Here is a 575,791-nt window from a genome sequence, read left to right on the forward strand (position 1 = left end):
AGCAGAAAAGAGAGTACCCAAGCTCCCCAAATGCACAAGCCCCTGTAATAAGTGGTTCTTAGACCCACCCAACTGGCAAACTATAAGGATGCAGTTAAGATCCGCACCACTAGGTGTCTCAGGACCATGCCATGTCCTCCATCTCCTTGGAAAACAGCTAGCTGCACACACTCCATTACTCCATTGTTATTGAGCCTCCAAACAAATAAGCTTTCCGGAGGATAGATTTCAAATTTTCCAGCAGATCTAATCAGCATCTACATCGCCCCTCTCAATAACAGAAACATTGGCTTAAACATAGTCTCTCATTCAGCTTTCCTTTGTTTAGAGATCACATGCTGTGTTTGTAGTACATTTATTTAATTATTTCTCTATCTACTTATTTATAGAAGAGGGGAGGCCTGAAGCGATTATGATGTTCTATCCAATCTTGACCACTTCTCACCCTGACAGGAAACTAAATGTCCTTCCAAGCTTTCTTCTCACAGGTACAATAGTCTTAAAGACATTTATAACTCTTTGCTGCTAAACTAACCACTTAGGCTGATTTTTAAAGGTCAAAAAGAGTTGGAACTTAAAGAATCACCAATGGAGGAAGAAAATAGCACAGAGACAGATTCCATACATATGCATTTATCTATTTATTTATTTTAAAATCTTTATTGTTGGAAGTATTACCAACAATATATGCCCTCTTTCTTCCCCCATTGACTTTTTCCAGCTCTCCCTGCCCCCATTCATATGCATTTATATCATAAGGGAACTTCAGAAATAAATGAGATAGGAAAGAAATAGCCAACAAATGATAGTAGAATAACTAGCTTACCAAAAAACTTACCAAAGTAATTCCAGAAGGATTAAAAATGTAAATATATTTTAAAACCAAATCCAGAAAGAACGAGAAAAAAAAGTGAGTATCAGATCTTTGTCAGAAAGAGAAATTTCTAAGATTTAATATGCTGATAAATTACAAAATATCAATAAATTTCCCTGCATGAAGATTAGAAATCACCACATAAAAAAATGAGACAATAACAAGAATTGAAAGTCAAACTAAAAAAATAATTGCAAAGAAAAATTATAAGTGGTTAACACCTTTAATATATAAAGGATTTACACAATTTTATAAGAAAAATCACTAAGATCACAATAAACAGCCAAAATAAATGAACAAACATATGGAAACTATTTGTCTTGATTGGTAAATTGAGGAATACAAAGCAAAATGGGATAACCATTTTTCATCTAAGTTAACACAAATTGAAAGAACCACTACTGATATAACCCTTTTGAAAAATAATTTAACATAGCCTTTAGCATTCTCATTCTCTCTCTCCCTCTCTCTCTCTCCTCAGACTCCTTCTCCCGCCAGCTCCCTCCCTCCTCCTTTCATTCATTCATTTTTATTCAACAAGTACTCTCTGTGTGCCTGCTAGGTGCTGGAATCTAGCCTAAATGCTAAATACAGAAAAAAAATTATCCCAATTTGTTCATCTAAATATGATCAGTAATAGCCTCAAATTGAACACCTCCTACATTGTCACCCATTGACAATGTGACAAATGTCCTATTTTGCTTAAGACAATCTTGGCTTATGCTTGATGTCCTGGTGTAATTATTATATGACTAGAGGCCCAGTGTACGAACCCACCTACATCCCTCCTTTGATTGCAATATATAAATACAAATGTAACCCGCCATTCTCCGGGGCATTATCTCAATTCATAGAGGTTCTGCTTCCTGGCATATGTCGACAGTTTGGCTCAAATAAACTCACAAAATTTTTTTACAGGTTTTAATGTTTTTTTTTTTTTTTTTTTTACGTTAACAGATCTTTGTCTTCACTGAAAACAAGGATGATAACTCCCTCCTAACATTTGTGATGATTAAATAGGACTATATCCTGTTAGAAAGGATATAGTCCCCGGACCTGGCCAATTTGGTGCTCAGTGAGTTCCCTTCACCCTTCAGAAATTCATACCAATATTACAAGTCTTGTGGTCTCTTGAGTTTTTTTCATTTGTAAAATTCTCATAGAGTGGGAGTACATGAGATAAATGTAAAGCACTATGATGTCTTTGGCTAAGCAGTGACTGTGTTAACTGAAGGAAAAGTCTAATGTGTTATTAGTGAGCTTAATTAAGTCTTCTTTGATATTCTAGCATACTGGAAGAAAATCCATTCTCCTTGGGGTTAATTCAAGGAACACTACTCACAAGAGGTAAAGTCTGGGGCAGACATCATCAGGGAGGCCGACCTCCACTCCCCCACCTCAGGAAGTCTCCCCAGCCCTCTTCACAGACACTAACAGATCCTGCAGAGTGCATCCTCCTCCTCCCCTGGGGCTTCCTTGTAAATCACCCCAACCAGCCCAAGGCTAGAAACAGGACTCGGAATTCATCAGGCCTGGTGGTTGGCTGACAGCAGGAACAGAGTCTGACAGAGGGTGTTATATAACACAAATCCGATTGGACAGAGGGTAAAAGATGATGAGAAGGGGAGGTAAACCAAAGGGGTAAATGGAGAGATTTTCCAACCAACGCCCACATAAGTCCGATTCCGAGGTTGTGTGCTAGCTCCTCCCTCAAGTCCTGTACCCACCTCCATCCCTCCCCCACCGCCTTTTCACTGCCTGCTGAATTTAGACCGCGAACCACGTGCCTGCTGCCTTTTCGGAGGCCTCCTGGGAATGAGAATCTGATGCTTCTGAAGCAGCCCGTGATCCACCGCACAGTCAGGCCGCCTGCTCCTGCTGTGTTCCACAGTGGGCCCCAATTATTCTGGAGGAAAAGATGCAATCACACAAGAGATGACTCTAGGAGTCAATGGCCTAAAATTCTGAACAGCATATTCACAGAACTGGATTAAATCCATCGCCCACGCCTAGCCCCTTTGAGTTATTTCAGCACTCATCCACCACTTTCCATTGCCCCCTTCCCCCTTCCCAGTGCCTTTGTCCAAGTCTCTTATTCTCTCTGGACCAAACTGGGGCCCACTCAGTGAAGAGTGACCTCTTCTGCCCTTACTGTTTTCCCTTAGTTAAAAAAGTTTTTCAACCTGATAAGGCTGAAAACATGATTTTGAAAAAGCTTAAACCCTTTTAATTCATAAACATTAGCAACTCCAACCTCTTTTCTTGGGATGTCTTATCCAACTCCATATGAAAATTGCCCTATGCTATGCTTCTCATCTTCTCAAAATTCTAAGTAATTACCTAATCTACCCCTAGATGCTTTAAATCAGCCCCTCTCCCCCTACATTTTTTTTTTTTTTTTAATAAAAGAAAAGTAGCAACAACAAAACCAAAAATGTTTCAAGAAATAGAGTGAAAGTTACTCCTGGGAGGCAAGTAAGTGTAGCTTTTAGGAAGGGCATAGACTCTAGGGCCAGAATGTCTGAATTTGAATCCTGGGTCTACCACTTATTAGCTATGTGGCTTTGTCCAAGTCTCTTATTCTCTCTGGACCTTGAGAGAGGTTTCTTCATTCCTAATATGGGGATAATAATAATAATAGTACTTACTTTAGCATTAGGAGGATTAAATGTGTATTAAAGTAGTACAGCAACTAACACATGAGACATGCTATAAAATATATGCTATTTTATTTATTTATTTTATTTAGCCTATCTAATAAAGAGGGAGTATGCTAATTGACTGTCACACCCTCACAAAGATGGCAGCGCCCAAAGCCAATAAGGAGAGAATATGCTAATTGACTGCCACGCCCTCAAAGATGGCAGCGCCCACAGCCACAAGATGGCGGCGCCCAGTGCCCTCAGCCCCAAGCCGCTCAGGGCCGGCCCGAGGCACAAGCAAGCCTCGGATGGCGGCTTCCCAGTTGCCCAGGGCTGGCCTGAGGTGCAGGCAAGCCTCGGATGTTGGCTGCCCAGCCACCCAGGGCCAGCCTGAGGGACGACCAAACGACTGAACAAGCAGGCTGCGTGGGGCGACCAGGCTGACAGGGGGGTTAGTAAGGGACGATCAAACGACTGGACAGCAGGCTGTGTGGGGTGACCAGGCCAGCAGGGGGGGCTGTTGGGGGCGACCAGGCTGGCAAGGGGGGCAGTTGGGGGTGATTAGACTGGCAGGGGGGGCAGTGAGGGGTGACTAGGCCAGCGGGGGAGGCAGTTAGGGGGTGACCAGGCTGGCAGAGGGGGGCAGTTAGGGGCGACCAGGCCCCTCGATTTTGCTTATCCGTATCCCCAGCAACCAACACAATACCAAGCATATTGTGTGTTTTTTTAATACAAAAATATTTTAAAAAGTATTTTTATTGATTTCAGAGAGGAAGAGAAAGAGATAGAAACATCAATGATGATAGAGAATCAATGATCGGCTGCCTCCTGCATGCCCCCACTGGGGATCAAGTGTGCAAAACAGGCATATACCCTTGTCTGGAATCGAACCCGGGACCCTTCAGTCCACAGGCTGACACTCTATCCACTGAGCCAAACCAGCTAGGGCATATTATTATAGCTTTAGGAATCACTACTTACTGGTTATTTATATATGTGTGTGTGTGTGTGTGTGTGTGTATAGAGAGAGGGGGGAGGAGAATAGAAACATCAATGATGACAGAGAATCATTGGTTAGCTGCCTATTGCACGCCTCCTACTGGGGATCGAGCCCACAACCCAGGCAGTGCCCTTGACCGGAATCGAACTCGGGACCCTTCAGTCCACAGGCCGACGCTCTATCCACTGAGCCAAACTGGTTAGGGCAGTAAAAATATATTTAAAAAAAAATAGTGAGCTATTACTCTTTACCCTTTAGATTAGCAAAAAGTAAAATATTGCTAATATCTAGTAATGGCAAGGGTGTGGGTAAATAAAGTAAACCAGTAAAACCACTTTTTTATTTTATTCAATGGGTTATTTTTCATGATTTTCACTAATGATCGACTAACCAATAATGATTGACCAATCAATGAGTGTTGATTCTCAATTTGTCCCAGATCTGACCAGTGGGAGTCTCTTCAAGCTGGCTCATGCATCCTTTTGACATGTTCCATTATTCTGTAAGCACTACTCACTTTCTGGCACAAAAATGTATTTGGGTACAGGCTCATTCTGTCCCAGGTCTGTAACCAGTCAATTCTCTAAGGGACCCTGGTTCCTTGTAGAAATCAAATATATCTGGTGTTTTTTGTGTGTTTGTTTCATAGTGTTGTTGCTTTTAGGTCCTCTTGAAGTGCTAGAAAATGAATTCAAGTAAAAAATGCTTAATGAGCCTTAGGTGGTATGGGTCAGTAGATAGAGCATCAGCCCTCAGATTCGATTCTGGTCAAGGGCACATCCCTCTGTTGCAGGCTTGGTCCCTGGCCCCAGTCAGGGCGTATACAGGAGGCAACCAATTGATGTGTCTCTCTCACATCAATGTTTTCCTCTCTCTCTGTGTCTCTCCCCCTCCCTTCCCCTTTCTCTAGAAATCAATGAAAAAATATCCTTAGGTGAGGATTAACAACAGCAACAAAAATACTTAATGATAGTTCTTACTGAGTAGCTTAGTACCCCAAGGTTTCACGTCTGATCCCTGGTCAGGGCACATAAGAGAAGCAACCAATGAATGCATAGATATGTGGAAGAACTAATTTATGTTTCTCTCTCTCTCTCAAATCAATAAATTAAAATTTTTAAATGCTTAATGACAAATGTTAACTAAATAACCCAGACAGAAAATTGTATACTGTATGGTAGTTTTCATTAAACACACACACATATACACACTCACAGATGTAGCAAAGGGCTGAATTATGGCATTTGTGGTGATTTAAAAAAGATTCAGTCTGTATTCTAAATTCTCTGAAATGAGGCATGTTATTTTTTATTACTTTTTTCAATAACCTTTCTATTTTAGAGTAGATTTAGTTACAAAAATTTGTAAACATAGAACAGAAAGTTCTCTTATATACCACACTGTTTACCACATTATTAACATTTTTTTGTCACAATTAGTGGACCAATATTAATATGTCATTATGAATGAAACTCCACACTTTGTTCAGATTTCCTTAGTTTTTGCCTAATGTCTTATTTCTGTTTCAGGATCCCATCCAGGATACCACATACATTTAGTCATTATTTCTCCTTAGGCTCCTCTTGGTGGTGAGAGTTTCTCAGACTTTCCTTGTTTTTGATGACCTGAGTAGTTTTGGGGAGCATGGTCAGGGATTGTAGGATGCCCCTCAACTGGAATTTGTCAGATGTTTTTCTCACAATTGGATGGGAGTTATAGGTTTTGGGATGGAAGACCACAGAAGTAAAGTACCATTTTCATCACATCATATCAAGGGTACAGATCTCACTTGTTGAAATGTTTTCATTATTTTATAATGAAAAAATAAATGTGCTTTTTTAAAGTTCTGCCTCAGAACATATGTGATGCATTTTCTTATATGTTACTAGAGGCCTGGTGCATGAAATTCGTTTTTGTCTCTAGGCTTGGCCTACGATCAGGGCCGATTGGGGCCTTCCGGCTGCCGGCTGGGGCCTTCCTTCATTCCACACCATCCCCTGGTGGTCAGCGCACATCATAGCAAGCGATCGAACTCCTGGCCTCCTGGTCAAACTCCGGAGGGGACACTTTGCATATTAGCCTTTTATATATAGAGATTTTAAGATGTAAGTTTGGTTGGTATACCAAAAAGGAAAAAAAATATTAAAACATGATAGAAGTCAATTTCTTTCTCTCAAAAAGGTCTGGAGGAAGCAGTCCAAAGCTGATAGGGCAATGTGCTTCACAAAGTTGGTAAAAGACCCAGGTTCCTTCTGTCTTATAAGTCTATCATTCTTAACAAGTAGCTTCATGGCTACAACGAAAGCTTCCGCCGTGGTTGCTTCGTTCTGAAGGGTGCTCTACAGTCTGCCATCACATCTACATCCAGTGGAAAAGGACGATATACTTTTTCCTTTTAAAGATACATCTGGAAGTTGCACATTTCATTCATTCTGCTCATATTCCATTGGCTAGAAACTAGTCATATGGCCACACCTAGCTGCAAGGAAGGCCACCTAGCTGCAAGGAAGGCCGGGAAGTGTAGGCAGCTCTATGCTCAGCTAAAACTTCTATAACAATTAAAGAAGGGGAGGCTGAATTTTGGGGAGACAGTTAGGAATCTTAGCCAAAGCTGGAATGTAAGCATCCTAAGAGTGAAAGATACATGTGGAAAATCCAGGGGTGGGGGGGGGGGGGAGGGGAAGGAAAATCCAATTTAGTGGCTATTAATCATTACCTTCATTACATTACCATGAAGAATTTTTTTCTTCTTCTAATGTTTTTTGGCTACCCCACAATTCCTCCACATAGTCCTCAACCTCATGCCATTTCCATCTCTCTCTATCCCATCCCATCCTCCTTTCCTGTCCCAAACTTCTCAATTCACTTGAAGTGTTTTATCAAGCCACAGTCATGCCCCTAGGGTTTTACCTTCTATTTTAGGAGGATTATCAAGTTAGTAGTGGCCCGGTGCATGAATTCATGCACATTGAAAGGAAATTAATTAGAAGAAATATTTTAATATGGCTAATCGCCCTTTCTCTACAACAGAAGTGTCAGAAATGAAAGAAAATTAGTAAAATGTACATGAAAATATTATATAAATTAATTAGTAAATAAACAATAACAACATGATATAACAACAACAAAGACCAGATATGAAAACAACAAAAACATGATATAAAAACGGCATTGATGCAATGACTGATAAATTGATTAAACTTATTTTAATATCTTCCTGTATAACACATTAAGAGTAAAAACACTTTCAGAGTGCTTGACTAATTTCCCTTGTGATGAAGTATTTACAACATTAACGTCATACGTTCTTCAAAGCAACATATAACTGACCATGTCCAAAAACAGGTTCAGGTAGGAATATTCCTACTCTGTCTAGAGTTTCTCCTTGTGATTTATTAATAGTCACCACAAATGCTGGCATCATGGGAAACTCTCTTCGAATTAATTTAAATGGAAGGCCAGTGTCAGACGGGGACAAATCAATTCTTGGAATCAGAACCACCTCTCCTTCTGCAGATCCTGTTAATACTTCAGCCTTGATCATCTTAGGTCACAATCTTGTGATACTAAATCATTGAAGCAAAAGCAAAGGAACTATATATCAAATGAATATTTTCTATGAAATTTTTACTGTCAGAACCTTCATTTATCATTAATTTTTAAAAATATGATGGGGTGTTCTGGAAAATTTATGTCATTTGGAGAAACTTTGCCTTTGCTATAACATCAAATACATTTTCCATCAGATGGTTTTTCATCAGAGAAATTTAGGGATAGGCAAAATTGACATGTAACAGTCATTCCACCACAACTGTGTTTGATAATTGCATCCTCATTTACCTCATTTTCCCTATGAAAGCAGTTCCTACCAGTATTGGTAGTACTTGTCGATGACTGCTCTTCAGACATATTCTGTCGATGACGCCGGCTTCTTTCGGCTTCAGAGGTACAGTGTGGCAATAATTGGTCTTCAGAGATATTCTGTGAACAATTTCGGCTTCAGAATGTCAATAAAAACATGACTTCGTTACCTGGCGCCCACAGCCACCGTTTGCGGGCTGGGCTGGGCTGTGAACTGCGTTTTGTGCCATGGGGTCTTGGCTGCATTGGCTGCAATTTGGTGGCCGTCACTCGGGGTGGCTGCGGGGCCTGTGTCCCACTTGGGGGAAGCTGAGTGTTGCTTTGTCGGCCTGGTCTGCCCTGCCGTTTCTCTGTAAATGGCAAGTGTGCATATATGGCAGCTCCTGCGTTGAGCATCTGCCCCCTGGTGGTCAGTGCGCATCATAATGACCGGTCGGACAGTGAGAAGGACACTTAGCATATTAGCCTTTTATATATATATATATATATATAGATTCTCCCAAAGACAAACCTTCCCTTACAAAAATTGTTAAAATTTTTAGCACCTTTTACATCAAGAACAACCTTCCCATGAATACAGGAGGTAAAATTTTTTGTCTGGCACTCCTTGAACATTTCTTCACCTGGGAACCGGGAGTATAAGCTGAAAGCCATTGTGTACATCAGTCTCGCTGGCCCCATGTAAGACTATAACTTTGGAAAAGTTTGTTCTCAGGTGCCTTTGGTTTTCCCCTGTACTCTGCCCTTCTTCCTCAGTCTCTCCTTTCTTTCCTTTCATGGCACTCCCAAGCCATCTTCCTGCCTTTGCATTCTCTAAACAATCCATGAACCACATTTGACTAAGACATAAATAACAATGGGGCATTTAGTTACTGCATTACATTTAAAAAATATATTTTAATTGATTTTTAGAAAGAAAGCAAAGGGAGAGGGAGAAAAACATCAATATGAGAGCAGAACATTGATCAGCTACTTCTTGCACACCCCATACTGGGGATTGAGCCTGAAACCTAGGCATGTGCTCTAACCGGGAATTGAACCAGCAACTTTTTGGTGCATGGACAATGCCCAACCAACTGCGCCACATCAGCTAGAGCTCCATTACATTTTAACAGGGACTAAAGGCCTAAGAGGTGAATGTCTAAATGGGAGAATTTTAAGTATCTCATCCTTTTCAGGGAAAACTCTTCATCCCGGGTACATTGCATACAACTCTTTCACATAAGACAGTGTATATAATCCTCACATTAATTATAAGTGGCATTATAATCCCTATTTTATGGATAGACCGAGGCTCAGAGAGATGTAACAATTTGAACCCAGATCTGTCTGATTTTCCAAATCTGTACCGTTTCCACAATAGCAACTGTGAATATCTTTTACTGAAGAAAAGAAATGTAAGGATTGCCTCAGTCTCAAGGGACCACGTCTTCTCAGAAACTACCCCTAGACAGTCTTGGATGAGTATTAGCAAGATAGGGAATAGTTGCAAGAGATGGGCCAGACCCAGTCCCTTTTATGGTGTTTCACAAGAAGTGGTGTACATCAGAATCATCAGGAGCCTTACTCAAAATGTGGCCTCCTGAATTCCTTCCCAATCTAGTAATTGCAACCTCCAGGGACACCGCCCTGGAATCTGCATTTTAAATAAGACTTTCTAAAGCATACAAGGGTGTAAACCACTGGTTTAATGAGTAAACAGAAAAGAAAGAGCTGTCATCCTTCCCACTGTTATCAGAGAGGAGTGTGGCTTGTCTCCTCTGGACGCTGCTGGGGTGGAGTTCTGGCAATAACCCAAGAAAAGGAATTTCCTAAGACTCGCACAGGAGGATGCAATATTTTTGTGGAATTACATCCCTGAGTTCCCAAAGGCCCATTTCCCTTAGTCCAGTCATAGAAGAAGTGTAGCTGGGGTTTCAGCAGATATAAAGTCAGAGCCAGGGTCCAGAGTTTCCTTTCCATGTTGGAGCCCCGTCCAGTTCAGCATTAAGCTAGCTGCAAGTCCATTAGTCTATTGCAATGGTCGGCAAACTCATTAGTCAACAGAGCCAAATATCAACAATACAACGATTGAAATTCCTTTTGAGAGCCAAAATTTTTAAACTTAAGCTTCTTCTAACGCCACTTCTTCAAAATAGACTCGCCCAGGCCGTATACTATGGTATTTTGTGGAAGAGCCACACTCAAGGGGCCAAAGAGCCGCATGCGGCTCGCGAGCTGCAGTTTGCCGACCACGGGTCTATTGTGTATGTGGGCCATGTGGGCGAATGCAAGGAAACAGGAGCAAAAGAACACTGCAAGCCCTAGTCGGTTTGGCTCAGTGGATAGAGCTGGTTAAACATGGACAAGTGTGAGAACCATTTCTCCTGCGCTTCCAGTGGAGAAGCCAGATCGCTAGCTTTTATATTGCTAGGAGCGCTTGTATCTATATACTCAGCAAATCCAGATTTTGTAGGACCCGAGCTTTCACAATTCTAGAGGCCCTCTCCAAGAATATGAGTACAATATAACTATGAACGTGAATATTTGTTTAGAATGAGAAAAAGAAATCAGGACAAATTCTTGAAGACTCAGCGATTCAGATCCCTCTTTTCTGGGATCTTGAGGCCGTTCTCCAGAAATGCTTCGTGGTCGCAAACTGCTTCCTCTCTTTAACTCCCAGCAGCTCCCACCTCTCACAGGGGCCCCTGCAAATGAGGGCCCTGAAACATGAGCTTCATTAACTTCATAATAAACCCTCCTTCCTTCCTTCTTTCCTCACCGGACAAAGAACCCATCTTCGCTCCAGTAGCCTTTGCTGTAACCTAGCTCCAGTAAATATGCTTCAGGTCAGCTGCTAAACGGATTTAGCTGGGGAGCAATCCTGGCAGAACAAACTTCTGGTGTTGGTGGTGTATAGGGAGGGAAAACGGATTTTTGGACCTGAGAGAGTTACCCCAACCCCGTTTACCCTGGGGAATCTGGAAACAGCAAGGGGCTTGGGAGTATTCCAACATGGTTATGTATTTGCTTCAGCCTGGCAGTGCAAGCTGGGAAATAAAATTCTTTTGGCTTGAATTTATTAATTCACTTATCTTATCAGAGGTACTTCTCTCCTACTATTCAGAAATTCTCACCGACTGTCACCTTGTATAAGAGAATACACATTAGGTAAGAGAATAAATAATTTCTTAGTAAATGCAATTTGTTTAGTAGATAAAAACTGGTATCCAAGACAGGGGCCTTAGCAGTAAAAATGTTGAGAAGTGCTGTTCTGGTCCAAAGTTCTTTACTTCACAGATGCTAAAATTGAGGCCAGAGAAAAAGATGTGTTCAAAACTACATAGGTAGGCAATAGCTGAGCCAAAATAGAACTTTCAGTTCAGGCTTTTCTTTGACCAGACAACTTTTCCAGCTTAAAATCTTGGTTTCCAGCCGAAACCGGTTTGGCTCAGTGGATAGAGAGTCGGCCTGCGGACTCAAGGGTCCCGGGTTCGATTCCAGTCAAGGGCATGTACCTTGGTTGCGGGCACATCCCCAGTAGGGGGTGTGCAAGAGGCAGCTGATCGATGTTTCTCTCTCATCGATGTTTCTAACTCTCTATCCCTCTCCCTTCCTCTCTGTAAAAAAAATCAATAATATATATATAAAAAAATCTTGGTTTCCAATAGATGGCATAGGAATGACTCAGGAAGCACACAACCTCCTGTTAAATTGGATTCGGAGTTGCTGGCAACCTATTAAGGAGGTGATGGACCAGGCCAGTTATCTGCTGAGAAGAGTGACAATCAGCCTAGAGTTAGTTGGTAGTCTGTACCAAAAGCCTTGACTCTGCCCTGGTGGGTAGATCAGTTGGTTAGAGCATCATCCCAATACACCAAGGCGGGTTCACTCCCCCGTTAGGGCACATATAAGAAGAAACCAATGAATGCATAAATAAGTGGAACAATAAATTGATGTGTGTGTTTTATTCTCTCTCTGTCTCTCTTCCTCTCTCTCTCAGAATCAATAAATAAAAACTTTAAAAAAGCCTTGAATATATGTATACTTCTGACCTTGAAATTCCACTTTTTGGACTTGATTGTAAGGGTATACTCAGAAGTGAGTGCAAAGGTATATACATAGATGTATGTATTTACAAACACACATATATTTATTGCAGAACCATTAACACACATATATTTATTGCAGAACATAAACATACAAGTAATTAAAATATCAGCAGGCTTATCATGAAACCTAGTGATCCTTTTCCTACCAGTCTCCACCCATCAGTTCCACTGTCCAGACTGTCCACTATGTTACCTGTATTATTTTATTGTGCTTTGCTTTATTGTGCTTCACAGATGCTGAATTTTTTCCAAATTGAAGGCAAGACCCTCTACCGACAAAAAGAATACAACTCGTTTTATTGTGATACTTGCTTTATTGTGATGGTCTGGAACTGAACCCACAATATCTCTGAGGTATGCCTGTACTTTTATGCCCTTAATCATATGCTCATATTGCTATTTCTTGATTTTTTAAGTTCAGACATTATTCATTGATTTCCTATTATGGTAAGTGAGGATTTAGCTCCTTATACTCACTGCTCCCACTTCCTCTCTTCATTCTCCCAGTATCACAATTGTTTGTTAAATCAGTAATCAGTATTTGCATTATTATGATTTCATAAGAGTTATGCACTTGTTATGTGAAGTATACTATGATTGCACTTAGTTTTTATCCTCTTGTCTTTTCTAATCATTGCTTCACTTTTACTTTTGCTTGCTTATTTAGTTTTCAATATTCATAAAATTAACTTTATGTGCTCCCTGAGATCTACTATATATCTTTCAATGTTATTTTTCAACTGGTCAAATATATCAAATATTCTATCAATTTCATCCTCCCCCCACCCTCTCCCCCCCCCGCCCCAACTTCCCAGACATCTCTGTTCCGGAGCCTTCTGTTGCTCTGTTCTTGAGTATGAGCTGGATTTATAGATCTGCCACAAGCTATTACCATACGACTTCTTTTTACCATTTTCCTGTGTTGTGTCTTCTGTTTCCCCCATAATATTTCATTCTCTTCTAGATTTATCCCCTCATTTCACTAGAGCACAGCCTCAGAATTTGGAAAGGGTCCATTGTCTTTTAGTGTTACATTCCAATTTCAGGATGTCATCTATTTTCTCCCTCTCTGGAAACTTTCAGGAATTTCTTCTTAGAGTTTACTGTTTGAAATTTAAAGATAATGTGCCTTTAGGAGTGCCTCTTTTCATTCATTGTGTTGGGCAATTTAGTAGGCTTTTCCAATCTGTAGGCAATTTCTCTCAACATAAAAGTATATAAAATACCAATTGTGCTAATAATAATTTGATTCTCTTAAACTTTTCTCTATTAAATTGTAAAACTTTCCAGCCCTAAGCGGTTTATCTCATTGGATAGAGCATCAGCCCACAGACTGAAGGGTCCCGGGTTCAATTGTGGTCAAGGGCATGTACCTTGGTTCCGGTGTTCGGTCCCCAGTAGGGGGCATGTGGGAGGCAGCTGGTCGAAGTTTCTAACTCACCCTCTCCCTTCCTCTCTGTAAAATCAATAATATATATATATTTTTAAAATAATAAAAAAATAAATTATAAAACTTTCCAGAGTTACAAGATGCAGACCAGGAAGAGAAACATTTACTGAGTTTATGAATGACCACAGAATATTGAACCCCGTGTTTAAAATTACATAAATGACATTAACTTCAAGTGGAGTATAACACAGCCCATGTTAAATATACACATTTCCTAAATTTTCCTCTTTCTCACATTCTACTCATGTTAATTAATTAATAGAATTTTGCATTTCTTGGTTCTTGAGATATATGTCTATGCCATTTCTTTCTAGTTCTTAAAACTTTAGCATTTGATAGGATCCCAGGATATGTTAATGTCTTCCATTTAAAATTTTGAGTTTTAAAGATGTTGAAACTTGAAGGAATCTAACAAACTTGCATTCTTTACATATTCCTAGAATGAGACTATTAATTCTTTTGAATATTTTAAATGATACCTTATTTAATTTTGAATATCTTGCAGATTTTGTCTGATTTGCAGCTATAGTCTAAAAGAAGCATGTCAAACTCGCAGGCCATGGGCCACATGCGGCCCACAATGAATATTTTTGCGGCCCAGCCAATATAATGGTATGTAAGAAACATTTTAATAAAAATTTCATAACTTAATTTTTACAATATCCTGTTATACATAATCTATATATACAACAGTCTAAGCAACCCAACAACTGAATGACCGGTCGACCGGTCGCTATGATGCGAACTGACCACCAGGGAGCAGATGCTCAATGCAGGAGTGGCCCCCTGGTGGTCAGTGCACTCCCACAACAGGATCACCGCTCAGCTGACCTTTAAGAACCAGACGCTGGATTCATGGCTGGTAAGCACAGCTGCAACTGTGCTACAAAGCTGCGGGGGCAGGGACAGTGGGGCCAGGATAAGTGGGAGTAGCATGGCGCCTGCCGGGGCTCTGCCCTGGCTGCATGCCACTTCGCGCACTACTATATCTCTCAGTCCCGGATTGTGAGAGGGCACAGGCCAGGTTGAGGGACCCCACCAGTGCACGAATCCGTGTACCAGGCCTGTAGTTATCAATAATGAACTACAACATTCGTTTATGACTGATTACTATAATTGTGCTGCATTTGTTTCCCTTACGCACCTATGCACAGGCGCACCATTTCTCTCCACTAATACTAGCAGCAAATATTTTAGCAGCCGATTGCCACGTCATTAGTCTTATACTGACTTGTTTGGTGTGCACAACAGGAAATATTTCGCTTTCGGAGAACAAGTAAAATAGGTTTATTTGCATTATGCTTGTTAATTTGTGAAATTATTGAGTGTCTGGTAGGTTAATGTTCAAGAAAAAATATTAATTTTTATTAAAAGGTTCTATTATTTTACGTTAACGATGACTCATTTATTTCAGCCCCTAGTATTCAGCATGTCTCTATGGAAATAAACCTACGTTTCTATGAAAATTAAAGCTTTTATTTTTTTTTGTGGCCCACATAAACTTAAACCTTGTTTATTTGGCCCGTGCTAGCCTTTGAGTTTGACATGCTTGGTCTAAAAGATCATCCTACCAAATTGTGAGTGCCCAGGGTTCTGTGGGGAAGCCTTAAAAAATTCATGAGCCCAGCCGAAACCGGTTTGGCTCAGTGGATAGAGCGTCGGCCTACGGACTGAAAGGTCCCAGGTTCGATTCCGGTCAAAGGGCATGTACCTTGGTTGCGGGCACATCTCCAGTAGGGGGTGTGCAGGAGGCAGCTGATCGATGTTTCTCTCTATCCCTCTCTCTTCCTCTCTGTAAAAAATCAATAAAATATATTTAAAAAAAATTCATGAGCCCAAACCCGCATGAGGAAAGTCAGAGCATGATGGAAGAAGACTAGATAGAGTTCCCTTAAAACAAAGGATTTGCTCCAAGTGTTCTAACAACTGTTAGGACTTCAATAGTCCTAATTTTATTTGTTAATAACTGCCAGGAGCCAATTCCAGCATGTCATAATTACAAGAGTTTTATCAAAAGGTTGATGAAACTTGGGGGCTCAACAAGGGCTGAGTCACATATGTAATTACCTGTTGGAGTGGCTAGAGGGCACTTCCCCCAAACATGAGTAGGATGATTGTCTACTGCCAGACAGCTCAGGGCATCTTTTTTTTTTTTTTTTTTTTTTTTTTAAATATATTTTATTGATTTTTTACAGAGTTTTACAGAGAGGAAGGGAGAGGGATAGAGAGCTAGAAACATCGATGAGAGAGAATCATCGACCAGCTGCCTCCTGCACACCCCCTACCAGGGATGTGCCCGCAGCCAATGTACATGCCCTTGACCGGAATCGAACCTGGGACCTTTCAGTCTGCAGACCGACGCTCTATCCATTGAGCCAAACCGGTTTCGGCAGCTCAGGGCATCTTAATCTACATGTTATTGCCTCCTGTTGGCCAAACACCTGAACAGCTGTAGGCTATTTCCCAATCTGACAATGCTTCTGTAAACCCTACCCTTTGAAGTGTATTATCTCCTCCTTGCCTTAGGACGAATTGTGTTAATAAAAATCAAGGGATCCTGAGACAAGGAGAGTCTTTAGCTCCTTTAGCTGAAGCTCCTCTGACCCCCAATGCCTTTCAAAACTATCTTTCATCTTTGGACTCCTACTTAATCTATGCACAGCTTTTCTTCAGATTGCTGAACCCTTCTTAATGCTGGGACAAGAACCCTGGCAAATAACCATAACCAAGATCACAAATGTTTCTCTAAATTCCTTTGTTGTGAATTTTACAATACTTCCTTATTCAAATCTGTTGACTTGCCCTAGCTGGTTTGGCTTAGTGATAGAACATCAGCCTGCGGACCAAAGGGTCCCGGGTTTGATTCTGGTCAAGGGAACATACTTTGGTTGCAGGCTTCTCTCCGGCCTGGGCCCTGGTCAGGGATTGTGCTGGATGCAACCAACTGATGTGTTTCTCTCTGTTTTTCCCTCTCCCTAAAAATTAATAGAAAAATATCCTCAGGTGAGGATTAACAAAAAAACAAAGCAAAAAAAAAAAAAAAAAATGTTGACTCATCTGTTAATTCAACACCCACTAAGAGAAAAAAGGGTCTTCCCATTTATCAAGGGCCTAGTATGTGCCTGGCACTAGGCTAGCCATCCACAGACATGACCTTCTTGAATCTTCCCAGGAACTTGCAAGATGGGTGTCATTATCCCTGTTTTACAGAAATGGAAACTGAAGTTAGGAGGGCAGGGAACTTGCCCAGATTTACCTAAGAAGGCTCTCTGCTAGTATGCTGTGAGGGAAACAACTTCTTATTCTGGAAGTTTTACAATCGAATGGCAAGAAAGACACAGAAACAACCATAATATAAACCAGAGGAAATAAATAAGAAAAAAAATATATAAGCAAAATGTACACAGAGCACATAGGAAGGGGGACTTTGTCCTGACTTGGCAGGGCAGGTGTTTGAGCTGGGCCCTAAAACATAAATAGGATTTAAAACAGAATAAGCATATATCCCTAGAACGTTGCTTGAGCTAAGCCACAGAAATATGAGAATGCATTTTGTGTTTGGGGAATAGCAACTGTCTGTATGATTGGAGCACAGAGACAGTAGAGGCAGAGAGGGGGAATGAAGCCAGATCACAAGTGATCATGAAGTCTATACTGTGGAGTGTGGACTTGATTCTGAAGGCAATTAGAAGCCAACACATGGTTCAGTGCTGGCTACATCACAGTTCTTAAGGTGTGGTCCATGAGAGAGAGTCCTTGAGGCCTTTCAGAGGGTCTATGAGGTCAAAAATATTTTTGAAAAAAAATTTAATAGAATTTTATAGAGAAAGGGAGGGAGAGGGAGAGAGAGAGAGAAACATCCATGTGACAGCAACACATTGACCTACTGCCTCCTGCACACCCCCTACTACTAGGGATTGAGCCTGCAACCCTTTCATGAGCCCTGACTGGGAATTGAACTGGCAACCTTTTGGTGCACAGGACATGCAACCAACTGAGCCACACAGGCCAGGGCCAAAACTATTTTTATGAGGCTGATAATGATGATGATAATAATAATAACAATAATAATTTATTTGCCTTTAAAAAATTGTGGTAAAAAGCATATAGCATCTCTCTCTCTTCCAACTTTTTTTTGGGGGAGGGGGGGAGAAAACCAAAAATTTTGGTGGCCTTAAAAAAAAAGAGCACATAACATAAAAACTACTATCTTGACCATTTTAAAACAACATGTTTTATTGAGTTTTTGGAGAGAGGGAGGGAGAGGAATTGAGAGAAAGAAACATTGATGAGAGAAAGATCAATGGGCTGCCTCCTGCATGCCCCCTACTGGGGATCAAGCCCTGCAACCCGAACATGTGCCCTGACCTGGAATCAAACCAGTGACCTCCTGGTTCATGGGTCAATGCTCAACCATTGAGGAACACTGTCATAACCATTTTTAAATGTACAGTTCAGTAGTGTTAAGTATGTTCACATTGTTGTGCCACCATCGCCATCATCCATCTCCAGAACTTTTTAATTTTGCGAACTGAAACTCTATACTCATTAAACAATAATTCCCCATTTTCCCTTTCTTCTGGCCCCTGAAAACCACCATTCTACTTCTATTTTCTATGAATTGGATCTCTTTAGATACCTCTTTAAGTGGAATCATACAGTACTATATTTGCCTATTGTACTTAGCGTAATTCTTTAAAAAAAAAACAAAAACACTATATTTTTACTATAGGCCCAGTGCACAAAATTTGTGGACTGAGGTGGGGGGAGTGGGCCCCTCAGCCCGGCCTGTGCCCTCTTGCAGTGTGGGACTCCTTGGGGAATGTCCACCTGCCGGTTTTCTTCTGACTACTTTTAAGAGGTTCTCTGCCTTAGTTTTTTTTTGTAGTTTCCCTCTAATGCACCCAGGTATTAATTTTCTTTCTTCTCGCAGTATGGGACCCCTCGCTCCTTACCGCCTGCCTGCTCGCTTCTTACAGCTTGGCTCTCTGCTCCTTAGCAGTAGGATCCTTACTGCTCAGCTCGCTGCTCCTTAGCCCTGCCTTGGAGGTGGGAGAGGCTCCCGCCACTACAGCTGTGTTGGCCAGCTGTGAGCCTGGCTTCTGGTTAAGTGGCCCTCCCCCTGTGGGAGTACACTCACCACCAGGCAGCAGCTCCTGCAATGAGCGTCTGCCCCCTGGTGGTCAGTGCGCATCATAGCGACCGGTCATTCCAGTTGTTCTGCCTTAACGGTTGCTTAGGCTATTATATATGTAGATTGATTTTAGAGAGGAAGGAAGAGGAAGAGAGAGATAGAAACATCAATGATAAGAGAGAATCATTGGCTGCCTCCTGCACGCCCCACACTGAGAATTGAGGTCGAAACCCGGGCATGTACCCTTGACTAAATCAAACCCGGGACTCTACAGGCTGATGCTGTATCCACTGAGACACACCAGCCAGAGCATTAGCATAATACTTTAAGGTTCATTCATGTATAGCATGTGTCAGAATTTTCTTCATTTTTAAATTAATTTTAAATAGGAAGGAAGAAGAGATAGAAATACCAATAACGAGAGAGAATTATTGATTGGATGCCTCCTGCACACCCCCTACTGGGGATCAAGCCCAAAACCTGGGCCTGTGCCCTGACTGGAAATTGAACTGTAACCTTCTGGTTTATGGATTGACACTCAACCACTTAACCACACAGGCTGGCGAATTTCTTCCATTTTTAAGACTGCATACTAATCCATTGTATCAATATACCACATTTTGTTTATCCATTCACCTGTTGATGGATATTTGGGTTGCTTCCACCTCTTAGCTATTGTGAATAATGCTGCTATAAACATGGATGTGAAAATATCTCTTTAAGATCCTACTTTTATTTCTTTTGGATATATACCCAGAATTGGGGTTGATATATCATATGGCAATTCTATTTTTAATTTTTTGAGGAGCCATTATGCTGTTTTGGGTACTGGCTACACCATTTTACTTTCTGCTATTTGCCTTTTTACCTGTATTGAAATTTCAATTGATGTTGCAGATCAATGGTGGGTTAATTTCTTGTTGCCATAACCTATTGCTCCAAACTGAGTCAGTATTCTTTACTACCATGCAATCACAGTGAAACAAATGTTCTTTTTAAAAAATATATATATTTTATTGACTTTTTACAAAGAGGAAGGGAGAGAGATAGAGAGCTATAAACATCCATGAGAGAGAAACACCAATCACCTGCCCTCCGCACACCTCCCACGGGGGATGTGCCTGCAACCAAGGTACATGCGCTTGACCGGAATCGAACCTGGGACCCTTCAGTCCGCAGTCTGACGCTCTATCCACTGAGCCAAACCGGTCAGGGTGAAACAAATGTTCTTGATGAAAAAGTAAAAATTATGAATTTTAACTTTATTCAATCTTGACTCTTGAGTACATATCTTTTTAATATTCTGTATGATGAAATGTGATTAAGGCATAAAGCACTTAAGCTACATATATCAAACTAAGAAATTTGTGGAAAATCACTTCTGGAATTGTTTGAGTTGAAAGGAGATCTAGCTGCCTTTTTCATGGAAGACCATTTTTTTTTAATTTAATAAATCGTTATTGTTCAGATTATTACAATTGTTCCTCTTTTTCCCCCCATAGCTTCCCTCCACCAGGTTCCTACACCACCCTCTGTCCTTACCCCCTCCCCCTGTCCTCATTCATAGGTGTACAATTTTTGTCCAGTCTCTTCCCGCATCCCCCACACTCCTTTCCACCCGAGATTTTTCAGTCCACTCCCTTTCTATGCCCCTGATTCTATTATATTCACCAGTTTATTCTGTTCATCAGATTTCTTATTCACTTGATTTTTAGATTCACTTGTTGATAGACATGTATTTGTTGTTCATAATTTTTATCTTTACCTTTTTCTTCTTCTTCCTCTTCTTAAAGAATACCTTTCAGCATTTCATATAATACTGGTTTGGTGGTGATGAACTCCTTTAGCTTTTTCTTATCTGTGAAGCTCTTTATCTGACCTTCAATTCTGAATGATAGCTTTGCTGGGTAGAGTAATCTTGGTTGTAGGTTCTTGCTATTCATCACTTTGAATATTTCTTGCCACTCCCGTCTGGCCTGCATAGTTTCTGTTGAGAAATCAGCTGACAATCGTATGGGTGCTCCCTTGTAGGTAACTAACTGTTTTTCTCTTGCTGCTTTTAGTATTCTCTCTTTGTCTTTTGCCCTTGGCATTTTAATTATGATGTGTCTTGGTGTGGTCCTCTTTGGATTCCTTTTGTTTGGGGTTCTCTGTGCTTCCTGGACTTGTAAGTCTATTTCTTTCACCAGGTGGGGGAAGTTATTATTTCTTCAAATAGGTTTTCAGTATCTTGCTCTCTCTCTTCTTCTGGCACCCCCATAATTCAGATGTTGGTATGCTTGAGGTTGTCGCAGAGGCTCCCCCACAATCTTCATATTTTTGGATTCTTTTTTCTTTTTGCTTTTCCGGCTGAGTGTTTTTTGCTTCTTTGTATTTCAAATCTTTGACTTGATTCTTGCGGTCCTCTAGTCTGCTGTTAGGTCTCTGTATAATATTTTTTATTTCAGTCAGTGTATGTTTAATTTCTAGTTGGTCCTTTTTCATATCCTCAAGGGTCTCACTAAATTTATCAGCCTTTTCTAGGAAATTATTGAAAAACCTTATAACCGTGGTTTTGAACTCTATTTCCAGTCATTTATTTTCCTCCATTTCTTTCATTTGTGATCTGTTTCTTTGTCTCCGCATTTTTGCTGCTTCCCTGAGTTGGTAGAGTAGGTGTGGTAGGTGTCCTCTAGTGCACAGTGGCTCAGCCTCCCCAGTTACCTGAGGTGGACACTCTTGGTGCACCCCTTTGTGGACTGTGTGCTCAGCCTTGTTGTAGTTAAGTCTTGATTGTTGTTGGTATCACTGGGAGGAATTGACCTCCAGGCCAATTGGCTGTGAGGATCAGCTGTGTCTATGATGGGAGAACTTCTGTGCTGGAGACACTCTTATGAGACAAGACTTGCAAAATTGCAAAAGCCTCTGTGCTCAGCTTGGATGGGGTGGAGTTTCAGGGCGGAGCAGACAGCCTTGTTTTCCTGTCATCCCTGCCCTATGTATATATATTATATTTAAATTTTTTTACTTAAATAATTAAGAAAAAGAAAATAGTTCCCACAACAGTTGGTGAGGTTCTTATCTATGGTTGATGCAGTGAAGTGGACAGCTGGAGACTGATGTGACAGACATTGCAAAAGTGGAATTGATTGGTGTTATTCATAAGAGCCAACAACTGAAAACAACCCAAATGTCCACCAATAAAAGAAAGAATAAACAAATTGTGGCATACTCACAAAATGGAATATTACTCAGCAATAAAAGAGTGAACTACTGATACAAGCAACAATGTGAATGAGCACCAGAAACATTCTGTTGAGACAAAGAGTTCAGACACAAAAGAGTACAATTGAATGACTCCACTTTTATGAAATTGAAGAACAGGTAAAACTAAACTATAGTAATAGAATCAGGATAATGGTTGCTTAAAGGGTAATGGGGATTGATCGGAAGGGGGCATGAAGGTAATTTCTATCTTGATTGGGGTGGTGGTTACATGGGCATATAAATTTACCAAAACATTAAATTATGCACTTTAGATTCATGTATTTCACTGTATCTAAATTTTACCTGAATAAAACGCTGACCAGTTTGACTCAGTGATTAGAGCATCAGCCTGTGGATGGAAGGGTCTTGGGTTCAATTCTGGTCAAGAGCACGTATCTCAGTTGCAGGCTCGATTCCTGGCCTCCATCAGGGTGTGTGTGGGAGGCAACCAGTCCATGTGTCTCTCTCACATCAAAGTCTCTCTCACTCTGTCTCTCCCCTTCCCTTCCATTCTCTCTAAAGGATCAATGGAAAAAATATCCTCTGGTGAAGATTAACAAAAAATTATTTTTTTTAACCTAAAAAACACACACAAATAAACAGCCTGGTCAGGTAGCTCAGTTGGTTAGAATGTCTTTCTGATACACCAATATTGCAGGTACAATCCCCAGTTAGAGGCACATGCAAGAATCAAACAATGAATGCATAAATAAGTGGAACAACAAATTGATGCCTCTCTCTCTTTTCCTCTCTCTCAAATCAATAAAGTTTTTTCTTTAAATAAATAAAAACTGATGTAGTGGAAATAACATAAGTGTTGGTGTTAAAAATCTTTGAATTTGAAAACCATTTCTACTTCTTAGGTGTGTAAAGTCCCATAATCTTGATAGACTCTAATATTTTTATCTATAAAATGGGAAAGTTGTTTACCTCATTTCATTTCATTGTGGTAAAATATATATAACATAAATTTACTGTCTAACCATTTTTTTTCATAGTTTTTTTTTTTTTATATTTTATTGACTTTTTACAGAGAGGAAGAGAGAGGGATAGAGAGTTAGAAACATCGATGCGAGAGAAACATCGATCAGCTGCCTCTTGCACACCCCCTACTGGGGATGTGCCCGCAACCAAGGTACATGCCCTTGACCGAAATCGAACCTGGGACCCTTGAGTCCGCAGGCCGACGCTCTATCCACTGAGCCAAACCGGTTTCGGCTAACCATTTTAAGTGTACAGTTCTATAGCATTAAGTACATTTAAAAAATATATTGTATTGATTTCAGAGGGGAAGGAGAGGGAGACAGAGAACATCAATGATGAGAGAGAATCATTGATCGGCTGCCTCCTGCGTGCCCCACACTGGAGATCAAGCCTGCAATCCGGGTATATGTCCTGATTGGGAATTGAATCATGACCTCCTGGTTCATAGGTCAATGCTCAACCACTGAGCCACACCGGCTGGACTAAGTACATTTATTTTTATGTAACCATTATCATTATCCATATCTGTAACTTTTTCACTTTACCAACTGAAACTGTACCTATTAAACACTAAATCTCTATTCCCCTCTCCCCTCAGCCCCTGACAATCATGCTTCTGCTGCCTGTTTCTGTGAACTGGACTACTCTAGATACTTTATATAAGTGGAATCATACAATATTTGTCTTTTTTTGTGACTGGCTTTCACATAGTCTAATTTTTCAAGGTTCATCCATGCTGTAACATGTGTCAAACTTCCCTTGTTTATTTGTTTTTTAAATAACAACTTTTCATTTTTTATACATATTTTTATTGATTTCAGGAAGGAGGGGATAGGGAGAGAGAGAGATGAAACATCGGTGATGAGAGAGAATCATTAATTGGCTGCCTCCTGCATGCCCCACTGGGAATGGAGCCCACAACCTGGGCATGTGCCCTGACTGGGAATTGAACTGTGATCTCCTGGGCAATAGGTTGACATTCAACCACTGAGCCATGCTGTCTGGGTGATCCTTTTTATTTTTATAGAATTGGTAGTAATGGCCCCATTTTATTTATGATTTTACTTATTTGAACTTCTCTTTTTTTTTCCTTAGTCAATCTAGCTAAAGTTTTGTCAATTCTATTGAATTTCTTCTCACTGGGTTTTTGAGAGGAAATAACATTTAACATTCCTAAAGAAGAAATACAAATGGTCAAAAGTTATATTTTAATTGTTTCCTTAAATACTTCACATAAATTAAGTGAACAGTAAGATACCATTATTTTATCAAATTGGCATTGCTATTAACAAAGCCCAGCTGGAATTCATCCTCTTATGTGTGGGCTTAGTTACTAGAAGGAGATACTTAGGGGAGCTTAGGGAGCTTAGTAATATTTCATTTATTGATCTGGGAGCTGGTTATATGCTTTAAAAATTCATCAAGCAATGGGGAGTTATCATTTACTTGGTGTAGACTTATAGTTTTACATGACGAAAAGAATTCCTGAATTGGATGCTGGTGATGGTTGTAGAACAATGTGAATGTTTTATTTAATGCCAATGAATTGTACACTTAAAAATGGTAAAATAGTAAACTTTACATGTATTTCACAAAAGATTTTTAAAACATTGTTATGTACTTATAATTTGTACACTTTTCTGTATGTAAGTTATATTTTAATTATTAAAAAAAATGTAGTACCTAGTTTGGGAGCTTGTAGTAAGCTGACACTGCTGGTGCAAGTGTAACTGATATCTTTCTGGAAGGCAATCTGGCAGCATGTATCAAAAGCCATAAATTTTGACTCAGCAATTCTACATTTAGGAATTTATCCTAAGGAAATATTTAAGATGTTTGCAAAGCTGTGTATAAAAGGACATTTACTTATTACAATGTTGTTAACAGCAAAAAAAACAAATAAAATAGAAAACACCCAATTCTACATAATAAAAGGCTAATATGCAAATCGACCGAACGGCAGAATGACCGGTTGCTATGACGCACACTGACCACCAGGGGGCAGACGCTCAATGCAGGAGCTGCTCCCTGGTGGTCAGTGCACTCCTACAGGGGGAGCGCTGCTCAGCAAGAATCCCTGAGCTGGGCTTACAGCTGGGATTACAGGTGGCAGGAGCCTCTCCTGCCTCCCTGGCAGCGCTAAGCCGGCAGTCGGACATCCCCCAAGGGCTCCTAGACTGCGAGAGGGCACAGGCTGGCCCGAGGGACCCCCCACCCCGTGTATACAAATTTCATACACCGGGCCTCTAGTGTCCTACAAAAGGGGACCAGGGCTTTCTAGATTTCAGTTTAGAGGAGGCCTAGGTGCAACTTCCTTCAGTTGTCATCAATGTGGATTCATCTGACATCAGCCACATCCACCATGCTGCCAAAGTTCTATCCCAACAAGATCAAAGTCATATACCTGAGCTGCACCAGTGAAAAATTTGATGCTACGTCTGCCTTGGCTCTCACGATTAGCCCCCTGGGTCTGTCTCCAAAAAAGGTTGGTGATGGCATTGCCAAAGCAACCAGTGATCAAAAGGGTCTAAAGCAGTGATGGGCAACCTTTTGAGCTTGGTGTGTCAAACTTCGCCAAAAAACTGAGCATAACTCAGGTAGTGTGTCACTTTGAGGAAAAAACTAACTCCAAGACTCTAGTCACAAATGTTTTATCCTCAGTAGCAGCAAATGTTTCATCCTTGGCATGTGGTCGCGTGTCATCAGAAATGGTTACGCGTGTCAGTGCTGACACGCGTGTCATAGGTTCGCCATCACTGGTCTAAAGCAAGCATGTCAAACTTGCAGCCCACAGGCCACATGCAGCCCACAACGAATACTTTGTAGCCCAGCCAATATAACAGTATGGAAGAAACGTTTTAATAAAAATTTCAAAACTTTTACAATATCCTGTTATACATAATCTCTCTATATAAAAGTCTAATATGCTAAGTGTCTGACTGTCCGACTGGTTGCTATGATGCGCACTGACCACCTAGGGGCAGACGCTCAATGCAGGAGCTGCCAAGCTGCAGTGACTTGGCAGCGGCAATTCTTGGGTGACGCACCCCAAAACCAGAGAGGTGGGAGTCTGATTTCTTGTGGGTCTGCGTGATTCCACCTTCAGCTGTGGGTTATGTTGTTGCTGGGGCACTGTCGGCCCTGAATCTGGTTTACTGCATACTTGCATTTGTGTTCCACACCCTGTATGACAGCAACTTTGCAGAGTGTCCTCTCCCACTATGGGACCCCTTGGGGGATGTCGGAGAGCCAGTTTTGGCCCGATCCCTGCAGGCCAGGCCGAGGGACCCCACCTGCTGGAGGGACCCGGCTCATTCCGCAGATGCCCTTCAAGCCACCAGGCCACCCCAGGTGCAGCCAGCTGGGGAGGGACCGTGGGAGGTTGGTTCCAGGGCGTGTCCGGCCCATTTTGCCCAGTCTTGCTGGCCACCTTCTAATTCAGCGGTCGTCAACCTTTTGGACCTCATGGACCACCAGTGGTCCGTGGATCACCAGTTGGCGACTGCTCTTCTAATTAATTTCCTTTCAATGTGCACAAATCCGTGCACTAGGTCACTAGTCATTAATAACGAACTACCATGTTCGCTAATGACTGATTACTATAATCATGTTGCATTCATTTTCCTTACAAGCTTTACATGCAGGAACACCATTTTTCCCCACTAATACTAGCAGTGAATATTTTAGCAGCTGATTGCCATGTCATTAGTCTTGTACTGACTTGTTTGGTGTGTGCAACAGGAAATATTTCACTTTCGGAGAACAAGAAAAATAGGTTTATTTGCATTACACTTATTAATTTGTGAAGTTATTCAGTGTCTGGTAAGGTAATGTTCAAGAAAAAATATTAATTTTTATTAAAAGGTTCTATTATTTTATGTTAACAATGACTCATTTATTTCAGTCCTTTGTATTCAGCATGTCTCTATGGAAATAAACCTACGTTTCTATGAAAATTGAAGCTTTTGTTTTTTTGTGGCCCACATAAATGTAAACCTTGTTTATTTGGCCCATGTTAGCCTTTGAGTTTGATATGCTTTGTCTACAAATTACAGTGAGCCCTGGCCAGGTAGCTCAGTTGGTTAGAGTATTGTTAGAAATTCTAAGGTTGCAGGTTTGATCCCTGGTTAGGGCACATAAAAGAATCAACCAATGAATGCATAAATAAGTGGGACAACAAATCAATGTTTCTCTTTCTCTCTTTAAAAAATTAATAAATTGGCCCTGGCTGGTTTGGCTCAATGGATGGAGTATCAGCCTGTGGACTGAAGGGTCCCGGGTTTGATTCCTGTTAAGGGCACATGCCTGGGTTGTGGGCTCGGTCCTCAGTGTGGGGCATGCAGGAGGCAGCCGATCAATGATTCTCTCTCATCATTGATGTTTCTATCTCTTCACCTCTCCCTTTCTCTCTGAAATCAATGGAAATATTTTTTAAAAAATTAATAAATTGCCCTGGCTGGTTTGGTTCAGTGGATAGAGCATCGGCTTGCAGACTGAGGGGTCCCGAGTTCGATTCCAGTCAAGGGCACATGCCTGGGTTGCGGGCTCGGTTCCCAGTGGGGGTCGTGCAGGAGGCGGCCAATCGATGATTCTCTCTCATCATTGATGTTTCTATCTCCCTTTCTCTCTGGAATCAATAAAGATATATTAAAAAATTAAAAATTAGAAAAAGGTTTCAGTGAAACTGACCATTCAGTACAAATAAGCCCAGATTGAGATAGTACCTTCTGCCTCTGCCCTGATCAGCAAAGTCCTCAAAGAACTGCCAAGAGACAGAAAGAAGCAAGAAAACGTTAAGCACAGTGAAAATATCACCTTTTAAATTGATTTTCTTTCTTTCTTTCTTTTTTTAGATAGAGAGAGGAAGGGAGAGGGAGAGAAACATTTTTGGGCACATTAGATTGAACCCGAAACCTGGGTATGTGCCCTGACTGGGAATGGATCCGGCAAACTTTCAGTGCATGGGATAATGCTCAACCAACTGAGCCACAATGGCCAGGGCTGGAAATACCACTTTTGGTGAGATTGTTCACATTGCTCAACAGATACAGCACTGATCTTTAGCTAGATACTCTCTGGAACCATTAAAGAGGTCCTGGGGACTGCCCAGTCTGTGGTCCTTAATGTTGATGGCTGCAAACCTATGACATCATAGATGACATCAACAGTGGTTCAGTGAAATGTCCATTTAATTAAGAGCCAAAAAGAAGCCCTAACCAGTTTGGCTCAGTGGATAGAGCATCGGCCTGCGGACTGAAAGGTCCCAGGTTCGATTCCGGTCAAGGGCATGTACCTTGGTTGCGGGCCACATCCCCAATAGGAGGTGTGCAGGAGGCAGCTGATCGATGTTTCTAACTCTCTATCCCTCTCTCTTCCTCTTTGTAAAAAATCAATAAAATATATTTAAAAAAAAAAAGAGCCACAAAGGAGCCCTGCCTGGTTTGACTCAGTGGATAGAGTGTCGGCCTGCAGACTGAAATGTCCCAGGTTTGATTCTGGTCAAGGGCACAGGCCTGGGTTTCGGGCTCAATCCCCAATAGGGGGCGTGCAGGAGGCAGCTGATCAATGGTTCTCTCTCATCATTGATGTTTCTATCTCTTTCTCCCTCCCCCTTCCTCTCTGAGGTCAATAAAAATATATTAAAAAAAAAATCCACAAAGGAAAATATGTCAATTAAAGATCATTTGACAACCAAAAAAAAAAAAAAAAAAAAAAAAAGAGGCGGGGACCCAGAAAAATATATGCTCTAGTTATACAATGAAATATATGAAGCCATAAAAATGTTGTAGGTTAATGTTTATCAGCATGATAATATGTTTATGCTACATCAAGTGAAAAATGTTAGATATAAATATTAAAGATATAAAAAGCAACAAAAAATTTGACAGCATCATCTAGAAACAGTTTGATATAGGAGACAGCCTTAGGCTGGGGGTCAAGATAACTGTTTTAGCCCTGATGTTACTAATCCTTTGGGTGGTTTCAAGCAAGTCACATCTTTCTGGGCCTCTGTAACGTAACTCCATCTTTAAAATGTGGAGTTTGGATGAAATCTGGCTTTAAACTGTGTTCTGAAAAATGCAACATTTCTGTAATAGTGGGAGGGCACATGAAGAGAGGGGGTAAAGGGAGGTTTGGTGAGCAGGTTTATGGATTCCTTATTTCCACTTCAAATTTAGTAACGTCATTTTAAGTCATCAGATTTTATTAGAAGGGAATATTCCACTACTAATAAAAACAGGTGGAAACTACTAGACCTTTCATGTACCCACATTCCCTGGAACTACTTTTTCTTGGCTTTTCTTCTTATTTCCTCCTTGTTCCAAACATGGAATGAAAGATTCTGACTGAAATATACATTGTAAAATTCTGGCTGAAATATACACTTTTTTCTTTTGGCTCTTCTCCCTTTTTCCCTATGCAGAAGTGAAATTAAAGATGAACAGGCCTAAGCAAGATTCAGCATGGAAACTTCCAGCAATTTCGCAGATAGTTTTCAGGAAAATTAGGAAAGTTCTCAGTTTCAAAAGAGCCACCAAGTGACACACAAAAGTTAAAGTGACAAACAGAAGTTTACATCTCATTATCCTGTGATTTTAGGAGTTGCTTTTGAAAAAAATGTTTGTTTGTTTTTTGTCATGGGGAATGATCTTCAGAGGTAACTTCTTTGCATTTCTTACATATGATCTCCCTAAGCTATCATCATGAAAACCATTAGGGCAATTTTCTCCACCTTACGGTAGGGGACTGGAATGGATAAAGAGGAATGAATCAAGGCCCCATTCTCTTCAGGCATCCTCAGCTTCGGTTTCAGGGCAAGATAGACCCAAATCTATTTCCCAGTTTTCTGATTAGAGATTAAGTTGCTTATCCTTTAAGTCAAATTCTCAAAGCTGCTACAATGGAGGTGAGTGAGGACACATAATATCTGCAAATCATGGCACATCTTCAGAGAAGAATTACAAATTTCTTAAAGTATTGTAGAACTTTAATCTTCTAGGTTAAGAAAAATTACCTCTGGGTTTGAAGACAGCTTGGTGTGTTGAAAAGCCTGGATGAAGGTGACTGAAATCTTCAGTCTATTCACAACAGCCTCTAGGTGCCCTGGGACAAATTACTTCCCTTGATCAGGCTGCAATTTTACCATTGGGAGCATTGGAGTAGATGGTTCCTAATATCCTCTTGATTTAGATATTCTAAGAACAAATTATTGAGGAAACTATCTCCAGTTGTTTGTTCAGTCTTCAGAATCACCAGAGGATCTAATTTGAGGTTAGGCAGTCAGTTGGCCCTTAAAGTTCTACGCTCTGTGCTTCAGACCATGCTGTCTAAAGGTAGGAAAGCTGTGTCTCCTTGAAATGACTGGCTGTTCTCTCATTCATTGGGATTCTTCACCTTCAGAGGTCCACTGAGAACTTCAGTTCACCATCATTTTCTCTATACAATGGTATTTCTGCAATCAGGTGTAAGATGGTGATCTGGACCACCCCCAACAACATTTCACCCAATTCTCCAGATAGCCCTTTCACTAATTTCTTTCATTCCTCCTTCATCACTGTGTCACGGTCCCTTTAAGGCAGCGGCCATAGTTGAGTGGTGGGAGTAGCTGTTGGCAAGCAGAGACTCGCAGGATTTGGCCTACCCTGGGCCACTTACCGCGCAGGCTCAGGACTCGGGGCTTGATGGGAAAGGAAGGAGGGGCTTAAGGTGCGCCTGCGCATCAGGGGCGCGCGCAAGGGGCTGGTTTAGTGATCCCTTTAAGAAACCGCAGGCGGAGGAATTTCTCTGAGAGAAAATAATCCTACTCACGGGGCCCCTTGGAGGCCATTAACCCCCCGAGTCCCAGCCCCCACCCCCTTTCCTGGGCAGGCCCTACCGCCCACGCGCGCGCCCGTGGGATCGCAAGATATCCCACCCAGCGCGCAGCACCCGCCACCTCCCCACTTTCAGGCACCAGGTTCGGCCGGATCCCAGGAAGCTGCCTTGAGGCGGCCGTGGCTGCAGTGTGGGCGGGGGCCGGGGGCCCGAGAGGTTCCACCGCCACCGCGCCGGGAGCCGCAGCGGTTCCAAGCGGGGCCCAACATGGCGGAGAGAGAGGTGGAGTCCGGCCCCCGAAGGAGGGTAGGTGAGGTGAGGCTGAACTCGGGTGGCGGGCGGCGGGCGGCGGGGGGCGGGGCGGGCGCTGCGTCCCGGGCCGGGGCCGGGAATGGCCAAGCGCAGGCTCGTCGAGGGTCGCCGAGTCCGGGTTCGGGGAAGGTTGCGGGCAGGACTGAGGCAACCTTGGGTCTGGAGCGCGCTGGAGAGTCCTCCTTCGGCAGGTGGGACAAAGATTTGCTGCTGGTTGGGAGTGGGAGGGGGAGGGGAGGGGAGGGGCGGGGGATGTTTGCTTTTGAAATTTTTTTCCAGCCTTGTGGGGTCGGTTACTTGGGCCTGGGGAGGGGACGTGTCATATTCTTAAGTGCATCTCTCATAAATCAGTCTGGAAGTTTAACTGGGGAGAGGACCGGTGGGGGCGGTGGTGGCGGGAATAAAGTCGTGAGGGGGTCTCCTGGGGGATAACCGGAGGAGGGTTCTTGGGTAACACCATCGCGAATTCATTTTCCTCCCTCGTTTACCTCCTCTCCCCTTTACCGTTATAGACCCAGGTAGAGGTCGCGCTCTTACCTGTGACCAAGTGGGGTCGTCGGCGTGTCCTGATTTAGGAGAAAGATTTTGGGCAGCTATAAATGCCAGGTTCTAGTCTAGTTTCTTGACCAACCATTTAAGAACGTGGAAGAGCAGGGCAAGTTTTGTCAACACAAGGATGTATCTGCAGAGGTGAAGCCAGTTCTGTGGTTGTTAAGTGCCTTATAAAGTTTGTCTTGGAACTTTTAAAATTTAATTCCAGCCGAAGCCGGTTTGGCTCAGTGGATAGAGCGTCGGCCTGCGGACTGAAGGGTCCCAGGTTCGATTCCGGTCAAGGACATGTACCTTGGTTGCAGGCACATCCCTGGTGGGGGGTGTGCAGGAGGCAGCTGGTCGATGTTTCTCTCTCATCGATGTTTCTAGCTCTCTGTCCCTCTCCCTTCCTCTCTGTAAAAAATCAATAAAAATATATTTTAAAAAAATTTTAAAAATTTAATTCCAAATGACTTTTTTTTCAGATGGAGAACAATATTGTGCTATCGATTGAGCAATATTTTTCAGATTTTTACAGCTCCCCCTCCCCTCTCCTCCCCCAGAATGTTAAGCAGTGAGGTCGCTATCAGGAATCTTCCTTTTGGGAATGGTCTCACAAAGATCAAATTAGTGCTAAGCCAACCGCGGAAAAAAAATTATTAATCCTTTTAAAAATGTGTTTTTATTGATTTTAGAGAGAGGGGAAGGAAGAGGGCATCGATGAGAATCTGAGAATTGGCTGCCCCCTCTATACCCGCTATTGGGGATCGCGCTGGCAGTCAGGGCTAGTGGCCTGACCAGGAATCCAGCCGGTGACCTCTTGGTTCATGGGTGCACGCCCAACCACACCAGCTGGGCACTACTTAATCTTTATTGAGAATGATCGTTCTTAGCACAAAATTAGCAATCTCATGATATTAACATCTAACATTTTTTTAAAAATATATTTTATTGATTTTTTACAGAGAGGAAGAGAGAGGGATAGAGAGTTAGAAACATCGATGAGAGAGAAACATCGATCAGCTGCCTCTTGCACACCCCCTACTGGGGATGTGCCCGAAACCAAGGTACATGCCCTTGACCGGAATCGAACCTGGGACCCTTGAGTCCGCAGGCCGACGCTCTATCCACTGAGCCAAACCAGTTTCGGCAACATCTAACATTTTGAGTAAGTGCTTATTATATGCTTGGCACTGTGGTTTCTAGGAAAAATTTAACTTCACATTAACTCTATGTGAAACCCATTTTTCAGATGAGGAGAAATGTAGGCATAGCGGGGTTAAGTAATTAAGATCAGAGAGCTAGTTAAGACATTGAGCTGGGATTTCAATCCAGGTTTGTCTCAACTCCAGTCCTTGTGTTGGACGCCACGTAGGCGTTTCTTTAATCTATGTTTCTCTCCTTAAAAGCTTGAGTTATAAATAACCAAAGAAGTATCTAGTATTTTTTTCAACAATTTATTAGGATAATATTTTCAACTACACAGCAAAATTGAAAAGTTTACAGGGAACATCTGTATACCCACAACCTAGATTTACCATTAACATTTTACTGTACTTGTTTTAATCACATGTTTAGCTATACTTTATCCATTCACCAGTTATTTAGGCATTTCATTGTATTTTGAGCAATTAAAATTTAATGTTTATAGTCTTAGTTTTATAAAGTTTTAGATCCTCATGCAATAATTAGTCATAGATAGAACAGGTTAAGCTGTATGAAATAGGTCCAAGTGGTTCATTTAATATAAATATTGGGTGTGGAATATTTGTGTTTTTAAATTTTAAATTTTTCTTCAAGCTTTGAGTTTTATTTATTGTTATTTTTTGCCTTTAGAAAATTCTTTTATTTTTATTTTTTTACATTTTATTGATTTTTTACAGAGAGGGAGAGAGAGGGATAGAGAGTTAGAAACATCCATGAGAGAGAAACATTGATCAGCTGCCTCCTGCACACCTCCTACTGGGGATGAGCCAGCAACCAAGGTACGTGCCCTTGACCGGAATCAAACCTGGGACCCTTCAGTCCGCAGGCTGACGCTCTATCCACTGAGCCAAACCGGTTTCGGCAGAAAATTCTTTTATTTTTAAAATCTCCCAATGTCTCTCTATATTTTTCTCATATAAAACTGTGGAGAGTGAACCTTCAAAAAAAAAAAAAGTTTAGAGGTCTAAATCTACTGAATTTGTTTTTTCTTAAAAAAATAAAACCCCCAAAAGGAAAGTCAATAATTTTTATGCAAATATATACAAAGAATTTCCCTGCCTTCCCCACGGTAGTGAGAGTAGACGCCGTCAGGGTACATTTTTGGGAAAGTAGGTTTTTGGTTTTACCTGTATGGAAAGCTATTCGGCGTGAGAGCGCTGAGAGTTTGATCCACCAGCCTAGGTGTGCTCCAAGCTTTGAGTTTTAAACTGGATTCTTTCTCATTAGGCTTGACCATATGGCCTATGGCCACCAATTAAAATAATGGGGGTAAATTACTTTAGATATTTAATGTCATTCAAGGAGATCTCTGAATTCTACTAAAGCTGTTGTTATTCATCTTATAAAATAGAATGTTCTAGAAAACATCTATGCACTTTGGTAACAAATTCAACTAGATTTTAAACATATTCTTTCTCTTATAATATACTTAAAACTTTTAACTGTCTAAAGTTTTTAGTTGTCTAAACTTTTAACAACATGTAAAATACATAGCACTTGTACATGTTTCCCTTTAGTTTTACCAGTTTCATTGTGGTGGAGGGTTGCATTCAATATCTTTTGGGCTCCCTAATCCATTTTGGTTTTGATATTTGGTTCGAATGTTCAGTAGGGTTGTTCTGAATGCTACATGTGGTACATGTGTGCTTTTTTTTCTATGAGGGCACCACTTGCAATGAACTCCACGTGGATTCCATCATGTGCCTGTGTGCATGATAAACTCCACCTGGATTCCATCGCCTGCGTGCACAATAAACGTGGATTCCATCGCGTGTGTGGGAGATAAACTCCATGTCAATTCCATATGTATACTCCAAGGAGATTAGTAGGGACTATACAGTACAGTATCTTTTAAAATAACTTGACTGTTTGCCTTGAAGTAAGTTTAAAACAAAATAGGCCTAGATGATAACTTTCAGTTATTTAATCTGAAATTGCATTGTATTTATGATGCTTACTACCTTTGACTTTTATAATCATAACTCACAAAAAGTTGCTAAGCACATATGTTAATTGATGAGCTCTATGCTAGGCATTGTGTTACAGTATTTGTGATTATTAGGGTAATATATTTTGGCTCTTGCTAAATTGTGAACTCCTTTCCGGTAGAGCCCATTTCATTGCTTATTTGCATCTCTGACACCTGTGATATTCACGTAATGGAAACTCAGAAAACATATTGATTTTTGGTAAGAGAAGTTTACCTGTTACATTAGAGGCTCTATGGCTTTAGTACCAAGTTATCTGCTTTGTATTTTTGGGAGCTTCTGTAAATCTTTCTTATCCTCCTCTTTATCCCAAAGTTGTCTCCTGTGGATCCAGATTTAGGGATCTTCTGATTTTTCTGGGTTATGGTAAGGTGGGAGAGTGTATTTTAAGATCATTGTGTTTAACAACCTTAAAGTTCTTTGTAGGCCTGCCTGAAGTCTTATTTTCATGCTTGTGGGCTGTTAGAATAATAGGTATGTGTTGGCCAAGATTTTTTTACAAAATAAAAGCTTTTATTGAAAAAAAATTTTTTTTGAGAGAGTAAGAGGGGAAAAGGAAGGGAGGGAGGGAGAGGGAGAGAGAGAGAAAGAGAAAGAGAGAGAAAGAAACATGGATCAGATTGATTGCCTCCTGTATTCTGACCGGGCTCTGAACCTACAACCTGGGCATGTGCCCTGACTGGGAATTGAACAGGCACCTAAGCCATGTCAGCCAGGGTTAGATAAGATTAATATGATTGTATTCAGACCATATCTGAATGCTAGTCTCTCTGTGAACTTTTGAGGAAGCAAGTGCATCATGGTATATCCATTTATCATCTCTGCTATAGAAAGCACCAAGTTCACATGAAAGCTAGTATTAAACACACACATCCTCTCTCTTACTTTAAAGTCAGGATATTTTTGAGTGAATTTTTAAGATTGTAAAATTTTATTTTCTAAAATAAGCTTTAAAATTTATTAGGTAGGCTTGTTCTAAGTAGCGAAATTATTTTATGTTTGGGTATAATAACAAACTGTCATAAAGCATGGGATCTAATGAAATCTGATGTCCATATTTTTGTGTGAAATCCCTATGTCTTTTAAAAGTTTACATAGAAAATAGTAACTTTTGTAAATGTATGTATTTTACCTGGTCTAGTAAGTTGCATCAGTTTCATATTAGTGTGGCTCAGTGGATAGAGCGTCGGCCTGCGGACTGAAGGGTCCCAGGTTCGATTCCGGTCAAGGGCACGTACACTGGTTGCGGGCTCATCCCCAGTAGGGGGTGTGCAGGAGGCAGCTGATCAATGTTTCTCTCTCATTGATGTTTCTAACTCTCTATCCCTCTCCCTTCCTCTCTGTAAGAAATCAACAAAATATATTAAAAAAAAAAGAAATATATTTTTATTATATTTTTGTTGATTTCAGAGAGGAAGGGAGAGGGAGAGATAGAAACATCAATGATGAGAGGGAATCATTGATTGGCTGCCTCCTGCATGCCCCCCACTGGGGATTGAGTTGTAACCCAGGCATGTGCCCTGACCAGGAATCGATCCTCCTGTTTCATAGGTCGACACTCAGCCACTGAGCCATCCATACCAGTGGAGCAGTATTAAATGATGCTGTGAATTTTTTTTACATCACTCTAGGAGCCACATAATTTTAGTGATGCTAATTTTGATCAGTTTAGGTTCTGTCAGTGGGAATCAAATATTGTAGTTTCTTAATTAACTTTTAACTTTTTGAATTTATCAGACATTGATGATTCTTGCCTACATTCGTCAGCCCTTGTTGGGTTGCTCATATTACTCTTCATATTTCCCACAAATTAATAGTTAAATATAGGGCTAGAGCATTAGTAGTTAGATATGGTTGGAGCATTGTCCTGATGTGCCAAGATTGAGGATTTAATAATATTCCCCCTTTCTTCTAACAACCTACCATTCTAACCTATAACTTTTTGTTGTTGTTGTTGTGTTTTTTTTTTTTTGGCTAACATTGGGAATATCAGTTCACTTCAGGAAATTGTCTCCTTCCTTCAGAGTTGTATTGTTCCTCTTTGGCCTCAGTAGAACAGATGGACCAACATCAGTATAAGAGAGATTTGTTTATTCAACAAATATTTAGGACGTGTATCAAGCATGGTTTTACGGTAGGTGCTGGAGAAATAATAATGAACAAGACAAGGTCTGTGCTAGTAGTGGGGGCAAGATAGATAATAAGAAATAGATAAAGTAAATTCAGGTAGTGAAAAAACAATACAGCATAGGATACTATGATCATGAGTGATAGGAGTGGGAAGAAATAATATTAGATATTTCTCTGAGAGAACAGTGTATGGTTTTAAAATAAGATTTATTTAAAAGATGCCTTTATATCCTGTGTGCAGGACGAACTTCAGAGAATAAGATGGGAGACAGGGTCAATTAGGAGGCTACTGGTATAATCCTTATGTGAAAGTAATCATAGTTTAGGGTAGGTGGGGATGGTGAGAATTGGTTGTGATATATTTTGGAGGTGGAGTTGATAGTGATACCATTGTAATTTAACCCATTTATTAATAACAGTAAAGGAGCAAAGGGAAGACCAAATATTATAGGTATGTAATTTGTGCAGCTTTGCCAGGAAGCTGGAGTTTAACACTCCCCAACGGGCCACCAGTCAGTTCCCAGCAGATCTCTGGAGGAAGGGACTGGATAGGAGGAGAATGGACATAGGCCCAGTAAAGTCTAGGTGACATAGAGAAGATACTTTTTTGTCAATCACACCTGGCCATAGTAGGCATGGCAAAATTTGAGATATTTAATCCCCAAAACAAAGAAGTTCACTCTTGCTCTATCGCTCTTGTGTTTCCTGGACTCGTGGGACTCTTGTTGCAGGGGGTGCGCTCTCTTGGTTCCCCTGCATTCGCCCATGTGGCCCACAGCCATGAGAAACTCATGCAGTGGACTAATGGACTGCAATTAGCCTAATGCTAAACAGGACCCAGTTCCAACATGGGACAGAAACTTTGGACACTGGCTTTGCTACCAGCTCTACTGAATCCCCAGCTGTACATCTTCCAGGACTGGATTAAGAGAAATGGGACTTTAGAAATGCAGGGATGTAACTCCATGCAAATAAAGCTTTCTACCAAATTTACCTTCCCATGGGGGCCTCCAGAAATCCTTATTCCAGCGGTACCTCAAGAACCCTACTCCCAATAGCAATGGAGAAAGACCATCCACACTTTTCTCCGATAACAGGATTTGTTGATGACTGTAGGGAATGCACTACTGACCCCTAGGTTTTCACCTTGAAAAACTAGATGGTTGGTGGCACTATTAACCAAGATGGGAAAACTGGGAAAGAATATACATAGTAATGAAGATGAATGAGGAAAATATTATTTCCTGATTTTAGATTACTCTCCTGATCTAATTTACTCGTGATTATGTAACAACTTCAATGTAATGTCTAGATTAGAGTTTCCCAACCTCAGTACTGTTGACATTTTGGATCAGATAATTCTTTGTTGGGGATGGGGGGAGTTGTCCTGGGCATTGTGGATGTTTAGCAGCATACTTGACTTCTATCAACTACATGCCAGTAGCACTGACTCCCTATTTGTGAAAACTAAAACTATCTCTAGACATTGCCAAATGACTCGGGGGCGTGGGGTGAATGGGGTTCAATGGGTCAAAATTGCCCCACTTGAGTACCTAGTGTAGGTATTTTTGCCATATATCCTAGACCTGTCCAGAGTTTTGACAAATGCATATAGTATGGTAACTACCACTACAGTGAAGATATAGAACAGTTTCATCACCTCCTCAATTCCTTTATGACTCTTTATAGCTAGCCTTCCCCCTTTCTCTAGCCCCTGATCTGTTTTCTGTTACATAATTTTGCCTTTTCAGAAAACCATATATTAAGTGGTATCGTAAAGTACGCAGCCTTTTGAGTTTTGCTTCTTTTACTTAGCATAATATGTTTGAGAATCATCGATGTTGCTGCATTTATTTGTGACTAATATTCCATTTTATGGATATACCACTGTTTATCCATTTCCCAATTTCAAGACAATTGTATTGTTTCTAGTTTTTGATAATTGTGAATAAAGTCATGATAAATATTTGCCTATAGGGTGTTTTTTTTAAAAATACTATATTAAGTTTAGCAAGAACATACTACCTTTAACAATTTTCTATTTCAAAAAAAGCTTAGCCGAAACCGGTTTGGCTCAGTGGATAGAGCGTCGGCCTGCGGACTGAAAGGTCCCAGGTTCGATTCCGGTCAAAGGCATGTACCTTGGTTGCGGGCACGTCCCCAGTAGGGGTTGTGCAAGAGGCAGCTGATCAATGTTTCTCTATCATCGATGTTTCTAGCTCTCTATCCCTCTCTCTTCCTCTCTGTAAAAAATCAATAAAATATATTTGAAAAAAAAAAAAAAAGCTTAAAGCAAAGTATACAAAAGGAAAAAAACTCCCATTTCATTCCCAAGAAGTAATTAAAAGGAGAAAGCTTATGCTAGGTATAATTTCTCTGTATATATTTACTCAACTTTATTTCTTTCCACAATGAATTTTAGACAGTTTAAAAAAAGACTTATTTAAAAAGATGAAAAGAAATAAGGACCATGGTAAAGGAAATTACAGATATGATCATTTTAATGTTGCGATTGATTAGATAATATGATTAGTTAAGTATACCCCATTATCAAAATGGAGCAAACATTATTACATCTGTAAAGAAACAGCATTTTATAGCTAATGATTCTAAAAGTAATTTCAGATGTGAATCTTCAGTAGGAGACACTGAGGAATGTGATGAAGTATCTTCAGTAACATTTTCTTTTTAAAAAATATTTTTATTGATTTTAGAGAGGAAGAGAGAGGGAGGGAGAGAAACATCAATGATGATAGAGAATCATTGATTGGCTGCCTCCTGCACTCCCCACACTGGGGATCGAGCCCACAACCTGGGCATGTGCCCTGCCTGGGAATCAAACCATGATCGCCTGTTTCATAGGTTGACACTCAACCATTGAGCCAAGCTAGTCGGGCCTAACAGATAGTCTTTAAAGAAAAACTATAGACATATACCATTATCACACAGAACAAATTAGCAGTAATTTAGTAATCCTCCTATATAATAAAAGGGTAATATGCAAATTGTCCTTTTGACTGGGAGTTTGACCAGAGTTTGACCAGGGGGTGAGGCAGGCTGGTCAACCTCCCGCGTCCCCTCCCCCCAGCTGGCCCTGCCAGATCGCCCTGATTGGGGCAATCTGGCTGGGCTGGCTGGACCCCTTCATATTCTTCTGTGTTCTAGTAGAAGCACATCACTTTTAGTGATGTTCATTCCAGTGCAGGTGATGTCAGCCTAATTCATATATTAAAAGTTCCTTTCAGTATTTGATGTATTGGTTTTAGCATTCATTGATAATTAGTTCTTAATTCACTATTTCATTAGGGGTTATAACATGATCACTTTTTAATTCTTTCATTTCTCCATTATCTATTAGCTATGATTATTTTATAGAGAAGAATTTTCCCTTATCAACTTTGTTTTTCTTATTACCTTGAAATATGTTAGTACAGAGAAGACAAGATAAATGCTTGATTCTTTGTAATTTTAAAGAATGAGTTGATGCCCTGGCAGCCTCCACAAATGACCAGTGAAGGTTTTTTTGCAGGACTGAAGGGAATGAGAGGGATAATAAATCATTATAAGTAGATTTACATATGGATTTATATATTTATTTTGTGTCAGTTTATTGTGCCATCTTTTAAAAAAATGTTTTTTACTGATTTTTAGAGAGGAAGGGAGAGGGAGAGAAAGAAGTAACATCGATATGAGAAATACCCATTGGCAACCTCCTGTATGCCCCTTACTGGGGATTAAGCTCGCAACCCTGGCATGTGCCCTGACAGGGAATCATACCTGTGACCTTTTGTCGAATGGGAGGAAATTCAACCAACTGAGCCACACTAGCCAGGGCTGTTGTACCATTTTTGATCAGTGCTAGCCTCTTCAAGTTAGCTCTTGAGTAATTTTGTTTTGACTCCTGTAATCTTTGATAACTTTCTTGTTTTGTGGTACAGAATGAATTAGGCTCATCTGTGAAATCAGGAACCCTGTGCTTCTTTTAGTGGGAAATGGTATTTAGAGACCATCACATTTGATGATTTAAAAAATATATATTTTATTGATTTTTTTACAGAGAGGAAGGGAGAAAGATAGAGAGATAGAAACATCGATGAGAGAGAAACATCGATCAGCTGCCTCCTGCACACTCCCGAATGGGTATGTGCCTACAACCAAGGTACATTCCCTTGACCGGAATTGAACCTGGGACCCTTTGGTCCGCAGGCCGATGCTCTATACACTGAGCCAAACTGGTCAAGGCTTGATGATTTTTTAAAAAAATGGTCTTAAATTTTATATTTTGAAGGGTTCTTTGAAGTTTCTACCCAGTGTAGAAATCTTTGTCCTAAGTATTTTGCATGTTATATAATTGAACTCTTTTGAAGACTATTTAAAAATGTAAGTGATGAACATTCTCAGATGGAATATAATCTATACTTTGTTTGTAAGAGAAATTTAAATGAAACTAATAATTAAAAATAAAAGTAAGCTAATTTATATTAAAAAAATATAAAGCTAATATAGCAAAAATTAGAATTGCAATTTTAGAACAAAACTTCATGGCAAAAATAATTAACTGCTACAAATTTCTGACTTTGTAAAGATATGATTTACATTAGGCATTCATTGATAATGGTCAAAGCCATGGATCATTATTATAAAAAGCCTTGCATTGAAATATATAAAACAAAAAATTTAATGGTTTAGAGGAACCAAAGTTTAATTGAATTTGATACAGTATGGGGAAAACATTACCTTCTTACACTCGCCCATGGAGCATTTACAGAAATTAATCATAATTTATACTTAATTTTATTTATTTATTTTTAAAAATATATTTTATTGATTTTTTACAGAGAGGAAGGGAGAGGGAGAGTTTGAAACATTGATGAGAGAGAAACATCAATCAGCTGCCTCCTGCACACACCCCCACTGGGGATCTGCCTGCAACCAAGGTACAACATGCCCTTGACCGGAATCGAACCTGGGGCCCTTGAGTCCACAGGCCGATGCTCTATCCACTGAGCAAAACCGGTGAGGGCTATACTTCATTTTAAAAACTTAAAATTTAGAGACTACATTCTTTGATCACAGTGCAGTGAAGCTGAAATGAGTAAAGTATCAAAACAACCCAAACATTTGGAAATTTTAGAACTTTTAAGCACCTCTTGGGCTAAACAAGTTGAAACTAACTTTAATTACAAAACTTAGGAATATTACAATGAGTTATATGCCATTTACATCTCAATTAAAAAAAGATTATAACAATGAGAGTCTGCCATATCATAACTTGGGATATGAGCAAAGCTATTCTCTAAAGAAAAGATTTAGCATTGAATGCTTTTAGTGTAAAAAATAAATTGCATATTCAATTTTATGTGTTAGAACAATGAAATAAACCTCAGTAAAACACAAGGTAAGAATTAATAAAGTTGAAAATAATGTGTTAGAAAAATGAATTAAGAAATGGAAAAATCTATAGATTGATAAAAATAAGAACTGATTTTTGTTTGAAGAGATCAATAAACAAGTTTCTGACAAGTCTAATTGAGGGAAAAAAGAAAAAATAGAAACACATAGTATTAAGAAGAAGAAAAGGCTATATAACCATAAATATATTGGAATAATATGTTGAACAAGTATATGTATAACTAACAGTGCTGATTCAGATATAAATTAGATGAAGTGGGAGATTTTCTAACATAAGTCACCGACATGATTCAAGAAGTAGAAAACCTGAATAGGCCAATAACTGCTTAAAAAATGATAAATAATGTCAGTGAACAACTCCCCAAGTTTCTAATCTTTTTTTGTAACTTTGGGGAACAGTTTATTGTTTTGTTTTAAAAATATTTGCCAAAAAAAAAAAAAAAATCTCATATAAGTTACCAAAAAAGACCTTGGTATGTTTAGTATTCATTTCTGATAAAGTCCTATTCAATGAAGCTAAGAATAGAGGGTTATTTTCTTCATTTGTATTAGAATCCAGCAACCATCCTTGGAAATTTAGGAGCGATGCCTGCTATTACCATAATTACTTAGTTCTAGGCAATATAGTTAGATGAGGAAAGGACATAAGAGGTGTAAAGTTGGGGAACAAAATTATTTTCAATGATATAGTTATTTACTTATAAACCTCAAGAATAGCAATAGAAAATATAACTAAGAAGTAAAAATGCATAAAAGAAAATCTGGAGGAAAAGAAGAAAATATAACAGGGAACGGTAAAATGCTTAGTTACAAAATAAAAATGTTTTTCAAAATCCTGTAAAACCCAATAATTTGACTATAACTAGTTGGAAAATATGTTTTTAAAAGAGGTTGATTCACAAAGTAATCAAAAATTAAAATTCCTTGAGATAAACCTAATAAGAAATATGTGAGATTTAAAGAAAATGATAAGACTTTACCCTAAGGACATGATAATAAAATAACAGTAGTCACAACAACAACTAATTTTTATTGAGCCTTGCTTTAAGCTTATGTCTTAACTCATTTGACCCTGTAATGTAGTGTTAAGTCTGAGGATAACAGGAAGTGTCTTGTCAAGGTTATTTAGCTGACTAGAATGAGGAACAATGGGATTGGAACCCATTCAGGCTGTGTAAATGAGGATCTGTAGCTAATAAGCTTTGATGATTCCTGGAAAAAATAGGCTGATATGCTATGTTCCTGGATGGGAAACCCCAATATTATAAAAATACAAGAAGCCCAGTGCATGAAATCGTGCGTGGATAGGGTCCCTAGGCCTAGCCTGATCAGGGCCATCTTCTGCCCGCTTGCCAGTCCCCAGTCCCGCCCCGCTGCCAACACCCACTCCAGTTCCCCTCGCCAGTCCCCAGTCCTGCCCTGCCGCCGCCACCCACCCTGATTCCCCATCAGGTGATCCATTGGAGTCTTCAGGCTGGGGGGAGGGACCAAGAGGTCTGCCTTCTGCCTGCTTGCCAGTCCCCAGTGCCATCTGTCGCCACCCACCCTGGTTCCCCATGGTCCCCTGTTCGCCATCTGGCTATTGGAGCCTGCGGGCTGGGGGGAGGGACCAAGCAGTCAGCCATTTAGCCCACTCCCCAGTCCCCAGTCCCACCCTGCTGCCACCCACCCCGGTTCTCCATAGTTCCCCATTTGCCATCTGATGATCGGAGCCTGCTGGCTGGGAGGGAGGGAATGAAAGGTGGTCAGTGCACATCATAGCGACTGTCTAGCGGTCATTCTGGTCGTTATGCCATTATGGTTGCTGGGCTTTTATATAGGATGTCCAAGTAAATATTATTTCAGCCAGTATTACAAGGGAGTTTTGTTTTTTTCTTTTGACGGTGAAGAGGGTAGAATTTGAGGAAACTGATCAAATTCATTTGAAATTATAAATATGTGAAAGATAGCCAAAGTAGTTTTGAATTGAAGAATAATGGAAGAATGCAGGAGTAGGGGAATGTGTGGGTACGTTGTTTTACAGAATCTTGAATATGATACCGGTATAGGAAATGTTCAGACAAATTATCTACACTAATAAAAGAGAAAGATGCAAATTGACCGTACCTTCGTGATGCCCACCAGCCAATCAGGAGTGAGCATGCAAAGTAATCCAACAAAGATGGCGGGTTAATTTGCATACAAGGCACCAAGCGGCCGGGGTAGGGTGGGGCACAGGCGTTCTGCATGGCACCAGCAGCACCGGGCCTCTGGGCTGAGTGGGAAGGCGGAAAGGTGGCTCCAGCTAGAGTGAAGGCGGTGCCGGCTAACAGGTGAAGGAAGGCCATTCTTGCACGAATCATTGTGCATTGAGCCTCTAGTTACAAATAAACAGACTCATATCCTTACATAAGAACATAATTATTAATTATTCATTAAATGGTGTTTGAACAGTCTGCCAGTTTGGGCAAACATAAAGTTAGATCTTATTACTCCAGATGCCAAGACAAATTTGAGAGGGATTGAATATATAAATCTAAGAAAACAAAAGTATAAAAGTACCTAAAGAAAATTAAATATTAGATCTTGATATAGGGAATGCATTTCCAAGCATCTATACTAATAAAGAGCTAATATGCTAATGAACTGGACGCCATAACGGGTAACGACCAGGTCACTATATTAGCTGGGGCATTGCTCCGGAGACAAGGCAGAAGCGGGGAGGCGCCCGGAGAGCCTGGGACCATCCTGTGCCGGGGAGGGCAGGGGTGAGAGCCCATAGCGCCCTCCTCACCAGTCCTTCACCACCCACTGCTGGCACTCGGAGTGCCCCACGGCCCATCTGCCAGGGGAAGGAGCACAGTGCAGGAGGCAGGAGGCTTCCACGCTCTCCTCTGGCACCATGACAGGGCGGAGCTGCCACATTGCTCTGGAGATGGGGTGGAAGCGGAAGGCGCCCAGAAAGGTGGGACCAGCCTGAGGCGACGGGAGGGACTGAGGTCGGGGATTGAAGTGGCCAGAGAAGGCCAGGGGGTTGGGGGCTGGGCCAGGCGCGCTGGAGCTTTGTCTGGACAGTTTCATGTGTTAAGGCAGGGCTACAGGTGGGTGGGTGGTGTCGCATGGTATCATGTGCTGGGCTCCTAGTAGGTAATAATAATAATAATAATAATGCAATTTAAAAGAATGATATGTTTGACTACATTGAAAAAATTATCACATTAAGAAAATTTTTTTTCCATTCTGACCCAAGGATAGATTTTTTATTTTATTTTATTTTTTTAGAGAAGAAGTGTGTGGGAGCGGGGGAGGGAGAGAGAGACAGACATCAATGTGAGGGAGAAACATGGATCGGTTGTCTCCCGTACTTGCTCTGAATGGGGCTTGAACCTGTAATCTAGTTGTGTGCCCTGACCAGGAATCAAACCTGCAACCTTTTGGTGCATGGGATGATGCTCCAACCAACTGAGCCACCTGGTCAGGACAAAAATCTCACATTTTTAAAAAGGAAAAGTATTTGAAATATGTGACAAGTGGAAACGACTATGGAGTACTGGACAGATAAAAGCAGATAACCACTTTAAGAGTCATCTTATAATTTCTCAGTGTTCCACATCCAGTCATTATTCATGCTTTCATTAAAATGCTTGAGTGTCTATACAAGAAACCATTGTAGGTACTGAGGATATAGTAATGAACAACAAAATGGAGAAAATCTCTGCTCTTACAGAGTTTACATTCTGTGATGGGAGAGATAAATGCTAATTAAATAATGTAGAGGATTTAAAATGGAGGTTTCTGTAGAGAAACAAAGCAGAAAAAGGAAATGCAATGTGCTATGGTGAAAAGGGCATTGCAATTTTAAATAGTGACATTTAAGCAAAAACCTGAAGGAGATGAGAAAGTGATTCATGTCAGCACCTGAGAGGAAAAATATTCCAGGTAGAGGGAAAAAAGGCAAAAGCTATGAGGGAGGAGAGTGCTGTGCATGTTTTATGAACAGCAAAGATGTGGTAGTTTGAAGGTGAGTGAGCAAGATGGTGGTGAGTAGTAGGAGATTAGGTAAGGGAAATAACTGTCTAAATCCTTTAGGGGCATTTAAGTCAAGATTGTCCTTTGCTGTGGTGACTGTTGTGTACATTTTTGGATGTTTCACAGCATCCCTGGCCTCTACCCACTAGATGTCAGTAGAACTCCCCAGTTGTGGTAACCAAAAATGCTTCCAGATATTATCAAATTCTAGATTTGGGAGCATTGCCCTGGTTGAAAAGCACTGCTTTTCTAAATCACTGTCAGTCTTTCTGGAGAAGGCTTGAAGGATGATTTATGGTGTGTACTTATGGTAACAGTGCAGAGTTCATAAGGGCAACCCAGTCTCTCCTCAGTCAAGTGGCTATGGGTCTTTGAATTGACTAGGTCTGGAAACGGCAAATGTATGTGACTTCCACTGTGATGACTCAAGTCAGATTGGCCACCAAATTTAGGCATTTTTGTGTTATACAGATTAAACTGCCCATCTATTTCATTCCTAGGAACATCGTGATAAATTAGCCACTGCCAAAGATCCCTGCAGGCCAAAGCATTCTGATTACTGGTATGTCCCTGCTGCCCTTATCTGTGGGGTTAAGTGCTGTCCCTTGGCCTTACTTTGGGATCCCACAATCCTCAGTGAAATCCAGAGAGCCCATCTCAATGATAACATTCCCAATAGTAATACCAAAAGAGAGCAGCCACACAGCTTTTCAAATATGCAGTATACTAACCAATATACTAGGTGTACCGCTTAACAATAGCGAATTTTGTAATCAAAGAAAACACGATAATTTCAAGAGAAACATCAAAAGTGCTTTATTCAAAGTAATGTCCCTCGCTAGCTACACATTTCCCCCATCTTTCAGGTAATTTGTGAATACCGTCCCAATAGAACTTTTCTTGTTTTGAGGCAAATCATTCAGAGATCCAATTTTCCACTTCTTCGTATGTTTTGAAATGCTGCTCAGAAAGTGCGTGTTCAATTGATTGGAACAAGTGGTAACCTGAAGGAGCAAGGTCTGGTGAATACAGCGAGTGGGTTAATACTTCCCAGGCTATATCTTTTAACGTGTCTTCAACTGATTTTGGAGCGTGTGATGGTGCATTATCATGAAGCAAAATTACTTGGCCGTGTCTTCTTGAACATTCTGGTCGTTTCACGATCAAAGCATGGATCAAATTGATTATTTGTTGTTGGTAGCGATCAGTATTAACAGTTTCACCTGGTTTTAGAAGCTCATAATACACCACACCATCCTGATCACATCAAACGCAGAGCATTGTCTTCTTTCCAAAGCCATTTGGCCTTGCAGTCGATGTTGATGGTTGACCTGGATCAACCCATGATTTTGTGCCTTTGGGATTCTCAAAATAAATTCACTTTTCATCGCCAGTCACAATTCAGTGCAAAAAAGACTTTCTTTTGTGCCGTTAAAGCTACATTTTACTGATGACTTTTTGGTTTTCCATTTGTCTTTCATTCAGTTGATGTGGCACCCATTTTCCTTGCTTTAAAATCTTTCCCATTGCTTGTAAACGATCGGAAATTGTTTGCTGAGCAACGTTTAATCTTTCTGCAAGTTGTTTTTGAGTTTGACACGCATCTTCATCCAATAATGCTTGTAATTGTTGGTCTTCAAACTTTTTCAGTTGACCTGGATGTTCTTTGTCTTTCACATTGAAATCATCACTTTTAAAGTATTTAAACCAGCGTTCACAAGTATCTTGACATGGAGCATGTTCTGAAAGGTCCCGGGTTTGATTCTGGTCAAGGGCATATGTGGGCTCGATCCCTAGTAGGGGGCATGCATGAGGTAGCCAGTCAATGATTCTCATTGTTGATATTTCTCTCTCTCTCTCCCTCTCCCTTTCTCTCTAAATCAATAAAAATATATATATTAAAAAAAAAAGTACAAGTTCAGGAAGTTTGGAGAATCCCAAATAGGTTGAACCCAAGAAGGCCCATACCAAGACCCATCTTAATTTAAATAGCAAAGGTTAAGATCAAAGATAAAATCTTAAAGTTAGCTTAAAGAAAAACAGCTAGTTACTTATTATGGAGCTCCCATAAGACTGTCAGCTGATTTTTCTGTTTAAAAAATTAAAAAAAATATTTTTATTGATTTCAGAGAGCAAGGCAGAGAGAGAAAAAGAGAGAAACATCACTGATGAGATAGAATCATTGATTGGCTGCCTCCTGCATGCCCCTGACTTAGGAATCAAGCCTGAAACCCAGACATGTGCCCTGACCAGTAATTGAACTGTGATCTCCTGGTTCAGAGGTTGATGTTCAACCACTGGGCCACTGGGTCGGTTTATTTCTCAATGGAAACATTTTATACCAGAAGGAATTGCCATGAAATATTCAAAGTGATGAAAAGGAAGGATCTAAAACCACAACTATTTACCCAAGAAAACTGTAATATAAAATTAAAGGTGAAATAAAGAGCTTCAAGACAAGAAAAAAGCTAAAGGAGTTCATTACTACCAAACCAGTATTACAAGAAATGTTAAAAGGGTTTCTTTAAGAAGAAGAAGAAAAAGAAAAGAAAGAAAAAGCACAGAACAACAATTATAAAGAATAAAATGACAATAAATACATAACTGCAAATAATCACTTTAAATGTAAATGCCTGAAATACTCCAATGAAAAAGCATAGGGCCCTTGCTGGTTTGTCTCAGTGGATAGAGCGTCAGCCTGTAGACTGAAAAGTCCCGGGTTTAATTCCCTCCAAGAGCACATGTCCAGATTGCAGGCTCAATCCCTAGTAGGGGGTGTGCAGGAGGCAGCCAATCAGTGATTCTCTCTCATCATTGATATTTCTAATTATCCCTCCCTCTCCCTTTCTCTCTGAAATAAATAAAAATATATTAAAAAAACAGGGTAGCAGAATGGATAAGAAAACAAGACCCATGTATATGCTGTCTACAAGAGACCTACCTCAGAACAAAAAAACACATTAAAAGTCAAGGGGAAAAGATATTTCATGCAAATAGAAATGGAAAAAATAAAACCTGGGGTAGCAATACTTGTATCAGACAAAATAGACTTCAAAACAAAGGAGATAACGCGACAAGAAAGGACATTACATAATGCTAAAGGAATTAATCCAACAAGAGGCTATAAACCTTTTAAACATTTATACACCCAACATAGCACCTAAATATATAATGCATATCTCAGTGGGAGAGATTGACAGTAATGCAGTCAATAGTAGGGGATTTATTTATTTATTTGTTAATTCTCACCCAGGGAATGAGTCTGCAACTGAGGTATGTGTTCTTGACTGGAATCGAACCCAGGACCCTGGACCGACGCTTTTTCCACTGAGCCAAACCAGCTAGGGCCATAGTATGGGGATTTTAAGACCCCATTGACATCAACGGATCTTCTAGACAGAAAGTTAAGAAGGAAGCAAGGGCCTTAAATGACACACTAGATCAGATGGGTTTAATTGATGTCTTCAGAACATTTCATCCCAAAGTTACAGAATATGAATTATTTTCAAGTGCACATGGAACCTTTTTCTAAGATAGGCAACATTAGGACACAAAACATCAATCAGTTGTTTCCTGTACATGCCCTGAATGGGGATCAAACCCACAACTTGGGTATGTGCCCTGACTGGGAATGGAACCTGTAACCTTTTGGTGTGCAATGCTCCAAACCAACTGAGCCACACTAGGCAGTGCTTTAAAATTTTTTAAATTGAATTTATTGGAGTGACATTGGTTAATAAAATTATGTAGGTTTCAGGTACATAATTCTATAACACATCATCTGTATATTGTATCATATTGTGTGTTCACCACCCAAAATCAAGTCTTCTGTCACCATTTATGCCCTCTTTACGCTCTTCGACTTTCCCCCTTCCCCTTTTACCTCTGGTAATCACCATACTATTGTCTGTGTCTATGCGAGTTTTTTTTTCTTAATCTCTTCACCTTTTTCACCCAGCCTTCACCAAATAATCTCCCCTCTAACAGCTATTAGTCTTTTTTTCTGTTTCTATGAGTATCTTTTTATTTTGCTTACTTTTTTTTGTTTTGTCCACTAGATTGTACATAGAAGTAAAATCATATGGTATTTGTCTTTGACTAGCTTATTTCACTTCACATAATACAGTAAAACCTCACTAAAATGGACTAATTTGGGCGAGGAGGGTGTCTGTTAAAGCTGAGAGTCTGTTATATAATAAAATAGGTTTTCCAAATGCATATGTTAAAAAAATTGACAAATTAGTTTACCTGTTTTACTTATGTAAACATGTCTGTGTAATTAAAATCAAGTATGTATGAAAAGTTTAACTTCACAGAAAAGTTTCCTATATGTATTACTGTAATTTTAAATTTATACTGAATAGCTCTAGTAAATGCATGCATTCACCAGTCACTATGATTAAATAAATGCACACAGCTGGGGCATGTAATTGTTGGAAGTTGAATCAAATTTGAAAAGGATTATGACAGTTTGCAAAGGCATAGAAAAGATGCTTATTTTATGTCATAAGTTATCTGAGAGAAAGAAGATGGCCAGCACTGTGTAATCATGATAAAGCTATTTTTTTTAAAACCTTCTTCAAAAAAAATATATTTCATTGATTTTTTACAGAGAGGAAGGGAGAGGGATAGAGAGTTAGAAACATCGATGAGAGAGAAACATCTCTGTCAGGGCACATGACCAGGTTGCTGGCTTGATCCCCCAGTGCGGGGTGAGCAAGAGGCAGTGGTGGCGGCAGGGGGCGGCGCAACTCAACGTTTCTCTCCTCTCCTCTCTAAAACCAATAAAAGCACATTTGAAAAAAAAGTAAGTGCCTATGCTCTTCAATTTCATGACTCTACTTCTTGGAATTGATCATATATATATATACTAGAGGCCCGGTGCACGAAATTCGTGCACGGAGGGGGGTTGTTCCTCAGCCCAGCCTGTACCCTCTCCAATATGGGACCCCTAGAGGGATGTCTGACTGCCCGTTTAGGTGGGATTGGGCCTAAATGGGCAGTCGGACATTCCTCTCACAATCCAGGACTGCTGGCTCCCAACTGCTTGCCTGCCTGCCTTCCTGATTACCCCTAACCCCTACTGCCTGCCTGCCTAATCACTCCCTAACCACTCTGCTGCCAGCCTGTTTGCCCCCAACTTCCCTCCTCTGCCGGCCTGGTCACCCCTAACTGCCCTCTCCTGCAGGGTTGATCACCTCCAACTGCCCTCCCTTGCAGGCCTGGTCCTTCTCAACTGCCCTCCCTTGTAGGCCCGGTGCCTCCCAACTGACCTCTCCTGCTGGCCATCTTGAGGTGGCCATCTTGTGTCCACATGGGGGCAGGATCTTTGACCACATGGGGGCAGCTATATTGTGTGTTGCAGTGATAATCAATCTGCATATTACTCTTTTATTAGATAAGATAGAGGCCTGGTACAGGGGTGGGGGCCAGCTGGCTTGCCCTGAAGGGTGTCCCTGATCAGGGTGGGGTTCCCTTGAGGTGTGGGGCAGCCTGAGCAAGGGGCCTGTGGTGGTTTGCAGGCCGGCCACGCCCCCTGGCAACCCAAGCAGAGGCCCTGGTATCTGGAATTTATTTTTCTTCTACAATTGAAACTTTGTAGCCTGGAGCGGAGCCAAGCCTGGGGCTCCCTCCGTGGCTGGCAGCCATTTATGTTGGGGTTATAATTGAAACTTTGTAGCTTAAGTGGGTGGGCCTGGCCAGGGTGTGCAGAAAGCTTTGTTTCCCCTGTTGCCAGCGGCAACCCTGGCCTGCTCTCTCAAGCTCCGTTCTGCCCCCATTTCTGTTTGAATTTGTTTACCTTCTATAATTGAAACTTTGTAACTTGAGTGGAGGCTTAGGCCTGGCAAGGGCAGGCGGGAAGCTTGGCTTCCTCTGTTACCTAGGAAACCTTGCTCTCTGTGGCTGTAGCCATCTTGGTTTGGGTTAATTTGCATACTTGCTCTGATAGGATGGTGGGCGTGGCTTGTGGGTGTGTCAGAGGTATGGTCAATTTGCATATTTGTCTATTATTAGGTAGGATATGATCAAATATATATATATATATATATATATATATATATATATGATCAAACATACAGTCACATACACACACACTGACATATATATATGCCAACTTATATATACAATGATAACAACGAAAATATTTGAAAAAAAGCTTGAAAGCAACCTAAGTGCCCATCTATAATCTATCTTATATATATAAAAGGTTAATATGCTAAGTTCCTTCCCACTGTTGGACCGGTTGCCATGACAAGCACTGACCACCAGGGGGGCAGGCGCTCAACACAGGAGCTGCTGCATATGCACACTTGCCATTTACAGAGAAATGGCAGCGCGGACCTGGCCGACAAAGCAACACTTGTTTTCCCCCAAGTGGGACAGGCCCCGTGACTACCCTGGAGCGACAGCCCACCAAATCACAGCCGACGCTGCTGAGACCCCATGGTGCAAAATGCGGCTCAGCCCAGTTCAGCCTGCAAATGGTGGCTGTAGGTGCACTGGGTAATGTCACGTTTTTGTTGACCAGCTGTTGTCACAATGTACCTCTGAAGCTGAAAGAAAGTGATGTAGTTGACAGAATATGTCCGAAGAATAACTATTGGCACAATGTACCTCTGAAGCCGAAAGATGCCGGCATTGTCGATAGAATATGTCAGAACAACAGTCATAGACAAGTACTAACAATACAGCCTTCATAGCGAAAATGAGGTAAATTTGGTTGCAATTATTGAACACAGTTGTTGTGGAATGACTGTTACATGTCAATCTTGCCTATCCCTCAATTTCTCCAATGAAAAAAACCATCTGATGGAAAATTTACTCGGATGTTGTAGCAAAGGCAAAGTTTCTCCAAATGATGTAAGTTTTGTAGAATACACAGCATATTAAAAAAAAATTAATGATAAACAAGATTCTGACAGTAAAAATTTTATAGAAAATACTAGAGGCCTGGTGCACGAAATTTGTGCACGGAGGAGGGTTGTCCCTCAGCCCAGCCTGTACCTCTCCAATATGGGACCCCTTGAGGGATGTCCGACTGCCCGTTTAGGCCCGATCCCACCGGGCCTAAACGGGCAGTCGAACATCCCTCTCACAATCCAGGACTGCTGGCTCCCAACTGCTTGCCTGCCTGCCTTCCTGATTGCCCCTAACCGCTTCTGCCTGCCAGCCTGATCACCCCCTAACCACTCCGCTGCCAGCCTGTTTGCCCCCAACTTCCCTCCTCTGCCGGCCTGGTCACCCTTAACTGCCCTCTCCTGCAGGGTTGATCACCTCCAACTGCCCTCCCTTGCAGGCTTGGTCCCTCTCAACTGCCCTCCCTTGCAGGCCGGGTGCCTCCCAACTGCCCACTCCTGCTGGCCATCTTGTGGTGGCCATCTTGTGTCCACATGGGGGCAGGATCTTTGACCACAGGGGGGGCAGCTATATTGTGTGTTGCAGTGATGATCAATCTGCATATTACTCTTTTATTAGATAGGATAGAGGCCTGGAACAGGGGTGGGGGCCAGCTGGTTTGCCCTGAAGGGCGTCCCGGATCAGGTGGGGGTTCCCTTGGGGTGTGGGGCGGCCTGAGCAAGGGGCCTGTGGTGGTTTGCAGGCCGGCCACGCCCCCTGGCAACCCAAGTGGAGGCCCTGGTATCTGGAATTTATTTTCCTTCTACAATTGAAACTTTGTAGCCTGGAGCACAGTCAAGCCTGGGGCTCCCTCCAAGGCCCGCAGCCATTTGTGTTGGGGTTATAATTGAAACTTTGTTGCCTTAAGCAGGTGGGCCCGGCCAGGGTGTGCGGAAAGCTTTGCTTTCCCTGTTGCCGGTGGCAACCCTGGCCTGCTCTCTCAAGCTCCATTCTGCCGCCATTTGTTTGAATTTGTTTACCTTCTATAATTGAAACTTTGAGGCTTGAGTGGAGGCTTAGGCCTGGCAAGGGCAGGCAGAAAGCTTGGCTTCCTCTGTTACCTAGGAAACCTTGCTCTCTGTGGCTGTAGCCATCTTGGTTTGGGTTAATTTGCATACTCGCTCTGATTGGGTGGTGGGTGTGGCTTGTGGGCGTGTCGGAGGTATGGTCAATTTGCATATTTGTCTATTATTAGATAGGATTAGTTTGGTAAATAGTTCTTTTGCTTTTGCTTCAATGATTTATCATCACAAGATTGTGACCGAGCATAATCGAGGCTGAAGTATTAACAAGATCTGCAGGAGAGGTGGTTCTGATTCCAAGAATTGATTTGTCCCCGTCTGACACTGGCCTCCCATTTAAATTAATTCTAAGATAGTTTCCCGTGATGCCAGCATTTGCAGTGACTATTAGGAAATCATAAGGACAAACACTAGACAGAATAGGAATATTCCTACCTGAACCCATTTTTGGACATGGTCAGTTATAAGTTGCTTTTTCTCAAGTTTGAAGAGCGTGTGACGTTAAAGTTGTAACTAATTTCATCCAAGGGAAATTAGTGAAGCACTCTAAAAGTGTTTTTACATTTGGATATTCTTTTTACTTTTATTCTTCCAGATGTTCTTGATAATGGTTTTGTCTCCTTTTCTCTTACCCTACCTTCCGTATTTTGTGAGGAAATTGAATTCTTCATAGTAGTAATTTTTTTCCCTTGGTAATGGTATATTACCTATTTATTCTCTGAAAGTTTTATAATTTTTTCATAATGATTTTATATATTTCTTAACTTTATTTTCAGAACTTTTTATATGTAGTTTTATTGTGAATTGTTTTTTCCCCCCATTATATTTTAACTAATTATTGCTGGTTCATAGGAGTGCTCTTGATTTCTTGAATGTTGAGTTTTAAAAAGAGTCACTCTATTAAAATATATTCTTACTCCTAATACATTTTATTCTTTTATCTTGGACTTTTCAAGTAGACAAGCATATTACCTGTAAAAAAATGAAAAAAATATTTTTCTTTTCACTGTTTTTACTTTTTATATATATATATATTTTATTGCATAGACTAGAACATTCACAACAAGGTAAAATAGTGCTAATATTACCACTTTAATGTTAATTAAGTAGTAAATATTTGATCTTGCCTGTCAACTTCAATTGATAGTAAATGAACACCTGAACTTTGAGTTGAGAACAATTCTGATAACATAATCTATACTTTGTAGGAAAGATTGCTGTGGTTGATTAGTAGCAGATGATTTGTGGTGTAAGGTGAGTCTTAGTAGGAAGAGAATGTTAGGAACCAAGTATTAACTATCCTTCTTTAATACTAGAGGCCTGGTGCATGAATTTGTGCACGGATGGGGTCCCTCGGCCTGGCTGGCGATCGGGGCCAATTGGGGCCATCTTGCCCAGTCTGATCAGGGCTGCCCAGCTTGGGAGGTACCGCGGGAGGTTGGTCGGCCAAGGAGGGACTGTGGGGAGCTCCAGGGAGTGTCCGGCCCTCTTGCCCAGTCCCCGATCAGCCAGACCGCAGCAGCAAGCTAACCTACTGGTTGGAGCGTCTGCCCCCTGGTGGTCAGTGTGCATCATAGCGACTGGTTGAGCAGTCAACAAAATAGTCGACCAGTTGGACACTTAGCATATTATTCTTTTATTATATAGGATTTCCTTGTTAATTTGACTAGTAATTTGAGAGAAATATTTTTTAGCATGTTGAATAATTACACTTATTTCTATGTATTTGTGAAACTATCAAGTGGAAAAGCCCTTATACAATACTTGTGAAAACCACACATGGTCAAATGACATGATTATTAAGAAAAGCTGGAAAAAAACATGACTTTGGAGTATATTACTAAATTAAAAATGACCTCGTATTAAAATGTGCAGATACAACTGCTATTGTCATTTAGTGTCATTTCTCATAGATTTCTGTAGTATGTTAATAAATGTTATCCTTCAAAAGGGTTCTGTGGTCAAATATGTTTGGGAAATTTTGTGGGAAACAAAGCAGTACTGTGGTCAGGTATATTTGGGAAATGCTGGGTGAAACAAAGTAGTACAGGTTTCTTTAGTTTGACTTCTTAGTGTTTAATTAATTAACAACCATTATAAATTACTAAAAGAGATATTTGTATTTCCTACATTAATTTGATGACAGAACTTTTCTCAGAACATCTTGCAGGTTTGCATAACAAATGCTGAGAAATGCAAAGTATAGCATATGGTTAATAAAAAAGATTGAGAGATTATGCAGTATAACACATCCTCAAATGACTTTATTTCATTCAAGATCATTTCCTTATAACATTCAGATAGCCATAAGAACTTAACTTGTTTATGCATCAACCTGCCTATGGTAAAATTGGTCTTGTTATACATAATTTTACTTAACCTTTTGCACTCGGATATCGAGTGTGACTCTACATGGTTAGCATTAGAATAAAGGAATCGAGAAAAAAGCAAGCGAGTGCAAAGGGTTAAAGTCGCAGAACCTATCAACGATGTTAAGTGAAGACTTAGTATAAAATATGCTAGGGCGTATGGGTATCCCAGGATGTTGATTGTTCAGGTTAGTGTTGATTGGGAGTTTTGCATAGTTCTCAAGAGATGTTAGTAAGTTCTCAGCCGTTGTTTATTGAGAGCACGTATTGGCTACATTTATTACTATAAATATATATGGTCCTCTATTTTGTAACATAAAAGTGATTTAAAAAAAATAAGGTGTTTTGTGTGTGTGTTTTAATAGTTAATGCATGTATTTATCTCTTCAATTTTAGTTTGTGGGTTTTGGCCTGAGAACTTCTTTTGTTTATTCTAAACTAGAGTCCCAGTTCATGAAAATTCATGCACTGGAGGGGGGGTTGGTCCCTCAGCCCGGCCTGCCCTCTCTTACAGTCCAGGAGCCCTTGGGGGCAGGATGCAACCCGGTGATCAGGGGAAGGCGACGCCCCATCACACCTCTGCTGCTGCCACTGCTGGCAGCGCAAGCCTCGACCGGTCCTAGTTACCTGCGCCTTGGGCCGGCCCTGGATAGCTAGGGGGCTGAGGGGACGGGGCGCCGCCATCTTGTTTCTGTGGGCGCCGCCATCTTTGAGGGCATGGCAGTTAATTAGCATGTTCCCTCCTTATTGGCTATGGGCGCCTCCATCTTTGCGATAGCGTGAGGGTCAATTAGCATATTCCCTTTTTATTAGATAGGATTTTACTTTATTCGATAGTATTTATGCTTTTGTAATGAGTACTCTGGGTTGAAAATTATAGCTTTTGGGGGAGTTGGGAGGGATACTAAAAAAATGCTAGAAGAATATGATGGTAATGTGATTTTTCTCTTTTTGCTTTTTCAGTTTGAGCAGAAAACTGGTGCAGTTTTTGATGAAATTGTAGAGAACTGTAAGTACCATTTTAGAAAAAAACCAATTGTACTTATATAGATAATAACAGATAATATATAAGCCTAGATAGAACATGTATCTATAACTGATTTATCTAAATCAGTTTGATTTATTTGAGATCTCCTCACACTTTCTTAGTATTTTCAGCAAGTTAATTTGAATTGTAAACCTTAATTTTTAAAGTTGACATATAGCCACACTTTGTGTATGTGTGAAGTATATAAAAGTTTATGTACCTCTTAGTAAAGGTTTCTACTTTGTTTATTGGGTATCTTAATTTTCTCTTTATATATTTTTTCCATGGTACATGATTTTCTTAAAAAAAGTCTGTTTCTTATGATTATAAAAGTAATACATTCAATTTTACAATACAAAAATGAATGTAGCTGAAAACATAAGCCTTTGTTTTTACCATTCTCCAAAGATAACCAGTTTTAAAAGTTTAATATATATCTTTCCCAATATTTTTTCTGTGAATGTATGTGTTTCTATATATGGTAGGTGTGGTTTATGTATATATGCAGGGAATTATATGAATTTTTCTTATTTTTTAACTCAACTGCCTAGATATCTTTCTATGTCAGTGGGTTGGATCTACCTACTGCATCCTTTCTAACAGCTACTCAGTATATTTTTTGTATGGCTATACTATAATTTAATTACTGTCCTCTTTTATACATATGTACATTATTTTTAATATTTCTCTATTACAAGTAATAATGCAGTATGTATCCCTATACACATCTTTGTGTACTTGTTGAAGTACTTGATGAATCATTATAGGACATAATCATTATACTGTCCTCTTTTATACATGTGTACATTATTTTTAATATTTCTCTATTACAAGTAATATGCAGTATATATCCCTATACACATCTTTGTGTACTTGTTGAAGTACTTGATGAATCATTATAGGATAATCATTATAGGATATTCATGAATCATTATAGGATATTCACTTGTTTATGTAGGGTAAATTTTGTCACCTATAATTCCTAAGTCAGGAAATGTGTATTTCTTTTATTTTTTTTATAAGTTTATTTAATCCAGTAAGATTTGTGAGTACTATCTTTCTCTTTGCAATTAGGTAATATTGGGTGATAACAGTTTTTATACTACATATTGAGAGGTAACTAGCTCTCCTGATCTTTAGTAGATTTAGTTGTCTTTTTCTTGCATGCAAGAAAGTAAATTAGGCTTCAGCTAGCTTATCCTGAAGAAACTTCAGAAGTGTATTGGAGTACTTCACAGAATTTAGGGAGGGTAGAGAACAGATTTCCTCCAGGGAACTCAATGAGACCATGTGCCTGCTCCATCTGTGCTGCCAAAAAGCAGTTATGTTCCAGTGACTTATTTCTCCCCTATGCCCATTTTAAATTTCAAGTTCCTAGGAAACAAATTATGATTGTGCCAGCTTAGATTTGATGTTTATCTTTGACCAATCATTTATGGTCAGGAAAAGTAAGGTTACAAAGTAAAACATGGCTGTTAGGAGGTATCTCTCAGTCCCTACTACTCGCTTTCATCAAATAATTTTTGATTACCTTCCTCTGGACATACCTTTGCTCAAGTCTAAATACTGGTAGTGATAGAAACTAATCAAATAGGTTTTTAATGAAGGTTTGAATCGGGTGCTTTGTTTGTTAAAGATGTTGAATAACAACTATCTTAAAGTGGTAGCAGGAATCTTATTGTATTAACCAAGCTCCTGTACTTGGGTCCTTATAACAAGTATTTGGAGTTTATGTTTCTGATCCCTGGTGCTTTTCTATTCTAACTCCACTTTAAGGGTGGAGGTTTATAAGCAGGGAACTTGATACCAAATGTTGAGTGCAAATGGTGGAGTGAAGATTGCCCTATATCTCCTCCTTTCTGGTAGATTATCATTAAGGGGCTGTTAAAGGCTCTGGAGGCAGAGAAGTGAGTAGCTTGGAAGGGGAAAGTGGTCTCTCTCCATGAAGGGGATTCAAGAACATAGCTACCTATCCATTAGATATAAAGGCAGACTGCTACATAGATGGTATTTAGGAAGTATCTAATTCCAAAGATTGTTATTCAAGGTATACCATTTTGTCTTGGGGCACATATCCAGAAAAAAGGATATTCACTGTTTCTCAGGCTTCCCCCAAGTGGGTCACAGGCCCCACCACCACCCCAGAGCGACAGCCACCAAATCGCAGCTGAAGTTGCCCAGACCCTGGAACGGTAACTGTGGGTGCCGGGAAATAACGTCATGTAGTAATGCCTGGCTTCCGTTCCTTAGTGACGACTAGCCTCCTTGCAGTTTCTTCAGCCCAGGAACACAACTTGCTTTATAGCCAGGTGCAAACATTTCACACTTTAACCAAATGTTTGTGAAGCATTTTCCCGTGCCTCATCCCATTTGATCCTCACAGAAGTCCTGGAGTAAGTAGATAGGAGACTCGGTGGAATCCTATTTTCTTTTCATTAGCTGGAAAAACGGAGATTTAGAAAGCTTAGAAACTTGTCCCGACTGAAAAGAAGAAAGAAATGGTGGACCTTGAAAATGACTACATGTTTTCTCACTGCGCAGAATATAGTCAAACACTGCTGCAGTTAAATATTTTACCCTTGGTTCTCCCTGCTTGATCTACAATAATAATCTGCTTCGTGTTGATATTTACTGCTGTGTTGCTGACAATACATGAAAGACAAGTTGGGGTGCTTTTCTGGGCTGGAAAAAGTTTAGCTAAATCAGAAAGCAGGTTTAATTAAGCAAGTTTATTCTATATCTATAAAAGGCTAAGTTGGCTTGCACATGCGCGATACATATAAAGCTCTCATTGGTGCCAATCACATGTGTGTGTTTCGATCTGTCATTGTCGATTGTGAATTTGGTTGACACTTCTATTATAGAGAAAGGGTGAATAGCGATATTAAAATATTTCTTCTAATTAATTTCCTTTCAATGTGCATGAATTTGTGCACTGGGTCACTAGTTAAGAATAATACCATACCTACCATGTATTCATTGGCCAAGATCACCAGGACATGGGGCTTCAGATATTTGTTTTATAGATCAAATTCAGCCATTCGAGGGCATAGCCCTTTTGAAAAGTTCAGCAAAATATAGTATCTGCTAATTGTTGGTATACATAAACTGATAGAGCTTAACAACATCAGTGAGGAATTTGGGAAATTTGGTTTAAACATGAAGAAGCTGCATTGATCTACATTCAGAGATGTAGTGTTTTCAGTGAAAGAGATTTAAAAGAAAAAAGGCTTCAACATTTCATGCAAGTCAAAGAGAAAGTAGGGTTTTTCAACTTCTAGTTCATCATCTCTCAGGAGAATTTGTGCTGTGAAATAGGCCCACACAGAATGCACCATACACATTCCAGTTAAAAGGTCAGAAATTGGGGTAGTGAGATGTAAGTGATATTTCTAGGAGTGTTATTTAAACCTGTCATTTGTAATAGAAGAATTATTTGTTATAAATCATTACTTCTTATGGAGATGTCTTGTTTCATTGGCCCTGTTTTTTTTTTTTTTTTCTTTTTCTATTTTTAAAATAAAAGTCATTACTCCGACTCCCCAAGGAAAAAAAAAAAAAAAAAAAAAAAAAAAAAAAAAAAAGAATTTGTGCTGTGGATTTTATAAGGTACATGGTGATACATGGTGAGACAGGTCAGAAGCGAGGAGGTGCCCGGAGGAGGTGGGACCATCCCGGGCCGGGGAGGGCAGGGGTGAGAGCCCATAGCGTCCCCATCACCAGTCCTTCGCCACCCACACTCACACTCTGAGTGCCCCGCGGCTCACCTGCCAGGGGAAGGAGCACAGTGCAGCAGGCGGGAGGCTTCCACGCTCTCCTCTGGCACCATGACGGGGCGGAGCGCCGCGTTGCTCTGGAGACAGGGCGGAAGAGGGGAGGCGCCCAGAGAAGGTGGGACCAGCCCGAGGCAACTGGAGGGACTGAGTTCTAGGCTTGAAGTGGCCAGAGAAGGCCAGAGGGCTTGAGGGTTCGGCCAGGCGCGCTGGAGCTCTGCGTGTACAGGTTCCGGTGTTAAGGCAGGGCTGCAGGTGGGTGGGCGCCGCCGCGCGATAATGTGTGCTGGGCTCCTAGTTTGAATATAAGGTGATTCCACATATAGGGTGCTCACCCATTTTCCAATGAAAAGATCTAAAAGCTAAAATTGTTGCCTCTAGAATACTTGTTCTCTTAGGTATAGGGATAGAGGCAGATTTCTACTGATCATTTGTTAATTTAATTATATACATGATTAAACCTAATTATATTAAGTCATTAACTTAGGAAATACTGCTTTTCTTCCAACTATTTTATGAAAGAATTTTAAGTACCTAAGGGCATATTTTAGAAATTTGATCTTGTCATCACTATTGTCACTTTTTAGGTCAATTAACATAGTTTTCTAGAGCCTACTGTCTGAATTATTTAAGATGAAACAAAGTTTGAATTTGCATTATGATTACTGGTATGTTCTGCTTAACTAATAACCACCTGAAACCTAGTGGTGTAAAAAACAATAATTTTGTTTGTTTGTTTGTTAATCCTTACTCGAGGATTTTTTTCCACATTGGTTTTTAGAGAGAGTGGAAAGGAGGGAAGGAAGTGAGAGAGACATATCGATTGGTTATCTCCTACAGGCACCCTGACTAGGGCTTGGGATCAAACCTGCAACTCAGGTACATGTCTTGACCAGGAATCGAACCCAGGACCCTTCGATGTGTGGGTTGATGCTGTAATCACTAAGCAATACTGGGCAGGGCACAACAACAATTTGACTATGCTCTTGGATTCTGTGACTCATATATTTAGAAAGGGTATGTTGGAAATACCTTTTTTTTTGCCTCACAGTGTTTGTCTTTGCAGAAAAGATTTGAAAAGTTCAATGGCTTGGTGTTGGAATAATCTGGAAGTTCATTCACTCATGTCTAGCCTGGCTTAGGAGACAAGGTCTTCCTATTGCCTTCCCTTCCTTATAGCATAGTGAACTCAAGAGTAGCCAGACTTTTTTTTTAATATTGGCTCAGGACTCCAAAAGCAAAAGAGTAATTTGGTGAATAAGGTAGAAGCTGCATCTTTTCTGACCTAGCTAGCTTTAGAAGCCACACAGCATCACTTCCACTACATTCTTTTGGCTACAAACAAGTCCAAGCCTGCCCAGTTTCAGGAGAAGATACAGACTTCACTTCTTTATAGGAGAAGAAGGATCAAGGTCACATAGTAGAAAAGCATGTAGATGAGAGGTACTGGTGCAACCATATTTGGAAAATGCAATCAGCTATGACAGCATAAATCCTGTCATAGGATATTTTATTCTAAACCAGAAGATGGTTTAAAAGAAAATATAGTTGTATCTTCACAACATTGATGGCTGCCTGTACTCATAAACACAGCTGCATGAATCTGACATGTATAATTTTTTAAAGAGTAACTTTTATATTTTTCTTGTGGCTTAGCCTCTCCTCCCCATATCATTGTCTCTGTCTATCCCTCCTCAAAATCCATATCAATAGCTTTGTAGTTAGTCTTCCATGTTTTTCTCTAATGCTCATAAAACGATTATATACATTAGGATTTTGAGGGTCTTTACTTTATATTTGTTTAACAAATGGGATTATCATATACATGAATTTCTCTGCCTCTCTTCTGTCATTTAAGAGTTCGTGATATTCCTCTACCTCAGCAAGGACAGCTCCAACTCTTTTTTAAAAAAATATATATTTTATTGATTTTTTACAGGGAAGGAGGGAGAGAGAGAGTTAGAAACATCGATGAGATAGAAACATCAATCAGCTGCCTCCTGCACACCCGCTACTGGGGATGTGCCCGCAACCAAGGTATATTCTCTTGACTGGAATCGAACCTGGGACCCTTCAGTCCGCAGGCCGGTGCTCTATCCTGTGCTGTGCCAGCACAGCCAAGAGTTTGGCGAGCCTGAGGGAGGGCGGTCAAGGATGTAGAAAAGACAGACAAAGAGAATAAGCTGTATCTAGGTGGATCTTCCTGTGCTTGGCTGAGGCCACAGAGAAAGATCCAGAAGTCAAGCTGATGCTTTATAGTCAGAGGTAAACAAGGTAGTGGCGAACATAGTTACAATGTTCTTTTGAGTTTCACTTGTTGTGACAGCACTTGCTGCACCTCCCACAGCTCATTAGCTACCCAGGAAAGATCTAGGGAGTGTCATAAGGTCAAGCTTAATTATGCTAAGAGGGCTGTGCTGTCTAAGCTGGGACTTGTTTGTGGCTTTGCCAACAGGTTAGTCTGAGACTTAACCCTATAGCCGTTCCCTACATCTCACCCTTTTTTAATTTTTATTTTATTTTATTATTCTTTAAAAATTTATTTTTTTTATTTCTTTATTGATTAAGGTGTCACATATTTGTCCTCATCCCCCCATTCCCATCCCCCACCCCACCCCCCTGTTGTCGTAAACCATTGGTTAGGCTTGTATGCATGCACACAGTCCTTTGGTTGATCTCTTCCCCCCTACCCCCACCCTCCCCTACCCTCCTTTTGAGGCCCGACAGTTGGATCGATGCCTCCTTGTTTCTGGGTCTGTTCTTGTTCATCAGTCTATGTTGTTCATCATTTCCCCTAGATGAGTGAGATCATGTGTTACTAGAAATCCTATCTAATAATAGAGTAATATGCAAATCATCTCTCCGCTACACTCACAAGCCACGCCCACCATCCAATCAGAGTGAGTATGCAGTTAAACTGAAAACATGGTGGCAGCCCCGCCCCCCAGCCTCTCCTGGTCTCTGGGAGTCGGAGAAGTCAGGCGCCAGTGCCTGAGGCTGGGTGTAGCCGGGAGTCCAAAAAGCCTCCCGCCCCATGATCCCAGGCTGCAGCCAGCCTCAGAAGCCTCAGGTCCACCTGCCCCACGTCCTGGGGAGACGGAGAAACTGGGCCCAGCGCCTGAGGCTGGCTGCAGCCACGGAGACCAAGAAGCTGCCTGCCCCGTGATCTCTGGCCTCAGCCAGCTGGAGAAGCACTTCACACCACGTCCTGGGGGAGACAAGAAACCAGGTGCCAGTGCCTGAGGCTGGCTGCAGCCCAGGAGATGAAGAAGCCACCTGCCCTGTGATCCCAGGCTGCAGTCAGCAGCAGAAACCTCAGGACCTCAGGTCCGCCTGCCCCACCTCCGGGGGAGACTGAGAAACCTGGCCTCAGCGCCTGAGGCTGGCTGCGACCTGGGAGATTAAGAAGCCACCTGCCCCGTGATCCCAAGCCGCAGCCAGCTGGAGAAGCCGCCCTCCCCACGTCCTGGGGGAGACAAGAAACCAGGTGCCAGCACCTGAGGGTGGATGCGATCTGGGAGACGAAGAAGCCGCCTGCCCTATGATCCCAGGCTACAGCCAGCTGGAGAAGCCACCCATCCCATGTCCACCCACCCCACGTCCTGGGGGAGATGGAGAAACCGGGCCCCAGTACCTGAGGCTGGCTGTGGCCTGGGAGACAGAGAAGCCGCCCACCCTGCAGTCCTAGGCACCAGTACTTGTGGCTGGCTGTGACCTGGGAGACAGAGAAGCCACCCACCCTGCGGTCCAGGTGCCAGCACCTGCAGCTGGCTACAGCCTGGTAGATGGAGAAGCTGCCCACCCTGCAGTTCCGGGCACCAGCACCTGTGGCTGGCTGTGGCCTGGGAGACAAAGAAGCTGCCCACCCTGAGGTCCTGGGCACCAGCACTTGTGGCTGCAGCCCAGGCGAAGCCACCTGCCCACCATCCCCTGAGGCTGCAGCCAGCCTGGACGCTTATGGCTGACCAGAGGGAGGGAAGCCCGAATCCTGGGTGCCTGTGGTCAGCTGGAGGAGGGAATCCTGGGTACCAGGTGCGGGCAGAGGCAGAGGTGGTTAGGGGCAATCAAGCCAGCAGGGGAGCAGTTAGGGGCAATCAGGCTGGTAGGCAGAAGCAGTTAGGGGCAATCAGGCAGGCAGGTGAGCGGTTAGGAGCCAGCAGTTCTGAATTGTGAGAGAGATGTCCAATTGCTGGTTATCCCATGAGGGGTCCCATATTGGAGAGGATGCAGGCCAGGCTGAGGGACACCCTCCCCGCTGCCCCCCGTGCACGAATTTCGTGCACCGGGCCTCTAGTATACTTATAAGAACCGAATGTGAGAAGAGCAATAATAGTTATGCTGACAGGCAAATGAATCAGTCTGTAGTAAGTTTCTTTCTGGACCAACAGTTCTTTTGAGACCCAATTTCAATGTCCACCAGTTCCTTATGTGTACATGTTGGCACTGACTTTTCAGCTCTGGATGGTAGACAAATGGTGGTAATGCAGGTCCGACTCCCTCTGGTTTGGTCTCGCCCGGATGCAGGGGTGCGGCTTCACCCGGACCCAGGTGCGCACGGCCTTACCCGGTCCCGGGATCCAGCCTCTCCCGGACCCAGGGGCGCGGCCTCAACCGGACCCGGGACCCAGCCTCACCCGGATCCAGGGGCGCATGGCCTCACCCGGACCTGGGATTCAGCTACACCCGGACCCAGGAGCGCGGCCTCACCCACCCTGCGGTCCAGGTGCCAGCACCTGCACCCGGACCCGGGACCCAGCCTCACCCAGATCCAGGGGCGCACGGCCTCACCCGGACCCGGGATCCAGCTTCACCCAGCCCCAGGGGCGCGTGGCCTCACCCGGATCCAGGGGCGCACGGCCTCGCCCAGACCCGGGATCCAGCTTCACCCGGACCCAGGGGCGCGCGGCCTTGCCTGGACCTGGGGGCACGCGGCCTCACCCGGACACGGGGGCGCACGGCCTCTCCTGGACCCAGGGGCGCGGCCTCACCCGGACCCAGGACCCAGCCTCACCCGGACCCAGGGGCGCGTGGCCTCACCCGGACCTGGGACCCAGCCTCACCCGGACCCAGGGGCATGCGGCCTCGCCCAGACCCAGGGGCGCGTGGCCTCACCCGGACCCGGGACCCAGTGGGGCTTTGTCTTCTTGATCCCAGTTCCTGTTGGTCAATTCCCTCTCAGCAATTCCTTCGGCCATTTTCTCAAAGCTCTGGGGCGGCTGCCTCGGAACTCGCTGGGCGGCGGGCTCAGCGAAGCTCCGGTGCGCCCGGTGCATGGCGGCAGAATGGTCCAAGGTCACTGCGGCAGCACTCAGGCCTGCAGCGGCTACCAGTCACCGGGCGAGCGCACCCGGATCCGGGACCCAGCGGGGCCTCGTCTTCCCGATCCCAACTCCCATTGGTCAATTCCTTCTCAGCAATTCCCCTGGCCATTGCTCTGGATGGTGTGCGCTCTGCCCTCCAGCTGTAGTTGCAAAATTGTTGTGGTAGGCAACAATCAGGCATCTGCCCCATGCCGCCATCTTGGTCCTCCAGAAGACTCCCAAGCAACCCTATAAATGTGGCTCTGAACACTAGTCGTCCATTAGTTTACTTTCCTTCATCCCTTCTATTCGTGACCTGCTTCGGTGTCTCCACCTTTTGGCTGCCTCCCTATGTTGATGGAGTGGCTTTGTGTGGTCAGTGACCTATAGGGGCTGGTAGCTCAGCTTCCCCAATCCCGCCTTATTCAACTAGACTTGCAAAATTGTAAAAGCCTCTGTGCTCGGCTTGGATGGGGCGGAGTTTCAGGGTGGAGTCTACAGCCTTGGCTTCCCGTCAGCCCCGCCCTATGAGGTTCCTGGGTCTCAGTGTCCCTCTGTACTCCCTGCAAACACCTCTGGGAGAAAAGCGCCCTGGAGTTTCGCCCGCTGCCAAACAGTCTAGTCTCTCCCCCAATGAATCTGGACTCCCAGATTCTCGCCCGGAACTGGGTTTCAGTGTAGTCGGAACTGGGGCTCAGCGCAGTCTGGCGCCTTTGTCTCCTTCCCACCAGGGCAATTCAGTGGCACAGTCAACAGACCATCCTCTGCGCACATTCCTGTGCGCGCCTCCGGTGCTCTGCCTTTCGCCGCTCCCCTGCGTCTCCGCCTCAAAGCCCAGGTTCCCCCAGCATGAGCCTGGCTTCTCAGGGTCTCACCCGGAACCGGGGCCCAGCGCAGCCGGAACTGGGGTTCAGCACGGTCCGGAGCCCCTGTCTCCTCCCCGCCAGGGCAATTCAGCGGCACAGGCAACAGTCCGTCCTCTGCACGCATTCCCGTGCGCGCCTCCAGAGCTCTGCCTTTTGCCGCTCCTCTGTGCCTCTGCCCCAAAGCCCAGATTCCCCCAGCATGCGCCTGCCTTCCCAGGGTCTCGCCCGGAACGGGTTTAGTGCAGTCGGAGCTGGGGTTCAGTGCAATCTGGAGCTTTTATCTCCTTCCCGCTAGAGAACGCCAGCCAGGCCGTCAGCCACCCCGTCCTCTGCGGCTCCGTCCTCCCTGCACGCGTGTGTGCTCGTGTCTCCACCCGTGTCTCCATACCTCAGGCTCCTACGGCTCCTCTGATTTTCCCTGTGGTTTTCTCTTCTAGTTGTGGGCATTTCAGTCAGCCAGCTTTCCTGTGGTTCTGGATGATGTCGGTTCTGACTTTTAGTTGTATTTTTGAAATTGTTGTGCCAGGCTGCAGGTTAGGTGTTCAACCTATGCCGCCATCTTGGTTTCCCCTGTTTTATTCTTTCAGAATCCCTTTTTTTATTTTTAAGCTAGTATAATGGAAGTAAAACTTAAACATTAAGGACAAAGCTCTGGCTATTAAAATAATAACAAAACAATGCCAATGCAAAACTCAAACTACCGACATGTTAACATTTTAAAACTTGAACATCAAGAACACAACTCTGGCTATTAAAACAATAATGAAACAATGCCAATGCAAAACCCAGACATGGCTGTTAACAAAACAGTGCCAATGCAACACAGCAATAAGAAATCAAACTACAGTAACATTTTTCTACCAAAGTTTCTTTTGCTGATTTACTCAGAGTCCTTGGACTTGGCTGTGCACGACTTTATAGAAGACTGGCAACTAACCAATGCTAGCATAGCCAGAAACATGATTGAGGGAGTAGCTTCTACTCCTTACTTTTCTACCATCTGCTGGGCCTCAGTTGTTAACTTCTTCAGCTGACCCCATGTTGGCACCTCACTCCCTTGCGTAGCCTTTGTTTCTAATTTTTCCGCTTTGCTGTCATCGGGGCAACTCTCAGTCTTTTGAATGAAGGGACAAGGAGCTTCTCTGGGTCCATTGTGGTGACGCATGTAACACTCTGGCACCCAAATTGGCTACCCCTCTCCTTCTGGAAAGATACAAAACACAACCTCTTTCCCACATCATTACTGAATCTGGTAAAATTCTTGTCTGGTTTTTGCATCCTTCCACCAGGCTAACCCGGCAGAGGCTATTGTATAGGAGACACCTACATTGTAATTCAAAAAATGTAACACATAACATCCTTCTCCCCCTATTTTTGTTTTTCATTACTGGATCTGGCCTGCCTGGCCTCATGCAGAGTCCGCTGGAGTAGAGACAAAGGCATCATTCTTATTTCTGCTTGTTTAGGGGGTAAGAGAAGCTTCTGAGCAACAGTAAGCTCTCCAAATGTTTGCATCAGACCCCCTCATCCCAAACCCGCTGGCGCTGTTCCCTTGCTTCCTCTAATCCTCACTCATATTTGGGAGAAAGCGCATCGTCCAGGGGGCTCTCTCCCACAGGAGCTGTAGCCCCAGGGACTGGAGGAGGCAGCGGAAGCGCTGATGGTACAGGCAGAGTCGGAAGCCTCTGGTAGCCTTCCCCCATCTGTCTTGATTCCCCTGCCACATTCATCCACTCCCTTTCTGGAATGGGCTCTAAGCAGTCCTGAATTAGGGACCACAGACCGAAAGCAGAGGCAGGCATTTCCTCTGGACCTTCAGCTATATAATGATCTCTAAGCTGTTTTTCTACCTTCTCCCATGCCTCTATATTTACCTCTCCTTCCTCAGAAAACCATGGGCAGGTTTTACTCACAAAATCCAACAAATCAAAAAACTGTTCATACCTCACAGAACAGCCCCATGCTTGGAGCATAGCCTTAAGCATGGATACATATAAATTCTTTCCCTTCGATCCTGAATTTCCCATGTTTTACACCTAGTTATTACTAAACTTCGCTCCTTTCCTTTTTGCTTTCTGCACGTGCTTCACTGGAGCGTCCTTTCACCTGACAACTGCAGTTCCCCCGAACTCAGGCCCTGTGTTGGGTGCCACATGTGCCGGGCCAGCACAGCCAAGCGTTTGGTGAGCCTGAGGGGGCGCGGTGAAGGATGTAGAAAAGACAGACAAAGAGAATAAGCTGGGAATTGTTTGTGGCTTTGCCAACAGGTCAGTCCGAGGCTTAACCCTATAGTTGCTCCCTACATTATCCACTAAGCCAAACCGGCTAGGGCAGCTCCAACTCTTACAGTGTACCATTCCATGATTGAGATGTATAGTAAGTCACTTTTGCCTTGTTTTTAGGCATCCATGTTTTAGGGTTTGTTTTTTTTTTTTATTTGCCATGATAAACGATACATTAACATTTCTTATTCTATGTCTATATATTAGTGGTTTTATGTCTGTGGATAGATTTTAAAAAGTGGAAATTGTGGAGTAAAGGGTATGTGTAATTTTAATGTCTTGCTAGCCTACTTTTCAAAAAATCTTTAATGCTTCCCATTCCCACCAGAAATGCATAAGGACAGCTATACTCAGTGTATATTGTAGCTCTTCATGTTTGGCAATCTGATGGGTGTGAATATCAGTGTTAACTTTTAGTTTGCACTTTGTTGAGTTTCTGTTGAATTTGAACTTAAATAGCTTCTTAAAATGTATTTGTTTTTATTTTATTTATTTATTTTATTTTTTAAAAAATGAAATATATTGGGTTGACACTGCTTAACAAAGTTATACAGGTTTCAGGTTCACAATTCTATAAAACATCATTTGTACACTATATTGTATGTTCACCACCTCAAGTCAAGTCTTTATCCATCACCACTTATCTCCCTTATACCCTTACCCATCTCACCCCAAGCCCCCTCCCCCAAGCAGTCACCACACTGTTGTCTTGATCTATGAGTTCTTCCCCCACTCGCCTACCCCTTTTGCTCTGAATTTAGGCAACTTTTAATAAGTTTAACATTTGTACTGGCTTCTGTACTGTGTAGTTATAAATATTTGTTAAATAAATAATCGGCCTGGCTGGTGCTGCTCAGTGGTTGAGCATTGACCCAGGCACCAAGTGGTCACTGGTTTGATTCCCAGTCAGGGCACATGTCTGGGTTGTGGACTCGATCCTCAGTAGAGGCTCTGCAGGGGGCAGCCAGTTGATGATTCTCTGTTATCATTGATGTTTCTATCTCTTTCTCCCTCTCTCTACTTCTCTCTGAAATAAATAAAAACACATAAAAATACTTTAAAAATATCCTTTTCCCAATTATTAAAATATTTTTTAATGCCAAGTTGTAGCCTTCTTTTATATTGCAATAAGAGTTGTTAAGGTGAGTCACAGTAAGCATGGTAAAGGATAATTCTGAAACGAGATTCAGGTATACATTTTAAAAGATAGACAATCACTTGGTCATTCAGAAAATTTAACTTTTAGAATGCATCATCTAAAGTTCTTTTGATAATATAGTGTAGGGGGTTTGATTTCTCTTGCTTTATTTTCTTTTCTTTGTGTCAACTTTTCTGAAACATGTTTTTTTGACATAAACGTGATATTTTAACATCAGGGTTTTCAGTCTTGGTTAAAAAAATTTTCCTTATACCTTGATTATGTGCTATTCTGGAGTTTCTTGGAATATTAGAAAGCTGTTTTCATAAGTGGTAAATAAACACAAAATATCAAAACACGTGAGATATTTAAAAAATGTTAACAAAAAAACCTTAGATTCACCACCCAGCTTTAAAAAAATGTACATTATTATCATGCCTTTGATGGCAGTTCCTCAGTCCAATTTTGTTTTCCTCTCTAGCCATTATCCTGAACTTCGCTTATTTTTTGCTTTTCTTTATAGGTTTTACCACATTAACATTATTAATCAATATATAGCTTAGTTTTGCTTGTTTATGAAATTTATATATATATTTCTTTATTTTTAAATATATTTTTATTTCAGAAAGGAAGGGAGAAGGAGAGAGAGAGAGAGAGAGAGAGAGAGAGAGAGAGAGAGAGACACATCAGTGATGAGAGAATCATTGATCAGCTCTCTCTTGGACGCCCCTCTTGTACGTTTTGAAGTGCTGTTCAGAAAGTGTGTGGGCCCTGACCAGGAATGCACACATGATCTCCTGGTTCATAGGTCAATGCTCAACCACTGAGCCATGCTGTCTGGACTGCATATAAGAATTCTATTTTAACTATTTTGAGGAATGTGAGGAACTGCCATAATGTTTCAATAGTGGCTGCATCATTTTACATCACACCAGCAGTGCACAAGGATTCCAATTTCTCCACATCCTTGCTAACTTGTTACTTTGTGTTTTTGATAACAGTCATTTTAATGGGTGTGAGGTGATATCTCATTGTAATTTTTATTTCCTTTTTTCTAATGATTACTGATGTTGAGCATCTTTTCACATTTGCATATCTTTAGAGGAATGTATATTCAAGTCCTTTGTCCATTTTTGAATTGTGTTATTTGTTTTTTTGTTCTTGATTTGTAGTTCTTTATATATTCTGCATAGTAACCCCTTATGTGATAATGTGATTTGCAAATATTTTCTCCATTTTTGTAGGTTGCCTTTTCATTATGTTGGTGATTTCTTTTGATGTGCAGAAGTTTAAAAAATGTGATACAGTCCCATTTGTTTATTTTTGCTTTTGTTGCCTGTGTGTGTGTGTGTGTTGTTTTTTAATCCTCATCCAAGGATATGTTTATTGATTTTAAAGACAAAGGAAGGGAGGGAGAGTGAGAGAGAAAAACAAACATTGATTGGTTGCCTTCCATATGCGCCCCGACTGGGTTTTGAATCTGCAACCTTTTGGTGTATGGAACGACTCTTGAACCAACTGAGCCACCAGGCCAGGACTTGTTGCATGTGCTTTTGATGTTATATCCAAGAAATCATTGCCAAATCCAGTGTCATCAAACTTTTCCACTATATTTTCTTTTATGAGTTTTATAGTTTAGGTCTTATTTAAAAAACTAGAGGCCCAGTGCACGAAATTTGTGCACGGGGGCGCGGGGTTGTCCCTCAGCCCAGCCTGCACCCTCTCCAATCTGGTCATCCCTCTCACAATCCAGGACTGCTGGCTCCCAACTGCTCACCTGCCTGCCTTCCTGATTGCCCCTAACCACTTCTGCCTGCCAGCCTGATCACCCCCTAACCACTCCCCTGCCAGCCTGATTGATGCCTAACTGCTCACCTGCCAGCCTGTTTTCCCCTAACTGCCCTCCCCTATAGGCCTGGTCCCCCCCAACTGCTTTCCCTTGCAGGCCTGGGTCGTCCCCCCTCCCCCAATTGCCCTTCCCTGCAGGCCTGGTCGCCCCCAACTTCTCTCCTCTGCCGACCAGGTCACCCCTAACTGCCCTCCCCTGCAGGCTTGATCACCCCCAACTGCCCTCCCTTGCAGGCCTGGTTCCTCCCAACTGCCCTCCCCTGCTGGACTGATCGCTCACAACTGCCCTCCCTTGCAGGCCTGGTTTCTCCCAACTGCCCTCCCCTGCTGGTCATCTTTTTTTTTTTTCTTTTTTTTTTTCTTTTTTTCCCCAGCTTTATTTTGAGGTATGATTGACAAATGGGGTGAAATTCTTTTTTTTTTTTATTTTTATTTTTTATTTTTTATTTTTTATTTTTATTTTTTTTTAAATTTCTTTATTAAGGTGTCACATATTTGTCCTCATCCCCCCATTCCCATCCCACCCCTCTCCCCACGCATGCCCCAATCCCCTGTTGAACTTAACCGTTGGATAGGCTTATATGCATGCATACAGGTCCCCTGGTTGAACTCTCCTCCTCCCCCCACCCTCCCCCTACCCTCCCCTATCCTCCCTCTGAGGCCCGATAGTTCGATCGATGCCTCCTTGCTTCTGGTTCTGTTCTTGTTCCTCAGTCTATGTTGTTCATCATTTCCCCTAGATGAGCGAGATCATATGTCACTAGATATATACTAATAAGAACTGAATGTGAGACGAGCAATAATAGTTATGCTGACAGGCAAATGAATCAATCTGTAGCGAGCTTCCCCCTGGACCAACAGTTCTTTTGAGACCCAATTTCAATGTCCAGTAGTTCCTTATGTGTACATGTCAGCACTGACCCCTCAGCTCTGGATGGTGGACAAATGGTGGTAATGGAGGTCCGACTCCCTCTGGTTTGGTCTCGGCCGAACCCAGGGGCACGGCGTCACCCAGACTAAGGGGCACGTGGCCTCACCCCTACCCAAGGGGCGCGTGGTCTCACCCGGGCCTGGGACCCAGCCTCACCCGGATGGATCCAGGGGCGCACGGCCTCACCCGGACCCAGGATCTGGCTTCACCCGTACCCAGGGACGCTTGGCCTCTCCCAGACCCAGGGGCACGTGGCCTCACCCGGGCTTAGTTGCACAAGGCCTCACCTGGATCCAGGGACACATGGTCGCACCCGGACCCAGGGACGCTTGGCCTCTCCCAGACCCAGGGCCACTTGGGCTCACCCGGGCCTAGGTGTACGAGGCCTCACCCGGATCCAGGGACACATGGTCTCACCCGGACCCAGGGACGCTTGGCCTCTCCCAGACCCAGGGCCACTTGGGCTCACCCGGGCCTAGGTGCACGAGGCCTCATCCGGATCCAGGGACACATGGTCGCACCTGGACCCAGGGACGCTTGGCCTCTCCCAGACCCAGGGCCACTTGGGCTCACCCGGGCCTAGGTGCACGCGGCCTCACCCGGTTCCAGGGACACATGGTCTCACCCGGACCCAGGGATGCTTGGCCTCTCCCAGACCCAGGGCCAATTGGGCTCACCCGGGCCTAGGTGCACGAGGCCTCACCCGGATCCAGGGACACATGGTCTCACCCGGACCGAGGGACGCTTGGCCTCTCCCAGACCCAGGGCCACTTGGGCTCACCCAGGCCTAGGTGCACGCGGCCTCACCCGGATCCAGGGACACATGGTCGCACCCGGACCCAGGGATGCTTGGCCTCTCCCAGACCCAGGGCCACTTGGGCTCACCCAGGCCTAGGTGCACGAGGCTTCACCCGGATCCAGGGACCCATGGTCGCACCCGGACCCAGGGACGCTTGGCCTCTCCCAGACCCAGGGCCACTTGGGCTCACCCGGGCCTAGGTGCACGAGGCCTCATTCGGATCCAGGGACACATGGTCGCACCCGGACCCAGGGACGCTTGGCCTCTCCCGGACCCAGGGCCACTTGGGCTCACCCGGGCCTAGGTGCACGCGGCCTCACCCGGATCCAGGGACACATGGTCTCACCCGGACCCAGGGATGCTTGGCCTCTCCCAGACCCAGGGCCACTTGGGCTCACCCGGGCCTAGGTGCACGCGGCCTCACCCGGATCCAGGGACACATGGTCTCACCCGGACCGAGGGACGCTTGGCCTCTCCCAGACCCAGGGCCACTTGGGCTCACCCGGGCCTAGGTGCACGAGGCCTCACCCGGATCCTGGGACACATGGTCTCACCCGGACCCAGGGACGCTTGGCCTCTCCCAGACCCAGGGCCACTTGGGCTCACCCGGGCCTAAGTGCACGAGGCCTCATCCGGATCCAGGGACGCATGGTCTCACCCGGACCCAGGGACGCTTGGCCTCTCCCAGACCCAGGGGCACGTGGCCTCACCCGGGCCTAGGTGCACGAGGCCTCACCCGGGTCCAGGGACACATGGTCTCACCCGGACCCAGGGACGCTTGGCCTCTCCCAGACCCAGGGCCACTTGGGCTCACCCGGGCCTAAGTGCACGAGGCCTCATCCGGATCCAGGGACGCATGGTCTCACCCGGACCCAGGGACGCTTGGCCTCTTCCAGACCCAGGGCCACTTGGGCTCACCCGGGCCTAGGTGCACGAGGCCTCACCCGGATCCAGGGACACATGGTCTCACCCGGACCTAGGGACGCTTGGCCTCTCCCAGACCCAGGGCCACTTGGGCTCACCCGGGCCTAGGTGCACGAGGCCTCACCCGGCTCCAGGGACACATGGTCGCACCCGGACCCAGGGACGCTTGGCCTCTCCCAGACCCAGGGCCACTTGGGCTCACCTGGGTCTAGGTGCACGCGGCCTCACCCGGATCCAGGGACACATGGTCTCACCCGGACCCAGGGACGCTTGGCCTCTCAGACCCCGGGGCACGTGACCTCACCCATGCCTAGGTGCACGAGGTCTCACCCGGATCCAGGGACACACGGTCTCACCCGGACCCAGGGACGCCTGGCCTCCCCCAGACCCAGGGGCACGTGGCCTCACCCGGGCCTGGGCGCACGAGGCCTCACCCGGATCCAGGGACACACGGTCTCACCCGGACCCAGGGACGCCTGGCCTCCCCCAGACCCAGGGGCACGTGGCCTCACCCGGGCCCAGGCGCACGAGGCCTCACCCGGATCCAGGGACACACGGTCTCACCCGGACCCAGGGACGCCTGGCCTCCCTCAGACCCAGGGGCACGCGGCCCCACCCGGGCCTAGGTGCACGAGGCCCCACCCGGATCCAGGGACACATGGTCTCGCCCGGACCTAGGGGTGCGTGGCCTCTCTCAGACCCAGGGGCACGTGGCCTCACCTGGACCTAGGTGCACGAAGCCACCCGGACCCAGGGGCGCATTACCTCTCTCAGACCCCTGGTCGCGTGGTCTCACCCGGGTCCAGGGGCTCACGGCCTCACCCATACTCGGGACCCAGCCTTACCCGGATCCAGGGGCCCACGGCCTCACCCGGACCCAGGGTTCAGATTCGCCCGGACCCAGGGGCACATGGCCTCACCCGAACCCGGAATCCAGCTTCACCTGGACCCAGGGGCGCGTGGCCTCACCCAAACCCAGGGGCGTGAGGCCTCACCTAGACCCCGAGGCGTGTGACCACATCTGAGCCCAGAGGCTCGCAGGCTCGCCTGGACTCGGGTCTCAGCGGGGTTTCGTCTTCTTGATCCCAATTCCTGTTGGTCAATTCCCTCTCAGCAATTCCTTCGGTCATTTTCTCAGAGCTCCAGGGCGGCTGCCGCAGAACTCGTTGGGCGGCGGGCTCGGCAAGGCTCCGGTGTGCCCGGTGCCCGGCGGTGGGCTGGTCCGGTGTCGCTGCGTCGGCCCTTGGGTCTGCAACGGTGGCCAGTCGCTGAGCGTGCGCACCTGGCCACTTCGGGGCATTGAGATTCTTGAAGGACTCGGAGGTCAGCAAGCACGGAGTCTCCCACCCCATGTCTCCCAGGGGCTCGTCTGTCCGTGCTCGGCAGCGAGTGGAGCCGTCCCCTCAGCCGGAGACCGCCGGGGGAACTGCGCCGAGCACGTTCCTGGCCACCATTGTGTCGCCTGAGCCATAGTTCTTAAAGTGTGGACTTTGGGTCACCGGCATCAGCATCATCCTGCGTACCCCTCTCTTTTATTCTAGTTGTAGAGCATCTGCTCAGCCAGCCCCCCGGTCTTTCTGGTTGGTGTCTGCTCTGCTCTCCCGTCGTAGTCTCAATATTGTTGTGGTAGGCAACGATCAGGCTGCCGCCCTATGTCTCCATCTTGGTCCTCCTTTGTACAGTTAAGTCTTGATTGTTGTTGGTGTCACTGGGAGGAATTGTCCTCCAGGCCAATTGGCCGTGAGGACCCTCTTTGTCCATATAGGAAGAGTTGCTGTGCAGGAGACATGTTTGTGGGCCGGGTCTTGATGCAGCAATGCCTTGGTGCTCACTGAGTCTGCCTCTAGAATGCCTCCCTTATGCAAGTGATTGAAATCTGGTGTCATCTCCCACCAACCACTAGATGCCCTCGTTTCTGGGTCTCCAATGCAGTGTGGGTCAGCCACTACCTGAGGCACTCAGCAGGAAAAAGCTTCTGCTCAGCTTGGCTGGGGTGGAGCTACAGGGTGGAGCCTACAACCTTGGCTTCCTGTCAGCCCCGCCCTATGAGGCTCCTGTGTCTGTGTCCCTCTGTATTCCTTGCAAACACCTCTGAGAGAAACGCGCCCTGGAGTTTCGCCCACTGCCAAACAGTCCAGTCCCTCCCCTAATGAATCTGGACTCCCAGATTCTCGCCTGGAACTGGGTTTCAGTGCAGTTGGAACTGGGTCTCAGCGCAGTCTGGCGTCCCTGTCTCCTTCCCAGCAGGGCCACCCAGTGGCGCAGGCAAAAGTCCGTCCTCTGCACACCTTCCAGTGCGCGCGTCTGGAGCCGCCGCTTCTCTGTGCCTCTGCCACCACAGCCCAAATTCATTCCCCCAGCGTGCGCCTGGCTTCCCAGGGTTTCGCCCGGAACTGGGGTTCAGTGCAGTCGGAACTGGGGTTCAGCACAGTCCTGAGCTTATGTCTCCTTCCCGCTAGGGCAGTTCAGTGGCGCAGGCAACAGTCCGTCCTTTGCGCCCCTTCCCGTGCGCGCCTCTGGAGCTCTGCCTTCCCCCGCTCCTCTGTGCCTGCGCCCCACAGCCCAGATTCATTCCCCCAGCCTGCGCCTGGCTTCCCAGGGTTTCGCCCGGAACTGGCGCTCAGTGCAGTCGGAGCCGGCACTTAGCGCACTCGGGAGCCTTTATCTCCTTCCTGCCAGTGAACGCCGGCCAGGCCGTAGCCGCCCCTTCCTCTCCGACTCCATCCTCCCCGCAGGCGCGCGTGCTCGTGTCTCCGCCAGTTTCTCCATACCTCAGGCTTTTACGGCTCCCCCGATTGTCCCCATGGCCTTCTCCTTCCCCCCAGCAGTGGGCATTTCAGTCCGCCAGCTCTCCTGTGGTTCTGGACGATGTCCGTTCTGACCTCTAGTTGTGCCTTTGAAATTGTTGTGCCCGGCTGCAGGTTAGGTGTTTCACCTATGCCGCCATCTTGGTTTCTCCCTGCTGGTCATCTTGTGGCAGCCATCTTGTGTCCACATGGGGGCAGGATCTTTGACCACATAGGGGCAGCCATCTTGTGTGTTGGAGTGATGGTCAATTTGCATATTACTCTTTTATTAGATAGGATATATCACCATTTAAATTTTATTGTTTAAACTAGTAGCCCATTTGCACGAAGATTCGTGCAATAGACCTTCATTCACCTGGCTGCCTGCACCAGTTTTCTGCCGGCACCGGGGACCCAGGCCTTGGCTGTGGCCACTGCCTTCTGCCTTCTTTCAGGGTCTGGGCTTGGCCCTGGGCGGTGGCCTTGGGCTCGGCTGCACCCAGCATCCCTGCGACCCGATCGCAGGAGCTGATCGGTGCAGGCACCCTGCTGGCGCCCAAGGCCGGGAAAGCCTCGGGCGGCTTTCCCGGCCTTGGGCTCCGCCGCACCCCAACGTCCCTGTGGACCGATCGCAGGAGCCGACCCCCAGGTCGGCTCCTGCGATCGGCGCAGGCACCCCGCTGGTGCCCAAGGCCGAGAAAGCCTTGGGCGGCTTTCCCGGCCGTGGGCTTGGCTGCACCCAGCGTCCCTGCGATTGGCGCAGGCACCCCGCTGGCGCCCAAGGCCGGGAAAGCCTCGGGCGGCTTTCCCGGCCTTGGGCTCCGCCACACCCCAACGTCCCTGCAACGGTTTCCTGGTGGGCTGTTGATGGGCGTGGCTTGGGCATAGCGAAGGTGCGGTCAATTTGCATATTTGTCTATTATAAGATAAGATACTTTCTGATTACAAATCTTTCCTCTATGAACATTCTTGATTATGATTTTTGATACATACAAGAAACTATAATGTATGTAATTTCATGTAAAATCTATAAGGTGGGTCTCTGTCAAAAATAAGTTTAAAGTCTGTTGCTTTAGGACAGTGATTGAAAACCTTTTCTGGCCAGGTAGTAATATTATTTTAGGCTTTATAAATCATACTGTCTCTGTTGGAACAACTCGACTCTGCTTTTGTAGTGTGAAAGCAGCAATAGACAATATAAAAAGGAGGCTAAATTTTTAATTTAACAATTTTCATGTGTCAGGAAACATTTTCTTTTCATTTTTTTAATTTTTAAACTGAAAATTATTTGTTGCTTTTGGGTTATGAAAAAAACAGGTGGCTTCTAGATTTGGCATGCAGGGATGGTTTTATCTCTTCTTGCTGTGGTATACCAGGTGTACCAGTTAATAATGCGGATTTTGTAATCAAAGAAAACATGATAATTTCAAGAGAAACATCGAAAGTGCTTTATTCAAAGTAATGTCCATCGCTAGCTACACATTTCCCCCATCTTCCAGGTAATTTGTGGATACCGTCCCAATAGAACTTTTCTTGTTTTGAGGCAAACCACTCAGAGACCCAATTTTCCACTTCTTCGTACGTTTTGAAGTGCTGTTCAGAAAGTGCATGTACCATCGATCGGAACAAGAGGTAATCTGAAGGAACAAGGTCTGGTGAATACAGTGGGTGGGTTAATACCTCCCAGGCAAGATCTTTTAATGTGTCTTTAACTGGTTTTGAAGTGTGTGATGGTGCGTTATCATGAAGTAAAATTACTTGGCCGTGTCTTCTGGCCCATTCTGGTCATTTTACAATCACAGCGTGGTTCAAATTGATTGTTGTCGGTAGTGATCAGTATTAACAGTTTCACCTGGTTTTAGAAGCTCATAATACACCACACCTTCCTGATCCCATCAAATGAAGAGTTTTGTCTTCTTTCTGGAAAGATTTGGCCTTGCAGTCAATGTTGATGGTTGACCTGGATCAACCCATGATTTTGTGCCTTTGGGATTCTCAAAATAAATCCACTTTTCATCGTCGGTCACAATTCGATGCAAAAAAGACTTTCTTTCTAGCCAATGAAGCAACATTTTACTGATGACTTTTTGGTTTTACATTTGTCTTTCATTCAGTTGATGTGACACCCATTTTCCTTGCTTTAAAATCTTTCCCATTGCTTGTAAACGATCGGAAATTGTTTGCTGAGCAACGTTTAATCTTTCTGCAAGTTGTTTTTGAGTTTGACACGCATCTTCATCCAATAATGCTTGTAATTGTTGGTTTTCAAACTTTTTCAGTTGACCTGGACGTTCTTTGTCTTTCACATTGAAATCATCACTTTTAAAGCGTTTAAACCAGCGTTCACAGGTATCTTGAGATGGAGCATGTTCACCATAAGCTTTCCAAAGTATACGATAACTTTCAGCAGCACTTTTCTTCAAAATAAAGTAATGAATTAAAACTTCCCGCAAATGCTTTTTTGGGGCACAAAATTCGACATTTTTAAGCGTAAAAATATCTATGATGTTAACACCTTCATAAAATTTGATATATGAAGTTTTGAAGCTTGTTGTCAATAAAACAAAATAGCATACATATCAAATCGCATATATATCAACATATGTGTAACTCCATCTATTGAAAAAAATCTGCATTATTAACCGGTACACCTGGTAAACGGGGAGGTGATTTCTCAGGCCTTGGGTGTGTTCACTCTCAACTTAATAGAAATATAAAACTTTTTTCCTATTTTATACATTTATACTTATGCTATTGGTTAGAGTTTTGGTCATTGTGCATCTGTCCAACAATTGGTATTATCAGACTTTTAAACTTTGTGAATATGGAATTCATATTTTTATGAAATTGGATTTCCCTGATTAATAATTTAGTTGAATACATTTTCATATTTACTGAACATTTCAATTCCTCTTTTATAAGATGACTGTTCAGTTAAATCTATTGTCTACTTACTATTGGGTTGTTGGTATGTTCTTAATTTGTAGGAGTTCTGTAAATATTATGAAGAATAAACTTGTCAGTTGTAGATATTAGAGATAACTTTTCTTAATTCATGACTGGTTTTTAGAAAGTCTTTGCATAAGCAGATATTAATTTTAATGTAATTTAAAGATAACAATTGTATCAGTCTCTTTCTTTATGGATGGCTTTTTCCCTCCATTATATTTAGGAACATTTTTCCTAGGCTAAGGCCAATTAGAAAGATCTCTGATATTATTTCCCAACATGTTCATTGTTTGTATCTTTTACCTATAGCTCTGGAATTATCCTATACTTAATTTATTTTATGGCTTTGGTTAGGGAACTAATTTTATTTCTTTTCACAATTTTCTTCATTGTTTCACCGCCATTTATCAAAAACTGCTTCTTTTTCCCAGTGATCTAACAAGTTATTCTATAATGTATATCTGGGCTTTTTCCTATGTTCTCAGTTAATGTTCCAGTGGACTATTTGTTTATTACTTTGCCAGTACCATGTTGTCTTAGTTTATTTAGTTATATAATAAATCTTGATAATCTTATGGTTCACAACCCTGAAAATTGTTCTTCAGGAATGTTTTGCCTATTCTTGCATTGGTCATTTTAGAAATACCTCACCAAGTCTCTGACAAAACAGAATTAAACAACAATTTGGGAATTTGATTGGAATTGTCTTGAATCTATAAATCAAGAGAGAGAATTGGCATGTTTATGATACTGAGTCTTCCTATCTATGAACTTGGTATATGTTTGTATTCATTGCAATCTTTAATGCCTTTCAATAACATTTTATAATCTATTCTATAAAGCTTTTTATTTTATATTTTAACATTTAAGTCTTATTTAATTTGAAATCTATTTTTAGAGTTAGGATAAGATTGGGTTCTACATTATTTTTAGATGAGTAGCTATGCTATCATGTTAAATAATTTATCTTTTCATCTAAATTATTAATGTTTTCATCACTGAATTGGCACTGCTGAAATATGTTTAAGTTCTGTTGATGTGGGAATCTTGTTTTGGAATTTCTATTTAGTTATATGTATTTATATTGTAAATAATACTAAATATTAATATTTCTATACTAGTATCACTTATTTTACTTGTATATATTATAATTAGAAATGTCTTAATTTATTTAGGTCTTCTTTTATTTCTCTTTTTCAAAACATTGGTCTTGTACGTATTTTGTTATTTCTATGTATTTTAAATTTCTTATGCTTTTAAAAATTAAATTTGTTGAGGTAAATGGATAGATAATAAGACTTACCATATTTAAAAATCACTTTTATTTTTAATAAATGTTGCTGATACAACTCGATATCCAAAAATTATTTATTTTAACTCTTATATTACACTACATCCAAAAACTAACTTGAGATGGATGACAAACCTAATCATAAAGCTAAGACTAAAACTATAAAGTTTTTAATAAAAAACAAGTGAAAATGCTCATGATTTTGGGATAAGTTTTTTAGAACATTAAGAATGTAGACCACAAAGATATAATAATAATAAAATGGGATTTTGTCAAAATTAAAAACTTGAGCTTTTCAAAGGACATCACTGAGGTAATGAAAAGGCAACCCATAGAATAGATCAGTGATGGGCAACCTTTTGAGCTTGGTGTGTCAAACTTCGCCAAAAAACTGAGCATAACTCGGGTAGTGTGTCACTTTGAGGAAAAAACATTATTTCGCAAATGTTTCATCCTCAGGAGCAGCAAATGTTTCATCCTCGGCATGTGGCCGCCTCAGCGGCCGCGTGTCATCAGAAATGGCTACGCGTGTCAGTGCTGACACGTGTGTCATAGGTTCGCCATCACTGGAATAGATAAAGGAATGGATGGGTATATGAACAGATGGATGGGTGGGTATGCAGAGAGATATATAGGTAGTGAATATATAGACTCCCATCTGTTTCTATCTATTGATATAAACAATAGAAGACATGTATCCAAAATATATAAAGAATCCTTACAACTTAATAAGGAAAAGACAAACAATAACATTTTTCAAATGGGGAAATATTTGAAGACACTTCATAAAAGGAATGACCGATACACACATTTGTTTGACATCATTAGTCAGTATAAAAATATAAGTTAAAACTACAATGAGATGCCATTATCCTTCCCAATAAAATAACTAATTCAAAAGACAAAAGACCACTTTAGTAAAATGGGAAATTCCTTGAAAAACAGACTTATAAAATGAATTTAGTGTAAGTCATCCAACTCTGTTATTTTTAAAAATGGTTTTGTCTATTCAAGTCTTTTGCATTCATATATACAACTTAGAATCAACATGTAAATTATACAGTCAAGCCACTGGGACTTTGATTGGAATTGATTAAATCTTAGATCAATTTTTGGGGGAGAATTAGGATCTTAAATGTATTGAGTCTTCATAACCACGAAAAAGGTATTCTTTTTATTTCTGTCTTCTTTAAATCTCCAAATAATTTCTAAGTTATTGTTAAATGATTCTCAAGCATTATTGCACATCATGCACAAAATTATCTAGGGGCACTTTGTTTTTATTTTGTTTAAATTTGTTTTAACTGAGATAAAATTGACATAAAACATTGTATTAGTTTTAGGTGTACAACATAATGTTTTGCTATATGTATACTGTGAAATGATTACAGTAAGTTTACTTAACATCCATTGCTGGTTTTTTAAACTTTGAAACACTATTAGAAATATATTTTATGTTGAGACCTATGTGTATATACAAACGTTTTTTGTAGTATTACTTAGTATCACTCTGAATGATGCGCTTTGTTTTCTGTTCTAGCCTATTTAAACAAATCCTGGCCCTGGCTCACTAATGGGTTGATACCTGCAGTTTGAAAGAAGAGTGAATTGTTGTATTCTAGTTATTATCCCATTTCCATGAAAAGTTTTCTGCTGGTCTCTGGCCTATTAATAGCTAAGGTACTTTTTCAGTTTAGGATCATAAGTAAGAATTAAAATTCTTCCTATTACTGTAAGTGTGTCCTGATAAGAATCAGGGTCTGTCATTAAGGAAGGAAGCTAGAATGGCTCTTGAAGAGCTATCTGGTCATTTCAGACAAAGCCACATGATTCAGCTATTGATTAATTGCAAGCTTACCAAGAGTCAGTGATTCCCAAACCTCTTTATTCTAGTTGTCATTGTAATTATATTATTTTAATTGTACCATTTTTATACTAGTGAAATTTACTTGTTTCTGTGAATAATTTGAATGCTTTGAAAGAAAGACTTACTAGGTATGTCAGTAAAAATATGGACGTGTAAGTGTATTTATTTTCTCATTTCATTGTAAAGAAACCCAAATTGCAGTAATGAATACTGTATTATGGTTGTGATTGTTCAAGAAAGAAGTCAAATAGGGTATGTACTCTTTCTTAAAATCTTGCCTGATTATCACATGATTGCCTAATGTGCTTTTATATATCCCAAGTAAAAATAAATGTTTAAGGCACGTACATTTTGTTTTTTTAATGACTCTTGGCTTTATGGGACTCTTAACAGTTGAACTACATTTCTGATTTTATAGTTTAAAAAGGCTTTATTATTTAGGAAATTATATTTATTTGAATAACAATAAACCATCTAGAAATAAAAAAAATATTTCTTTATTGATTTCAGAGAGGAAGGGAGAGGGAGAGAGAGACAGAAACATCAATGATGAGAGAGAATCATTGATCGGCTTCCTCCTGCATGCCCCCACTGGGGATCGAGCCCCCAACCCTGGCATGTACCCTTGGCCAGAATTGAACCTGGGACCCTTTAGTCCGCAGGCCAATGCTCTATCCACTGAGCCAAACTGGCTAGGGCTCCTAGAAATATCTAAGTGACAAACAAACTGCTAAGTTAAGTTTTTTATTCAAAATGAACCAAGATTATCTCATTTTTATGCTTTTCGTTTGGTTTTGCATTCTTTGAAGTTTGTGTTTTCTTTTGATTCTTTGTTCCTTTATATAAGAGAAAAGCAACGGCAGAGAATTGTTAGAGAAATACGACTTCTAAAGTTATAACTGATATTACCTTATTTCTGAAAATTATGTTTTGATTAAAAACTAAAATATATGGAAGGAATTAAATGCTGTATTAGCAGTGAAAGTAACTGACAGCCCTTTCACAGTGTTCATTTATGTAGTAATTGGGTTCCATAGTTGGTTGTACTTTAAAATGAAATGACTCTTGGGTACCATATAGAAATAACAGTATTCCACTCAAGCAAGGACTAAGCAGAAGAAGAACACAAAGTACAAATAAATTTGGCATCATGAAATTTACTTTCATTATCAGACACGAATTGCTTACAGCAAACTTGCATTTTCCTTTCACAGAATCTAACAACCTACCTGCTTTTAATTCGTGTACTCTTCATTTTTTATATACTGATCATACCCCTGTTATACATAGATTCTCCTTCTGAACTCCTTGTTAGTGTTCCCTCTTTATTGGATCATTCCTATGAGCATACTACAAGTTGTCATATTCATCTTTTAAAAAAAAGTTTTTATTGTCTTTTGAGAGAGAGAGAGAGAGGGAGAGAAAGAGAGAGAGAGAGAGAGAGGAATGTGAGAAACATCGATTGGACCACCTTCTTCTCTCCCCCTACTGGGGATTGTGTTCAAAACCCAGACTTGTGCTGTGACTGACTGGGAATCGAACCAGCAATCTTTTGGTGCACAGGAAGATGCCCACCAACTGAGCCATGCCAACGAGGGTTATTGTTCATCTTTTTAAAAAAAACCACTGTCTGGCTGGCGTGGCTCAGTGGTTGAGTGTTGATCTATGAACCAGGAGGTCACAGTTAAATTTCCGGTCAGGGCACATGACTGTGTTGTGGGCGATCCCCATTAGGGGGTGTGTAGGAGGCAGCTGATCAATGATTCTCTCATCATTGATGTTTTTCCCTCTTTCTTTCTCTCTGATATAAAAAATATATTGACAAAATTAAAAAACAAACACCCCCCCAACTCACCAAATCAAACAATCAAACAAAGAAAACAGAGCAATAAATACCAAGTAAGTAAAATTCTTGACTCCAGATTTTAGTCTAGTTTGTGCTCATTTTCTTTAATTTAGAGCAAAACTTCTCTTAAAGAGTTGTCTGTAGTTGCTGTTCCCAAGTTCTCTCCTCTCAGTCTCTATTGGGATCACCCCACTCCAGTTTGTGCAGTCAATTTTCCACTGATGGAGCTCTTGTCAAGGTAGAAGTTCATTTTAGCTTTGCCAATATTAATAATTCTCAATCTTCATTTTAATGTTATCTCAGTAGCATTCATTATGGTTGGTCACTCCTTTATGGAAGTATTTCTTTCACTTAGCTTCTCTGACATTCATCACCTTGATTTTCTCCTACCTCTTTGGCTTTTCCATCTTAGTCTCTTTTTTTGAGTCCTTCTTTTCTACCAGATTTCTAAATGTTGAGGTATTTCAGCACTCTAAGCTCTCTTCCATCTATGGTGATCTTACTATTCCCATGAATTTTAAGTACCATATATGAGTCACACATTTATATGCCATTTCTTGGCAAGAGTCTCCTCTTTAATATATCTAATTGCTTTGTTGATATCTCCATTTGAAAATTTAATAAGGTTCTCAAAATGAACAGGTCCAAACCAAATCATTCATTCCATTCCTTTCAGTCTGTTCCTCTTTTAGTGTTCCCATCTCAAGAATTTGCACCCTGTTGTATTATCCTTGACTTCTTTCATATCCAGCTTCTCATATATCAGGATCAGGAAATGCCTCTATCTTTGAAACATACCCAAATTTGACTACTACTACTCATCTACCATTATCCTCCTGGTCTTAGGCACCAGTTTTTCCCTTGGATTATTATAATAGCTTCTTAACTGGTCTTCTTGCTTCTATTCTTTATTCCCTGTAACATTTAACAGTTTTAAGTAGTCCTGCAGAAGCTAGGACAATCCTTGTAAAACACAAATCATGTTAATGCCTCTTCAGGATCTTTTAATGACTTTCTTTCACACTTAAATATATTGCATTTTTTTCCTATGGTCCATCAAATTCCTAATAGAGCTATCCTTTGGCTTTTCTCCTTTCTCATTTACCAGGTGTACCAGTTAATAATGCGGATTTTTTTCAATAGATGGAGTTACACATATGTTGATATATATGCGATTGGATATGTATGCTATTTTGTTGTATTGACAACAAGCTTCAAAACTTCATATATCAAATTTTATGAAGGTGTTAATATCATAGATATTTTTACGCTTAAAAATGTCGAATTTTGTGCCCCAAAAAAAGCATTTGCGGGAAGTTTTAATTCATTACTTTATTTTGAAGAAAAGTGCTGCTGAAAGTTATCGTATACTTTGGAAAGCTTATGGTGAACATGCTCCATCTCAAGATACCTGTGAACGCTGGTTTAAACGCTTTAAAAGTGATGATTTCAATGTGAAAGACAAAGAACGTCCAGGTCAACTGAAAAAGTTTGAAGACCAACAATTACAAGCATTATTGGATGAAGATGCGTGTCAAACTCAAAAACAACTTGCAGAAAGATTAAACATTGCTCAGCAAACAATTTCCGATCGTTTACAAACAATGGAAAAGATTTTAAAGCAAGGAAAATGGGTGCCACATCAACTGAATGAAAGACAAATGTAAAACCAAAAAGTCATCAGTAAAATGTTGCTTCATTGGCAAGAAAGAAAGTCTTTTTTGCATCGAATTGTGACCGACGATGAAAAGTGGATTTATTTTGAGAATCCCAAAGGCACAAAATCATGGGTTGATCCAGGTCAACCATCAACATTGACTGCAAGGCCAAATCTTTCCAGAAAGAAGACAAAGCTCTTCATTTGGTAGGATCTGGAAGGTGTGGTGTACTAGTACATACTAATACTTACATTTTAACCACATAAGATTTTATGCAGCCTGCGTACTTACTGGGTGGTAAACTAGCAAAATTACAAATTTAAATTAGGTGCTTTGTTAGAAATTGCCATCTCTGAAAAGCTTTAAGTCTCAAGTACATTCTAAAATAAGTATAAAATTTTTTTTAATGGATAGATACAAATGATTCAAAACTCAGGCACAAAAAAGTATGCTTTGAAAAGATTGTATTTTCTGTCTTCTAGTCATCCAATTCTTTTCCTTATAGAAAATCAATAGAATATATTTTTAATGCATAAACTAGAGGCCTGATGCACAAAGATTCTTGCAAGAATGGGCCTTCCTTCCCCTGGCTGCCGGCACCGCCTTTGCTATGGACCGGAGCCGCCTTTCTGCCTTTGCTCTGGCCCGGAGCCCCCGTTCCACCTTCCCATGCTGCCCAGAGGCCCGGAATGCCTAGGGCGGTGCCTGCATATGCAAATTAACCCACCATCTTTGTTGGGTTAATTTGCATACCCACTCCTGATTGGCTGGTGGGCATCAATTTGCATCTCTCTCTTTTATTAGTGTAGATAATTACAGATATACATAAATTTTAAAAAAATATAGTAGTGATACCATAATACAGAGTGGGGCATAAGCAGGTTTACAACATGATTGCACGAAACACAGTTATTCTTGTATTATCATTTATTAATTATTGTATTTTTCATATGAACAACTATTAAAAGGTACGTGCACTAACTCTATATATGTGTATTTTCCCTCACTTTAAAATTTTTACTTAACCTTGGGAATTTATATAAAGCTGCCTCATTCTTTTTCTTTTTAATTTTTTTGCCTCATTGTTTTTAACAACTATATAATATTCCATTGTAGATATGTCATGCGATTAATTTAGCCTCATTGATAGATTGTTTTCAAAAATATATTTTATAGATCTCTTATGAGAGTATATATGTAGGGTAAATTTTTAGAGGTAGAATTGCTGACTCAGTGGTATGTGTATTTAATGTATTATAAATATTGCTAGCTGCTCTTTATTTGGATTGTACCAGTTCATACGTTCTTTCTGTTAAGGGCCAGATTGTAAATATTTTCGGCTTTGCAGTTCACATATGGTCTTGTCACCAACTTTGGCCTATAACATCGCTGCCAGGCTGTTATCAAAACCTTTGTCATTATCAACCTGCTATGTAAACATGGTATATCTCATTGCATTATTAATTTGCATTTCACTTATGAGCAAAGTTCAACCTTAGTGTTTCCTTTCCTGTGAAATGTTTGTTCAAATCCTTTGCTTTTTTTTAAAAAAATATCTTTTTATTGATTTTAGAGAGAAAGGGAGAGGGAGAGAGAGATAGAAATATTAATGATGACAATCCTTGATCAGCTGCTTCCTGCACGCCCCCTACTGAGGATTGAACCTGCAACCTGGGTATGTGCCTTAAACGGGAAATTGAACCCTGACCTCCTGGTTCATAGGTCAGTGCTCAACCATGGAACCACACTGGCCATGCTAAATCCTTTGCTTTTATGTATTTGGTTGCTTGTATCTTTATTGAACTGTAAGAGTCTTTATATAGTAGGGAAATGACCTTTTTCTATATAAAGTACAGTGAAATAATTTTTTAACCAGTTTATCCTTAATCTTTTGGTTTGGTTTGTGTTGTTTTCTTCTCTTTGGTTACATTTGATCTTTTATTATTTTATTAAATTTATTCTGGATTTTGTGTCATCATAAAGGCTTTTCTCCACTTTAAGCCTTAAAAATAATTGTTCCATGTTTTTCCAACTGTTTTAAGTTTTATGTCTAAACTTTAAATACAATCTGGGAATTATTTTGGTATGAGTTAGGGATTCAGTTTTTTCCAGGTGGCTACCCTTTTCACCCAGTACCATAATTTGAATTTAAATGTAGAAAATTTGAAAGTTGATTGCAATATTACTTTTTAGTATTTTCTCATTTGCTATGGAACTTAAATTGCTGACCATATGAAATACATATCCTTTCCATTCATTAAAACAGTTACTGAGCACATTCAGTATAATCAGATATTAAGAATAACTTGTTGTATAGAGAAAGCTCTAACCCTGACCTTTATTTGCTTACTAGAGGCCCGGTGCATAAAATTCATGCAAGAGTAGGCCTTCCTTCTCCAGACTGCCGGCACTGGCTTCCCTCTGGCACCCGAGACCCAGGGTTCCTTCCGGCCGTCCCACAGGCACCCAGGACCCTGGCTTACCTTGTAGCCCCAACTTCGTCCGGAAGGACATGTGGTCTAATTAGCATATTATGCTTTTATTATTATAGATAGTCTGGTAGATTTATCGCACTATCTATACTAATAAAAGGGTTATATGCTAATTAGACTGGACATCTTCTGGACGACCTTCAGGACTTCCTTCTGGACAAAGCCATGGTGGCAGGGCCAAGGTAGAGGTAGTTAGGAGCGATCAGGCTGGCAGGGAGAGCAGTTAGGGGGATCAGGCCAGCAGGGGAGAACAGTTAGGTATCAGGCTGGCAGGGGAGAGCAGTAAGGGGGATCAGGCCAGCAGGGGAGAGCAGTTAGGGAGATCAGATTGGCAGGCAGGTGAGTGGTTAGGAGCCAGTGGTCCCGGATTGTGAGAGGATGTCCAACTGCTGGTTTAAGCCTGATCCCTCAGGGATCCAAACCGGCAGTTGGATAATCCCCCGAGGAGTCCTGGATTGGAGAAGGTGCAGGCCGGGCTGAGGGGACCCCCCCCTCCCATGTACAAATTTCGGGCACTGGGCCTCTAGTAAGTATATATATGTGTAAATATCTTGCCTTTTTATTTATATTTTCTCCCTAACTTTCTATTATGAGAATTTTAAAATAAATAGAACATGAAAAGAATAGTACCATGAATATCTGTAACACTGTGTATGCTGTTATCCTCCGTGCTTCTCTCTCTGTGGCATACTGTGTGAAAGTAAATTGTACACATTCGTAAGATTTTAGCATCTGTTGTTTGAATTTATTATTACTTAGTTAAGTAAAAATGGTAATTATTTCCTCTGTCTGTTTTTCTAGTTCTGTGAAGAGGGGGAATTATCACAGTAATTATTACATAGTGGTTTTCTAATAAATACAGGGTGGGGCAAAAGTAGGTTTATAGTTGTGTGTAACCAAAACATGGTTGGTTTTTCTTGTATTATTTATTAATTATTGTATTATTTTCTGTATGAACAACTGTAAACCTACTTTTGCTCCTCCCTGTATGTGCTGAATGAATGAGTACTTTAGGCTGTGGGTTGCTATTAAAGAATTTCAGAGGAAAGTATAATATGGAATGATTTATGGTTTAAAAAGAGAATTCTGTTCTCTTTATGGAGGAGGGCAACTTGAAGAAAACTTTCATTTGGACTCTGTATCAGTAAGGACTTGATTATAAGGAGGAATTTATTCTGGATCATACCCAGGGAATTATTTGAAAAACCAACTACATTGAAGGTTTCATCTGGGCTTCAAATAAAAGCAAGGCTGTTGTTGGTACCTCTATTTTTAATGTTTGCTTCACTATATGTTTTTGTCAGTTCCAATTTGGCTGCTCATGGATCAATTAAATGTGGTTCAGGGTTAGGATTTGTAAGAATATGGTTGCTTCTTAGATACCTATGTGGTTTGAATTAGTACACTGTCAACAGGAATTGGAGTATCTCTCTTTTCTATCTTGAGTAAACTGCTGGTTTGATGATACTGTTAATCAAGTGAAAGAAATACAAGAAGAATATGCTTGGAATGGGAGCAGGATGAGTTTGGTTTTAGAGGTACTAAATTGGAGTCCTTAAGGGTTCTAGAAGAATATAAATATCTGACTCTTGGGTCTAAGCTGAAGTGCTTAGGAAGTCAACTGCAAAAGCTATGGTGGTGAAAAAAGTAGTCCAAGAGTATAAAATGAGAAGAGAACTGGAATCTTAGAGGAAAACTGATATTGAGTGCATAGAGGAAGAGAAGTATAGACCAGTTTAAAAGGGAGGAAGAAATAATAGTGTCAGAGAAACCAAAGGAATTTTATCCAAGAGGGATATGCCACATAAGGGGTAAGCCACATAAATCCTAATGGATTTGACCATTAGGAGATCATTGATGATCTCAATGAGAGCATTTCCAATGCAAAATTGGGAACCAGATTGCTTTCATCTAAAGGATTAAGATGAAGTAGGAATAAACCACTGTAGACTTTTCCCTACAAGTTTGACTGTGAAAGAAAGGTGAATGAGAGCAAAGAAATACAAAGCTGGAAATTTTTTGTTGTTTTATTTTGGAATAAGAGAGACTTGAACATATAGTTTTAAACGGTAAACACTTTTAAAATTTATTCTAGCTTGGATACATTTTATTTTTATGTTTAAATATTTATTATTATAAATATTAACTGCTGTGTTTATTAGAATTAGTGCCGAGAAATTGGGACTCTGAGACCAGAGACCTGGGTTCTAATATCAGGTCCCCAGAATAATCACTATACTAATTATAATTATCACTTTTATACTCTGTTAGTAGGTCCTTTATACACACTGCCATTAATCCCCACCATAAATTAATTTCCAAGGTCAGTATTACATCTCTCTATAGATAAAGAAGCCTGAAAGTTTAATTTTCAAGATAATATAGATTTTCAGTGATCATGCTATGATTCCAACACAGGTATGTCTGATTTTGAAGTTGGTACATTTATCTAACTCACATTGCCTTTCTTCATAACTAATAATAGTTTTTCAAGTTTTAGGGCCCTGTTTCCTTATCTGTCAAATAGGGATAGTCATATCTGTCACGCCTGTCTTAAAGTGTTAATGGAATTCTGTGATATTACCTATATTTTGTTTGGAAAGAAAAAATATTTGATTAAATATCAGACAGACCTTATAAATGTGGTCAACTTTAGCATTATCGTTTGTCTAAACAGTATTTTACTTTTTAAGGTGGTGGTATCATGGATACAGAAATGTCTGAAGATATAGACCACAACTTAACTCCTACCCTTGACAGCATGCCTTATGGAATGCCGAATCAAACAGGATCTGAAAATTCATTGCTGGATGAAGATGATTATTTTTTGAACTCTGGGGATCTTGCAGGAATTCCAGTCGTTGGTAGTGACAATGAGGATGAACAGGATTTTAGTTCAAAAGACAATCTTGTTTCTTCAGTTCATACTGATGATAGCTTGGAAATAGAGAGAAGAGTCACACAGCATGAATCAGACCATGAAAATGAAATACAGATTCAAAATAAATTTAAAAAAGACTTTCCTAAACAGTTTGATCAGGTTTCTGTCTTTAAGTCAATACGGAAAGATTTTAGTCTAGTAAGAGAAAACAGCAAAGAGACATTTTCTGGAAAGGAGAAAAATAGAGACCTAACTTATGAACATGAAAAACAGTTGGACAAATCCCATAAAGAGGTGGATGCAAGGTTGAAAAGCAGTTTTTTTGATAAAGCAGGTAATAATTGTTGGAATAGAGCTATAAACCACAATAAATAACATACTTATAATAATATAGCTTTTATTACTTCTGATGCTAAGCGAAGTATGAACAGTTAAATTCATTGTAAGCTTGTCATTTTTTTTATCCTTGTTCTTTGCAGAGTGACTGAATTTCTCCCCGTAACTTTTGGTAATGGTATAAATGGTTGAAAAATAGCTCTAAACCTCATTTCTCCCTCCCCTGGTTGCAATATTTTGATGAGAAGGCAAGATACTCGAATCACCTGTTCATTTTCTTTGGTTGAACATTGGAACCTGAAGTTGGATTTAACTTCTTTGTGCTGTAAGCACTAATTCAAACTGCTGTCCACCAAATTAGGGAGGGTTTTTCTTATTGATAACATTTCTGTTTTATGTTTCAGAAGTTTCTTGCGGCTCTTCTTGAGCCTCTTTGCTCAGTGTATCCTATACTTTAACTCTAGTTCCATTCTTGAATACATCATATATTTCCCTCATGCATCCTTTTTCTGTTACTGTTCTATTTGCCTGCATGCCATTTTCTCTCTTTGTATATATGTCTGTAAAAGTACTTTTTATTCAACAATGCCTAACTCATAAACCTCTACTATTCTCTAGTCACCCCTAACCTTTCTGTATCAAGAATGAAATATTTCTTTACCTATATTTTCATAGCATTTTGTTCATGCTTCATTATTTATAGTCCTTATCACACAGTATTATAGTTTTGTATTTATTTTTGCTTTACATACTAGTGTAGGTGTTTATGGAGGGTCAGATTGTATCTTATTCATCTTTGTATTCTTGGTTATAGTGAAAATAGTAGTGTTTCAGTAAATATTCAGTAGATGTGAGGGAAAGAAAGGTATAATTTATCAACCTTAAATTTCTTCTGACAATGCTAGGAGAAATACGGTAGAAAGAACAAATCAGTATACATTTTCAGTATCCCCTGTAGGGATATTGAACATTATGAGGGTACTTATCCTCAAGTAACATAATGTCTGAAGAGACAAGACAAGTATCAGTGACCAGTTGCATATCATAGATTTAATTTATAATTAAAGACAGTGGTGGAAGAGTTTGTCATAAGGCAAGGCAGTACATGAAGATTTTCAAATTATTGAAATAGGGTTTCGGATATTCCTAGAGATGATTTTTAACTTATTGGCCAGGAAAGGTTTTATAGAGGAGAGGTGAATTTTGACCTGAGCTGAGTCTGGAAGACTGTATAAAGATTAGGATAGATAAAGGGGACTTAGTATGATATAAGCAGAAATGGGGAATAACAAACACAAGTAATTTTCAGAGCATAGTGAATACAATAACCACTCTATTTAGATTTGAGCAAGGAAAAGTGTAAGATGAGGCTAAAAGTTACATGGTGTCAGATTGTTTACTGTGAATGAAACTACCTTTTGGGTGTTTTGGGGGGATCCATCTCATGCTAATGAGTATCTTTGTTGGAAAAGAGAGGTGATTATCAAATGATAGCTTTTTAGGTTACTCTTTATAAGATTTGTTATTCATATACATGTGTTTGTTTTGTTTTGTTTTTCTTTCAATAGCTAATCAAGTTGAAGAAACATTACATACTCATTTACCACAAACCCCAGAAACAAACTTTAGGGTAAGTTTTCAGTGTGTATGTAGAATGCTGTAATTGTGGCAAGTCAAGTGTCAACGTTTTCTTTATGTTACTTTCTAAACTGTAACTATATGTAGTAGGTAGAGCGCTGATTTTTATTTTATTTGCTTTATTATTTTGGAAAGGACATCTTTGGAGATAAAGTCTCAGCTCTTAGATTATTTGTACTTGATATTTAGACATTTACTTTTAGGTGTAGGGATTCTAGTGAATGTCCATAGAATTCTTCATTTCCAATGAGTTTTTCTTTGGGTGTTGAACCTGAAGAGGAATAAATCTAAAACCTGAATATTTATTAATCCTTTATATTGTGTTTTAGGATTCCAGCTATCCATTTGCCAATAAAGAACCCATTGGTTCGGAACTGGGGAATTCCTTTGCATCAAATATTAGAATTAAAGAAGAACCTTTGGATGATGAGTATGACAAAGCAATGGCACCACAGCAGGGACTACTAGACAAAATTAAAGACGAACCTGACAATGCTCAAGTAAACATTTCACCTTTTTTTTCCCCTTCTTTTTGTTTTACACATGAATTATTCATTTTGAGAACAGATGTTCCTGATTAAAAAGTGAAGTAGTTTGTTGACAGGGTGAGAGGAGACTCTTAATGAAAGTTGAGACAATTTGAATTATCTTGTGAGAATAATGCTAAGGAACCAACAAGGAGTTATATGAAATGTTTCCTGAGTAGTAATTAGGCTTTTAATCCTGTTTGTTCCTAAATACCATTGTACTCTGACTTTTACAGTTTCAGTGCAGAATTAGGGAAATTGTGAGTCTTCAAGGATTAGAGATTGATATAGAAGATAGAGCTGAAGGTTTATGGTAGTTTATTAGTTTATGGTTTGATTGAGCTTATATGAGGTAATAAGTCTGCATTTATTGTTAGTGGAGTACAGGCTATGTATAGATTTAAATGTTTTTCAGGAGGGAGTAATGGACAGGCTATCTTGGGAAGGATTTAATTGATTGAAGAACCAGTTCATTGGATCAGTGGATAGAAGGTAAAGAAGGATAATAGGGGATACTAAATTTGAGAACTGTGAGTAATAAAGATAGGGATAGAGCTCTGCTATCATGTATCTCTGGAGGTAAAAGTCATAGAGCTATCCTATAAGCCAGCGAAGTTATTCATGCAGTTAATGACATTACAGTGGTTAGGATGGAAGAAAGAAGTTATACCAGGCACCGTAATCATACTGGAATATGGGAAAGAGAACAAAGGATGAATACACAATAGTAGCAATTATTTGAGGGTTGTCTATGGTTTATACAGATCACATTAATTCAGAGGCTGAGAAGCAAAGATAGTGTGAATTAGTTCTTTCTCTGAAATGACAGTTAATCTGGAGGGAAGCTTGCTTTTCCATATCTTCCTGTTATACTAGGGGGTTTGAGAATGTGAAACTTCTGTGTAAGAGATTTTTTCATTCAGATGTCTTTGAGCAAGGTTTCTCAACCTCAGCACTGTGACATTTTGGGCCAGATAATTCTTTGTTTGAGGGGCTGTCCTGTGCAGGATATTTAGCAGTATTTTTGGCCTAATAGATGGCTATAACAATGCTGCCCCCAGCCCAAGTGTTTCCAGATGTTACCAAATGTCCCCTGGGGGACAAAATTGTCTGTTATTCAGAACCACTGTTTTAGAGTAAGGAGCTAGAATAATAGATAATTTATAGATAATAGGTGATTTGTACGGTCAGATTGTTGCTCAGTTAAGCAAGAATTTCATGGTGCATAGTGGAAGGTAACTATATAGTGATGATAAAGCTGTAGGAGTTGGATGGGTATGAGTGTAGTGGCTACAAAGAAGATGGTAGAGAAGGAACATGAAAATACTTGAATAGAAGGTAGATTGTAAAAGCATATTTAATAGAAGCAGGCAAAATGGAGATCTTGGATATCTGAATTAGGGATAAAAAAATGTCTTGACATCTAGGGAAAATTTATGTGGCAGTGTATGCCTCAGAAAATTACAACTGTGTATGTATATGGGGCACGTCTCTTGTCTCTTTACACACCCCAGTGTGGATATGGGAAATCCATAAGAAATCATGATGGTAGGTTACCAAAGGCATCCCATTCTTACTGTACATGATCCAATGACACTTTTCTTGGACAAAAAGTCAATTATAGCAAAAACCAAATACATTGGGGAGGAGGGCATCAGGAAGAGTTATTTGTACTATTGTTCAGGAAATAATCAGAGGTTCTAGTAGCTGGAGAATTCTGTAAGACAAAAGAAACATTTACATTTTTATATTTTATTTAGATTGTAAAGATGTATTTTAAAATGCTGAATATGAAGTTTCATAATGATAATAGGGAAGAACTTCCTCAAAGGATCACCACCTGATTGATTGGACTCTTGAGAAAGAAGTAGGAATGTGTGTAGTGTGTGTAGGTCCTAGGCATAAGGTTCTGAAGCATTCTTTACTCTGACCCTTCAATAAGGTATCCCAGTATGTGAGTGGGTAAAGCTACTTTTCTCTAAGAAGTTGTACCAATCCTATAGGAGCAGACTTTTGATATTCTTCCAGAAATCCCCCAGGGGACCTCATGTTAAATTGGTTCTTCCTTTTCTTTTTCCTCCTCTTTTCTTTCCTTCTACTTTCCCTCTGTTCCCTCTCCTCTGTTTTCCTCCCTCCTCTCCCTTCTTCATTGTTCTGTTCTTTCAGGTCTTTCTTCCCCGTGACCATTAGAAACCTGTATTTCTTGCTGTTCACTACTACTAATGCTTTATCACTTTAAAAAATCTTTATTGTTGAAAGTATTATAGATGTCTCCTTTTTTCTTCTATTGACCCGCTCTACCCAGCTTCTGCTCCCTCCCCAGGCCTTTCCTACACTATTGTTTGCCCTTGGGCTATGCATATCCTATATCCTATATAATAAAGAGCTAATATGCAAATGGTCATCGAGCTCTCTCGCCGGGGCCTGGGGACTTGAGGCTGGGCCGGGGAACCTGAGGCCGCGCCCCTGGTGTTGGGGTTGGGGGACCTGAGGCTGTGCCCCCTGCCCTGCAGGGCTTGACGGGGGTGGGGCCAGCCAGGTCTGGGTCTTGCGCGATTTCAAGGTGCGCAGGTGGGTGGAGACTTGACTCTGGGTCCCTTGGTACGCTCGACTCTGACAGGAGGGAGATTTTCACATATATTTTACTAATTTTCTTTCTTTTTTTCTTTTTTCTTTTTCTTTTTATTTTTTTTATTGAGGTATTATATGTGTACATATCTTACCATTGCTCCCCCCCCACCCCACACCCATACATGCCCTCACCCCCAGAGTTTTGCGTCCATTGGTTATGCTTATATGCATGCATACAAGTCCTTCGTTTGATTTCTTATCTCCCCCCACCTCTCCCTAACCTTCCCCCTGCAATTTGACAGTCTGTTTGATGCTTTACTGTCTCTGTATCTATCTTTTTGTTCATCACTTTATAATGTTCTTTACTATCCATAAATGAGTGAGATCATGTGGTATTTTTCTTTCATTGACTGGCTTATTTCACTTAGCGTAATGTTCTCCAATTCCATCCAGGTTGCTGCAAATGATGAGAATTCCTTCTTTTTGATGGCAGCATAGTATTCCATTGTGTAGATGTACCACAGTTTTCTGATCCAGTCATCTGCTGACGGGCACCTAGGCTGTTTCCAAATCTTAGCTATTGTAAATTGTGCTGCTATGAACATAGGGGTGCATATATCCTTTCTGATTGGTGTTTCTAGTTTCTTTGGATATATTCCCAGGAGTGGGATTACTGGGTCAAATGGGAGTTCCATTTTCAGTTTTTTGAGGAAACTCAATACTGTTCTCCACAGTGGCTGCACCAGTCTGCATTCCCACCAGCAGTGCACGAGGGTTCCTTTTTCTCCGCCTCCTCGCCAACACTTGTCGTTTGTTGATTTGTTGATGATAGCCATTCTGACAGGTGTGAGATGGTACAGCATTGTTGTTTTGATTTGCATCTCTCGGATAATAAGTGACTTTGAGTATGTTTTCATGTGTCTCTTGGCCTTCCTTCTGTCTTCTTTTGAAAATATTCTGTTTAGGTCTGTTGCCCATTTTTTTATTGGATCATTTATCTTCCTTTTATTAAGTTGCATAAGCTGCCTGTAGATGTTGGAGATTAAACCTTTATCAGTGATAGCATTTGCAAATATGTTCTCCCATAGAGTGGGCTTTCTTGTTGTTTTGTTGATGGTTTCTTTTGCTGTAAAAAAAGCTTTTTATTTTGATTTAGTCCCATTTGTTAATTTTCTCTTTAGCTTCCATTACCCTAGGGGTAGTGTCAGTGAAGAAGTTCTTTTGGCATATGTCTGAGATTTTGTTGCGTGTGGATTCCTCTAGTATTTTTATGGTTTCCGTCTTATGTTTAAGTCTGTATCCATTTTGAGTTTATTTTTGTGTATGGCGTAAGTTGGTGATCTAGTTTCATTTTTTTGCATGTATCTGTCCAATTTTCCCAACACCATTTATTGAAGAGACTGTCTTGACTCCATTGTATGTTCATGCCTCCTTTGTCAAATATTAATTGAGCATAGTGGTTTGGGTCGATATCTGGATTCTCTATTCTGTTCCATTGATCTATATGTCTGTTCTTGTGCCAGTACCAGGCTGTTTTGAGAACAGTGGCTTTGTAATACAGCTTGAAATCTGGTATTGAGATCCCTCCTACTTTATTCTTCTTTCTCAGGATTGCTGTGGCTATTCGGGGTCTTTTTTTATTCCAGATAAATTTTTGGAGAGTTCTTTCTAGGTCTGTGAAATATGCTGTTGGTATTTTGATGGGGAGTGCATTGAATCTGTAGATTGCTTTGGGTAGTATGGACATTTTAATGATGTTGATTCTACCAATCCATGAACATGGTATGTTCTTCCATCTGTTTACGTCTTCCTCTGTGTCTTCTTTTCAGTGTCCTGTAGTTTTCCACGTATAGGTCTTTTACCTCCTTAGTTAAGTTTATTCCTAGGTATCTTAATTTTTTTGGTGCGATGGTAAATGGGATTGCTTTTTTAGTCTCTCTTTCTGTAAGTTCACTATTGGTGTATAGAAATGCCATAGATTTCTTGGCGTTAATTTTGTATTCCGCTACATTGCCGAATTCATTTATTAAGTCTATTAGTTTTTTGATGGATTCTTTTGGGTTTTTTATGTACAATATCATGTCATCTGCAAATAAGGACAGCTTCACTTCTTCTTTTCCAATTTGGATGCCTCTTATTTCTTCTTCTTGCCTAATTGCGATAGCTAATACTTCCAGTACTATGTCAAACAGGAGTGGTGAGAGTGGACATCCCTGTCTTGTTCCTGTTCTTAGGGGAAATGGTTTTAGTTTTTGCCCATTGAGTATGATGTTTGCTGTGGGTTTACCATATATAGCTTTTATTATGTTGAGGTATGATCCTTCTATTCCCACCTTGTTGAGAGTTTTTATCAAGAAAGGGTGTTGGATTTTGTCAAATGCTTTTTCTGCATCTATTGATATGATTGTGATTTTTTTTTTAAAATATATTTTATTGATTTTTTTACAGAGAGGGATAGAGAGTTAGAAACATCGATGAGAGAGAAACATCGACCAGCTGCCTCCTGCACACCCCCTACTGGGGATGTGCCCGCAAGCAATGTACATGCCCTTGACCGGAATCGAACCTGGGACCCTTGAGTCCACAGGCTGTCGCTCTATCCACTGAGCCAAGCCGGTTTCGGCGACTATGTGATTTTTATCTCTCAACTTGTTTATGTGATGTATCACGTTTATTGATTTGCGGATATTGTACCATCCTTACATTCCTGGGATAAATCCTACTTGGTTATGGTGTATGATCTTTCTGATGTATTGCTGGAGCCGATTTGCTAGAATTTTGTTGAGGATTTTGGCATCTATGTTCATGAGGGATATTGGTCTGTAATTCTCTTTCATTGTGTTGTCTTTATCTGGTTTTGGTATTAGGGTGATGCTGGCTTCGTAGAAGGAGCCTGGAAGTGTTCCTTCCTCTTGAATTTTTTGGAATAGTCTGAGGAGGATAGGTTTTAGTTCTTCCTTGAAAGTTTGGTAAAACTCTCCTGTGAAGCTGTCTGGCCCCAGGCTTTTGTTTGCCGGAAGCTTTTTGATGACTGCTTCAATTTCTTCCATAGTTACTGGCCTGTTGAGCTGTTTAGATTCTTCCTGATTGAGTTTTGGAAGGTTGTATTTTTCTAGGAATATGTCCATTTCCTCTAGGTTGTCCAGTTTGTTGGAATAGAGTTGTTCGTAGTATTTTGTAACCATCCTTTGCATTTCGTCGGGGTCTGTTGTTATTTCACCTCTTTCATTTCTGATTTTGTTTATTTGGGTCCTCTGTCTTTGCTTCTTGGTGAGCCTGGCTAGAGGCTCATCAATCTTGTTTATCCTTTCAAAGAACCAGCTCTTGGTTTTGTTGATCTTTTGTATTGTTTCTTTGGTCTCTATGTCGTTTATCTCTGCTCTGATCTTTATTATTTCTTTCCTTCTGCTTACACTGGGCTTTTCTTGTTGCTCTCTCTCTAACTCTTTGAGTTGTTGGATTAGGTAATTTATTACCATTGTTTCTTGTTTTTGCAGTAGGCTTGTAGAGCTATGAACTTCCCTCTCAGGACTGCTTTCGCTGTGTCCCATAGATTTTGGATTGTTGTGTTTTCATTGTCATTTGTTGCCATGATGTTTTTTATTTCTTCCTTGATGTCTTTGGTAACCCAGTCATTGTTTAATAGCATGCTGTTTAGTCTCCTTGTGTTTGACTTCTTTGGGTTGTTTTTATTATAGTTGATTTCCAGTTTTATGCCACTGTGATCTGAGAAGACACTTGATATGATTTCTATCTTCTTGAATTTGGAGAGACTTTGCCTATGTCCTAACATATGGTCTATCTTTGAAAATGACCCATGTGCACTTGAGAAGAATGTATATTCTGTGGCTTTGGGGTGAAATGTTCTGAAGATGTCATTTAGGATTGATGTTTCTTTGCTGATTTTTTGTTTAGAGGATTTGTCCAATGGTGATAGTGGGGTATTGAAGTCTCCTACTATGATTGTATTGCTGTCAATCTCTCCTTTGATATCTTCCAGGAGTTTTTTAATGTATCTTGGTGCTCCTGTATTGGGTGCATATATGTTTACCAGAGTTATTTCTTCTTGTTGGATTTCTCCCTTTAGTATTATGAAGTGGCCTTCATTATCTCTTGTTATGTCCTTCACTTTGAGATCTAATTTGTCAGATATAAGTATTGCTACCCCAGCTTTTTTTTTCATTTCCATTCGCCTGGAAAACCTTTTTCCATCCCTTTACTCTCAGTCTGTATGCGTCCTTTTTTTTTGAGGTGGGTTTCCTGTAGACAGAAGATATATGGGTTTTGTTTTCTTATCCAATCTGTTACCCTGTGTCTTTTGATTGGGGCATTCAATCCATTTACATTTAAAGTTATTGATAGGTACTTATTTGTCACCATTTTTATTCTATACCCCTGTGTTCCTTCTTTGCTTCCTATTTCTTTCTTTCTTTCTTTTTTTTTTTTTTTTACAGCAGACCCTTTAGCATTTCTTTCATTGCTGGTTTGGTGGTGATAAACTCCCTTAGTCCTTTTTTGTCTGTGAAGCTCCTGATTTCACCTTCAATTTTGATTGATAGCCTTGCTGGGTACAGTATTCTTGGATTGAGACCCTTCCTTTGCATGACTTTGTATATTTCATTCCATTCCCTTCTGGCCTGATGAGTTTCTGTTAAGAAATCAGTTGCTAGTCTGATGGGGGTTCCTTTGTATGTAACTGTGTGTCTCTCTCTGGCCGCTTTTAAGATTCTTACTTTGTCGTTGGTGTTTGCCAACTTAATTATAATGTGCGTTGGCGTCGGTCTTTTGGGGTTCATTTTGCTTGGAACTCTGTGAGCTTCTTGGATTTGTGTGGGTTTTTTCTTCCCTATATCAGGGAAGTTTTCTGTTATTATTTCTTCAAACAGGTTTTCTATTCCTTGCTCAGTTTCCTTTCCTTCTGGTACCCCTATTATCCTGATGTTGTTTTGTTTCGTGTTGTCCCGAAGTTCCCTTAGGCTCTCCTCATGCTTTCTAATTTTTGTTTCTAGAAGCTGTTGTACTTGGGTATTTTTTTCCATCTTGTGTTCTAGCTCACTTATGCGGTCCTCTGCTTCTTCTAGTCTACTCTTGATGCTTTCTATTGAGTTCTTTACAGCAGTGATGTCATTTTTCATTTCTTCTTGGTTCTTCTTCATTTCCTCTTGGTTCTTACTCATATTGTCGAATTTGTCTTCCATCCTTTTCAGCCACCTTATGACCATTTCTCTGAATTCTTTCTCTGATAGGTTGTTTGCCTCTCGTTTACTTCCTTTTCTGGTGATGCCTGCTTTTCTCTCCTATGGGGGCTATTTCTTTGTCTCCCCATTGTCTCTCTTCTCTGGATGTCTGGTTATGTAGTTCTCTCTCTCTGGCGTTGATTTAAAGGTACAAAATACAACACAACCAGGCACAACAAGGCACTTAACAGAATTGTATTCACGATGTTAAAAACGTCCAATAAAGGTGACCACCAGAGAAAGACAAATTATGGAATAGGAGAGGAAGAGGAAGAGTAAAAAGGAAGAACAACAACAAAAAAAGAGTGTGAATCTGAACTTGGGAAAAGAGAAGAAAAAAAAGAAAAGAAAAAAAAGTAAGAGAGACAAGAATGATACTAAGAGAGACAAGGGGAACAAACTATATATATATGGGGAGTAAACTCCAATATAACAACCACTAATCCCAGCAAATTTCAGCAACACGAGCCTGGAGATTAATACAAACTGCAACACCAACTAATATCAAGTGAGGGAAGGGAAAACAAAAGTAAAAAACAAACAAAAACAGAGCAAACAAAAGAACTAACCAACCAACCAAAAAGAATAATCAAAACAATCTCATAAGAAAGCATAAAAATTCAAGCTAATCAGCATTCAAGCAAACAACAACAAAAGGCCAGAGAGAAAAACAATTTTTTAAGGTAGCATAGAGAAAGGTATATATGGACTTGGAGCAGGGGGTTGGGAATTAGATATATAAGTAGGGTGAAATTTTAGCAGAGGGTAGACTGAAAAAGCAGGGAAAATCTAAAGCCAGAAAGGGTTAACATAAACAGGAGACCAAAAGGGGAAAGGTTAGGAGGAGAGTGATGGCATAATGTAAGCATTGAGATAGGGTAAAACGATTGTAAGGGAAAGATGCAAATAGAATGTAGGACACTAATCCCAAGATAAAAGAAAGAGAAAATCAAATGACATTAAAAAAAATAATAGTAATAATAATGCTGATTGAAAATAAAAATGTAATAATTAAAAAGGTGAAAATCGAGTGAGGAAAAAGAAAAAAAATTAGTTTCTTAAGTAAAAGATGCAAAAAATGAAAATAAAAAATTAGAATAAAAAATTAAAAAAAATTTAAAAAAAGAATTTAAAATAAAAAATAGGAAGACTAAAATGTGCAGTAGTGGCTGTCATTCACTTCCTCTATTATTCTGTTTGGTATGCCTGTTTCCCAGTCTGGGCGGTATTTCAGCTCCCTTCGTTCCACTGCTCCTCAGTGTTGTAAGCCAGTCCTGATTTTTAAGCCGGCTGTGTCTTAATTTCTCGTATTTATTTTTGATTACACCAGAGGCAATTAGCGTTTCGGCCCTTGGGTGGCAGTGTTTCTGAATTGACTTCCGGGCCTCTCTAGATCCCCCCCCCCCCTCTATGGCACTCACTACCGGTTTGTGGAGGTGTGCGACTCAGAGCTGCCTCTCCGATGTTCACACCCAGCTCTGCTCCCCAGGTTCCGGAAAAACAACTTCCCCCTGCAGTATTTCAGGGTATTCCTCAACTGGGTTTTCCTATGTATTGGGCTTAGTAATCAGAGTCGGAAAGAGCCCAAGTGTGCGGACAGTGGGTCTGCGCGCAAGACTAAGGAGCCTGCACTCCTTTGAAAATTCTTAGTCTGACACTCCTCGTCAGATTAAAATGAGTTGCTTTTAAGAGATCACTTCTGTTAGCAGCTCAGAGGACCCCCTTCCACATTCACGGGACACGGCAGCTCCAACTGCCACAGATTTTTCTAGGCACAGACCTCCCGGGTCCTGCCGGTCCTGTGGCTCGCGCACTTCCCTCTCCCACCGCGGGGACGAGAAACCACACCTTATTTCAGGCAAAATCTGACCTTTCCGTGGTGCAGTGAAGAGTTCCTTTGAATCTGAATGTTTGCGCCGATAGGGGACCGGTGTTCTGGTGCTCACAGCTGTTCAGTGTTTGCAGTTGTCGCGGGAAGTCAGGTTTCCAATAAAATCCTCCTTTCCTTGCAAGATGGCGAGGCCCCCGGTGAGCTCGCAGCTCCAGGAGGGGACCCAGCCCCTGTGGGTGCTGCATGGTCAGGGGAACCCTGCCCAGTACTCCCCCGCCTTCTCCTGAAGTTTAGCTGTCCCTTAGCTTGCCAACATGCACTCCTCCTGCGAACCTCTGTCACTCCTACTCTCCGCCCCAGGACCAGACTCCAAACACGACTCTATTCAGCCGCCATTTTGAGCAGAATCCGCACTAATTTTCTTTCATCTCTGACACTCCTATTATAGAGAAAGGGCAAATAGCAATATTAAAATATTTCCTCTAATTAATTCCCTTTTAATGTGCACAAATTTTGTGCACTGGGCGACTAGTATGCATATAAGTTCTTTGATTAACACTCCCTCCCCCTTCTGAAATACATCAGGCTGTTGCATGTTTCAATGTCTCTAGATCTATTTTGTTCATCAGTTTTTTTGTTGTTGTTGTTTTCATTAGATTCCACATAAAAGTGACATCATGTTATACTTGTCTTTTTCTGACTGGCTTATTTCACTTAGCATAATACTCTCCAGGTCTCTCCATACTGTCTTAAAGGGTAAGAGATCCTTCTTTTTGTATAGCTGCATAGTATTCCCTTCTGAAATATACCACAGTTTTTAAACCCGTCAATCTACTGATGGGCACTTGGGCTGTTGCTAGATATTAGCTATTGCAAATAATGCTGCCATTGAACATAGGGGTGCAGGGTGCATATATTCTTTGATTGGTGTTTCAGACTTCTTAGAATATATTACTACAAGTAGGATCAGCTTTATCACTCTTACTCATTTCCCATAGACTGGAAAAGGGAGTTCAAATGTATTATAACTAAAAGAGTACTATTAACCTGAGGTTCATAAAATGCTGATAGATTTTATTTTTGATCATTAATTACTAGTTACTAGTAGTAGCTTTTCTCATGATTTAATAAGATCATAGCTTTAGCTCATGGCACCTTGTCAAAACCTCCCTTGGCTTTTCTCTTCGCTTAACTTGTAGTTTTGCTTTCAGCTCACTCTATAATTTTCCTTGTCTGATTCATTTGGTTTTAACTTCTTTACTTTCCATGTAAATCACTAAAGTACTAAAATGTGTGTTTATGAATTTCACTGCTTCTATTTATTTGCTCTTGATTATTTCTTGTGTTACAATTTTCTGGATTTGTCAGTTATCATTCTGTTTCTGTTACTGGTATAACATCAGTTGGCCTCCCAGTTTCATTTCCATTCAAATCCCATTACATGTCATATTTCTTCATTCAAATCCCATTGCATGTCACTATAGTATTTTCTGTAGTATTTTTTACAGTTACAAGAAATTTTTATGTGTGCTGTGTTGTTTCATCTTATTTCAGAAGGCCAGAGTAGATGATACTAACTTTATTTGTAAATGAGGAAACAGGTTCTAGAGGATAAGTTAATTATACAAGGAGCCAGTCTAGGGCCACAAGGTCTTACTTTCATTAGTCTACCAATCTTTTTGTAAATAAAACTTGTTTAATTAAAAAAAAATAGTCTACAGAAGGTTTTAAAATAGAAACTTTAAAGAGCCAGATAACTCCATTTTTCCATTTTGTTTTTGATAGGTTCTAAAAATTGGAAAATCAATAAATGTTACATTAAAATCAATTTTTTACCTTTTCTTTTTGCCCATAATGAAAGAGCTAATTTATATTGTTTCATTGAAATAAATGAATTAGAATGGGAAGGCAAATTATTTGTCACAATAATGAGTCACATAGTCTTGGAAGTCAGAATTCAGTAATTAAATTTTGGGGCCTTTTTTTAGTCATATCAGTTAACTGGGCTATAGGAGGAAGTGGGTTCTTCATTTCTAAAATACTTTCTTGGAATAGTGATCTGGATCTTCCTTTTTGGTAAACAAAGTGAAGTTAAAAGTATTGGTGAAGGATTTTGTTTTGTTTTGAACCTGTTTTTCTACTTCTGGAAGCTTTTGGGTAATCAGATTTTCACTTCTGAAATTATTAGTCATTAGTTTGTCATTAAATTTGTAAATTTAGTTCTTATCAGGGGAATCTTAAAATAACATGATTCTGCCTTGAAGGCATTGTGAGGTGAAGAAGTGGAGTACTTAAGATATATACTTATTTTATTGTGTTACATGAGTAATGTATATTTGAGGCTTACAGAATGTATCAGAAATTTGGAATAATTGTTACTGACAGCGAGAAAGAGCCGATGGGAGAACATTAAAATATGCCAATAAGTATTGATTTTTATCTGGAATTTTCTGAGATAAAAATAATGGTTTTACTTAAAATTTACATTGTGGTATATAACATTGGCATGTCAAGATTGGTCAATGTTAGAAAATCTTTTAATATATAACTTCACCAACAGGTCAAGTAAGGCTATATAGATAGATATATAGATGCCAGAAGACATCTCATGTAATTCACTATGCATTTCTTGTAATACTCTCTTGATCGTGGTAAGGAAATACCTACTTCAGATCAATAACAGTCATTGAATTAAAACTAAAGTGATGGAAACTTGTTAATTCATAAAGAACAGAAATTACTGATTCATCATTGTTATTTAACTCTTGGATGTTGCCCCAATACATGTTAAAGAAATTAGAAATAATGGAAAAGGGGAGACAATTATCATCATTTGCTGATAAGGATCTTTATTAGAGAACTAGAGGCCCGGTTCACAAAATTTGTGCACGTGTGTTTGTGTGTGTGTGTGTGTGTGTGTGTGTCCCTCAGCCCAGCCTGCACCCTCTCCAATCTGGGACTCCTCGAGGGATGTCTGACTGCCCGTTTAGGCCCAATCCCGGTAATGGGCAGTTGGACATCCCTCTCACAATCCAGGACTGCTGGCTCCCAACTGCTCACCTGCCTACCAGCATGATCACCCCCTAACCACTTCCCTGCCAGCCTGATAGACGCCTAACTGCTCCCCTGCTGGCCTGATTGCCCCTAACTACCCTCCCCTGAGGGCCTGGTCACCCCTAACTGCCCTCCCCTGCAGGCCTGGTCATCCGCAACTGCTTTACCCTGCAGGCCTGATCCCCCCAACTGCTCTCGCCTGCAGGCCTGGTCCCCCCCAACTTCCCTCTGCTGCAGGCCTGGTCTCCCCTAACTGCCCTCCCCTGCAGGCCTGGTCACCCCTAACTGCCCTCCCCTTCAGGCCTGGTCACCCCTAACTGCTCTCTCTTGCAGGCCTGGTCCCCCCCAACTGCCCTCCCCTGCAGGCCTGGTGCCCCCAACTGCCCTCCCCTGCCAGCCTGGTCACCCCTAACTGCCCTCCCCTGCAGGCCCTGATCACCCACAACTGCCCTTCCCTGCTGGTCATCTTGTGGCGACCATCTTGTGTCCACATGGGGGCAGCCATCTTTGACCACATGGGGGCGGCCATCTTGTGTGTTGGAGTGACAGTCAATTTGCATATTACTCTTTTATTAGATAGGATTAGTATGAGTCATGAAAGTTTAATAGACTTGGTAGTTGAATATTAGTTAAATAAAAGTTAGCAATATTCTATAAATCATTTTTTCTCAGATAATATAATAAAAAGATACACTATTTTCTGTAGCAAAGCAACTAAAATGTACTATGTTAGATGAAACCAGTAAATGGTGAGATTCTTTTTAAAAAGTCAGATATCAGTTATTTCCAATTAAGGTATAGGTTGGATATAATTCTGATGAAAATATCAATAGTTTCTGATGTTTTGAAGGAGTAAACAGGCATGCACATACCACGTTACACATTTGTTCTAAAAATAGGTAGATAGTGGCAAACTCTTAATAATTGGTCAAACATTCCACAATTATTTTCATTAGGACAGTGTGATTTTATAAGGTTAGTGAGGGTAATAATGATACAGAATGGATCGCCACAAAGAAGACATATTCAAAAGAATTAGATATATTAATGATGAATGGAAGGAATTCACCAGCTATTCAGAGAAAAAAGAAAGAAAAATGCCCATTATACATAAAAATAAATAAATACCAGGTGGATTTAAAGTAGGGGCTGGCAAAATATCAATAATGGGCTAAACCCAGCCTGTTCTCTGTGTTTCCGTCTTGTTTTGCTTTTTTTTCTTGCACACAGTTTTTTTATATGAAGTTTTATTGGAGCATTGCCATATTCATTCATTTTCATAAGATTTCTAGATGCTTTTGCTCTACTATGGCAAAGTGGAGTGGTTCTGATAGTATGGCTTGCAAAGTTAAAAATACTTAATATCTGACCCTTTGCAGATAAAGTTTGTTGACATCTGGATTAAAGAACTGTATTGTAAACATTCTTAGAGTTTTGTTGCAGAAGTAGAACTTTGTAAGAAATAGGAGGAATCACAAAGATAATTTATGTTAGCAGTTTGGCATAAAAATGGAAACTTAAGTACATAAAATTTTAACTCAAAGTACATAATAAGAATATGGTGATAACATGTTACAGAGGACTAATACTGTTACAGTATACTTTTTTATAAATAGATATTAGAAAACAATTGCAAATTGAAACACCAGTGGGGAAAAGACTTTTAAATGGCTTTTTTCATAAATTACTAGAACAAATATAATTAAGTGATACTCGTTTGTTTGTTTTTAAATAATGTCATTTCGTATCAGGAACCTTTACTATGTATTTGTTTACTTAGTAATTCCACTATAAGGATAATTTCTTTAGGAGTTAATCCTAAAAATGAGAATTTGAGTATTCACAAAGATGTTCTTCATGGAATGTATGAAAAAAATGGAATGACACTGGGTTGGGGTTATGTAACTCAATTCATGCCAGGCCATTAAAATGGAGCCTGAGTCCAAAGGAAAAATCAGTAATACTGATCCTGTCCTTATTTATTTAAAGTTTTGGTATTTTATTCATCATGGATTTTGCATTTTTTATTTTAAAGAATATTGCATTAACATAATTTTTTATCTTGATTACTGGTATTTTTGGTGCTTTAATTTTATGCCCAAGGCAAGTGCCTCTCTCACTTCAACCCAATCTCTTTCCTGTATAATCAGTTACACCTGTTAAAATACATCAGTATTTCTCAAACTTGAGGTAATGTACAGATACCCCTTACCACAAAGAAAGGGAGTATGTTGGAGTTACCTGAGAATTCCAAGAATAAGAAGTCTTGTAGAATTTTTGCAAGTTGAGTGTGATAAACAATGAATTAATCTACCACTTTTTGGTTTCACAATGCAATAATATAATTATGGAAGTAAACAACAGCAATGAAAACTTGTAGTATAACTCAGTTATATTTGGTTATTTATGACTTAAAATATGTTTACATTCACTAAAAATGTCATTGAAATAAAACACAGTTTTAAAAAATTCTTTTAGAATTTAGACTCCCCAGAGTATATCTATAGACCTCAAGGACTCTTGTACTCCAACTTAAAAAACACTGATGCTTAACCACTAGATGTGGAGTAATCCTATCTAATAAAAGAGTAATATGCAAATTGACCATCACTCCAACACACAAGATGGCCGCCCCCATGAGGTCAAAGATGGCTGCCCCCATGTGGAAACAAGATGGCCACCACAAGATGGCCGGCACGGGAGGGAAGTTGGGGGGTGACCAGGCCTTCAGGGGAGGGCAGTTGGGGGGGACCAGGCCTGCAGGGGAGGGCAATTGGGGGGGACCAGGTCTGTAGGGGAGGGCAGCTGGGGGGGACCTGGCCTGCAGGGGAGAGCAGTTAGGGGCAACCAGGCTGCAGGGGAGGGCAGTTAGGGGCAACCAGGACTGCAGGGGAGAGCAGTTAGGGTAAGGTGACCAGATTTTAACATTGGTAAAGCAGGACACCATTGACCGGGGGGGGGGGGGGAGGGATAGGGGTTTCTTGATTAAAAATTTGGTCTATATGGAGCAAGAAAAATTTTCATATAACGCAGACATAGTATTGTAATATGTTTTTTAAAATTTCAACATAAGTACAATTTACAAATATAATAAATAAAAAAATATGTGTAGTATTATTTTATTCTTTGGCATATTTCTCATTTGAGTGAATTTTTTTTAGTAGATTGCTGTCCTTGTTTAAAAGGTCATGAAATTTTTCACAAGAATTTGTTAAATTATATTTCACACATAAAATGGCTTTCAAAGTCTCAACACTTAATTGTGGTTTTTCTGATGTCCACACTTTATTTACCGTAGAAAAAACACGTTCAGTCGCAGCATTAGTTCCTGGTAAGGACAGCGCGTATTCCACAATTTTTAGTGCATTATTTATCCTGGCTAAATAGCCACATGGCCGCCGAAAACCGTATATTCCCTTCCCGTTCTCCCGCCGTTCCCTAGCTTGTCATGCATTCTTTAAAAAAATCGGGACTTTTTTAAAACGCTGCGGGATGCGGGACAAATTGTTAAAAATCGGGACTGTCCTGCCAAAAGCGGGACGTCTGGTCACCTTAAGTTAGGGGCAACCAGGCCAGCAGGGCAGGGCAGTTAGGGGCAACCAGGCCGGCAGGGGAGAGCAGTTAGGGGCGACCAGGCTGGCAAGGAAGGGCAGTTAGGCGCGACCAGGACTACAGGGGAGGACAGTTAGGGGCAACCAGGCTGTCATGGGAGGGCAGTTAGGGGTTACTGTGCCAGCAGGTGAGGGCAGTTGGGGCGACCAGGCTTGCAGAGGAGGACAGTTAGGGGCTACCAGGCTGGCAGGAGAGGGCAGTTAGGAGTGACCAGACTGGCAGGAGAGGGCAGTTAGGGGCAATTGGGATGGCAGGGGAGCAGTTAGGCATCGATCAGGCTGGCAGGGGTGTGATCAGGCTGCCAGACAGGCGAGCGGTTGGAGAGCCAGCAGTCCTGGATTGTGAGAGGGATGTCTGACTGCCCATTTAAGCCTGATCCCACCGGATTGGGCCTAAACGGGCACTCAGACATCCCTCAAGGGGTCCCAGATTGGAGAGGGTGCAGGCTGGGCTGAGGGACACGCTCCCTCGTGCACGAATTTTGTGCACCGGGCCCCTAGTATTTAATAATATGCAAATGTTCAGTTGTTTCAAGTGGTCAAAAAAATCATTTTATGAGAATGGTGTATTTAGTATAATCACAAAGAAAGAAAACCTCTGAATGCAAGAGGGGGAAAGACTAGAAAAAAATATACCCAAAGAATAACTGGTTGTTTTGGGGTGATAGAAATATGATTAGAATGTTTTTCTTATTCCTGTTTGTCTAAATTTTGTATAGTGGGTGTGTATTACTTTTATAATAGGTAAACAGCAACTTAAAATACTGTTATATTAAGAATTAAAAAATGATTTGTAATTATCTGGTAGTACATACTATAAGCTAATTAGGTAACTGCTTTCATATTTGTCCTTTTACTCTCTCAGCATATTCAAATTTACATCCTTATTGTAATTATATATTGCTGCTGTTATTTTTTATTAATGTTGTAAATAAACATTTTCTACCCCAAAATAGCAATAGTAAAATGTCTTCAATGTTTGGATTTCTTTAGATACATTGTATTTATTCTTTCCTCTGTGTTTTAATTTCTTTTCTTTTTTTTTTTTTTTAAGGAGTTTAATCATGGCCAACAGCAAAAAACTCAGGAGGGGGAACTGAAAATTAGTGCTGTGTTTTCAGTCAGTGGCAGTCCTCTTGGTAAGATACAGAACTGAATGATTATATGTATTTATTCTGACCAATATGAGTGAGAAGTATCTACTTGTATTAGTAAGCTAAGCAGTTTTTTTCTGCCCAATTAGAATGGCTTTAACTGCGTATTGCATAATTAGTATTGAGTTTCAAGTCCAGTTCTAGAATAGAAAGGAAGATTCATACTTAAAATTCATGGTCAAAATAAAACATTTTTTTTTCAAAAAAAATTTTTTTTAAAGCTCCACAGTTGACTACTGGCTTCCAACCTCCTCTGGCATCATCTGGCATGAATAAAATGCTACCTTCAGTTCCAGCCACAGCTATTCGAGTTTCCTGTTCTGGCTGTAAAAAAATTCTACAGAAGGGGCAAACTGCTTATCAGAGGAAAGGGTCTACACAGCTTTTCTGCTCTACACTGTGCCTCACTGGATATACAGTTCCACCTGCCCGCCCACCACCTCCTCCCACCAAGAAAACTTGTTCAAGTTGCTCTAAGTATAGCAAAATTCTAAATTATCTTATTTGTTTCCTTTCTTTTAAGATACTTGGTTCTTATCCATGTATTATTGTTTAATTTTCTACATTTCCATGGTTTTTGAGAAATACCACATTATTTAGTACCAACAGATAAGTTGTTGATTTTCTTTTTTCTGAATGGCAGGTGTTCAGCTTTCTTTTTAACTTTAAATAATGTGCTTTTTATATATTAGAGATGTTTTTGAAACCAATCTTTTCATCCTTGTTAGTTGAGATGCTTTATGAAACAAAAACTATACCATTCTGGGGTATTATATGGCCAAAATATTTTGGTTGTAACTGTAGGCAATAGATACTTAATTCCAACAAATATTTAAAGTTGTATTTCCTATTATATAATTAGAATTCATTTAATACTTTCTTCTTTACATGGATTCAAATATATGTATGTATGTCTATATATATTCAATATCTCTGAATTACTTCAGAGATCCCATTTCAGTGTTTAACAACAAAAAAGTATGTGTGCCCTTAGACCTTATAAGGACATCCTGATATATTTGAATAATATGAACTAATTTTGGCTAATTTTGTAAGGCGATTGATAGAAATTTTCAATAAGTCAGAAAAAGATGAATGATGCTTTGTTCTAATAATAGAATCACATTGGCTTCTATTATTAACCTATGCCAGTGGTCGGCAAACTGCGGCTCGCGAGCCACATGTGGCTCTTTGGCCCCTTGAGTTTTTAGCAAAGGCCAGCTTAGGAGTACCCTAATTAAGTTAATAACAATGTACCTACCTATATAGTTTAAGTTTAAAAAATTTGGCTCTCAAAAGAAATTTCAGTCATTGTACTCTTGGTATTTGGCTCTGTTGACTAATGAGTTTGCCGACCACTGACCTATGCAAATCATGCTTTATTAGTTAAGATATTTGTGTTTATAGTTCCTCACATTGATGCAGCTCTTTATCTGTGAAAAAAGATGCTTTCTCTTCTGGGTCAGTTGGAAAAAGGCATATAGAGAAAAAAAAATAATTTGAATATGGTTAGGTGTTTTTCTGGAAGCACATCTCTTTATGTTTAAAGTTTAATTAGCAGAGATAGACTTCTTTCTTTATTCTGTTTGAATTGTGAAACGTGCTTTTAGAAATGAGTACTTAATATACCACATGTCTAATGTAATATTCTGGTATATTAATCATCAAAGATTAAATCAACTTAATGTTATAATTTTTGTAGTTTCTTATTTTGCAATGAAATAATGTCACATAACTTTCTATTATTTCTTGATTTCTTGCTTTGGTGATCAGCACTTTTTAAAATTTCAACAATATTTCTCTTTTCATAACAATCATAGATACTTCTTTAAAATAATGAGTGGATTTCAAAATGACCATAGAAAACTCAGATAAATTAAAAAAATTTTTTTATTGATTTCAGAGAGGAAGAGAGAGGGATAGTGGGATAGAAACATCAATGATGAGAGAGAATTGTTGTTCGGCTGTCTCCTGCACGATTCCCAACTGGGGATGGAGCCTGTAACCCAAGCATGTGCCCTGACCGGGAAATCGAACCATGACCTGCTTCATAGGTTGACACTCAACCACAGAGCCAAACCAAATGGGCTCAGATAAATTTTAAAATGTATACCCTCTTTCTGTGTTTTTTAATTCTTGTCTACATACAAGGTGGGTGAAAAGTAGGTTTACAGTTGTTCATATGGAAAATAATACAATAATTAAGAAATAATTATACAAGAATAAACTGTGCTTCTCATAATCATGACTGTAAACCGACCTTTGCCCCACCTTGTATGTTATGATTTTCATCTAAATTTATTATATTCATTTAGTTTGTGGTGTTTGCCTAGTGTTCTGGTGATAGGTCATTTTTACCTACATGTCATATCTTACCTGTCTTGATCTTATGTGATGTAATTATTCTTTAAGATTGCATTTTTAAAGAATATATATTTTTATTGATTCAGAGAGGGAGAGAGAGAGAGAGAAATATCAATGATGAGAGAGAATCATTGATTGGTTGTCTCCTGCATGCCCCCTATTGGGGATCTAGCCCACAACCCGGGCATGTGCCCTTGACTGGAATAGAACCTGGGACCTTTCAGTCCACAGGCTGACGCTCTATCCACTGAGCCAAACCATCTAGGCCTAAGATTACATTTTTTATTGCTGTTTAGTCTTATCCATCCAATTCTTCTTTTTTTCAACCTGTCATTCATTGACTTTTTTTTTTCCTTTAAATCCTCACCCAAGGATATGTTTATTGACTTTTAAAAAGAGGTAGAGAGAGAGAGAGGGAGGGAGGGAGGGAGGAAGAAAGGGAGGGAGAGGTAGAAAGAGAGAGAAACTTTGATGTGAGAGAGAAAATATCTTTCTGTTGCCGCCTGGACACACCCTGACCCTGGATCGAACCTGCAACCTAGGTGTGTGCCCTGATTTGGAATTGAGCCCACCACCTTTTGGTGTACAGGATGATGCCCCAACCAATTGAGCCACCTGACCAGGGGTCATTCCTTGACTTGTTTTACGTACTTCTTCATTTACTTACTCTGTTATGCTTTTTATTTATTTATTTTTTTAATTCCTTGTTCTTTTTCATTTGCCCCTTTCAGTTCTTCTTTCAGGTATTCTTACCTTCCTATCACCTCAGCTCTTTCTTCTTCATTTTCTCTCTTTTCCCCCCCTCTTCATTTTACAGAATACTTCTTTCTAAGGCTCAGTCCCCAGCCACTGATCAGTCTTGGTTTTCTTTGTATATAATTTCCATTCCTGAACTACTACTCTTTCATCTCCTTTTCACCACTTTACCTTTTCCCCCTGTTATTTACACAGTCATTATAGCAGTCTGGGATAATTTAGTTATCTGATTATCAAATTATTGAATTGGGTTGTACCTAAAAAGGAAATTATATTCAAAGAAGTTAAAAGATTTGTTCAGTGGCACATAACTGGTTAATTTTGGCACATGCGCTATCCTCCCTTTCTCCAATAATCCATACATTTAAACAGGTTTTATTTGTAAGTCAATCCCTATAAGAAGGATTTCAATTTAGTTTGAATAGGTGAAACTAGAAAAGATTTTCTTTCTGATAGTTACTGCTGTTTTTATAGCAGCAGCATTTAGGTTGAAAGAAACTCATTCGTTTGGAATAACATTTTTATTTTTATTAATCTTTTATTTACCATATCTTTTAGTATCTTGGATTTAACTAAAATTGAATATATTTTGGCTAATCATCATTTAATTTTTAGTTTCTTCAGTCATTGGTACCTAATGATTTGTTTTTTAAAAAGTATATTTCTGCCCAGCCGGTGTGCTCAGTGGTTGAGTGTCCACCTGTGAACCAAAAGGTCATTGGCTCAGTTCCCCGTCAGGGCACATGCCCAGGGATTTGGGCTTGATTCCCAGTAGGGGGCATGCAGGAGGTAGCTGATCGATGTTTCTCTCTCATTGATGTTTCTATCTCCCTATCCTTCTCCCTTCCTCTCTTCTTTCTAAAATACAGTAAAAACTTCTTAAAAAAATATATATGTATTTCAAATCCTACATAAAAGAGGTAATTTTTAGGGTAATTTTGTTAGTATTATTAGAAAAATTGGATTTCTTTATTAATGGCACTCAAGGAAATAACTGTTTTAGGATTCTCTGTACCATTTCTGAATTTTTACTATCTGAATGAGCTTGCTTCTTATTCTGGAATAACATGTACTCTGCTACAATAAGATATAATGTAATTGGACACTGAGCATACTTGAGAGCAGTGAGAAATACCTACATTTTTGTTACGTTTTATACTTCCACTAGAGACTTGGTACACGAAATTCATGCACGGTGAGGGCGGGGGGGGGGGTCTCACAGACTGGCCTCACCCTCTTGCAATCTGGGACCCCTTAAGGGATGTCTAACTGCCTCTCGTAATTTGGGACCGCTGGTTCCTAACTGCTCACCTGCCTGCCTGCCTGATCACCCCTAACCCCTCTGCCTGCCATTCTGATCACCCCCCAATCACCTCTGCCTGCTTGATCGATCCTAACCACCTTTGCCTGCCTGCCTGATCATCCCTAACCCCTCTGCCTGCTTGCCTGATCACTCCTAACTGCTCTCCTGCTGGCCTGATTGCCCCTTACCCCCTCTGCCTCGCCCCACACCTAGGACCCAGAATTCCTTCCTCTGGCCAATTGCAGGCACCCAGTACCTTGGCCGGCTTTACCCGGGCCGACTGCAGCCGCAGGCATCCGTGGGTGGGCGGCTTTGCCTGGGACCGCGGGGCAGGCGGCTTGTCCCTCTCCCGGGCCACAGGCACAGCCGCTGGCACCCGGGACCGTGGGGCATGTGGATTGTCCCTCTCCCGGGCCACAGGTGCAGGCCCATTCGCTGGCACCCGGGACCCCAGGGTGGGCGGCTTGTCCTTCTCCTGGGCCGCAGCCTGGCTGGTCCCCATTCCTCTCTTGCGAGCTCATTTGTGCCTGGCTGGTCCCCATTCCTCTCTCCCCAGTGTTAAGTGTCTGAGTGAGACGACTATTTACATATTAGCTCTTTATTACATAGGATTACCTTGATTCATACTATTTCCCACCTCTTTATCTCCTTAACTTTTAGAAAATTCTTATTAAGGTCCAGTACAAATGTCATCTTCTTTTGGGTAGCCTTTCATGTCACATAATGTCTGAAATAATTGTTTCTTCATTTCTATTTCTACATAACACTTTATATGTATCTTTTTCAAAAGTATTACATTACTCTTGTATTTCAAGGATGCCTCTTTTGTGCTATTTTATATATCATTTGTCTATCTGTCCCAATATACTAGTAGCTCCTTGAGTGCATGCTTGCACCATATCTTCACATAGGAGTTAGATAATGTCTGGCTCAATACAACTGCTCAATAAATACCCTTGTAAATGAAATATAGTAAAACTTAATTTAAAAAAAACTGTAAAGGCAAAAAAATGCAGAGTAGTCTGGAGCTATTAACTATAGAAGATGAAGTATGAAGTTGTGTATTGCAGTGTAGTGTGGTATCAGGTGTTCTTTATGATGATTCTCATTATGTTTACTGTTATCTTTTATTGAAGCAGAGATATTTGTAATCTTTTCTAAAAAGTACTTGATTAGTATAATCTGTTAAAGATGCAGGAATTAATAGAACACATCTTATTCACTATTATGTGGGCATGTACTCATAGCAAAGAGATAATCTTTAGAAAATTTATCAAGGCATTTTTAAAAATTGTTTTTTTGCCCTGGCTGGTGTGGCTCAGTTGGTTGGGATCGTCTGGTGTACGAAGGGGTTGCTGGTTTGATTCCCTGTCATTCATTGACTTTTTTTTTTTTTTTTCTTTAAGTCCTCACCCAAGGATATGGGGGGCATGCAGGAGGCAGCCAATGGATGTGTTGCTCTCACATGCATGTTTCTCTCTCCCTCTCCTTTCCTCTCTCTTTAAAAAAACCAATAAACAACCATTCTTTTTTTAAAAATTGGTTTTTAAAATGCTTTATACTTAAACTATTATATAGAAGGACTGGTTTGGGTGGGATGAGTGGAGTGATAGGAACCTTAATCCCTAGGATTTTAATCTCTATTCCCTTTGTAAGTGATGCCTACAAATTAAATTATTTAGATATAGAAATGGTTCAATATTATATAATCATACTAGAATATACATTGTAGTTTGAAAGGTGTTCTTACCTTTAAAAGATAGTTTTTTACAAAATTTTTAAGTATTAATATTTAAGGAGAAAATTAAAAATCTATATTTTTACCGATTAGAGGTAATGAATGATAACTCATGTATATATTTTTTTAAATCTGGAAACAATGTCTAGTAGTAATTCAACATTTCTATGAAGTAAGTCTCTATTAGTTCCATTTTATTTTATTTATTTATTTATTTATTTTAAATATATTTTTTATTGATTTCAGAGAGGAAAGGGGGAGAGAGAGAGAAACATCAATGATGAGAGAGAATCATTGATCAGCTTCCTCCTGTACACCCCACACTGGGGATGGAGCCCGCAACTGGGCAAGTGCCCTGACCAGGAATCGAACTGTGACCTCCTGGTTCATAGGTTGATGCTCAACCACTGAGCCACGCAGGTCAGCTTAGGTCTGTTTTATAGAACAGAACTTAAGAATCAAAGCAATTTATCAGTTTATCCAAGAAAACCCAGGTTTTCTGATTTAAATATCAGATACCTTTTCCTATACTGTAATTGCCTCTCTTATTTTATTTAGCTCACAAAAAGGAAAAAAGTTAATTATACTGTGGCTTATTTTATCTTTAGAGACATTTTAAATCCGAAGGATGTGATCAGTGCCCAGTTTGAAAATACCACCAGTAGTAAAGATTTTTGCAGCCAGTCATGTTTATCAACATATGAACTGAAAAGAAAACCTGTTGTTACCATAAATACGAATAGCATTTCAACCAAATGCAGCATGTGTCAGAAGAATGCTGTGGTAAGTTATCTTTTTATTTTATTGGGGTAAGGGGTCTAATGCTTGTGCTGAAAGAAAAGTTTTGATGGTCTCTGCTTGTTGTTTGTATTTTGTTATTTCTTAATTCCTAGATTCGACATGAAGTTAATTACCAAAATGTGGTACATAAACTTTGCAGTGATGCCTGCTTCTCTAAATTTCGCTCTGCTAACAACCTCACCATGAACTGTTGTGAGAACTGTGGGGGTTACTGTTACAGTGGCTCTGGACAATGCCACATGCTTCAGATAGAGGGACAGTCTAAGAAGTTTTGTAGCTCAACGTGCGTTACAGCATATAAGCAGGTACATGACCCTATATAATCCTGATGACTTTGTTTATTTTAGGGGTATCTAAATTTTTTGGTGGAAATTATTTATGAAAATGTCACAAAAATATTAAAATATTATTACCTTAATTAGTATTTGTACATATAAATAGTAGTTGTCGAATGAATGCCTGTCAAAAACTTTATAACAAGAGTTTTATAAGTAGCATACATTTCTTTCTTTTTTTTAAAATATATATTTTATTTATTTTTTACAGAGAGGAAGGGAGAGGGATAGAGAGTTACAAACATCGATGAGAGAGAAACATCAATCAGCTGCCTCCTGCACACTCCCTCCTGGGAATGTGCCCAAAACCAAGGTACATGCCCTTGACTGGAATTGAACCTGGGACCCTTCAGTCTGCAGGCCGATGCTCTATCCACTGAGCCAAACCAGTTAGGGCAGCATACATTACTTTCTTTGGTTAATCTTCACCCAAGGGTATCTTTTCCATTTACTTTTTTTTTTTTTTTAGAGTGGAATTGGGGAGAGAGAAAGAAAGGAAAACTTCAATGTGAGAGAGAAGCATCAGTTGGCTGCCTCCCACATGTACCCTGACTTGGGAACTAAGGCAGGGATTGAACCTTCAATTCCTTGACTGGGAATTTATCCTAGTCCCTTTGGTGTGTGGGCCAGTGTTCTAACCACTGAATATGCCAGCCAGGGAAGTGACATATATTTCTTTTCATGCATTTGAAATACATGTTTTTAGGTATGACTTTTATTTCATATATGATTCATGTTTTTGAAGAATATTTTGAAAATGCAGAGGAGTGCAAAGAAGAAAAAAAATAATGCACCATCTGATTGGTGTTAGACTTCTGTTCTTTGAAATATAGTTTGCTTTGCATATATACATATACACATTTTACTTGCTAGGGTAATGTCCAAGTTGCATATGTATTCTTGAAATCAAATCCATATGATTGAAATTGCAATTCAGAAAATAAAAATCTTACCATTAATTATTAAAGAGTTTTTTTCTTCTCTTCATGTAATAAGAAAAATAAATGTGGGTTATATATTATATTGTGAATTAAGGGTTGTAGAGAATGAATTGGGTGAATTCTAGTATGACAAATGTCTAATGCAGTTTTGTACTTGATTTATATTTTGTTAGTAAATTTTGATCGTAAATTAGATTTTAAAATTGATAAGTACAAAAGAATAGTAAAAACTTTTTACATTTAAAATTTTACAATGGCTTTCTGTTTCAGTGCATTTGCTGATCATATGTTTTTTTAGGAGAGTGAATTTTTATACAGTCAACTAAAATTTGTGAATTTAATAATGTTATTGGGAACTTTATTTAAATTGTTCTTTTTACATATATATACTAGAGGCCCAATGCACGAAGATTCATGCAAGAATGGGCCTTCCTTCCCCTGGCTGCTGGCACCATTTTCGCTCCAGCTGGAGCCACCTTTTCACTCTGGCCCAGAGCCGCCTTTTCACCTTCCCATGCTGCCCAGAGGCCTGGAGCGGCTGGGGCGGAGTGGAACACCCCGCCCCCAGCCGCTCAATGCCTGTGTATGCAAATTAACCCACCATCTTCGTTGTGTCAGTTTGCATACTCACTCCTGATTGGCTGGTGGGTGTCACAAAGGTACGGTCAATTTGCATCTTACTCTTTTATTAGTGTGGATTTTATTGATTTCAAAGTGGAAAAGAGAGAGAAACATCAATGATGAGAGAGAACTACCGTTTGGCTGCATCCTGCACGCCCCACATAGTGGATTGAGCCCGCAACACGGGCCCACCGGGAATCAAATCGTGAGTTCCTGGTTCATAGGTCGATGCTCAACCACTGAGCCACTCTGGTGGGCCCTTTTTTTTTTTTTTTTTAATGTGTGTGTGTGTGTGTGTGTGTGTGTGTGTGTGTGTGTTTATTTTAAAGAGAGGAAGGGAGAGGGAGAGTGATAATAGAAACATAAATCTGCTGCTTCCTGCAAGACCTCTACTGGGGATTGAGCCCGTGACCTGGGCATGTGCCCTGAGTGGGAATCGAACTGGCGACCTCCTGGTGCATGGGGTAAGGCTCAACCAACTGAGCCACACTGGCCAGGCTTAAATTGTTCTTAAAACTTTATAATGATTCTGGAATTTTAAACATTATACAGTTTTTCCATTTATTTCTGACTAATATACAAACATATTAAAAGGGCTTAGCTTCTTGCTCTAGCTAGTTTGGCTCAGTGGATAGAGTGTTGGCCTGTGGACTGAAGGGTCCCAGGTTTGATTCGGTCAAGGGCATGTACCTCGGGTGCAGTCTCTCAGTCCTGGTCCGGGTCATGTGGGATGCAACCAATTGGTGTGTCTCTCTCACTTCGGTGTTTCTCTATCTCTTTTCTCTCCCTTCCACTCTCTATAAAAATCAATGGAAAAAGTATCCTTGGGTGAGGATTAAAAAAAAAGAGGGGGGGTTTAGCCTCCTTTAGGAAATCTTGATTTTGCTCTCATGTGGGGAAAAACCCAGACAGTATTTTCATGTGTTTTATCTTTGTCCAAATGTTTTCCTGATATTGTATCAAGTAATAAAAGTTGCTTGGATTCAGTCAATGGAAAGATGGTTCATATTCCACAATAGAAGGAACAATAGGTTGAAACATTTTAATTTTAAATTATTTTATTACTTATAATTTAGCCAATATTAGTTAAAATTTTTTTTTAATATATTTTATTGATATTTTACAGAGAGGAAGAGAGAGGGATAGACAGTTAGAAACATCGATGATAGAGAAACATCGATCAGCTGCCTCTTGCACACCCCCTACTGGGGATGTGCCCGCAACCAAGGTACATGCCCTTGACCGGAATCGAACCCGGGACCTTTCAGTCCGCAGGCCGACGCTCTATCCACTGAGCCAAACCGGTTTCGGCTAGTTAAATTTTTGACATATTAATATGTACCTTATAGAGAAAGAACTTGGATTTAGAAGTAAAGTATACAATGTTTGATTCCCAGACATTATATTCATATAGAATTTTACTTTGGGAAAGCAATTAAACTTCTTGAATCCATTTTTCTTGTCTGTAAATAGGTATTAAAATACCTATGTCACTGAGGTATTTTTAGGTTATATATGAAGTAAGAATGAGATAGCACCTAGTATATAACCTGACACATTTTATAAAATGCAAACACAAAACCTCAGAAATATGTGTGTACTGGGCCTCTATGTAAAATTTATTTCTTATTGAGGATTGTAATTATAAAAGTTTGAAAGCCACTAATTTAAAATATTTCAACAGTGTTAAGTATAAACATTTCAAAGAATTATGCTTTTACTTGTAATTTGGTAAAAATGAATGTTATTTTATTCTTTTAATAGAAATCAGCCAAAATTACACCATGTGCGCTTTGCAAATCATTGAGATCCTCAGCAGAAATGATTGAAAATACCAATAGCTTGGGAAAGACAGAGCTTTTCTGTTCTGTTAATTGCTTATCTGCTTACAGAGTTAAAATGGTTACTTCTGCAGGTAATATTGGTTTTGTAAACTATATTTATATAATCATTAGAAAAGTTACAGTTATTGCTTTGTTTATATAGTACAGGTTTTTGTCCAAATTTGCTTGTCTTTTAAGGCAAATTTAAAATATTTCAGATTTGTGTTATAAAATATCACCTATTACCTGATTGCTTTTTTTTATGTTTGTTTACTGGCTTGTTTATTAGTGCATCCGTCCTTAGCAAAAGAATTTCATGTGGCTTCTTTAATGTATTTTCTTTTTCACACCTGATTTATTTCAGGATTTATATATCTTATAGTTTCCAGATAGACTGACAACTTTAAAAGAAATATTTTTTATGTTGTTAGTTTTTGTCTGTATGTGCTGTGATTAAGTTTAGTTTCAGTTTTTGCAACTTGATCTGGCTCCTGAATTTTTATATCTTATACAATATTTACTTATATTTTCATACATTTTTGTAAATTTATATATATGTACATATATATATATTACTCATTAGTTTTACTTTGATTTGCTAAGGTGTACAAGTTCAGTGTAACAGTTGTAAGACTTCAGCAATCCCTCAGTATCACCTAGCCATGTCAGATGGAAGTATACGCAACTTCTGCAGCTACAGTTGTGTGGTAGCATTCCAGGTATGGCTTCAGGAACCTTTCTCTTCTCCAGTGAGTGAGTTGCCTACAACTGTATAGTAATGTAAACTTATTAGGTGTTTGCTAGTGCCTGGATTGCCTAAATTTCTACTATTTAAGTCCTTTTAAATTTGGATTCTTTGGTTCATCCTATTCTGTATTTGGAGGCATGTCATTTAACTGCCTTCTATAAAATTAATGGTACTATTATCTCCTAGAGTATCTTTTGGGAATATATTATTTTTGAATTATTTTATTTTTATTTATAGATGACACTCCCCCCTTTCAAGTATAAGCTGCTCACAGGCAGGAATTTTTGCCTATTGTCACATGTATCTTAGGTGCTTAGAACTGTGCTTGATATACTTAGACAGTCAGTACTGCCTTGTTCGAACAAATTATGAGATTGATCTTGTTTTTTCTCTTTTTTCCAGAATTTGTTTAACAAACCAACAGGAATGAATTCTTCGGTAGTGCCCTTGTCTCAGGGCCAAGTAATTGTAAGCATCCCCAGAGGTTCAACAGTGTCAGCAGGAGGAGGTAACACCTCTGCTGTTTCTCCTACCTCCATCAATAGCTCTGCTGCAGCTGGTCTCCAGCGTCTTGCTGCCCAGTCTCAACATGTTGGGTTTGCACGAAGTGTTGTAAAACTTAAGTGTCAGCACTGCACCCGTCTTTTTGGCACAAAACCGGAACTTCTTGACTATAAGGTAAAGTATAGGGTCATGATAAAGGATTTGAGTATAAACTGACGTATCTGTAAAATTGTTTCTGGCTTTTTATTTCTCAAAATTGCACTATTTGTTTTGAAAATAAGAGGGATAAAGATTTCCGTAAGATAAATGTTTAATTAGTACTTGATTTTTCTTTTCAGGGTAAAATGTTTCAGTTCTGTGGCAAGAATTGTTCTGATGAATATAAAAAAATAAATCATGTAATGGCAATGTGTGAATATTGTAAAATTGAGAAAATTTTAAAGGAGACTGTGAGATTCTCAGGTGCTGACAAGTCTTTCTGTAGTGAAGGTAAAGAGAGAAGATTATCTTACCTACTTAAGCATGTTGGTTCTTTTAACAGTAGTTGATGATTTAAGCTGTAACTATGTGGGTTTATTTTATCCTCTTTGTATAATACCAAACCCTTTTTGTTTGTTTATGCTTTGTTCAATTTTTTCTGATCATATTCTTCATATCATTAAAATGTTAAAATGAAGGAAACAATCCTCCAAGTATATTGCAGAGGATGATGGTAATGTGACAATTCTGGTGCTTCTAAAGGGAACTCCTTAAATTTGGTAGCATCCTAAGATTATACTTTACCATTATGTTTATGAACATAAATAATCTGAATTTGCAAATTAGTATGAGATAGACTTTCTTCTTCGTTTAAATGACTTATCTTAAATGTTTAGAATGTTTTGTAGTATTCTAAAACTGCACAGGATTAGCCTACTAGATTAGTGGATTTCAAACCTTTTGACCACAACACACACACAAAAATACATTTTGCATTGTGATATCACATACCCAAATTAAACAAGTTTCATTAAACAAATTGACGTTTAGCCTAGTTGGTGTGGCTCAGTGGCTGGATGTCGACCTGTGCACTGAGAAGTTGCCTTTGTGATTCCTGGTCAGGGCAAGTGCCTGGGTGACATGCTTGATCCCTGGTGTGGGGTGTGCTGGAGAAAGCCAATCAATGTTGATATGTTTCTCTCATTGATGTTTCTCTCTCTCTCTCCCTCTTCCTTCCTCTTTCTCTAGTACCAATAAAGTATTTTAACAAATTGACTTTTACTATATGAGATGCACTATAATATATTTTTAATGTTTTTATTTTATTTTATTGATTTTAGAGAGGAAGGGAGAGGGAGAGGAAGATAGAAAAAGCAATGAAGAATCATTGATGAGCTGCCTCCTGCACGCCCCACACTGAAGATCGAGCCCACAACACAGGCATATGCCCTGACCAGGAATTGAAGCGTGTGACCTCCTGATTCATAGGTCAATGCTCAACTATGAGCCACACCGGCTGGGCACTATAATATTTTTTAAATGATAGTATTGGCCCTATATATTGATCTCTTTATCTAATTGGTGAAGACCCAATTGTGGAAACTTTACTATAGGGCATTTAAATTAAAGATGGAGATACTTAATATTTTTGCCTAATTTTAATTTTATCTTTCCTGATTTTTTTAGGTTGCAAATTGCTTTATAAACATGACTTGGCCAAGCTATGGGGAAATCACTGTAAAATGTGCAGTTATTGTTTACAGACATCTCCCAAATTGGTACAGAGTAATTTGGGGGGGAAGGTGGAAGAGTTCTGTTGTGAAGAATGTATGTCCAAATATACAGTTCTGTTTTACCAGGTAAATATGATTCACATTTATGGTTTTATCAAATTAGGGCGTACATTATTCCCTTATTTAATTTTTTGACCAAGTATGAAGTACAATTTAATTATTTAAACTTTTAAGATTAAATGTATTATGTTTTCTAGCATTAAATTAAGATTTTGGAAGACTTTAATGTCACTGAAGTTATATTTTTTTTGTAATTCCCATGGAGAAGACATAACAGTCTTGACATTAAATATTTAAAATTATAATTTTATTCATTTATCATTTAATTAAAATGAATTTGTTTTCTGAAGTCTTTGAGGAAGGTAGATCTTATTTCACTGTTTTTTTAATTATAGTTTAATTCCATCTGTATAATATGACTTTTTAATGCTTAGTATAAAATCATTGATATATAAATAAATATTTACCACTTTAAGATAATTAAACTTCATTTTTTTGACTTAAATTCTGAGTTATTTTTCTCACTTGTTACATGTATCCTGATTTTATTCTGTCAGACCACAGATAATTTGTTTCTTACTCTTTTACCATCTTTTGTTTCTTTTTCAGATGGCCAAATGTGATGGTTGTAAGCGACAGGGTAAACTCAGCGAGTCCTTGAAATGGCGGGGAGAAATGAAACATTTCTGTAACCTGCTTTGTATCTTGATGTTCTGTAATCAGCAAAGTATGTGTGACCCACCTTCACAAAACAATGCAGGTAAAATTAAACTTTAGTCTTTCATTGGTGTAGGGGACTAACTATGTCTACAGATTGGGAACATTAAATAATTGTCAGCAATTTCATGAAACATAAATTTCATTCTTTTCGCATGATGTTAACATTTAGATAATTTTTTGTTTAACCCTTGAGATTAAAGCCCAGTAAAAATGATTTATTTAATTTTTCTCTAAGCATAATGAATCAAATAAACTTTTAAGAACTTTATGGAAAAGAATGGCAATTGATGTATTATAATTGGATATGTACACCTTGACTTTCATAAAACAGGATTTGAGAGTATAAAAAGAACAACCTAAAATCAAATGGCCTCTTAAATGTATCATCTGCGTAGTTATGCAAGATAAAGTACACAGAATATTAAGTTTCACTAATTAAAAAATAAAAAAAAAACACACTTGTTAGTCCTGAGGTGACTCTGCTTCAACAGAATTTACTCTAACTTAAAAGCATTGTTTAACCTTGAGATGTTGGTTTTTATGTATGTGCATATAAATTACATTAAGTTTTAAAATTGCTTTTATTTTAATCAGCAAGTGTTTCCATGGTGTCAGCTGCTTCAGCAGGGCCCCCATCATTAAGAAAAGACTCAACTCCAGTTATAGCTAATGTAGTGTCATTAGCAAGTGCTCCTGCTGCTCAGCCCACAGTGAATTCTAACAGCGTTCTACAAGGTATAACCTAATTTGAAAGCATTTATCTAGCCTTTTTGAGGTGAATATAGTGGTTCTCTATCTTTTTGCCATCAGTGGTCATTATCATACTAGAGGCCCGGTGCATGAATTCCTGCATGGGTGGGGTCCGGCTGGCCAGCCCCAATTGGGGTTGGGGGGCCAACTAGGGGGAGGGGCCATGGGCAGTTAGCAGGCTGGCCCTGCCCCCTGGTCGAACTCCCAGTCTAGGGGACAATTTGCATATTAGCCTTTTATAATATAGGATGTTGGATGTATTCATATTAGGAATGGTGGCTCACTGTGTGCTGGTAGGCATTAGTCTTTTCATAATTTCCAGATTTTTTTTCTCATATTATACTTTAGATGCTGGTCTTTCCATGAGTTAAATTAAGGTGGTGCATATTTTATTATAAAGAGTACTATGCAAATTGTATCCAGGGGTTTGACCAGGGGGCGGGGCCAGCCGGGGAAAGGAAGGGAGGCCCTGGCTGCCAGCCGGCAGCTGCTAGGGACCCTATCAGTGAACAAATTTCATGCACTGGGCCTCTAGTTGTCTAATAATCAGCTTTTAATGCTAATGTTTAATTTTGTAAGATCCTAAATATATATTTTAATTTATATCAGGTGCAGTTCCAACAGTAACAGCGAAAATCATTGGAGATGTAAGTTTTATTTTTATTGGTATTGCCACTGTATTTATGTTCCATTTTGATGTCGGATAAATATGTCTAAACTACTTTGCCCTTTATTATTATTTATTTATTATATAAAATACATTTTGTGAGCTCATTTAATATTTGTTCAGGAATAAGATTTTTGGTTACTTAATTATGTGTTTTATACACTTTAATTTCTTTGAATGTTTGCTATCTTTGTAGTTACTGAAGTTTTTTATTGTTGTACAAAATTAAAGTTAATTACACAGAAGTTAGGCATGAAAGGTTTTGGGAGCATTTGTAATGTAGTCAGATTGTAAATAAGATGTTTATAAAATGTAGTTTGTTTTCTACCCAGTGAAGAGTATGCGGTAAACAAGCATTACTTTTTTTTTTAACTCAATATTTTTTTCTTTTCTTTTAAAATAAATAATGAGAAAATCTTATGACTTAAACAGTGGCATTTCTTAACTGTTTCCTGGTTTCTGGGATACCATTGGTATCATCTTATTTTCAAGTCCCTGAAGTGATCATAAATGATTCTGTTATTTCTAGTTATCTTGAAAATAAGGCTTCTAAGACTTAGTCAAGAAAAACAGTTCTCATGTTAAACTCTCCCAGCTTTGTGCTTAATTAACAATGGCTTACAATAATAGGTATAGCATTTTTCTTGGTGAACAGAATTGGTAAATAGATATATTTAGAATCAATATGTAGTTATTAAAATACTGCTGTATTGCTATTTCAGGAGTGTGTACTGTGTTTTCCATGTAATTCTAATATAATATTCCTTTAGAAATTATAATCTTTTCTGTAATTAATGGTAAGCTTTTTAAAACGTCTTTAGTTTCTTTGATTAATTTTTTATTTCTTTTGATTTTGTTTTTAACTAGGCAAGTACACAAACAGATGCCCTGAAACTGCCACCTTCCCAGCCTCCAAGACTTTTGAAGAATAAAGCTTTATTGTGCAAACCCATCACACAGACTAAAGCCACCTCATGCAAACCACATACCCAAAACAAAGAATGCCAGACAGGTATATTTCTTGTACTTTCTTCATTTAATTTTTTTAAGGGAAAGGAATGTGGGGTCTGCCTATATTAATTGAGTGCCTACTATTTCCTAGGTAATGTGTTTGGTTGCTAATATACATTGTTGAATTTAGTTCTCACAACATCCCTGTGAGTTAGGTATTTTCACCATCTGAGATTTAACAAGTTATGACAGAGAGAAGGCAGTTAATTGATTATACCATACTGTGAACATTTCATTTAATTTCCTTAATATCATGGAGGAAGTATCAACTTTGGAATTATATAGATAGGATCTTAATTAAGAGTAACTATTTGTTTTTTCATTTCTCATTCATTTATTTATTTTTCTTTCTAATAAATCTTTATTGTTCAGATTATTACAGTTGTTCCTCTTTTTTCCCTCCATAGTTCCCCTCAACCCGGTTCCCTCCCCACCCTCTGCCCTGACCCTCCCCCGACCACTGTCCTCATCCATAGGTGTATGATTTTTGTCCAGTCTCTTCCCACACCCCCCACACCCCTTTTCCCCGAGAATTGTCAGTCCACTCCCTTTCTTTTTTTTAAAAAACATTTTTATTGATTTCAGAGAGGAAGGGAGAGAAAGAGAGAGATAGAAACATCAATGATGAGAGAGCATCACTGATCAGATGCCTCCTGCACGCCCCCTACTGGGGATGAAGCCTGCAACTGGGGCATGTGCCCTTGACCAGAATCGAACCTGGGACCCTTCAGCCCGCAGGCCAATGCTATATCCACTGAGCCAAACCAGCTAGGGCAGTCCACTCCCTTTCTATGCCACTGATCCTATTATATTCACCAGTTTATTCTGTTCATCAGATTTTTTATTCACTTGATTTTTAGATTCACTTGTTGATAGATATGTATTTCTTGTCACTTTGTTGTTCATAGTTTTTGTCTTTACCTTTTTTTCTTCTTCCTCCTCTTAAAGAATACCCTTCAGCATTTCATATAATACTCGTTTGGCGGTGATGAACTCCTTTAGCTTTTTCTTATCTGTGAAGCTCTTTATCTGACCTTCAATTCTGAATGATAGCTTTGCTGGGTAGCGTAATCTTGGTTGTAGGTTCTTGCTATTCATCACTTTGAATATTTCTTGCCACTCCTTTCTGGCCTACATAGTTTCTGTTGAGAAATCAGCTGACAATCGTATGGGTACTCCCTTGTAGGTAACTGTTTTTCTCTTGCTGCTTTTAATATTCTCTCTTTGTCTTTTGCTCTTGGCATTTTAATTATGATGTGTCTTGGTGTGGTCCTCTTTGGATTCCTTTTGTTTGGGGTTCTGTGCACTTCCTGGACTTGTAAGTCTATTTCTTTCACCAGGTGGGGGAAGTTTTCTGTCATTATTTCTTCAAATAGCTTTTCAATATCTTGCTCTTTCTCTTCTTCTGGCACCCCCATAATTCGGATGTTGGTATGCTTGAAGTTGTCCCAGAGGCTCCTTACACTATCTTCATATTTTTGGATTCTTTTCTCTTTTTGCTTTTCTGGTTGGGTGTTTTTTGCTTCTTCATATTTCAAATCTTTGACTTGATTCTTAGGATCCTCTCGTCTGCTGTTGGATCTCTGTATATTATTCTTTATTTGAGTCAGTGTATGCTTAATTTCTAGTTGGTCCTTTTTCATATCCTCTAGGGTCTCACTAAATTTATCGGTGGTTTCTAGAAGATTTTTGAGTAACCTTATAACCAAGGTTTTGAACTCTGTATCCTCCATTTCTTTCATTTGTGACCTGTTTCTTTGTCTCCGCATTTTGGCTGCTTCCCTGTGTTGATAGTGTGGCTTTATGTGCTAAGTGTCCTATAGGGCCCAGTGGCTCAGCCTCACTAATTACCTGAGGTGGGCACTCTTGGTGCACCCCTTTGTGGGCTGTGAGCACAGTCTTGTTGTAGTTAGTCCTTGATTGTTGTTGGTATCACTGGGAGGAATTGACCTCCAGGCCAATTGGCTGTGAGGATCAGTTATGTCTATGATGGGAGAACTTCTGTGCTGGAGGCACCCTTATGGGGCAAGACTTGCTTCAGTGGGGCTTTGGTGCTCACTGAATCTGCCCCCTGAGTGTGTCTCTTATGGATCTGAAGAGTTGTAATCTGGATGGTCTCTCTCTGACCACTGGGTATATGAGCACTTGGATCTCCAAGGAGAGAGGTTACCCAGCAGGAGCTACAGAGAGATTTTCAGATTCCTTCTCTTTGTTTGGGGTTTGGAGGTGCCCACATGAGGCCCAGTTGTGAAACAATGCAAGCTGTTGTCAAGCCTTGGGTCTTCTTTTGGCGGCTCTTGGGCTTTTTGACCCATCTGCAGTACGTTAGGTTTCAGATTGCAAAGGGCCAGGCCATTCATATGCAAAAGCCTCTGTGCACAAATTGGGTGGGACGGGATCTCAGGGAATCACCAGGGTGGAGCAAACAGCAATGGCTGACCATCAGCCCTGCCTGGAAGAGGTCCTGTGTCTCTGTGTCCTGTGGCACTGTGCAGGAACAATGATCGCTGCAAGCACCTCTGAGAGAAAGCTGCCCTTGAGTTCCTGCCGATGCCAGACAGTCCAGTTTCTCCCCATATGAGTCTGGGTCTCCAGAGTCCCGCTCGGAACTGGAGTTCAGAGCAGTCGGAACTTATATCTCCCTCCCGATTGCAAAAGACAACAGCGTACTCAGTTGCCAGCCCTTTCCGTGCGCATGGGTGCCTCTGTAACTCTGCAATTCATTTCTGCACCTCCGCTTCTCTTCTGAGTCTCACTGTGCTTTTCTGTTCCGTTCTAGTTGTAGAATTTCCACTCAGCCAGCCTTCTCGTGGTTCTGGATGATACCCGTTTTGTCTTTTAGTTGTAGTTTTGAAGTGGTTGTGCGGGGCAGCAATTTCCGGTGTTTACGTATGCTACCATCTTGGTTTTCCTCAAGAGTAACTATTGTCTTCCCCTTAGGCTTGAACTTTTTTTATACTCTTTTTCAAATAAAATAAATTTCTTTGAGGAGAGCTTCAAGGCTTCTTTCCTTATGAACTACCTTTCTTCCCCCCGCACCCCCTCCCCCAGCATAATCACTGAGCCACTTCTAGCCTCTGATCTTCTCAGCTTGGTTGTCCCAGCATGGAATCTTTGCCCTATAAGTCTTCTGGAGTGAGGATGATTGGACCCCACTATTCTTAGCCTGCCATTCTTGTAGTAGGGCTTCTATCTTGTGAGTCGGAGCTGGGTGGAGGAAGGGAGCACTCACCAGGAAATGAACCTCTTAAACTTGTAGTTGCAAGAGATGAGAAGTAATGGTGGCCTGCTCCTCCTGGTGAGATATAGTAATTCTTGATTGGGAGCTGACTGAAGAGAAGACATTCTTCCTGATTACATCCACCCCCAGAATGCAGCTTCAGTCTGTTGAATGGGGATATGAAGCAGGTGGTGAATCAACTGTTAAAGACTACCACTGTTCTTACTGAATTTTAGTAGATTTTCCTGAATAAATATTTCTCCATTTGCTGTATTCCCTACGGACAATTTACAAATAATGTAAATGGTTGTTTTTAGCAGTTTTCACCAGCTTTGCTTGTTTCACTAGGGAATGGGTCTGTGGAGCTCTTCCTGTTGTTAAATGTAAGCCCCAGAATTTTTCAATTGGAAAGGAATCTTATATTCCTAGATCCTGGAAGGTTATCCTATAGGCCAGTGTTTCTCAAACATTAATATGCATATGAATTACTTTGGGATCTGACTATGTAGATTCTGATTCAGTGGGTCCTAAGGCTTTACATTTTTCACAAGCTCCTGTATTATGTCACTGCTACTGGTCCATGGACCACATGGCATAGCAGGCTATAAGTGACTTAGTCCTATATTTTTATTATATCAATAGTTTCTTATTTTGTATTATGTACCTTGATTATCAGACATCTCTATTCTGGTAACTCTTTTTACATCCACTGCACCATGATAAAACTGATCCTGTATTATTTCCTACTTCTAACCCTAGTTGAATTGTCAGCTTTCCACTTTTTGTGACTACCATGATTTTTCTCCTACATTAATGATTTTATAGTTAGTTAGCATATTTTTCTGGCACAAAGAAAGGACTCTATAGATACTTATTAAATAATTACATGAATCCTCCATCCTTCCTACTTTTCTCTGCTCATATTAGGTTAGTTTCCAAGTTCTAATACCTTAGCATATCTATCTATCTGTCTGTCTGTCTGTCTATCTATCTATCTATCTATCTATCTATATCTATAAAAGGCTAATATGCAAAGTGTCCCCGCAAGAGTTCTGGAGACAAGTTCGATCGCTATGACGTGCACTTACCACAAGGGGATGGCGCAAAATTACGGAAGGTTCTGGTCAGCAGTCGGGAGCCAGAAGGAAGGCCCTGGCCAGCAGCTGGAAGGCCCCAATCAGCCCTGATCACTGGCCAGTCCTTGGGACTTTACCCGTGCACGAATTTCGTGCATGGGACTTCTAGTCATATCCTATCTAATAAAAGAGTAACATGCAAATTAACCATCACTCTGCTACACCCACAAGCCACGCCCACAAGCCAACCAGGAGCGAGTATGCAAATAAACCCAACCAAGATGGCTACCGCCACAGAGAGCAGGAGGGAGGCTTGGGTTTCCCTGGCAATGGAGGAAGGCAAGCTTTTCGCCTGCCCTTGCCGGCCTAGGCCTCCACTCAAGGCTACAAAGTTTCAATGATAGAAGATACATAAATCCAAACAAAAATGGCAGCATCCACGGAGCTGGAAAGAGCAGGAGGCTAGGGTTGCCCCCGGCAATGGAGGAAGCCAAGTTTTCCACACATCCTGGCTGGCCCAAGCCTCCGCTTAAGGCTACAAAGTTTCAATTATAGAAAATACATAAGTCCCAACAGAAATGGCTGCTGCCATGGAGTGAACAGGAGGCTTGGCTCTGTTCCAGGCTACAAAGTTTCTATTGTAGAAGATAAATAAACCCCAGATACCAGGGCCTCCACTTGGGTCACCAGGGGGTGTGGCCGGCCTGCAAACCACCACAGACCCCTTGCCGAGGCCGCCCCACGCCCCAAGGGAACCCCCACCCTGATCCGGGACATCCTTCAGGGCAAACCAGCTGGACCCCACCCGTGCACCAGGCTTCTACCCTATCTAATAAAAGAGTAATATGCAGATCGACCATCACTCCAACACACAATATGGCTGCCCCCATGTGGACACAAGAGGGCCACCACCAGATGGCCAGCAGGGGAGGGTAGATGGGGGCGATCAAGCCTACAGGAGAGGGCAGTTAGGGGTGACCAAGCCGGCAGAGGAGGGAAGTTGGGGGCGACCAGGCCTGCAGGGAAAGGCAGTTGGGAGGGACCCAGGCCTGCAGGGGAGAGCAGTTGGGGGGGGACCAGGCCTGCCGGGGAGGGCAGTTTGGGGTGACCAGGCTTGCAGCGGAGGGCAGTTAGGGGAAAACAGGCTGGCAAGGGAGCAGTTAGGCATCAATCAGGCTGGCAGGGGAGTGGTTAGGGGCTGATCAGGCTGGCAGGCAGAAGTAGTTAGGGGCAATCAGGAAGCCAGGCTGGCGAGCAGTTGGGAGCCAGCCGTCCTGGGATCAGGCCTAAACAGGCAGTCTGACATCCCTCGAGGGGTCCCAGATTGGAGAGGGTGCAGGCTGGGCTGAGGGACAGCCCCCCCCACCTCATGCACGAATTTCGTGCACCGGGCCTCTAGTGTGTGTGTTTGTGTGTGTATATACACACACACATACATACACACACACAACACACACCTATGTTTTTTCTAGGTATCATTGTCACCTTAGTTCAAGCCTTCATCATGTTAGCTCTACATATTTTAATTGTCTCCTACTTTTACACTTTATATACTTTTACTCTGTGCACTACTGGCAGCCAAGTTAATCTCTTTAATGCTATTTTTGTCACATTACTTTGTGCTAAAGGATCTGTAATTGCTCCCCACTACTACTAGAAATGATTTCACAAAAGTGGCCCTTCTACTTATTCAGTCTGCTCTTTATCATAATCTACTTATTCATGTTAACAGTTTTCCATACCCCTCATCTGTGATCACTGTTCCCATCCTTCCCTTTATTCATCCACATTATATCTTTCATTAATTTTATCTTTATATCATTTATAATCATTGTGTTGCCCACTTTTTTGTTAGTGCTATACTCAAAACCTTTCTTTGCTACTTTAGTTATTCTTTTTTTTTTTAGAATATATTTTTATTGATTTTGGAGAGGAAGGGAGAGGGAGAAAGATAAAATATCAATGATGAGAGAGATTTATTTATTGGCTGCCTCCTGCACACCCCACACTGGGGATCGAGCCTGCAATCTGGGCATGTGCCCTTGACTGGAATTTAACCTAGGACCCTTCAGTCTGCATGCTGACGTTCTATCCATTGAACCAAACCAGCTAGGGCATTTCTTCTTTTTATGAACACTTGGTATCACAGATTATATTTCTCTTGAACTATAAATCTCTGTATACTTTTAAAAAATATTTATTAAGTAATTATTAAAATGTTGTTTCTAACCCTCTTTGTTTTTGTGCTTTTTTTCATTAGAAGACACTCTAAGCCCGTCCCAGGTCATTGTGGTGCCAGTTCCTGTACCAGTGTTTGTGCCCATACCTCTTCATCTGTATACTCAATATGCACCAGTCCCATTTGGAATTCCAGTTCCAGTGAGTAATTATGCAGATGCTAAGATTAAGTCAGTACACATTTTCCTCTAATAAAATTTTAACAGTTTCATAAGAAACTTTTCACTTGTTGGTAAAATACACCTGACTCTGGTTAGCTATTATTGTATAACCATATTATTTAATGTGTAGTATATAAAGGACTGCTTCTATTTGTACCTTACCATGTCAGAGAAGGCTATAAGGTAGCTTTTTTATATTGTTTCATATAAATAAATACTGATATTCAATACACTGTTTTTAAAAATATATATTTTATTGATTTTTTACAGAGAGGAAGGGAAAGGGATAGAGAGCTAGAAACATCGATGAGAGAGAAACATCGACCAGCTTCCTCCTTCACACCCCCTACTGGGGATGTGCCCGCAACCAATGTACATGCCCTTGACCGGAATCGAACCTGGGACCTTTTAGTCCGCAGACCGCCGCTCTATCCACTGAACCAAACCGGTTTCGGCTCAATACACTTTTTAGTGTTAATGATTCCACAAAATCATAAATCTCAGAAAAAGATCAGAAATTGTGTGTGTGTCAGAACACTAGATTCTAGAAAGTTTGAAAAGATGAACATTATGATTTACATGATTCTTACTTTTTATTAAAGAAAAATGTATTGATTTTGTTATTAGAAATATAGTTTTCCTCAGTATTGAATTTTTAAGGGAAACAGTTGTGTGAAAATATTAAGCAAGAAATATAATCAAAAGCAAAACAAAGGTGTTAGATAATTATCCATGTGGAGAATTCAGACACACATTTTGAGTTTGCAGGAAAGCTCATACTGAATTTTTATTTAAATGGCTGTATTCTTATAAAAGCAAACTAGCAATAGTACTTTTATTATCAGCAATAGAAAAATATCTTAAATTTATTATTTTAGTACTTAAATCATCTCGCAAATAATACTTTTAATGATGAACCTATAGCTCAAGAAACTCTTCAGTCCATCCTTGATCTTTCAGATGCCTGTCCCAATGCTTATTCCATCCTCAACGGATAATGAAGATAAAACCACTGAGAGTATTGAAGACCTTAACGAAAAGCTCCCTTCACATCCATTTGAAGCTGATCTCCTTGAGATGGCAGAAATGATTGTAGAAGATGAAGAGAAGAAGACTCTATCTCAGGGAGGTTGGTATAATTTTAAAGTAAAGACAGAAAAAATACCCCTACACATTTTTATGTAGCAAGTAATTTTAGAGATCTGGTAGTAAAGGTGTTTCTAAACGCTTTCTTGTGTTTAAATACCAAGTCCATGGATTTATTAACCTTGTTGATATCTCTGAAAGTTCTAATTTTTTTAATGAAGGAAACTAAGTGCTGATATTCAATATAATTTTTAGAGTTAATGATTCCAGAAAACGATAAATCTAAGTTTCGTGATCATTTTCTGATTTTATCCCTGTATTGAAATCATGGTCCTCGGATAAGAATTCGTATCTCTGTGTATAAAAGCCAAGCGATCGGAACCGGTTGCTATAACATGCAATGTGGCCGGCCAACCGGCCTGATGGGGGCGGGGCTGGTGGCTAACTTCCCACGTCCTCCCCCCACCTGCTGGCCAGCCCCGATCAAGGCTGGGGCGGCCGCCTTACCCCACCTGTGCACGAATTCGTGCACCCGGCCTCTAGTTGTGTAATAACTAGCATGTTAGTAGCAGGATGGAAAACTATTGGCTCAAGTAATTGATAGATAAATCTTATTCTGGGTAGAATAATAATAATAACAATAGTTAACATTTATATGCTTACCATAGTCTAGGCCAGTGATGGCGAACCTATGACACGCGTGTCAGCACTGACACGCATAGCCATTTCTGATGACACACGCCACTGAGGCGGCCGCATGCCAAGGATGAAACATTTGCTGCTCCTGAGGATGAAACATTTGCGAAATAATGTTTTTTCCTCAAAGTGACACACTACCCGAGTTATGCTCAGTTTTTTGGCGAAGTTTGACACACCAAGCTCAAAAGGTTGCCCATCACTGGTCTAGGCCTTGTCCCACATTCACTATGTACTCACCCCGTTTAATGTCACAACAACCCTATTGGGGGGTTTACTGTTCCTCAGTTGAAAATAGGATATTTTACTTGCCCAGGCTACACAATCAGGAAGTAAATGAACCAGAAGTTGAATCCAGATCTGACTCCAAAGCAAATGATATATTAATCAGAACTCAGTAATATAGATTCCTGAAAGGTTTTTAGCCTTAATTAGCAGCTCCTGAATTTTGGATATAAGAAGTGATCTATTTATAAAAAAGGCTAAGTGTCCTCCTTCTTTCCAACCAGTAGCTATGATGCACACTGACCAACAGGGGCAGATGCTCAATGCAGGAGCTGCCATAATGTGCACTGGCCATTTAAAAATAAATGGCTCCCTAGCCGGTTTGGCCCAGTGGATAGAGCATCGGCCTGTGGGCCAAAATGTCCCAGGTTCGATTTCGTTCAAGGGCACATGCCTTGGTAGCGGGCTTGGTGCAATGTGCAGGAGGGGGCCAATCAATGATTCCCTCTCATCATTGATGTTTCTATCTCCCTCTTCCTCTTCTTTCCTCTCTGAAATCAATAAAAATATATTTAAAAAAATAAACAAAAATAAATGGCACCATGGACCTGGCGTCAACAAACCAACACTCTGCTTCCCCTAAGTGGGACACAGGCCCCGCCACCACTCCGGAGCAACACCTCACCAAATCGCGGCCAACGCTGCCAAGATCCCATGGTGTAAAATGCAGCCCACAGCCCAGCCCAGCCCATCCCAGAAGTGGTCGCTTTGGGCGTCGGGTAATGACGTCACGTAGCAACGCCTGGCTTCCTCTACCTAGCAACGACTAGCCTCCTTGCAGTTTCTTCAGCCCAGGAACCTGACTTGCTTTATAGTCAGGTGCAAACATTTCACACTTTAACCAATTGTCTAGGAAGCATTTTTCCGTGCCTCATCTCATTTGATCCTCACAGAAGTCTTGGAGTAGGTAGATAGGAGACTCAGTAGAATTCTAGTTTCTTTTCATTAGCTGAAAAACGGAGATTTAGAAAGTTTAGAAACTTGCCCTGACTGAGAAGTAAGAAATGGTAGAACTTGAAACTGACTTTAGGTTTTCTCACTGCTCAGAATATAGTCAAACACTGCTACAGTTAAATATTTTACCCTTTATTGTAGATCTGCATAATCTACAATAATAACAATTTTATTTATATACTAGTGGCCTGTGCACGGATTCATCCACATTGAAGTGAAATTAATTAGAAGAAATACTTTAATATCGCTGTTCGCCCTTTCTCTATAATAGAAGTGTCAACCAAATTCACGATCGACAATGAGAGATCGAAACACATGGCGTGTGATTTGCGCCAGCAAGAGCTTTATATGTATTGCGCAAGTGTAAGTCAACTTAGTCTTTTATAGATATAGAATAAATTTGCTTATGCCCTAGCTGATTTGGCTCGGTGGATAGAGCATCGGCCTGCGGACTGAAGGGTTCCGGTTCGATTCTGGCCAAGGGCACATGCCCAGGTTGCAGGCTCGATCCCCAGTAGGGTGCGTGCAGGAGGCAGCCAATCAATGATTCTCTCTCATCATTGATGTTTCTGTCTCTCTCCCTCTTCCTTCCTCTCTAAAATCAAGAAATATATTAAACGAAACAAAACAAAAAAAGAATAGACTTGCTTATTTAGACCTGCTTTCTGATTTACCTAAATTTTTTCCAGCCCAGTGAAGAACCCCAACTTCTCTTTCAGGTAATTGTCGGCAGCACAACAGTAAATATCAACACGAAGCAGATTATTATTGTAGTTCACGCAGAGGGAACAAAGGGTAAAATATTTAACTGCAGCAATGTTTGACTGTATTCTGTGCAGTGAGAAAACCTGAAGTCATTTTCAAGGTCCACCATTTCTTTCTTCTTTTCAGTCGGGACAAGTTTCTAAGCTTTCTAAATGTCTGTTTTCTGGCTAATGAAAAGAAACTAGGATTCCACTGAGTCTCCTATCTACCTACACCAGGAGTTCTGTGACGATCAAATGAGATGAGGCACGGGAAAATGCTTCACAGACATTTGGTTAAAGTGTGAAATGTTTGCACCTGGCTATAAAGCAAGTCGGGTTCCTGGGTTGAAGAAACTGCAAGGAGGCTAGTGGGCGCTAGGGAGAGGAAGCTGGGGCATTGCTAAATGACGTCATTAACGGGATGGACACTTTGCATATTAGCCTTTAATATATAAAATTCTAATATGCTTATTGTCTCTTGGACCATTCGACCCATTTCTATGATGCACATCGACCACAAGGGGGCAGGCATTCTGACTGGTATGTTAGCTTGCTACTGGGGTCCGGCCATTCGGGACTGGGTGGTACGGGCTGGACACGCCCTGGAGCCCTCCTGCGGTCCCTCCTGGCCAGCCAACTTCCCATGGTCTCTCCTTGGCCTCGATCTTGCACCATTGGGGTCACTCGGTCTGGCCTGCGCCCTCTCATATTCCAGGACTCCTTGGGGGGTGTCGGAGAGCTGGTTTCCTCCCGATCCCCTCAAGCCAGGCCGAAGGACCCCTAGTATAGTATATAAATATAGTATAGCTATAAAAGGCTAAGTTGACTCGCGCATGCACGATACATATAAAGCTCTCGCTGGTGCCATTCGCACACATGTGTTTCGATCTGTCATTGTCTATCGTAAATTTGGTTGTTTTTGTTGACATTCTGAAGCCGAAAGAAAGCGGCATCATCAACAGAATATGTGTGAAGACCAACTGTTGCCACAACGCACCTCTGAATCCGAAAGAAGCCGGCGTCGTCGACAGAATATGTCTGAAGAACAGCGATTGGCACAAGGTATCTCTGATGCTGAAAGAAAGCGACGTCATCGACAGAATATGTCTGAAGAACAGCTATTGGCACAACATACTTCTGAAGCTGAAAGAAGCCGGCGACGTCGACAGAAAATGTCTGAAGAACAGTCATCGACAAGTACTTATTTATTAAAATATTTATTAATATTAATATATTAAAATATTTCTTCTAATTAATACCCTTTCAATGTGCACGAATCCGTGCACTGGGCCACTAGTATAATGATAAGAAGGGAGGGATAAAATGGTGTTTAAGATAGGTGATATACATCAGTGAATTTTCACAAAGGCCTTTTAATATATCACTGATGAGCCAAAAAATCATTCTTTCCTGACAAGTTTTTTTTTTTTTCCAGTGACAGTTTTTACAAAGCTAACTGGGATTTGATTTTACATGACAAATGCTAGATAATTTTTTGAACACTGTAGCATTTGAAAAACTGTTAAGTTTTCTGTTGTGTTGCCAGTAAGTTTTTAAGGCATATATGTTCTGAGTGATGAGTAAAAAGCGTATTTGTTAATTCCAGTGTTTCTGGTCTCATTTTGTTCTGTAGTATATGGTCTCATAATTCTGACCCATTTATATATGAATTTTAATATCTTAGAATATTGTCCTTATGCTTATCTTCTAACTTTCTGATATTATATTTAGTTTGGAAGTTCAAGCAATTCCTGATGGTAAACCTCAATTTAAATTGGCTTCTACATTCATGTTAACAGTTAACATTTATCAAGTGCTTCCTCTGTACAAATATAGTGACTTTCCCTTAGCCTACAATTGGATTGAGACAGAAGAACTTTCAAAACTAAGCTTCAAGACAGATAGTTGTAATCACTATAGTGTAAGTAAAATAAAATAGTTTGAAAACATAAAGGAGGGAAAAATGAATTTCAACTGAAGGGATCTGGCTAACTTATCTTTGATTTCAGGGAAAGAAGTAATTTTCCTGGGTCTTTAAAAGAATAGTTTTTATTACTTTGAATCCTTAATCTTCTTTTATTTATTTAAAAATATGATTTTATTGATTTTAGAGAGAGAGGAAGTGAATGGAAGAGAAAGAAACAGCAATGTGAAAGATAAATATTGATTGGTTGCCTCCTGCACGCCCCTACCGGGGATCCAGCCTGAAACCTGGGCATGTGCTCTGACTTGGAATCAAACTACCAACCTTTTGGTACATGAGATGATATTCAAAAAACTGAACCACACTTGCCAGGGCTAGCTTCTTACCTTTAACGTAGTTTATAATTGATAGAACTGTGTTCTGTTTAATTCCATGTGTAGGCTGCTCATGTAACTTATATTCTAATTCTGTTGGTTTTCTAATGCAGTGTTATAGCATCTTATATTTTAGAGTTAGAAAGGAATTCAAACAGATTTGTCAATCTGTGAATACATTGTGTGTGTGTCATGGTGGTGGGGAAGAATTTCAGGTAGCACACGAGTGCAAAATGCAAAATAAAGGTGTCTCTTGTCATGACTTCTTTCATACTGCTACCTAGAAGTTTAACTGCTGTTATAAGTCATTATTTAACTTCATTTACTACTATGCCTACTTTTATTAATGAAACATTCTTTCTGCATATGAAGGTTATTTTTTTAGAACTCTCTGTGATTCATGTATGTAGTAACATCATTTTATTTTGATGCAGTTGGCTTTGTGTATACATATAAATTATTTATTATGTGTTTTTCTTTTTCTTTAGGATCCCAAACTTCTGAACAAGAACTCTTTCTAGACACTAAGATATTTGAAAAAGGTTTGTAATTATAAATATATTTTGGATCTTAGAATTATGTACTATCCTGTTAGTAATATAAACCCATGAAGTATTAGCATCCTTATATTAAATATTTGAAATTTTTGCTATTTTAGGGGTACTGGATGTCTATGATTGTATGCTAATTTGTAATGAGAATAATAAAAGCTACCTCAAATATTGTTTTGTTTTCCCTCCTCAAATATTGATTTTAAAGATTGAGATAATAATTTAAACTGTATACCAAGAATACGAATCCAGTTCTGTGAGACTGGTAAATAAGTTACTTCATTGTTTAGTGTACCTGGGTAATTGTTCCTCAACCATATCTGTTTTTGGTATTTAGGGATTTCAGGAAGGTTTCTGGCTGTGTTAACAGTTTGTCTTATTTTGAGGCTGTGTTTTCTATCTATCTCAGACCAAGGAAGCACATACAGTGGTGATCTTGAATCAGAGGCAGTATCTACTCCACATAGCTGGGAGGAAGAGTTGAATCATTATGCCTTAAAGTCAAATGCTGTGCAAGAGGCTGATTCAGAATTGAAGCAGTTCTCAAAAGGGGAAACTGAACAGGATCTGGAAGCAGACTTTCCATCAGGTTTGTGCAATGTAACTTGTCCACTGAAAGTCTTTTATTTTAGAAGATTGGTACAACTCCAAATTGACATTATGAAGCAGTTATAATGTATAATAATAACCTAGGGCATACATGGTTATTGCCTTTGAAGGTGTTAATTTGTACCATGTTGTTCTTATAAGATGTTAAGCTTTCTCACAGTAACCATAAAGGTGGTTTTCTTGATTGTTTATGAACTCCTACTTTAAATGCAATATCCTTTATTTCTCTTAAGTATATATGTAAAATTTTTATGTTATCACAAATAAAATAAAGAATATAGTGATTATTATCTGCTGTTTTCTTTCTCAGTCTTAGTCTTTAAGTTTGTGAGTCATTTGTCTCACATTATGCTTTCTGCTGATTCTTATAGAATCCTTTGACCCATTGAATAAAGGGCAGGGAATCCAGGCACGTTCCCGAACAAGACGACGACACAGAGATGGCTTCCCCCAGCCCAGACGAAGAGTAAGCAGTAGATTAACTTTTCTTTTTTGTTCCTTTATTCTGTAAGTCTTGATTAATTCCAGTAGTTTATAAAACTCTGTATTGCCAGGATCAGGAACTTCCATACTTTGTTTTACAACCTCATGGTGTGTGTGTTTGTGTGTGTGTGTGTGTGTGTGTGTGTGTGTGTGTGTGTGTGATTGTTTCTTAAAGTCAACCATTATCTTATATTTTACATTTCTTTCAGCAGGGATCTTTTAAATTTTGCTTTTATAATTGAGGTTTTCTGCTTTGTTTTGTTTACTTTAAAAAGCTTTTTATAATCTGTTATAAAATTTTTATTTTTTAAAGTCTAAATTTAGCTTTTTAAAAATACTATAATAAGGCTCACTAGTTTATATAATCTATATATATAAAAGGCTAAGTGTCCGTCTGTCTGACCAGTAGCTATGATACACACTGACCACCAGGGGGCAGACACTCAACGCAGGAGCTGCCATCACGTGCACTGGTCATATATATATATATATATATATATATATATATATATATATCTCCTATCTAATAAAGAGGGAATATGCAAATTGACTGTCACACCATCGCAAAGATGCCAGCGCCCAGTCCCCTCAGCCCCTCCGGAGTCTACCAGTCCTTTCAGCCCAACTGGGGCGGGCAGCAGGTGCACGGTGTGGCCGTAGCCGCCCTCAGCCCCCCAGCTGCCCAGGGTTGGCCTGAGGCACAGGCAAGCCTCAGATGTTGGCTGCCTAGCCGCTTAGGGCCGGCCCGAGATGCAGGCAAGCCTCAGATATTGGCATCGCCTTTCCCTAATCACCGGGTCACCTCCCGCCCCTGAGGGCTCCTGGACTGTGAGAGGGGGCAGGCCGGGCTGAGGGAACCCCCATCCAATGCATGAATTTTCATGCACCGGGCCTCTAGTACTAGTATCAAAGCCTAAGTGACTGTTTGACTGGTAGCTATGACGCGCCCTGACCACCAGGGGACAGACGATCAACACACAGACATGGAAACATGGAACAGAATGATGAATCTCAGAGGGGAGAGGGGAGGGTGAAAAGAGATTAACCAAAGTTCTTATATGCATAACAGAGGCCTGGTGCATGGATTCGTGCACTGGTGGGGTCCTCGGCCTGGCCTGTAGGGATCGGGTTGAAACAAGCAGACCGACATCCCCTAAGGGGTCCCGGATTGCCAGAGGGCGCAGTCCAGGCCAAGGGACCCACTGGTGCACGAATCTGTGCCCTGGGCCTCTAGTTTAAAAATAAGCAGCACCATGTACCTGGCCCTGGCAAACCAACACTTGCCTTTCCCCAAGTGGGATACAGGCCCCGCCACCACCCTGGAGTAACACCCTGCCAAATCGCAGCCAATACTGCCAAGACCCCATGGCACAAAATGCGGTCCACAGCCCAGTTGCTGTGGGCGCTGGGTAATGACGTCATGTAGCAACACCGGCTTCCTCTCCCTAGTGACTAGCCTCCTTGCAGTTTCTTCAACCCAGGAACCCAACTTGTAGCCAAATACTTTACAGTTTAACCAAATGTTTGTGAAACGTTTTCACGTGCCTCATCTCATTTGATCCTCACAGAAGTCCTGGAATAGATAGATAGGAGACTCAGCAGGATCCTATTTTCATTAGCCAGAAAACATATTTAGAAAGCTTAGAAACTTGTCCTGACTGATAAGAAATGGTGGATCTTGAAAATGACTTTAGGTTTTCTCACTGCACAGAATACAGTCAAATATTGCTGCAATTAAATATTTTTCCCTTTGTTCTCCCTGTGTGATCTATAATAATAATCTGCTTCATGTTGATATTTACTGCTGTGTTGCTGACAATTACCTGAAAGAGAAGTTGGGTTGCTTCGCTGGGCTGGAAAAAGTTTAGCTAAATCAGAAAGCAGGTCTAAATTTATTCTATATCTATAGAAGGCTAAGTTGACTCAGACATGTGCGATACATATAAAGCTCTTGCTGGCGCCAATCGCATGTGTGTGTGTTTTGATCTGTCATTGTCGATCATGAATTTGGTTGACACTTCTATTATAGAGAAAGGGCGAATAGCAATATTAAAATATTTCTTCTAATTAATTTTCTTTCCATGTGTACGAATCTGTGCACCAGGACACTAGTATAGTGTAATAGTGACGTCCACATGGACTTTTCCATACCAAAATTAAAAGAATAATAGCTGTATTTCTTTTTAGCTCTATTGAGTTATAATTACATTTAAAATTTTACGTCTACAATTTGATGGGCTTTGAATGTATGCAGTATAGATTACCATCATAATCATAACACTTACACAGTCCCAAAGGTTCCCTTGTGATCTTTTGCAATCTGTCTTTATCTCCAACTCCTGGAAACCACCAGTTTGCTTTGCAGGTCTGCCTGAAATGGCACTGCTTTGTCTTTCCTAAAATTTCATATACATGAATCATGTCGTTTGTAGTGTTCTGTGTCTGGCTTCCTTCATTTAGCATGATGTATTTGTTTTCGTTTGTTTTTTAGAGAGCGTGGAAGCAAGAAGGGAGGGAGAGATAGAGAGAGAGCAAGAGGCATATTGATTGATTGTCTCCTGCATGAGCCCTGACCAGGGCTGGGGATCCAGTCTGTAACCCAGTTAGACATAGAACCTGCGACCCTTTGGTGGGCAGTTGATGCTCTAACTACTGAGCCAAACTGGCCAGGGCTAGCATAATGTTTTTGAGATTCATCCATGTGTCTCCTGTATCAGCAGTTTATTCCTTTTTATTTCTGAGTAGTACTTTAACTGTTGGGCAGATTTCAGCAGTGAGGCCTGCTCTGGATTTTTTTGTAGGAAGGTTTTAAGCTATTAATTCAATTTCTATGGCTATTTAGGTTATGTATTTCTTCTAGAGCAAGCTTTGTCAGTTTGTGTCTTTTTTCTTTTATCTAAGATGTCAAATTTATTGGAATGTCAATGCTCACGATATTTGTTTACTATCCTTTTTATGTCTGTTGGATTACATATTAGTAATTTGTGTTTGCTCTTTTTAAAAATAATTCTAGTTAGATGTTTATCAATTTTTTTATCTTATAAAAAACCTGATTTTAGTTTTATTCATTTTTCTCTATCCTTTTTTAAAATGATTTTTGCTTGTGTTTTTATTATGTTCTTCTTTTCCTTTGTGTTTCAATGTGTTCTTCTTTTTCTAGTTTCTTAAGATAGACTATTGGTTTTAGATTTTTTACATTTCTCATAAATCATCTTAATACTATAACTATCCCTGTAACCACTGTTTTAGCATCATCACAAACATTTTGATATATTTTGTTTACATTTTCACTGATGTTCAACATATTTTTTAATTGCATTGGTGGTTTCTTCTTTGACCCATGAGGTATTAATAAATGTGCTGTTTAATTTCCAGTTTTTGAGTATTTTCTTAGCATCGTTCCATTATTGTTTCTAGTTTAATTACATTATAGTTAGAGAACTTATTGAGGCTTTTTTATACCCAGAATATGTTCTGTTCATATGTTCGTTAAACAGACCTGATAGTAAATGCTATTCTACCTCATTGGTAGGTCCAGGTACTGGACCATGGTAAATATTCAAATGCTAGTAATAATCACATACGATCTTCTATATTTCAACTTTCTTTTTTTCTCTCCAAAGGTCGTTTCAGCTCTAAGAACTCTGAATCTTTCAGATCTAATACTAACTTTCATATTCTGTAAATGTATGCCCTTTCTAGCTTTGAGAACGCCGATTCTTAAAGATTCAAGACTTAATTTTATATTCTGTATTTTTGGAATTCTGACAGGGACGAAAGAAGTCTATAGTACCTGTGGAGCCCAGGAGTCTTATTCAAGGAGCCTTTCAAGGGTGCTCAGTGTCTGGGATGACACTGAAATACATGTATGGGGTAAATGCCTGGAAGAACTGGGTTCAGTGGAAAAATGCCAAGGAAGAGCAGGGGGATCTGAAATGTGGCGGTAAATACACAGCATGAATTTGTGTTTTGACTTAGGGGATAAAGGGAATATAAATAAGTTAATTAATGAATCTACTCTAAAGGGATAAATACTAGGTAAAAAATCCCATAAAACTCTAGTTTTGGCTTTACTTAATTTTCCCCCATTTTTATTTAAACTTCTCATTTATTTATTTATTTTCCCTTTTAGGAATTGAACATGCCTCGTCTAGCCCATGTTCTGACCCCTTAGGAAGTGCTCAAGACCATGCACTCTCCCAAGACTCCTCAGAGCCAGGCTGTAGAGGTAAAACTCATTTTGTTGTGGTCATTTGTAATATCATTGTCAATTTCAGATTATAAATGGAATATTTAAAATTATTTAGAAATTGAAGTCTTATTGTTAAAAAAAAAATTGATGTACTACTCCCAATTTTAAAGGTTTGTTATAAAGGTAAAATTGTATCTTCCGATCATGAGTTTATTATGTTAATATAAGGGATTTTGTTTCTTTTTCTTAAACTTTACAAGTAGCTCAGATTCTTTATTTACCTGTGTAACTCTTCTTCACCTTTCAAGGTTTAGCATTAGTGTCACATTCTCCAGAATCTGACCTGACCCTTCTCGTTTATTAGATTTTCTTCATTTATTTTCATAGAATCCCATTTAAATAAACATCTTATCATAGCACCTGTTACACCATATATACTTGATTGTATTTATTTCTTTAACTAAAAAAACCTTGAGATCAGGATCTGTCTGTAACCCATGTATTCACCAATGTACACCATAGCACCTGGGGCACAATAGTCAGTGTTTATTCAATGAATCAAATAAATGGTACTATATTTCCTTTTGTTGTTTAGTAATTTTTTATTAATTTCAGAGAGAGAAAAGTTGAGAGAGAGAAAAACATCAGTGATGAAAGAGAATCATCAATCGGCTGCCTCCTGCACGCCCCACACTGGGGATCGAGTCTACAACCCGGGCATGTGCCTTACCTGGGAATCGGACTGTGACCTCCTGGTTCATAGGTCGACGCTCAACCACTGACCCATACCAGCCAGGCATTATATTTCTTGTAAGTTAATATTTCAGATGTCTTCTACTTTTCTACAGTCCGCTCTATCAAGCTGAAGGAAGATATTCTGTCATGCACTTTTGCTGAGTTGAGTGTGGGCTTATGCCAATTTATCCAAGAGGTGCGGAGACCAAATGGTGAAAAATATGATCCAGACAGTATCTTATACTTGTGCCTTGGAATTCAGCAGGTATCAAATTCAATAATTGTTATAAAATGTTACATTTCTAATAATTCTGATAGGACTTGTGAATTAAGTTGAAAAATTTTAGTGTATATTAATTGGTTGGTATTGTCCCTATAATCTCTTCTTATTCTTCTCTCTTTTTTTTTTACAAAAATTTTTTTTCAATGACATTTTACATTTAACTTTGTAATAGTTTCAGGTGTGCAGCATTATGGTTAGAACACTTTACAAAGTATTCCCCCTTGTTCATGAAGCCTTGATTTTAAAAAATCTTGATCATATAGTCTTTTGTATACTGAATTGAGAGTATTAGTAGAATAACAGAAATTGAGGATGGTGCATTTTATTGTTAAATGAACAAAAAAAAACAAAAATAGCAATCCACATAAGAAGTGACGCAGGAGACTGTGGTGAATGTATGTGTGTATTTATATAAATCATATAGTCTCATTTACATTTTTAAAAATACTAATTAAAACAATAGTTACACTATTATTTGTCTATCACATTAGCAAAAATAAAATAATTATAGCATTGATATAAGTTCTGTGAGTCGAGTTCACCTTTAGAGCAGATGGGAATTAGTACATATTTTCTAGAAAGCAGTTTTGAGCATATGTTTCAGGAATATAATTAAATATTAATATTATTTTTAAAAATATATTTTTATTGATTTCAAAGAGGAAGGGAGAGAGAGATGGAGCTATCAATGATGAGAGAGAATAATTGGTTAGCTGCCACCTGCACGCCGCACACTAGGGATGGAGCCTACAACCTAGGCATGTGCCTTGACCAGGAATAGAACTGTGACCTCCTGGTTCATAGGTTGATGCACAACCACTGAGCCATGCCGGCCAGGCTGTTCATACTCTTTTTGCAAGTAGTTCACTTTTGGGAATCTTTCAAAGCTAATACTCTGACATCATTGCACAAAATTAGAAGTAACTTAAGTGTCCATCAAAGTGTAATAGTTAAGCACATTATATTTATAAAGTTGTATATTATGTAGCCAATAAAAATTGTTTAAAGTGACTTCTAGTAATATGTAAAAATATTAATATTAAAGCATTGAAATGAACCAGAGTACACATTTTATGCATATCACTGTATATTGACATGTAGTGGTTTAAAAACTAGTCATAATAACACATAACAAAATGCAATGCATCAAAAATGTTTATAGTGGTTATCATCTGGGGGTGGTAGAACTCTGGATGTCATTGATTTTCTCTTTTCTTATTTTGCCAAATTTTCTTTCACTTATATAGGGGTTGGGGCATTTTATTTAAGCATTCATTCTTAAAGTTTTATTTTTATTTTATTTTTATTGATTTCAGAGAGAGGTATGGAGAGGGAGAGAGAGATAGAAACATCACTGATCGATCGATTGATTGGCTGCCTCATGGCTGCCTCCTGCACACCCCCACACTGGGGATTGAGCCCACAACCCCAGCATGTGCCCTTGACCGGAATTGAACCCGGGACCCTTCAGTCCACAGGCCAAACGCTCTATCCACTGAGCAAAACCGGCTAGGGCAATGTTTTGTTTTTTAATTAGGTAAGTAATGTGTGCTCAGTGTAACTGTAAGAAAAATTTCTCTTCCTCCATTCCTGTTCTCCAAGGTAACAGTGCTGCAGCAGAAGTGTCCTTCTCTACCCTCTCCTGTGCTGTACCTTTATTCACCTATACATATTTAATAATTTTTGTTTGCTTAGTTTTTTGCAAAATGGGACCCATACCATACACATTTTTTGCAGTTTGCTTTTCTCAATCTGTGTATCACTCCAGATGAGTATAAATAGAACTTTTTCCTTTAAAAAAGAAATTTGCATAATATTGCAAAGTATGAATATGCCAGTTATTCAGCCTTTTCTCTTTTTTTTATATTCAGACTAGAGGCCCAGTGCATGATTGAATCATGCACGTGTAGGGTCCCCTACACGCTTTCGCTTTCGATTACGGGGAGCTGGGTGCCTGTCCGCTGGTGCACCAGGCCTTTCAGAAGCCTCTGGCGTGGCGGAGGCTTCTGAAAGGCCTGGTGCCTGAGTAGACAGGCACCCAGCTCCCACGCTTTCCTTTTGATCGCTGGTGCACCAGGCCTTTCAGAAGCATCCGGCGTGGCGGAGGCTTCTGAAAGGCCTGCTGCCTGAGCGGACAGGCACCCAGCTCCCACACTTTTGCTTTCGATTGCGGGGGAGCTGAGTGCCTGTCCGCTCAGGCAGCAGGCACTCAGCTCCCCCGCTTTTGATGGTCCGTGCGGCGGGACGTCGGCTCGCTGCCCCAGAGGCCCCTTCTGTGCCGCAGCACAGCCATGGCGCAGACGCTGAGCTCATGCCGCTGCTGGCGACGCAGCTCAGCATCCCGCCGGCCCAATCAGCTACCCCGGCCCCTCCAAGTTCCGCCCCCCCCGCACCTCCTGGCCAATCATGGGCATAGCGAAGGTACGGTCAATTTGCATATTTGTCTATTATTAGGTAGGATTATTCCCCTCCCTCTTACTCTGAGAAACAGTGCTTCAGTCAATATTTTGTTTCTGAAAAAAATTTTTTTTGTTTGTGAAAAGAAAATATATTTTGTTTGTGTACCTAATGAATTGGTGCTTTTGTTTCTAGGTTATAGCATATTTTTTTTTCTCCAGTTTTAAGATATTTTCAGATTACTTTTCAGAATGGTGTTTTGTGAAAGGGTCATATATGTAAAGGGGCCCTCAAACACTGAAGAAACCAAAAGGCCAAAGAACAAGGCAGACAAGTCCACCTTGTCGGTTGAAAGAGTTTCATAGGGAACTTACCTACAGAAAGAAATTCAGTCTTAGGTGGCAGCCAGACAGAGTGGACTCCTGTTCCTTCTATCCCCCCGACCATGTGCTTATATCTCCTAAATCAGAGAATGCTTGGGTGATCAAAGGATCACGTGCCAGAGCTAGTTAGATAGATAACATTGAGGGCGACTCACCCCAGAGGCAGAACTAATGGAAATCCTGTGGTCGATTGTCCAGAGCTTTGTGTGCATATTCCAGAGCTCACACTGGGAAAGGGGAGGAAGTCAAGGGTTCAGATTCACCCAGAGGTCAAGATGGCAGATTAGCTTTAAGACAGTTAGCTCTGTCCGTACAAATGGTTGTCATTTACACTTTTATTAACAGTATGAGTGCCCATCTCTTAAGTCCTCTTTGCCATTCTTCTTTTTAATATTTATTCTGAGTTTTAAAAAAATGACTCCAATTTTTCCAACTTTTATAAATCAGAATGTCTTTTTATATTGTTGGTCATTTGAATTTTTCTGTTCTCTCTGTAGAATCTTTTATATTGGGGATAGTAACTTAAATATAAGCATTTTAAATAAAATTTTCTAGTGTGTTTTTGTCTTTTGGTTTTTATGTTATGTTTTGCCATTCAAGAAGTTTTCCTTTTTTACATAGTTCAATTTCTCTTGATAGATTCTGGGTTTTCCTTGTTGCTTAGGATGGTCTTCCTACTTGAATAAAAAATTCTCATAAATTTTTGTCTAAAATATTTTTTTTAGATTGACATCTTTAATACATCTGAAATTCAATATATTTCTGATGAATATATCAATATATATCAATATATTTCTGATGAATAATATTTTGATGGGTAGTTAATCATGAAGGCAGCATTTATTTTTCCACAGAATTAAAATGACACCGTTACTGTAATTTAACCCAGTTTCTACACTGTAAATGATAAAAATTACCTTATGAGAGGACTTTTATATATTCTTCAACCAAGTTTATTAAGCACCGAGGATGTGTCCTTTATGCATTTTGCTTAAGTAAAAATAGTGAAGATTCTTAGCACACTTTCTGTACTCTTGACATTTATATTTTGGATCTAAAGGACATTTTGTAATTTTACCACTGCATATGTCAAGAAATATGCAGTGGTAAAATTATGTTTTTGAGGCAGTTAATAATATTCTAATAATTTGAATATAATCAGAACATTATGATCATTGCCATGATTTCAGTCAAAAACGTTTGAGTTCTTTACTCTTCAGCTATACTTATGCTGTATATGAAATACTCTAATTTATGAGACAAATACTAAAGCTATGAAATTTTTTTTAGTATGTTTATCAACTCTTATTTGTTGATATTAATAAATGACTTCATATAATAATACTATTTAAAAAAGGCCATAAGTTAACAGATTGTCAGATAATTGTTACAGGAAGTAAATATTATGAAACTTTTATTTGTTTTGACAAGAAATAAACTTTCCTTAACAGTAAGAAATGCGAAAAGGGTACTTACTTATGTTGACATCTCAAATGTGCTTTCTTTTCTTCATTTTGATTATGAAAATAATCATGCTAATTGTGAAGAATTTTGAAACTACATAAAAAACTATAATGTTAACACCTGGACCACCACTGTTGATATTAGCTGGGAAGGTGATAATTGCAAAAGAAATAGGCAAGTAATAGAAAAACAACAGATTGCTAATAGACAGAATGTACTACGAACACCTAACAGTCATGTACTATGCATGCTATGTATTAATATAAGTCAATTTAATATATTAATTCACTTAAGTGTTAGTGTGGCCCTATGAAGTTTAAGAACTGTTACTCCAGGCACTTGCCTAAGGTCTCAAAAGTAGTAAATGGTGGGGCCAGATGTGAACCCAGGTAGTTCCGCTTCAGGGTCTGTTGTTATGAACACTATGTTGGACTGCTTCTCTAATATAAAAAGGTGTTTACCTGTAATCAGGGAAATTTTTTCTTCTCTCGGATAAAAAATGTGGAAGATTGAGAAATTTGATAATACAAGTGTTATTGAAGAAAAGTGCAGTGGTGGAGGCCCTTTTTAGAGCGCAAGTTAACAGTGGTTATTAAGTCTCCAAGTCATACAGATTCTTCCGTCTAGCAAACCCATTGATTATTATTTCTCCCCAAAGAGAGGCATGTACATGCATATACTAGTATTTCCATTATAACATTGTTTATAACAGCAAAAAATGGAAATCCCCTAGATGTTCATCAAAAGAATGATGTTTAAATCAATATGTCTATGCTATTGAATACTATACAACAACAAAAAAGGAATGAGTTGCTTCTAGAGATATTGTAAGAGTTTTACATTTTAAGGAGTAGAAGTAACTTGCCAAACTATGTGTGTAGTATGATATTTATATTACGGGAAAATACACAAAACATAAAAATGTATAATTCAGTGGCATTAAGTACATTCATGATGTGAAGCCATCACCACTATTTAGTTCTATAACTTGATCACCGTATATGGAAACCCTCTACCCATTAAGCAATTACTCCTCATTACCTCTTCCATCCTGTCTCTGACAACCATAAATCTGTTTTCTACATGGACTTGCCTATTCTGAGTATTTAATATAAGTAAAATTGTGCCTGACTTCTTTCACTCAATATAGTGTTTTCAAGGCTTATCAGTGTTGTAGCATGAATCAGTATTTCATTCCTTTTTTATGGCTGAATAGTATTCCATTGTTGGATATACCACATTTTTCTTATCCATTCATCTGTTGATGGACCTTTGAGTTTTTTCCACCTTTTGGCTATTATGAATAGTGAGTGTTGCTATGAATATTTATGTACAAGTTTTTGTTTGAACATCTGTTTTCAAATCTTTGGAGTGGTGTTGCAGGATCATATGATAACTCTGATTAGCTTGTTCAGAAACTACCAAACCATTTTCCACAATGGCTGCACCATTGTATGTTCCCAACGGCAGTGTATAAGAGCTCCATTATCTCTATTTCCTTGCCAACACCTAAGTTTTGTTTGTTTGTTTTCTAAATAGCCATCTGGTAGGTATGAGGTGGTATCTTATTATGGTTTTGATTTGCATTTCCCTAATGACTAATAATATCAAGCATCTTTCAAATAAATTTAAAATACCAAATCTTAAAACACAAAAAAAATTTTAGTATATAATTAAATGCTACCTTGTGTTACTCTGTGAATGCAAATTTATTCCCCTCAGTGATTTGATCTGATATGATCTGCACCCTCAAAATGTTTTTTTAACAATACTTTACCCAAGCTGTTGCTTGTTTCCCACCCTGTGATATGGTTCTTGATGGTTATAATTAGCAGTTTTACATCCTACATTTAGACTTGAACTTTTTGAAGGCTATTGTTGTGGGGCAAACAGTTGAGAACTGTGATTAGAAGGCTCCAAATAAATAGTTTTTGAATGTGGGCATCCTCAGGTCACCTGACACTAGCTAACTGTATTATTTCAGGAAGTGATCTTGTAGCTAGGCTGACAAACAAAAACTTCTGAGAGCACACCTGTGGATCCTACCATGAGTTAGAAAAATGATTTGGGAAATACAAATTAGGACCAATTTTTAATACATCAATTTCATTAACTGAGTAAAGGTACTTATTAGAATTTTTCTGTATGCTCCGTGTCTTACAAAGCAAATAGAAAACTTTACCTTGCGAGCTCAGTGTTCGAGAAGATGTCAGTCCGTGTGAAAGGGGCCTTTAGCTGGGATCCTGGTATTTTATTTTATTTTTTTTTAATTTATTTTATTGATTTTTTACAGAGAGGAAGGGAGAGGGATAGAGAGCTAGAAACATCGATGAGAGAGAAACATCGACCAGCTGCCTCCTGCACACCCCCCCACCGGGGATGTGCCCACAACCAAAGTACATGCCCTTGACCGGAATCGAACCTGGGACCCTTGAGTCTGCAGACCGACGCTCTATCCACTGAGCCAAACTGGTTTCGGCAAGGGATCCTGGTATTTTAACATGTATCTTTAAAATGGTTTATAATTTTGTAAAGGTAAAGATAAAGGGTAACCTATGTTCTTTAAAATAATTTTAAAAAATGTTTATATTAAAAAATTTTATTGGGGTGACATTGGTTAATAACATGTTTTACTTAAAATAATGTTTCAAAAAGTCTTTTCTTTGTATCAACATGTATTTCCACTTTTTTTCTCTTGTAGTACCTGTTTGAAAATGGTAGAATAGATAACATTTTTACAGAGCCCTATTCCAGATTTATGATTGAACTTACCAAACTCTTGAAAATATGGGAACCTACAATACTTCCTAATGGTAAGATGATTAATTTTTATTTTGATTTTTTTCATGATACACTTGCTTAAATTGCTTAAGTTGTAAGATTATCTTTTTATAAATTGTTCATTTTCTATTTCTGTCCTGATTTGTAATGTATTTGAACTCCTGAGGAGGAAGTCTTGGGTTTATTATTGATTACTAGAGGCCCAGTGCACAAAATTTGTGCACTTGGTGGGGGAGGGTTTGGGGGTCCCCAGCCAAGCCTGCACCCTCTCGCAGTTCAGGAGCCCTTGGGGGATGTCCAACTGCTGGCTTAGGCCCGCTCAGTCAGTAGGTCTAAGCCGTCAGTCGGACATCCTTAGTGCTGTCACGGAAGTGAGAGAGGCTCCCGCCACTGCTGCTGCACTTGCCAGCCATGAGCTCAGCTTCTGGCTGAGTGGTGCTCCCCCTGTGGAAGCACACTGACCACCAGGGGGCAGCTCCTGCATTGAGCATCTGCCCCCTGGTGGTCCGTGCACATCATAGTGACCGGTCGTTCTGTTGTTCAGTCGATTTTCATATTAGCTTTTTATTATATAGGATTTTAGTAAAACTATAGCTTCCAGTGTGTGTATACATACTAACTGTTGAAAATTTTTAAAAAATTACTGAAGGTTCCATTTATAGTTGTAGAAATTGTTTTTGTTCTGGTAATGCTGGTATTTTTGCATGCTGTAGTAGTAACTGCCACATATTCTACTTCCAGACTCTACCTGTTAGCAGTGGGCCTTCTTTAATTGTTTATAAAGTACCCTGAACTGGTTATTGAGACTTAAATCTTGATCTTCAAATTGTCTTTGACCATAGGTCATGGGACAAACCCCTAATTCATGCCTGGTCTTAGGCTCCTCGGCTGGGAATGGAGAGTTGAATGTGATGCTCTGGAATTTGTCTCCCTTTCTGTTGGGCTACAGAGCGCCTTTGAAGAGCAGCATCGTGGTTTGATGCATTTAGCATTCAAAGAGGAGGCTTAAGGACATAGATATATGGAAGTAATAATTCCTGTTTGTGGATAGTCTTCTAAAAATAGAATGTAGAATCAGCAACAGAGAGGTTGGATAGAGAACATGAGGAAAGGCCTGTACTTCAGGGGTATCCTGGGGAAGGTGCCTTTAAAGGTATACTTATTTTAGTCATTCTGCAAGACCTCTGCTTTTCAAGAAAAATCTCAAATTAGTCATCATAACTTTACCACTCAGTATAAATTTAAAATAAGAGGAGGATCACTTCTTGGCCTTTTGGCTAAAATCAAGAGTAAAATAAGAGGGCATGGGAAGAAGGAGGGGCACTATCTGCCTTCTTATAATCTTACCTACTAAATAAAATTGAACAGTTAACAGGAAGCCTATTGAACTGGAACAGGAGTCTGCAATCTGTGGCCCATGGGCCAGATCTGGCCTGCTGCCTGTTTCTGGATGTGGTCCATCAGCTAAAAATGGTTTTTACATTTTAAATGGTTTTGGGGTAGGGGACTCTAAGGAATAATAATATTGTGAGGCATGTGAAAATTATATGAAACTCAAATTTGTGTCTATAAATAAACTTTTTGGTATATTACAGCCATATCTATTTGTTTATGTTTTGTCTGCAGTTCCTTACCTTCTACAACAACAAAGTTGTTCAGAGCCTATATGGCCCAAAATGCTTAAAATATTTACCATCTGGCTCTTTACAGAAAAAGTTTGCTAGCTCCTGGTCTACAACAGCAGTGGATTAAAGCTGTTTCAGGAGAATGCTCAGTGTGCAATCTGACCGTTTCCTTGTAGTGCCTTCTGTTTTTCTGTATAAGGAAGAGGGGGAAGGAGAGGAACGATCAGTCCCCCTCCCCCCGCCCCCATATCTTGTCTGAGAATTTGAGAAACTAGTCTTATTTATCAGGAGCTCAATGCTGTTTCTCCCCCATCCCCCCAACCCTTCTTCGGTCCAGGTTACATGTTCTCTCGCATTGAAGAAGAACATTTGTGGGAGTGCAAACAGCTGGGCGCTTATTCACCAATTGTCCTCTTGAACACCCTTCTTTTCTTCAATACCAAATACTTTCAACTAAAGAATGTTGCTGAGCACTTGAAGCTTTCCTTTGCCCATGTGATGAGACGGACCAGAATTTTGAAGTACAGTACCAAGATGACATATCTGAGATTCTTTCCACCTTTACAGAAGCCAGAGTCAGAACCAGGTGTGTGGTGGAGTTTGGAAGATTTCTATTGAAGTCTCAGTATTCAAATAGAAACTCATTGCAGAGGGGTAATTGTGTAGCTTTGTTTAACATTTAAATGCTTTATGTCACGGCTAGGTTCAAGGCTTTTTCTCAAAATAAGAGGAATCGCTTACTTACATTGGCCTTTAAGTTAGAAATTCTGATAGCATTGGTAGAGCCCAAATAATCCTTATTTTAAAACCTCCCGGGGAATTTAAATATATAGCTAAGTTGAGAATCACTGATTTAGGGGCAACAAATGGGTCAATTACTAGTTAAAGGAATCTGTTTAACTTTTAAATTTCCTGTTTCTAAGTCTTTTTTTGACCAGAGCACCTCTTTTTAGTTGACAATAAGAGGTCAAGTTTTGAAGAAACTTAAAAGCTGGCCTAGAGTCTACTGCTTTTATACATAGTAGAATAATAGCAGCGATGACAATTTTATTAGAAGGGTTATGGTTTTTCATTCCAGTAGTAGTCTATTAAATAGTAGTTTGTCTTAAAGATTTAAAAAATCAATATTATTATTATGAAACTGGACATTAAATTTATTGATTTTTACCAAAGTTTTAAGTTCTAAAATTCCAAAAATCCAGTTGTTACTTTCTTGGGATAAGAGTGAAATATATAGCCCTCACCGGTTTGGCTCAGTGGATAGAGTGTCGGCCTGCGGACTCAAGGGTCCCAGGTTCGATTTCGGTCAAGGGCATGTACCTTGGTTGCCGGCACATCCCCAGTGGAGGGTGTGCAGGAGGCGGTTGATTGATTTTTGTCTCTCATCGATGTTTCTAACTCTCTATCCCTCTCCCTTCCTGTCTGTAAAAAAAATCAATAAAATATATATATTTTAAAAAGAGTGAAATATATATTTTGAATGTGAGAATTTAAAATTACTCAAAGCAAAATCTTAAAGAATAATTCTGATGTTCATCTTTGTGTTAACTTTTTTCTCCTTTACTTTAGAAAATACTAAGATTTATTTGCTTGTTCACCACATGTCTGTCCAATTTCCTTCTATTTGTTCATATATGGCCCACTTTGTGTTCTTAATTGATATTAATTGGGAAGGAGAGGCAGTCAGGTAACAGTTCCCTGTTTTCTGATCTTAGGTGCCTAATAATATTTGTAATAAGTTCAGCCTCTTTTCTGAATGAGTAACTAACAAAGTCTTCCTTATTTAGGTAGCTTCAAAGTAGAAAACTGGGGCGAATTGTTGTTTAAATAATAATTAATGCAGGAAGCTGGGGAAAGTTGTGTGCTGGTAAGAGCAACTATAAGAAAAGAAAAAGAAAGCCTTTTTCCTCAGGTCCTCAGATCCACCTATTATTCTCTTGACTATTGAATGGGAAAGTGGAAAAGAAAGAGCCCATTTGCCACGTCTTCACCCTTGGCCCCTGCAGTATTCTGTTAGGGAAAAGGATTTGCTCTTTTCTTAGCAAATGCTCACTTTATTGAGAATTTCTTTTCCCAACAAAGGTTCCATTTCTCATAATACTATGACAAATAAAAGAAACTTGAACAAATGCCCACAGGGCACTGATGCCCCATTGTGGAAATACTTTATTTATTTTAATCCTCACTTGAGGGCATGTTTTTATTTATTTGAGAAAGTGGGGGTGGGGAGGTAGAGAGAGAGAGAGAGAAAAACAGAGAAACATTAGTGTGAGAGAGAAACATCGATCAGTTGCCTCCTTCCAATATGCACCTCAACCAGGGATGGAACCCACAAACTAGGTATGTGCCCTGATTGGGAATCAAACCCACAACCTTTTGATGTGTGGGGTGACGCTTCAATCACCTGGGCCACCTGGCCAGGAGAGTATAAATATTTTTAGATAAAGAGGTGAAAACTTCTATCTTAATGTCTACCATAGGAGAAGAGCACCAGAAACCCTTAAGAACCCTGTGCCTATTCAAATCTCTTCAAGTCAGGCTCAGAAGTGAGACATACTCTCTTGCACAGTGCTTTTCACCATGTTCCCCCTACTTTGGTGAGCAGGGGAACATAACTTTTACAGGACAGGGTCTTGTTTTGTTCAATGCTATTAACCCTGAACTTAAAATTATATCTAGCACCTCCATAGGTGCTCAGTAAATATTTGTTGAATGAGTAAGGGAAAGGAAAGGGGAGGGAAGCAAAGCTTGTTGGGTGTCTTGATACTTGAAAAATATAATTTTTTTATTATTTCCTGCCTCAAGATAAACTAACTGTTGGCAAGAGGAAACGAAATGAAGATGACGAGGTTCCAGTGGGTGTAGAAATGGCAGAGAATACAGACAACCCACTAAGATGCCCTGTCAGACTTTATGAGTTTTACCTGTCAAAGTGGTAAGTGCTCTTGCCCTGAACTAGATACAGTACTCTTCCAAAAGGCGTTAACATACTCTGGATTTCAGATGCTTGAATATCAGAAATGTAGCTCGCCTGTGACTAAAGTCAAAGTCTAAAGATGGATTTACCTCCTATTTCATTATTTCCCCATTCTTGTATCTGTCTGGATTTTGAACTAAGAAACAAATTGCTTTATCTTGATAATCTTTTTCCCCAAAACCTCTTCAAAAGCAAGAATAAGAATCCTTGCCATCGTTTGATCTTTGCAACTGTTATCTAAATTGCTGTGATTTTATTATTTATATAGAAAAGATATTTAGAGGAGCTTTTAAATTGCTAAAACTATAAGTACAAAAACAATTTGTTTTTAAGGTCTTGGAAATTTTCGAGTGGTCTTTTTCTTACAGAAACTTTGTGACTTTAGAGTTGTAAGATCATGCCAATGCACTTTCCTCTCAAAGAAATACTGTGACTGTGTTTGCCCTTTGATAATGTGTATTGAGTGCTCATAGGGTTCATTCCAGGATAGTGGGTGCTGAGGAAATGTGGTTCTCAGCCATAGTGTCACATGTGAGTTAAATTTGTTGCTCCTAAAAATGTTATAAGTACTAAAGTCTGTGAAGGATTTATACTGTGACTTCTACTAACATTAGACTCACTTCCAAACCAATATGATTTATTGAGTGTGGGAGAAAAGATGTGGAGTTATAGGTTGTTCCTGGGGGGAAGTATTTATAAACTGTGTGGGTATGTTGCTGATCTGTGATACAAATCAGAGCAGAGCAAAGTTGAGAGCCATTACATTAAAGAGTAGTTATGTATTACCTCTGCTCTCTGATCCCCAATTTTCTTTCTTTTTTTCTCTTTTTCCTGTGGATAGTTCTGAAAGTGTGAAGCAGAGGAATGATGTGTTTTACCTTCAACCCGAGCGTTCCTGTGTCCCGAATAGCCCCATGTGGTACTCCACATTCCCGATAGACCCTGGGACCCTGGACACCATGTTAACACGTATTCTCATGGTGAGGGAGGTACACGAAGAACTTGCCAAAGCCAAATCTGAAGACTCTGATGTTGAATTGTCAGATTAAAGCAGAAGTGGGGTTCCTATTTTCATACACATTGGTATGCACCAAACTGTGAATGCATCCAAGCTTTGGAAAACGATGTATAAGTCCAAGTCCCCTTGACTTGATTATAACATAATGGAAAATAGATAACTCGTGAACCACAGTGTGGATGTACAAATGAAAATTGAAGGAAAGAATGTGAACTGAGAAATGTTCTTTGGCAGTGATATAGTTCTTAGACATCTTCAGAATGACTAACCAATTTCTCCGCGTGGTGCATAGTCTTATTTTGTTTGGGAATAACAAATTATGGAATATTTTTAAGGAAAACAGTTATATAAAACTCTGCCATAGTAACCTTAGACCTTAGAGAGGTAACTTTGGAGTGAAACCTTGGCTGCAATATGCTACTTGGAGGAGCCCTATGTCAAAGTCAGGGGAGCAATAGTACAGAGCTAAGAGTGACATCAGATGAGGACTTTGGGACCCAGACTTGAAGACCCAATAAAAATACTGAACTTTTATTATAAGGTAGAGAGTGAAGGGGTCTTGATTTTGATTTTCACTGCCAAGCCAATTCTGTGAAGGATCGAAGCCTCTGTGCTTTGCCGTTGGCCCTTGCATCAGGAAGCAAGGTCTTCCCTGCTGTTCCCAGAATGCTGTGTCCTTTTACTTCCTGGGTCTAGCCGTCTCAGCTGTGGGTCGATGTGGGTAAATTAAGGTAAAGGGGTTGAAATTCTGCAGTCCAGTTACACACAGAGATGTACTGTGGAGCCATTAGACCCCAGGTGTCTTGAAATGTTTCTAGAAAACCCACTAAAATGCCCACTTCTCTGGGTGTCAGCCTTTATTGCTGCTGTCTCATGGCATGAGCTATGGTGCACAGAAATGGGGGTTCTCCTTTTGTTTTCATTTTAACCCCAAATGGCAGCTTTCCTTTCATTGTTTTATCTTCCTATTTCCTAAATAATTCCTCTTATTTTGTCTTTAGCACCAGTTTCTGGAGGCCTGTGTCATTGCAAAAAGGATAGTCTCACTCTTAACTGTCAAACCTGTGGATGATTCCACAAAGACACAGTATTATTTAGCTATCAGAATTATGATAGAAAAGATCTTAGTATGTTCTTATACAAAGCATTTGGAAGATGACCTTGTTGTTCTAAGGAACTTGAAAATGGGGCTAGGATACAAAGACATTGACTGTCTTTCATGGTCATAAGCAGGTCTTCTTATAGCATTATTCCAAACTCTAGCTGTTTTAGTGGTTTTCTGAGGATTGCAAGTCATAGTGTGTTTGACATATCGATCCATTTCTCTCCATTCTCAGTTTCTTCCCCACAAAATTTTGAATCAAAGCTTTTATGATGTTGGCTAATCACAAAACTTCTTTAGTAGAGATTAATTTGACCCTAATAGAAATAAGAGAAGTCCAAAGCCTCTTAGAAATTTTAACCTTGAAATTCTTTTCAATATGTCCCATTTTTTAGGTGGGAGTGGCAGGTTTTTGTTTTTTTTAAATAAGTAAATGAAAGTCATTTTTACTACAATAAAAATTTAAAACTAGGCCTTTTGACATTGTGTACTTGATGGTTCTGTCCCTTGGCCTGTGACAAATTTCATTTTTGTTATGAGAACTGTGTAAAGAAGTAAATCCGCCCCAGTTCTGTATGATTTAATTCCATCTGTGTTTGTCATCTCTGATTGGAAGACTTCTTACTTCCAGACCTTGTTTAATATGGAGGAAAAACAATTGAATTGTCTCATAAGTCTGCCAATAAACTGTCCAGAAACTTCAGGTGTAATAGTCCCCAATATATTCATTTTATGTTTTGTATAAACACTAACATTTCCCTTTCTGTAGTAGTATGAAAAACAAATATTCTTGGCACAGTAGAGAAATGGTTATAAAACACCAGAGAGGAAAAAAATGTGTATTTTTTAACTGAGAACAGCCAATAGCCCACGTAAATGATTATATTGGGATTTAAATTGCATATTAAATCAAAGAGTTGTTCAGACCCTAGATTAATTCATACAAGAAAATATTGGTCATTCCTCATAAGCATAGCTGTTGATATGTGTCCAATTATTTGCTTTTAAAAATTTTATTAAAATTACGTAAAATTACATTTTTTTCCAGGAGAAAAAAAAATCAAACACAGAGAAACAACTAAGTTATCTTTCTGTTCTTTTTTTTAACCACTTTTGGGTTTTCCCCTTGCAGAAACCACAGAAATATTCCCTTAGAATAAAATAGTATATTTGTATTTGATGGGTGAGTTATTCTTTTTCTTTATAATTTTCTTGAAATAACTTTAAATATTTTTTCCTGTTTGACCATATTGGTATGACCAACAGATGGTATATAACAAAGAAAGCAGTTTTCATAAAATAAATTATTTGGTATTTACTCAGTCCAGTAAACATATTGTTTCATTAGTCTTTTCGGTTGTTTTCTTTCTTGCATCAAAAGATTTGTTCCCATTTTTAGTTAATTTATTAACTTATATTCAAAACCCTGAAAGCTAGAAATATCAGGTATATTGTGTATATTTCATTTCAGGCAAACTTTTTTGAGATTTACAAAGCTTGCATCCATTCAGCTTATTTAATTTTGAAATTGTGGGATTAGAATAAAGAATATATCCATTTTTAAGAATATTTACGTATTTAATTTGGGAATGTGGGGCTAAATGGTATTTTCCTTAGATTTTAGAGCTATCTTTACAAGTATACCTTCAATTCCATATAAACTTTCTATCAAACTGCCCTTGTGGCATTACTAATTTTATAAAATAGAACTTTTCTAAAAAGTCCAAAGTAAAGTGAATTTTTGCTAATGAATCCCAGGTTTCTGTTAAATTCAGAATTTAATTTTCCATGTTGGAAAGGTTCCCTATGGTACTGAGTTGAAACTTTAGGAAAGAATTAAGCAATAATACCCCCAATTCTTCTTGTCTGTCATCATCATATGTTACTATCATTGAAAAAATATAAGAGGTATTATTACAGAATGGAAGATCCAAGGTTTTGGATGCTAGTCTTTTCACTTACTGGTTGTATAGCTTGTAAATTTTTTAACCTCCCTGTGCCTCAGTTTTTCTCACAAAGTGGAATAATACTAACTTATCATTTATGCCTGGCTTTCAAATGTTAAGTAAAGATATATGTACCCCTGTATTCATTGCAGCATTATTCACAATAGCCAAGATATGGAAACAACCTAATTGTCTTTCAATGTACAATTAAAGCTGTGATACATATATACAATGGAATACCACTCAGCCATATAAAAAAGTAGAATGTATTACCTTTTAAACAGAAGGAAATTATCCATTGCTACTCAGTGGAAAGCAGCAGGGAGGTGGGGAGGGGAGTACAGTAAGTAGAAATTGTGAAATAACAGCAGAAATAAGTTCTAAGTTACAATGAATGTAAACATCTTAAATTTAACTGAGGACAGATTCTCACCCTTGTTTTCCCGTCTTTATTTACTTGCCCTTCTCTGCATAGAGACATTAGTGTTTGAGGAAGTAAAAGCATGGAGGAATTGGTGTGTGCCTGGAGCCCGTGGAAGCCCGCTGGTGAGAGGTGCCACAGTGAAGCAGCGCAGCATCAGAGCAAGTGAGGCAGTGAGTGGCTGGAATGGTTAGGAGACTGATTACATTGTGCAAATAAGTTAAACGATTGAGAAATAAGTATACATATATTGAGCATAATGGGAGCCAGGTTTCTCACTGAGAAAGGATTTATGAACGTGGAAAGCGAGAAGGCTAGGAAGAACCCCGAGATGTTGAATTGAAATTGGAAGAGTTGGTATGACCTCATAGGTTTAGACAGATAGATATAGTTGTATATAGTGATATGAATATCTATATATATAAAAGGCTAAGTGACCGTCTGACTGTCCAACCAGCTGGTAGGTATGACATGCACTGACCACCAGGGGGCAAATGCTCAATGCAGGAGCTACCGAGCTGCAGTGACTTGGCAGTGGCGGTTCTTGGGTGACACACCCGAGAACCAGAGAAGAGGGAGCCCGATTCCTCGCCGGGCCGCGCGATTCCACCTTTGGCCATGGGTTATGTTGTTGCTGGGTTACTGTCAGCCCCGAATCTGGTTTACTGCACACTTGTGTTTGCATTGCACACCCCGTATGACAGCAACTTTTCAGAGTGGTGCCCTCTCACACTCGGACCCCTCCGGGGATGTCAGAGAGCCAGTTTTGGCCTGGTCCCCGCAGGCCAGGCCGAGGGACCCCACCTGCCAGAGGGATCCCACTCACTCCGCTGCTGTGCCACCCCAGGTGCAGACAGCTGGGGAGGGACCATGGGAGGTTGGATCCATGGCATGTCTGGCCCATCTTGCCCAGGCCTGTCTTGCCCAGTCCCGCCCCACCGGCCACTGTCTAATTAATTTCCTTTAATTAGGTCACAAGTGTGTATATGTATTTTATGGATTGATTGATTCTATCCACTGACATGGTATAGAAACAGTTTTATCTTAGTAGCAATGAGCATACCAAGAGCTCTTGCATGAGGGCTCAATGACTGATTCTAAGACTGGGGAAAGAAAAAGATAATCCTGGAATACCTTTTGAGTATGTAAATGCTAAAAAAAAAAAAAAAAAAAAAGATAGGGACATGTCAGAAGGAAATAGGAGGCAGACAGAAGAGGCTTCCATTGGTTAAATCTAGGACAATTGGTGTATCAGATTACAACCTAATGAATAAAATAGGAATTCATGAGTTGATATTGATATAAATGAGTAAAAAATTTAAAAGACTGGATAAATTAAAAACTAACAAGGGTAAAAGTGATGCAAAAACATTATTAGGCAAATATTAAGAGATATCTGGGGAAGCAATATTCATAGTATTTAATAAAAAGGATTTAATGCAAAAAAAGGTGGATTACATACTGATAGAATTAATAAAAAATTATAAATATGGATATTACTGTACTTCATAAACAGCCTGAAAACTAACAAAATTTTGGGTAAAAGGGAGGATGGATAACCCTTGGAATAAAAAGGGAAATGAGAAAGCACCTACAATTGACTAATGAATAATAAAATTATTATGTCTGAATCTGGGAACACAGCTGAAGCAGAACCGAGAGGGAAAAATTAGATTTAAAATCATGTTTCCTTTTCATGAAATCATTTTCAGGGAACAAAGATTATGAATGAATAAAGCAATCATTCAATTCAATAATTTAAAGAATGAACAACAGGGGGAAAATGAAAATAGTAATAAAATCAGAAAAAATGGAAAAGAAGACTATCATATGTGGCCTTTATTATGTTGAGGTACTTTCCTTCTATCATTTTATTGAGTGTTTTTATCATAAATGGATGTTGTATCTTTTCAAATGTTTTTTTTTTTTTTTGCGTCTGTTGATATGATCATATAAGTTTTATTTTGTTAATGTGGTATATCACATTGACTTGTGGATGATGAATCATCTTTGCATCCTTGGGATGAACCCCACTGGATCATGATGTATGATCCTTTTTTTTTTTTTTTTTTTTTTTAAATATATTTTATTGATTTTTTAGAGAGGAAGGGAGAGGGACAGAGAGTTAGAAACAACAATGAGAGAGAAACATTGATCAGTTGCCTCCTGCACACTCCTCACTGGGGATGTGCCTGCAACCAAGGTACATGCCCTTGACCAGAATCGAACCTGGGACCCTTCAGTCCGAAGGCCGACGCTCTATCCACTGAGCCAAACCGGTCAGGGCTGTATGATCCTTTTAATATATTGATTTGACTTGTTAGTATTTTATTTAGGATTTTTGCATCTTGTTCATCAGAGAAATTGGCCTGTAACTTTTTTTTTGTATTGTATTTCTTGGTGTTAGTATCTGGGTAATGTTGGCCTTCTAAAATGAGTTGGGAAGTATTCCTCTTGAGTGTTTTTAGAAGAGGTTGAGGAAAGGTGGTAAAATTCACCAGCATTTTGGGGGAGGTTTTAATTACTCTTTCTATTTCCTTACTGTAGTGATTGGTCTATTTAGGTTTTACAGTTCCTTATGATTCAGCCTAGAAAGTTCGTATGCTTCTAAGAATTTGCCCATTTCTTCTAGGTTATCAAATTTGGTGCCATATAGACTTTTATAATATTCTTGTATACTCCTTTGGATTTCTGTGGTGTCTGTTTTAACTTCTCATTCTTTTATTTGATTTTATTTCATTAGTGAGTCTAGCCAGACGTGTGTCAAGTTTGTTTATTGTTTATCTTTCCATAGAACCAGCTCTTGGTTTCATTAATTTTTTCCTATTGCCTTTTTAATCTCTATTTCTTTTATTTCTACTCTAATATTTATTATTTCTTTCCTTCTGTCTGCTATTTTAGAAAACAGAGATTTAGAAAGTTCAGAAACTTGACCCAACTGAAAAGAAGTAAGAAATGGTGGACCTTGAAAATGACTTCAGGTTTTCTCACTGCGCAGAATATAGTCAAACACTGCTACAATTAAATATTTTACCCTTTGTTCTCCCTGGGTGAACTACAATAATAATCTGCTTCATGTTGATATTTACTGCTGTGTTGCTGACAATTACCTGAAAGAGAAGTTGGGGTGCTTCACTGGGCTGGAAAAAGTTTAGCTAAATCAGAAAGCAGTTCTAATTAAGCAAAATTATTCTATAGCTATAAAAGGCTAAGTTGACTCACACATGTGCGATACATATAAAGCTCTTGCTGGCGCCAATCGCACGTGTGTGTGTTTCAATCTGTCATTGTCGATCATGAATTTGGTTGACACTTCTATTATAGAAAAAGGGCGAATAGCGATATTAAAATATTTCTTCTAATTAATTTCCTTTCAATGTGCATGAATCCATGCACCGGGACACTAGTATACAGGCAGTCCTCGGGTTACGTCGGAGATCCGTTCCTATGGCGCGACGTAACTCGATTTTCACTGTAAGTCGGAACCCACCTACATAAGCACCTGCGTCACTCACATGGAGCACATACACAGCAGTAATGAAGTGAAACAGTAAAAAAATTTTAAAAGAAACAGTTCCTAACCTTTACTTGTGGTAAATAAATAATAAAAAACATAAAGCACATGTGTATATATATCGAAATGACGGAACTTTTTTTTTTAACCTTTTGCACTCGGTAGCAGCTCTTTTTATACTCTTTGAATGTATCAATAATTTGAAATATAAAAAAAAAAAATCCAAATAAATAAGTGTATGAAAAGAAACTCCAGTTTTTTATTCTACTGCCGCGCTTTGTAAAATCTGGGGTATTTAAAAAATTAAATCCCAAGTAGAATAAAGGAATCGAGAAAAAAAAAAGCGAGTGCAAAGGGTTAATACTGTAAATGGGAGATGGCGACGTAACCACGAAACGATGTAAGTCGAGTCCGACGTAACTCGAGGACTGCCTGTACATATAAACTTCCCTCTTAATACTACTTTTGCTGTGTCCCAATACTTTTGGTATGTTGTATATTCATTTGTCTCTGTTTATCTTTTCATCTCTTATTTCTTCTTTGAATCTATAGTTAGTTGTTCAGTAGCATGTTTAATCTCCACATAAGCAGGCGTACCAGTTAATAATGCAGATTTTTTTCACTAGATGGATTTACACATATGCTGACATATATGCGATTTGATATGTATGCTATTTTGTTGTATTGACAGCAAGCTTCAAAACTTCATATGTCAAATTTGCTGAAGGTGTTAACATCATAGATATTTTTACGCTTAAAAATGTTGAACTTCATGCCAAAAAACGAGCATTTGTGGGAAGTTTTAATTCATTTATTTTGAAGAAAAAGTTATCGTATACTTTGGGAAGCTTATGGTGAACATGCTCCATCTCAAGATACTTGTGAGCACTGGTTAAACGCTTTAAAAGTGATGATTTTGATGGGAAAGACAAAGAATGTCCAGGTCAACCGAAAAAGTGTGAAGACCAACAATTACAAGTATTATGTGTATTCTGTCGTTTTAGGAGGGAAAGTTGTAGCATATCAACTAAGTCTATTTGGTCTAATGTGTCATTTAATGCTATTTCCTTATTGACTTTTTGTCAGGGTGATCTCTCATTGCTGTCAGTGGGGTATTAAGGTCCTCTGCTAGAATTGTAGTTTTATCCGTTTTTTTTCTTTTAGGTCTGCTGGTAAATTATTCTATGTATTTTGGTGCTCTCATCAGGTTGGGTCCAAATATATATTTGGTATGTCTTCTTGATGAGTTGTACCCTTTATCATTATAAAATAGCCATCTTTGTCTCTTAACTTTTTTATCTTGAAATATTTTGTTCGATATAAGTACTGCTACACCTACTTTTCTGTGGATGCCATTTGCTTGAAGTATCATCTTCCATCCCTTCACTTTGAGCCTGTTTGTCTTTGTAGTGGTCTCTCACAGGCAACATTATAGTTGGGATTTGTTTTTTAATCTGTCCCACTATTCTATGCCTTTTGATTGATGTTTAGTTCATTTACATTTAGGGGGTTATTGATGTATTAAACTTACTATAGATAATTTATCTTTTCTTGCTACTTTTGTATCTCTCTTTCCCCCCCTTGTGATTCTGTCTGCTATTTTAGTTTGGTGGTTTTCTATGTTGTTTTTTTCTCCATTTGCACTTTATGTTTGGAATCTCAGCTCTGGATATTTGTTTTGTGGTTAGCATTAGGTTTATGTAAAATGTTTCATACATATGGTAGTCCTTGTTCTTCTGATTCAGTCTTATCTTCATTCACCTGTACCCACTCAAGTCACTTTCCACCCCACTTTTATGATTTTGTGGTCACAAATTCTCCCTTTTTATGATATTACCACATTGCAGTAGCATCTCTTCACTGTCCACCCATTAACCTTTGTTATAACTGTTTAATATCATATTCTGAAGTAGATTTCCAGTTTCCTGTTTCTGTTAGTCATCTTACTCAGTTTTGTATACCTTTATCTTTTTGTTTTCAATAAAAGAGCTACTTTCAACAATCCTTGCAATGCAGGGCTTATGGTGATAAATTCTCAGCTTTTGTCTGGGAAAGCCTTCATTTCTCCTTCATATCTATAGACTAACTTGCTAGATATATTACCCTTGGCTGATGGTTCTTTCAATATTTTGAATATTTCCTTCCATTACTCCTGTCTTGTTATGTTCTATGAAATCTGATCATCTAATGGGGTTTCCTTTGTAGGTATTTTTTTTTCTCCCTAACTTCCTTGGGAATTCTTTGTCATTGATTTTTGACAGTTTGAATAAAATGTGTCATGGAGAAGGTCTTTTTGCATTGATATAATTAGGTGTTATGTTCACTTCCTCTATTATAAAGTCCAGTTCTTTCCATGGGGTTTGGAAAGGTTCTTTTCAATTATTTGAGTAGGCTCTCTGTTCCTTTTTCTTCTGGTATACCTGTTATCCGTATATTGCTCTTTCTAATGTTGGATAGTTTTCAGAGTTCCTTTTGTTTCTTTGTTAATCCTCACCCAAGGAAATTTCTTCCATTGATTTTTAGAGTGGAAGCAAGAAAGGGAGGTGAACAAACATTGATGTGACAGAGACACATTGGTTGCCTCCTGCACATGCCCCTACTAGGGCGGGGATCAAACCTGCAACCTAAGTATGTGCCCTTGACTGGGAATCAAACCTGAGACCCTTCAGCGCATGGGCTAATGCTCTAACCACTGACATAGGCCAGGACATAGAGTTCTTTCATTTTAAACTCTCGGTTCTCTTCTTCCTCCTGGGTCATTTCTAGATTTCCATCTTTGAACTGTTTCTCTCTTCCATTTGATCTGCTCTATTTTCATTGCTCTTTAATGCATTCCTCATTTATTGAGTTCTTCAGCTCCAGAATTTGTTTGGTTCTTGTTATAGTTCCAGTCTCTTTAGTCAATTACCTCATTGAACTGCCTTTCTGAGTTTTCTTGTATATCATTGAAGTTTCTTGATAGCTGCAATCTTGAATTCTGACATTTAAATCACCATCTTCCATGACTGAATTTGGTTTCTGGATATTTCATTTTGTGTGCTGCCAAGTTACCTTGGTTGGTCATGTTATTTGATGGATTGTTTCTCTATGTGCATTTGAGGTAGTGAACTTTGTTTACTGTTTTGCTTTCAACAATTCAGCATGTTGATAGTTAGGGCACTTTATTTTCCACTAGATGGTGGTATAGCACAAGTTCTTGTTTTCTTTCTTACCTGCAGTATTTGATCCTCTACAATCACAATATAGCAGCAGTGCTTTTGTTAAGAAAAATGCCATGTTCCTACGTGAATTAAGGGGCACCCCTAGGAATATGGTGGATGGTAGAGAACTGATTTTCTGAACTCCCAGAATTCCCTAATTTTCACTAATGGCTGCTGTCACTGCTGGGTGTTGTGTGTTTTTTTTTTGGGGTGGGGTGGGGGGAGGAAAGGGTGTCTCAACTGCCTCTACTAGGCTGTGCTGGGATGTGTGGGGCAATGGAGGCAGGTTTGTAATTTCAGGTTCTACCCCCTGCCTGCAGTGGCTGTCAGTACTGCTATGCCGTCTAGGGCAGCATAAATCCCGAGTGACTGTTGTGGCAGCCTGAGCTGAAGCATCGTCAACCCTAGTAATGTACTTGGGCCCAGGGAGACCTGTGATAGAAGCGAGCCTAGACCCATGATCTTTTTATTTTTATTTTTTTAAAATATATTTTATTGATTTTTTTACAGAGAGGAAGGGAGAGGGATAGAGAGAAACATCGATGAGAAACATCAATCAGCTGCCTCCTGCACACCTCCCACTGGGGATGTGCCCGCAGCCAAGGTACATGCCCTTGACCGGAATTGAACCTGGGACCTTTCAGTCCACAGGCCGACACTCTATCCACTGAGCCAAATGGGTTAGGGCTCTTTTTATTTTTATTCTTTATTTTTTGTTAATCCTCACCCAAGGATATTTTTCCATTGATCTTTTTAGAGAGAGTGGAAGAGAGAGGGAAAGACAAAGAACAAAGAGAAACATCGATGTGAGAGAAACACATCGATTGGTTGCCTCCTGCATGCATCCCAAGCAGAGCCCGGGCGCGGAGGAGCCTACAACCATCGTATATGCCCTTGACTGGAATCAAACCCGGGACTCTATGGGACCGCAGGCCGACCCTCTATCCACTGAACCAAACTGGTAGGTTTAGACCCATAATCTTATGAGTTTTTGAAAATATATTTTTATTTCTCTCATAACAATCCAAAGGCCATTCTGGTAGGGCAGCTGTCTTCCAGATGGTGGTTCAGGAAGAAGGTTCCCCGAATGCGCCTCTGCTCTGGCCAGCAGATAGAGGAAGGGAGCGGGAGTCACAGAAAACTTTAATGGGCCAGGGCTGAAGATGGAATTCTCTTCTGCCCATACTGTGCAGAAGTCTGGAAATGTAGATGAGCTGTGTTCCTGGGAAAGGACCTTGGTTTGGTGAACGGTTGATCTCTTCACCCAACTTCAGGGGCCTCTCCCTGCAGTGGTTAAGAGGTACTGGGTGTCTGGGTACTTTACCTCTTTGTCTACCAAACCCAACTGCCTATTTCCCCTAGTCCAGGACTTGGTATGGCTTCACAGATTATTACTTTTACTTAATAAAAGTTCAGTTAAATATTCAAAAATCAAAACCTCCTGTGTGTGGGTTCCAGGTATTAGTGTGGTTTAAAACGTGCTCAGGTGATTCTAATAGACAGTCAGCATAGGACCCACAGCTATTGTTGCCAGAATGTGATTAGCTTAGAAGTGAGAAGGGGTGGGGGTTAGACAAGGGCAAATTTGAATCTGCAGTGAGAATTGGATAGAACACTGGCCAAAACCTGTCCTTTGCATGAGAGGGAACTACTTTTTTTGTTGTGACAAAAAAAAAGCCTGATCAAAACCCTTCAGTGTCAAACCTGAGCAACGCTTTCCAGCCGGAGGCACAACAGTAGACAGCCACAGCTCCAATGCTGGAAATATTGGAAACTAGGTAGCCACCACCAACACCCCCCCCCCCCCCAAACTGAGGGGTAATAGTTGGAAGGGGTTATAATCATGGTCTGGGCATAACGAAAGAATGTATAGGCCCCTTAAACCAATCAACACAGATTCCACAAAAGTCAAGGGCCTCATCCATGCTCCTAAAACTCTCTTTTCCAGGGACTGATGGCCCAACTGCATGCACCTTCTTTCCATCTTATTTTCAGAGAGTACCTCTCAATGTATGTGACCACCTCTTCAGCTCCTTCCACTTATCAGATGGGCCAAAGGGAAGTTGTAAGGACAAAGAACAGTTTCTCCCCAAGCAGGAAGGCCAACGCTACAGCCTTCCAGCTCTAGGAGTTTTCTTTGAGTTTTGCTTCCTGGTAAGTTTCCTCTATGTGCACAGTACCTAGTGGGGTTCCAGAAATGCAAGGATGCCTTATATTTGGGGTTCCTTGGCGACAGGCCCTGGGGTAAGGGGGAGCTGTGGGTATTGAATGGACAGAAAACTCCCCTTCCTAAAAGCCAGGGCAGCTGGCCAGCAGGGGCCAGGAGGGATGCACTCCTCCATCAGTAGCCAAGCAGCTGTCGAGGCACAACCCCAGCACCATTGGCCACAGCACTGATGCCAGTCCCACACTTCCCTGCTGGAGGCCATCACCTCTCAGGGATGCACCGGTGGCTGGACCTATGGTCCAGGTCAGTGATGGAGCACAGTAGCACAGTCAGTGGGCACATGTACAATTAAATAGCATGTTTAATCATCTCACAACAGACAGTAGTATAAACTGTAAGTTTCTTTTTAAAAAGTCACTCCCGCCAAAGCTCCCATTCCTCAATACCCAGACACCATAGGAAGTCTCTCTTCCAAGGAACTGAAAGTCTTTCCAGGTCAGGGTCGCCTTGTGAGGAGCCAATGCGCATGTGCGCGCGCGCGCGCACACACACACACACACACACACACACACACACACACACACACGGGACACAAAGAACAGGGTGGGACAATCGCACACATGCGCTCTCATGCCATAACATTCCAGTCAGCTGTGGCTCTGCTCTCGGCCAGCACTGGTCAGGAAGAGACGGGGAGGCGGTCTGTGTCCAGCCTCACTGCTCTGACACAATAGCCAGCTCTCCCTTACCCTTGGGCCAGACACCATGTCTGCACCACCAGCCCAGCGTCTGTGGTGAGGAGAAGGGGGTGCTACATCCTCTGGACCCAGTGATCCCAAAGAGAAGAATATAGGGCAGGCTCTTGTGGACTGGTAGTGCTTGGTTCTGTACCCAGGTGTGGGGGGCACAGCCAGTCCTCGCTGTGCAGGTGCTCTGGGAGTGCGACACTGCCAACAGGGAGCTGGCTGTGTCCACCCTCAGAGCAGGGGAGGGGTTTGCAAAAACGGAGGCCCTGAGGTGAGGATATGCGGGGGAAAGAGGAGGTAAGAGGTGAGGGGAGACTACCAGATGGTTTAAAGAGGAAACCTCTTCATTCACAGCTTTGTTCAGGGTTCCTGGAGAATGTCTCTGGATCCAGGTATCAGCAGCTCTGGTTGTGGATGATATGGGGGGGAGATGACCAGCAAATGCTGGCAGAACAGCTGCCCACTGAAATGGAAGGTTTGAGAACCAGCCTGGCAATGCTCTGGACCCCAGCACTGCCGACCTCTACCCTGAGGAGACAGACCAGGTGGCTGGCTATAGGAGCTCCTCCCGTGGGCTCCTGGCCTTAAGTGGGGTCTGTCCGTTGGGCACAGAGCCATTCTGACCATGCAGGAGTTTGCCCTTCTCTCTGTCTGGCCATGTGAAGATGGCATCATCGCTGTCCAGCTCCGACTCAGAGTGCATCAGGCTGCTGCTCAGCATTGGGCCTTTCTGTTTGATGCCTGCAAGGGAGATAAGGAACTTCCGCATCAGGAGCACCAACCTTCCCCAGCTTAAGCCACACCCTCCCCCCAGCCTGAAGAGCAGGGGAACAGGGAGTCATGGTCCCCTCTCCCTGCTGGGAGGGGCAGATGGGAAGGAGGCGGCTTCCTGAGTCTTCCCAGTGCTGGCTAGCTGGAACAGCCCTATAAGGGAAGTCAGAGTAAATGAGACCAACAGTTCCAATGCTGATTATCTCCAGTAGTTTTGGTTAGTGCCACCCAATGACATTCTCTTTCTCTTAAATGCTCAATGTTTTATCTCCTTTTATGAATAGGATGGACTTCTTGGGAGGCAGGAAAGCAAGCTCAGCATGGGTGTGAAGTGCTCGCCAGTTTCTGACACTGAGTCAGCCTGGACTTCACTCTACAGAGATGTTTGCACTGGCTTCACTGAGCGGGACGGGAGGTGGGAGAGCAGGCACATGGCTCGGGAGGGCTCTCCTGCTGGGAGAGCCTGACTAAACAGGGACCCTGAGACAGTTTTTTAAGCCATCAGCTCATCAGAATATGCAAATGAGGACCTATAAGAAGCACCTGAGGTCAGAAAATATGTCTGAGATTCTCCAAGCCATGGAGGAGGTCACGTTTACTCCTGTCCCTGTGGCTGCAGGGAGACCACACTGTACAATGTGGTCTGGCCATGGCTTTAGGGCAGATCCTGTCCAACAGCCAGATGGCTTGGGCTCTGACTGGTACAAATAATATTCCAGAGAAAGCAAAAGGTAGGCTGAGACAGCTTAGCAGGATTAGAAATGGGACTTTTTTTCCAACAATGAGAATCCAGCTTGGCAGTGCTCTGAGTCCTGGCTACCCCCAAGAGCTAACCTATCTCCTTTCCTAAAAAGGTGACTAGTCAGATGAGGTATTTGAACACTCATCACCCAACAATCACTTTCCCTCCCCAGGTCCCACTCAGATCCCCAGATGATTCAGAGCCATTGTGCCCCTTCCCCGCCAGACATGCCTGAAGTCTGTGAATGCTGAGGGCAACCAGACTCTGACTGCATCTGGGGACCATCTCGGGTACAGTTCTGGGACATGGCTGGAGAGCAGCAGGGCCAAAGAAGAACCCTCAGCATCTTGGGCTTCTCCAATGTGGTGGGGGATTAGCCAACATAAGAACCACGCCCGGGTGAGGCTCAAGGTCCTCCATACCCCTGCTTTGCCCCTGTAAATGAAATACCCCTGCCTCTCTGTGCCCTCTGGGGGCTTTCCCCAACCAGTCCCCACTCGAAGCTTCCCTTCTTCCCCACAGCCCTTCCAGTCCATAGCTGCAGAGGACAGGAGCCTGAGAGGGAGACAAATGCTCCTGGCTGCACAATACATAGTACTACCCAGGGCCCTCCATTGTGGACTTCTGCTCTGCTTGGAGAAGTGAGTGACCTTTGCTCACTACACAGTACAAGCTGGGAAACTGGTAACATCAATGGGAGGTGAACAGACATCTATGACTCAGCAATTCCATTCATAGGTCTGCACCTAACAGAAACCCATACATATGTCCACTGAGGACATGGCAGAGGAATATCTATAATGCCACTCATAACAGCCAAAAATAGAAAGCAATTGCCAATTAACAGTATGCCTGATGAATAAAAATATTCAAACTGGAAATTATCCTATATAATAAAAGCCTAATATGCAAATCGACCTAACAGTAGAATGACTGGTTGCTATGACACACACTGACCACTGGGGGGAGGGCAGATGCTCAATGCAGGAGCTGCCTGTAGGCCAGGCTGGCTAAGGTGGGTGCTAGCAAAGGAGGAGGGGGGGATCGTCCTGCTGGTTGCCCCACAGATTGGCCCTGATCGCTGGCCAGGCATAGGGGCCCTATCTGTGCACAAATTTCATGCACCGGGCCTCCAGTACAGCAATAAGAATGAATGAACTATTGCTCTAATAATATGGGTGAATGTGATAAATAGAATGTTGAGTGAAAGGAGCCAAATACACTGATTTCATTTATATCAAACTCCCAAGATATTAGAAGTAAGGGGAGGGGGGACAGTGGCTGGAGAGAAGCACAAAGGAGGCACTTCTGGGGGGCTGATTACATGTGCCTGTTCAGTTGTGAAAACCCATTAAACTGTTTATAACATATTTATTAGAACTACAAAAATGCCATTTTTAGAAGCTAAATAGTAATTTCACATGGTTCAACCTAATATACTTCAATAAAATGTTTGTCTTTTAAAAAAATTGATAGAATAGCATAACAAAATCCAACAGAACAGCTGCTAAATGTGAATCCCATCTCCGGAGGGGGCACGCCCCATGCTCCACCTGGCGGCCTTTGTCCCCAAGAGTTCCCTCAGGTGGGACCATTCTGTCTCCAGTCACCCCTCACCCAGGCTTACCCTGGCTCCCAGCAAACACTTCTATACAACATGTCTTCCTCTACAACATGCCCCACTAATTCCCTTCTTCAAGCTGAACTTCAAGTCCATACTTAGTACAATATAGTCTTGAATCCCATTTCCGCATCCTACTAGTGACCCTGCTCTAGGCTGCTCCTGCTAATCCACAGAGCCCAAAACAAGAGCCAGGGCTTGTGGCCTGGTCAGCCACCCCAAATCCAAGGGCATTCTCACCACCCCCTTAGTTAGACACTGCCCTTAAGAGAAGGGCCTGCTGGGCCTCGCCTAGTCTCAATGTAGTTACATAGATGTGACTGGTCACGCTGGTCTCTCGGGCTCTTCCTACCACCCTCCCCTTTCACAAGAAGCATGCCATACTGCAATCCATCTTCCGATTTCAACCCAGCACTTAGTGCGGCCAGCCAGCTTTTCCTCCCTTCCTCAGAAGAGGTGTTGTAGTTCCATTTATACTCCTCTCTCCTTTTTGCCCTACTCCATCCTTCTCAGGAACCGCACCTGTACCATCTACATCTCGTGAACCCCATCCGAGGAGACTGCCTTCGAAGCCCTGTCCTGCTGCTGCTTCACTTTTCATTGCTCAGCTTCTACGAGGACTTTCAAATAGCTAGGGCCTCCAATTCCACGCCGCCTACTTCCTAAGTAACATGTACTTTCGCCCTAGCTAGTATTGCTCAGTGGGTATAGCACCGGCCTGCATAACAGGGTCTTAGGTTCGATTCTGGTCAAGAGCACATACCTTGGTTGCAGGCTCCTCCTTGGTCGGGGTTCGTGCAGGAGGCAACCAATCAATGTATTTCTCTCACATCAATGTTTCTCTCTGTCTTTCCCTCTCCCTGAAAATCAATGGGAAAATATCCTCGGGCAAATATTAACCAAAAAAACAAAAACCTGCACTTTCTGCTGTCATCCACCACTACTCGAGCTTTTTTTTTTTTAATTGTTTAAGTATTACATATATCTCCTTTTTCTCCCGATTGACCCCCCCCCCACCACCACCACGCCTGCCCCCCAGGACAAGCCCCCACCACCCCAGTGTCCGTGTCCATTGGTTATGCTAATATGCATGCATACAAGTCCTTTGGTTGATCTCTTACCCCCCCTACTCTAGCTCTTTAGGTGATCAGAAACTACTCTGTGTTGTCATCCTTCTCAGTTCTCTTCCTGCAGCGGCAAATACTGTTGACCACTCTTTCATGATGCCCCTTCTCCCTTCTTGATGACCATCCTTAGGCTGCTCAGCCCTGGGCTCTTCTCTTATCCTTCAACATTCTCCCCAGAGGGACCTGACCCACTTATGTGGTGCTGACTGATACCACCAGTATATAGAAGATCCCTATATATTGACACTTCTCTTAACTGTTCTGTTGACTTCAGTGTAACTCATCTTCTCTCACCCAAACCATCACTGCACTAGATGTCCATATTTTGTCAACAGTGCTATCATTCTCTGTCAGGTCAAAAGCCAACCCTGGCCTTTCCTGCTGTCTCTCCCGTTCAATTGATGAAATGTTATCATTAGATGAATTTTCCTAAAGCCAGCACTTTGAAGATGTCACTTCTCATCACATCAAAATAAATGCTTAATTCCTTAGGCTGATGTACAAATCTTTTCACAGTTTGATCCTTGTCAGTCTTCCAGCCTCATTTCCTCATCCCAATCCATAACTGTCCTGAAACAAACACTTCATCTCCATTTCTTCCAGGCGTTCTAATCTCGAGCAGTAACATCACCCAAACCAGAGATGCTCAAAGCAGCAGCTTGGTGGGAGGACCATCCTTCCTCTCACACCCCTCTGACAACATACCACGAACCTCATTAAGTTCCCCCTAAGTGTATTTGCCTCTGTCTCATCATCTCTACCATAAGGACATTCTAGCGAATCTCCTTTCACTTACTCTTGCCCCTCTCCAATTCCTTCACACAGTAGCCTTCTTAAAATGTCAATCATATTGCACCACTCAATGCTTAAAATCTATCTGTGGCTCCCTATTGCTCTTCGGAACCTACAGCAAGTTCCCTACTCGTCCAACCTCATGCCACTTGCCCCATGATCATCATGTCGCCTCCTTCCACTTCCTCAAATGTCCTCTGCTCTTTTCAGCAGATGACCTTCACTGACTACTCTTTGCCTGAAATGCTATTTCCCAGTCTTTACATGACTAACTTCTGCTCATCCCTCAGGGCTCAGCTTGACTGTTAATCTTTATAAAGACCTTTCATTATCACCTTTGTGTGTATTTATGAGTTTGTCTGGTTTGCTATAATACAAGTGGTGTCTGGCACAGGGCCTGGTACACAGTGGTCTCAATCCATGTTCACAGATGAGTAAGATATAGATGCTGCCTGTCCTGTGGCATCCATGATGGATGGAAACCACCCTTGACAGCCCAGCGAGGAAGGGAGGCCTTCTGCAGTCCTGACTCTCCCAGCCCCACCCCTGGAACCAGCTGGGAACCTGCCCTCCTCTGGCTCTAAGACAAGGACAGAGCCTGTGGATCTACCTGTAAACACTGGAGAGAAGTGAAAGGAGATCAGCTGGCAGACATCCCTTTAATCGCATCACTGCCTCACCTTGTTGTCTGCACAGAAAGGAGAGCCACAGTCCCTGAGCCTGACCACACAGGACAGCTTGAAGAGCGAAACTCCAGGGAATAAGCAGGCAAAGGAGAGCAGGAGGCCTCGCCTGTCTGCAAAGTGAAAGGACTGCTGAGAGAGCCTTGGCATCAGAGCTGGTCCAGCAGGCAGCTTCTGCCAGCACAGGGCCAAGCCCACCTTCGGCCTTCATCAGGCAGGACACAAAATGTTTTTCCAGCACAAACAGCTGTGAGTGACAGTGGCTCCTCACAGGGAGTGCACAGACAGACGCCCCAGCCCCAGCTCCCCGGGCTACTACCTGCTCGGGAGGTTGGCTTCAGCTCCAGGCTTTCCTGATCCGTGGCATCCAGGATTTTGTACTTGCTTTTTCTCTTGGGTTTTCCTTTTTGCCTGAAAAACGCAATCCCCTCCCCTGCTTAGGAAGGAGGCTGTGCGTGAGGTTCAGGTAGACCCCATAGGATGCCAGCCATGCCCGTGCTAGTGGGAGAGCTGTTTCTCCTGCCTTTCAGCCAGGAAAGTTGGCAACTGTAATTTGTTCAAATAATCCTCACCAATTCCAGGAAAGGGCAAGGGAGACGTGGCTATCTTAGCGTGGACTCACCAGTCCACAGTGGTACCGAGGGGCAGATTGGTTAAAAATGTAAAGAAAATGAAAACTGTATGCTTGAGGGGTGTGGGTAGAGAGGAAAGCATTAAACCAAGAAAGTTGTTAATGGTGATCGTCTTTAGTGGTGAGAATTTTTAAAAGTTCTTTTAATTTTCTGTCTTATATGTGGTTATACTGCAGGTTGAATCTCAGCTCTGCCCCTTATTTACTGTGTGTCCATGGACAGGTAAAGTCTGTAAGACGAGGAAAGGTTGTCATGCGCATTAAAACAGTTATTATCTATAAAATTTATCATGGTGCTTGACACACAGTAAATGTAGAAATCATACTTATAATGAAAAACATAATAAGCATTACTATTAAGTATTATAAGACTAGACAGGAAGACCAAATGAAAAAACCCATTACCCTTAACCATGACTAACCTAAGTCTGTAACTATGTGAAAACTTGTATACAAGTGAATCCCAACGAGTGAGGAAGGCCGAAAAGAAAATTATCTCCTAAGGTCGTGCGGCTGAGGTATGGAGTGTTAAAAGACATACATCCTAGAGATGTGATGAGTTCCATACCCAGGCCCTCCCACCCCACCCTAGCTACCCTTCCCAGGTTGCGTATCACTGCGCTGACAGCACTGGCTGAAGGATGTGGGCCAGAGCACTGTAACACTGACAGGAAGGGAGGAGCCCAGGACTCGGTGCCTTCCGTGTGGAAAGGCCAGATACCTCTCTGATGAGTGACTACAGTGACTGGAAGACTGAATTTCCAAAGATAATCCAACTTACCTCTTACAACAACAGATCACAGTCCAGGACAGGGTTCCGAAGGCAACGACAATGACAAAGCAAGCAATGATAACATATAACACGCTCCACTCTGCCAAGAAAAACAAAATGGTCAGGGTTGTAGAGAGAGAGGCTAAAGGGAGGTCGGGGCTGCCCCCACCTGAGCGAGAGATGGCTTCACTCTATAGATAAGAATGACCCAGGGCTCCCCAGGGAAGGTGAGACATAAGAGTTGAAGGCAGCTCAAGTTTTAAACCTTCAGAATTGTCCCGCTTTCCAGTCCCTTCTCTGAGGCCCTGGGACAGTGGGGAGCTATAACAGAGGGACGGGAAGCAGAAAGACAGGCCTTGCAGCTAGTTTGATGTAGGCTGCAGTTGGCAGTTGCAGTGAGCAGTTGGTGTGATTTCAGCTTGGTTCTTACACAACTGCTTCAGAGCTTTCCTCTAACCTTGAGCAAGTGCAGAGGAAAGAAGTAAAAATCCTCTGCAAACAGAAAATACACAAAGTTCTCCTTGCTTGCTCATCTGCCTCAGAAACACCAACACCCACCCACTCACAACTCAGAACCAGTCAGTGCTAAACCAGCTGGCACAATGCCAACCAGAAAACTCACCACAGTTGCTGTCTCCATCCCTCAGCTGCACCTTGATGAAATTCTCCATCCAAAAAGGGTCACAGATGCAGCGTTTGGTAAAGGAATCACAGTGGCCATGGTCGGAACAGTTCAGCTGGCATGCTGAAAGGAGCAGAAAGGGGAGGAAAGACAACAGGAGTCAGAGCCGGGGGACAGTCCGCGTCCCGTGCCTGTGAAAGCAGGAGGGCACCCCCGTTCAGTGGCCTGGGAGACCTGCTCCAGGAGCTTCTACACACATTACCCGTAACTATCCTCACAGTTGGACACAACTGGAGCAGTTAGAAAGGCCACTGGAACATGGTTCCAAACTGTTTTTGATTTTTTAGAGAGAGGAAGGGAGGCAGGAGGGAGAGAGGTTGATGTGAGAGAAACATCAATCGGTTGCCTCCCACACTCGCCCCTACCGAGGATTGAACTCCCAACCTGGGTTTTTGCCCTGACCGGAAATGGAACCCACCACCAACCAATTGAGCCACACAGGCCAGAGCAGTTCCAGATTGGTTTTACTTGTTGTTTCTGTGTATCAGCAGTTCTTAATATTGCATGTCCTGCAGACCCACTTCTCTGAGTAATTTAATTGGCAAAATAAAATGCACAGTATTATAAAGGAAAGCAATTACATTGAATGTGTTTTTAAAATATCTAAGAATATAATTTTTAAAAATAATATGTGTGTGCTTTTATTAAAAAATGAAGTAGCAAGATCTAGAAGCGAGTCTCACAACTGATAACTTTGAAATAGTGATGGGTAAAAATATGTCATCATGTTGTGTGATAGAAATTACCTCTGACTGCTATTGCCTCAAAGTCATGGGTTCAATTAACAGTGTAGTTTGTTGCCTACCTTCATAACGGAGGGAAATAATAAATTTCAGTTAGAGGTTAATGAAAAGAAAGATGTAATTTTTTCTAAAATGTACAGCCCTCTGAACACTCTCAGGGGCCCACAGACCCCTGGTTAAGAACCTCTATGAATCAGGACCCTCATGGTAACAGTAGTGGAGGGAAGAAATTATCTCCATGTTCCTGGAGAACAGGGGATGAGACCCGAGGACAGTGGGGACTGACAGGTGAGAGGGGCTACTGGGGAGGGTCTTGTTCCCAACGCCCCAGAATTACTCACTGACAGTGTAGACTTCCAGGGCTCTGAATACTAGAAAGTCTGCCTTTTGTTTCCGCAGCTCATTCTTGAGCTTCGCTGCCACCTCATGGCCTTTGAAGATCTGGTGCGGAGGCTCGTTTTGAACAAAAAATACCATCTTGGTGCTGCAGAGACAGGCAATGGTATATATGAATAAGCTGAAGCTGTCAATAACAACAGCAGCAGCTACCATTGGCCAAGCACCGCTGCTTGTGCCAGAGCCTGTGCTAAGTATTACATGCATTCTCTTACAGCAAGCCAGGGAGAAAGGCCTTACCGGTGTCCGCTCCCTTTTACAAAGGACAACACTGGGGCTCAGAGGGGTTAAGTAACTTGCCCAAGGTCACACAGTTAATTCTGGCAGAGCCAGATACCAACCCTGATATGTCTGATCCCAAAGCCTATGCTTTTAGAAATGCCCTAAACTGCCCCAGCTAACAAGAGGACCCATACCAAACAGGTAACCAGAGGCCAGGAAAATGGGAATTTGGTTATGACCACATCCCTGCTGTCAGCCTTTTAACAGCTAAGACTGTGGTGCTGTTGGATTTGTGCCTGCGTTACTTGTATGACAAACCACAATGCTTTGTAAAATGTAAATTATCAGACGGCATCCAATAATTATCCACAGGCCAAAACGATCGTTACTACAACAGTAACAAGACTACACGATGGTGTGGCTGGAACGAGATTCTGTTACTCCAGGCCCAGAATCTATTTCCTTTCTGACTGTCAATTTCTGTCCAAGGCAGACCATGCTTGAACTCACACCTGGGTGGCACCAAATCTGTTCTCTATGGCTTGGCCTCCACTTTTCGTAGCCTGCCTTTTTACTTCATGTTAGTCTCACAGACCGAACCTTCTCAAGCAGTGGGCCACACGGGTCTATAGGTGTGCCCAAGATACTGATGCCCTCCGCACACAGCGTAGCTGGGTGGCACCAGTTGCTACAGTGTAACTCTGTTTACCCCAAAGTGCCATGTAAATGGCATAATTTCCTGTGTGGTATGACATAAAAGTTTGGGAAGCACTGGCATAAAACTCTTTCTAAAAGCTTGCTGTACAAAAAGGCCAACAATAGGTAACATAAATTCTAGAATCAAGAAACAAATCTTTACCATAAAAGATCTGTGGTCCTTTTCTCATTTTCTTATAGTGACCTAATCCATGGGTAGTTTCAATTTCTGTCTATATACCAGTAACTCTCAAATCTTTAAACTCCTTTCCCCGTCTCTCCTGAGTGACCAAATCTTTATCTTTAATGCTTGCTAGAATATCTGTCCTAGATGTTCCACAGGCACCTTGAATCCAACATGTCTCAAAATAAACTTATAACAACCATTAACTGGGCACTTACTGTGCATTAGGGACTATACAAACATTACTTTATTGGATCCTCAATAACAAGCCTATAAAATGGGTACTGGCATTTTTACTGCTAGAACAGGTTTGGAGAGGGGAGGTAACCTGTCTGGAGGAAGGACCATGCTCTTTCCCACTATATTAACTATCTCCCTCCCAGTATCCAGTCCCTCCAACATTCCTCAACTAAGCCAACCAAACCCGAGCCAGAAACCCAGCCACTGTGATGCTCCTCTCTTCCCTCATGCCTGATGCGGGGTCAGCAAGTCTGCGAGCAAACCCTTCCACAGTGCTCTGACCAGCACTCTCGCTGCTTCCACTGCCTGTATCCAGCCGACAGCACAGCTAGATGGATCCCTGCCTGCTCCCAGGCTGCTGAGCAGAGCTTACACACCAAGTCCTAAATCACTACGCTGTCTCTGACCCAGTGAACCCTGGTCGCATGTTAGGTTCACCTGGGGAGCTTTTAGACTTCAGGTGCCCAAACCTCACTCTAGACCAGTGGTTCCCAACCTTTTTTGGCTGTGCCCCACCTAAGCATCTCTAAAATCCTGATGCCCCCCTGTGACATGTAATTCTTATTATTCAAAAGGTGACCTCCTATTCACATAGAGGAAGCCTAAAAGGCCATTAACTTCATCTAAACAAGCTTCCAAAGAACATGGCATCCATAAAAGAGAAAAATAAAAGAACGAAGGACAGTTGAAGTACTGAGAAAGAAATCACTAAGAAATTGTTAACAACAATAAGAATATGTAGAGATATGAAAAAATAGCAAATAAAGTTTCAAAACATAGAAGTGAAATGCATAAATATGTCACAATATATATTTATATACTGTATATGAGGCCCCTAGAACCATAAGAAATGCAAAAAATTCACTGTTAATAACTCATTCTCGAATTGTCCCCCTTAAAAGTCAAACTGCCCCCCTGTGGGGCGTGTGCCCCACCCACGCGGGGAACCATTGCTCCAGACCAGCGGTCGCCAACCTTTCGGACCTCACAGACCATCGCTGCTCTAGACCAAGTGCAATCATCTGTGGGTGAGGCTCGGGTAATGATGTTCAGCAAAGCTCCAGGTGATTTGGGAACCACTGCTCTCACCTGTCTCTCACCTTGGCTGAGACACCAACACTGCTCAAGCCGGCACCCATTCCTGGAGCTGCTACCCCCAACCTTTAGCACTTTCCTCATGCTGCCCATCTCATTCCCACCTCCTCAAGCAGAAGGCCTTGTCTCCAGTTTCAGGGACGAAACACAGGGTGTTGGCACCAATGGTCTCAAGCTTCATCCTCTCTACCTATAAATTCACCCTAAAAGCACATCTTCCCTCCTTTCCTCTATCTCCAGAGTGGTGCTCCTGCTCGACAAGGGCCAGTCCCCAAGACCTATGTCCCTTTATAACCCTCTAAACGCCCCTGTCTACTTTCCCTGCACCTGCTCCTCAGTCTGTAAAAATGTTCAAGTATTTCCTATCTTTAAAGGTGTTCTTTTGATCTTATCCCCCATGTTATTTTCAGCACCAACCTCTTCAAAGAGGTGTTATACTTCCCATCTCTGTATCCTCAAACCATAAAATGAATTTGTCCTCTGTCCCCCAACATCTGAGTAAAACGTGTTTACCACACCTGCGTCTCTGTAAGCATCTGAATCCTTTGGCAGGCCCCTCCCCCTCCCTCCTTAACTTTCAGCAGACCAGCCCCACCTGGTTTTCCTCCCACCCCTCTGACTATTTCTTACTTTCCTCGGTAAATATGCGTTCTCCAGAGCTCTGTCCTCAGCCCTCTTGACACTCCCCGGTGTGTCTCATCTGTCTTCATGGCTTTGACTCCTGCTCGGATGCAGACTCCCTCTCTCTGGCTATTCCTCCACCCCAAGTTCCTGCCTATACTTGTTACTATCTGACGAAACATCTCCCCACGCAACCCATAGACACACCAAGTTAAACAGTCAAAACTGAACTCATTATCTTTTCTTTGAAACTGATTCTTTCTGTATCCCTGATCTCAATTAATGGCATTCACATCTATTCAGGCATCCAAACCCAAAACCTCATGGTTGATACCTCACAGGGTCTCCAAGTCCTGTTGATTTACCCCTGAATTTCTTCTTATTCTCCTCTTCTGCTGTTTCCATTGGAATTACCTTAATTCAGGTTTTATTACCTTTTTACTAGACCACTCCAAAGCTTCCTGCTTGGTCTCCCAGTCTTTGGTCTCCCTATTTCAGTCTAGCCTTCACACTACTGAACTCCCTTATAAAACAACCACCAATCTCCTTGCTGTAATAACAAAACAAAAACTTCAGGTACATAAAACAAACTAACTTGAGTCCTCCAGCCCAAAATATAAACTTCTTGACTTGAATATGACTATTCTCAGTCTACACAGCAGTCTTACCTTCCACCACATTCTGGGGCCCAGTAAGCTCTCTGAACCTGTGATTTCTTCCAGAGGGATCGTTGTGCTTTCACACCATAGGACCACTGCTTATGCTGTTCCCCCATTCTGAATTTCCTCCTGATTTCCCTAAGCTTGACCAATGCAAGTTTTACTTTGGGAAGAATCTTTGGACTATCGCCTACCCCAGCCTCTGGAAAAATTAATTACCCTTGCCTCTGTGCCTCCACGATACCACACATTCTGTCAAACCCACCCTGTACTGATGTTTACTTGATTATTTCCCTACTAGACTGGCCTTCAAACATAATGGACCTCTTCTGACCTGGTGTCCTGGCACCTTGCAGCAGTGTCTAGTACAGAGCACGTGACACATATCAGAAGAGAGGAGCTCATTAAAGAAACGGACACCATGAGTGGTTCCTGGTCAGAGAGCCCACTCTTCTCTATCTACCCACACTATTTCTCAGCTCAGTCACAAAGCCCGGGGGGTGGGGGGAGGCGATGGTCTTTCTTTTCTCCCCCAATTCATTGCCCAGCTACCTCTGTTCCGTGTACGGCTGAATCTTTTGCACAATGATGTCGGAATCCAGCACCCCCAGGAGGACCCCAATCTGGCGGATGAACATCCCCTTCAGCCTCTCAGTCAGCTGACTGACGTTGACATCCAAGATGATCTCCACTAGGTTGTTTTTCCTAGGATCTGGAAAGCATGTGGATTAGTCATGGCTTTAGGAGCAGGAGAGGTAACACAGACCCACCACTGTGCATGTGCTTGGGCACAGGAGAGGAAGGAATGAGAGCGTACAGAAATGGTGTTGGAGTTTCAAAAGGACTCCTGGTCCCTATGTCAACCTGAGAATTACCACCATGTGCTGGGGGGCGGGGGGAGGGAGGTGTCAGGGAAGCAACAGGGTTTAGTGAAGCGAGTGGGCGCGGGAGAGAGAAACAAGCTTTGAAAGCCTCTCAATTGGCTTTGCTGAACTCTCCATTGTGGGTAGGTTTATCTAGCAACCTCTCCTGATCCACATCTGATTTTCAGGGAGTGGTGTACTTTGCCTACAACAATGGGAGGGAAAATGCCTTCTCAACCTTCTTATCAATAATGGGAATGCACCTGCCCTGTAGGTTTGAAAACAGTCAACACAAAAGAAATCAGGCACAAGGATCCCAGAATCAAGGATTTCCTTAGAGCCACCTCACACAGCTACATGGTGTTTTTACAACTTAGAACTGGGAAACCATTGTGCTTTACTTTTGATTATGTCCTAGACTGTTCTACACTTGGAAGTTCAGTGATTATTCAGAATACTTTATTCACACACTTGAATGCAACATTTGCCTGTTCTGATGTATAATTTACACAATTAGTGGACAATGTGATCGGATTTTAAACACAGAGGAGACTTTATTTTGTTTGTTTTAATCCTCACCCAAGGATATTTTTCCATTGATCTTTTAGAGAGATTGGAGCAGTGAGGGAAAGACAGAGAGAAACATCAATGTGAGAGAAACACATTGATTGGTTGCCTCCTGCGTGCGCCCTCACCAGGGCCTTGGCCGGGGAGGAGACTACAACCAAGATATGTGCCCCCAACCAGAATCGAACCCAGGACCCTTTGGTCTCCAGGCCAATACTCTATCCACTGAGTCAAACCAGCTAGGGCCACAGAAGAGACTTTATAGTGACTTGGGTGCTGTCCTTCAGAGAGATGGGACAAGGACTGGAAGATCTGCCAAGATCCTTCCCATCTCAGATACCGATACACAGGTTTGGCCTAGATAATAAAGAGCGGGTTTAAAGTTAATCCCTCCTCATCAGATGCTCAGAAATTTAACAAGCTCTACCCCACTCCACAATCACTTCCTCTCTAAAACCAAATTAGCCTCAAAGCAAAATAAAAACATGGATCTATTTAAGAAAGAAATTTTATTTCTGCAAATCTGAAAAATGTAAAGGACACCAGTTACTTTACCTTCCCTGGATTGTCAGAAAAAGCCTGAGGCTCAACTTATAAAAATAAATGTTTTCTGCATTTGGGTGCTGATGAGACATCATGACTCAAGTTATTCCTGTGCTCAGATCCCCAGGGTACCCTCTCCCATCAGTCACATGTAGAGCAGGAAGTGCTGGACTTGGGCACAAAGGCCCGGCTCTGACACAACCACTCTGAGTTTTTGTTTCTCCATCTGAGATGAGGAGGAGGAGGTCCATATTCCTGTGTGGGTAGGAGAGGTAATGTTGGAACAGACAGACTCTAAGGATTTTTCAGCTTGGGGTTTCTAGATTTTTAAAAAAAATCTGGCTCTGTCCATGCTGGGGAGAAGGTGTCTCAGGATGGAGACCCTGCTTGGCTTATCCAGCAATTCCACTCAGTCTCATCACTCAATGAACTCACCAGGTTTCACCTCCACAGTGGTCTGGTCTGTGTTACTCTCACCCTTCGCATCAGTCACTTTCAGATGAAATACGTAGGTTCCCTCGACCAGGTTGGAAAGGAAGAGGACAGGGTGGTGGTCAGAGTGATTTAACACCTCCTGTGGGGTTGAATAACATGGCTATGTTTGCAAAACAAAACAAACTCCTTCCATGGACTCAGTGGCTGCTCTGTCACCACTAGGCCCCTCTGAGCTGGACTGCTTCACCTCTAGCAGCTTCTGCTCAGAACAGCACTGCAGCCCATGGCTGCTCGGGTTAGGGAAGAGAAACTCATCCTGTGCCACGCTAGCTTGCAGTGACCCCAGGCAAGTCATTTAACCTCCCCTGATTTCAGAGCGCAATCCAGGTTTGATATAAGAAACCACTTGGTTAAAACAGTAGACCATCTGGCTCAGCCCCCTCTCCCCATTTCACCCCTTGGAACATGTGTTGCTCTCCAGCTCCTGGCACACTTACCCCTGCTGCTGGGCTCCCCTCATCTCGAGTCCAGAGGTAGCTGACTATTCCCTTGTCATCTGAGGACTTGGAGCCATCCAGCTCGGCTGTGTCCGTGGGCAAGGTTATCACCACATTCCCAGTTATCTTGGCTATAGGTGGTTTGTTCGTTTCTAAGCAAAGAGAAATCATTGAAGTCATATAATATTCTAGGGGAAAAAAGGAAGTGCTTCTTCATGATGTTTATGGGGAATTAAATGGAGAACTGTTTTAAGAGTCTATCCATGCAAGCAACTAACAGCATCGATTTTTTATTTTTTGTAAACCCTCACCCAAGGATATTTTTTCCAGTGATTTTTAGAGAGTAAAAGGGAGGGATAGAGACAGAGAGAGAAACATCGATGTGAGAGACACACCGGTTGGTTGCCTCCCACACGCATCCTGACCGGATCCAGGGATCGAGCCGCAACTGAGGTGTGGGCCCTTGACAGGAATTGAACCCATGCTCCTTCAGTCCACAGGCTGACACTAACCACCAAGCAAACCGACCAGGGCTAAAGGTGTAGATTTAAAGCCACCATTGCCACAGGCCCTGAGGCTCCAGTCCCATGGAGAGAGAAATACTCTCTGACCCATACAACAGAGGGGACAAGTGTAGTTTCCTCCTATATTCCCAAAGCAGCCTCCCCGAAAGGAACCCATTTCTGTCCTTTGGAGGTATATGATAATTGGAAACAAAAGCCCAGTTGGATTAAAGCCTTGGAGTTTAGGTTTCATCCAACTGATACCACAAGTTCTCTTTAAAATATGGGTAATATGGATAATATCTGATGGTTTTTCCTACTGTCAGCTTGGAGCCCTCTCTCGAGGCCATTACTGATCATGAGCCTGAAAACCAGAGCAAGGCCTATCAACTCTTGTCTCACGTTGGCTTCAGCGTTCAGGTTCACAGGAAAAGCACAGAAAGCCCCAGTGCAGGACAGTCATTCTGAAGTCTGACAGCAGGTGTCACTGTAGCTAGTGGGAGAGTCACAGAAACCCCAGGTCTTAGCAGCACAGAGGCAAAATAAAAATGCAAAGGAAAAAAACCTTAATTCTTTCCCTATTCAATAGAGAACGAAGGAAAGGAGAAAGGGACAGAGGGGAATGCAAGAAATGAAAAATCATCTTACAATCACTCTCAATGAAGATTGTTTTAGAAAAGCAAGTATCAGCTGCTCTTACCACAACTTTCTTCCCCACACCCTCTCTAAATCGATTTCTGCAGCCAAACAAGAGATGATGAATTCCTCAGTTATCTAACCCTGAGGCTGCTGCAACAACCCGGGGCAGGGAGGTACCTTCTTTGACAATGACATTCACAGAGCTCTGGCTTTGCAGGTTCCTCTCATCTTTGACAGTCAAGGTGAACACGTAGGTTCCCACTTGCAGCCCAGTCACAGTGGCGACACTGCTGTTAGCCTTCTCGAGCTGCACCCCATCAGGTCCCCTGGACAAAGAGAGAAACCAGAGGCTGGAGTTGTATCTGTTTGCTGCTCTCCTGTCCCTGACTCAGCAGGTGCAGACAATTATTGCCTCAGATGAGACATGAACTATTGTTTCCCAGACCTTGAGAGGACAAGTTTTAAAATATTCCATTTGGACAGAGTGTCATTTGGCCCCACAATACAGGCTAACTGCTGATCAGAAAATTCCATTCACCAGTTTTCAAACAGAAATAGCCTTATCCTTTATATGAGCTTCTAGAACATTCAAACTCTTTGCTGTTCCAGTTTGTAAAAGGAAGAAAGTGTTCTAAGCAGGTCTCTGATCTAAAGAATGATTTCATAGTGATGTTTCTGAAAAGTATTTCTGGCCCAGTAGTTGGTCCAGCTCTTGCCAACAAAGAAGCAAAACACATTTCTTAATCATATGCCAAACTTACTCTTGCTGAAAAGTCAGAGAAAAGAAATGGGCCAAAGCTGCAGAGGAATTCTCTGGGCAAAACCTTCCTCTTCCTAGTGGCTCTGGAAGCAAAGCTCCCGTCAGCTCCCAGACAGGGACCACAGGGGACCTGGCACACCGGGCATCCTTCCTTCTCCCCTGGGGCCTCACTCAGCAGCCGGCAGCAGGCGAGTGAGCTGTGTGCTGACACCCAGGCACAACGCTGAACACACTCTTGAGTCCTTCTGCTCAAGAGTCAAAATGCCCCAGAGCTTTCCTTAAAACTACAGAACAACCAGAGAAATCTGTAGACTTTTCTGTTTTGTTTTGCTATTTAAACTTATGACTTCTGGTCCTAGTAGCCCCTCCTGAAACAGATTCTCCCCAATGAAGCTTGCTAATAAGCATTATTTCTGCTGTAAACACTAATAAAACTCAACCAAAAGATTCATCACTAGTATCTTCAATACTTATAATTAAAACACATGGGGCTGAAAAAGAAAGAATAGGTTCTCCAAAAGATAGAAACAAGAGCTGAGAAAAATAATTTCTAGAATCCTACTCACCAATAGTAAGGTAAGTAGTTTCTGTAGTCCAATTACAGCCCTTTCCCATCCACCTCTAATGCCCCTGACCAAAAACAAAAACAAAACACCCAGTCTATTCTATGATTGCTACCTTTGGAAACAGAGAAATGTAGCTCCTTTTTAACTTTTAACTCTTCCTTGGAATTCTTTCACTACTTTTGAGTTCCAGTTGTTATGGTTTAAAGGAGCTGAAAGGAACTGTGAGAGCCAGGAATGGTTCAATTAGGTGATTCCATTTTAATTAGTATTATTTGGTCGCTGCCTTTCGCCTCTGGCTAATGTAGTTGGTAAGTGTGGTCTTCAAGGATATAGTAATAGAGCAATGCTTTCATTTTGTAGATGAATTTTCAATTCTCCTTGATAGCTGCTCTGCCCCATCCCCCTGCCAGCCTTACCCAGTTAATTTTGAGCAACAGTATTTTTCTGCTCCATTACCCCTTCCATCTTGCCTCTCAAGTGTAATTAAACTATGCATTTCAGCAGATGGATTACACGTGTAAAAGCACCAGGACTGCAAAATACTACCTGGGGACTAGCTGATGGTAAGCATTCTTTATTTCTTACAAAAATTAACTTATATAATTTTCTTAGCATTGAAGTTTGGCATTGCAAACCTTTCTTTCTCAGTCACAGCCCCCTTGAATAAGCCAACAAGAGCAAGTAAGCGCTTAAAAATTTTTTGTAATCCTTGCCTGAGAATATTTTAACTGATTTTTAAATTTGTTTATTTATTTCTATTTATTTTTAGAGACTGAAGAAGGGAGGGAGGGAGAGAGAGGGTGGGGGAGAGAAACATCGACCAGTTACCTCCTATACATGCCCCAACTGGGGATCAAACCTGCAATCTTTTGGTGTATGGGATGATGCTACAACCAATTGAGCCACCCAATCAGGGCACAGCAAGTACACTCAAAAAGTAAATAAAACCTTACTCTGCAAATGTCTGGAGACTTTGCATAAGTAAGGCTTTGTGTCAATACTCACTGTGTTTTTTCCCAGAGATACGAGATAATTTTCTGATCATCTGAGCTTTTGCTACCATCCAAGGTTGTGCTATCCATGGGAAGGGTCAGCTCTTTATCTGGGCCTGCATCTGCTCGTGGCGGCTTGTTGTTTTCTAGAAGACAGAGGCATACAGATCAAAAGCAGGCAGTAAGCTGGGAAAGGAGAGGATCCAATTGGGACATATATTCTGGAAGCCATGAGGACTCTGCCTCTCTGCCCAGAGATGGTCAGATACTGTGGGACAGATATGTACTGGGGTGTGATCAGGAAACACACAATGCAGAACAGAAGACTGAAACATAGAACACTTCTGAAAGAACATGGCAGAACTTAATGAAGTTACAATGCCATGCTAAATGGGAAATAGAATGCTCTGGGAGTTCAAAGGAAAAGGTATGAGTGACACGACAGGGCTTTCTTAAGGAAGTAGGCTTGAAGCTGGTCCTTAAAAGACACATGATAGGATTTGGGTGGCAAAGACTCTACCTTTTATGTCTCCTTGAAGGCACATTAGCCCAGGGCAAGGGATAAGCTGAGGCTAGGGCAGTGGTCGGCAAACTCATTAGTCAACAGAGCCAAATATCAACAGTACAACGATTGAAATTTCTTTTGAGAGCCAAATTTTTTAAACTTAAACCTCTTCTAACGCCACTTCTTCAAAATAGACTCGCCCAGGCCGTGGTATTTTGTGGAAGAGCCACACTCAAGGGGCCAAAAGAGCCGCATGTGGCTCGCGAGCCGCAGTTTGCCGACCACGGGGCTATGGGAATGGACAACAGAAGTTATGAGGACAATAGAAGCTTCCAGGGGCTCAATGGATTGGCGCCTCCTACTGCTCACTCATACAGCTCAGAACCCAAACCCTCTTCTCCCCAAGGTTAAAGGGACCAGCCAATAGAAGAGCCTGCACCTCAAGGTTGGACTTACCAGGCTGCACAATAACAGTCACTTGAGCGGTGGCCTGCTGTCCTATTGTGTCAGTCACTGTTAGCTGGTAAGTGTAGTCTCCTTCTTGCATGGCAGAGAGCTGCAGGACTGGTGTTCTAACACCCTGGATACAGAAATACAGATCACGGGAAAGCAGCCTCCGGAGTCACAACATCACATGCTAAGTCCTGCTTGGGTCTAAGAGACTTACCCAGTTTTCTAAACCTATTTGGTACTAGGCTACTACTTCCTAGAGTTCAGCAAAATTAGTGAGTGCTGGATCAGACGCTGTGGGACATCTTGTTAAAAAGCTTCCCCCCTAAAGGGAACAACCCTCCCTGACACAGCAGCAGTTTCAAATAAAATCAGAGCTTTCACAAGGGAGGGGAGTACAGGGAAATGTACAAAGATAACCAAGATCAGCCTCTAAGACCAAAGGCAGAAAGCAGACCATGAATATATAATAATACAATTTTTAAAAAGTGTTCTTCCTGTGAAGGTTACACAGTGATCCTAATGAAGTGCTCAGTAAAACATGGCAGCAATTCCAGATGCTATGTCACGCTATGCTGTCCGCTTACAGATCTGTGCAGATTCTGCAGCGGCAGAGAAACCCAACACAATACGTAAACTAAACCCAGGTGAAACGTGAGCTTTAAGTCATGCCTCAAATCTAGAAACATAGACTCCCGAGTGTCACAAGGAACATTACATATAACTTAGGACAAACTCCAATGCAGGAACTTTACAACAGTGGGCAAACCTGACAGCCTCTTGCAGACAGTTTGTTTGGCCTATATGTCTTAAAAGCTGTAAACTTTCACATAAAGGTCTATATTTCCTGATAATAATGGGACTGTACTTCCATCTGGCCACAACCAGCTGGGCCTGAAGAGCAGCTGGCCCCTTTAGTCAGGGCTTAGGTTCTCTGGTTCACCACAGCCCCATCCAGTTTTCTTTACTTACTTATGTTACCTGTGTGGTGACAGATCTAGTCTCTTATTAAATATCTGCAGAGAAGGGCTCACCACCGAGTTGGGCAATCTACTCCAATTTGTAAGATTCACACCCATGCACCTTCTAAATAGTTTGACTCTCTGGAATCATCCTAGAGCAGCTACCATTTCTCATCCAGTCTTTTCTTCTGATACAAAACATTTAAGATACAGGTTTTTGATAGTATGTTAATTAAAGGCTCCTTAAACTTTGTGGATTTAAAAAAAATTCAAATATTCTATGCGCAAATCTGACTTTGGTGATTAAAATACAGCAAAAACAAGCCTTGGATGGGTGATCCAGTCCAGTAGCTCTAATTCACCTGGGCAAGAAAAGACAGAAACTCTTCCCTCCTACCTGCATCTCCACCACTTTCCCTTTGCTGCTGGGGCTGAGTGACCACTCATAGCTGGTGATGCCATGGTCATCAGTGCTCTGGTTCCCAAGGAGCGTGATGGAGTTTTGGGGCAGGGTGATCACTTGGTTGGGGCCTGCGTTGGCCACAGGGGGGTAATCCACAGCTTTGTTCACTGTCAGGCTTGCAGTGGTCGAGTTGGTAGCTCCATCAGAGTCTACTACAGTCAAGCTATCAGGGCAGAGAGAGGAGTGCAATCAGGGATGGTTTTCAGTAAAGAAGAAGAAATATAAGAGGAATGAAAGTCAAGAATAAGAAATACCAGAGTGGAAGGGTTACTAATTAGTAACCATTCTTACCATTCCTCTTAGAAAGGTAGAGTAATACTAGAAGCTAACACTGACTGAGGGGTCACTGTGTACCAGGCACTGTTCCAAGTGGTTTAGAACTCAATAAACAACAGCTCTATAAAGTCCTATCTTCATTTTATTCCTTACACATATGAGGGTCTAAGGCAGAGAGAGGTCAAGTAACTTGCCCAAGCTGGAAAGTAGTGGAGTTAGGACCTGAGCCCAGGCAGTGTGTCTCCAGCGCTGTTTTGCTCTGCTGCCTGCATGTACCTGTATGCTGGGACCGGTACAAGCACTGTCTGATCTAGCCCGCACAGCAATCATCAATCTCAATCTTCAAGTGGCTTAGAGAGGCTAAGTAACCTGCTCAGCACCCCATTGTGAGCCAAGATGCAAGCCCAGTTCTTTGACTCCCAAGCCTAGAAACCAAGTCTTAAGAGAGAGTCCCTGGTCCCTGTTCCTAAGGGGTACAGAGACGCTACATTAACTAGTGCTCTGACTGCAACAGGCTCTTCCCCCCACCATCCTCTTCGGCTACGTACACTCACAGGAATGGACATCCTGAGCAGACAGCCTCTGGTGCTCAGGATGGACTAGGAAGGCTGGCTGTGGTAAGACAGGACCCCGAGATGGAAATGAATTCTCCTATGCAACAGTCTCACAGTTTGTGCCAGTGTGAAACAGGATTTGAAAGAGAAAAATAATGTTCATTTATAAGAACAGGGCAGTTACCTAAATGGTGCCGTCCAGCTGAACAGCCTAAAGCTGCTCTTGCCACCTCAAAATGTGAGCATAAGCAAGCAAGGAGGTTTGGGCTCCTTCCATTTTGCTGACAGAAAGATAAAAAGCATAAAAAATATATGTCATTTGTTTAAATCTCACCACCAGCCACAGATAGAGCCAGGCATCTGTGGGGTTTTATCCCACAGCCTCACCTTTTCCTATGGTCTGAAGAGGATTTTTGGTATTACAGCCTTGAGAAAAAGAGCATAGAAACATCAGATACATAGACATGCAAATCAAACATCAGAAGAAAAATCCACAGAAATTTTCTTTATTTTCCAGTTTGCCTGTTGTTTTCAGTTTTTTTGTTTTTTACACATACTATTTGTCTCCTATTTCAGAATAAAAGCAAGTTATAGATAGGTGGCAAAATGGAAGCTGCCCATTACCTACTTTCACCTCGGTCCCTAGCTTACACGCAAGAATGCTGGAAACAAACAGCAGCTGACCACAGGGCTGGGGAAAAAGGAGACTGCCATGTAAAAGCAGGGTAGAGGAAAAATGAGTGGAATCAGATTGGACCTTAATGCTAATCAAACTCAACCCCATCAGTTCATAGATTGAGGCTTAGAAAAAAAGAATAGATCCCTAAAAACCTATCCATCTGAAACACTGTTTTTAACCTTGGTTAAAAGCTCAGACTGCTTCTGTGACCTTGGGCAAGTTACTTAACCTCTTGGTACCTAAATTTCCTAATCTATAAAATAAGAGTAATTTTAATATTTGTTGTATGGTTTCAATGGCTTTCTGCTTGCAAAGAGCTCAGAACAGTATTAAACACATAGTAAATGTTCAAAAACCAGTAGTTATTTTTCAAAACATCAACCTAGCCCAGTTTAAATTCCATAAATGTTAAAATTCCTATATTAGAAATCTAAGAAAAATCAATTCACTTTTCCATTTTAAGCCAATGAAAAGGCTTCAACCTTGTTAAATGGCAACTACCTTTCATTCTCCTGAAGTCTTGAGTCAGTGACAGTGCTGCTAAGTCAGAACCTGCATATGTATTTACATGGTGGTGTGGTGCTATGACATTCATCACTGTGTCTCTGGTGGTGTCTAAAACTTGATTAATATCAGATCTGGTGGGGAACACAAACACCCAAGAAGAAGCTGTTGCACCGTGGTAGGCGCCACATAAGGGCCCTGAGTGCAACCTTCTCTCCTCTCTGGAGGGATCTAAGAGCCTCAAAGAAAACTGTAGGTCCCTAAGGATAGGCAGAACTCCAACAGACTGAGAAGAACATTCTAGGAAGCAAACAAAATACATATGGGTCAAGTCAAGGAACAGAGTAGAATGAGCCCTGACATGGGGGTTAGAAAATCTGCAATTCAGTGCAGTTTATTAAATACACTGAGTCTCATTTTTCTCAGATATAAAATGAGGACAGTATCATGTACATATGGTATTTGGATGATACAGTACTTTGTAACAAGGAATTATGCAAATATAAGGAGGATTACTCTAGAGTCAGCCTCACACTCTTATTAATCATATTCTAGAATGTTGACACTAGTTCCCAAAAGGACTGTCTTTAAATAAAATTCTCCAAAAAGCCTTAATAAAGAGAGATCCTACAACTCATATTCAAATAAACCATGTGTCAAAAGTATTGACCTATTAACCAGGAGGTCATGGTTCAATTCCCGGTCAAGGCACATGCTCAGGTTGCAGGCTCCATCCCCAGTGTGAGGCCTGCAGGAGGCAGTCAATCAATGATCCTCTCACATCATTGATGTTTCTATCTCCCTAGCCCTTCCTCTCTGAAATCTATAAAAATATATATTTTTTAAAATTAAAGGTTTTGAGATATTAAGTTAAAGAAGCATTTCCCATAGGGAAGAGACAAGATGGTAGTAGGTTCATGCTAGATTATTCCTGAGAAAAGGCAAAGAAAGATGGGTCCTTTCACTTAATGACAGAAATCCTAAAAATGTCTGGAGAACTGCCAGGTAAGACTTTGAAAAGGACTAACTGTGGTGGATCCTAATCTATTATGCAAGGGCTTTTGCCCTAAAAAGTTATTTGTGTTGTGACCACAATTACTGTAGGGCTCAAAGAACCAATGGAACCACAGGCTATATTTTCAGCCACTCTACAATTAAACTGGTATCTGTCAGAGTTACTCCTATAAGAATGCAGAACCCATAAGGAAAATAAAGGCCAATGGTAAACTTGAAGGATCCTGAATTTACCTGAACGTGTAGTTCCCAGGGACGAGCTTACTTAGTTTTAATATGGCCGTATCTTCAGAAATCTTCTCTTCTCTCAGAGGTCCCTTTAGTTCTTCCCAATGGTACCTGACGATTTTATCATCATCAGTGCTTTCTTGATCATAAAGAAACATCGGTTACAACATGAGAGCGCCTGGTCTCAGCACTTACTCAGTTTACACAAATGAGGGCAACTACCTATAGAGATTTGAGGCTAGGGAAACTTCATGAAATTACAGGCTATCTCTCCAGATTATTTCTTCCCTACGAATATTGGGTCATTCTGCCTCTCTATGACTATTCCACTGCATAGTTTTCCAAGGACTCCAACACAGGCAACTCTGGTTAAAAAGTTACTGCATAAAAAAAGGAAAATAAAAAATTCTTAAATGCATGAAAAGATACTCAACCTCACTTAAAAGAAATGCAAATTTAAATTTCACTTGAGATATCATTTTTAAACCTATCAGATTGGTAAAGACCAAAGCTTCATGACACATAAATGGGTAAAGGTGTGGAGAAAGAGGAACTTTCTTAAGTCACGGTGGAAGCATAAATTGATACAACCACTGTAAAGAGCAATTTGGCAAAATTTACTTTTGTCCCTGCAATTCCTCTTCTAGGAATTTATCCTATAGATATCCTTACATATGTCATAATCATACTTACAAGATTATTCACAGTAACATTATTTGTAATAGTGAAAGACCAAAAATAATCTAAATGGTCATCAATAGAGATTGACTGAAAACAAGTATATATTCAAACAATGCAATTGTACATCCATATAATGGAAGGCTATGTAATCGTTAAAAGGAAAAAAGAATAAAGTATTTCATATATTGATTCAGAAAAATTATCCAACATATAGAAACAGGCATTGTACATACTGTTTTATCATAAAGATGTAGATCTATCTTATCTATGCATAAGATATCTTTGAAAAGATACATAAAATAATACCATTGCTTGTCTGCAGAAAAACTGGATAGTTGGGAGACAGGGATGATAGAGATTCTTTTTGTCCTGTACCTTTACATATTATTTAACTCTGACCTATTCAAAAATATAAAATGAAATGGTACTATATGAACCTTTTCTACCACTCTCATGAGTGCCTCTTCCTGTCCTGTCTTTTACCTCTTAGCCTGCTATTCTTCTAGTCTCCTCTTGTCAGAACTATCTACATGAAATGTCTAACACTGCTAGAGACTCCTCTGCTAAAGCAGTGGCTACCTCTGCCAAAAACTCTGCCAAGGTAGTCAGGGTAACAGGGCCTTAATGGGTCTCAAGAGAAGCCAAGCAAATATTGGTGAGATGATAGGCCCGAAACCTCCTGCACACACATAGCCAGGATCAATGGCAAAGACCCAGAGATCCTCTCCTGTCCTCTGAAGGGACAATGTTAGTGAGCCAAGCAAGGTTGTGGAGCACATTCCGTGAGCCTCTCCAGGAGAAGGCTGACAATCTTGTTAGGCAGTGATGGCTAGATGAGAGCTCCTCAGTTAAGACTCTCAGTTACTCATCTTGCCATGATAGGAAGAGCTTTATTTCCATAACTGAGAATGGCAACTCCATCTAAAAAAATTTGAAAACCAGCAAGTTCCAACTAAAATAATGCTAAATGCATGCATAATCCCACTTTCTTACCATCTCAGAATAGAAATGTTACTTGAAACAAGCCACATGGAGGTTTTAAATAGTGTCTGTCTGATTTTTACTTCCTAATCAGTTGCTTCAGATGGTTGGTCTTCCCATAATTTGGTCAAGAAGCCTAAGCAGAATGCTGGTCCAAATCTTTGACCAGAATGCCCAGTGAATGCTGTTCTAAAACATTGTGCCCAGTAAGTACTCACGGCTGCCATCAATGACTGTAGAAGTGGTTGGCAGAGAAATCTCCTGGAACTGTGGTGACACAATGGCAACAGGAGGCTGATTTTTACGGGGCTCTGCAAGAAAATGACCCAGAAGAAATTAAAAGAGGGGCTTTGTAAATTATAAGAAGAGCAGGCCACCTCTGGGTGGATTATAAATGTTTCCATTACCTAACCTGTGTCTGAAGCATCATCAAATGTGAAAGTCACAAGACCAGGTTGGTATTCTAACATAAGACATCTAGGAGTGTTTAAGCCTCTTGCAAACCTGACTATTCTTAAGACCCACACCCTGTGCATTCTTTCAATGCTCATGTGCTATCTAGTTTGTGAAAAGTACTAAAGTAGAAAGTGACTGCTTTCAGGCAAGCTGACCAGAGGTGGACAACAAATAAAATGTGTGCAATAAAGGTGCTGGAAAACAAACTATCCCTTGCCACAACTGTGCCGAAAAGATGAGTAATTTCTCAACCACCTGGGAGCTGACTATGTGGGAGGTGACTAGGCCGAGTGTTGGAAAGGTCACAAACCACTCCCTCTAGTCCACCTCAATGACTGCGAGCCCAGTGGCCATTTCATTGAGAAATGATCAAATGGTCTTTATGCTAAACACATTTTTAAGAAAGAGAAAGTATTACCTTGGCTACAAAATTAAAGGAATTAAAAGAAAATCTATTACCAACAAAGACAGAATAAGAATTTGTGCCAATGTATGGGCCACTTGCCAATTTCCCCCAAATATCTCTGAAAATGCAAAACAAGATACCTTGCTATCACACTCGTAATCTACTGATCACTTAAAAAGAATAATGGAATTTGGTGTTCAATGTGAAGGAGGAACGGCAGGGGTGCTGTAAGGAAGTCTGTGTACAAAGACCCACATTTCTGGAAAGAGATCAGAAAGGGCCAGCCACTTGGCCGGTTCTCCTACATAGTTTTCCTAGGCTCCTGGCTTTCTTGTATCTCTTAATTACCACACATGGTACTCTCTCAGCATGATCCACTGGAGAAGTAGTTCTCAGGCAGACAGGCTATCGCTCAGTGCCATACTGCACTGTAGGTCAACAAAGTGTTCCAACTAGAACCAAAGTATATACTTTGCCACCCTATACCTTTTTCTACATTGAATTAGAAATTGCCCAATACATGTATTTTTTAAAAAAAATGGAAATTAAAAACCCCTAAAATCAAATCTCCCTCCTTGGAATCCTCAGAGGGAGCAATAGAGGCACAGTTAGGGCTGAGAAACATACCTGGCTTTACCGTCACGTTCACACAGCCTTCCCCATGGGAATTCTGACCATCTACAATCACTCTGAATTCATAAAGGCCTTCAGTGAGCTGCAAAAAGGACAGAAAATCTTATAGTCAACCATAAAGAGGAGCAATTATACTTAAATCACACATATGTGAACTTTCCCCTGGTGATTCTTGCACTCTCTTCTTGTACTGTTTTCAAAATGGAGAAAGTAAACTAACCAAAGAGATGAAACAATGAATTATAAACTAAAAAACCATAGCTTTTAATGTGGATCTTATTACTAGCTGACTCTGGAACAACAGAAGGGATTTCAATATCTCTGTACTCCCATTTTCTTTTAAGAAAAACATTAAGGGCCCTACCATCCTACTTCTCAGCGTTATGAAATTAAAACAATTATCTCTGCAAAGAAAAACATTTTGTAAAAATACCAAATAGCTCCCAAATATCTGACTATTTTTCCCTACTGACTTTTGCTAACTGTATAAACATAATATAAAAGAAAAAATAATCACCCAAAATCCCACTGTCCTAACACATCAATTAATCCTATATCTCTTATTTCCTCCCAATCCTTAACCACACAAAACAATAGTTTTAAACAGTTCATCCAATTCAACCAACATTTATTGAGTACCAATTATGTACCAGTTATTGTCCAAGGCCTGGGATTTGGAGATAAATAAGATAAGATCCCAGCCTTCAAGGAGCTTGTATGTCAATGGTATTCAGAGTCTAGCTAAAAATCAAAGTGTGAGTCAAATTTTTTATTGTTCTTTCTTCCATTCATTTAGCATCAACACTTTTCCCATTATAATAGTCTTTTTTTTTTAATATATTTTATTGATTTTTTACAGAGAGGAAGAGAGAGGGATAGACAGTTAGAAACATCGATGATAGAGATACATCGATCAGCTGCCTCCTGCACACCCCCTACTGGCGATGTGCCCGCAACCAAGGTACATGCCCTTGACCGGAATCGAACCTGGGACCCTTCAGTCCACAGGCCGACGCTCTATCCACTGAGCCAAACCGGTTTCGGCTATAATAGTCTTTTTAATAGTCACTTTAATGGCTGCAGAAAAATATATGAATAAATGTGCCATAATTCACATAAGCATTCCACATTGCTGGCTATTTGAATTGTTTCCAAATTTTTACTATTATAACCTATTACTGTGACATCCTTTGGGCAAAGAGGTTTGCTTTCTTTTGCGTTACCTTCTTTGGGTAAATGCTAACTGACTGCATATAGCGTTTTTGACTACTTCCTTCTTTTTGTAATGCTCTCTCTTCCTTGGCTTTCACTTCCCTGCCCACTCCTCATTTTCTTCAATTTCCTCTTTCCCTTAATGACAGTGTTCCCCAACATTCCAATCACAGACCATTTATTTCTTCATTATACACTCTCTTGATGATCTCATCTATTACCAAGGCTTCAATTGTCATCTATTTGAAGTTGGTGTGTAAATTTATCTCTCTAGCCCAGATCTCCAATCCGTTACCCTTTATTGGACACCTGCACTCAAATGTTTCACAGGTATCTCAAGCTCACTCTGTCCAAAAATGAATTAATCATCTACAAACCTCCTCTAAACATGCTCCTCTTTCTGTGCTCCTCATTTCAGTGAAACCACCACATTCACACCAATATCCACCAACATGCTTAAGCCAAAGGCTAGAATTATCCTAGACTTCTCTTCAACATCTTCACCCAATTAATTGATCACCAAGTCTTATCATCAAGTCAACCTCCATAATATTTCTCCAATCCAATCACTTCTCCATTCACACTGCCATCACCTTAGTTTTTAACCATTCATCATAGCACAGTTGTTAAAGGCACTGGGGGGAGGGCTTTAGAGACAGAAAGTTCCCATTCAAAAGTACCATTTAGTAGTTTTGTAAACTTTGACCAAACCACTTTATTTTTCCAATTTTTCATTTTAACATTTATAAAACATATACTAATATCTACATCTTGGGCATGTTATAAAGATTAAATAATTGCATAAAAGTACTGTTTCTAGCATATGGTATGAGCTCAATAGTTGGTTTTAAATTTTTATTTATTTAGTGTTTTTTTACTCAGCTATTATCATCTCACACCTACATTTGTCAACAGATTCCTCACTGGTCTCCCTGGTTTGAATCTTATCTCCTCTAATCTGTGGACAGAGTGATCTTCCTAAGCTGAAAATATGAACATGTCTTTCTCTTGCTTGAAATCTTTCAAAGTCTCCATGTTCCCTCTGGATAGATTCAAAGTCCTTACAACGGCTCTGTGCAATCAGGCCTCTGTATCTCCCCAACTTACTTGTGCCACTGCTCTTTTCATACTACAGGGTCTAGTCAGGCTGAACCACATATAATTCTTTTTCCCACATTTCCTGTATAGTATTTGGCCCAGTGGACATATTACCTCCCCTGTTTATAGTATTATCACTCTACTCTTTATCCAGTTAAGTTAGTAACCTTTCATGACCCAACTAGACAAACTCTAAAAAATCTACTCTGACTCTCCAGGGTTTCAACATCCTCTGCACTGAACTAGTGAATCCTATGTTATAATTACTTGTTTTCAGTCAGTATCTTTGGTAAATTAACTCACTGGTAACAATGCCTGCCACATAACTAGTGTATAATAAATAGTTGTTAGGGAAGTGAGGAAGGAAGAAAGAAAAGAAAGGAGTGAATGAGGAAGGAAGGAAGGAAGGAAGGAAGGAAGGAAGGAAGGAAGGAAGGAAGGAAGGAAGGAAGGAAGTTAACTGCTTGACTAAAGAATATGTAAATTTTTATGGTTCTTAATAACTACAGTGAGTCTAAAAAAAAGACTGCACCAATTTACACAATCATGTGGCCACAAATAGCCTACCTTATTTCCCAAATTCTAAAATCCTATGTTACCCTTAAAAGCAGTTGAGCATATATTTGCACTCAAAAGCTATCACCACCATGCTTATACAGTCTTTTCATCATAAATGAAAATTTGAGAATCACATACTAACAAATACTGGATGTCAGCCAGTCAAGATTTTTGAAGGATTCACTTCTGAAACATTATTTCCGACTTAAGTGTTGACAGAAAATTCTATATTATAAACTGTTTTAAATGGTCAACACCTCTAACCCGGTCCTGCAAATGACAGGATATGAATTCACCTTGGATAGTTTGAGGATCTGGGAATGTTTCCCTTCCATTTCTCCACTGTAGTCTTTAGGATGAGTAATCAGCTGCCAGTCGTAGGTGTAGGTTTCTCCTATGGAAGGACAGTTACAAAAATCATCAAAACACACACCTACACACAAAGAGGGCAGCCACACAGACTGCCAATAACAAATCTCTTCTAAATCTTGACAAGGCCTTAGTTTTTAAGATTTCATTCCAAAACCTATAGGGAAACCAAACATTCTGTTGAAAGAAAGGGTATGTTCTGCTAACTCAGCTAGTCAAGGTTTCTTCCACTTTCTCCCAGCAATGCTCAATCCTGCCTCATACCCACCCTACTCAGGACCAATCCTCCCTCAAAATACCAGGTTTCTCCTGGTGTGGCATGCCAAAAAAAATGCATGCCCTACCAGCCACTATAGATGAACTCATTGGAAACAAAGGCCATTTTCTTGTAAAATTTCTTTTGCAACAAAGAAGAGCAATAACTTCTAAATAACATGGTTCAAAAATAGCTTTTTATAGAATGCGAACAATGCTCGACTCACTGAGGTCATCACACCCTGGTGAGTTAAAAGAGCTGCTTCATTCCAGCTGAGCGAAATAACACTGCAGAAGATGGCAGAGGATGGCCCACTTAAACAGGCCCCTCTGAAGTTAATTAAGATCAAATGAAGCATTAAATGGTCCTCATTTGTAGCTCAGACTATATGACTGGGTGAGGCAAAGATAGAATGCCATTTTCTAAATGGAATCCAATCCCAGTTAAAGTGGTCTTAAATTTGGGGGAACCAAATGCATGTCTTGCTAGGAAAGAGTGGAATTTGGTAGGGAAGTTTAGCTTAAGTTACACCCCAAAGTAAAAAATTAAAGGAAACATAAGAAATCTCAAATGCTTAGCAGAGAATGCTCATCTTTTTATTTCACAAGTTCAAAAGTTAAAGTTAACACATAGAACCTAATTCTAAGATAGCCTTCATTTAAGACCAGATATTCTTTTATAAGCCTGAGATACAAGATCTAGTACTCCACCTTCCTCTCCAAAACACTAGTTTTCTTTTGGCCTCAGTTCTCAGCCCAGGAGCTCACACAAATGTGCATGGAGAAGCTGGGCTAGATAAGGAGCAGGGAAGAATCAGTAGGAGTAGAATTGGTGTAAGAGATGACATTTCTTCCAACTGTAGTTGAACATATTTTTCCACACAGAAAATAGACCCACACTAGTTTGGGAACTGACAATCCTATATAATAAAAGCCTAATATGCTAAGTGCCCTGTCATCCGGTCGGCCATTCAATCAATCAATGCATAATATGCTAATGATGTGCTAAGGCCACTCAACTGCTTGCTATGATGTGCATTGACCACCAGGGGGCATACGCTCAGACCGGTAGGTGAGCTTGCTGCTGGGGTCAGTCTGATCGGAACTGAGCAAGACGGGCCCGACACACTCTGGGTCCCTCCCACAAGCCCTTCCTGGCAGGCCAACCTCCTGCATCCCTCCCCAGCCCTGATCATGCACTGGTGGGGTCCCTTGGCCTGGCCTGTACCCTCTCGCAATCAGGAACTCTTCGGGGGATGTTGGAGAGCTGGTTTTGGCCCGATCCCGCAGGCCAGGCCGAGGGGCCCCACCCATGCATGAATTCGTGCACCAGGCCTCTAGTTTTATAATATATGAGGCTAACAACACAAATTTCCAAAAAGGACAATAATTCTAGGACAGAAAAACTCAGGGGATGAATTATGCCTTACAGCCAAAAAGTTATCCAAGGGTAGGAATGACTAAGTATAGGTCTGTTAGACAGATTGCTGGTTTTAATAATTTAGGGCAGTGGTATTCAAAACTGTGCCTCCAAACCCTGGAGGGATCCTTAGAGTTGCGTCAGGGGCTGCCAAAGAAGAAGGATGAAGAGCAGGCATAGCTGGTCCTACCCTCACTGTCCCCACCCTTTGAAAGTTTGAAACATCCACTTTATGTATCTGATTAAAGGCTGAAGAACCTGGGGAATGGAGAGTTGAAAAGGATCTGTTTCTGAACTGATGTGCTTTAGAATACTGAAATACAAGGCAATATTAACCCACAGAAATGTACATGCAAACAGAGGTTAGAAAAGAAAATACAGTACAGCCCAGCATATCTTTCACCAAAGAGTAAAAGCAATGGCAGCTCAAGGCAGTTCTTTCCTCACCACCATCATCTTAGTACCAGAGGAGGAAAGAAAAAAAGCTTCTTTACCCTGGCTGGTGTGGCTCATTTGGTTGGAGCATGATCCTGTACACTGAAAGGTTGTGGGTTTGATCCCCAGTTGGGGCATGTATGGAAGGCAACTGATAGATGTTCACTCTCACATTGATGTTTCTCTCTCTCCTCCTCCCTCCCTCCTTTCCCTTCTCTCTAAAGTCAGTAAATATATCCTTGGATGAGGATTAAGAAAAGAAAAAAACTTCTCTAGAAGAAGGTGGAATGAATTGACAAGAAAAACTCAATTTGAGGACAGAAATATATAACAGAGTGGGAGGGCATTTAGGTTCTGGAAAAGTACCTTTTGCATAAATGTACTATTTGATATGAGGCCCAGAAAGTAGAAATACTGTACTGGAAATGTGTATACCTAAAATGGAAGTACCCCTTCCTGAATCGAGTATGGCATTCTACTTGACTAACCTTATAAATGACAGTAATATAGACCCAATGCAATCATTTTCCATCACAGTATGTTCACTTCATGTCCCTAGACAGTTTTAAGACAGAATATGTATGTGTTTATAAGTCAAACCCTGGTTTATTAATGTATATTTCAAAGGTGAAAGGGATGTTCATATTATAAAAATTTTCTTAAACAATGAATTAATCATCCCTTAATTTTTATATTTATAAATTTGAGTTTTGTATATTGTATTGGACCTGTCTTTTTTTTTCCAAGTAACAAATTTACAGTAGCAGTAGTCTTGAATAACTTCTCCCTAAGTTTTGTACTTGCTATTTTCTAGTTGTTTGGCCAAAATAAAGAGATCAACCTAAGCTTCAGTTTCTTCTTTTCGTATAATACAACCTTTAATGAGCACCAGCTATATGCTAGGCACTGAAGTGGATGTCTTATATGACATTTAATTTTGCCCTTAAAGTAACCTAATGATGTAGAAATCATCTGATTTTACTGAGAAAGAAATAGAAACTTAGAGAAACTAAATAACTTGCTTAAAATCATTCAGCTAATGACTGGCTGAGTTGGGATTTGAATCCAGGCTTGACATTAAAGCCTATGATCTCAAACATTATGTTATATCGCCTCGCGTATCACATATACTGTATATTTGTGCCCGTGCATGCTATATCCTATTCTCACAGGACTGATGCAGTGAGTAAATGAGTTAAGATACGTAGATTATAAATTAAAACATTATAAATTAAAACATTTCATTATAAATTAAAACATTACCCAAATTTAAGGGGATGTTTTACTACCTTTAAGTGGTTCTTGGAGAACATATGCATTTAACTGGACTGCATTCTTAGGCAGGGTCACCTGGACATTCTCTCCAGCAGATATGACCAGCTTCTTAATAACTGTAAACAAAGAAAATATACAAGAGATAAGAAATTAGACTCGCCCTAACCGGTTTGGCTCAGTGGGTAGAACATCAGCCTACGGACTGAAAGGTCCCAGGTTCGATTCCAGTCAAGGGCATGTACCTTCGTTGCGGGCACATCCCCAGTGGGGGGTGTGCAAGAGGCAGCTGATCGATGTTTCTCTCTCTCTATCCCTCTCCTTTCCTCTCTGTAAAAAAAAATCAATAAAATATTTTTTTTTTTTAAAGAAAAGAAATTAGACTCACCCAGCCAGTTTGGCTCAGTGGTTGAGCATCGACCTATGAACCAGGAGGTCACGGGTTCGATTCCCAGTCAGGGCACATGCCCGGGTTACCGGCTTGGTCCCCAGTGTGAGGTGTGTAGGAGGCAGCCAATCAATGATTCTCTCTCATCTCCTTCTCCCTCTCCTTTCCTCTCTGAAATCAATAAAAACACATATTTTAAAAAAAAATTAGACCCAAACTATCTCATTTCTATTCTTCCTTTTGTGGCCAAATTTCTTTGATAAACAATATTCAGCTACTGCCTTTATATCCTCATTATTTATCCACTCTAATCGCCTGAAATTTGATTCTGCCTCCACTTTTCACTGAACAGGATCTTCTGAGGCCATTAACAAACTGCTTCTTGGCAGATCAAACAGCTGTTTCTCCACCCTCATCCTTCACTTCTGTGGCATCTAATACTGCTGACTGCCTCTATATATTTAAACTTTGCTATCATGACATCATATTATTCTACTTTCCTTTTCTCTGTTTTCTACACTGTATTTTAACTGTGGTCTACCTTTAAGCTCTGTTTGTATAGAGCTCAATAAACAGAGCTTACCTGTTTCAAGGATCATCTTCATGCTGATAAATAATTTTCTAAATAAAATACACATATGAAGGCCCTGGCCAGGTAGCTCAGTTGGTTGGAGCATCATCCTGATATTCCAAGCTTGTGGGTTCGATCCCCAGTCAGGGCACATGCAAGAATCAATCAATCAATGCATAAATAAGTGGGACAACAAATCAATATTTCTCTCTCTCAAGTCAATTAAAAAATATATATGAAGTTTCTAGAAGAAAAGCATGTGTCAGTCACAAAGCCAGCCTTAATTTATTTCCATTCCAACTGTTATAACCATAGACTTAGATTATTCCAAGAATTTTCAATATTCTTCCTTCTGTTAGCTCTCCCCACTCTAATCCATTCTGTTTTCCTAAAATACCCACCACCATTAGTTTTTCTAAAATACTCACCCACCATGTTACTCACCCACCATGTTACCCACCCCACCATGTTTAAGGCCAAATTCATAACCTGGTACTAGAGAATCATTATCCTCTAATCATACCATCTCATGCTTTCTACCCAATTCTGTCTCTAGTTATATTCATTTTCTGTCTTGTGTTCCCATTGGAGTCTATTCTTTTTTTAAAAAAATGTATGTATGTATTTATTTTAGAGAGAGAGGAAGGGTGAGGGAGAGAGAGAAACATCAATGTCAGAGAGAAACATGGATTGGTTGCACCCCAACTGGGGTTGAACCCACAACCTGGGTATGTGCCCCGAACAGGAATCAAACTAGTGACCTTTCTGTGCACAGGACAACAGTCAAACAACTGAGCCACACGGTCAGGGTATGGAAGTATACTCTTTGGGAATTCAACTGGGGTGTGAGTTTTCTTTATTCTAAATACAGTACTTTGCTTTTAGCTCAAAGCCACTCTTTCCTCCAAGAAATCTTCCCAGAGCATTTCAGTTCAAACTGATCTACTTCATAAACTACTTTAGCATTTTTGGAACACCACATCAGTTAATAGCTATATACTGTCTTTTATACTATTCACCAGCTATTTCATACATGTTAGGATTTCTCAACTTTGACACTTTGGACCAGATAATTCTTTGTTGTGGGGAAAATTGTGTCCTGTGTATTCTAAGATGTTTAGCAGGATCTCTGGCCTCTACCCACCAGGTGTTAGCAGCACCCCCTTCTCCATAGTTGTAACAGCCAAAAATACTTACAGTCTGTTGAGAAACACTTATTATATTAATCTTATTTCTCTGACAATAATTGTTCATTTGGTATGGGACCTTAGAACTAGAGAGCTTAAATCAAATAACTGGCTAGTCCACCTACATTTCAAGACTGGACGTGAGAAAGCTTCCTAGACAAATATAAAATTTGAAATTTATCTGTCTGCTTGGGAACACTGCATGCATTGAGGAGAAATAAAACCATCCATTATGGAAGCTTCACCATTTAGACACCCCAGGAGGTGGAGTAAGAATTCTCTGAAGTGACTCTCAAAAAAAGAAAAGAAAGAAAGAAATCACTATGCTCAGAGAAAGTATAATGGATAAAAATGCAATATAGCCCAAACCTTTCACAATTATACCAAAAATTACAGGCATTTTGTCTGAATAAAAAAGTTACTTTAGTGCCACAGGATTAATACCCATAATTTTACATTGTTTACAATTTTAAAAGACCATTGGAAATTAAAATTTGGCAAAGAATAATTTTTATTGGCTTTGCTTCACTCTTTTGACTTTTTTGAGAGTTGAAGATCAACTTGGTTTCCTTGATTAACCATTTCCTGCTAATACCTTAGAGCAGCACTCATGAAGCACAGACTTGTTCAGGCAATATTTTAAGTATGAATCTTCCTATGGGTTGCTTTAAAAAAAATAAAGATGCTGTCAAAATCAGAGAGATAAATATCTGGCCTACACTCAGCTGTACAGAAGGCAAATAGGTGCACAGATCCAACTGTTTCTTCCCAGTGGCCTCTGCTTGCTTGATTCCTTGAACATTCTTAATTGAATTTTATGCCTTTAAGTCCCAGGCACAGTGGAATCTGGTTCTGAGAAAATGAGCTTCATAAACTCCCATAGGTTGGGGCCCGTTGAGAAAAGGACCCAGAGCCCCCAATCCTATGATTACAGGGATACTTACAGGATTATTTTTCTTTAACCTACATAATTAAAAGGCATGCTTCCCTCCTTTCTTTCCACTAAAAGGGAACATTTTGATCAAATGTTCTACTTTCCCATCCTATCTCCATGGACAGAAGCAAAGGGCCTCACCTGGAAATGGTGCAGAGGTGCTCTGGAAAGAGGTGTGTGGGGTAGGGGTGGCATAACTGTAGGAGGGAGTCACTGGCAGAGGGGTAGCAATTTGGGTTATCCCAGGGTTTTTTACTTGCTGAGTGCTAGACGTAGTACCCAGATCCTCTGACGTCTCAAGTTGGACTGATACAGTCTTTGACCAAACAGGAATCTCCCCAGCCAGATCTGTGGTTAGGGGATTGGAAATTGTAACTGTCTTGTGGACCTAAAGAAATGCAAAAATTCAGTTGAGTAGGCAAAGTTATACAGCCTGTTTTTTAGGTTATGTCTCATAAAATAATTGCACATTAAATGTTTTTAATGCAAAACTGTCAAAAATATTAAAGAAACTAATCTCACCACCCGAACTAAAGTGTTAAAATAATGATATAGATTTTCCTAGTCTTTTTTCTATGGAAAGAGTTTTGCTTAAAACAAAATAGTAATAATCATACTATGTATAGTACTTTTATCTTCTTTTCTCACTTAATATTTATACTCAATCTTTCTGAAAATACTTATTAAGCACCTATATGAAACAGACCTTCTGGATTCAAAATATAAATATAACATAATCACTGTAGTCAAAAGTGCACAATCTAGCGGGGGAGAGAGAACTTAAAACATAGTAAGCCAAAATGGTAAATATATTTATAAAAGTTATGATGAACCAAAGAAACATAATCTGAGAGTATTTAACTCTGAAAGGAAACATGTAAAGAAGGATGTTTAAAATAAAGGCTCTCTGGCTCAGCCGGTGTGGGTCAGTGGTTGAGCACTGACCTATGAACCAGGAGATCACAATTCAATTATCCAGTCAGGACAGATGCCCAGATTGGGGGCTCGATCCCCAGTGTGGGACATGCAGGAGGCAGCTGATCAATGATTCTTTCTCATTAATGATGTTTCTATCTCTCTCTCCCACTCCCTTCCTCTCTGAAATCAATAAAAAAAATTTAAATAAATAAATAAATAAATAAATAAATAAATACTATCTGGAAGGGGAGAGTCCTGAGCTGAGTTTTAAAGAGTAAAACTAGACAAAAAGCTGAGGTCAGAGATGAGTACAGGCACAAGAAATGAGGTTAACATGGTGTGTATTGGGAACTGAGAATCATAAGCAAAAAGAAAGGAAGTAATGGAAAATGAGCCAAAAAGATAGTCAAGGGCCAGACTAAAGAAGACAGAATATGCTACTTTAATGAGCCAATTAAGGGTGAGCAATTAAAGGGTTGTATGCAGGGAAGTGACAAGTTCAGCTTTGTTTTAAATGGATCATTCAGGTTGCTGCCTAGTATATGGGTTTGAAGAAGACAACTGCAGGAATACCACTTAGGAGAGTACTGTGTTCATCCAAATGAGAAATGATAAGTGCCTAAACAAAGGTGGTGGTATGGATTTTTTTTTAAAAATCAACTTAACTGAAGTATAATTTACTTAAAATTAACAGCACACATTTAAAGTGTATAGGGCAATGAGTTTTGAAAAGTGGATACACCCATGTAACTGTAATCAAGAGAGAACATTTCTATCAGCCACAAAAGTTGGTTTTTGCCCCTCTGCAGCAAATTCCTGCCTCAATCCTTCGGCTCAGGCAGCCACTGATTTGTTTTCTGTCACCTTTTACTAGTATGGTTTTCTTACTATTTCTTTTAAAAGCTAGATATTTATTGTTATTTTGTGATTAATAACTGTCAAATTGGTTACAACACTATCCCACACTGTATACCACCATTCGCCAGTACAAGTTTTTAAACCAGACTGAGGCATAAGGCAGAGAGAGCAAAGACACATGAGTAATCCTGAACAACTTCCTCTAGCCATGCCTTCACCTTGACCTTCATACAAGTTTTCCTCCTGGGGAAAGTGTCAGAACAGAGGATGGCTGCTGACCCTTTTTAATAGCAAGCAACTTACAAAAGTAATGCAATTCAACTCGTATTTCCTTTGATTTTATTGGTCTGAACTCATTTTAGGTAACTTTAACATTTTAATTTCCTGTACATGAGACTATAATGACCTAAGAGAATACTGAACCAGAGTCAGCCAAATATATTACTGACTTAAAGTTATGTTTAATTGGTCCTAAAGGAATGTACCACACCAACAATTTGAGAGTTAGACAAACAGAACTTCTCTGAGGAGGAAAGAAAAAGGCTGTAGAACAGCCAAATGTATTCAACATTGTTAAAATGGCTCTTGTTTATCACCCCTGAATGATACCTGTTTACTACATTATATGCACAGAAATCCCAACAGAACCTTGGGTACCAGTATAATTTAGGCTGGCCCATTCCAGGATAGATCCCTCCTCCCTCCCCCAAGTTCCCCTCTCTGAGGCTCTGAAAAGCACAATATTTACATATTTCTTAATAAACTACCGAAACACTTCAGAAACAAGTAGCTCACAAATCATTTTAAATTCGTGTATTGCCTATGCATGAGAAATCTTATAAACCCAAAAGATAGATCTATTTTTATATGGTGATTAAAAGTAACTGAAACATCAAGACACTTTCAATGAAAGCAATATTTCAATTACAAACTGTAATGCCTGTTAAACTATCTATGGGAGAAGTTGAAAAGTCCTAGACAAATGCACTTTTGGGTTATATTACAGTGCTCCTTCAGTCTGCACAAAATTAAGGTTATTTACAATTAATCAGTGAATGTTGAGACAATGTTACATTATGTTGTCTGTACAATTAAATGTCCTTAAAGAGATAACCATAATCAGCTTTTCTACTATATAGTCAACAAACCTAACTGGCACTTTTGCTGAAAGATGTTTATCAAAGATGCTGTAAGATTTTACACAATTAGGAAGTACTTAACTTGAAAGTATTTCCTTATCTTTACTTTCTTAATTATGTGTTTTGCTCAAGATAATCTGCAGTATGTTTCTAGAAATGCATTCCCAAATGTGCATAATATATTGTATACAAATAAAGTAAAACTGTCAGTAGTATAAATCTTACAGCATTTTGTTTGCAAAAATACATGCCAAAGTCACAATAAGCAATATTATAACCACAAATTATAGAGTGCAAATGATTTGCTTCTTTTAATGCTTTTATTCTACATAAATTATTACCATAGGCTAATGTTTAAAAAGCAAATAAATTGGACAGATGCAGGACAAAAATCTGTTCACCTACTACAAAAGGTGATGTCTTTTAAAAAAATTACAATAAATGCAGAAGTGTTTGATGCATGCAGTGGCCTTAAATGAAAAAGCATTGATTCCCACTGTTTCACAAGGAAAGAAAAACCAGACAGAGAAACTCATTATCTTACTGTACTCCACCTTAAAATGCATCATATTGGGTTTGTTTATAACAGCACAGAATTCCAAAAGTCAAAATGAAATACAGCAGGTATTTTAAAGATTTAAGAGCTGTTATAAAAAAAATAAATTACATTTTTTCAAGATACAGAAATGCTGCTATGATGACCGGGAGCCCAGTAATCTTTCAATAGCCGCATTGATATCACCTCCCGTTGCTATCGGCGCTTGCAAGTTTGCTTCACAGTTCAAAAACCCCATTGCACCGAGTTGTTCCAGTTGTTGCTGAATCTGACTTCTGGACTCTGTAGCTGAGGATTTACTGCAGCAAGCCCTGCAGCATTTGTTGGATAAACTGCTGGTGTCCAGGTTCCGTGGTTCCTTCTGTGGGTCTTGGGTTTTCCCTAAGGGCATAGCTAGAGCCATTGGTTCCTGAAGAGCCTCCAGTGCTTCCTAATGTCCCCAGGCCAGGAGTAAAGCCTGGGATGAGGCAGGTTGCTTCCGCTGCTAACATCTGCAAACCCTGCTGAATCTGCAACAAGGCCTGCAATGCTCTAGGGCAGTGGTTCTCAACCTTTCTTATGCCGTGACCCTTTAATACAGTTCCTCATGTTGTGGTGACCCCCAACCATAAAATTATTTTATCTGTGTTTTCTGATGGTCTTAGGCGACCCTGCTAGCGGTTCTCAACTTGTGGGTCACAACCCACAAGTTGAGAACCGCTGCTGTAGAGCCTAAGACCATCGGAAAACACAGATATTTACATTATGGTTCATTAATGGTAGCAAAATTACAGTTATGAAGTAGCAATGAAAATAATTTTATGGTTGGGGGTCACCACAACATGAGGAACTGTATTAAAGGGTGGCGGCATTAGAAAGGTTGAGAACCACTGCCTAGGGTTTGACTTTGCTAATAATGTATCAGGATTCTGCATCTGTTGGAGGAAAATTGGGAGCTGTTGTCTCATTTGTTCTTGAAGTTGAGGATTTTCAGCAAATAGGGGATTATTCAGCATCATCTGTGCACCAAGGTCAGGATTCTGGCTTAGTGACTGCATCATGCTTCTCATGTAGAGGGCAGACAACATGTTTTCATAAGTTGTGGGTTTTCAGTTATTTGTTGCAACAAGCTCTGCATTCCTGGTGTGTTGAACATACTAGCTCCTACTCCAGGCCCCAAACTTGGTGCAGAACTCTGCCCAGCTCTGCTCACAGTACTACCACCAGCGCCCCCCACAGCGTTGGTGGTGCCACTGGAAGCTGATGAACTCTGAGAAGCCTGTGGAGCCCATGGATTGTATAATGGTTCTCTATTTTCTGTACGGGAAGGTTGACTACCTTCACCTGAGGATGTATTGCTCACTAAGGAAGCAAATGGATTACCACTAAACTGCTCTTGCGCAGCACTCAGCATTGGCTCCTGAATATCTGTGTACATGCGCTGTAAAGCATTGTATCCCTCTGGAATGCTTTCCAGATTACTCAAGGCTCGGTCCTGGTTTCTCATGATTTCCTGCATCATTGCCAGATTCCTGGCAAGTTCCAATGTTTGTCTTATAATATCTGGGTTATTCAGCATATGACTAATTTCTGGATTTCTCTGTATCAACTGCTGCATTTGTGGACTGGCCATAATTAACTGCCTCATCAGGTCAGGATTTGAAAGCATGTTCTGGACAAAGGGATTCTCCATGATCTGGACCATCATTTCAGGATTGGACATTAGTTGCCGCTGCATCTGGCTTTGTAGTTCAGAGAAGTTGGTAGAATTCAAACCCAAGCTACTTAGACAGGCAAGTCCTCCAAGAACACCTAAACCATAAGTGTTGCTAGGGGCAGAACCAGATGTAGAGTTACTATTAGGAGCTGAAGATGTGGTAACATTGCTTCCACTAGTATTTGTTTGCTGGGCTGAATGATCCTGAAGCCTGTTTTGCGTTTTGATGACAAGGTGAACAATAAGTCCATCATGAATTCCATGCTGATTCAATGTATCTTGATCTTTTAAAATTTTTTCCAGCAAATATCAACACAAGTTGGTCAGTACGTGATTTGAACCGTTTAGAGATTTCTTCCTTGAACTGCTGGACAGAGCTGTCCTCCAGCACAGCGAACTCCTCCTTCTCCTTTGGGGTCTCCACAGTGACCTTCATGATCTTGGGCTCTGTGAAAGCAGCGGCCGCGGGGGCACCTGGTCCCTTTCACTGTTTTCACCACTCTAGGCCATGGTGGAAGGAGCAGGCGAGCGAGGGAGAGCCAGCAGACACCAGAGCCGGCAGGCCCAGACAATGAAGAACGCAGGACCCAATTACTGTTTTTCAAGAGTAAACTCCTCCTCTAGCTTCTGTCTGCTTCTGGACCATTTCCAGTTTCTTTAAATACAATTTTTACATATTTTATAATTATTATATGTGGGAGGGTTCACGAGACCACTTTACTCTGCCATCATTACTGAAAATTCACCCTGAGGGATGGAGATTTTAAAATATTAAATTTCTATATTTGTGAAACTGAAATGCACAGTTTGGTGAAAAAAAATTAAGATGACTTCCATGTTTCTAGCTTGAGTAAGGGACTAACTATAGCAGTGTCAAAAACTAAGATAGACTGGCTCTAAGAAAATAACAGGCAGGTTATATTTTAGACATACTGAATCTGAAATACCTCTGGAAAATTCAAACAGAGATCCCAGAGTTGGAATCAAGTTCCCAAAGATAGTAGCTAAAGCCATGTGAATAAATGCGCTTTCCCAAGAAGAACATGTAAGTAAAGGAAACAGGATCAAAAATAGAATATGTGGGAATACCAATGTTTAAGATGTGAGCACATGAAATGACCTACAAAACTGACTAAAAAGGAATAACTAGAGAGAAGGAAAAAAAACAGGGAAGTGTTATAACAAGAAAAAAGGGACAACTGTAACCTATATGAAACAATGCAGGGAGATTCAATCAGATAAGGACTTAAAATAATAAGCATGGCAATTGTCAAGTTACCAGTGACCCCAGCAAGAGCAGCTTGGAAACCATATTCTACAGGGCTGAGGATTAAATACAAGCGAATGAAGAAGGGAAAGCAACTGTAGACTATGCTTCAAAATTTTAAATGAAAAGAGAGAACAATGTAAGAGTAACTCAAGATGTAAGGGGACAAGATCAAGGATATATTTGGAAGGACTGAATCTGAACAATAAGGGCCATGTTCTCAGACTGAAAAGACAATGATAGAGTTTGGGCTATTGCACATTTAGGAGAGCATATGAGTCCGATTTGGGAAAGTGAGTATCAGAGAAGGCTTCCTAGAAGAAGTAAAACCTGGGGTGAGTCTTGAAGAATGAGTAGTAGTTATCAGGTGAATACCCCCCACAAAAAAAAATAAATAAAGACAGTATGATGCACCTGAAACCTATATAATTTTATTAACCAACATCACCCCAATGAATTCAGTAAAAAATAAACTTTAAAAAGACAAAAAATATGGTAGAATTCTGCTTCTAGTCAATTCTGTTATGGTGTAACAGCCCAGCCCAGTAGTTGAGCATCAACCTATGAACCAGGAGATCACAGTTGGTTCCCGGTCGGGGCACATCCCCAGGTTGCAGGCTCGATCATATTCAAAAATAAAAAAGATGGAGTAACTGAGATTAGATTTATCATCCCATCTGCAATTCAAAAGCCAGACAAAATATATCAAACAATAGCAGTCAAGAAACTGACATTAACCAATGAAAAGCAATTCCTAAGAAATGAAAATAGTGGGGAGTGATTAACCTGGGAAATTATATGCACATATGCATGGACACAGACAATAGTGTGGTGAAGGCCAGGGAAGGGTGGGTACAGGGTACAGGGGGTCAATGGGGGAAAAAACAAAGGGGACATCTGTAATGCATCCAACAATAAAGATAAATAAAATAAATATAAATAAATAAATAAATAAATAAATAAATAAGACGAGTCCTATGAGTGCCCCAGACAACTGTCGAAAAAATTTCTAGGCCACAGCACAGGAAGAGGAAATCCAGAGAGAAACTGGCAGTCTTCTTGAGTTTCAGATGTGTAGCTGGAAGTCTGGGAGAGAAGACAACTACAAAGAGAGAGAACTCTAAAAATCTGAAGAGAATCCCCCTAAAGTATTCAACTTAGTATTGATCATCCCATATGTCTGTCAAAACGACGAAGTCCAGAGAAAGAAATACCCAAAATGATTACAGGGCACAGTATCCAGAGTTTACATGGATGCTAGGAATAATACCTATTCCAAAAAGACAGAATAAAAATTTCATAATTCATGGGGCATCAGTTAGAACACTAATAACCACACAAATGTATCATCTTACAGTTCTATAGAACAGAAATCCAACACAGATTTCACTGGGCTAAAATGAAGGGGTTGGCAGGGTTGTTCTTTTCTGGAGGCTTTAGGAGAGAATTGGTTTCCTTTCTTTTTCAGTTTCTAGGAGCTACCCACCGACTTGGTTCATGATTGCCTTCCTCCATTTTCAAAGCAACCAATGTTACATCTTTCTGTGTTTTTCCATAGTTATAACTTCCTCTTCCACTTTTAAGAATGCTTGTGATTCAATTGGACCAATATAATCTCCTTATTTTAAGGTCAGCTGTTTAATAACTTTAATTCCATCTGCAACCTTAATTCCTCTTTACCATGTAACAACATATTCACAGGTTCCTGGATTAGGACATTGGCATCCTTGGGGGGAAGGGGTATTATTCTGCTTACCACAACTAGGAAATCAACAAAAGGTAAACTAGAATAAAAAATATACCCCAGCCGAAACCAGTTTGACTCAGTGGATAGAGCATCGGCCTGCAGACTGAAAGGTCCCAGGTTCGATTCCGGTCAAGGGCATGTACCTTGGTCGCGGGCACATCCCCAGTAGGGGGTGTGCAGGAGGCAGCTGATGGATGTTTCTCTCTCATCGATGTTTCTAACTTTCTATCCCTCGCCCTTTCTCTTTGTAAAAATATCAATAAACTATATAAAAAATATATACCCCATTAATTCAAAAGGAAGCATAAAAATAGAGACAAAATAAACAAAGCACATATGGGACAAACAGAAAATAAATACTAAGTTGGTAGATTTGAATCCAATAATGTTAATAATCACTCCAGTTAATCAGCAGAGATTGTCAAACTGAATAAAAAGTAATACCCAACTATATGCAGTCTGTAAGAAATCTACTTAAAACATAAAGACACAAATAGGTTAAAGGTAACTGGATGGAAAAAAATATATTATGCTAAGATTAACCAAAAGGAAGCCTGAGTGGCTATGTTAATATCAGACAAAAGAGATTTTGGAGTAAAGAATAATACCAGAGATAGCGAGGGTAATTTTGTAATGATAAAGAGTCAATTCAACAAGAGGACATAATAATCCTAAACATGTACACATCCTATCTAATAAATATGGAATATGCTAATTGACCCTCATAACATCGCAAAATGGCGGCGCCCACAGCCAATAAGGAGGGAATATGATAACTGACTGTCCCGCCCTCAAAGATGGCAGTGCCCACAGCCAATAAGGAGGGAATATGCTAATTGACTGCCATGCCCTCAAAGATGGCGGCGCCCATAGCCAATAAGGAGGGAATATGCTAATTGACTGCCCCGCCCTCAAAGATGGTTGCACCCACAGCCACAAGATGGCGGTGCCCAGTCCCCTCAGCCCCGCCAGGGCGGCAGGCAGGCCCAGCCGCTCCGCACACCTGCCTCTGGAGTCCCCCAGTCCCCTCAGCCCACCAGACACCCAGGGCCAGCCTGAGGCTCAGGTAACCAGGGCCGGCTGAGGCTTGCGCTGCTGGCAGTGGCAGCAGCAGAGGTGTGATGGGGTGTCGCCTTCCTCTGATCACCGGGTCACCTCCCGCCCCTGAGCGCTCCCAGACTGTGAGAGGGGGCAGGCTGGGCTGAGGGACCTCCCCCCCAGTGCATGAATTTTCATGCACAGGGCCTCTAGTCTAATAATAGGACTTCAAAGACCATGAAGCAAAAGCTGATCTAACAGTAAGGAGAAACATATATATCTACAAATACAGGGTGATTATTTCATTATCTCTCTAATAACTGATAGAAATTAATAGAAAAGAAGTAAGGATATAGAAAATCTGAACAACACTAACCAATATGACCTAATTGACATTTATAGAACATGTGCCCAACAAATAGCAGGGTACATATTCCTTTCAACTGTACATGAAATATTTAACAGGATAAACCATATTCTGAGCCATAAAACAGGTCTCAATAAATTTAAAAGGATTCAAGCCATACAATGTTCACTGGCTACAATGGCATTAAATTATCAATCAATAATACAATAATATCTAGAAAGTCCCCTCCAATAGTTTAAAACTACATAACATACTTCTAAGCAACTCAAAGGAGTAGTAACAAGGGAAAATTTAAAGCATTCTGAACTGAATGAAACTGTAAACAAAAAATATCAAAATTTGTAGGATGTGGCTAAAGCAGTATTTAGAGGGCAATTTATAGCCCTAAAATGCCTATGTTAGGAAAGAAGGAAGTCTCATATCAATTACCCCAGATTATAACTTCAGAAACTAGAAAAGAGCAAGTGAAATCCAAATTAAGCAGAAGAAATTAAATAATAAAGATTAGAACATAAATCAATGAAATAAAAAATAGAAAAGCAATAGAGAAAAACGGATGAAACCAGAGATTGTTTTGGAGAAAATCAAGCTAGTCTGATCAGGAGGAGAGAGGAGAGCGAAGGAAAAGGGAGAACACAAATTACTAATATCAGGAATAGGAGAGGTAACATATTAAAAGAGTAATAAGAGAATATTGTTAACAATTTTATGCCAATAAATTTTACTACTAGGATAAAATGCATAAATTTCTTGAAAGACACAATCTGTCAAAGCTCACTCAAAAAGGGCTATTATCGATAATCAAAATAGTTATATAGCTATTACAGGGGTCCTCAAACTTTTTAAACAGGGGGCCAGTTCACTGTTCCTCAGACCGTTGGAGGGCCGGACTATAGTTTAAAAACTATGAACAAATTCCTATGCACACGGCACATATCTTATTTTGAAGTAAAAAAACAAAAAGGCAAAAACACCCGCATGTGGCCTGTGGGCCGTAGTTTGACGACGTCTGAGCTATTACATAAATTGAGTTTGGAGTTTAAAATGTTCCTACAAAGAACTCCAGGCCCAGATGACTTCACTAGAAAATTATATTGAGCACTTAAGTAATAAATAGTACCGATTCTACACAAACCCTTTCAGAAAATTAAAGCACAGTGAAAATTGCTCAACTCATTCTATAAGGCCAGCATTACTCTGATATTAAAACCCAACAAAGACATTACAAGAAAACTACTAGTACATATCCCTCATGAACACAGATGCAAAAATTAACAAAATTTTATTAAATAAAATATGACACTTTATACAAAGGATAATACACCATGACTAAATGGAATTTATCCCAGGAATGCAAGGTTGGATTAACATTGAAAATCAATCAAGTTATTCACCATCATTAACACACTAAAACCAGAAAAACTATATAAATCTCAATAGATGTAGAAAAAGTATTTGACAAAAGCCAACATTTATTTCTGATACAAATTCACATAAAACTAGGAATAAAAAGGAACTTCCTCCAATAAGTAAAAGACATCTTTAAAAAACCTACAGCTAATATCATACTTAATAGTAAAGACTGAATAATTTCTCCTAAAATCAAGAACAAGGCAAGTATGTACAATTTCATCACTTCTATTAAACATATATTGAAGGTTCTAGCCAATGTGATAGGCAAGAAAAAGAAAAGGCATCCAGATTGGAAAAGAAGTAAAATGGTCTTTATTCATAGACAACATGAAACATGATTACACATATAGAAAATCCTATGGAATCTACAAAAAAAGTTACCAGAATGAGTAAGTTAGTTTTGCAAGGTTTCAGGATACAAAATCAATAGACTAAAAGATAATTATATTTCTGTAAACTAGCAATAAATGGAAACTAAATTTTTTAAAATACCAATTATAATACATAAAAAATATGAAATACTTAGGGATAAATCTGACAAAAGAGAGATCTGTTCCCTAAAAACTACAACACATCACTGACAGAAATTAGAGATAACTCAAATAAAAGGGAAAATATACTGTGTTCATGGATTAGTAGACTCACTATTATTATTAGGCTATCAATTCTTCCCCAATTGATTTACAGCCCTATATAATCCTAATCAAAATCCTAGAGGGCTTTTAAAAAAGAAAATGAAACAGATTGTCGAATCTCAAAGGGAAGGCAGGGGTAGGTGGGTGGGTGGGTGGGTGGGAAGAGATCAACCAAAGAACTTGTATGCATATATGCTAACCCATGGACAAAGACAATGGGGAGGGGTGAAGGCCTGGGCTGCAGGGGCAGGGGCAGGTTAGAAGGGGTCAACAAGGGAAAAGAGAACATACTAAATACTTTCAACAATAAAGATTTAAAATAAATAAAAATAAATGGATGATTCTACAATTTATATGGAAATAGAAAGGACCTAGAATAGTCAAAACATTTTTTATAACAAAATACAAAATTGTAAGATTTACATCATCCGATTTAAAGGCTTATTACAAAGCTATCAAGACAGTGTGGTATTGCCCTGGCCAGTGTTGCTCAGTGTTTAGAGTGTAGGCCCAGACACCAAAGGGTCGCAGATTTGATTCTTGGTCAGGGTCACATACCTGTGTGGCAGGTTCATCCCAGCCTCTGTGGGGATGAGTGCATGAGGCAACCAATTGATGTGTCTCTCTCACATCAATGTCTCTGTCTCTGTCTTTCTCTCGCTCTGTCTCTCTCTCTCTCTCTCAACCCCCCCCCCCCCTTCCCTTTCACTCTCTCTAAAAAAATCAATGGGAAAAAATACCCTCAGGTGAGAATTAACAACAACAAAAAAGACAGTGTGGTGTTGATGTTAGTATAAATAAGTAAATTGATGGAACCAAAGAGAATCCAGAAATAGGTTCATAAATATATGGCTAACTAGTTTTCAATAAAGATGAAAAGCAATTCAATGGAGAAATGATAGAAAAAAATTATGATGCTTAGCACAACTGAATATTCATATGCTAATAAACAAAACACAGCAAAACCCTTCTACCCATAACTCCCACCATGTACAAAAAAATTCTAGACCTAAATTTAAAATCTAAAACTATAAAACTTAACCAAAGAACGTATATGCCTATATACATAGCCCATGGACACGGACAATAGGGTAGTGAAGACCTGGTGGGGGTGGGGGGGAGGTAGGGGTTGGGAGGAGGGAGTAAGTATGAGAGAGAAAACAGGAGATATCTGTAATACTATCAACAATAAAAAAAATACATTTAAAAATAAATAAATAAAACTATAAAACTTTTAGAAGAAAACTTAAGAAAAAATCTTTCTTAGATACAATATCAAAAGCGTGATCCATTAAAAAAGCTGATAAACTGGACATCAACAAAATTTATATCTGCTCTTTGAAAGATACTGCTAAGAGAATGAAAAGACAAGACAGACTGAGAGAGAATATTTGTAAATCACATATCTGACTTAGATGCATAAGATATATGTAAGAAAATGACCCAATTTTTTAAAGTCAGGGGAAATATGAACAAACACTTTACCCAAAAAATATGGACAGCAAATAAGCACATGAAAAGATATTCAACATCATCAGACATTAAGGAAATGCAAATTAAAACCACAATGTGATCTTATTACACATCTATTACAATGTCTACAATGAAAAAGACTCACCATACCAAGTGGTGGTGAGAATGTAGAGCAAACGGAACTTTCATATATTACTAATGGGATGTAAAATGGTACAACTGTTTGGAAAAGAGTTTGGCAGTTTCTTAAAATAGTAAATATACACTTACAATATGATCCAGCCATTCCACCACCAGGCATATATTCAAGAGAAATGAAAACAAATGCCCATACAAAGACTGGTACATAAATGTTCCTAGCAGCTTTATCTGTAGCCAAAATATGGAAACAATCCAAAAATCCATCAACAAGTGAGTAGATAAACAAATTATGAGATGTCCATACAATGAAATACCATCCAGCAATGAAAAGGAACCAACTGCTGACACATTCTATATAATAAAAGGCTAATATGCAAATCCACCAACTGTGGAAGTACTGGTCGCTATGATGCACACTGACCACCAGGGGACAGACACTCAATGCAGGAACTGCCCTCTGGCAGTCAGTGCACTCCCACAGGGGAGTGCCACTCCGCCAGAAGCCCCGAGCCAGGCTCAGGGCTGGCGAGTGCAGCGGCAGTGGCAGGAGCCTCTCCTGCCTCTGCAACAGCACTAAGGATGTCTGACTGACAGCTTAGGCCCGCCCCCTGGGGAGCAGGCCTAAGCTGTCAGTCGGACATCCCCCAAGGGCTCCCGGACAGTGAGGTGGTGCAGGCCAGGCTGGGCTGAGGGCCCCCCCGCCAAGTATATGAATTTCATGCACCGGGCCTCTAGTAATATAAGAATGAACATCAGAACTGTATGTTAAGTGAAAGAAGCCAGAGACAAAAAGACTACATAGTATATGGTTCTATTTATAAAAAGTCCAGAAAAGGCAAATTTATAGAGACATCAAATTAGTGGATGCCTGGGACTGGGGGTGGGAATGGGGATGGCACAAGGGAACTTTTTTTTTAAATAAGTTTTTATTGATTTTAGAGAGAGAGGAAGGGAGAGGGATAGAGAGATAGAAACATTGATGAGAGACACATTGATCGACTGCTTCCTGTACACCCTGCACTGGGGATCATACCCACAACCAGGGCATGTGCCCTGAATGAGAATCGAACTGGGGACCTCTTGGTGCATGGGTCAATGCTCAGCTACTAAGCCACACCAGCTGGGCATGAGAGCTTTTAAGCAAACTAGCACAAGGGAAGTTTTTGGAGTGATAGAAATGTTAATAAACTGAATTATAGTGATGATTACTAAAATCATTGAACTGTATGCTTAAAAGGAGTGAGTTTTGGATGTAAGTTGTTCCTCAATAATGCTGTTAAAAAGAAGAGTACAGCCCTAACCGGTTTGGCTCAGTGGATAGAGCGTTAGCCTGCAGACTGAAAGGTCCCAGGTTTGATTCCGGCCAAGGGCAAGTACCTTGGTTGTGGGCACATCCCGAGTAGGGGGTGTGCAGGAGGCAGCTCATTGATGTCTCTCTTATCGATGTTACTAACTCTCTACCCTCTCCCTTCCTCTCTGTAAAAAATCAATAAAATATATATTTTTAAAAAGAGTACATAATGTAGAATTCCATTTATTTTTAAATTCTAGAAAATCTATAATAATCTAAAGCATATCAGTGGTTGTCTAGGGATAAGGACAGATTACAAAAGGACAAGAGGAAACATTTGGGGTAATGAATATCTTTTTTGTGGTATGGTTTTATAGATATATACATATATAAAAGTTAATCAAATTGTATACTATAAACATGAGCTGTTTATATGTCTATTATACTTAATGAAACTTTTTTAAAAGTATGGTGTCCACAGAAGTGCAAACATTCAAGTATGGCTGAAGTAAAAAGTAGAAGACAGCCCTAGCCAGTTTGGCTCAGTGGATAGAGTGCTGGCCTGCGGACTGAAAGGTCCCATGTTCGATTCCTGTCAAGGGCACATGCCCGGGTTGCGGGCTCGATCCTCAGTAGACAGAGTGCGGGAATTCTCTCTCATCATTGATGTTTCTATCTCTCTCCCTCTCCCTTCCCTTCCTCTATGAAATAAATAAAAATCTATATATATAAAAGCTTAATATGCAAAGTGTCCTCTTGGGAGTTTGACCGACTGGGAGTTCGATTGCTCGCTATAATGTGCGCTGACCACCAGGGGGTGGTGTGGAACAAAGGAAGGTCCTGGCCGACCACCGGCAGCCAGGGAAGGGAGGCCCCGGCCAGCAGTCGGCAGCCACTAGGGACCCTACCCGGGCATGAATTTCGTGCACTGGGCCTCTAAAAAATATATATATAAAAAGAAAGTAGATGAGAGTAACATAAAAGCCATCCATACAACCTGATATACATTTTTAATGGCTGCACAATGTACATTTTCTAGTCAGCTTCTACTTTTTTATTAAATAAACAGCATCTCATCATTGCTTTATTTAGAAATTACTGCTTTAGAATAGATTCCTAGAAGTAGAAGTATGAATATTTTTAAGGCAGACAAGAGTTTTATTTTTAAAGAAACAGCTTTATTATTTACTAGGGGCGCAGTGCACGAATTCGTGCACCTTGATAGGAACCACGAGGCTGCGGTAGGCACAGGGGTGGGTCTCGGCCCATTCTCCGCGTCCCCGCCTAGGCCCTCCCCCCACGGCCCCATTCCCGCCACCGCCGCTCCCACAAGCTGATGGTGCGGTGCTGTCAGCTGGTGCGAGCAGTGGCTGCTGCCCCAATTGCCCCTCAGGAGCAGGGGCAGGTGGAGAAGCACTCAGGGTGATCAGGGCCAGCAGCCACCGCTCGCACCCACTGATGGTGCTGAGTGATTGGGACCGGCACCAGGCATGGGCAGCAGGTGTGAGCAGCAGCTCTGGCGCCAGCTGTGGGTGCAAACGGGGCTGGTGCCAGCAGTAGATGCGAGCAGGGCTGGTGCCAGCAGCAGGTACAAGTGCCGGGCGGGACCACGGTGCACAGGAGCAAAGAATTTTCAGTAACCACCAGAGGCTCACCCTGATGACAGCGACCGGTGCCTTGGTCTGGCGCCCCCACTGACCTGCTCCACCCTCCTGCCACAGTCAATGCCCGCCATGTTACTCACATGGCCCCTGGTGGTCAGTGCACATCATAGCGACTGTTTGTTCGGTTGTTCTACCGTTCGGTGTATTTGCATATTAGCCTTTTATTATATAGGATTATGATTTTTAAAGAAAAAGGAAAAGAAGATATGAAGCAAATTATTTTATTTCAGAAACTGAAATAATAGTGACATTTTAGGGGATGATATAGGATTGGGACACCTGGATGAAATTTTCTTAGGCAATTTTTTTCTGGCATTTGACAGAAATCATAAAAACTAACCCAATTCTGAACAAACTCTAAGTCATATAATAATGCCCCAGGAGTACATCTATTTCTTCTTCAAAGGAGCTTTATTCAGAATGATGAAAGGTTTTTATTCATGTTCCCTTTCTCCATCTCTCGTTTCTCTTCCTCTTTTTCCCTCTTGCTCCTTCCTCCTTTCTCCTCACCCTCAGTCTGGGAGCTACCCTCTCCAAACCAAGCAAGCCAGCCCCACTGGTTATGATTAATACAATAATTCAAGATGACCAAAAAACAAAAACCTCCATCATGGGCTATTCTGTTTTGAGTAGTAGACTTCAGGGTACACACAGGATGCTGATACTTACCTGGGTCATAACTTCACAGTCCAGGTAGAGACCCTCCTTGGTAAGATAAATGCTACCCTGGTGTTTACTTAATATTAAAGAACTACAGGCCTGGTGCATGAATTTGTGCCTGGATGGAATCTTTCGGGGTGGCCTGTGGAGATCGGGCCCCAGTTCATGCCCTTAGGCTCGCAGCCCCAACCTCGCACCCCCAACCTCGCAGCCCTGCCTGGCACCCCACTATGGCCTGGTGCCAACTCCCTCACCTGCTTCCCCATCCTGCCTGCGGGCAATATCAGGGCCAGGCCCATGCCTGGTTCCCTCAGCTCCTGGGAGCCGGGCAGCGGCCCCACCCCCCGCTGCTGCCACTGGTTGCCATCTGTGGGTCTGGCTCCCGCTTGTACCTGCCTTGGCCTGGCGCCGCCCGCTCACCTGCTCCACTATCCTGCCACAGTCCCACTGTCATTGGGGCTGGCAGCGCCTCCACTGCCGACGCCTGCCATATTCCGCACCGCCCCCTGGTGGTCAGCGCACATTATAGGGAGTAGTCGAACTCCCGGTCGAACAATTTGCATATTAAGCTTTTATTATATAGGATGATTTGCAAAAATTCAGCTTTTAAAACATTTTGATTTGAGACACAACTGTATTAAAATAAAAACTACCATTGTCACAAACAAAAATCCTACTAGATGAAAGACAGTGTCTTCCTACACTAGCAAAGCCAGTGGGGAATGAAAGACATAACCCAAGCCAATTCTTAGCACCTAAAGATGAGGCTGGTGAATATGGCAGGGTTTAAGTTTGTAGTAGTTTGTTCAAAGTTATGTCTTCTCAGATCTCCCTGGAGAAACTAAGACCATTACAGAAAGGAGAAATGGGGAGGGATGTTTTGTTACCTAAGTCTTAGCAGCTTTTGAGACTTTTTTACTGTAGCTCAAGTTTGGCCAATTAGCAAGGATCTGTTAATAAATTCACACCAAAATCAACACTTGCCTTATTAATTAACTTACAAAGTAGCCAACAAAAACATGTCAAATTCATTTCACATATTAAAATCAGATAAGCAGATTAAAGAACCAGAATACTAAGAGAGAAAGTAAAACAACTGTTGTGAGAAAAAATAAAGGGCATTATAGTTCAGGCACTAATACTTTAGAAAAAGGAAAAAGTACAATAGTAGGAATTTCTGCACACCCCCACACAAGGAAATGAGCTGCCCAGGTTTTCTCTTCTTCTTCTTCTTTTTTTTTTTTTTTTTTAATATATTTTATTGATTTTTTACAGAGAGGAAGGGAGAGGGATAGAAAGCTAGAAACATCGATGAGAGAGAAACACCGACCAGCTGCCTCCTACACACCCCACACCGGGGATGTGCCCGCAACCAATGCACATGCCCTTGACCGGAATCGAACCTGGGATCCCTCAGTCCGAAGAACAACTCTCTATCCACTGAGCCAAACCGGTTTCGGCCCAGGTTTTCTCGTCATAAAATAAGCCACTCATGTAAGATTAGAAGGGTGGGGAGGTAGGATTGGGAGAGTGTTTAGTGAATATATGCACACAGACAGTATTGAAAAAGCCTAGGTCACTCAGGGGTTAGAAACCCATACAAATTACACAGGCAAAGAGCTGAGGGGGGCCTAGGGCTAAAAAAAATTTTGGTATCTGCTGCTCAGATAAATAAAGATGAGAATTTGGGAAAAACTAGGTCCTGAGGGATTCCAAATTTGTCAGGAAATAATGGTCAGAATAATAAATGAACCCTTGGCAAAAATTTTACAAGCCCAAAGGATTAAAGGAAAGATTTAAAAACAAAAACCGAAAGAAAGCAACCAAGCAAAAAAAAAAAAAAAAACCAATAAACAAACCAAAACAAAACAAAAGCAGGGAGGAAGGGAAGAAAGAGAACTGCTGGGGCTTCTGTCCTTGGATGTGAGAGGCTCTTTTGTGTCACTGCCCACACTCAACACCTCTATCTCCTGGTGAGAGGTATGCTCTGGACAAGAGTTTTCCTCGGTGAAAAAAAAGGCAGCAGAGAGGTGTCCAAGGGCTTGGCTCATTTACCCACTCAGTCATTTGTTCCTCAGAAAGCCCCTGGCCTGTAGGGGTTGAAATGCTGTGATTATTGACTGGAAACAGGGAGATGGATGGTAGAGAGAGGAGGATCTCAGTCTCCTAAAGTCAAACCTTATGTGTAGGGATAACCTAATAGGATCTGCATTTCCTGGGCTCAAAGAGAATGCTCTCTTCTTCTTTCACAAAGGCAGCAATTAATTGCCAGAAACTGAAATGCTTATACTGCAAATGTTCCAGTACCAAATCAACAAACCTGCAGGCTCCTCTTGCTAGCAATTCAGAGGTTCATGGCATAGAGCCAAAGCGGTAATTAAACCAAGCATTATCAGCTTCTCCTTCTTTAAGTTGAGAGAGGGAAATAAATTGGTGATATTCCTTTCCACTTTGGGAATTGCAAAAGATCCACAATACTTGCTCTTGGATACAATATATGTATATTTCCAAAAGAATGAAAAATGCTACTGACAACACAGGGCCTCTAGAGCTCTGCAGACATTTCAGGCAAGACAAGAACAATTTATGATACAATTTCTTCCCATTTTGGATGCAGAGTTGCTTGACCTACCTTAGTGAAAACAGTACAAACTAGAAACTAGTCCTGCTAGCCAGTCATCCCTAATTAGAAGGAGAAGATCTGCCGTGTATACATTTCTCTTCCATTCCCCAGTGCATAAACAGAAGTTTGAACACTAAGTCCTCTCCTAAAAGAAATGCCTACCAGTTAACCGTTCTGAATGTACAAGGAAGGTGACCTCACCACCCTTCCAAAGCTATCCATGGCCTTCCTAAGCATAGTATGTAAGGTCAAACATAACTTGTCTGGATCTGAAAACTTCACTTGGCCCCATTTTTTAGCAATGCTTGCAGTTCTCAAAAGATGCCAAATTCTATGCTGCCTCTGTGCACAAAGGCTCACTCCCACCTTTGGGGCTCAATATTCAAATTCAATATCCCCCACACCCATTCTCCATGTTAGACCATTAAACTTGAGATCCTGTTCACTGGCAGCAATTTATTGCCACTGCCCACAGCTGGTGAACAAGAATAAAATACAGGATCTTCCTTCAGATGAAGTCTATACAGATGAAGTCTATAAGGACTGAGTTCGAGCTTTCACCATCTTCCAGGACAGTGGTCGGCAAACTCATTAGTCAACAGAGCCAAATATCAACAGTACAACTATTGAAATTTCTTTTGAGAGCCAAATTTTTTAAACTTAAACTATATAGGTAGGTACATTGTTATTAACTTAATTAGGGTACTCCTAAGCTGGCCTTTGCTAAAAACTCAAGGGGCCAAAGAGCCGCATGTGGCTCGCGAGCCGCAGTTTGCCGACCTCTGTTCCAGGAGATTATCAGGTCTAAATCTACCATATTTTCATTTTACTAGTCTACTTCTGTGGGGAAGCAGGGGACTTGGTTGGAATGTCTATAAGGAGGAATCTCTGAAAGGTCGGGGCCTCTGAGGGGACCTTGCCGAAGGCGGCAGCCCCTATCTTGACTTTTCCAAACAAGTCCGATTCCCAGGGGTGTTTTGCTAGAATCTCTATGTTTAGTCTTTAAAGACCCGCCCTTGTAAAAGCGTATACTTTCTGAAGGATACTTACCCTACTACTTGTATCTACAGGTTATGACAATAAAAACCTAAGGAGGCAGGCGAAGGGGACTACTTGGTGACGATAGTCAAGTAGTGCCTTAGCCCTTCTCTTTCACAAAATCGTGTTAGAGTAATCACTCATCCATCGTTCAGGGTCTGCCGGTCAGCCCCAGCACACTTCTAATTTTATTGATCACAATTATCCTGTAGTGTGCTGACTGTACCCATCTCTTCTAACTCTGTGTTCAGTGAGTTCATGTTGGTAGCTTGAAATTGGTTATGGTGATAGTATTTACACTATGAAATTGATAAAGTCTACAATTCAGGGCTTGTTTTTGTTTTCTAGGAAAACCCAGCTGTTAAACATTTACTATACTAAACTGTTACCCCTATAATCATCCATACTTCCTCTCCTGTGAGACCCAACCTCCTTTTCTTTCACCCAAATATTCCATTGAATTGTCTTGGAATTACTACTCCATGATTAATAAGTCACTTGTATGCTCAGTCGTTTCATGTTTTGTTCCCTATACCTCCTGCAGGACAGGCTACATAATTTGCAGGATCTGGTGCAAAATGAAAATGCAGGATCTTTTGTTCAAACTCTATTAAAATTATTAAGAATTTTAAGATGACAACAACAGTAGAGTATTAAACCAAAAACAGGGCCTTTCTAAGAGTGGAGATTTGTATAACCACACAGGTCAAGTGCCCATGAACTAGTGACCACCTATTCTTAACTGTAAGCCTGCCCTCCCCTGAAGATACTGTTTCCATGTATGATGGCTACTTATTCTCCCATACTTTAGGATTGAAGGTGGGTTGCTATGTTATTGACTCCCCTTCCCAATTCTCTTTGCAAACAATTACTCTTCTATCTTCTTTGTAAAAACCTCTTCTCCTCTGCCATCTTGCTGCACTACACTTCAACTCTCATCATAGCTGTCATCTCCCAACATACTAGTTACTCCTACTTTACTGATAGTTTTGGTATCTGGCTCTCAAAATTCCTCTTCACCCCAAGTCCTTGCCTAGTTAAGAGAACAGACTCTGGATAGAAGCAGAGTGCCTGGATTCAAGTCTTGATACTACCATATATTAGCTATGTTGCCTTGGCCATGCTTTTTTTTGTTTAATGTATTTTATTGATTTTTTACAGAGAGGAAGGGAGAGGGATAGAGAGCTAGAAACATCGAAGAGAGAGAAACATCGACCAGCTGCCTCCTACATACTCTCTACTGGGGATGTGCCCGCAACCAAGGTACATGCCCTTGACCAGAATCGAACCTGGGACCCTTCAGTCCGCAGACTGATGCTCTATTCACTGAGCCAAACCGGCTAGGGTGGCCATGCTTCTTAACCTTTCTTTTCTTGAGCTTCCTCATTTATAAACTAGAGATGATAATACTACTTCATAGGATTTGTTGTATGAATTAAAAGAGTTAATACATGTAAAGGGTGCAGAACGGTATCTGGCACATATTAAGTGCTCACTCAATAAACATTAGCTATTGCTATTATCATCATCATGGTAAAGTCTATTTCAATGTCTACATGGATAGCTCATTTAGTATGTTCTCTTGAGCTCCCTGTCGTCAATAAATTTCTTCTCCACTCTACCCCAGCAACCTTCTTCCACAGCTACACCCTAGATCCTGTAGGCACTTCTCCACCTCCTAAATCTTAACTTCAAATATCCCTGACTACTATCTCCTATCCTTGCAGGACTCACATTTACCTGTGCCCCATATGTATGCTTTCTATCAGCAAAACCTGTGAATATCAGGTATATCTCTTCTATCATATCTCTGTCAGCACCTATCTTTGCTTCTTTTCCTATCTTCTTACACTCTCTCTTTCATCCACTCTCTTGACAATAATCTCAATTTTCATGCCCCAGTTTCCTTTTACACAAGACTGGCAAAGTTCCAATCTTGGATGAATCAAACTATCACTACCACTCTTATAAATTCATGGTCTCCTTCAATGCTGCCCAGCAATCTTTCTATTTCCTTACCTATTCTGCCATCTCCTATGCTTCACAATGGCTATTTCAGACCTTTACTGCTCTCTCTAAACTTCTGATATTCCTTCCCCTACCCACCTATCCCCACTCCAGCTATCTTTGCTTCTGCTCTCAGTAACTACCCCACTTCTGGAAAAAAAAAAAAAAAAACCACCAAAAAAAAAACCAACAACAGGAACAAGATTAAAATTATCACAATGTTCTCTACCAAACCTCAAAATCTACCTTAGCTGCCCTTATATCCATGCATTTCTTCCTTCCTATCACAATGAAGGGGATGTCTCTTCTCCTGCTTAAAGCTACTCTTGTGTTCCAGTCTCTGGATTCTAACGCCCCAGTCCTAGAAGGCAATGGTTCCTGAAATACCCTTCTCAGACCAGTAGTTTCAGCATTCTCCAGCATTTTACAAATGCAAATTCTCAGGCCTCGCTCTAGACCTACTAAATCACAAACTCTCAAGTTGGGGCCCAGCAATGTTTAACAAGCCTTCAGGTGATTCTGATGCATGCTAAAGTTTGAGGACCATAGCTCTGAGGGATTATTTTTTACCCCCTTTCCTGTATCTTCAACCTCCTTTTTTAGTTCAATGGTTCCCTTGCTTGAAGAGCCTCCTATTTGAGTGCTCCCTGTATATTCTTGCCCTTCTCCAGTCTATTCACCACAGAGAAACCTATCTGATCATGCCATTCCCTCCTTAAATAAAGACCAATATTTTAAGAAGGCCTTAAGGCTCTGCACACCTCTCAAGTCTTTTCTTGCACCACTAGCTCTCTTGCTCTGTTTGACAAAGACCAGTGTCTCTCAACTTCTTGATCTTGCCATGTGACAAACTTTGAAACTGTTATCCCCTCTGCCTGAAATACCCTTGGCTTGTTTCTTTCCCTAGCTTCTAATTCTACTTCAAGTCTCAGATTAAACTTTCCTTTCTTAAAGTAGCCTAACCTTACCCCTTAGTCTTGATTAGGTCCCTACTAGATGCTCTTAAAGAATCTGCATTTATCCTTTCACAACCTGCATCAAACTTATAATTATCTAATTATCCTAACTAATAAAAAAGTAATATGCAAATTGACCATCACTCCAACACACAAGATGACTGCCCCCATGTGGTCGAAGATGGCTGCCCCCATGTGGACACAAGATGGCCAGCAGAGAAGGGCAGTTGGGAGGGACCAGGCCTGCAAGGGAGGGCAGTTGTGGGCGATCAGGCCAGCAGAGAAGGGCAGTTGGGGGGGACCCAGACCTGCAGGGGAGGGCAGTTGGGGGGGACCTGGACTGCAGGGGAGGGCAGTTAGGGGTGACCATGCCTGCAGGGGAGGGCATTTAGGGGTGACCAGGCCAGCAGAGGAGGGCAGTTAGGCATCAATCAGGCTGGCAGGGGAATGGTTAGGGGGTGATCAGGCTGGCAGGCAGAAGCGGTTAGGGGCAATCAGGAAGGCAGGCAGGCGAGCAGTTGGGAGCCAGCAGTCCTGGATTGTGAAAGGGGTCCCAGATTGGAGAGGGTGCAGGCTGGGCTGAGGGACACCCCCGCATGAATTTCATGCACCGGGCCTCTAGTTATAAATGTAATATCTGTCTTCCTTGCCAGAGTGTAAGCTCTATTCGGGCAGAAATCATGTTTATCTTATTTACTATAATATTCCTAGTGCCTAACTTTAGTATAGTACCCTGTCCTAGTAAATGTGCAATAAATATTTGCTGATAGACTGAGCCTTGCATACACGGTGCCTCTGTCCAGAATACTTATAATATCTTTAATCCCTTAGTGAAAGCCTACTTTCCCTTGAGAAATAAGTTAAACATCTCTATAAAGTGTTCCCTGAACATACACACCATCTCCCTGCTCAAGTGGATCACTTCCTCTTTTGTGATCCTATTGTATTGTGCATATAACTCTACTAATGCAATAATTATACACTATTGTAAATATCTATTTTCATGTCTGAGTCTCCACTAGACTGTAAACTTCCTGAGGGAACAGATCATGTCTTGTTTACCTATGTATCTCCAGTGCTTAGAAAAGTGCCTGACCTTGATAATAGGTGTCTATAAATGTTTATGGGCATATTAAGCCTAAGTCTATAATCTCTAATACTGGACTGAAAGTTCTTTTCTTAATATTAAATCTGGGTTCCAATTCTAGGTTTGCTATTCATTAGCTGCATGATCAAACTGTTTAACTTTAGGCCTCAGTTTCCTCACCTGACAAACTTTGAAATGGTAAAGCAGGGTTAGTAACACCTATTTGGAAATATTGCTATGAAAATTCAATAAAATGACATGGCAAAATGATCAGCACACACAGTGCCAGGCATGCAGTACTGCCTCCCCACTCTGGCTTCAACTTGATAGAGACAACTAGGACAAAACAAATACAAAAATAAGTCACAGGAATCAAGGGAGACTGAGCATGGAGTGAGTCATTCCTTTTAATAATTTGCCCAGGAAGATCAACAATGAAGAAACATAATAAGCGGAATAAACTCTACTGGTGGTACCTCCTTTGGCATACAAAGCTTGTGAGAATTCACCGTAGAAACCTCTTGGCTAACGGCCACATCCAGCTCCCTAGCCCCAGCAGGTCAGGTCTTAATCTGCACTACCAGCCCTGGTTACTTCAGACTGGAATAGAAATGACCTCATAAGGAATATGTTTACAGGCAGGAGATAGGGGAAAAGGAGGAGAACTTGACTGAAACCACATCAATCAAGTGTTTTGCAATCTGGCAGAAATCACTGCAGAATTGTTGGTGGAGACTAACACCCACACAATGGCACTTACCTGCAGCCAACAACCAGTTTAGACTAGATAATGAGCAACTTTCTGCTTTTATCAAAACAATGTCAGACTTGCATGGAGTGAATATCTCTAAGGTCAAATTACCCTTGTTCATCTGGGAAGCACCCACAAAGATGACACTAAGCAGCTTTATACATACACTCCTCAGCCTAGGAGCACTGGCCACAAGCACAGCCTCATTACCTAGGTGTGCCAAATGTAAAAACAGATTTAACAGATTCTCTGCTCCTTATTCATAATATGCTTACCTCTTCGGAGCCATTGGTTTTCAGATCACCCAGTTCCTTGGAGTCATTCACTTCAGAATGCTGTGTCACTATAGGTATAACTTCTTCACTGGGACTCTCTCTCTTCTGAAGCCTCCTGATTAAGTTCTGCTGGTCAGTGGAAGATACAGCAGGTCGGAGTGGAGCTCTGGGAAGGCTCTGCCTCCTCTGAGATGCCCTGCTCCAACCTAGCCCCAGAATATGAGGTGCAACATCTTCAGGTAGAAAGCCCAAGTCATCTGCAGCTTGGAATTTCTTAAAAAACACCAGCATGGAATTGGAAGAGTCTGTCCTAAAAGTCCGGCAGCTCTGGGAACTGTTGCAGTCTGCCTGAATGCACATCCCTTCTAACCACCAAAGGGCATGACATGCAGAGTCCTGGCAGCAGGCAGTCCAACATGTCTGGAGAGAGGGGGTTCCTTCAAGAAGCCGGAGGTAATTTTCTCCCCCAGATATCAAGCCAACTCCAAATTGTGTCTTCACCTGCTTGCACCTGCTCTCACTGGCATCTAAAAATAAAGAATGAAAATATTTAAAGATGAAATAAAAACAGACTACTACTCTGTAAAGAATCCTGAACACCAACATTTGAGGCTATTGTGAAAACTGGTTTTTAAGAGAGTGGGAAAGCTATCTAGTAAGAGGAACAGAAGATGCAAAAGAGAGTGTTTTTGGCTCAGGATATTTTAGCTTGTAGAGTATTGATCCACATTCATTGCTGGTTCCTCTCTAAATAATTCCCTTCCAAGTAGACCTTTTACAGAGAATTCCATCCAGTTTGTAAAACAGGAAAAAAAAAATAATCAAAAGAGCTATTCTGGTGGCAGTGTATGGAGGAAGGGGTGGAGGGCGCGCACGTGCGCATCAAGATGTTTCTCAGGAACAGTGTGAAGACTAAGAGACCAGAAGAGCAGATAGCTAAACAAGCTGGAATATGTCCCCCACTGAACTGGCAGCAATACAAACAGATGCTTGACCTTTTGCAAGTTACAGGTTTATCATATTCTAACCAAATGTTTGCCAGAGTCAGGTGGTTTTGCATATCATGGTATCAGCCAGACCAGTAGTCAAGCTTAACAAAATTTTAATCATGATAAGCTATGTCATGATAGGTAAAACAATGACCTACTGTAGTTAACCTAGATAAATGGTCCAAAATTCTGGCTAATGCTGCTTATGGAGGAACTTTTGGGCTGCTGAATTACTTAAGGCATAGCATTGATTTTCACTTCTGTATTCTTAAATGAAGTCAAGTCAGAGCACATTCTCTAAATGAAAGTTGTTATACAGAGTTCATTTTAAGGTACTGTTATATAGGTCTCTATAACCAACTGTAGTCAGGGTGATATAGGGCCAGAACCAGAATAAGGCAAGAGAGGTGCCTGGGGCCCAAAATTTAAGAAGGCGCTTATTCTCAGAGTCATTCAAGTGCAAGGTTGGCTTACCCAACCCTTGAGAGTGAGTGTCTCCTTAAATTTTATGTCCTATGTGCCTCTTTCTTCACCCTAGCCCTGGCCCTGTTAGTATAACATAAAGTATATTTTAGAATTAATATAGAAAATATGCAGAAGAATCAAAGTATTAAAGAGATGGATCATCATATGTCTGCATGTACACATAACTGAAAAAGGGCTATGACTAGCTAAAGTAACAAACTGATAATCATCCAAAGTCAACCTAACTCCCAGAAAATACCTACTAAATGTCCAAGAGACTAAATGTGGACACCAGGCTACTGAGAGAATAAAGGCAGGCTTCTGGATCACTGAGCTAAGCAAGTGCTAGGAAAGCCAACTTGCCATTGTTCTTTACAAGACTAGAGAGATACATTAGCACCACCCTAACACTAAACAAGCAATTTGGAAGGCCATAAAAAGACAGAACTTCCTTAAGAAAATGAAGAAATAGCTCAGCTGGCATGGCTCGGTGGTTAAGAATCAACCTATGAACCAAGAGGTCACCATTCGATTCCTGGTCAGGGTACATGCCTGGGTTGTGGACTCGATCCCCAGAGTGGGGCATGCAGTAGTCAGCCGATCAATGATTCTCTCTCATCACTGATGTTTCTCTCTCTCTCTCCCTCTCCCTTCCTCTCTAAAAATCAATAAAAAAAAATTTTTTTTAATAATGAAGAAATAGCAACTATGAAAAAAAACACCAAAGTTACCAAGAGCTACAGAAATACCCCTCATTTCCTCATTCATCTTCCCACAAAGTAACCAATGGTATGAATCTTGGTAACAGCTGAGTGTATATAGACTTTGTTGAAATCAAAATATTGTTCAGTAACTACTGTTACCTTTATATCAATTTTTCATCATTCTTCTCAGAATAATTCTGTCATGTTTAACACTGAAGAGGTCCACACAGATGAAAATAAATTGTAGTTTTCTGCAAGCTACTATTTTATATTTTGAAAAATGTACTATGACCGCCCCCCCACTTCTGCCCTTAAGGAAGAAATTGCCATAGTACTTGCCCTCCCAACATGAGAAGTTAGAAAACCAGACAAAATATATGAAACAACTGTTTTTAGATATTGAACAACAGATAGTTCAGGGCTGTGACCTAAAAAAAAGAGGAAACAAACAAGGTATGACTACCTTGGCTTTCCATATAGAAGCAAGCTGAAAATTGTGGTACAGGGTAAGAGATCCAAAGCAAAACAGAGAGGTCTTGCTGAGAAAGAGAGTTCAGAGTGACTGTGATAGCATTTTAGAGCAAACTACCAGAAACGGAAAAGCTCCACAGAGAAAGAGCTCCAGACATCTGGATAATGGTCCCTTTTAATCTTTGAACACTAATTTATGCCAAGTGTAAGTTGAAACTACATGAGGGAAATTAGAAAATATTTGAATGAAAATTAAAACAAAACATATCAAAATTTGTGGGATGTAGTTAAAGTAATGTTTAGAGCAGTGATGGCGAACCTATGACATGCGTGTCAGCACTGACACGCGTAGCCATTTCTGATGACATGCGGCCGCTGGGCGGCCGCATGCCGAGGATGAAACATTTGCTGCTCCTGAGGATGAAACATTTGCAAAATAATGTTTTGTCCTCAAAGTGACACACTACCCGAGTTATGCTCAGTTTTTTGGCGAAGTTTGACACACCAAGCTCAAAAGGTTGCCCATCACTGGTTTAGAGGGACATTTATAGGTTTAAATGCTTATTTCATAAAAGTCTAAAATCAATGATCTAGAGAGACAAACAAGAAGAAGGCCACGTGACAACAGAGGCGGAGATTGGAGTGAATCACCTGCAAGCCACGGAATGCTAAGGATTGACAGTGACCACCAAACGCCAGGAAGAGTCAAGGAAGCATTCCACCTAAAGTCTCAGAACATCAAACCTGCCAACACCTTAATTTTGGACTTCCAGCACCAAGAACTATTGGTTTATGCAAGATTCTCTGCCCTTGCCTGGAGACAGATGGCTCCAAGACTACCAACTACCTAGATGCAGGGATCACTTGACATTTGAGGATGTGGCTATAGCCTTTACTCAGATTGAATGGAGATGCCTGGATGCTATTCAGTGGACATGTATAGGGATGTGATGCTAGAAAACTATGGAAATTTGGTGTCTGTGGAGATTCTCTCTTCCAACCAAAATTAACTGCCTAACTGGAGCAAGAGGCACAGCCCTGAATGAAGGTAGGAGAAGTTCTGCAGTCCAGGAGTACTTGTTTGAAACAAAGATGTCAGCCCTAAAGCAAAATACTTCTGAAGGACCTGCTCTGGAAGAGTGAATAAAAAGTATTATGACTGATATTGGTCTGGACTGGGAGGACAGAAGCTCCATAGAGAAGTAGTACTATAATGTGGGAAAGTCTTCAAATCTAATTCCTCCTATATTAGCCATGAGAGAAATCATACTGGTGAGAAATCCTATAAGGTAAAGAATGTGGGATAGCCTATATGAAAATCTCATTTCTTTTAAACCATCATAAAATTCACATAAGCAACCTTATAGATGTATTGAATGTGGACATTTTCTCTTAATAAACACTTAACAATTATTAATCATCACAGAATTCACTCTGGGAAGAAACCCCATGCAATGAATGGACAAACGCTTTCAGAAAGAACGGTATCTTTTTAAGTAACCAGAGAACTCATAACAGTCAGACATGCTACAAATGTAAAGACTGTGAGAAAGCCTTTGCTCAGAAGATAGCCCTTACTCTTTATGGGAGAAAACAGTGGAGAAAAGCCTTTTAAATGTATAAATTTGGAAAAGCTTTCAGGGATAATTCAACTATGTTGGAACATCAGAAAATCCATACTGGTGAGAAACCATATTAATATAATGAATGTGGAAAAGGCTTTAGGAAGAGAGCTCAACTTTTATTTTTATTTTTATTTTTAAGATAGCATGGGTTTAATCAGTCTTTCAGTGTTAAATTACTTCAAAAGTGTCTTTATTTGTTTGTTTGTTTGTTTGTTTGTTTGTTTATTTATTTATTTAATTGAAGCCAGCTGGCTTCTAATGGCACTGAAAATGTAAGAAAAGGAATTTATAAATTGTGAGGAATGGGCTAAGGGTGTAGCACTAATATACAGGAGCTCAGACCTCAAGATTCTGATACAGATGCTCCTGAGGAAAAAATACATGATTAATGGGACACAAGCCGAAAGAGGCAGGACTGATTGAAAATATCACAACCCCCACACCCAAAAGAACAGGTAGTCAGGAGGGAGAGGTGGAGGCAGGAGTTCTTTCATCAGGCCTCTTAGCAAGAGCTCCTGATAGCAACTCTTAATAGGCACTAAAGAATGCATACATGAAAGAAACCCTATCATTGTAATAAATGTGGAGAATCTTTCAGGTATACATCCTTTGCTGAACATCAGAAAACTCATGGTGGAAATAAACCCTGTTGGTGTAATGAAAGCCTTTACGAAGAGCTCAATTCTTATTAGACATCAGAGAATTCATACTAGACAAAAACCCTATCACTGTAAGAAATGTGGGAAAGTCTTCAGTTATAGCTCAAGCCTTGTTGAATATCAAAGAATCCATGAATGTAATTTATGTAGGAAGACTTTTCCCCACAGTTTGGCCCTTAGGTTCGATTCCCAGTTAAGGTACATGCCCAGGTTGCAGATCCACCCCAGTAAGGGATGTGCAGGAGACAGTCAATTGATGTTATGCTCCCACATAGATGTTTCTCTCTTCTCTCCTCTTTCTCTCTAAAAATCAATTTAAAAAAATCTTTTAAAGTATTTACTCCTTTAAAAAAATAAAATCTGTTTACCTCTATTCTGGGGAACTTCTCAGTTGTTAGGATTTCACTGTAGTATAGTCCATACTCGTGAGATATTTGAAGACTCTAAATGTGTATCAATATGGAAGTAGTTACTAAAGAATACGGTGTGTATAGTGTGCTACAATGTGTTGGCGGGGGGGGGGGGGAGAATATAATGTTTATGTATATTATGCATAGACTATTTTTGGAAGAATATTATGTGCAGCCCTAGTTGGTTTGACTCAGTGGAAAGAGCATTGGCCTGTGGACTGAAGGGTTCTGGGTTCAATTCCGGTCAAGGGCATGTACCTGAATTGCAGGCTCCTCTCCTGCCCAGGCCCTGGCTGGGGCATGTGCAGAAGACAACCAATCAATGTGTTTCTCTCACATCGATATTTCTCTCTGTCCTTCTCTCTTCCACTCTCTCAAAAAATCAATGGAAAAATATCACTGGGTAAGGATTAAAAAAAAAAAGGAATATTATTGCAATTAAAAACAATGAGGTAGAGTCCTAGCCGGGTAGCTCAGTTGGTTAGAGTGTTGTCCCGATATGCCAAGGTTGTGGGTGTGAGCTCTGATCAGGACACATACAGTACAAGAATCAACCAATGAGTGCATAAATAAGTGGAACAACAAATTGATGTTTCTCCCTCTCTCCCTAAAAATCAATCAATCAATCAATCAATAATTTTTAAAAATAAAAACAGTAAGGTAGAGTTCTATATTCAGGATGAGGCAAAAGTAGGTTTCAGTTGTGAGTACGCAAAACAGAGTTTATTCTTGTATCATCATTTATTAATTATTATATTATTTTCCATAGAAACAACTGTAAACCTACTTTTGCACCACCCTGTGCAGCCACAGAAACATCCCCACAATACCTTGTTAAGTTAAAAAAGCAAGTTGCAGAAAACCTATATATTATGATCTTACTTACATTTTTAAAGGAAGCTTTTTTGTTTCTACATATCCTATCTAATAAAAGAGTAATATGCAAATTGACTGTACCTCCGCTACACCACAAGCCATGACCACCAGCCAATCAGGAGTATGCAAATTAACCCAACCAAGATGGCTGCAGCCACGGAGTAAGCACAGGAGGCTTGGGTTTCCCTAGCGATGGAGGAAGCCAAGCTCCCGAAGCCCTGGCCTCCACTCAAGGCTACAAAGTTTCACTTATAGAAGATAAATAAATCCCAGATACCAGGCAGTTAAGGGTGACCAGGCCGGCAGAGGAGGGAAGTTGGGGCAATCAGGCCTGCAGGGAAGGGCAGTTGGGGGGGACCCAGGCCTGCAGGGGAGAGCAGTTGGGGGGGACCAGGCTTGCAGGGGAGGGCAGTTAGGGGCAATCAGGCTGGCAGGGGAGCAGTTAGGCATCAATCAGGCTGGCAGGGGAGTGGTTAAGGGGTGATCAGGCTGGCAAGCAGAAGTGGTTAGGGGCAATCAGGAAGGAAGGCAGGTGAGCAGTTGGGAGCCAGCAGTCCTGGATTGTGAGAGGGCAGTCGGACATCCCTCGAGGGGTCCCAGATTGGAGAGGGTGCAGGCTGGGCTGAGGGACACACACCCCCATGCACGAATTTCATACACCGGGCCTCTAGTTTATATGTATAAAAGGCAAGTGTCCGTCCATCCTACCAATAGCTATGACGCACACTGATCACCAGGAGGCAGACGCTCAATGCAGGAGCAGCCATGATGTGCACTTGCCATCTGTATTATAAAAAGCCTGTGGCCGTAATGCCGTGATGCCGTAACAACCAAATGAGCAGTGGCTCTCGCAGTGGGCGGGGCAGGGCAGCAAGCTACTAGCAGTAGAGAGCTACGAGGGGCAGAGAGCTACGAGCGGTGGAGGGCTATGAGTGGCAGAAAGCTATGAGTGGCGGAGGGCGGGGCACGAGCTATGAGTGGTGATGGGCGGGGCACCCAGCTGAGGCAAGTTTAGCCAAATCAGAAAGCAGGTCTAATTAAGCACATTTATTCTACATATACTAGAGGCCCAGTGCACGAATTCATGCATGGGTGGGGTCCCCCGGGTTGGCCTGCAGGGATTGGGCCCCAGCTCACAAGCCCCAGCTTGCGCCCCCAGTCTTGCAGCCACTCAGCCCCGCCTGGCATCCCGCTGTGGCCTGGCAACTCCCCCTCACCTGCTCTACCATTCCGCCTGCAGGCGATTGATCTGGGCTGGGCCCCCCACCTGGCTCCCTCAGCACCTGGAAACCGGGTGGTGGCCCCACCCCCCACCGTCGCCACTGGTCCCTGTCTGCAGGGTGATCAGTGGGAAAATCAGGCTCCCGCTGGCACCCATCTTGGCCTGGTGCCACCCGTTCATCTGCTCCCACCATCCTGCCACAGTCTCCCTCTCATTGGAGCCCATCGGGGCTGGCAGCGCCTCCACTGCCACCTGCTGCCAGCAACGCGTCGCCAACGTCCGCCATGTTCTGTGCTGCCCTCTGGTGGTCAGTGCACGTCATAGCAAGCAGTTGAACTCCCAGTCAAACAATTTGCATATTAGGCTTTTATTATATAGGATAAAAGGCTAAGTTGACTCGCACAAGTGCAATACATATAAAGCTCTCACTGGTGCCAATTGCATGCATGTGTTTTGATCTGTCATTGTTGATTGTGAATTTGGTTGACACTTCTATTATAGAGAAAGGGCGAATAGTGATATTAAAATATTTCTTCTAATTAATTTCCTTTCAATGTGCACGAATCTGTGCACCAAGACACTGGTATATTATATGCATTCAAAAAGATTTAGAAAAATAAAAACTAAATTTTAACAACAAAAATAAAAAAATCAATGATCTATGCTTTCATTATAAAAGCTAGAAAAGGAAAAGGAAATTATACCCAAAAAAAGTAGAGAAAGAAAATGACAGAGATAAGAGTAACTAATAAAACAGAAAGCAAACAAAACCAAAAAAAAATGCAGAAAATGAAAGAAACCAAAAGCTGGTTGTTTGAAAGATCGATAAAACTGATAAAAGTTCTAGTCAGCCTGATGACAGAAAAAAAGAGGGTACTGACAAATTAACTGTATCAGGAATGAAAAAAGAAATATCCTATTCATTCAGTAAATCAAGGGCAGCAAATTATGGCCCAAGGGTCAACTCCAGATGCTGCGTACTAATGTAAATGAAGTTTTATTGGAACATTGTCACACTAATTTATTTATGTTTTATCTGTGGCTGTTTTTGCTCTAAGATGGCAGAGTTAAGTAACTGTAACAGAGTTATCCTAAGACTGGCAAAGCCTAAAATATTTACTATCTGACCTTTTAAGAAAGTTTGCCAACCCCTGTCTAAGAAAAGGTACTTTTATTTGACTTACTATTTACTATTGAGTAGAGCCTCAATTTATATGTTAACTTATAGAAAATGGATACATTGCAAATTTGATTTTTATAGAGGTGCAAATTATTTCTTACTGGTAAAAGATAACCTCTAAGGTTTAATTAATAAGGTGTCCTTATATCCCACCTAGATATTATCCTTATCTCCTTATTCATTCAGCCATTCAACAAATATTACTAAGCATCTGTTTCATGCTAGGCATTGCTTTGATGGAGCTCATTACTTGGAAAAGGGAGACAGAAATTAAATAGACATAATAATAAATGTAGGATTGCAAACAAATGGAAGTACTCTGAAGGAAAGAAATTTTGCCTTATAGAATAAAGGTAGCTAAATTTGGAATTTATTGAACAGTTATAGTATCACACATAATATCAAAGATATTCACTGTATGTTGTTTGAGACTAAAAAATATTGGGAATAACTTATCCATCAATAGAGAACTGGTTAAATAAATTAAGGAAGATCCACATAGTTACTGGAATGAATAAGACCACTCTATATCATCTTGATATGGAATGACATCCAGTATACACTATGATGAGAAAGAAAGGTGCAGCACGGTATGTATAGTGTGCTACAATTTGTGTTGGGAGGAAAAGAACATAATGTTTATGTATATTATGCATAGACTATTTTTGGAAGAATATTCAAGAAATTGGCATTGCTGTCTTTAGGAGGGGAAACTAGGAAGCTGAGAGCACCAAAACGAGTGCAAAATATATCTTCTAAAGAACATTACTGGTAAATTGAACTTATTGAGGTACTTCATTTCTAGTAATGTTTTTGCCTTCAAGTTTACCGCACATTACTATAAAATTATTTATGTTTGCATAATACATGTTTGGGCAAACTAGGTTTCAAGTTGTTCACATGGAAAATAATATACAACTAAATAATAATGCAAGCGTAAAAACAAGCAACAAAAAAGACCAGAAGAGCAGTTTTGAAAAATACATAGCCAGAGAAGGTGATCCAAACCAGCTGTAGAAGCAAAAGCTGATGCTATTGATTCAGAATAAATTTCCCAGTTTACTTAAAGGTCCAAGCACCCTTGAGAACCTCTTTAAAGAACTGGACAAGAAATGGAGACAGAGAAGTTAGTTTCAAAGAATTCCAGAGGTTACTGAAAAAAATATCCATCAGAGAAAAGGCAAAATGACATAATTCTGCTAAGAGAAGAGCACGTGGGAAGTGGCCATATTCTGTTTGCAGTCCTCAATATCTCCGTTTAATTCTTTCACATTATAATGATCTCACAGTGATATCCAATTATTGCTAATTAATACAATAACAATAACAACAAAAAGAATGAACAGTCAGGAAATCAGGCGGCCAGGTATCACATAGGACTCAGTGATGGCGAACCTATGACACGCGTGTCAGCACTGACACGCGTAGCCATTTCTGATGACACGCGGACGCATGCCGAGGATGAAACATTTGCTGCTCCTGAGGATGAAACATTTGCGACTAGAGTCTTGGAGTTAGTTTTTTCCTCAAAGTGACACACTACCCGAGTGACGCTCAGTTTTTTGGCGAAGTTTGACACACCAAGCTCAAAAGGTTGCCCATCACTGACATAGGTCATACTGAAGACATCCAGAGTGATGACAAGACTTTAACAAGAGATGAGCCCCATTTGCCACAATAAATCAGAAGGATGAATGATTGTTGGTAGATGAGTAATGATTAGCGGTAGGAAGTGGTATAAACCTCAAAGAGCAGGATTTTTTACATGAAAAGTGGAGGAGTAACATTCAAGAAGTGACAGTGAGGAATGATAAGGACATCAGATCCACCTCCAAACTCATAGGTACATGGAATATGGGAGAATGAGCAACCACTGCCTGCAGGCAAGAGGGAAAACAGTACCTTTCTCCAAGAAAAAGCCAGGTCTCAGAACATTCCCCTTCTCTCATATCTTTTTTTAAAAAATATGTGTATATTTTTATTGATTTTAGAGAGGAAGGGAGAGGGGGAGAGAGAGAGAAACATCAATGATGAGAGAGAATCATTGATCAGCTGACTCCTGCATGCCCCACACTGGGGATCGAGCCCACAACCCAGGCAGGTGCCCTGATCAGGAATTGAACCGTGACCTCCTGGTTCATAGGTCGATGCTCAAACACTAAGCCACACCAGCAGGGCCTTCTCTCATGTCTTAACTAACAAGTCTTAGTACAAAGGGGATTTAATAACGCAATAGATTCCTGTCACAGTGAAAAAGTTGGGAAGGGAGAGGTGATAAATGCGAGTGAGTTGAAAAGCACAAAGTTATACAAGAATATCAAATCTGACTCACACAAATCATAATGGTTAAGACACTTCATAACGAGAAAAAAAGCAAAGGATGGAAAAATATGATGAGGAGCTGATGACATGATTGCTGCCTATCTATCTTTGGTATAAAATGGTGAAAGCTTTGAGGCAAATCATGGTGGATGTCTTAACAATGGAATTTCGGGAAAACAGATTTACAATCAGGGAAAATGGTCAATGGGATTATGAGGATTTCCCATCAAAGGGTAGATAGCAAAAAATTACAATTCCCTGGCCATTGCTAACAGCTCTGATTAAATCCTGATCTTTGAAAGAGAAGGAGATAAAAGCAGGGTTGGGGAAAGCTACAAGATTGATTTGTCCTGGAAAAGCCTTCTTTTGCTTCCATGGCTCCCTGAAGGATGTCACATAAGCTATATAAATATCTGGTAATATAAAAAAATGTTTCATAAACCAAACACTCCCTGCTTTATAAGGTGGCCTGGAAGCCTCAGTTAGAGATCTCATCCATTACTCTGGCTGGAGAGAACACGTTCAATGAGGGAAAGGAAACCTGGGGTACATACACGATGTTCCAGACTCCCTACTTCACTTGTACCTTTTGTTTTTCTTTTTTTCTCACTTGTACCTTTTGATTGTTGTATTATTAAAATTATTATTAAAGTTTAATTATGGTAAGCTCTCCAATTCATGTGAATCTTATCTGACAATTTGATCCTTTGTCTTAGCTCAAGGGAATAGAGTCCCAAGAGAGGACAAATGGTCAGAAGCACTTAGTAATCAGGAGTAAAAGAAATGAGGACTGGGGAGGTTAGATAGCTACAATGTTGCTAAGAAAATTAATCCCAATAGTTCCCAATAAGGGAAGGAGGTACTATGAACTCTTGGCTTCCCATGTTTAGTGGGATTTGGCTGAGTTATTTTTTTTTAACTATATTTTTATTGATTTCAGAGAGGAAGGAGAAGGGAGAGGGAGAGAGAGATAGAAACGTCAATGATGAGAGAGAATCATTGATCGGCTGCCTCCTGCACGCCTTCTACTTGGGATTGAGCCTGCAACCTGGGCATGTGCCTTTGGCCAGAATCGAACCTGGGACCCTTCAGTCTGCAGACTGATGCTCTATCCACTGAACCAAACTGGCTAGGGCTTGACTGAGTTATTTTTTATTTAATGTTGTTCCACTATATGTTCAATAATAAAAATATAGGGGATAAACAATTCTTTTTCATCCATTCAGTGGATAATTCTTCCTTTTAGATGATTAAAAGATGCTTAACCACCTTAAATGGTTAAAAGGCACAGGCTGTGGTTTCAGTTCTAGGTCCATCATTTACTAGTAATTTAATCTTTTTTAAAAAAATATATTTTATTGATTTTTTACAGAGAGGAAGGGAGAAGGATAGAGAGTTAGAAACATCGATGAGAGAGAAACATCCATCAGCTGCCTCCAGCACACCCCCTACTGGGGATGTGCCCACAACCAAGGTACATGCCCTTGACCGGAATCAAACCGGGGACCCTTGAGTCCGAAGGCCAACGCTCTATCCACTGAGCCAAACTGATTAGGGCTACTAGTAATTTAATCTTTGAAAAACAATTTACCCTCTCCAAGATTCAATTTTCATCGTTGTTACTCTCAAGAAAAAGAGTTCACCAGAGGAGGAAGCAGGGAATCATTTGTAGAGTCAATATTGGATTCTAGATGTAACATGGATAAAAGGTAAGATGAAAATAAGCTCCAATTTTAGATCCCTGCCCACGCCTCCATAGCCTGGCTCTGCTCCCAGGGCCTAAGCAAAAGCAATACTAAATCCTTATCTTAAAAAAAAAAAAGGGGGGGGGGGGGTCCTAGCTTACAATAGGTGGAACCTTAGACTAAAAAACCCTTTGGGAAAGTCTGGAACTCACTGTTGGTAGGAGCATGTAGAAAGCTTACCAAGTTGAGAACAGGGGGCAGAGCCAATCCTTTTCTTTTCAAAACCATAGCAAAGCAGAGACTGTAGGACTCCCATATGCATTACTTGGAGGATTCCCAAAACAGAAGGCTGTGGAACTAGCAATGCTTACTTATTACTTCTCATGAGACAGAATTCTAATAAATCTGGCACAAAGTCCAGACCAGGGTTCCTAATTCCAAATCCCAGGGTGGAAAAGTCTATAGAATATATGAATTATTGCCATTAGAAAATTCACCAAATATTTTTAGGAAGCTGTGAAAAACTGGAATTATTTAGAGATAGTGCTGTTGCCTCTAGCATTCTTATATCTCAGGTTAACAAGCCTGACTTCTCCAGCTAACTTGGAAACTGTGCTGGCTGGCAACCAAGAGGAAAGCAGAGACAGAATGTCCCCTATTTTAGGAGCGATATTGTTAAGGTCCTTGAGAATTCACACTTTAACCAAATTCATCAAATTGCATCCCAATGGAAGGGCTGGGATGGTGGGAATGAGCAGCAAGGGGAACCAAATTGCTGTGGAAAACAATACATAGTTCGGACATTTTATAGGTAAAAGGTGTACTTACTTTGAACTTTCATTGGAACTAAAATTCTTTTCTTGAACTCTCATAATTTTAAAATATGATCAAGAATACATTCAAAGCTTTCCTTTAATAAACTATTATCAAACAGTAGAGGCAGAAGCCTTAAATTTGGTGAAGTCGGTGACTGAACTATGGCTCCATATAATCTGCCTTCCTGTAGTTATCATCAAAAGTATGCAATGGTGGTGGAAAAATTAAAGTAAAATAAAGTATGCATTCTCTGAGGAGCAGCAGGTCTCAGCCAAGAAGGCTGCTATATGAAAATGAGATAAGCAGGCATATTATTAATCTCAAAAAACAACTCACAGGAACTGTTCAAAAACAAACCACCCCAGGGGGCACCCTCCACCTTCCTTTTGACTGTCAGTGTGTCTGTCACCTGCACACCCACTAATAAACAAATACAAAAATGGTTTCACATTACTCTCCAACACTAGTTCTCTCCTGCAGGGGTTAGCATATTCAGAAAGCCAGGCAGAGGAGGTAATTAAATCCTTTAAAATGCACAATCAGGTATTTATGAAGTTTGGGGAAAAACAGGGTAATAATAACCACTGCCCTCTCTCCTTTTCAAAAGGAGAACACTTTTTTCCTCAACTCTACACAGGTTAGATTGCAAGGTGGCAGTAGCCTCACAAAAGCAGTCCTTTGAAAAGAAAGTAATTACTACTCATTGCCTTTGCTATGTGCCTAGCTTTAAGAGCACAGTTTGTTAAATGTTATGGTGTAAGTAAGTGATTTGCTGTAATTAAACTAACTGCTAAGAAAGAATGAGTAGGCTTTGTATCCATAGTCTGACTCCCTTCCCTTTACTGTAATGTTTCCATTTTTCCCAAAGACCTTTCTGATCAGACAAACTCTCTATTGAACTAGCTGCCCAACAGATACCTCTCAGACACTCTTCACATTAACTCTCATCTGCTAAATGGGGGAAAAATGGCTTCCAACGACTGATCACAAAACATGGGCCTTGCAGAACTTCTCTAGTTAAGAACACTTAGAAGATTAAGTCCTCTCCTATAAGACTGTTGCTAAAGACACCTCAAAAGTACTGAGAGAATTGTGGCAAATTGCCAAAGAGAAAAATAGTATATAACATCTCCTTAAAAGAGGGTCAGCCTGGCCAGCGTGGTTCAGTGGTTGAGCATCGACCTATGAACCAGGAGGTCACTGTTCGATTCCCAGTCAGGGCACATGCTTGGGTTGCGGGCTCAATCTCCAGTGTGGGACGTGCAAGAGGCATCCAATCAATGATTCTCCCTCATCATTGATGTTTCTATCTCTCGCTCCCTCTCCCTTCCTCTCTGAAATCAATAAAAATATATTTATAAAAAAGGAAAGAGATCACCAACTTACACCATACACAAAAATAAACTCAAAATGGATACAGGACTTAAACATAAGACGGGAAACCATAAAAATACTAGAGGAATCCACAGGCAACAAAATCTCAGACATATGCCACAAGAACTTCTTCACTGACACTGCCCCTAGGGCAATGGAAGCTAAAGAGAAAATTAACAAATGGGACTACATCAAAATAAAAAGCTTTTTTACAGCAAAAGAAACCATCAACAAAACAACAAGAAAGCCCACTGCATGGGAAAACATATTTGCAAATGCTATCACTGATAAAGGTTTAATCTCCAACATCTACAGGCAGCTTATGCAACTTAATAAGAGGAAGATAAATGATCCAATAAAAAAATGGGCAACAGACCTAAACAGAATATTTTCAAAAGAAGACAGAAGGAAGGCCAAGAGACACATGAAAACATGTTCAAAGTCACTTATTATCCGAGAGATGCAAATCAAAACAACAATGAGGTACCATCTCACACCTGTCAGAATGGCTATCATCAACAAATCAACAAACGACAAGTGTTGGCGAGGATGCGGAGAAAAAGGAACCCTCGTGCACTGCTGGTGGGAATGCAGACTGGTGCAGCCACTGTGGAGAACAGTATGGAGTTTCCTCAAAAAACTGAAAATGGAACTCCCATTTGACCCAGTAATCCCACTCTTGGGAATATATCCGAAGAAACTAGAAACACCAATCAGAAAGGATATATGCACCACTATGTTCATAGCAGCACAATTTACAATAGCTAAGATTTGGAAACAGCCTAGGTGCCCATCAGCAGATGACTGGATCGGAAAACTGTGGTACATCTACACAATGGAATACTATGCTGCCATAAAAAAGAAGGAATTCTCATCATTTGCAGCAACCTGGATGGAATTGGAGAACATTATGCTAAGTGAAATAAGCCAGTCAATGAAAGAAAAATACCACATGATCTCACTCATTTAGGGATAGTAAAGAACATTATAAAGTGGTGAACAAAAAGATAGATACAGAGACAGTAAAGCATCAAACAGACTTTCAAATTACAGGGGGAAAGTTTGGGAAAGGTGGGGGAGTTATGAAATCAAACGAAGGACTTGTATGCATGCATATAAGCATAAACAATGGACACAAAACTCTGGGGGGGAGGGCATGTGTGGGTGTGGGGTGGGGGGGTAATAGTAAGATATGTACACATATAATACCTCAATAAAAATATTTAAAAAAAAAAAAAAAAAAAAAAAAAAAAAAGGAAAGAGGGCCAAATTTACAGGCCAAAGAGGAGAGAAATGTTATCTACCTACTTAAGGCAGAATAACTATACTTTTCAGGTTAAAAGAACTATGAAAACAACACTCATTTAATCTTGGTTTAATGAGAAAATATATCTAGTCTCCAAGTTGAGATTCATAGAGAACCCTCAGAAGACTGAGCTTAAAATTTTGTTTCAAAAGAAATCCCATATGACAATCAATACCATGATTCCATCTCACTCTATCTTCTAGCCTCCACCCCACAAGTCTGGGTAAGGATTTGGCCCCTGAAGTAAGACTGCCTCGATTTGAATCTCAATCCAGTCAACTTACTATATCATCTTGGGTCAAAATTCCAGGTTTCTTCATGTGTAAAAAGAAAAAAAAAGGAAAGAAAGAAATGATAACAACACCTAACTCATAGGGTTATTATAGATATTAAAGGAGCTAAGCCATGCAAAGTAGTAACACAATGCCTGGCATGTAGTAAAAGCTCAGTAAATATTGGCTGCCATTACTTTTGTTGTTATTACACTTCATTTCAGTTCAGGCACCACTTCTTCCAGAAAGTTTTCCTTGATGAAACCTTCATCCCACTTCTCTTCTGCATATTTTACATATACTTCTATCATAGTATTTCTCTCACTGGATCATATTTGTTTGTCTACCTCATACACTCTGTCCTCTTTAAATGCTGAGGTTTTATCTTGCATCTCTGTATTTGTAGACCCAGCAAAACACTTGGCACATAGCAGGCATACAAAGAATTATTTGTTAATTTTAAATTTCTCCAATATTTAAATAAATTTATGTTATTTTTTTAAACTAACAAAATCTAACAAAAGATGTCAGTTCCAATATGGAGTTACTTGAATTTTAGTCATTTGAATCAGATCCTTAATGTTAATTAATTTCTTTGAATAAAAGAAGAGACACAGAAGAACAAAGCAAAAGTTCACAGTTCACTAAAAAATTAGAAAGAGCTCTTCTTTCCTTTTTAAAAAAATGTTTTTATTGACTTTTTAGAGAGATAAAGGAAGAAAAAGAAATATTGATGAGAAACATCCATGGGCTGTCTCCTGCGTGCCCCCTACTGGGGATTGAGCACAAAACCCAGGCATGTGCCCTGACCAGGAATTGAACCGACCACTTCTTGGTGCATGGGACAATGCTCAACCAACTGAGCCATACTGGCCGGGCTAGAAAGAGCTTTTCACATTAAATTGGGGAGAGCAATGAAAGGGAGGTATGATGAGAGATGTGCAAAAAGAGAAACTGAAGATAATCTAAGAGGATTAAAAAAAGATAACTGCATCTAACATAACCAGCTAGGAAACAGCCTTTCCTGCCTAAACACTAAACTGAAAAATCCTTTCAAATCTCAAAGCAATCTTTCCTCATGAAAGGACGAACCAAATTTCAGTTCCCTGAGCTATCTATTTCAGACCACTCCATTTCACTTACAATCAAGATGGGCTTTCATCATGGAACACAGCAACAATGGAGAATGGCTTCCCAGTTCACCTAAGCAAAGAACCATCCATTACTGATGACATCTAGATCCATTTAATTTCCCTTCTCTTGAGTAAGGATGAGAAGGGAAAGGCGGGGGGGGGGGGGGGGGGGGGACCCACACAAAAACCCTCAAAGTTCTAGTCACCTAATTGATAAAATGGAAACCAGTCTATCATAATCTTAATGCCTTAGTGTCTACCTGATTGATACTTTACTAATCAAAAGTTTGCATTAACTGGATACAGTTGCTATTAAGTTTCAAAAGACCTATCTGTTAAGGTTAGTCCAAAGCCATTTTCACAACCAAGTTATAAGTAAGAGTATTAATACAAACACTGGGCCCTAACCGGTTTGGCTCAGTGGATAGAGTGTCGGCCTACAGACTGAAAGGTCCCAGGTTCGATTCTGGTCAAGGGCATGTACCTTGGTTGCGGGCACATCCCCAGTAGGGGGTGTGCAGGAGGCAGCTGATCAATGTTTCTCTCTCATCAATGTTTCTAACTCTCTATCCTCTCCCTTCCTCTCTGTAAAAAATCAATAAAATATATATATTTTTAAAAACACACTGGTATAGCTGAAAATAACTCTCCTACCATAAAGTCATCTGCTCAGAAATTATCCAGTCATCAAGGGCATTATAAAAGCAGATTGAAGGCAAATGACTTAACCATGTACTTAAAAAACAACAACAAAAAACTAAATAGGGGGTTACATTGCTACATGTGACATATTCAGAATTTCCTGCTTCTTTATTTCTCCCACCACCTTATGACTAAAAGACTTTGGAGAATGCTGTCAGCAAGGAAAGCACGCCTCCAAGCCACAGCGTGATGGAACCCACACCTTTCTGTGTAGTCGTCATTGTACTTTAAAAATCACAGGTATCAAATGATAACAGATAAATTTTTGCCTGTACATAAAAATGGTTCTAAAAAGAAAGAAAATGTTTTTTTCTAAAGAAAAAAGTACTTAGATATGCTGTCAAGGATCTAGCAGTTACCTGTACAGCCCACTGTAGATGTGATTGTTATGAACCTGCAGTTGATTGCTGTCTCCCACTGCAGGGCTAATAAATTGCTTGCATTCACCACAGTCATACCAACCTTCTTTTGAAACCCACACAGTGAACCTTGAATCAGAGCACTTTTGTTTATGGGAAGGCCTTTCTTTCTTTTCTTTTTTTGTGCTGAGTGACTTTGTTGTTTCTAAAGAGAAGGCCATTTAGAGCAGCAGTCGCCAACCTTTTGGACTAAAGGAGATATTATCTCCTTTAATATCTATAATAACCCTATGAGTTAGGTGTTGTTATCATTTCTTTCTTTCCTTTTTTTTTCTTTTTACACATGAAGAAACCTGGAATTTTGACCCAAGATGATATAGTAAGTTGACTGGATTGAGATTCAAATCGAGGACCACTGGTTGGTGACTGCTGGTTTAGAGGATTGTGGCAGAGATATGTAAATTAAATAAAATAGCAGTAAGCTTGGGAGGAAATAATACAGCAAACCATGATGTGTTATTTTAGCAAATATGGCCAATAGAGGAGAAGTTTATGTCAATTTATCCATTAAAAAATCTCTGGTTTTGGAACATTATGTAAGTGTAAAAAAAAAACTGTAGTGGGCTGAACTGGGACATGTAAAGACTCAATACAACCAAGCTTCGAATACTTAAATATCTCAAACCACTTTTTGCTTATTGCAAATAAAACACAGAGCTACAGATGCTTTCTCATCTGTGTGTAAATGAAAGCGAAATTATGTGAGTAGTTAGTATTCTTAGAATTTTTGGGAGCCGGTTTATTTAAATGAAATCAAAGCCAATCTGTGTCTGTACAGAAATAATTTTCTTAGGGCTCTTATTCTCTAGACTTTACAGAGCTGTACATACTCTTCCCTCCTTCTGAAATAAAGAAGTAAAAAGAGCTCTGCAGGTTAAAAAACATTTCAAATAAATCTGGTAGAAGAAAGTTCAAAGGGATTAGAATATCACTTGTCTCAGAAAGCTGCTGCAGAACAGGGTTCAGTTCATCCCTGTCCCACTCTTTGTGCTCCCATAGTGCATCTTGGAATTTATCATGCTACTTTAAGTTTCTACATCTATCTCTGCTTCCATAGTGTGAATTCTCTCAGGATAGGAACTGGGTTTTATTTTGATGGGGACAGTATTTGTGGACTTAAACTGTGTGCACATAACACACAGATATTATCATTGATCTGAATTAAGCATCCTAAAGAAGGTATTAAAATTCTGTATGCATATCTTAAGGCATTGAATGTAAGACAACACATATAAAGAATCAGGGATCACAAATATTAGAAATGTATAATCAAGTTAAAGTCATCAATATAATGTGGCTCAGTTGGTTGAGCATCATCCTATAAAACAAGAGGTCATCAGTTCAATTCCAGGTCAGGGAATACACCTTGGTTGTGGGTTGATCTCCAGTAGGGGGTATGCAGGAGGAAACTGATTAATGATCCATATTTCTTTTTCTCTCATCAGTGTTTCTCTCTCTCTCTCCCTTGCTCTCTCTGTCAAATCAATAAAAACATATATTAAAAAACTAGAGGCCCAGTGCATGGATTCATGCACTGGTGGGGTCCCTCAGCCTGGCCTGCGGGGATTGGGCCGAAACCGGCTCTCCGACATCCCCCAAAGGGTCCTGGATTGCAAGAGGGCGTAGGCCATGCCAAGGGACCCCACCAGTGCATGAGTCCGTGCACTGGGCCTCTAGTATGCATATAAGATCTTTGGTTAATCTTTTCCTGCCCTCCCCCCTCCCCCCTTCCCTCTGAGATTCATCAGTCTGTTCCATGTTTCCATGCCTGTGGTTTCCGCTCCTGCGTTGAGCATCTGCCCCCTTGTGGTCAGTGCACGTCATAGCTACCAGTCAGACGGTCGGCTGGTCACTTAGGCTTATCTATATACACTGAGTAGCCAGATTATTATGATCTCTGAACACATAAAATCTGGCCACTCAGTGTGTGTGTGGTGTGTGTGTGTATTAGAGGCCCAGTGCATGAATTCGTGCATGGGGGGGTCCAACCAGCCTGGCCAGGGGGAGGGGACTTGGGTGGTTGGCCGGCCGGCCTGCCTGCTGGTCAAACTCTTGGTCGAGGGGGCAATTTGCACATTAGCCTTTTATTATATAAGATATACACTGAGTGTCCAGATTATTATGTGTTCAGAGATCATAATAATCTGGCCACTCAGTGTATATAAAAGCCTAAGCGACCATCGCAGCCGAACAGACAACTGAACAGGCTGTGTGGGGCAACTAGGCCAGCAGGGGGGTTAGTGAGGGGCGACCAGATGACCGAGCAGCAGGCTACATGGGGCGACCAGGCCGGCAGGGGGTTAGTGAGGGGCAATCAAATGACTGAGCAGCAGGCTGCATGGGGTGACCAGGTCCACAGGCGGGGCAGTTGGGGGTGACCAGGCTGGCGGGGGAGGGGCGGGCAGTGAGGGGCGACCAGGCTGGCGGGGGGGGGGGGGCAGTAAGGAGCGACCAGGCTGGCGAGGAGGGTCGGCAGTTGGGTGCGACCAGGCCGGCGGGGGGGGGGGGGGGGGGGGTTGGAGGCGACCAGACCGGGGGAGGGGGGAAGTTGGGGCGACTAGGCCGGCAGGGGGGGCCGTTGGGGGTGACCAGGCCAGCAGAGGGAGCAGTTAGGGGCAATCAGGCAGGCAGGTGAGCAGTTAGGAGCCAGTGGTCCTGGATTGTGAGGGATGTCCGACTGCTGGATTGGGCCTAAACCAGCAGTCGGACATCCCTTGAGGGGTCCCGGATTGAAGAGGGTGCAGGCTGGGCTGAGGGGATCCCCCCACATGCACGAATTTCATGCACCAGGCCTCTATTTTATATATATATATATATATATATATATATATATATGTAAATATAAATAAAATGCAGCCCAACCAGTTTTCTCAGTGGTTAGAGCGTTGGCCCCCAGACTGAAGGGTTTCAGGTTTGATTCCAGTCAAGGGCATGTACTTCGGTTGCAGGCTCAATCCGCAGCCCAATGTATGGGAGGCAAACAATCAATGTGTCTCTCTCACATGAATGTTTCTCTCTCTGTCTCCCCCTCCCTTTCACTCCCTCTAAAAAAAAAAAAAATCATGGAAAAAACATCCTCGGGTGAGGATTAACAACAACAACAACAAAATAATAATAATAATATAATGCAGTACTAACATTCAGATAATTTGATATTTTTGGTTTATTTACTGCAAATGTGTGGCTTTTAACATACTTCATCTTTATGACAGGTATCTATATGTATCTTCCTCTTCTAGCTCCATTTTCAAGTTGATTATAATTCACACATTCTACTGACAGGAATAAAAATTTGGGCAAATGGTCAATACTTCTGACTATCAAATTACCTAGTGGTTTTTCCTTATCCTCATCTATAAAATGGCAATATTTCTCTACTGCTTCAAAAGTGACATTAATTCTAGGCAGAACATAAAGCCTTATGGCTATCCAAATGTATCTTGGATAGCCTTATATTCTGCCCAGAACACACACACACACACACCCCATAAGCACACAGGAAAAACCCCTGAAAATACATCAGTGCACAGAGGGCCTTTATTCTTTACCTCTTCCTCCCCACTGACAGAAGCAGCCATGCTGCCAAGACAGCAACCCCCACATGAAATATGAGAGTGGAGGCGAAACAGCTCAATTGAAACAGCTCAATCAAAACAGCCTGGGAAAGGAAAGGCGGGTATGCTTGGCAGTGAAAGTCTCCATGAAAAGGCCAGAGAACTTTTGATTCTGCCTTGACATCCTGGGCAAATAATCCTGCTCAAGGTCTGCTTAGCTCAAGGTCTGCTTACCTGAGCTTAGAGGCCAAACACCAACCTTTGACCTTTCACAGAGAGGTAATATGAAAATGCGCCGTTTTTTGAAAAGTGCACTGTGAGAAATGTCAGGGTTCAGCTTAGAAGCATACTCTGGAGAGCAGAGCTGAGAGCGATTTTGAAACCAAGCTGTTAAGAGACTGATGAGGTGGAATGCACAGGTAGCATTCCACCTCATCAGGAAAATGAAAAGCTTGCACTGCTTCAGCACAGGGGGCTGTTTTGCTTCAGGCCAAAAGCCACAGACTGACCCAGTAGGATACAGATTACTCAGCTTTCTGAAATGGAATATGACTCTTCAGCTTCTCTCTACAAGGCTGCTTCATTTGATCTGATTAAGACTCACTCATTCTACCAGGCCTACTTCCATAGCCTCCAGATGACTCAGGTTGTCCTCAGTTAAGGACAATAAACATTGTTATCAAAAAAAGAAAAAGAGAAAAGGCGGGGAGGGCATTTCTTAACACTCAGAATGGCAGTTCTTTAAGATTTTAAGCTTGAATCTCAAATTAGAGCTACAGAAGTAAAACCTCCCCATCTCCCAGGTCTGATAATGCTAGTCATTCCCTTTATTACCTAAAAGAGAGAATCCATGAGCACATATTTATTTCAAACTCAAATGTGCTACTTGGTTTAGAATTGAAGCATAAAGTTAAGCCAATTGGAAGAAAAAGAGCATTCTTTAAAATCCTGTAATTTGCTGGGAGAGTGTAAAAGGGGCATTGGAGTGAGTCACACTGGGCACTTATCTTTAGGGGCAGAATCTGTAGTTGGAGTTTCAGAGAGGCCTTGGCCAGCATTCTTCTCTGCTTTTGTTTCTCCTAGCCAGCCTCTCTGATGGTTAATGCACCATCTGGGACATTATAATTCCTTCTTATCTTAGGGTATTTTACAATTTGCTTTCGTGACTGACCAGAGAAGTTCAGGATTTATATAATTTGGTGTTTGCCAGATGCTAAGCATTGGAACTGTTCACCTGAGAGCCTGAGTAACAAACCTGATGCCAAAAAGGTAGGAGCACCCTGATGCAAAGATTTTAAAGAGCTGACTGGCTGAATACATCTAATACCCATGAAATCAACAGAGAACACATACTTCCACACTGGGGATAAAGAATACAACTGTAGCACTTTTTCTAAATCTCCAGATAGCCACCCTCACTGCTTATTCAGGAATGTGGGTTATCAGTAGTGGAGAGGATGGGCTGGATTGAAAGCTGGAGACCTAACTATACTGTAGATAGGGGCTTCACCTACATAAATCTTAGCAGAAGGTTATTCTATTGAGACCAGCTTGGGATATCGATTGCTTTGTCTTTTACATTCCTAGGATTCTGCAAAGAAGAATGGATCTCTGTCACCAAATTACCTTGGGACCCTAGGAAGGCCTCAGCCTTTTTGGAGGAAATCTTGATACCAGTAACATCTACCCTCTCAAAAAGAATTTCTGCTCCCTAGAAATGACAAAGGAATCAAAAGACTGCCAGCTCCATGAGTACAGAGACCATGTCTGTCATATCACTGTATTTCTAATGCCTAGGATTGTAAGCTCCCAGTAAATACATTTTGAAGGAAGGGACTAACTCTGCAAGCTACTTCTGAAACAAAAATCCAAAAGTGCTATTGAATCAGCTCCAATCAAAACACTGTTCCGACCAAAAGACAGAGCTAACCTGGCCTAGCACGAGGCATTGCCAAGCATAGGCACATCATCAGTGCTGCAGGAAATAAACTAGGGATGAGGGCCACGTGGTGTCATGACAGCAGAAGAGTCCTCTTCCAGAGGGAAAGCATCCTTGGCTGAAGGAAGAAATAAGTAGCCAGTCATGCTCCTTAGTGGCATGTTACAATTATGGAAAATGCACAATACAGCTCACCCTGTCATGGGCTTCAACCAACCTCAGACCTGTAAAGCTATATGAATGGAGGTCTACTTTTCCTGACAATGAAGAAAGGCCAGAGGAGAACCTAGATGGCAGTGTAGGTAAATACCTGTACTCGCCGCCTCCCACAACCACATCAAAATTACAACTAAGCCCTGGCTGGTTTGGCTCAGGGGATAGAGTGTTTGGCCTGTGGACTGAAGGATCCCAGGTTTGATTCCAGTGAAGGGCATATGCCCAGGTTGTGGGCTGGATCCCCAGTAGGGAGCATGCAGGAGGCAACCGAGCAATGATTCTCTCTCATCATTGATGTTTCTCTCTCTCTCTCTCCCTCTCCTTTCTGAAATTAATAAAAATATATTTTAAAAATATCACAACTAAAATACAGAATAATCACCATCCAGAACTGCCTGAAAGCTGGATGAATGGAAGTCCTACAACTAGAGAAGTAAAGAAGAAAGCATGGTGAGAGGGGCAGGGGCATGGCATGGGCTGGACCAGCACCCATGTGTGCTGCTTTTTAAATCAGGAGGGAGATCGTCTCTGCAGAGGGCCCTGTGAGGAGCAAAGAGTCCCAGCCTCACACCAGACCCCCAGCCCAGACTTCTAGAGCTAGGAAAAGAAGTCCCCATAACTAAGAGCTAGAAAAACCAGAGGGGATTGGGGCTCAGTGACATGGAGGCTGCTGGAGACCCAGCTGTTCCTCTTAAAGAGCGGGCACACGAACTGAACTTACAAGATCCTGCTTCCTCTAAGCTCCAGCACCAGGGACACATATGAGGAGGAACTGGATTGTCTGGCATCAGGGCAGGAACTCGGGGGCAGCTTTCTTCGAGATGGAGGTGCTTGCAGGGGTCATTGTTCCTGTTCTGGGACCTCCCAGGTCACAGGGCTGCCTGGCAGCCATTTTTGTTTGCTCTCCCCCGCTATTCCCTGAGTCCCCACTGGATCCAATGTGCAGCCCTACCCAACCTGTGTGCAGTGATTTTTGCATATGAATGGCCTATCCTTGCTCCTGCATCAGACTGCTAAATGTCTCAAACAAGCAGCAGCTGGGTCAGGGTGCCCCAAACCTATCAATAAAAGGCCCAAGACCTGGCACTAGCACCAGCCTTCCTTGCTTCACAGGCCTTGCCTAGGCATTTACAAACACAATACAAATAGGAGAAATCTGCAGACCTCTCTGTAGCTCCTGCAGAGTGGCCCCAGGAGTGGCAGAGTTTGCACCTCCCTGGAGATCCAAGAGCCAGTGCACCCAGTGGACAGCGTCAGACCATACCAGATTACAACTCCACACATCCATAAGCACACTCAAGGGACAGACTCAGTGAGCACCAAAGCCCCACTGAAGCAAGTCCTGTTCCATCAGGGTGTCTCCTGTACAGCAGCTCTTCCACTGTAGCCGCAGCTGGTCCTCACAGCCAATTGGCCTACAGGTGAATTCCTCCCAGTGACACCAACAGCAATCAATTCTCAACTACAACAAGACTGTGCACACAGCCCACAAAGGGGCGCACCAAGAGTGCCTGGCTTAGGCAACTAGGGAGGCTAGGCCACTGGGCTCTATAGGACACCGATTATATAAGACCACTCAACAACTCCAGGAGATATAGCAGCTCTACCCAATACATAGAAACAAACACAGGGAAGCAGCCAAAATGCGAGACAAAGAAACATATCACAAATGAAAGAAATGGAAGAAAGCAAGCCACTGGATACAGAGTTCAAAAACACAGTTATAAGGTTACTCAAGAATCTTCAAGAGACCTGAAAGTAACTTAGTGAGATTTTCAAAGATCTTAGTGAGAAAGCCAAACACTAAGAGAATGGAAAAGGACCAGTCAAAAATTAAGCATACACTGACTGAAATAAAGAATAATATATAGGGATTCAACAGTAGAGTAGAGGATTCTGAGAATCAAATCAATGATTTGAAATATGAGGAAGAAAAAAACACCCAATCAGAAGAGCAAAAAGAAAACAAAAATATGAAGATAGTGTAAGGAGCCTCTGGGAAAACTTCCAGCACACCAACATTAACATTATGGGGGTGCCAGAAAAAGAGAGCCAGATATTGCAAACCTATTTGAAGAAATATTGACAGAAAACTTGCCCTACCTGGTGAAAGAAATAGACTTATAAGTCTAAGAAGCACAGAGAGTCCCAAACAAGAGGAACCCAAAGAGGACCACACCAAGACACATCATAATTAAAATGCCAAGGGCTAAAGACAGAAAGAGAATCTTTTTAAAAAAAATTTTTTTAAATATATTTCTTTATTGATTTCAGAGAGGAAGGAAGAGGGAGAGAGATAGAAACATCAATGATGAGAGAGGATCATTGATCGGCTGCTTCCTGCATGCCCCCTACTGGGGATCGAGCCCGCAACCCAGACATGTGCTCTTGGCCAGAATTAAACCTGGGACCCTTCAGTCCACAGGCCGATGCTCTATCCACTGAGCCAAACTGGCTAGGGCAAAACGAGAATCTGAAAAGCAGCAAGAGAAAAGCAGTTAGTTACCTCTAAGGGAGCACCCATACAACTGTCAGCTGATTTCTCAACAGAAACTATGCAGGCCAGAAGGGAGTGGCAAGAAATATTCAAAGTGATGAATAGCAAGGACCTACAATCTAGAGCTTCCTTAAAAAAAGTCAACCCATGTGGATAACATCCTTTAGACTGCTGATTTCTCTACCCAGCAAGCTATCATTTAAAAATGAAGGTCAAAGCTGATCGATGTTTCTCTCTCATCGATGTTTCTAACTCTATCCCTCTCCCTTCCTCTCTGTAAAAAAAAAAAACCAATAAAAAATATTTAAAAAAAAAAAATGAAGGTCAAATAAAGAGCTTCTCAGACTAGAAAAAGCTAGGAGCATATCACCACCAAACCAGCATTACATGAAATGTTGAAGGGTATTCTTTAAGAAGACAGAAAAAAAAGATAAAGATAAAAATATGAATAATAAAATGGCAATAAATACATATCTATCAACAATTTAATCTAAAAATCAAAATAAACTAATAAGGAATCTAATGAACAGAATAAACGGGTGAATAAAATAGAATCAGAGGCATGGAAATGGAACAGACTGACAATTCCCAGAGGGAAGGGTGGGGCGGGAAGAGATCAAAGATCTTATATGCATATATGCATTACCTATGGACACAGACAATAGGGTGGTAAAGGCCTGGAGCAGGACAGGAACTGAGTGAAGGGAGGTAATGCAGGGAAAAAAGAGGGACATCTGTAATACTCTCAACAATAAAGATTGAAAAAAAAAAAAAAAGAAAGAAAGGCTAGGTCTCCTACATTATACTTAAAAAATGTAGGGACTGAGATCCCACTAGAAAGAGGTTTAAAGAAGCCAGCTGCCCACTTGGTCATCCTGGAATTAGACAAGAGTTTAACCAAACAGGATTTTATGTGATCACTAGTGGCCTGGTGCACGAATTTGTGCACATTGAAAAGAAATTTTAATTAGAAGAAATATTTTAGAATCTCTATTCACTCTTTCTCTATAATAGAAGTGTCAACCAAATTCACAATCGACAATGACAAATCGAAATACACGCATGCAATTGGCGCCAGCGAGAGCTTTATATGTATCATGCATATGTGAGTCAACTTTGCTTTTTATATATATAGAATAAACTTGATTAATTAGATCTGCTTTCTGATTTAGCTAAACTTTATCCAGCCCAGTGAAGCACCCCAACTTCTCTTTCAGGTAACTGTCAGCAACACAGCAGTAAATTATCAACACGAAGCAGATTATTATTGTAGTTCACACAGGGAGAACAAAGGGTAAAATATTTAACTGCAGCAGTGTTTGACTATATTCTGAGCAGTGAGACAACCTGAAGTCATTTTCAAGGTCCACCATTTCTTACTTCTTTTCAGTTGGGTCAAGTTTCTAAGCTTTCTAAATCTCCGTTTTCCATCTAATGAAAAGAAAATAGGATTCTACCGAGTCTCCTAACTACCTACTCCAGGACTCTTGCGAGGATCAAATGGGAAAACACTTCACAGACATTTGGTTAAAGTGTGAAATGTTTTCACCTGGCTATAAAGCAAGTCATGTTCCTGGGCTGAAGAAACTGCAAGGAGACTAGTCGCTAAGGAGAGGAAACCAGGCGTTGCTATGTGACGTCATTACCCGGATGGTCAGACACTTAGCATATCAGCCTTATATATATAGATATTATAATGACTCTGCTAACATTTCCTGAATTTTTATTTATGCACCTGGAAGTAGATTAAGCACTTGCATGAACATTTTATTTAATCCTCACAACAATCCTATGAGAGGCACTGTCATTCCCATTTTGTAGATAAGGAAATTGATGAAAGGTGGGTTTCAGAAACACTAACCAGTATCTACACTAATAAAAGAGAAATATGCAAATTGACCATACCTCCACGATGCCAGCCAGCCAATCAGGAGTGAGTATGCAAATCAATCCAACAAAGATGGTGGGTTAATTTGCATACACAGGCACAGAGGGGCTGGGTGGCACAGGACGCCTGCTATGAGGGGGAGGGCGGAGGGAGCTTCAGGAGCGGTGCTCCGGCTGGAGTGGAGAAGACTGAAGGCTCCCGCTAGAGCGAAGATGGAAGGCGGTGGCCAGAGTGAAGGCCTGGGTCCCCAGTGCTGGAGGAAAACCGGTGCTGGCAGCCAGGGAAAGGAAGGCCTATTGCATGAATCTCTGTGCTATGGGCCTCTAGTATAATAGAACAGCACTCACATTCAGGCTTGTCTTACTCCTGAGTGCCTTCTGTCTCTTGCTTAGTTGATGAATAGGTAGGTGATCAAGATCAATTCTTAACTTCTCTCTAAAACTAATCCTGTACTGTCAGGAACCAAAAGTATCTAAAGGATGCTAACCACATGGGCTGACTTTTTTAAAGGAAGCTCTTGGATAAAGGATCAGAAAGAAAGTTCAAAATGCAGGCCCTTAAACCAAAAGCTATGCATTTTGACCCCATTTCTTCAATACTACTCAGCTGAGAAAAAAATGTCCAAACACTAACCAGACACATAGTTCTTGGTCATGTTCCGGCCAATTCCACATAATAATGCCTTGAATTGGAAGCTGTTCCAGTAAGTAAGATTTTTACACAATCTCCAAAATAAGCCAAATGGCCTTGCTTTGGCCCTGCAATGTTATTTTGTTGTGATAAGCTCCTCCACTATATTACTATTTTCTCCCTTGAGGACTTCCTGAGGAAAGTCAACTTAAGAAAATTTTTAAGTTAAATTGGATTTACTGGCCAATTATGTCATTTTCTTATCCCTCTTTACTTTGTTAGGAAATGTGTTTACATGTTTCTAAAAGGCAAAAAGAACCCACCAAAACTACAGTTTTCCAAGATAGAGAGAAGGACTTAAGATGATTATCTTTTACTAAAAAGTATTCAAACAAGAGACAATTACTTCATTTCACTGGGAGAGAGGCTAACTTTAGAGGATTCTGACTGGTCTTACTTAGCGCAATTAAACTGTGATATAACAAGATACCACTGACTTACTCAATGCTAGCTGACTTTTAGAATAAAAAAGCTTGCATAGTTTGTGTTAACAACCAGAACACTCTACCTTCCCCCAGCTGCCGTGTACTCAAGTCATTATCCTACAATCTGAGGAGACAGATTTAGGATTAATAATTTATTACCTCCCTATACTGCAATGTAGTGAAGAATATAGGACAGTTTGGCAGGAGAAAGTTCCTGCTGAAGGCTCATTGCTGTGAGACATATTCCATTAGTCATTCACCTTAAATTAGGTGCCCAGCAGATACAAGAAGAGCAGGGATATAATGCCACCTAAAAAGTCTCCTGAAAATGCTTTTCTCTTGAAGATAAGACCAATGCATGTTCAAAATATATTATTCTCTTAAAAGAAAATGATACCACTTGGTCTGACTGGCACAAAGGGGCTACAGCCCTCAGAGTACAATCAAAGGTGAGGTACAAAGAAGGTGCCTTCTGTCTGCCAGGGGCAAATATAAGCAGTTATGAGATCAAAACAAGAATTAGTGGGGAGAGGAAGGGCGGGCGCGCGGATGGGAATAAAAAAAAAAAAAAAAAAAAAAAAAGAATTAGTGGGGAAAAGACCTCTTGCCCAACCAGGAGCTGTTTTTGTCCCATCTGCAGTCTCTGTGGGGTTTGAGGGTGATAATTATTCTCTTCCACCCAGAGATTGGGACTAATTAAAAAATAAAACATGGCAGTAAGAGGTAGACAGATATCAAAATATCATCATTATAAGAAGCGATAAGGTGACTGGAGAACATAGCTTAGATGTACAATCACAATACGCTTTCTAATACTTTCCTATGCAGAATGAAATTTAACCAATTGGACAAATGCAGGCTGTCCTACCATGGACAAACCAGTTAGAACATGGCAGGGAGAAAACACATACAAATCCTGAAGACTGGTCATTTCATACAACAGGATTCTTTTCCAAATTCACCAATCAGGAAAATCAGTCTTCCATTCATGACGACAGCCAGAGAAAGGGTAGGAAAAAAGAAGACTTTCCTTCCAAATATTATTCCCTCCTGGGAAGTGAAGTGTCCTTAATTAATGGGCTAAGACTGAAAACCAGAATAGGAAAGAGTGATTCTCCTTAACATGTATATTCCAACATGGTGCTATTTCTAGCATTATCTTTAAGCTAAACCAGCAAACCTTTATTGTTATCTACTATGTGCCAGATGCTTGGCATGTTTCATGAATAAGACAGTTTCATGAAGCAGATACATAAGCAGGTAATCACAGTAGACTTCTACTCACAGCCATGACGGAGTAACTAGTACGAGACTTGCCATCTATTATAAAACTGGGCAGAATATACACGACAACTGTTTTCAGGAGATAAGAGGCAGTGCAAGGCAATAACCCTCGAAATAAGGGACACTTTTTTTTTTTTTAACTTAAAAATGTATTTATTTCGAGATCACCTAAGGCCGCTTGGAAAGCAATTTAGCTGAGATCATTGATTGGGAGGAAAATCACGCTATTAAAGTCAGAAGCAGAGACACCAGATTGGTGCAGAGCAGCACGGAGACGCCGCTCATTTATGACCCCAGCACACGAACACGTGACAGAGAGCCACGTGGCGAAGGTTCAGTTCAAAATCCAGAACTAGAAATAGGTCAGCTCGTCCTGCTTGGTCTTGTTGGTCTGATAGTCGTGCAAGGCCAAGGCTTTGTTTTCATGAGGGAGACTTTGAAACACTCGAATGTGCACGAAGTCATCATCTTCAACTTGAACCTTGATGAAGTAGTTAGTCCCTGCGACCAGCTGGCTCTTGTACTCCGTGGCCTTGAAAGTGGAGTACTTCTTGTTTTCCTTCTCCTCCAGCTGGGCCTTCACCTTGTCGACGATGGCTTGGATCTCGTCTGTGGCGGGCTGGGCGGCGGAGCACCCACCGCACATCGTCCGGGTAGCGCTCATGGCGGAGCAGCGGGCACAGAGCAAGGGCCTGCGAGTGAGTTTAGCAGTGAAGACAGAGCGAGTCGAAATAAGGGACACTTTAAGTGAGTCCTACAATTGCCCATTTCTCTGTGGGGTACAACTTCCCAACCAGGGCACAGAAAGCTGGAACCCAAAGAGAGCAGGGGCTTCACTGAGACCAAGAAGCAGACATCTGAGCTTGCCTAGAATCTGAGTGGTAAGACAATGAAGAGGAAGGAACTGTGAAAAAAGGGGGCAGGGCCCCAGAAGTCCATTGGAAGGGTCCACTACCAGGCTGAGGGGTGGGATGTAAAGGCAGAGGGCAAGACCACTGAGGTTTATTAGATGTAGATGGTACAGGGCTGAGAGGGAAACAGAATCACCACAAGTTATGCAGTGCTGGGGGAAGAAGGCAGAAGCATTTTGGAATTCCAGCTCTAAAAGAGCAAAGAAAACACATTAACACTGCAGATCAGCAAACACCAGAAAGGCTTCACCTTAGAGTAGGCCACACTCCAGAGCAAGACCTACTCAGACCTCTCTTCAAAAGTCTAAAACCCCACAGTATAATGTGGCAGAGATGTACAGACACTATATGAGAACATTAAAGAACAGTTCAACTGAGGGTACCCAGGGAAAGCATTACAAAGGAGCTTTATGTTTACCTGAATCAGAGTACGTCAGGCAGAATGATAACAGCACATGCAGAGGAACGGAACACTATGCCTGGAAACATGAGATGGTACTCCTCAAACAGTGATTTGAATGTGGAGGAGAGAAAGGAGTATAGAATGTTTCAGGGATTTCTACCTCAGAATATGAGTGAAGGTGATCTTTTCATGGTTGTAGGGGATAAAAAAGGAGGAAAAGGGCTAAACGATCATGGGTTCAGTTTTTATATATAAAGTTAGAGGTGCCCAGTCGGTGTGGCTCAGTGGTTGAACGTTGACCTATGAACTAGGAGGTCACATTGTTCAATTTCAAGTCAGGGCACATGCCTGGGTTGCGGGCTTGATCCCCAGCAGGAGGCATGAAGGAGGCAGCCAATTAATGATTCTCTCTCAGCACTGATATTTCTATCTCCTTCTCTCTTCCTTTCTGAAATCAGTAAAAATGAAAATCTTTTTAAAAAATATATTTTATTGATTTTTTACAGAGAGGAAGAGAGAGGGACAGAGAGTCAGAAACATCGATGAGAGAGAAACATTGATCAGCCGCCTCCTGCACACTTCCCACTGGGGATGTGCCCACAACCAAGGTACATGCCCTTGACCGGAATCAAACCTGGGACCTTTCAGTCTACAGGCCGATGCTCTATCCACTGAGCCAAACCAGTCAGGGCAAAAATAAAAAACTTAAAAAAAAAAAAAAGTTAGAGGTAGCTGAAACATCCAATTGCAGATGTATAACATAGAAGTGGCTATATGGTTTGTAACCCAGACAGAAGTGAATGAACAGTTATAGATATGGGAGTAGTGGCCACATAGGTTATAATTATGGGGGGAAATGAGATTGCCCAGAGAGAGCACACAAGAATGAGACAAAAAAGGGTAGAAACAGAACCATGAAGAACAAAACATTTAAGGGACAAGCTAAGAAGGGAATGAGGGAAGAATAATTAGAAAGCTTAATGTATCAGCAGGAAGGAGAACAAAGTGAAGTCTGGTGTAACTTAAGGTAACCAAGGAAAGTCACAAGAAAGAAGTATGCAATGCAGCAGAGATGTTAACTACAATAAAAACTAAAGGTCTGCCTAGCCGGCGTGGCTCAGTGGTTGAGCGTTGACCTATGAACCAGGAGATCATGGTTTGATTCCCGGTCAGGGCACATGCCTGGGTTGCGGGCTCAATCCCAAGTGGGGAGCATGCAGGAGGCAGCTGATTGATGATTCATCATCAATCTTTCTATTTTTCTCTCTCCCTCTCTAAAATCAATAAAAATGTGTATATTAAAAAAAAAAACACATAAAGGTCTCCAACTAGGTCACTGGTTAATATAAGATGTGTATATTTAAAAAAAAAAAGTGTATATTAAAAAAAAAAACACATAAAGGTCTCCAGAAGGTCACTAGTTACCTTGGCAAAAACCGAGGTTTGAGCAGAAGCCAGACCTCACTAGATGTCTGGTGTGGTCTATCTGCATTCAGAAAGCTTCACTGGTTGGGAAGAAAGACTAAGTCAGGGAACTGACTAGAGATTCCTCACAAAGAACATGTCTAGCTCAATAAATATTTGTTGAACGAATATGTAACTTTAAAAAAGTGAACAAAAGAATAATTTGTACCCATCTGGTTATTTTACCAGTCCTTGTTTCTTACTGTGACTGTTTATCTGCAAATTATATACGTATTCTGCATAAGCCAAGTTCTATTTCCTCCATGAAGCCCTCCCTCATTTTTCTAAACTTCAGTAACATCCTGTACTATAATAAAAAAAGACAGGCCGAAACCGGTTTGGCTCAGTGGGTAGAACGTCGGTCTGCGGACTGAGGGGTCCCAGGTTCGATTCCGGTCAGGGGCATGTACATTGGTTGCGGGCACATCCCCAGTGGGGGGTGTGCGGGAGGCAGCTGGTCGATGTTTCTCTCTCATCGATGTTTCTAGCTTTCTATCCCTCTCCCTTCCTCTCTGTAAAAAAATCAATAAAATGTATTTTAAAAAATAAATAAATAAATAAAAAATAAATAAAAAAATAAAAAAAGACAGACAATAACAAGTGTTAGTGGGGACAGAGGGAAACTGGAACCCTCATATATTGCTGGTGTAAATGTAAAATGGTGCAGGTGCTTTAGAAAACAAAAAGTTAAAGAATTGCCATATGATCCAGCAATTCCACTCCTAGGTATATAAACAGAATGTGGTATATTATTCAGCCATGAAAAGGGATGAAGTACTGATACATGCTACAACATGAATGAACCTTGAAAACATCATGCTAAGTGAAAGAAGCCAGACATAAAAGATCACATAGTGTATGAATTCATTTATATGAAATATCCAGAATAGGCAAATCCAGAGTCAGAAAATAGATTAGTGGATTCCAGAAGCTAGGGAGAGGAAGGAATAGAAAGTGACTGCTAATTAGTACTGGGTTTCTTTTAGCGGAGGGAGGTTTAATGAAATGTTCTGGAATTATATCTCAGTAAAAATATATATATATATCCTCCTCTAATTTCTTACTAAAGAACTCCTAAATTTTACCCATCTATTTAGCACTACTTCATATTGAGTGAAATTACTCTCTTCAGTGAGAAATTCCGTGAAAAACAACCTCATCAATTTTCTCCTGGACTACTCCATTCACTTCCTAATAGATATCCTACTCTAGTCCTGACATCCCTCCCCTTTTCATCTTATTTCAATCCCCACTATTATCATTCTTCTATATCCCAGCAAAATGATCTAGAAATTTACCAGTATTCTTCTTCTGCTTAAATTTTTCAATAGCTCCTAATTCCTTAAAGCAATGATCTCTAAGGTAGAATGCTTGCTTAAAAGAGGTGCACAAGACAAATCACTGGAATATGAAAATATTAGTGCTATTTATATATTTTTTAGTTGATCCCTTTACATTTTTGCTTTTGCCAGTACAATGGTACTTGTTATAACATATGAACAAACACATATTGGGGTACATCCTTAACTTTTTTATGGATTAGAGTACATAATCAAGAAAATTTGTAGACCACCTACCTAAAAAGATTAAAATCAAAGTTGCTTTGCATGGCATACAAGATCCTTCGTGACCTGGGCACCATCTACCTGTTCAGGAGCTGCCATTCCAGCTTTGCTCTTTATATACCAGCAACACTAAACTGCTTATACTAGTAGAATTTCCACTATATACCAGGCTATTTCACACTTTTGTGTCTTTGTTCTTGCATTCCCATTCCCAAGGAATACAACTGCCCAACAATCACAACTCTCAATTGTAGGGAAGTTATACAATGTTATGCAACATAGAATAAGTGAGTGCTGATGAATGTTCTCCTTCTAAATGTGTCCTTGGGATAAATTCCTAGAAGGGGAATTACTAAGTCAAAGAGCATAAAAATTTTGAAGATCTTGATATTTATGCCAAAAAACTCTCTGTTCAAATTCCCAAGCACAATATAAGGTCAACCACATCACCCCTTGGCAGCATTAGATATTTTTACATTCATTTTCATCAATATGATGGATTAAAAATTATGTCACTTTAATCTATGGTTCTTTAGTTAGTAATGAGAATGAAAATTTTTTAAATGTTTGTAAGTCATTTAATTTCTTACTTATGTTACTCTCTGTTTATGTCCTTTATTCAGTTTTTTCTACTAGGATATTGTTGTTGTTTTTTTTTTTAAAAAATGATGAGAAAGAGATCTGATAAATTAAAATATATAACAAATTTGTCATTTGTTGCTTGCACGTTCACTCAGTTTGAACACACTCGATTCTCGGTTCTTTCATGGTAAAAGTTCCAAACTTTCTTAAAACACAAGTAGTACAATCTAATCCCCAATAGAACCACTCTTAACAATACCAACTTTGTACCTTAATACTCAATCTGCTCACTAGGATGCTGTTTTTAAGCACCCAGCTCAGGAATATTAAGACTAACCCAAGGAGCCCACAGTACAATGTCTAATCAAGTATTAGCCCAAAAAATACAGAAAAACTAGGAAATGCTTCTTCCTCCTCTGTACTTGGAATCCCTCAAATATCATGGTTCAGGGTAAAAAAATTGTCTTTGGTCCTCCAAAAGATCACCTGTAGTTAGAAGATACAGTAGCATCGAAAAAGAACATGAGCTTTAGAGCAGACAAACCTGGGTTTAGGATCCTGGCTTTATCATGTTCTTGCTATGTGATCCTAGTCAAGTCATTTGGCCTCAATTTCCTTATCTATAAAATGAGAATAAAACTATTGGTTTTAGGCTTATCCTGAGAATTAAATGAGATAAGGTATGTAAGGTTTGTAACCAGGGGTTTTGAATACTGTAAGTGCATTCCAAAAAATGTGGTTTTCCCCCTCTGATGGTGCCAATTCAGTAACTTATTTAATTCAAATGATCTTACATAAACTGTTAGCCTGAAATAGCTGTCCCAGCAAAGCATCATCTAGGTAAAAAACATTTAGGTCAGCTTTCTGTCAACTGCAATTTCCAGTGCTATAATTATGCAATCATCAACCACCTCTGCAAGACAACAAAAACCCCAAAGTTGATGTTACTGAAATTGCTATATACAGAAATTACTTGAGTCTCAAGATCATGACCACCAATTCCTTTAGGAAAGCAATAGAAACCTTTTTTTTTTTTTAATATATTTTATTGATTTTTTTACAGAGAGGAAGGGAGAGGGACAGAGAGCTAGAAACATCGATGAGAGAGAAACATCGACCAGCTGCCTCCTGCACACCCCCCACCGGGGATGTGCCCGCAACTAATGTACATGCCCTTGACCAGAATTGAACCTGGGACCCTTCAGTCTGCAGACCGACGCTCTATCCACTGAGCCAAACCGGTTTCGGCAATAGAAACCTTTGTAATTATAGGAGCAAAAGGCTGATTAGTTATCCCAGACAGTGATCTCTACAACAGAAGCCTTTTCTGGTCACTACCCAGAATGGCAGCATACTCAGAAGTCTTTCTCAAATTGCTATTTTCTCACATTTCATACTCTGAAAGAAACAATGTCAACGAATGAACTGAATGGGGAAGGGAAGAAAAGAAAGAAAGGATATCCTTTGAAATCTAGCTTTCTTTTTTTCTTTTTTTAAAATATATTTTATTGATTTTTTTTTTACAGAGAGGAAGGGAGAGGAATAGAGAGTCAGAAACACTGATGAGAAAGAAACATCAATCAGCTGCCTCCTGCACACCCCCTACTGGGGATGTGCCCACAACCAAGGTACATGCCCTTGACCAGAATCGAACCCGGGACCCTTGAGTCCGCAGGCCGACCCTCTATCCACTGAGCCAAACCGGCCAGGGCGAAATCTAGCTTTCTTGGCACTCTTTTCTGGAAAGACGCTCTAAGCTGGTGAAATAATCTCTAGGAGGAAAACATACTTTATGAAATCTATTAGCATAACCCCTTTCTATGGGAAAAGCAAGGAACACATTCTCCCTGTAACATTGATTCTTTTAGGAAAGGAAGCAAAGTATCATTTACTAAGCACCTATGTTCAGATGCTGTACCATACTATTTAATTATGTTATCTCTCAAATCAAACTATGAGGTAGGTCTTACCTTCCTTATAGACAACAGGTAATTTGCTCAAAGTTTTATTATTATTAAGTGGAAATACCCAGCTCCAAGTCCAGGTGTCAGGTCTGTCCAACTCTGAAACTTTTCTCTTTTCATTACACCTCAACAAATCTCCAAATGACTGTGCCAATTCTCTTATATGAGAAAGAACCCAATTTAATTGTTAGTACCAAAACAAAACAAATAATTCCAACTAAGTGTCCACCAATAGCCCGTTTCTGACAATTAGCACACCGCTTTTCTGCCTCCTGTTTTACCAACTTCCCTATATAGTCTTTAAAATGAACTGAAGGACTCACACAAAATGCCCTTTTTTAAAAACCTTAATAAATCTATAAAGAAAATGGTACCTGTTGACAAGCACAGCACACTGAAGCAGAAGCAAATATAAAACAGATGCAGGCTTCTCAACCACTTCACAGATGTCTGCCAACAAAATCCTGATAAAATCCAGGAAGCAGAACTTGGCTTGACTCCCAGCTTCTTCTCCATTGCCTTCCAGATAGGCAGAACCAATCCACTAGAGAGAGAGAAAGAGAAGAAATAATATGCCAAGTAATTAATAATTGATTCCTAGAAATGTGGCATGCTAGATAGAGAACATGATAAATTAGGGGGAAGAAAAATTTCAAGTTTGTCTTTCACTGCTCATCTCTGCCCATAAATTTTAAACCTAAGCTTTGACATAGCCTATAATTATCAGGATAAAAAAGATAGCAAGGGATGTGAAATGAATCCACTGTAAAACAGAAACAACTTGTATTCCATTATTTTCTAGTCTAACAGTAAATCAACTATGTGGAAGAATGGAAAGAATACCAGCCTGAAAAAAAGATCTGAGTTTCAGTACCAATTCTGCTAACAGCTTTGTGGCTTTGACCAATACACTTTCTTATCTATGAAAAGATGAGGTAGGACCTGAAGGTTTTATGTAGTCATGTTTTTCTTTTTGTTTTAATTTAATGTGATGGTCTTTAGGCAGGGCATATACTCTCCAGTTTGCTACTGCCCCCACCTCTATTATCTTAAAATTTTATCCAATGTATACTTCAATGTCACCTCCCTGACCCCTAGAATCATTTGCAATTCCTGACTTGAATTCATACATTCAACAAATATTTACCGAGCCCCTACTGTGTGCTAGATATTGTGCTGGCTACTCTAGAATCTAGGGGCTATTTGACATATGTCCCTTTCAGGAGGAAAACAGTGATTTTCCATCAATTTCTTCTGTATTACACAACTTCCCTATATCATATAATTATATAAATCCTGTCAACATTATTAGAGTTGATCAAGTTCTGAAGAAGCCATTCAAAAACTTTCTGTCCAAGCCCTGGCCTATATAGCTCAGTTGGCTGGAGAGTCATCCCCTACGCCAGAAGTTGGTGTTTGATTCGAACACACACACACACACACACACACACACACACACACACACACACACGGCTATAAAAGTAAGATACAGCCCAACCAAGAAAAGGCTCTCACTGAGCCTTAAACATACGAAGGACTTCATCTTTCTCATTCACTTCCATCCATTCCTGTTTCTAGTTGTTTTGTACTTGTATGTTAGGGGAAAGGGGGCAGAAAGGTGTGTGCACCAGAGACATGCTCAAGGGATTAATAAATGGAGCCTAAGCTAAAAGTACTAGTATATCCAGCAACTTCTCTAGCCTCCTAAGATGTAATGGGAGAGAGAGTGTGTGTGTGCATGTATCTTAAGCAACAATTTCTGTCTACCACAAAAGGATTTTAAAACTCAAGGTGACTCAGCACCTGTTATCAATAATAGCGTGACAGGTGGGCGATAGAAGCACTAAATGAATAGGTTTTGAAAATGGGAGTAATAAACACTATTGAATTAGCAAGCTGATTAAAAGTACAATGTCTTACAAATCATGCATAAGAGAGAGGCAGAGCTATGCTATGAACTCCCAACCAGTCATTCCTATGAAACCTACAATTGCCAAAGGGCATAAATCACTGCTGGGTCTAGTGGAAGGCTTGCTGACCAGGGCAGGAACAACACTTCACCAAGATCCAAATGGTTGGTTATAGAATCAACGGTAACAGCCCAGGGAGACAACGCACACCCCCACAATACTTGACAAATGAAAATCTAGAAAAGCTTGCAACAGTTCTGGCATTTGGGGCGTTACAAGTACACCCGAAATAAAAGCACTCTCTGTTGCAGCAGCTGTTCAGACAGAGCAGGGGGTAATGTTTACTTAATACTTCAGGTTGATGGGGAATGTATCATAGTTCAGTCTGTCAGCTATATACGTGGAACTCCATTTATGTACACAGCGATAAGATATGTTTGAACAGCCTATTCAGTTGGTGTGAGTAATCAAGAATAAAGCTCCCTTTAAGAAAAAAATAAAAAGTCTCAGATATTTGAGAAAGTTACAGAACAGACTGCCATGAATAAATAGCTTTGCTTATATTTGCAGACATTGTTTTCCAAATAGCTGGGGAAATGAACAGATTGTTTTGGAGGGGGGGGTCGTCTATCCAATTTGTTCCTAGCTTCCAGTCTGTTAATCATCTAAGAAAGCACACGAGTCAGCTAATTCTCTTCACCTGCTGCATCTAATGTCGGTTGGGCACAACCACCATGAGGTGAGAGAAGGCAAAGCTTTCCTGGAATCCTGCCTGGTTCTCTTCTGATTTCCTTCATTTCACCTTTGTGCTCCCTCGCAGCCCCCACGGGACCCCTCCGTGGGGCATAATTTCCCAAGTCCAAGTCTTGGATAAGGCAGGTTTCCGCAGAGTAATTTACACGTCGTGCTCAGCCCCGCCCTCCTTAATCTGCATCCACTTTCTACCTAGGTGGAAACACCAAACACCTGAGACAGCAGCTAAGGGCGAGGCTGCACAAGTCGAGGGGGCTGAGACCGCGGCGCCCCGAGCCGGGCTGTCCTTCGGGGGGTGGAGGGAGCTGCAGGGCCAGGCCCGGCCTGAGAAGAGGAGTGCAGCCTGGGACCCGACCTCCGCATCTATAAAGCCAGAAGCAGCTGGCAGTCCTGGCCGGGCCAGAAGCGCCACCTCCGGGTCCCGTCACCCCGCAGCGCACCCCAGAAATAGCCCGTTCCGCTTGCCCCTCCCCTGAGCTCGTGGTCCTCGGCCGGGCAGCCGGCCTCCTCGGGCCACCTACCAGGGCTCAGAGCCACACAGCGGGGCCCCGGCTATCGGGCGCCTCCGCCTCCTCCCGGTCCATGGGGTGGGGACCCCACCTCCGCTCCCCTCACCCGGAGGGGGAGGAAGAGGAAGAAGGTAGCACGGGCTTCCCACCCAGCAGCTCCCTCTCGCCTCAGCCTTCCCGGACAGCGACGGCGGCCGGAAACGCCGCCTCCTCCCACCTCCGGGCGCAACCCGGAAATACACTCTCCGTGCTTAGCTAGCCCTCCCACCCTACCCCCCCAGGAAAGTCAATTCCAGCCGCGAGACCGACGGGAGGAGGGGCAGGTCTGGGAGGTAGAACTACCTACGGGCTGAGGAACCCGAGCCTCCAGGCCGTCGCCTCCCGCACTCCAGAGGCGGTCTGCACCTTCGCCTGCCCTGCGCGCGCCCGGGCCCCAGTCTCGGGCAATACCCACAAGCAAGATGGCGGCAGCGGCAGCACCTCCGACGGCTTAGCGCCCCTCCGTGCTATTGGCCAGGGCCCGGAGTGAAGACGCCTCTGATTGGTCGAGAGCGCTGCGGGGGGTGGGGGTGGAGCTACAGCCGCCGGGAGCTGGGAGTGGGCAACGCGGTGTGAGCAGCAGCCCCAGGCTCCTGGAGCATCGCGCTCGCTCGGAGAGGACTTCGCCGCTCGGGGCCGCAGCCTGGTGAGCTCAGCCCCCTCCAGGCCCTCCCCTGCATCCCAGCCGGGGCCTCTCCGAGCCGGCGCTGATCGACGCCGACACACCCCGGAGACCCTATCGTGACTCCATCGCGCCATATCGCGACACCATCGTGCCCTGTCGAGACTCCATTTTGTCACAGCTCTTTTCAATATATAGCTTCTTCTTTTTTTTTTTTTTTAATTTGCCCTCTCATCTTTGGGGGCTGTCCCTTGTGATTTTGCCGTGATCTCCGTGACATCACCGCACCATCGTGAAGTGTGATCTCATCGCCGCCCTGTCGTGACTTCATCAATGTCGTGTTGTGACCTGGCTGCGGCCGGACAGGTGGTGACTGCCAGGAACCCTTCTCCCCTTCTCATCTCCCCATCTCCGCAGCCCCTCTTCGATTATCCGGCTTTTGGATTCTCCGTTGTCCTGGGAGCTACCCGGGACCCTTTCTTGCTTCTCCAGCCCCTGCCGGCATCCACGGCTGGTAGCGAGGCGGGGAGGGCGAGGAGAGGGAGAGCAAGGGGTTAATTCTGCTGCTGCTGCTGCTGCTGCTGCTGCTGCTGCCCGAGGGAGGGAAAGGAGAGGAGGCAAAGAGCCTGCGGGGGCGACCGAGAGCCCTGGCTGGAGGGGTGGGGTCCCCAGAGGGGCCTCCAAGCCTTTGGTGTTGTGCGCCCTGCATCCTCACTTCTGCTGAGGCTCGTCCTGCCTTTTTTGAGGAAGGGAGGGGAAAGGAAACGTAGGGTGCCCTTTTCCCTCCTGTCAGTCTGAGTACGGATAATCGAACTTCACTCTTATATGTCTCCATTCCTACCTGTCTGTCCTCACCACTCCCTCCCTGTGTGCCTTAGAGGAGGGAGATAAAACTAGGCTTCTGGTGCCAGGGGACAGCTGAACTGTGGGGCCAGCTCCCTCCCACTCCCAGGAGGTTGGTGAGGAGAGCTGTCCAACTGAGCAGCAGGATGCATGGTCCTTTCATTCCCGCTTTCTGGAGGTGACCTTGGACCAGGGTCCCTTCATGCCCTAAAGATTTGAAGGTCCAGCCCCTTAAAGGGAGGTCACTCCTGAGGAGCCCATCCCTCCCACTGTGCTAATCCCTCCTTCCATCTTCCACTCCCACCCCTGCCCCCGCCCCCGCCCCTCCTCTGCAGAGGGATGCTCAGTCCCTCTTGTGTTCACAGTTGGGCAAGACGGGCATCATGGCCTCGGATTGTGAGCCAGCTCTGAACCAGGCAGAGGGCCGAAACCCCACCCTGGAGCGCTACCTAGGAGCCCTCCGTGAGGCCAAGAATGACAGCGAGCAGTTTGCAGCCCTGCTGCTAGTAAGGAGCTAACTGAAAATTGGGAGGTGGGAAGGGCTGGGTGATTGGGCCCCCTAGGAATGGGGTCAGCAAATCCCCAAGGATATGTAGGTGGTGCTGGCAACCCTGGAGTCACCAAGTAGACTCAAGATGCCTCTTTGGACTGAATAGAGGGGCAAAGGGGGAGAATGGGGGTGAATAATGCTTGTGGCCCTAGGAGCTTTGGAGGAGGCTGCCTAGGTCTGCTCTCTGGGGTGTCCCAGAGCAGATGGGAGCTGACTCATAGGGTAACAGCAGCAGGTAGTAACTAGTGCAGAGTACTTGAGTGCTGGGGATGGTTGTTCTGGGGGTGGAAAGGATAGCAGGACTGGAAGTGACTGGGAAGGGGTCCCAGGGGGATGGCCAGGATGGCAGTAGGGAGGTTGAGGATAAGGGAACTGGCTCTGGGCTTAACCCTGTTGGAGAAACCCAAGCTGGGGACAGCAGAGCAGAAGCTGCAGTGCTGGGAAGAGGGGGGTTGGTGTGTGGGGGGTGAAGGGAGGAGGGAGTACAGCCCGCTGCTTGTTTGCCATGGCAACAAGGAGAAGGCTCTGGAGTCAAGGGCTCACACTGCAGCAGAGGAGGTGTTTAGGTGAAATGTAAGGGGAAATGTTTTGACAGGCAGAGTGGCGAGACACAGGAGCCATTTCCCCTGAGAATGTGGCGGGAATGGATCAGAGACGTTGCTGGAGGGAGCAATTAGGAAGGGACTCTAAATCCTTGGAGGATTTTAAATACTGAGTTCTAAGCCCCTTCCAACTCAGGTTGTAGGCATCTAGATTAGACATCAGGAAGAACTTCCTAACTGACCAGGTGATGAAATGGCAGAACAGTTAGTTGAGGAGACCTGGACCTCCCTTCCATGGAGATAATCATAGATGAGGGGTCCTAGAAGTCACACCTGTCTGTCTCCAGGGAGAAGGAAGGAGCTGGATGAAATGATCTCTGGGAGGCTTCCTGATCCCAGAGTGAGTCCCATTACTTAACCTAATCCTGCTAGAGTCAACACCCCAGGGTACAAGGGGACAGTCTTTGCCACCTCTTTCATCCTGCTGATAGCACATACTCCCCCTTCAGGTGACCAAGGCAGTCAAAGCAGGTGACATCGATGCCAAAACTCGGCGGCGGATTTTTGATGCCGTGGGCTTCACCTTCCCCAATCGTCTCCTGACCACCAAGGAGGCACCGGATGGCTGCCCCGACCACGTTCTCCGAGCCCTGGGTGTGGCCCTGCTGGCCTGCTTTTGCAGTGATCCTGAACTGGCCGCCCATCCCCAGGTCCTAAACAAAATCCCCATCCTTGGCACCTTCCTCACAGCTAGGGGGGACCCTGATGATGCTGCCCGCCGTTCCATGATCGATGACACCTACCAATGCCTGACAGCTGTGGCAGGTACACCCCGTGGGCCCCGGCACCTCATTGCTGGTGGCACTGTGTCTGCCCTGTGTCAGGCATACCTGGGGCATGGCTATGGCTTTGACCAAGCCCTGGCACTTCTGGTGGGGCTGCTGGCTGCTGCTGAGACACAGTGCTGGAAGGAGGCGGAGCCTGACCTGCTGGCGGTGTTGCGGGGCCTCAGTGAAGATTTCCAGAAAGCCGAAGATGCCAGCAAGTTTGAGCTCTGCCAACTGCTGCCTCTCTTTCTGCCCCCGACAACCGTGCCCTCTGAATGCCTCCGGGATCTGCAGGCCGGGCTGGCACGTATCCTCGGCAGCAAGCTGAGCTCCTGGCAGCGCAACCCTGCACTAAAGCTGGCAGCCCGTCTGGCGCACGCCTGTGGCTCCACTTGGATCCCGGCGGGCAGCTCCGGGAGCAAGTTCCTGGCCCTGCTGGTGAATCTAGCATGCGTGGAGGTACGGCTGGCACTGGAGGAGACGGGCACAGAGGTAAAAGAGGATGTGGTGACTGCCTGCTATGCCCTCATGGAGTTGGGGATCCAGGAATGCACCCGCTGTGAGCAGTCACTGCTTAAGGAGCCACAGAAGGTGCAGCTTGTGAGCATCATGAAGGAGGCCATCGGGGCTGTCATCCACTACCTGCAGCAGGTGAGGGTGCAGTGACCCACAGAGGGAACCCACTGTCGGGGGAGCCAGCAGGCATGGGGAAGGGGAAAGTAAAACTCCTGCCCCTCCATGTGATGGGGAGACAGTGAAGATGTTCTTACCGAGGGCTGATCCTGCAGCACTCCTGGATGTAGTGTGTGACCGAGCCTTCCTCTCTCTCCCTCCTTGTGCCTCCACACAAGCACCATACCACACACCATATGTGCACTCACATCACAGTACACACACGCGCACATAACACAGTAACCTCCCACTCCCAACTCTCCCCCCAGTACACACACACACACACACACACACACACACACACACACAATTGAAGCAGTCTGTTCTGCTCAATCTGTAGCATTGTTTTACACACACGCACATACAAACTTGAAACCCTGTAGGGAAAAGGAGCGAGGCTGCCTGGTTCCTGCTCTCTGTAGAAGTTCAGCTAACTCCTCCCAGTTCAGAGCTCCTATAGAGGCAAGTGTTTACTTAGCTCTGGACCTCCAAGTTTCCTTCTAGCCCTGAGGTACTTTAGAGGTGTCAGGACAAGGGGAATACTAGTTGAGTCCCAGCAAGTACAAGGGCATGACATGTATAATCCAGTTGGCTCAGCAGACATGCCTTGAGGGCCTGCCTTTGAGGGCCCAGGCTAGAATTCCCTTCTAGTTGTTATTCCAAAGCTGGCTGGCATGCTGTCCAGGCAGGGATCCTGCTCCATCTCAAAGGGGTCCTGTGGCTACAGGTGGGGCCGGAGAAGCAGAAGGAGCCCTTTGTGTTTGCTTCGGTGCGGATCCTGGGTGCCTGGCTGGCCGAGGAGACCTCATCCCTGCGCAAGGAGGTCTGCCAACTGCTGCCCTTCCTCGTTCGCTATGCCAAGACCCTCTATGAGGAGGCTGAGGAAGCCAATGACCTCTCTCAGCAGGTGGCCACCCTGGCCATCTCCCCCACCACTCCAGGGCCCACCTGGCCAGGGGATGCTCTCCGGTGAGTTTGTAGTTGCAGTTTGTCCAGCCAGACTGTTTTAAAGAAAAGTGTAACATATAGACACCTCCTCTCCAGTCATCACTTCCTGACTGGAGACTGCCTTGAGGATTGTTTCTGTTTGTCTGAGAAGGCTTGTTCCCACAGGACTCCTGGACTGCCAAGTCTCACTTGTCAACCCCAGATTGCTCTATTAGGAGAGAACTCTTGCTTATTGAATATCATGCCAGACATTTTTCTATACCCTTTACCAAAAAATGATCTCATTACATCCACAGAGCAAATCTGTGACATCAGTCTCATCTGCATCTTCAGGATGAGAAAAGTGAGACTCAAGGAGGTCAAAGTCACTGCCCACACTCACACCATGTGGCAGAGCCCAAGTCTGAGCCTAGGCCTGTGCATCTCCAAAGCTTGTACTTTTTCTGCGGTATCTATGAGGATGTATCCTCCTCCCCTACTTCCATTTCTCTTAAGTGGGGTGCCCCCAAAAAGGGAATCTCTCCCCACTCCTCACACATCTGTCCCTTTCATATCCCCAGGCTCCTCCTGCCCGGCTGGTGCCACCTGACAGTTGAAGATGGGCCACGGGAGATCCTGATCAAGGAGGGGGCACCCTCGCTTCTGTGCAAGTATTTCCTACAGCAGTGGGAACTCACGTCCCCTGGCCATGACACCTCAGTGCTGCCTGACAGCGTGGAGATCGGCCTGCAGACCTGCTGCCACATCTTCCTCAACCTCGTGGTCACTGCACCAGGATTGATCAAGTGAGGCTGGGGAGGAGGTTGGAGGAAGCAAAGGGGGTACTGCTCAAACTTGCCCAAACTTCCATCTACTTTGCTTCCCTGTGCCCATGTGTTCCTGTTAGTGTTAGCATGAAAGGGTCTCACTATACTGAACCACCCACACAATTATTTGGCATCTCTGGAATCCCTCTGGGCACATCTGCCCGTTCTAGTCATAACCCAGATGCCATGAATGGAGCCCAAATGAACTCTCCATCCTGCTGCCTAATTTTTTGCCAAATCCTGGCATGGTGAAACCGGGACCCCAGGATCCCAAGTTTTCCCAGGGTTTGGTCTGACTCTATCAACTCTCCCCCACCCCCCATCTTTACTTCCCTTTCTTCCCAGGCGAGATGCCTGCTTCACATCTCTTATGAACACCCTGATGACGTCGCTACCTGCACTAGTGCAGCAGCAGGGGAGGCTGCTTCTCGCTGCCAACGTGGCCACCCTGGGCCTTCTCATGGCCCGGCTCCTTAGCACCTCTCCAGGTAAGTCCTGGGGACCCAGTCCTAATGGATGGAGGCAGACGGCTGGGTGGACCTGCTGGCTACTGGACATGTCACCATTTTCAGAAAATGGTTTTACAGAATTTTCCAATCAGAGGAACTCTCTAAATTATGTCTCCATCCCCAACCCCACCCTACCCTTCTTCACAAAATGATAATATTCTCTTCTTTCTGAAGACTTTTAAGGCAAGGTCTGGTGGGTGTAAGTACAGGCCTACTCAGAAATCCAGCAGCCCAAGGAATCTGAATCCAGTGTTTTCAAGGTGGAGCCACCCCCAGCCTTGAGTCAGAAACCTGACTCCTCTCCATTGAGGTTTTTCTCTGCCTGGCACTTCACCTCCCTTGTGACAAGCTTCAGTGCTTGGTGCTCCTCTGCACATACCCCCTCCCCAACCCTGCTTTACTCTGGCTGTGTGCAGGGGGAGGGGCAGCCCCTACCAGCCCTTTGTGTCTCCCACTTTGGCCGTGGGTGTCTGCTTAGGTCCCTCTGTCCCTGCCTGTTCCCTGTGCCCCATCTGTCAGGTTGGAAGAGCTGAGCAGATGCCTGGAAACAGGGTGTACTGAGCCTGTACCCTCAGCTGCCTGTTCCCTATAAGGATCCCAAGGGGGTACCCAGCAACAGGACAAGGAGCCCCCCTGCTCTCTAGCCCTGAATTTCCTCAGTCCCAAGCATCACCACCACAGGCCCTGAGCAGAGCCCCAATGCTGGTTCACCCACAAATGCCACCAGGTTAGACTAACAGCCTCTGGGAGAGAGTCTGCAGTGCAGGGGTGACCCCAGCCCAGCAGGTAAGCAAAGCTGGGTCACAAGCTCCTGGTCCCCTCTGGCGCCCTCTTCTGGCCCACGAATCAAATTGGTGCAACTTCCTCAGCCTGTTGAGGAGCCCTAGGCCCAGCAGGGCTCCTGTCACTACTCAGGCTATAGGAAGGTCTGACCATGAGGTTGAGTGCACCAAGATTATTACATTTAATTCTCACAGCAGATATTTAAGATTATAGTACTACTGTAGGTCCCATTTTACAAGTGAAGAAACAAAACCCAGAAAAGTGAATTACCCAAGGTCACACAGTGAAATCAAAGGCAGGGCTTGAACCCAGGAAGGCTCATTCCAGGCTATGCTTCGCTCCTTGAGTGTCCACATAGAAAGGGAAAGTAAGGGTCTGGCAAAGCAGCTGGCCCCTCTTGTTAATGCCCCCACTCCTTGCCTTCCAGCTCTTCAGGGAACACCAGCATCCAGAGGTTTCTTCGCGGCCGCCATCCTCTTTCTATCCCAGTCCCACGTGGCGCGGGCCACACCTGGCTCAGACCAGGCAGTGCTGGCCCTGTCCCCTGACTATGAGGGCATCTGGGCCGATCTGCAGGAGCTCTGGTTCCTGGGCATGCAGGCCTTCACTGGCTGCGTGCCACTGCTGCCCTGGCTGGCCCCCGCTGCCCTGCGCTCCCGCTGGCCACAGGAGCTGCTCCAGCTGCTCGGCAGCGTCAGCCCCACCTCCGTCAAGCCTGAGATGGTTGCCGCCTATCAGGGTGTCCTGGTGGAGTTGGCCCGGGCCAACCGGCTGTGCCGGGAGGCCATGAGGCTGCAGGCGGGTGAGGAGACGGCCAGCCACTACCGCATGGCTGCCCTGGAGCAATGCCTGTCAGAGCCATGAGGGGTTTCCACTGGGGACAGACCTGGGGGTGGGCAGTGAGGGAAGGAGGGAGGAGGCCTCTTCCCTGAAGCCCCCAAACTGGATTCCCCTTCCCAAACTCCCCCCCCAAACACCCCAGCTTTCTGGCTTTTTCAAGGGCAAGGGCATGGTGCCCACCCTTCAAGTGTAAGGAACTGCGTCCCGCCCCCTGGGGCCACTCGGGGGCAGGGGTTGTCTTGGAAATCAACGTGGCTGTCCCTGCCAGGACGGGGAAGATTGGAGTAGCCCCCAGGGAGGGGGCACTAGGTGTCATTGTGCCCAATGTCTGGCTCCCCCGTAGGAGGGAGGCCCCAGGGTGTGGCAGGGCTGGCAGGAGCTGGCTGCTTCAACCCATATGCCCTGCCGGCCAGGGTGTGGGCTCCCCTAAGCTGTGGTGCCCCTCTGGCCTCCCAGGTCCATATCCTTTAAATTGGCCATTTTATTCTTGCCCTTGGCCCTGTTGGGCAGAGAGCAGGTTCAGGCCATTGACATTGCAGTTTTTCCTATCAACTTCAGTGACCCAGCGTCTGAAATGCCCCATCCGTCCAAGGAAATCTGGGCAGACAGGCCTGGAGGGGGCAAACCTTCCACCTGAGCTTCCTTGAGGGGACCCAGAAGCCCTTGGGTCCTGGTCTCTAAGCTTTTGTGTCGTGTTGCAGCAGAGTGATGATGAGGGTTGGGGGGTTATTTATTTTGCTTGTCCTTATCTGCTTGGACACCTGAGCATCTGATTTCTGTCCCGCTGGTGCCGTCTGGCCTGGCTGGGAGGGACACTTCCCCAGAAACCGCATGTTTCCCTAGTGATTGCACCCCATCGCCATCGTGGTGCCTGGCTTTAAATCCCACCCCTGCTTATGACTCCTTTCTGCAGAGACGCGACTGGCGACTCCAGCAGGGACTACCATTCTTAGGAACCCAAGGGGACCCCAACACACACACCTGATTCCTTGCTTCCCTCCTCCCCCCTCCCACCCCCCTATCCCCAGTGCGTTCTGTGATCGCCAAGTTCAAAGCTGTGCACATGTGGACACAATAAATGTTCATTGGTGACAAGATGGCTCCTGTGTGGTCTATCCTGCATCTTCTCTCTCTCAGGTCCCAGCAGATCACAGCTACCATTTGTTGAACACAAGCCCTACTAAGCATACTTCACAAATGTTATTCAGCCCACCCAAGAATCCTATGAAGCAGGCATTGTCCTGATTTTACAGGTGAAGAAACTTAGGCATAGGTAGGTGATTTGCTCAAGTTACAACTACTAAGTGCCAGAGCCAGGACTTCATGCAGGCCATCTGACTTAGCCCATACCCTTCATTGCTAGTGTAGGGTTGCAAACTCGTGTTGATGTGACCAGCCTAGCAGGGGTCCTGGTGACCTTCTGTACAGATGAAATGCTGTCCCTCCGTGTCAGCAGGTTGCCAAGTGGCAATGCCACATTCTCTAATTTTTTTTTTAATCCTTTAAAATATCCCAAGGATATTTTTTTCATTGATTTTTAGAGAGAGTAGATGGCAGGGAGAGAGAGAAACATTGATGTGAGAGAGTCACATCAATTGGTTGCCTCCTGAATGCGCATGACAGGCCGGGGATCAAACCTACAACTGAGGTACATGCCCTTGATTGGGAATCAAACCTGCAACCCTTCAGTCTGCCAGTTGACGTTCTAACCACTGAGTCAAGCTGGCCAGGGCCACATCCTCCAATTTTTAAAAGAGATTTCAGAAATTCTAAATTTTATGTGGAATCTGACTTTCAAATGTTGATAATTTTAAAAATTCAATCACTACTACCCCAACAGACATCCGCAGGCCAAATGTGGCTTTCAAGCAACCAGCTGTTCACCTCTGTTCTATGCAAGTGAAAAGGGGAAGGGCCTGAGACTTTAGCAGGAGATAAGCAGACCACCCACTGCCTCACCAGGCCTGAGCCAAAGCTGTCAGATTGGAGCCAGCCCAGCTCAGGGACCGCACTCTCTGCAGACTCTTCTCCCTCTAGGCCCTCAAGTCTAGCATTCTCTAAGCATGTCCTAAATGTCTCCTTATGGTTGGCTATACATAGACAGAGAGGGATAATTATTTACTTACTGGATGTACAAAAAGTCACGTTCTTAGCATGGATTCCCTGAAATCCCTGAAAAATATGAAAAGACAAACCCTGCTCTCAAGCAGCTTAAAATCTAGAGGGGAAACAGACAAGGCAGCAAACAGTTCCTAAATGTATAAACAGTTGCCCATATGGGGGTTTGAACTAAAGTGTGGCTGGAGCCTGAGAGCCCCTCGGCCTGGCTGAATAAGTCCAGGAAAAGTATTTGCTCTGAGACCTGAGGATGAGGAGGGTTTGCCAGGTAGACAAGCAGAGGAACAGCAGGTAAGGCATATAAGCTTGGGAACTGCAAGTAGGTCATTAATGCTCTAGTGGAGAATGAGTGGGGAGTGTGGAAGATGAGTGGACATGAACCAGATCTTAAGTCCTGCTGTGCTGTGCTAAGAAGCTTAGATGTGGGATCATGCTGAGACTGCAGACTTTTGAGCACATTGAATGTGATCCAGTTTGCATTGAAGCAAGATGATTTTGGCTGTAAGGGACAACTGAAGCACAGAGCTTGAGAGGAGGTAGTAAGTCTGAACTAAGCCAGCTGCAGTGAGGAGAGAATATAGGTAGGAGTTATTTAATAAGGCATAGTGGTTAATTGGAAGTGAAGATGGATGAAGAGCTAAAGATGACTTCCAGATTCCTGATCTAGGCCACTGAGTGGATAAGGCCAGTCACTGTCATGAGGAACACTGGGAAACAGGGTGGTGCAAAATATAAGCTCTAAATGTAAAGGGTGCATTTGTGCTACTTGTGGAATATCCAGGGGGCAGTTGCTTTCTGAGCTCTGGAGTTGAGACAGGTCTGGATGAGCAACAGATTTGTAAGTTGTTGTTATAGAGGGTCCTTAAAGTCATGGGAGTGATTGAGATCATCTGGGGAACTTCAAAGAGAAGAGCCCCAAAGCAAGTGGCAACCACTCATGGTCCCTGCTCTCAAAGTACTGTCCCTCGTGCAGTGGGGGAGCCAAACGCTGGAGAAAGCCTCACAATACAAGGCCGATTGAGTTCTGTCTGTACTTTAGTGAGGGACAGTCAGAGAATTCTGGCCTCTGGAATAGGGAGGGGGTTAGGCTAACTAGGAGAGGCCAGGTAATTCAGCCTTCAGGGAAATAGGGAGACCCCAGCTGCAGTTGTGAGATCTAACCACAAGGTGGAGCCTAAGCATCTCCTTGTGCCAGATTTCCCCCATCCTGTACTCAGCCAGGCCCAGTGCAGGAGGTTATCAAAGGATGTGAGGAGGGTGGCTGTGTCAACAATAAAGGAGGCAGGCCTGAGTTTTTTCTTTACATAAAAGTCCAAATGCGGCCGAAACCAGTTTGGCTCAGTGGATAGAGCGTCGGCCTGTGGACTGAGGGGTCCCGGGTTCGATTCCGGTCAAGGGCGTGTACCTTGGTTGCGGGCACATCCCCGGTGGGGGGTGTGCAGGAGGCAGCTGATTGATGTTTCTAACTCTCTATCCTTCTCCCTTCCTCTCTGTAAAAAATCAATAAAATATATTTTTTTAAAAAGAAAAAAAAGTCCAAATGCGAACTCACTTTTTGAAAAGAGAGGGAAAATTCTGAGCCTGGGGGAAGAGCAATATGCCAATGGGGATGTATGTATGTTTGAACATATACACCTATGTGTCAATATATGTCCTGTGTTCCCATGTGGTATATGTGTTTCCCATGAGCGTCTCTGTGCATGTTGTATGTCCCATGCATATCTCAGGCCTCCACATGTGTGCATGTGTCCCAGAGAAACCAGCACAGTCCATGCCTGAGAGAATGAAGAATCCCTTGGCCCTGAAAGAGAAGGGCAACAGAGTCTGCAGCCATAGGACCCTTACATTTTTAGGAGTCCCCCAAATCAGCAGCAGACCATGGATAACATCCCTCTCTCCAGTAGTCATAAGCAAAATCACTTCTTTCTCAGATGACTTTCTCGATTATATCTGGGTTCTAGCTACCCAGGGCCATGCTTGCAGGGAAGCTTCCTATAGGAATGCTCAATAGACGGAAGGATTCATAAACTCATCCATTGATTCATTTATCATTTATTTAATATGCATTCACTGAGCACCTGCCATGCATCAACCCCAGTGCAGGACACGTTTTCTCTTTCTCCTTTCATCTTGTGAAGTAGTTCATGAGGCAGGAAAGGAAAGTTCGTTGCAGCTACCAAAAGCCTGGAATGCTGGTTAGAATGTTTAAGCTTCCCCCTGAAGAAGATGGGTCTTGGGGAGCCCCAGCAGAGTTTTCAGTAGGGAGGTTACATGGTCTAGTCACTGTTGTTGTTGAATGAATTTGGAATTGGATGAGAAGAGATGTGGGTGAAGGCAGGAGACCAGTTGGCGGGTTTGTGATGGTCTAGGGCTAGGCAGTAGTTCACAGACTATACTATACTTGAATCTACCTTATATGGGCTTATTAAAACACAGATTGCCACCACCACCACCCCCCCAAGATACTGATTCAGCACGTTTGGGGTGGGATCCAAGAGCTGGCACCTCTAACACATTCCTACATGATATAGGCGAAGCTGGTCCAGGGACCACACTTTGAGAATTGGTGGTCTATGAGAAAGAGTGTAGCTTAAGGTGCAGACAGAGGGGTGGAGAGATATGTTTAAGGGTTAGAAATGACAACATTCCATGAGGAGCAGCTTATGGGTGGGGGAGGTCAGAGTCTGGGATGACTCTATTTTTAATTTGAAGGATGGTGGTGCCATTTATGGAACTACAGAACTCAGGAGGATAAGGAGGTAGGGGTTGCTGGTGGGGTGAAGGAGGTGTTGAGGTTCAGTTTTGGACTTGGCAAGTTTCAGATGGTGGCAACAAGATGTCTGGAGGAAGTATCCTACTGGCAATTGCATCTCAGGGTCTGGATTTCTAGTGAGAGATACAGACTGGAGATAACAGAGCTGGGAGATAGCAGCAGACCGGGAGGCCAGAATGGCTACCTGATAACAGCAGGTAGTCATCTAAGTTTTGAGAGGGGATGAACTGGCTCGTGAAGATTGTAGATAGGAAGAAAGGCAAAAGCTGCAATTCTGAGGATGAATAACTGACACTAAGGATGAGGAAGGAAAGGGGGGAAATAGAAGACTGAGAAGTGGCCAGAAAAGAAGAGAAAATAAGGTAAAAAGGGGGTGTGTCTTAGCTGCAGGGAAGTAGGGTGAAGAAACCCAAGGAGGCCACTGGACAGGCAGCCCATCCTGTCATTCTGGCCTCCCCAAGCCTGCTGGAGAAAGCAGGGGATCCCACAGCTGGGCACAGGGGTGACAGCCTTGCCTCCCAGGACTTCTTCCAAAGAGGTCTACCTACCTGCATGCCATGCATCAGCACACATACACCTGTCCTGAAGCCTGACTTCTGAGGTCCTTTGCTGAAGCTGAGGGTGGTCTCACCACAGACTCACACCCCCACATATATAGACACACACACAAGCATACTCCTGACCTCTGATCTGCCCTGGGCACAAAGGCTGCAGAGCCGCCCAGTTCTGTTTCATCCTCCACTCTAGCTGGTGGTGCCAACCTCTGGAAAGTTCTTAGTGGTGACTCTTCAGCTGTTCTTAGCCTCCTCAGACCCCACAGACCCCTAGGCTGAGATGACCCAGACCTGAGCTCTGCACCTTCCATGTCTGGGCACCTCCTGGGACACCCCTTTCCAGTCTCCTTCACCTACATTTCATGGGTTAATGGTCTCTCCTCTATCTCAAATTTTTTACCTTTATGTTCTGTCTCCCACATCTAGTCCTCTCTGTCCTCCCCTACTTTATTGTTGTTTTTTTTAAGTTGCAGAGATCAGAGAGGAAGAGGGATTTGCCCAGAATCACAGGTCAGTTGAAGTCAGGACTAAATTCCAGTCACCTGAGTATCAGACAACACAGAATAGGAATTCTGAGCACAGAGAGAGGCTTAGAAGCGGACTATATCGGGGCTCTGGCACTTAACTAGATGCTTGACCTTGGGCAAGTCAGTTCACCTCTCTGTGCCTCATTTTCCTCGCCTGAGAATGGGGGTGAAAGGCTTTCTATCTCATAGGGCTGCTGTGAGGGTGAAATAGCTCAGTATTCATTAAGTACTTAGCACCGAGTCTGGCACACTCCGTAGTAAATGTTTGCTGGGACCATTTCTATTATACGCTGGTTTGAGCACCTTCTGGCTTTTAAAAAACATCTTCCTTCTTAATTCTTATTCCCCTTAGCATTCCTCTCATTTCCCTTTCTTTCATCTCTGTCCCTGTTTCTCTCAGGAGGGCAGGATTGGGTTTTGGGAAAAAGAAAGATAGAGTGACCGCAGAGACTGGAACACGTTTGAAAGCTACCCAGCGTTTGCCATGGTAACACAGCCTGTGCATGCGAGTGTAAGGATCACATACCATCCACACAGTGTCAGTTACACACCGATTCACTCAACAGGCCCACATTCAACAAGCCTCGGCCCTCCTCAGATGGAACTCATGCTCAACCCCAGTCCCAGGCAACTCACTCTGTCTGGAGAGATCCTCTCCAGCTTACTCAGACGCTGGCTTGGCACTGGGAACGACCAACCCCAGGGAAGCCTCCTGGAGTAAGTGGGCACCCTCAGAGGCGCTTTGATCTGGAAACATTCAGAGAGACTGATGGCCCCTACACACACACACACACACACACACACACACACACACACGCACGTGAGCCGGTGGCCTTGAGTCTACAGCTCACAAACTTCTTCCACATTCACGATCGCCCACCTCATCCACGGTGAGGTGAGGTGGTTAGAGAAAAGACGGATACCCATTTTACAGACAAGGAAGCTGAGGTTGAGGAACAGTGGTGCTTTGCTCAAAGGCAAAGAAGCAAGTAAAGCCCCTACGTCCCAGCCTTGAATCCCCTGCTTCCCAGCAGCTGGGTGACCCGCGGGGACTGGATTCACCAGGCGTCCCTCACCCCACGGGGTCGCGCCAAAGCCCCGCCTCCCCCAGAGCCTTCGCTGGTGAGCTGGGAGAAAGCGGCCACAGCTTGTCTCTTTAATGCGCGCCCCCGGAGGCCCGGCGCGCCCCCGCCACTATAACTGGAGTGCATGGAGCAGGCTGCGCTCAGAGGAAGAAGGGCGGGCGCTGGGCACCCGTCGGCCGACTTTTCCAAGTGCGATCGGAGCCCGTTTGGCCCACGTCCCGCCCCCATGGACTCGCCCGGGGTCGCCCACACTTGAGGACCCGACGCCCGCTGGGTTCCAGGTTGGGTTGACCTCCACTCCCGCCACCAAGTGATCCCCCCCGGGCTGTGCAGGCTCCCGAACCTCTTCCCGCCCGCTGGCCGTCGGGCGAGGGCTCCGCCGCCGCCACGCCTCGCACCCCACGCTACCTGCCCCATGCTGGTGCACGCTTACTCCCCCATGGTGAGTAGTCTGGGGCCCGGGGTGCGGGGACAGCAGGGGGCCCGAGTGCGGGACCTTCCGATCCTCCTCCCACAACGAAATCTCAGAGGGAGGGGACCGCAGGGGCCCCGCCAGCGGAGGACGGTGAGCGCCGGTCTCCAGAGATAAACCTCGGGCCCCGGGAAGCGGGTAGGACGGCAGCTGGACCCTGGCGAGCTGTCCAGGAGGAGGGTCCTTTGGGGCCGGACCCCTGTCAGCTGCGGGCGATCGCCTAACGCGCCCTTCTCCTCCTCCAGGAGCGCCCCGACGGGTTGGGCGCAGCGGCTGGAGGGGCCCGCCTGTCGTCCCTGCCTCAGGCGGCCTACGGGCCGGCGCCCCCGCTCTGCCACACGCCCGCCGCGGCCGCGGCCGCCGACTTCCAGCCGCCCTACTTCCCGCCGCCCTACCCGCAGCCGCCACTGCCCTACGGCCAGGCGCCCGACGCCACCGCCGCCTTTCCTCACCTGGCGGGCGACCCGTACGGCGGCCTGGCGCCCCTGGCGCAGCCGCAGCCTCCGCAGGCCGCCTGGGCCGCGCCCCGCGCCGCCGCCCGCGCCCACAACGAGCCGCCGGGCCTGCTGGCGCCGCCCGCCCGCTCCCTGGGCCTGGACCCGCGCCGCGACTACGCCGCCGCGGTGCCCCGGCTCCTGCACGGCCTGGCCGACGGCGCGCACGGCCTGGCGGACACGCCCCTCGGCCTCCCCGGGCTGGCGGCGCCGCCCGGCCTGGAGGACTTGCAGGTGAGGCCGGAATTGTCCCGGATGGGCCGGATTCAGGACCCTGGCTGGAGGTAGAGTGCCGAAAGCGGGCAACCAGCTTTTCTCCCAGCCTGCCTTCTTCTCACTCGGGATTCCTGGGATGTGGCCAGGTCCTGGCCTAGGTGCTGCCTCGCCCGTACGGCGGCGGGGAGGGACTGAGTCTCTTCGCCATGCCGGGATGGCGGCCACCCTCCGCGGAATGAATGGGAAGGGGCTGAGCCACTTCTCTCCCTCTCGGCTGGGCCTCGTAGGGCATCGATGCCGAGTCGGGTCTGCGGAGGCAGCCTGAGCCCAGAGCGAAGAGAGGCAGAGAGTCAAAATTCCCTAAGGTTCGAAATTCCCTTACGGCAACGGTGAGGTACCCAGGGCCCAGATGGGCCGCACAGATGGTGCCGAGCCTCGGCGAATCCTGGTCCCGCCCCAGGCGACCCGACCGTCGTTGCACGTTGGCCGGAGCAGGCAGGGACCAGGGACCAGGGACCGCGGGGCTTGGGAAGCGAACGGACACCAGGTCCACAGCACTCTTACCACCGCCTCTCCTGTTTGCAGGCCAGGGATGATTCGGGAGTGAGCCTTCTGGACCAGTCTGTGATCAAGAAAGGTAAGGAGTGGCGTGCACCTGCCAGGGCAGCGTCGGGCGAGATGGTGCAGGCCCTGGGCGCACAGACCCATTTTCTCTCCCCATGGAGCGTGCCTCCTGTGCGTCACCGCCCGGCTTGGTGGCCACGGGGCACTCTCCGCACAGTAGAGGGGCAGTGGAGGCGCGGGGAGGGCGGCGGGGGGGGGGGGGGGGGGCGGGCCGGCCAGAGCGTGGGCAACTGCGCAGGTTGGTGAGTTGGTCCCAGAGCCTGCGGCCTGGGGTGGTGAGCGAGTCCATCAGCGCTCACCCAACTTGCCCGCCAGTCCAGCCTCACGGGGGCCTGGCCTCTCCCTACGGAGGGGAGGGCGCTTTTGTGGATCTGGAGTTAATTTGCAGAACGAGTTAAACCACTTCCCTGCTTCCCTAAGAGGTGAGAATGGAGGTGCTGTTCCCACGTTACAGAGCCTTACCACTTGCTAGCCTGGCAAGGGCTTTCTGCCCGCTTCCTTCCCTGCGGGCGATGGGGAGTTGCGGGAGAGGGAAGGCGGTGGTAAATCTTGCGTTTCCCTGGGGAATTTTCTCTCCAAGCGGGGGCCTTTTTGGCATTTACCGTTTAAGGGAGCTGGTGTGTGCACGAGGGTGAGGGCCTGCCTGCTCCTGGGTGTCAGTGTGAGTTCAGGTCCTGCATGTCCCTTTCCTAGGTGTCTTTCCGGTATTTCTTGGTATATGTGTTTCTGTTGTTGAGTGTGTGGTGCGCTTCTATCATGTTGGTGTACATTTCCGTGTGTTTGGGGGTTTCTATATGTGTATCAGGGTCTTCACTGTGTCCCGGAATTTGATCTTTAGTACTGAGGATCTCTAAGCATGTGAGGGTCACTTCCTGTGTATTTTGGGGGGGGGGGGTGGAGGGGGGAGGAGATGGACTAGAAAAAGACAGGGGTTTCAAGTGGATTTTCTGGCTTGAGTTCTGGCCGTGCCAGGAGAAGGTGAGAACGAGACAGAGAAAAGCAGAGACAGAGATTCTGAGGGGTCTAGGCCTCGGGCGGGCTCTTCAGATTTGGGGCTGGTGCGGGGCAAGAATCCAGAGGCACAGACAAATCTGAGGTGCTGCTCCAGTGGGATTTAGCTCGAGCTGTTTTTCAAGAGTGAATTCAAGCACGGGCTCTGTTTGCCCTCCACCTGTTCCCCGCAGAGGCCGGGGTGGAGGTGGGAGTGGAGGTGGGGGTTGGGGATGGACTTGGAGGAGCTAGGACTGGACTGAGAATTACTTGGACTGCTTGAAGTATGTGTGGGCAAGCTGAGGGGACAGACCTCCTGAACTTGAAGAAGGAGGGCTCCAGGTATTGGGGCTGTGACCTGGAGCCGGGGTTTGGGAGGACTCTGGGAACCTGGCTGCCTGAGGTCGGGACCTAGCTCTTTGGGGTGGGCACTGCGATGGCTTAGTTGTGTGGGGGTTTTTTAACCCCTCGGAAGGAAAAGCTCTGTCAGCCCAGAGATATGACCATGGTCTTGGTGTCCAGTGCCTTGGCTGGAGGGGCTGGGAGACCTAATGGGGGGGGGGAGACTAGCCCCCTGCATTTTGGGAAGGGGATTGGGGACTTCTGCCTGGGGAAGAGTAGAAAATCAGCCTATTCTCTGGGTACCTTACACCCCAATCCCCAGACCAGAGCAAGGGTGGGAGGGCTGGCTGTGAGGAGGGAGTTGGTTTCTCTCAAGGGACATCAGTTTCCATAAATCCCGGGTCCAAGGTGTGGGCTGGTCCCCAAAGGCAGTCCCTATAACACGGTGAGTGAGGCCAGGACTGCCCAGAGTCCGGCTGTGCTGACTGGGGGCGGTGGGGTGGGGTGAGGTGGGGAGGTGGGGAGGTGGGGAGGCAGATGTGGTTGTCGGTGCCACGCGGGTGTTGCGGGATCAGGCAGCGCACAGCCACTGGACCGCAGTGGCAGCGGGTCAGTGGCTGAATGAGCTGGGTAACCGGCGCCCTGGGCACCCCATCCTGGACGTCAGGGCCGGTGCGGTCAGGCTTTGCAAATACGGAGGCTGGTCCCGGGTCCGGACCTGGGGCTGTGCTCTTCGGCTAAACGGGTGGTCTGGCTGGAGCCCTGCTCGCAGCGGGCCATTTTCGCTGGGGTCCTCCGCTGGCAATGCGGGACTCGGTCCCGCCACTAGCTCCTTGGGGGCCGTGAATTAGCGTCCTGCCTCGCCCTCAGGCCCTTCGGAGGCATAGGGAGCCCCTGGGGAGCCCTGAATTCGTCTGGCACCTGCCGGCAGCTGTGGGGACCTCGTTCCGGCCCGGCCCTGGATTTATGGGAAATCCGCCTTGGCTAGCGGAAGCATCCGATTCCCCCAGCATCTCCCGGCTCCGCGGGAGGGGCGCCTGTGTGTGCAGGACGGTTGGAGTTCTGGATGCTGGATGAGAAAGGAGGCAGGCAGCTTCGGCCTATCCCCAAAGCGGTGCGATCTTCCTGCCTTGGGCTCCTGTGGAGGGGGAGAGAGGTGGAGGAGAGAGCCTGGAAGTTGTCGGGGCCCAGCCCTTGGTTGTAAAATCTTGGCTCTCCAGCACTTACCCTGGGGGGCCCGGGAGGCGAAGCCCCGCCCCCACCACACACTTCGGGTGGGCAGCCCCTTGAAGCCACGGTGTGGGTTAGAGAATGGCAGGTGGGGTCCCAGCGGACTCCAGGGGAAGCAGGGAGCCCTCCATTTTCTGCCCACATTTGTTTCCTCCCGTTTTTGCGACCTGTCCTAAGGGCACAGAAAGCAGGCGGGCGTGGAGAGGAAGACAGACCTGGACAGGAATATTTTCAGGCTGAGAAGGGCAGTGAGAGGGCCTGTGCAGGTGGTGGTGGGAGCTCAGAAGCAAGCGGTGGGGGCCTGAGGTTAGGGTTAGGGTTCCTGGAGGAGACACTAGGAAGCGGCTCCCTAGGCGCCCAATGGGTGGTTGTTGAATGAATGATTGATGGGTTTTGAAGTCTGAGTGCATTGAGGGAGGGGGTGTAACAAGTTCCAGGGATTCTCATTCAGTAGATGTGAGGTGGTACCCCAGAAATCTGCATCTTTTAACAAGTACCCCCAAGGGATTCTGACACCGTGGTTCCTTAGACCACACTCAGAGGATCACTGTCCAAAGCCTGAGGGGGAGGGACAGCAGGAGGAAGGCAGACAGGAGAGGTAGTGACCCTCCTCCCAGCCCACCTGCGCTTCCTCATCTCCCCAAGTGGGGCCTGCTGGTTAAGTTTCCTTCTCACCAACTGCCAGAGGGGTTCTTTTATTTTATTATGTATTTATTTTACATATTTTTATTGATTTCAGAGAGGAAAGGAGAGGGGTTCTTTTAAATATAGTTCCTACCCTTCACTCCCATGCTCTACACTGCCCTCTGATACCGCCCAAACTCTCTGCATGGACACTGGTTTTTCAGCCTCTCTTTGGGGCAGACAGTGGCCTGTCTGGGAGGCAAAGGAAGCAGGGCTGTGCGAGTGCAGGGTCCGATTCTGTCTTTACGTAGTAAAATTTTGATATTTTGTTTATCATGGATTTTTTGCATTATTTTTATTTTAAAATATTGCATTAAAAAAGGATCCTGCTGCTTTCCCTGCACTAGGCACAGCGCGTGCAAATGCCAGGTCTGTGGAAAAGGCTGACCGCTTATAAGGGCTAAACATCTCCATGGGTTTCAGTTTATAGTCAAAGTTGGAGGGGAGTGGTTTGGAGATGAGAACTGAGATATTCCTCCTTCCCTCTGAGGAGAGTGGGTTGGCTCCTTGTGGGTGAGGAATACCTTTCTGCTGGGCTCCATCTTCCAATCTCAGGGGGATCTCTGGGGCAAAACTGGGGGCTGATGTAAACAGTCACCTCCCCTCTGCTCCTCTTGGCTCTGGGGAAGGAAAGGGAACGGGGAGGGTGTGGGCTTCCAAATGAATATTCAAGCAGGGCCAGGCCTAGGGTGAGGTTCTCATTCTGAGGCAAGATTTAGATACATAATATATTCAAGCAGGGTTAGGGTTAGGGTTAGGGAACTTGCATTTTTTACCCATTTATTGAAATAAAACTTACATATCTAAAATTCATCCATTGTTAGACTATATCAAGATGATTTTTAGTAAATTTCTATTTGCATAGTAATAACTACATCCATTTTTAAAATCCTTACCTGAGGATATGTTTCATTGATTTTTTTTTTTTTTTTTTTTTTTTTTTTTTTTTTTTGAGAGAGAGAGAGAGAGACATCAATTAGTTACCTCCCATACGCACCCAACTGGAGATCAAACCCAAAACCTAGGTATGGGCCCTGACACGGAATCCAACCTGCAACCTTTTGGTGTATGGGATGACACTACAAACAACTGAGCCAACCAGCCAGGGCATACCCACATCCATTTTAGACATTTCCATCATCCCCAAATTCCTTTATTTGTAGTTAATCCTCATTCTCACCCCAAGCCTTAGGCATCCACTATCAGCTTTCTGTCTACAAATTTGCATGTTTTAGATATATTATATAAATGGAATATATAAATATACAGACTTTTGCATCTAGCTTCTTTTACTTAGCATAATATTTTGAGGTTCACTCATACTGTAGCATGTATAAGTACTTCTTTTTTTCAAAATTGCTGAGCAAGTATTTGATTGTATGGATGCAACACATTTTTTTTTATTCAATCATCAGTTGATTACTTGGTGTTTTTACTTTTTGGCTATGATGAATGATGCTGCTGTAGTCATTCACATACATGTCTTTGTGTGGATATACGTTTTTATTGCTTTTAGCTAAAGTGGAAATGCTGGATTTTATGGTAAATTTGTGTTTAAATTTTTGTTGTTGTTGTTAATCCTCACCCAAGGGTATTTTTCCATTGATTTTTAGGGAGAGTGGAAGAGAGAGGGAAAGACAGAAAGAAATATCAATGTGAGAGAAACACATCAATTGGCTGCCTCCCACATGAGCCCTGACCGGGGCTGAGGATCGAACCTGCAACCCAGGCACGTGCCTTTGACTGGGAATCGAACCCTGGAAACTTTGGTGCACAGGCCGACACTCTAACCACTTAACCACACTGGCCAGGGCAGTTTGTATTTAATTTTTTAAGAAAAATGCCAAGCTGTTTTCCAAAGTGGCTGTTCTCTTTTGCATTCCCACTAGCAATGTAAGGGTTCCAGTTGCTCCACATTCTCACCTACACTTGATCTTGTCTATTGTTTTTATTATAGCCATCCTAGTAGTATCTCAGTATAGTTTTAATTTGCATTTCCCCAATGATTAATGACATTGAGCACTTTTTCATGTTTAAAAATACAGAGATTTCTCATAGAAATCCAGAGTCCTGATCTCACCAGCAAAAACAAACAAACAAACCAGGATATCCGGCAATGTCGGTATGTCCAGCATGGTAAGAGCCAAGTGGCAGCTTTGCACAGGGCAGGGCCAGTCACCAGTCGCCCACATCTCGCTGACAGGTTACCTATTGTGCTTCCCTTTGAAGTCTAGAGCTGTGTTATCACCTGTGGGAGCCGCTAGCCATATGGGGCTAGTGGGCACTTGAAATGTGGCTGGTCTGCATTAAGATAGGCCGTAAGTGTAAAATACGCATTGAATTTTGAAGACTAAGTATAAGAAAAGAATGTAAAATAGCCCAGTAGTAATTTTTAACATATTGATTATGTTTCAGTGATAATATGTTTGATATAGTGGGGTAAATAAAATATATTAACCTTGCATGTTTCTTTTTACTTTTTTAAATGGGGCTCTGAGAAACTGTAAATTTACATACATGACTCACGGTACACTTCTATTGGTCAGTGTGGGTCAAGAGGCTAAAGGGTAAGTGGGGGACCAGGCAAGAGGGGTTAGGCATGGGCAGGCTACAAAGGAGGGTGAAGTAGGGTACGATGATGGTTAGGATGTGAGCTCTGGAGTCCATGATCAGAGTCTGTGCTCCTGATTGCTGTGCCAAAACTGAGTTTTTTTCATTTTGAAATAGGGATGGATAATGGCATCCACTCCCCAGAGCTGTTAATGTAAAGCACTGGGTATAGAGTCGGTACCTCCTGAAGGACAGGGGACATCATTGTGTCCAGCTATGGAGCTGGACTTTGTCTCTCAGGGAACTGACTGGACACTGACCAGTTTTAGGCTGGAGAGTGATGTGTGTTTAAGAAAGTTCCCTCTGCAGCAGGGCAGGGAGACCAGAGCAGGGATTGTGCTGAAATTCAGGCAGGAAGTGAGTGTCTGTGCATACCTGGAGCAGTGGCCACATTCAGGGCACGTGGAGAAATGGAAACCTAGGACATGGTGATGGATGGGATGTGGTGGGAGAGGGCAGTGTGAAGGGCATCCCTGAGGTTTCTGGCTGGGGGACAGGGGAAGGGGGGAATGCACACCCAGAGAGGGAAAAGCTGGAGGGGCTCTGCCAGGCTAGGTCCTGGTCATCCTTGTCTGCCTCTGCATTCCCAAGGCCCAGCACAGCTCCTGGCACACAGACACTCAGCAAATACTTGCCGAATGGCTGGAGGGCTAAGAGCGCTGTCTTTGCGACCGCAGTCCAGGGCTTGCTGCTGGTTCTAAGTCTACCAGCTGTGTGATCTCAGGCACACTACTTCACCTCTGTGGGTTTCAGTTTTCTCACCTGTAAAATGGGAATAATAAATGTACTAGTAGCCCCTTGTGAGTTGTTCTGAGGATTCAGTGAGGTTGTTTGTATAAGCTCATAGCATAGTGAGTGCTCAATAACTGTTGGCCCCAGACTCCCCACATGACCCCCCCACCAACACACACATAAGAGCTGCTTTTTTCTTTTTTAACACCAAGGCTTTCTCTTCCTTGAAAGAAGCTAAGCCTCAGGGGAAATAAGTGTCTCAGGTGTTCTCCCTTCCCTCTGAAGCTAAGCAGGAAGATGGAGGTTAGACTGCAGGAAGAACTTTCTTTTAGAGGCAAGGATGTCCAAGTGGGTTTTAGAAAATCAACTTCTCAGATTCCCTTCTCTGCCCTTTGTGGCTGTTGGTAGATAATTAAAGAGCATTTGGGGGAGGGGGCCAGAGGGTGTCTCTTTATTCCTGGTCTCCTTGAGCATCCCAGAGTGACTTGGCAGGAAGGGGCCAGGGCTGGAGGCCTAATGGGGCTGCAAACTCCCTGTCCCCTCACTACTCTGGGGGAGGTGAAGACATAGGATCACAAGTGGGCAGGGGGGAGTTGGGGACTCCTTGTGATTGCCCTGATCTGGCTGGGCCCTACCACAGTGACCCAGGAATCCTGCCTCCAGCTCAGACCCCATTTCCTCATTTCCAACTCCCTCTCTGGTCGTACATGCCCAAACCCCAAGAGTATGCTGGGGCTGTTTGAGTTTTTAACAGGGAACCAGCCTGGCTTAGTGAAGGGAACACAGGTTCAAGAACCAGACAGCTCTAGGTTCAGTGTCCACCACCCATTAGTTGAGTGAACTTGGGGGAGTCACATTAACGTCCATGTGCCTCTGTTTCTTCCTTGGTAAAGCAGGGATCGTAGAACCTTCCTCTGAAAGATGCTGGGGCATTTACATGTGCCTGTGTGCACAGCATGTAGCATGGTGCTCAGCTCAGGGCGGGTGCTCCACCACAGTGCTCACTCCACAGCTGCTAGTGTCCTGAAGTCCCTGGCTCAGTGTTGTCTTTCTCCTTTGCTCTTGCTTCTGCTCCACAGTCCCCATCCCCTCCAAAGCCAGCAGCCTCTCGGCCCTCTCACTGGCCAGAGACAGCCTGGTTGGCGGCATCACGAACCCCAGTGAGGTCTTCTGCTCCGTGCCAGGCCGGCTGTCACTGCTCAGCTCGACATCCAAGTACAAGGTGACAGTGGGGGAGGTCCAGCGGCGACTCTCACCTCCCGAGTGCCTCAACGCCTCACTCCTGGGTGGTGTCCTTCGCAGGTAGGAAGGCCAGCCCACAGCTCCCTGCACAGTGCTTGGGCCAAAATGCGTGGCCATCTCAGACCTCCTCAGGGGATCAAAGAGGGTCCAGACTCACCCAAAGCCACAGGGCCACTTATGCCTCAGTCTCCCGGAGGGGAGGTCCAGGTCCCCAGCAGCAACTGCAGGTCTGAGGCCTTGAGGGTGGGGTGTGGAGGAAGAAGCCTGGGCGTAGAGGAGGGTTGGAGGACTCACCCATCTTGGGCAGGATGGACAAGGCTGGGTCCGGGAAGAAGGGTGCTCCTCTCACCCCCTCCTCTAGAAAAGGGACCCCCCAGGACCCAAAGCCCATCCCCTGTGGAGCAAAGGCCTCTCTGATGTGTGTGTTTTGGGGTCCGTAGTTATCTTCTAGTTGTGTGTCTGTCTCTCTTTGTGCATATCTTTGTGCCTAGATAGGGCTGAGTCTTGGTGTGCCTGAGGATGGTGTGTGCATGTGTGTGCATGCATGAGTGCATGTTTGTGTGTGTGGTGTAGGGGGTGGCTAGGAAGATATGTTCCATGAATGTGAGTTTCCTGTGTTAATTTCAGTGGGATGTGTTAGATGGAGTGTGTCCTACCCTGTGTGTATGTGATGACATGTACATCTGGAGTGAGACGTGTATATACCTCCGTGTGGGGGCTGCATTTGTGCAGGTATGGGAGTATCTCCTTATTCCTGGTCTCTTCGAGCATCCCAGAGGGGCTCGTGTGAATGTCTGAGTGTCTGTACATGTCCCTGAGGTCCTGACTTTGTGTGAACATTTGTCTCTGTGTCCCTATGTGTGCCTGGTGTCTGAGTCTCTCTCTGTATGTCTGTCTCTATTGGGGTGTGTTTATTCTTGGCCCTCGGTGTGCGCTCATCTGTGTATGTATCTATATGTATCTTTGTGTGTGTCTGCTTGTCCCAGTGTATCTGTATAAAGGTCTATGTGTCCCTGGGTAGCTGTGTATGGCCTAGCTGGCATGCGAAGGTGGGAAAAAGGCCTATCTTGCCACACCCTGGGCTATCCTGCTACTGAGAGGATTAGGGAGAAATGAGGGGCTCCTGGAGCTAGGCCCCCTACCCTCCATCTTGGCTACAAAGCCAGTGAGGTTAGAAAGAGGTTGGGGCCAGGCTGAAAGAGGCCCCAGACTGTCCCCAGGGCCAGACCCGCGCCTCAGCAGGGGCTGGTGGAAGCAACAAGGCCACTTAGCCTGCATGCTTCTCTCGTCTTCATAGTGTGTGTCTCTCTCTCTTTGTGCACGTGAAGGGCCAAGTCCAAGAATGGAGGCCGCTGCCTGCGGGAACGGCTGGAGAAGATTGGGCTCAACTTGCCAGCTGGCCGTCGCAAGGCCGCCAACGTGACGTTGCTCACTTCGCTGGTGGAGGGTGAGTGAGGCCTGAGGGTGGGCGCTGAGGCACGAGGGGACCTGTGTCATCCAGTGTGACTGTGTGTGACTGTCTCCAATGCAGGAGGGTATGTTTAGTCACATGTTTGTTCTCTGTCATGTATGAGTAAGTGCTGTGTATGATATGTATGTACAGCCTTTGTGTGTGTGTGTGTATGCACGTGCCCATGCAATAGAGAGCATGTGTGTGTATGGTGGGGAGGAGTGGCCAGTGATTGGATGAGGGAAAGGGATAAGGGGGTTAGAGTACTTTCCCTGGAGGTTGGTGACTCTGGGTTTGGTTATCTGGAGCTCAAGCTTCGGGATACAGGGTGGGCTCAGCTCCCATCCCTGAACTCAGAGTCCATCCCTGGTGGCCCCAAGGGACAGCAATGGGATTGCTGGAGTGGGAAATCAGAGGAAGGTATCTATAGAAGCAAGATGGGGTAGGATGGGCCCTGGCCAGGGGGTCAAGGTTCAAGGTGGTGCTCCATTCTCAAAGGTACACCTGGCTATAGTGACAGCTCATCTGTCTGCCTCTCCTCCTCCCAGGAGAAGCCATACACCTGGCCCGAGACTTTGGCTATATCTGTGAGACCGAGTTCCCAGCCAAGGCAACTGCCGAGTACCTATGCCGACAGCATGCTGACCCTGGGGAACTGCACAGCCGCAAGAACATGCTGCTGGCTGCCAAGTGAGTGTGGGTATTTTTGGACACAATGCGCAGGCTGTCGTGGGTGCCATGAACAGGCACATGTAGGTGCAATGCACAGACCCCACGCATGGGCACAAGTGGCACCACACCCGGCACACCTACACTCAATGCTGTGCATGCTACAGAGCACACATGGACATATATGAATATAGCTGGGTTCTGTGAATCAGCAAAAATGGTGTCACAGACAGGCTTACGTAGTCTGTGCCACGCTCCCATACACAGCCCCATGACACCACCAGCCCTAGTCCCATCATGGCTCTGAGGTTCCATGGTCTTGCTCCCTCTGCTTGAGCCTTACCCATCAGTCCTTCTGTTCCAGTGATTTCCATGAGAGCACCCATGCCCACCCAGGCCCCAGGTTGATCACCCCTTGTCCTTACTTCACATTTAACCTCTCCACAACTCTCATTGTTGCCTCCTTCACCACCTTTCACATGCTGCCACCTCAGCTCTAGTCTTCTAATCGCCTTCCTGGATCTTCACTCCAGCACCTCACTATTCCTTAAGATACCCTGCACACGCACTGCTCCCCTGCCCAAGAATCTTCAATGGTTCCCACTGCTACTACATTGATTTTCAAACTAGGTTCTGTGGGGATGCTTCGGGGTCTGTTTAATGAACTGCTATTCCATTAAGATTTAGTTTTTAGAAAGAATTCCAGTGCAAGAAGAGACAAAGTGAGACATAGAGAGGAAAGGAATAAAAAATTTGAAAACGACCAATCTATTGGGTAAAGTCCAGACTCCTATGAGGACCCCACAATCCAGTCCACACAAACCCTACCGACTCCAATTGATCTCTCCTGCCCTCCCACCCTTGGGCTTGCTCTCCTGCTTAGAACACCAGCCAGTACCCCACCTAATGCAGGCTTTCAAATCGCAACTCTACCCGCCCCTCTTTGAGGCTTCCTCAAGTCCCCTGGGCAGAAATGAAATCACAGACTCAAGGGACTTCCATGCCTCATGAGACCTTTGAGACTGCTCATATTGTAGCTGATGAAACACATCTAGGGCAGGGCTCACCTCACTCATTAACCAGCCAACTCATTAAGCACTTCCTGGGTCCCACTCATATCTAAGATGCTGACTGGGTTCCATGGTGACACAAAGGTGAGACAGGGGTGATTCTTCTGCCTGAGCTACACACAAGATGCACAAAGAAACAAATAATGGCTGCAAACTAGAGCTGGATTCAAATCCCAGCTTAGCCACTTGGGCAGGTCATCTAACTCAGTGGTCGCCAACCGGTGGCCCGCGGACCACTGGTGGTCTGTGAGGTCTGAAAGGTTGGTGATCGCTGATCTAATCTATCTGAAACCAGTTTCCTCATCATACGATGGGATAATAATAAGAGTATAGATTTGTTGTGAGGACTAAGTGAGATGATACACTTGGCACAGCATTTATGGTAGGCCTCAATTTATGTTCACTATGAGCTATTATTTCAATTATTCAAGGCAGATTCTAGATTGTTCCCTAATAACTTCAAAGCTCTGTGAGGCACTGGTATTTGGAGTGGGAGTAGGATTGGGAGAGTGGATCAAGGAAAGTATCCTGGAAAGGGTGTTAGAGCTAGACTTTGAATATGGGCAGGATGTCCACAAGAAGAAAGATCCTAGAGTATTGGCATGTGCTATTTACTAGCTGTGGGACAAATCAGTTAATGTCTCTGAACCTTAGTTTCCTTTTCTGTAAAATGGGTATGATAATCATTTGCAGACTATTGGCAGGGTCAACAATCATAAATATAATATAGACTAGAGGCCTGGTGCATGAAATTCGTGCATGGGGGGGGGGTGTCCCTCAGCCCAGCCTGCACCCTCTCCAATCTGGGACCCCTCGAGGGATGTCCGACTGCCTGTTTAGGCCTGATCCCCCCTCTCACAATCCAGGACTGCTGGCTCCTAACTGCTCGCCTGCCTGCCTTCCTGATTGCCCCTAACCGCCTCTGCCTGCCAGCCTGATCACCCCCTAACTACTCCCCTGCCAGCCTGATTGATGCCTAACTGCTCCCCTGCCAGCCTGTTTGCCCCTAACAGCCCTCCCCTGCAGGCCTGGTCACCCCTAACTGCCCTCCCCTGCAGGCCTGGTCACCCCTAACTGCCCTCCCCTGCAGGCCTGGGTCCCCCACAACTGCCCTTCCTGCAGGCCCGGTCGCCCCCAACTTCCCTCCTCTGCCGGCCTGGTCACCCCTAACCGCCCTCCCCTGCAGGCTTGATCGTCCACAACTGCTCTCCCTTGCAGGACTGGTCCCTCCCAACTGCCCTTCCCTACTGCCTGATCACCCACAACTGCCCTCCCTTGCAGGCCTGGTCCCTCCCAACTGCCCTCCCCTGCTGGCCATCTTGTGGCAGCCATCTTGTGTTCACATGGGGGCAGCCATCTTTGTGTGTGGAGTGATGGTCAATTTGCATATTACTCTTTTATTAGATAGGATAAAGTACCTAGAACATGGTAGGTCCTTCTCTGGGCTCAGACCTCTGACCTCTGACCTCTGACCCTCTTTCCCTTACCAGGCAGATCTGCAAGGAGTTTGCAGACCTGATGGCTCAGGACCGTTCGCCACTGGGCAACAGCCGCCCTGCTCTCATCCTGGAGCCCGGAGTGCAGAGTTGCCTGACACACTTTAGCCTCATCACCCATGGCTTCGGTGGGCCAGCCATCTGTGCTGCCCTCACTGCCTTCCAGAACTACTTGCTGGAGTCACTCAAGGGGCTGGACAAGATGTTTCTAAGCAATGCGGGCAGTGGGCATGGTGACACTAAAGCTTCAGAGAAGGATGCCAAGCATCGGAAATAACCGATTCCCAGGCCCCATCCCTAAGGGACTCCCAAGGCCTGAAATGAGGTCTTAGCTCCTGGGGGTGGGCCTGAAAGGATTAAAAGGTGGGGTTGGAGTAAGGCCCAAAAGAGAACATTCATCCAGGGACCCCCGAGTTAGAGGCCTGGACTGGAAAAGGTGGGGATGGCCCCTCTGTGGTGGTTTGATAAGGGCCCTGTTGTTTGCAATTTTCTGACCCTGGATTGCTAAGTGCTTGAACAGGAAATTGGCATGGTTCTTGGGGCTGAGCCCTCCCCATGAGGGTGCTTGGGCAGTGGTGGGTACTCTTAAGTCCAAGGCCTTGCTGTTTTTACTGATGGCAGGAGGGAAACTGTTGGCAAACCAGAGGTGCTACTGAGGAGTTGGCACCCTTCATCCCAGAATCTTGACCCTCAAAAAAGGGGTGCTGGCAGGAAAACTCCAATGGGTTCTTTGGACCCCTCCCACTCTTGGAAAGAAGTGGGCAGGAACAAAGAAGACAAAGCACAAATTGTAGAACTTGAATCCAGGCTGCACTTCACAGCCCCGTCATTGTCTGCCCTATTTATTTGTGTGTTCTAATTAAATTTGAAAGTTTTAAAATGTCCAGTGCAAATGATTTATCCCAAGTTAAAGATTCGTTTTACTATTTTCTGCTCATGCTCCAAGATGTCCAGCCAGACCAGGATGGAGAAGGTGTTTCTGTTCAAAGGAGTGTTGGGGGATGGGGAGCCAGAGGGAAGATGTGTTAGGTACCCTGAGGTTGTCGCTGGGATTTTGTATTTGTTGATGTTTCCTTTGACCCTGCGGGTTGATGCACCTCCCCAATCTCAGAATGCTTTCTCATTCTCTTAATAAAACCTTTCCATTGGATGTGTAGCACGCCCCCCCCCCCCCCACCGTCCTCCTTCAGCCCAGGCCTGGATTTGCCTCCCAATGGAGAGTCCTAGGAGGGGCCTGTGTGAGATGGGGTACAGATGGTGGGTCTATCTGGCTTGTCAGTGTGGCTTTTAGTTCTATGTGAATGTGTGAAGTGACTCCTGGGTCTGTATGTACATTATTGTAACTTGGTGGGCCTGTGCGAATGTGTCAGTCATGGGTGGTGGGTCTGTATGTTTGTCAGTGTGAATGCTGGTGACTGTGGGTGTGTGTGTTTTAAGGCAATACTAACCTAGCTCTCTCGTCTACTTGAGGATTTCACTCTTTAGGCATCTTTTCTTTCCTGCATCATCAGTCTCTCCCTCTAACTAGTTTACTAGATCATTCCCCAAAGCACACATGTTCTAGGATCTCTTATCTTACAAAATATAAATCCTTTCCCCATATATTTTCCTGGCAGTAAAGTTTCTGAAAGACTGTTATACTCCTAACCCCACTTCACTCTTCAACCCACTTCAAACAGTGGTATTGAAGGTTGAACTAGCTATGGTCATATGAATCATCTTTTCCCTCATTTATACAATAATTAACTTTCTTCTATGGTATAAAGCATTTATCATTGGTGTATTAAAGTGTGTGACATTTAAATCTGATGTTAACACTATTAACACACATGTTCTGATCTGCAGGTAGTATCTTAGAGATGATATTTCACTTCACGTGAACCCAAACCCTATCTTTATGTGGTATTAAGAGTAGCACAGAATTGGATAAAATAGGGTTTATCTTACAATTGGAAATGTTAGAAAATGCAAAATCGTAGGCCACACCCCAAACATGCGAAGCTATAGGGGTAGGACCCAGAAAGCTATGTTTTAATTAAGCCCGCCAGAGGACTGGGATGTGTGCTGTTTGAGGATCACTGCCTCAAAGAAACTTCAATCCAGTGGTTCTGTCAGGACTGAGGATAAGAATTATTTGGGAAGCTTTAAGTATTCCTAACCCCAAACCTACTTAGTTGAAACCTGGGAGTGAGTGCAGCCTTATTTTTAAAAGAGGGTGTGTGTGTGCATGTGACATTTTATACTGGAACAGCATATCTGAAGTTTCCTCTGGGAGGGGAAGCAGGTGATCAAATTTTAGGGACAAGAGAAACATTTTTTTACTGTGTCTTTGTACTGTGTGCATATTTTTACTAAGTGCATGTAATACCTATTCATATTAATTATTTTAAATTTTTTTAACTTAGGGGGAAGAAAGAATAACTGCTTTAGAAGGAATGAGACATTAGCCAGCATGATATACGAATGAGCTGGATGGGAAAGAAGTCAGGCAGTGAAATAGAATGTGGGGGTGTTGGGCTGCTAAGGGGCAATTACAGCATGAACAAAGGGAAAGTAACAGGAGGAAAGACAGTCTCGACCAAAAGTCCAAGCAGATAATCCTTTCTCCATTTCCTTCCCGAGGTGATGTCAGGTAAACTGAGATTCAAACTAGAGAGCTCAATTTATCCATAGTCAGCTTTATTCTGAATTAACCATCTATCAAGAGTGCACGTCAAAAGAGTAGAAAAAAATAAACGAGCCCATCAAAAAAAGTTCCCTGGCAAGTGGGAGAGAGGGCATTTTGTTAGGAGCCGTGTTTAGAGAAGGAAATGTTGGCCAGGTCATGGATGCCATTTTTGTCAATGATTCGAACACTGAAGGCTGGCAGGTTCAGGATGAAGCGTTTCTGGAGCTGCAGAGAGACACAAAGGAAATCAGTCAACAAACATTTACTGAGCACTACTGATGGGCGAGGCTCTGAGTGAGGCACTGGGCACACAAGCAGATAAAAATCCCTGCTTCTGTGAAGCTTATATTCCAGTGGGAGCTGCTGGGACTAGGACACTGAAGAAAGCCCAAACTGCAGCTGAAAGCTGACTGGAAGGTGGTGAGCAAGAACTGGGAGACGCAGCTGGGAGTCTGTCTCTGGCCAGTCAGCTGATGAAAGAATGAGACAGTCTATCTGTTCCCCACAGTCTTCTACCAATCAGCCTGGTAAACCCACACTTCTCTTTTAAAATGTTCCAAGGTGATAAGCCAACAAAAGAATGATCGCCCTAGGAATAAGCTTTGGACCAAAGCAATGTACCCCTAGGTCCTAACAGTTTTCTCCAGTCACCCTCCCATATTATCAGGACCTGGTGTGTTTGAGTGTGTAGCTGGAGGGGTGGTGGGAAGGATGTTGGCAGAACTGCTCTTGGAACAAACTCGGCTTCTGTCTCCTCTAATCCAAGCTGACCCATCATTAAAGTAAATTCTGCATCTCATAAGATTCTCTGCTTAAGAGACTGTTCCAAGGAGCTGCATGGTCTTGTGTGCATGGAAGCAGTCCCACTAACCTGGCTGGAGATTACTGAGGGACAAGCTGGAGGAAATTTTTGCTCCTGTGGCTACCTGTCCTGGACACCTCACTTAATAGTCTCCAGAGAAAAGGCACGAAGTTCCTATTCCCCGAGGAGCCTACCCCAGAAATGTCCACCTCCCCAGGCCTAAGCAATCCCTCCCTGGATGTTTCCCATCTCCTTTACTACTGAGAACTGGACAGCAACAACCAGTTCACTTTCAGAATCCTCTCTTTCTGATGACTCCTCTTATCCAGAAACACGACTCAAGATTAAGAAAAAGTAACAATAAGGAAATGTGGGTTTCTAATATGATCACCTTTAGGATTTATGAGGAATAAAGTCTCAAAGCATTTAATATTCCAGTGGCTTCTTCCTGGCAGCTCCTTGAACACTGGGGTTGCCCAGCTAGGCTAATATGACCTCTCAGCTGAATGGTTAAGAAAATTACATGAGTTTATTCTCAGCATCGGCTTTGGAAAGGGGATTCACAAACAAGAGGAAGAAGGGGGCACTGTGGGCTGAAAATGACAGGCTTGTGTAAGAGGCAAACTGGCATTATGTTCAAAGCATCCCCCCACCCACTTGCTCTCACACTCCCACTCTCTCACTAGACTACGAATTCAAGTTAATCCTTAGGCCACAAGAACAGTAAAAGAATGAAAAAGCCTAAGGGAGCTGCTTTCTTTTCCTTCTCATCCTACACACACCGCCGCCCCCCCCCCAACCCCCCCCCCCCCCAACAAAGCCTCTGACTCTTAGGAGTAGTACTAGACTGGGTGGGGTCTGAGGCCTCATAAAGTAAAGGCTACTCTCCCCTCTGCCCCAAGCTTTCTATGGCCTTTGGAATTCTCAGGAGAGGCTTCCTCTCCAGGACTCATGCACTGTTAAGGGGAGCAGACACTAGCAACTCCAGATGGAATAAGAATAAACCAGGTATAAAGGGCAGCAGTTGTTCCAGTAATGGCCCCGTTACTACCTGCAGCAAAATCACCTGGGCCTACTAGTTAAACTATTCTCAGGCTCTACACCAGGACAAACGTATCAGAAGGGGCTGGGAGGCTGAATCTATTTGATTTTTAAAAACAAGTTCCTCAGATGATTATAATAATGCTAAAATTTGAGAACCACTGGTCTGGATGAACCAAAAAGAAAAGTAATTAAATTGTAAAACATTGACATCGATGAGGAGATGACCCATGAGAGGAAAAAATAAGCTTAACCAAACTCTGTCCCTGGCAGCAACTTCACATCTGGTTAGTGGGTATTTATTACACCTTCTGGCAAGGATCAGAAAAAATGTAATGGAGGAATGGGAACAACACTGGCAAAGAGAGACAAAGCATTCTTTTCAGTCCTTTCAGAATCCCACGGGAGCTACTCACCTCCTCTAGACATTTCCTGAGAAGCTCCAATGCCCGCTCACGTGAGAGATCTGAAAGAGAATACAGAGGCCAAGCACTCAAGGTACTGCCATTAACTTTTGATTAAGTTTCAAACTTCCTCAGGTCAGCATGTCACACAAACGGAAAAGGGGGAAAATGCCTAGCCTTCTAGCTTGCAACAAACTTATTCCATATGCAGTTGAGGGTGCCCCAGACCCAATGCTCTGGCAGCCACAGCCATTGCAAATTGATTTGCTATAGAGAAGGGTAAGCATGACGGAATTCTGCCTCCCATGGCTGGGGCCTGCCTCTAGAGAAGTCCAGCAGTCTGCCTCTTTTTTATAGCCCCCGTGTCCCCCCCACCTCCGCCACCTCACTCCCACACCCCCTTTAGACCAGGGCTTAAACCAGTTCCATCTGCCTTAGCCAGCTGCAAATCAGGAAAAGGAAGGACAGGGCCAGAGTTTCAGCCTCACTTTCCCAGCTGGTTCTCAGTTTAACAATGGAAAGAGAATTCATAGGATGGGGCTGAGACTCTCATAAAATAGGAGCCAAAAGAACTATCCATGGGCATGTCAAACCGGGATGACATATTATGCAGTTAGGCTTTAGGGGTGGTTGGTGGTTATATTGGTGGACAAATCAGCTGTATTACTGACAGCTGCCACAACAAGAAACAGTCACCAGGAGGCCAGGCTAATTCTTTTCAGGATGTGAGCTCTGGCAAGGCTGAGGTTGAGTGAGGGGGCAGCACCAAAAAGGAATGAATAAGCCGGATTGAATAAGGGAAGAACAGAATATAAGGAGAGAGGTGGTTATCTCTACTGCATCTATAGCCTGTAAAAGCTGAGATTCCCAAATGTCTAATGCTCACAGTGGCTAAAGTCAAAGTTGGGATTGGGGTCAGAAGTTAGAACTTGATAAACCATGATGGCGGCATAGGCAAACACCTAAACTGCTGCCTCGCACAACAATTTCAAAACTACAACTAAAAGACAAAATGGACATCACCCAGAACCACAGGAAAGATGGCTGAGTGGAAATTCTACAACTAGAAGGAGAGAGAAAGGCACACTGAGACTCAGAGGAGCTGCAGAAGGCAGAGGTGCGGGGATGCGGGCAGAGAGGACCGGCAACTGAGTGCGTGGCTGGCTTTCTCAATCGGGAGAGAGACAAAAGCTCCTGACTGCGCTGAACTCCAGTTCCAGGCGAGACTCTGGGGACCCAGACTCATTTGGGGAGAGGCTGGACTGTCTGACAGTGGGCGAAGCTCAAGGGCGGCTTTCTCTCAGAGGTGCTTGCAGCAATTGCCTCAGGACACTGAGACCCAGGGACCTCTGGGGGCAGGCCTGACAGGAAGCTAAGGCTGTCTGCTCTGCTCTGAGACTCTGCTCCATCCAAGCTAAGCACAGAGGCTTTTGCAAGTCTTGTCTCATAAGGGTGTCTCCGGCACAGTTCTCCCAGCGTAGACACAGCTGATCCTCACAGCCAATTGGCCTGGAGATCAATTCCTCCCAGAGATACCAACAATAATCAAGGCTTAACTACAACAAGACTGTGCACACAGCCCACAAAGGGGTGCACCAAGAGTGTCCACCTCAGGTAACTGGGGAGGCTGAGCCACCGGGCCCTATAGGACACCTAGCACACAAAGCCACTCTATCAACTCAGGGAAGCAGCCAAAATGTGGAGACAAAGAAACAGATCACAAATGAAAGAAATGGAGGAAAGCAAACTACTGGATATAGAATTCAAAACCACGGTTATAAGGTTTTTCAAGAATTTCATAGAAAAGGCTGATAAATTTAGTGAGAACCTCGAGGATATGAAAAAGGACCAACTAGAAATTAAGCATACACTGACTGAAATAAACAATATTATACAAAGGTCCAACAGCAGACCAGAGGATCGTAAGAATCAAGTCAAAGATTTGAAATACGAAGAAGCAAAAAAACACTGCTGGAAAAGCAAAAAGCAAAAAGAATCCAAAAATATGAAGATAGTGTAAGGAGCCTCTGGGACAACTTCAAGCGTACCAACATCAGAATTATGGGGGTGCCAGAAGAAGAGAGAGAGCAAGATACTGAAAACCTATTTGAAGAAATAAATGACAGAAAACTTCCCCCACCTGATGAAAGAAATAGACTTACAAGTCCAGGAAGCGCAGAGAACCCCAAACAAAAGGAATCCAAAGAGGACCACACCAAGACACATCATAATTAAAATGCCAAGGGCAAAAGACAAAGAGAGAATATTAAAAGCAGCAAGAGAAAAACAGTTAATTTTCTACAAGGGAGCACCCATACAACTGTCAGCTGATTTTTCAACCAAACTATGCAGGCCAGAAGGGAGTGGCAAGAAATATTCAAAGTGATGAATAGTAAGAACCTACAACCAAGATTACTCTACCCAGCAAAGCTATCATTCAGAATTGAAGGACAGATAAAGAGCTTCACAGATAAGAAAAAGCTAAAGGAGTTCATTACCACCAAACCAGGATTATATGAAATGCTGAAAGGTATTCTCTAAGAAGAGGAAGAAGAAGAAAAAGGGAAAGATAAAAATTATGAACAACAAATACATATCAACAAGTGAATCTAAAAATCAAGTAAATAAAAAATCTGATGAACAGAATAAATTGGTGAATATAATAGAATCAGGGGCATAGAAAGGGAGTGGACTGACAATTCTTGGGGGTAAAGGGGTGTGGGGGGTGCGGGAAGAGACTGGACAAAAATTGTACACCTATGGATGAGGACAGTGGGGGGGGGGTGGGTAAGGGCAGAGGGTGGAGTGGGAACTGGGTAGAGGGGAGCTATGGGGGAAAAAAGAGGAACAATTGTAATAATCTGAACAATAAAGACTTATTAAATTAAAAAAAAAGAAGTTAAAACTTAGCGCAAAAGCATCTCTATGTCAGAGGCTTTGCCAAGTTGACAATTTATTGACAAGTAGAGAGCCAGCTTTATCTTGCAGGAGGGGGCAGCCATCCTATCTAATAAAGAGGAAATATGCAATTTGACCATCACACCATAACAAGATGGCCGTACCCACAGCAGAGCCAGGGATTTGGTAACACAGATGGCTGTGCCTATAGTGGAGGCCAAGTTCCCGTAATGAGCCTTAACAAGCAATTAGCAGGGACCTGAGGCTGCGCCCCCCGCCTGGTAGAGCTTGACAGGGGACCTCAAGCAGCACCCCCAGCCCTGCCGCCAGGCTGGGGGACCTCAGGCTGCACCCCCACTCCCAGCAGGGCTTGACGGGGGACCTCAGGCCGCGCCCCCTTCCCCAGCACCGGACCGGGGGACCTCAGGCTGTTTCCCTGGCCCTGACACCAGGCCAGGGGCCCTGAGGCCATGCCCCCTGCCCCAGCACCGGGCCAGGCGACCTGAGGCCGCAATCCCCACCCAGCGGGGCTTGAAAGGGGTGGGGCCAGCCAGGTCTGGATCTAGCCCAATGGGGGTGAGGCCGGCCAGGTCTGGCACAATTTCGAGGCGCACGTGGGTGGGCGGGGACTTGACTCTGGTTCCCGTGGCGCGCCCCAGAATCTGACAGGAGGAAGATTTTCATATACATTTTACTAATTTTCTTTCATCTCTGACACTTCTATTATAGAGAAAGGGCAAACAGCAATATTAAAATATTTCCTCTAATTAATTCCCTTTTAATGTGCACGAATTTTGTGCAGTGGGTCACTAATTAAATGATAAGAACCAAGAGAAGGGCCTAGACTTATGGCCTTCAAAAGCTCTGACATTGAAACAAAGAAATCCTCAGGTGTCATGCTGGGGAACTGTTCATCCTCATAAGCTCAAGAGGGACTTTTATCAGCTTCTCAATAAGTGTACTGACCCACAGGAGAAAGCAGCTTCGAGAGGGCATTACTTCTTAGGATCTCTCCTCTATTTAAGCCCTGGCCACCCAACTCCATGGGGTAGTGCACAAAATCAGGAAGCAGCTGAGGACAGAGCTCTGCTATGTTTCCCTACCTAGATTGCTGGAACTTACTTGGTGTGTAGTATCGGTCCAGGATACTGAGAGTCAGGAAGGCACCATAGCCATGGGCTGCAAAAGGGGCCTTGGCCAAGGCTGCCAGGTAGTCCATGTAGTAGAGTGCTGGACCCTCATGCTCATCGTAGCCAGCCAGGAGGAGGTTGACATGATATGGGGTCTGCAAAAGAAAGACAGGGCAAAGTGATCATCAAAGGAGTAACACCAACATCGCTTCCTATGACAAACGGGAACATTCTAAGTCTTGATGAATAAAAAAATAGCAGCAACTAAGTAAACCGTAAATTTAGAGAACCCTAAAGGACACAGAATGTGGTAAGAGGTCCACTTGTCTTCTTGGACCAGAAGAACACTTGGAGCACTTTCAGGTACATGAAAAGGCTGCTTTCTTAAAGCCTATGGACCAGAACCTGTTACAAAAGCATTTCAAAGGCAAAGCATGGGTGTTCTCATGTCTCTCCTAATGGGTGAAACCAACAAACACAATTCTGAGAGTGTCAAACCACATCATCCTAAATAAACAGGCTCAGGCCTAGCACCTGAACCAAAAAATCTTAAGTGGTTAACAGTATGCCCTTCTATTTTTTTTTTTTTCCACAGGGGAGAGCGCGAACGCAGTCCCCCACTACCACAAATTATGCAGTCGAGTTTCCTACATTTGGGGAAATCGCAGGGGTCAGCACATCCGGAGTGCAATGGATAAGCCTCGCCCTGGGAAAACCACCTTCGTGATCATGGTGTCTCCCCTGCCAGGTAAGTATATGCCCTTCTATTAGAAACAATTATTGGGCAGGGGAAGGATAGTAGGTCTCAAATGTTTAGGTTAAATCACTAAACTTTTTTTTTTTAATATATTTTATTGAGTTTTTACAGAGAGGAAGAGAGAGGGATAGAGAGCCAGAAACATCGATGAGAGAGAAACATCGATCAGCCGCCTCCTGCACACTCCCCACTGGGGATGTGCCCGCAACCAAGGTACATGCCCTTGACCGGAATCGAACCAGGGACCTCCCAGTCCGCAGGCCGATGCTCTATCCACTGAGCCAAACCGGTTTAGGCTAAATCACTAAACTTTTAATGCAGACAATAATAATGGAAGTACATGAATAATAATTTAAAAAACATAGAAGAACTGTAGAGTTAGGTGAAATGCTAATATTTTTCTAATATAGTAACATTCCCCTTAGATAAAAGTAATTTTTATCAATGAGACAAATAAAAAGTAACTATAACTTGGATTTATAGATCTCCTTTCTCTGTTTTTGTTTTGTTTTTTAGGTACCTTTCTTTGTTTTACCTGCAAGTCTAAGAATGCAAATTCCTATAGAGAACCTTGACTAAGTCTGCTTTGTTCTTCATGTCCAAGTGGATTATTTCTTTTCTACACCAGCTGGGCCATTTTCCATGTTAAATTCAGTCTGCCTATACCCCCAGGCATCAGCAGCATAATTCTTATCTTACATAGCTTCCTTTTTCTCTGCAAAATGTGTTTTCCCTCTTGCATTTGCCTCAGTGAGCAGGCCTTGCCCAAGGTTATGTGCTCATCCTTAAAACTTATGTATTCAATTAAGAGCACCTTAAATGAAATTGAATACCTTTATGCCCCACTATCATACAGCATCCTATATAATAAAAGCCTAATATGCAAACCGACTGAATGGCAGAATGACCGGTCACTATGACCCGCACTGAGCACCAGGGGGAAGACACTCAGCGCAGGAGCTGCCCCAGCCCACAGGCCAGCCAAGGTGGGTGCCAGTGGTGGCGGGGAGGTTGGGGGATGGGGCCAGTGAACGGGCAACATCAGGCCGGCCAAGGCGGGTGCCAGTGGGGGCCCCCCCAATTGTCCCGCCGGTCGCCCCACAGATCGGCCCTGATTGCCGGCCAGGCCTAGGAACCCTACCCGTGCACAAATTTTGTGCACTGGGCCTCTAGTAAAGTAATAACAGCTAATGGTCATAAAAGTGACATCTTACATTCTTTGAACACTGGTTTACATGGGCACTTGGCAGCCTGAAGAAACCCATGTTAGAACACATGAAAACATATTATTTTACTTGAAATTCCAAGCCAGTTGTGCTAAGTAACATCTCCCCAAGATTACAGAGTAGATCTAACCTGCAAACAAGTTTCTGCCTTGAGGATAAGATGGCTGATAATCTCCAAGGAGTAAGAATTGACCAGCAGTAGTCTAGTCTTCTGAGAAAATAATTACCTGCCTATCACATTTCCCAGTGGGTAGTGTGCTACACTCTGCCAGGCTCTGGAATTCTCTGCTGCATTCTGTGACTATGTTTTGAGTACATATGACCTTAGGGGTAAGACACTTAACCCCTATGAGCTTCTGTTTCCTTATGTGTAAAACTGGGTTAATTAATCTTTCCCCTTTCTATCTTCTAGGGTGTATGGTGAGAACAAATAATAGAAATGAAATATCACAAACTTTGGAAGAAAAGATGCTACCTAAATTCCTAGTATATTAGCTATTACCTTTTGACAGCTTACCACTTTAAACAACAGCAAAACTGTTTAAATTAACGAAAAAAAATATATACAGTATAATTAATAGCATTTTTTAAAGTGTGAAAACAATACTACAAAATGAGGCAAAAAAAATACCTTGGTATTCTTGTAGGTAAAATTAGAATAGCAAAGGAGAGAGGGAAGCAGCGAGGAAGAGACAGAGAGAAGAAGAGAGAGAGGGAGAAGGAGGTGGGGGAAGAGGGGAGAGAGACAGAGAGAGAGAGAGTATTCTAACAGTTATCTCTCCCCAAGAGATTTAATAATACACTCACAAAATAACTATCACAAAGTAAGTCCATCTTTTTGCTAAAAGGATAACTCTACTCTTCTTCATTCACTGGCCAGAACATCCATCGTATGCTTAACCAAAATAATTTTATCAAGATGCAATTTTATCAAGAATCCACCCAGATATCCAAAGAGGCCTAACTAGCAGAACCCAGATATGTCCTGTCTCCAATGAGGATCTTGCCCATACTATTATTAGATTACACTGTGTTTAAAACAATTAATGTCATTTAAAAAGTCACCACCAAAAGATTTTACATGAAACTTATGGCCTGGTGCATGCATTCGTGCACATTGAAAGGAAATTGGGAGCCCATGCTAGTGTGCCCGGGGAGTTTCCACGTCCCTGTGAGCCGCTGGGAAGTTGCATGGGGAGTTTGTCTTCCTCCCCGCAGCTTCCTGAAAAAATATTTCCAAATGTCCCTTCTGCTGCCAGGGTCAGGCCTTGGCCGCCAGGAGGTCCCTGGTGGATGCCTTGGGCCATGCTGGATGCTTTCCGCCGCTTGGAGCTGATAAGAGACACTCCGAGGTGAACAATACTAAGTTAGGGATCTTGGGGGGCGGGGGTGCTCTGTTGACCATGCCCCCACCCTTCAGATCCATCTCTCTTTGACTTTTACCCTGATTGTCAGTTGCCACCTTGTTATATTGCTGTCTTCCTCTGTAGCTCCAGGGCAATCGGTAAGGGATGAGATTTGATCTCGATGCCTGAGGTAGAGTTCCAGGAACCCGGCGGTGATATTAGGCTTGTTCTGGTTACTCTGAGTATCTGCGCTTCGCTTCAACCGTTCTCTGGAGGTTGTAACTGCAGGCTTATAGGGTACGAGGGATGTAGCCGTGTGCTAAGCGGCAGGCGGGCAGGCGAAACCCCAAACTGGGGCTGGGTGCCACTGCTCCGCTCGCTAGCTGTGAGCCGGCTCCCGCTGTGGGAACACACTGACCACCAGGGGGCAGCTCCTACATTGAGCATCTGCTCCCTGGTGGTCAGTGCGCATCATAGTGACGGGTCAACTGGTCATTCCGGTCGTAACAGTTGCTTAGGCTTTTATATATATAAATTATGTCAACAGAATTCCTAAAGCAAACTCTATTGCTTAATTGTTCTACATAATATCATTTATTTATGCTTAAGTATCTGACACACACACTTGTCAAAGTTGGTATTCAGAAGCTACAACACGTGGTACAGAAGATAACTCACAAATTATTGTGTGACTTCGAATTACCAACTTTTGCATGTGTGAGATGCTTAAGCATAAATAAATGGTGTTATCTAGACTAATTAAATCAATACATCTGTGTAACAACTTGCAGTTTCTGAAATTCTTCTGACAATGCTCCATCAAAGATCCCTGGTTCACACTAGTTTTTTAAAATTTCAAATAAAGTGCTGTGTACTGTCGTTCGCTTGCTCCTCTAAGAATCATGACATTCCAAGTGATTAAGCCATAGTTATGGATTTTTTTATTTTTATACTCCTGATTCATTAGTGTTTTCTTGGAATGAGACAAATTCCAAAACATTCAATTTTGTGCTAGTCTTACAACATACAACACATGTGACTCTTCGTGGTATGTTTAGGGAAATACTTAGTATGTTTAAGACACAACCTATCTATTCAAATATTTATACAAATTATAAGCTCCATGAAGGCAGGACTATGTCTGGCTTGTTCAAGGATGTATAAGCATATAGTGTATGCTCAATAAATATTTGTTGAATGAATAATAATCATACCAGAATGCACTATATGTGTTTTAATATATATATGCGGTTAATGCCTAGTATCACAAGTGGAAAAATAAAAAAACCCACTAAACAAATGTCAGAAAGTGACAAGTCCTACTTTTGAGAACTGGTTCAAGTTTAAATCAATGGCCAGCCTCTCTCTGAATGTACAAATATAGCTGCTTTTTGCTAGACTTTTGTGTTCTTCTCTTTCTACCTCCCTTTAACATGGGCTGCTAAGTAAAGAAAAATTTAGGATACAGGTCAAGCATTTAGAATTAAATAAGAACATAAATAAATATCTCCGAAGAAACAGCTGGGCTACACTGCAGAATTAGACGCTGAATTTGAAATTTGGCTCTATTACCAGATGTGTGGCTTTAGAAAAGTTAGTCACTTAACCTAATCTCTCATTTTTAGTGTTTTCATTGAAAACATGGAACAGTTCACAGTACAAATACCAACATGCTTAAAGTTGTATCTGATATACTAAAAAAAAAATTTTAAAAAAATTTTTAAATGAACCATCCTGAGTATTCAAAATGAATTTTAGCTTCTAAAATAAGGTACCATCAAATTTTCCCTCTTTACAAGTGGGGAAAAAAATAACCTAGACAAATGTTGTATCTTTTCCTCCCTTAAAAAAATATATGACATAAACTTATTTTTAAAGTGGAGAGCTTTAAGTCATTTTAAGATCTTCATCTATACAACAGGATAAAAACAGAGTACATCAGATAGTTGCCAGGAGGAGGGGGTTGGAGGATGGGTGAAAAAGGTGAAGGGATTAAGAAGTACAAATTGGTGGTTACAAAATAGTCACAGGGATGTAAAGTACAGCATAGGGAATATAATCAATAATATTGTAATAACTATGTATGCTGCCAGGTGGGTACTGGAAATATCAGGGGGAACACTTTGTAAAAGATATGATTGTCTAACCACTATGCCAGTGGTTGGCAAACTCATTAGTCAACAGAGCCAAATATCAACAGTACTACGATTGAAATTTCTTTTGAGAGCCAAATTTTTTAAAACTTAAACTATATAGGTAGGTATATTGTTATTAACTTAATTAGGGTACTCCTAAGCTGGCCTTTGCTAAAAACTCAGGGGCCAAAGAGCCACATGTGGCTCGCGAGCCGCAGTTTGTCGACCACTGCTATGCTATACACCTGAAATTAATACAATACTGAATATATACTGCAAATGAAAAATTAAAATAAAATAAAAACATTATATGCTAACAACTTGGACAACCTGGAAGAAATGGATAAATTCCCAGAAACATATAAACTTTCAAAATTAAATCATGAAGAAATAGAAAATCTGCACAGACAGATAATTACTAATTAAATTGAACCAGTAATCAATGAAAAACACAAAGCAAAACAGTGTGCATCATTATAGGAATATGGCAAGGTTTAAATAAATAAATATAAAGTGCTCTATGTAATGCTTGTTATATACTAATAATATAATTAGTTATCGTTACCATCATTACTACCAACATCATTATTTTTAGGATCTTACTACATTATTTAACAGGTCTAAATAGATAATAAGATTATGAAGATGTTCCACAGAGGGCAGATAAAATTATTCACCTTTTTTTGGCTGCTAAAAGGAACATGATTTAAGTCAGGGGAATCAGCCAATAAACACATCTTTTATGCACTTCTCTCAGATTGCAATGGACTTCCCAAGTACCTCTGAGCTCTGCAGAACTGAGCTCAGTTCTACTCTGTACACTTGAGAGCTCAGTTCTACTCTGTACACAACAATATTATTGACTATATTCCCTATGCTGTACTTTACATTCCTGTGACTGTTTTGTAACCACCAATTTGTACTTCTTGTACATTCAGGAATGGGAGGTGTACAAGGTTCTCTTGTACATTCAGGAATGGGAGGTGTACACTTAACTCACATTCAGGAATGGGAAATGTACATGGGACACACATGTAAACTTTCCTTAAGTTAAATGAAACATTTCCCTCCCTCCAACTCCTTGCATATTTCCTCTTTCATGAAAAAGAAACACTGTAGTGATTAAGAAGAGTGTGAAATTCCATAAATTTTACAGCTAAAGAAAACAGTTGTGATAAATACACTGAAACAACAAAATCACTGATGAGAATCTGGGTGGTGACAAGCAGCAGTGTGACATCTGGCGGAAGCCAAAGTCACAGCAAGGGGGAGAGAAGTGGGCGTGAGGAAGCATCCTGCTGAGCGTGGACACAGAAAAAGAGAGGAATTGACAGTCTTCCTTTGGAGCCGGGCCAGCCTTTGCCACCTCTAATTGAATAGAACGACATTGCTGAGAGGTGCCTTGGAAAACAGTGCAGCTTCTTTTGCAATGTGCTGCACCTTGGAACATTAAGCAGTATGTGAAGCATACTTCCATACCTGGAGGGACAGTAATTTGGAAGGAGATGCAGAACTATTAATGGGACAAAGGACTTATATAGTGGTGACAGTGTTTTAATAAATAGGCTTCTAAATACACTAAACAAAGACTGGGCTTTGAAGGGAAGTGCCTGCTATTTCTTTTAGTGCAGCCTAAAATTCGATCTTTGCCACTGAGAATATTTCACAAAAATGCAGCTCATGGTTAGGAGAGACCTAAAAGCTCAAATGGTTTATCTAACATCTCTTTCACAAATGTGGGGACTCAGCTCAAAAAGAGACAGTGACTTGCCCTAAACTACACAGCTAATTAGTGTTACAGTCAGTACCAGAATTCAGACTTCCTGATTCCAAGTCTTGTGTGCTTTTCTAGAAAACCATGCTGCCTCTACAAAATGGAAATTAGTGTGAAAATATGATTCAATATGTAAATGTCAGTTTCACACTCAAATATTTCAGAATGTACTACTTTGCATACCAGCATCTATTGTTCTCTATTTCATGCATTACATCTTATGTGACCAATAATATTTGAAGTTTAAAAAGGGCAGGTTTAACACCAGACCATTATAACTTCTCTAAAGCAGCGGTCACCAACCAGTGGTCCACGGACCACTGGTGGTCCGTGAGGTCCAAAAGGTTGGCAACTGCTGGTTTAAGAAAACCTTTGGAGCAGCAGTCACCAACCAGTGGACCGTGGAACACTGGTGGTCCATGTGGTCCAAAAGGTTGGTGACTGCTGGTCTAAAGGGTCTAAAACTATGTAAGATATATAGGAGGTACTCAATAAATACATGTGATGATAAATAGATACCAACCCCTTAACTGCTCTGCAGTGCCCAAAATTTCAACTTCATTAACAAATAAGATGGGTGAATTATTATTTTCTTATACTGGTGCTCTGAACTCTAAATCAAGAGCTTATCTATATATATATAAAACCCTAATATGCAAATAGACCGAACAGCAGAACAACTGAACAACCAGTTGCTATTACGTACGCTGACCAACAGGGGTCACGCAGAACATGCTGGGCGTCGGCCACGGCGGGATGGTAGAGCAGGTGAGCGGGGGTGTCAGACCAAGGCGGGGTGTCGGTTACTGAAAATTCTTTGCTCCCATGGGCCGTGGTCCCGCCCAGCGCTCACACCTGCTGCTGGTGCAGCTACCAGCCCCAATCACCTCTCAGGTCTTCTCCACCTCCCCCTGCTGCTGAGGGTCGATCGGGGCCGGCACCCGCTGCTGGCGCCGGCTCCAATTGCTTCATGCTGTCAGCAGGTGCAAGCAGGGCCAACGCCATCAGCGTGTGGGAATGGAGGAGCGGGAGTGGGGCTGCCGGCAGACAGGGGACCTGGGGCCACGGCGGGAGGGGTCGGGCTGGGGTGCAGAGGATGGGCCACCTGCCTCTGTGCCCACCACAGCCTCGTGGCTCACAGCTCCTTTCAAGGTGCATGAATTTGTGCACTGGGCCCCTAGTTTCCAATAACAAGCAGAATTTACTAGCTATTTGCTTTAGGTGGGTTTGATGATATAACTTGCAATGTTCACCATTTCAAACAAAAAGATCTCAAAGATTTCAGCAACATCCAACTTGATTTAGCAAGTACCTTTACTAGCTCTAAAAGATTATGGTTCTCTTGCCCTAACCGGTTTGGCTCAATGGATAGAGCGTCAGCCTGCGGACTGAAAGGTCCCAGAGGTTCGATTCTGGTCAAGGGCGTGTACCTGGGTTGTGGGCACATCCCCAGTGGGAGGTGTGCAGGAGGCAGCTGATCGATGTTTCTCTCTCATTGATGTTTCTAACATTCTATCCCTCTCCCTTCCTCTCTGTAAAAAAATCAATAAAATATATTTAAAAAAAAAGATTATGGTTTTCTGGATGGAGATAGGGCTGGGGAAGAACTATCTATCCCTAATGCCTAAGCAATACAGAATCATTTGTATCCTCTTTGACACAGCCTTTTTAAAGGAAATCAGCAATCCTTTTTTTTTTTTTCCTAATAACAATGACTATGCCTTAAGTATAAATGTAGTTTATAAAAGGCTTCAACCAAGTCATGCAAGATTTGAGACTATGAAATGGACAGATGCCCCAGTCAATTTCAGTTTGCATTTGGAATCTATATATATAATAAATATGCAAATTAGCAAGGACGCTGTAATGTCATGACCGAACAACAGGGACCTAAAGCTGCATGGCGCCTGGCCAGGGCGAGGGACCTCAGGTTGCACCCCCAGCCCCACAGGGCTTGATGTTTACTAAATAGTTTCATTTACTATTTACTACCAAGCCCTCTGTGGGACTTCAGGCCATGCCCCCCACCCCAGTGCCAGGCTGGGGAACCTCAGGCTGCACCCCCGACCCAGCAGGGCTTGACTGGGGACCTGAGACTGCGCCCCCCACCACCTGGCGCCAGGCTGAGGGACCTGAGGCTGCGTCCCCCACCTGGCACTGAGCTGGGGGACCTGAGGCTGTGTCCCCTGCCCAGAGGGGCTTGACGGGGGTGGGGCCGGCCGGGTCTGGGTCTCACCCAATGGGGGTGGGGCCAGACGGGTCTGGGTCTCCTGCATTTTCGAAGCATGTGCGGGTGGTGGGCGGGGACTTGACTCTAGGTCCCATGGCTTGCCCCAGACTCTGACAGGAGGAAAATTTTCATATACATTTTACTAATTTTCTTTCATCTCTGACACTTTAATTATAGAGAAAGGGCAAATAGTAATATTAAAATATTTCCTCTAATTAATTCCCCTTTATGTGCACGAATTTTGTGCACCTGGCCACTAGTGTGAATATATTATAGATTCAATAAATGTTATTTGGCATTTACTCTGAGAAGCATTATGCCAGGTGATGAAGATGGAAGCCTGAATCTGGAAGGAGCTCACAAGGCAGACAGGGTACAAAGGATACCAGATGAAAGAAACAGCATATGTGAAGGCCAATAAACAGAGAAACATGGACTATCTGGGTAGTGATGAATATGGGACATGTATACCTAGTGAATTTCAGCAGCAAGCGGAGAGGAAATGTAATGAGAGGAACTGACGAATACTGGCATTGGCTTCCTAAAAAAGTTGAACTTCAGTCTATAATCCATGGAGAAGCCAGTGAAAACTATTCCCACCCTCCTGCCAATCCAAGCCTTTTTCATGTCTTAGAACACTGCAGAAGCAGTAAGGATAGAGGGGAAGACATGAAATATCAGAAGATAGAACTGACAGGAATTACTAACTAGTAGACTAGAGGATAAGGGAGAAAGAGTTGTTAAAAGAAATCTCAATAAGGGGAAAAGTGGTAGAGCAAATGAAAAAACTTGTGGCCCCAATGAGCTTAAGTTGAGCTGTCCAGAGGTACCTGAAAAGAGAAAACAGTGTACAGCCGCAATCATGAGTCTGAATGAAGAGTCAGCCAATTAAAAAGTTTCATTTACTATTTACTACCAAGCCCTCTGTGGCCTCGCAAACTGCCCTCCTTCGGACAGCAATCAGCCCACAGAAGTGTTTTGTTTTCCAAATGCTTAATTTTTTTTTTTTTTTAAAGGTTTCAGGTGGAGGGAGCAGCCAGTGCAAAGGCCTTGAGGTTGGACTGTGCCTGGGGTATTGGAGAAACAGTGGGCCCTATGTGGCTGGATGGAACTGAGTGAGTGAGGTGAAGACAGGGAGGAGGTGAGGGCAGGAAGGGGTCATGCAGGGCCTTGTGGCCTTCTGGACTTTTACCCTGAGGGAAGTGGGAAAGCTATTAGCTAAGGAAGGTAGAATCCAGTCACTATTTGTGACAGTTCCCACTGTGCCCTGTTGTGCCCCTCCTAAAGCTCCCTGTTTCTAGCAGAGATTTGATGTAGCAGAGATCTCTGGCTCTGGACTCAGCCTGCAAGGTTCGAATCCTAGCCCTTCCACTTACCAGCTGGGAACTTGGTTGTTGTCTGTGCCTCCATCTCATCAGGAAAATGGGGCTGATAAAAATATCTCTTTTAGAAGAATTTAATAAATAACAATCAATAAATGTTAACGAAAAAAATAAAAGTTTCATTTACACAAACATACATTCCTATGTTTACACGTGGAAGGCAGTGAAGAAAACTTCAGAGGTATTCCTAGATTGTCATGAGAACACAAAACTGAGGGTGATGTATGTGTGTGGGAAAGTACAGAGAAAGTGTCCCTGAAGAATGCCACTAGGAAATGTGGAAGTATATTTAGGGAAGAATGATCAGCAAAGTGGTGGAATGGACAAAGGCACAAATACTAGAGAGAACCACAGCAGGTTAGGGGAAGTGCAAGTGATTTGGTATGAAGAGATTGTGAGTGAGAAAGGTGAGAGGTAGGACTGGAGAGAGAGCAGGTGAAGAAGTGAAAGAAGACAGATGAAGCAGAAAGGCTGCCCTCTAAGACTGAAATAGTGAGCTATGAAGTTGGAAGGTGAAAACATTTTCCTATTAATTCTGTGACTGATCGGGATTGGAAAACTATACTGAACTTCACAACAAGGAAGTTAAATTAAACCAACTGTCTGGCTTTTCTTTCTCTCTCCTGTTTCAGATACATTTATCTTTTGTAGCACTAAAAACCAAACTGGCCTATGTTTATAAATTCTCACACTAAATTGAGAAAAAGAGGAAGCAAATGTGTCTCAAACAAAGCAAACCTTTTATTATCAAACCCCAAGACAAAATAAAAGAAACATTACTCGGAAAGTGAGACTGTCTAACCAAGGTTTCCCCTTTCTTTTCTCTACCTTAGGTCATACTCTGAAAGTATATTTAGTATATCTGATGTTGGCAGATACAAAAATCATAATGTAAAAATAGTCTTCATTTTTCTTTAATAATGATTAACTTATGTTCAAATGCTTTTGCTTAACACACTGGCAAAAATTCTTATAATGATTGCATTCTTGAACTTAAGCGCAGGAATGTTCCTGCATTTACAACCAACATTTTGTTTTTGTTCATTCATTCATTTACTTTTTTACAACCAACATTCTAAACTTTAAAGTTAAAACACCTTTTAGCCTGGCCAGTGTAGCTCAGTGGTTGACCATCAACCCATGAACCAGGAGGTCATGGTTTGATTCCTGGTCAGGGCACATGTCCGGGGTTTCGGACTCGATCCAATGTTCATGAGGCAAATTATCATCACTGATGTTTCTATGTCTCTCTCCCTCTCCCTTCCTCTCTGAAATCAATAAAAAACATTTTTAAAAATTTAAAAAATACCCTTTAAATTATTTGAATAACCTATGATTTTTAGATGCCGTAAGTTGTTAGATAGGCATGTGTTTTTGTGGGGAAAAACAAAACAAAACAAAACCATGAAGATCTGAGATCAAATGTGCCTTTATCACTTTTTAAAAAATGTATTTAGGTGGGCACTTGAGGCTCCAAGGCCAGGTCACTACCACAGGTAACACAAATATCCTATATAATAAAAGCGTAACATGCAAATCAACCAAACAGCAGAATGACCCGTCGCTATGGCGTGCACTGACCAGCAGGGGGCAGACAATTCAGAAGCTGCCCCCTGGTGGTCAGTGCGCTCCCACAGGGGGAGCGCCGCTCAGTCAGAAGCTGGGCTCACGGCTGGTGAGTGCAGTGGTGGTAAGGAGCAAGGACTGCAAGAGCCCTGGACTGAGAGAGGGATGTTTGACTGCCAGCTTAGGCCCGATCCTCCCTGGGGGGACATCCAGCAGGTGGACATCCCCCGAGGGGTCCTGGACTGTGAGAGGGTGCAGTCCGGACTGAGGGACACTGCTTGCCTGATAGCTGTGAAAAATTAAAAACGCTCCCTGTGTTAAAAGTTCCTGGATGATGGCCTAGTAAGTAATAGGTGACCAATAAATGTCAACTGAATCTGAATTTTAGGAGCAAAAATAAATAAATAAATATTGTATATATTTCCATTTTTAGCAAAACTAAATTTTAGAGTTCCCCTTCAATAATTCCAAAATTTCTTTAAATTTTACTTCTCTAAAGCCATGACTAACCCCAAGTTTGAACGTTCTCCTATTAAAGTTGTAATCTTATTGTAATTAGAAGTTTAGAAATTTAATGAGTTGAAATGCAACATGGCACAGATGCCTTATTATACCAACTAGTTAACACAGTATTTGTTTTCTACATTAATTTTACTTGCTAATCAAAAATACTGCTTTCTCCAAATAACATCAAAATAAAATTGCTGATTGTGCAATGGCAAAACCAACAACACCATGTCTGCAACAAGGCCACTTGAATTATTTTTTTTAATGAGCTGGCAGTTTCCAGGGAAAATGTAAGATTCCATATACCTTTAAGGCAGTTCTCAAAAATTCAAGTGCAGAAGACATGCTTTGTACACAAGGCATATATTAACTTATACATCCTAAACATGCCCATGAGTATCTATTAATGTTGAACATCAGAGCTGATGCATCTCCCTGAGTTAATAAATGAGTCTGCTGCCCTGGCCAGTTGACTCAATTGGTTAGAGCAGCAGTCGCCAACTGGTGGTCCCCCGGACCACTGGTAGTCCATGAGGTCCAAAAGGTTGGCGACCGCTGGATTAGAGCATTGTCCCAGGCACCAAAAAGGTTATGGGTTCAATTCCTGGGCAGGACACATTCCTAAGTTGCAAGTTCAGTCCCTGTTGGGGCACATACTGGTACAGGGAAACAACCAATCGATGTTTCTCTCCCTTCCTCTTTCTCTACCAGTAAAAGCAATAAAAACATACCCTCAGGTGAGGATAAAAATAAGCAAACAAGTAAATAAATCTGCTGGGAAAAATAAGACTATATATGATTGTATATGTTTCAGATGTCCATAGCAACTAGATAAAAGAGTATTAAGGAAATTCTGGGGAGAAGGCTATTTAAGGATACCCTCTATTAGAACACAGTGCTCCCCCCAACAGCAGCCTAGGTCCAACACAAGTTACTCCTGCTTTTTCAATGGACATGGAAGCTCCTCGTTGGTCTCCCTGCTTCTTTCCCCAAAAGCTCTACTAAAGAGCAGCCAATGGTCTAACTAAATTTCATTTGATGTTAACCCCTCATAGCCAACAAGTTTCCAGAGCCCCACTGCTTTTAGCATAAAGCTTTTTCTTTTTTGTTAATCCTCACCCAGGCATTTCTATTCTATTGATTTTTAGAGAGAATGGAAGGGAGTGGGAGAGACAAAAAGAGAGAAACACTGATCTCACATTGATTGGTTGCCTCCTGCATGCAACCCAACCCGGCCAAGAATTGTGCCTGCAACTGAGGTAGGACAGTGAACTGAAATAGAACCCATGAATCTTCAGTCCATGGGCCAATGCTCTCACCACTGAGAAAACCGGCCAGGGTTAGCATAAAGCTTTTTCATTAATGTTTTTATAACGTGGACTACCTCTCTAGTTTCAATCTCTTACCATTCCCCTAAAAACCTCAGCTGCATTTAACAAACTATTTTATTTTGGATGTTAGCTATATAATAAAAACTATACAAAGATATTTATCTATGTCTGTTATTCAATCAGTAGAGTCCTGATTTGTATGTAGTACCCTACCAGTTAAAACAGATTAAAAATTAGGAGTAGGAGTCTCGGAGAAGTACTATTTGACCCTGCTCCAAATATCATTAGAAAACCACTGTGCCTAACCCTAACACATTCTCTTACAAAACCCCTTGGTCTGCGCTTTCAGTTTTCCCTTTTGTTTCATCTTTGCCTTACTGACAGCTGGTCCATGTGGTCACGAGATTGCCGCCACAAGATGGCTGGCAAGGGAGGGCAGTTGGGGGCGAACAAGCCAGCAGGGGAGGGCAGTTGGGGGCAACCAGGCTGGCAGGGGAGGGCAGTTGTGGGGGGACCAGGCCTGCAGGCAGAAGTGGTTAGGGGCAATCAGGCAGGCGAGCGGTTGGGAGAGGGTTAGGGTTCAATCAGGCAGTCAGACATCCCCCGAGGGGTTCCAGATTGGAGAGGGTACAGGCTGGGCTGAGGGACCTCCCCCCCAGTGCATGAATTTCGTGCACCAGGCCTCTAGTTTAAGAAATAAAAGCATGTTACCCTGGCCAGGTGGCTCAGCTGGTTAAGAGTGTCATCCCGTATACTGAAAGATTTCAGGATGATTCCCATTTAGGGCACAAACCTAACCCAGTCGGGGCACATATGGGAGGCAACCAATAGATGTTTTTCTCTCTCTCACATTGATGTTTCTCTCTCCCTTCCTCTCTCTCTAAAAATCATTAAGAACATATCCTTGGGTTTTTACTAAGCAAACACAGTACTTTGCTGCTCCTGGCTTAACCCATACCATGATAGGAAATCATATAATTTTCAAGACACAAGTTTCAAAAGAACACAAATTCAGACCAATTACCTATATTGCTCTACCTCCACTGTGGGTAGGAAAGATGCTTTAAGTGGATACTTGGCATTATGGGGTTGCATAATCCCAGCCACCCAATAGCATCATTCCATTCAACCAGAACAGGGGTTCTCTCTGCTCACAGCAGGCATCCAACAGGGTAGCACATATATGCTCTCTGAGTGAGAAAGCAACACCTTCTCACATATAACCCCCTGGAGAGAGATGGGGAAGGGGAGGGGGAGGACTTTACACCTGCAAACTCCTAACTCTATCAGCACTAGGGCTGGGAAAAACAGCACATACTTTTTAAAAAGAAGGAAATAAAAGGTTTCCTGATAAAGCCAGTAACTTTCAAAGAAAAATCTTTTTTTTTTTCTTCTTATCTTTAAAAATTGTATGAAAGCAAAGATGAGGAATCAATAACTCCTGGAAGGGTTAAAGGGAAGGGTTTAAAGAGGAAGAGGCAGGACAGAGGGTTTTTTTTGTTTGTTTAAAATATATTTATATATGTATATATATATTATTGATTTTTTACAGAGAGGAAGAGAGAGGGATAGAGAGTTAGAAACATCGATGAGAGAAACATCGATCAGCTGCCTCCTGCATACCCCCCACTGGGGATGTGCCCGCAGCCAAGGCACATGCCCTTGACCAGAATCCAACCTGGGACCCTTGAGTCCGCAGGCCGACGCTCTATCCACTGAGCCAAACCGGTTTCGGCAAAGAAGAATCTTCTTAAACCATTTTTTCTTAGGAGAGAGACTAGTAAGTATAATGATTCAATATCTAAGTCTTTATCTTCCTAATTGACTATGTCAAACCCTAATGACAGTATAAGCAAACTGCTTAAAAAGGGCAGCTATCAGAATTCTTATTCTTCTTGGTAGAAAAACACTATAAACATAAAGTATTGTCATAGTAATTAAGGCATCTCAATTTCAAGGCACATTTGTCCCTGGGCTTTGGATAATATAAATATCTCCAATGGGGCAGACATGACCTATCGCCAATCCTAAGAGACTCCTGTGACCTGGGATGCACAAGTGTTTTGCAATATCATTGAATACCCACCTAAACACAGCCATATGTTTATGTCCTATTAGGGCTGGGAGACAAAAATAATTAACAGACATATAACTTTTGGCCCTTTGTAAAAATACTAATTGCAGTCTCATGGAAAAGAAAATTGCTCTCCAGGACTAATAGAACTGCTATTTGTACTAAATTCCATGAGTTTTATGATGAGCATCTTGATTTTCTTTTTTCAATTTCCCCATCACCAAAAGTAAGCCAGCTCTGTCTGTCAAGATGCCCAGGCTATGTGGCAGCAGTGTCAAAGGCTGCCATTTGCTTCAAGGCACTGCCATCTGCGGCAGCACAACTTTTTGTCTCCGGAAAATAAACACATCTGCCTTTGCCAGTGTCCTCCCACTGTGCCGCCCATCTGGAGCAGGTGAGCTGGAAGGCAAGCTTGGGCATGGGTGAGAGAGGGGCGAGTAGAGGAGATAAGGCCTCAAGGGAGATGGCACTTGGAGGAAGAAGGCAGTGCTGTGTCATGTCACATCCTGCTAACCACATTTGCCAAACAGCATGTGAAATTACCCTTGTTAGTGACATTTTAATCACATGTAACAAAAGCTGGTCGTATTTAGGGGACAAGACCTAAAAAGTCAAGGTTTCACCTGGGCCATCTGTTCATAAGGTCACATGACCTCACTATATCAATATAAATAGATGATGTCTTTGTGCCAGCCACCAAAGGCAAGAGGACGATAACTCTAATGGTCAGAATAGAAGGTTCAAAACAACAGGATTCTTCCAGGACAGGAGCACAATATACATGCCTATTAACTAGACCAGTGGTCGGCAAACTCATTAGTCAACAGAGCGGCAAACCGTGGCTCACAAGCCGCAGTTTGCCGACCACTGAACTAGACCAAACACATTTAAATTCAGGCCAGAGTCCTGGGACAAATCATGGTCACTTCTGGAAATGAATTATACCTGAAATTTTTTCCTACATATTCTTTCCCTTTCACTGAAAAACAAAACAAATTCAAGTCTAATTATGGTCTTGACAGCAGATCTTTAAATGGTACTATTTGGAGGGGCAGAAGAAACCATAAAAAATTATCCAATCAAATTATTTCTTTCTCCCAAGGTGTTCCACTAGTTTGCAGGAGAGCTAGTGCTAACCTCCTGGAGCAGGGCTCTTTCACCTATACCACTAGTTTTTAACCTTTGATGGGAAGGGGATAGTGAAGCCACTTTTTCAAATAAAATCATGAACGGAATCCCAACACATAAAATAGATACCAGTTGAGTTGATATATATGAAGCAGAACTAAAGTTTTGCCACACTGGCCTTCCTTGGTGAGATTCCTGAGGCAGCTTCATTGAATAAAATTTGAATACCACTATATGAGGCTGGGTATGTTTTTCCAATGTATTATTTCTATTGTTTACTTACTAATCATTTACAAGTATAGACCTACAAAAAGACAAATTACTAAAGGCTCACCACGCACTTCAGAAAAAGCGCTATGAAAATACTTTGGCCAGTGAGTAGCAGTAGGAAAGCCCTGAAGATTACACACAATGGAGGCCACCATTCTGCTCTAAGCCAGCAATATTTAACTGGTGTGCCCCAAGAGGCACACTGTGTGCTGAAAGAAGTTGTACAACATGCACTAACTAACTATTTAGTCAGAGGCACGGACCTCTTTTCCTTTAGATTGTCAAATTAAAGAATGACAACAGTCAACACAACAATAACCATTCAGTGTGAAAGAATCAAAAGTATATATATATTTTTTGTCAGATCAGCAAAAATTATATTTTTTGGTGTGCCGCAGAATTTCAGTAATTAGTTTATGTGTGCCACAAGATGAAAAAGGTTGAAAATCACTGCTCTAAGCCTTGCCACAAACATGACATTCCCCAAAGATATTAGATTTCACTGGTTCATATATCTGTCTCCACATATGTAAAATAGAGATCTTGGTAAATAATAACAGAACATTTTAAGGCATTAAGATGGGCTATACCAAACATGCCACATAATTCATTTCAAGCAACAAATGGCTCCATTGCTTATCACTCTCCCTTTTATAGCCAAATAATCAAATCATAAGGAGCATTTAAACAAGCCTCATGTGAACTATCCCTATAAGTCATCACAAAATTCTCAAAATAATCCTGTTAAAAACCCAAACAGCAGTTCTTAAATGATGGAGTCACTTATTAAATATCTACTATATTTCCAAGGAGGTATCATTCACTCATTCCAAATATATTTTATTAAACCAATGGTTAATTCTCAGTTCTCCTAATTTGCCACATTTGATCACCCCTTCCTTCTTAACAGATAAAAAAAGTGAAACTCAGCAAACATAATTATTCAAGATCATACAAATAGTACGAATCAGAGAAGAGATTGGAATCTGCATATTTGCCTTTAAAATCCATGCTCAAAAAAGCCTCATAAATATTCAAAATTGGGGAGTCAAACCCATAGCAAAAGTCTAATTAGCGCTTTTCCTGCTCTTTAGGGTCTAACCAGGAGACGACCAACTTAAATGTACTCATGCATTTAAATAAAAACTAAACTGAAGACTCTTGATATTTCCCTGAATCTGTCTTTTTTTTTCATCTCTTCCTGCTGATCTCAGATCTGTAATTCTTTCATGAAGTAACATCCATTCATTAAAAACACGTTAATAAAATTCTCTTCCAGTATATGAATGCATAATAATACTTCCAGTGGTATATGGGAACGTAATTGGATGACATTTATTTACCAAATTTATTGAATACCTACAATGAGTACATATCTATACCTTATCTACATAATCCTATATAGAGAGTTTGGCATTTTAATAGAACTGAACATTTTAAGTTTTCCCAAATGCACAAACATTAGTTCAATAACTAATACAGAAGAGAGTATAAAAGAGTATGGTATTTGAAGTTAGAATCCTACCTCTCAGCCTTTTGTGCCTTTGATATACCTGGACACATAAGAGAAATATTTAACCTCTCTACTAACCAGCTTTAGTATTCTTGTAAGTAAAATGAGAATTATACTCATTTTACGGTGTAATAATAAGCATTACATAAGATCACAAATATAACTATTTAGAATAGCACTGTCCAAGAGAATGATGACAAAAATGCTCTCTATCTTCAATGTCTAATATGGTAGCCATTAGCCACATATGGTTATTGCGTACTTGAAAAGTGGCTAATGTAACTGAGGAACAAATACTTTTTTATAGAAACAAAAGTTTACCTCTCACTCAAAATTCAGGAAACCCTCACGTAGGAAGTGAATTTTAAATATTATTTAACTTTAATTATTTTAAATATAAATAACCACATATGACTATTTGTTACCACACTGGACTGAGTAGATCTAAAACAAAGCCTAGCACATATTAGATTATCAATGTTGGTTTATTTCTATTTTCTCTATCAATATCAGTAATTTTAAAAAATATATTTTTTTATTGATTTCAGAAAGGAAGAGAGAGGGAGAGAGAGAGATGGAAACATCAATGACGAGAGAGAATCATTGATCGGCTGCCTCCTGCAAGCCCCCCCACTGGGGATTGAGCCTGCAACCCGGGCATATGCCCTTGACCGGAATTGAACCCTGGACCCTACAGTCCGCAGGCTGATGCTCTATCCACAGAGCCAAACTGGCCAGGGCATCAATAATTTTTTTATAGCCCTCTCTTAACTAGCAGATCAGTTCAACTAAAATAGCACAACAAAGAACCTCCCATAGGAAACTAACTTATAGCTATTAAATTGCTTCTTCAGCCAAACAACAGCAGCAGCATAAAAGCAAGTGATTAATTAGATGTATATGCTATATACTATGCTAACAGCTTTGCATGATTATCCCACTTAATATTTATAATAATTCTATGAAGTAGTGCTATTATATTTTAAGTAGGAAAATTAAGCTTTGCACCGGTCCAAGGACACACAGTCAGCAAGTCAGTGAGCAAAGATTTAAACTCAGGGAGTCTAATTCCAGAGACTACACTTTACCATGCTAACCTGATTTCCTCTTAAAGAACCAGTTTACATAAGATTATGTACTCTATGATAAATAAATGTCCTCCCAACCAAATATCACCAAACACACACATGACTAACTGGAAATCTAACAATTTCAGCTATAGAGACAAATTATGCATGCTAAAATAAATCTAATGTCCTAACTGGTGTGACCGTGTAAATGTACCAAATCTAATGACTTTGCACTTACCAGGAAGACTGAAAAACTATCATCACCTTTCTCCCCAGAACAAAATTACTAAACCATAAATTCATATTTTAGAACAAATAACCTATTTTGATAAGTGTGGGGGAGCAGGGATTGGACCTAGAAACGCAAGGCAGAGGTAGTCAATATTTACTAGAGCCCTATGTCACTGTCTATACAGAATATTTGTTTGTTAAGACATCAAACATTTCTGCTAGGAGATTAACTGGATTCACTACATTTGCATGAAGCACATCACCACTCTTATCTTAATTCTAAAAGAAGCTTAATTCACTTAATGTGCAGCATTTATGAAAAAGTATTTATTGTGCCCAAAGCTGGAATTCTTATTCCAGTTCTGCCTGACAAGTCAGAGGAATATTTTACACAGAAAGCCATAGCATACCCTATTGAATTTTATAGGAACTTCTGGGTAGCAAAAAAAGTCATATCTGACCCATTTTCCTTTCTCATGAACGAGTGACTAAGAAAAGGCCACTGACCTTTCACCCAGATAAAACAAAAGTATATAAAATTATCTCCTCCTCCCAATTCATCATGTCTCTGGCTTCTCTTTAAAACTTTATGATCCTTCGTATCGCACAAATCCCTCGATCAAAGCTAGCACTGAGAAAAAGTTCTATTATTGAGAAGTTCTCAATCCAGTATTATTAGGCACTAGAAAATAAACTGTTTTACAGATCTGTAATAAAGTTAACTTTAAAAAAACCACATGTGTACTTGTTTAGATTTCTGTCATAACTCAGCTTAAGCAAGTGCAGATAAAGCTAAAACTGTTAATAAAAAATATGAACAGCACCAATTTTTTAGAAACACTACTGAAAAACTAAGGAGCTGATTAAGGCAGAACAGTCAAGTAATTATGGCACCATTAGCGTAGCTTTGCCAGCACTATGTGACCTGGAGCTAGTCCCTTTGCCACTTTGTACCTTTCATTCCGTATCAGTGATAGAGAATTAGCCACTATATATCTCAGTGGAATATCGAACAGATTAAATTATTAAGCAAAATGCTTTGGGCAAAAGTCATATGAATGTTAAATATTATGATATAAGCATTCATTTTCCTAGCACTCCTGTGGGGTTAGGAAGTTATCTCGATTTCACAGCTGAGTAAATAGGCACAGGGGGTAAGGTCACATGGTAAGGCTCCATTCACTTAGTCCCTGTGGGAAGGAAATAATGCACACCTTTAGCAATCATATGAACTTTCCTGGTACATCCTGCAAAAACTTTAATACATTCAATCCCTAACTCAATATTGCATCTTTTAACATGCTATTGATGGAACAAAGATAACTATGAGATAGCAACAAGGCCAGAATAAGCAAGGAGGAACAATTCTGTGTGCTTTGTCAAGAATAGTCATAGAAAGACACAGACAACCTCAAGATAAAATTTCCATTATTATTTTTAAGATTTCACCTCTACTAACATGTGGGGATCTTCAACCACAGGAATTAAGCAACATGATTTGCTATAAAAATACTTTGAAAATTTTAAGCCCGGCCCATTTGGCTCAGTGGTTTGGACATTATCCCATACACCAAGAGGTTGCTGGTTCGATTCCTGGTCAGGGCACAAGCCTAGGTTGTGCCTGGGTTTTGGGCTCGATCCCCAGTAGGGGGCATGTAGGAGGCAGCCAAATGATGTTTCTCTCTCTCTAAAATCAATAAAACCATATTTAAAAAAAATAAAAGAATTTTAAAAAGCTATCACAGGACTTCATGTCAGTGTGCACCATCCAAATTCTCTGGGCTATATTTGCTCTCTAGGCTTTAATTAGCAACCACATAGAAAGAGAAAACAAATCCAAAAAGACTAAATAATGAATGAGTAGCAATGGGAAGGGCTCAAGAAAGCCAAAAAAATGGCAAAAGTACTACTCATATATAATGGAATATAAAAGAAGCACAGAAGATTTTTCTGCTCTTATCCAGGCTGCCTGCTACATTGCTTACCCGACTCCGAAGACAGTCAGCCAGGTTTCGGCGTGTGAAATTAGCTGCTGCTGTGGGAGACAATTCATAACCTGGTACAAGAGATAAATAGTCATACTTAAAGTAAAGCAGAAGGAATAACAGTACCCCAAATCATTCCACTACTCCTACTCTTACAGTCTACCACCCTTTGTACACTCGAGAATATATAAAGTACACAGAATAAGGAGTACAATCTTACTTCTTATCCCTTTCCCCATCTAACAGTTGTGAAATAGCTGATTCATAATTCTTGGATACAAAACAGAACCAAGGTGACATTTAACTATTCTAGCTTGCTTAAGCTATTTATTTATCAACAGACTGTGGTTTCCTCTGTAGCAGGAAAAAAAGTACAAATACATAGGTGTTGAAAAAAAACAAAAAAGAGGTCTTGAGATGCCAAATTTTTTGTTGTTGTTAAAAAAATATCCACACTGGATATTTTTAGAGAGAGTGGAAGGGAGAGAGACAGAGAGAAACATCGATGTGAGAGAGACACATCGATTGGTTGTCTCCCACATGCTCTCTAACCAGGGCAGAGGATCGAGCCTGCAACTGAAGTATGTGCCCTTGACTAAAATCAAACCCAGGACCCTTCAGTCTGAGGGCCAACATTCTACCCACTGAGCCAAACGAGCTAGGCAGCTCAGTGGATAGAGCATCTACCCTCAGACTAAAGGGTCCTGGGTTCGATTTCAGCATGTGATTAGATTATTCCCCACAACATTTTAAACAATAGTGTCATATCAGGAAGATTTAGATTAAAATTCTAACAAATATTTACTGAACAGTTATGTTTCAGGGTCTATGCTAGGAGCTTTCACATATATTAATAAATTTCATCCTCACAAATCTATTAGTTCATATTAAATCATAATGGAAGCAACTCTGGACAAGCAGGAAAACTTTCCAATTCTCCACCTAATCCCCTAAACACAATTAAGGATTTGACAGTTACCTTAAAGGCAGAAAAGTTTGATGTCTGACCATAGCATACAGATTTTTCTCTTTCCCTTATTTTAGCTCAGTTCTTAAACTTTAATATGCATAAGAATTACTATGTAAGGTGACATACACAAAACTATACTTGACAGGTAATTTAAGCGTTTAAAGAATTTAAATTTTAACCACACGTGATTTTTGTATTACTCAGACTTCAGACCCTAAAACCTATGTAACAAACAACTCTCTCAACTCTTGTTTACTGTTCCTCCCTCTCCCAGGATAGACAGTTAAGTACTGTTGTAACTACTGTAGTTCAGAAACACTACTGGCATCCTTCACCTGCCATGTAGGCATAAAGTAGAACCACTAAAAAATAATTCTTACAAGATTCTACTTGCTTAAACCTAAGTACATATGCTTTAGGTTCCTGACTGGTGGGGACTGAGCCTTATTCATCTTTGAACTCTCTGTGGTACTAGGCAGAATGTTTAACATAGATGAGGCCCTCAAAAATATTTATGAATTGAATACATGATGTTAAATTTGCTGCCTAAAAAACTACACGAATGGATATCTAGTCATACAATTATATTGAAATTAAGTCCCTTCACAGCTTCACAGTATACCAGTGCTGTGTATAAAGTGTTATTGAACTGTGAAGTAAGTAACTGGTAGTAAGATTCTTTCTGCTAAAGTATCACTATAAATGTTCCTGGATCAAAGGACTAGTGGCTAATACTATTTGATAGGAGGGCTTTCCTAGTGGATAAAAGTTCATTAGCCCCAGAGAGAACTCACAAAACATCTCACAAAAAACGTAATTATCTTCCTAGACAAAAACATGCTGAAGAGGCAAGGCAGGACTCTTTTATGACATAGTAAAACTCCTAAAATTACATAGAGCTTTAAGTTTACAAAGCATTTTCATACATACTATTCATTAATATTACAATTCCATTTTAGAGATAAGGAAAATAATTATAATGGTTCCCTTTTCTGAATTTTTATAGAAAATCTTTACATTCTGAAGAAGAGTCTAAAAGTAAGGTTTCAAAAATAGGAAGACTCAAATAAACCTATGACCACATTGGTCTGCTCATGAGTAGAACTGCCAGCAGAGAATATTCAGTTCAAAGTTAAAAACAAACCAACCAAAGCTACTTTCTAAGTGTTACCCACCATTTCGCATCTTATAAAGTTGCACATTTTTCTGAATGTATTCTGCAAACTGTACAGTGTCTCCAGCCTCTCCCACACATAGGAGTAAGATTTTTTCACTCATCTTAAACATCTTGTCATGATCTGCTCAAAGAAAAACACAGTATTAGAAATTACCTTACCAGAAATTTACTATTATAGAGCAATATATAAACATTTATCCATTACTACATTGAATAACTTGACTAATCACTGGTTTTAGAAGACTTTCATGGGCAACCGTATTAATCACTTTCCCTCTCCATGTTACAACCACCAGTATATTTTATTAATTGTCAATTTCAGATGGTGACTATATATGAAAGCTGACAATTAAAAACATAGTTAAAAACATTTAAAGGCATTTGAAATGCAAAGAACAGAATCAATCAAAGAAACTGAAGGAATCACAAGCCAAGGGACACTATTTTTAGGCTCATAATTACAAAGCCTTAAAATGTCTCTACAATTACAAATGTTAGTTATTATATTTACACACATATAAAAGCATATATGAAAAGAACTGGTACTACAATTAAAATTAAGGAGCCACCTCAAGAAAAAAAATAAATCACCTTAAAAAGTAAACCACCTCCATTTTCAAAGCAAAGAGAAAATTAAAATGATTGCCAAAGCAAAAATTCCAACAAATATTGCAACACTAAGCTATTTTAAAACACCATAAAAATCCCAATACTCTAATCTTATCTAGGTGAACCAGACTCATTCAGATTAGATAGATAAATATTCAGATAGCAATTAGTGCCTAAGGAAGAAAACTCCATATTCAGTCCGAAGCTTCAGAAAAAGCTTAAATCTCCCTATCTTAACTCTCACTTTCACTTTTCATTTTTCAAATAGTGCTGAATAATCTTCCCTGGGAGACATGTTTCCTGTTTGAAAGCTTCTAAAATGTCAAAATCCCTTAATAGGATTTAAAGAACAAAATGCTACAGTCAAATATAGTATTTTACTGCAAGTATTTGAGTTGTGGATACCAGTAATATGGCTTAAACCTTGCAAACACACACACACACTCACACCCAGTGCTTGTAGACAATATCAAATTGCTTTGAAACTCCTAAACAAACACATTTTTCTTTTGTTACAGACTACAGATTTAAAGACTGATGGTGTTATGGTGTGAGGGTTAATTTGCATATTACCTCTTTATTATATAGGATGCTAAAATTCTAGGCTAAAATGCTAAAGCTGTTCAACTCTGAAATGAACTTAATACAAGGCCAAAAATGTTTTTAAACACCTATTGCCTGTCCAGTGAGTAGTGAAGGGAGACATAAAAACAAAAGTGATTGGTGCTAATAGCTCCCTGAGTTGTGCAGAAAACAGCCTATGTAGCTCTAGGGAATTTCTGGTCCTTAAAGAACTCACAAGATCCACATACATGAAACAACTGGACAACAAAATGAACATTGATGTACAATTCTGTGGAAAGCCAACTGGACTAGAACTCAGTTGAACTTAGTTATAATCTGGGCTGGGCACTCTAAAATTGGGCAAATGGTTTCCAAGCATGCAAAATGGTAACACTACTGCTTTCTGCTACCTAACTCAGTGGTTGCCAATCTTTCAGACCTCACGGACCACCAGTGGTCCACGGACCACCTGTTGGTGACTGTTGACCTAACTCATAGGTGGGAAAACTGTACATGTACAATATTATTAAATTCAGTGTTACACAATGTAGTTCGATTATACATGCTATAGTAATTCAGAAAAAAAGAAAATTCTGTGTGAGTTGGAATACTCTGAACAATTCTATATAGGCCAGGAGAGAGACATGAAATGTGGTATATAACCAAATTAAAGAATTAGGCCACATTAATAAGCAAGTACTCTCTGGGAAAACTGGAAGTATCATTCTCATTTTATACTTGGAAGAAAAATAATTCCAAAATATTATTAATTTTCAGCATTCTTGCCTACCCTACACAAATTTCTTCATGAGCCCTGGCCGGTTTGGCTCAGTGGTTAGAATGTCAGCCCAAGACTGAAGGGCTGTGGGAACTGTGATATCTTTTCTCGGTTTCTATTCCCAGTCAAGGGCCTGTACCTTGGTTGCAGGTTCCCTGGCCCTGGCTGGGATGCATGCAGGAGGCAACCAATCAATGTGAGACACATCGATGTTTCTCTCTCTATCCCCCCTCCCCCGCTCCCTTCCACTCTCTCTATAAATCAATGGAAAAAAATATCCCCAGGTAAGGATTAAAAAAGAAAGAATTCCTTCATGAAATGAAAATAGGGAAAAGTCCACATGCCAATTCCAAAACATTGATTTTAGAGGGAAAGGGAGAAAGAGAGAGAGAATTATCAATGTGAGAGAAACATCGATCAGATGGAATCTATAGCACGGCTATGTGCCCAGATTATGAGACCCTTCTGTGTATGGGACAATGCTCCAACCAACTGAGCCACACTGGCCAGGGCTATCACAAAAAAAAAAGTTATATCAGAAAAGACCATATGGAAAATTAGACAGTGAGTTGACTGCAATTATTTCTAAATATTTTTAAAGAATTAACTCAAATTCACTTTTCTTCCACACTGCAGTGATCTTTCTTTTCTTTGAATACCTGTAGGACTTATTCCCAAAATCATCAATTTAAAAACTAACCTAATGGCTGGTGGGCATACAGTGTAAAATACAGATCTTGTAACTTAGAAACCCACACCTATAACCTGTATGTTCGTGTTGACAAATGTCATCCCAATAAATTTAATAAATAAAATTTTAAAAGGAAAAAAAAACCTAACCTAAAACTTACTAGTGATATCTTTTATCATACAAAATCATCTTGTATTTATTTCCTTGTTTTCTTCTTTTTTAATATGTTTTCATTGATTTTAGCGAGAGAGGGAGAAGGGGCAGGGGAAAGAGATAGAAACATCAATGATGAGAATCATTGATCGGCTGCCTCCTGCACATCCCCTACTAGGGATGGAGCCTACAACATAGGCATGTGCCCAGACTGGGAATCAACAGAACCCTGCGACCTCTGGGTGCATGGGACAAAGCTTAAACTGAGCCACTATGGCCAGGGCTATTTCCTTGCTTTCTTAATGTCTTAGACCACTCTATGGATTACATCTAATACATTGCATCCCTTATAACACCTAGAAGTACTGTGTATATACTAGTAAATTAGGTTAAAGCACATTCTACTTTTCAATGTGATTTAATATACATTGTAATAAAACAGAAACCTGTAGCCCTGGCTGGTTTGGCTTAGTGGATAGAGCATCAGCTGAAGGTTCCCTGGTTTGATTCCAGTCAAGGGCACATGCCCAGGTTGTGGGCTTGATCCCAGTAGGGGGCATGCAGGAGGCAGCCAATCAATGATTCTCTCTCATCATTGATGTTTCTATCTCTCTCTCCCTCTCCCTTCCTCTCTGAAACCAATAAAAATATATTAAAAAACAAAAAACAAAACCAGAAACCTGTAAAGTTACTAACTTAGTTATTGTTCTATTTAGACACTACTTCATGCTAACATCACTTGTATGCCAAAGGTCTTAGTAGTCAAAATAATGGACAGACTTACTCTCAAAACAAATTTACTCCCTTGGGAAGGATGGTTTACAAATAGAACTTCTATAAACTAGTTATGCAATTTTATATAGTATAAATTTGACTTGAGGAACAATTTATAAAATAGATGTTTAACAAACCACTTTCAGATCTCTCTCTTCTTCAGAAAGACCAAAAATCCCTCATGGTTCTTTCCATCACCCCAAGTGATGACAATCTGACAATCAAATGCCTGTCACTTACAAAAGCAGTGATGGACGCTCTGACCGGTTTGGCTCAGTGGATAGAGTGTCGGCCTGCGGACTCAAGGGTCCCAGGTTCGATTCCGGTCAAGGGCATGTACCTTGGTTGCGGGCACATCCCCAGTGGGGGTTGTGCAGGAGGCAGCTGATAGATGTTTCTAACTCTCTATCCCTCTCCTTTCCTCTCTTTAAAAAAAAATCAATAAAATGTATTAAAAGAAAAAAGAAAAAGAAAAAGAATGCCAGCCGGTGTTCTAGAGTTAAAAAAATAAAAATAAAAAAGCAGTGATGGACACTTTTGTACCCTTTGTTCACATACTTCAGGAAACCACAGATTTAGTAATTTTTCATTCTTTAAACCCAAGATGAAATATTATCTGCCCTTCAAAGCTTTCCCTAATCTCCAGAACCAGAAAGATCTCTTCTTACTCTGGATTACCTAAAAACAATCTCCTCTATCGCTGCTCTACCTCAGAAGTTTTATTGCACTTTTCTTTTCTTTTTTTTAAATATATTTTATTGATTTTTTACAGAGAGGAAGAGAGAGGGATAGAGAGTTAGAAACATCGATGAGAGAGAAACATCGATCAGGTGCCTCTTGCACACACCCCACTGGGGATGTGCCCGCAACCAAGGTACATGCCCTTGACCGGAATCGAACCCGGGACCCCTGAGTCCGCAGGCCGACGCTCTATCCACTGAGCCAAACCGGTTTCGGCTGATTGCACTTTTCTTGTGCAGCATACAGTTCTAGCTTGTGCTATAATTATTTATACACATATCTGAGTCCCTTGTTAAACTGTACTATAAGTGTTTATCTTAAAAGGTTACATGAAATTAATGGAAATCACTTAAAACAGCACCTGATACATAAGTGCTTAGTGTTATTACTACCAAGTATTTGTTACTGTGCTAAGCATTTGCACAAAACTTTTTCACGCAATCCTCCCAACAAGCTTGTGATTTAACAGATTTTTATGAGTTTGTTTCTGCCAAACTGACCACAATTGCCAGGAAGCAAGATCTCAAATGATCCCTGATTTAACAGATGAGGACATCGGGGCACTGCGAAATAACTTAGGCAGTCATAAAGTAAAGTGACAGGGCTCTAGTCTCCGAGCTCCACCAACTACTTAAATATAAGAAAAACGCGACAGCTAGTGTCCTGGAAAACTGGAAAAGGAGGATCTGAGCTGAGACACAGGAGGATACAGGCAGCAGAAGAGAAATGCCAAGTTTCCAGTCCCACAGTCTCACGCTGCCCATGATCCCACCTCATGCTGCCAGCAAACTAACCTCATTAGTAGCGACATCAGTAATTTCTGGGTCTAGGGAGCCTGGTGCTCGGCAGGTGCTAAAAACTTAAAAACGGAATTCCCTTAGGCAACTCTCGCCTAGAGCGCTTTCAGCGAAGGCCAGAGCAAAGCACTGACCAAGGAGGCCTGGGAGGAGCGAATGTTAAGGCCCTACGCTCGTCTGCCTGCCTCCTAATTCTAAAAAGTAAGCAAGTGGTGATCAGGACAGGCAGGGTTCCAGCTCCCGGACCTCCCTTGTATTCACCCAACACCCCGCGAACTTCCTCCCGGATGCCCCTACACCCAGGCCCGGCCGGGCCTCCCCTGCCTCCTCTCACCGTCCTTCATCTGGACAATATTGCTAGCGGCCACCCGGTCGGAGGCGACAAGGACGTAGTCGGGGCCCTGTATGCCGATGAGGTACTCCATGGTGGCGGGAGGCCGGGGGCTGGCGGCGGAGGCTCAACAGGACGCGGGACTCGCCGGCTTCTCTGCCTCACCGGTGAGACAGCACCAAGGACCGCAGTTTCACTTTACGCAGGCCGCGCGACTGCCCCGGCTACCGGCGCTCTCGGATGACGTAAAACTATCGCGAGCGTTTGGAAGTGGGCGTGGCGTCAGGCTACTCAACCCTGTGCTCCGGTCCCGACCTTTGCCTTGGAGGGCTTTGCGATGCCGGCTGTGCAGGCATTTGCGTTATGTGTGGCCAGTTCCTTTAATTATAAATTGAGTTTAAAATTCGCTTGAAGATTAAGTCACACACTAGATGCAAAGTGCCGAGCACATGTGAACGCCAAAAAGGCGTGTGTTCCTAGATGACTGTTGCTTGGTAAAATATCTCCCAAAACCCCTTTCCTACAAATCAGATTGGAGAAAAATAAACTTGACAGTAGCCCTATTTACGACTTTCACAGAAGTAAAATATGGTTGAGTTAAATATATAAGAATAAAGACTAAAATCAGTGGGGGGGTAATAGTAAGATATGTACACATATAATACCTCAATAAAAATATTAAAAAAAAAATAAATGTAACCAGTATCCAAAAAAAAAAAAAGACTAAAATCATAAAAGCAATGGAGGAAGAAAGAATAATTTGATAATCTTTGGAAGTGACATGTGTTTATAATAAGGTGACCAGATTTTAACAGTGGTAAAGCAGGACACCATTGACGGGGAGGGGGGGGGGGGTGTCTTTTTTTTTTAATATATATTTTATTGATTTTTTTACAGAGAGGAAGAGAGAGGGATAGAGAGTTAGAAACATCGATCAGCTGCCTCTTGCACACCCCCTACTGGGGATGTGCCCGCAACCAAGGTACATGCCCTTGACCAGAATCCAACCTGGGACCCTGGAGTCCGCAGGCCGAGGCTCTATCCACTGAGCCAAATGGGTGGGGGGGTGGGGGGGAATCTTGATTAAAAATTTGGTCTATATTGTAATCGCTTTTGTTTTTTTTAATAAAAGGAAATTTACTTTTTAGATCATCGTTGAATTTGCATCCTCTTTTCTTACTCATTATGTTAAAAATCTAAAACAAATAATTTAAAATTATATTATAAATTATTATATACATATTGCTTAAAAACACAGTAAGTAGGTACATAATTACATGAACATATTTTATTGTTAGTTTATAAATTAAATTAATTTGATTGTTATAAAGTAACTATATTTTAAAAATTATTTTAATCCTATATTTCTTTCTAAATAATAACAATACTAACTTGTATTATTTTTCCTCTGAATTTGCCATTACGTAAGTCGTGTCACTTTCAAGGCCGGCGCTAGACTTTTTGCCGCCACTATAAAATATAAATAATACGAGTACTGTCTGCTAAATTCAAGAAAATTTATGTATTTATGAAATAAATAAATTAATTACTTACCTAAATTACCTGAATAGCTGATTTGTAATGACATCACTTGTTTAACTAGCTTACTAGCACGCAGTACGATGTGTATCGTCTGAGAGACAGTTACAAAATGTTTTCGTCGTTGCCAATCCCAAAAAATGCCATTGTTCATTAAGTCCAAACAATGGTGGTAGAATTCTAACAACTGATCAACAATGCGAACTTTGATAAGCAGTTCTCGATAATCAGTTCTCAACAATTATTTGTTATTATTAAAGTTTAACATTATAAAATTAACAAAAATAATATAAAACTCATATCCTGGCTAAATAGCCACATGGCCGCCAAAAACCATATATTCCCTTCCCATTCTCCCGCCATTCCCTAGCTTGTCGTGCATTCTTTCCAAAAATCGGGACATTTTTAAAACGCCGCGGGACGCGGGACAAATTGTTAAAAATCAGGACTGTCCCGCCAAAAGCAGGACATCTGGTCACCTTAGTTTATAAGCATGACAGGGGTCCCAGAAACAGGAAAAGATTGGCAATATGGCTACATAAAGTCTCTGATAAAAGTCATCATAATGTTAAAACATAAATATGAACTCAGATTGTGTTTCAACATATGAAATAGTTAATATCTATAACTTAAAAGGCATTCTTACAAACCAATGGGGGAAAGATAGCACAATGTTTAAGTGGCAATTTACAAAAGAAGCAACACAAGCCGAAACCGGTTTGGCTCAGTGGATAGAGTGTCAGCCTGTGGACTGAAAGGTCCCAGGTTCGATTCCAGTCAAGGGCATGTACCTTGGTTGCGGGCACATCCCCAGTAGGGGGTGTGCAGGAGGCAGCTGATGGATGTTTCTCTCTCATCGATGTTTCTAACTCTCTATCCCTCTCCCTTCCTCTCTGTAAAAAATCAATAAAATATATTTAAAAAAAAAAAGAAGCAACACAAATAACCAAGAAATATGAAAAGATCTGCAACCTCATTGGTAATTAGTAACATGAGACATAAAAAACACTGAGAAATTGTAAATTGATGGTAAGAATATAAATTGTCATGACCTTTTTTAAAAAAAAAACTTTATTTTTATTGTGTCATGATCTTTTTATAGAGGTCAAGTGGATATTTTTAAAAAGGTAAATGTACATAACTTTTATATGTGTCCTACACAAATATATGCACAAATACCCAAATATTTGTATGCAGAGATATTCATTGCAGCAGAGCAACAGCAAAGAAGGGTGAGCACCAACTGAAATGTCCATAAGTGAAGAAATTGTTACATACATTTTGTACACTCATGCAATGGAATATTATGGAGCCATTAAAAAGAATAAAATCAATCTAAATTCTATGTGGCCCAGATATATTAAGTGAAAATGAAAATGCATTCCTATGTGTAGCATGATGCCGTGTTTTTTTTTGTTTTTTTTTTTAAAAAAACCCAGCCCTAGCCAGTTTGGCTCAGTGGATAAAGCGTCAGCCTGCAGACCAAAGGGTCCCGGTTCGATTCTGGTCAAGGGCATGTACTTTGGTTGCAGGTTCCTCCCCTGCCTGGGCCCTGGTCAGCACGTACAGGAGGCAACCAATCAATGTGTTTCACTCACATCGCTATTTCTCTCTGTCTTTCACTCTCTCTAAAAATCATTGGAAAAATATCCTCAGGTGAGGATTAACAAAATAAAAGTCCCCACACATATATATGAATATGAATGGAAAATATATATTTACAGATGTTCCAACCTCAAATTATATGCAGTTGTTACTTCTACTAAGAGTGATTAGAAGAGAGGGCTTTCACTTTTTATTTTATATACATCTGTATTGTTTGTCTGTTTTACAATGTTCAGTATTACTCATTTTTTAAAATAAGAAAACACACAGCCATTCCTTTATATCTTGCAGCCACCCTGGAAAAAGCTGAAATATTCCATGATTAGTTTCTGACATCCACAATTCAGTCTTCATACTGGCCATACTAGCTTCCTGAGAAATGGAAACACAATTTCAATTATATATCAAATGCAACTATGCAGTTCATTTGCTTCTGTAGAAATTTGTAGCCCTTACTCTATTCTGAATGTTTCTTCCAGCTCTCTGCCCATGAAGGAACAGAGACCCTGAGGAGTTTGGGGCAGCCCATCTATCATAGGATGGATGCCAGGGGCAAGGAGGTCATTAAGTCAACCATCCCACTATGAACACAGATGCATCCATCATCTTAGAAATCCTTTTCTTAAACACCACTGGGAAAGAAGTCTCTCAAGTTTTTTTTTTTCCTCTCTCTCCCTCTTCCTCCCTCCCTCCTTCTTCCTCTGTCATTCTGCATTTGTGTGTTTTTTTAATTGCAAAATGTACATAGTTATACTACACACACACACAAATATTACAGAAGTGACCTGGTTCATAGGTCAAGCCTAAACCACTGAGCCACACCAGCCGGGCTTGAGGATCTTTTAAGCTGGTTGTTCTCCAGGACTCTTTTGAAATTCCCTCTAGCTAAGTTACACCACATATTCTCTTAACTTCTTGTTAATATAGAAGAAAATGGGTTTTCAACACTCAACTTGTGCTATCTCACTAGGAATCAGGGAGAATTCCTCTTCCACTTAAAGTCTTGGGATAACTGACCCTTAGAATTAGAAAGTGTGTGGAGGTTCCAGAAATAGCATGCCCAGTCAAATTTTTTTCTTTAAAAGGCCTGATAATAAATACTTTTGGCTTTTCAGTCCATACCATGTCTGTCACAGCTACTCAATGATGCCATTGTGTGCAAAGGCAACAATAGCCAATACATAAACAAATGACCATTTCTATATTCTAATAAAACAAAAGTAGGTATGAGGGGAGGGAAGAAATGGGTTTGGCCCATGAGCTATAATTTGCTGACCCCTAATGTCGTAGGAGGCCTGCAAATTAACCCCTAATTCTGGTTCCAGCTCTACCTATTCCAACCTTGGTGTAAAAATCATTAAGCCTCAATTTCTTTATTTATAAAAGGGACATTCAGAAGAGAGATTTGCTTTGTATTTCTCTTGGTTGGTTTTGTGAGCAAAAGGGCCATATCCTAATGCTTCATGACCTTGGAGAGTTTGAAAGCATCTTAATGAAAAATGACTATATTCCTAGCTGGTTTAGCTCAGTGGATAGAGCATTGGCCTGTGGACTGGAGGGTTCTGGGTTCGATTTCAGTCAGGGGCACATGCTGTGGTTGCGACCTTGATCCCCAGTGGGGGGTGTGCAGGAGGCAGCTGATCAACGATCCTCTCTCATCATTGATATTTCAATCTCTCTTTCCCTCTCTCTTCCTCTTTCTGAAATCAATATGTGTTGTTTTTTTTTAAAGAAGAATGACTGTAGTGTAGCTAGAGATCATGGCCATAATATGGGAGGCTACCAGCTTTGTCAAGACTCCCAAACTCAAGCTTGACATAGAAGCATCAGCGCAGCTCACACTCACAAGACCCTGTGAGCTTAAACAACAGGTTTGGGACACTGTTAGACTAGAGATCCGAAGGTCATCCCTAAATATTCAGGGATGTTAATGTATTGGATACGGTTGATGCCTTGCTCATATCCCTGTTACCTAAGTGAGGTATTTGCTATCCCTCAGCTGCTATAAATGTTGGTCAATAACTCACAATTGTTTATTTCACCAAAGAATAAACCACATGGGAGGCATCTCCTCAACCACATGGGAGGCATCCTTGCCTGGGAGGCTATGTACCTACACCCACCCCCAGCCAATGACTGGTTGACAAAGGATAAAAGGTCTATTTCCTTAACTTAAAATGGGATAGTTTGTCCTCTAGAGTTTTCCCAGGAGTCAATCTAAAGCAATCTCCAGCCAAGACCACATTCTTTCTTAGCTCCCCACCCGCTCCGAACATCAATGATGAGAGAGAATCATTGTTTCTGAAAGAACCCTCTTGCTTCTGTTATTCCCTTTCTCCTAAGAACACTCCTCAAGTAAATGACTTGAGTAAACATTCTCATTTTGGTTCTGCCTCTAGGAAATTCAACCTCAAATAATTGGTAGCAAAAATGATCCTAGGAACGTATGGAATGCAGTAAAAGCAGTTCCAAGAGGGAAGTTCATAGCTATATTGGCCTACCTCAAGAAACAAGAAAAATCCCAAATAAACAATCTAACTCTAAACCTAAAGGAACTAGAAAAAGAAGAAACAAAACCCAAAGTAAACAGAGGAGGGAAATAACTAAGATCCAAGTGAAGATAAACAAAATAGAAGTTAAAATACAATAGAAAATATCAATAAAACTAAGAGCTGGTTCTTTGAAAAGATAAACAAAGTTGACAAACCTTTAGCCAAACTCATCAAGAAAAAGAGAGCCCACATAAATAAAAGTATCAAGAGAAGTTACAAGTGACACCACAGAAATACAAAGAATCATTAAAGAATACTATGAACAATTATATGCCAACAAATTTAAGAAGAAATAGATAAATTTCTAGATGCATATTGCAGTCCAAAGCTGAACCAGGAAGAAATAGATGACCTAAACAGACTGATTACTAGCAATGAAATTGAAACAATAATAATTTTTTTAAAAACCTTCCAACCATACAGGATCAGACAATTTCACAGTTGAATTCTACCAAACATTTAAAGAAAAATCAATACCTATTTGTCTTAAACTAATTCAAAATATTGAAGAGTAAGGGACACTTCCAAACTCATCCTAAGAAGCCATCATTACCTTAATACCCAAATCAGACAAAGACATTACAAAAAATAAAATTACAGGGCAATATCATTGATAATAAACATAGATGCAAAAATTCTCAACAAAATATTAGCAAACTGGATTTAACAATACATTAAAAGAATTATACACATGACCAACTTGGATTTATTCCAGGGATTCAAGGATGGGCCAACATTCATAAATCAACATCACATTAAAAAATAAAGGGTAAAAATCATATGATCATATCAATAGATGGAGAAAAAATTTGACAAAATTCAACATCTTTTTATGATAAAAACTCTCAACAAAGTGGGTATATAAAGAACATATCTCAGTATAATAAAGGTTATATATGACAACCCCACACCTAATATACTCAATGGTAAAGAGCTGAAAGCATTTCCTCTAAAATCAGGAACAAGTCAAGGATGCCACTATCACCATTTCTATTCAACATAGTATTGGAAGTCCTAGCCACAGGAATCAGCCAAAAATAAAAATAAAAATAAAAGCTTGTATTTGGAGTCCTGACCGGTTTGGCTCAGTGGATAGAGCATCAGCCTGTGGACTGAAGGGTCCTGGGTTCAATTCCAGTCAAGGGCATGTACCTTGGTTGCAGGCACATCCCCAGTTTTCTCTCTCATTGATGTTCCTAACTCTTTATCCCTCTCCCTTTCTCTTTGTAAAAAATCAATAAAATATATTTTAAAAAGAAAGAAAGAAAGAAAGCTTATATGTAGAAACAAAACAAGCATGAGTTAGAACCCTGGCTCTACCCCTTACCACTTGAGAGACCATAACCAAGATGCTCAACTTTTTAAAAATATATATTTTATTGATTTTTTTACAGAGAGGAAGAGAGAGGAATAGAGAGTTAGAAACATTGATGAGAGAGAAATATCGATCAGCTGCCTCCTGCACACCTCCTACTGGGGATGTGCCCGCAACCAAGGTACATGCCCTTGACCAGAATTGAACCTGGGACCTTTCAGTCCGCAGGCCAACACTCTATCCACTGAGCCAAACCGGTTAGGGTGTCTTTTTTTGATACTCAGTTTCATTACCCCCAGAGACCAGGATGGTCATATCTGCTGATAGCCAAACACATAACTCTGCTTGTAGGTCCCACAGGAGCTGACTCAGCACCAGTAGAATTGAAGTGGTTCATGATCAGAGATCTGTTGCTGCTTTGTACAGTCTGAAACTGACTGCACCAAGCGCATCACTGGCAAACAATTGCTATTTACCATCTAGAATTGTTTCAACCTCTTGCCCAGAGGCAGGCGAATGGACCTAATGACTTCTGGAGAATTTTAATGGCCTAAAAAACATGTAAGCGTTTAAGATTGTGATTCCAGGGTCCTTTAGGAAAAGTCATAGAGAACGTAGGAGGATTCTACACTAACATCTGAAGTATCATTTGTGCCACCTGACTTCTGGTTCCCGAGGAGACTATACAGAATGAGGAAGCCTGGTGTGCTCCTCCCAGGGTGTGGGACTAAAAAGAAATTCACAACCATGCTAAGACCTGCCTTATCTGTCCCACTCCCATTCTCATCCCAAATTCAACTTCCACCTGAAGCCCACCCCTAATTACCTCATCACCCTTCAGGCTTTGATCCAAGGAAAGCTGGTAAGTCCACTTGATCAGGGCTCTTTAATCTGATTCCTGCTCCATAGCACTCCTCTGCTACGTCCCCACTCTCTGATATACCTAGAGACAGGAGTAAAAATGCAAATATGTCCTGACCCAACCACCCAGAACTGATGTTCGGACTGCGGAGACTCCAGGCTGAAAGCCCATCCTCCCTGCTGCTCATCTTCTAAGAGCATTTGCTTCCCTGATGCTTCTCCTGCCATGAGGAAGTGTGGCGGGCCAGCTTGCTGCTGGCACCTGCCATACTGTCGCATAACACCAACACTAATGGTAGAAATAATCGCAGTGACAACATCAGCTTGGTCTACATGCAGAAGGTACTTGTCATCTCCCGAGGAGCCTCCTGGCCTGGGGCTCGACTGTGACGATGTACCTGGCCCCTGGCCCACACTGTCTCAGTCACACAGCAGATTCATCTGAATGGTTAACATTATCATTACTGTCATCACCATTCTTGATAAGGATTCATTTATTTCTGCAAGACACATTTACTAAAGACAAAGTGCATGCCAGATTCTGTGCAAGATTGTAAAGGAGTTAGAAAGCTTAACACCTTGAAGGAGTACTCCACAGGAAGAGAGAGAGAGAGAGAGAGAGAGAGAGAGAGAGAGAGAGAGAGAGAGAGAGAGAGAGAATTTCCAAAATAGGATCCTGCAGACTGTTGTAGATGGATAGATTCCCAATGTCTATAAAATGATAAACTATAGTGAGTGCTCAATAAATGTTTTGATGAATGAATGAATGAACAAAAAGCTATGGGATCTGACAGTGGGGGAAAAGAGTAACTGTGGGAAAGGAGTCAAGGAAGGCTTCCATAGGAGGTGACATTTGAGCTGAAGTCTGAGAGCTGAAAAGGCAGCAGAGTGTACTGGCTAAGAGCATAAAGTCTGCATCCACAGTGCCTGGGTTAAAATACAAACTCCATGTGATTTGGAGCATGTTACTTAATTTCTCGGTGCCTCCATTCCCCCATCTATAAAATAGGCTATTAATAGTACTTCCCTTATGAGGTTGCTGTAAAGATTACATGAGTTAATGTTTGTAAAATGCTTAGAACATAGCACTGGCACTACATACATAGTAACACATAGTACTACCTAAATGTTTGATAAATGAAAACAATTGGCTAAGAGCTCACCAAGCTGACCGGGTGGAAAGCTAAGGGTGTGAAGAAGAGCATTCTTCAATGTAATGAATGGTATTGAGATTTCCAACACAATGGCGTCCTCAAGGAATGGTGGGAAGGCAGAGGGAAGCAGGGATTTGCCAGGGGATCTTGGATATCAGCGTAAGGAGTGTGACGAGCCATTACCTTTTGAAATAATTTTAGATTTACAGAAAAGTTGCGAAGCAGTGCTAAGAGTTTCAAGATATCCTTCACCCAATTTCCCCTAATGGTAACATCTTACAGGGAGCCATTGCTTTTAAGGCAAGAGCATGACATAATCAGATATGTGTTTTAGCAAAGTTGTTGCAGCCATTGTGAGGTGGGAGAATTGTGCAGGGGGCGGGGGACGGTTAGCATCCTCCAGTGGGAAATGGTGCAGTCAGGTCAGGGGCTGATAAGGAAGGCATGGATGTGAGAAAACCCTTATACCAGAGTAGTTGGTTATGAATGCTCTGGAAAAGAAAGAACCGAGAGAACAGTCAGGAGATGCAGGTCCTGGGCTGGCTGGCCCTCTGTTTGAGGCATTTGACAAGCAGCTGTCCATGTGAGTGATCTGGCAGGAATCTCCCTACAGAGCTCAGCAGGCTGGCAGGTCTGGGGGTGTTCAGATGGCTGTGCAGAACCTGAGGTGGGACAGGCAGTGGCCAGGGCTACTTTCCAGTACCCTGGGTCCTCATTCTGTGCCCTGCTCTAGCTCCAGAGATGTCTGATGAGGCTTTTTATTCTTAGTGACTGTTTAGATCTGTGTAGCTTCCTGGCCCTCCAGATGAGACCAGGACAACTGATGCAGATTCATCCCTGACTTAGGATTTTATTCATGGCACCAGGCAGACTGATTTCAAATCCTAGCTCTACCACTTAACAACTGTGTGACCTTAGGCAGGTTACTTAACTTCTCTGTGCCTCAATTTTCTAATTTGAAAAACAGAGATAATAATAGTCTGCCTCAGAAGGGTGATGTAGTAATTAAATGAGTTGATTAATAGATAAAGAGAGTGTATAACAGCTCCTAAGACATATTAGGTTTTATTTATAAATTTAAATTGTTTGATTAATGTGTTTAAATCAAATGTGTTTCAATTCTTTAATACTACTATTATGTTATATATATATAAAAGTGATCCCAACAGAACGCAAGCTCCTATAAGCAGAGACTTTGTTTATATTGCTTCTTTGTGTCCCTGTACGGAGTATGGTACCTGGGACATAGTGTTACTTGTTATTTACTAAATATTTTTTAATGAATGAATGAATGATGCTCTACCTCAAGGATATGTTCAGTGTGCAGATGCTAATTTGGAAACACTCTGAAAGACCTATTCCATGGCCAAATAGTTTCTAATTCAGTTTTTAATAATTGTTCCACTTAACGTGTCAATCTTTACATTAGGCATTTTTTTTAAGTTAAAGTAGAAGTTGTGCACTTGAGATCTGTTCTAGGAAGAGGGCTATTTGGCAGCAAGGAACAGTAATGCGCCCAAGCCAAATTAATAAAGGGTTATTTATATTGAAAGGACACAGGAGAAACTCACTGAACCCCACTGGACAAGTACAGTCAATAGGTGCTGGGACTAGAAAATCAGCAGCAGCAACTTCCCCCGTTGTTGTTTCTTAGGGCCCCACTATTTCTTGCCTTACATTTTTCTACATGACTGCTCCATTTTTCTCTCATCAAACTGGCTTCCTCTGTTCCCACATACACTACTCATACACTGTTATGGCTTCCACAGTGCACATGAAGTTAGAAAACACTTGATTGGCCCTAGCTGGTTTGGCTCAGTGGATAGAGCATCAGCCTGTGGACTCAAGGGTCTCGGGTTCTATTGCGGTCAAGGGCACAGGCCTGGGTTATGGGCTTGATCCCCAGTAGGGGGCGTGCAGGAGGCAGTCGATCAATAATTCTCTCTCATCATTGATGTTTCTCTCTCTCTTTCTCTCTCCCTTCCTCTCTGAAATCAATAAAAAAGAAAAGAACAGGCTGCTGCTCCTAGAAGAATAGGTTCTTTCCCCAAATCTGGTCCTTCCCTTTCACCTCAAGGACAGGACTTGAGGTGAAAGGGAAGGACCAGCAGCCTGTTCTTTACATTAGCTACATAGGTAGAATATGAAGGGTATCTCTAGACCAAATTAAACAAAACTGATGAGTAAAAGTATCTACCAACATGGGTGAGATTTCATTTTTGAGAGTAGGAAATAAGCCTAGAAATTTACTCAGAGCCCTAGAAACACCCTTTGCCCAGGCACTCCACCTGGCTTGGCTGAGTCCAGCTCTGTCTGTCCGGTTTCTGCTGCTTCTAAGCTCAGTTTCCAGAACCCAGAAGTCCTCACCAGAAAGAGTGATCATGTCAGGAGAACAAGGACTCAAGAGTTGTTCTGGCTACTTAACATAACTAGAGAGAGAAGAAACCCTCTCCTGGGCCTATATCAACAGAACTTCCCTCCCAGCATTAGCTACATTTTGCAGCGTTTCCCAATTTTACATTCACTAGATGTAATTGGGATCCTCACAGAGACCCTGTACAGCTAAAATTTTTATCCCCACTACATACATGAGAAAATTGAAGTTAGAAGGATGAAGTGACTTCTCCAAGTTCACAAAGTGAGCTGCTGATCTGAGACTGGAACCCAGGCCTATTGGACCACCAACCCAGAGTTCTACTGTACTGCTCTGTCTGACAATGGTTTGGGGAGCAAGATTGTATCTGGGAAGAATATAGAGAAGGACAAAGCTTGCAGGTGGCTGGAGGTGCAGAGTTAACCAGCTTCTCAGCCCCTCAAAGATGAGGCTGGTTGGGGATTGTAGAGAATGAGGAATCGATCCGCCATTCGATGTGAAAATGGATTGTAGCCCCAGCCTGCATGCGCCAACGGAGTTGATTAGCACTTGCGTGAGTGTCCAGCCATCGATTGGCAGGTGAGAATCATTCTGGGAGCAGCAGGGAGCCAGTCCTCTCCCACCTCCATCCACAGAGGTTTTCTCCCCCTCCTTGCCAGCTTAAGTCTTCAAACCTCCTCCAACTTCCAGGCCTAATGGGTGCTCAAAACTCCTCTAGCTGTCCCTGAGTCAAAGAGGAGGGCATAGTGAGTATCCTTATTTAGCCCTGCTAGGTGCAGCTGATAGAAGGAAAGATGGCTTTTCCAAAAAGCACTGCCTGCTTGTAGGGTCCAGTGTGACTGAGTGGGTGCAGGGTTTAGCTGGGAGTTTATAGCATGCAATGAAAAACGTAAGAATTCTGCCCCATATTGACTATGTGACATTGGGCAAATCATTTGCCCTCTGGACTCCAGTTTCCCTATGCGGATGTGTGATGGTTAATTTTATGCGTCAACTTGACTTGGCTACAGGATACCCAGATATCCGGTAAAATGTATCTGAGTGTGTCTGTGAGGGTGTTTCTGGAAGAGATTGGCATATGAATCTCAGTAAACTGTGTAAGGAAGACCCACCTTCACCAGTGTGGGTGGGCGTCATTCAATCTGTTGATGGCTCCAAATAGAACAAAAAAGAAAAAAAGGGTAAGTTCCCCACCCCCCCTCTCTCTTCTTGAGCTTGGACATCCATTTTCTCCTACCTTAGGACATCATAGCTTCTTGTTCTCAGGTCTTTGGACTCAGGCTGAATTGTACCCCCAGTTTCCTGGTTCTCTAGTTTGCAGATGGCATGTTGTGGTACTTCTCAGCCTCCATAATCATGTAAGCCAATTACTATAAGTCCCCTCTTACGTATGTCTGTATATATTCTATTGGTTCTGTTTCCTGGAGAAACCTGATTAATACACATGGGATTAAAAATAGCTCTCTCCCTGGATTGTTTGTATTAAATAAGGAAGTGTGTGTAAAAGTATTTTTGCAGTCGCTGGCACACAGTAAGAACTAAAAATGTTAGTTGAAAATTGACTCTCGACTCTCCTCAAGAGGCGACCAACTCCGGGGCCCCCTCTTCTAGGTCGATCTCATTTCTATCTCTCTTTTCACCATTTGAGTGTCATGTGCAAGTGATAGCAAGACCCTCATGTGTTTTCTCTGATCCGGAGAAGTTCTGCCTCCAAGGAAGCTCAGCCCATAGTATTGGGTTACCTTTGGGAGAGTGAACTGTCTATTTCCAGCAAGGGAACCAGACGGGCTCAAATTCATCAGATCCCCAAGGTCTATCTAGACTTAGAGGGTTTTTTAAAATTGATTTCATAGAGGAAGGAAGAGGGAGAGAGAGAGATAGAAACATCAATGATGAGAGAATCATTGATTGACTGCCTCCTGCATGCCCCCCACTGGGGTTTGAGCCCGCAAGCCAGGCATGTGCCCTTGACCAGAATCGAACCTGGGACCCTTCAGTCCACAGGTCCACGATCTAACCACTGAGTAAACCGGCTAGGGCTAGACTTAGAGTTTTTATTCTAAGCTTGTCACATGGTATCTAAGGATGCTCTGGACATTCTTATGCCTGTCAGCCTGTGACCTCTTCCATTACCCCAATTATGCCTCGTCTACATGGCAGGCTTCCTCAATTAGTTCTCTCCTGAGTTGGGCACTGCACAACCATCCAAGTTCTGTGATTTTATAGCCAGAGGGGAGATTCTTCTTGAGTCCCAAAGCTCTGGTGCCTAAGGTTGTAATGACAAAAAGAATTGTGTTCAGGACCACGGACAGAACTCACAGGGTGCCAGGTGCTTAGGGTTGAGGCTGAGTTCAGTGGCTCTTACTCCATGCAGAAGCAGAGAATGGGGGCACAGAGTCAGCACCATGGACAGACACCAAAGGCTGTGTTATCCTTGAAATTCAGTCTTTAAGACTCTGGATTAGTTAAGATTCTTCTGACTACAAGAAATTACAACCTATTTCAAACTAGCCTAAGCGTCTTTGGATGAACCAGATGAGTGAGACTGGACCTTTGGTGTCACTGAACACCAAGACTTGGTGAAATGAGCAACGGGAAATTATAGGTACAGCCCACTTTACCTTAAAACAAGATGTGGTTTCCTTAACAAATGTAGGGCTATTCAAGTCATCTATTTATATATATATATATAGATATATATAATTGATTTTTTACAGAGAGGAAGGTAGAGGGACAGAGAGCCAGAAACATCGATGAGAGAGAAACATCGATCAGCTGCCTCCTGCACACACCCCACTGGGGACGTGCCCGCAACCAAGGCACATGCCCCCGACCGGAATCGAACCTGGGACCCCCAAGTCCCCAGGCCGACGCTCTATCCACTGAGCCAAACCGGCCTCGGCAAGTCATCTATTTCTTCTTGAGTAGTTCAAGGGAATTTTATTTTTTTTATCAAAATTATCAAATTTATTGGTGTAAAGTTCTTCATGGTATTCCCTTAATATTCTTTTAATTTTTTGTAGGATCTATAGTCATAATCCCTCTCTGGTTCCTGATATTGATATTGGTAATGTGTATCTTCTCTCTCCATTCTTTTCTGATTAGTCAGACTAGAGGTTTATATATTTCATTGATTTTTCAGTATTCCTGCCACTGCCTCCATTGTGCCAGTTTAGAAAATGATCATTTCATTGTGGCCACCTCTGAGAGTATGCCCCAGCCTCCCAATCCAGTACACTCTGTATTCTGCTGTCAAATAAAGCTTCCTAAAAGGCCTGTTTTATATGAAGACTTTCAATGGCTCTACATATAATTTTCAGGCCCTTTCACCTGACATTCAAACCCTCCCCCACCATCTGACAAGCATGCGCATTTCTGAATCATTGCCTGCTCTTCCCCTTCATGAATCTTCTTTTCCAGCCAAGCAAGTCCATTTTTAATTCCCATTAAATCTAGGTGATTTCTCAGCTCTGTGCTTCTACAGTTCTTCAGCTGTCAGCTACTGAGGGAAGAACACCAGACTTGCAGTTGAAGGCCAGGATTGGAAATGCTTGTCATCCCATTTATGGGTTATATGGCCTCACTTTCTTTATCTGAAAAATGGGGTAATAATGCTTACCTTTCAGAGTCATTCTTAATTCATTCAGCATGTACTTGAAGGAATATGCCCTGCGGCTTTCCTGTATACTTGTGTGCATGTGTGTACATGTGTGCACATGCATGATGAGAAGCAATGCTGCTGCCACAGCATAAATGAATGTACCCTGAAGATATATACAAAGAATAATAATAGATAACACTTATTGAGTGCTCACTAAACTTGTTTATTGAGTGACTACTATACTCGGCTTCATGGATATAACAGTGAGCAGATAGCAAAACTCTTCGCCCTCTTGGAGTTTACATTTAATCTCTACATTCTAATTCGATATTTAACCTTCTGGAAATCTGAATCATAGGTAGAATTCTTTTTTTAATTTAAACTTTTTAAATTTTAGTAAAATACATATAACATAAAATATACCATATTAACCAAGGTTTAAATTATTTATTTTTAAAAATTGTAGTAAAATAAACACAACATGAAATGTAATCGTTAATGTTAGCCACTTTTTAAAAAATATATATTTTATTGATTTTTTACAGAAAGGAAGGGAGAGAGATAGAGTTAGGAACATCAATGAGAGAGAAGCATCGATCAGCTGCCTCCTACACACCCCCTACTGGGGATGTGCCCGCAACCAAGGTACATGCCCTTGACCGGAACCGAACCTGGGACCCTTCAGTCCCCAGGCTGATGCTCTATCCACTGAGCCAAACCAGCTAGGGCAATGTTAGCCACTTTTAACTGTGCAGTTTAGTGATATTAAGTACATTCACATTGTTATGTAACTATCACTACCATCCATCTCTAGAACTCTTTTCATCTTGCAAAACTAAAACTCTTATACCTTTCAATGAAATCTCCCCATTCTCCCTTCCCCCAGCCCCTGGCAGCCACCATTCTTCTTTCTGTCTCTCTAAATTTGATTACTCTAGATACCTTATATAAGTGGAATCATATGGTGTTTGTTTATTTTGTAACTGGTTTATTTCACTTAGGATAAGGCCCTCAAGGTTCATCCATTTTGTTGCATTGTCTGAATTTTCTTCTTTTTAAAGGCTGAATAATATTCCATGATGTATTTATTTTTAATAAGCAAATTAATACATGTACATGGTTTAAAAAAGTCAACTAGTACTAAGTCTTATCACAAAAAAAATAGTAGTCCATCCCCCATCCCCAAGTCTCAGTCCTCAAGGCAACCACTTAAAACCATTTTAGCTGAATGATTTTACTTGTATTTACCTCTGAATAATATACTTTAATGCTAGTTTGTAATCTATTATGAAAGAAGATAATTTAATATTCTATGGCACTCCATCCTCACATCTCTCTCCCTTACATTCTTCCATCGTAATTATATCACAATTTTTAAATTCAATCAATATTCAGAGTTTTCCTTTATTGATTTTACACACATGGATTGTTGCTGAAACTTATATTGCATCACCTTTCTTGTGCAGATATTTTTGTCTTCGCTTGTGTTAATAGCCTTTTTTTTCTTTCTTTCTCCTATTTTCTTAGTATTCCATACCCTTATCATGAATTCTTCCCAAACTCTTTAACAATGCAAAAATCTTCGGAATAGTAATTTCCACATGGTGAAACATATTAGGTAATGCATTAACTCACTTTGCTCCTCCTGTAGGCGTCCCTCTTGGAGCCTCCCATTTCCCTGCTCAAGGTGTGCTTACCCTCTGGGCCTTCTGCACAGCAGTGTTCAGGGGATTCCTTTTGTAATTTTTCTGGGTGGATCTTCTTTTCCTGGCCCCACATCTTTATCTTCCTTGATTTCATTCTTCATTTTGATGGCACACATCCTTTAGTAACTTCCTGAGAAAGAATACATGAGAATTAAAAATTTTTAAATCTTGAATTTCAGGAAATTTTTTATTCTACCCAGTCAATGTATAGCTTGGAATGTATAGCATAGGCATCTTTAGAATGTTAAAGGTATTTTCTTCAGTGTGGCTGCTGAGAGTCCTTTGCTACTCCGGGTTCTGTGTTATCCTTTGCATGTATCCTGTCCTTGCTACCTGGAAAAAGAGTTTTATGTGTATCCTTGACCATCTAAAACTTTATTTAATGGGATTTGGTGTGGGCCTATTTTCATTTATTACATCCATCACACCTTTTGTAGGCCTTTTCACTCTGGGAACTTAATTTTATTCTATTATTCTGTGAATCTCTTCTCTCCAGTTTGTCAGATATCCCTTTCAATATCTAAAAATCTTTTTTCTGCTCCGTTTCTCCAGTGAAGAATCCACCGGTCTCCTCTCTGTCTGTCTGCCAGGTGGGTCTGCAATCTAGAAACCATGCCTCGCGGGCCCTAGAATCTCACTGTTCAAACTCTCCCCTATGCCCCTCCTTTCATTATGACATTCCACCCTGATTTCTATTGTGCCCAGGATTCCTGGCTGGAGCCTTTCTGATTCACTTTTTCAATGGAACAAAACCTTCAGTCCGTGCCAGGATAATGAAGATGTAGTCAGCTGTCTGTGTGTGACAGAGAAGGGACCTGCTTCTTATGCAGACTTTCAACCTTGCTCTGTCCCCATGCTTTGCTCCCACCTTCTGCGGTAACTGTTGCTTCCAATATCTGTTCTTTCCCTGGTCCTGAGTCTCCAATTGGCTGACTCCCCTTTGGCACCCTTTGCTGTAGCACTTGGTAGGCAGCAATCCCAGCTCTGCCAACTCCTCCATTCACTTGACATCTAAAAATATGTTGACATCTGTGGTCCACCATTGCCTCTTTTATATTCCTTTACTTTTATTTTAGTGATGTTTGTTGAGGAAGCCGATACAAATTCATGCATTCCATCTGCCGTTTTAAAGCAGAAATCCAAAGACTGCACTCTTTTTTTATATATATATATTTTATTGATTTTTTTTTACAGAGAGGAAGGGAGAGGGATAGAGAGTTAGAAACATCGATGAGAGAGAAACATCAATCACCTGCCTCCTGCACACTCCCTACTGGGTATGTGCCCGCAACCAAGGTACATGCTCTTGACCAGAATCAAACCTGGGACCCCTGAGTCCGCAGACCAACGCTCTATCCACTGAGCCAAACCGGCTAGGGCCAAAGACTGCACTCTTGATTACTATATTATGTTGAATCTCAAATGAGACAGTACCTCTGGGGTCCTATGGTCGGCAAACTGCGGCTCACGAGCCACATGCGGCTCTTTGGCCCCTTGAGTGTGGCTCTTCCACAAAATACCACGGTTTGGGCAAGTCTATTTTGAAGAATGTGCATTAGAAGAAGTTTAAGTTTAAAAAATTTGGCTCTCAAAAGAAATTTCATTCGTTGTACTGTTGATATTTGGCTCTGTTGACTAATGAGTTTGCTGACCACTGCTATAGCCCAATGAGGATGAAATGAGATTACACATGTGAACATACTTTGTAAACTCTAAAGAGCTATGTGAATGAAAGGGTCTATGTTAAATTCCCCTACCAAAGTACCCTCCTTCCTCCTCGCTGCTCTCTGATTCCTCCCCATCTCCAAGGTACAACTCAAGCTTATCTCCTCCTTGGAGCCTTTCCTGGTCAACTGAGCTAACTGGGATGTTCCTGAGCTCTGAGCCACCACAGGACTCTCTACGCATATCCTCCCTGGCCCTAAGCAATGCTGCTTTATTCTATTGTAAGCACAGAGCTTGGCTAATATGCATAGTCAAATGTAGATCTTTCAGTACACGAGAGCTTTCCTCCTTCCTACAGGCAGGAGACCCTGATTTGTCTAAACAAGAATGAGGTTTGGGGGGGGGGGGGAAAGTGTTGTGTTTCCTTGGTGATAGGTTTAGGAGTTAAAGTGGCCTCTGTTGCCCTGCATTCTGAGCTTCTTCCTCTTGTCTCCTCTCCCCTCTCCAGACCTTTTCTCTGGGCAGTAGGGGCAGTGGTGTGGCTATACCCACAGGTCGGTGTCACTGGTCCAGAGGCTGTGTCCTTTTACTCCCTCACTCTTACCAGAGCTTTGATGTGGGTTCTAAGAGATTCAATTCATATTTTCACAGAGCTTCAGCCTAGGTGGTGGTGGGAAAAATGGACTGGTCTCTGGCTAGAAGCAGATCTCCACCAAAAGGTCACCAGTTCAATTCTCAGTCATGGCATATGCCCAGGTTGTGGGTTCAGTCCCAAGTCGGGGTGCATGCAGGAGGCAAATGATGGGTGTTTCTCTCTCATATCAATGCTTCTCTCTCCCTCTCCTCCCCTCTCCGTCTAAAATCAATAAAAAACATTTTAAAAAAATAATGGTTAAGATGGAAATTTTATGGTATGTGCATTTTACCACAATAAAAAAAATGTTAGGAAAAAAAGATCCTGGTTAATTATCCAAGAGACAGATTCCATCTGACAGTCTTTACAGAACATATAAATGTGTCACCTCTTGTCCCTTGACTGATGTGATTATTATAAAGGAAACTGAGCTTTAGCCAATGACTGAGGCTGCAGGGAGCTCTCAGAAGGTCAGTGTTCATGTACTGGAGCGCCTCTGAACACACAGGTGAATAGACACACTCACACTCCAGGACTGCAGGGCACAGGTCCATGTGCAGCGCTAGCACGGCCCTGTCCCACGTGTGTGCACCAGGGCAGAAATCCAGTCCCTCTGGATTCTCCTCTGTACTTTCCAGACCCTTCATCTTGGAGACCCTTGAAGCTGAGGCTGATTTGGCTGGAAGTAGCCAGCAGGAGCAGTTAGGGAGGAGAACAGCTAAGGAGAGAAAGACAGACAATGAGACGGTCATGTGACCCTGGTCTGCCTCCATCCTGCTGCAGATTGTCCCAGGTCTTAGGATCCCACTTCCCAACTTCTTTTTATGTCTAGAGCTTTCATCCAATACAGGAGCACAAGCCACGTGCGGCTATTGAGCACCTGAAATATGGCTAGTCTGAATAGAGATGAGCTGCAAGTGTAAAATACATCACAGAATGTAAAGATTTAATACCAAAAAAAAGTAAAATATCTCCTGAAAAGATGTTGTTTACTGACATATGCTAAAATGATAGCCTTTGGATGTACTGGGTTAAATAAAATATATTATTAAAATTAATTCCATCTGTTTCTTTTTATTTTCTTTAATTAAATTTATGGCTCACCTTATATTTTTTATTCTGCAACCTATCCTGATCCCAGACTGCTTGGCTGGGCCCTGATCCCCTGCTTGGATCTTGTAATTTTTTTTCTTCCACAGAAATGGACCCCTGGTCCCTGCTAAGGTCTGCTGCTGAATGAAATAAAGAATGAAATAATGCTGTACCCACCTGAGGTGGACATCACCTCCTATCTGGACTTCTTCCCACTGTTCCTTCTAATTTGGGGGCCAGAGCACTCCCTCTCCTCCCCAATATCCATTCTGCCAGACATCCCAGCAGAGTCTGGTCTCTGGCCTAGATGCAGGCCCAGAACTCTCCAGGAATCCTCCTGTAGGCTGGGCCCACACCACTGTTAGGGTAAGGACAGGTGGCCACAAATGTATATCTTTTTCTTATTTTTCCCCCTTCCTCCTTATCCACCCAATCCTCCCCCACCCTTCCCCTCTTTTTTAAAAGTCTAATTCGGAGCAGCCGGCTCTGTTCAGCCTGACTGGTTTGTTATGGCTTATAATCTTCGCCAGGATTAATTAGCTAATTACTGACAAACGTCCGCTGGCAAGATTCTGCTCCAGCTTGTCAGCTTGAAGTGTTTAATTATTTTAATCATTTACTTTCATCTTCAAAATTTATGCTGCCAAGAGAGTTGCGGGGCATCTTTTAATTATGATTTGGGGTTTCTGCTGGGCTGTGTTCTGTTTCTGGGGACAGCGGACATGATTTTTTACTAGTCTGCCACCAAGGCCTGAACACCTTCCACTCCAGGGCCTAGCGCCATGCTCCACGGATGGGAGGTGAGGAGGCAGCCCAGATCTTCTCTGGATACCGTCCCTTCTGTACCCCCAGAGCATAATGTGCACGGGTGCATGATGTGAACTTGCATTTTTAAAAATATGTATTTTTATTGATTCCAGAGAGTATGGTAGAGGGAGAGAGCGATAGAAACATCAATGATGAGAGAGAATCACTGATGGGCTGCCTCCTGCATGCTGCACACTGGGGATTGAGCCCGCAACCTAGGCATGTGTCCTGACCAGGAATCGAACCATGACTTCCAGGTTCATAGGTTGACGCTCAACCACTGAGCCACGCCGGCCAGGCTGAACTTGCATTTTGTGAGTACCTATTGTGCGCTGAATATCATGCTGGATGTTTATATCAATTCACATTTGTGAGCACAAAGCATATGGGAACAGCCTGAGAGCTGACAGAGTGGCCTGGGGGTGATCAGTGGTGAGTAGAAAAGTAAGGAATGGGTTCATTTACTTATTTGTCTATAGTGTCATTCATAGTAATGTGATATCACCTTAATTATAAAGCTCAGTGGTGTCACCCACCCAGAACAAGGTACCCTAGATACTCCCTTGTGCCCCCTCCCCACCATTACCTCCCAAAGATGACCACTTCTGCACCATAGATTTGTCTTATCTAGTCTTCACTTTCATGTAAGTGGCATGTCCTCTTTCATGTGTGACTTCTTTTGGTCAACACTTCGTCTGTGAGAGGAAAGGTGCTTTAATATAAATCATATTCCCTGGCCAAGGCTTTGGTTGGGATCCAGTTGAAAGATTCAGCCCCAGTCTTTAGGAAGATTTTCTTCCTTTCTTTTTTTAAAATATATTGTTATTGATTTCAGAGAGAGAGAGAGAAACATCAATGACGAGAAAGAATCATTGATTGGCTGCCTCCTGCATGCTCCCTACTGGAGATCAAGCCGAAACCTGGGCATGTGCCCTTTACCAGAATCGAACATGGGATCTTTCAGTCCCCAGGCTGACGCTCTATCTACTGAGCCGAACGAGTTAGGGCGAGATTTCCTTTCTTAATAGCATTGTCCTGGAAACGAGTTTGGATGTGACTTTTCTTCTCCATTCCCTCTGCTTCTCTGCCTCCTCCTCTTCCTCTGCCTTCTCTTCCCCCAGCTGTAGACATGTCTATCACCATGTCCTATTAGGAAGTTATTTCTGAGCTTTAGTTCATACCATTCTGGATGCGAAGGCTTAGGGATTTCCTAAGGACATATGGTGCTCGGAGGGGTGTAGTGAAAGGCAAAAAATTGTCCCCTGTTATGGGTTGAATTCTGTCCTCCATAAAAGATATGTTGGAGTCCCAGTCACCATTACCTCAGAATGTGACCTATCTCAAGGTAGGGTCTTTACAGAGGTAACCAAGTTAGAATGAGGTCATTAGGGTCAGTCCTAATCCAATATGACTAATTCCTTATAAAAACGGGAAATTAGGCTTGGCTGGTGTGGCTCAGTGGTTGAGCATCGACCTATGAACCAGGAGGTCACTCGTTCAATTCCGGGTCAGGACACAGGCCTGGGGTTGTGGGATAGATCCCCAGTAGGGCGGCATGCAGGAGGCAGCCGATCAATGATTCTCATCTCCCTTTTCCTTCCTCTCTCTGAAATCAATAAGAACATTTTTTCTAAAGGGAGAAGAGCGAGGGAATGCCTATAAATTAGGAAATGCCAAAGAGCCAGCAACTCGCCAGAAGCGAGGGAGAGGCGTGGAACAGATTCTCTCCTCAGGCCTCAGAAGGAACCAGCCCCGCTGACACCTTGACCTCAGGCTTCTGACCTCTAGAACCGTGAGAGAATATTCTGTTGTTGAAGCCACTTAGCTTGTGGTACTTTGTTACCGTAGCCCTAGCAAACTCATCTGCCCCCAAAGGAAGTGCTGGTCAGTCTTTCTGAATCTGTGTCATGGGACCAACTGCAACCCAACCTCTGCAGAATTCCTGTGCTGGAGCCACCAAGGGGTAAGCCAGCCCCAGGCTGGGAGTGACTGAGGTGACAGCTCAGAGCTGGGAGACTAAGGAGAGGAGAAAGATGAGTTTAATGAGCTCAGCAATGCCATTAATGAGGCACCAGGCGACATCCAGGGGGCTTCTGTGACAACCTACACCAGGGCGAGACAAGCTGAAAGATGCCACAAACCAGGTCAGCCCGAGTTCTGACGTGATGTGATCTGTCCTCTTGATGCCTTCCTTCCACAGGGCCCAGGATGCGGGTGGGAGTAGACAGAGAGTCCTTGCCCACTGGCTGAGATGGCTTGGAACTCCCCTCTCCTTCTCTCGACTTGGGTGTGACCCCGCACACGGCATTGCACTTTGTAACATGTAGTTCATACCCGAGTCCATCCTCACACACTTCTCATGCACTCAGTGTGCCAGGCTTGGCTATGAAACTCACAGCTTTAACCTGAATTCAAATGACACCGACCTAACTGGGTGCCCTGGATCCACTCCTGCTTGGTCTTTTCTAACTTATTCTCTACACCTCATCTAAGTGTTCCTTTTAAAATACAAATCTGACTATATCCTTTTGCTGCACAAAATTCCTCATTGGCCTCTCATTGCCGATAGGATAAAATCCAAACTCTGAAGGAGGACTTAACAAGGCCCTCTGTGTTCAGACCCCACCTTCCTCTGTAGCCTCGTCTGTCACACCTACCCCCTTGCCTTCTACATGCCTTTTCAGTTCAGCCAAACCCTTTTCACCTCCTCAAAGCATGCTCTCTCTTGCCTTTGGGCCTTTGAACATGCAGTATTATCTCTGCCTAGAACAACCCCCCCCCCCTCAATCCCTCCTCTTACCTAAATAACTTGCCCTTCAGGGCTCAAATTGAACAATGGCTCCTCCTTAAAGACCCCACTCCCATCCATCTATTTATTTATTTGTCCAGTTATTCAATGAGGGTAGCTGCATGTGAGATTTAAGAGCCTCAAGGAGAATGCTCAGTCCACTCATGGACCCGCTAGGGAAGGGAGAAGAGGATTACAAGGTCCTAATGATTTGTTAGAAGGCAAAGCTACGGGGAAAGCAAGGCTTCTCTGAGCATAGAGTGATAGTACATAGTAAAATAAAATAGTTAACAATGAGAACTATGGGATTTCTCCCATGTATGTTTTAGTTAAAAGTTTCTCTCTGGCCATTATCTATAATAATAAAAGGGTAATGTGCTAATTAGACTGGACGTCCTTCCTGATGAAGCTGGGGCCAGGGGTAAGCCAGCCGGGGTCCCGAGTGCCTGCCCGCAGCTGGAGGAGGGAAGCCCGGGTCTCAGGTGCCGGAGGGAAGCCGGTGCCGGCAGCAGGGGAAAGGAAGGCCTACTTTTGCACGAATTTTCGTGCATTGGGCCTCTAGTGAATTTATAAAGGGTCTGTAGGAAACTCTATATTGGCTTAAAAAAATGAACTTAACAAGCCATGTTTATTGGGCATTACAGATTCTAGGTGAAGTATGTAATACATATTATCTACCACAATCCTTGTGACAAGGTAAGTGTTATTCCCATTTTGCAGATGAGGACAATAAGATTCAGAAAGGTTAAGTGATCTGCCCAAATTCTCACAGCACATTAGTGACAGAGTCAAAGTTCAAACCTAAGTCTATCTGAACCCAAAGCCAAGTTCTTGATCTTGACATTCTTCTGCCCATTATTACTACCTGGGTGGGTTTAGAGAGAGGTTCAAATGCAAAAAAAGGAGTGGGGAGCCCATCGGTAGTCCCCACACTTACTGTCCCCATAGCACCCATCCTCTGTGTGCTGACAGTTTGACAATTTACACAGCAGCTGGTTTGCTCGGAGGAGATCTCTGTTAATTAAAATAGCATGAAGGGAGAACAGCACACAAACCATGTCAGCAGGTAATTAATGCAAAGGAGGGCATGCAAGAATGCTCAGCTTCTACCTGCCAGAGCTCAGCTTCATTCACTGCCCCCAAAGTTGCCACTTTGTCCCTCTGGCCATGAGCTTCTACCTGCCTGCCTACCTCCATGGATGGGAGATGCAGGACCTGTCCGCTGGGGCCAGAACCTGGGCTACTACTCTTACTGGGCTCTGTCCTCCTCAACCTCCTCTGAGCTGTCCTCTCTCCCAGGAGATTCAGGAGGACAGGAGGAGCCAGAGATAAGCTCTCCAGGACCCAGGGCTTTGGGACATCATCTCTGAGGAAGTGTTAGCCTCTGCATGCCCCTGCTCCATCAAGCAGAGCCCTGCTTTATCTCCCAGGGCATGGGTCTTTATTATTATTACTATTTATTGATGAGAGAGAGAGAGAGAGAGAGATTTGTTGTTCCACTTATTTATGCATTGATTGGTTGATTCTTGTTTGTGCCCTGACCAAAAGGCATATCTGGACAATGCTCCAACCCGTTGAGCTACCTGGCCAGGGCCAGAGGAGTCTTGCATAAGCTGGCCTAAGTATCTACTGTATTGGAATGATCTGAACCCAATTCTACAATTGCCTCTGCTCAGGGTTTAGGATTGCTTCCTTGCTGGACCTACAGTCTGGTCCTGAATCTTACTCCTCTGCTGGGATCCTGACCTCTTTCCCGTCCCTTTGCTCATTTCATTATCACCATATCCCCAGCAGGTTCACTGCAAGAGGCTATTCCTCCATTACACAGATGAAAAAACTGAAGTTCACAGCAGCAAAGTAGCTTGTCTAAGGACAACAAAAGTCTTCCTTTCTCTGTTCAGAGACTGTGCTCTTCCGGTATTCCAGCCATGGGTTCAGCTATAACTTGCTTTTCTGTTTCTAATGAACTTTTTATTTTGGAATAACTTTAGATTTACAGAAAAGTTACAAGATAGTACAGAGTTCCTGTATACCCCTCACTCAATTTCCCCATTGTTAACATTTCCTATTGCCATGGTACATTTGCCAAAACTAACATTCTGTACCTGGATTTAAGTGAGGCACTTGTTTCTCCCTGGGGGATGAGCCCTAAGTTTCTTTCTTCTTCATCCAGAGGATCAATGAAGAGTTTGGATGCTTGCAATGTGACCTCTTCACCACCAGCACAGCCCTCCTGCATTCTTACCTTGCCCAACCCCCCAAATAAAGCCAGAAGGACCGTCAAGGAGAAATAGCGATATGACCAGAGCTCAAATTCCCAGGTAGTGTCCTTCACTTATCAAGCCCCTCTTTCCATAAGCCCCTGAAAGTACCTGTTGCCCACAATCACTGCCTCCCCAATCTACTAACCTCTTCACCAACTCTACCATTAATCCTGTGGGCACCCACTCAATGTCAACTTCATCCTTAAAGATCTCAATCAGATTCAACTCAGCAAATATTTATAAATAAGACAGAAACAAATCCATTCTAGTCTCTGACCATGAGCAGTTCCTGATCTTTGGGGGGAAATAGACACCTCTGTCTATGATTAAAACAGCATGTGGTAAGTGAAGCGGTGTTGCACAATGCTTAAGAGCTTAAGGTCTTCAGTCAGAAAGCTACGTGACCTTGGGTAAGTGACATTAGTTTCCATGAGCATCAGTTTTCTCAACTCTAAAATAACCTAATTCACAATGTTTTTATGATCATCTAATTTTTTTAAAATATATTTTTATTGATTTCAGAGAGGAAGGGAGAGGAAGAGAGAGAAACATCAATGATGAAAGAGAATCATTGATTGGCTGCCTCCTGCACCCCCCCCCCCACTGGGGATCGAGCCTGCAACCCGGACATGTGCCCTTGACCGGAATCGAACCTGGGACCCTTCAGTCCACAGCCTGATGCTCTATCCACTGAGCCAAATCAGCTAGGGCTCATCTAATTTTTTAAAAACTAAATATCTAACATTTATTAAGTAGTTACTGTCAGACATCAGACACTGTGCCAGTTGTCCTGCCTTGCTTAAGTCAAGGCTTACAAGTGAAAACTTACTTGCCTTTACAGTCAAGGTTAGGGATGATGGTGGCCTGAATCAAGGCTTAGATCTCAACATCTTCATGGGCTTCATGGCTTTGATTCCCACTCACCACAGAAGTAATTCATAGTATTTTTTGTCATTGGAAATTTACCTTTGTTGCTTCAAGGTCAATTTCATTTTTTATTTTTTATTTTTTTTACTGGAAGGAAAAAACATAAAACCTCGTATCCCACATTTCTGTGTTTGGATCAAAATGTCAGCTTGGTCTGACATATTTTTTAAAAATTGATTTCAGAGAAAGAGAAAGGGAGGGAGAGAGAGAAAGGAACATTGATTTGTTGTTCCACTTATTTATGCATTCGTTGTTTGCTTCTTGTATGTGCTCTAACTGGAGATGGAACCCCCAACCTTGGCGTATGGGGATGATGATCTAATCAACTGAGCTACCTAGCCAGGGTCTCAGTCTGATATCTTAAGCAGAGATGCTAGGAAGAAATTACAAAGGTATAATAAGAACATTGAGACAATGATGTCCCATAAGACAATAGAGAAAAATGGCTCTGCCCGTGTGGCTCAATGGTTGAGTATTGGCCCAGGAACCAAGAGGTCACCAGGTCAGTTCCCAGTCAGGTCACATGCTTGGGTTGGGGGCTCAAACCCCAGTAAGGGGGTGGGAAAGAAGCAGCCAAATTTGATGATTCTCATTGATGTTTCTATCTCTCTATTCCTTTCCCTTCCTCTCTGAAAATCAATAAAAATATAGTCCTAGAATGTATAACAAAATTAATATTAAAAAATAGAGGAAAATATTTCAAGGGAAGGGATCAAGTGTTTCATATCAAAAATTGCATTGTGGACAAGTGAAATAAGAATGAATAGACCATTAAATTTGATGACAGGGAAGTCATTGATTACCCAGGTATTTTATGGAGTAGTGGGGGAATCCTAATTGTAGTGAACTAAAGATGAAAGGAAGGCAATGGAGAGAGGAAGATAGAAGGTCCTCTTTCTGAAATGGGACTTTGCAGAGAGGAGGCAGCTTGTGGTAGTGGCAGAAAGGGTGGGAGAAAGGTGTTTGTGCACTGAAGGAAGGAAACAGTGGAGGCAAAAGAGGCAGAAGATGCAGGGAAGAAAAAGTGCCCCACAAAGGCTAGAGAAGGCAGGGGTCAAACCCAAAGGTGTCCACAATGAGCTATTACCTCACATCTGTTAGAATGGCTATTATTTAAAAAAAAAAAAAACAGAAATAACAACTATTGGCAAGGATATGAAGAAAAGGGAACTTTCATGCTCTGTTGGTGGACATGTAAATTGGTGCAGCCACTATAGATAACAATATGGAGATTCATCAAAAATTAAATAGAATTGCCATGTTCATTACAGCATTATTTACAACTAGTGACCCAGTGCACGGATTCATGCACATTGAAAGGAAATGAATTAGAAGGAGGCTGGCGGGGCAGGACTGGGTGAGACTGGCCTGATACGCCCTGGAGCCAACCTCCTGTGGTCCCTCCCCAACATCTGCAGAGTGAGCAGGGTCCCTCCGGCAGAAGGGGTCCCTCCATCAGGTGGGGTCCCTCGGCCTGGCCTGTGAAGATCAGGCCAAAACCGACTCTCTGACATCCCCCAAGGGGTCCCGGAGTGTGAGAGGGCACTCTGCAAAGTTGCTGTCATACAGGGTGTAGAACGCAAATACAAGTGTGCAGTAAGCCAGATTCAGGGCCGACAGTGCCCCAGCAACAACAGAACCCACAGCCAAAGGTGGAATCATGCGGCCCCGCGAGGAATTGGGCTCCCTCCTCTCTGGTTTCAGGGTGTGTCACCTGAGAACCACCGCTGCCAAGTCACTGCAGTTTGGCAGCTTCTGCATTGAGCATCTGCCCCCTGGTGGTCAGTGCGTGTCATAGCGACTGGTTGGATGGTCAGACACTTAGCATATTAGCCTTTTATATATATAGATAATCAAGATAATGCAAACTACCATCAATGGCTGAATATTTAAAGAAGATGTAGTGTTACACCTGAAACTAATACAAAATAATATTGAACATAAACTGTAATTTTAAAAAATTTTAAATTGAAAATAAATAAAGAAGATGTGATACACAGACACACACAATGGAATACTACTAAGCCATAAAAAAGAGTGGGATCTTGCCATTTGCAACAATAGGAATGGACCTCAAGGGCATTATGCTAAGTAAAATAAATCAAACAGAGAAAGACAAATATCACATGATCTCCTTATGTGTGGAATCTAAAAACCAAAACAAACAAAAAACAAGCTCATAGATTGATGGTTGCCAGAAGGGAGGGAGGAAAGCATATGGGTGAAATGGGTGAAGGGGAACAAAAGGTTCAAACTTCCACTTACAAAATGAGTAAGTCATGGGTATGTAATGTACAGCGTGGTGACTATAGTTAATAATACTGTATTGCTTATTTGAAAGTTACAAAGAGAGTAAAGATTAAAAGTGCTCATCAGAAGAAAAAAATTGTAACTATGTATGGTGATGGAGTGTAACTAGATTTACTGTGGCTATCATTTCACAGTATATACGTATATCAAATCATTATTCTGAACACCTGAAATTAATATGTTAATTATATCTCAATTCAAAAAAAAGAAAAAGAAAAACCAAAGTTGTTGTTGGACTTTGCCAGAAGGAGAATTCAAAATCCAGAGGGAAAGAAGGATAGAGAGAACACAGAGGTCATTTGAGTTGGGGGCGGGGCGGGGAGTCAGTAGCTTGGCCCTGATTGAGGGGATAAGAAGGAGCAGAACAGGTAGGGGTTTGGGGTAGGAGAGTGGGAGAGTTCTGATCATCCAGGATAATATGAGCATAGGAGAGGGGGCATTACTGAGTGACCTCTGCGGGGGGGAAAACCAACCTCCCACAACCCTCAGTGGGCCACCCTGAAGTGGGTGTCAGTCAGATAAGTGTTGCAGGAGGCCGAGGATGAGGGCATTTGGGTGCTAGTGAGAAGGCAGAGCTGGCACAAGTGCACCTGGGTAGAGTAAGGATTTGGTGGGGGGTTGGGGGTGGGGAGGGCAATAGGTACAGGCCATCCTTGGGCAGAGAGTAGAAGCAAGGAGTACTGGGTAAAAATAAACTTTTCCAAAAGCGGAGCTTGGAAAATTTTTCTTATATGTAAATTACTTTGTAGTTCTCTTTAACTAGGACTTGATCAGTAAATAAAGAATAAATGAATGAATGAATGAATAATAAATAGATCAAATGAAAACACGGAGAGAGAGAGATCGAAGTGGGGGAAAGAAACAGGCAGTAGACAGGTGGCTAAGTGAAGAGAAGAGCATAAAATAGCTAGACTGACTGACTCTTTCCTCCCTAAAATTGATCTTCCTCGACTTAGTTAGGCTCTCTGTATTCCTCCTTTTTTTTCTTTCCTCTGTCTCCTTCTCTAGCTATCTAGTTGCTACATCTATGGCAGGTGCGTGGGGCGCTGGGGTGGGAGGCAGCAGCTTCAGGGATGCTGCGTGGCAGTATGAGCTGAAGCTGAGAGGGGGCGGGCGATGGAGAGGGAGAGGCAGCGGTGCCCCAGGCATGGAAGCTGCAGAGGTGTCAGAGACAGAGACTTAATGACAAGCCCGGGGTCCACCTGCACAGATGAGCGGGGCTGGGAGATGGGAGCTGTGGGGAAATTGGAAAAGGGACACGTTCATTTTTCAGCTCTCCCTCTCTCTCTCCCCCCAACACACACACACACACACACACGCACACGCACACGCACACACACACGCACACACACACACACACACACACACACACACGCACATTTTAATAAAAGCCAGAGGGTTACTCTGTTCTGGCTCTCACTCCATTCCACAAAGGAATCCTAGGAGAGGGGTTGTGAAGAGGGACAAAGATGGTCCTGGGAAAGGGATGGGGTTGCTTTCTCCCTTGGGCTTTGCCACTGTCTACACACCTGCCTGGGGGAGACCCAGGCAGCCAAGCCTTTGCTGAGCTAAGAGAGGGGTGGGGTGGAATTGGAGAACCAAGGACAAGGCTGGGAGGCTGAATTGGTGCCCAGCACTGGAGCAGGCATGTGGCCAGAACCCCAAACCTCCAGAGCCCCAGCTCAGCCCCTCAGAAGAGGCCTAACTGCGGTCTGAGAAGGCTCCTCAGTGCCCCCTCCCACACCCCAACACACTAGGGTCACAGGGCACTCACTAAGCCCACCGCCCTTAACTCCCGTGCTGGGTCTCCTTCCCTGACCCTAGAATTGGGACAATGGGAGCAGGGCTGAGCTGAACCACTGGGCCAGGAAGGGCTGGGTTGCCTCTAAGGTCAGTACCTCAGGACCCAATCTCAGCCCTCACAGCCCACAGTAATTCACATCTGTTCTAGAAGAGTGCTGCATCTGTGGGAGTTATACTGACACTGTTTCAACGGGCAAGGGCATCACACCCAGCTCCTGGCACTGGGAAGAAAGCCCTTCCCTCTGCTCTCACCTGCTTACGATGGGGGCGGCCTTCGTGTCCAGTAAACACGCATCTGCCCACACAGAAGCTGGAGACTCCCTAATGTGTCTTCGAGGCTATCTTCAAATAACAGTAATCTTGGGTGGCCACGAAGTGCATCCCTCTCCCATGTATTTCTGAGCATTTGGGAGGCGTTCGCATGTTCCTCTAACTCACTGCCCACCACTCCGCCTTGTTTGCCACAGCAGCCGCACCATTGTACATTCCTGCCAGCAACGCTCAAAGATTCCAATTTCTCCACATCCTTGCCAACATTTATTATTTTCTGTTTTCGTTTCCCAAATTTGGAGCAGGTCAGCCTCTGCTGGTTGCAGTGACTAGTGCAGAGGAAGGTGGGACAATCAGTGGCCAGGAGAGACTTTTAGCCCAGACTTCCTATCCACGAAGAGTCTACATTTTGTACTTTTATTTCCAATGAGATTTGGGGGGGGGGGGGGAGTATTTTTATATCACGATTAAAATAATTTATTAATGGAAGGGTTTAAATTATACCACACTTAAAAGCACAGTGCATTGGTATCAGACATTTTTTAATGTACCCTTGACCCTCAAATAAACAAAAGTGGCCTGGACTCTGTCAACCTCTGAGAGGCCCTGACTGGCTGTTTCTCCTGCAAACAACCTTCTCAATCCTGCATTGTCATACCTCAGCTCCCTTCTCTGGCTATTCTTCCTCTTTCCACCCCCTCAATGTAGGCCTTCCTTTCCTGGGATGTAGTGTCTGCTCTCTGGCCCCTCAGATCCCATCATATCACCCACTACTCCCCATGTATCACTCTTGTATAACAAATGGTCCCCGAATCCCTGTCCACAAACAAACTGTCCTCCCAAGCCCAGACATGCATTTCCAACCGTCTAAAGTTGGTTCCTTAAAGTTAGACTCTGCAATGGAGATCAGCAGGCAGGAAGTTTATTGGGGAGTGCTTTTGGGGTCAACATTAGTGAGGGAGGAAAGGAGGTAGAATGGGGCGGATGAAGGAACTGAATGGTCAAAACCAAAGCCAGCCACAACCAATCCCATAATCAGCTCTGGCATCTGGATGGCCTTCAGATTTGTCCTACCTTGAGCAAAGGTGCCCGCCCTTTATATGCCCACTTCGGTGGGTCTTGGGTGTTGGCTGCCTAGGAAGGCAGTGTGACCGTGGGCCACTCCTCAGCTAACGGCAAACACAAGAGGGGGCCCACCTGAAAGCCCTCAGCCACAAACACTTCCAGATGTGGGGGAATGAGTGTTTGGGGCCTGAGAGAGGAATCCGGGGGACGTACCACAGCATCCACTGTATCAGGCACCACTTAGATGTCCTTGGGTATCTCAAACTCAATGTGCCTCAGACTGCACTGCTCCTTTTCTGAGTTCAATAGTGTTATGACCAAACTCCTAGGTTTGTCAAGTCTGAGTCAGTTATCTTCCCTCTACTTTACCCTACACCCAACTGATCCCTCATCCCATAGAGGATATTAGACTTTGCCTAAAGTCTCTTGAATGCATCCCCATCTCCTCCTTCCCACCACCACTGACCAGGCTCAGGCCCGCACAATCTTGTTCTTCAATTACCTTCCAACAGGTTCAGCGGAAAGAGCCACTTAGCACAGAATAGGTGCTACATAAAGGTCTATTGGGGAACTGTTACAAAAAGGAGAGAGATGCATAGCCTTATTAGAAATCAGGACAGAAGGAAGGAAGGAAATTAAAATAACAGATTTAATAATATATAGTTAATTGTAATATTACCTACAACAATATATAGTATACTTTGTTAATTGTTATATATTCAATTATATCTAACAATTGATTTGGTAGTTATTAAATTTGCAAGGATGTCTTTTAAAAATGACTACAATATTTCTTAAGACCCATATAGATCCTTTGATGCAGGGATTCTGAGAATTTACCCCAAACAATAGTTTGAAATATGAGGAAAAATACGAACAAAGATGTTAATTATATTATTATTCATTATAGTAAAAAATTGGAAGTAACTTAAATATCTAACAATAAGAGTTAAGTAAATTTTAGTTAGTTCTATATAACAGGAAATAATTTTTAAAGTGGTCAGAAAATCTGTGTAACAGCATGGAAAATTATTATTAAGTCAAACATTCAGATTCATCATGCTTATGCATCACAACTGCAACTGTGTAAAAAGTTTGATTAGGGAGCCCTGACCGGTTTGGCTCAGTGGATAGAGCGTCAGCCTGTGAACTGAAGGGTCCCAGGTTCGATTCCAGTCAAGGGCATGTACCTTGGTTGCAGGCACATTCCCAGTGGGAGGTGTGCAGAAGGCAGCTGATGGGTGTTTCTCTCTCATCGATGTTTCTAGCTCTCTGTCTCTCTCCCTTTCTCTCTGTAAAAAATCAATAAAATATATATTTTTTAAAAAGTTTGATTAGGGAAAACAATCTGAAAGAAAATAAACCAGCATGCTCAGAGTTCTTGTATTAGAGAAAAGCAAAGACATCCTAGGTCTCTTTAGTCCCTCTCCCTCCACCATAACTTCCCCCTCATTCTTTGATTTTCCTTAGTATGTAAAGTGCTATGGAAATGCAACTTCAAGATCTGCTTCCTTCCATCAGATTGCTATCTTAAGTCCCTCATTCACAATAATTATGGAGTCACCACCAGCCATCTATAATCCCACAATCCTATTTTTTTAACCCTATTTTTCAAAGTTGTAGTTGGTAGCCTTGCTACTTTTATAGGATGATGATATGATATGATACATGATATGTAGTATAATTACAATAAAATAAGTTAAAATGCATTATTTCTATTTATTTTTAAGTAATATTTCATTATATGGATATATCACATTTTGTTTATTCATCCATCATTTGATAGATGTTTGAGTTGTTTCCACTTTTGGCTACTATGAACACTTACGCACAAGCTTTTGTGTGAATATATGTTTTCAGTTCTCGTGGGTATATATGATTTAGGATTGAAATTGCTGGTTTGTGGAATTATGGTAGCTCTACGTTTAACCTTTTGAGGTACTGCCAGATTGTTTTCCCAAGCAGCTGCATTGTTTACATTCCCACCAGCAGGTCATGAATAAGGGTTTCAATTTCTCCATATCCTCACTGACACATGATCTGTTGTGGTTATAGCCATCCTTGCAGGTTTGAAGTGGCATTGCATTGTGGTTAGATTTGTATTTTCCTGATGGCTGGGTAATGATATTCACTATTATTCGTTTGTAACCCAAAGCAAACAAAAGTTGAAATGTCCCCATTATAAGAGTAATTCATGTTTATTAGATATTTTAGAAACAGGTTTTAAAAAAACTTTAAACCACACCTAAATAGCACCATCTAGAGGTAACTGCTCTAAAATTTTCAGTGTGTTTCCTTTGAATTTTTTTTCTTTTTATTCTTTCAAAAATATGATTGAAGTTGTATGACACTTGCAATTTTGCTTCTGGCCTTTTCACCGAATATGAACAAAATGGGAATTTTCCCAACCTCTTTCTAAACATTGCTGGATGTAACCATTTCCTTAGCCATTCCCCTCTTGATGGACACTTGGTTGTTTCCAGCTGTATTTCATATTGTAAATAATGCAATAATATAGTACTTTGATATTGCTCTTTTTAAATTATGTGTTCCATCTATCCAGTAAGACTGCCATCTTTGAGGATGGAGACCCTGTCTTCTCCCTCCCCACCCATCAGGACAGTACTTGGTACAGAGTAGACTTATTAAGTTCTTATGATGGGCCAGGCACTATTGTGACCACATGGTGCTTATCAATGCATTTAATCCTCACAACTTCCCTGTGATGTAAGTATTATTATTATCCCTATTTCATAGATGAGGAAGTTGAAGTAAAGAAATTTGTTAAACTGGTGGTTCCCAAAGGGGAGAGGATTTGGAGGACTAGTTGAAAGAGGCAAAGGGATTAAGAAGTACAAATTGGTAGTTACAAAATAGTCATGGGGATGTAAAGTTAAGTTTAGGGAACATAGTCAATATTTCAATAACTTTGTATAGTGCCAAGTGGTTACTGGAAATACAGGGGACAACACTTTGTAAAGTATATGATTGTCTATCCAGTATGCTGTACCCCTGAAACTAATACAAAATAATATTGAATGTAAACTGTAAAATAAAATAAAAAGAAATTTGTGCAAGGTCATCAGCTAGTAAGGGGCAGAGGTAGAAACTAAACCCAGACAACCTGGCTCCAGAGCCTGAAAGTCTTAACCACCAGCCACATCGCTTCCCTATGATGATGGAGGCCAAGGGAATTGGAGGTGGGAGGACAGCTATTAGGGCTTTGGGGGTGAGTTGGTCATATGTTTGAAATCCCTCAAGCTCCATCTCTTAGTTAGGAGTGAAAGTCAGGAAGCCTGTGGGGAAGGAAACAATTCAGATCCAGTTCACAGGACAGAAGCTTCTAACTGTCCCCAGCCTTGCATCTTCCAATGAGCCCCCAAAGCACCAGTGTGGTCCTTCTCAAATGCAAATTCAGCCCTGTCACTTCCCAGCTTAAAGTTCTCTGTTGCCCTCAGGACAAAACCCCCAGGTCCATACCTCTCTAGCTCAATCTCTCTCCATCCTGCACCAGGCCTCTCCTCTCCACTTTACATGCAGACCCTACAAACCCCACCATGCTGTCTCACTCTGGTACCTGTTGGACCACTGGCCTGGAGAGCACTTGCCACCTCACCCCAGTCTGACCCCACTCTAAGCCTCTGCTTAAACACTCCTCAGTCTGCTCCAAACCCTTCACCTGGATTGTGTTCCCTGCTAGACCTGCACTTCTCTTCTGACACTCATCACATTTCTTGTGATTGCTTTTATGAAAAAAAAATTTTTTTTCTTATAGAAAAATTACATATAAGAAAAAACAAGAGAATATTCTCTTTTTTTAAATATATTTTATTGATTTTTACAGAGAGGAAGGGAGAGGGATAGAGAGCTAGAAACATCGATGAGAGAGAAACATCGATCAGCTGCCTCCTGCACATCCCCCACCGGGGATGTGCCTGCAACCAAGATACATGCCCTTGACCGGAATCGAACCTGGGACCTTTCAGTCCTCAGGCCGAAGCTCCATCCACTGAGCCAAACCAGCTTCGGCGAGAATATTCTTATCACACAATTTCAATTATCAACTCACGGCCAATCTGGTTTCATCTAACCCCCCAATTACTTCCCTCCTTCTGTATTATTTTAAAATAAATAATACAGATCATTTTATTTCATCTTAAAATGTTTTATTTAGCAAGTGTCTCTAAAAAATAAGGACTTTAAAAAATCATAGTTATATTGCACAATATAAAAATGTTGAATCACTAAATTGTACACCTGAAACTAATATAACTAATATAATATTGTGCATCAACTTTACTTAAATAAGTAAATTAATAAAACATTTAAAAATCATAGTTACAATAGTATGATCATGCTTTAAAAAAGCCAATCAGAATTTTTCTTTTTTCCAACTTTTTATTATGAAAATATTTAAACCTATGGAAAAATTGCAAAAATAATTCAATGAACAACCCTAAATTTCTCACCTAATTCACCAGTTGTTCATATTAGCCACCTTTGTTCTCTGAATCATCTGAGGCTAAATTGCAAATATCATGATCTTTTACCCCCAAACACTTCCACATATTTCCCCCAAACAGGGAGATTCTTTTAGCCATAATATGGTGCTCATATTCAGGAAATTTAAAATAGACACAATAAAATATCTATAATACAACCCATAGTCACATATTGTCAAGTGACCCGATGCCGTCCTTTCCAGAAATTTGTTTCCATCCAGTATCTGATTCAGAATCAGACACTGCGTTTTGTTGTCTTGCCTCTTTAGCCCCTTTAATCTGGAAGAGCTCATTCTTCTTTTGTGACCTTGGTATTTCTCAAGAGCCCCTGCCACTGTTTCTTAGCCTGGCCCTGAATTTAGGTTTGTCTGGTGGCTGCCTCCTGGTTCTGCATTCCTCCGGCTCTGCCTCTTTGGCAGGATGGCCTGTTCTCAGGGCCTCACATCAGGAGGTGGGTTGGATGTTTATTTGTCTCACTACAATGATGTTGCTTTTGACTGCTGGATTAAGGTGTCCTAGAATTGCTTTAAGATTTTTTTTAATTATCTGGGTGTTTTGTGTTTGTTTGTTTCCTGCTGGACTGTGAGCTTCATGACGGCAGAAGCCAAGCGTAGCAGGTGTAAACGGAAAAGATGTACCTGCCGGTGCCTGGCTCCATGCCTGGCCCACCATTCAGCCTTGCTCACAACAGTCCTGGGGGCGCTAAATAAGACCTCAGATGAGGAAAAGGAGGCTCAGAAAGGGACAGGCTCCATAACAGAGTGATGTTTTCAAACTTCTACCTGAGCTGTTCCACCCTCCCAAGACTCTCCCTTTGGATGGCACCTGGGAAACGCACCCACCTTTGTCCCCCTAAAAAAAATGGTTTCAATGAAAACAGATAAATTCCCCAAAAGAAGGAAATCACATTAGCCGTCCAGAGCCTAGGGACTGGGGGAGAGAGGTGGGAGGCCCTATTTGCATTTTTTCTATTAACAAGCTTGGAGTTCAGCTAGCTTGCCTGGGGAGATAATTTGAGAGGGAAGTCTTTGCATATTTTATTTAAAAGCACACCACGTTAGGCGGGTAATAATGCAGAGTGTGGCCGATTAGGTGAGGCCTGCAGGGGGCAGGGATGGGGGTCCTCTGCCTTTTTTCCTTCAACCACCTTTCCCACCCCCCACTTCCAATCACCCTTCTTCAGTCCTGGGAACCAGCCTCCTTAAAGGAACAGCCTCCTCAGGCCTCAGAGGCAGGTTGAGGCTCAAGCCTCAATAACTCCTGACACTTTCTTGCTAAGAGTCCAAGAGGGAGAGGTCCTGAAACTGGAATAATAGAAAAGGGACCAAATCCTTAGTGCGACCCTAGTCCTGGGGTTCTAAGTGGCAGGGGGGAGAGGAGAGTTTGAGGAGATATCACCTCTATAGTGGGCTTTTTAAAATGTGAGAGATAACTAGAGAGCATTAGGCTAAGCGAAATAAGCCAGTCGGAGAAAGATAAATATCACATGATCTCACTCATATATGGGATATAATGATCAACATAATTTGATGATCAAGAATAGATCCAGAGACAAATGGTAGGGGAGGGGAGGAGTTAGAGAGCAACCAAAGGACTTGTATGCATGCATATTAGCATAACCAATGGACACAGACACTGGGGCGGTGGGGGCTTCCCCGGGGTGGGAATGGCTAGGGAGGGAGGTCAATTGGGGGAAAAGGAGACATATGTAAAACGTTAGACAATAAAACAATTTTTTTTAAATGTGAGAGAGATCTTTTGGTTGTCTTAATAATTGGGTAGGAAGGGCTATTGGTATTTCATGTCTAGGGGACAAGGATGCTAAATTGGGACTCTGCATTGCCTAGGACAGTGCTACTCAAAGAATCACACAAATGCCAAAGGCACTCCCATTGAGCTAGCAACCCTCCCTGCATGCAGGTGCAAGCCTTCCTTTTAAGTCCTGCCACACTGCTGTCATGAGATTCAACAGTGACTTGGGAGAGAGACCTGTGTGGTTGCGTAGGTAGTTAGTTGAAGAGCGGGGTTCTTGCTCCATCTCAAGCACAAATCGCTTAACCTCTCTTAGCCCCATTTCCTCTTCCATAAAAAGGCATACCAGAGTCTACCTCCCAGTGTAATCAGAGAAAGCAATGGTAAAATAGGGAAAAAGTGTGAGCATACACTTTATTATTATTATGGAAAACAGGACATAAGCTGCTAATTTAGTAAGGGACTTCTAAAGTTATCCTTCTCTGTGTGAGGTTTCTAAGGCCATGGAGACCCTAACCATTCCTGCCTCACTGGATGAGAGGCTCAGAAACACAAAATCAACTTCCACAGTTAATGCTGCTTGACTTCCACCGAAAAACGGGGTTGCTTGTACCTACTATAGAGTCAAATTACAGAACTGGAAGTGATTTGAAAAATGTTACATATCATGAAGAGGCAAGATACTAGAAGACTATAAGGTAATTTGCCATTTCCAGATGAGCCAGAAAGATCTCCCTTCTCCTCTCCCTGCCTCAGTCTTTCTATCTGTTAGATGAGTATATAGACATTCTGACTCCCCATCCCCCAAAACTCGTATGTGCCCATGCATGCAGGTGTGTACACATGTACACACACACATTAGAAGACCTCATTAGAATTAGGGGAGTATCTAAGAGGGTCATATAAAACAAGTTTCATTAGGGAGAGCAAGATGGTCATTGTACCTGAGACAAATTGGGGGGTGGGGGGGTACGAAGGGAGTCAGGCAATCACTTAGAAGGGTCTGCTTCTATCTGGGTGAGTTTGGGGGGTAGGAAAGAATTCAGGGAAAGGTGGTTTGTGAGTCCTAGGAGACTGTATGAGGATTTCAGGCACTCTAGGCACAGGAAGCAGAGTAGGTAGCACCTGCCCTTCGTGGGTTCACGCATGTTGAGCACCAAGAGCAGTGCCCGCCCCGGCACAAAGTAAGCACTCTGTGGTCATGCTCTCCTCCTCCCACTCCCCTTCGGCCTTCTCCTGCTCTTCTTTCACCTTCTCATCTGGTGCTATTGCTGTTAGGGAGATGGTGTGGGCTACAATGGATTTGTGAGTTGGAAAAGATGGCGATGAGAATGGGAAGAGGATGGCTGGCTACAGGGATAGGATTAACACATGGGGGTGAGCATGACATTGAAACCCACCAGATCCACCAGAATAAAAGAAGCTTTGGACTTCTTCACAGGTCTGGACACATTTACACACCTGTATACACCTGCATGTTCTGGGCTGAGCCTATATTGATGGCTCCTGAAGAACCAAATCCAGCTGACACAAAGTAAGAAAGGTCTTTTGAGGGAGTTTTGTTGGCTCCCATAATGAAGCCCTAGTAGAGAACCTCTCTCTTCAGAAAACTGCCTCCTGGGGTTCTCAGTCTGCACCCATTACTACCCCATACACACCCAAACTGTAAAGGTCCTGGGTGTACCTGAAGACAGAGGCATGTCTGGCTCACAGACAAGTGAGATGTTTTACTGACCTTAGTATACTGCCTAGCACCCCAGGAAGTGATGTGATGCTTCAGGCCAAGCTCATCGGAGAGAGTATTCGTAATGGCTGTTCAGATAAAGCCCCTGTCCACACTGCAGTTGCTGTCTTTGGGACAGTGCCCTGCTTCTGAACCATCGAAGGCCCCTGGTTCAGGTCCCCTTCACTTTTCCTAGAGGCTCTCTTCCTCACCTACTTTGACTCATCCTCGAGGTTGACATGAGTTCCTCTATGAACTCTTTCTTGATTGTCCCTCATGTCCATTATTCCTCTCCCTACACAGAATTAGTCTCCTTTCTCTAGGTTCCCACGGCAATTTGTTTCCCGAATGTGATCCTTAAGATCACACTCAATCTATAAGACGATCCATCAAAAAAGCGTTCCATGCTCAAACAAGTTTGAGAAGCCCTCTTCATACACTGCCCTCCTCTTAGAAATTCACAACACATACTTGCACAGTAAAGGCCCTGAGGAGGCCTGCAGTAAAGAAGTCCAATTAACATCGTTTAACCCAATGTTTCCCAAACACTTTTGATCACAGAAATCTTTTATTTCCCACCTATTGAAACATACTTTGGAAAGTGCTTCCATAGCACCGTGTACTTCTCTTAGCACTTAGCACACTCTCATTATCCAGGACTGGATCTGTCTTCACGGATAGACTGTGAAGTCCCTATGGCTGGAACTGTGTTTGGTCCACCTGTGTCCTTAGTGCCTAGCAGAGGGTCTGGCACATAGTAGACAATCTTATATAATAAAAGGCTAATATGCAAATCGTCTGAACAGCAGAACGACCAGTCGCTATGTCATGCACTGACCACCAGGAGGCAGACGCTCAACACAGGAGCTGCCCCCCTGGTGTTCAGTGTGCTCCCACAGGGGGAGTGCTGCTCAGTCAGAAGCCAGGCTCATGGCTGTTGAGCACAGCGGTGGTTGCGGGAGCCTCTCCTGCCTCCCCAGGCAGTGCTAAGGACATACCCTAAGGGCTCCAGGACTTTGAGAGGGTGCAGGCCTGCCTGAGGGACCCCCCTCTAGTGCACAAATTTTGTGCACTGGGCCTCTAGTAATAAATATTTGTTGAATGCAAGAACAAATAGTCCTGTCTTAGTCCTGTCTGTGACTAAGATGAAGATGTGAAGAGCACCTTGGTGACAGGCTCCTGGCAGTGCCTAGGAGGTGGTGTCTGGTGACAATGGTGACAGCAAGGGAGTGCCACACACATGCTTGCAGACTGTGTGATTCTGGGCCCTCTGGGGATGTGGCCCATCCTGAGGGATGTGGGACAGAGACAAGGGTATCCAGCATCCCTGGGGATCCTATAACCACAGTGGCCTGTGGGAGCTGAACGAAGGGCAGGACCTCATCAGTTTGGGAGGAACCCAGCTGTCCTGCATGTGGCAGACTTAGTGTGGGCAAGACTGGGCCAGTACATACCACCTTTGGTGGGTCTGGCTTCCCTGAATCATCCACTGCCCTGTAGTTCCCTGGACCCTGGGGCTCTGAAGGATGGTTCTGTGAGGAACAAGTCTAGCTATTGATTTCATTCCCTTTCCTGAGATGGAAAAATCTCCATGAGATGTCTTGAGGAAGGTCTTTGTAGACCAAACAGAAACTTGTGGAACACTCAACCTTGGGGAAAGATCAAGCCAGCAGGGATGCAGGAACCAGCCAGAGAAGATCTTGCAGGCCAAACTAAGCAAGTTGAAACACTGGAGAGCCTTGGAAAGATCTTAAATTGGAGGAGTCTTATAGGAGTCCACACTAGAGCAGTGTGGTGAATGGAAGGGAGGGAGCCAGACCAGGACCCCTTCTAGATGTCCAGGTGAGAGATGATGGTGGCCTGAACCAAGGTGGGGAAAATTGGAGTAGAGAGGAAGGCACGGGCTGCAGAAGTTCTTGGAAGTTGGAAGGAACTGGACTTGGTGATTGAGTGCCATGAGGAGGGCTAGGAGGGCTAGACTCGCACCCCAAAGGACTCAGTGGAATGACCCAGTTTGTGGGTGAGGAGAAGATGAGCTCAGATTGGGACATGGGAAGTCTGAATTGAGTCACCTGGGTGGAGCTGTCCACTGGACAGTTGGATATGCAGTGGGGGTGGGGGCAGAGACCCTGCTGGAGAGAGAGGTTGGAAGTCCAGGGTATGAGTGGGGACTGGAGGCACAGAAAGGAGGAGACCCCAGGAGGAATGGGAGAGAGGAGGTCCCAGGCCAGCGCAGGGAAGCATCCCGGTCTAGGGAGAGCTGCCTGAACACTGGAGAGTGGGGGCCACCTAGAGGCGTCCAGGAACCATCCGAGTCCCCTCCAGCCCGCTAACTCGCACACACTCAGACCCGCACGCACGCCCACAGGTCCAGTCCCACATCTATGCGCTCCCCTGCAGGCTCCCATCACCTGCACACCCCTGCCCGCCTCCACCGACACTCGCAGCGGAGGGCTCACCCCACAGCCCTCTCTCTGGGTCTTCCCACTTTGGCCTCACTCCTCCCTGCAGACCCTAGAGTTAATCCTCCCCCTCCCCCTCCTCCCGATTAGGGGCGCCGCCCCCCTTTGTGCGTCCCAGGGCCTGAGGCGAAAGCCCTGGAAGGCTGCCGGCCTCTTCCTAGCAGCTGAGGTGGGGAGGGCGGCAGGGGGCGCGGGGGCGGAGACACAGGAGTGGGGAGGGACCCCGGCGCAGCTGTCCCGCGAGGGGCCGGGACAAAGGGCCTGCCGGCGGGCCGCCCTGAGCCGTTTTCACGCTTGTTGGGATTAAGCGCAGGAAACGTCGCTGGCAGCCGTGCGGATCAGCGGTTGGGGGCGCGCCGGCGCGTGGGGCGGGCTCGGCCCGGCCAGACCCACGCTTTGTGGGGGAACCCCCGGCCCGCGAGGCTCCGAGGAGAACGCCCCTTTGTCTGCGCCTTTGAGGGGGGGGGGGATGAGCCCCGCCCGGAGACCGCAGAACACCAGCTGAACGCCTGCCCAGCCCGCCCCTTCCCCGGCGCGGAGCACGGAAGCTCCAACTTGCACTCCCTTAGGGGGCAAGGTCACGGCCCCCAGCCCGAGCCTCTCGAACTGCCCCCATCTCACGGCCCCAGATCTCTTTCCCGCCGGGTGGGCGGGGGATGCAGGCCCGCGGGGACCTAGCCCCTTCCCGGCCCTGACCCCGTGCCACCTACCTCCCGGCTCCCGCCAGTCCCACCACCAGACACCTCTCTCTCCGAATCTGCTGGTGATCAATGAGAGGGGAGCGACCGGAGGACCGACTGGTGCTGAGCTCTGAGCGGAGGGGTCTGAGGAGAGGAGCGGGGCAAGGATCACGTTTGGCTGGAGAAGCCTTCAGGCCTGCAGAGGAGAAGCAGACACACTGATGGCTGTGCCGTGCTGGGGCTGGGAGAATCTCAGGGGTTTGCCGGGTGTGAAAACCGCCCCAGGCTGGTGCAGTCTTAATTCTGAGAGGGGTGGGGGAGAGCAGAGGGCAGGCATGCAGGTCTGTGTACAGGAGTGTGCATCTGTGAGTGTGAGAGCTTGTGCCTGCGCGTGCACACAGGCATAGGAGTGGTGTCCAGTGGCCTTGTGTCTGCGGGTGCCTGGTGGGTGTGGCTTTGAGGCCCGGTTCAGACCCCAGAGCATCCCCATTTTATGCTCCTCTTCTCACCACCAGCATCCATTAAACTCATGGGTCTGGGACTCAAGGTGCTTTGGCAACACTTTTTAATATATAGCACAATTGTCCCGGGGGCATTTCCTACCTCTGATGACCTCCCACTCCTCTCTTAATCAAATAATAACATGTGTGGACTATTTACTATGTGCCAGGCTCAGGTCTGAGCCCTTTACACGTGGAAACTCTCGCATAACCCGTTTCACAGTTGAGAAAAGTGAGGCACAGCTACTACTAAATGGAGGATCCAAGACTTCTGGGTTCAGTCTGCTCTAGAAGTCACAGTTCTCTGTTGCCTCAACTTCTACTCATTCTCCAGGCTCCTATTCCTCCAAGAAGGCTTCCTTGGTCAGGTGATCTTGCTTTCCTATTCCTGTCACCTGTTCATGCTGTGGTTAGGAGACACTAACACTAGATTTTGGGTGAGGCTTGTAAGAAACAGGCTGGAAGACAAGTCATGGGCTGCCACCAGGAACCATTCAATCTACATAGAATGCTGATATTCCAGGGGAGCCCACCCACGACAGTCTGAAGCTTCCTTATCCCCCTAACTCGTTACTTTCTTCTTCAGTTGCCAGTTCACGCCCTGCACCCCAGGCTCTGACCATGCTTGATGGGACTGAACTATTTGGAGTCCCTGGAGAGTTTTCCATGGACCCAGCCCCTTCTGTCCCAAGAGGATCCAGCCCTGCACAACTTCCCCACCAATCCCTTCCGCGTTGGTCCTGTCCCTGGGGGGTGTTCAGGCCCCTGCTGTGTGCCCTGCCCCTGTGGGGTCTCCAGGTCTCAGCTTCAATCTCCTCACTCAATCCTCCTACTAAGTGAGACTCCTCAGGTAGCTCTAGAAACCTGAGTCAGACTTCCCTACTTCTGGTCATGAGATTTCATTCTGGTGGGAAGGAAAAGGTGGCTAAGTGGCTAACGCCTCCCACTAAATAAATCTTCCCTACTCCCCCTCACTGTCCGAGGGACTAAGAAATCTCCACCCAATGACTTTAAAACAGACTCCTAAATATATCAAGTCTCAGGCAAAGATCTGCACAGAGGGCTAGGACCAGCTTCCCCTCTTCTGAGCTCAGAATGGCCTGTGCACTAATCTTTTGGATGCAAGTCTCATCTATCAGTGCAGGCAAGACCTGCTCAAGGGCAGGACCGGGCTCTGCAGGACCTTGTATGGAGGTGCTCAGTTGGTTTTAATGCATACAAAGCATTTTCAGGTCCATTTCCTCATCCAAGCCATACAATTGCCACAGGCGGAGGCAGTCTATAGAGTCCTGGACCAGGTCTGCCCCACACAAAAATCACAGCAGTACCTCGGCCCTTCCCACAATCAGGCCCAAAGGCCAGCGTCCCTGATGGGAAACAACAATTCTTGGCTGGGTTGGTTCATCCACTGGGGTCTCTGCTGACCTGGCTGTGGCTCTGACTCCCTGCTCTTGCTCAGCTCCTCCCCTCACCCACCATTACACCAGGGGCTGAGCCGGTCCTTAGACTCTTGATGATTGGCAGGGGTCCTATATACCTACAATTCACCACACTGGTTCCTTGGTCTGGCCTTCATCTTTTTCTCAGCTCAGAAAGCTCTTTTATGGAAAGGAATAATGGGCAGCTTTATTTTTAAAAAGCTTTTTTAAAAAGATGCCTTTCATTTTAGATTCAAATTTCTTTTTTTTTTTCTTTTTTTTAATATTTTTATTGAGGTATTATATGTGTACATATCTTACTATTACCCCCCCACCCCACACCCACACATGCCCTCCCCCCCCCAGAGTTTTGCGTCCATTGTTTATGCTTATATGCATGCATACAAGTCCTTCGTTTGATTTCATAACTCCCCCACCTTTCCCAAACTTTCCCCCTGTAATTTGAAAGTCTGTTTGATGCTTTACTGTCTCTGTATCTAGATTCAAATTTCTTAAGGAAAATTTTGATTTTTTTTTCCCTGTGAAAAAGTGAAATATGCATCCCCAAAGCATCTATATTAATAAAAGGGTAATATGCTAATTAGACCGGGAGACCTTCCAGGAAACCTTCTGGACAAAGCCATGGTGGCGAGGCCAAGGCAGAGGCAATTAGGGGCAATCAGGCTGGCAGGGGGAGACAGTTGGGGGTGAGCAGGCCAGCAGAGGGCAGCAGTTGGGGGCAAGCAGGTCAGCAGGGGGGCATTTAGGGGTGATCAGGCAGGCAGGCAGAGTGGTTAGGGGTGATCAGGCAGGCAGGCAAGTGAGTGGTTAGGAGTCAGCAGTCCCGGATTGCGAGAGGGATCCCAGATTGGAGAGGGTGCAGGCCGGGCTGAGGGACACCACTGCCCCCCGCGCATAAATTAAGTGCACCAGACCACTAGTTATTTGTAATTATATTCATGACCCTCATTAAGGTAGTTTATTATGTGCCATGTATAGCTATCAGTATTTTTGCATATTATATATTAATTTAATCCTTGAGACAACCCTATGAGATAGTTACAACCTATGTTTTCATTTTAAAATGAGGAAATTGAGATACAGTACAGAGAAGTTAACTGACTTGCCCAAGGTCATAGAGACAGAGAACAATGGTGCTAACATCCAAATCCAGGGGTCTAGCCTCACAGTCTGTGCTCTTAACCATTGGTTGTGCACAGAAGAGCCTTCACATGTTTAGGAAAGGGGTCCTTCCTAAAAATTCCCCCTTTGTGCTCTAAGGGCTTGATGTCTCATTGTTAGAAATCTCCATGGTTAAAGTTATTCAAATTTCGCTATAGCTCTTTGCTAGAACAAGATCTCCTAATAAGTGGAATTTGTCAAAACTGGTTCAATATTGTTTCTGTATAAATATCAAATGTAGAGATAATAAGAATTATTAATATCTTGGGTCACTATTTCTGAGAAGTATACTTTCTGGGATTTAAAATATATATACCTTTCTCTAAAATGTTTCAATTATTTTAAGTGGAATATAATTTTTATTTTGTAATTTTAAAATAATCAATAAAATATTTGATTTATTTAATCAATAAAATATGCCTTCTATGGTAGGCATCCTCTAAGATGCCCTCTGATTCTCCCCCTTCCTGGTTCTTAGACGGCTTGTGTAATATCCTCCCTTTGAGAAACTTACTTCTAACCAACAGGATATGGCAACATGGAGGGGATGAATTTCTATGATGAGGTTGCAGAAAACTGTGACTGCTGTCTTGCTAGTACTCTGACTTTCTTAGCTTGCATGCTTTGATGAACTAAGCTGCCATGTTAGAAGGGCCCACATGGCAAGGAACTGAAGGTGACCTTCAGCCAACAGTCCTTGAAGAACTGAATGCTCGCCCTAACCGGTTTGGCTCAGTGGATAGAGCGTCGGCCTGTGGACTCAAGGGTCCCAGTTTCGATTCTGGTCAAGGGCATTTACCTTGGTTGCGGGCACATACTCAGTGGGGAGTGTGCAGGAGGCAGCTGATCGATGTTTCTCTCTCATTGATGTTTCTGACTCTCTATCCCTCTCCCTTCCTCTCTGTAAAAAATCAATAAAATATATTTTTAAAAAAAAAAAAAAAAGAACTGAATGCTCAATGCACCCTGGACTGACTCGGCCTTGACTGCAGCCTTGAGAGAGATTCCTGACCTACAGAAATGGTGAGATGACAAATGTGTATTGCTTTAAGTCACTAAGTTTTAGGGTAATTTGTTATGCAGCAATAGGTAACTAATATACTTTCTTTATAAAAGTAATGGATTTTTGAGACATCAATAAATCATCATACAAGTTAATATAAAATAGAAGATCTAATATGATTGGCATCAACAAATATCTAAGTCACGCACATGTACTGTAACCACATCTGTGTCAGAGCCATCTAAGGACCCTCCGTCATTTGCAGTCAGGCTGCCTTTCAGGGAAGCAGTGGCTCTAGAGCAGGGTTGAGAAAGTGAGTGTTTTGTGTGGGGGTGTCTTTCACAATCAAAGCCCCCATTTTCAGGCCCAAAGGTGCCTTAGGACAAGGACAACCCAAATAAGTCTCTCGCAGAGGCCAAGTCCCCCCTGTCAACCTGAGAAACCCCTTAGAAGAGACCTCTCTGTCTCACCATCAGACAGTCAGCCATCGCAGGCTGGATTCCTCCTCCCCAGTGTCTTCCCCCATCCTTACCCCCCAGCTCAGAACCCTGCTCAAAAAGGCCACCAGATGACACAAACTCAAGAATAGAATAGAAACATAAACTCAAGAAATGCATTTCTCTGCTCCAGTTTATTCATCTTGGTTCAGATTCAACATGCAAGAGCTAGACACAAGTTCCCAGGGTCACTAGCTCAGCCTCACTCCCCATTGCTTTCACCCACCCACCCACTTAGAGATAGAAAGAGCCCCCACATTTTACAGACAGGAAGACTGAGAGCCAGACTGCTAGTATCAATGACCTCCATGCCACTGCTCACCCACTAGGATCTTGCAACCTCTTGGCTCCCAGAAGCAAAACAGAGAGCTTGGCTACCTTAGTCTTTGGCTCTCTCCACCTCACAGAGCTTCTGCTGGAGCCCGTCAACTCCCATTTAGAGGGCATTTCAGTGATGAAAGGGGGTATGATTCAGCATCCTAAGCGTTTACAGAGGTAGGGCTGACCCTGCCCCCTGCCCCCTCTTGAAAGAACTGTGGCTCCTCCTGGCACAGACAGTCTGATTTCAGGGAAAATAACCAAACTAATTCAACATCCAGGGCTGCTAAATCCAGAGAGGCACAGCATGTAGAGGCACAGAGATGGAAGTGAGATTTTACCCAACAGCCTGGGAACACCTTGTCCATTCCTTGCAAGCTTATTAGCACACATTTCTGTTCATCAGAAGCTTAACTCAATATGGTCTGTAACAGCTCCTTTGCAGTGGAGAGGAGCTGGTTTGTGGTTTGTTTGGAACTGGCATTTAAGAATTCCCAAACTCCTATTTTTCACAGGGTCCTACCATTATCATCTCCACATCCCTCTCCCACGTGCTGGGAGGCAGAGTTCAAGAGAGACAGTCCCTATCTTCTTCTCTGATCCCACCCCCATCCCTGCCACGATGTCAATCACCACCCCCAGCTCCCCTGCCTGATACTAATTCTCTACCAATTGCTCTGGCAAAATTGCAGCCAAAAGCCTTGACAGGCCAAAGCGGCTACTATCTACAGCAAATCCATGGTCAGGGACAACAGCCTTAGCAGAGCAAAATCTAGGAAGAGTGAGGGGAAGGCGAAGGAGGGGTGGCCTGGGAAACTCGAAGAGACCCCCTTTCCAGGGAGCAGTGGGGCCCTGTGGAGAAAAAAAGCTACAGCAGGTCATGGGTAACATAGGGTGCGGATGGATGCCCCACATGTGCAACTGAATATATATTTGCACACCCTTGCTCAGGAGTCTGCCTGCAGATACCTATTCCTAATAGACACTTCCCAGGCTTCACCAGCACACATGCACCCCTACTTATAGGCCTACACAGACAAGAGCTCACTCATATACACCCACCACAAGCCTCAACATTGAAACCTACTCATAGGCATACACTTCTTTTGTATGTACAGTTGACCCATGAGCAACAAAGGTTTTAGGAGTGTCGATCCCTGAAACAGTCGAAAATCCATGTAGAACTTCTGACTCTCCAGAAACTTAACTACTAATAGTCTGCTGCTGACCGGAAGCCTTATGGATAACATAAATAGCCGATTAACACATATTTTGTATGTTATACGTGTTATGCACTGTATTCTTACAATAAAGTAAACTAACCAAAATGTTATTACTCTCTTACATACATACCATACGTACATAGATGGACACACACACAGGCCTGCACATAATTTAGGCTGTGTCTATATACAGCACACATAAGCTGATGCCTGGCACATGTTAGCACATACATACTCACTTATGCTTACCTGCACTCATACCAGCTAATAATCATATACTTGTGCACAATCACACACATGCCTGCAAATATATACATATACCCTTGCACCCCAGAGAGGCACACTCTTAGTCCTGGTCCTAGGGCCTGGATGGTGCTGCCTTATGTTGGAGACAGCGGATAAGCTCCTTTCGGTTGTCTAGGATGGTGTCGAAGCTCTCCTGAAGACGGGCCTGCTGGTCAACCAACTGATGCTGCAGGCCTCGGATCCACTGGAGCAAGGCCAGGCGGCGGTACATCACCAAGTGCATGTGGTGCTTCTCCTTCTCCTGCTCTTTGTAGCGCTCTTGAGCCTGCAGCTTCTGCACAGCCTGGGCCACCGAGGGCAGAAGGGGATCTGAAGGCCCAGGGCTGTGAGGGGTCCCACAGGAAGGCTCAGGGCTGCTACTAAGGCTGTCAATGCTTAGGGAGCTGCTGGCATAGCCGTTGTCCTCCAGAGGGGAGCAGATTGTACCGGCACTACTCATCTTCTCAGGCTCAGCTCTGGGGATCTCTGCTCCCTCTGGTGGGCTGCGGAGCTCCCCCTCAGGGAGTCCAGGGTCCTGGAAGGCCTGGTTGTCAGAGGGCAACTCGGAGGAGCTCCTCATCAGGATGGGCTCCACTTGGTCTGGCATCCCATGCCAATTCTCATTGGCGTCCTTGGCACTCGCCATGAAGTTGGAGTTGCTGTCTGGATGAAACTCAGGTTGACATACTGCAGGAGGCGGCCCCCCCAGGAACTGGCCCCCCTCAGCTACCTCTGGCTGGATGGCAAACATCTGGCCTGTAGAGGGGAAGCAGAAGAATGAGTCAGAGCAGGACAGGGTGGGGGTCCTGACAGAGTGGAAGCAACCAGCAAGGGAGCCTGGCTGCTCCTTCTCAGTCCCTTTCCCTGTACTCTGGTAACACCTCCCTTCCTGGTTTTCCTCCTCCCTTTCTGTCTGTTGCTTCTCAGTCTCCTGCACAGGTTTGCCCTCAGCCCTCTGAGGCAGGGAGTCTTCTCATTCTATGCACTTCTCCTCAGATGACCTCAGACTCTGCTGTAGCTTCAAGGAGCATCATGTGTTGGTGACTCAGATCTGCCTCCAGCTCAGATCCAACTGCTTTCCAACCCTGCAACCAACCACAGGCTCCTCAAACTCTATGTGTTCAAACAGCTCTTCCTCTTCAGTGACCTGGGCAAAGTGGCCCCACTCTCCATTGGGCACTCTAGTCAGATACTTGAGAGCATCCTGGACCCCTCACTCTGTTTCCTTTCCCCATCTCATTGGCCACGAAATTCTGAGAGAAAAACACACACCCTCTGTGTGTGTATGTACATACATCTCTCTCACTTTCACTTGGCTTAGGCCATTTCTTTTTTTAAAAATATATTTTATTGATTTTTTTACAGAGAGGAAGAGAGAGGGATAGAGAGTTAGAAACATCGATCAGCTGCCTCTTGCACACCCCCTACTGGGGATGTGCCTGCAACCAAGGTACATGCCCTTGACCGGAATCAAACCTGGGACCCTTGAGTCCACAGGCCAACGCTCTAGCCACTGAGCCAAACCGGTTTCGGAGGCTTAGGCCATTTCTTACCGGGACTACTGACTGCCACAGTCTTTTCTCTGATCTCTCTGCCTCCAGTTACAAATGTAAATTTGATTCATCCTAGCTCCCTAAACCTCTACATGGCTACAAGGCTGTGCTTCATCTGGCTCCTGCAGACTTGCTTCATCTGGCTCCTTCATCACCCCTCCAGACTTGCCTCTTGCCACTCTGCCCCTCCTGCCACACCAAACTGCTCAGAGATCTCAGAAATGCACCATTATTCTCCTCCTGCAATTCCCTTGGCCTGTGGTACCCTTCCTTTCCCCTCTCCTCTAAGGTCCTTCTTTCTCCACCCACAAATTCCTTTTTAAAAAAAAATATATATATATTTTTTTTATTGATTTCGGAGAGGAAGGAAGAGGGAGAGATAGAAACATCAATGATGAGAGAGAATCATTGATTGGTGCCTCCTGCATGCCTTCCCTCCCCCAGGGGATTGAGCCCGTAACCCAGGCATGTGCCCTTGACCAGAATCGATCCTGGGACCCTTCAGTCCACAGGCCAACGCTCCATCCACTGAACCAAACCAGCTAGGGCACAAATTCCTTTTTATACTTCAAAACTCAGCTCTAATATCCCTCCCCCCTCTCTGATGCCATCCTGATTTTCTCCCCACTGCCCCAATATACACAAACACACACAGTTAACTGCCTTCCTCTGGGCCCACGGCCCTGGGTACACACTGTCTAATTCATGTTTGTTTCTTGTCCCCAACACATAATGGATGATCAGTAAATGTCTATTCAGTTTTTTAAAAACTCTCTTGTAGTAGCAGCTTACAAATCCGGCTCCCTGACTAGATGGGGAACTCCTCTGTATATCCTCCATCATATTCCCAAGAGCCAGCACGGAGCTTGGCACTAGCAGGTGTCAGTCCATACCTCCTGGGTGAGTGAATGGGGGAGAAGGGGGCCTCAGATAGGGGAGGGGGGGCCTGCAGTGGGATATCTATGCTCAGGAAGAGCAGCAGGAGGGTCCTGTCGGCTGCCCAGGGCTGGCCCCGCTGGGTCCAGTTCCTTCCTCTGCCCAAGGAGGACCCCACCTCCCTATGGACAAGCCTCTTGGACTTTGCCTCCTTCCCTCCATAACTACTATCCTGTGTCCCTGCCCCTAACTTGCTCCATCTTGATGTCCTGGAGGGAGGACATACAATACTATTCTTACTTCCTCAATAATCCCCTTCTACCAAAATTAGGGTTTCAATTGGCAAGAGGTTTCTACTGACCACGTATCACTAGAATTAGAAAATCCGGGTATCAGTAAGAGTGAGAGATAATGTAAGCGACAAGGACCCCCCCCCTCCCCACATCCAGTAGTGGGCAGGAGTCCTGGGGTGGGGGTGGGGGTGGGGATGGGGGATGGTGTAGGGACAGTTCCTTTATAACCTTCAAACTCCCCGCTAAGCGAGGTGCCTGGAGATCCCCACCCAAATGTTTCCTTTTTCCTAAACTTGGGCGGGGCCATGGAGGAAGCTGGGATGTGTTGGTGGTGGGGTTACGAACCGCAGGGGTCTCCAAGACGATAAAATGGGAACCCAGACACCCCAGGGTCAGGTTTCTCTCTCTAATCCGCAATTTGCCGGGGTTTGGGTGGGTGGTGGGGAGGTCGCTCGGTGAGGATGGGGGCGATGGGCCTCCCTCCCTGCCTAGCCTTGCAGGAGAGAGGGAGACTCCCGGAAGACAGAGAGTAGACACCTTCCTTCCCTAATTTCCCCATAGGAGGCAGCTGTGCGTAGGCTGCGACTTCCCTCCAGGTCCCCCAACCCCTGCGGCTGAGCCCCAAACCCTCCCCCTGGGGCCCCCGACTCACAGCCTGGAGGCGCCCGCCCCGGCACGGCCAGCTCTGGCTCCACTGGCCCCGCGGTGGGAACTCGCCCCTCCGGGCTCGGGGTCCCTGGGCCTGGGCGTCCACGCGGGTCCGGCGTGGGGTGCGGGGTTTCTGGGCTGCGCTCCCAGCTCCAGGCGTGGACTGCGGAGCCGGCGGCGTCAGCGCGTGGGGCGGGGCGGCCTGGCCCACGTGGGCCGGTTCGGTTTCCCGCGGAGAAGCGGAGCCCCTGGGCCGCCCCCCCGCCTGCGCCTTCCGCAGCCTTGACCGAGGCCTTGCAGGTCCAGTATTTAGTTAGTTCCTAGCTGCCCTCACTGGGCTCCTCTCTGCAGAGAGAGTGACATTCTCAAGATGAAAATCTGGTCATGTCACCACCCTCCTGCCTAAAACCCCTTGATGGCTTCCCCATTGCAGGGTGAATCCTTCAGGCAGCATCCTCCGGGCTCTGAGCACCCTGCCGTCTCTCCCTCGTCAGCCTTTGAGCTCCGGGCCTGAGGCTCCTTGCTGCCATGCGGCTTTTGCACACACTGCTCCTTCTGCTGAACATGACCTCCCCCCCGCTCATATTTTAGACCTCTTCTCAGATCAACCTTCTCTGATATTATCCCTGAGCACGTTGTTCCTTTCCTTCATAGCATCTATCACCGTTTGAAATTATGTATTCATTTTGTGCTTATTTATTAAAGTCACTTAGGAAAGGTACGCTTTTAAGAGCAGAAAGAAAATCTGCTCTGGGACAGGCATGGGGCTACTGCCAGGCCGGGTGCCAGTGCAGTGAGCTCTCCTCAGTTTCTATTTACTGAAGCCTGACCCCCTCACTCCCTTCCTCCTTGGGGGAAACGCATAGGGTTTGGGGGTCCAGTTTGCAATCAAAGAGAACAGAGGAATTTCTGGCTTCAATCATACAACCGAAAAGCACTGGCTGGTGTTAAGTAAGTTAAGGCTTCTTAAAATAAGTTCCCCAGAAAGAAGACTGGGACAAATTTAGCCTTCAGGGCACATGAGCTTCGGGGGGGGGGGGGGGGGGAGTCTTCCACACCATTTTATTGAACGAGCTATGCAATTAGCTACACCTTCCTCATGTACCCCCAACCCCATTCACCCCATTTCAAAACTAAACTAATATGGATTCATTGTTGAATAATACAGTTAAAATCCCTTGTCCCATCTCTCACTCCTAATTTTTTTGGAGGTAACCAAAATTCTTAGGGGTCCTGTTTCGACAAGGCTATTAAAAATATAACAAATAGCCCTAACCCGTTTGGCTCAGTGGATAGAGCCTCGGCCTGCAGACTGAAGGGTCCCAGGTTCGATTCCAGTCAAGGGCATGTACCTTGGTTGCAGGCACATCCCCAGTAGGGGGTGTGCAGGAGGCAGCTGATCAATGTTTCTCTCTCATCGATAGTTCTAACTCTCTATCCCTCTCCCTTCCTCTCTGTAAAAAATCAATAAAATATATTTTTTAAAAATTAAAAAACACACACAAAATAAATAAATAAATAAATAAATAAAACGCCTTGTCTTGCCTGGCCTGAGTGGCTCAATGGTTGAGTGTCGACCTATGAACCAGGAAGTCATGGTTTGATTACCTGTCAGAGCACTTGCCCGGGTTTTGGGCTCCATCCCCAGTGTGGGGCATGCAGGAGGCAGTCAATCAATGATTCTCTCTCATCATTGATGTTTCTATCTCTCACTCTTTCTCCCTTCCTCTCTGAAATCAATAAAAATATAATTTAACAAATAAATAAAATACCTTGCCTTCATCCCTTTCTATTGCTTTTTTTTTTTTTTTATGAGAAAGAATTCAACTCTGTGATCTCTGCTGAGGCGTCCTCTTCCAGTTTCAACTTGATTCCAACTCACCATTCTGCTACCGAGAGACTAAATGTAAATTAAATCACACCAACCAATCCTATATACAAAAATAAGGGAGATGGAAGAGGGAATAAAAACCATTTTACGAGTATGACAGTTCCTATTTTTTAAGAGGGAAAAGGAAATAAAAGGGAGAAGGCAAAGGTAATTCAAACTTTGGATGCTCCCCCAGCTTAGAATATACAGATGAAGACCGCAGGTCTGAGCTGAGTTTCCCTTTTCCTTTACCCACAGCCAGTTCCCCTGTGAGGTGACCCAAATCTTCACTCCTAAAGGCTTCGATGGCCTGGATTATGCAGCTCTCCCCATGCCATACAGCCATACAGTCACCTGATGGTTTGGTGGGCCCAGAACAGCTCCTCCCCACTTTTCCTTCAGCTCTGTCTCTCCCAGCCCTAACCACGTGGGTTAAACAGCAGCCTGATGAGTGCCAGGATAGAACTGCCCACTCCAGGTGAGTCAGTCAGTCTTTTTCTGGGACTTGCTGACATAAGATTAAAGGGAGACAAAGCAAGGAAGATGTGAGCCCAGGGCTGTAGCCATCACATTTCCTGGCAAGTAGAAGTCAGTTTGTAATAGGAGAAAATGATGCTGCCACACAGAAGCAAAGACAAAAGACAGTGTCCTGGTGATGGTCCGGTCCATTTCCTGAGGCCTGTGTACCTTCCAATAAGGCCCTTGTTTCGCCAAGCCTAACCTGAGTGGGATTTCTTTCGCTCGCAATCAAAAGAACCATGATTAATAGAGCATCTCTGGGTCCCACTCATGCACCTCTCAGTCCTCATTAAATAGGAGCAACTCTATTTCCCCTGGTAGCCATTATCACTCCAACCTACATGGTGACCTCCTTTCTTCTATTTCTCTAGTAGTATGAGGAGCTTGGAATGTAGTGGAATCATCTTTGTGTTCCCTGGTTAGAAACATTCCTCCCTAGATGCTAACGCCTCCTGACCATGCAGAACCTAGAATGTCAGAGACAGGAAGTTAACTCTGAGAAAGTCATTAGGTACAATCACATAAGGCACCACACCTCCTCAACCCCTTCGTATGTGTTTTGGCTACAAAAGACAACAAATCATAGATTGACTGTTGAGTTAGAGTCTATATTGTATGTGGCAGGCTTTGAGGGATGAATAGAAGCTCACCGAGAGAGAGAAAGCAGAAGAAGGCCAAGTGTGTTGAGACAACCCAGGGAAGGCCAGTGTGACTGGTACATGTCGGGCAATAGAGGTAGGAGATGAAGCTGGAGGATAAAGTAGGCTAAGAGGTGAAAGGTCTTGACCACATGCTGTGGAGCCGGGGCTTCTTCCTGGGGGCCACAGAGAAATAACGGGGAGCCCCCAGAGGTTCCTCATCAGAACAAAGCCCAGGCTCCCAGTCCCGGGGTACCAGCCACCTGCTTTATTTTCTTCCTGAGCTCATATCATCTGTCAACCTCCTCACATGGCTTTGGGAACTTAGGCAAATCAATCCATTTTAACCTTTTTAGGTTAAGTAAAGATATTATGCCTTGAACATTATTAAATAATGTTATAATGTGAACATTGTTAGTTGGGATCCCAAGACCAGGCACACAGCCTTGGAGAACCTTTGATGTATGAGCGGGCCCTGAAGGCATATTAGAAGGAAAATCATTCCCCAGAATTAGCTCATCTCGGGAAAGAAAGGCCTACAAAGCTGGTGACCTAGTTGATTTGTTCATCCATTTTCTCTTCAGCCTCTTAAAGGCAAAGTGCACTCTAGTCTATCAAGAAATTTTTGTGACCATGTTAGGTAAGACAGGTCCACTCCCCACCCCCTATATGGCTGTTTTCTCAGCTATAAAATGAGGGGGACGTACATCAAGTCTGAAGCTAAACATTTTTTTGGAAGGCTTGGAATCTTTTATTTTCATGCAAAATATTTGCAATACACCCAATTTGAGCTCTCTTTCTCTCCTGAACACGCCCACACTAAACAGCTCCTGAGGGGGGGATGTCCCAGGAAGCTTTTCAAGTTCAGTGGGACAGTTTCAAGTCCACTGCAGCCCATGAACTTGGGAGATGAATCCCACCCCAACCTTTCCCTTCACTCCTGGAGGGAAAAGGGGCGAACTGAGGGGGTGTTTGAAGCTGCTGGAAGAATGAAATAGACCCTTTTCCTCAAGGCACCCAAGTGGTAAATGTTCTCTCCCAAACCTCTCTTCCACCAGGAGTCCAGAAAAGTCAAATCCAAAGTCCTAAGGCTGTTTGAACACCCCAGGGCCCACAGCAATGGGAGTGAGCTAGATAGAAAATCTGATCTGAAGGGAGAATGAGAGAAGGGGTGCCTGTTCCACCCCCTTCCTAGCAGCTGCCTCTGTGGGCTCCATAATCCCCGTGCCCTCTCCCCCACCCCATCCTCAGGCCGCCCACCTCTCCTCCACCCACCCCATTCACCAGTAGGAGGGCTCAGTATCAGCACAGCCTTTCAGGGCCTGACAGGTCCTTTCTGGGTGCCCCCCACATGTAACCACTTAACCTCTAGCACAAAGGGCTAGCCTGAATGGGCTTGGAGCCGGTGGCTCGTGCAGAGGGGGAGGCCTCAATAGGATTTGGGGAGCTGGGTGTATAAACCGCTCTGCTCCAGCAGCCCTCAATGGAGGAGCTGGAGTCGGGGCATGTGCCGAGGGGAGGAGCCCGGCAGCTGCATCCCGCCCCTGAACAATGATTTATTCATTCTCCTGGCACACACAGAGAACACAGGCCGGGGAATGTGGCCCCACAAATCGCCTTCGGCCTCTGCTGATTCCCATGGCAATCATTCTGTTTAAGAACGCACCCTCATACTTGTAATTTATTGCCTAAAGCCTGCTGTTCCCGTCCCCATAAGGAAGTAGAGTACATTATGGGAGGCCTTTAGTAGCCTGAAGGTCAGGCAGGCAAATTTTGAATTGGGTCCATCCAGTCACAACCCTATTCTCTGAAAGCTTCCTGATCAGGTTTTTCTCTCACCCATTTCATAGCAAGAGAAACTGATGTAGAAGAAAAAAGCACAGAGCTTGGCCTGTCTCAGGACCGGGGGAAGGAATGAGAAAGAAGCAGGAAGTTGGGGAGCTTAGCCTAGAAATAACTGACAGGTACCAGAAATGCTGGATGAGTTAATGGACACTAACAAAAGGTGCCGAGTTTGCTGTCCCCACACTTCTCCCCAGCTCCCGTCCTCTAGCCACACCTGGCTCCATTTCCTGGGAGAATCTTGGGGAGAAGTTTGGGACTAGGGGAGAGAATGAAGACAGGTAAACAATGGTACTAAAATCTATAGATTGGGAAAAAATGTTGGGTGGGTAGGTGGTTTCAAGAAGCTAAATTGTGACAAGAATGAATGCGTTTTGCTCTCTCGCCTCCATACCTCATGTCACCAGGGCCAGATCACACAAAAAAATCACCATAATAAATAAAACTAAAAATCAATAATGTTAGTAGAACAGGGAGAACCAGATTGAAGTGACCATCTTCAGACTGGCCCCTGGGCCTTCTGGCCCCAAGCTCATAATTACCTTGTCACACAGAAAACAAATCTATTGTGGGTGGTAAGTGTGGTGGGCTGGGGGATTCTGGGCAAGGAGTTTGCCCAGCTGAGGAGGGGGAGGGGTTGCAGTAGGAAGACAGATTGGCCTTCGGTGCTGGGGAGAGAAGGGGAGGGAGGTTGAGGCTGACAAAACTAAGGCCTAGACAGCTTCCGAAAGTTTTCTTTCCTTAGACAGGAAGGCGGACACACTAAGGAAGGTGAGCCTGCCTAATACTGTTACTGGTGGTGGGAAATCAGAGGGGACAGGAAAAGGCCCAGCCCACACTCGGAGGGCAGGTTGCTTTGATGCTGCTGCCCTCTGGTGGACAGAAAAAGACAGCACCAACACTGCCCATGCTGGAAGCACTGGAAACTGCGGAGGGGTCTCTGTCCTTTCCTATCCTAAAGCCTTGGGCACCAGGACTAGCACACTCGCAGGCTGGATTCAGAAGGCAGACTCGGACAGTTCAGCATGAAGAATGTTTATTAAGAAGTAGCCTTTAGCCCTGTCAGCGTGGTTGAGCATCGACCTATGAACCAAGAGCTCATGGTTCGATTCCCAGTCAGGGCATATGCCCAGGTTGCAGGCTCGATCCCACGTGGGGCGTGCAGGAGGCAGCCGATCAATGATTCTCTCTCATCATTGATGTTTCTATATCGCTTCCCCTCTCCTGTCCTCTCTGAAATCAATTTAAAAAAATGTGTGTTGTTTTTTTTTTAAAGAAGAAGTGGCCTTTGGATCAACACCTGTGGAAGGGAGGGGACAGAAGCTGAACTGCCATACCCTCAGCCTATTTCTAGGGGAGCTCTGAAAATAGAATGTCCTATCAGAATTGTCTGGAAATGAGCTGAGATGGCCAGGCATTAATACCCCTGTTGTCATTGGATGTAGGCTGTGCTGAAAAGGGGCATGATCTTGGACAAGGCGCTCTCTGCAGCTGAGGCAATCCCCAAAGGGGCTGACTGCTGAAGGCAGCGTTCCCGGTAGCTGGGCCAAAAGGCCTTCATCGAAGGGGGATGGGGTAGTACATCTCGGGGTCTACCCCACACACCACAGATACTCAACATGTGCTAAATGAATGGCAGGGTAGGATCATGTCTCAGGCTCCAGGCTCAGCGGGACAGCACATAAGTCTCAGTTATTCAAACTGTTACACGCTGACCTTTGGAAATGGTCGCAGGAGCCCTAATGCTCAGATGCATGGATTCATTCATTCAACAAGCACTCATTGAGGTTTACTATGTGCGAGGCCTGGAGGCAGACACTTCACAATTCTTTTTTACTTAATCCTCACCACTGTGGAGCTAGTATTAACTCAGATTATTCAGATGAGATCAAGTTAAGTGGCTTTCACAGTCCAATGACACTTAAAAAAATGACACTCACAATAGGACAAGTGCTGTTGCCACTGCCAGATTCCTTGGGCCAGAAAGGGTCTTGGCTCTGTTCTGTGTGTGCATGTGTGTATGTAGAGAGATGGCACTGCTCTCAGCCAGAACACTTCTATTGCTGCCAAGAGTCGAGACTCCATGGCCTCCTGATTCAATTCCTTACTAATGTTGCTACCCAGAGGGAACAGACCCCCAGGCTTTAAACATTCCTGGTTGTGCCCTAGCCGGTTTGGCTCAGTGCATAGAGTGTCAGCAGGCAGACTGAAGGGTCCCAGGTTTGATTCTGGTCAAGGGCACATATCTCGGTTGCAGGTTCCTCCCCAGCCAGGGCCCTGGTCAGGATATGTGCAGGAGGCAACCAATTGATGTGTTTCTCGCACATCGATATTTCTCTCTGTCTTTCCTTCTCTCTTCCAGTCTCTCTAAAAATCAATGGAAGAACATCCTCGGGTGAGGATTAAAACAAAAAAAAAAACAAAAACCGCCGAAACCGGTTTGGCTCAGTGGATAGAGCGTCGGCCTGCGGACTCAAGGGTCTCGGGTTCAATTCCGGTCAGGGGCATGTACCTTGGTTGCGGGCACATCCCCAGTGGGGGGTGTGCAGGAGGCAGCTGATCGATGTTTCTAACTCTGTATCCCTCACCCTTCCTCTCTGTAAAAAATCAATAAGATATATTTTTTAAAAAAACAAACAAACAAAAAAAAACATTCCTGGTTGTAATACACAGCTAGTTCCTTCCCTGGATATTTAAGGGAGAGACAATCCTTATTCCTCAGTGTTCTTTGGCCATCTGATCATCAGGAAGGTATGAAATGTTAAGTTCTTCCCCTAATGTCTAACTTCCACAACTGCTGTGATCATTTGGGGATGACACTGAAGGAACAAGAGGTGGAGGTTTCTGTGCCTTTTGCTAACCCACTGGTTCTGCTGGAGGCGAGAGAGAAAGCTGTCAGCTGCTGCTCTATTATATCCCTGACATATTCCCATCCTTGGCCAATTAAACCTTTCAGCACTCCCAGCCACCAACATCAAGATTGTAGTTTTCTCATTTAGATTCCAGTCATAAAGAACTTGAAGGAAAAAGGAGGAGGGGGGAAGCTTGGATGTCATGGAGCCATTTCTTTCTAAGTCTGACTACAGAGACATAAAGTACCCTCAATACCACACACACACACACACACACACACACACACACACGCGCGCGCGCCATTCCTCCTGGGCCCCCAGAACCTAATTTTTCACATTTGGAAAACCCAGATGATTTTTGCCTGGGTCCATCTGGTTTTCCAAATAACCTGTCTATTTGATAAATAACATAAGTTAAATTAGACAAGACAAACAAAGAGAGGGGTGGGCAGTCAGCTTTTTCCCTTCCCTCAGCCTCTGAGAAAGAGACGGGGGATAAAAAGCCTACATCACGACTCACTCCCAACCAACCCTGCCCCAGCACTTTCCACCCCTTAGTGATCCTCCATCCTGGAGCTGGGAGCTGCCTCTTCACCCCCACCTCCAGCCCACCAGCCATCAAGAATACTAGACTGTGGTTCCTTCTAAAGTAAAGAGAAAGAACCCAGGCATCCAGTCCCATAGTTTCCGCCAACCACCCTGAGGCTGTAGCTACTGCAAACCCCCCTTTGCCACTAGGTATCCCACCACACGGAACACCTAGATCAATAAACTGAAAATGAAAAGCCTTTAAGGTGAAAGAAGAGAGGACAGAAAGGGAATGGAAAGGACGTGGATAATACAGACCAAGACAATACAACTACTAGGGACAGAGATCTGGCACCTGGGTATCAAAAGGTAAAATCCAAGGTGACGGCCATATACAAAGCCATGCCTATTTCCCTAGCTCACTATGAGAGGCCAGGCACACAGCTGACCTCCATCCTGACACAGCTAGCCATCACTGGTCCTGAGATAGGCCCATGGGCTGGCAGTTGTGGAGACTGGTAAGGCTTGGCCTCTCTTTCCTAATGAGCCAGACCGTAAGAGGCATCAGCACCAACCCTTCCTCGGCAGTGGGCTAGCCAGCATTAGCTCAGCCTCAATCATTTCACATTAATTTGTCCCTTTGATCCTAACTATAACCCTGGGAGCTAAACCAAGCCATTTCACCTCAGCTTCATTTTCCATTTGAGGGGAAAAGTACAGAGGGAATGACTTATGCAAGGTCATGTCACTTGTAAGTTGCAGAGCAGACCTAAGGTCTCACATAGCAACCACCTCGATTCTATCCCACATTAGACAGCTTTGTAGGCCATTCAGCTCCAAGCTTTTCACCAGTAGCTCTTCCGGGCTTCAGATCACCCAATGCTCAATAAATACTTATTTGGGTATGTGCCAGGCATGACCCTACCCAAACATACATTTCCAACAAAACAGATATGGTCTCTGCTTTCACAGAATTAAGTCTGGGGAAGACAGACCTAAACGTACATTAAGGTAGCAAATGGTGATTTTAATAAAAAGAATAGAAAACATGGGTAGCCTAATTAAGAAAGGGGTAGTAATAGAAGACCTCTTTAGATCTAAGCTAACAACTGGAGAATTATACATTAGCCAAAGAATAGTGGAGGGAAGGACATTCCGGGGAAACGAAGGACACTGTGGAAGGCCCTGAACCGAGTGTAATGTGAATGGCAAGAGTGGATAGGAGGTTGAAAGGCAGAGCTGTACCATAGAGGGCCTTGTAGGTCATGAGTTTGAACTTGAGTACAATGGAAGACATTGGAAGGCTTTAGTGGAGAAGTGGCATCCTCTAATTTATGTTTATACAAAGGTGACCCTCTTGCTGCTGTGCACAGATTGGACAGAAGGGCAGCAAATAGGAATGGGGAGATCAGGAGACCACACTGTAATACCCTGGCAAGAAGTTAACGAATCATGGAAAAAGGCATTGGCTATAGCGCTGGGAGAAGTGAGCTGATTTAGGATGTAATTTGAAAGTGGAAATAATAGGACTTAGAGATTGTTTGATTGTGGGACTAAGGAGGTGTCAAGAATGCCTTTCAGTTATAAAGTGATGGGGATATAATGCACAGCATAGTGATTATTGTTACTACTACTATATGGCATATTTCAAAGTTGCTAAGGGATAGGGCTTTTTTATTTTTAAAAAATGTTTTTATTGATTTCAGAGAAATTTTTATTGATTTCAGAGAAGGGAGAGATAGAAACATCAATGATGAGAGAGAATCATTGATTGGCTGCCTCCTGCACGCCCCCTACTGGGGATCAAGACCACAGCCTGGGCATGTGCCCTTGACAGGAATTGAACCCGGGACCCTTCAGTTCGCAGGCTGACATTCTATCCACTGAGCCAAACCAGCTAGGACATGGGAATAGATCTTCAAAGTTCTCATCACAAGAAAAAGTATTTGGTAACTATGTATGGTTATAGATGTTAACTAGACTTGTGGTGATCAGTCCACAATATGTACAAATATTAAATATATACCTGAAACTAACTTAATATTATACACCACCAACAAAAGAAAATTCTTTCAACTCAGATTTGAAGGAATAAAATGAAATAAAATTTTTATAACTTTAAAAAAAAAAATGGCCTTCAGATTTTCAGCCTGAGTGACGGGGTGTGTGGAGGTGGCTTTTACTGAAATGGGAACAGGAGGAAGTGCGGGTTTGTAGGAAAACTGTAACATTTTTAAAGATGTTAAGTCTGAGACTCTTGAGACAATGGGCCTTTAAGAACTGGTCCGCAAAACATGCTGCAGTTGTTACACTGGCAATTTCTTATGCTTGCAGAGTAACACTTGACACAATGTAGTCACATACACTTTCCAACATAAGCTTCACAGTAACTCCGAGACAAGCATGCATTACTATCCTCCTTTCATAAGTATAAATGGAGGTTCTCAGAGGGAGGGGCAATAACTTTCAGCTTGGACCTGTGGCTGCCAATCAAAGGGCTGTAAAGACAGTTACCATTTTTGTTTTGCTTTTAATCCTTACTGGAGGATATTTTTCCATTGTTTAGAGAGTAGAAGAGAGAGGGAAAGACAGAGAGAAACATTAATGTGAGAGAAACACATTGATTGGTTGCCTCCTGCATGGGCCCTGACCAGGGTCGGGATGGGGGAGGAGTCTGCAACTGATGTAATACGTACGTGCCTGCCGTTGACCAGAACTGAACCCAGGACCCTTCGATCCACAGGCCAGCGCTCTATCCACTGAGCCAAACAGGCTAGGGCAAGACAGTTATCATTTATGTAAACTCTCCTGACCTGCACACTGAATCCAAACCACTTGACAAGTAAATTTGATCCATTCACTGGAGTTGAGAAGCCAGTGAGGGGACAAGTGCAGCAGCCTCTCTCCAGACCCAGAGGGCTTCCGTCGGAGACAGCCTGAGAACGTGCTCTCAGCATTAGACAGGCACTGACCTAAGGAGCATTCAATCTGGACAGGAAGGAAATCCTGCTCTCCAGGCACTGAGATTTATTGAAAAACTACATACATATTAAAACCTCTTTACATACATCTTCCTCATTACAAGATTACAAATATACAAACATGAAATCTGTCAAAGTCAGCATCTTGTGCATTAGAAACAACTAGAGAAAACCTATTCCCTAATTTCATCAATTAAACTGGTGTTCCCACCTGTCAATAAAAAATTGGCACAATTCATCCAACTTCCCATGTCCAACTCCGGATTGTGAAACCACATTATTCACAGGGAATGTTTTTCCTAAAGCAGCAGTGATGGTCAGTTCTGAGGGGGGGGGGGGGGGGGGGGGGAGAGGAGGAATGCCTAAAATCTGAGTGCCTCATGGTAGTTTAGGGAAACTCAGGAGTGATGGCAATTATTATATCCTATATAATAAAGAGATGATATGCAAATTGACCCTCATGCGCTCGTGTCACAAGATGGCCGTCCCCACACTGTCACAAGATGGACACCCCCACATCATCACAAGATGGCCAGCAGGGGAGGACAGTTGGGGGCAACCAGGACTGCAGGGGAGGGCAGTTGGGGGAGAACAGGCCTGCAGGGGAGGGCAGTTGGGGGCGATTGAGCAGGCAGGGGAGGGCAGTTGGTGATCGGGCCAGCAGGGGAGCAGTTAGGGGCAATCAGGCAGGCAGGCAAGTGGTTAGGAGCCAGCTTATTGATTTGAGAGAGAGAGATATCAGTTGCCTCCCACATGTACCCTGACCGGAGATTGAACCTGAAACCCAGGTATGTGCTCTGACCGGTGATCAAACCCCTAACCTTCTGGTGCACAGGATGACCCTCCACACTGAGCCACACCAGCCAGGACTCTCTTAACAATATTTTGATTAAACTCCATGATGGTCTTCTCTCAAAATAGGTAATGAAGTATTAAATTGTCCACTGGTTATACTTCTTTTTGTCATGATGAGAAAGGACGTCCTTGAACAAGTGTTTCAAATTGAGAATTTAGTCCCAGGAGAGAGCTCTCTGTCCCATGGGATATCTCATGTTGCATCTTCATCCTCATATACCAGAAAATTGGGGCCAACGTCTTTCTGACTTGGGTACCAGTGTGAGTCCATATGATAAAGGAAGCAAAGGTTTGTTGGACACCTGGGGCTGTCTTAGGAAGAGGAAACAGGAAAATGGAAGGGGCAAGACTAATGGACAGCCCAGAGGTTCCTAGGTTCTCTAAGAAGTAGCTCTTTCACCGGGTCCTGGTCACCATGGTATAGATCTGAGGGGCGTGAAGGAGTCATGCTGGTACTGATAGTCACTGCTTTCTGTAAGTTTCTGTAATGCCACGCTTTACCCTCCTCCTCTTCCTCTAAAGTCTAAGCCCTCCTTTCACAAAGAGGTATCAACCCAGGAAGCTGCTAGGATAAAATGTCAAATATTTAATGAAGGAACTAAGTCTTCACCCAAGTATCCCATGAGTCAATGTTGTAAACACTGAAGAATTAAGATTAGTGGCCAACCCAGGAAATAATGCTGGGACAGGAAAGAGATGTCCAGAGCCATGCCGTGGAAAGAACTGGAGTCTCTGTCGACAATCTTAATGCATCGATTCTGAAGGAAGGGAAGGCCCATCCATGTGAGCATCAATTCCAACTTTCAATGCCAGAACTTCTCAAAGCAGTCTCAAAGTAGGCACTGGCACCCCATGGTGTTAGCTTTCCAAGTATGTGAAGATGCTCTGCTTCGATCCTGAAGTGCTATCACCTGTTTTGAGGCGCTTAGGTGAAGGCGTTCTCATTATGGATGGGCCCTTTCTCCTCACCTGGAGAGCAGAGAGAGCGTCATGGCCAGCTCAAACCCTCATGCAGTGCTTACCTTCAATCAGCTCTTCAGCTAATTTAACTCAGAGTTAAATCATAAATGATTAACGACAGAAAAAAAAAAAACAAATAGAAATGCAAATTTCAAAACTGATTACCCATTGGGGGTAGCAATCCCCTTGTACCTTACCGAGGAGTGCAAGATTAACACCACAGCATAAGCCTTTATGCCGGAAATACATATTTTTAAAATTAACAAATAAATAAATTCTGCTTTCATTTCTCAAATTCCCTACCTGAGGCTTAGACGATTCCTTTGCTGTCTCAGCCTTGACAGGAGAAAGGGTATGGAAGACAAAGTTTCTTGAATTTCGGGGAGCACTGGGGTTGAGGTCAGAGAGGGCAGCCAGTTTCTGAAGTACAGCTTTGGGCTGGTTTAGCAATGAGCCTGTCTTTGGCTGGGGAAAGAAGAGTCATCTGGTATCAAAATCCAAGTGCCAAAGAAAGAATGAGAAGTCGCTATCTCCATGAGGGGACATATTCCTACCCCACTCGGCAGAAGAGAAATAGCAGGGTCCTTTGCCAGGTACTTCTATTTCCTGCAGCCACCTCCCTCCCCCAAGGAGAGTATTCCCTTAGCTTGACCTGGGCCTTTATAACAACACAGATCATGATGTCAGGCTAACAATGTCCCCAACCAACCTGGTGGGCACTTCCCGGTCTGATGGCTTCAAAAGGATTTCTGAGTAAAGGTGTTGATTCTTGTATAACCACGGTGCGATTGGCTGAAAAGAAAAAAATACAGACAGGCTTGTTCTGGGTAAAATTAGGCAGAATTACTTTTAAATTCTCTTTAACTAAACCAATAAACTAAAACCACAGGAACTCTGATTACTTTATAATGGTGACTTGAAACCATAGCAAGTGGCTACAAGAAGACAGCCAACCAAGCTGAACTTATTGACTAATCACTAACAGTAATAAGAAAAAACAAGAATGGTAAAAGTGTGGAGGATGTTTAAGAGCTTCAGCTCTGGAGTTAGATGTATCTGGCTTCAAATTCCAGCTCAAACACTTAGGTATTTAATCCTGGGCAACTAAATAAAAAAATCAGAATTCATTCCTATGAACTATTTTAGAACATAAAGCAAAACCAGCTATCTACACTCATAAGTACAACATGCACAGCCCAATAGACGAAGATCTAAGAACACTGTCTCTCCCCACTTCTTTAAGACAATATGAGACACAGGCCCATGACTAAGCTACAACAGCCGCTGAAGGTTGGAGTCATCTCCAGGGGACTACACCCTGAGGAGGACCAGAAGCTCACCATTTTTCTGCAATGCTTTGGCTGTAACTTTCTTGGCCAGCATCATAAACTGACTGTCTTCTCCAATTTCTTCTTCTTCTTCAGGTACAATTTTCCCCTGCTGTGCCTTTAGATAAAAGTCGGCATTAACAGAAGTCCACAACTCCCCCCAAATAATTGGCATAGCCTGGATTGTGAAGCTAAGATACCTGGGATATCATTTGTTTTCCTTTTTTGCAATCTTTTCTTACTTTAGACCAAAAAAAATATATATATATATATATATATTTTGGACAAACAAAGATATGCCCATGGTGAACCTTCTCTAAGCACAAAAGGAAATTCAAGGATTAAAAGGAACAGCAATATGCTGTCCAAGACTTTGAAACTATTGTGACAAGCTAGGTGACTAGGTCCTCTCCTCATACACGAGGGTCAAAAGAGGCGAATTTCTTGCCAACTTCCTACCTGGTCCCGAAGCCACTGCTCTCGTTGAATTCGCTCCTTCCTCCATCTGGCTTCTGTCTCATCAAGCTGTTCCTCGATCTGCTCATCATCAGAGTCTCTGTGGAACAAGTCCATCTGGGAAGCATCATCTAAAGCAAAGAGGTAAGGCTATCAGCACTCAGTAATTCCCATAGGAGAGGACACCTGGACAGACACAAATGAACTCTTAGCATTTACCATATACTGGCACAAACTCTTCCCATTCACTAATAGAAAATAATGGTTACAACCAGGTACTTCATAACAGCCTGCTACGGTTTTGATTTCCATTGTCATCTTAAACTGGACAAACATGCACATTACACCATCTGCTTTCTAACAACAACCAAGCCTGGCCAGCATGGCTCAGTGGTTGAGCATCAAACTATGAACCAGGAGGTGATGGCTCATAGTTACTGAGCTACCTGGCCAAGGCCTTATCTATCTATCTATCTATCTATCTATTTATTTATTTATTTAAGCTTGATTCCCGGTCAGGGCACATGCCCGGTTGTAGCTCAATCCCCAGTGGGAGAGTACAAGAGATAGACAATAAATGATTATCTCTCATAATTGATGTTTTTATCTCTCCCTCTCCCTCCATCTCTGAAATCAATTAAAAAAAACACAAAAGACAACTACCAAGATACCTATGTTTTTCCATCGAAATTTCCTCGTTCGTCCAGGACCATCACTGTGCAGATCCCCATCAGCAAGGTACCTCTCTTGGTATAAACGGAGCTGTCGCTTATCATCATCCAACATTGTTTTCCTACAACAGGAGAAGTATGGTGTTCAAATCGAGCACCACTATGTCTGGTTATAGGGCTGCCTTAAGACATATCCCATTACTCAGAAGGGCTTGTTGGGATACTGACATGTGTATTTTCTTTACTTGACTCTGTAGTTCCTCATCAGAAGGAAGTACTTCATCAATTACGTCCTCTTCATATTCATCAATCTCTTCCCCATCATACTCGTCTTCACTTCCCACATCACTCCCTGACACCTCGGCCTCATCCTCCAGGTATCTCTTCAATCTCCTGGAAAATAATTTTGAAGAATAGAGAATGCAACAATGAATACACACAGAATATGGAAGCAATGAGAAAACTAGAATATAGAGCCACCTCAAATAATATTATGTTTAACTTTAAAGTAATACATTTTGATAATACTTAAAAGTCTATCATTTCATAGTATTGTGTGCCAGTAACTGTGCTTTACAGACATCATTGCATTATCTCAGGAGGGGGTACTATTATTCCCTTTAATTTACAGTTGAAGGAACTGAGACTCAGAGAATAAACTATTTACCCAAGGTCACACAGCTAGGAGGTAGCAGAGCCTGGATTCAATCAGGTTGGTGACTTTAAAGCCAGAACTCTCAATCTCTTCTATATTTGAGACATACCTGCTAGAAGGTTCAAACTATCTTGTTTTTTAAGCTCACCAGCTTCAGGAGACACAAATGTACAGAAAGGAAATAGACTTGGATCTCTTACAGTCCACCAAGACCTCCAAGTTACAGGCATGATTGAGGCTCAGAGTTACATTTGTTGTTTCATTTATTTATGCATTCACTGGTTTAGTCTTTTATGTGCCCTGACCCGGGATTGAACCCGCAACCTTGGCAGGGGGACGATGCTCTAACCAACTGAGCGACGTGGCCAGGGCCTTATTTATTTATTTAAGCTGAGTTTCTCTAAATCCTAGCATTTCTGTAGAATTCTTTCAGGGGCTACTAGCCACTAAGGTTCCCAATCTTTCCATCCACCCTCTTTGAGGAGTTCAACTTTTAGCTGTCATTCTTTATAAGATTTCATTCAGATTCTGCAGTTAAATATGGTTTAAGATCCACTGCTTTAGAAAAAATCTATAGATGATCCAAAGCTGTATGAGGTAGTTAATTTGACAGGTAATAAATTAGAACCCAAAACTGATCTTGATAGAATGGAATGATGGGTTAAGAACAATAATATAAATCTAATAGCGGTCAATATGATGTCCTATATGTGAATTCCAAAAGTCATCCACATAAAATATAATACTGAATACCTTTTGAAATGTTCTTTATAAAACTTATAACATCCTGGGAAATTGCTTATGGATAGGCTAAGTGGGAAAGAAAGCAAAGCTGTAAATATAAAAAATTGTACAGATTCCAACTATATCAAAATATATGCATAAAAAAGGTGATGGGGCAAAAACCACCCCATCACTTTCATAAAGATTCTGGATGGTGAACACGGACGACTTTTAATTTAATCTTTCCATATCCTTTTAAATATTCTAAAATAAATGGCTTACTTTCATGATCAGTACAACAAACTAGTATGAAGAAAACCTGGAATGACAGTAATTCATAGGGAAAAAGATCCAGGGAATCTAGCTGACTACTAGATCCTCAGAGTCTACTGTGACTCAGCTTTTATGACCTTTGGTTACATTCTAAGGCAGTGATGGGCAACCTTTTGAGCTTGGTGTGTCAAACTTCGCCAAAAAACTGAGCATAATTCGGGTAGTGTGTCACTTTGAGGAAAAAACTAACTCCAAGACTCTAGTCGCAAATGTTTCATCCTCAGGAGCAGCAAATGTTTCATCCTCGGCATGCGGCCACGTGTCATCAGAAATGGCTTCGCGTGTCAGTGCTGACACACGTGTCATAGGTTCGCCATCACTGTTCTAAGGCAAGCATGTCAAACTCGTGGCCCTTTGGCCCCTGCTAGCCTTTGAGTTTGTCATGCTTGTTTTAAGGAGTATGCTATGCATCCAGAACAAGAAATACGGCCCGACACACTTGAAGGTAAAGAGAATATCCAGTATGTGAGGAGTATGGAAACAATGTCATGTGGGAAACAGCTGAAAGACCTAGTATACCTCCTTAAGTATAGAATCACTTAAGGAAGACATGACCATCTTTGAATACTCAAGAGCTAACATGTGAATGGATTTTATGCTAACCACAAAAAGAAAAAACAGAACCAGCAAATTTAGATAAATATGTGGCAAGCTTCTAGTACAATTCAACCTTCAGAACCTTCTAGCAACTGAAGGAATGAATATAACACCTACATTTGCCTTTTCAACTTCTCGGATTGCCTCAGGAGCTCTTCTTCGTCATCCTCGTGGTCGTCCAGGGCCTCATGTTCATTACCAGAGTCACTGTGTTCATCCTGCAAAATCATATGGGATCACACCACCCAAGGCCAGGCAGAGTAAAATGTGTCCCCAACTAAAACAGGGTTTACGAACTTCTGCCCAAACATCTTATTCTACGAAATTGCTTCTGAAAGATGCCGAGCTAGAATTTTTAAGAACTCAGACTAGGAAAGAAACCCATATAGCAGCACTATATGAAGTGCAGTTATGATTACTTTGCTCCCTTCAAACTCACCTCATCACTACTGAACTCATTATCATTTGGGACAAGCCGAAAGTCTCCAAATTCCTCCTCTTCACCTTCTTCTTCCCTAAAATGCAAATCCACAAATCAGTAAGTTGTTGAAAGCAAACTAGAAGAATTTAAGAATTGAAAATATTTTAAGACAAAATATCTTCAAGAAACAGGAAACAAGATATTTTGCCTTTAATTTAAAAAAAAATTGTGATATAACACATAACGAATTTACCACCTTAATCTTTTTTCAACATTTTTTATGTTTTTCTTTAAATTGATTTTATAGAGGAAGGGAGAGGGGAAAAAGAGAAACATCAATGATGAGAGAGAATCATCGATCAGATGCCTCCTGGGGACCGAGCCTGCAATCCAGGCATGTGCCCTGATCAGGAATTGAACAGAGACCTCTGAGCCACACCAGCCGGGCCCATTTTTAAGTGTACAGTTCACTAGTGTTAAGTGCATTCACATTGTTGTGAGCTAACTTTCAGAACCCTTTTCATCTTGCAAAACTAAAACTCTATAACCTTTAAACAACTCCTCATTCTTCCCTCCCTCTACCCCCTGGCAATCATCTTCTACTTTCTGTCTCTATGAATTTGACTATTCTAAGTGCCTCAAATAAGTGGAATCATATAGTATTTGTATTTTTGTGATTGGCTTATTTCACTTAGCATAACATCCTTACAGTTCATCTAGGTTGTAGCATTTATCAGAATTTCCTTCCTTTTTAAGGCTGAATAATATTCCACTGTGTATGTATATAACATACACACAACACATTTTGTATCCATTTGGGTTGTTTTCACCTTTTGACTATTAAAAATGATGCTGCTATAAACATGGGTACAAATATCTGAGTCCCTGTTTTCACTTCTTTTGTATATAAACCCAAAAGTGGAAATGCTGAATCATATTCTATTTCAAAATTTTTTTTTTAGGAACTGCCATTGTTTTCCATAGCAGCTTATGTTTATATTCCTACCAACAGAGCACAAAGATTCCAATTTCTCCATATCCTCACCAATAGTTGTTATTTTCTGGAGGTGTGTGTGTGTGTGTGTGTGTGTGTTTAATAGTAGCCATTCTAATGGGCATGAGGTAGTATCTTACCGTGATTCTGACTTGCATTTCCCTAATTATTAGTAATTTTGAGCACTTTCATGTGCTTATTTTTACCTTCCCCCCCCCCTATTCTCCACCAACTAAATAAAAGCATTATAGTTTCCTTACATACAAATATAAGACTCAGATTCACTGCAGTGCTCTCAAACAAGATAAGAAGCCCCCATGATGGCCGGCTGTTGCTAAATCCAGAGAATCTGACCCCAGAATTTATCAGAAGACCAGGCCTTCCCAAGTTCCCACCAATCACTGAGACTCACCTGTCTGTTGGGAAAGAGCCTGAACAAAGAGCAAGTGCTTCTTCCATTGGATCATCCATGCTGCTCTCTTTCTCCTGTTTATTTAACTCTGATGGAGCCAGAGCAGAGTCATCTACATCACAACAAAGAAAAAGATCTGTCACCAAGGAATGACAGCTTTATCCTCTTTTCCCAGCCATCTGAGACATGCCAGCTCAATACAGTTCTAAAGTACGCTTGCCAAAAAAACCTCACCAGCTATTCATTCATTCAACAAATCCTTATTTAGTGCTTACCATGTGCCAGGCACCAGGGATACAATAGTGAACAAAACAAAGATCCCAACTTCCACAGAGCTTACATTTTAGCAGGGTTGTCAGGGGGAAGAGAAGGTGTGCAGGTAAGAACAACAAATTAACATTTACATTAAGTTTACTATACACCAGATACTTTTCTAAGCTTTGCACAAATATTAAGAGCAATCTTAAGACGACACTTTACCACCCTAAGAAAGTAAGGGCTCTAAATGTCAGGGAGCTAAACTGTGAATTCAACCTACATAAAAGAATCCATCGCACTCTGTTTTCTGCAAACTTTTCACCCAAGAGTAAGGGGCTTCTTTTCAAGGATACTGGTTTAAGGTAGTTGGCTGTGGCAAGCCTGATGCACTTTGTTGGATATTTACCCTGAGAGGCGAATTTTCCTGAACAAAGATTCAGAAGTTCCTCCATGTTCTCTTTCTTGTCACTCTTCCCGGGAAGAGCCTTCTCCGCCTGAGAAGTGAATTTTCCAGTGCACAAATCCAGCAGCTCATCCATGTTAGCATCCATGGCATTCTCATCCATATTGGCCAATGGCAATCGAGGTTTCAAAGCTTGGTACTGATTCCTGTGGTTTCTAACATTTAAGAACCTACAAGCACAATGTAGAGTGTAAGAAATGCTCTAGGGAGAAAAACAAAGTAGTGGGAGAAAAAGCCAACTCGTCTCCAATACCGAAGTTAGAAGCTGAATCCCAAACCAGAAGACAAAAGATTCAACCTTCAGCCTTGTGACAGTCTAAAGAGGGGAAAGTTTTACGAAAGAATAAATGCTATTCAGAAGGTAAAGGGTAAAGGGATAATTTTGGCTTCCGATGATGCTAGAGTAGGGCTTGGTGTTATGGCCATGTAATGCACCACAGGCCTGTCAATTTTCAATCCCACCCAACAATCATAACATAGTAGGATGGACACATAAAATTCTGATGCCTTTACAAGAGCTATGCATTTCAAATGAGGCAGAGATTGAAGGATGCCAGCAAGGGCTATTTACATTTCACTTTCTGGAGAGACTTTGTTCAAGCTTGCAGAATGTAATACGAATGGTCTGTGCATCTTCTCTTTCTCAGATGAGAAAGCACAGATGGAGTGACAGAAGCTCACTTTATTTTTAAACAAAATTAAGCAGTGCCCAGCGCCTTCCCACCCACAAAAACATAAAACTACCAACCCATCTGCATCCAACAGTTGGCTCTGCGTGTCATCTTCTAAAGAGAACTGGAAATCTCCTGCTCCTAGGAAAAGTGTCTTAGGCTCTGGGGAGGCGTTATATAGATCCTGGGAATCCTCTATGGGAAGTGAAGGCTCAGACAGCTTTTCTGAACTCTGGCACCAAAATAAAACCAAACAAAAACATAACATTTTACAAATATCATTCACTGTCATGACAACAACAGAAGTTGCTATTTGCAATATTTAATCTGTTCTCAGGCAACTGCAATTGAGGAGGACAATGAATAGCCAAGAGAAGCATAAAGAAAAATATCTCCAAGAAAGTAAGAACACTGGATGAAGCTTGTTTTTAATACACCGGGTGGATTTTTAAACTGAACACACATAATGGGGTAGGAGTTGGTTGGCTCAGATACATTTTCCTTAGCATGGTGGGAAGCAAAAGTGGGAGATCAGAAAACCATTACCATCTTACCTTAGAAGCTGAGCTGATCAAACTGGCTCGAAATAGCCCAGGGGAAGGAGATCTAAATCCTGCTGCTAAAGGGGTAAAACTAGTCCCAAGGCCTGTTTGTCTGTTGCAAGGCTGATAGGATGGAATTGTGGAGCCAATCAATTCAAAGCTGCTATTGTGGCTGCTCTCCTTTGTTAGCAATGAGCATGAATCCTCTTCATCTAAAGAAAGAGAAGTCACTTTTAGGTGTGTGATTCTGGAAATAGAGTGGGTTTGTTTAGGAAAAAGAATTGAGGAGGAAACTGTCAGGTAACATTCACAGGCAAGTCTCTCAAATATGTTCCCAAACATTAAGTTAATCAAGGCTTATCACTCTGAGCTAAGTAACACCTGAAAGTTCCGTCTGTCACCCTACCTAATGCCTATGATCAGTCTCTCCATTATCCAATCACTTACACATCTCCCTCCGATCTACATGGAAATGTTTCATGGTTCACACAATCAATACACTTAACTACAGACCTATTAGATGTCCATGGTCAACTATAAAGAAACTGCATATAAGTTTTAAAAAACCAGACCAAAAAAAAAAATTCTAATTCATACACTGCTTTCATTGCCACATGTAAGACTGGGAAAATTCCACTAGGGTTCAAAAAATGGAACCTTATGGAATCATAGCCGTTAAGTATCAAAAATGAAAGATCAAACAGATCTGTGAAAGAGTCACTACTTACCCAGTTTGCTAGGCCTTTTGCTTGAGTTTTCATCTGTTTCTGATTTTTCTTCACTAGGAAAGTAATTACAAAACAAGAAAGTAAACTGTTTGAGTATCTGTTCCTGCTTCTTACTAGAGGGGCAAATCCAAGGGAATCTTATCTTTCCTTAGAGAGAATTACTTACTCCATCTTGGAAGAGTTGTCTTTAAATAGGAGAACGGTAGAATCTGATGAGAGAGGCTTAAGAACAGACGGAAGGCCAACTGACTTGCCAATTTCACTACTGTCATCATTGTTTTCTTTGTCCATTTCTTTCTCATCTTTGGTTTCCACTTCTTCATTACCGAGAAGGAATTCTGCTGTCTTTATCAATCACACCACCCCAAAACAAAATAATACACGTCAAAAAATTTTTAAAGCAAACACACTGTTGGCCTGAAATATGGCTGCTTGGTCACATCTTATATCTGAAAAGGTAAACCTGAAAGAAATTGGGTCCCACCATTATCAATAATATAATTCTCCCTTACACTTTTAGAGTTCTTTTATACTTATTTTACCTTTAACCCTCCCAAAATTGCTTTAAAATTATGAAAGAAAACTGGAATTAACATTTTATTGAGGCAACGAGAGGTTAAATGATTAGCCTGAGATTGCAGGATGACTACTGACCTAAAACCAACTACAGACTGTGACATGCTACCCAGTTCAGCCATTGCTTTCTTCTTTCTCTCCCCAGGCTAACTACTAACCAGCTCTTTGAAGTGATTCCAGTGTTCAAACAAGGAAGCTTTTCATTTTTCTAATACAAAAAATCGTGTCATCATCTATGTTCCCTCAGCGGAGGGTGAGAGACCCTACAAATAACCTCCTCAAACAAGAATGCAATTAACACAGGAAGGTCTCGGCCTGCCTGAGAAGAATTGATTCCAGGCCTCAGCTTGGCCAAGGTTAAAACTGCTTTTTATTCTGAACAAAGAAACCTAAATAAACAACAAAGATAAAAGTCCTTATTCACTCAAAGCCATTTCATACCAGCATTGTGTTACATAATATAAACTAACACAAGCCATGGCTCTGAGAACTGTAGGTATTCAATGCTGCCAACTAAACTGAATGCACTAAGACTGAGGTACACATGAGCTAGCTGCATTCATGTCTGCCCCCAAAATCTCTTATACAATTGAACATGCTTATTATAATCATTCAAATCAGATTCTTTTTTTTCCTTATTCATCATGACCAAGTAACAAAATTACATAATTGCCAGAAACCTCGTGACTGCCTTCTTCCTCCTCTTCCTCTAACTTATCCTCTTCCTCCCCTTCTCCATCTTCCTCAGACTCATCCGTCATTTCTTCCTCTTCCTCCTCCTCCTCTTCTTCAAATCCATCTTCATTATCTAATTTAAACAATGCCTGGCGCTTCTGGCGCTCCTCTAACCTTCGGAGTTTCATTGCTTCTTGCAGTTTAGCTTTCAGCACCTGAAGCTTTTCACCTGAACAGAAATATGAAGGCATGCGTTAGACATAATGACTGACTCCACACATCAATAATGGAAGTGTGCGTTTTAGGCAACTCCAGGAGTGTTCTAGTCACATCCCAAAATGGCAGAGATCTTAGTACTCTAGGCTTTTGTTACTTTAACAAATGGGGATTATTATGAAGTCAAGTGTAAAAGAGAACTTCCAGAATTATGTTCTACACTCTGGGATAATATACTATGCAGAGATCATAAATTTGTTATTAAAAGGGCAAAAAAAGGGAGGAGGAGTGGGACTTCAATAGTCTCTGGCTCAGAAGCCATGAAAGAAAACATTGATAAATTGATCTATTTTGAAGAAAAAGAGAAACAATTCAAGAGTAAAATGGGCATAGGATATGGACTGGGAGTTCACAGAAAGTGAATATATTGTTAATAAATAAGTTAAAAATAATGTTTAACCTCACTTCTAATTAAAGAGCTACAAATCAAAATAAAGAGATACCATTTTTTATATATTTAGCAAAACTTAGGTTTGATAATATGAATTAACAGGAGGAAACAGAAACTTTTATATTATTCAGAGTATAAATTGGGACAACTATTTTGAAGAACAATGAAATGATATACATCAAAATTTGATTTCACTGTAAGAAATTTTGCATCCAGATATAGCAACATATATCTCATACTAGGAAGTACCTTATATGAAATACCAAAAACTGGAACAAATAATATGTCCATTAATAAGAGTATGGTTAAACAAATCATGTTATACTCATACAATGAAATTTTATGCAGCTGTTAAAAAAAAAAACAACCCTCAAAAGCAACAAAATGTGTATCTGAACTCAGGGGTTAGGGGGTCTGGATTAGGCTACTGGTTCTAGTACTTGAGAAGGTTGTGTAAATGCTTTGTATATAATTTCCTCATATATAAAATAAGGATACTAATACTATTTTCTGTAAAGCACCTAGAGCAATGCCTGGCACAGAATAAATATTCAATTTCTGTCAATCTCTGTCTGTCTGTCTGTCTCTCTCTCTCTCTCTCTCTCTCACACACACACACACACACACACACACACAAACAATGGTATATACATATGAATTTTCCTAGGACAAACAAAAAATTGTTAACAGTTGCCTTTGGGAAGACTAATACTAATTTTTCATTTATATCTTTTTCTCGGTGTTTTAAATTTTTTCTATGTGACACATTACTCATATTTTCAAAGTGGGAGTGGGAACAACAGACCCTCCCTAACACAATGAAAACAAAAAAGCAGATTACAAAGCAGAATGAATGGTGTTATCACATTATTGTTTTTTTAAAACAAACATGTAACTAGATTTTAAAAGGATACACAGAAAACTGTAGAACTTTTGTTTATTATTTTCATGCGTTTTCTACAATAGATATTTAGTTTTTTTAAAATAAGACAAAGGCTATTTTAAGGAATAAAGTCATCTTACCCACCCCACACCTCTAGGCAATGCTACACATGAATCATGCTAGAGGTACTGCTGTCCACTCTCCCAAGTCTTCAAGAAAAAAGATTCTATCACTTTTTTAAAAATTTATTGATTTTCAACAGAGACAGAAAGAGAAATATCGATTTGTTGTTTGACTGATTCTTGTATGTGCCCTAACTGGGGACTGGACCCACAACCTTGGGGTGTGGGGATGAACCAACTGAGCTCCTCGGCCAGGGCCTGTAACTTTTCACTACCGTCTCTTCAGTGGCATTAAGAATGGTCAGAGTACAAGGCACAAAGAAAAAAAAGGTCAACTCAAATACCTGGTTTTGTGTGGCTTACTCCATCCAGCTTCTCAGCTGCCAAAGTCACAGGTACCACATCGGCCTTCAGCTCTTCCTTACCATCAGTGCCCACCTCTTTCACGACGATGCTCACATTTACCTTCTGAGCAGCCCTGGGTGTGGCTGCGGGATTAGCATGCTTCCAGAAACGCTGCTTCAAGGCTTCCAGTTCTAAACCCAAGTGCCAACCAGTATGTCAGTTTGCCATGCTCAAACTCTTTCCTTTATGATTTCAGTTAGGAATTATAAGCTAAGTTTTTTAAGAAACATAGTTGTAAGAATGTTGTAAGAAAAAAACACACAATGCAGAAACACCAAACATCCTTTGCTACTAACACCACTGTGAATTCATATAACTTAACCCAAACTAATGGACTGCTGCAATTCTTCTTTAACATACTTAAAAGTCATTTAGGGTAGAAATTTACAAATGAAGTTTCTAAATATGTGCAATTCTTTTTTTTTTAAGTACAAACTGGCCAAAACCGGTTTGGCTCAGTGGATAGAGCGTCGGTCTGCGGACTGAAAGGTCCCAGGTTCGATTCCGGTCAAGGGCATGTACATTGGTTGCGGGCACATCCCCAGTAGGAGTTGTGCAGGAGGCAGCTGGTCGATGTCTCTCTCTCATCGATGTTTCTAACTCTCTATCCCTCTCCCTTCCTCTCTGTAAAAAAAAAAAAAAAAGTACAAACTGATCGGAAAAATGCCATCATTCTTGATTATTCAAGGGCTCCTTTTTAAAAATTCCCTATTTGGAACATTTCACTATTTATTGAAAATCTTACTAAAAATGGGCAAGGTCAATTAAAAAACAGAAAAAAAGAAAATGACAATCCAATCAGTGATGTAACTCAGCAGCAGGACTGGAAAAGTTTTTTGGTGAAACTGTTATGCTAGCTTAGACAATACAATCAGAAAGGAAATTCTCCTTAAGGCTGACCCTGAACCACACCCAACTTGTATACAAGACAATTAATAAAGAATCAACACAGTAGGTACTCAAAATTAAGTTTCTTCCCTTTCCTGTCTCTCAGTCTAGGACTACTTAAGGTAACTTCTGGTTCCATACAACAAAATTTAGCAGTGTCTAGTATACCAAGTACTCAAAAAATGTTTGTTTTTGCCCTGGCCAGTTTTCTCAGTGGTTAGAGTGTCAGCCTGAGAACCGAAGGGTCTCAGGTTCAATTCCCAGTCAAGGGCAAATACCTCAATTGCAGGTTCCATAGCTCCAGTTGTGGCACGTGCAGGAGGCAACCAATCAATGTATCTCTCACATCGATGTTTCTCTCTCCCTCTCCACTCTCCCTCCCTTCCACTCTCTCTAGAAATCAATGGAAAAAATAACCTCCGGTGAAGATTAAAAAAAAAACACCAAAGACGTTTGTTCTCTCTCTTAGTCTGGAACTGTTTAGATAATTTCTAGTCCAACAGAACAAAACTTTCACCATGACATCCTGGTTCATAGGTTGACCCTCAACCACTGAACCACACCGGCTAGGCTGTTACACAACTCTTCCCTCCCACCTTCTGTTCTGGTCAAACTGACTTACACAACTTCTCAATATGTACCATTCTTCCTGTTCCTTCCAAGAATGTCCTCTCCACTTCCACAAAGCCCATCTATTCAATTAACAAAGACTCATTGAGCATATTTTACACACCAAATACTGTGGATAACATAGTACCTGCCAACCATAAACTGCTTAGTGAATCTTGATGTATTAACTTCACTAGTAACACTAGTAAAAGTAGCAGCCACTAGTTGAGTGCTTCTTTATGCTATCTAATTGTATTCATGATTTTAACAAATCCTCTCGGTAGCCTTGTGAAACAAGAGTGCTATTTTTTCTTTTTCTTTTTTTTTTTTAAATATATTTTATTGATTTTTTACAGAGAGGAAGAGAGAGGGATAGAGAGTTAGAAACATCGATGAGAGAGAAACATCGATCAGCTGCCTCTTGCACACCCCCTACTGGGGATGTGCCCGCAACCAAGGTACATGCCCTTGACCAGAATCGAACCTGGGACCCTTGAGTCCAAAGGCCGACGCTCTATCCACTGAGCCAAACCGGTTTCGGCAAGAGTGCTATTTTTTCAATTTTTGTTTTTAAAAGATGGCTTAGAGAGGCCGAAGAGCATACTTAAGGTTAAACAGTAAGTAACATAGTCTAGATTCAAACTCTGGTCTAGATATAAAGCCTAAGCTCTTAATTGTCATGCTACACTGCCTTAATGCAGAGGCAACACCCAATTCTACCTGAGTCAGGGAGTTTACCTAAAGTGGTAATAATACTAGAGTTCTCTTTGAAAGATCATGCATTCATTCAGTAAATATGAATGCCTACTATGTGTCATCCCCTGTGGAAGCACCGAGTATAGAGTAGGGAACAAGTCAGAAGAGCCTACTCAAAGTAGGGGAAGGCAATGAACAAGAAATGACATCCACCTATTCTTCAAGCCTTTCTTTAACCACCTATTGGAAGAAACTTATCCCTCCTCTGAATTCCAAAAGCACTTTATTTTATTTTTAATTTATTGTTATTATTATGTTTTCATTGATTTTTTAGAAAGAGGAAAAAAACACTGATATGAGAGAGAGCTCGCTTCCTATACATACCCCAACTGGGGATCAAACCTACAACCTACTTATGTGCCCTGACCGACAATCGAACTCGAAACCTTGGTTGGACGACGCTCCAACCAACTGAGTTACCCAGCCAGGGCCCAAGGCACTTTATTCTAAAAGTTTCTTTCAGCAAAGAAAGAAATTTTAACCTTTTTTCCCTTTTCTCCACATTATTTAATTTTTTCCATAAACAGTGTAGAATAAATGTCAGATTTCCCTTGTTATGCTCAATAGCATCTTGCATGTAGTGGATAGTTTAGTATTTGTTGAATAGAGTAAAATAAAAAAAAAGAAGAAGCAAAGAAATTCAGTTTTGCAATTTCCCGAACCAAAATATTTTTCTTTAATTGTAAAAAACTGAATAGTAATGCTTTTATGAATGTCATATCATAACACAATAGTAATGTACCTCTTTTATATATTAACCTATGAACAGGCTTCAATTTTAAACAAGGTTTAGAATATTCTGATACACTGCCAAATCTATCTAAATGGGATTCTACCCTATCTAGTACAGGCATACCTCAGAGATATTGCGAGTTCTGTTCCAGAACACCATAATAAAGCTAGTATTACAATAAAGCAAGTCATAATCATTTTGCTGGTGGAGGGTCCTGCCTTCAATTTGTTAAAAAAAAAAAAAATGCAGTATCTGTGAAGTGCAATAGGTGAAGCACAATAAAACAGGACGTGCCTGTATATCTGTAGAATAAGATCATGTGTGGTTATTGGCTTCTCCTGGGTTCCCTGTCCTCCAAAGTGGCATGTAATTGAATGCTGCCTGAATAAATCACTCTGGAAAGGCCCCCCACAACTCAAAGGATTACCTCTGTTGGGTTCAGGTTCTTCAAGTACCACAAAGGAATCTTCATCAGCACCCAGCCGAGGTTTAACGAAAACATCTACTCCCAGTTGCTTAAGTCTATCCAGTGTGAATCTCCTCACTTTCTCAGGTGGCACGGCTGCCGCTGATTTGGTTTGCTGCCTGGGGTCTTCCACCTTCTCATCTGCTTCTTCTGTTTTTTGCAGGCCTTCTCCCTCCAGGGCATCAGGTTCAAGTGCCACACGCCCTGCAGTCTGAGACCCGTCACTGACCTTGTTCCCAAGGAAGCTGGATTCCTGCTGTGCCACTGAGCTGTCCCCAGGAGAAGGTCTAGTATCCCTCTGCTCCTGTTTCTCCTGAATTTCTGGCTCTTCACTTACCATCAGATCTTTACTGCAAGACTCATCTGACCCAGTAGTCATCTGGAGTTCCTTTGAAACTGCAGGGAGTGCATTAGCTTCCATTTCATATCCTGCACCTGTTGTTGGCTCAGAATCTTTGCTCTGATGGTCACTGCTCATCTCAGTTGTGTTTGCAGGGTCTGTGATTTCTTTGTGATGGCTTGACTGATACTTAGATGACCTAGGGAAGGGGAAATAAGCTGGAGTTGAAAGTTATCCTAAATGGGAAACATTCTCATCATTTAGCACAGAATGAACCAGTGAAATCGGTATGAAGGGTGTAAGGAATCTGAACTTTTTGTTTGCTTCAAAATGGAATGTTTATGAAAATTATAATCACAGGAAAGAGGGTTCTTACTTTAGTAGGGCCATGGCATTTCCCTGACAAGTGGGCCGGGGTTTACGTTTGTAGAAATCATGAATGGTTTTATTCTCAGGCATATGATACGGAAGATTAAGTGCAGACTCTACAAAATGGAACAAAACAAGCAAATCTATATACTGTATATTCTGAAATGTCGCTTTATATTCAGTTAACTAAACAGTAAGCCAAAGCCATCACCAGAAATAGAAAACAATCCTGGCTTTAATAAAGACAGGATTTTAGTACAAAAGAAATCCCTAAAGACCAGTGGCTTTTAAAAAAATACTTCATTTTTTCATTGTTGACAGTATTACAGATGTCCCCCAACAACCCCCTCCTTAGCTTTCCTCTTCCTAGCCCCTGCCCCAGCCCAGGCCTTCACCACACTATTGTCTGTGTCCATTGGTTATGCATATAAGTTCTTTGGTTAATCTCTTCCCATCTCCTCCCCTCTACGGGGAACACCCCCCAACCCCCCGCCCACCAAGATAGACCAGTGCTTTTAAACTAGTTGTGAAATCAAACTGATCCAGGAAGTTCTTAAAAAATACAGATTCTTGGACCCCATTTCAAGCCTATTGAATCAGACTTTCTGTGGAGGCTAAGAATTTACATATTTGTCAAGTTCCCAAAGGGATCCTGATGCAGCTGGTCCATAGAAAACCATGAAAAACAAAAAAACCTCCTGGGAGCATTTAAGATCTTCCTTTCCAGCATGTCATCAATTTGGCTCAAATGAACTGAAATAAACTCATAAAACTTGTAAAAAAAAGAACAGATTTTCCTCCTTACCACGACTATAGTTCTGAAAATTTTCTGTTTGTAGTAATGTCCCAGGGGCTTCAGAACAATAGCCATCCACCAAGATCCATTCTAAACTTGATATTACAACCCAATTCATATTAGGAGGAGTGTTAAACAAGCAAAAATCCCCATCTAAATTGAGCTTACAAAGAAATACTGTGATTTGCCTCAAAGTTTACTGTACTGATTTGGATTACCTCGAATAAGGCGCTGAGTCTCACTGTGTAGTTTTTTTAATGCTTCCTTACTTAACTTGGCTGCCTTCCTTTCCTTAAAGAAAACAAAAAGTGAGAGTACATTAATGCTACACATAGACATTCAGAAAGAGAGTTTGCTCTTTCCAAGAAAAGAGGACGAAGAGGTAATAGTAAGCACAAATAAGCTCAATACAATATTAACCCAAGGAGTTCATTCATTTGCAAGTCACAAAGAATTAATTCAATCCAATCCATATTTGTGTCCCTCCCATGTACAGAGCATTATCTTGGGTACCAGGAAAACATGATAAACATGATAAAATATTATCCCTGAGAAATTCACAGTCTCCTGGGGAAAGAGACCACATGACAACTATACAGTACGAGACTCTACCTCACCTTCCTCATGGTGCCTTTTGATAACTCACTTTCTTCTTCATATGAAGAAATGCCACTCTCCAAAGATAGCTGCTTTTTCTAAAAGAGATGACAAGTTAAATAATATGGACAAAAATGAACCTGAAATAAGCTTACTCAAAGATTGCTTTTATGCTCCAACATACATCATGCTACATTAGTAATATGTCAATAATTATCAAATAGAAAATTTTAAACACAGCACACCATAATGCCTAGAAAACAAATTAGATGTCTTAAATGGAGTTTGGGCTCTCGTTTCTTATACCTCTGTGATACATCTTCCCCTAAGGAGAGACAATGATTCCCAGGCACCTAAAGATAATCTTAGGAAAAACAATTATGCTCCCAATCACTCAGGATAACAATGCTTTTGACTGATACGTTTCCTTTATACCCTTCCTAAAACCCTATTGGTTCGTTTCTTAGAGGCCACACAGTTATAAAATTTACATCTCTGCCCCCTTATTTCTCTGCTTCTTACACAACATAAAGTATCTTATTCCCCCTCCCCTCAACATTTCTATGAGGGCAATCAAAATACTAGTTTCTAAACAAGTTAGTATGTCTATCACTTTAAAAAAAATTAAGGTTCCAAAAGTAAGTCAGAAAATAATGCAAAACTCAGAAGCAATAGGGTAGCTCCTACTGCAATAATCTTTTACTTGCCTTGTGTTTTTTTACTTTATTTTTCACAGCTGCCCTTATGGATTCTAGCGACTCTTCATCTTCCAATGCAGAGTTATTTTCCTCCTCCAACCCAGTTTCAAAAAGATCTTCATCCACAAGAAGACAGCCACTATCAGTAAATGGCTGTTTCACATCTTCTTCCTGGATAATGCATAAAGAAAAAGCAAAACCCAATCATTTCAGAATCCAATTTCACAGCACAAGGCTATCTGGATCAGGCCAGAAAAAGCCCATGTTTCACCAACAGACAAATACATGGCATTCTAGAAGATCCTCACTGGTTCCTAACACATAGTCATCCCTTGAAGTCCAGGCTGTGATTTTATGCAAACTGTCCAAAACTAACTTACAAAACAGTAAGTATTTTTGAAGTCAATTCAATACTTATTAAGCAACTAGTCTATAAAACTTGAGGATGGTGTTTTCTAGTTAGCAAGCAAGATTTCTGACTGATAAACGCATGAAAAATCCTTTTTTGAAAATTAACTTTCAGAGATCAGAAACCCATATATTTGGAAGTGTCCTTCATGTATATGAAATGGAAAATGACACCAAGTTTTAAATCACATACCTCGTTACTCACAATGCAAAAACAATAAATTCAAAGCTGTATTCTGAATGCAGAAAAACCTCAAGAACTAAAAACAATCCTTTCCAAAATGTTAATCTGCATTAGAAATAGCAAATTGTTCTTTAAAATGTACCTAATTTGCATGGCCGGTGTGGCTCAGTGGTTGAGCATTGACCCATGAACCAGGGGGTCATGGTTCAATTCCCAGTCAGGGTACATACTCAGGTTGCAGGCTAGATCCTCAGTGGGGGGTGTGAGGGAGGCAGGCAATCAATGATTCTCTCTTAACAATGTTTCTATACATATATTTTTATTGATTTCAGAGAGAGGAAGGGAGAGGAGAGAGAAACATCAACAATGGAAGAGAATCATTGATTGGCTGCCTCTTGCACACCCCCTACTGGGGATCGAGCCCACAACCCAGGCATGTGCCCTTGACTGGAATCGAACCTGGGACCCTTCAGTCCGCAGGCCGACACTCAATCCACTGAGCCAAACCAGTTAGGGCAATAAAAATATATATATTTTAAAATGTACCTCATTTTTTGTTTCCTTCTTTTTTAGCTGCCTAATTTTTTCCATTTTTCTCTCCTCTTTCTCCAATCTTCTCTTTGATTTTACTTTTGCTTTCCCTTCAGTTCCTTCTTTATCACGTACGGGTTTTTTGGAAATCTTTCTACTAGCTGTCAAGTCCACAGAGTTTTCAGATTGACGACCCAGCTCTAAGGAAGATGTCACTTGGGTTTCAAGATTTTCCTGGTACAAAGACTCTTCCTCCTCCATGTCACTTTCATCACTGTCTGCCAGAGTTTTGTACATCCTTCTGGCTTTCCCATTTTTTCCGGCATATAAGTTCTCTTTATTTTCCTCTTCGACAATGTCATAGCTAGCTTTCTCTGGAGAGGCATTTGGTTCTTCTCTTTCAGAATCACTGTCTTGTAGCACCTTCCTGCTTTTCAATTTCTTACTCACAAATATCTCTTCATCAGAATCTGAAGGAAACAAAATTTTTTTAGCAGTCTGCTGTCATTTGGCCTTTCTCCTAGTTCTACTAAACCTATCCAATCATCCAAAAATATATCCAATTATCCAAGTGATATATCACCTTGTAAAATTATGTAACTACCACTAAGAACTGACTGTAGCAAAGCAAACCTAAAAGTACATTTGGAAAATATTTTCACTAGAAAAATGTCTCACTGAAAAATGTAACTACTGTATATATCTTTACAACAGGAAAAGTTGTTCTAATCATTCTGGAAGGTGTTACAAATCCTTTTATTATGGGATGAATGCATTCAACCAGGCAATGTGGTAGCTTCTTAACATTTTATATATTAAGTAATATAACAGAAATTATTATTCTCAAAAGGTTACAACACAACTATTATGCTTTCATAATAAAAAGTTATAAAGTTGGGCATTAATAACCTAATAAATCAAGAGAATAATAAAATTAATCCAACCCACTTACAATCCAAGCCCCCACATTATATTTCTAAATATAAAAGTACTATTACAAACCTCCTTCACTCAAGGGTCCAATTGTTTCATAGCTGCCCTGTCCACTGTCGAAAGGACTATCTGCTTCTTCTTGTGAAATCAGTTTTAAATCATTGATTTCTAGGTGGACCTAAAATAATGAGATTATATTTTGCATTAACCAGCAGGTTACAAAAAGCTCTAAGTACATTATGATACACATAGCATTATGGGATCATCAGGCTGAAATAAGGAAAAACAAACAAACAACAATTCAAGGGTTCAATGAAGAGATGACAACCCTAGCCAGTGTGGCAAAGTGGATAGAATGCTGGTGTGTGCATTGAAGGGCCTCAGGTTCAATTCCGGTCAAGGGCATGTACCTGGGTTGCAGGCTAGATCCTGCCCTGGTCAGACATGTGCAGGAGGCAACCAATGGATATCTCTCTCATATTGGTATTTCTCTCTCTGTGTCTCTCCCCTCCCTTCCACTCTCTCTAAAAATCAATGGAAAAAATATCTTCAGGTAAGGATTAACAAAAAAACAAAAAAAAGAGAGAGAGAGAGAGAGAGATGACATTAAGAATTACCGGACATGCCCTAGCTGGTTTGGCACAATAGGTAGAGTGTCAGCCTGTGAATTTGAAGGGTCCCGGGTCCAATTCTGGTCAAGGGCACAAGCCCAGGTTGCAGGCTCGAATCCCCAGTAGGGGGCGTGCAGGAGGCAGCCGATCAATGATTCTCTCTCATCATTGATGTTTTTATCTCTCCTTCTCTCTTCCTCTCTGAAATCAATAAAAAAAATATTTAAAAAATAATAATTACTGGGCCCTAACCGGTTTGGCTTAGTGGATAAAGCATCGGCCTACGGACTGAAGGGTCCTAGGTTCGATTCCAGTCAAGGGCATGTACCTTGGTTGCAGGCACATCCCCAGTAGGGGGTGTGCAGGAGGCAGCTGATTGATGTTCCTCTCTCACTGATGATTCTAACTCTCTATCCCTCTCCCTTCCTCTCTGTAAAAAAATCAATAAAATATATTTTTAAAAAAAAGAATTACTGGACCAAAATCCAAAAGAAAAATCATTGTTCACCTTTAAAGGATTCTATAGACCCAAATCTTTTTTTTAATCCTCATCCAAGGATATGTTTGTTTGCTTTTTATTTTAGGGAAGAAGAGAGGGAGAGAAATACGGATGTGAAAAACACGGATGTGAAAAACATCAATTGGTTGCCTCTCATACATGCCCCAATTGGGGATCAAACCTGCAACCTAGGTATAATAGTATGCTCTGACCAGGAACTGAACCCACGACCTTTCAGTGTATGGAACAATACTCCAATCAACTGAGCCACACCATCCAGGGCAAAACCAACTCTTTATATTGAATACAGTAGATCCCCCTTATCAACAGTTTCACTTTTCCATAATTTGTTACCCATGGTCAAATGAGGTCAGAAAACATTAAATGGAAAATTCCAGAAATAAACAATTCATAAGTTTTAAATTGCATTCCATTCTGAGTAGCATGATGGAATCTCGCACCATCCCACTTTGTCCCACTCAGGACATGTATCATCCCTTTGTCCAGTGTATCTGTGCTGTATATACAATCCACCTTTTGCTAGTAGACACTCAGTAGCCACCTCAGTTATCAGATCTACTGTCATGGTACCACAGTACTTGTGTTCAAATAACCCTTATCCTATATAATAAAGAGGTAATATGCAAATTGACCCTCATGCCCTCACAAGATGGCCGCCCCGTGCTGTCACAAGATGGCCACCCCACGTCATCACAAGATGGTTGCCACAAGATGGCCACCCCAAGTTGTCACAAGATGGCCCCCCCACATTGTCACAAGATGGTTGGCAGGGGAGGGCAGTTGGGGGCGACCAGGCCTGCAGGGGAGGGCAGTTGGGGGCAATTGGGCCAGCAGGGGAGCAGTTAGGTGTCAATCAGGCTGGCAGGGGAGTGGTTAGGGGCAATCAGGCAGGCAGGCAGGCGAGTGGTTAGGAGCCAGCAGTTCCAGATTGTGAGAGGAATGTCCGACTGTCAGCAGTCAGACATCCCCTGAGGGGTCCCAGATTGGAGAGGGGAAAGGGTGCAGGCTGGGCTGAGGGACACCCCCACCCCGTGCATGAATTTCATGCACCAGGCCTCTAGTTTACTTAATAATATCACCAGACTAGTGATGCTGGCAATTCAGATATGCCAAAGAGGAGCCATAAAGTGCTTTCTTTAAGGGGGAGTGCAGGAGGCAGCTGATCAATGATTCTCTCTCCCTTTCTCTCTGAAATCAATAAAAATATTTATATATTTTTTTTTTAAAAAAAAAGAGAGATGCAATCCAGGTGTGGGACTCGTTATAAGGCAAACTATGTGGTTTCTTTTTTATTTTCATTTAATTTGTTGGCGTGACATCTATAATAATAAAAGCATAATATGCTAATTAGACCGGACAGCCAAACAACCTTCTGGACGTCCTTCTGAATGAAGCTGCGGTGGTGGGTGCTGAGGCAGAGGCGGTTAGGGGCGATCCGGCAGGTAGGCCAACAGTTAGGGGCAATCAGGGAGGCAGGCAGAGTGGTTAGGGGAGATCAGGCAGGCATGCAGAGTGGTTAGGGGCGATCAGGCAGGCAGGCAGAGTGGTTAGGGGCAATCAGGCAGGCAGGCAAGTGGTTAGGGGTGATCAGGCAGGCAGGCGAGTGGTTAGGGGTGATCAGGCAGGCAGGCAAGCAGTTAGGGGCGATCAGGCAGGCAGGCAGAGTGGTTAGCTGTGGATCGGGCCTAAACCGGCAGTCGGACATCCCTCTCGCAATCTGGGACCGCTGGCTCCTAACCACTGGCCTGCCTGCCTGATTGCCCCTAACCACTCTGCATGCCTGCTTGATCGCCCCTAACCACTCTGCCTGCCTGCCTGCCTGATCCTGGATTGCGAGAGGGTGCAGGCCAGGCTGAGGGACACCCCCCCCCCATGCACGAATTTCATGCACTGGGCCTCTAGTTAATAAAATCATATAGGTTTCAAGTATACAATTCTATAAAATATCATCTGTATATTGTATTGCATGTTCACTACCCAAAGTCAAGCCTGCTTCCTTCACCATTTATCCCCCCTTTGCCCTCTTTTACCAGCGCCCCCCCTACCCTATGTGGTTTCTTTAACAATAATTTGAAGAAAACGAGAGGGAGGGGGACCTACAAAGAGTTAAGGTATATACGTAAACTTACATATCAACAATTGCAATTGCAGACTTTCTTTGGATCCTAATTCAGAGAGCATATGTGTGTGTGTGTGAAGGAAATCTGAACAGATTAGATATTCAAGCAAAAAGTCTAAGTGTTTTATGTGTTGTAATAATATTGTGGTTATCTTTTTTGGAAAGGCTCTATGTCTTAGAGATGTATAATGAAATATTTATGGATGAAATAATGTCTAAAATTTGCTTCTAAATAATCCAGTAAGGAGGAAATGGGTGGGGATATAAGTGAAATAAGATTGGCATGATTTTTACGTTTGAAAATTTCTAAACAAAACTACTTTAAAAGTTACAAGTAAAAAATAATATATAAGGAGAGGTGTGTTTGGGTGACTTGGGCAGTTAGTGACCAAGTCGCCCTAGATGCCAGGTCTCCAACCTCCTTGGCGTTCTTAGGGCTCTGAATCAACTTAATAAGGGGGACAATATTAACATCTGTCATGCAATAGGGCACGAGGCCTCACGTTAATGCTTCTCCAACAACTATTAAATTGATTTCAATGCTTGGTACAATTACTAAATAGCTAAAGAGAACATGCACTGAATAATCACCAAGGAGAATCATGTATTTGCTGGTGGTCCTTCCAACAATACAAAACAGTTAAGTCTATTCACTCTGTGGATCCGAAAACTACATATAGGCAGCCACACAACTCAATACAAGATATTGTTCATCATTTTATTCTAGGCAGTTTGCGGCAGTATCAGCAAGGGTGAGGTGAATGACGCTGAGTAGTGCAAGTTCAGGGTCAGATATTGTCTTTATTTAAAAGTTTGTTACTTTCTTCAATATCAAGTCATGGGATTTTCTTTTTGGTATTAACTTTTTATTTTTAATGTTGCTTTAAAATATCATCTTGATTACTGAGTTTTTTGGCGTCTCCTTACATTTTGCTCCCAAGGTGAGTATAGTATCTCACCCTAGTCCCGCCCCGAAAAGAACACAGGACTGTAAACAGTAGTTCCTAAGCCCAATTCCGCCGGCGACCCGCGAGTCACCTCCCGGAGGCCCCGAGCCGAGGACAGCCCCTTCCAGGCGCAATTACGAACTCCCGCCGTCCGTTTACAGAGTCCTGCCCCGCATCCCAGCGGCCCGGTTCGGCTCGGGCCTTCCTCTTTCCGGACGCGGTAAGAGGAAAAGCACCCACGGCAGGAAACGCGCCAAAGGGGAGGGAAGGCGGGACAGACTTGAGGAGGAGCTGGGCGGCCGGCTGCGCGCGCCACAAAGACCCGAAGCAACACGGCCTACTGGACGGAGGCGCGGAAACCCCGACGTGGGGACTGGACCGCGAGATGGTGGGGCCGGGGGTGGGGGTGTTTTCCCTCAGGGACTGCGAGGCCGAGCCGCCCGGTGCACGCCGGGAACTGTAGTTCTCCCAGCCTCCGCGACCCATTCCACCGCACTCGCCCCCCGCCCCCCGTCCCCCTTCAGCGCCGACCTCCGCAACCGCGATGGAGACATTTGCATGAACTCACCTCGGAAGGCACTTCGCCCGTCATGACTTCGGCCTCTCCAGCGCTTTGCTCGGGACGAAACTGGTCCCCGGCTCCCTCAGCCGCGGCGCAGCTGCTCCCGCCGGATTCAACCCGGCAGCGACTTGGGAGCTTTCGCGCCTACCCGGCGTGGAGGCACCGCCCTTGACGATTTGCACCAATCCAGAGGCGGCTTTCTACTTGAGGCCACGCCCCTATTCCGTTCTCCCAATCACGAAGCGCCTTCGGCCAGTCCCACAACTGTAATGTGGGTTGGGTTGGCGGGTCGCGGCCCCTCAGGTCAAGTGAACCTGGAGGAGGCTGAAGGTGTTCTGGCTACTGGGGTGTCGGGCACTCTGGCCTTGCAAGATGGTACCGTTCGAGTGGTGGACTTTGACCTTTGATCTTGCTATAGCGCGATAGTTTCCGTCAAGCAGCGATATGAGGAGTAAGTTCCTGCTCCAGGTAAAAAGTGGGGAGAAAATCTGTGGACACCAGAGGACTCCTGAACCTGTACTAGAGTCCAGTGCTCATGAGTGTTTTCTCCAGGACCATCCTACCTGCTCCTTCTTGTATACGGCACTCATACCAGTGAACATCAAAAGAGAAAAATTTGGGGGGGCTGCTCAGATACTAAGGAATATCCTTGGGTAACTTTTATAATTCTACTTAAGATTGATTCAAGGATGCAGAAAAGACCCATTCATCCCACTCCTAGGCTCTTTGGATAAGGCAGGGGAGGAAAATAAAAAGTATGGAATCAGATAATCCCAGACAATTCTAACCTCTTGTCACTGTGCTGGTTACTATCTTTTAGCCACTCCTGATCCATTCTCTGTCGTTCCTTATCCTGCTGTATCCGGGCGAGGCTGGCTTCTCCCCCACTGCATTCCTGAGCACCCTGGCCCTCTGACTTCAGGTGGAATCAAGCTACTGGAAGGTACTTTACAAGATTACTGTAAGGAAGAGATCAGAGGGCACCAAGAAAGGAAGTTCATGGCAGTTACCACTTCCACTTCACCCCCCAGGATCCTAACCACTGGTAGGTTGACCAGCTCATCCCAATTTTCCCAGGACTTTCTCGGTTTTAGCATTGAAAGAATCACCTCCCAGGAATCTCCTCAATCCCAGGCAAACCAGGATAGCTGCTCACCCTATCCATTGGCCTGCTCTCCCAAGTTCCCACCGTTAGCTGAGTTCAGATAAACGGTCACATCTTCATTCCTTCACCTCCTCACCACTTCTCAACCCACTTCTGCCACCCCACCCTCCAACAAGAGCCTATCACCCATTCTCTTCTCTCACATCTCAGTCTACCCATCTTTTCACCCACTCTATTATTAAGTCCTACATTAATGATTCCCAAATATACATCTGTAGCACTCCTCCCTCATGTTTGGAGGGCTAACATTTATTGGGGAGTTGCCCTGTGACAGAAACACTTGCAAGACTTTTGCAAACATTATTTTATCTAATCTTCAGAGTAACTTTGTAAGGTAAGTGATATTACTATCTCCATTTTATTTATTTTTTATTTATTTATTTATTTATATTTATTTTTAATATATTTTATTGATTTTTTACAGAGAGGAAGGGAGAGGAATAGAGAGTTAGAAACATTGATGAGAGAGAATCATCGATCAGCTGCCTCCTGCACACCCCCTACTGGGGATGTGCCGGCAACCAAGGTACATGCCCTTGACCAGAATCGAACCCGGGACCCTCCAGTCCGCAGGCCGACGCTCTAGCCACTGAGCCAAACCGGTTAGGGCTTACTATCTCCATTTTAGTAGACGAGGAAACTAACCCTTTAAAATGCTAGTAACTGGTGGAGCCAATATTCACATCCGGTTCAACCTGAGTCCAAAGTTCATACTCCTCAGAAAGACCTTGCCTGAGTGACCTCTACATTCTCCCTCTGTCCCCTGTTTTGGTTTCCCTGGTAATACTCACCTTTACTAAAAGTTTCTGTTTGTATAGTGTTGCTCTAAGAAGACAAGCACTTTGTTTTCTTTAATACCATATCCTCACTATCTAGGATAATCCTTCTCAAAGTTGAGCATGCATCAGAATGATGTGAAGGGCTGGTAAAAACAGACTGTTTGACCCCCACTCCCAGAATTTCTGATTCAGTGTGTCTCATGTGGGGCCTAAGAATTTGCATTTCTAACAAGTTGCCAGGTGATGCTAATGCGGCTGATATGAAGACCATACTTTGAGAACCACACTGTAGAAGATACCTGGCTCATGGTAGGAAAGTCAATCCATATTTGTTGAACTAATTAAATCAGTCACTTGTCAACTGTTATTACTAGAGGCCCGATGCACGAAATTTGTGCAAGAGTAGGTCTTCACAGCTGCGGCCTCGATCCCTTCCTCACAGGCGTGGTGGCTGCAGCCCCAGCTTCATCCCAGAAGGACATCCTGAAGGACATCTGGTCTAATTAGCATATTACACTTTTATTATTATAGATTGAACCCCCTCTGGAAGTGAATATATGAAATAATACTACTGATATTAGCATTTTTCAGAACTAATTAGCATTTTTCTCTCTTTATAGAGCACCTCTTTAGTCACCAAAGAAGCTAAGAAAAAGAGTTCTGATTTGGACAATGGGTGAAAGGGCTGAGCTAGGAAGGGAAACCTTTTATTCTGTATATTAACTTGTGCCACTAAAGGGAGTCTGTATTTGGAATGAGCAGTCTGTATTCTCAATTTTGGTGAATGGCACCAAAACCCATCACTTACCAATTCAGAAACCTGAAAGTCATCTTGACTCCTCTCTATGTCTTGGCTCTCAAGGTTAATTATCTAAAAAGCTCTGCTTATGAAGTTGATAGATGGCAACAAGGGAAAGATCTCAATGTTCACTCTGCAGGGATAAGCCTGAACTTGTCCCACAAAGGACTTTGTGACCTTGGGGAAGTCATTTAGTTCCTCAGAACCTTGTTTTCTCCATTTGAAATTAGAAAACATTGGATTAGATCATGATTCTCAAATGGGTTTAATTGCTAGAGTACCTGGAAGTAAGGATCTCTGTAGGAAATACTTCGTAGTACTGACCCATTTAATCTGTCATATAAGTCAGGAAACATTTTCATTAGTAGGATCTATTAGTATATCATTCAAAATTAATATAAAAATCAATTCTGAAATTATTCTATATAATAAAAGACTAATATGCAAATTGTCCTCACTGGCAGGAGTTCGACTGACTGGGAGTTAGACATGCACTGACCACCATGAACATGGTGGAACATGGCGGGCGCCGGCGACGTGGCACGGACAGCAGTGGAGGCGTTGCTGGCCCCAATGGGCCCCAATGAGAGTGGGACCGCGGTGGGATGGTGGAGCAGGTGAGCGGGCGGTGCCAGGCCAAGGCAGGTGAGAGCGGAGACCCTGATCGCCCCGCCAGTCACCCCACAGATGGCCCTGATCACCGGCCAGGCCTAGGGACCCTACCTGAGCAAGAATTTCGTGCACCAGGCCTCTAGTATGTCTATGAAATAATAAGGCATGTAATTTAACATGCTCAGCCCATTCTAAATTTATATTTGCTTGCTGGAAGGCAAACAAAAGCAGATTCCAAAGGCTTGTGAAAGTTTGAAGGAAAAACATTGATTAAATCATATCTTGTGAAAGTGTGGAGGGAAAACTGATTAAATCATATCTTTCAGTTGATCTTTTATGAAAATTGAGAACAGCTACCATATTAAATTTTTAGTACTAGCATTCCTCTGGAGTAAGGTGTGAGAACCACTTGCTTTTCTAAAGTCCTATGCCACTAAAGGCTTCAAAAGTCTAGTTTTTTAGACTCCTTCTTTATTTTTACATAAGCACTGCCACCTCGTGGCAGGATTTTGTCATGTCGGTTCACTTATCCTAAAACCTTTTTTTATTTTTTTTTATTTAAAAGGTATTTAAAGAGTTGTTTAAACTTTTCCTTTGGTACAGTGAAATAATTGCATCTCTCAGAATCTGCTTTAAAAAATTCATGCTGTGCCCAGCCAGCGTGGCTCAGTGGTTGAGCGTCAATCTATGAACCATGAGGTCATGCCCAGGTTGCAGGCTTGATCCCCAGTGGGGGGTGTGCAGAAGGCAGCCAATCAATGACTCTCTCATCATTGATGTTTCTATCACTCTCTCCCTCTCACTTCCTCTCTAAAATCAATAAAAATATTTAATAATAATAATAATAATAAATCAAGCTGTAATTCCATACGATTATGAAGCTTATTTTAGAGAGTGTGCTGCTTGAAGGCCAGGGCTGTTTTTCTTGCTTAATGTAATACACACTGACCTTTAAAAATGTCACAGGACCTGACACATAGTGGGTGTTTAATGAATAATTGTGGAATAAATGATTAAAATACCATGGCCTAAAAAACAAAACCAAGAAACACCAGGGCCTTTTGCCAAGGCATGACAGCACACACACACCATCAGCTTCTTGTATGCAGAAGTTCCTTTACCACCATTTTTGGCAACCTAAAGTACCTATAACATATTCATCCACTCACTCAACAAACCTCAAGCACCTATTTTAAGCCTATTGCTAGAAACGGAAAATATAACGGTAAATAAAATGCAGTCTTATTCTCAGACAGGTTTCCATTGCTGGCTGGAGACAAGCAAGCAAACCAGCTTGTGTAATAGTGGAAGTATGTACAAGAGCTGTGGGGCCCCAAGAGAGGGGCAACTGACTTTGCTTGGGATAAGTCAGGAGGCGACGACTCCCGAACTGAGTTTCAAAATGGACTGGAGTTCTCCAGGCTGGCACAAGGAGGAAAAGGCATTCCAGGTATGTGTAGGGGCTTGATAAAGTATGTTGTGTTTGGGGAACTGAAAGTAGGTCAGTATGACTGGAGCATAGGGTGTGTGTGTTGTGTGTGTGTAGTGGTGGGGGTGAGGATGGCCAGCACAAAGGCTGGAAGTTAAACAGGGAAGAAAAAGTCTAGAATGCTATGCCTAGAATTTAGCTTTCAGACTCTATGAACTGGGTAGCTGGGGGATATGAGGGTTATTAAGAAGGAGAGCAACATGGTTAGATATATGTCTGAGAAAGATTATTCTGGTAGCGTCTGAAGGATGGATTTGGAAGGCGATTAGACTGGAGGCAGGAAGACCAGTTGTCTAGGTGGGAGATTATAAGGACCTGAACTAGGTCAATGATAGTAACAATGGAGAGGAGGAGATAGATTGGGAAACAGAGGCAAAATTGACAGGGCTCCTTGGAGGGGCAAGGGACTGGAGTCAGTGTGACTCTCGCGACTCTCAGGTTTCTGGATTGGTTGAGTGACAGATTATGGTGCCATTCACCAAAATTGAGAATATATGTCACAAATTCCAAATACAGACTCACTTTAGCTTGGTACAAGTTAATACGTGGAACAAAAGGTTTTCCCTTCCTAGCTCACCCCTGTTCACCAATTGTCCAAATTGGAGCTCGAGTTCTCTCTCCTCCCCCATCCCTCTCCCCCTCCCCCCACCCCTGGCTTTTCTTGTGACTAAAGAGGTGTTTCCCAGGCAGAGGCTCATCTCTCCATTCCATTTCCAAACTGCCATCCATGCAGCACCCAAAACCTTAATTCCATGCAAATATTTTCTCTTTAATTCCCTTTTCCTTTCTGGACACCTACCAGGAAAAATGTATAAGAGAAATTCCTCTACCCTGCTTTATTCAATTTTTTTTTTGCCTCAGGCTTTGTTATTCAGTTTTTCTAAAAACCCAAGTGTTTTCACAACCCAATCTTTGCCTAAAGCCCTATAGAAACTGAGTGACTTGGTGGTGCCAGTGGTGTTTATGTGGACATTTGCATTCTCAGGATTTGGTCAGTTATGTCTCAATCACATGCATATGCCTCAACCAGCCTAGGGAGACTCTGCCCATATATGTGTGTTTGGGGGCAGGGGATTCTATCATAGGACAGGTGGTTTCTGTTCCAAGCCTGCTTTGTATTAAATTTTTAATTGAATGTTAATGCCTGACCCCCTTCAAGACATGCCAGATAATTCAACTGTACCCAGAAGGGCAGAGTCTTTTAGGAATAAGTAACTCCTTCAAGCACAATATAGTTGGAGTAGGGGGAAGAACACTTCCTAAGATAGGAGGTGGTACTAGGCAGACAAAACAATATTGTTCCCACTGTAGGCCCAAAGGATGGTTTTACTAGTGGTATTCAACCAGGGGATAGATCAGGGTTGTCATAATGACCCTGCCTCTACTGGAATTTAGTGGGTAGGGCCAAAGTTGCTAAACATCTGAGAAACACTGAAATAAGCAAAGAGGAAGAAGGAGAGTATTTTAGGCAGGGGAAATGGAATGGGTAAAGGCATGGGGACATGAGAGAGGTAAGATTTTCAGGGACTTGCTCAACTAGTAACTTTATGATGATGGAATGGGAGGTAGGGGGTAAAGTGTCAAAGTCATTCAATTAAATCGAACTCAGTAAGGATCTACAGAGTATTTTTTTGGAGCCTGAATAACTGCTAGATAATGGGGTAGAGAGAGAAAAAGCAAGGTACACTCCTTTGAGGATAAAACATGGCACAAATAAATTACAAAGCCGATTTTGATGAGTGCTAGAGGAAAGATAAGAGATCTATGCTCTGGAAGCAAGACTATAGCAGACCTTTAGACATGATGTAATATCATTCATTCACTCTACAAACCTTTATTGAGTACTCTGTTAGACTGTTAGAATTATCACAGCACTCTGCGTCCTCTCCCTTTTTAAAAAAAAAAAATAGATTTTATTGATTTTTTTACAGAGAGGAAGGGAGAGGGATAGAGAGTTAGAAACATCGATGAGAGAGAAACATCGATCAGCTGCCTCCTGCACACCCTCTACTGGGGATGTGCCCGCAACCAAGGTACATGCCCTTGACCGGAATCGAACCTGGAACCCTTCAGTCCGCAGGCCGACGCTCTATCCACTGAGCCAAACCAGTTAGGGCTCCCCTTTTTTTTTTTAAATCCTTACCCGAGGATACTTTTCCATTGATTCTTTAGAGAGAGTGGAAGAGAGAGGGCAAGGCAGAGAGAAATATCAATGTGAGAGAAGCACATCGATTAGTTGCCTTCTTCAGGAGCCCCCAACAGGGCCCGAGCCAGGGAAGACCCTGCAACCAGGTATGTGCCCTTGACCAGAATTGAACCTAGGACCCTTAGGTCTGCAGGCTGACGTTCTATCCACTGAGCCAAACCGACTAAGGCTCCTCTTGCTTTTTCAATGTGATTTTTCTACACTTGCAATCTAATTCTCAATCTCTTAAATCTGGGCTGTCCTTGTTACTTGCACTGGTCAACAGAATATAGTGAAAGTAACATTGTGTATATGTAGCTTCTGAAACTAAGCCTTAAGGAGCTTTTCCATTTTTACCTTCATTATTTGAGAACACTGGCGCCACCATTTAAGAAACCCAAGATATCTTGTTGGATGGGTCACATAGAGGAGATTCAAAGCACTTTAGCCAACAGCTAACTGCCATCTTGGACTGTTCGGCCACACTGAGCCTCCAGGTGAATGCAGCCATGTGAGTGACTAAAGGTGATACCCAGAGAACTGTCCAACGAAGCCCACTAAACCACAGAACTGTGGGCAAATGCACGAGCCACTACATTTTAGTGTGGTTTGTTATGCAGCAATAGACCATTGAAACCACCTCCTACCATGGATCAGGCATAGAGGATACAGTTTTATTTTATATTTTCTAATCTTTATTGTTGAATTACAGATGTCCCCCTTAATTCCCCCATTGCTCCCTCTACCCGAACCCCACCCCACCCAAGGCCTCACTGCCCTATTGTCTGTGAGGATACAGTTTTAAACAAAGTTTCTACTCTTATATTCTTGTAGCAGAAGATAGACAATAAGCAAGAAAATAAATATGTAATGTCAGGTATTGATAGTGTTTTGAAGAAAAATAAAGAATGTTAAGGGGTTAGAGGGTACACCCCAAATAGCCAAAGCAAAGAACAAAGCTAGAAGCATCATGCTCCCTGATTTTGAACTATATTACAAAGCTATAGTAATCAAACCAGTATAATATTAGCGTAAAAACAGACACATAGATAAGTGGAATAGAATGGAAAGCCAACAAATAAACTCATAAGGGTCCTTTAACTTACAACAAAAAAAGCTAGGAATATGCAGTGGGGAAAGAACAGTGTCTTCAATAAATGGTGTTGGGAAAACTGGACAGCTACATACATAAGAATGGAACTGTACACTATACACTGTACCAAAAAATTAACTCGAAATAGCCCCAACCTGTGTTTCCCAGTAATTAGAGCATCAGCCTGCATACCAAATGGTCACGGGTTCAATTTCCAGTCAAGGGCATGTGTCTCTCTCACATCGATGTTTCTCTCACATTGATGTTTCTCTCTCTCTCTCTTTTTTTTTTCTCTCTCTCTCTCTCTCCCTTCCTCCTTTCCACTCTCTAAAAATCAATGGAAAAATATATGCTGGAGTGAGGATTAACAAAAATATTTAACTAGAAATGGATTGAAGACTTGAACATAAGACCTGAAACCATAAAATTCCTAGAAGAAAACAGGCAGTTAAGTTCCTTGACATCAGACTTGGTGATGCTTTTTTGGATCTGACACTTAAAGCAAAGGAAACAAAAGAAAAAATAAATAAGTGGGTCTATATCAAACTAAAAAGCTTCTGCATAGCAAAGGAAACCATCAACAAAATGAAAAGCCAAGCTACTTAATGGGAAAAATATTTTCAAATAATATATCTGATGAGGGGTTAATATCCAAAATATATAAAGATCTCAGACAACTCAATAACAAAAGAAAAACCAATTGAAAAATGGGCAGAAGAATTGAATAGAAATCTTTCCAAAGAAAACATACAGATGTCCAATAGGTACCTGGAAAGATGCTCAAATTCACTAATCATCAGGAAAATGCAAATCAAAACCACAATGATCTATCACCTCATACCTGTTAGAATGGCTATCATCAAATGATAATAAATAACAAGTGTTGGTGAGGATGTGGAGAAAAGGTAACCTTCGTGTACCATTGGTAGGATTGTAAATTGGTGCAGCCACTATGGAAAACAGTATGGAGGTTTCTAAAAAAAAATTAAAACTAGCCCTAGTTGGTTTGGCTCAGTGGATAGAGCATTTGCCTGTGGATGGAAGTGTCCCGGGTTCGATTCCGGTCAAGGGCATATGCTTGGGTTGTGGGCTAGATCCCCAGTGGGGTGTGTGCAGGAGGCAGCCCATCAATGATTTTCATCATTGATGTTTCTGTTTCTCTCCCTCTCCCTTCCTCTCTCAAATCAATAAAAATATTTTTTTTAAAAAAATTAAAACTAGAACTACCATATGATTCAGCAATTTCACCTGTGTGTGTTTATCAGAAGGAAATGAAAACATTAACTTGAAAAGGTATAGGCAACCCATGATCACTGCAGCACTATTTACAATAGCCAAGATATGAAAACAACCTAATTACCCATCAATTGATGAATGAATAAAGAAGATGTGGTGTATATATAATTTTAGTTTTTTTCAGCCAGAGAAAAGAATAAAATCTTGCAATTTGCAAAAACAGGGATGGACCTTGAGGTCACTGCGCTAAGTGAAGTAAGTCAGACAGTTAAAGACAAAGGCCACTTGATTTTATTTACATGTGAAATCTAAAAAACAAACTGAGCTCACAGACACAGAGAACAGATTGGTGGTTGCCAGAGGCAGAGGGTGGAGGATAGGATAAATGAGTGAAGGGGGTCAAAAAGTTTATTTTATAAACTTACAGTTATAAAATAAGTCATTAGAAAGCACTGTACAAAGTGGTGTCTGTAGTTAATAATACAGTGTTGCATATTTCAAAGTTGCTAAGAGAGTAGATCTTAAAAGTTCTCATCACAATGCCCGGTTGGCATGGCTCAGGGGTTGATCGTCGACCTATGAACCAGGAGGTCACAGTTTGATTCCCGGTTAGGACACATGCCTGGGTTATGGCTCGATCCCCAGTGTGGGGCGTGCAGGAGGCAGCCTATGAATGATTCTCATCATCGATGTATCTATCTCTCTTTCCCTCTCCCTTCCTCTCTGAAATCAATAAAAATAAATCTTAAAAAATTCTCATCACAAGAAAAAAAATTCTGTAACTATGTATGGTGACAGGTGATACATAGACTTGTGGTGATCATTTCATGATATTTACAAATATTGAGTCATTTTGTTGTATACCTGAAACTAATATAATCTTATATGTCAATTATACCTCAATAATTTTTAAAATATTTATTTAAAAAGAGGGACTAGAAGATGACAGTTAATGACTAGAAGCTAAGGAGAAGAACTGCTATTTTAGAAAAGTAAATCCTTTGAAGAAAATATTAGTTTGTGGTTTTTTTTATAAAGGTGGTTTTTATGCTTGATGACCCTCTAGCAACTATCAGTACATTTTTTCATGATCCTAACCCATATCTTTATAATGGCATTAAAATCCATGTATAAGATCATGTAAGAAACTTTAGAAGTCAGCTCATCCAATCTCATAAAATAAACTGAACCTCAGAGAATGTGTTATGTTATCTGTAATTTACTTATATTAAATATTATAATACATAACATATATGTTAAGCATATATATATTAAAATATTTCAGACTAGAAAGTTTTATATATGTGTGTTATTTAATTTTAGTGTAAATCTTGGCGGCTATTAGTTAATGCTTTAGGTACTCTAATAAGAATTATACACTCTAGGGGTGGTTTGTTAGTGTCTGAGAAATTGTAATCAATAGTTCATATTCCAGTAGCAGCTACAAGAACTTCAGTTATCTCTATCTCCAATCAATACTAGAAGACTGTTAAATATGGCTAGATGTTAGATATGGTTTTTCATGGGTGAAATGAGTGGTGTCAAGATATGTGATTTGGCTAGAAGTATTGTATGTATTGTACAGGCATCTCCACGCCTGATCAAGAGATGAGAATCTAGTGAGTGATGTTACGGGCTTAGGATTTATTCAGTCTTTTTCTCTCCATTTAGTGGAGGATCCTGTTACCTGATTCCAACTAGCAGGTGAATTACAAATATTCTGACTAGAATCCTGCTTACTAGAATATTATCTTACTTACCTAAAGTAAACCTTTCATGCAAAGTGTTTGGCAAAGTGTCTTAAAAGATCAAGAGCTGGGACTTCATTGAGCTTGCAAGTTGTATGACTGGTTTGGCCTGCTTGTTCATAAATATTTGAGCATGTGACATTTAAATGTGGGACTTGCTTTCATTGTAGCACACTACTTGGTAGTAAGGTTTAGGGAAGGAATATATGACCCATCTCTCACTGTTGGAGGTTGCTGATATCTGCCCTTCACCCCTGCAATAACAACCAAATAAAAACCCACTCAATAATTAGCAAGTTTATGTTTATTAATATAATTAATAAATAAGCAAGTTGGCGTGGATCATTTAATAATTATATTTATTAATATAATTAATAAATAAGCAAGTTTGCAACAGAAGATGATTTCCTAAGGTCACATAACAATTGACTCTTGCCACCATAAAATGCAAAGCATCTGATGATGATGATGCTAGCAAAAGTTATATGTTTATTTGGTGCTAGTTACTGTTAAAAGTACTTTATGTATAACTCATTTAGAAAATTTCCTTCTTTTCGCAGTTTACTAATAGTTGTATTTTTTAAAAATATATATTTTATTGAATTTCCACAGAGAGAAAGGGAGAGGGATAGATAGTTAGACTTCTCTTTCTCTTATTCCTTCTCTTCCTCATGCTTCTCCTCAACCTCTTTCTCTACCTTTTCCATCTCCACCTGCTTCTCTGGTTCACTCTTGCAGTCCTATTACCTAGCACAGGGTCTGGTACATGGTTAAGTATTCAATAAATAATTGCTGACTAAATCAAGTAACACACAAATCAATAAATATCTTCACATAACTTGATAGATTCTAAGGAACTACAAAAGTCTTCTGACCTTACGTTTTCATCATCTCAAACATTCTTGAACGCCCCCAGAGCCTGGAGCTCACTACTTCCTGAGAACCCTACTGTCCTGGGTATTTAAAAAGTCTTTTTAAAATTAGTTGTTTTCACCCAGCCAGTGTGGCTCAGTGGATTGAGCATTGTCCCATGCACCAAGAGGTCACTGGTTTCCTAATCCAGGCACATGCTCGGGTTTCCAGCTCAATCCCCAGTAGGGGGCATGCAGGAGGTCGATGTTTCTATTTCTCTCTCTCCCTCTCTATGTAAAAATCAATTTTAAAAAAATAATAATAAGTAAAAAATAAATAAAATTAGTTATTTCCCCCAACCTACAGATAAGAAGGCTTGTTCAGGACTGGAGAGGAAGTCAAAAGGATTGGGCAGTTTTTGAACCTTTTCGAAGTTCCAGCCACTGTGTTAGGTACTTGTCATTCATTATTTTCTTTGATCCTCTCAATAATCCTATGAAGCAATTAGTGTCATCTCCATTTTACAGATGAGGAAACTGAAGTTCAGAAAGGTGAGGTGACTTACTCAATGTCACATGGCTTATAGAATTGAAATTTGAAAATAACAATATATAGTTGGAATTGTAGTCCAGGTTTATCTTATCCCCTAATTCATGTCATTTTTGTGTGTGTGTGTGTCTTGAAGAGGAGAGAGAGAAATCAGTTGTCCTCGCTTAAAAGTGTAGTATAAATGAAGGCTGAAAGTAGAAGCAGACATACCAATTGATTTGCTAGTCAAAGCCTCATACTTTGCCCTTCTTACTAGCTCTGCCATCTCATTGACAGAAATGGCAAATTCAGATATAGCTGCCAAATTTCTCTATCCCTGGCTCCTAGACCATGAATATGTAGAAAGCTGCCAGCAAAATACAAAAGAGGCCACTTGTATTCAACATTGTACTTTAGGATTTGCAAGGGCTATTAAATGAGGATATAAAAGAAAAAGCATTCATATTGGAAAAGAAGAAGTAAAACTATCCCTATTTACAGACAACAGGATTTCACATATAGAAAATACACACACACAACTAAACTGCTAGAGGTAATAAATTCAGTGAGACTGTAGAAACAAGATTAATATTAAAAAATCATATGTTTTGCCTGGCCCGTGTGGCTCAGTGGTTGACTGTCAACCCATGAACCAAGAGGTCCCCAGTTCAATTCCCGATCAAGGCACATGCCCATGTTGTGGCTCAATCCCCCACAGGGGGCATGCAGGAAGCAGTGCTGAATGTTTCTCTCTCATCAATGTTTCTATCTATCCCTCTCCCTTCCTCTCTATCTAAAAAAAAAGAAGCAATAAAAACATATTTTAAAAACAAACTAGTTGTTTTGAATAATCCAAAATGAAATTAAGAAAACAATTCCACCCTAGCCAGTTTGGCTCAATTGATAGAGTGTCGGCCTGCAGACTGAAGGGTCCCAGGTTCAATTCCGGTCAAGGGCACATGCCCAGATTGTGGGCTGAATCCCCAATAGGGGGCATGCAGGAGGCAGCCAATCAATGATTCTCTCTCATCGTTGATGTTTCTGTCTCTCCCTCTCCCTTCTTCTCTGAAATGAATAAAAAAAATATATTTTTTTAAAAAAAGAAATCATTTGCAATTACATAGCACCACGAAGAATAAAATACTTACGAGTAAATTTAACCAAAAAAAGTGTAAGATTTGTTCTCTGAAAACTACAAAACATTGTTGAAAGAAATTAAAGATAACCTAACTAAATGGAATAGATCCTGTGTTCATGGATTGGAATACTTAATATTGTTAGGATGGCACTACTCCCCAAACTGATCAATAGATTCAATACAATTCCTTTCAAAATTCCAACTGCCTTTTGGGGTGAGGGGGCAGAAATAGACAAGCTGATCCTAACATTCATATGCAAATACAGGATGTGAGGGCGATCTGGCTGCGACATCTGTCACCCCATTGATCGCCAGGGTTGATTCAGCTGATCTGGCTGGCTAGGCGGGTGTCCCCCTCCTCCCTCACCGATCCATGTGCGTCCCTCCTGAAGCTGCGCGCGCTCGACGACCTTCCCCCCAGAGGAGAGGACCGGTCTTCGGTCAAGGGTGTACGCTCCCCTGCTAGAACCTCCAAACAAGCTCTCATATGCAAATACAAGAGACCCAGAATAACCAAAACAATATTGAAAAAGAAGAACAAAGTTGGAGAACTTATACTTCCTGATTTCTTTTTTTAAGAAGGAAAGTGTCCCCACTTTCTTTTCTTTTCAAAAAAAAATTTTTTTTAATTGATTTCAGAGATGAAGGGGGGAGAGAGAGATAGAAATATCAATGATGAGAGAGCATCGTTGATCGGCTGCCTCCTGCATCCCCCACACTGGGGATGGAGCCCACAATCTGGGCATGTGCCCTGACAGGGAATCAAACCATGACCTTCTGGTTCATAGCCATTGAGCGACACTTGCTGGGCAATATACTTCCTGATTTCAAACTTACTACAAAGCTACAGCAATCAAGACAGTGTGATACTGCCCTGGCCAGTTTGGCTCAGTGGGTAGAGCATTGGCCTGCGGACTGAAGGGTCCCAGGTTCGATTCTGGGCAAGGGCACATGCCCAGGTTGTGGACTCAATTCCCAGTAAGGGGCGTGCAGGAGACGGCTGATCGATGACTCTCTCTCATCATTGATGTTTCTATCTCTCTCACCCTCTCCCTTCCTCCCTGAAATCAATAAAAATATATTTTTAAAAAAGACAGCGTGATACTAACATAACTGTAGATATAAGATTGACAGAATAGAATTGAGTGTCCAGAAATAAACCCTTACATTTACAGCTGATTAATTTTTGACAAGGGTGCTAGACCATTTGTTGGGGGAAAGAATAGTCTTCAACAAATGGTGCTTGGACAACTGGGTATCTATATACAAAAAAACTGAATTTGAACCTCTACCTCACATCTTCTACAAAAGCTAACACAAAGTAGATCAAAAACCTAAATGTAAGAACTAAAACTATAAAACTCTTAGAAAACAGCATAGAAATAAATCTTTATGACTTTGAATTAGGTTTCTTAGTATAACGAAAAAAAGCACAAATAATAAAGAAAAGTTGGACTTCTAAATTAATTTTTTTTTGTGCTTCAAAGAACACCATAGAAAAGTAAAATGACAACCCACAATATGGGAGAGAAGTTTTGCAAATTATATATTTGATAAAGGACTTAATACCTAAAAGGTATAAAGGACTCAGACTCATACAACTCAATAATAAAAAATATAGATTATCCAATTTTAAAAGAGGATTTGAATTGACATTTCTTCAAAGATATACAGATGGCCAATAGACACATAAATAGATGCTCAACATCATTAGTCCTTAGGGAAATGCAAACCAAATTCACAGTTTTGAGATAACAGTTCATGCCCATGAAGGTAGCTATAATAAATCTAAAAATAACAAGTGTTGGCAAGAGTGTGGAGACATTAGAACCCTCATACATTGCTGATGGGAATATAAAATAGTATAACTACTATGAAAAAAAAAGTTAAACATAGTTACCATATAACCCAGCAAATCTACCCCTAGGTATAAACCCAAAAGAATTGAAAACATACCCACACAAAAACTTGAACATGAATGTTCATAACATTAGTACTATAGCCAAAAAGTGGTAACAACCAAATGTCCATGAACTGATGAATGGGTAAGCAAAATACGGTATATATCCTCAACCACAAGAGCAAGGCTGGTGATTGCGTAGGAGCAGGTGGACAGAAATTTCATTTGGGTGCCAGGTGGTGTCTCTTGGCAAGTTGATCTAGGTCACTCGTGTTTAATGCAAGTCCCTGTCCTCCTCAGCCAGAATGGCTCCTCTTCAGCTCCCACTTAAGATTTCTTTTCAATTATGGGATCCCCAGCTAAAGAAGAAGAAAAGCCCTGGCCTGATAGATCAGCTGCAAAGAAGCTCATCCTCGACTTCCAGGCTCCAGACTTGTAGAAAGTTAGTATAAGGAGAGACTGTTGAGTCAGAACATCGATAGACCAGCAGTCCAGACAAGCATTGGAGTGTCACAAGCTGTGTGGGTGGCTGGAGCCCTGCCTTCTGGCACAGTGTCCACTAGCGAGGCTCCTTTTGGCTCCATCTGGGGAGCATTCGAAAAGTTCAGTTCCATTCATAAACGTTCATGGAGCACGTCCTGGCTCTCACTCCCCAATGGGTGAGCCAAGTCCTTGTCCCCAGGTGGCTTTAGCACAGGATGTGTAAACATGCTCTGTCATTGACAGCTCTAGTCCCCCTCCCCGTCTCTTTTTTTGTTAATCCTCACCCAATGATATTTTTCCATTGACTTTGAGGGAAAGTAGAAGAAGAGAGGGAAAGACAGTGAGAAACATCGATGTAAGAGAAACACATCGATTGATTGCCTCCTGCGTGCGCCCTGACCAGGGTCGGGGTTGGGGTCTACTCCCCTCTCTTGTACTGAGCTGAGATCTTGAGCTCACTGTCTCTCAAGGAACAGCAAGAGCAGAGTGGGCAGTTTTTAGCTATGGGAAAGGAGAGAAGGGAAGAGGATTAGTAACTACTGGGCACTTACTCTGTGTTAGAGACAAAGGGATATGCACATATATGATTTAACTTCCTCCTCAAGACATCATTGAGCAGTAGGTGAAGAGACTTGAACCAGGTACTTAAAGTTGGTATATTGTGAAACTGGGATTTGAACTCCGGACCATCTGATTCTAAAATCATGGCTCAGTGGTTGAGCGTCGACCTATGAACCAGGAGGCCACGGTTTGATTTCCGGTCAGGGCACATGCCCAGGTTGCGGGCTCAATCCCCAGTGTGGAGCATGCAGGAGGTAGCCAATCGACGATTCTCTCTCATCATTGATGTTTCTAGCTCTCTTTCCCTCTCTTTTCCTCTCTGAAATCAATAAAGATATATTTAAAAAATAAATAAAATATGTGCTATGGAGAAGCTGGAAGTTCACTTCTACTGGACCAGTTCTAGTTCCCACTGTTTATACAATTTGCTCATTCATTCATTATTCATTCCATTAGTTTCCCTGAGTAGGCATTTGGTGCCAGGAAATATGGTAGGCAACAGAGACACAAGCCTGAATATCTGAACAAGGCATAAGTCCTGCTCTCAAGGATTTATAATGTAACTAGAGGCCCAGTGCATGAAATTCGTGCATGGGGGGGGCAGGGTGTCCCTCAGCCCAGCCTGCACCCTCTCCAATCTGGGACCCCTCGAGGAATGTCTGACTGCCCGTTTAGGCCCGATCCTACTGGGAGTAATCAGATCCCTACTGGGATCGGGCCTAAACAAGCAGTCGGACATCCCTCTCACAATCCAGGACTGCTAGCTCCCAACTGCTCGCCTGCCTGCCTTTCTGATTGCCCCTAACCACTTCTGCTTGCCAGCCTGATCACCCCCTAACCACTCCCCTGCCAGCCTGATTGATGCCTAACTGCTCCCCTGCCAGCCTGTTTGCCCCTAACTGCCCTCTGCTGCAGGCCTGGTCACCCCCAACTGCCCTTCCCTGCAGGCCTGGTCGCCCCCAACTTCCCTCCTCTGCCGGCCTGGTCACCCCTAACTGCCCTCCCCTGTAGGGTTGATCACCCCCAACTGCCCTCCCTTGAAGGCCTGGTCCCTCCAAACTGCCCTCCCCTGCTGGCCTGATTGCCCACAACTGCCCTCCCTTACAGGCCTAGTCCCTCCCAACTGCCCTCCCCTGCTGGCCATCTTGTAGTGGCCATCTTGTGTCCACATGGGGGCAGTCATCTTTGACCACATGGGGGCAGCTATCTTGTGTGTTGAAGTGATGGTCAATTTGCATATTATTCTTTTACTAGAAGCCCGGTGCACGAAATTCGTGCACAGAGCAGGGTTGTCCCTCAGCCCAGCCTGTACCCTCTCCAATCTGTGATCCCTCTCACAATCCAGGACTGCTGGCTCCCAACTGCTTGCCTGCCTGCCTTCCTGATTGCCCCTAACCGCTTCTGCTTGCCAGCCTGATCATCCCCTAACCACTCTGCTGCCAGCCTGGTTGATGCTTAACTGCTCCCCTGCCAGCCTGGTCACCCCTAACTGCCCTCCCTTGCAGGCTTGATTGCCCCCAACTGCCCTCCCTTGCAGGCCTGGTCCCTCCCAACTGCCATCCCCTGCTGGCCATCTTGTGGTGGCCATCTTGTGTCCACATGGGGGCAGGATCTTTGACCACATGGGGGCAGACATATTGTGTGTTGGAGTGATGGTCAACCTGCATATTACTCTTTTATTAGATAGGATAGAGGCCTGGTGCACGGGTGGGGGCCAGCTGGTTTGCCCTGAAGGGTGTCCCTGATCAGGGTGGGGTTCCCTTGGGGCATGGGGGGCCTGTGGTGGTTTGCAGGCCAGCCACGCCCCCTGGCAACCCAAGGGGAGGCCCTGGTATCTGGAATTTATTTTCCTTCTACAATTGAAACTTTGTAGCCTGGAGAGGTGCCAAGCGTGCTGCTCCCTCTGGCTGGCAGCCATTTCTGTTGCAGTTAATTCACCTTCTATAATTGAAACTTTGTAGCCTGGAGCGGAGACCTGGGCCCGGCCAGGGTGTGCAGAAAGCTTTGCTTCCCCTGTTGCCACCGGCAACCCTGGCCTGCTCTCTCAAGCTCCATTCTGCCGCCATTTCTGTTTGAATTTATTTACCTTCTATAATTGAAACTTTGTAGCTTGAGTGGAGGCTTAGGCCTGCAACAGCTCTCGGAAAGCTTGGCTTGCTCTGTTACCTGGGAAACCTTGCTCTCTGTGGCTGTAGCCATCTTGGTTGGGTTAATTTGCATACTTGCTCTGATTGGCTTGTGGGCGTGTCGATGCTGTGGTCAATTTGCATATTACCTTTTTATTAGGTAGGATTATATAGGATTAGATAGGATAGAAGTCTGGTGCATGGGTGGGGGCCAGCTGGTTTGCCCTGAATGGTGTCCCGGATCAGGGTGGGGGTTCCCTTGGGGCATGGGGTAGCCTGGGCGAGGAGCCTGTGGTGGTTTGCAGGCCAGCCACACCCCCGGGTGACCCAAGCGGAAGCCCTGGTATCTGGGATTTATTTATCTTCTATAATTGAAACTTTGTAGCCTTGAGTGGAGCCAAGCCTCCTACTCGCTCCCTGGCCGCAGCCATTTCTGTTGGGATTTATTTATCTTCTATAATTGAAACTTTGTAGCCTGGAGTGGAGACCTAGGCCGGCCTGGGCAGGCGGAAAGCTTGGCTTCCTCCATCTCCGGGGGCAACTCAAGCCTCCCGCTCTCTCCAGCTCCGTGGCTGCTGCCATTTTTGTTGGGATTTATTTATCTTCTATAATTGAAACTTTGTAGCCTTGAGTGTAGGCCTGGGCCGGCCAGGGTGTGCGGAAAGCTTGGCTTCCTCCATCTCCGGGGACAACTCAAGCCTCCTGCACTCTCCAGTTCTGTGGCTGCCATCATTTTTGTTGGGATTTATTTATCTTCTATCATTGAAACTTTGTAGCATTGAGTGGAGGCCTGGGCCAGCAAGGGCAGGTGGAAAGCTTGGCTTCCTCCATTGCCAGGGAAACCCAAGCCTCCCTCCTGCTCTCTGTGGCCTCAGCCATCTTGGTTGGGTTTATTGGCATATTCGCTCCTGATTGGCTGGTGGGAGTGGCTTGTGGACGTGGCTTGAGGATGTAGCAGAGGTATGGTCAATTTGCATATTACTCTTTTATTAGATAGGATAGGAGCCAGGCCTGGACTAAGACATAAGACCAGGAGCTGAGTTAATTACTCCACCAAGTGAGGTCCTGTGGTGGTTCAGCCAGATAACAAGTGGTTTTAATTTATTTTTTAGTCTGGATTTTTTTTCTTTGTTGATTAATGTATTACATATGTGTCCTTTGTTCCCCTCCACCCCCCCCCCACTCATGCCCTCACCCCCCCTGGTGTCTATGTCCATTTGTTAGGCTTATATGCATGCGTACAAGTCCTTTAGTTGATCTCTCCCCCTTACCTCCACCCTCCCCTACCTTCCCTCTGAGGTTTGAAGGACTGATCGATTCTTTCCATTTGCAACAGCATGGATGGAACTGGAGAGCATTATGCTAAGGGAAATAAGCCTGTCAGAGAAAGATAAATATCACATAATCTCACTTATTTGTGGAATATAATGAACAACATAAACTGATGAACAAAAATAGATCCAGAGGCAGACAAGTGTGTGTTTTTTTTATATTTTAAAATATATTTTATTGATTTTTTACAGAGAGGAAGGGAGAGGGAGAGAGAGTTAGAAACATCAATGAGAGAGAAACATCAATCAGCTGTCTCCTGCACACCCCCTACTAGGGATGTGCCCACAACCAAGGTACATGCCCTTGACCAGAATAGAACCTGGGACCCTTGAGTCCGCAGGCTGATGCTTTATCCACTGAGCCAAACCGGTTAGGGCAACAAGTGGTTTTTTATAGGAGACTGAGAACTCAAGGTTTGATGCAATGGGCCAAATATGTTGCCAATTCTCTACCCACCCACCCCCATCCTGTCCTGTAGATGTGTGTGGTGTGAGCAGCCACCATCAGAGGGAGCTGAAGGGGAAGTGGTATTCTGGGGCACTGCTTCTTCTCAGCCACAGCAGGAAGTGGAAGGAGGGCTTGCTGAATAGGCTGAGGTTTAGGGATGTTTATTGACCATAGACCTTTGGTTTGGGAGGGCTCAGTCAGAAGGGTCTTCAGGAAGGGGGCAGTGGGTTGCTTGAGTGGGAGTTTTGGAGTGAGAATGTGAGTGATCAGAATGATCAAGAATGACAGGGTGAAAGACTGAGGCATTGCAGACCAACTGAAACTGGAGTAAGTACATTTCATACCCGGCCTGAGGCTATTTTCAGTACAGGAAACAAGCTACGGTCTCTGCTCATGGTACCAGACAGAATATGGAGAAACTCTGTTAGGAAGTGGGAGTTGGAAAGGCAGCCTCAAACCAGGCTGGAAGCCACCAGCACTCTTTCGACTGTGGGGGGAATTTATCCTGAAGTGTAGAAGAAGGGAGGTGGCTACTAGGTTCAACTCAGAACTTGACCTCTACTTGTTTTGTTTTGTTTTGTTTTGTTTTATCCTCTTAGCTCTAAACTGGTTTATTTAGTGCATAGTTCCTCCCCTTCAAATTTTCTGTCCCCTATTATTGTTTCCAGTTAATATCTGGTTTCACAGAGAAGTGGCATGATGCTATAGAAAGGACTTGGGAGTAGAATCCAGTCACTGGGTTAAAAGTCCCAGTGCTATACCCAGGCAGGGATGGAATCAGCAGGATTAGAATGCAGGTTATAGAACTCCCAATTTTTTCATGCTTCACTACCCTGTCATATAATGCAGAGCCTGACATCCTTAACTCCCCTGAGCTTCAGTTTCCTCACTTTCCTTAATACTATCTGCCTTATAGGTGGCTACAAAGATTCAATGACCTGTGAAGCCCATAATACAGTGCCTGACCATGGTGTGCCCCTAACGTTTTTTATCATTACATACAAATATTATTTGCCTCTATGGCTACACATTGTGGGTGCTCAAATGAGTATCTCACTACACATGTTATGGACTGAATATGGACTCAACCCCCAAAATCCACAGGTTGAAATCTTAATCCTGGGTACCTCAAGATGTGACTGTATTTGGAGATAAGGTCTTTAAAGAGGCAATTCAGTTAAAACAAAGAGGCAATTAAGTGAAGGTAGACCCTAATCCATTATGACCTGTGTCATAATTTCAGAGAGGAAGGGAGAGGGAGATAGAAATATCAATGATGAGAGAGAATCATTGGTCAGCTGCCTTCTGCACGCCCCCTACTGGGGATCCAGCCTCAACCCCTCCCCGGAATAGAACCCTGAACTCTTGGTTCCTAGGTGGATGTTCAACCACTGAGCTACACCTGCTGGGCACACTGCGTTTTTTAAACTAGTGGACAGAGAGCTTCCCCATTCTGTTTTGAGTGACTTGCTGACCAGGGTGCTTGTCATGGGACCAAGGAGAGAATGAATGCGTCATTCATCATGGTCCATTCCGTGGTGCTTTCTGGCTGCACTGGGAGGGATGGGCAACTGGGCATGCGGTGTTGGATGAAGAAATGGCGGGAAAGTGCTGCATCTGTGGTGACTGGTGTTCTCTGTCCCAGGACAGTGGAGAAGGGGGAGACTGACAGAGGAAAAAGAAGTGGTCTGAGGTGGGAGGAAGGAGAGGTGCCCGGTGTGAATCTCAGGACACTTTCACGGACAGAGCGAAGGCTGTGTCTGTGGATCAGCGGGGTCTGGAATCTGATCTTTCGAGGACACTGTGGCAGCGGCTCTGGGAGGATCGCACGTAGCCCCTCAACCGTGTGCCCGGATGGCCGTCCTGGGCAGGCAGGGCAGTGCGGGCGGGCGCGCGCGCACACACACACGACACGTCCTGGGGCACTGCCCCCTCCGGCGCGCACGCCCGGTCCCAACCACGCCCCCTGCCCCCACGCAGGGCTCGGTGGACCCGGCCCCCCGGGCCGCGCACGCCCCCTCTGCGAGCCGGGACCCCGGACGGCGCGCGCCCTGCGCCCCGTCCCCACCCGCCGGGCGCGCGCGCAGGCTCCCGCGCCCGCTCCAGCTGGCGGCGGCGGCGGCGGCGGGGATTGTTTTTGTTGTCGCTGAGGCCGGAAGAGCCGCGGGAGCCGGGTCCCTGTCTCCGGGCCAGGCGCCGCCGCCGCCCCCCGCCCAGCGCCCGCGTCCCCGCGGCGCCCCTCCTCAGCGCCAATATTCCGGAGATCAAACGCTACGCGGCGGCGGCGGCGGCGGGGCCCGGAGCGGGAGGCGCCGGGGACCGGGGCGAGGCGGCCCCCGCCGCCGCCATGGAGGCGCTGGGACCAGGTGAGCGCGCCCAGGCCGGGCCGGCATAGGGCCCGGGACGGACGAGTGGGCGGGCGGGACCGTCGCTCTCGGTCGCCCCCGTCGGCTCGCGCGTCCTCAGGCCCCGGGGAACGGGACCCGTGCCCCTTTGCACAAGGCGGAGGGAGCTGACCCGGGCCTCCGGGCGCGGGGACCGCGCCCCAGCTTGGAGAGATGAGCCCGATCTCTGAGGTCTAAGGGCGGGAGGCCCAGAAAGGTGACCCGCGCCCCAGGTAGAGGGGAGACCTGACCCAACCTCAGGGAGGTGGTTGAGATGAGGCCAGTTTGGGCCTCCGAAGGGACGATCTATGCCTGGTACGCTGCGAAGGCTTGGCCTGGACTGGACCTCGAAGGTCTCCCACCTCCTACCAGGGGTATTGTTGATTGGGGGCTGCAGTCCTATTTTTCTTTGCACCGGCATAGGTCCAGAGCCTTAGATAAGGAATACCCCTTGCCCCGAAGGCCAAGGGGCAAAGTGCTCACCCTTTCTTGAAGTGCCTGAAGTCTCGGGGAATAAGGTCCTATGCCTCTACCTGTCAGCCTGTGTGATAGTCCCAGAGTGACAGGCGAGTTAGCAGCCAGCCGCCCCAGCACGGGCTTTGATGCCCTGAATTCTCTTCTTACTGGGTTCTGAGTGGTTACGAGGATCAAATGAAGGAGAAAGTGCTTTGGAAACTGTCATTTCCTATCATTGTGAATAGGTTTTGGCTCTCTCTCCCAACTCTGCCCTAATCTGAGGAAGCTTTCCAGGATGTAACAAGTGGCCTACAGACTGCAGCCTGGTGCTCCCACCTCCAACCCCAACAGGTTTCTGATACTTCGGCTAAGAAGGGCAGGGTTTAGGGGCTGTGATAGAATTAACTTTAACATCCAACTTTGTCTACATAGTGGACTTAGTTATAGAGCTTTTCATTTTTTCTTTGGTGCATAGAATATTCACTTTACCGTTTGAGTTTGGAAACTTTGTAGGCTTTTTTCCCCCCTTAGAACTTGTTCACATCACTGAATGACTTAATTTTACCTTAATTTGCTGCTTAAACTATTTTTTTAAAAAAGGCTTTATAATAAAATTTCATATGCCTTTTAAAAATAAATTGCTTTTGTAACATTAATATTATTTGGTAAACCTCGTGTGAGTGTTATGCAGGGTTACTTCACCTATAGCCTCTGGCTAAAGGCATGACCAAGTCTTCAGGAACGTAACAGACTTCTGTTCAAATCCAATCTAGTAATTTAATAGTTGTATAACCTTGGGCAAATTACTTAATTCCTTTGAACTTTCATTTCCTCGTCAATAAAATGAAGTAATGATAATTATGTGCTGCCAGATTGTTGTGAGACTGAAATGAGATAATGTATGCGAGAAGTCTTATCGTAGAGACCAATGCATTTGAGATACTTACAAATGTTCTGCCCTCCCTCCCCTGCTAGTAACTCATAATTGAAGCAACTGTTGCATTTATGAGCTGGTATTGAAAGAGACTATGTAATTGTGTGTACAAACTGAATTTCATGGAAAAGATCAACCTGTTGGTGTTAGGAGCGTCCCAGGGATTTTTTGTTTGTTTGTTTGATTTTAGCTTTCGCAGATTTGAGGACTTATCAGTAAGTTCACCCAGGATTATGGAAAATTAATTCTCACTAACCACATTTATAAGATGTTAATGAATAAGCCAAAATGTCACGTAGATCTTTTCTGTTGACTGGAATATTTTCTTGACTGTCCTCTAGCAAGCTCCTTTTTTGGTGTCACAGTATCTTGGAAACCAAATTAATAACAAGAAGCTGCACGCCAAGCATAGAATCAGAGCAAAGGGAGTTGATAGTCTTGTGGGACATTTTGCCCAGGTTGCTTTAGAACCTAGAGAAGCTTTCCTGCTTCTTTGTTAAAGCAAGCCGATCTAGAGCTTCGTGCCCTCCTCACTTCAGTAATCATTGGCGCATACTTAGTTTTGCTCTGCTCTGCCCTCACCCCATTTTGGTTTCTGGCAATAATAACTTGGAAATATATTTAATTAGAATACCATTTATTTTGATTAAAGTAGTGATAACTTATTGTTACAGTGCTTCACAGTTTGGAAAGTACTTTCACAGCTGTTAGCTCATTTGATCCTCTGTGAGGTAGGCAAGGCAGGCATTATCCCCATTTGACAGATGAGAAAAGAGGTGCAGAGAGCTTAATTGACTACCAGGTCTCAAGGCTGAGTGGTGAAATGATGATGAGTCTGGGTCATCTGCCCTCCTTTTCATTTAAGGCTAACTTTATTCAGTCTCTGTTGTCATATTTGTTTCCTTTTTGGAAGATGTAATTTTCAGACTTGTCACCAAATGTTTGGGATGCCCCAAATATAAAGCCCAGGGACCTTTGAGCACTGTAATATTTATGCAGATACAATTTACTAACTAGGTACAATCTACCAACTTATATTTATTGAGTACTTAACCATTATTATGAGACACTGTGTTAAGCCTCTGATATATGTTATCTCACGGGATTCTCACAATAACCTTAAGAGATAGATGCTATAATTACCACATAGTCCCCATTTTATAGATAAGAAAACTGAGGCACAGAGGCCCAAGGTCATGCAGGTAGGGAGTGATAAACAGAATTGAAACCCAGGCAGTTTGGTGCCAGAGCTTTAGCCACTGTGCTTTTTCTTTATACGCAGTTTGCTGACCTCAAAGAAACCAGCTTTTGGAGTGGAAAATTTTAGAATATAGTTTTTCTAAATGAATCTTCTAAACTTATTAAAAGAAATGATCACTCACCTTCGGACTTTTCTTTCTTGCCAAAGAAAAGAAACATGCTATTTGCTTTTCTCCACTTCTTAATCCCTTTTCTTTCACGTCCTCTGCCTCTGTCCCTTTGGTATTAAGTAGTTTAGAGAGGCAGAGATACCATTGGGGAAGAAAAAGCGCTGGACCTGGATTCTAGTCACAATTTAAAATCAAAGTCAGATGTCATTTGACCCGAATGCTATCATCAAGCTGGATTTCATCCTACTTTATGATACAATGATTGCTTAAGTGTATGTTGGAATATGCATGGCTGACTTTACCTGTATGATTTGATTCCGTGCGCCTGTCACCTCTGATATTATTTATTCATTACCTCATTACCTCTTACCTTGTTTGTAAATATCTTATCACACCCAGAGTAGATCCCCTTGTACACCAGAGGTGGAACTCGATTCTAAGCAATAATAATATTTTTAGGATAAATTATGTTTTAATGAAAAATAATTGTCAGTTCTTGGGTTTTAGGAATGACTGGGTTTCTGTTTAGTTTCTGTTTGGGACTGCTACAAGTGATCAGTTCAACATTTATTGAATTTCTACAATGTACTGGTCATTGAATTAGGTCTTGAGGAGATAACAATGAACTGGAGGTCCACGTCTTCTAAGTTTACAGTCTAGTGGAGGAGACCGAGTCATTTAGCAGGTTGTTTCTATGTACTTGTTCTAAGTGCTCCCTTATACAGAGCGTCTTGGGAACAAAGAGGATGCATCCTCCAGTCTGGGAGATACTGAAGGCTTTCCAAGGAGGTTACACCTGGCCTGGGTTTTGAAAGATGAGTAGAATTTAGGGGATGAATGAATAATGAATTTAATATGTGAAAATATTTCAGTACTTGAAGAATTAGTATATGGTGATCTGTCAACACAGATTTCATTAAAGTGTTCCTAAGTGATGTTGGACCACACAGCTTCTTGCATCCAAGTTTTCTTTCCTCAGTGAATTGTCTTTGTTCTTGGCGAAATGCCATTGCAATAAAAGAACCTGTTGTAACTTTCCATTGTAATCATAGCTCACTTTACTGAACACCTATAGCAGGAAAGATGTATATTTTTTAGGCCAGTGTCCACTTGACATTATCATAAAAGAGAAATAAGGCTTTTTGTAGACAAATATTTCCCAGATTGTGTTTTCCCAAATCTACATGTCAATAGCACCCCCCGCCCCAAGGGTGACAATTAAAAATATCTCCAGACATTTGCCAAATGTTTCCTGGGGGACAAAATCTCCCCTGGGTAGAGAACTACTGGTCTAGACTGTGAGTTCTTTTTTTTAAAATTTCTTTTTTTTAAATATATTTTTTTATTGATTTCAGAGAGGAAGGGAGAAGGAGAGAGAGATAGAAACATCAATGATGAGAATCATTGACTGGCTGCCTCCTGCACACCCCCCACCGGGGATCGAGCCCGCAACCCAGGCATGTGCCCTTGGCCGAAATCGAACCCGGGACCCCTCAGTCCGCAGGCCGACGCTCTATCCACTGAGCCAAGCAGGCCAGGGCTAGACTGTGAGTTCTTGAAAGCAGAGGCTGTCTTTTTCCTGAGTCCACAGTGCAGGTTAGACATCTAATCATGAATCAATGTTTGCTAAATAAATAAATATACTAGACCTTATGATCAGGAAATATCAGATTGCACAGATTCTAAAAATATCAGGTTATAAACAGGAAAATTTAGCATTATTGGTATTGTTTCACTATCTAAATTAGTAAGTAAATTGATAAACATAGCTGCTGTTTAACCTCCACCTGTCCATACAATTTACCATAATGTAGGCTAATTTGTGGAAGATTAGTGGATCATCTCCAGCCCAAACATGATGATGGTACCCAGAAAAATGCATATAATTGTGTGAGCCTATCTATAGATCTACTAAAGCTCATAAAAGGTTTTCTACGGTAGCTGACATCTGAGAGGAGTTCATCATACTATCTCATTTTTTGTTCCTCATATTCAGAATAATGGCAGCATGGTAAAATATTAGAAATCTAGAGAACCTTAGGTCAAAAGACACCCTAATCTCTTTACATCATATTATGTTTCATAAATAATAAGACCTTGTTAATCGTAGCTATAATCATCATCATCATATCATGAAGGGAATAGTATCCTTCAGGACCAAGTAGCACATTGAATGTCTTTCAATCTCTTCAGGACCTCCAACCAGCCTGTTCCAGCCACCTCGTCGTCCTGGCCTTGGAACTGTTGGAAAACCAATTCGACTGTTAGCCAATCATTTTCAGGTTCAGATTCCTAAAATAGATGTGTATCACTATGATGTGGATATTAAACCAGAAAAACGGCCTCGTAGAGTCAACAGGTAAGGATTAGAAAGACTAGACTTCTATACCAATGCATATAACTTACTTATTATGTATCGTACTGTTCTCTAATTCTTTCAGCATGCAGGCTTTGTTTTTCTCTAAGATAAGTTCCTTTGCTGTCTCATACTTTGTTATCCTCCACAGATTCTAGCAGAGTGCTGGATGCATCATTGTTCAGTCAGTAAATACTTATTGAAGGAAGAAGAGAGGTCACTCTTTCATTGTCCAAGGGTAGCAGAAATTTATAAAAGTAGGTGAAGACATTAGTGTCTATGGGAAATAGAACTACCTGGAAGTTCAAATTTTATTATTAAGTGTTGGTAATGGACATGAGAAAAATATGTGTAAAGACAGATGGATCATCTTGGAGTATTGAACAAAGTAAGCTGAGAGAGAAGTTCGGTTTAATTCCAGCATTACCCAAGAGGGGTCTGGATAAGGTGATTTAAGTATTGTGGATTTAAGTATTTACCAAGTGTGAAGTCATAGTCCTGTAGCAGATATTCTTACGGAGTATTGAGAACACCCACTTTCCTTTTCTCTGTTTCCATACTTTGATATTCAAACAGTCATTAATATTAAGATTCTTGCTTCTCTAAGAATGCTCTTCCTATCACTAACATTGGTAAGATACAGCACCCAACTTTTCATTGATTCTAGCATTCCAAAATCTCACAGGCTCCTTCTTAAACTGCATACTGCATTTATTTCAGGGCCTGGATACAGTGTGATCTGGCATATATGCATGAACACTTAAGTAAAGTTATGCATGCTTGATTGAGAGAAAGGCTTTCATTCTAAAAGGGAAGAAAATACATTGGTAGGAATGAAGATATTTCACAACATTCCCTTCTCTACACTGCTTGAGAGCACTTTGGAATAAAACAAGACAGTCTGCAGAATTATAAATAGACAGCATTAGTCAAAGGGGTTGACTTATTCCTTTGAGAATGATGCATCTTAGATTTATTGATCCTCAGGTTTCTGAATTTCTGCCCACTTTCTTTTCCAAAACCAGTACTTGAATAAGGACATATATTTGAAACAAACTTATCATCCTATATAATAAAAGGCTAATATGCAAATTGTCCCCTTGACTGGGAGTTCGACCAGGGGGTGGGGCCAGCCAACTGCCCAAGGCCCCTCCACCCAGCTGGCCCCGCCCCCAATTGGACCCCACCCCCACCCTGATCAGACCGCCCACAGCCCCTCCTCCCAGCTAACCTGCTGATTGGCCCAATTGGGGCAGGTGGGGTAGACCAGCCGGACACCACCTGTGCACGAACTCATGCACCAGGCCTCTAGTTCAATTATGAACTTGCTATACTTAGATACCTAAGAGAGGTTATTCTTTCTTATAAGGCTATGTTTATCATAGGGGAGGAATTTAGAAAGCAGGAGTGTGAGAAGATGCCATCAATTTTATCTCTTTCCTTTTATTCCTCCCTTTTGTTATCTTGGAGTTCCTTGTGTTTCCTTGTTGCCGTTAAATATATATATATACCTTATTTTCCGGCATGTAAGACGACTGGGCGTATAAGATGACCCCCAACTTTTCCAGTTAAAATATAGAGTTTGGGATATACCCGCCTTATAAGATGACACCCTGTGTATAAGACGACCCCCGACTTTTGAGAAGATTTTCCTGGGTTAAAAAGTCATCTTATATGCCAGAAAATACGGTATATATATATATATTTTATTGACTTCAGAGAGGAAAGGAGAAGGAGAGAGAGATAGAAACATCAATGACGAGAGAGAATCATCAGTTGCCTGCCTCCTGCCCACCCCTGGGTATTGAGCCTGCAACCCAGGCATGTGCCCCAACCTGGAATCTAGCCGTGACCTCCTGGTTCTTAGGTCGACACTCAAGAACTGAGCCATGCCAGCTGGGCCTATTAGCTATTTTTTTAATTAGTTGAATCCGTGGTCACTTTAACGCTTATGTTTTCTAAGGGCTTTTGAACCGAATTTAGATGATTAAGGTATGATGATAGTTTCCTTACCATTTACCATTTTTCAAAGCTAACCTCCACTATCTCCATTACCGTTAAGGGAGGTAGTAGATACAATGGTGCGGCACTTCAAGATGCAAATATTTGGTGATCGGCAGCCTGGCTATGATGGCAAAAGAAACATGTACACAGCACATCCACTGCCAATTGGACGGGATAGGGTAAGTGTTAACAGCAAGAAATATTTACTAACCTTACTATGTAGTAGTAATTACATAGGACAAAAATGTTTCCTTTTCTAATAACAATTCAATTCTTAGTTGTTTCTCATAGTGATGATAGGTCTTTCTGTCCATATTGTCTTGTCCCTTAGTTAATCGATAATTGAATGAGATGAGCATTAGAATTTAAGTTGATGGCACCATCTTTACACATATTCCAGATTTCTCACATTGTTAAAAGTTCTACCTGAATCTGAACAATGGAGTTTTCATAAATTGTAGCATGTTGTATAGCACCCACTTATGAAAGTATTCATAATACCACAGTAACTTTTTAAAACATTTATTTTTAAAATTAGAAAAGCAATATGCAACTGTATACACATTATAAACTTATTTAGACAACCTAGAAATGCTATGGTTTCCTGACTCTCCACCTGTCCTTAATCCCATTTTCCTTTTCAGAGGAAACTAATAGCTTGGTATGTATCCTTTCAGATGTTTTTATGTGCATTAGCTATTTATGCATTTATTTATGTACATTCTTATTTATTTGCATATTGTTCTGATATATTTTTTCATTTAACAATAGGCCTAGGAAATCTTTCCATTTCTGCACATTTAAATCTACCTTACTATTTTTTTATTAAAATTTTTTTATTGTGGTGAAGTGTACATAATATAAAATTTACTATTTTAACCATTTTTACGTGTACAATTCTGTGGCATTACTAGTAAGTATATTCACATTGTTGTGCAATCATGACCACTATCCATCTTTAGAATTTTTTCATCATCCCAAACTGAAACTCTGTACCCATTAAACAATAACTCCCCATTTCCTCCTCCTCCAGTCCCTAGTAACCACTATTTTACTTCCTGTCTCTATGAATTTGACTATTCTAGGTACACTTCATCTAAGTGGAATCACACAATATTTGTCATTTTGTGTCTGGCTTATTTCATTTAGCATAATGTTTTTGAGGGTCATACATTTTGTAGCATCTACCTTATTTTTAAACTATTGCATCATATTTAGTATTAAAATATTCCCCTGTTGATGGACATGTAGTTTGTTTCCAATGTTTTGCAATTACAGAAGTGTAAAATGTCTTTATGCATATACTATATTGAATACTTCTGGGATCTTTCTCTCAGCCTTTGTAAATATGCACGTGCATGTATTTTTCCTTAGGTTGATATGGAAGTGACCCTTCCAGGTGAGGGTAAAGACCAAACCTTTAAAGTGTCTGTTCAGTGGGTGTCAGTTGTGAGCCTTCAGATGCTTTTAGAAGCTTTAGCTGGGCACTTGAATGAAGTCCCAGATGACTCAGTACAAGCACTTGATGTTATTACAAGACACCTCCCCTCCATGAGGTTAGTACCTTAGTTTGAATTCTTTGCCACAGATAATCAGACCTTTTTCTGATAGTTTGCATTAGAGCTATTGAATGTTTTCTGTATAAGTCATAGCTTAAACTTGGTTTCAATTTACAAAGACAAGTTCTTATTGTGAAACATGCAAACTCTTATTTCTTCAGGTACACTCCAGTGGGCCGTTCCTTTTTCTCACCTCCGGAAGGTTACTACCACCCTCTGGGAGGGGGCAGGGAGGTTTGGTTTGGCTTTCATCAGTCTGTGAGACCTGCCATGTGGAATATGATGCTCAATATTGATGGTAGGATGGAACTGTCTTTACCCTTTAGTCTTTTGGCTGGTTTTCTTAATCCTGTCCCTTTCCCTGAAGCTAAGTATCCTTCCTCTCTGTTTGTTAGTATCTGCAACTGCTTTCTACCGGGCTCAGCCTATCATTGAGTTCATGTGTGAGGTTTTAGACATTCAGAATATCAACGAACAGACCAAACCTCTAACAGACTCCCAGCGTGTCAAGTTTACCAAAGAAATCAGAGGTAGGTATTTGCATTAGCATAGTCTTGGAGAGGCCGTTCAGCCTGGTGCAAGGAGCATGGTCTTGGAGTCAGACTAACCTGGGCTTCCATCCCATCCCAGAAAGTTCTATCACTGGGACCTTGGGCTAGTTACTTAACCACTGTGAGCCTTAGATTAATCATCTCTAAGGTAATATAACTTGTAAGATCATTGTGAGAATTAAATGCAAATAGATGTATAAGCTTCTGGCACAATACCTGGCACAGATCAGACATTTACTAACTGTTACCCTTACTCACTTAAAAACCTCCATTTTAATAAACTAACACAAGTTTATTTATTTTCCTTTTGGAATTTCTTTTCTTCTTGTTTGTTATTAGCTGTCTTCTCTCACTAGAATATAAGCTTCATTAACACCAGATCATAATTGATGCTTAGTAATTATGTATTGAAGTAATAAATTACAGTGGTTACAAATCTTAAGTCATCTGGGTTCTAATATTTTCTGCTTAGCTGAGGCTTTTTGCCTATACTTGATGAAAGTGTTCTTGCATCCTTGCAATGTATGTCCTGTACAATAATGGCATGCCTTTCTGAAGACATTTGAATCTGTTTTTATCACTGTGATTTTATTAATACTGATGTTTTAACTTTTTTTTCAACTTCAGGTCTTAAAGTTGAGGTGACTCACTGTGGACAGATGAAGCGAAAATATCGAGTTTGTAATGTGACCAGACGGCCAGCCAGTCATCAAACGTATGTTAATATATATAACTAGAGGCCCGGTGCATGAAATTTGTGCACGGGGGCAGGGGGGAGTCCCTCAGCCTAGCCTGCACCCTCTCCAATCAGGGATCCCTCTTGCAATCTGGGACCGCTGGCTCCTAACCGCTTGCCTGCCTGCCTGCCTGATCACCTGCTGGTCTAGTGACCCCCCAACTGCCCCCCTGCCGGCCTGGCTGCCCCCTAACTGTCCGAAAGGAAGTTGGACGTCTGGAAAATGTCTGGTCACCCAGTCTAATTAGCATATTACCCTTTTATTAGTGTAGATGATAACATTACATTTTTGGTAACAGAGGAAGCTACTATAATCATTTGAGGAATTGGTATCTCATATTGTGATTTTTCAAAATCACCAAGATCTTCATGTTTAAACACCAAAGGTTTAAAAAGTGTTTTTAAATTTTTTGATATATATTTCCTGCCTTTAATTCATTTCACCTTTAAACAGATTATGCTAAGCTAAGCATAGATCAACTTTTACATAATGATGCAGAATATCATCGTTATAAGCATCATTTATTATACTGTTGTAATTCTCAATGCATGGCCCAAAGGTTCTATTAAGGCCGTAAGTCATAGTTGAAACTTGTTTTCAGTTGACAAAGTTGTGTGGGTTTTTCTCCCTCCTTTTGTACCTAGCTGTCACTTCCTCCAGCTGTCAGTGTATGTGGCATGCCTGCAGCAGCACACTCATTTTCACTTTCCCAATCTTATTTTTCTAATCATTCAATTTCTAACTCATTGCAAACTATGTCTTATGAGAAAACATATATCAAAGTGCTTTTTATATCACCATATATATAAGTTTTATTCTTGTAATCTATATCACTACACTCATATCTGACATAAACATAAATGTTGTCTCTTTTAAGTAAACAACATGAACCTAAATATATAAACTTAAAAATAAATAGATAAACTTTACATTATTTTGGTTACTCAGAATCCTTTTAAAATTTTTAAATGTTTTTGTGTATATTCTTCTCTGACTTTGTTTTAGATCCATGGTTCTCGATTTGTAAACTTTAGTGCACATCAAAACTACCTGGAGGCCTTTGGTCTAGATAAAGTTTTTGGGTGACCTCTGTTAAAGGGGGTATGTTAATTCAGTCTGATTTGAATAACTTCTTCAGTATGAACTAATGTACATGTGACATGAATTTCTTAAGAGTTGTAAAGTGATATTTCAGTATTCTTCATAATATATCATTGACCTCATTCTCAAAAAAGTTAACAAAATCTTATGAAATTACTATTAAGAATTTTAGCATGTGTTTCAAGAGGAACTGTGTCTTTTTCATTGTTTAATTACTTTACATAACCCTGTAAGAATAATTATTCTTACAAAACTATATAATTTTTGCATTAAAATTAAAAGCACATAGATTTATTTTTAAAACTTTTTTTCAAGGGAATAAACTTTTAATTTTGTTTATATTATTACTTGGACTTTAGAATCTGCAAAAGGCCACCAGTGTTTAGTACAACATATTCTTACAGTATAGACTGTGAACCTTTAACAATAATTAAAATGTCATTGTAGCAAGTAATGTTTTCTTTCTGCATTTTGCAATATCAAATAAGATTTACCTCTAAACTGTTTCAAACATGGCTTTATTTTCCATAAGTGAACTGATTTTAATCCAGAAATGTAAACATCCTTGGATCTACCTGGGGCTTAACAAGTAATGGCCTCCTTTGACATAGATGCCTAATTGCCCTGAAGTGATCATTGAGATAATATAAACTGAAGTTCTGAATTCGGACCAGGAGAGTTACATGAGTTTTACATAGATCAGGGGTGGGGAACATCCAGCCTGTGAGCCGTAAAAGGCCTGAGACATCTTTTGGTCTGACCCTGCCAAGGCATTAAGGGTGAGTTAAGTTTTTGACCAAGTATAGCAGCCTAATTTTTAAGTTGATAATTTTGTAAGGCCTGTGAATGATGTTATAAATATCCAAATGGCCCTTGGCTGAAAAAGGTTCCCCACCCCTGATATATGATCCTTACTGCATTGTTACTTTGTGGGGCTGTAACAATTAAGAAAGCAAGATTAAAGTTATTGTGCCAAGTGCCCTTGCCAATGTGACTCCGTTGCTTGAGTGTCATCCATGCACCAAAACATCACTCGTTCGATTCCCAATCAGAGCACATACCCAGGTTGGGAGTTCAGTGTTTCTCTCTCTTTCACACTCTCCCTCTGCCTTCCTCTCTAAATCAATAAAAATATATTTTTAAAAAATATTGTGCCAAGTATTTGAGATGATTTTCCCACTAGAAGAGCCAAATACAGAGTCTATTAAGCCATGCTCCCCAGTTTGTTTATTTATTTATTTACTAGAGGCCTGGTGCATGAAATTCATGCACTCGGGGGAGGAGGGGTCCCTCAGCCAGGCCTGTGCCCTCTTGCAGTCTGGGAGCCCTTGGGGGATGTCATGTGGAGCGGGCCTAAGCCATCAGTTGGACATCCTTAGCACTGCTGCGGAGGTGGGAGAGGCTCCCGCCACCGCCGCTGTGTTCGCCAGCTGTGAGCCCAGTTTTTGGCTGAGCGGTGCTCCCCCTGTGGGAGCGCACTGACCACCAGGGGGCAGCTCCTGTGTTGAGCGTCTGCCCCCTGGTGGTCAGTGTGTATCATAGTGACTGGTCGTTCTGCCATTTGGTCGATTTGCATATTAGCCTTTTATTATATAGGAAGATTTTATTGATTTCAGAGTGGAAGGGAGAGAGATAGAAACATAAATGATGAGAGAGAACCATTGATCGGCTGCCTCCTGCACGTCCCCCACTGGAGAAAGAGCCTGCAACCTGGCACGTACCCTGACTGGGAATGGAACCATGACCTGGTTCATAGTTCGATGCTCAACCACTGAGCCACACTGGCTGTGCCATTCTCCCCAGTTTATACCAAATATCCTAGGTTAGTTTCAATTTCATGTATTGGGTCTTGTTGCCTCCAAATCTACATATATTTGTCCTGGTTTGGGGATCTGAAAATGTGGGCCCAATAATTATGCTACACTCTTTTTACAAAAACATTCTCCTAAGCAAACAAAATTCCTATCTACAAGAAGCCACCACCAGATTGTGTCTGTAGGTGTTAACTGACCTTTGAGGAGTCTATGTAAATTCTGATTCTGCAGCTTCTTCTTGTTTTAAGTTCTTTTAAAATTTTAATTAAATTATTTTCTCATTTTAGCTTTAAGAAAACATGGAAAATTCCAGCATAATCACAGATGTGTTTAATACTAAAATGACTTTGGTGAAAATATTCAAGTAAAGATTGACCTTTGTTTTTAAGTGACTGTTCAAGGTAGAAAATGTTAGTAGATTTTTGTTTGTTTGCTTGTTTCAGAAAAAGGAACTTGAAATTTCTAAAAAGACGTTGTCTCTTGTAGTTTTCCTTTACAGCTAGAAAATGGTCAAGCCATGGAATGTACTGTAGCTCAATATTTTAAGCAAAAGTATAGTCTGCAGCTGAAATATCCCCATCTTCCCTGTCTCCAAGTGGGACAAGAACAAAAGCATACATACTTGCCACTTGAGGTAAGCTAAATTTTCTGTTGCCAATCTGCCAATTTCTTGAATGAGTTAAAAAATAAATAAAAGTCACATTGCGTCTCAAAAGAACTGTTGGCCCGGAAAGAAACTCACTACAGGCTGATTCATTTGCCTGTCAGCATAACCATTATTGCTTGTCTCATTTTCGGTTCTTATAAGTGTATTTCTAGTAGCACATGATCTCACTCATCTAGGGGAAATGATGAACAACATAGACTGATGAACAAGAATAGACCCAGAGACAAGGAGGCATGGATCAGACTGTCAGACCTCAGAGGGAGGGTGGGGATAAAGGGGAGAGATCAACCAGAGGACTTGTGTGCATGCATATGAGCCTAACCAGTGGTCAAGGACAACAGGGGGGTGGGGGCATGCGTGGGGAGGGGTTTGGGATGGGAATGGGGGGATGAGGACAAATATGTGATACCTTAATCAATAAAGAAATTTAAACATAAATAAATAAATAAATAAATAAATAAAAATAAAAGTCATGTCTAAACAAGCAGTAGAATTTAGTATTAATTTCTGAGATATTTTGGGCTAACAGAATTTTCACTTTGGGGGAAAACAGAAGATGTAACATATAGTTGGGCAAAGGCTTAAGATACAGAAGCCCATTACACAAACGAAATTTCTCTTTGCCTCTTGGCAGGTCTGCAATATAGTGGCTGGACAGCGATGTATAAAGAAACTTACAGACAATCAGACTTCCACGATGATCAAAGCCACAGCAAGATCTGCTCCTGACCGACAGGAAGAAATCAGTAGACTGGTCAGTAAGGCACGGTCTTTAAGATAAGCTAGCTTTAACATGAAAAAGTAGAAAAACTCCTGATGGGACACAGTTACTCTTTGGTTTTTATATATGCAGGCTTTCCTGTTCTTTAGGTGAAGAGTAACAGCATGGTGGGTGGACCTGATCCATACCTTAAAGAATTTGGTATTGTTGTCCACAATGAAATGACAGAGCTCACAGGCAGGGTACTTCCAGCACCAATGCTACAGTATGGAGGCCGGGTAAGCTTTTTATTTTATTCAGCAAGCTTCTTCCAATAACCAGTCAAAAAGAGAATAATTGAGGACTTTTTCTACAAGCCACAGTGAATTTACCCATAGTTTTGCTTATGATTGCTCTTTGTCTTTTGGCTAATACCAAATAGAGTTCTGTTTGTCCCCTCATCAATATTCAAATGGCCTTAGATTGTAATGTCTTTTCTCTTTTCTTTTGTTTCTTTTTTTGTTTTGTTTTGTTTTTAAAGAATAAAACAGTAGCCACACCCAACCAGGGTGTCTGGGACATGCGAGGAAAGCAGTTTTATGCTGGCATTGAAATTAAAGTTTGGGCAGTTGCTTGTTTTGCGCCTCAGAAACAATGTAGGGAAGATTTACTAAAGTGAGTATCTTCATATTTTCAGCTTAGTAATATCCCTTCCAGATATGAAAACACCATCTTTCTGTGAATGTGCTGTGTGCACTGGCACTAAATCCCTGCCTCCTATAGTGGCACCATCTGGCTATAGGAAAAACACCTTGTATTATAGTAAATTGCCAATTCGGGAATTGCATTAAGAATCTGACTCAGCTTCCTTACATTTAGAACAGAAATTTGTGACTAACAAGGTTGAAGCAGTGCCGGTTGGCAAATTCTTGGGTTCTTAGTGAAGTTTCCTTTGGTATTAATTGTATCTTTTCAGCTAAGATAAAAATGAGTTCATTTTGAATCATTCTGATTTACTAGCAAGCATGTTTTACTGAAGGGTCACTGACTAAGATATCTGGCTCATGTCATACACATTCAGGTATCGATATAAAGGAAGTTAGAGAGAAGGGTGGAAAAATCAAGGCAGGAAAAGGGAACTGGGATGAAAGAAAGGAATCCTACAGAATAATGGCAAATATTGCACAAAAGAAATTATTCTGAAAACTTTACACATAGATTGAAGTAATTTCTTAAATCTAAAGTTTAAAATTTCATGAGTTTTTCTTTTCTGAAGTGATGATTTCTTTTGATATTGTATTGATTCAGCCTGTTACTAGTTTGAATGTACTCCTAAATGCACTGATTGTGTAACAGTGTGTATCTGTGATCTGAATGGCATACAAGCTTACAAAAGCCTACTCAACTATTCTCTTAGCAGGCTTACCAAAATACACATTACCTGAAATTTTGGCTTTGCTTTTCCTCAGTCCAAAATTACTGACTGGAATGTTTAAAAAAAAATAAAAAATCTTTGGGCAGGAATGTTATTCTAGTCCCTGGGGCCTAACTGAGGCATAATTACTTACAAATTCAAAATGATAATCTGATAGCTTAATAATACAGATTCTTCTGCATTGCAAAATGATAATCTGATAGCTTAACAATACAACTGCCAGTCTATTTTTTGCAACGAGCTAAAGATTTTTGTTGTTGTTTGTTTATGTCTCATTTTGGCTAAGAATTTGCAGAACTGAAACAAGTGTCATAGAGGGAAAAAGATGTTAAGAATGTACCCTGAAATGAAAACACTGTGCCACTGGTTCTGTTTTAACAGGAGTTTCACTGACCAGCTCCGTAAAATCTCTAAGGATGCAGGAATGCCCATCCAGGGTCAGCCATGTTTCTGCAAGTATGCACAAGGTGCAGACAGCGTGGAGCCCATGTTTAAACACCTGAAAATGACATATGTGGGCCTACAGCTAATAGTGGTGATCTTGCCTGGGAAGACGCCAGTATATGGTATGGACTCCTTTAATGCTGAATGAAGGATGATTTCAATAGTAGGTGTAACAGTCAGGATAAGCTAGGTTATGCTTCAGTTACAAACAACCCCGGACTCTCAGGGTCTCCAAGCAGCAAAGGTTTGCTTTTTGCTGCCTCTGTGTGATCATTGAGGGTAGACTGCAGCCATGGCTCCATATCATCATATCATTTTTACTCTGGAACCCAGGTTGGCAGAGCAGTCACCGTTTGTAATGTTGCTGGCTCCATGGCAGAGAGAAAAGAGAGCTCTAGAGGGTTCTTAACATCTGCAGCTTCTTGGCCACAACCAGCTGTACTGGCCCACCCAACCTGTGTGAGGCAAATGGGAATGGGGCCAGGAAATGCAGTGGGCTGGGGCATGCAGTGAAATTCTATCCTATCCCCAAAGCAGGAAGAACTGGAATGTTGGTTAAAAACACTTAGGAATATCAGAATGGGAAAGAGGAGGTGTTTAGTTTGTATTTGTTATAAGAAGAATGATATAAAGTCCTTTTGGCTATTATCTAAGTAAAGGATTTGGGAACTATAGACCAGCTGTTTGAACTTTATAAAATGTCTTCAAATTAGTTTCTTTGGTTACCTTCAGTTTTTCTCTAATGTTTAGGGGAAAAAGGGCGGGGCAGTTGGGATAGAGGAAAAAAAAATTCAAAGGGCTGGTATGTCTATAGTGAGAGGGAGGAGCTAGGGAGATTGATTCCTTTGCCAGGTTAGTCCTGTGGGAAAAGGAACCTCACAGGACTGAGTGAGTGGTGGCAGGCAGCATCATAGAATAAAGAAAGTAGGCTAGTTTAAAAGCCTTTGGGAGTGAAGAAAAGGGGTGGGGAATGGCCTATCCAAACTGAAAAGAAATATTGCCCTGGGGGTTTAGCAAATGAAAACACCACACATGAAAAGTATCTAGCACAGTGTACAGTATGTAGTAGGCACCTTCTAAATGTCAGGGTGTGGATTTTCCCCCTTTACTCTTAGTAATTGACAGAATATTTCAACATTTTTAAAAATCAATTAATTAACTTATTTTTGTAGCGGAGGTGAAACGTGTTGGAGATACCCTCCTGGGTATGGCCACGCAGTGTGTCCAGGTAAAGAATGTAGTGAAGACCTCACCCCAGACCCTTTCCAACCTTTGCCTGAAGATAAATGCAAAGCTGGGAGGAATTAACAACGTGCTTGTACCTCATCAAAGGTAAGATTCTGAACTCTACTTTTTCCCACTTTTTAAAATTAAGATCTAGCATTAAGTTTACAGCAAAGCATACAAATCTCAAATATGCATCTCGATTGCTTTTTCTTTTTATTTTTTTTTAATGAATCTTTATTGTTCAGATTACAATTGTTTCTCCTTTTTCCCCACATATCTCCCCACCCCCCAGTTCCTACCCCCCTTCCCTTACCACCCCCCCCCCCCCCCGCTGTCCTTATCCATAGGTGTATGATTTTTGTCCAGTCTCTTCCCATACTCCCCACACAGACACCCCTTTCCCCCTGAGAATTATCAATCCACTCCCATTCTATGCCTGATTCTATTAAGTTCACCAGTTTATTCTGTTCCTCAGGTTTTAATTCACTTGACTTTTAGATTCACTTGTTGATAGATATGTATTTGTTGTTCATAATTTTTATCTTTCTTCTTCTTTTTCCTCTTTTTAAAGAATACCTTTCAGCATTTCATATAATGCTGGTTTGGTGGTGATGAACTCCTTTAGCTTTTTCTTATCTGTGAAGCTCTTTATCTGCCCTTCAATTCTGAATGATAACTTTGCTGGGTAGAGTAGTCTTGGTTGTAGGTTCCTGCTATTCATCACTTTGAATATTTCTTGCCACTCCCGTCTGGCCTGCATGGTTTCTGTTGAGAAATTAGCTGATAATCGTATGGGAGCTCCCTTGTAGGTAACTAACTGTTTTTCTCTTGCTGCTTGTAAGATTCTCTCTTTGTCTTTTGCTCTTGGCATTTTAATTATGATGTGTCTTGGTGTGGTCCTCTTTGGATTCCTTTTGTTTGGGGTTCTGTGCGCTTCCTGGACTTGTAAGTCTATTTCTTTCATCAGGTGGGGGAAGTTTTCGTTCATTATTTCTTCAAATAGGTTTTCAGCATCTTGCTCTCTCTCTTCTTCTGGTACCCCCATAATTCTGATGTTGGTACGCTTGAAGTTGTCCCAGAGGCTTCTTACACTATCTTCAACTTTCTGAATTCTCTTCTCTTCATGCTTCTCTGGAGGAGTGTCCTTGGCCTCTTTGTATTCCAAATCTTTGAGTTGATTCTTGCAATCCTCTAGTCTGCTTTTGGGTCTCTGTATAATATTTTTTATCTCAGTCAGTGTATGTTTAATTTCTAGTTGGTCCTCATGGAATTTATCGGCCTTTTCCATGAAATTCTTGAAAAACCTTATAACCGTGGTTTTGAACTCTATGTCCAGTCGCTTGTTCTCCTCCATTTCTTTGGTTTGTGATCTGTTTCCTTGCCTTCTCATATTCTCTGCTTCCCTAAGTTGGTAGGGTAGTTTTGTGTACTAGGTGTCCTATTGGTTCAACGGGTCAGCCTCCCAGTTACTTGAGGTGGACACTCTTGGTGTACCCTTGTGTACTGTGTGTCCCCCAGCAGGAGCTACAACAAGGGCTAGTTTTCTCCTCCTTTGCTTGGGCGGTTTTGGAGCAGTCTGACTGGAGCTGCAGTTGGTTAAGCTGCTCCAGAACAGGCCATTTATATGCAAAAGCCGCTGTGTGGAGCTGGGGCGGGTTTGTAGAATGTGCGGGGCGGGGCCTCAGGGCGGGGCCTCAGGGCTGGGTGGGGTCTCAGGACGTCACTAGGCTGGGGCGTGGCCAACAGCGATGGCTGCCGTCAGCCGTCTCTGCCTTTCCACGTTTCCAAGTCCCTGCGTCCCGCGCTCCAGCGCAGTAAACAATGATTGCTGGGCGCACCACTGCAAAAAAGTCACTCTCACTTTCCGACCCGATGGCCGAGAGTCCAGCTTCTCCCCGTAGGTGCCTGGGTCCCCCGAGTGTCCCCAGAAACTGGATTTCAGAGTGATCGGGAGCCTGTCTCCCTGCGGGTTGAAGAAAAGCCGCGCACCCAGCCGCCGGCCAACGGCCCGATTCGCGTGCCTCCGTACCTCAGCTTTTCAGCGATTGTGCTTCTTTCTCTTCTTAGTTGTAAATCTTCCACTCAGCCAGCTTTTCCGTGGTTCTGGGTGGTAGACGTTTTTGTCTTTTAGTTGTATTTTTGAAATTGTTGTGTGAGGCAGCAGATTAGTTGTTTAACTATGCCGCCATCTTGGTTCCTCTCTGCTTTTTCTTTTTATAATTATTTTTTAAACTTATTTATTTATGTATGTATTTATTTATTTATTTTAGAGAGAGAAGAAGGGGAAAAAGAGAAAGAGGAGACATTGATTTGTTGTTCCACTTATTTATGCACTCATTGGTTAATTCTTTTCTTTCTTTTTTTGTTTTGTTAATCCTCACCTGAGAATATTTTTCCCATTGATTATTAGAGAGAAGTGGAAGGTGTGAGGGAGGGAGGGGAAGAGAGGAGAGAAAGAGAAGCATCGATGTGAGAAAGACACATTGATTGGTTGCCTTCTGCAGGGATTGAACCTGCAACCCAGGTATGTGCCCTTGCCAGAGAATACAACCTGTGAGCCTTCCATCCGCAGGCCAGTACTCTACCACTGAGCCATGCCAGCCAGAGCATGGGTCCTCTTTTAATTCTTTCCTTCCTACTGTGACAGAAGAACCATGTTGATTTCTGCAGTCAATTCAGATTCACTGTACTGGGTGGCACTGGTACTCAGTGGGCCTTAGAGTTCTCTTCCAATGGGCGTAAGTCTTTATTCTCTCTTATTAGAATACTAGAGGCCCGGTGCATGAAATTCGTGCACTCAGGGGGCAGGTGTCCCGGCCTGCGCCCTCTTGGGGAGCAGGCCTAAGCCATCAGTCGGACATCCTTAGTGCTGCCTTGGAGGCAGGAGAGGCTCCGTTCACCGCCGCTGCACTCACCAGCTGTGAGCCCAGCTCAGGGCTTCTGGTTGAGCAGCGCTCCCCCGTGGGAGCACACTGACCACCAGGGGGCAGTTCCTGCATTGAGCATCTGCCCCCTGGTGGTCAGTGCGCATCATAGTGACCTGTTGTTCCGCTGTTCGGTCGATTTGCATATTACCCTTTATTATATAGGATATCTATGATTGTATTGGTGAGCTTGCTAAACCCAAACATTTTCACCTATATATCTGAGTGGCAATGTGTCTTTAAATCTGAGCAGGCCCTCGGTGTTCCAGCAGCCTGTCATCTTCCTGGGAGCAGATGTCACCCACCCCCCTGCAGGGGATGGAAAGAAGCCTTCCATTGCTGCTGTCGTTGGCAGTATGGATGGCCACCCCAGCCGGTACTGTGCCACTGTTCGGGTGCAGACCTCCCGCCAGGAGGTCTCCCAGGAGCTCCTCTATAGTCAGGAGGTGATCCAGGATCTCACTAACATGGTTCGAGAGCTGCTGATCCAGTTCTACAAGTCCACACGCTTCAAACCTACACGGATCATCTATTACCGTGGAGGGGTATCCGAGGGACAAATGAAGCAGGTACTCTCATTATCCCATACTTGTCCTTTGGGGCTTGTAGGTGTAGGACCGGGCCCCCTTTCATCTGCCACTCTGAGTAAATCAGATCTGAGAGATACTGGGTGAGTTCTCAATTCAGTGTCATTCCGTTTGTAACTCCCAGGTAGCTTGGCCAGAACTAATAGCAATTCGAAAGGCATGTATTAGCTTGGAAGAAGATTACCGGCCAGGAATAACCTACATTGTGGTACAGAAAAGACATCACACACGACTCTTCTGTGCGGATAAAGCAGAAAGGGTAAGAAAACACAGGATAAACTTTATTATCTGATACAAGTAAATGTGTTTTTTGAGTGGACATCCAGACCATTTTTTTCTAAAAGGAGAAGTGCCTAATAATAACTTAATAAATGTACTAATTACAGCTCATCTTAGCTGATCAATTCTGAATGTTACAGGTTTCAAGACTGAATATATTTCTTGTTTGTAGAGTTTTTAGAGGGGAGGTCAAAAACATGCAGGGTCCACTAGGGTGATAAAGGCAAACCTTCAAAGGGCAGGTTGATCCATCTGGACTTGATTGCCATTTGCTACCTATTGCTGCCAGTGCCTGAGGCGTGGTTCCAGGGTACAAAGAAGAATTTCTCTTCTAAATGACTTTATATCATTGTAGGGGATTCTTAGGGTAAAAACTTTGAACATTTATGATGTCACACTTACTAACCATGGGCAGGTTACTTATCTTCTCTAAGCCATAATGTTCTCAACTGTAAAATCTATTAAGAACAATGCCTGGCCCAGCCTGCATGGCTCAGTGATTGAACATCGACCTATGAACCAGGAGGTCACGGTTCGATTCCCGGTCAGGGCATATGCCCAAATTGTGGGTTCGATCCCCAGTGTGGGACGTTCAGGAGGCAGCTGATCTCTCATCATTAATGTTTCTATCTCTCTCTCCCTCTCCCTTCCTCTCTAAAATCAATAAAAATGTATTTAAGAAGAAGAACAATACCTATATCACAGGGTTGTTGTAATGATTAAATTAATAAATGATGTTGATTTGTGGTACAGTTCCCAGCACTTGATAAAAGGTATTTTGTGTAATGTATCTATTTATGATCTTATCTTTATGTGTAAGCCAGGTAAGCACATGATATTGGAGACTTTGCTTCTGCAATATTTTTATGACACTACTTCATCTTTTCCAGGTCCTCCCTGATCCAACCCCAGGGAGACCAGTTCTCTCTGCTGCCTAATTATGTAATCTTGTGGGTCACTCGCACTATTTTCTAGTATGGCCTTAGTTTTTGCCTTTAATCCAAGGCTGTTTGTACTTTCTAAATCATTAGAGAACTAAGGTTTTCTCCTTGGGGCTCCATTGCCCAAACCCTGACTCGGTAGTACTTCTTAGATTCTGCTAAATACAGATTCCCTGAATGCTTGCCCAAGCTCTGGGCACATCCTGCCAACTCCTCCTTAACTGCATTATCACCTTTTCATTCCTCTGTCAACTTGCTATCCATGTAACTTTTGGACTTGGATTATCTTTCTGAAACCCCAAGCTATGTGACAGGTTTGCTCTTTGCTATCCAGTGTCACTCATAACCTTTCAAGATTGACAATCCCAGTCCTAGGTCTACTTGGCACCCCTGACTTATCAACATCTTCACTCCTCTGAACATGCCTCTAGCTAATCTACAGCTCTAAACCAGTCCACTTGCCCATTTTCTTTGCTTCTACTCTTAGGCTGATGGAGATTGCTGAAGAAAAGAGTCAGTTGTTTAATAATGATGTGTATTATGCAAATTCATAGTAGCACATCTCAGCCAGGCCTTTGAGGCTGCAATTTTTTCAATTATTTTATTCCCCATTGTATCTGTTCCAAACTTTTGGACTCTTCTCAGCTCTCCTGCCCTTTATTGCCAACAATTTATATTGCCCACGATAGAACAATCTTGTATTTCCCTCAGAAAATAAAAATCTAGAAGGCATGCATTTTCTTGGCATTCCTTCCTCTACTTTCAAATTTAGTTAAATTTTCTATTATGGATTATAATCCTTCCTCACATCTTATTTTATCTCCTTCCTCACATTTTAGAGGTAATCTCTCCACCTAAGCTTTTTTTATTCTGCTTATGCTTTTGTTCCTAATTCTTCTGCTCTCTCCAGCCTCACTTTATTAATCACCCTTTATTTTTCAAAAGTTTAATCTTTCCCATTAATTTACTTCCTTCTCCTCACCCTCTAAACGTTCTCAACTTTTCCTTAGTCACCCAAAGAAACTTCTCTCTGCTTCTCCCTCAGTCTACCTGCCACCTTATCTTTCCTTCGTTTCATGACCAACTTTTCGGAGAAAATGATTTGACTTTCTATCTGTACCTCCTCACGTCATACTTCAGTTCCCTGTAGCTTGGCTTCAACTTCAGTGACTCCACTGAGGTTGCTCTCTTCATGACTTGCTCATTTTAAATTCAGTGATATCCTGTCAGGTTCCCACCCTGACCTCTTTGCAGCATTGACAATGCTTGCCTTCTTTGGTCAGATTCACTACCCATCTCTCATCAGGCTTTCTTTGACTCTTCTACCTCCTCTGTCCATCAAATGCTGATGTTTCCTGGCATTTCACACTTCTCCTTCTCAATTTCAACTCTCTTTAGTCTCACTCACTTCTCTGGATTCACTTATTTGCTTATCGTTTCCTGAATCTGTGTTTCCAGCCCCAAACTTTTCTATGGAGCTCCCATCTGGCACTTCCAGTTATCTACCAGACAGATTTACTTAGATGCCCTATAGGCATAGTGTCATGCAAAAAACTCCAAAGTCATGGTGGCTTACAAAGATTTATTTCTTGCTCATGTTACACATTCACTGTGATTCTGTGGCAAGCAGCTGTGACCCCATTGTCCTCCCTTCAGAACCTAGGCTGACAGAGAAACATCTGTCTGGAACATTGCCAGTCATTGTAGCGGGGGGGGGGGGGGGGGGTAGGGGCGGCATGCGCGGGGAGATACACGACAAGCCATATGCTGTCTCTTAAAGAGTCTGCCCAGAAGTAACACATTTCAGGCCACATTTTATTCTGCCAAAGCCAGTTACATGGCCACTCCTGAGTTAATTGGGTGGGGAAGTATAATCCTTCCCTAGGGAGGGGCACAGGAAGATTTGGCACCAGTGATACAATCTGCCACAGGCATTTCTAGCAAAACACGTCTAAACCTTTTACTTACTGTTTTATCCTCATCCAAAACTTGTGCCTCCCCCAATTTTTTTCTCTTGTGTTACTTGGCATAACTGTATATTAAGTCAGCCAAGCTAGAAATTTCAGAATTGTCTTTAAACTCTCCTCCTTTCCTGTCCCCCTATATCCAGTTAGTCAAATAGTCCTCTGTTCTGCCCTGAAATCTCTCATCCCAGTTCTTTCTCTTGTGTGTTCCTTCTACTCTAGGCAGACTTCTTCTGTATTGCAGGAGACTCCTAGTGGTTTCCCTGTCTCCATTCCTCCACAAATGTATCCTCCAGCTGCTCTCAGGGCTAGGTTTTAGGATACAGATCTTATCCTGCCACTTCCATGGCTCAAAACTCTTCCAACCTACTGCTTCAAATGTTCTCCTGTGCTGTTCAGTTAGCCAAAACATAACATTTTAGTCTCATCTTTCATCATACCCTTATATACCTTCCATTTCTTGTATAAATTGTACATTTTTATCCCTGACATGACCACATCCATTCAACAGTCTCCCCCCCCCCCCCCCGCCCTTTTTTTTTTCTATTAAAAAACTAGTGATCCAGTGCACGGATTCATGCACATTGAACGGAAATTAATTAGAAGGTGGCCAGCGGGGCAGGACTGGGTGAGATGGGCCAGACACACCCTGGAGCCAACCTCCTGCAGTCCCTCCCCTGCATCTGCAGAGTGAGCAGGGTCCCTTCGGCAGGTGGGGTCCCTCGGCCTGGTCTGTGGGGATTGGGCCAAAACGGCTCTCCATCACCCCCCAAGGGGTCCCAGAGTGTGAGAGGGCACTCTGCAAAGTTGCTGTTGTACAGGGTGTGGAATGCAAATGCAAGTGTGCCGTAAACCAGATTTGGGGCCAACAGTGCCCCAGCAACAACATAACCCACAGCCGAAGGTAGAATCGCATGGCCTTGCGAGGAATTCGGCTCCCTCCCCTCTGGTTTTGGGGTGAGTTACCCAAGAACAGCTGCTGCCAAGTCACTGCAGCTTGGCAGCTCCTGTGCTGAGCATCTGCCCCCTGGTGGTGAGTGCACATCATAGCGACCGGTCAGATGGTCGGACACTTAGCATATTAGTGTTTTATATATATATATAGATTAAGGTCTGATATAGAAACAGTAAATTTTTCCCTTTTTAATATACTGTTCTGCAAGTTTTGACAAATGCATGTAGTTGTATAACCATCACCTCAGTAAAGATATAGAACAGTCACACACACAAAAGTCTCTCATGTCCTTTCATAGTCAACCCTTTCCCTTGCCTACAGTTCCTGGCAACCACTGTTATGTCCCTATAGTTTTGTTTTTTTCCAGAATGTCATATAAGTGGATTCCCATAGCTTTTGAGTTGGGCTTCTTTTACATAGCCTAATGCACTTGAGATTCATCCAAGTTTTCGTGAGTATCAATAGTTGGTTTCTTTCTATTGCTGAGTAGTACTTCAGGATATGGATGAGCCACGGTTTGTTTATCCATTTCTGTATTGAGGGGATATTTGGGAAGTTTCCTGTTTTCATCCCAGGCCCCCTGTCAACTGCTGCTTATCCTGTAAGGCATGACTCAGCTGTTTCCTCCCACCAGCTTTTCCCGGGGCCTTCCATAACGCCCTTTTCATATTGCTTTGCAGTTCATTGTATATAGTTTCCATGAAGGGCAGGAAACCATGTTCGTTAGTTCTCTCTGTGCCTCTGTCTTTCCTCCCAAACATTTGCTGCAGAGCCTTGCACATGGGTTCTCAAGCAGTAATTGTTGAATTGAACATGCCTGGATCCCCTTTTCCCCAGGGCATCACCTCTTTAGGCTCTCATCTCTGGAGTCCAAGAGATTTTTAAAAAAAATAGATTCTATGGTCCAATAAGTTTGGGAAATGCCATATACTCCATCTTCCTCTTTAAGATTATACCTTATTGCCCTGACCGGTTTGGCTCAGTGGATAGAGCATCGGCCTGCGGACTGAAGGGTCCCAGGTTCGATTCCGGTCAAGGGCATGTACATTGGTTGCGGGCACATCCCCAGTGGGGGGTGTGCAGGAGGCAGCTGATGGATGTTTCTCTCTCGTCGATGTTTCTAACTCTCTGTCCCTCTCCCTTCCTCTCTGTAAAAAGTCAATAAAATATATATATTAAAAAAAAAAAAGATTATACCTTATTAAATAAAGGTTCTGAGAAGTCCTGCAGTGGAAAAACCTTTTAAATTTTGTTTAACTCAGTATTTTGCAAATTTGTTTGACCATAACACACCCAAATGCATTCTGCAGAACTAATGTTCCTAAAGATTGTAGTTTGGTAAGCAGTGCTAGAACTGTCTTAACTAAGTTACATTTCCTCTTGTTCAGTTAGGATCTGAGTTCACATCTGAATTTGATGGAATGAGACTTTTCTATACTCATAGATGTACTTGTATGCATTGGTGTATGATCCTCAGCTGAAGGTAACCACAGGTAGAATGGAGCCAAATAAACTCCCATTAAATTTGTGCCTAGGTGGCAAATAAAATTCCTCACATGGAACCCTGCTGTACAGCAGAAGAGAATGAAAATTGTCCAAATAGCAAGATTTAATTTCTTTCCTTGGAAATGCATTTCTAAAGTTCTCCCTCTGCTTTTCTAGAAGTTTGATCCTAGAGTTTTGGCCATAGAAGAACTTAGGAATTTTTAAAGTGTAAGATATTATTACTGGATTTTATAGCTGATTAGATTGAGGCCCAACAATATGCTTTGTTCAAGGTATGGAGTTGCAACACTAGGCCTAGATCTGAAACTCTGGTTTCCTGATCCCATTTCAGTGGACTTCCTGATAAGGCATCTGCCAGTGTCTTCTTTTTTTGATCCCTTAAAAGTGTTAGTTTTATTGAACCAGTTCAAAGATTTCTTCATCTTGCCATAGCCAGTTTGGCTCAGTGGATAGAACATAGGCCTGTGGACTGAAGGTACTGGGTTCGATTCTAGTCAAGGGCATGTACCTCTGTGGCAGGCTCAATCCCCCGTCCTGGTTGGGGCGTGTGTGGGAGGCAACCAATCGATGTCTCTCTCTCACATTGATGTTTCTCTCTCTGTCTCTCCCTCTCCCTTTCACTCTCTCTAAAAATCAATGGAAAAATATTCTTGGGTGAGGATTAACAACAACAAATTGCTTCATCTTAACTTTCACTGCAAGTTGTGGATTTTTTAAAATTCCAAATAAGGAATAAAAGTGATTTTTCTCAGGACTCTTACCCATCTTTTTTTCTTTTCGTCCATGAACATACCAATGTGTCATCTTGTTAATAGAGGACAATCATTTAGCCCAAAGCCACTAGTAAAATAATTATTTGTCTGGATCCCCCTAGAAAAACCATGGAGTATATTTGGTTGAAAAAATACTTATGGATGAAATGGTTGGACTAAGGCAGTGGTCAGCAAACCGCGGCTTGCGAGCCACATGTGGCTCTTTGGCCCCTTGAGTGTGGCTCTTCCACAAAATACCACATGCGGGCGCGCACGTACAGTGCGATTGAAACTTCGTGGCCCATGTGCAGAAGTCAGTTTTCGGCCTGGGCAAGTCTATTTTGAAGAAGTGGCATTAGAACACTCAAGGGGCCAAAGAGCTGCATGTGGCTCGCGAGCCGCGGTTTACCGACCACTGGCCTAAGGGAAAGTTATAGAAAGTTCAACATTTTTTAAAAATATATTTTATTGATTTTTTATAGAGAGGAAGAGAGAGGGATAGAGAGCTAGAAACATCAATGAGAGAGAAACATCGACCAGCTGCCTCCTGCACACCCCCTACCGGGGATGTGCCCGCAACCAAGGTACATGCCCTTGACCGGAATCGAACCCGGGACCCTTCAGTCCGCAGACCGACGCTCCATCCACTGAGCCAAACCAGTTTCGGCTAGAAAGTTCAACATCTTGATTTAAACTGGTTTGCAAGAGTAACTTATAACTTGTTGCCAATTAACATAAAAGAAAAAAATCGCCTGAGCTCAGGTTGGCCTGTTGGTGACTAATTACACTTTTTTTTTTTTTTTAGGTGGGTAAAAGTGGCAATGTACCAGCGGGCACTACCGTGGATAGCACCATCACACATCCCTCCGAGTTTGACTTTTACCTCTGTAGTCATGCAGGAATTCAGGTAATTTGGAAGCTGATCCAGATCTTTCACTTGATAGGGAGATGTTTGCAAACTCAGCAACTAGCTTGAGTAGACTTGTTATTATACACTGTGTATAACTTTGTTAATGCTTGTATCCTAGAACTGTTATCTTTTGGTCTAGGTATCTGCTTGTAGGTGTGCTAGGCAGGAATACTTCTGAGTTTAAGGAGTAGATTTCAGTTCTTCTTTCAAGTAGTCAACCAATATCAGAAATTTATTCATCAGAAAACTCTCTCTCCAGGGAACCAGTCGTCCTTCACATTACCAGGTCTTGTGGGATGACAACTGCTTCACTGCAGATGAGCTCCAACTACTGACTTACCAGCTATGCCACACCTATGTGCGGTGCACACGCTCAGTCTCTATTCCAGCCCCTGCATATTATGCCCGGCTTGTAGCATTCAGAGCAAGGTATCATCTGGTGGATAAAGATCATGACAGGCAAGTTTCTTAGGCATAAGAAAATCTCTTTCTGTCTGTGTTAGCAGCATGTTTTAGAAAAATGAGCTGTGCCCTCTGGTTTGGTTCAATGGATAGAGCGTCGGCCCATGGACTGAAGGGTCCTGGAACCAATTCTGGTCAAGGGCACGTACCTCGCTTGCAGGCTCAATCCCCGGCCCTGGCTGCGGCACCTTCAGGAGGCAACCAATCAATGTATTTCTCTCACTTTGTCTCTCCCCTTCCCTTCCACTCTCTCCAAAAAAAATCAATGGAAAAATGTCCTTGGGTGAGGATTAACAAAAAGAAAAATTTTTAAATGAGCTGCTGTGAAAAATTTTTAGAGGAGTTAGTCTTCCTTTTAAGGTTTAAATAGCAAGCAGTGAATAAAATTGCATATGCCTTTGAGAGTTTATAATGTGACTTTGGTCCAAGAAGTGCTCAGGCTGTTTATACTTACTTGTATGGTGTGTCTAAAGTCTGCCCAAGGAAAAGAATCTAATTTGAAGTTCCCTGTGGTTTTCCTATAGAGCCAAATGCATTTCAGTTCTGCTCAGGTCCTGGGCAGCCTCAGATGGTGGCCAGCACAGTACCCTGGCTCCAATCAGAAGAGTCACAGGCCTGTGGATTCCACTTCATACAAGGGAAAGACTTAACAGTCCACTTTGCTTTCGTAGTTTACTGGAAGAATGCATTGGAGTGAACCTGGGGTTGTGTGTGGGAGGGGAGGTGTATCATATCATTCTTACCCCCAAATAGGGATCTCAAGAGAATCAGACATTTTGACCCATTACTGAGCTACTATTAAACAGCTAAACAAGCTCCCTGCAGTGATTTTCTTTTTCCAAATGACCATCTGTGAAGTGTAGCAGTTTCTGGGCTCTTCCCCAAGTCTGAATTCAGCTGCTAAATAGTACACATTCCACTGCAAATCTATTTCTGTAAGGGTTGAAAATACACTATTATGGAAAATGCCAAGCTATGACTTTGTACCTTCCATTCTGTGATATACATTCATTCATCCAACACGTTCATGTGTGCCCAGCACTGTGCGAAGTACTAAAAATGCTAAGATGAGGAAGACATGTTTCCTGGGATTTTATGTTTCATTATGGGAGATAATACAGGTAAACACAGAACTGACAATTCACCCAAAGCAGTATAGGCAAACGTGCAGTGGGACATCAGAGGAAAAGCTGTTTGAGAAGATCTCATAGCTGGATGGGTAGGATTTGGCTCTATAAAGAAGAGGAAAGGATTTTCCAGGCAGAGGGATCAATGGGCACAAAGGAGAGAAAGCAAGTGACATGTTTGGACAATAGCAAGTTTTCTTTGGCTGGAACATATGAAAGGGGACCAGCAGGCATGAAGCTGGAAAAGTACGTTAGAGCAAGATTGTCTTTGTTAAATGTAAAAAGCTATTCCTGGGATAACTAGACAGTACTTAACAGTTAATTGGTTGTGAGTGGGTGAGAGAAGTCAGAGAGGGGTGGTGATTTACAGTTGACCAAGCCATTTATAGCACATGGTACTATAAGAGGTTTGTTCAGACGTTCTTATTGTTATCCTAAAAGACCAAAGTTCAAAGGAGCTGCTACCTGTGCAAGGTCATATAGCTAGTGAGGGGGAAGACAAGAAGAAACTGGTGTCATGATCACATTTGCTGAATTACTATGTGCCAGGCACTACAGATTCGGTGGTGAGGAAGATAGACAAAGTTGCTGTTTTCTTGGAGTTTATGTCCCAGAGGGAAAAGAAATAATTATCCAATTACTAACTTAATTTTAATTGTGTTTCTTTCAAATGAAAGAAAGTAGAGGGTTCTGTGGAACTATGTTCTAGGTGGCTCTGAGCTAAACTTTGGAGTCAAGGTCAATGTCTTTTGGGAAAAGAACATTTGACTAAAGCCTAAAGGCAAGCAGGCATTGACCAGACATAATGGCCCCTAGAAGTCCTTATGGAGACACCATTAAGGATTTGGGTCTTTGCAGACATTACTTAATTGTTACAATAAATGAGTTGTATTGCATTTTTCAGTTAAGCGAACTGATGTGTAGAGAGACATTACAAACTATTTAAGGAACCACAGCTTGGGCCTAAGATCTTGAATCTAATACTGTGAACATGTGAAGTTTGAAACATGTTCACGGTATGAGATTTGAAACATGTGAAGTTTGACATGGTCCTTTGTTACACCTGTTTTTTTGTTTGTTTTGCTTTATTCTCTTTACAGTGCAGAAGGCAGTCATGTGTCAGGACAGAGCAACGGCCGAGATCCTCAAGCCTTGGCTAAAGCTGTGCAAATCCACCATGATACCCAGCACACAATGTATTTTGCCTGAGAGTCTCAGAAGAACTCAACCAATTTGGCACCCCATGCAGCCTCAAAATGTTTCACACGCCTACCAGCATACTAGAGAGAGCCAAGTTGACTTCAGTTTGTCTTCTACCAGCAGCTCAGAATAGTTGCACTGAATAAATACTTCGCAGCATTGTCTGATGCATCAACAAAATTGAGCCATTTTTTAAAAGTAATAGATACTCATAGATTGTCTTTTCTGATGCACTGGACTGAATTTTTACCTCAACATGCAAAGGCTGCTCAGCCTGAACTTTCTAAAGGACTTTACAAGAAGGGTTTCTATGGAATATTTTGTTAGCTGTGGTGTTCACTGCATCCCTCTAGTCTTGTAAGAGAAGATTGTTCCTTTTTTCTGTATTCATCGAGTGGGATGTATGCATCAGTGGGAGAGAAAATCCAGTCTACTTCAGTTTAGCATAACTGTTTAATTGTGTGGGTCCATAGTCTTTTTAATGGAGATTTCCGATTTCGCCACTGTAAATGCCTTTAACGAGCGGTGATTTCTTTTTTCAAGTTTGAAGAGTTTTATTAGTTTTACTACTTTATCTTACTGATCTATACAGACTTGTGCTGGTGCAAGTACAGGCTGCTGCCAGGCAATTGCACTATATTTGGCTCCAGTTTCAAATAGGCAGTTCTCTTATCTGGGTGACTTTTGTGAATGTGTAACACAAACAGATGTAGTACATGTCACAGTAACAGATAACACTGCCATAATAAAAAGTACCCATGTTTTCCCCCCCTTTCGAAAAAAAAATTAGGTTTTAGTATTTTTCAAACTTTGCAAAAGTGCCCATTTTATGCTGCTGTCTGGTTTGTCAGATCTAAATGATTTTTAAACTTTTCTCACAAAAAGTTAACTTTGGCAATAAACATTTTTTAAGGTCCTTCACTTCCCCCACCCGCACTGACAATGAGTTTTTCTAGATGAAATTTTGGTATGATTTTATCAGCTATTTCTTATAGGTCATAATCTGGCAATTCCTGAAATCAGTCAGAAAATACAGATATTTCCATGCCTTTTTAAAGAATTATTTTTTATCTCTTTTATATCATAGTTGGTGTCCTGTCACTTTGTTTTAAAATAAGCTAGAACCAGGATGCTTCCTTACTGAATAGGCTTTGCCAGTCTTTAAGGTACATTGAGTGATGCTGCAACTTGCAAAAATATACTAACATTTTAAATTTTTTTCCTGGGAATCAAGGTTACTTACACAGTTACTTGCAGTGCAAATTTTGTGCTGATCTTTCGACCTGAAATGTACTTGGTGAAGTTTCCTTCCTTTGAGTCAAGTAAAACTGCATACAAAGATTTTTCTTAATAGATTCTGGATTCCATTCACAGGGAGACAGGATTCTTTTCTTATTCAAAGGGAGTTGATCTAAAGCAAGCATCAGGTACAAAGTAGGGGAAAATGTATTTTGTATTTAGTGTAGATAATATTTTGTGAATGGACAACAGTTACATAGAGTCTTGGTAGTTCCAGCCAGTGTTGCCCAGCCCAGATTTCACTGACTTGTAATTCTCTATCCTGGAACCACCTCAGGAGTGAGAGCTAGAAAAGGGGATAAAAGGCCCAGAGCCACACTCCACATGGATGAGGAAGGTGCTGGGGGAAGAGGTAGATACAATGTGGTAAACTGAATTTGCCACTTCAGTCTGGAAACACTGGATCTGATAGTGAAGGGTGTTTGCTTGAACTCATTAGCCGGTCCAAATCTTTTAAACTAGCCTTCTCAAAACCCCAGCAATATAAAGCCCTGTTTTTCTTCAGTCTTTTAAACAAGCTTGTACATACTTTGAAGTTTACATTTCTATGTGCTGTCGATCAGCGGCACTGTTTGCTGGGACTGGTCTCTGAGACTTTTATAATGTATATTAAGTCCTGTAGCTCATTAAGATGAGTGCAGACATCTTAATTCTCTGCATATAGTGAGATGATAGCAAGCTCTGTAATTGAGGCACAACGTGACGAGATGGGAGATGTTAATTTCTTAAGATTTTTCTTTTTTGCAAATACCTCACTTGGATGCTACAAATCAGGACATGTTGGTGAGGGACTGGCTACTGCTTTTATTCACGCTTGATCAGGGAGAGCACAGAGTATACCCTTCAGCATGGCCAACCTGGACCCAAGAGGAGGAAAACCAAACTTTTTAGGAGGAGGACTCGCTGGAATCCAGGATGTGAAGAACTCTTGGTGGCTGGCTGGCTGGCCAGCAGGCACCACACCTGCACTTGAGTGCCTCAGGCATGCTTGTTAACGCACAGAAGCGTCACTTGTCACCATCTCCTGGCATGAATGGAGCAGGGAGCAAGGCAGAGTGCCTGGAAGCCCTGATTCACGTGCCTGCAGTTGGGTTATACGCTCAACCTTGAACCCTGCAGTTTGTACGACCTCAGTCAGTCCTAGCACACTGGGGCAAATGAGTGTGGTGGTGGAGGAAAAGCCGGGAGGCCTATTTTTATAGGAAACCAGTACCTTTAATGGTGCAAGGCTGTCATTTTGGATGAAAGGAAAGAAAGATGGAAGAACTGGGATTATTTGGGGGCGGGGGAGGGGGGACTTGCTGAGGGGTGAATCTTTAAGAAGCAATCACTGCAGAATCAGAGTTGCAGCAATACTATTGCAAGCAAGTCTGAATGCATAGTTTTAATTAGGCTTGACAATTTGAATTTGTAACCCTCTGGACTGACTGAATTGTTATGCATGTGTCAATCAATGGGAGGTGTGCATTCTCTAGAAGTAGGGTGCTTAGTTTTTTTTTTTCAAATGCAGCCTGTTTAGGCACTGTCATGTAGTGTGAAAGATTTAAATGTAACAGTGCTAAAGGGTAACAATTTGGGGACAAGGTGTGGGGGACATCAAGAGTGGGGAAGATCCAAATGCTGAACCAGTTATGTTCTGTTGTTGTTGTTGAACCCTGAGCGATTTATAAAGAGAACTAGCTGGCTTAATGCAGCTAGTTCTAGGCAGGCAGAACATACTCATCTTTACTGTAAATTCTATTTGCTGCTTCCAAAGGTGATGATTTACAAGCAGACATATACTACATGGTCTGTATTTTAGGATCTGGTGCCCAGCCTATATCAAAGCTTAGCTACCTGGCTCAGCTACCTACCCTTCCTGTGGGAACGGTAATTCACTGTTTAACAAGGTTCACCCTCCCCACCCTGCCCTAGCGACCTTTTGTGAAGGTGCTGTAAGATTTTCTTGCTCAATAGCAAGGTGGTAACTCTGCTTTCATTTTAAGAAAGTGGAGGCTGAGGGCATTGTATCAATATGGCTTCAACTCCAAGAATTTTTCCTGGTAAAATTAAAGGGAAGATCTTGTTATTGATCAACCATTTCCTTATCCCTTGCTATTGACATATACCTGCTCTTTCTATGTCTAGTGGCTGAAAATGTTTGCATTTGTTCATTTGACTAATGGTGTAATTTTTGTTTTTATACTGTTAATCCTGTAATGTTTTAAAATGTATTTTATTAAATTTGGACTGGATGTAAGTCTCTAGCAATACGAGGTACTTTCTAAACTATTAAGGGAGGGGTAATAGCCCCATGTGGAGATAAGATGATGGTTATTTAAAAAAAAAAATTTTTTTTTGGCTTGCAGGGATATTTTGTGTGTATGTGTCCAAAAAAGAATAAATTGGCATTCTTGTGCCAAACGTTGTTTTTCTTAATTGTCTAATAAATATGGAGTGTGCTGTTATGACAATACACATGGTTGCTTTTTGAAAACAATTTCCTCAATTTAAGAAATTTGAGAAAGAAGAACAGAGGGAGCCCTAACCAGTTTGGCTCAGTGGATAGAGCGTTGGCCTGCGGACTCAAGGGTCCCAGGTTCGATTCCGGTCAAGGGCATGTACCTTGGTTGCGGGCACATCCCCAGTAGCTGATGAATGTTTATCTCTCATCGATGTTTCTAACTATCCCTCTCCCTTCCTCTCTGTAAAAAAATCAATAAAATATATTTTTTTAAAAAAGAAGAAGTACAGAGGAAAAACTTAGTGTTTTTAACTTATGGGTCTCCTTCTGTTTAGAAATTATTATTTGGGAACTTTAGAAGAACTTCTCACAATATTTCACATATAAAAACTTTTACAAGATTCATCATGTTACTGGGTACAACTCTTGAAAAAAAAAAAAAGTATTTCTTTATTCAGAGAGGGAGAGGAAGAGAGAGATAGAAACATCAATGATGAGACAGAATTTTTGATTGGTTGCCTCCTGCACACCCCCTACTGGGGATGGAGCCTGCAACCCAGGCATGTGCCCTTGGCTGGAATCGAACCCGGGACCCCTCAGCCCGCAGGTTGACACTCTATCCACTGAACCAAACGGTCTAGGGCTGGGTACAACTCTTAATGGAAAGATCTATTTATGTGATTTTTTTTTTTTTTTTTAGAAAAATCTGCAGTCTCCGGAGGGCAATATGGTCACACACTTTGTAAGACTGACTTCTCCAGTGGAGAAGCTGCCCAAATTCACCCATCCTGAGGCTCTCCAGTCTAATGTCTTTTATTTTATTTTTTAAATATACTTTCATTGATTGAAGAGAGGAAGAGAGGAGAGAGAAATAGAAACATCAATGATGAGAAAGAACCATTGATTGGCTGCCTCCTGCACACACCCCCCCACTGGGGATTGAGCCCACAACCCAGGCATGTGCCCCCGACCAGAATTGAACCCAGAACCCTTCAGTCCGCAGGCCGATGCTCTATCCACTGAGCCAAACCAGCTAGGGCTAATGTCTTTTAAAAGAATTCTCACCAGCAAAGCCCTCTGGCTAAGTCATGGCAGGGATAACGCAGACATTTGCACATATTTGTTGTTTATCAGAGGAGCAAATCCTGCATACACAGTTACCACTACAGGTAATTGTCTTTTCCATCAGCACAATACCCCCCTTTCCATATTTATCTATTATTAAATATTTTTCATGAACCCAGTATATGCTAAGTTCTGCCTCGGTGCTAGGAACAGAGATGAGTAAAAACAATTCTTCAAAGAGTTCATTTTAATATACCATGGGGTAGGGGGGTAGGCATTGACATTATTTGAATGCCTATGATATACCAGTCACTTTATACTGACATCCGTAATCCCAGTAACATTCCTTTGAGGTTGATAGAGATATTCCCATTTTATTTTATTTATTATTATCTTTTTAAAATATATTTTATTGATTTTTTACAGAGAGGAAGGGAGAGGGATAGAGAGCTAGAAACATTGATGAGAGAGAAACATGGATCAGCTGCCTGCTGCACACCCCCTACTGGGCATGTGCCGGCAGCCAAGGTACATGCCCTTGACCAGAATAAAACCTGGGACCCTTCAGGCCGCAGGCCGACGCTCTATCCACTGAGCCAAACCGGTTAGGGCGAGATATCCCCATTTTAAAGAGGAGTCAGCTTCAAAGAAGTTAAGTAACACACAGTTACTGAGTGGCAAAGCTAGAATTCGAATCCACACCTGTCTAATTTCATTATACCTGCTGTTGAGCATGAAATTACAGGAACTTAGGAAAGGGAAATAACTTTTGCCATGGGGAGTCAGAAAGACTGATGTTGAATTTTAGGAAAGATCATGAAGCAGGAGTTTGCCAGATGGACAACAGGATATTAGACACACTTTCCTTGCAGTAGATTATGTTAGCTATAATTTTTGTTTACCCAAATGTTTTCCCTTACTCCTTTGGGTGATGGAATTCCTTTCTTATGGAAACTCCATTATTTTGTGTGTTTTGCGTGAGTCCATATGGCCTTCCTCCTTCTTCATTCCTCACCATTTCTGTCATGTTCATGTCCCTCCTTGAATCAGTCACTGGGGATGTGTTACACCAGCCAAAAATGGCTCATGTGCCCACTCCCGGAGGGTGGGGCGGGTGACCAGCAAGATGGAAAGTGAGACTGATCAGTACCATTACAAGGCATGTGCCTCCTCTATTTTTCTCCATCTCGTGACTCTGATTTCCTCTATGTTGACTTTATTCTCCAGAAGCTAGTGGTAAATCTTTAAGGAGGAGAGGGGCAAAATCAGAAAAGCTAACAACTGTATTACCAATTGTTTGTACAAGTTTAACAAACATTTCTGGAGCTACTATTTTGTGCTAGGAAATACAAAATGAAAGACCCAAGTTCTGCCCATTGAAAGATTCACTTTTAAAATTGGGGGCCACACATGTAACAATGTAGCTTTAAAGGTTAAATGCTATGAGGATGTATACACGGAAACATGGGGGCCACTTAGAGAGTTTCCTCACCCAGCCTAGGGGATCAAGGAGGACTACTTAGGGGAAGTGATGAAGAGCTGACTCATAAAGAATAAACATGAGTTTCATAAATGAACAAGGTGAAAGAAGGTATTCCAGGAATTCTCATCATGGGCAAAGGCATGAAAGGAAAAAAACAAAAAACATGACTTGTTTAAAACAAAAAAACATGACTTGTTTGGACGAATTACAAGTAATTTCAGTTCTATTAGATTCTGAGGGATGAGAAAGGCTTTGAAGGTGATAAGGTTGGACTACAGAGGCAAGCACTAGTTCCTGACAGGATAGGACTTGAATGGCATTCCAAGGAGTTTATCCTGTAGGTGCAGGGGAATCGCCATCTGATTCATGTTAGTTATGCTGGCAGTAGTGTGATGGGTAGGTTGAAGCTGAAGTTCTGCTGAAAAGAGTTTTATTAAAATAGCCCAGTTAGCCCTAACCTGTTTGGCTCAATGGATAGAGCGTTGGCCTGCAGACTGAAAGGTCCCAGGTTCGATTCTGGTCAAGGGCATGTACCTTGGTTGCGGGCACATCCCCAGTAGGAGGTGTGCAGGAGGCAGCTGATCGATGTTTCTCTCTCATTAATGTTTCTAACTCTCTATCCCTCTCCCTTCCTCTCTGTAAAAAAATCAATAAAATATATTTAAAAAAAAATAGCCCAGTTATTTATTCAGTGTAGATAAGCTACTACAAGTGGAGCATCGAGTTCCTGGGTCAGGGTGTCCTCCAGAGTGGGCTTTATGCCCATGGGATTTCCAGCTCTCCTATGGTCTCAGATACAGATTTTCTGTAAACAGTTGGCTGAAGGAGAACACCCACAGCTCCCTGGGAATGAACAATAATCCATAGCACTGGGAAGTTTTAAAAAATTAACATTTCTTCCAGAGAAAACCAAATCCATGGAGGCCAGGTTCTGCTAAAAGCTATACAGCATAGCAGTGACGTGGTCAGCAGTTAGACAGACATTATCAGAGCAATGATGATGGGCCAGCCCAGAAAAGCAGCAAAACCAGATCAGGGACACAAAGTCTCACCTCAAGACCAGCAGAAGGAAACCAAGATGGCAGCATAGGTAAACACCTGAACTTGCTGCCTCACACAACCACTTCAAAACTACAACTAAAAGACAAAACGGACATCATCCAGAACCACAGAAAGGCTGGCTGAGTAGAAATTCTACAACTAGAAGGAAAGAGAAAAGCACAGTGAGACTCAGAGGAGGTGCAGAAGTAAAGTCCAGAGGTACGGAGCCCCATACGCACACACGCATGTGGGAAGGGCAGGCAACTGAGTACGCGGCTGTCTTTTTCAATCGGGAGGGAGACACAAGCTCCCGACTGCTCTGAACTCCAGTTCCGGGCGAGACTCTGGGGACCCAGACTCATACAGGGAGAAACTGGACTGTCTGGCATCAGGCAGAACTCGAGGGCAGCTTTCTCTCAGAAGTGCTTGCAGGGACTACCAAGGGACACTGAGACCCGGGGGCCTCTTAAGGCAGGGCTGAGGATCAGCCATAGCTGTTTGCTCCGCCCTGTTAATTCCCTGAGACCCCGCCTCACCCAAGCTGTGCACAGAGGCTTTTGCATATCAATGGCCTGGTCCTTTGCAACCTAAAATAACCTAACAAACTGCAGCTGGGTCAGAGAGACCCAGAACATCCAAAAGAAGGGCCATGGCCCCACAGCAGCTTGCATTGCTTCACAGCTGGGCCTCATCTGGGCACCTCCAAACCCCAAACAAAGAAGAGGAATCTGCAGATCTCTCCGTAGCTCCTGCTGGGTGGCCTCAGGCAGAGGCTAAATTAGCACCTCTTTAGAGATCCAAGAGCCAGTGTACCCAGTGGTCAGAGTGGGATCATCCAGATTACAACTCCTTAGATCCATAAGGGACACACTCAAGAGGCAGACTCAGTGAGCACCAAAGCCCCACTGAAGCAAGACTTGCCCCATAAGGGTGTCTCCAGCACAGAAGTTCTCCCATCATAGACACAGCTGATTCTCACAGCCAATTGACCTGGAGGCCAATTCCTCCCAGTGATACCAACAACAGTCAAGGCTTAACTACAACAAGACTGTGCACACAGCCCACAAAGGGGTGCACCAAGAGTGCCCACCTCAGGTAATTAGGGAGGCAGAGCCACTGGGCCCTATAGGACACCTAGCACACAAAGCCACGCTATCAACACAGGGAAGCAGCCAAAATGAGGAGACAAAGAAACAGGTCACAAATGAAAGAAATGGAGGGAAGCAAACTACTGGATATAGAGTTCAAAACCACGGTTATAAGGTTACTCAAGAATCTTCTAGAAACCGCCGATAAATTTAGTGAGACCTTCAAGGATATGAAAAAGGACCAACTAGAAATTAAACATACACTGACTGAAATAAAGAATAATATACAGAGATCCAACAGGAGACTAGAGGATCCCAAGAATCAAGTCAAAGATTTGAAATACGAAGACGCAAAAAACACCCAACCAGAAAAGCAAAAAGTAAAAAGAATCCAAAAATATGAAGATAGTGTAAGGAGCCTCTGGGACAACTTCAAGCGTACCAACATCCGAATTATGGGGGTGCCAGAAGAAGAGAGAGAGCAAGATACTGAAAACCTATTTGAAGAAATAATGACAGAAAACTTCCCCTACCTGGTGAAAGAAATAGACTTACAAGTCCAGGAAGCACACAGAACCCCAAACAAAAGGAATCCAAAGAGGACCACACCAAGACACATCATAATTAAAATGCCAAGGGCAAAAGGCAAAGAGAGAATATTAAAAGCAGCAAGAGAAAAACAGTCAGTTACCTACAAGGGAGTACCCATACAACTGTCAGCTGATTTCTCAACAGAAACTATGCAGGCCAGATGGAGTGGCAAGAAATATTCAAAGTGATGAATAGTAAGAACCTACAACCAAGATTACTCTACCCAGCAAAGCTATCATTTAGAATTGAAGGTCAGATAAAGAGCTTCACAGATAAGAAAAAGCTAAAGGAATTCATCACCGCCAAACCAGTATTATATGAAATGCTGAAGGGTATTCTTTAAGAAGAGAAAGAAGAAGAAAAAGGTAAAGACAAAAACTATGAACAACAAAGTGACAACAAATACATATCTATCAATAAGTGAATCTAAAAATCAAGTGAATAAAAAATCTGATGAACAGAATTAACTGGTGAATATAATAGAATCAGGGGCATAGAAAGGGAGTGGACTGACAATTCTCGGGGGGAAAGGGTGTGGGGGTGCGGGAAGAGACTGGACAAAAATCGTACATCTATGGATGAGGACAGTGGGGGAGGGGTAAAGGCAGAGGGTGGGGTGGGAACCGGGTGGAGGGGAGCTATGGGGCGAAAAAAGAGGAACAACTGTAATAATCTGAACAATAAAGATTTATTTTAAAAAAAAAGACCAGCAGCATTGAAGAATGACCCCCTGCCCTGGCACTGACCAATCAATCAGTGGAGACCTAGACCCTGGAAGGACACCCCTGAAAAACTGCTAAATATTCTATTGAGATCTTCCCCTGGGACCTCCCCTAAAATCTCCACCCTAAAACCTTTAAGATAGAGGACCCAGCACACTGTCCCTCCTGGGAGCACACTAATACCCTTTCCTTTCCTTTATTTATTTTTTTCTTTATTGATTAGGGTATTACATACTAGTATGTGTCCTTATCGCCCCATTGCCCCCCCCCCACACTCGCTTTCCCTTTTCTTTTACTTTTTTCTTCACCCTTCTTTCCCTCCTGCCCCCAGGTGCATTACCATTACCTTCCTCACTCCCAAGCTCCAAGGGCCCATCCTTTGCCTCTATAACTTGTTTCCTCAGCTCATTTCTTCTATGAATTACTTCTTCTACCTCTGTGATTTTATAAATAAATGTTCTCTTATTTAAAAAATAATAAAATAAAATAGCCCAAGACAAAGAAGATGAAGCTTGAACCTGAACAGTGATAGTGCAGTTGGAAAAAAGGAACAAACACAAGAGATATTCAGAAAGTAGAAAAAGCAGAACTTTGTGAAAATGGATATGGAACGTGAGGGGAATAAGGTATGCATTAGGAGGGCTCTCAGGTTTTGGCTTGGGTAGGTGGAAAAATAACAATGCCACTGAGCACATGAACAAAAGAAGAAGAAGGAGAAGGAGAAGAAGAAAAGAAGAAGAAGAAGAAGAAGAAGAAGAAGAAGAAGAAGAGAAAGAAGAAGAGGAAGAGGAGGAGGAGGAGGTGGAGGTGGAAGAAGGAGAAGAAAAGAAAGAGAAAGGAAGAAAGAAATAAAGAGAAAGAAAGAAAAGAAAAAAAGAAAGAAAGAAAGGAAGAAAGAAAGAAAGAAAGAGAAAGAAAGAAAGAAGAAAGAAAGAAAGAAAGAAAGAAAGAAAGAAAGGAAGGAAGGAAGAAAGGAAGGAAGGAAGGAAGGAAGATTAGTGATTTGTGGGAAGGAGGAAGAATGTAAGTTTAGTTTTGAACAAACTGGATTTGAGGGTGGTGCATGTGGACTGGTAGTGATTAAAATCATTCCAATGTATGGATAGCTATTGTGAATAATGTTGCTATGAACATGAACGTACAAATATCTCTTTTGAGACCCTGCTTTCAATTCTTCTGGCTATATACCCAGAAGTAGAATTGCTGGATAATATGTTAATTCTGTGTTTAATTTTTTGAGGAACCACTATACTGTTTTCCATAGTGGCTGCACCATTTTACATTTCCACCAACAGTGCACAAGGGTTCTAATTTCTCAATATCCTCACTGGGGACATTTGTTATTTTCTATTTTTTGATAATAGCCATCCTAATGGATATGAAGTAGTATCTCATTGTGATTTTGACTTGCATTAGTGATGATTAGTGATGTAGAGCATCTTTTCATGTACTTATTGGTCATTTATATATTTTCTCTGGAGAAATATCTATTCTAGTTTGCCCATTTTTTCAGTTGGGTCCTTTAATTTTTGAAGGACAATTTTGATAGGTAATGTAGTGTGATTTATTTTTTCTTTCAGCTGTGCAGATTGTCTTTTAGCTTGCATTATTCTGTTGGGAATTCACCTATCAGTTCTTTTACTGGATAGACTGCTGATAAAACATTACTTCTAGATGTGTCTTGAAGGTGTTTCTGAAAGAGATTAGCATTTTGATTTGAATCAGTAGACTAAATAAAGAGATCAATTGGGTGAGCAGGCATCACCCAATCGATCCATAAAAGGCCCAAATAGAACAAAAAGGCAAAGGAAGAGAGAATTTCCTCTCTTCTTGAGCTAGGACAGTGGTCGGCAAACTCATTAGTCAACAGAGCCAAATATCAACAGTACAACGATTGAAATTTTTTTTGAGAGCCAAATTTTTAAAACTTAAACGTCTTCTAACGCCACTTCTTCAAAATAGACTCGCCCAGGCCGTGGTATTTTGTGGAAGAGCCACACTCAAGGGGCCAAAGAGCCACATGTGGCTCGCGAGCCGCAGTTTGCCGACCACAGAGCTAGGACATTCTTCAGACATTAGAGGTCTTGACTCTCAGGCCTTCAGATGCCAGGACTTAACATTAGCAGCCTCCTACTCTTAGGACTTTGGACTCAGACTGGTTCTCTAGCTTACAGATAGCATAGTGTTCTACTTTTTGGCCTCCATAACTGCATGAGCCCAATCCTATAATAAATCTTCTTTTCTCTCTCTCTCCTTCTCTCTATATTCCATTGATTCTGTTTCTCCAGAGAACACTTTACTAAAATAGAAGGTAATTGCCCTTTTCTCTCTGGCTGCTTTTAGTATCTTCTCTTTGTTTTTGATTTCCAACACTTTTACTGTAAACGGCCTAAGTATCTTTGTATTTGTCCTCCTTAGGACTTTGTGTCTTATTAATCTTTATAAAACCAGCACACAGTGTCTGACATGTAGTGGGTGTTCTTTAATCTGTGCTAACCAGAAATCCATAGCTTCCCACAGATATTTAAGGAAGCAACGCTTGAATTCCCCTCCATCCTACACTTTGTTCTTCCAATGATCCTATTCTGAATTCCAGTCTCTGTGATTTTTTTTCTTTGACCCTCTTCCTGGCCCCTGGACTTAGTTGCATTTAGACATGGTTTTTCTCATGTTTAGTTAGTCCTGCTTTCTCCAACTGCCTTTCCTTTACTTGGCTGCCCTCTGAATCTCAGTGTCCCATGTGACATTAATCCCCTATTCCCAACCCAGTGTTTGTGTGTGTGTGTGTGTGGCGTGGGGGGCGGGGGGGGGACAATTCAGACATTAGAAATAATGAAGAAGAGTTTTAAAATTCTTGTTAAAAAAGATACCAAACACAATGGCAATTTATTTATTTTACATATTACCTTTCAACATACACACAATTTTTAAAAATCCTCACCCAAGGATATATTTTTATTACTTTATTGATTAAGGTATCACATATTTGTCATCAACCTCCCCCCCATTCCCATCCCAAACCCCCCACACGCATGCCCCCATCCCAAGGATATATTTAGAGAGAGGAAGAGTGAGTGAGAGAGAAACATCAATCTGTTGACTCCCTTACACACCCTGACTGAGTATGGAACCTGCAACCTACATATAGTGACCTGACTGGGAATTGAATCTACAACCTTCTATGGGACAATACTCCAACCAATTGAGGCACCTGGCCAGGGCTGTACACAGATTTTTATATAGTTATAATCTTAATATGCTGTGTTATTTTATTAATTATTACATAATGAACATTTATTCTTTTTAAAGACTGAAGTCTTATAATTTTGTCATCATAATATTTAATTTGGCAAGCATTTACTGAATACCTGGCTGGCATTGTGTTAGGCATCAGGGCTACAAAGATAAAATGAAAATATGTTTTTTCTTTTTTTTGTTTGTTTGTTTTGTGTTTGGATTTCTGTTTTATTCTACTGATGAATTTTTTCCCCCCTTTACCTATTGATTTCAGTGGCCTTATAGTATGTACTGATATTTGGTAAGTCAAAAAATTATGGTTTTATTTTATGCTTTAAGACTTTTACATATTTAGAGAGTGGAGAAGGGGGAAGGGGAAATCTATATTGACAAAGGAGAATAGCTAAGTGTTGCTACATGTACCACAGGAAGTGCAAGCAGAGACACATGAGAGGGAATGTCAGGAAGTTGTCACGAAGGCAGGAAGCTTTGAGCTGAGTTTTGAAATATGAGTAGGTTTCACCAGTCAGTTGAAGATGTTGAGGTTTTAGGGGGGTAATAAATCATACCCTCGTCCCTACACCAGTTCAGAACCAACTGAAAAATAGACATAGAGAGTAATAGATGAAAAGCATGATGTCAACTTTATTGCTGGTAAGAGTTAGATAAGAGGACTTGCTTAGAAGACAAATGGTAGCCGAAGCCAGCTTGGCTCAGTGGATAGAGCGTCGGTCTGTGGACTCAAGGGTCCCGGGTTCGATTCCGGTCAAGGGCATGTGCCTTGGTTGCGGGCACATCCCCAGTGGGGGGTGTGCAGGAGGCAGCTGGTCGATGTTTCTCTCTCATCAATGTTTCTAACTCTCTATCCCTCTCTCTTCCTCTCTGTAAAAAATCAATAAAATAAAAAAAATAAAAATAAAAAAAAGAAGACAAATGGTAGTGCTAACATTCCTCTTTATTTAAGACTTGGGGCCCAGTGCACGAAATTCGTGCATCGGTGGTGGGGGAGAGGGTGTCCCTCAGCCCGACCTGCACCTTCTCCAATCTGGGAGCTCTCAGGGGATGTCCTACGGACAGCTTAGGCCTACTCCCCATGGTTCTCTGCTCTCTGTGGGGGCCCTGCGGGGGACTGCTTGCCCCTCTCTGCCATGGCCAGGGGCAAGCAGGGCCCTGCTGACTGCTTGCTCGCTGCAGGGGACACTCTCGCCCCATCCCCCGCCACTTGCGCTCATGCCGGCTCGGAGCACCTGGGTCCCAGGGATGTTCCTGCCCCACCCCCAGCCACTTGGTGCCTATGTGCAGGCCTACAGGCTCAGAGCAGCCTGGCTCCCAAGGACGCCTGTCCCCGGGATGCAGGCTGCGGGGTGGGAATACACGGCGGATGTTCCCTCCCCGCCCCAAGCTGCTCTGCGCCTGTGCATGTAGGCCTGGAGCAGCCAGGGGCGTTCCGGGACCCCGGACACTCTAGGCTTACAGGCTCAGAGAGGCCTGGGTCCTGAGGACACCTGTCCCTGGGACCCAGGCCACTTGATGCTGGCACGCACACAAGCAGTCGCCCCACCCCCAGCCGCTTGGCGCCTGCATATGCAAATTAACCTTCCATCTTTGTCGGGTTAATTTGCATACTCACTCCTGATTGGCTGGTGGGTGTTGTGAAGTGATGGTCAATTTGCATATTTCTCTTTTATTAGAGTAGATGCTTGCCTTCTTAGTCACAATAAGCACAGGACAACCTTGGTTTCCTACTTTTCCAAGTTTACTGATTAAGCACTTTTGAATGAAATTGAAATTTTCTTTTTCAGTGAACAAAAGAGAAACTTTATTGAGGCTCCAGGGTCACAGGGTTCAGGCAGAAGGCTGCTCTGTGGGCATGAGGAGTTGGTGGAGGGCCTTATTTAACCTTCTTCTTGGGGCACATGTTGTTGGTGTGGTCCCATTTCTTGTGGGAATTGATAGTGCAGGGGTGCAGGTGAGTGTAACACTTGTGGCAGATTATCTTGTTGCAGTTGTACTTCTGGGAGAGCTGGCAGAAGGAGGGTTCAATGATGCCACCCCTCAGACAAAGCACCAAGTGCAGGGTAGACTCTTTCTGAATATTGTAGTCTGAGAGAGTGCAGCCATCCTTCAGCTGTTTGCCCTCCAAAGTCAGGCACGGCTGGTCAAACAGGATGCTCTCCTTATCTTGGATTTTAGCTTTGACATTCTCAATGTCAAACTTTAAGGGTGATGATCTTGCCAGTTAGGGTCTTCACAAAGACCATCATCTCTGGGTCTGCTGAGGAGGTTGCTCTACGACCATTTTGAAAAGAAAGATCATGAAATAGAAATTTTTAAAAATCCCAATTTAATTATAAAATGCTTAGGGATAAATTTGAAAAAATGGTGTACAAGATCTATATATTGAAAACTAGAAAACATTGCCAATAGAAATTAAATAAAACCAACATAAATGGAGCGACACACTATGATCATGGATCAGAAGACTCAATAATGTTAAGGTGTTATTTGTACCCAAACTGATCTGTAGATATAATACAATCCCAATTAAAACCCCAGCAGATTTTTTTGGTAAAAAATTTACAGCTGAACCGAAACCGGTTTGGCTCAGTGGATAGAGCGTCGGTCTGCGGACTGAAGGGTCCCAGGTTCGATTCCGGTCAAGGGCATGTACATTGGTTGCGGGCACATCCCCAGTAGGGGGTGTGCAGGAGGCAGCTGGTCGATGTTTCTCTCTCATCGATGTTTCTAGCTCTCTGTCCCTCTCCTTTCCTCTCTGTAAAAAGTCAATAAAATATATTTTAAAAAAAAATTTACAGCTGATTCCAAAATTTATATGGAAATGCAGAAGACCAACTAGAATAGTCAAAAACAACGTTGGAAAGAACATAGTTGGAGAACCTATACTACCTGTGGAGGACAGCTTCTAAGATGGCACCATTATCCTTTCCTCCTGATGTTCAGGCCTTTGTATAATCTTCTCCCCATGTGTGTGGACAGGACCAGTGACTTGCTTCTAACCAATAAAATATGGTAAAGGTGATGAGATGTAATTTTTTGATTACATTAAGTTAGATAAGACTGTCCTTCTAGCAGACTCACTCTAAAGTCCTTTTCTCTTTCTCTGGCTCTCTCCCTTTCTCACTCTCCTTTATGGTTCTGTTGGGGATGTCCAGGTGGCAGAGAATTGTAAGGGGCCTCTAGGAGTTGAGAGCAGCTTCTAGCTGCCAGCCAACAAAAACTAGAAGCTCTCAGTTATACAGCTGCAGTGAACTGAACGCTACTAACAAAAAGTGGATTTTTTCCTAGTCAAGCCTCCAGATAAGAAGCCAGCTCTGGCCTACACTTTGATTATAGCCAGTGAGATGATAAACAGAGGCTCTAACTAAGCTATGCCCAGACTCTTTGGTGTGTGTGTGTGTGTGTGTGTGTGTGTGTGTGTGTGTGTTAATCTTCACCTGAGGATATTTTTCCTTTGACTTATAGAGAGTGTGGGAGGGAGGAAGGGAGAGAGAGAATATCAATGTGAGAGAGACACATCTATTATGGTTGCCTCCCACACATACCCCTATTGGGCCTGGGGACCAAACTTGCAACCCAGGTATGTGCCCTTGACCGGGAATCAAACCTGTGACCCTTCAGTGCACAGGCCAGCACTCTAACAACTGAGTAACACTGGCCAGGGCTATGCCTGAACTCTTGACCTACAGATACTGTGAGACAATAGATGTGTATTGTTTTAAACCTTCAAATTTGTGGTCATTTGTTATTCAGCAATAAATAGATAACAACTTCACTACCTGATTTCATGACTTATTATAAAGCTACTATAATCAAGAATGTGTGATATGGGCATAAAGATAGAGACAGATAGGTATATGGAACAGAACAGAGTCCAGAAATAGACCCATACAAATATGGCTAAGTAATTTTCAACACAAGTGCCAAGCCAATGTAATGGGGACAATGGATAGCTTTGTACAAACACACACACAACAACAACAACAACCTAGACCTTTACTTCTCACCATGTACAAAAATAGCTCAAAATGTGCCCAGTCAGCATGGCTCAGTGGTTGAGGGTTGACCTATGAACCAGGAGGTCACAGTTCGATTCCAGGTCAGGGCACGTGCCTGGGTTGTGGGCTTGATCCCCCGTGGGGGAGCATGCAGGAGGCAGCCGGTCAATGATTCTCTCTCATCATTGATGTTTCTGTCTCTCTCTCTCTCCCTTTCCCTTCCCCTCTGAAATTAATAAAAAAAATATTTTTAAAAAATAGCTCAAAATGAACCATAGACCTAAACGTACAAGCAAAATCTATAACACTTATAGAAGAAAACATGGAAGAAAATCTTAATGACTTTGAGTTTGGTAAAGTTTTTAAAAATAAAAATAGCGCCCTAGCTGCGTTAGCTCAGTGGATAGACCGTCGGCCTGCGGACTGAAGGGTCCTGGGTTCGATTCTGGTCAAGGGCACATACACAGGTTTCGGGCTCGATTCCCAGTAGGGGGTGTGCAGGAGGCAGCCAATCAATGATTCTCTCTCATCATTAATGTTTCTATCCCTCCCTCTTTCTTCCTCTCTCTCTAAAAGTCAATAAAAATATTTTAAAAAAGATTTTCAAAATATAATACAAAAAGCATTAACTGTAAATGAAAAATGTTAATAAATTGGATTTCATTAAAATTAAAATGTTTTGCTTCTCAAAAGATACTGCTGCCCTGACCGGTGTGGCTCAGTGGATAGAGCGTCGGCCTGCGGACTGAAAGGTCCCAGGTTCGATTCCGGTCAAGGGCATGTACCTGGGTTGCAGGCACATCCCCAGTAGGAGGTGTGCAGAAGGCAGCTGATGGATGTTTCTCTCTCATCAATGTTTCTAACTCTCTATCCCTCTCCCTTCCTTTTTGTAAAAAAATCAATAAAATATATTTTTAAAAAAAGATACTGCTATGAAAATGAAGAGGCAAGCCATACCTGAAAGAAAGTATTTATAAAATATATATCTGATAAAGGACTAGTATATAGAATATATGAAGAATTCTTACAATTTAATAAGACAATCCAATGTAAAAAATGGTTAAAATATTTGAAGAGACACTTCATCTAAGAAAATATACAAAAGACAAAATAAGCATTTGAAAACATGCTGAACATAATTTGTCATTTAGGAAGTGTAAATTGAAACCAAAATGAGATATCATCATACTCCCATTGGAAGACTAAAATTAAAAAGACTGAGCATACCAAGTATTTGGGAGGATGTGGAGCAGCTATAATTCTCATACTCTCCTGAGAGAATGTAAACTTATCAGGAAAACTGTTTGCCCTGACTAGGTAGCTCTGTTGGTTAGAGCATCCTCCCAATGTGCCAAGATTACAGGTTCAATTTCCGGCCAGGGCACATACAAGAAGCAACCAATGAATGTATAAAAAAGTGGAACAACAAATTGAGGATGTCTCTCTCTCCTCTCTCAAAATTCAATCAATAATATAGATAAATAAATAAAAGTTATGCACTTACCATAAAACCCACTCATTCCACTCCTAGATGTTTACCTAAGCAAATGTCCAAATGTCCAAATGTTCATACTAGTAGTTTTATTTGCAGTGACCTCATACTGAAAACAGCCCAAATGCCCATTGACATGTGAATGAATGAATAAAATAGTTGCATATTAATTTAATGGATTGCTATTCAACATTACAAACCAATGAACTGCCCCTCTGGTGTGGCTCAGTGGTTGAGTGTCAACCCATGAACCAGGAGGTCGTGGTCAGATTACCGGTCAGAGTATATGCAACCTCTATCCCCAGTAGGGAAGGTGTAGAAGGCAACTGATCAATGAATCTCTCATCATTAATGTGTCTATCTCTTTCTCCTTCTCCCTTCCTCCCTAAAAACAAACAAACAAAAAACATATATATATATAGCAATGAACTATTGATACACACAACATGGGTGAATCTCAAAATAATTTTGGTGAGAGAAGCAGCCAAAAAATGAATTTATTCCGGATATATAAAATACTAGAAAATAAAAACTGGTCTATGGTGACAGAAAAGAGGCAGAACTACAAAGGAACAGAAGGAAACTTTTGAGGGCGATGGATATGTTCATTATCACATGCACACACACACACACACACACACACACACACACATATTAATCATCACCTGAAGATATGTTTTTATTGATTTTCTGAAAGAGGGGAAGGGAGAGAAACATCCATGTGAGAGAAAAATATCCATCAGTTGCCTCCCGTATGTACCCAACTGGGGACCAAACCCGCAGCCTAGATAGTGCCCAGACCCGGTATGAACCTTTTGGCTTACTGGACAGTGTTCCAACCAATGAGCCCCCCGGCCAGGGCTTATTCATTATCTTGATTGTAGTGATGGGTTCACACGTGTATGCCTATGTCAAAACTTATCAGATTGCACACTTTAAATATGTGAAATTTACTGAATGTCATTTAAACCTCAGTTGAATTGGAGGACTGGGGAGAAGCAAGAAGGCAAGCTTTCCGTGGGCCTGAGGATGTGAAATCAGGCATGGGGGAGGAGCTAAGTCGCGCATGCTCAGTCCTCCCTCCACGCTCCCCAATCAGATCCTTGTTGGGAGGCGTGGCTGAGGCCTGTGTAGCCCGGGTAGGACGCCATAGTGAGAAGGAGGCCCGCGAGGCCAGGCGCGCTCGCTCATCGCTCCTGCGGGATTGTCTCACAGAACTCGATGGCCATTTCTCCTGAGGGCACAGGGAAGCACTGAACGACTCTGTAATGAAGCAAGTAAGTTGCAGCGGTGTTCACTTTGAAACAATATTTTGAAGCTGTGGGGAAAATGGGCTCGAAAGGGTAGGGAACAACCCGTGGGGAAGCTGTGGTAATTTTTGTTTTCTTGTGTCTGTTCAGTCATGAACTCAGGAGGGAAAGGACTATTTCGTACTTATCGCCCAAGTGTCCCTTCCCTGCAAGCACCCTTGCCTCCAGATTGGTCTCTGGTCAGTAAACTTTTGTTGAAGGGGTTGAGAAATCTCAGTCACGGCTCTTGTAAGTCAGACCAGGGTTCAGATCTAGGCCTTTTCGACTTCAAACCCTGAGGACTTGCTTGGAAAGCGTAATTGAAATCTAAACAAATTTGGTAGGCCTAGCCGGTGTGCCGCAGTTGCTAGAGCCTCCTCAGCCCGCACACCGAAGGGTCGCGGGTTCGATTCCTGGGTTTCAGGTTCCATCCAGGCCCCTGTCGTGCACAACCAGTCGATCGATGTGTCTCTCTCACATCGATGTCTCTCTCTCTCTCTCTCTCTCTCTCTCTCTCTCTCTCTCTCTCTCTCTCCCGTCTTATCTCCCCTCCCCCCATTCCACTCTCTCTAAAAATGAATGGAAAAAATATCCTCAGGTGAGGATTAACAAAAAAAAAATTGGTATTCATTTTCGGATTCATCCTTTTAATTGATGCAATGACTTTGTCAGCCCTAAAATGCCCATCATCAATAAGGAGGTATTTCCGAGGGTATAGATGGGGTGTAGTTTCAAAAATTACATGACATTGGTTCAATAAATACTATGCACCTTCCCTTTTCCAGGCACTTTGGCGCTGGTGGTATTCGTGAGGAAGGTGGACATTTTCCCTGCCCTCACATAAAACAGGTAAAAGAATCAATAACAAAAAAGTTTGCTAAGTGCTCTGATAGGAAGCTTCTAAGATCTCTTTTTCCCCCCTCAAAATTTGGAGTTTTACCAGGATGTGCTCTTACATGAGTTGGTATGTGTGTTTTTTTTCTTTGTTTCTTTTTCCTTCTCACTGTGCTGAGCATTTTTTTTCTGGGTACTAAAAAGCTATCCTATATAATAAAGAGGAACTATGCAAATTGACCATCACTCCAACACACAAGATGGCTGCCCCCATGTGGACACAAGATGGCCCCACCACAAGATGGCTGGCTTGGGAGGGCAGTTGTGGGCTATCAGGCCAGCAGGGGAGGGAGGTTGGGAGGGACCAGGCCTGCAAGGGAGGGCAGTTGGGGGAGACCAGGCCTGCAGGGAAGGGCAGTTGGGGGAGACCGGGCCTGCAGGGGAGGGCAGTTGGGGGGGAACGTGCCTGCAGGGAAGGGCAGTTGGGGGGGACTGGACCTGCAGGGGAGGGCAGTTAGGGGTGACCAGGCCAGCAGGGGAGGGCAGTTAGGGGCAATCGGGTAGGCAGGGGAGCAGGTAGGCATTGATCAGGCTGGCAGGGGAGTGGTTAGGGGGTGATCAGGCTGGCAGGCAGAAGCGGTTAGGGGCAATCAGGCAGGCAGTCGAGCGGTTGGGAGCCAGCAGTCCTGGATTGTGAGAGGAATGTCCGACTGCCCATTTAGGCCTGATCCCACGAGGGGTCCCAGATTGGAGAGGGTGAAGGCTGGGCTGAGGGACACACACACACACACACACACACACACACACACACACCGTGCACGAATTTTGTGCACCGGGCCTCTAGTTTAAAAAATATATAATTATCTGTTTTTCTTAAATTTTTACATGTTCTTAATAAATATTGGATACTTATAATTTGATGGTTATTTGTATTGTAAATACTGATTTTTGCTTTGTCTTTACTTTCTTTGTAATATCTTTTGATGAATCTAAATTCTTTTTTAAAAATATGTATTTTTTTAATTGATTTCAGAGAGGAAGGAAGAGGGAGAGAGATATAAAAACATCAATGATGAGAGAGATGATCTCCATTGGGATCGAGCCCGCAACCCGGGCTTATGCCCTTGACCAGAATGGAACCCGGGACCTTTCAGTCCGCAGGCCGACACTCTATCCACTGAGCCAAACCAGCTAGGGCAAATTTAAATTCTTAATTTTAATCTAGTTGAAATGACGGTCTTTTTATTTTTTAAAGCTTAGTATGTTTTTGGTTAGTATGTTATGGTTGTGGTTCTTTCCCATCTCAAGTTGCATATATATATATATATATACACACACACATATATACATATATATTAATGTTTTTCAAGACTTGCATTTCACCAGAATTGATTTTTGTGTGTGAGGTGAGATAGGACTCAGATTTTATATTTTTCCACATAGATAATCTGTTTTCCCAGTTCCATTATTAATTAGTTTGTCCTTTGCCTAGTGGTCTGCATTGCCACCTTTGTCATTGTTCCCAGACTCTATATTGTTTCCAGACTCTGTATTTTGTTTTACTAGCCAATTTAACTCTCGGCCACTTACCTCACTGTCTTAATTACCACATTTTTGTAATAAGACTTAATAGGACAAATTCCTCACCTTGTTTTGTTTTTTAATTGATTTCAGAGAGAGGAAGGGACAGGGAGAAACATCAGTGATGGAAGAGAATCATTGATCAGCTGCTTCCTGCATGCCCTCTACTGGGGATTGAGCCTGCAACCTGGGCATGTGCCCTGGCTAGGAATTGAACGCTGACTTCCTGGTTCATGGGTTGACATTCAACCACTGAGCCATGCTGGCCAGGGACTTTTTCTATTCATTTAATAGCTTTTTTTTGAGTTTTATCATGTTTGCTTACCAAAGTCTACGTGAATCAATACCTTTATCCTTGTCCTAAAAAGTACAAGAACCTTTAGGACACTTTAACTCTAAGTCTTATCACCCCACCTCCTAGCTTGCATGCTGGAACAGTATTTTAGCTTTTTTTAACCTTTTGCACTCGGATGTCGAGTGTGACTCGACACGGTTAGCATTAGAATAAGGGAATCGAGAAAAAAGCAAGCGAGTGCAAAGGGTTAAAATGTTATTCATGAGGGGAGAGATCAACCAAAGGACTTGTGTGCATGCATATGAGCCTAACCAGTGGTTAAGGACAACAGGGGGGTGGGGGCATGCGTGGGGAGGGGTGTGGGATGGGAATGGGGGGATGAGGACAAATATGTGATACCTTAATCAAAAAACTGTATACCATCATGCAAAAAAGGATTTCATTTTGGCCCTGGCCAAAATGATTAGAGTATCCGTCTGCACACTGAAGGATCTGGGTTTGATTCCTGGTCAAGGGCACATATCTGGGTTTTGGTTCACTCCCCACCCCTTATTGGGGCTTATAGGGGTGGCAATCAGTCGATGTGGCTCTCTCCCATTGATGTTTCTCTCTCTCCCTTTCTCTCTCTCCCTCCCTCCCTCCTTCCCACTCTTTCTTTTTTTTTTTAACTAAGGATGTAGTATTATTATTTTTCAAATATATTTTATTGATTTTTTACAGAGAGGAAGGGAGAGGGATAGAGAGTTAGAAACATTGATGAGAGAGAAACATCGATCAGCTGCCTCCTGCACACCCCCCACTGGGGATGTGCCTGCAACCAAGGTACATGCCCTTGACCAGAATCGAACCTGGGACCCTTCAGTCCGCAGGCCGACGCTCCATCCACTGAGCGAAACTGGTTTTGGCTCCCACTCTTTCTTAAAAAGCAATGGAAAAAATATCCTCAGGTGAGGATTAACCACCCCCCCTCAAAAATAAAAGGATTTTATTGGGAAATCAATTTCTAATTTATGGCAGGTTGTACTTTCAGAAATAAAACCACAAAACAACACAATCTAATTCAATCTTAAAGTCTGGAATGCTGAGCAAGGAATGTTCTTATTTTTGTTGTTGTTAATCCTTACCCAAGGATATTTTTTCCATTGATTTTTAGAGAAAATGGAAGGCGGGGGGGAGAGAGAGAGAGAGAGAGCGAGAGAGAGAGAGAGAGAGAGATGCCCTTGACCAGAATCAAATCTGTGACCCTTCAGTCCATGGGCCGGCACTCTAACCACTGAGCACCGGCTAGGGATGTTCTTTTTTTTTGTAGAAGCACCTTTTTTAAAAAAATTTTTTTTTAATTTATTTCACAGAGGAAGAGAGAGGGACGGAGAGATAGAAACATCAATGAGGAGAGAGTGTCATCAATCGGCTGCCTCCCGCACCCCCCACACTTGGGATCAAGCCCACAACCCAAACATGCCCTGACCCGGAATCAAACTGTGACCTCCTGGTTCACAGGTCGATGCTCAACCACCGAGCCATGCCGGCCGGGCAGAAGCTCCTTCTTTACACTGTCAGGTACCAGGACTCTTCCTTATGGTGTGATTTCAGCCACCATGTCATCAACAGTAATGTGTTCTAGTTCTTTCTCTTTAATTACCTCTTTACAGTGTGCCTTCAGTTGATCCTTTCAGCCACATTGAATTAATTTAGCTCTTAGCAACTCTTTGAGGCATTCCCTTCCTACAGTGTCTATTAACTCTTGGTTAATTGCTGCTCTCATCTGCATCTCTTTGTTTCTCTTGCTAACCACCATCGTAGCAGGTGAGGGCTGTCCCTTCTCATCAACGAAATGATTCTTGTGGAAATGATTCATGTGCTGAAGTCTGTTTCCTACCACACTTGTCATCTGCCTGGACTTGACCTTCATCTTTTTTTACCACTGATATAGTCACCATTTCCAATTATCCTCTTATTCTGACTTACAGCATCCCATTCTTTTTTTTTTTTCCAAAGCACTTATCTTGGAATATATTTTGGGTTTTTTTAAATTTGTTTATTGTCTATCACTGTATTCTTTGTAAGAGCAAGGAAATACATGTCTGCTTTGTTCACAACTGGTAGGCATTTAGTAAATGTTTGTTGAATGAACGAATATATATTTGTATTTTGGAAAGATCACCCTGATGCAATTAGAGGATGTATCTAAGAGTATAAGACTAGAGTTAGGGAGTTAGGGGGCTGTTGCACTTGTTCAGGCAAGAGTTAGTGGTAACCTAGACTTGGATAATAGCAGTAGGGATATAGAAAAGTAGAGACTAATATATTAGGAGTCAGAATACACAGGATTTTATTACCATTTTTATATGGGGTATTTTGTTTTTTTGGTGTGTTTTTTTTTAAAACCTCACCCGAGGATATTTTTCCATTGGTTTTTAGAGAGAGTGAAAGACAGAGAGAAATATCGACATGAGAGAAACACATTGATTGGTTGCCTCCTGCACATGCCCTGACCAGGGCCTGGGTGGAGGGGAACCTGACTAATTTCAGGACCCTTTGGTCCCCAGGCTGAGGCGCTATCCACTGAGTCAAACTGGCTAGGGCAAGTGATGTTTTTTAGGGTTTTGTCTTTATTCTCTCTTCATGCAACACACCCGCTTTGCTAGTTCTCATTGATGCCTATAGCTCTAGTTACTATCTACACTTTTAACTCTTAAATATGGAGCTTTAAGTGAAACATCTTTTCTTGTTTTCACATCATATATTCAACCATGTATGAGACAACTGTAGTAGAATATTTTGCAGTCATTGTCTTTCTTCCCAAACTTGCTCCTCCTTTAGTGTTTTTAATCTCAGGATATGGTACCAACCTCTGACTTGCTCAAGCCAGAAACCTATTAGTGGGTGGCTCTTGTAGCCCAACTTAGATGGCGATAGGGATATTAGTGTCTTCCCTTTAAAAAGGGTATGACCACCCTGGCTGGTTTGGCTCAGTGAATGATGGAGTGTCGGCCTGCGGACTGAAGGGTCCTGGGTTCGATTACGGACAAGGGCACATACCTGGGTTGTGGGCTTGATCCCCCACTGTGCATGGGAGGCAGCCGGTCACTGATTCTCTCTCATCATTGATGTTTCTATCTCTCCCTCTCCCTTCCTCTCTGAAATCAATAAAAATATATTTTGTTTAAAAAAAGGGTATGATTGATTGGCTCTCCTCTTCATTTTCTATTTTTATTTACTATTAAAGGAAAGTAAAGCTATGATAATGATTGAGATTATGTAGAAAGAAAATGAGCATATCAAAAGACCATGGGAATTATCATGTATTCAGCACCTATAAGGGCTAATTGCTGTGTTTGGCCTTTACCATTCATTAATTAATTTAATCTTCTCACAATTCTGTGTGATTTCTATGAATGGGGAAATGACAATTCATAATGAGACTATGGCTTGATCAAGGTTACATGTCCACTTGTGGTAGAGCTGATATTTGACCCAGGTTTTTCTGATTTCAAGTGTTTCAGTATGTAGCTAGATGGAATTATAAATCAAAGCACAGGAACACAATATGGCTGTTGTTAAATATTGCCACATTGCTTTCCAAAGGAATATACTGATATAAAATGCCAATGTACAGTTCCATTACAATCTCTTGATCATTGAGCATGTAATACAATAAAAAAAAATAATGGAGCCTGGCCAAGTTTAGGGTTTTGGGTCCTCATGTGTGTTGCAGAAGACCCGGGAAATAGGCTTGATTTGGGTCAGTTCAGTTCCAGCCTGGGTGGAACTATACTTGTGAACTTGCTTTGGGTGTCAGAACCAGGGACAGCTCCTCCTGTCCCTCCCCCTGCTGACCCTTGGCTGGTTTGGGCAGGGGTGAGAGTGGGCAGATTTGGGCATGGTGTACTTCTTCTAGCATCTTCTCACTGTTTCTTGCTTCCTTCTTTATGCTAGAATATCACAATTGATAGTTCCTGGCATATGTGGGGTTATTCACCTTCATAATCTCTGCTAACGCTGCTTGGTATGCCTTGTTCCCATCTTTTGCCTGGCCAATTCCTGCTCATCCTCTCAGGCCTTTTTAAGTAGGTATCTCTTCTAGGAAACCTACCCTGAGTACTCCAGACTGGGTTAGACATACCTCCTTTTAGTTCCCATGGGTTAGACATACCTCCTTTTAGTTCCCATGCTTGCCTCTGTTATTTCTTTTTTAAATATTTTTTTTATTGATTTCAGAGAGGAAGGAAGCAGGAGAGAGAGATAGAAACATCAATGATGAGAGAAAATCATTGACTGACTTCCTCCTGCATACCCCCTATTTGGGGATTGAGCCCACAATCCTGACTGAGAATTGAACCGTGACCTCCTGGTTCATAGGTTGATGCTCAACCACTGAGCACACGGACTGGGCTTGCCTCTATTATTATATTCAAAATTACATTGAAATCAGCATCTGTGCTCTCCAGTACAGTAGCCACTTGAAATGTTGCTAGTGTGAATTGAGGTGGATGTACCATGAGTGTAAAATACACACCATATTTCAAAGACTATATACAAAGAATGTAAAATATTCATAATTTTTATATTGATGACATGTTGAAATGATAATATTTTGAGGTTAAGTAATATATTATTAAATTTAATTTCCTGTTTCCCTTTTCCCTTTTTATAATGTGGCTACTAAAATACCTAAAATTACATATCTATCCTGTATGATGTTTCTATTGGATAGCACTAATATATATATTTGTCTCTTCTTAGTTGGTAGAGACTGGTTCTCATCCATTCTTGTTTCTTTGTATTTCTTGAGCATAATACTTGTGATGGGTGGCAATAGCTGATGCTAGTTCTCAGAACTTGGGGTTGGAGTTTCAAGGGTCCAACAGACATTATTACATTAGTTGGTTTTTCCATCTCGGAACTTGGCCTCCCTCTTTACTTAACTCAGGCTTTAAAAAAAAATTATTTATTGCCGAAACCGGCTTGGCTCGGTGGATAGAGCGTCGGCCTGTGGACTGAAGGGTCCCAGGTTCGATTCTGGTCAAGGGCATGTGCCTTGGTTGCGGGCACATCCCCAGTAGGGGTTGTGCGGGAGGCAGCTGATTGGTGTTTCTCTATCATCGATGTTTCTAACTCTCTATCCCTCTCTCTTCCTCTGTGTAAAAAAAATCAATAAAATATATTTTAAAAATTATTTATTGTTGAAATTATTACATATGTCCCCCTTTCCCCCTCATTTACCCCCTCTATACCGCCCCTGCCTGCCCCCCAGGCCTTCAGCACCCTATTGTCTGTGTCCAGATTATGCATATATGCATACAAGGTCTTTGGTTGATTACCTGCCACCCATCCACCCTCCCCTGCCTTCCCTCTGAGATTTCCCACTCTGTTCCATGCATCTATGTCTTTGGATCCACTCTGTTCATCAGTTTATTTTGTTACTTAGATTCCACATATGAGTGTGATCTTAACTCAGGCTTTTTAAATATGTCTTATTGATTCTTATAGATTTTCTCATAGATCACAAATATCTCATAAAGTTTATTTCTAAGTATTTTGAATTGAGTATTTTATTATTATAGTGTATAATTAGTTATTACTGATTAAATGCTACAGGTTTTAAAATAACAGTCCCTGCCTGTTCTGGTTATTTATCTATTGCTCTCAGTTGAAGCCTACCTATTTATTCTATGATGCGCCAGGAATTTTGTGAGGTTGGAGTTAACATATGTAAAGTTTGGAACAGTGCCTGGCACTTAATATTAAGTAAACACTTAATAATGTTAGCTATTATCATCATAATTTTAATTAATCTGTAATATAATTCTATATGCTAGTGTTGGACTTGTGAATTTTGCATCCATAGTTCTGAGATCTCTTTTTGTAATACCATCATTTAATAAGAGATAAGGCTCTTTATCTGCTATTATGAACAAATTATAAAAATTCCCCTTTTTTCCATATTCTATTTATTGATTTTTTTTTTTTAGAAAGAGAGCCCTGGCTGGGTAACTAGTTGGTTAGAGATTTGTCCCGATATGCCAAGGTTGCAGGTTTAATTTCCAGTCAGGGCACATACAAGAACCAACCAATGAATGCATAAATAAGTGGAATAACAAATTGATCTCTTTCTTTTTAAAAATTTTTTATTGATTGACTTTAGAGAGAAAGAAAGAAGAAAGAGAGAGATACCAATTTTTGTTGTTCTACTTATTCATGCATTCATTGGTTGATTCTTATATGTGTCCTGACTAAGGATCAAAGCCACAACCTTGGTGTAATGAGATGATGCTCTAAGCAACTGAGTTATCATGCCAGGACCTTTCTCATATTCTAAAACCATGCATATAACATGGAACAGAATTATCTCTTTCAGGAATGGCTGGAAATATTAAACAGTAAATCTTCTGGGTCAGGTGTTCTTTGGTCATTTTTGATAACTTTCTCAATGTCCTCCTTAATTGTTGCTTAATCCTTGTTTTGCATATTTTCTTTTGAATTTTTTAAAGAAAAAAAAGTAATTTTACACAGGGTTCCAAATTAATTATAGTTATATAAAAATTCCCTTGTGTTTATTAAATTTCTGTGATGAGTTTTAAAATTTGGGAGTGATAGATTTGTTCACTGTCTTGTGATGTTTCACAGGTTGATACATATGTTAGAATTGATTATATTGTACACTTTATATCAGTGGTTCTCAACCTTTCTAATGCCGCCACCCTTTAATACAGTTCCTCATGTTGTGGTGACCCCCAACCATAAAATTATTTTCATTGCTACTTCATAACTGTAATTTTGCTACTGTTAATGAATCATAATGTAAATATCGGTGTTTTCCGATGGTCTTAGGCTCTACAGCAGCAGTTGAGAACCGCTAGCAGGGTCGCCTAAGACCATCGGAAAACACAGATATTTACATTATGATTCATTTAACAGTAGCAAAATTACAGCTATGAAGTAGCAACGAAAATAATTTTATGGTTGGGGGTCACCACAACATGAAGAACTGTATTAAAGGGTGGTGGCATTAGAAAGGTTGAGAACCACTGCTTTATATACTTGCAGTTTATTATGTCAATTATACCTCAATTTTCAAAAAAGTAATTTTATAAAGCCTACCAATTTCATGTCTTTTCAGAGTGCCATCTGACATTTATTAACTCCGTTGTTCATGATTTCTGATTTTTAAAATTATCTTCTGAAATATAATACATTTATTATAGATAAAAAGAGATGGTGCATGCAAGAGCTGTCAGTGGTTCATTTCATGAGAGTTGCATATATAATTTGTTAATTTGTTGTATATACACACACACACACACACACACACACACACACGTATGTGTGTGTGTGTGTGTGTGTGTGTGTGTTGTTGTTTTTTTAACCCTCACCCGAGGAGTGGATATTTTTTCCTTTGATTTTTAGAGAGTGGAAGGGATGGCGAGGGAGCAAAGAAACATTCACGTGAGAGAAACACATTGGTTGGTTACCTCCTGCTTGTACCACATCCAGGACTGAGGATCAAACCTGCAACCAAGATACATGCCCTTGACTGGGAATCTAACCCGTGACCCTGCTGGTCGACACTCTACTGAGCAAAACTGGCCAGGACTATTTTATGTCTTTGTTACTACCTTGATTTTATTGTTCCCAGGCTGTTTATTTATTTTTTTTTTTAAATGTATTTTTATTGACTTCAGAGAGGAAGGGAGAGGGAGAGATAGGAACACCAATGATGAGAGAGAATCATTGATTGGCTGCCTCCTGCACGCCCCCTACTGGGGATCTAGCCCGCAACCCAGGCATGTGCCTTGACTGGGAATCAAACCTTGACCCCTGGTTCATAAGTTGACGCTCAACCTCCGAACCACACTAGCCAGGCCCAGGCTGTTTTTTAAATATTAAGAAAAGGAAAATATAGATGGAGATGCAGTGTTTTTCTTTGTTTCCAGGCCATTTTTGTTTTGGGACCAGGAAGCTCTGGATGTAGAGAAAGTGTAAAAGTGGAAAGACCTGGGCTCTGGCCCATGAAACAGAGACCCTTGGGTTTGAGTCAGCTATGGACTGAGATGCAAGGATTAAACTAGAAACACAAGGAGCAAATAGCTTCCTGGGAAAGTACATCAAGAATTACTGCAAGCAGCTGGTCAGCATAAAAAAGCAAAATGCATCTGGATTCCCTTTATATTCTACCACTTTGCCTAGCCAAGAGTGAAATCCCTGATAATGGAGACACTTTGCAGAAAGACACTGAGAGGCCAGGGCTAGGCTTGACTCTGCTAGCCACTTGGGAGAGGGGTCAGAATAGTGGCCATTGCCTTTCTACAAAGTTAAGTGTGAGGCTTGGTATTTAGAACAGGGGATACATTCTTCTTATGGAATGCTGAGCTTGCAGCATAGTTATACCAAGGTAAAAAGGTCTTGCTACTTTTGAGGATATTTTGATGCCATCTGTTTGATTCAGATCAACCCAGATTTACTGATTATTCTAGGCACAGCTTTGTGCCAGGCACCACAGGAGAACAGAAATGCATCTGACATGGTCTCTATTCTTAAAGAACTTAGAATATAGTGCAAGAGCCAGATAATTTTGATAGCAGCCAACACTTTGCCTACATTCTAGCAGGCACTATTCTAAGGTTTTTATATGCATTAACAACAGCCCAATGAGGTGGGTACTATTTTTCACCTCTCAAAATGGGGGAGGAGGAAATCGAGACACAGAGAAGTTAAGTAATTTGCCTAGTGTTACACAGCTAGTAAATGGCAGCACCAGGGCTGAAACCCAAACACTGGCTCTAAAGTCTTTGTTCTTAACTTTATACTGTAGAGCAGTAGTTCTCAAAGTGTGGTCCCCAGATTAGCAGCATCAACCGCATCTGGAAACTATTAGAAACTAGAGGCCGGATGCATGAAATTCATGCAAGAGTAGGCCTTCCTTCCCTTGGCTGCCAGCACCATCTTCCCTCTGGCACCCGGGACCCGGCCTTCCCTCGCAGCCCCGGCTTCGTCCAGAAGGTTGTCCAGGAGGACGCCTGGTCTAATTAGCATATTATGCTTTTATTATTATAGATGCACATTCTTGGGTCCCACCCAAGACCTATTGAATCACAAATTCTGGAGGTAGGGCTCAGCAACCTGTGTTTTGTTTTTTAAATATATTTTTATTGATGTCAGAGAGGAAGGGAGAGGGAGAGAGAGAGAGAGAAGCATCAATGAGAGAGAATCATTGCTCAGTTGCCTCATGCACACCCCACACTAGGGATCAAGCCTGCAACCAGGCATGTGCCCTGACTGGGAATCAAACCATGACCTTCTGATTCATAGGTCGATGTTCAACCATTGAGCCACACCAGCTGGGCTCAGCAACCAGTATTTTAACAAGTTCTCCAGATTATTCTGATTCCTCCTGTTTGAGAACCTCTGCTAAGCAAGGCAGACTGTGATGTGGGTCAGAAATTAATCTCTCTATGGTTAGGGAGTGGGTATGGTCTGTGTCTTAAGTTCCTAGCCTTCTGCACAGCATTTAGTGTAAAATAGGCATCAAAAATGCATATGGATGAATTCATATGAATGAATATAAGGGAAAGGTGATGTTTGAGCTGGGTCTCTTACCACCTATCAATTCCAGCAGACCAAATGAGAGGAATCTTCTCAGCAATTGTGAGACTAGCACGGAACTGACATACTTTGAGCAAAGTTAAAGGGTCTGCACTACCAAGAGGAGCCATCAGAATGGCAGGAGGATCATGTGAGAGTAGTTAAGGAAGTAAACGTCAGGATTTGGTGAACAGCTGAATTGAGGGGCGGGGGAGCGGGGAGAAGGAAGGGAGAGAGAAACTTCATTTCTGGGGTGATGCCATTTGCAGAGACAGGATGCATGGGACAAGCACGTTTGTGGGGTAAATATAAAGAGTTTGATTTTGGACTCTTTAAATTTGAAGTGATGGTAGGCTATCCAGGTGGAGCTGTCCAGCAGACACTTGGAAATATGAGTGTGAGACTTGTATGGAAATGGAGATTTGGAAAGATAGTTGAGCCATAAGAATGGATGAAGCCTTCAAGGGGAAAATGAAGAGTGGAATAGAAGAGAGCTGGGTTTGAAACCATGGTGAACACTACTGACCAGAACTTAGGCACTAGATCCTAGAAAATGCTGAAGCCAAAGGAGAAGGCTAAAAAAGGAAGGAGAGGCATAGTGTCACATGTTGCAGAGAAATAAGAATGGAAAATTATTCTTTGAATTTCGACACAAGAAGTCTTAAGTGAAGTGGTGAGGACAGAAGCAGATTTGAGTGAGCGAGCAGTAGTGAGAAAGTGGAGACAGGTGCTTCCAGGTCCCATCCACAGAGGTCTGTAGCCGCCCTTAGGTTGAAACTGTGACACCTTCCAGGGTAGGCAGGGTCTCTCATATCTGTGGTCTCAACGCCCAGCACTCAGCTTGGGAAAGAGGGTGGCGTTAGGGAGTTCAGTGAGTCAGGGACAGAGAAAGGCTTCGGGGAGGTAGTCCCTTCGCAGCCAACGCATGAAGGATGAGAGAGATTAAGAGGAAAGGTGGGAGGCAGGGCCCCTCGGTGATGGGGTGCTCGGAGTGTTGAGGGGGACCAGGGAATGAGGTGGGGTTCCTGTAATGTGCGCGTGGCTCTGTGAGGAGAGGGGAGGCTATGTGTAGGATTGGAGGGACCTATTTGGGAAAAAAGACAGGGCCTGCGGCTGCTTCAGGGGTTGGGGGAGTGTCCCCACCCCAACCCCGCCCCGCCCCACTTACGCCACTGCGCGGTAACGCTGCGCCTCTACCGAAGCCCTTCCTCCGGGCTGCAGGGCGACGGGTGTCCGCCAGGGGCCGCTGCCTCGGGTCCCCGGTGCCCCCGCCTCTCTCCATTGGCCTTTGTTGCCTTCGGAGCGCCCCGCTTGACTCGTTCCCGTCCGCCCCCTGGGCCTGGCGGTCGCGCCTGCGCACTGGCAACTGGCCGGGCGCTCACTGGGGGAGCTGCTGCAGGCTCCGCGGCGGCGGCGGCAACGGAGGCTGCGGGGGTGGCGGTGCGAGCGGCCGGGCTTGGGGGGGGAGCCGAGCCCGGCCCGGGAATCCTAGCAGCTAGAGTGCGGGGTACCTAGGCCCCTCACACTGGATTCCACAGTCTCCGGGCCGCCTGACCTCCGCACGGGTATATGGGATGGAAGCGGGACCCTCGGGAGCAGGTAAGGGTCCGCAGGAGCGGGGAACGGTGCGTGCTCCAAAGGACCAGGGGACTCCCGCCTGAGGAGCTGGATTTCCGAGTGAGGAAAGGTTTCCTGCGTGAGGAGAGGGGCTCTTATGGGATGGGGGCCCAGTTTGAAGGGGGCTGTGTGTAGTTCCGGGGGAAACCTTGTGAAGGGGGTTCTGAATGGGGGCCGTTTATCAAAGGAGGCTCTATGCACTCCTGGAGGTGGGAAGTAATCTAGGAGAAGGGCCTGAACACACGTAAGGACTCCCAGAGATGCCTGGAGGCCTAAGGAGAGTCCCGGCAGGTGGCAGGAGGCGGACTCCAGGTGTCCTGGAGAGGAGGAGGTCCATACAGATGGGCCCTAGCTGTAGCATGCCGGGGTGGGGGTTCAGCCAGTCTGGGCTGGGCTAGCGTCCCTTGGGAGAAGGCGCCAGACCTGGACTGTGAGCTCCGCCCAGCCGGGCCTGACGCGGGGGCGAGGGTCAGGGGGCGGTGGGTGGGGATCCAGCCCCAGGATTCCCCCTCACCCCCTCGCGAGTCCCGGGAGCCTGAGCAGAGGCACTCGAGCATGCGCAGAGGTGGCCGCTAGAAGGGGCTGCCCTAGGTAGTGGGGGCGTGGCTGCCAAATTACCCCCACTCTTCATCCCGCGCGGTTTGGCTTGGGAAAAGGAGCGCGCTGATGGGGTGCATTCTCTCTAAGGTTATGCTGTCTGGGCGCAAATAGAAATGGTCCCCTTCCCCATCTTGGGGGTTCTTACACTTGGCTCAGAAAACAGTCACAATTTGCCAAGAATGGGTTGAGGGAAACTGCTAAAGTGCCTTGCCTTATTTTGCCACTTGGATGAGGAAAGACTTGGACCGATTCAATGGCGGGTTTTCACTAAAGATAGGTCTTAGGAAAGGTGTTTGTTACTGAAGGATGAAGGCCAGGGCCAGGTTTACCTGAAAGAGGTTGTCCGCCTGGTTGCACGTTTCTGGTCCAACACTGTAGACCCGAGGTTGCCAAGATAGCCTTTTGTCACAAATAAGTTTGGGGGATGGACCCTGGTGAGTCCCAGGTGATAGCCTTAATTTCTCCTTGTTCATGAGCAATCAGGAATAAAGGAGATGGGAATAGAGGAGAAACTGAAGCTGGGCTTTTCCAAGAAGACTGGAGTCCCCAGGACAGGTTGTGGGTTGGTGGCACTTTGGTGGAAGGAGCAGTCTAGACCTGGGAATCCTTTAGGTTATATCTCACCTCTTTCTTCCATTTGATCTGGAATGGTAATAGGATTTTCATTTGGGACATGAATCCTATTTCTGGTGGAAGAATCTTTTTCTTTTATACTAGATCTAATCTCAAGGGAATAGCTTTTACCAACTCATTCAAGTCATTCATTCAGTGATCTGTAAGTACTTTCCCCCAAGCAAAAATAACCTTATACAGTCTGTATAGGTCTTAAGGTGAAGTGCAGCGAGCAACAGACTTCAGAAAATTACTTCCTCCTTCTCTCAAGCCCATCTCCATTCCAGGAGCTCTCTTGGTTTTCTAGGCTGGAGACTATTTGCAACAACCTGTGGACTAGAGTAAGAGTAGGTCACAGAGGTTCAGATAGATTGCCAGGAGCTGACACCCATACCAGACCGCTAATGGTTTTATTCTGATGAATTCCGAATGGGCGCTAGAGTGATGAAAAAAACGGACTTGTTTGATACGAGAAATAAGCTTTTAGGAAAGGGACTAGACTTGGTATCTGGAGTTGGCTGTAGCCTAGTGGGACAGGCTTTGCCTCATTAGAGGGTGTAATTGAAATTCATTCTGGAAGCTGTGAATGGAGGTACCTCATTACTCCCCCTTGCTAAGACCTGTCAACTCTCATGGAAGTTGGAGGATACAATACTCAAAACTGAAGTATTGTTGTTAGCTTCACTGGGCTTATGTTCAAGTGTGCCTTCTGTGCTCAGGTGTGTTCCAAGCACATAAACTGGACGGATTTATCTGTGGAACCAGCAAGTGTTTAGGCCCTGACACAAAGTATATGTTTATTAATTAAATTGAATCACATTCCAGTGTGACATAAATTGTTAAGCACATAGTTGGATACTTAATACAGGTACTCTGTGTATACTCATGTGTGGACAAATTCTTTTTGGAGAGATTGGCCTCTTAGTATTTGCTTCCTGATAGCTAACCTAGCCTTGAATTTGTCTTTTGAATAGGCAGTCTGCTTCTTGGGAGGTTGTGGGCCTCTGAACTGCAGGGAAGGAATCCCTGAGCCAAGCCTTTCAGCTCTGTTACTTTTTCTTCTCAGGGCTGGTTGGGGATGGGGGAGGGGGAGTGTCCTTTTCACAGCCCCTCCCTCCTTGCTTTTGTCTGCAAGGAAGGACCCCACCCCTTTCCCCCAAGGCCCAAGCTTTGTCCTTTCTGCTGGGGCCCTCATCTGCATTACAAAGTGGCCGTCTGTCCCTGTCTGGGTCTGAAGGGAAGTGTCTCCCTTTCTCAGACTAAAAGCTGGGGGCAGGGTGAGGTAAAGGGGGGTGGGGGCGCCGAGGAGTGGACTTTCTACAGCTGTGAGGCTTGCAGGGGGATGGGATAGGAGAGAGCTTACTCCTTCCTTCTGCCTTCCCTAGTTTGGGGATGAGGGAGAGCTTGGGGACTTTCCTGTTTTCCCAAAGCCTCCTTGGAGTAGAGGGTGCCTGGTGCCTAAGGCTGTCTAGTCTGTAGTCCGATTTCTGGGGAAAAGAGGGCTTTGAGGCTCGAGTGTTTATCCCATCCCCCATCAGTTCTATTTAGCCCAGCTCAAGGGATGTCTTTTTTCAGGGCTCCAAACGGTTATTCCGCCTGGGGGAGACTAAGGAGGTGAATGGAAAGTAAGAACTTGGGGAGGGGAAGGGTGTCTTATACCAGATACATCTACCAGGGTACACGTTTGTCCTGTGCAGGATTTATAATTGTTTCTGAGCAATTTTCAGGTGTTTGTGTGTTTGTGTGTGTGTGTGTTCTTTGTGGTGAGTCTGCAGATCAGTTTGTTCATTCATTTAATATCTGTATATTGAACACCTCCTGTGTGCCAGGCTTTCATGCAGGAGATTCAGCAGTGACCAGGGCAGATGGTCCCTGCCTTTGAAGAACTTACTGTCTAGGGTAGTGAGGGGTATGTGTGTAAAGATTTTGTCTAGGTCTAAGTGAGTGTTTGGATGTGTATGACTAGAATGTGTCACATTTTGTGTGTGTGTCTGTCTATGCCTTGTGTGTACTTTCTGTTCATCTCTTTTTGGGGTTGGTGGCCAGGTGCTAGTAGTTAGCTTTCACTTTCCCATGTAGCTGAGTCCTAAAGGCCTTTTGCCCCCAGGCTGGGCCTGCATTTCCAGTCTGCATTGTGAGGCTGGGCTTGACAGGTGGTTAGAAGGAGACAGCAGTTTAACTCTGGGAAGCATGCCCCTCCCTTGAATGGTTCTGACCTCTTCCTGACCCCCCAGATGAGGATATGCCCCATCCCCCCCTCCTACCCCACCCCGTCCTCCCCTCCGTCCCCCCGCCCTCCCGCATGCATACACACCTATAGACAGACAGACTGAAAGCAGAGCTCTGGTGATGGGAGGTTCTGGGCTGGCTTATTCATCTCATCTCCCACCTGAGCTGGTCCTCTACCAGCCAGGACAATAGTAACTCTAGACAAAGGCTTCTCTTAGGCTGTTTTTCCCTCCCTTCCCCCTCAAGCTAGAAAATAAAACTAGAGGCAGCAATCATGCTTATGGCCAGAGAGGAGAAAGTAGTGGCCTTGCCCTAGCCCTTTCCCCAGGGCCCTATCTGTCTTGAAATTGATCCCTCCTGCTACTGTCTGGGCTCTCTATATGGAAGGAGCTGTGAACCGTGGAGACAATTTTGTATTCTCCTTCCCAGAGCCAGTATCTCTCCCTTCTTCAGCATTCTAATGGCTGCTTCTCTTTCCCAAGTCCTCTACTCTAGCTTCAGTCTCCTATATGCTGCCTGTCTTCATTCCCTAGCTTTTTCTTCTTTTGGACTTTTTTTTTTCATTGTTTCCCCAGTTGCAGCCTTGCTTCTTACCCAAGCTCCTAACTCTAGCTTTCCTTCCTTCCTTGGCTCCCGATTCAGGACTTTTTCTGCTAACCTCTGGTTTAGTCTGGTTTCTTGGCCAGCTCCCAACTTCAGCCTCTCTCCTTTCCTTAGTTTCCAAACTCTATCCTTTTAGCCCTTTCTCCTTTTCTGTCTCCAGCCTTAGCCATTTAGTTGCCTTAATCTGTTCGCAAACAAACACTGCCCCAACCCCCAACCTGGCCTTTTTTTTAAATGTTCCTCCTGCCTACAGAGGAGTATTAAGATGATGCTGTTTTGTGTTTGGGGTGGTGATGAATGAAGTGAGCACTTGCTACAGAGAATAGGGCATTCTTGGTCTGTTACATACCTGGTGGAGGCATGTGTATTAATCTCATAGAAGGAAGGATTTTGTTACTGGGAGCCAGATTTATCCCCTCTACTTAACATGCAATGGGAACTTATTGCATATTCACTTGAATTTAAGATAGACAAGGGTAGTTTTCCTCATTGGAGAGAATTAAAAAAAAAAAATTAGCCTGGGATGTCTGAGCCCATGGAAACCCTCAGTTGACTTGGGTAGGCAGGAACCCTTGCACTCTCCTGCTCCTGTTCTAGGGAACCTTGTGCCTTCTCTGATAGGAGTGTAAGGAGATGACCAGACTTAACCCTTACCAGCCTTTTTGTCTTGTAGCTGCAGGCGCATACCTGCCCCCTCTGCAGCAGGTGTTCCAGGCACCTCGAAGGCCTGGCATTGGCACAGTGGGGAAACCAATCAAGCTCCTGGCCAATTACTTTGAGGTGGACATCCCTAAGATTGACGTCTACCACTACGAGGTGGATATCAAACCAGATAAGTGTCCTCGCAGAGTCAACCGGTAAGTGATGCACATCTAAGACACCAAATACAGGAGTTTTTACTTTTCTGAGTCTCAGAACCTTGAAAGAGGATCCAGAGATGTAAACAAACAAACTACTAGAGGGTGATATTACCAAATTCAACACGAAAGCTTTTGAGGAGGAGATTCCAAGTAAGGAAAATATCATTGGATTTGGCTATTAGGATTTAATTAGTACCTTTTGTCAGAGCAGTTTTATTAAAGTAGTTGGGCTAGTAATCTAATTATAGTGAATTAAGGAATATGTGAAAGGTAATGTGGTAAGGATGGTGAGACCAGAAAACTTTTCCCAGATAGTTTAGCCGTGAAACATGGGGAGAGAGGGAATATGTTGGCTAGAGTGGATTATGGGGGTCAAGTACAGTGCCTAGCCTAGTACATTTCAATATTTGTTGAAATGAATGAAAAGTTTTTAAGAATGAGACATGGTATGTTTATAAACTGAAGAGAAGGAGCTAGTGGAGGAGAGGTTAAAGGTACATGACAGAGAGGGGAGGAATGAGTGGGATGTCCTTGCTGAGGCAGAAGGACATTATAGGATACATAGTTGGAGGGATTATCCTTAGAGAGAAGAAGCAATATTTCTTTTTAAATTACGTTTTATTAATATTTGAAAATTATATACATACAATGTAAATAAATTTAAAATATTACAAAAAGAGTAGCAGTGAAAGATTTCTCTTGTTGCCCTCATCTCCAGTGTCCTAGTCTTTTCCCCCAGAGGCATTTATTGTTACCATTTTTTGAGTATGATTGTTACCATTCTTGAGTATGCTTCCAGATATTTTTGTTTGTATATTCAAGCATATAGAACATATACATATGTATAGAATATAGAATCCTATATACCTTGTTCTACACCTTGTTTTTTTCCTACTAAACAATATATTTTGGAAAATAATGCATATCAGTACATGCATATTTGCCTCATTCTTTTGCTCAATAGGTATTTCATTGAATGTGATGTTATTGTAATTTACTTAGTAACTCTATTGAACATTTAGGTTGAGTAAACTTTTGCTACAAAAATGAAACTGTATTGAATATTATTAAATATATATATACATTTTCTCTCAAGTATGAGCGTGTGTATAGGATAAATTCCTAGGAGTGGATTTGCTGGCATAGACCATTTAAAAATTCTGAGATAATGCTAGTTTTTTAAAGTAAGCTGTACCAACATTTACTTCCTTTGACAGGGTATTAAGAGTGCCTCTTGCCCTAGCTGGTTTGGCTCAGTGGATAGAGTGTTGGCCTGCGGATTGAAGGGTCCCAGGTTTGATTCCAGTTAGGGCACATGCCCAAGTTGCAGGTTCAATTCCTAGTGGGGGGCATGCAGGAGGCAGCCAATCAATTATTCTCTCTCATCATTGATGTTTCTCTTCCTCTCCCTTCCTCTCTGAAATCAATTTTTTTTAAAAAGTGCCTCTTCCCAATATCTGCACCAATCTAATATATTGTATTTTTTATCTTTGACATTTTGATAAGTAGAAATTATACTTGAATTTAATTTTTATTACTTTTCTACTTTTTATTATAGATTTTTTTTTATATTTTACTGATTTTTTACAGAGAGGAAGGGAGAGGGATAGAGAGTTAGAAACATTGATGAGAGAGAAACATCTATCAGCTGCCTCCTGCACGCCCCCTACTGGGGATGTGCCCGCAACCAAGATACATGCCCTTGACCGGAATCGAACCTGGGACCCTTCAGTCCGCAGGCCGACGCTCTATTCACTGAGCCAAACCGGTTAGGGCTTACTATAGAATTTTAATTCATATGAAAAATATTTATCTCATAAGCTCATTCAGGGTTTAGCTTCCTTGTTTTTCTCATCCTCACCCAAGGAGTTAGGATATTTTTCCATTGAATTTTAGAGAGAGTGAAAGGGAGTGGGGCAAGGGGGGAGAGAGAGAGAGGGATAGAGAGAGAGACACATCGATTGGCTGCCTCCCGCTCACACCCTCAACCAGGGCTGAGGATTGAACCTGCAACTGAGGTATGTGCCCCTGACAGGGAATTGAAGAACCTGCAATCCTTCGGTCTGCAGGCCTATTCTCTAACCACTAGGGTTTGGCTTCTTTAAAAAAAAAAAAAATTTTTCTTTTTTAAATATATTTTTATTGATTTCAGAGAGGAAGGGAGGAGAGAGAGATAGAAACATCAGTGATGAGACTCATTAATTGGCTGCCCACTACTGGGGATCGAGCCTGCAACCCAGGCATGTGCCCTTGACTGGAATCAAACCTGGGACCCTTCAGTCCAAAGGCTGACACTCTATCCACTGAGCCAAACCAGCTAGGGCCTGACATGGAATTGAACTGTAATCTGGTTCATAGGTCGATGCTCAAGTACTGAGCAACACCAGCCAATATGGCTTCTTTTTTTTAATGAGGTAACATCGATTAACAATAACATAAATTTCAGGTTTACAACTTTGTAATTTGGTGTTTGTATTGGGTGCTCACCACCAAAAGCCTAGTTTCCATCCATCACCATATGTTTGCTCTCTTTATCCATTTCACTCTTCTCCCAACCCCTTCTCTCTGGTAACTACTAATATGTTGTCTGAATCTATGAATTTGGTTTTGTTTGTTCATTTGTTACTTTTTGATTTATATTCTATGTATGAGTGAAATTATACGGTTTTATCTTTTTTCTTCTGACTTATTTCACTTAGCATAATACACTCAGGACGCCTCCATATTCTCGCAAATGGCAATATTTCATCTTTTTATGGTTGAGTAGTATCCCATTACATGTCTATATCTGTATACATCACACCTCCTTTATATATTCATTCATTGATAGACACTAACTGATTTTTTAAAATCTTGGCTGCTGTAGATAATGCTGCAGTATACATAAGGTACATAGATTTTTTAAATTAGTTTTTATATTTTTGGATAAGTACCCAGAAGAGGAATTGCTGGATCATATGGTAGTTCTTAATTTTTTGAGAAACCTCCATAATTTAGTGGCTGTATCAATTTACAATTCCCTTTTCTGTACATCTTGCCAACACTTGCTATTATTTCCTTTTTGATAATAGCCATTCTAACAGGTATGTGGTAATTGATATCCCATGATTTTGATTTGCATTCCCCTAATAATTTTTTTGGCGGCTTATTTATTTTTAATTCTTTATATTGATTAAGGTATCACATATTTATCCTCATCCACCCATTCCCATTCCAAACCCCTCCCCACGCATGCCCCTATCCCCCTGTTTTCTGTGACCACTGGTTAGGCTTATATGCCCCCTAATAATTATTGATTTTGAACATTTTTTTCATGTGCCTATTGGTCATCTGTATGTTTTCCTTTGAAACATGTCTATTCAGATCCTCTGTCCATTTTTAAATTCAGTTGTTTGTTTTGTTGTTGTTGAGTTTTATAAATTATTTATATATTTTGGATGTTAACCCTTATTGGAAACATCATTTGTAAATATCTACTCCCATTTAGTTGGTTTCTTTTTTGTTTTGTTGATGGTTTCCTTTGCTGTGCTGAAGCTTTTTAGTTTGATATAGTCCAATTTGTTTATTTTTGTTTTTGTTTCTCTTGCCTTTGAAGTGAAAAAGACCACTAAGACCGATGTCCAGAAGTTTAGTGCCTATATTTTCTTGATGTATTTTATTGTTTCAGGTTGTAAATTCAAGTCTTTGATCCGTTTTTAGTTAATTTTTGTGTACAGTGTAAGATAATTGTCCAGTTTCATTCTTTTGCATAATAATATCCAGTTTTCTCAACACCATTTATTGAAGAGACTTTCTCCATTGTATATTCTTGGCTCCTTTGTTGTAAATTAGTTGTTCATTGTATGTGGGGGGTTATTTCTGTGCTCTCAATTCTGTTCCATTGATGTGTGTCTGTTTTTCTGTATTTTGGTCTAATGAGTAAAGTTTAACATATTTTTCAGATGTTTAAAAATCATATATGGAAGGATGTTTCAAATCTGAGGAAAGAAAATGAAGAGCCTTGCATATATAAATATGATTGTATGCCTGGGAACTTGGTGGAGGGGACTTTGCATACTATGGTTTACTATAATTGTTCAGACTTTTAAAGTTGCCTTTTTTTTAGTCTTTATTGTTGGGAATATTACAGATATCTCTCCCTTACTCCCTCCATTGCCCTCCTCCACCCGGATCCCGCTGCTCCTAGGCCTTCACTACCCTATTGTCTGTGTCCTTGGTTAGTGCATATATACATATAAATTCTTTGGTTAATCTCTTCCCACCCGCCTCTCCCCACTTCCCTCTCAGATTTGTCATTCTGTTCCATGTTTCCATGCCTCTGGTTCTATTTTATTCATCAATTTATTTTGTTCATTAGATTCCTGTTTGTTTATTTTGATTTTTTAGATTCAATTTTTGATAAATATGTATTTATTGCCATTTTATTATTCATATTTTTTTATTTTTTCTTCTTAAAGAAAACCCTTCAATATTTCATATAATACTGGTTTGGTGATGATGAACTCCTTTAGCTTTTTCTTGTTGGTGAAATTCTTTATCTGACCTTCAGTTCTTTTTTATTCTTTTTTAAAATACATTTTTATTAATTTCAGAGAGGAAGGGAGAGGGGGGGAGAGAGAGAGAGAAACATCAGTGATGAGAGAGAATCATTGATTGGCTGCCTCCTGCACACCCCCTACTGGGGATTGATCCTGCAACCTGGGTATGTGCCCTTGACCGGAATCAAACCCAGGACCCTTCAGTCTACAGGCTGATGCTCTATCCACTGAGCCAAACCAGCTAGGGCATGACCTTCAATTCTTGATAGCTTTGCTGGATAGAGTAACCTTAGTTGTAGGTCCTTGCTTTCTATTATTTTCAGTCTCAATGTGGTTTCTTCTTTAATTCTTTAGTTGTAGGGCTTCCATTAGGCCAGATTTCAGGTGGTTCTGAATGATGGTTGTTCTGTATTTTAGTTGTAATCTTGATGTTGTGAGAGGATGCGAGTACCTCGTTTACCTATGCCACCATCTTTTAGGGTTGCTTTTTGTTAGGAGATAGAAATAGGTTCTGGTGTTAGGAGGCATTTGAGATGTTTTGACATAGTCTGTGAGGAATGGAAGTGATCAGGACATGAAAAAGATTGTTGGGTAGCACTGAAGCCTAACTGGTTACAGTTGCTTCCAATATACATTTTGAATGTTTTTATCCAGTACTATTCAAAAGGTTTGGTTTAGAAAGTGAAGATGTCAAATGGTTGGATGGGTTGGGATTTTGAAGGATAGATGGATACTCTGGTATCTAAGTGGCAGAGTATAGAAAGTGAAATCTAGAAAGAGATGACAATAGGTGGTGGGACCTAGGGGCTTCAGAGATGGAGGAGATGAGGTTCTTCTTCCAAAGTTTATTCCTATCCCAATTTAGATCTCTTTCCCACCCATATCTTTTTATTATCAGTTTGGGAAGTGGAGGAGCCTCAATTCTATTCCTGATTCTGGATAGACCCTAAGATAAAGCCTTTCTCCCCTTAGCCTCCCTCTCTGTTCAGAAGGCATTCACTCTTTTAGGTTCTTTAGGACCTTAGTGATGTGAAGACCAGAAGCATCACCTGGGAGCATGTTAGAAATGTAGAATTTTAGGCTTTGCTCTAGACCTACTGAGTTAGAATCTGCATTTTAATCAGAATCTGCATTTTAATAAGATCTCCAGATGATTCATATGAACATTGAAGTTTGAGAAGCACAGTGACAGAGCAGATGAGATTAAAGCTGTTAGGCCCTGGCTGGGTGGCTCAGTTGGTTGGAGCGTCGTCCCATACACCAAAATGTTGGGGTTTGATTCCTGGTCAGGGCACATACCTAGGTTGTGGGTTTGATCCCTGGTCGCAGAGCATGTGGGAGGTGGTCAATTGATGTTTCTCTCTCACATAGATGTTTCTCTCTCTCTCTCTCTCTCTCTCTCTCTCTCTCTCTCTCTCTCTCTCCCCCTCTCTCCCTCCCCCCCCCCCGCCCCCGCTCTTGCTCTCCCTCTCCCCCACCCCAATAAAAACATGTCCTTGTGTGAGAATGGAAAAAGAAAAGAATAGCTGCTAGGAGAGAATGTAGTAGATGGGACATTCCCTGAACTTTTAATAACTGCTTAAAGCTTGAAGTGGTAGTCTCTCAGCTTCCACAGGCTGTTCCTATCCCCACAGGGAAGTGGTGGAATACATGGTCCAGCATTTCAAGCCTCAGATCTTTGGTGATCGCAAGCCCGTGTATGATGGAAAGAAGAACATTTACACTGTCACAGCACTGCCCATTGGCAATGAACGGGTAAGGTGGGAGTCAGGCTAGACCTGTGTCACAGGGCCTGGATTGAGGCAGAGCTCACGTTAGCCTGTTTCCAGTCTGGCAGTCCAGAGATCCCTTTCATTTTTTTGTTCTGAGAAAGTGTGTTCTAGGGTGAGGGATGGATAGGTGCTGATGTTTGTTTCGCCTACCATATGTCTATCCCTGTTCTAGGCAGATTGAGAGTAGACTTAAAATAGACTTAGACCTTAAGGACTTTCTGCTAGGTGTGGTTGAGAGAGAGCACTGAACCAAGTAGAATGAGCCAAGGTGGCTGGAGACTAAGTAGCTGCATTTACTGTGAAGTTTTCATTGTGAGCTCCTATCAGCTCAAGAGACAGATTCTTAGCAAATCCATGGAGTGGGAGACAGTTGGGCAGGGCAGGGAATGTTGGACTGTGAGAAAGCATTGATAGTCCTTCCCCCCCTTTCTCTCTATTGAAGGTTGACTTTGAGGTGACAATCCCCGGGGAAGGGAAGGATCGAATATTCAAGGTCTCCATCAAGTGGCTAGCCATTGTGAGCTGGCGCATGCTGCATGAGGCCCTGGTCAGTGGCCAGATCCCTGTTCCCCTGGAGTCTGTGCAAGCCCTTGATGTGGCCATGAGACATCTGGCATCCATGAGGTACTGGGTATAGTTAGTATCTGGGCTACTAGTGGTGTCAGAACTGTTATGGGGGGCTGAGGGGAATGAGCACATATTAATGTCCTACAGTGTTCTTTTCAAACAAAATATTCTTTGAAACCGTATCATATGCCAAGCAAGTGTGTATATACATTTAGATGGGTTAAATCATTGGTCCTGTCCCTTTTAGATATCTTTGAGCTGCACCCCATCTGTCCCTGTGGGGCAGAGAAAGGGTAGAGACTTCACAAGGTCAGTTACACAACTAGTAAAGGATCAGAGCTGGAATTAAAGCCCTGGTGTCCTGCCTTCCAGGCCAGGGCTCCTCCGTGCCCAGGATGCCTCACAGGGTGGGGGCCTGTGCCCGAGGGACCAGTTCTCTGCCTGTCCCTGCCAGGTACACCCCTGTGGGCCGCTCCTTCTTCTCACCGCCTGAGGGCTACTACCACCCGCTGGGGGGTGGGCGCGAGGTCTGGTTCGGCTTTCACCAGTCTGTGCGCCCTGCCATGTGGAAGATGATGCTCAACATTGATGGTGAGTCGGGAGAGCTATGGAGTCAGGGGCACCCTGAATCCATTGACCACACCCCCAGCCTCATCCCTCCCAGCTCTGCAACCACACTCCTTATGGCCCTGGTACCCCTCCCCCATCCCAAAACCCTATACGGAAGAGGGTGTAAAGAGCAGTACTTCCATTTATTATGGAAGACAGAACCTGAGCTGAGCTATACCTACTCTGTCCCCACAGTCTCAGCCACTGCCTTCTACAAGGCACAGCCGGTGATTGAGTTCATGTGTGAGGTGCTGGACATCAGGAACATAGATGAGCAGCCCAAGCCGCTCACGGACTCTCAGCGTGTGCGCTTTACCAAGGAGATCAAGGGTGAGGACCCAAGCAGGAAGGGAAGAGAAACAGCCTTACTTTCTCTTTAGCCTTAAAAGAAAATCCCCTGGGGATATGTTCAGGGGAGAGGCCAAGCCTGGGAACATGAGCAACCCATTTCAACCCTGACAAGCAGTGTGTATATTCTAGGCCTGAAGGTAGAAGTAACCCACTGTGGACAGATGAAGAGGAAATACCGTGTGTGTAATGTTACACGCCGCCCTGCCAGCCATCAGACGTAAGTTGACAGGGCTGCTAAGCCATACCATTAGTGGAAGAGGGCAGATATTTCAACACACTCCCTTCACTCCCTCCCATCCCACCACTGACCTTGTGAATAAGTCTTGGACTGGCCCTGTTTTTGAATAAGCTGTGGGTGTTTGTCACCCCTCTCCCAACCTTCCCAGGTCCATTGATACTCTCCCTACCATTTGTGCCTTCTTGGTCTCCACCTTTCCTCCGTGGGCCTTTACCATAGATCAGGCATCTTCCTCTGACTCCTCTATCAGTTTTTAAATGTTAGCATCTCTTTCAACTTATATTTCCTCCTGAAAAAGAAAGCTCCTGGGCTAGACCTTGGGAAAGCTCTCACCGATTTCATTTACCTTCTTGACCTCAGACTATACTGGACTATGAGCACCTACTGTGTGTCAGGCTTTATGCCCAACATTAGAAATACAGATGAATAAGGTCAGGTCCTGTTGGTTGTGGAACTTGCCACTCAAATCTTTGACTTCTGTTTTGGAGCCCTGTATTGCCTGCTTTCCCAAGAGTGGCAGTACTCTAAAGAGACTGGATAGGGATAAAGCCAAGTCTGGGGCTTTCATGGTTGTAGGTCTGGAGAGGTGGGAATAAGTCCTGAGCTCTTGACACCTCCTTTCTTTCCTCCAAACAGGTTTCCCTTGCAGCTGGAGAGTGGACAAACTGTGGAGTGCACAGTGGCACAGTATTTCAAGCAGAAATATAACCTTCAGCTCAAGTATCCCCACCTGCCCTGCTTGCAAGTTGGCCAGGAACAAAAGCATACCTACCTGCCCCTAGAGGTGAGGCTGCCAAGTAATGGTTGGGCAGGGAAACAAGCATTGTATCTGCACACTGATCATCAGAGATCTGCTTCCCATTTGTAATCTCTCATCTTCATTTTGAAGTTTGGGAAATTGACATTCTGAGAGATATGAGGTCATTCTGTGAAATATAGGCCTCATTCTTACCTGCTAAATTGTTTTCTTATTTCCAGTCCTGCTCTCATGTGTTTTTAGGGCTGCCAGGCAGAGGTGAAAGCTGTATTTACTGTCTAATAAGTGATTAGTTTGTTCAGGACAGAGATTTAAAATATTCACATTCATGTCCTCTTAATTTCTCTTTCCCTGTCTTCCGAAGTTCAGGATGTGAAAAAACCTAAAGATACAAGTGTACCTTATTTTATAGAAAATGAAGATGAATGTTACCTACTAGTATAACATGAATCCTATTTTCCTAATGATCAATGTGTTCTTTTTAAAAAAGTTTTAGACCAAGATTTGTTATATTTTTATGTTTCAACAGGTGTTTAAAATCCTGCAATTAAAGACAGTAGTAATATTTCTTAAGTTATAGAATACAAATATAGAACTATTGGGCTGCATTTGGTTAGATGGACACCAGACAAAATGTCTAATGAGAAACTACTGTTGACTGCTTCATTGTCTAGTCCATTGCTACTCAAAGTGTGGCCAGTGGACCAACAACAAGGGTACTATGCAGGAGCTCATTTGAAATACACATTCCCAGGTACCACCAGACCTATTGAATCAGAATCTGTCTTTTAACAGAATCCAAAGAGGATTCATATGAACATTAAAGTTGGAGAAGCACTAACCTAGGCTATTGTCTTAGTTTGTTCCAGCAGCAGGAGTCAAATAGAACCAAAGATCAAGCCTTCTGTGAGCTTCTGGGATTTCAGAGCTAACTAGAGAGAATTGGGCTGAAGAGAGAAGAGATCCCAAAACCCAAGAAATTTGACTTAGTTAATAGGTGTTGATGCACAGAAAGTGGGATGAAGGCAATATTTTCTCTGAGATATAAACAGAAATCTTTAGGGATGAGCTCAGCTAAGAAGCTAGGCTTTAGATAATATCTACTACCAGTTGAGATTTGTTAGCAAATTGACATTACTTCTGTTTTGTTTTGTTTTTAAATCCTCACCTGAGGATATGTTTATTAATGAGAGAGAGGGAGTAAAGAGAGAAACATTTCTCAGTTGTCTCCCAAACACCCCAAACACCCCAAACCAGGGATCAAACCTGCAGCCTAGGTATGTGCCCTGACCTGGAATCAAACCCACAACCTTTTTGGTGTATGAGATGATGCTCCAACTTACTGAGTCACCCAACTGGGCAATATTACTTCTGTTTAAACAATACTTTCCAAGGTGAATAATTTATATAATGACTTATATTTCAACTTTTACTATTGTTTATTTAACAAATATTTATTGGGCCCCTGCTATGTGTCATATACTCTTAGGTGCCAGAATGTAGAGATTAATAAGACAAGGTAAGGTCCCTGCTGTCATGGAGCTTACATTCTAGAAGGGGAGATAGATAATAATTGATAAGTAAGATAGTTTCAGATGGTGGTAAGTGCTATAAGAATAATAAAACAGATTAAGGGGATAGAAGTACGGGTGGAGGAGTATGGAGAGCTACTTTAGTTATTATGGTCAGGGAAGGCCTCTTTTAGGAGATATTTGAGCTGAGTCCCAAGTTATGAGATAGAATCAACCTTGTAACAACCTGAGGAAAGAGCCTTCCATGCATGAGGTAAATAGCAAGTACAAAGGCTCTATCTAAAGCAGCAGAAAGCTTGGATCTTTTAAAGAGATAGACAGAGGCCATAGTGGCTGGCATGTAGTATATGAGGGAAAAAGTAATAGGAGATGATATTGGGGAGAGTTTCAGGGTCAAATCATGTAGGCTATATAGCCTGGTGGAATTAAAAATATATATATATTTTTAATTGATTTTTTTACATAGAGGAAGGGAGAGGGATAGAGAGTTAGAAACATCTATGAGAGAGAAACATCGATCAGCTGCCTCCTGCACACCCACCACTGGGGATGTGCCCGCAACCAAGGTACATGCCCCTGACCGGAATCGAACCTGGGACCCTTCAGTCCCCAGGCCGACGCTCCATCCACTGAGCCACACCGGTTAGGGCGGAATTTTTTTTTTTTAAAGAATAGCTTTATCAAGATATAATTCACATACCATAAAATTCACTCTCTTAAAATGTACAAGTCAGTGGTTTTTTAGTATTTTCAGTTATGCAACTATCACCACTACCTGATATTAAAACATTTTCATCACCCCCAGAAGAAAGTCCATAACCATTATAGTCACTATTCCTTCGCCCCCACACTTTCCCTTCCACCCCTAGTAATCACTCATCTATTCTGTCTCTGTGAATTTGTCTATTTTGGGTATTTCATATAAATCAAATTATAATACCAGAGGCCTGGTGCATGGATTTGTGCGGAGTGGGGGAGGGGGAGTCCCTCAGCCTGGCAAGCACTCTCTCAAAATCTGGGACCCCTGCCTGGCCTGCGGGGATCGGGTTGGCAGTCAGACATCCCCTGAGGGATGTAGCAGAGGGATGTAGCAGTGCGCCAATCGGCAGGAGCCGGAGCCAGGGCCGGGTGCGCAGCACTGCTCGCACTCCTCCTGGCCTGCTTGCCACCATTGGAGAGCTGCTTTACTACCCTACGAATCCAGTTTGTGCATATTGAGTTTTTTAGTGTTCAGAAGAGCTCTATACTGGGACCTTTGGTAAATAATAAGTTATCCTGCAATTTATTAAGTTTTTAGTGTTCCGGAACGGTACTCAGTCCTTTAAGTGCTTTATTTTATTTAATCTCCAAACAACCCTATGAGATTGTTACTGTTCTCCCCATTTAACATACAAGACTGAGCCCAGATCTGGTGCTGGATCCTTAGCTCTTTTTTTTTTTTTTTTTTAAATATACTTTTATTGATTTCAGAGAGGAAAGGAGAGAGAGAAACATCAATGATGAGAGAGAATCATTGATCGGCTGCCTCCTGCACACCTCCTACTGGGGATGGAGTCCGCAATCTGGGCATATGCCCTGACTGGGAATCGAACCATAATGTCCAGCTTCATAGGCCAACACTCATTCACTGAGCAATACCAGGTTGGATCCTTAGCTCTTAATCACAGAATGGCTATTTTGTCTTTGGTATTGCACATGGATATTTTCCAACCTACCTGTATGCCCAAAGAATTTTGCAGTCCTCTTCCCAAGGTTGACAGCCAAGGTCTCTTCTCTTACTGTGGGACTCAGTATAGGATGGACTGAACTCAAGCCAGAACTGTCTTCCTTGTTTCCTCAGGTCTGTAACATTGTGGCTGGGCAGCGCTGCATTAAGAAGCTGACCGACAATCAGACTTCGACCATGATAAAGGCTACAGCTAGGTCGGCCCCAGACAGACAGGAGGAGATCAGCCGCCTGGTCAGTGGGACTGCAGAGAAACATGTGCTCGATTGCTCAGTCACTGGGGCCCCTGGTAGCATAGATGCTTTTCTGCCTTGGCAGGACTCTCGGGAGGACACATGTCTAGATTTGTTGCTTGGGACTCCATAGGACTGCTCTTGCTTCTTGACCCTGTAGCTACTTTGTTTCCTATTTCTCTTTCCCTTTTTTCTTCCCTGTGTTATCCCCTCCCACTTTCATTATCTTCCAATTTCCCTCCCTTTTTAGGGCTATTTCTCGCCAGTCTCAGCTGCCCAGGGCGTTCTACTTGGGACCCAGAGGGTGAGGATTATTGCCAAGCTGCTACTCTCCTGAGATCCCCCCCTTTTGTCTTGTAGATGAAGAATGCCAGCTACAACCTAGATCCTTACATCCAGGAGTTTGGGATCAAAGTGAAGGATGACATGACGGAGGTCACAGGACGAGTGCTGCCGGCGCCCATCTTGCAGTATGGCGGCCGGGTGAGCAGGGTCAGGGCCAGACAACATCTCTGGGGCATTTTGGGAGGAGGTTGGGTTGTATAGTCAGGGGCTTTTGTTCCCCTGCCCACCTGGCTTTACTGAGGCTCACCTGGGCGCCCCCTTTGCCTATCTCCAGAACCGGGCCATTGCCACACCCAATCAGGGTGTCTGGGACATGCGAGGGAAACAGTTCTACAATGGGATTGAGATCAAAGTCTGGGCCATCGCCTGCTTCGCACCCCAAAAGCAGTGTCGAGAAGAGGTGCTCAAGTAAGGAGGGCTGAGTGTATGGATAGAAGGGTGGGGAAAGGACCCTACAGTTGCCTACTTTCCCTTATCCCTATGAGGCCAAGATTTGATCTATAGTATGCTCTTGCTGATTCTTGACTCTGCTTCCTTGTGCTGTCTGGCTCAAACTTCTGCCTGTTCCTTTTCTGCCAATCTGTGGTCAGAAGTTTTGGTAAGGAGCCCTATCTGTTCAGAGATGATGATTTCAAGGCATGAACCTCCTAAGACAGGTCTGAATTACTTTATTGTTATAATTATTAACCTGGTAATAAATAATAGTAATGACTATAATGTTTATGCCAACATTTTACGTTTTTTAAATTCATCTTCATAGTGAGCAGGTGGTGGTATTTCCATTTTCAGGAAACTGAGGCTCAAAGAGGTTAAGTAACTTGTACAGAGTTTGCATATCAAGTGTCAGAATTCACATCAAATCAGTCTGAGGCTTCAAAGCTTACATTACTAATTGGAAACAAAAAAGAGTAGCTTATTCATCTGATCCTCTGAGTTGTCCTCCCCTGCGCACAAAATGTATTAGGTCCAAGTAACCTGAATTGGTGAACATGAGTTGTAAAGATCTCTGCATGAATAGACAGCAATGACAAAAATGATACAGCCAAATGGTTTAAAGCCGTGGTCGGCAAACTGTGGCTCGCAAGCCACATGCGGCTCTTTGGCCCCTTGAGTGTGGCTTTTCCACAAAATATCACGGCCTGGGCGAGTCTATTTTGAAGAAGTGGCGTTAGAAGAAGTTTAAGTTTAAAAAATTTGGCTCTCAAAAGAAATTTCAATCGTTGTACTGTTGATATTTGGCTCTGTTGGCTAATGAGTTTGCCGACCACTGGTTTAAAGGAACAAGTTAGGGGAGTAACAGTCTTGAGTGAGTGAATGAGTGAAGTGGAAGAAATCAATGACTCTTCCCCTGCAGTCTCTTTTTAAAGGCAACTTTATTGGGATATATTTCAAATATCGCAAAAGTCACTCATTAAAGTGTAAAATTTGGTATTTCCTGCAGTTTTTGAAGTGGTAGTTTCTTATTTCTATGGATCTGGGATGGGGTCAGTGTACTCTGAGGCTGAGGAAGAGTTGGAATTGACCACTTTGGACAGCTATGAGAATAATAGAGATGGGCCCTGGTGGGATCAGCTGGCTTTGGGGTTTTCATAAGAATTATTTACAGCAACCCCTGATGAATGTGGGGACTCTAGCTGCCCTGCTCTCCCTTCTCCCTTTTCCCCTCACAGGTGCCAAACCACTACCAATACAATTGTAGTTTCTTTTTAGCCCCATTTAAGCCAGCCTTCTTCTAGCCTTGGCTTAGCATTGGAGGGCTGGCTGGTCCTTAGCAATATTAGAAAGGCTCCCAGCTCTCTGCCTTTATGCCTTTGTGTCACCTTGTTGATAGCTTTATTCTCCATGTGCTTCTCTCTTATTCCCATGTCTTTCTCTTGTCCCATTAATTTGACAATCAGTTAATAGGGTCAACCCTTATAATTTTTCTTTCAGTTAAAGAAGTCCTATACTTCAGCCATATATCACTTTTAGCATAAGATTTCAAGGCCTTCCACATTTTAGACTTCTAACATTTTGTGGCCAGCAGCACTGAACATAATATCCCAAATGATCTGGTAGTAGAGAGAAGATTGGGACTACCACTTTTCTTGAAGTAAAGGCACACAATTAATGGAATCTACTAACACATTGGTTATTTTAGTAGCTACATTGCAGTTGTATATAATGGAAGAGAAATGGAAAAATTACTGTTAATAGTCCATCAGAGCCCTGGCTCTTATTTACATGAAAAAATGGTTAGGTTTTATTTCTTTATTCTAAGATGTATTTTGAAATATTAAAATATATATAGAATTATATGGCAGACACCCATGTATTCATCATCCCAAGTTTTATCTTTTTTTTTAAAGTAGATAAAATATTATAGGTAAATTTTAGATTTCCTTTATATCCTCCAACCTGGTCCCATTCCTCCCTTCTGATGCAGCTACTTTCATGAATTATTGTAATCTTTCTATCCAATTTATACATTTTAAATACCTATATGATATAAATGATTTTAAGTTTTACATAGCAGTATTTGCAGTCTTTGTCCTCCTTCTTTTAACTAAATATGTGAAAAATACTTATTTTCTTACTATATAGGTTTTTTAATCATATTGATATTTATACATTATATAATAGCATCCTCTAAACAAGGGATGGGGAACCTTTTTCCTGCAAAGAGCCATTTGGATATTTATAATCACGGTTCAGCCAATTGATGTTTAGCAACTTAAAAATTAGCCCTCTTTGTTCAAATTACAATAAGGTTCCAACAGCCCTGGCCAGTATGGCTCAGTTGGTTGGGCATTATCCTGTACACCGAAAGGTTGCCACTTAAAATTAGCAACTTAAAAATTAGCCTGCTATATTTGGTCAAACATCTCACCCCTAATGCCTTGACAGAGATACACCAAATTATTTCGCAGGCCTTATATGACCCACCCCTGGTCTAAACAACTTGCTTTTTTCTCTATTTGTACATTATTACTTTTGATCTAAATGCAGGAGTCTTATAAATTAAATTTCCTTCTGTTCATTTCAGTCTGTAATTATATTTATGTAGCTTATTTTATTTTATTTTTTTATTGCTCCAGTCGACAAAAGAGAAACTTTGTTGAGGCTCCAGCGTCACAGGGTTCAGGTAGAAGGCTGCCCTGTGGACCCAAGGAGTTGGTGGAGGGGCCTTATTTAACTTTATTCTTGGGGCGCAAGTTGTTGGTGTGACTGTACTTCTTCTTGCAGCAGTTGACAGCACGGGGGTGCAGGTGGGCGTAACACTTTCATCTTGTCGCAGTTGTACTTTTGCACGAGCTGGCGGAGGGAGGGTTTGATGATGCCACCCCTCAGACGAAGCACCAAGTGCAGGGTGGACTCTTTCTGAATATTGTAGTCTGAGAGAGTGCGGCCATCCTCTAGCTGTTTGCCCGCAAAAATCAGACGTGATGCCCTCCTTGTCTTGGATTTTAGCTTTGACATTCTCAGTGGTGTCACTGGGCTCAACCTCAGGGGTGATGGACTTGCCAGTCAGAGTCTTCACAAAGATCTGCATCTGCTGGGGAGGCTGCTCCGCTGCCTTGTTCATAGCTTAATTTTTTAAATCTATTGCATGTGTAACCTTTCTTCCAGCTTTGTCTTCCTTTCCCAGAGTAAAGCCCTAAAACCAAAGGAAAGAGACTTGTTTAATCTTTCTCAACCACAAAGAATAGAAGGAAAGAGATAGCTCATTTTTACTGAGCATCCTCCTATGTTCCAATCACTATTGAAACCTTATTATTTATTTTTTAAAATATATTTTAACTAATGACCCAGTGCACGGATTCGTGCACATTGAAAGAAAATTAATTAGAAGGTGGCTGGTGGGGTGGGACTGGGCAAGATGGGCCAGACAAACCCTGGAGCCAACCTCCCGTGGTCCCTCCCTGGCGTCTGCATAGTGAGGGGGTCCCTCCAGCAGGTGGGGTCCCTCAGCCTGGCCTGCGGGGATCGGGCCAAAACCAGCTCTCCAACATCCCCCGAGGGATCCCAGTGTGCAAGAGGGCACTCTGCAAAGTTGCTGTGATACAGAGTGTGGAACGCAAATGCAAGTGTGTAGTAAACCAGATTCGGGGCCGACAGTGCCCTAGAAACAACATAACCCACGGCCGCAGGTGGAATCACACGGCCCTGTGAGGAATCAGGCTCCCTCTCTGTTTTCGTGGTGTGTCACCCGAGAACCATCGCTGCGAAGTCACTGCAGCTCAGCAGCTCCTGTGTTTAGTGTCTGCCCCCTGGTGGTCAGTGCACATCATAGTGACCGGTCAGATGGTTGAACACTTAGCATATTAGCCTTTTATATATATAGATTGATTTTTAGAGAGAGAAGAAGGGAGAGGGGAGAGAGATAAACATTGATGTGAGAGTGAAACATCAATTGGCTGCCTCCTGCACGCCCCCTACCAGGGATCAGCTGCAACCTGGGCATGTACTCTGACTGGGAATCAAACTGGCAACCTTTCGGTGTATGCGATGACACCCAACTAACTGAGCCACACTGGCCAGGGCTGTTGGGACCTTATTTTAATTTGAGCAAAGAGGACACCTGCCTATTACTATGCACTTATAACAGCACAGGAATAACTGCTTTAATGGGACTTGGTGAGGACGCTGAGAATTCCCACAGGTCCTTTCTTTGGGCTCCCTCAGCTCTCTGCTTGTACCATTGAACACATAGTAGGCTCTATCTTCTCCTATTCAAATATAAATGTTTTAGATACTAGCTTTGATCATGTCTCATTCATCTCAGAATCTCTCAGTGCCTGTCATAGTGTTAGTAACCTAAGATGGAAGCTTTTGGTCAAAGGTTTTAAAATGGGACTTACTGCCTCCTGTCATGACCATATTTGTCCTGCAGAAACTTCACAGACCAGCTGCGGAAAATTTCCAAGGATGCAGGGATGCCCATCCAGGGCCAGCCTTGCTTCTGCAAATATGCTCAGGGGGCAGACAGCGTGGAGCCCATGTTCCGGCATCTGAAGAACACGTACTCTGGACTACAGCTCATTATTGTCATCCTGCCAGGGAAGACGCCAGTGTATGGTACAGTTCTCTTGGAATCGTGATAACGATGATAGACCTCTTCTCATGGTAGTTCCCTGGAAGCTCCAAGGCAGGGTTCTTGGCTCTAGCCAGAGATGAGCTGTTCCTTAATGTCACTGCTCCCCTTATAGGAGAAATATCAGCTTGTATGAACCATTGAGTCATCCCAGGTCCTGCTTACCTGCTCACACTCCTTTCCAATAACATTTATTGGACTCCTCTGGGTGTTGGTCTTTATGCCAGGCTAGCTGGGCCAGATACAGAGCTGGGTGGGTCCTGATTCCTGTCCTTAGAAGAGTGTTGTCTGTTAGGATATAGTGCAGCACACCCAAGCAGAATGTGTGGTGGTTCTGTTATTGCCTGGGAATGACTTGAACTTTTGGAGAAGTTTTTTCTTTCTCCCTTTTCTTCTCTTTTAAGAATAGGAATGATTATATACATCTTTGGCTCAGTACTCTTACTTCATTTTTCTCTTTGTACTTCTTCTGCTTCAAAGGAAGAAGTGTCTCTCTTCTTACCTGACTTAACTTGTGTGTGCTTTTGTTCCTATGCCATTCTGCTACCTCTGGGACCTCATACCCTTTAAGCCTCCAACATCTTCAGATTTCCCATCCTAGAGCACTTTACCACAATCCACTATTTCGTTTAACTTTTGTCATCCTATTTTCATAATCAAACTTTTTTTGTTGTTAATCCTCACCCGGGACTTTTTTTTTTTTTTTTTTGAGAGAGAGTGGTAGGGAGGGAGGAAGGAGAGAGAGGAGAGAGGGAAATACCAATGTGAGAGAGACGCATCGGTTGGTTGCCTCTTGCACACAACCCAACTAGGGCCGGGGATTGAACCTGCAACCCAGGTTCATGCCCTTGACTGGGAATTGCACCTGTGGCTTTTTGGTGCATGGGTGGACACTCTGAGCCACACTGGCAAGGGCTTAATCATACTTTTGAATGAGTACATCTAATTCTTCACCAGCCATTTATCTTTTGCCTCTTTCATCTGTTTTACTTCTATCTTTCTCTTAAACCTTCTCTGCAGAGGGTCACCTATAATCTTTCTCAGTTCTGTTTTTTCTTTTCTAGATAATTTCTCCTGTCTCTTCTTACTTATTTTTGTCATTACCAGGAGTGCCTGGTTATTCTCCAGATTTTTGTACTCTACCTTCCCTTTCTGTTTACGTTCTAGTGAAATTCTCATGCATTCAGTTGCTTCAGTCATCGCTTATTATGTTACTAGGGGCCCAGTGCACAAATTTGTGCACCTTGAAAGGAACTGTGGGCCACGAGGCTGCAGTGGGCACAGGGGCAGGTCTCAGCCCATCCTCCGTGCCCCTGCCTGGCCCCTCCCACCACGACCCCCGGTCCCCTGTCTGCCGGCAGCCCTGCTCCCACTGCCATCACTCCCATGCGCTGACAGCGCTGACCCTGCTCTTACCCGCTGACCGTGTGTAGCGATTGGGGCTGGCACCAGCAATGGGTGCGAGCGGGGCCGGCACCATCAGCTGGTGCAAGTGGCGGCTACTGCCCCGATTGCCCCTCAGGATCAGGGGGAGGTGGAGAAGCCCTCAGGAGTGATCAGGGCTGGCAGCTGCTGCTCGCACCTGCTGATGGTGCTGAGCGATCGGGGCTGGCAGCAGGTGCGAGTGGGGCTGTCACTGGCAGTGGGTGCGATTGGCAGCTGCTGGCCCAGATCACCCATCAGGAGCAGGGGGAGGTGGAGAAGACCTGTGGAGTGATCAGGGCTGGCAGCCGCCGCTCTCACCTGCTGACGGTGCGGAATGATCGGGGCTGGTACCAGGTGCTGGCAGCAAGTGTGAGGGGTGGCTTCAGCACAGCAGCGGGTGCGAGCACTGGGCGGGACCACAGTGTGTGGGAGCAAAGAATTTTCAGTAACCACCAGAGGCTCGCCCCGATGACAGTGAACGGCACCCTGCTTTTGTCTGGCACCCCTGCTCACCTGCTCCACCATCCCGCCGTGGTCGATGCCCGCCATGTTTCGCGCTCTGCTGCCTGCTGTCAACGCCTGCCATATTCCGTGTGCGCCCCCTGTTGGTCAGCACACATCATAGTGACTGGTTGTTCAGTTGTTTCGCCATTCGGTCTATTTGCATATTAGGGTTTTATATATAGAGATAATGTATTATTGACATCTTGATCCAACTCTTGATCTCTCTGCCTCTCCCATCTGTCCCTTTGACCGCTCTCCGTTATTTTATCAAAATTTTATTTATGACTTCCTGGGTGAAACACTCCTAGATCCTGAACACTTTGGCAATGAAAGCAAATGCAGTCTCTGCCTGTACAAAGTGTTTTGGTGGACCATCTTTTTAGTAGCTTGTCTTCTCTGTCTGCAAGTAAGCCTTTTTCTTTACCTTTCTCTTCTGTCTTTGGCATCACAATTGCTCTGAATCTTCATCCAGACTTTGGAGGCAGACTGTCTTCTTGCTTCAGCTCCACTTGTTCTTTTTCACAGTTTTAAGATATATTTCCTGCTCTCTACCATACTTTTCAACTTAGTTCTAGCATTTCTTCTTAAATCTTTCCAGATTATGTTATCGGATGAGACATTTTGTAGCCCTACTTCCAAGAAAACCTTCATTGTTCCCTATTTACAAAATAAAAGATTTTCAGAGCCCTGATCTTAGTTTAACCTTTTCAGCTTTATCTTGTACTTTTCCCATTGCCACACATACAGGAAAGACCACATGTCCTGGAATTAGATAGAACTGGATTTTAATCCTGGCTATGCCAGTTTACTGGCTTAAGCAAATTAACTAACTTTTCTGAGTCTCATGAATTAATTATATAAAAAGCAGCCTCTAACACAATGCCTGGCACATAGTAGATCAAACATGTCAAACTCGCGGCCCACAACAAATATTTTTTCGGCCCAGCCAATATAGAAATGTTTTAATAAAAATTTCATAGCTTAATTTTTACAATATCCTCTTATAAATAATTAATAATGAACTACAACGTTCACTAATGACTGATTACTATAATCATGTTGCATTCATTTCCCTTACTTGCCTTACACGCAGGTGCACCATTTCTCTCTACTAATACTACCAGCGAATATTTTAGCAACTGATTGCCCTGTCATTAGTCTTGAACTGACTTGTTTGGTGTGTGCAATAGGAAATATTTCGCTTTCGGCGAACAAGAAAAATAGGTTTATTTGCGTTACACTTATTAATTTGTGCAGTTATTCAGTGTCTGGTATGTTAATGTTCAAGAAAAAAATACTAATTTTTATTAAAATGTTCTATTACACTATGTTAACGATTACTGATTTACTTCAGCCTTTTGTATTCAGCATGTCTCTATCGAAGTAAACCTACATTTCTATGAAAATTGAAGCTTTTGTTTTTTTGCAGTCCACATAAACTTAAACCTTGTTTATTTGGCCCGTGTTAGCCTTTGATTTTGACATGCTTGTAGTAGATACTCTAAATGCTCATTCCTTTTCTGCACTTTCCAATATCTGGTTTTGCTCACATCATTTGCCTCTGCCTAGAATATCTACTTTTTATCCTCCACCTTACCCTTAAAATTCTCTCCATCCTTCAAGTCCTAGTTTAAATGTACTTATCTCTTGTCATCCCACCTGGCAGATAATCTGGTTGCTGATCAATTACTACTGTGATTGATATTATTTTGAGCATGGATTAGGTCTGATTCTGCTTTGAAACCTTCCCTCTGAATATGTACACCTAAGGTAGAGCTTTCCACTGATAAAATACTCAGTAATTATTTGTGGAGGGAAATTGGTTGACCTCCGATCCATGTCCCTTTTGGGCCTTAAATTGGTGGTCTTTGGTGGAAAATAAAAATACTTTTTAGGAGAATTGCCTTGAGTAGGTATCCATGTTTCTGGTTCCCTCCATAAAGGGAGAATCCAATGGCTTGTCTGGGGTGTATATAGTGCAGCATGATTGCGGAAAACAATGCTTACTCAGAGAATTTCCCTTCTCTGGGGTCAGTAATGTTATATCTTTCTACAGTCTCATACCTTTATTAGGGCTTTGGGTTTCTTCCACTTAAATGCTGTTCCTTGATTACACCACTTAGTCAGTGGGGCTATCTGCCTAGGAATTCAGCCAGCAGATAAGAGGAGCAGACAGATTGCTCTAAAGACCCTTCACCTTCCTTCCTGGAGGCCAAGTGAATGGAATTCTTTCTGTGATGGTCAATGTAAGCCCATTTGCATTGTAGTTGCCCTGAGAGTATAGAAGGACTGTGTGATATTTGTTCAATTTTGATCTACCATACTTTGTCCTACCCTTAATATTTTTAACTCTTTTCTCCTCACTAAATTAATACTATTGTAATTTTTTTAATGTAAACTTTTTATTGAAGTATAACATACATATAGAAATTTTATTTTCACAAAGTGTTATAGCACTGTAAACAGTACCTAATTTGGTCTGGCAGCAGAGCATTGTCACAATCCCAGGCACCCAGTCACTACAACTCCCCATCAATGGTAACCACTATTGTTTTGGTTTCTAACACTATAGATTAGTTTTGCCTGTCTTTGAGCTTTATATAAATGGAATCACATTTATTTGTGTCAAGTTTCTTCAGTCAACATGTTTGTGAGATTCATACATGTTTATTAAAATTTTCCATCATGTGAATGTAACACAACCTATCTATATAAAAGCCAAGCGACCGAACAGCGGGACAACCGGTTAACCAGTCGCTATGATGCGCACTGACCACCAGGAGGCAGACGCTCAATGCAGGAGCTGTCCCCTGGTGGTCAGTGCACTCCCACAATGGGAGCGCTGCTTGGCTGACCGGGATGAGTGACTGCTCCCACAGCGGGCTGATCCCCGCAGGCCATGCTCCCCACCAGTGCACGAATCTTTGCACTGGGCCTCTAGTTTACATATATTTATCCAATATAATGTTAATGGACATATTTGGGTTGTTTCCAGTTTTTACTATTATAAATAATGCTTCAGTGAACATTCTTGTACATTTCCTTTGGAGATAATACACACACACACACACACACACACACACATATATTTCTATTGGATGTATTTCTAGGAGGGATTTTAAGTATATAAATTTACATTTTTCCACCAGGAGTGTATGAGACTTCTAGATACTTCTTTACCAAACTTGGTATTGGCTTTTTAAAAAATATATATTTCTATTGATTTCAGAGAGAGGAAGGGAGATGGAGAGAGAGATTGAAACATCAATGATGGGAATCATTGATTGGCTGCCTCCTGCACACCCCCACTGGGGATCAAGCCCGCAATCCGGGCATGTGCCCTTGACCAGAATTGAACCCGGGACCCTTCAGTCCGCAGGCTGATGCTCTATCCACTGAGCCAAACTGGCTAGGGCCTTGGTATTGGCTTTTTCATTTTAGCCATTCTTGTGGGTATTTGATGATAATACAATGTGCTTTTAGTTTGGTTTATCTTATGAGTGAGTAATAAGGTTGAGTATCTTTTCAGATGTCTGTTGGCTATTTCACTAGCATCTTTTGTAAAGCCTGCTCAAGACTTCCTTTTTTTAATTGACTTAACTACCTTTTTCTTACAGATTTTAAGTGTTATAATTCTTTTCTTGAATATGCACATCTTCTCTGCTACGTGGCTTGCCTTTTTACTTATTCTTTTTTTTTTTCCCTTTAGAGAGAGGAAAGGAAAGGGGGAGAGAGAGAGAGAAACATTGATCAGTTGCCTGCCATACCCACCCCAATCATGATGGAACCTGCAATCTGGGTATGTGCCCTGACTTGGAATGGAACTTACCACCCTTCGGTGCACAGAATGGCACTTAGAGCAACTGAGCCACACGTCCAGGGCTCCTTTTTACTTTTTTAAGGTGTCTTTTTGTTGAATAGAAATTTTAATTTTTAATGTAGTCCAATTTATCAATATTTTTCCTTTATGGCTAGTACTCTCTATGACATATTTAAGAAATCCCAAGGTCATGAAGATACTAATGTGTTGTTTTCTTTAATTTTTTTTTAACCTTTCATATTTAGAACTGGTCTATCTCTGATGCTTTCTCTGTCCCCTGTCAGTTGTTCCTCTGCTGGTGCAAAGCCTGGAATCTCAGCTTCCTGCTCATACCTAGAATCAGCAAATATACCCCGGATATAAGGAGATAGCTCACCTCTGTAAGATTTCCTCTCTGGAGTTTTAGTCCCTTCAGTTCTTATTGGTACCTTTCTGCTGCCTTTAAAAAGATGATTTCTATATTTTATCTGGCTTTTCTGAATGTCTGCTGTTGAAGCACCAGTTTACCACTAACTACTCCATCTCTCTTGTAAGTGGAAATTATCCCGTTAGCTTTTTAAACATGCTCAAGTCTCTTCCATTGAAAATACACCAGACCCTTCATTGATCCTATATCTCCTTCTTAGTACTTCAGATCACCAAAATAGTTTTTCTTTCTCTGTCATTAATTTTTTGTCTTTATAACACTAAATTCAAAGTACATTTCTGGTCCTCATTTTACCTGATATCTTAGCAGCATTTGGCTTCGTTGAACACTTGCTTCTGCTTGAAATGCTATCGTTTCCCTTGGCATTCATGATACAATTATCTTGATCATCCTCCTAGTTCTCTGATTTTCCTTCTTTACAGAAGAAAAGTCTTTTGCAGACTCATCTTCTTCTGCAAATATTGGGAGTTCCTGAAGATTTAGGTCTAAGCTCTCTTTTTATTCTTTTCCTTGATAATCCCATGAAGATCATGCCTTTGCTTACCTTCTTTACCGAAGTATCTCACAGATTTTCATCTCTGACTACTCTTCAGCTTTTAACTACTATACCCAGTTGCCTAGTTGGTATCCTTACTGGGATGACCAAAAAGCACTTCAAACTCAAAATGTTCAAAAAAGAGTTTATGATATATCTATTCTAATACAAAAGCAAGAAACACAGAAGTTATCCATAAATATTCTTTTCCCTTATTCACATATATAGTCTCTCTTGAATTTATTTGCTTCTCTCAGTCTTAAGAACTGTCTTCTTAATATAAGCTACTCTCATTTCTTTCCTATGTCAGTCCCTTTGCTCTCCTTTATAGTTACTTTGACCTTTTCGTTCCTCAGACATATAATGCTATCTCCTATCAGAGTGCATTTTGGCATCCTGTTTCCTCTGCCTGGATTGCTCTCTCCCCCCCTCCCTCTCTCTTCCAAGTCCTTTTGTACCTTTCAGTTCAATCAATATTTAGGCCTTTCGTGGCTAGGTTATTACCCCCTATTATATACTGTCATAGCCCCATAAAGTTTTTTGTTGTAGCATTTATCATTGTTGTACTTTTCATGATTTTTAAAATTAATCACTAGGTAGTAAGCACTATTAGAGTAGGGATCCTGTGTGTTTCTGGTCACCATTGTGGTCCCTGCCTGGATTTAGTAGGCATTCATTAAGTATTTGTGAATGCACTAATCAGTTCTCTCCCTGCTCGTAGCTGAGGTGAAACGTGTTGGAGATACACTTTTGGGAATGGCTACACAGTGTGTGCAAGTGAAGAACGTGGTGAAGACCTCACCTCAAACTCTGTCCAACCTCTGCCTGAAGATCAATGTCAAACTTGGTGGCATAAACAACATCCTAGTCCCACACCAGCGGTATGAACTCTGTTGTCCATCTGCCCTGGTCATGCAAGGTACCATTCTGGAAACTGATGAAAATATAGGGTCCTGACCAGGCAGAGTGAGTCAGGCATAAGGAAGAAAGGACCAAAGTGGGTGCTAGGTGGTGCCAGGAAGAAATGATCTATCTCCTCACCATTTGTTTTCTCTTCCTTGTTCAGCTCTGCAGTCTTTCAACAGCCAGTGATATTCCTGGGAGCAGATGTTACACACCCCCCAGCAGGGGATGGGAAAAAACCGTCTATCACAGCAGTGAGTGACACTCCAGCTTCCTCATAAGGTTTTCCTCTTAGCTTTGAGTTTCCAAGGATACATATGATTTCCTTTCCTTAGCTCGGGCTCTAGACCTTCATAAAATATTTTTCCTTCCAGCTCATCATCCCCATTAACCATTCCCTTGGTATCTTCATAAAATTGATTGTATAATGTGTGTGTTTTTTCCAGTGAGAGTAATGAGAATGTAGGTTGTGGTCAGAGACTTGGCCCAATGTCCATCAATCCTGCTCTGTGTTCAAGTTTTTCTCTCTCCATGCCTACTTTTGGGATATGTTGGTGGCCATATCTCTTCTCAGAAATCCCTTTTAAGGGAGTTACTTAGTTGCTGAGACTGTCACTTCCTCTTCCCATCCCTACCCCTGATCCACATAAGTAGATTAGTTATCTCTAATCCCTCTCCTGACTTCTCTGCTCCCTGTTCCCTAGGGGTTTCTGAATTGCTAGAGAGATCAGCTCTTTTTTTCCCACTTCTCTTTCCTCAACCCATATATTTCTCTAGGCCAGTGATGGCGAACCTATGACACGCGTGTCAGAACTGACACGCGTAGCCATTTCTGATGACACGGCCGCATGCCGAGGATGAAACATTTGCTGCTCCTGAGGATGAAACATTTGCGAAATAATTTTTTTTCCTCAAAGTGACACACTACCCGAGTTATGCTCAGTTTTTTGGCGAAGTTTGACACACCAAGCTCAAAAGGTTGCCCATCACTGCTCTAAGCAGACGAGGCTTATCTCAGTAAATGCAGGGAAACCCTATACAATGCTTTTCCCTATTTTCCTTGTGGCCATCTATGCTAGGCTCTGGCCACTGTCCCCTTTGAAAATTATGTTACTCTCATTACCTGCAAGAATACTTTTCACCATTGTTCTGGGGTAGATTAGCACTTGAATGAAAAAAGGATAAACTTGTGGCTAGATAAGGTTATTTTTTAAGTTAGTAACGCCAAACCTTCACATTCCCCTCTTCAAGGGGTAGGGAAATCAAACTTATTAAGCACCTTCTGTGGGCTAGGCCCTGTCCAAGGTGCTTTATATGTACAATAACAGCACTGCAAACAGCTGGTGTTCTATACTTATCTCTGTTTGAGAGGAGGAAAGAAAAGATCAGATGGATGAAGTAACTTCTACATGTGTGATAGAACAGAGATTGAAACCAGGACTCACTGACTCCAAAACCCTACTTGTTTTGATAGCATGATTTTTTTGCTGAGAAGCCTTTGCCCAAACCCACAGCTTGACAGTGTTGGGTGGGTGGAGGTTTTAGGGGCTTATCCTGTCTCTTTGATTAACAGGTGGTAGGCAGTATGGATGCCCACCCCAGCCGTTATTGTGCCACTGTGCGGGTGCAGCGACCTCGGCAGGAGATCATTGAAGACTTATCTTACATGGTGCGTGAGCTGCTGATCCAGTTCTACAAGTCCACCCGCTTCAAGCCTACCCGTATCATCTTCTACCGAGATGGCGTTCCTGAAGGCCAGCTCCCTCAGGTAGGGCCCACAGTAGTTAGAAAAACTTCATATTGAGGCCAGAAGGCATAATGGTAGCAGAGAGTACTGCTAGGTTTTCTAAGCCATTGGCACTTGGAAGGTTGCTAAATGGAAAAGCTTCAGAGCAGACATCACAAACTGAGAAGTGGCAAATACAAGCATCTATAGACCTGTTTTCTTGTAACAGAAGACCCTTAGTGCCTATTAGTAGTTGGTTCATGTTGAAAACTGATGCTTTAGACCAGTGGTTCTCAAACATGAGTCATGATCATAGGGAGGACTTGTTAAAACATTTAACAGGACTTACCCTTAGAATTTCTGATCTAGAGCCCTAACTGGTTTGGCTTAATGGTTAGAGTGTCAACCCTCGGACTGAAGGGTCTTGGGTTCAATTCCTCAAGGGCATGTACCTTAGTTCCTTAGTTGCAGGCTTGATCCCTGGTCCTGGCCAGGGCACATAGAGGAGGCAATCAATCGGTGTTTCTCTCTGTCTCTCCCCTTTCCTTTCACTCTCTCTTAAAAAAAAAAAAAAAATCGCCGAAACCGGTTTGGCTCAGTGGATAGAGCATCGGCCTGCCGACTCAAGGGTCCCAGATTCGATTCCGGTCAAGGGCATGTACCTTGGTTGCGGGCACATCCCCGGTAGGGGGTGTGCAGGAGGCAGCTGATCGATGTTTCTCTCTCATCGATGTTTCTGACTCTCTATCCCTCTCTCTTCCTCTCTGTAAAAAATCAATAAAATATATTTTTTTTAAAAAATCAATGGGAAAAATATCCTCAGGTGAGGATTAACAAAAAAAGAATTTCCAGTTGAGTCTAGGATGGGGCCCTAAAATTTGTAATAAATACTGTTAAGTCTGTAGATGGTGCTGCTTGTCTGGAGGCCACTGCTATTGACCTTTCTTCATAATGTTTCTCTTATTCTTCCTGCCTGCCAAGCTTTCATATTCTGTTGTTTAAACCTGTATACTGAACTAGTCTCCTTGACTACAATTTAATAGTAACATATAACTGCCATTTACTGAGTACTTTCTATGTGCCCTAAACTATGCCAAGCACTTCATATGTGTTCTATTTAATGCTGTAATTACAGTAGTCCTGTGAAATAATAATTATTCCATTTGACAGATGAGAAAACTGGGGCTTGGGAATGTTAAATGATTTCTTCATTGTCACCCAAGCTACTAAGTGGTGGAACTGGGATTTAGACAAATTGGTCTGATTCCAAAGTCCATGCTATTAACCATTGTGCTCAATTTCTTCCAAGGCATCCAGTGTTTCCTAAAATACCAGATATATTTATCATATCACTTCTCTGTTCAGAAATGTCTAGTTCATATAGCCTTGGGTTAAAACTCAAACTTCTTAGCAAAGCAATCAGTGGTTATTAAGCTCCTATTAGGTTTTCTATGCATTTACTTAGTTATCTGTTTTAGTCTTCACAAAAGCTTTGTAAGGCTGGTCTTATTAGTAATTTTAGTAGGTGTGGAGAAAATGAGTCTAAGAGGGATTAAGTAATTTGCTCAAGGAAATACAAGATAAAACTTGGTTTTATTTTTTATTTATTTATTTTTAAACTGCCCTTTTTTTTCTTTTTCTTTTTTTTTACTTTTTAAATATATTTTTTTATTGATTTCAGAGAGGAAGGGAGAGGGAGAGAGAGATAGGAACATCAATGATGAGAGAGAATCATTGATCGGCTGCCTCTTGCACACCCCCAACAGGGGATCAAGCCCACAACCCGGGCATGTGCCCTTGACCGGAATTGAACCCAGGACCCTTTGGTCCGAAGTCTGATGCTCTGTCCACAGAGCCAAACCAGCTAGGGCTAAAACTTGGTTTTAAATCTAATTCTAATTGTTTGTAAATTCTATGCACTTCTACCATACAATTTTGACTCCCTATACCTGATATCCAAGACCAAAAGGCAACTATTATCTATGCTTATTTACCTGTGGCTGCTTCTTTAGCTAGTTCATTATTTTATAAGTAGAGGCCCAGTGCACAAAATTCGTGCACAGAGGGGGGGTTCCCTCAGCCCAGCCTGCACCCTCTCCAATTGGGGACCACTGGCTCCTAACTGCTCACTTGCCTGATCACCCCTAACTGCCCTCCCCTGCTGGCCTGGTTGCCCCCAACTGCCCTCCCCTGCCAGCCTGATCTCACCCCCAACGGCCCTCCCCTGCCGGCCCAATCTTGCCCCCAACTGCCCTCCCCTGCAGGCCTGATCTCGCCCCCAACTGCCCTCCTCTACTGGCCAGTTTGGTTCTGATTGGTCGGTTTCTATGCCAGTCAGTGTCAGAAGCTCCGCCTCCTAGACAGCCATTGGCTCCCTACAGCACCCACATTTGGTTCTGATTGGTCGGTGTCTATGCCAGTCAGTGTCAGAAGCTCCGCCTCCTAGACAGCCATTGGTTCTTCACAGCACCCACATTTGGTTCTGATTGGTCGGTTCCTATGCCAGTCAGGATCTCTGGGCCTATCAATGGGGCCTGATCAGAAAGGCGGCTGCTGGCCAGAGTGGGAGAGAAAGAGAGAGGCAAGTGCTGATCAAAAGCTGCCTCAGCGGCAACGGATCAGTCCCTGCTTCTCTCTTCAGGCCTCTCTCTGGCCCTGAGTCACAGCCCCCTCAGCAGTCAGTGCTGGGTCCTGTGCAGTGAGAGCTACCATGACTTCACAAAACGTAGCACAAACTGCAGAACTGTCTTCTGGTTGGTCGAGCCCCAGTCCTTTCTGGTTGTTACGACCCAGGGTTTTTATATATTAGGATCCTGCTTCTTTGTAGGCCAGAATTCATCCCCTCCCTCTGCACCCATGTCTGAACTCTGTGTCTGCTCTTCTCTGGTAGTACCAACCTTGTCTGCTTGTAGAGGTCACAGGGGTACTCCCATTATTCTCCTGATCCTGAAATTGACCTTACTTTGGGCATTATAATTTTAGTGATTTCTCTGTGAACCTTAGTTCTGTGTCTTGATTTTAGGTCTCTTTTTACATAGGAACCAGGTAAGTGCTCTCTACTGATGCCAAGCTTCCCAGCCAAGGTTTTATGGGAACAAATACGTGAATTCCGTATAAGGCTGATTTTGGCAGGAAGGACCCATCAGCTCTAATGATTGGGTATCAGCTTATAAAGGGAGACTGAGCAAAAAGCCATATTATAAATGTCAACCCTTAGTTCACAAAGATGTGTGAACTCAAGAGGAGCTGTATGTTTTTTGTCTGTCTCCACACCCTGTGCTTAGATCCTCCACTATGAGCTGCTGGCCATTCGTGATGCCTGCATCAAACTGGAAAAGGACTACCAGCCTGGGATCACTTATATTGTGGTGCAGAAACGCCATCACACCCGACTTTTTTGTGCTGACAAGAATGAGCGAGTGAGTGAGGGATTAAGGAAGCCACCTATACCCTCATCCATCCTGTCTGCCTTCTCTTAATATGAAAGAAGCCCTTGAGATAAAATCTGGGGATTTAACCCTTGGCCTCTTCATCCTCTTTGGCCCCTTTCCTCCCTCGAGCTCTTGTGGTCCTTCCTCTACCACCTCCTTCCCTTTGTTTCCCCTTTTCCCCCTCCTTCCCTTATACTTCCTCTCCCTCCTCCTAGCTCCCTGGCCTATAGACCCCATATATAGACCAGCTCCCAGAGAAGGGAAAGGGAACTACCATTTATTGAACTTCTCCTATGTGCCAGACACTGTACAAGGCGTCTTCCTCACAGCAGCCCTGTGAGGTAGGTACTATTATTATCTCAGTTTAACCTCAGAAAGGTTAAATGACTTGATAAGATCACACAGTAATAAATGATGAAACTAGTTCTTAAACACATTTCTGTGTGACTTTAGAACCCATTATTTCAAGACCCAATACCCTCTGGGAACCACAACTTTGCTTTACTCTTGGGATTTTGGTGGAGTCAGAGTAGAATTGAGTTGGGGCCCTAATTAAGGCTAGGCAGGTCTTGGGATCTTGGTTGTCTTTGTCTCTATGCAGATTGGAAAGAGTGGTAACATCCCAGCTGGGACCACTGTGGATACCAACATCACGCACCCATTTGAGTTTGACTTCTATCTGTGCAGCCACGCAGGCATCCAGGTAGCTGGGCTATGTGCTGGGGTTTCCAATGAGTCGAAAATTAGTTAATTATTACTACTGCCTCTAGAATATATGTCATCACTGAGTGACATTCAAATCATGATTGTTCTCTTAATAAGCCCTCAGTGTACTTGACCAGAAATACACTTTGAATATCTTAGGCAAATTATAGATGACTTTGCATTTGCCTATTCATGGGTGGGTCTTCCAACCTAGCCATAATCTTAACAGTGATCCTGTTCCTTATCATCAGCCATCCCCTTTGCCCAATCTGGCGCCCCTTACCTTCCTATCTTCCCAGGGCACCAGCCGACCATCCCATTACTATGTCCTTTGGGATGACAACCGTTTCACAGCAGATGAGCTCCAGATCTTGACATACCAGCTATGCCACACTTATGTACGATGCACACGCTCCGTCTCTATCCCAGCACCTGCCTACTATGCCCGCCTGGTGGCTTTCCGGGCACGATATCACCTAGTGGATAAAGAGCATGACAGGTGAGGCCTGGGATCAGGCTGGCTTCCTTTTTACCTCATCCTTTGGGTACCAGACCTCCCCAACTTCCCTTGGGTAGAAGGAAATGGGTATTGTTCAGTTTGGTGTCTCTGGGTTCATTTGCCAAATCTGGGTTGGATTTTTTTTTTCTTTTCTTAAGCTGGTATGGGAATTGGCATTCTAGGGATGGGGGAAGGGATTAGCAGCAGCTCAGTTTACCAGGAAGGACTTCTTTCATTTTTCCTTTTCAGTGGAGAGGGGAGCCACATATCAGGGCAGAGCAATGGGCGGGACCCCCAGGCCCTGGCCAAAGCCGTGCAGGTTCACCAGGATACTCTGCGCACCATGTACTTCGCTTGAAGGCAGAACGCTGTTACCTCACTGGATAGAAGAAAGTTTTCCAAGCCCCAAGAGCTATGCCACCCAAATCCAGAGGAATCAGGGAGGAGGGAGGTGGGGTAGGGAGGAGTGCAGAAGGCCTTGTTTCCTTCTACAGATGGGACATAAGGGTGGGGAACAGGGCCAGTAAGCCAGACCACCAGCCAGAAATTTCTGATATTCACCTCATACCCTTCACCCCATCTTGTCACATCTGACCCTGACCCCACTGGACCAAGACGGGCAGCACCAGTGCCCACCATACACACAGGTGTCTCACGTGACTCACAGTGCTAAAGACTCATGCCTGACAGCTTGGTAAGGTCGGCTCGGCTCTACATTCCTGTGGATAAAAGCTGGTAGGTTTGGGTTTGGTACTTCAGATGGGAAAGTGAGGGGCTTGAAAAAGTGGGTGGGAGGAGGGAAGGATTTTTTAGGAGCCTTAATCAGAAAAGGTCTAGATTTGTTTAAGAAGAAAAACGAAACCAGACCCAGATCAATATTTTAGGATACAAGATGTTTTAATGGGTTAAGAATCCAGTTTGTAGGAAGATTTTTTAATGCTAATGATTTTGGTTGCTCCTCCCCCTGCTGCCACCCCCCTTTCCCTTATTCCTTTCTTTCCACCTTTTCCTACCCTACCTTACACCTCCCTGACAGACATCCAGCCCCTAATAAGACTTAAGGCACTATGGCACTTAGCTCTGAAGTGACACGACCCTGTCTTCCTTCCGCCTGCTGGTGGGTAACCAGTGCCTTCCCTGTAACGGTAATGCTGCAGAACTGCAACCTTTTGTACCTTTCTTTGGGGGGGATGGGGTAGGGGTGGGAGAGGAGGTAAATGGGGAAGAAATACTCCTAACCCAACAAGCCTCCAGCCAGAACGCCAACTATTTTGCATTTAAAGCAATTGACTTCCATATTCATTGAGCTTTTAAAAATATTAAAACCTCAAGATGGTTAAAGCCCATTGACATTTGCACTTTCAGACCTGACAAGTCTATGGAGCTGCTGAGATGACTGGCTATGCCTCCTTTCTTCCCTGTCCTTCCCTTACCCTCCCACCTGCCTGGGTCTGGAGTTACTTTCATAGTTTTTCTCACTCGTGGCTTCTTTTTCCCCAATGGTCAAGTCTCTTATGTTTTAATATTTTTTAATTGGGGTGTCTTATAACAAACGATCCTTAGGTCTAAAATAAGAAAAAAGAGCAAAAATGAAATGCTATTTTTATACCATAACTTGAGTTTATTGCCAAAATCTTGATATCCTTCCAATGCCCGGCGAGTTTACATCCTAGAAACATCGAGCCATTAAAAAGAACAATGTACCTGACTTGTTCTTTGGCCTGGCTAAGTAAGGGTGGTTATCTCCCCAATGTGGGGCTCAGGCTCCATCTTTCCTCTGTGCAGAAAATACCTTTTTCTTGCTACAGGCTCCCTCCTCTGCACTGCCCTTTGCCCTGCACTCTCCTGCAATGCATCTTCCTCTCCCTCTGGACTGTCCTCTGACACTTTGGCTCATCCCAGATTCTAGTGTGTCCTGTGAATAGGCTGAGGGATTTTGCTGCTCCCTTTTGCTTCTGTTTACACAAATGAATTTTTCCTGGTTTCCCACTAGGGCATGTGAGTGGGTGGCATGGGCTTTTTTTTCTTTCTCCCTGCATAGAGATGGGGTTTGGCTGGCTTGTAAAACTGGAAAAGTAGGGGGTTGTAGCTTGGTGCCTGCTGGCCTTGAGGCAAGGCCCCCTCTTTCCTTGACTGTTCATTTTCTCCTTTCCCACTATTTGGGATGAGACCGTGCAGCTTTAGTGTGGAAATTCCTTTTTTTAAGGAGCTTGGGTTTGGGTTTGCCCCAATCTGGTGATAAAGCCATGACACTTTAGACCTAGCTCAGGCTTGGAGGCCAGCCGGAGGAAGGCCAGTCTGAATCCGGACCTGTGCAGTGAGAGCTACCACTTCCCCTCCCCAAAAGCCCTAATACAGACCCAGATTTCCTATGCAAAACAGTCTCTCGCAGGTTCCGTTCTGGTTGGTTACTTTGTTCAATGACTTCACAAAACGTAGCACAAACATTGATTATAGAGGAAGGCATCAGGACTGTTGAGTAACTCCTCCTTTACTTTCCTACTGGCTATGGCATTGGGTGCCCCATGGGCACAACCCAGCTGAAGAACAGAATGGAGGGCTCTGGGAGGAGTTAGCTCACTGGACAGCCTACATTCCTTACACAAGTGCCTAAAGAGAGTGATGCCAACACTCCATCTGCCCTGTCCATCACCTTCATATACTGTCTACTTCATGTTCAGTCACCCTTAGAGGAGGGGAGCTCTCTTTGAACATTGGGCTCTGCATGTTCTCTTCTTGGGTGCATTTTGGGGCTAGGATCAGGGCACTATTCCTGGAGGTTCCAGTCATTCACCAGCATTTGCAAATATCCATAGGGAGCTGGTGGTAGCCACCTACTCTCGGCCACAAGTTTGTGTTCTTTCCTTTTTCTTTTTGCCTCACTCTTTCCAGTTGGGTTTGGAGCTGGGGCTTGAAATGCATTTTTTAGCCCTTTGGCATTGCACATACCACTCAAGAAATAAAAGCAAGAGCAGCAGCTTGGGCAATGGCAAGAAAATGACTTCTTGCTTTGACTTTTTAAAAAATCTTTGAGACTTGAAAAATATCCTTGACCTTGAGGATTATTCTTGTTTCAAAGGTAGTGCATGCAGATTGGGAATTGGTGTTGGCAACAAGCTTTGGCTTTCTTGGTTTAGGTAGTGTGACTCACTTAAGCTCTGAGGAAGCGTGGGATGACCCCAGCCTCATCTTTTTAGACAAGTCTGTTGCTCCCTTTATTCCAACCTTTTGCCTTGCTTTTCCTATTCTCTCTTTCCCTGGCTTCCTTTTCTTCTTCTTCTTTTTTTCTTTTTTTTTTTTCTATTTAGTCAGCTTGCTTGCTGATCTGCTTGCCTGATGATGAATTCTCTGCATGGCTATAGTGATCCCTCTGTTAGCTGACAAGGTCAGGCTTATTCGCTCCTTGGCTACAGAAGACCAAGAATCTGTTCCCCAAGCCCAGTGATGTCCTCTTTGGGCTGGACTGCCCTCAAGCTTACACTAGGTCTGAGCAGCAGGCCTGCCCAAATGGTATGAAATCAGAGGCTTCTGGCAACTTCCACATCTGTCCACTCCTTGGAGTTGGTTTCTCTCATTGCTCTTCCTAGGTATTATTTCATTTTTCTCTACCTGGGGCTTCCCTATTCTAAGGACTTGTTAGGATTGAGCTACTTGGGTATCCAGGGTTAAGGGTCAGGAGATGGACATAGAGGAAGAAGAGAGTGATGGGAAAAGAATGGAGAAATTTGGTTAAAAGGTGGGAAAGGAGAGCACTGCTCATTTATCATTTTTCCAGTCCAGCCTGACTGATTGCGAGTTGGGGTGCTATTACTGGTGTTTGGAGATAAGCCTGGGCTCTAGTTGCTGGGTATTTAGGCTTAGAATAATGCTGAAGAAGAAGGTACGTAAAGTCGTAAAACCTCCCCTAAAAAACTCCTGGTTCCCACTTAGTAGTTAGCTCCTCTTTGGCTAAGCAACAGTGTTCTTGGAGTTTTCCTTTTCTTGTCCAGAATTCTGTAAATGAGACTCCGTACTCAAGATGGGCAGCCAAGGAAACACTTCTTAGCTCCCCCCTGGAATATCTGCAAGGCAGGTAGGGCAGTGTTTTAGACCTTGCATCATGTGTAATGAAAGATGGAAGTTCTTTCTCCTTCAGGGTAGAAAGTCATCTCAAACTAGCCAAAATGCAATTTTGGAGACTACATTGGAGGAAGCTGTTTTTATTTATATTTATTGGGCCTAGGCCAATCCAGGATGGTAGCTGGGATGCCTTCCTTTTTAAAGTCTGATCATGGCAGGGATGTGCAGGGCACTCTTTTCTATTTGGCCTTTTAAGCAGATTGGGGAGAAGGGATGCTCTGGTTTTCTCTTTCCCCCATTTATTAGGACTTGCCTTCTCCCTGAGCAGGGAGAGGCTAGATTGGTGCTCTCTTCTTACTCTACTCCTACTGACTTAGAACCTCTGGCTGCTGTTTGGGAGCCCAAGAAAGGGAGCGGAGGGAATGGCTCAAATCAAACAAAAATCAGAATAAGGTGGGGAAGGCAAATTTCCTACTTTAAAAAGGAAAATAAACTCTCCAAGGATTGTGCAAGTAAAGACAATATATTGAATGCACCATGTCCCCTGGTGTAGTAGCAATAAGGAAAAATGAAATGACTTTCCTATGCACACAGTCCAACCTGAATGGTGTGTGATGTTGGCACTTAGCAGCCATTTGGTGGGCATGTGTGACTACTCTGGGTTCCACTTTAGTTTCTGAACTTTTATTCTTCTCAAGTCCAGCATGGATAGGGAAATATCCCTGGAGCCCCACAGCTGTGTACTTGTTTGCATTTGTTTCCCTTTGAGACTTGTGTTTGTGTCCTGCTTTGAGCTGTACCTTGTCCAGTCTATTGTAAAATTATCCCAGCAGCTGTAATGTACAGTTCCTTCTAAACCAAGCAACAGCAGCAGCACAATTCTGTGTTTTATAAAAACAACAGTGGCTTCTGTTTCTAAAGTGCGGTCTCGCTCTCTTTTTTCCAATTAGCAAAGCAAATTGTTGGAATTAATTACATCTCTGATAGATTTTAGGTTAGAAAAATAGATTTTTATAAGAGCAGAACCATTACTTCTAAAGGAGGAAAGTGGATAGAACAAATTCCAGAGTGTTGAAACTGCATATTGTATGTAATCGTATTTCACAGGGCCTCCATTTATTCTTCAACAAGTACCATGACCAGCAGTACTTTTGAGGGAAGGGTAGGCACAATTAAAAAATAAGGAGCTTAAAGTTTGGTTGAGGATATGAGTAGTCAAATGGTGTCCTGGTACATAAGAAAGACGATGAGGGACTGGAACAAGGCTGTCAGGCTTTAGCCATGAAGATAGGAAAGGGCAGATTGAGAAACACTCAGGAGATAGAATTAATAGGACTGAATGGATGATGAAAGGGAAAGAGAGGAATAGTTTCCGATTGAGCAAGTGCGTGTATTGGGGCATTCTTCCAACCAAGATGGGAAGAGCGGAGACTATAGAAGGAAACTAATGATTTTCGTGAAGAAAGACCGTTAGCCTTGTAAAGACTGAGTTTTGAGCTTCCCATGGGGAAATGAGGTTAAGCTTTCCAGTAAACATTTATGTTTTGTTACTCAGGGAAAACTACAAAACTGCAATTATAGATATGGGATTCATACTTATATAGTTGATAGTTAAAGCCATAGGAATGAATAAGATGGTTTAGAACAAGAGTAGAGTGAGAAAAACATTGTATACAACTCTAGGAAACACAATTTAAATGATGAAGAGAGGAAGCAGAATCTAAGATGATTGTCATATTACTAATTTTGTATTTTTTGGGCTTAATGAGTTGGGGGAAAAATCAAGAGAGTGGAATAGAATCCAAGAAAGTTATGATTAACAACATGAACTGCTGCAGTGAAAAGGGGGTATTTTTTCAACTTAATTTACCATCCTCTACCCCATCTTCTCTGGGATTATAGAACTTTATGGTCATTCTCCAGTATTTCTTGAAAATGAGCATTGGAGAAAACTAATTTGAATAAGGCTAAGATTAGGTCTTCCAAGTTGTTCACCAAAACCATCACCACCACTTCCAGCTTCCTCCTGTTCTTGGGAGATACTTGTAAGAGAATAAAATAAACAAACTTAAATTTGTTCTTAACCAGTGTCATAGATGATGTTCCAGTGCACTCTATAGCACTTAGCAGCTTGTTCTATTTATTTTCATGACTTGTTTCCCTCAGAGCCTGTGAACTAGGAGCAGAAATTACATTCTATTCACTTTTGTCATCTTAGAGCCATAACATATATGAATAGAATTAAAATGAGGTAGAAATCTGTGGTTTATGAATACAGGGGGATGGGGGCAGTGGGGAATCAAGATGATACTGAGTTGAGAGTACAGGATGGAGTCAGCATTTCTGAATCTTCAGGTAAGCAGAAACTTAACCAAATTATCATAATCTTTTCTCACTCTCACTCAACATGGAGATTCTGTGGTTTTGTACCTTCAGCTGATGGCACGATTGTCAAGCATGTAAGCTGCTTGGTACTGCTAAAACATTGTTACTCTTGAGTGAAGATTGCTCACAGAAGATTCTGGCACAGAGCCATTGAGAAATGTTCAGTGGCACCTAGTGTGTGTAAGTGGGCCTAGCATTCCTCTGGATGCCAAGTGTTGTGACTTTTCAAATTGCAGAACTAACCTGTGGCCACCACCTGCCAGAGTCCCTTGAGTGCAAGCCAGCCTGACACATACTGTTTTTCAGCAGCAAGGGTTAGGTTGGTTGAACTTAAAGAGCAGATTGGAAGATGGGGGAGATATTTCCCAATTGAAATAAGGCTTAAATTTATTACCCTTCATAAAACAGAAGTGAAGTATTTATTAGAGCAAGTGGGAGGGTTATCATTATGGCACTTTGCCATAAATTTCAGTTTTAAAAATGACTGATGTTAGCCCTGGCCCATGTGACTTAGTTGATTGGAGCATTGCCCCCTGCACTGAAAGGTCAAAGTCAATGGTTCAATTTCCAGTCAGGGCACATACCCAGATTGCAGATATGATTTCCTATCGGGGCATATGCAGGAAGCAACCGATCGATGTTGCTCTCTTACATCGATATCTCTCTCCCCTCCCTCTGTCTCTCTAAACTCAATAAAATAAAATTTAAAACGTTAAAAAAAATGATTGATGTTTTAAAAAAGGTTTCGGAATGACTGTTGGTTGTTACTAAAGTGAAAAATATAGTGTGATCCCAAGGCCTGATTTGTCTGGTTTTGGAGCTCAAGGGTTTGAGTTAAGGCTTCTTGCACCCATAGACAACCCTTTTTCAGTATTGGTTGAGCCTTCCCTCTGCCCTATTGGCAACGTATTTCTGTAGGGAATTCTTGTCTACAAGTGGCTTGAGGCAGAGTGAGCCTGGGTATTTGTTGGGAATCTCTGGGCTTAGCAGACAGCAGAATCTCAAGGCAATTAGGGTTTGGTGGCTAAAGGAAAGGGTTGTAGTGCAAAGAGAAGACTATTTTCGTGTGATGAGTCTGAGCCATCCACAGACTGCTGTCTGTACTGCTTGAATGGCAAGTAACATTGAATTATAGCAAATAGCTCTCCCTATTTGTTTCTAGCTTTGAAGACATTTATTCCTCTGGCTATAGGCTGAGGAAACCTGGCAAGTTTAGAAGGTGCACAGAGCATGACAGAAGCACTCCTGTACAGCAGCTGTGTCAAGGAGAAGGATCTGGAAAAGTGGACTTGCTGGGGATGAGGTACATTTTAGAAGTTCTCCACCTAAGCACCATAACTGCCTTCTCAGCATAGCATATTTAGTTTTTTAGGCCAGCGTGGCTTACACACTGTCCTCTTGCTCTGGGCTGCAGCAGTTTCACTACTATCCCTCTTGACAGTGTCTTTTGGGGACAAAGAAATCTTGAGGGACCTTGGTAGGGAGCCCTCCATCACTCTTCCCCACCTTCTGAAGGCAAGAAACTTTCCTCTTAAGAGAGTCAGTGAGAGCTCCCAGCCAGTTTTTTGAAAAAGGCCTGTGGATTATTAATGGAAGTGCACTGGGAAAGAAGGAGGGGCTTGGGTACTTTGAAGTGCTTGTCTAGGTGTCTTGTACAAGTGTCTATCTTATTTAATTGCATCTTCACAGCCTTCATGTGAAGGAGCTTATCGGTTAACTTCAAATGTGTATAACAAAACCCCAATTAAGTTGGCTTAAATAAGGAAACTCACATGACAAGAGGTCATTTAATATGGCTCTGAGTTTGGTTAATTCATTGGCTTAATGATACCAACAAACCAGGTTCTTGAAATCTTTTTACTCTGCTGTCCTCTGTGTTGGTTTACACTCATGCTAGTTCACCTCGGAGTCCCAAAATCACTACCATAATCCCAGAAGGAAATGCCGAGAGAACAAGGTCTTACAGAAGAGGGACTAATTTTTTTCCAGTGTTTCATTTAAAGTGAGAAAATCCTTGGAAGCCCAGCAGATCTGGACTCATGTCTCATTTGCTAGAAATGGGTCATCTTCCCACTCCTGTCATTGGCAGAGCAAATGAGATCATCATGAGTGGCTGAGATTAATTAGGGGTTACCCTCTAAATCATGTGGATTAGAAAGACAAGTCATGTCTGTTAGGTGAGAAAGAAGGGAATAAGGGTTTGAGTAGGTATCCAGCCAGCAGTGTCTGCTCTATGTAGGTCCTTGGGTTTTTAAGGATCAGGAATGTGAGGCTAAGAGAGAGTGACTTTTCTAGGATCACAGATAGTAGGCGAGAGCCTTCAATCTCAGCTCTGACTGTCCCTAAAGCCAGTATGTTTTTATTTTTAATATATTTTTTGAAAAATAAGTTTTTATTGATTTCCAAGAGAGGAAGGGTGAAGGAGTGAGATAGAAATATCAATGAGAGAATCAATTGCCTGCTTCCTGCGTGCAATTGAGCCTGAACTCCATGACCTCCTGGTTCATATGTCGGTGCTCAACCACTGAGCACACTGGCTGGGCGAAAGCCAGTATGTTTTATATTGTGTCCTGCTGCAGTACAAAGTACACCTGACCCTTGAACAACACAGGCTTAAACTGCACAGTTGTGTTTTTTTATATACGGATATTTTTTTCAATAAATATTTAGTCAGCCTTCTGTATTTTTCAGGTTTCCCACCTGTAGAGTCAACGAGTTGCGGATTGAAAACAGTATTTTCAATCCCCCATTGGAATTCAATAGATGTTGAGAGCTGACTGTATGCATTGTTCTACACCATTTTATATAAGGGACTTGAGCATTCTTGGATTTTGGTATATGCAGGGGGTCCTGGAACTAATCCCTGAAGGAGGATCATAGTTAAGTCTTGGGAGAGTCAAAAGTTATATGCTGGTTTTCAACTGTGTAGGGATCGGCGCTCCTATCCCCTGTGTTATTCAGGAGTCACCTGTAGCTTGATTTCTGCTGTTTAAAAACTTCTGGTCTAGAAGAGATTTTAAGCTTAAGTGCCTCATCAACTAACTTGAGCCTATATGAGGAGAGGATTCCATCCAATTGTTCCCTTATCCAGTGATGGTGTTTATCTAGCAAAGGAAGCCTAGGAATGCAACATTCAGCAGGTAGTGATTTTGTTGCCCCTGAGATTTCTATTACTATTTCATACCCCCTTCTGAGAGCAGCCAGTGCCACAAGGGATAAGGGCAGAGTTTTAGCCTACTTCCTGAGCCCACTCATTCATCCATCCCTCCCACAGCTATTTACAGAATGCTGCTATGTGCCAGGCACTGGCACTGTTCTAGGCATTGGGGCTGTAACAGTTCACAAGATGCACAAAGACTCTCCTGTATGCCCTTAAGAGCAGACTCATTTGGGAATGAGGTTATCAAAAAATAGAGTGTGCATGTGGTCAGGAGTAAGCCTCATACAACTTTGCTTTTGGCAGAATCATTCAAACTTCTTTGCTTTCTCACTTCCTGATATTACAGTTCATGAGCCTTGCATATGGGCTCACTATAAAGAGGTGGGGTCCCTGGAGAGCAGAAGTAGACGGTAAGGCATCACTGACATTTACTAAATTGGATCCAATTGGGAAGGTCCAAATCCTGTCAGTGTCAACGAAGACGACAGTGGCCCACTTCCAGGGTTCATCACCATCACCATGTCTACTCTGGGAGACACCGAAGAAGCCTGCATCATTAGAAAACAGTTCCAGAATTAAGGTTGAAGGTGTGAGAAACCCTTGCACAACAGTTGGTATTTACTCTCTTTGATGCTCCCATAGACTTGGATTGTGTACGGTCAAGGATTGAAAATAATTTTGACGATACAGTGTTTCATCTGGTGACACTAAATTTGACATTTTTAAATTTGGGAGGGCATTTTCAGTAAAAGGTGTAAGGATGGAAAGGAAGAAATTGGAATCAGATGTGGGTTTGAATCCCACTTATAAAGTGTTTACAGGTAGGTGCATCTAATAAATAGTTAATATAATAGTAACCACTTTAGTAAATGCTAAAAGAGCAACTAAAACAATAACTATTTTTTAAATTCACTAACATTTAGGGAGAGTTTTCTTTGTGCTTTAAGGTACATTTCCTAACTTCACAATTCTAAGGTACCTGTTATTCTCTCCATTTTTTAGATTAGGAAACTGATACCCAGAGACTCAAGTGACTGATGCAAAGTCCTATAGTGATTGGGGCATGGGGAGAAGCACACTTAAGATAGGATACTTTTTCTTCTTTTTTGTCCCAAGCTTTAATAAAAGAATGAACTTTGATTTTAAAAAGTCTAACCATTACTGATGCTTAAAAACATAGGGAAAAGTCATGAATCATTCATCAGACTGAATAAAATAGTATCACCATTAACGTTTACATTCTAGTGGGAGAGGGGATAGTAAAAAGAAATTACAGATTAGGACAGGATTACGGTAATAGAAAAACAGGTGTCCCATCATACGGGAAAAGCCCTCTCAGAGATAAATCTTAAGTTGAGGTCTAAAAAGGCAAGAGTGGAAAGAGGATTCCTGGCCAAGGGAACCCGAAGCAGAGGCCCCCAAACCGGAAAGAAGCGCTTTGCCTGTGGGGGAAATGGAAGCACAGTAGAACTAGCATAGTGAACTTTTGCTTGAGAAAGGCAGGGATCCCGTTAAGCCGAGCATTTGGACCCTGGAAAGGAGTTTGGGTCTTCTCAGTGTGACGAATCGCCATTAAAAGAGTTTTAAACGTGGAAATTATTCGA

General features: G+C 42.4%; 10 protein-coding genes, 1 long non-coding RNA gene, 1 other non-coding gene and 5 pseudogenes across 19 annotated transcripts; 6 read left to right on the plus strand and 11 right to left on the minus strand.

The window, feature by feature from the left end:
* Positions 1 to 25,581: 25,581 nt before the first annotated feature.
* LOC129150285 (60S ribosomal protein L12-like) lies at positions 25,582 to 28,478 on the plus strand (annotated as a pseudogene).
* A 2,560-nt stretch (positions 28,479 to 31,038) lies between these two features.
* On the plus strand, positions 31,039 to 165,922 carry ZMYM4 (zinc finger MYM-type containing 4). Of its 4 annotated transcripts, none has more exons than XM_054720520.1 (31): positions 31,039 to 31,412; positions 57,936 to 57,981; positions 93,443 to 93,964; positions 95,535 to 95,596; positions 95,934 to 96,104; positions 113,490 to 113,574; positions 113,811 to 114,066; positions 120,359 to 120,533; positions 120,644 to 120,856; positions 124,213 to 124,363; positions 124,875 to 124,990; positions 125,422 to 125,697; positions 125,862 to 126,012; positions 127,189 to 127,361; positions 127,905 to 128,055; positions 128,610 to 128,750; positions 129,375 to 129,412; positions 130,300 to 130,444; positions 137,000 to 137,118; positions 138,099 to 138,267; positions 141,842 to 142,102; positions 143,692 to 143,745; positions 144,164 to 144,343; positions 144,735 to 144,829; positions 148,618 to 148,789; positions 148,979 to 149,074; positions 149,887 to 150,038; positions 157,002 to 157,113; positions 159,044 to 159,292; positions 161,512 to 161,641; positions 162,525 to 165,922. In XM_054720520.1, exons 1-31 carry the CDS (start codon positions 31,365 to 31,367, stop codon positions 162,730 to 162,732), a joined length of 4,917 nt encoding a protein of 1,638 aa, XP_054576495.1. In that variant the 5' UTR covers positions 31,039 to 31,364; the 3' UTR covers positions 162,733 to 165,922. The 4 variants fall into 4 exon arrangements, with proteins under 4 accessions (XP_054576495.1, XP_054576496.1, XP_054576498.1 ...); XM_054720521.1 differs by having other exon boundaries at positions 31,039 to 31,403; XM_054720522.1 differs by having other exon boundaries at positions 31,351 to 31,407.
* Positions 165,923 to 175,400: 9,478 nt separating this feature from the next.
* Positions 175,401 to 280,688, minus strand: KIAA0319L (KIAA0319 like). Its single transcript, XM_054721410.1, has 22 exons — positions 280,461 to 280,688; positions 277,317 to 277,486; positions 256,450 to 256,509; positions 238,931 to 239,457; positions 213,472 to 213,718; positions 210,268 to 210,369; positions 206,796 to 206,893; positions 203,626 to 203,713; positions 202,355 to 202,447; positions 200,481 to 200,613; positions 197,154 to 197,382; positions 195,801 to 195,924; positions 194,853 to 194,985; positions 192,699 to 192,847; positions 191,380 to 191,531; positions 190,883 to 191,021; positions 189,027 to 189,186; positions 184,703 to 184,845; positions 183,559 to 183,681; positions 182,946 to 183,036; positions 181,853 to 181,944; positions 175,401 to 176,538 (listed from the first exon to the last, which is right to left on the minus strand). Exons 2-22 carry the CDS (start codon positions 277,456 to 277,458, stop codon positions 176,351 to 176,353), a joined length of 3,213 nt encoding a protein of 1,070 aa, XP_054577385.1. The 5' UTR covers positions 277,459 to 277,486; positions 280,461 to 280,688; the 3' UTR covers positions 175,401 to 176,350.
* LOC103294864 (ubiquilin-1-like) lies at positions 216,938 to 219,511 on the minus strand (annotated as a pseudogene).
* Positions 270,198 to 270,798, minus strand: LOC103294712 (cystatin-B-like). The gene has a single exon (XM_054721413.1). It carries the CDS (start codon positions 270,715 to 270,717, stop codon positions 270,406 to 270,408), a length of 312 nt encoding a protein of 103 aa, XP_054577388.1. The 5' UTR covers positions 270,718 to 270,798; the 3' UTR covers positions 270,198 to 270,405.
* A 2-nt stretch (positions 280,689 to 280,690) lies between the features above and the next one.
* On the plus strand, positions 280,691 to 289,182 carry NCDN (neurochondrin). 2 transcript variants are annotated; one of them, XM_028159976.2, is made up of 7 exons: positions 280,691 to 281,141; positions 281,984 to 282,124; positions 283,220 to 284,188; positions 284,937 to 285,178; positions 285,718 to 285,942; positions 286,309 to 286,451; positions 287,683 to 289,182. In XM_028159976.2, the coding sequence occupies exons 1-7, from the start codon at positions 281,109 to 281,111 to the stop codon at positions 288,117 to 288,119; spliced, it is 2,190 nt and encodes a 729-aa protein (XP_028015777.1). In that variant the 5' UTR covers positions 280,691 to 281,108; the 3' UTR covers positions 288,120 to 289,182. The 2 variants fall into 2 exon arrangements, with proteins under 2 accessions (XP_028015777.1, XP_054577386.1); XM_054721411.1 differs by lacking the exon at positions 280,691 to 281,141 and adding an exon at positions 283,058 to 283,110 and having other exon boundaries at positions 282,063 to 282,124.
* A 6,253-nt stretch (positions 289,183 to 295,435) lies between these two features.
* On the plus strand, positions 295,436 to 310,471 carry TFAP2E (transcription factor AP-2 epsilon). Its single transcript, XM_054721412.1, has 7 exons — positions 295,436 to 295,594; positions 295,870 to 296,352; positions 296,920 to 296,971; positions 304,626 to 304,848; positions 306,117 to 306,235; positions 306,787 to 306,928; positions 309,468 to 310,471. The coding sequence occupies exons 1-7, from the start codon at positions 295,568 to 295,570 to the stop codon at positions 309,748 to 309,750; spliced, it is 1,329 nt and encodes a 442-aa protein (XP_054577387.1). The 5' UTR covers positions 295,436 to 295,567; the 3' UTR covers positions 309,751 to 310,471.
* A 1,660-nt stretch (positions 310,472 to 312,131) lies between these two features.
* On the minus strand, positions 312,132 to 348,736 carry PSMB2 (proteasome 20S subunit beta 2). Of its 2 annotated transcripts, XM_008151118.3 has the most exons (6): positions 348,530 to 348,734; positions 343,087 to 343,209; positions 340,942 to 341,012; positions 318,409 to 318,571; positions 314,401 to 314,450; positions 312,132 to 312,366 (listed from the first exon to the last, which is right to left on the minus strand). In XM_008151118.3, exons 1-6 carry the CDS (start codon positions 348,618 to 348,620, stop codon positions 312,259 to 312,261), a joined length of 606 nt encoding a protein of 201 aa, XP_008149340.1. In that variant the 5' UTR covers positions 348,621 to 348,734; the 3' UTR covers positions 312,132 to 312,258. The 2 variants fall into 2 exon arrangements, with proteins under 2 accessions (XP_008149340.1, XP_054577136.1); XM_054721161.1 differs by lacking the exon at positions 314,401 to 314,450 and having other exon boundaries at positions 348,530 to 348,736.
* LOC129150410 (U1 spliceosomal RNA) lies at positions 319,009 to 319,172 on the minus strand. The gene has a single exon (XR_008557156.1). It is a non-coding gene; the product is annotated as a U1 spliceosomal RNA (small nuclear RNA).
* Positions 348,737 to 351,857: 3,121 nt separating the features above from the next.
* On the minus strand, positions 351,858 to 365,808 carry LOC129150282 (uncharacterized). The gene is made up of 4 exons (XR_008557023.1): positions 365,662 to 365,808; positions 365,225 to 365,363; positions 356,364 to 356,480; positions 351,858 to 352,042 (listed from the first exon to the last, which is right to left on the minus strand). It is a non-coding gene; the product is annotated as an uncharacterized LOC129150282 (long non-coding RNA).
* Positions 365,809 to 396,646: 30,838 nt separating this feature from the next.
* Positions 396,647 to 401,905, minus strand: C9H1orf216 (chromosome 9 C1orf216 homolog). The gene is made up of 2 exons (XM_028159985.2): positions 401,778 to 401,905; positions 396,647 to 399,159 (listed from the first exon to the last, which is right to left on the minus strand). Exon 2 carries the CDS (start codon positions 399,152 to 399,154, stop codon positions 398,477 to 398,479), a length of 678 nt encoding a protein of 225 aa, XP_028015786.2. The 5' UTR covers positions 399,155 to 399,159; positions 401,778 to 401,905; the 3' UTR covers positions 396,647 to 398,476.
* An 11,770-nt stretch (positions 401,906 to 413,675) lies between these two features.
* Positions 413,676 to 440,597, minus strand: CLSPN (claspin). The gene is made up of 25 exons (XM_054721150.1): positions 440,472 to 440,597; positions 435,776 to 435,884; positions 434,789 to 435,243; positions 433,660 to 433,821; positions 432,973 to 433,050; positions 432,574 to 432,646; positions 431,567 to 431,675; positions 430,812 to 431,389; positions 427,338 to 427,529; positions 425,327 to 425,550; positions 424,237 to 424,415; positions 424,071 to 424,123; positions 423,355 to 423,554; positions 422,878 to 423,032; positions 422,073 to 422,299; positions 421,409 to 421,520; positions 420,021 to 420,096; positions 419,699 to 419,799; positions 417,502 to 417,666; positions 417,274 to 417,395; positions 416,606 to 416,733; positions 416,159 to 416,264; positions 415,528 to 415,610; positions 415,122 to 415,283; positions 413,676 to 414,827 (listed from the first exon to the last, which is right to left on the minus strand). Exons 1-25 carry the CDS (start codon positions 440,493 to 440,495, stop codon positions 414,717 to 414,719), a joined length of 3,984 nt encoding a protein of 1,327 aa, XP_054577125.1. The 5' UTR covers positions 440,496 to 440,597; the 3' UTR covers positions 413,676 to 414,716.
* A 22,482-nt stretch (positions 440,598 to 463,079) lies between these two features.
* AGO4 (argonaute RISC component 4) lies at positions 463,080 to 498,038 on the plus strand. 3 transcript variants are annotated; one of them, XM_054720598.1, is made up of 19 exons: positions 463,080 to 463,304; positions 468,276 to 468,441; positions 470,501 to 470,621; positions 471,817 to 471,998; positions 472,163 to 472,299; positions 472,397 to 472,531; positions 473,180 to 473,267; positions 476,691 to 476,838; positions 477,506 to 477,625; positions 477,742 to 477,870; positions 478,113 to 478,246; positions 479,388 to 479,572; positions 480,623 to 480,782; positions 483,855 to 484,170; positions 484,313 to 484,447; positions 491,391 to 491,492; positions 491,755 to 491,954; positions 492,482 to 492,680; positions 494,185 to 494,307. In XM_054720598.1, exons 1-19 carry the CDS (start codon positions 463,286 to 463,288, stop codon positions 494,242 to 494,244), a joined length of 2,736 nt encoding a protein of 911 aa, XP_054576573.1. In that variant the 5' UTR covers positions 463,080 to 463,285; the 3' UTR covers positions 494,245 to 494,307. The 3 variants fall into 3 exon arrangements, with proteins under 3 accessions (XP_054576573.1, XP_054576571.1, XP_054576572.1); XM_054720596.1 differs by lacking the exon at positions 492,482 to 492,680 and having other exon boundaries at positions 494,185 to 498,038; XM_054720597.1 differs by lacking the exons at positions 463,080 to 463,304; positions 468,276 to 468,441; positions 471,817 to 471,998; positions 492,482 to 492,680 and having other exon boundaries at positions 470,513 to 470,621; positions 494,185 to 498,038.
* A 10,981-nt stretch (positions 498,039 to 509,019) lies between these two features.
* LOC103294719 (ubiquitin-60S ribosomal protein L40-like) lies at positions 509,020 to 510,209 on the minus strand (annotated as a pseudogene).
* A 7,617-nt stretch (positions 510,210 to 517,826) lies between these two features.
* Positions 517,827 to 518,558, minus strand: LOC129150359 (transcription and mRNA export factor ENY2-like; annotated as a pseudogene).
* A 9,161-nt stretch (positions 518,559 to 527,719) lies between these two features.
* On the plus strand, positions 527,720 to 565,343 carry AGO1 (argonaute RISC component 1). Its single transcript, XM_008151123.2, has 19 exons — positions 527,720 to 527,944; positions 532,680 to 532,863; positions 539,039 to 539,159; positions 539,619 to 539,800; positions 540,198 to 540,334; positions 540,548 to 540,682; positions 540,833 to 540,920; positions 541,578 to 541,725; positions 545,071 to 545,190; positions 545,550 to 545,672; positions 545,809 to 545,942; positions 550,408 to 550,592; positions 558,041 to 558,200; positions 558,386 to 558,476; positions 559,796 to 559,990; positions 563,233 to 563,367; positions 563,981 to 564,082; positions 564,384 to 564,583; positions 564,833 to 565,343. The coding sequence occupies exons 1-19, from the start codon at positions 527,920 to 527,922 to the stop codon at positions 564,939 to 564,941; spliced, it is 2,574 nt and encodes an 857-aa protein (XP_008149345.1). The 5' UTR covers positions 527,720 to 527,919; the 3' UTR covers positions 564,942 to 565,343.
* LOC103294720 (ubiquitin-60S ribosomal protein L40-like) lies at positions 548,612 to 549,066 on the minus strand (annotated as a pseudogene).
* Positions 565,344 to 575,791: the final 10,448 nt, after the last annotated feature.

The sequence above is a fragment of the Eptesicus fuscus genome, chromosome 9, assembly GCF_027574615.1.
Source record: "Eptesicus fuscus isolate TK198812 chromosome 9, DD_ASM_mEF_20220401, whole genome shotgun sequence".
Lineage (NCBI taxonomy): Eukaryota > Metazoa > Chordata > Mammalia > Chiroptera > Vespertilionidae > Eptesicus > Eptesicus fuscus.

Excerpts from the sequence above, each read along its gene's own strand:
- ZMYM4 (XM_054720520.1), top strand. The coding sequence starts at position 31,365 with ATGGCGGAGAGAGAGGTGGAGTCCGGCCCCCGAAGGAGGGTAGGTGAG. Across the intron at positions 120,534-120,643 it reads TGTGTCAGAAGAATGCTGTG|ATTCGACATGAAGTTAATTA; the intron begins GTAAGTTATCTT and ends CTTAATTCCTAG. Across the intron at positions 126,013-127,188 it reads CAAGTCTTTCTGTAGTGAAG|GTTGCAAATTGCTTTATAAA; the intron begins GTAAAGAGAGAA and ends TGATTTTTTTAG.
- LOC103294712 (XM_054721413.1), bottom strand. The coding sequence starts at position 270,717 with ATGAGCGCTACCCGGACGATGTGCGGTGGGTGCTCCGCCGCCCAGCCC.
- KIAA0319L (XM_054721410.1), bottom strand. The coding sequence starts at position 277,458 with ATGGAGAAGAAGCTGGGAGTCAAGCCAAGTTCTGCTTCCTGGATTTTA. Across the intron at positions 256,510-277,316 it reads TGTGCTGTGCTTGTCAACAG|GTGAACTGGGAAGCCATTCT; the intron begins GTACCATTTTCT and ends TTCTTTGCTTAG. Across the intron at positions 181,945-182,945 it reads GTGATCTGTTGTTGTAAGAG|GCAAAAAGGAAAACCCAAGA; the intron begins GTAAGTTGGATT and ends TGCGTTTTTCAG.
- NCDN (XM_028159976.2), top strand. The coding sequence starts at position 281,109 with ATGTCGTGTTGTGACCTGGCTGCGGCCGGACAG. Across the intron at positions 284,189-284,936 it reads TCATCCACTACCTGCAGCAG|GTGGGGCCGGAGAAGCAGAA; the intron begins GTGAGGGTGCAG and ends CTGTGGCTACAG. Across the intron at positions 285,179-285,717 it reads TGGCCAGGGGATGCTCTCCG|GCTCCTCCTGCCCGGCTGGT; the intron begins GTGAGTTTGTAG and ends TCATATCCCCAG.
- TFAP2E (XM_054721412.1), top strand. The coding sequence starts at position 295,568 with ATGCTGGTGCACGCTTACTCCCCCATG. Across the intron at positions 296,353-296,919 it reads CCGGCCTGGAGGACTTGCAG|GCCAGGGATGATTCGGGAGT; the intron begins GTGAGGCCGGAA and ends TCCTGTTTGCAG. Across the intron at positions 306,929-309,467 it reads AACATGCTGCTGGCTGCCAA|GCAGATCTGCAAGGAGTTTG; the intron begins GTGAGTGTGGGT and ends TTCCCTTACCAG.
- PSMB2 (XM_008151118.3), bottom strand. The coding sequence starts at position 348,620 with ATGGAGTACCTCATCGGCATACAGGGCCCCGACTACGTCCTTGTCGCC. Across the intron at positions 341,013-343,086 it reads ACTTTATAAGATGCGAAATG|GTTATGAATTGTCTCCCACA; the intron begins GTGGGTAACACT and ends CTCTTGTACCAG. Across the intron at positions 318,572-340,941 it reads CTGACTGTCTTCGGAGTCGG|ACCCCATATCATGTCAACCT; the intron begins GTAAGCAATGTA and ends TTTCTTTTGCAG.
- C9H1orf216 (XM_028159985.2), bottom strand. The coding sequence starts at position 399,154 with ATGTTTGCCATCCAGCCAGAGGTAGCTGAGGGGGGCCAGTTCCTGGGG.
- CLSPN (XM_054721150.1), bottom strand. The coding sequence starts at position 440,495 with ATGACGGGCGAAGTGCCTTCCGAG. Across the intron at positions 435,885-440,471 it reads CGGGCGAAGTGCCTTCCGAG|GTCCACCTAGAAATCAATGA; the intron begins GTGAGTTCATGC and ends TCATTATTTTAG. Across the intron at positions 416,265-416,605 it reads AGCAGTGGCTTCGGGACCAG|GCACAGCAGGGGAAAATTGT; the intron begins GTAGGAAGTTGG and ends TTTTATCTAAAG.
- AGO4 (XM_054720598.1), top strand. Across the intron at positions 470,622-471,816 it reads TGCCAATTGGACGGGATAGG|GTTGATATGGAAGTGACCCT; the intron begins GTAAGTGTTAAC and ends ATTTTTCCTTAG. Across the intron at positions 479,573-480,622 it reads TGGGAAGACGCCAGTATATG|CGGAGGTGAAACGTGTTGGA; the intron begins GTATGGACTCCT and ends TTATTTTTGTAG.
- AGO1 (XM_008151123.2), top strand. The coding sequence starts at position 527,920 with ATGGAAGCGGGACCCTCGGGAGCAG. Across the intron at positions 527,945-532,679 it reads AGCGGGACCCTCGGGAGCAG|CTGCAGGCGCATACCTGCCC; the intron begins GTAAGGGTCCGC and ends TTTGTCTTGTAG. Across the intron at positions 540,683-540,832 it reads CTTTACCAAGGAGATCAAGG|GCCTGAAGGTAGAAGTAACC; the intron begins GTGAGGACCCAA and ends TGTATATTCTAG.